General features: G+C 43.8%; 1 protein-coding gene and 1 non-coding gene across 3 annotated transcripts; both read left to right on the top strand.

Annotated features, from left to right (window-relative positions):
- The first annotated feature begins 105806 nt into the window (after positions 1 to 105806).
- GALNT17 (polypeptide N-acetylgalactosaminyltransferase 17) lies at positions 105807 to 540909 on the top strand. Of its 2 annotated transcripts, XM_037135575.2 has the most exons (11): positions 105809 to 107563; positions 271230 to 271413; positions 314019 to 314185; positions 338722 to 338896; positions 341201 to 341398; positions 436187 to 436304; positions 506343 to 506528; positions 508906 to 509043; positions 514465 to 514560; positions 538324 to 538491; positions 539287 to 540909. In XM_037135575.2, exons 1-11 carry the CDS (start codon positions 107326 to 107328, stop codon positions 539413 to 539415), a joined length of 1797 nt encoding a protein of 598 aa, XP_036991470.1. In that variant the 5' UTR covers positions 105809 to 107325; the 3' UTR covers positions 539416 to 540909. The 2 variants fall into 2 exon arrangements, with proteins under 2 accessions (XP_036991471.1, XP_036991470.1); XM_037135576.2 differs by lacking the exons at positions 538324 to 538491; positions 539287 to 540909 and adding an exon at positions 517863 to 518002 and having other exon boundaries at positions 105807 to 107563.
- Positions 530961 to 531096, top strand: LOC119040339 (small nucleolar RNA SNORA21). The gene has a single exon (XR_005080834.2). It is a non-coding gene; the product is annotated as a small nucleolar RNA SNORA21 (small nucleolar RNA).
- Positions 540910 to 576716: the final 35807 nt, after the last annotated feature.

Below are 576716 nucleotides of genomic sequence, written 5' to 3'. Positions count from 1 at the left end.
GCCTAAAAGGTAACATCTTAGACTCAATTTAACACGCAGTATTGGATTTCTCGTTCTCTAGGTGAGCGGGAGTGCAGTGGGGGTAGTGAGAGCCATTAGCTTTCTCAAATAAAACCTTCGCTCCCCAAAATGACTTTGCTTCTTGGCAAGACAAGCCAAAAATAAAGCTGTTAAAAGTAACGCCTTCAGGGACTTTTAGGATAGCACAGTGTCTTCAGACTGTGGCTATTCTAAACACCATGGCTTTTAAAGAAATCACTTACCAAAGGTTTCTCAAAAATGCTAGTGGTAGAAAGTGATAATGTGGCAAGTTGACAATGACTTTCACTTTAAGGTGGCTCTAGACCTCAACGCAGATGGTCTGACTCAGCTCAGCAGGATTGATACCTCTGGGGAACGCGCAGGCTCCTCTCTCTGCGCCTGCGCGCACAGGGGGCCTGCGTCTGCTGTCGTAGATCAGGTGCTATTGCGACTTGCAGAGCTCCAACGCACGTTGACCGTCAGAGCCACACACAGCCAGACAGCCAGCACCGGCACCTCGCTGGCACCTCAGAGGACAAATGAACCTTTCCCCAAATCTGCAACCATAATGAAATATTAAGCCATTTTGTTGAGTGGCCAAGAAGCAGCGATTACTGGTTAAAAGCAATTTGAAAGTTTCTCTAGGTGTTATTTATTGCATCTTAACTTAAAAGCGATCTTTTCCTCCAGTGTGTGTTTATTGTTAAAGCAATATTATAACAACGTTAAGGTTATGAAAAACAACACTAGTCAACTTACATTATCGTCATCTGAAGACAACTATAATAAATAATACTGCAAGGACACTTTCGCAATAAGTCTTCGTCCAGTTTCTGGGTTATTTCCTAAGAATATATCCCTAGGAGAGACATTATTGACTCTAAGAACATGGGCATTTTTTAAGGTTACTGATAAATTTTTCCAGATCCCTTTCCAGAAATAGTGTTTTACCACCTTGTTGTTATTTAACTTACACTGCTTTGAATATTAATGAGCTTTCGCAGTATCTTAAACATTTAGTCACCATTTATATATCTTCCTGTGCATTCTTTACTTCTTTCGTTCCTATACCTTTTCTATCAATTTTTATGAACTCTTTATTTTCAAGGCCATCATATTCGTTGACAAGATTTCTTCTGTTTGTCCTTTCATTTTATTGATGTTTTGATGTAGAACATTAACATTTTTGTGCTCAAATGTACCCAACTATCCCTTATTATTTATTGAATAATATATATTATTCACTGAGCACCTATTATGTGCTAGACAATCTGTTAGAGGCTTTATGCTTATGTTCTATTTGATCCTTATGCCAAGAACGGAAGACAAATGACAGTCCGTGACAACCCCAGTGGGTGCCTGAAACTGAGAATGGTACCAAACCTATTATATATTATGTTTTTTTCCTATACATACATACCTTTTCACTTAAAGGAAGCACTTTACAGCTTCTGTCTAGCATACCCAAATTGCCAGCACCACCACTCAGGCTCTCTGGGCCATTGTTAAGTAAAATAAGAGCAACTTGAACACAAGCACTGTGACACTGAGATTGTCAGTTTGATAACCAGTGGCCACTAAGTGATGGTCAGGTAGTGTATACAGTGTGGACACGCTGGACAAAGGGATGATCCTTGTCCTCAGCAGGTGGAGGGCAAGGGTACAAGATTTCATCACGTTAGTCAGAATGGTGACAATTAAAAACCTTTGAATTATTTTTTTTCTGGAATTCTCTATTTAATGTTTTCAGACCATGGTTGATTTTAGGTCATTGAAACCATGGAAAGCAAAACTTCAACTAAGAGGGGGCTACTCTATATCCATCAAACAGAAGAAAATGCAATGATTATGAAATAAAATGTTACTAACAATAAAAACAGCTAACATTGACTAATGACCACACTCCAAGTATATGTGTATTTGCACTTTAAATGTATTATTAACTCATGTAATAATCAAAACAACCCTACCAGTAGGCCTCATTATCATTCTTATCTAATAGAAGAGAAAATAGAGGACAAAGGAGTTAAGTACAAGAATGCACAGCTGGCAGTGTCAGAGGTCAAACTAGGGATGCTTAAGGAACTTGTCCCAAGCCACGGAACTAGCCATTGATAGCTACATGGGTCACCCTGTGTCTGACTAAGTCCCCAGCCCAGGGTCTTTCCACGCCTCCACAGTTCTTCCCCTTTGTACCGTAACGCTCAGCCTCCCTCCTGTCATCTGATGTTTAAGACTTACATTTAGATCACTATTGTTGTCTTCTTGCTCTTATGTATTTTGATGCATGAATTATGCTAATTTTCATTTGTTCCATACTTTGGAAGATGAACATCTTATATTTTATTCTACTTAATGTCATACAATATCCCAAAGAACAATAAAAATAATATATAGAACCATCAAGACTATACTTTAAAGACATATTAATGTCTCTGATGTGAATTACATACATTTCTGTTTTATTCTTTTGTGATGAGGACCATGACCATTTGCAGAAGTCATGTTCTAAGTAATTGATGTAAAGTGAGTAGTTGGGACATTAAGACTCCTGTGCTCTTTCTCTAGCAAAATCCCATGAGACCAGGAAGAAGGGGGAGATTGGAAGAATCTGCCCATGTGTAAGGGAAGGCCAGTGCATAAAGCAGGTTCCAAAGTGAAGGGCCAGCATCAAGTCGGGGCCTTAAGCAGCGGAGCAATGCTGTGCCACACTTGGCTTACACAAGTCCAACAATGCACATTTCACAGCAATCATATGAGTGTGTTTTCCTGCTTCTTGAAAAATTTCATTTTGTTTCCTTCCATCAAATGTTGTGAGGAACTTTTGACAGGCAAACGAGCTACTGGTGGCTCATTTAAGCTTTGCTGGGGTGGGTCTAGAGCAGCCTTCCCTCCAAGGAGAGTTGGGTCCTGCCACTAAAGTTTGGTCTCTGGGGTCTCCACTGCGTCATCAGTGAGCACTCCTGACTCTGGCTGGCTGGGGCACAAATGTGCCCCTAATCTGTGTGAGCTCCGGGGATTATTCAGCTCTCAGCTCCCAAGTCATTCTTTCCTTGGCCTAGTAGAGTTTTACTGTATACACGCATAGCCTAATCCTCACAGAGAATCAAGGGGACACCTATGCAGATTTATGAAACACTTTTCTTGAATCACTCCCTCCTTTTCTGAACTCTACTCTGAATTTTGAGTTGCCTCAGCCTCCCTAAGATTTAAGTTTTATCTTCTGAACTCAGGGAGGTCCTGTGGTGATGCCTTCCACACCCCAGTGCCCTGCAAAGGAAGCTGGGCAATTGTAAGGCCTATCTCATTTGCTTCTCTTCTCCCAGGGTTCGCAGTCCTCTGCTACCTGTGGCCCAAAATCTGAAAATAGTTGATTCATAGTACAATGCCTGAACTATGTGTCCAATTTTCAATGCCTGAACAATGTGCCCAATTTTCTAGTTGTTTCTGGAAGGAGGCAAATCCTTATCACTCAAACATAGTTCAGAGAGACTGAGAACACTTTAAATACCATGGGCCAATCTGCTTGATGAGTAAATGCCCCCTCGTGCTGTGTGTGAAAGGATGTGTGAATCCCCTGGTCCCTTGATTTGTCTTAGGGTCCTCAGGCTACTCCAGGACCATATGGTATCTTTTTGTTTGTTTGTTTGTTTGTTTTTATTCTCATCCGAGAACATTTTTCATTGGTTTAGAGAGATAGGAAGGGATAGAGGAAGGGAGAGAGAGAAATATTGATGTGAGAGAGGAACACTGATTGGTTGCCTCCTGTGTATGCCTGGACTATGGATTGTATGCACCTTGACCTTACAGTCTAGGGATCCAACCTACAACCTAAGCTGTGCTCTGACTAGAAATTGAACCTGCTACCCTTTGGTTACAGGATGATGCTCCAACCAACTGAACTAAGCCAGCCAGGGCTTCATATGGTATCTTAAGAGATGTAGTTTTCATATAAGATGACCCCTCTGTGCAGATCAATTACTTTATCTGGTGCTCATCAGAAAAACAATAATGTGAACTACAGGAGGAAAATGTGCCTTGTTGGGCTTCTTAAGATATAGTATGTTAGCCTCCAGCAAACAGACTTTTCAAGGGCCATTTTTACTCTACAGAAATTTTACTTTATTGGCTGACTTTCGGAACCAACCCCCTCCTGAGACACAACTCCACCATATTTAGATCCCCTTTGAGAAGTAAGTGAACCTGCCTTTTTGCCTGAGAGCCCTGGGATGAGAAGTTTTGCTGTTGGCTTAGTACCAATTTCTTCTCTTCTCAGAGAAGTTCCCAGAATGCTCTGCAACCAACATTGCACTATTTATGAGCAGTTGTTCCCACTTTAACCCAAGCCCTGCTTCTATCTAATGACATTTTTATATCTATTTGCATTCTTTAATGGATCAATCCAAGTATTGTGAGTATGGTCAGGCTTGGTATTAATTTTTCACTCCTTCTCCTGCAGCATAAAAACTGAGGCACATTCTTTACAACTCTAACCTTGATCTCATTTGTAAATGATACTAATGATTCCCACTTTGCAGGGCAGTTGGGGCAATTAAATGAGTTCACGCCATTTGTTCTTTAACTATCTGGTTTGGCTTCCAAACTCACTTCTCCATGGAAACTGCTCCTGCCAGAGTCAGCAATGTCTATCAAGGGCCAAGTCCAGAGACTCTTTTCTGGTCCTCTTTTGCTAGATTACTCAACAATATTTGCTATTATAATTACTACCTTTTAAAAATTGAAGAGAGAGAGAGAGGAACATCAGTTTGTTACTCCACTTATTTTTGAAAACTGGGAGTATCAGGATGACACTCTAACCAATTGAGCTACCTGGCCAGGGCCTACTACTTTTTTCTTGAAACACTTTAAAAAAATTTCAGGACATCCTATTCTGTCTCTGTCTCTCTGGTCACTTCTTGGCTCATGGTTTTTCTTTTCTGTCCTCCAAATCAGTTGTCTTTCAGTTTATATTAATTTTTATTTGAACTAACTTTAATTAAAAAATCTCATCCTCCAAAGTTATGTGTATGTTTTATAGCACACAAAATATTTGAGTATTATTGCTCATGTACATAACTTTAAATAAATGTGCACATTGGGAGTAAAGGCTAAAAATGTTTACTGATGAAGGTGAAGTCAGAAAGGCTTTGGAACGTACCACTATTCCAAGTGTTGGAAATCCTCTGGGCTTGACCATGGAACCTCTTCTCTTACACTGTCTCCTCAAATGATCACATCCATTTCCATTTATACATCAGTAACCCTCAACTTACATGTCCATTCAGACCTCCCTTCCATAGCATAACTCATGCATTCACCTTATGGTACTATCTGTCAATTTCCTATGTTTTTATAGATTTTTCAAACCAACAGCCCCAAATGAAGCTCTTAATCTTCTCAACTAAGTATACTCTTATTCCAGATTTTGCCCACCCAGTTCAAGTCATATCCATTGATGCTTGCTATTTTTTTGAACACAACAAGGTGTTTCTGATGGCCTTACTCTCATTCCCAAGATCTCCCAACCTCTGATCTGTCTGCCTATTTCCTAATTACCCTTTAGGAGGTGAGAGGTAACATTCCCAGAGAGTCTCTTATCCTGCTGTTTTTTTCATTTCCAGCAACTCTGTCCTTTTCTTACTAGTCTCTACTTTTCTTTTTGGAAAATAAGTGGTCTTCATGGGTGAGGCTATCCAGGTGTCCAGTTTCTCCCAATTTATTCCTACCAGCCCTCCAAGGACTTGGCACATGACTGAAGCTAAGCCAACAGGGCTATCCCTAGAAATTTGAATTTTGGTCAAATTGACCCAAAGGAGTAAAATAGCAGAAACACATGTTTTTCTTAGGGTGGCATACTGAAAAATCTACCTGTGGGTTCCTGCTCCCAGATTGCAGAACTTCCATGGTTTCTGTCTTCCCAAGGCTTACTTGTCCAGCATTTACTTTGATTCTCTGGGCTACCTCCTCTCCTTTGAGTAAATTCCTTAGTTTTATATGAGGTAGCATCCCTTTCTGTCTTTTCTGCCAATTATTCATACCCTCACAGAAGTTTGAATAATTGGCATTTCAAACTAAATTATGCCCTACCATTAAATTATGCCCTGCCATTTTTCTGTCTTAGAGTGTCCAGTTCAGTCTCCTAGGGTTGCTATAACAAAGCTATACCACCACCTATATAGCTTACAACAACATAAATTTATTTTCTTGCAGTTCTGGAGTCCAGGTATCCAAAATCAAGGTGTTGGCAGGGCCATGCTCCCTCTGAAGCCTCTACTGCAGGATTCTTCTCACCTCTTCATAGTTTCTGGTGTCTCCTTTGGGTGGCTCCAGGTGTTCCTTGGCTTGTGGTAGCATGACTCTAATCTCTGCCTCCATCCTCCATGGCTTCTGTTACCCCTCTGTGCTGTCTTCACATGGTATTCTCCTTTCTGTGTCTGTCTTCTTGTATAAGAATTTCAGTCATCTTACATTAATAGCCTGCCCGCCTCCAGTCTGACCTTATCTTAACTCAGCTTATTACAGTTCAAGTGACCCTATTTCCAAATAAATTTCCATTCCAAGGTATGGGGGATTAGGACTTCAACAGATATTTTGGGGGACATATCTGAACCCATTATAACAGTACTCTATTTTTACTTTGGTTGCACTTTCACTGTTTACAATGATATTTTTATCTGTGAGCTCATGCTTAAAGCTTGTGTCTCCTATTAGCCCATGAAGGCAAAAGCTGGTTGGTTATATCACCATTATCAATCTAGAGCCTAGCCCAGTCTCCAGCATAACTAAAATATCATAAAGCACCTGGCGCATCAGAGACTCTAACAAATGATAATTCTTTTGATTTTTTAGGGCATTGTTGGAATATTTTACATGATAAGTATCATACCAGAATCTATGGTATTCTGTATATGCTTAAGGATAGGAAATGAGGGTAAAGTTGAAATAACCTAAAGGGCATGTGTGTTATTTTCTAAGTATTTTTAAAAAATAATCTTTATTTATTGATTTTAGAGAAAGGGAGAAAAGGACAGAGAGAGAGAGGGAGGGAGAGAAACATAGATGTATTCCACTTATTTATGCAGTGTTTGGTTGATTCTTGTATGTTATCCTGACCTGGGATTGAACCTGCAACCTTGGCATATTGGGATGATGCTCTAACCAAATGAGCTATCTGGCCAGGGCTTCTGTAACTATTAACAGTCACATGCGGCTGAAGAATGGAATGGTTCTGCCTGTCTTTAGATGTCTCTAAGGGGTCTGCAAGCTGCCATGTAAGAATGAGGCCCCCACTGTGATGCTGTGGGGCACAGGCAGCCCCCAAGCTGTCTGGCAGAGTGTCTGCATCGCTGCCAGTGCTCATTCTTCACCTCTGTCATCCTTTTCCCACTGGCAGGGCTTTCTCTGTCTGGCTCAGGGATGGAATACGAATCAGGCCATCCCTGGTTTCCAGAATTAATCATTTCTCTTTCAAATTGCTTGTGTCCCCCCAGAGCATTGAGTTGGGCCAAAAGTTCTGAAATCTGTTTTCTAAAAAGATTTTCCAACTTGGCAAAAAAATGTTTTTGCTGGTGAAGGGGAATGAGGTGGTTGAGTTAGGGAGGAGATTATTAAAGCTTTGAAATAAAAGAAATTATGGTGGAGAGTTGGGATGAGATCTAACTGCTAACCAATAGGAGAATGGCCAGGCAGTAGTGGGAGGCGTGGGGGCGAACCAGTCAGGATGGGGAATCATGAATTTGCAGTGGCGTCTGCCTGGGGGAGGGGATGTCTAAACTTCTGTAGCAGAGCTTAGTCACCTGACAGCTAGAATCTGGCCTTCATCCAGGGGTGGGATTGTCAGGTGGGGCCCTGCAATGTACTGGGGCAAGGGATTTAGTCTGGAAAGGGAAGAAACTGAAGGAAGTGAGAATATTAGAGAGAGAAATGGAGACATCAAGAGACTCAAAGTCCCTCTATTAGCAAAAGAAAGGCTGTGGTGGGATAAGCATGGGGAAGCTAAAAAGAGACAAAGTCAGAACATAGAGCACTGGGGGGTAAGATTTCAGAAGTGCAGGTGTTCAGAGTGAAAAAGTGGGAAGATCCATTCGTGGGTGGCTGAATGGAGTGGTGGTCAAAGAACCGGAAGTGAGGGCAGCAGTGAACTGGTCCCTTTCCTCTACACCTTGGTGTTCTGGCCACTCCAGGTGGGCTTGGGGCCCACCATTCTAGGGAAATGTCGACCAATTCCTCTTCCTTGAGACCTTTCTTACTTGGTGCTCAGACACCACAAGCTGTCGGTCTCTATCTCTTCTGGTCACCCAACTGTTCACTCTTAGTCTCATTCGCTGGGTCCTTTTTCTGATCATATTAGGATATGCACAGACTCCATTCTCAGACCTCTTCTCTACACTCTTGCCCTAGATCAGGGGCCCCCAACCCCTGGGCCACCTGTGTGGTACCAGTCTGTGGCCTGTTAGGGACCAGGCCACATAGCAGGAGGTGAGCAGTGGTTAAATTAAGTGAGTGAAGCTTCACTTGCATTACTGCCTGGGCTCCACCTCCTGTCTCTCCCCAACCCCTGGAAAAACTGTCTTCCATGAAACCAACGCCTGGTGCCAAAAAGGTTGGGTACCATGGCCCTATATGATCCCTTCCAGTACCATGGTTTAAAATCTAGCCATACCCTGATGTCTCCCAATTTAAGTCTCAAGTTTCTACTTTGCTACCCAACTCCGGGTGCTTGGATCCAAAGTTTTGTTGGTATTTCCACTAAGGTATCTATTGACACCTCGAGTTTAACATGTCAAGAACAGAAATCATGGTTTCCCCTGCCTAAAGTTCCATCCCTACTGATCCTCAGATACTCATCTTAGAAACTGGTGACTTCATCATTCCAGTTCCTCAGATTTGTGCAAGATGCTTAGCTTCTCTGTGTCTCCATTTTCTTATCTATGAAACAGAGTGAGTGATGCTACTTATTACATAGTGCTCCAATAAGGACTAATAGAATTAGTCTTTATAATTTTATATGAGTTCAATAATCTTGAACTCATATAAAATGTTCAAGAGTTGTTATGTATTATGTGAAGTCCGTCGGGAAAAAGTCCAGCCATTGTCAATATAATGAGAAAGGTTTGTGTGACATCGATATAACCTGGCAGCCAAAGAGAGTGGACTGAAATGCACATGTGTGAACAATGACGACTTCACTGTACTAGTCAGTGGTGGTGGTAGATGCCACTGAGTGAGCATGTGTACTGTGTGGCTGTTGTATTCAAAATGATTGAGCGAATGGAGCACAAATCTGCATCAGATTTTGCATTATGCTTAAACATTCCTTTGTGGAAACTATTCAGATGATTCAGAAGGCTGCAGCTATGGACAACTGGTGATTGGCAGCTTCATCACAACAATGTGTGTACTCATGATCACGACTTATACAGAGCTTTTGGTGAAACATCACATCACCCAGATGACTCAGCCCCCCTACAGCCCAGATTTGGCACTCTGTGATTTCTGGCTTTTTCCAAAACTAAAAGTACCTTTGAAAGGGAAGAGATTTCAGACCACCAATGAGATTCAGGAAAATATGAGGGGTCAGCTGATGGTCATTGGGAGAACTGTGTGAGGTCCCAAGGTACCTACTTTGAAGGGGACTGGGTGTCATTGTCCTATGTACAATGTTTCCTGTATCTTGTATCTTCTTCAGTGAATGTCTCTATTGTTCATAGCACATGGCTGGATACTTTCTGGACAGGATACACACACGTGCACACACACGCACATATACAATGTGCAAAATCCTGACTCTGCATTGACTGAAGCTACCTGATAATGAACTCTTAATAATGTAACTGGCTTAAAATGGAGTTTTTGTTGCTTAAAAACCATTAAATCTGCTTCGAAGAAAGAGTTCAAGATCAGTATAAGCATGCGAGATTGGAGGAGGAAAGGAATTTCTTATTGCCGTTTTAAATTTTGTTTTGGTAGCCAAAACATCTGGATAAAAAATGAACATTTCATCTGGATAAAAATGAGCATTTTTACTTTCGAACGTTCTGAGCTCACGAGGCCTAGTGTGTCATCCTTGGCAACCTTGGAAAACCCCCTTCCCCAGGCAGCCTGTGACTTGTTGGGGCCCTGCCAGGGTTTTGTGGCCCAAGGCCCGGGCTTCAGGGTGAGAGTGGGCGGTAGGGAGCGATCCCTGGCAAAGTTTTGCTCTAGGGTCTGGAATTTAAACAAATCCTGTTTTCAATTATCTAAATATTTCTTAGCAAACAGATGCTTGACTTCACATAGCTGTAACATGACAGTAATCAGCTAAATTCTCCATGCAGCCAAAAGAGACATGAAAAAGAACCCTTTGCTCTCCTAGAGTATGGCGACAAAGGTTTTGCTTCCGGGGTCCCACACTGGCTTTTTCTCCTTCTCTAAGCCCTTGGGCACAGTCTTTCGCTGTGAGAGGAGATGCTGTTTCAGAGCTCCTAACTGCTCCTCTTGCTCTGTTGCCATCTTGACCACTCCAGTCCTTCTGCATGGCAATTTTCAACCAGTGTGCTGCCAGAATTTTAAAAATATACAACACCTGACTCTTTCGTCAAGGCATGGACTGACCTCTCTTCTCTCAGATTGTCACATTAAAACAAATGACAACTGCCAACAGAGCAACAGCCATTCTGTGTGAATGAATCTAAATTATACCTATAGTTTTTGTCAGATAGGCAAAAATATATTTTCTGGTATGTTGCAGAATTTTACTAATTAGTTTATGTGTACAATGAGATGAAAAAGGCTGAAAATTGCTGCTCTTGTACATGGATCTGGAGTTGGGCAAATAGTCTCTAACTGTTGGGCCCCAAGAATGCCCTTCTTGTACTGGAAAGCCATTCTTTCCCGCCAAGATACAGCATCGGGTGGCAGGCCTATAAAGGAGTGAGAAGTGGAAACTTCCTTGCTGAGCAGTCCCATCAGCCTCACCGAGGGGCCTAGGGGATGACAGAGATCCCGGCCATGTCCCCTTCATCACCTGAGCAATATCTATAGCAACTTTGCAGAATAGGCTTTAAATTTTAAAAGATAAATCAATAAAGCAAGAGCTGCTAAATTTAAACTGTTAAGAGAAAAATCAAATATACAATCTTGAGAGAGAATGAAAACAAATAAGAGAAGAGATGAATCTCCCTGGAGACTCTTGTAGTGAGTGCCTCTGAGTGCTTTAAGTGACAGCTTTTATAGTCCTGAGTATTCTTGCCCCTGAAGCTCTTGTCATGTGGATGGAAGGGTCATAGTGAGGGCTGGAGAAAGGGAGGGGGAGGTGGCTGTGTCTATGCATGTGCTTACAGAGCCCAACCATGAGATGCACCAGGTTGTCAAGTGTGCTGGTATTTACAGATACCATCTCTGAAAATGTACTGATTTCAGCTTCTACTTCTTCTAAATCTGTGATTAGGCACTTGTTTTTATGTCCACAACCTGATGAAGGGCAAAAGCTTCAGTGCCGCTGCTTTTTATTAATCCAGCCAAGACAGTGCAGTCCATGGAGGTGATGGGTGTCTACGGAACACCTGTGACAAGTTCTGTTACTGGATGTTACTGGCCAGAAAAAGATATAGGAGGTTTCTGTTCAGAAGAATTAAAAAGAGTAAAAAGAGAAAGAACACAGAGAGGATGGAGGAAGGAAGGAAAAAGGAGAGAAGAAACCCTAAAAGAATAAAAGGGGTACATGGTAGGTGAGGGGCTTCGGTGCCCAGTGTCACTGAAAGATTTGAGAAACAGAAGTGAACACGCACATTTGAAACAAAATTACTCTCTTTCAAAGAAATCCCCTCAAAAGGGAAATTGTTACATCTTCTTCTTGCAAATATTGTGACAATTTGTATCATGAACCTGAAAAAAAAGCCCATACAAAGTCATTCTTTCCCTAGGAACCAAGTTTAATAATCTGAAATGTAAAATTGCCCTGCATGCAAAGACCTGAATCTCAACCAGTGCTTCTCAAAACTCTTTAAGTTTTGGAATTACGTAGACAGTCTTAAAATTACCCGAACCCTGGGGTGGAGCCAAAGTGCAGCCAGTGGTGGTTGCCATTGTGTTGTGTTGTTTGTTTTAAAGCTCCTTGGGCAGTTCCAGTGCACAGTCAGACTGGGTGACCAGTGATGGAGATCTTTGCTTGAATGAAGCCCTCACACTATTCAGGACTAACTCGAGTTTTGTTTCCTTTGAAAGGCTGGCTTGACCCTCTATCCAGTTGCATATCCCATTTCAGATACTGTCTACATTTCCTAGTTTCACCTTCTTCAGGGTTAACCATCAATTTCTTTTTACTCATCTTCCTTTTCCTTAAGAGGATCTTACATCGCTTCTTCTTTGGTCTCTAATTCAGAGGTCCCTTCTTAGTGTAGAGGACAGGAGGTTGGAGAGCACGTGATGAGTAACTGATTGCTCGTAATAAAAACTCAAGGCTGGAGGGGCCATAAAGAAAGTTCTGGTGGCTTCTGTCTCCCTAATTTCCTGTAACAGCAGTCAGGGACCGCTCTCCCACTCTCCTGGCCCATGGTGTTTTGATGTCTCCCCTAGGGTAGCCTCTTGGGCTCATCCATTCAGGAGTTGTTATGAGAATTCCTTAGGGTTTGTTGTCCCACGCTGAGACATGGTGACCAGAATCTTCCACCAGCTACCATGTTTCAAAGTGCACTCCAGGAAGTTCTGTCCCCTCTTGTTCCTGGGGAATTTGTGGGATGTCTCCTTTAATTTCCATTATTCCTGCTCTCTTTGGTTCATTTGGTTAGCTTGGAGAAGTGGAAGAATCACCAAGCCCACCTAACACCACTATCTGTATCAGGAGGTCAGAAAAAAGTTCATGGTAGTGAAAAAAAATGCTGATATTATAGTGTTCAATCAAAAAACCACACACCAATATATACATCTAGTATGATAGTGACTTATAAAAAAGATGGGAAGAAATACAACAAAACGATAACAGCAATGGAAATTTTATGAAGGGATTATGAAAGAGGGTAGTCTAAAACTTTTGAGTACTTCTCCAATTTTTTACAACATTCTTATTTTGCTTTTATAGTGATAAAAATTACTGTAAAAAACCCAAAGTACAGAGCTCTTCCTCTTTGGAGCCTGAACTCTTTATCGCACAATTCTCTCATTGCTCAGATAGTTAATCCTCTTCTAGAATTGTCTAGATCCTGCAGGCTCTTCTGTGGCTTTCCTAATTGGGGCTTATCTTCACCCAAAGCTTTGGGCTGGGTCAGTGAATTCATGAGCAAGCAGGTTGGGAAATGCCATGGCTGGTGAGAGTGTGTCTGAGTGGCAGGCTTTGAGGCCTCCTCTCAGGAGAGAACTCTGAGATGCTTGGCACATGCACAACAACTAGAGTTTCTCAGGTGCATACCCTGTGCCGGGCACTGTCCCAAGCACTTCACACCTTTGAGTGTACTTAATACAGCTGCACAATCTTCACATTAATAACTTTTGGTGAACCCATCAGAAAATTGATGTCGCAGGACAAACTGCCATTCTGAAGAGAAACAGGCGCCTTCAGGCAAATATAGAACCTGGGCATTTAGTATCTGGAGGCAGAAGTCATTGGATACCATATAAGCTGGTAGAACATTAAAGTAGAAATTTGAATGATTTCCTGGAGGTCAGGTGTAAACCAGTATGTGAGTAGGAGACTCCTGGGAGCTGTAGTAGGAGGGAGGAGATTCCTACTCTTTTTCAGGATTTTCCTGTAGGAACCTTCACCTTCCCTCCCTGCACCCAGCCCCCCCCCCCCCCCCCCCCCAGGCCTCTCACAGGAAGGGAGGGAAAATCCAGAGACACTGAGTGGAGGAGGGGAACAGGCTGCTGAAATCCCACAGATGCTTCCTCACAGCAGGAATGTTGCCAGAGGCCACTCGCCCCAGCCTCTAGACTCCATGACTCATCTAGAAAAAAAAAAGCCTTAGTCTGCAGGGAGGCTTTCCACAAGGATGCAGACTGAAAATCCTGGGGGCTAGTCACTGATGAGAGGGGAAGAGATAAGGGTAGAGGGATAGAAGCTCAATCTTTGGAGAAGGGACAGGAAAATTTTTGAAATTTACATCCCAAGAAACTGACCCACTGCATGCCCAAAGACTGAGACTTACTCAGAAAATTAGAGAATAATTCCCCCCCCTTCTTGACAAGCCTCCAGTAATAAAAATGGGAAATACACAATAGAAAGAATATAGACAGGAGAATTCAAGGGGCAAGAGAACCAGAGACAAAGAGGATTCTTCAAATGAGCTACAGAGGGAGAAAAAAATCTACCTGCAGAGGAACAAGAATTAAAATATGGCAGACTTCTTATCAAAAACCATTCAAGGAAGAAATGGAGTAACACCTTTAACAGGTTGAAAGAGAAATCCCTGCCAACCTAGAATTCTATGTTCAGTGAAAGTATGTTCAAAAGAGAAAGAGTAGTGGAGATTCTGTCAAATGAAGAATCGAGGGAATTCATTGTCAGCAGACCACTGTACAAGGCACATTAAAAGAGCTTCTTCAGGGACAAGGAGTTTTAGAAAGATAAAACATTTAGATCTACACAAAGAAGTGAAGTGTATTGGAAATGGAATAAACAAAAGTAAAATATAATATTTTTCTCATTTTTAGTTGCTCTAAAAAGAACTAATTATATAAAGTAACAACAGTAATGATGCACTGGTGTTTGTACATTATGTAAATATATAATGTATGACCACAAGGACACGGGGATGGGAGCAGAGGCTGGGCGTGTTCTGTTATAAGGTTCTTTTACTACACAAAAAGTGATATAATATTAGGATAAAAGATGGACTCAGAGTATTTTTAAATGTGTATGTAAACCCCAAAGGAGCCATTAGGAAAGTTAAAAAGAAGTAAAAAAATGTAGAGAGGAGAGAAATGAAATCATAAAAATCCCCAATTAAAACCAGAGAAAACAACAACAATAACAAAAGATGATGAAAAAAGAACAAAGAAATAAAGAGCAAATATAGCAAGAATAAAATACCTGGAAAAAATGATAGATGTTAGGTTTTAGTCTAAATATGTCAGTAATCATTTGAAATGTGAATGGTCTAAACACACCAGTTAAAAGGCAGACATTGTCAGACTGGATTTGAAAAATCAAGCCTCAGCTACATTTTGTCTACAAAAAATGCAATTTAAATATAAACCCTAGGATAGGTTAAAGGAAAGTGAATAGAAAAAATATACCATACCAACATTAACCCAAAGAAAGCATGAGTACTTACAGTAATTTAAGATAGAGTAGACTTTAAAATAAAAAAGATTATCAGGGATAATGAAGAGAATTACTTAATAACAGAGGTCAGTTCTCCAAGAAGGCCTAACATTCCTAAACCTGTGTGAACCTAACCGCAGAGATTCCAAACGTAAACCAGAAACCAATACACCTGAAAGGAGAAATAGCAAATCTACAGTTATGGCTGAATGTCTCCTCACTCCGTTCTCAATAATTGATAAACCAAGTAGGCAGAAAATAGATGGTCTGAAGAACTATTAACCAGCTTGACCTAATTGATAACAGACATTCATAGAATATTCAACAACAGCAGAATCCACATTCATCTCAAGTACACTGGAAACATTCATCAAGAGAAACTATATTCTAGGCCTAAAACAAACTTAACAAATTAAAAATAATAAAAATCATACAATGTTAATTCTTTGATCACATCAAAATTTAACTAGAAATCAATTACAGGTTATTTAAAGATATTGGGAAAAGCCCAAATCTTGGAAATAAAGGAACATGCTCCTAAATACCCCATGAGTGACAGGGAAAGTCTCAAGTAAAAGTTGTAAATATTTTGAAGTAAATAAAAAGAAAATACACTATACCAAAATTTGTGTAATACTGTAAAAGCATGGTTTAGAAGGAAAATGTATAACACTAAATACTTATATTGGAAAAAATCACGTCTGGCCAAGATGGAGGTGTAGGTAGATACACTTTGCCTCCTCACACAACCAAAAGAAGTACAACAACAAATTATAAAACAAAAAATAACCAGAACTGCCAGAAAATTAAAATGTATAGAAGTCTGCAACCAAGGAGTTGAAGAAACATTTATTCAGATTGGTAGGAGGGGCAGAGACCATCACGCGGGGTAGAGAGGACACTCAGCAAGGTGGTGACTGAAGAAACCGGCAAGTGAGGCAGCAGCTGGTGGACCAGGCAGTCCCACATTTGCATGTGGATAAACTGGGAGGAACAACTGGGGAGTGAGACAGACAGTGCAACCCAGGGTTCCAGTGTGGGGAAATAAAGCCTCAAAATCTCTGACTGAAAAAAGTGGTGGGGGTTGAGGTGGCAAGAGAAATTCCCAGTCTCACAGGAGAGTTCATTGGAGAGACCCACAGGGTCCTAGAACAGACACAAACCCACCCACCCAGGAATAAGCACTAGAAGGGCCCAATTTGCTTGTGGGTAGTGAAGGAAGTGATTGAGAACTGGCTGAGAGCTTGGCAAGTGGCATTATTGGCTCTCAGACCTCTCCCCCACATATAGCACCACAGCATGGTGATGGGGGGTAACCCCGCTCTGGTGAATATCTAAGGCTCCTCCCCTTACTATGTAACAGATGTGCCTAGACAAGGAAATATGAAAGAACATGAAAGAACAGATCATTTCTTTCAAATGAAAGAACAGATCAAAGCTCCAGGAAAAATACAACTAAAAGATAAAGCCAACCTATCAGATGCATAGTTCAAAACACTGGTTAATCAGAATGCTCACAGAAATGGTTGAATATGGTCACAAAATAGGGGAAAAAGTCAAGGCTATGACAAGTGAAATAAAGGAAAATGTATAGGGAACCAACAGTGAAGGGAAGGAAACTTGGGCTCAAGTCAGTAATTTGGAGCAAAAGGAAAAAATAAACATTCAACCAGAACAGAATGCAGAAATAAGAATTCAAAAGTAAATGAGAAGAGGCTTAGGAACCTCTGGGACAACTTTAAACATTCCAACATCTAAATCATACAGGTGCCAAGAGGAGAAGAGGAAGAACAAGAAATTGAAAACTTATTTGAAAATGTAATTAAGGAGAACTTCCCTGATCTGGAAAAGGAAATAGACTTCTAGGAAGTCCAGGAAGCTCAGAGAGTGCCAAAGAAATTGGACCCAAGGAAACACACACCAAGGCATATCATAATTACATTACCCAAGATTAAAGAGGAGAGAATCTTAGAAGGAGCAAGAGAAAAGAAGACAATTACCTACAAAGGAATTGCCATAAGACCATTAGCTGACTTCTCTAAAGAAAGCTTACAGGCAAGAAGGGGCTGAAAAGAAATATTCAAAGTCATGAAAGGACCTACATCCAAGATAACTCTATTCAGCAAAGCTATCATTTAGAATGGAAGGGCAGATAAAGCTCTTCCCAGGTAAGGTCAACTTCAAGGAACTCATCATCACCCAGCCTTTATTATATGAAATATTAAAGGGACTAATCTAAGAAAAAGAAGATAAAAAATATGAAGAGTGAAATGACAACAAACTCACAACTATCAACAACTAAACCTAAAAAAACAAAAACAAAAATGAACTAAGCAAACAACTAGAACAGGAACAGATTTACAGGACTAGAGATCACATAGAAGATTATCAGTAGGGAGGGTTTGGGGAGAGAATAGGGGAAAAGGTACAGAGAATAAGTAGCATAAATGGTAGGCAGAAAATAGACAGGGGGAGGTTAAGAATAGTATGGGAAATGGAGAAGCCAAAGGACTTATATATATGACCCTTGGACATGAACTAAGGTGAGAGAATGATGGTGGGAGAGGGTTATAGTGCAAGGGTGCTCCGGCCCGCGGAGCAATCAACTGGGGCTTGACCACCTACCTAGAACAAATGAGTTGCGGGGACAAGAGGCGCGAAGAATGGCAGCAAGACAAAAGATTCTGATCAAGCTGCAAACTTTATTTTTCCGAACTGGGTATATATATGGGGGGGGGGGGGAGGGAGAGGAAGGAGATTAGGTTGCTTGCTATTGGCTAGCTTGAGACAAAGAAGGGCCCGCTTATTGATTACTTGGGTGCAACCGGTACTCGTGGACACCTCATGTGCCTGTAGCCGATTGGCTTGTGGAGCGCACAGGTTCCTGTAATCAATGCAATGTTTTTAGCTAGAAGCCAGGTGTGAGGTTCCCAACACAAGGGGGAATAAAGGGGAGAAAAAAATGGGATGACTATAATAGCATTATCAATAAAATATATTTGAAAAAGAAGAAAAAGATAGACTTCTCAAATATGAAAAAAAGAAAAAAAATCACAAAAAAACTTACCTAAATTTCTACCTTAGTAACTGCTATAGACAATGTTTGTGTCCTTCCCAAATTCTTATGTCAAAATCTAACCGCCAGTGTGATAGCATTAGGAGGTGGAGCCTTTGGGAAATGATTAGGTCATGAGGGCAAAATTCTCATGGATGGTACTAGTGCCCTTATTAAAGAGACCTCACAAAGCTTCTGCACCCCTTCTGTCAGGTGAGGACACAGCAGGAAAACAGTCTTCTACAAACCAGGAGGTGAGCCCTCATCAGGGGGTGCAGTGTCACCAGACGCTGAATCTGCCAGCACCTTGATCTTGGACTTCCCAGTCTCAGTATCATGAGAAATAGATGTTTGTTGTCTAAGCCATTCAGCCTATGTATTTTTGTTATAGCATCCTGAATGGACTAAGACAGGAACCTAATGAAAGAAAAGCAGAGTAAACCTAAAGCAAGAAGCAGAAAGGAAATAATAAGGATTAGAGCAGAAAATGAATGACATTAAAATCAGAAAAACAACAGAGAGAATGAAAGAAACCAAATGTGGGTTCTTTGAAAAAACATTTCTAGAATAATTTCTTAAGATTGAACAGCACATGTGACAGTATAACAGGGTGCATCCAAGGGGGGACCCTCAAATGGGAGCTTGTAATGGGGTCCAGAACTTAGGGTGTTCAGGCAATATTAGAAAAAAATATATAGAGAATATCCTCACCTCCACAAGTCTGAGCTGGGGGGTGGGACACATGGAGCAGGTCCATTGAGAGTTGCGTTTTAATAGCAACAGTCTTGCAGATAACCTCTAGAATAGTCATTTAACAAATCTATACCTTTAACTGGTTTTATAGATATGTTAAACAGCTGTGGCCATGCTTTGAGCCAAGGGGATGGGAATGACTTCAACCCATGGTGCAATTGGGAGGCAACTCTCCCTGGTTACAGTGCCTGTGTGAGAGCTTGGAGATGATTGGCTTCACGCCTGCCTACACTTACTAGGGCAGCCCAGAAAAGCTGGAAAAATATGGGAATGCTGGCAGGTGTGGCCGATTGTGGGAGGAATTGGAGGTGGGGCTGCAGAGGAAAATTGGTGCTGGGATTTAAACCCAGGTGTGGCATCCGTGAGAGGAGGCACCATGAGGCTTTGGGGCTCCCTTTTCCACGCAGCTTAGGAAGCCAGGAGGCAAGATGCAGCAGCGATGCAGAGCTCTCTCTTAGCAGTTTGGGAGAACGCAGGAGAGACACTGTGGCAAGAAAAGGGGTGAAAGGACTCTTGCTGGTGGGCCATGAGAAGGTGCCAGCCACATGGTTTTACATTAACTGGAGATCGTGGTGGTGACACAGCTGATGGGAAGTGGACCTGATGGGCTGCGTGAACCATGGACTTCTACTTGTTTTCCTGAGATACTCATAGGGGACTTAAGAGTTGCAAAATTTTAGTTTAAGGTAAATAGTTATAAGCCTAGCAAGTAATATATATGTTAAATCTTTTGTTCCAGAAACTACGGATAAGGCCCATCCTGGCCTCTGGGAAGGCAGCCAACCTCCTGGGGTGCTGCTAAAGATTAACGCCTGGGGACAAGTGGAGGCATCCAGGCCATTGTGTTTCAGGGAGGGGCAAATGATCACCAGCCCCTGGAATGGCTAACCGCCCAGGACAGGAATGTTGCAGTTTCTTCTACCTGACCCTCCCTGAATTTCAAAACTCCTCACAGCACCCTGTTCATTCCCTGCTGTAAAAATCCTGGCCTGGAAAGAAAAGAGAAGATGGTCTGTTAGGGTATGAATCCTCCATCTTCCCAGATTGCTGGCCATCTGAATAAAGCGCCTGTAAAGATTCAGTTGCTGTCACTGCTTATTGGGTTTGGTAGTGACAGGCAGTCCAAACTCTGGTGTCTTTTCTTTTTTTTTTTTTTTTAAGATTTTATTTATTTATCTTTAGAGGGGAAGGGAAGGAGAGAGGGAGAGAAACATCAATGTATGGTTGCCTTTCGTGCATCCCCTGCTGGGAACTGGCCTGCAGGGAACCTGCCTGCAACCCTGGCATGTGCCCTGACTGGGAATCGAACCGCGATTGTCTGGTTCGCAGGCCCGCGCTCAATCCACTGAGCTACACCAGCCAGGGCTGGTGTCTTTTCTGGTTTCAGTACAGAACCCAGACTAGGCAAAGGGGAAAACAAAGGACTGTGTGTTTGTGGGGATTCTAAAGGACTTTAGTATTTTTAATGAAGACATTAAGTCATTACTCTAAGTCTGTATAACTTTTTAAATAAATAATCCCTTTCCTTTTCACCAGTCTCTGGCATTGAGAGACGTCTTTCCCTGGCAGCTGACAAGGTGAACCTAGTATGGGTTGGGTAGACCCCCCGGAGCACAAGGGTGGGTCCATTTGGTAATAGTATATCATTCACCCCTCCCCGCTGGGTCTGTTCTGTAACACCAGCTCAGAGGATGTGTGGACTTGGAGTTTGGAAAGAGATTGCCACACTAATCTATAGAAAGGTGGTCTCAGTCTCCACTCCCACCACGCAGTCTCAGTTTCTGCGTATTCTTATCTAGGCTATACATGGGCAATAGTTTTCTCCTTTGCCAAACTGGTAGGTAGAAAACAGTGTCTTTTCTTTAGAAGATCTGCATTCATTTTCATGTACTTCTAATTTAATTGTATATCTTTATCTGTATTTTTCCATATCCTTTGCCCAGACAATATTCTGTTCGTTGGTTAGTTATTTTTCTTATTGATTTAAAAATGACATTTATAGTCTAAGGAAACTAACCATTTCTCACGTATAAGTGAATTATTTCCCCTACTTCATCCCCTGTATTTTGAGTTTGTTGATTGTATTTGGTAACATTAAACTTTTTGTAATTGCTCAGAACAGTCTTGCCTATTTTAAGATTACTTTGAAAAATCTCCCCGTATTTTAATTCTTTCATTTTTATTTTCTACTTCTAAATAGTTGGTCCATCTGTGATTAATTTAGATATAAGGAATGATATAAACCACTGGTTATTATTAAACATTTGAAAAGTAGTTTGTTACCTTTTCCCCCATAGAGCTTATATTTTTTTCCACAAATACTTTATATTCATTGAGGAAAAACCTGAAAATAGAAAAAAATAATAAAATATGCCCCCCCCAACTGCATTACCCAGGGATACTTTATTTTATTATATAACATTTATTTATGAAGAAATACATAAGTATAAAACTTTTTTCAAAAAATGGAATTGTACTGTGCATGCTGTTTTATCATCTGCATTTTCTAACTCACAGTGTATCATCACTGTCTTTTAGCTGAGTTCTGGGTCAGAACCATGATTGCGAGGGTTCAGGAGTGAGATGAGGGAGTAGAGGCATGTGGACTAACTCCTCTACAAAGCCTGGTGGTGACAGGCAGGAATGAATATGGGGCAGCAGCTTGAGGACCAGCTGGTTGAAAATTCATATTTTAAGGGTAGCTGAAACCATCTTCTTGTAGACCCAGGGACGGCTGGGAAAGTGCCAGGGCACTAATGGGAGGAGATGGATGGGAGCAGAGGGGAGCAGTGCTCTGGCCAGGAGATGAGAGGAGAGGGGTTGGGGTAGGTGAGGAGACAAAAAGACTGATGCAGAAGGAATGGAATTGAAAGAAGAATTGTACTCTGTGTGGTTCCAATGAGGTCATCGGCTGAGTGCAGCAGTTGGGACTGGTGTGTGTTTGGGGCCTCCAGAAGGTTGGAGCATTTGGACAAGAGGCTCTGAGAAAGTCAGCAGGGAGCCAGCAAGAACAGCAGTGAAAGCCAAGTTGGGGAGAAATCAGAGCAGCAACATGGCTCTCTACAGCAGCACTAAGGACTCCATGAGCGAGAAAAACAGGAAGGAGCCTTGGGCATGGTCCTGCTACAGACAGGCAGGTGGGTTCAGCAGAGCCCTCTGGCTGGGAGGATGCACGCTTGGGTGTCTGTAACAAAAGCGGGGGAAAGCTGGCTATGCCCTATCCTTTGCCTAGATGGTCTGCCTTCTGTCTTATTTGAGTTTACTTTTATGGCCTTCCACTGATCTGTTGGTCCTGTTTGGCTACCAGCTTCATCATCCCCTTCTCCTGACAGCTGGAATCTCTTGGTCTCCAGGTGTAGAATTCCCCTCACCTCCAGATCCTAGGGAGCAGGGAAATCAAGTGGTACCCCCTACCTCCCAACACATACCACATTCTTGAACTCCTCGGCAAAGCACCTGGGTTTTTCACTTACCCAGCCCAAGAATGTTCAGCTTCTCACCACCCCTAGGTCCCACCTACATGACTACTCAAATGGCTTGAGCATCTTGGTGGTGGCAGGCCTTTTGCTGAGCACTAGGGGTACAATATGGATCAGATCAAGCTGCTTCCTGAAGGAAGTTCAGAGCAGAAGACAATAGGGGTAACCCGCACTTCATCAGGCACATGATTCCAACACAGCAGGGTTCCAATATGACAGAGGTCTGCAAAAGGCAGCCCTGAAAGTGAGTCCTATTGGACAGCAGGAGAACCCAATGAGCAGAAGGAACCCTGGGAGCAAAGGGTCAGAGCCAGAACAAGCCTGCAATGTGGGGTCACCCAAGATCAGAGTGACTAGAGCACTTGACACTGTGGCCCACATGCTACACAGTGCAGGCGTGTGCCTTCCTGTGGGCTGGGACCTGGTTCTGCAGCTGCCAAGGTGTGGCTGACTATGGGTTCCACATGGTCTTGGACACGGGCCCTGCTCTTAGGACTGCTCAGGCATGTGAGTCCCAAGCCTTCAGAGCAGACATTTTGCTCTGTCTGAGCTGAATCTCTGAGTGTGGAAAGCATCTCTCCTTTTTTCCTGGTGCTGTAATTCCTGCCAAGGGATTTAATATGGGGGTGACAGTGGCACCCCTTGATTTGTGTTGAATGGAGTACACGGGCAAGCTGAGTCATTTCCTGTCCCTAGATCTAGGTTTCTTCATGTACTGGGAGGACGAAGGCTTAGGAGGTGTCTAGACCTCCTTCAGCACCAAGCCCATGTGCCCACCCCTCTTGCTCTTTCTTCCCTCTGCTCAAGCTGCGATCTATCCTAATCCTCTCCAGCAGGACACATTGTGTATTGTGGTTCACCATATGCTAATAATGTAATTATGCGGTTATAGCATTAGGTCAGCAGAATACCACTAAGGATGGGACAAGGTCCAAATGTCTTCAGTAAGGTCTCTCAGGGCTCCCAGCACAGGGCACAAGGCCTCAGAGCTGGGCCTGGGGAAGGAATGTCATGCAGCTGTGGGGCTGTGAACTTGAGGGAGGGACAGGCATGGAGAGAGCCAGCCCCCCCAGACCAGCAGCCTTTGGGGTGCAGTCACCAACTAGCTCAGAAAATGGGGTCAGCCTCTAAATGTTTCCTGGGACATTCTTCTGTCCAGAGGAGGCCTGTTCTTACAACATGGGGGACCTCACCCCCCATGTTGAAAGAGAGCAGAGCAGCACGGAGAAGCACATTGACTTGCCAGTCAGGCATCCTAACTAGCTCCTTAGTTCTTGGTGAGACTAGAACCTGGTCTTCTGGCCCCAGAGAGAAGTGCTTTCATTATTCTGCATAACTCCTCAAATGCCTGTTCGTTCCTTCAGCCCATTGAGGAGGGACTGTGGGTGCTCACGTTGGGGTGCTGCAGGTGGCTCACGTAGGGTGCAGTGCACCCTCAGACAGTGTTTTTGACATAGTGAGAAATTTATTTCTCACAACACTTTAGCTATCATTCTTCCAATGTTACTTATGAGGAAACTGAAGCTGGTTGAATGAGTAATGACTGGGTATCCGCACTGGGGACTGAGCTTGCGTTCTCACCTGTCAGAGGCCATTTACTATCCTGCCTCAGTATCAGCTGAACTGCCCTGACCTGAGCAAATTCATCTCTACCCTGCCGGGGAATGAAGGCTTTGGGGAAACAGATTCATCACTATTACAGGAGGATCGCAAACCTCCTCTTCCCTTTGTTGGTGCCTGATTTGCAGAGGTGCTCAGGAACCTGTCCCTCCCCTATGGGAAAGATCCGCTTATGGAATAAATAGCAGCACCATATCCCCAGCTACCCAAAGTGAGATCCTGGCTGTAAAGGGAAGAGTTCTGTTTGGGATGTCTTAGAACTGTTAAAACAGTGGAAGTTGGCCATGTGAAGAAGAGGGGGAAGGATTCTAAGTCTGAAGGAGGAACAAGGGAGCAGGTTTGGAGAGGCCCCCAACTGCACCCTCCCATTTAATAAAGTCCACTACAGGGTCTCCCTCCTCAGCCTCCAATGACCCTGAGAATTCTAGTGCGGTGCAGGACCACCCCAGGACCACTGTTGTGAGCTCCAGAGGGCAGCAAGCCACCAACTCTTGGGCTGAAAAGGGGAGAATTGGATGAAAAAGAGGGAGAAAGATGAGGGGAGTCAAGAAGGAAGGAAGCAGACCGCACAACAGACAGGACTGTGGAGAGCTGAGTAGTACTGATCGTGTCCTACTGACATGGTTCTCTCACTCTCCTCTCTTCACTGGCAGGATGAGCTCTCCCAGGTGGAGACCATGAGGGGAGCCTTTGCTTATGGAAATACAAAAGGACAGTTTATTAGGATGGCCAGAGGCCCCTGTTCATCTCCTTCTGGAGGCTTTCACTCCCAGGAGCTGCTTCCCCTCCAAGAACCATCCAGAGCCTGGATTTCAGTAAACACCAAGGAGGTAAAGCTCTTCTCAATCATCCGCAAGATTTGAACTCTTTGTTTTTGTTTTTGTTTTGTTTTGTTTTTAATATTTTATTTATTTATCTTTAGAGAGGAAGGGAAGGAGAGAAGGAGAGAAATATCAATGTGTGGTAGCCTCTCATGAGTCCCCTGCTGGGAACTGGCCTGCAACCTAGGCATGTGCCCTGACTGGCAATCGAACCGCGATCAATCCACTGAGCTACACCAGCCAGGTAGGATTTGAACTCTTAAAGGCCCATGTCAGTGGTTCTCAAAATGTGACCCCTGGACTAGCAGCATTGGCAGCACCTGAGAAGGTGTTAGAAATGCAGAGGCAACTAAATTCAAGATCAGTGGCAAGGTTGCAAAGTATGTCTCCTTTGGCGGTTATTCTCAGTCTGCTGATGCCAGATAAGTGCCCTTGTCCTGGAGAAGCTGGGACAAACCAACATACACTGAGCATATCTCAGGTGCCGGGCATGGTGAAGACCTCATTAAAATCCCTCTCTTTCTCAGATGAAGAAACTAAAGGTCAGAGTAGTTCAATCACTTGCCCAAAGCTGCACAGCTAGGAGGTTTGGGGCAGACATTTGAACCCAGGCCTGACTCCCTCTCCTCTGACTCAGTTTCCCTGGGGAAGCTGTCTTGCCTGGGGCATCTGCCAGCTGGAAAATCCAGTGCAGGAAGGTCAGCAGGCAGAGGCAGAGGGCTACGGCCCTTAATTTCCCATTGAGTAAGTACAGTAGCAGTTTTCAAGTCTTTTGGTCTCAGGATCTCTTTGCACTCTGAAAAATTATTGAGGATATCATAAAGCTTATATTTATGTGTGTTATATCCAGTAGTATTTACCATATTGAAAACTAACACTGAGAAATTCTTCAAATATTCATTACTTCATAAACTCATTGCACACATATATACGTACATAACATACACATATACATAATGTGCTTTTTTAAAAAAGGCAAGCCAGGTTTTAAAAAATATTGACAAGAAAGACATTGTGTCACATTTTTTGTGAAACTCTTTCGTATCTGGCCTACTAGAAGGCAGCAGGACCCTCATGGCTGCATTTAAACTGTTGCGATATCCCACATGAGGTGGCCTCCGGAAAGGTTTACTGTGCACCGGTGAGAGAATGAGAATGAAAGGGTGAGCAGCACGGTACTGCAGGTCCGGTTTCGTCCCGCTCGGCTGTTTTGTTTAATGTGGATGGGATGCCACAGCAGCTTGACTCTTGCTTCTGTCAATGAGTCTAGGCTAAAATTGGCTTCATTCTATGTCTTTTTGCTGCAGTTCCAAGAACGAATCCACAACTTTAAGTGAGGACTTAGTGTAAAGTAGTCCCCCTAAATCTGCTGGGGGTTTATCCCAAGACCCCTGGAGGGTGTGGAAACTGTGTGTAGTACCAAGCCCTCTATACACCATTTTTTTTTCCTACACACACCTTCCTCCTTGACCAGCTTCGACTCTGCCAGAAATGTGGCAGCAGCTTCTCCAACAGCAGGCACAGGCTCTGCAGTGTTTACAGTTCTCAGTGCAAACCTGTTCCTGAATCTGTGTAACCACCCCTTACTCGCAGTAAATGGCTTGGTGTCGCTCCTTTCAGAGGGTCCCTTGCTGAAGTCTTCGTATAGGCTCAGTGCTTTCTGGGGCAGCACAGTGCTGTCAACCGGAACACATTTTCTGTTCATGTCTTCCACCCACAAACCTAATGCCTTTTCCATCCTAACTAAGCATTTATCACGCACTGTGGCAGTAACTTTTGCAGTCTGAGGAGCAACAGCAAAACTAGCATGAATTTCTTTTTCCTTCTTCACAATTTCACGGGTAGAAGATTTGTTTTTACTATAGATCTTAGCAACCTCAGCCAAGGATTTTTTTCCCTTTTCTTTTTTTTTTTTTTTAACTTTTTTTTATTGATTATGCCATTACATTTGCTCTATTCCCCCCTCCATTCCCCTCCACCCTGCATACCCCTCCCCCACCATTTCCCCCTTTAGTTCATGAACACGTGTCTCAAATTCTTTAGATTCTGTATTTCCCCTGCTATTCTTACCCTCCCCCTATCTATTTTCTATCTACTGTCTATGCTACTTATTTTCTGTACCTTCTCCCCCCTTCCCCTCCTCCCACTCCCCTGTTGCTAACCCTCCATGTGATCTTCATTTCTATGGTTCTGCTCCTGATCTAGCTGTCCTCTTAGCTTGCTTTTGTTTTAGGTGTGGTTCTTAATAACTGTGAGTTTGCTGTCCTTTCACCGTTCATCTTTTTTATCTTCTTTTTCTTAGGTAAGTCCCTTTAACATTTCATATAATAAGGGCTTGGTGATGATGAACTCCTTGAATTTGGTCTTATCTGAGAAGCACTTTATCTGTCCTTCAATTCTAAATGAAAACTTTGCTGGGTAGAGCAATCTTGGTTGTAGATCTTTGGTTTTCATGACTTGGAATACCTCTTTCCAGCCCCTTCTTGCCTGTAAGGTCTCTTTTGAGAAATCAGCTGACAGTCTGATGGGAACTCCTTTGTAGGTGACTGTCCCCTTAGCTCTTGCTGCTTCTAGGATTCTCTCCTTCATTTTAATCTTGGCTAATGTAATGATGATGTGCCTTGGTGTGTCCCTTCTTGGGTCCAACTTTTTGGGACTCTCTGAGCTTCCTGGATTTCTTGGAAGTCTATTTCCTTTGCCAAATCGGGGAAATTCTCCTTTATTATTTGTTCAAATAAGTTTTCCACTGGTGGCTGTGCCTTTCCCCCTTCTGGTACCCCTATAATTCGGATGTTGGAACGTTTAAAGATGTCCTGGAGGTTCCTAAGCTTCTCTTCATTTTTCTGAATTCTTATTTCTTCATTCTTTTGTGTTTGATCATTTTTTTTCTTCCTTCTGGTCCACTCCCTTGGTTTGAGTCCGAATTTTCCTTCCATTACTATTGGTTTCCTGTGTATTTCCCTTCATTTCAATTAGTTTAGCTTCCATATGTTTCTCTAATTTGTGACTAAAATCAACCAGTTCTGTAAGGATCCTGATAACCAGTGTTTTGAACTGTGCATCTGAAAGACTGGCTATTTCTTCATTGCTTAGATCTATCGGTTCTGGGGCTCTGAGTTGTCCTAGAGCCATTTTTGGTCTATTCGTGCTGTTAAGTAAGCAGAGTGAAGCCTTAGTTGTTTACCAGGACGGGGAGACCCAGGTCGCTGGTTTGTGATGCTGTGTGTGGGGGCGTGGTCAGAGAGGGAGCAATGGCGGTCCTCTCCGCTAGCCCAGCCCGTCCACTCACACCCCACGCCTCGGGCTTGTTTATCCAATTGGAATTGTGCGAGCCTGCTGCCCCGAGCAGGCTTCCCTTCTTACTGGTTTCTCCTCACGCAGGTGCGCAACCGACCTGCAGGTGCGCGACCGACCGCAGACAGCCCTCCACACCTCTTCCCTGTGCGCTCCCGCAGCTAGCTCGCTCTCGATCAGCGCTTTCGGCTGCTTGCGCGCTCACCACGCACCACCCGGGAATTTTTTTTGCTAACCTGTTCCGCTGCTGGCTTCGCTCCTCATTCCGGTCCAGGTGAGTATCTAGTTGTCCTTTGGACTCTGTATTGTCGATTTTCCTTGTGGCTTGGTTGTGACTGCTGTTAAAAATAGTTGTTCTTAGATTTGGTTGTGCACAGAGGCAAGGTGGTTCCTCCACCTACGTCTCCATCTTGGCGGAAGTCCTCCCTTTTCTTATTAAGTTGAGAATTTTTACCTTCTCACTTAAAGGAAGCATTTTACAGCTTCTCTTGGCATATTCGAATTGCTAGTATCACTACTCTTGTGCTTTGGGGCCATTATTAAGGAAAATAAGTGTTACCCAAACAGAAGCACTGTGATGCCGTGACAGTCGACGGGATGACGGAGATGGCTCCCAAGTGACTCGTGGACAGAGAGCGTGGAGATCCTGGACAAAAGAGTGACTCACGTCCTGGGCTGGACGGAGTGGGGAGGTGGGAGATGTCACCATGGTAGTCAGAAAGGCCTACAATTAAAACTTACAAATTGTTTATTTCTGGAATTTTCCATTTAATATTTCAGACCACAGTTCTCCACAGGTAATGGAAACTGTGGAAAGGGAAACTGGATGTGGGGGGCTACTATATCCTCCTAAAATAGTTTTAACTTACAGGCCCCCTGAAAGGTCCTTGGGGGCCCCAGAGGTCCCCAGACCACACTTTGAGAACTGCTGGGGACCAGAATATAGTGAGGAATCATCCTGAGTGCTTTTAGGGGAGCTTTTAAAGAATCTATCTTTCATAAATACTGAATTATGGCCCCTAGCATGGCTTCCGCCCAATTCTCATTTGGAGGCTGAGAGGTAGGCTGCGGGTAGGAGGGTGGCAAAGAGGAGGCACTGGTGGGAGATGGAATGGGCTGCTGGAATTCCGAGTCAGGCCCCTGCGGCCACCTGGTCACTGCTAAGAAAGAGTGGGTCGCTGGCAGTTTGCTGGGTTTACTGCAATTCTTCCCCAAGCGTGCTGTCTGTGGAGGCCGGACGCCCAGCCCAGACTCGCTGCCTGGGCAGCACATCCCATGACCCAGCTCTGGCCTAACAACCACCCCAGAGTAGGACTGTGTGGCAGAATCACAGCCTGTGGAATATTTAAGCTGCCTGGAACCCACCTGTGGGGAAACTGAGGCCCAGAGAGTACAACCTGCCCAAGGTCACACAGAGCCCTTCCTGGGAGAGCTGAGAGGAAAGCCCAGGTGCTGCCTGTGCCTGCTGACCTGCTGGACTCAGTGTCCCAGTGGGCAGATCCCTCAGGGAAAACTGCTTTTCCAGAGGCAGCTCTGAGTCAGAGAGGGAGTCACCAGCCAGAGCCTTAGTGAATACATTATATATAAGGTATCTGGTTCCTTGAATGCCATTTTTTAAAATTAATTTTAACAGCATCTTTAGGGACAAAATGTCATTTCTCTCAACCATACCTGACATATAACTGGCGTGGTCATGTTGAATGTCATCAGAGAAACCTCCAGGCCACCTGCCGTGGGTGTTCATGGCTCTGGAGCTCCTTCCTCACTGCACCCACGTGACTCCCATAACCAGGTGTATCCTAAGGCCTCTTTCTTCCTCCCTTCCTTGTTTCCACTGATCACTTGCAGTGTCCCTTCTGTCATTGCTGTGGGCACGTGAACAACTCACAGTGTTACCATTGAAAGGCCCATATACCAGTGGAGAGAGGAAATGAAGGGGACCAGAAGGATAGGGTGTGATAAATATTACCCAGGGATAAGGATAGTGTAAGAAGAAACAGAGGGCAGGCATTTAACCAGCCATGGGTACTGGGGAGACTCAGTGCATCAGAAAGTGCCTAGGATGTGAAGCCAAAGGTGTGGGAGGGGGTGGGAGTAGCTGGACGGGCTTGGGCTCCAGTGGAGGGAGTGTTATGCCTGCTCACTCAGGGCTCCTGGAGTAGCTTACGCAGGGCTGTGGGGTTATAATAGCTTCAGCAGAAGAATTATGTGTGGCTTCTCCAGATTTTGAGCAGCCACAGAAATCTGTCTGTCCCACCCTGGGTGGGGTCTGCCTGCCTGTCTCTCCTGGTATAGTGATTCTAAACAGAAGGAGACAAGGAGAGAGGCACGATGGAGGGGGTGCAGACTAGATCTGGGGTAGGCTGAGCTGGGCAAAGCAGTTGTGTCCCTGTTAATTAGCACCTTGGGACTTGTTACTGTGTGTGACAGCATCCCTGCTCTCTGAAGCCAGGCCTCCCTTGGCGGGTTTCAGAGCCAGGGCAGGATGGTGGTCCTCCACTGGGTACTGAATCCCACAGCTCTGCTTTCTCTCCCTGAGACCTCTGAAGAAGCTCCCAACAAGCGTCATGGGATGGAGCCCTCTCTGTAGAAAGGGTTCTGTTCTGTTGTTTTTAGATTTCAGCCTTTGTCCCTAGAAAAATTTTGATCAAAAAAGAAATCTTGTAAAGCTGTAAATTAAACATGATTAGGTTTACCCTGTTTTGAAAATCCTCTCTGTGTTGAGCTGATCACAGATCAAATGTGTTTAGAGGATAAATGCCCTGAAAACCCTGCCATCACATTGCATTGACACCGAAATTCAAGGGCAGGCTGAGGCTGTGGCTGAGGGTCGGGCATATCTGAGCACAGTTGACAGACAGAGCTGGAAGGCATGTTGGAGACTGTGTGTACCTCCCTGAGCTTTCCATTTCATAGGAGGTTAAGTTACAGGCTAAAACAGAAAGAGACCCCATCCATGTCCTTGAGGTATATAGCTGGGACAACCAGAAGTGAACAGTAACAAAGTGGTTAAGTGACATGCAGAGACCAGACAAGAAAATGTGAATTCAAACACATAGGAAGTGAGCCCCCACTCCATGTCATGCATAGCTCTCAGCCCTGGAAACACAACTATGAAGAAAACAAACACCCCCCCACCCACCCAATACCACTGCCTTATATTCTGTGAATTCTATTTGGTGGGAATACAGATAATAAAGGTTAGGAGGAAAAATAAGCAGAGTACACCGGACAGAAGGGCTAGGTGAGAGGTGGGGTTGCTATGTATGCTATGTATACCTGGTCATGGAAGAGCTCTCTAATAAAGAGATATCTGAACAGGAACTTAAAGAACATGAGGGAGCAAACCGTGGGGACACCTGGGGGGAAAGCACCCCCACAGAGGGAATAGCTAGGGCAGGCAGGGGCACTAAAGCAGGATCAGGAGACAATGAAGGGCTTGCTATGCACTAGGAGCTTCTGGAGAAGGAGGGCTTGAGTATACTTGAAGAATAGGCCTGTCTTGACAAAAGGAAGATTGTAATATCCTATGTTGGCCTCTTTCTTCAGCCTCTCTGCATGGTGCCCAGAAGCTCAGAGACCTGTAGACAGAGCCTGGCAACACCAGCACTTAGACCTCCGACTTGGGTCTGAGATCTGCCCTGAATCCCCCCCATTCCTACTCCTACTTTACAGGACTTGGGTTCTTACCATGTGAAATAGCTATCGACCTGATTCTAGATTTCTCCAGCAGCTTGAGAGATTGGGGTCTATATTAGGGGCACAGATCGTTTGCCTCAATGTTTGTGCCCAATTCTGTTGAGATCTAAATGCCTTTCCCACGAGCAGCATAGGGTTGCTGCTATTCCACAAAGAAGCTCACAATCTCTTCCCTCTGCCCAAGAGCTAGGCAGTTCGCTTAAAGTCATGAAACAATATCTGAGCCTCCTCCAAACTGTGAAGCATTTTAGAGCCATTTTCCTTCCCAGTCATTTATTTACTTAACAATTATTGAGGTCTAAACTCTGGGTGAGGTATTGAGCAGACAGAAATGAAAGTTCAAACATGGAGCTTGGACTCCATTATCTATCCCTAAAAGACTCCTTGTGGTTCCAAGCATTGCAGTTCTTCTGGATTCCCAGAATTAACTGTGCTCATTTAAGTGTCCAGCCCCACCACTGGGAGCAAAGACCATGACCCCTGAGCTAAGCTACCAGAGTAGTTGTCCCTCCACCCCAAAGCTGACATCTTCCTTTGGCCTCCACATGTATGCACGCACACACAGAGACTTTTACCTGCATAAGTCTTCTGTCTTTGAGACCAGCTCCATTTCCTCCCTTTCACTTCCAGCATTTTTACTGTGATTAGATTTATTTCACATATGTATATTGTGTACATATAGTAATATATTAGATATATATAAGTGTTATTTATACATATAAATGTAAATATACATAGAATATACCTGTATATACCGAAGCCTTTTTGGGTGAAATGATGCAACACCTAGAATTAGCTTTAAAATATCTCACGTTGCCCCAAATTTGGAGACATGTATATGTGAAACAAAATTAGGAAAAAGTAGATAATTGTTGAGGCTTATGTTTAGTATGCTATTGTTTATACTTTTGAGACTGTTAGAAATTTCCCAAAATTAAAAGTTAAATAGAAGTAAGTAGATAAAGCATATGTGCGCAGATTAAGTAGATAATTATGAAGCAAATAGAAGTAGAAAATTGCTAGTCCCCAAAATACTCTCATCCTCCCAATCTCACCTGACATAACTATTAGCCTAAGTTTTGTGATCATTATTTCCAGATTTCTTTATAGTTTTATCATCTATGTAAGCCTTCCTAAACAATACCTCTGGTGTTGCCTGTTACTGAGTCCTATACATGGAATCATATAGTATGTGTTCTTTTGTGGTAAGAAAGAGAAAGATAGGCACATTTGGGGAGAAAGCATGGCTGGACCAGGAAGAGTTTTAATTTGTCCTTGCAGGAATAAGAAAACTGAGGCTCAGAGAATTGAGATCTCACCCACAGTCCCACACAACAAAGAGACTTGACACCAGGTCTCCTAACATCAGAGCAGAGTTATTTCTCTCACCTAACAATTTTGTTCAAGGTCATATACTCAGCAGTAGGATTGCGAAGAGGGCCATCACAATAACTTGTGTAAACTGAATGAAGCCTTCTGGCCACAGGGTGCATTTGCACATGAGACAGGTTGTTTAAGGTGAATTCAGCTCAAGGAGGTGTCCTTTGTAAAGGAGCAAAATACCTCACAAAGAAGATAGCTCCCATGGGAGCAACTTTAAGTGCAGTGGCAAAGAAAAAGGGGTGGGCTAATGCTTTATGGAAGTTTGTGTCATGCATTACCTATGGACAGCATCCCCCAAGCTGTCTGTCTTCTAATCTGTAGAATCTGCAGATGACATCTTCTGTGGCAAAGACTTTGCAGATATAATTAAGTTAAGGATCTTGAGATGAAAAAATTATCATGGATTATCTGGGTGGGTCTTAAATGCAAAAACAAGTGACCTTATGAAATGAAGGCAGAGGGAGATTACACACAGAAGAGGAGAAGGCAATGTGACCAGAGAGGTAGAGATTGGAGTGATGTAGTCACAAGCCAAGTAATGCTGACAGCCACCAGAAGCAGGAAAAGTCAAGGAACAGATTTTTTTTTTGAGACTTCATAGAGAGCATGGCCCTGTCAGCATCTTGATTCTGGGCCAGTGAAACGGATTTCAGATTTATGTCCTCCAGAACTGGTAGGAAAAGCAATCTGTGTTGTTTTAAGCTACCAAGTTTGTGGTAATTTGCTATAGCATCCATAGGAAAATTATGTATTTATTGAATATCTATAGTTCTGGCTTCTGGCACTATGATAAAAGAATAAATTAGAATTATCCCCTGATGTCAAGAAGTCTAAATAGTTTGATGGAAGGAGAATTATATCAAGGAAGGCTTATAGAAAGAGGTGATGCTCAAGTCCATTCTAAAAGAATGAGCAGAAGGTAGCCAGGTGAAGAGAAGGAAGCATAGGCTGGTAAGAGGAGGAACATCTGCTACATACTGAGGTCTCACAGAAGTCCTGGGGAGGCTGGAAAAGCACAATCAGGCATGAAAACAGGAACAGTGCTCAAGGTTGTCCTGTATAATAGCTCGATGGAAACATGGCTGCCACTTTGTGATACTTTTCCTCTCCCTCCACTGGGCTGCATGAGAATTATCTTCTGTGACTCAGGAATCAGGATGCAAAATGCAGCTGCCACCCAATGTGTCTGCTGCTTCTTGAGAGGGGCACGTGATCAGCTGAGCCAGGCCATGGGTCTGGGCCTAGCTTCAAGGGAAGCTGGGAAAATGAGTATTTTGCACTTTTAGCTTCTATATTAAAGGTGTGCTATATTAAGAGGGTTCCGATGCTAGGTGGCCAGAAAGAATGACAATTATCACTCTTCTAGGAATGAAAATAAGTGGGTGGATTTAAATGACTTTGTAGCCTTCTTCAGAGAGAAATTTCCTCAGCTGTGAAGGAAATTAAGAAACTCTGATGCCAGATCATTATATTTTTTACTCCTAAGGAGAGCCCTTCACTGCCTGAGCAGAACCTTTGCCACTGCAAATTGAATGCAGCCCTCTGTCACTGAATAATGTTTTATGATCAGCATACAAGGAATGCTGTCCTTTACAAACCACTGTCCATTACAGAAACAGCAGGTGTTTCCATTGCTACTTCTCTGATCAACTCAGTCTGACATTTCAAGTATTTTATATTTTAACACAGAAGGCAATTTCTAATGTCTTTATGCTGAGCATTTCAGAAGGCTGAAGAAATTATTCTGGGGACTACTTCATGCTTAACGGGGGCTCGGGAGCCCCCAGAGCATCTTAGATTATTTAATCATTGTTAGAGGGCTTGGTTTCTCCTCAGAGAGGTGCTCTCCCTGAAGCTGAGTTTGTCTAGCTTCTTCTGTGAAGATTTCCTCTAATCCAGACATTTTGGAGAGATTTCCATTTTCCCAGAAAATGTGGATTCACTCATCGTTGTCATTGTTGTTATGATAATACTTTGCTAAGCAAGAGTCATAGATTCCCTTCACTTAATGCTGCAACAGCCTTTTGAAGGTGTATATATATTAGAAATCACATTTTATAGATGGGGAAACTGAAGCAGTGAAAGAAGAAATGGTTTAGGTATCGAGGGAGCCAGGATGTGACTCCAGGCAATCTGACACCATGGTGTTTGTCTAACTCTGCAGGTAGGTCTCATATTTAGTGTTACTGTGGTCACCCACAAGTGAGTAGTAGAGCTTCCCCCTGAAATCCTGTTATGGCTATAGGAAGAAAGCCTCTGGGAAGTGGTGAAAAATGCAAGGATTTAGAGCAAATGGAGGTTCTAATTTGGCCCCCCAAAACACCCATTTAAGAAATATGAACATCGCTGTGTGGTGGGAAAATTAAGTGAAGGCCTGCTTCATATTTGAGACTTAAGACCAAGTGACAGCGACGTCTAGGTCCTGAGTGGTAGAAGCAGTAGAAATTGGTCAGCAGGGGTAGGAACAGACACAGTAAGGGGCAGAATTAGCAGCGCCAACAGCACTAGGAGTTCATGGAGGGAACCATCAAACGTGAGGCCTTGACAGTCAGGCTGGAGGGCAATCAGTGTCATGGTCCCCTCTTAATGCCTACAAGTTGGCGGCAGCCGGGGGACCTTTGGGTTACATCTGTTCTCCTCGCCCCACCTTGTCAGTGCACTCTGGATGCATTTCCCCTGTGTGGCTCACATTTATCTTGGCTATTCTCCCTCCGTGGTGATCACCACTTGACCCCTCTAAGACATAAACATGGATGCTGTGGGGAGTGGTTATTAATAGCTCAGAGTTGTCACAAGGCTAATTTAGAAGAGATAAATAGCTTTGCAGCTTTCATCTTTCCCAAATGAGAGAGAAAGAAAAAAATTACAGTACCAAAATAGATATTTCTGGATAGCAGCTTCTAGCATGAGAATGATGCTGAGATTTCCTATTTATTTTATGCACTATGAAGTCAAATCACTTACAGGCAAAAACAAACACATTACTGAATAAAAAAACAGATTATTTTAAAGCACTAAGTATTTATATGTCTCTGGTAAAACTAATTGAGTTGAAAGAATGTAGGGAAAAACATGATGACTTCATTTCAGAGAATGCTGGGCCTACGGTAAATGGGCTACCTTCAGTCTACAATGCCCCATCCCACCAACATCCTTCCCAGCTTTTGATCCACTCTCTGCTCAGTCTACTCATCACCTACAACAAGCTGGGTGCTAAAGAGTATGGTAGGATATGAGTCTTGGCATGTGGAGGTGATCCTGATTCATTACCTGCTGGTATGTAATTCTAGGCTCGGCCTTTGAGCCACATGTGCCTTAGATGTCAAAGGAGGGAATATTTCCCTTATGGAGATTAATCAACATGGCGATGCTATGTAAACCCACAAGTGACCCACATAAATTCATAATATCTTTTTATAGCAGTGGCCTTCCAGTTCTTTCTGTTCATAGCTTGCCATTGTAGGTACTGTGGACCACTTAACCCACCTGCTTCTATTTGCTTCTCTAGGAAAAAATTTTTTCTCATTAAAATGAAAGAAAAGACTGCTACTGCTGGTGAGGCACAAACACTGCTGAATTGTTGATTCATTCCTGAAAGTAAAGATGAACACAGCCAAATTCTAAACACAAGCAATGTTGCTGGGTCAGGAAACAGAAATAATAGCTGTCTCATTATTTCAAGCTTTTTCTGTATGAGTGTGATGTGTTTCAGGGAACTCAATTCAGAAAACAGGCAGAGGACTCTTTGCAAGATATTTGTGGACAGCTGAGTTTTGTGGGCATCCAGTGATCTGTGCAATGTGTGAAGGCCATTAGCAGTCTATACTGCACTTCCACTTCTCCATAGCCTTAGCTGAAAGGCTTGAGATGTGAGCCCCTGTTTGAGACATGCCTACTATGGAAGCCAATTCTGCCAGAGGGGATTAAAGGCCTGAGTGGTAGAACAAATGTCTTCCTCTATTAAAGCCATCTTATCCTTGCCTTTTGAAGATGATACTGCTAAGCTGCAGTCACCAGCATGTAAACTAAGAGCTGTCTTCCCAGAAGCATGAGGGATTTATCCCGTTCTATCCAATGTTCTGGCCTGCTGCTTCTGCAAGATGTGTCAGGCACCTGGCCAAGGTCAAGAGAGTTGTCGGTGGCCCAGACACTGGGACTCAGCAAACTGGCTGAGGAAGGAAGTGACACTGTGATCCATTGAGTCGTCAGGCTCATCAGATCCCAGAGGTGAGGCAAAATGGGGAGGGAGAAAAGAAGCCTTGGAGGAAAGGTCATCTATTTTGTTTCATTGTGAAGATCTCCAAAACATTCATTTTAATTATAGTATCCTCCTTGCAGCATTTATTTTTTAAGTGTATTATTATTTATATTGTGATTTTTGAAAGTGTATTTTACTGGTTATGCTATTACAGTTGTCCCAATTTTCCCCTTGGCTCCCCTCTGCCCAGTACCCCCATTCCTTCCACAATCTCCCCCCCCTTAGTTAATGTCCATGGGTTGTACATGTAAGTTCTTTGACTTCTCTGTTTCCTATACCATTCTATTTTTTTTAGATTCAGTTGTTGATAGTTGTGAATTTCTTTCCATTTTAGTGGTTATAGTTTTGATCTTCTTCTTTTTCTTAAATCTTTTTAACATTTCCTATAATAATGGCTCGGTGATGATGAACTTCCAATCAAGATGGAGGCATAGGTAAACATGCTTCACCTCCTCACACAACTATGGACAAAATTGCAACTAGACTATAAAACAAATATTACTCAGAACCATCAGAAAATTGAGCTGTATGGAAGTCTGACAACCAAACATTTGAAAAAGCCACATTCCTCTAGGCTGATAGGAGGGGTAGAGAGGCTCAGAGAGAATGGAGAGGTAGCTGAATGGGCAGTCCCACATTCACAAGTGGTGGATAAAAATCAGGGGGGATGCCTCAGGAGCGAGGGATTCTATGTGCAAACAAGACCACCCAGCAGCCCAGGGTTCTAGCACCAGGAAGATAAATAGCCATAATTTCTGACTGTAAAAACCAGTAGGAATTGGGGCAGTGGAAGAAACTGATGGATTCTCAAGAGATTTCTCTTAAAGGACTCTCGAAAGGACTTAAGACTCACACAGACCCACCCCCTCTGAGATTCAGCACCAGGACAACAACTGGAAGGGCACAAATGGCATGTGGGGAGAAAGTGAAGTGATGGGAAACAGGGAAAATGCTGGGAGAAATCTTCCTCCTGGACTAACCTCTAGAAGCCAGGCAGTGGCACTGTCTCCCCTCTCCAAGCCCTCCGCCCCCACACAGAGCCACAAAGCAGTGAAACATGGTGCCCTGCCCTGGTGATCACCTAAGGCTCCACCCTACACAATTTACAAGTATACTCTTGCATTAAGCCATACTACTAAGACAGGGAGTCAAAGCAGCTCTGCCTAATACACAGAAATAAACACAGGGAGGCTGCCAAATTGAGAAGACAAAGAAATATGGCCCAAAGAAAAATGCTGAAGAGGGTTCTTCAAGTTGAAACAAAAGGATGTTAATTAGTAACATGAAAACATTTGTAAGTATAAAACTTACTGGTAAAGGTTCATCCATAGTAAAATTCAGAGTGCTCTGATACTGTAATGGTGCTGTGTGAATCAGTTATAACTCTTGTATAAAAGTTAAAAGGTGAAAGTATTAAAAAATACAATAATTTGTTTATAGATACATAATTTAAAAAGATATATATTGTGACATTGATAACATAAAATGTTGGGAGGGGAATAAAAGTATAGTTTTGGTTTTTTTAAAAAATATTTTATTTATTTATCTTTAGAGGGGAAGGGAAGGAGAGAGGGAGAGAAACATCAGTGTATGGTTGCCTTTCATGCGTCCCCTGCTGGGAACTGGCCTGCAACCCAGGCATGTGCCCTGACTGGGAATTGAACCGCGATTGTCTGGTTCACAGGCCTGCGCTCAATCCACTGAGCTACACCAGCCAGGGCTTAAAAGTATAGTTTTAATAGGCAATTGAAGTTGTTATCAGATTAAAGTAGACTTATAATAGATGTTTTATATAAGCTTCATAGTAGCCACAAAGAAAAACATATTTAGTCGATACACAAATATAAGGAAAAAGGAATTAAAACATACCACTACAAAAATAAATCAAATCACAAGAAAGACAGCAAGAGAGGAAGAAAGAAACAAAAGAACTACAAAACATTTAGAAAACAATTAACAAATGGCAATAGTAAGTCCTTACTATTGATAATTAATTTAAAGATAAATAGATTAACTTATCCCATCAAAAGACAGAGTGACTAAATGAATTAAAAAAAAACCTAGATTCAATGATATGCTGCCTACAAGAGGCTTACTTTTGCTTTAAGGAAATTCATAGGCTTAAAGTGAAGGAAATTCATAGGCTTAAAGTGATGAAAAAGGACATTCCATGTAAATGGTAACCAAAACAAAGCAAGGTAGTAGCTATATTTATATCAGGTAAAATATCAGTTAAGTCAAAAGTGTCACAAGAAACAAAGAAAGTCATATAATAATAAAAGGTCCAATTCAACAGGAAGATATAAAATATAAATACATGCGCACCCAGCATCAAAGCACCTAATGTATAAAGCAAACACACTGACAGGTCTGAAGGGAGAAATAGACATCAGCACACCACTCTAGACAGAGTGGTAGATAATAATCTGATAGATTATTTAGATAGAAAATCAATCAGGAAACAGAAGAACTGAACAACACTATAGACCAAATACACCTAATAGACATATACATAGCTTCCCGTCCAGTGGCAAAAGAATACATATGTTCAAGCACAGGTGGAACATTACCAAGGATAGATCACTAGTTAGGTCACAAGTCTTAACAAATGCAGGAAGATTCGTTTTGTGTATCTATCTGACCACAAGTAAATGCAGCGTAAAATTAATAACAGCAAAAAAAAATTAAAACTCTCCAATATACAGACTAAACAACACACTCCTGAACAATGTTGTGTCAAAGAGAATATCAAAAGGGAATGAAAATATATCTTGAAACAAATGAAAATGAAACCACATATACCAAAACTTATGGGATGCAGCAAAAGCAGTCCTAAGAGAATTTTATATGAATAAATTCCTACATTAAAAAAGAGCTAAGACCTCAAGTAAGCAACCTAACTTCATACCTCAATGAACTAGAAAAAGAACAAGCTAAGCCCATTAGCAAAAAAAGAAAATAATAAAAATTAGAGCAGAAATAAATCAAATAGAAAAAATCAACAAGACTAGGAGTTGATTTTTGAAAACATGAAAAAAATCAACAAGCTATTATCTAGAATAACTTACAAGAGAGAAGACTCAAGTAACTAAAATCAGAAATGAAAGAGAAGACATTACAACAGGTATCTCAGAAATGAAAACGATCTGAAGGTACTATCATGAAAAATTAGTTATCAACAAAATGAATAATCTGAAATATATGGATAAATTTCTAAAAACACACAACCTACCAAAACTGAATCTTGAACAAACCAATGAAAAATATGATTAAATCAATAATTTAAAAACTTCCCTCCCCGCAAAAGAAAAGCCTACGATCAGATGGCTTCATGGATGAATTCTGCCAAACTTTTAATTTATAATAAATATTAATCATTCTAAAACTCTACAAAAAAAATAGAGGGAACACTTCAAAATTCATTTTATAAATGCTAGCATTATTCTGCTACCAAAGCTGAACAAAGACACTACAAGAAAAGAAAACTATAAACCAATATCCTCGATGGACATGCAAAATTTCTCAATAAAATTCTAGCAAACAAAATTGAACAACATATTAAAAGGTCATACATCACTAGCTAGTGGAATTTATCCCTGAGATGCAAGAATGGTTCTGCATATGCAAATCAATGTGATATACTGCATTAACAACATGAAAGAAAACTTGTATGAACAGCTCAATAGACACAAAGAAAGCATTTGAAAAAAGCTCAACATTCACTCCTGATTAAAACTCCTCAATATAATAGTTATAAAAAGAACTTGCTTCAACACAATAAAAGCCATATATGAAAAGCCCACATCAAATGTCCTCATCAATGGGGGAAAAAATCAACAGTTTTCCCTCTAAGATCCATTAAAAGGCAAGGATGCCACTCTAATGCCCTGGCTGGCGTAGCTCAGTGGATTGAGCGCGGGCCTGTGAAGCAGAGTATCGTGGTTCGATTCCCAGTCAGGGCACATGCCTGGGTCGCAGGCCAGTTCCCAGGAGGGGACGCACCAGAGGTAACCATACATTGGTATTTCTCTCCCACTCTTTCTCCTTCCCTTCCCCTCTCTTGAAAAATAAATAAATAATAATAATAATAATAAAGCAAGGATGCCACTCTTAATCACTTCCATTCAAAATATAACTGGGAGTCCTAAATTTAGTAAAGTTGCAGTTCACAAAAATCAACAAAAATGAGTCATGTTTTTAAATATGTTTAAACATATTGTTTAAACATGTTTTAAATAAACAATAAACTATATTTAAGAGAAATTAAAAAAACCCATTTACAATAGCAACAAAAAGAATAAAATACTTAGGAATGAACCTAGCCAAGGAGATAAAAGGCTTTTACACTGAAAATTCAATATTGATGGAAGAAATTTAAAAAGACACAGGTAAATGTAAATACATCCTATGTTTACAGATTGAAGAATTATTAGTGTTAGAATGTTTTTACTTCCCAGTGTAATCTACAGAGTCAATGCTATCCCTATCAAAGTCCCAATGTCATTCTTCTCAAAAGTAGAAAATTCTAAAATGTATATTGAAGCAAAAAAGACCTTATATAGCCAAAACAATCTTGATTTTTTAAAAAAAAGCTACAGGTGTCCTAGTTCCCAATTTTTAAATATATTGCAAAGCTATAGTAATCAAATCACTATTGTACTGACATAAAAACAGTCATAATAGCCCAATGTAGGCAGTGGCTGGGAAGAAAGCCCAGAAATAAAGCCACATGTCTACAGTCACCTGGTCTTCAACAAGGGTGCCAAACACACAGAGTGGGGAAAGGATAGTCTTTTCCTTAAATGGTGCTGGGAAAACTGGATATTTACTTTCAAAGGAATGAAATTGGACACTTATCTCACACTACATACAAAAATCAAGACATAAACTGAAATCTGAAACAGTAAAATGAGAAGAAAACGTAGAGGGGAAAGCTTCTTGACAGGCTGGGCAATAATTTTTTTAATATGACCCCAAAAGCACAAGGAAAAAAAAAGCAAAAATAGACAGTGAGAGGGCATAAAACTAAAAAAAAACAAAAAAACAACAACTTCTGCAAAAGATTGAAAAGGCAACCTATAGGATAGAAGAAAATATTTTCAAACCAGGCTTTAACATCCGACCCAATATCCTATCCAAAAATAAGAATAATAATAAGCAGATAACTGACCCTCACTATTGAGGTGCTGCATTCAAGCACTGTCTGGGTCACCAAAAGAGTTTTAGTGATAGTGCTTGTCAACAGAGTCATACAAACCTGGCTTTACAAATGAAGACAATGAGACCCAGATAAGAAAAATAACAATACAATTTTTGTGGGGAGGTTTGATGGCATGACACCTGGCCATTGAGTCACACCCATATGCAAAGAATTTCAACTAAACCATAGTCTCTATATCATCCAAGTGGCTGGTATTCCCATGGATTCCAGGTGGACACCACATTTGCCATGTGCGTGACCCACAGTGGGCAAAGTGGTGGGTAGATGGCTTCAATTTATCCTTTTTGGTGTTTTATAGACACAGACTAAAGTGCTCTGGGATATAGATTCCATAGCTTCTCCCTGAGACTTCTCTGTAGTTCTGAAATACCATTCTCACCTGCCAAGCTCTTCTGCTCATTCTCTGTTCCAGACTCTGGAAAGACACTTTTCAAATGCGGGAGCCTCATAATAGCCATCTGAAGTAGGGAGGAGCTCCAAAATCTGCCTGCCCTCTTCTTTAAAGGTAACCTGAACTTGGAAAAATGCATAAAGAACTGAATTCATCGTAGTGAAAAGAGCACTGCATGGGGAGTCAGGGGTTCTGGGGCCTGGCTTTGTGGGTTGACATTGGAAAGACAGCCACTTCAGGCCTTGGTTTCTTTATTACTCAGGGTTCTAACTGCATTGCCCAGAGTGTCCTAATGACCCTGATCATGACTCTGCCTCCTTGTCCCTTTTCTGTGTCCACCATAGTTGAGAGCCTGCACATTTGCCACACTGTTGCCTGAGCCTGCTACATTTGCTCACTCTCCTGGGCATGATGGCTTTTTGTTCTTTCCAGGTGTCGGTGAGAGAAGACAGGTCCGTGGTTTGACCAGACCACCCTTGCTCTGCCCACCCCAAACCTGCTGCTTGGAAAATCGCAGGTAAAGCCTCTGACAGCATGGTTAGTGTGAGTCAGCATGATGTTGTTCACGCCTGGCAGAATGGAGGAAGTGAAGGGTATAATTTACTTAAACACACACACTTTCCTGAAGAATAGTTACTTTGCCACCCACACACTTTTCCGGGTGCATAATTCCTTTTGACCCAACTGCAGCCCTCTTTGTCATCTTCTGTCTAAAGAGAAAGACAGCTACTCCATAGGAAGAAATGAAAGGCAAACAAACAAACAAAAAATACAAAACAAATGGAAGAACAAATAATGCAGGGAGACAAGATGTTTTTTGCATCATTTGCCACTCAAAATCTTTGTTTGCCATTGGGATGAGTAGATGTCCACATGCTTCATTGTTTCGGACTCTGATACAAGCCCAAACAGGAGACCTCTTTAGCTTCCAAGCACGTTAGTTTAGCAGGTCTGCTGTTGCTAAAATATGAGAATTTCAGTTGTTCTTGTGTGTCTCCCAACCTTTTGGACTATTCCTAAGGATCCTCCCAGACTCTGGTCTGTTAGCACCTCTGCTCTATGCATAAATCTTGACTTTAAATACCATATAAGGAGCTAAATTCACCATAGAAGAAAGAGCATTGCATGAGGAACCAGGGGACCTAGGGCCTTATCAGTGGGTTGGTGTTGAAAAAGCAATTAGCCACTCTGGGCTTTGGTTTCCTTTCCTGTGAAATGATAAGCCTGGAATAAGCAACCTTTAAAATGTACTTTTTCCAAAGCCAACATTCTGTGATTGTATTTCTGCCTCCACTGCCCACTGTCCCTGACCCTGACTCTGCCCCTTGTCTCTTTCCTAGGTCCACTGTAGTTAAGGGCTGAATATTTGAAGACATCAAACACATGTCACTACTGAAGACCTAGCATCATGGTTTCAGTGATTTAACACAACTCAACTTACAAGTACAAAATAAAAGGCCAGTCCAGTGAAATTACAACCACTATTCTTTCTTTACTATTCATACAGTAATAAATACTGAGCTCCTACTTTGGGTGTAGCTTGGCACTAGGCACCATGGGGTGTACTAAGGAGAATGTGACACAGCCCTTTCCTACAGACTTGAAGGTTCACTTGAAGATGTTCAACCCTCATAAAACAAGGAGGGAATGATATGAGAATAAAAGAAGTTGAAAGAAGGAGAAGATGCTTCTTTGTCATCTTCTGGACCCTGCATCCAGAACCAGGTTGAGAATGGAATATCAGAGCTAAAATTACTGCTCTCTTTGAAGATAGGAGCTCAAGAAAGGCTTACTGAAGGTGCCTGTGAAAGTGGACAGAAATAGAGAGAAGTATTCTGGACCAAGGTAAGGTTGAGGCTGGGCCTTCAAGGACAGATGGAATCTGGACAGGGAGAGAGAACCACGGAAAGGGGGAGGGGAGGAGGAGCCCCCAGCACTGAGGGGCAGTGAGGATCCTGCGCTGTCTGCAGCAGAGACTATATGTTGGAAATGAGGGAAGGTAATGTGGATGTGGTTATCATACACACACAGCACTGTGTTCATTAAAAAACTCTTCTATCTAAGTTACCTCATTTAAGTTTTCTCTCTTTTCTTGAAAAGACAATCTATTATAAAGGCATAAAATACCCACACTGAAGGGGAGTAGAGGGGAAAGGTGCTGATCTAAGTAAATTTGGAAATGGTGGAGTCTGGAAGACTAAAGACAAAAGGAACTGCTTATAAGCATTATATTATAATTGATAAAGTTATTTCTCATTGGAGTACAGAGGTAAAGGATAACATTTCTAATTCTCCTATGCATGTGTACAGTAAATGAACAATAAGTGGCTAGTAGATGGTGGGAGCCAGGTTTCCTAATGTTAGTGTGGGAGGTTGTAGATGTCAAGGGGAAGAGGTATAGCAGTCAAAGGGAAGGGGTATAGTATGATTCATTGCCTTCCCAATGCCTATGAATTCCTGTGTGGACACTAGTAGGTAGTGGTAATGTGCAAAGTGCAGCCAAGAGGGGGGCCCCAAATAGAAATTTGGAATGGGGTACAGAACTCAAGGTGTCCAGGAAATATTAGAAAAATACATAGGATGTCCTTGCCCCGCCCCCTCTACAGGTTTGAGTTTGGAGGAGGGGCACTTGGAGCAGGGCCACTGAGAGCTGTTTTGCATAGCAACAGCTTTGCAGCTAACCTCTGGCATGGTCATTTAACATATCTATAACCTTTAACTGGTTTCATAGATATGCTAAATAGCTATGGCTGTGCTTTGAGACTGGGGATGAAGCTGGCTTCCACCCATCAGGAGGCAACTGCCCTGATCACAGTGCCGGTGTGATAGCTTGGAGATGATTGGCTCCATGCCATGGGGCCACGCCTGCCCAGACTTACAATGACAGCCCAGCAAAGCTGGAAGAATACGGAAATGGAGGCACGTGTAACTGATTATAGGAGGAGTTGGAAATGAGACTGAAGAGGAAGGTTGGTGCAGGGCTTAAACCCAGACGCGGCAGTCACTGGAGAGAGAACCATATGGCTTTGGCAGAGTGAGGACCCCCGCAGCTTTGGTGAGAGTGAGAACCGTGTGGCTTTGGGGTACTCGCTTTTGCCATGTGGCTTAGGAAGTAGTAGAGACTTTGCCTGGAAGAAAAGGGGTGAAAAGACTCTTGCTGGTGGGCCATGAGGAGGTGCCACAAGGAGGTGCCACATGGCTCTGGATTAACTGGAGATTCTGGTAGCGACACAGCTGATGGTGCTGGGAGCCCAAATCAAGGACTTCTGCTTCTTTTACTGAGATACAGTCCCCCAGATTAGGGCAGAGGGAGAAGGAAGGACTGTGTGCATCTGTGGGTATCCTAAAGGACTTTAATATTTTAATGAAGACATTGGGTCACTACTTTAAGTCTGTATAGCTTTAAATAAACATTTCATTTCTTTTTCACAAATCTCTGGCATTGAGAGATGTCTTTCCTCTGGTGGTGGACATAGCAAACGTAGTCAGGGGTCCTTTCGGTAATAGTATATTACATCCCCCCTTGGCTCTGTTCTGTAACAGTAATACACTGGGTCCTACTTCTTAAGTGACCTCGATTGTAGCTTTCCAAACTCTCTTTGTTTCTGACTCTGGATATGAGGCAGTGGATCAAGCTCATGAGAAGAGATTGGGGTTTTGTCCTCTTCATTCTGGCTCATACAGGGCTCCTTTGCTTGTTCACACCATTTGTTAAGTGCCCACTGGAGCCAGAAGCAATGGAAAGTCACTGTAAAACAGTGCACAAAAAAACAACAAACAGTGCACAAAGAACATCTGATCTTCCTCCATACAAAGGCTCTTCACTTTTTAATAGTAGTTGATGACACACAGGCTTTCCTTTCAGGTGCATTTGTTGCTGCATTAAAGACTTCTAGGTGGAACTCCATAACCTTATTTAATTTTTTTTAATGTCTCTCTGAGTGGATCTTATCTCTTTTTTACAGATGAAGAAACTGTGACTCAGAGAAGTTATATAACTTGCCAACAGTCACAGAGCTAATAAAAGAGATAGAAGCAGGAGCTGGTGGCTTCTAAATTTAAATCAATTTTTTAAATTCTGCAATGCTTTGAGAGGCAAATTATAGTGGGCCTTACATGATAGGCCAGACATTGGGGAGAAAAGTCTGAGACCCAAGAGTTACAAAGGTTATCAACATAATTTCCATTTTCTGTTTGTCCTAGCAATTTTTACCTGGTCACCTGACTCAGCACAGAGCTCTGGGTTTCTGAGAGGACCTGTGGAGGGCAGACAGGTCAGATCACATTTTTAATGTGAAGGATCAGTCTGGTTAAGAATTTTAAGGTAGGTTGAAGTAATAGTGAAGGAGCAAAACTCCACTGAAGTAAATTCATGAAGAATTTATGACTTCAAAATTCTTTTCACATGTTAATTATTTTATTGAGTGCCTACTATGTGTGCTAGTTGCTATGCCAGGTACTAGCTTTGGTTCTTTAACATCGTGGTCAGCCATTCCAACAATTCCTCACCATCTTACAACACTTGGCTTCTGTGTCCTTCTACTGTTCTGACCTTCATTTATAAACTCAACCAGCAAATATTTGTTGAATACCTATAATATAACAGGCCCTATGTGAGGCTTAATGAAAAAGCACTTTAGGTCCAGGAATGAAAAAGATCAAATAGTGGGATAGAGTTGAAATCAAAGGCTCTGAAATAGATGCAAAATAGATTTTGAAATCTGATACTTAAATGAAATGGTATTTAAAATCATTAGTGCTGAGATAATTAGTAAACAATTTGGAAGGACTTACACCTGCATCTCTGCTTGTATACTAATTAGATAGATTCCAGAGGGACTAGAGAGTTAAACATAAAAAAGAAAGAAATCATTAAGAAAAAAACTATAAGATCATATTTCTCTTTTTTGATTGGAGAGACCTTTCTAACCATAAAGCAAAGCAAGAAATCATATAAAGATATCAATAGATGTAACTTCACAAAGAAAAGTACTGTAAACAATGTTGTTGGAGGTCTTCCAGGGTAACTTGGTGCTGTGCGTTCACAGATGAGTGGTGCTCTTTGTTAGAAACTCAGCAATGATGGATAAAACAAAAAAGGAAGAACTAAAAGATAGGTTGAGACTTCAGTACAGGTGAACATTTTCATGGATTGGACACGGCAGGAACACAAGCAGGAACCATGGGCCTGTTGGACTCTTAGTCCAGAACCAGGCTAAGAGTGGAATATCTGAGCTAAAGTTACTGCTCTGTTTGAAGGTAGGAGCTGAAGAGAGGCTTACTGAATATGTCCTTGAAAGGAGATTGAAAACAAAATGCTACACAATGCTGTCAAAGAAAATTGTTTTTAGATCATACATCTAATAAATGACTTGTATCTAGATTATATAAAGAATTTTTACAACTCAACATTAAAAAGACAAAAAAATTAAAAATGGGCAAAAGATCTAAATAAACCTTTTCTCCAAAGAGATACTCAAGTGGCCAATAAATGCATGGAAAGGTGCTCAACATCATTAGTCACTACAGACATGCATCAAAATCACAACAAGATACCATTTGACCCCTGCTGCAACAGGTGTTACAATAAAAAGATATAAGTATAATAACAAGTGTTAATGAGGATGTAGAAGAAGCAGAATTCTCATACATTGCTTGTGGAGATGTAAAATGGTGCAGCTGCTATAAAAACACAGTTTGGAAGTTTCTCAAAAAACTAAACCTAGAATTACCATATGACTAAGATATTCCATTTCTAGAAATATAACAAGGAGAACTGAAAATGTATGTCCACACAAAAACTTGTACATAGATGCTCATAGCAGGTGATATAGACTGAATTGTGTGCCCCCTTAGTTTCCATGTTAAAGCTCTAATCCCTAGTGTGATGGTAATTAGGAGTGGGGCCTTTCGTAGACAATAGGTTTAGATGAGGTCATGAGGGTGGGGTCCCCTGATGATATTAGTGCCCTCATAAGAAGAGACACCAGAGAGTCTGCTCTCTTTCTCTGTCTCCCCACCCCCACCCCCTGCCCATTTGAGGACACAGAATGTGTCCATTTGCAATCCAGAAGGGAGTTGTCACCCAAATCCAAATGCTGGCACCCTGATTTCAGATTCCCAGCTTCCAGAACTGTGAGAAAGCTATGAGAATGCTAGTCTATAGTACTTTGTTATGGCAGGATAAGCTGATTAAGACAGATTTTGGTCCCAAGAAGTGGGGTATTACTATAACAAATACCTAAACATTTGAAAGCAGTTTTGGAACTGGATAATAAATAGAGGTTAGAATGATTTTGAGGTGCATACTAGAAATATGAACTGTAAGAATGATTCTGGTGAGATCTCAGATGGAAATAAGGAACATGTTAGTGAAAATTGGAGGAAATATGATCCTTGTTATGAAGTGTCAAAGAACTTGGCTGAATTGTGTTCTAGTGTTTGTGGAAGGTAGAACTTGTGGAACGATAAAACTGGATGTTTAGCCAAAGAGATTCTAAGCAAAGTGTTCCTCCTCCTGACTCCTTATAGTAAAATGCAAAAGAAAAGAGGTGAATTGAAGAAGTAATTGTTAGTCAAAAGAAACCAGAGCTTGAAAATTTGGAGAATTCTCAGCCTATTCAATACTGTAAAAAAAATGACAAAACTTGTTTTAGAAAGAACACCAAAGGTTTAACTGCACAAACAGTGGATAAAGAGATTGTGGGTACCATTCCTGGACTTCCTCAGCTGTCTCAGCAGAAGCCAGGCTGACACTGCCAGTTTGAACAAAAGGGGACCGGAAAAGCAGGGTCGAATGAAGAAAGGCTGTTGGACTTTTTGGGTTCTACAGCACTGGACTATTTTGCTATTGAATGTGCATTGTTCTTCATAAAAATGGAAAAATCACATCAGTGGTGATTCAGAGATCATCAGAGCTGCTTCCTTGGTTTCAACGAGTAAGATCATTGCTTCAATTTTGACAGGCCAGACAACTCCCACTGCAGAACCTCAAAGGTGGGGCCGCCCAAAATTTTGAAAGTCAGTCCCTTACTTGGCAGAGCCTTGAGGGCATGACCCCTGCCTAGTAGAGCCACAGGGGAAGGACTGTCAACCCAGTAGGTTATAAAAATGAGACTGCTGCCCCATGCATACAAATATTGGATTACTGATCCTCAAAATAATTGCTCTTTAACTGTAAGACTTGAATGGAATTTGTCTTGCAAGCTTTTGGACTTGCTTGGGACCTGCTTCCTCTTCCTTCTTTCACAGTTCTTCCTCTTGGAATGGGAATGCCTATCCTATGCCTTCACACCACTGTATTGCATGTTCTTTGTCTGGTTTCACAGATTCACTCACAGGAAGGAGAAGTTTTTCTCAGGAAGAACGGTACTTCAAATTTCACCTATATCTGATGATATTTAGATGAGACCTTGGACTTTAGATTTTAAAGTTAATGCTGGAACACATTAAGGCTTTTGGGCTGTTGAGGTGAAACAGATATATTTTGCATGTGAGAAGAACATGAATTTGGGGGGACTGGAGCAGAATGTTATGTACTAAACAGCATCCCCCACAAATTTATGTGTTGAAGCTATAGTTCCCAATATGATAGTATTTGGACACAAGGCTGTTGGCAGGTGACCAGGTTTAGATGAGATCATGAGGGTGAGACTCTCATGATGGAATTAGTGCCCTTAACAGAAAAGATCCCAGAGCTTGCTGTCTCACATGTGAGGACACAGCATGAAGGTGGCCATGTGAGAGGCAGGAAAAGAACTCTGATGAGAAATGGACAGTTCTGGCACCCTGATCTCAGACTTCCAGTCTTCAGAACTGTGAGAAATAAATTTCTGTTGTTTATGCCACCTGGTCTAGGGTATTTTGTCATGGCAGCCAGAGAGGACTGATACAACAGAATTGTAAGTAAAAAAAAATGAAAATCGCCCAAATGTCTATCAACTGGTGACTAGATAAATAAAATGTAGAGTATTAATGTAATGGAATATTACTGAGTCATAAAATATTAGCACTCACACATGCTATAACATGTATGAACACAGAAAACTTTATGCTGAGAGAAGCCAGACACAGAAGGCCACATTTTGAAAGATTCCATTTATATACAACATCCAGAAAAGGCAAATCCAGAGAGACAGAAAGACTAGTGGCTGCCAGGGGCTGGAGGTAGAAGGGGAAAAAGAATGACTACTAATGGGCATTGGGTTTCTTTTGGTGGTGATAAAAATGTTCTGGAATTTGTGATGATGGTCACACAACTTTGTGACTATACGAAAACTACTGAATTGTAAGCTTTACAAACACAAATTTTCTATTACATAGATTATATCTCAGTAAACTATTATTTTTTAAATGTTGCCTGAGGACCATGGCTCCTGATGAGCTGTAGGCTCAGGGAGACTAGACTAGGAGGCCAGCCAGGCTCTGAACCAACTCTGTGATCAGAAAGATGATGGTCCCAACATCAGCACAAGGCCTGGTCTGGATTGGGGTCCTGGAGGAGCAGTGGAGGCAACCATAGGCCACGAAACAGAGAGGAATAAGGAAAATGAAAATGAAAGTAAACATATTCCATAGAAAATTAGACCATAAACCAAAATATCAAATACAAGAAAAATATATTTCATGGAAGACAACCAATGAAATCAACATTTAAAATAGAGCATAAATTCATGTGTATGAAATTAAATTTAAGCAACTTAAGTTTGACAAAGATTTTTAAATTATAAAATATAATATTAATTCACAAAAATATTATTTCTATATTAATAGGATGCTCAAGGAGGAAAATGAAGACATGCTTTTGATTTAAAAGCAAGAAATTACAAAATAAAGCAAGTAGGGAGGAAGAAAACCAAATAGATACAAAAAAGAATCCATTATAACATCATAATCACAGAGAAAAAAATAATGGTTACTATAACTTAACAAAATAGATAGAAAAAGAAGATTAACTAATTAAAAATAAGATTGAGAAATCAGACAAAATGCACCATAGAAAAGCAAAGAGATTCCAAACATGAGCAGTTAAGAGACATGGAAGATAAGTTGAGAGATATCTTAACATTCAACTGGTAGGAATTCTAGGAGTTCCAGAACAAAAGAATGGTGGGCATGGTGGAAAGACCATATTTTGAAGAAATAGTTCATAGATATTTTTTAAGTTTTATTAAAAACAGTTTTCAATTTGGAAATGCATTCAAAGTACTGAACAGGCATTAACTTCATTGAAAGCTCAGGAACATACATTTGAGTATATGGAAACAACATATTAAAAAGATTGCATAATAAGTTGATGCACAAAGTACTATTGCAGGGGACATACAGAAACTTTTAAGTTCTCACTGCAAACTGTGAACCAAATATATGTTAACTGGACTAAAAACCTGAATTTCAAAGGAAAATCTTTAAAAATTTCAAAAAGAAAAGAAAAGAATATCTTTTGGAAAGGATGATCTATTTAAAAGTCAGCACAGGGGAAGGAATGTATCAGGTGGAAAACTTGGAAAGAAAAGAGCTGTGATCCCTTCCACCAAGAATGTACTTTCTTCTAAGGAATCACAGTTATGTGGATGTGGGTAGACTTTTTACACTGGGACAAGTTATTCCAGCTTTCTTACCTGCACGTTCTGAGTCAGTTGGGTGCATCAGTCCTTTCAGCAGAACCTGCCTTAGGCACTTAACCTTTTGTGGCTCAGCAACCCTGCCTCAAAGGATCCACAAATCCCCTGAAATAGAATGCAGATGTTCTAGGACATGTTGGTTGAATCAAGACCTGAACTCAAATTTTGTAAACAGGTGTGCCAAGACAAAAACAATGGCCCAAAATGGAAGAACAGATCAAAGCTCCAGAAAAAATATAACTAAGTGATAAAAAGATAGCCAGCTTATTAGATGCACAGTTCAAAATACTGATAATCAGGATGCTCACAGGATTGGTTGAATTTGGTCACAAATTAGATTTAAAAAATGAAGGCTATACTGAGTGAAATAAAGAAAAATATACAGGGATCCAACAGTGACATGAAGAAAACTGGGACTCAAATCAATGGTGTGGACCAGAAGGAAGAAAGAAATGTCCAACCAGAACAGAATGAAGAAAAAAGAATTCAAAAAAAAAAAAAATGAGGAGAGGCTTAGGAACTTCCAAGACATCTTTAAACGTTCCAACATCCGAATCATGGGGGTACCAGAAGGAGAAGAGAAAGAAATAAAAAACTTATTTGAACAAATAATGAAGGAGAACTTCCCCAATCTGGCAAAGGAAATAGACTCTCAGGAAGTTCAGGAAGCTCAAAGAGTCCCAAGGAAGGTAGACCCAAGAAGGAACACACCAAGGCACATCATAATTACATTAGCCAAGATTAAAGATAAGGAGAGAATCTTTTTTTTAATGAATGATACAATTTCTTTTAAAAAAATTAATTTTATTTTATTTTTAGAGAGAGAGAGGAAGGGAGGGAGAAAGGGAGAGAAACATCAATGTGTGGTTGCTTCTCATGTGGCCCCCACTGGAGGACTTTGCCTGCAACCCAGGTATGTACCCTGACTGGGAATCAAACCGGTGACCTTTGGTTCACAGCCCACACTCAATCCACTGAGCTATACCTGCCAGGGCAGGAGATAATCTTAAAAGCAGCAGGAGAAAAGGAGACAGTTACCTACAAAGGAGTTGCCATAAGATTGTCAGCTGATTTCTCAAAAGAGACCTTCCAGGCAAGAAGGGGCTGCAAAGAAGTAATCCAAGTCATGAAAGGCAAGGACCTCCATCCAAGATGACTCTATCCAGCAAAGCTACCATTTAGAATGGAAGGGCAATAAAGTGGTTCCCAGACAAGGTCAAGTTAAAGGAGTTCATCATCACCAAGCCCTTATTATATGAAAAGTTAAAGGGCTTTATCTAAAAAAAAAGAAGATAAAAAATATGAACAGTAAAATGACAACAAACTTACAGTTATTAACAACTACACCTAAAACAAAAACAAAAATGAACTAAGCAAACAACTAGAACAGGACCAGAATCACAGAAATGGAGATCACATGGAGGGTTATCAGCAAGGAAGTGGGGAGAGAGTGGGAAAAGTTACAGAGAATAAGTAGCATAAATGGTAGGTAGAAAATAGACAGGGGGAGGGTAAGAATAGTATGGGAAATGTAGAAGCCAATAAACTTGTATGTATGACCCATGGACATGAACTAAAGGCTGGGGGGATGTGGGTGGGAGGGGGCAGAGGGGTATGTGGGAATGGGATAAATGTAATAGCATAATCAATAAAATATATTATTAAAAAATAAAAGTAAAAGACAGTACAAACCATAGAGAAAAAATTTGATAAATTGGATAAAACTTCTTCACAATCAGAATACAAAAGAAGTTAAAACATAAGCCACACATTGAGAGCAGATATTTACAATATGTGAAACAGACAATTACTTACAGAACATTTAAGGAACATCTACTACCAATGCAAAATTATGATCCAATAGAAAAAGGAACAAACAGCACCTGGCTGGTGTAGCTCAGTGGATTGAGCATGGGCCTGCGAACCAGACAATCGCTGTTCAATTCCCAGTCAGGGCACATGCCGGGGTTGCAGGCCGGTTCCCAGCAGGGGACCCATGAAAGGCAACCATACATTGATGTTTCTCTCCCTCTCTTCTTCCCTTCCCCTCTAAAGATAAATAAATAAATAAACTTAAAAAAAAAGAAAAAGGAACAAACAATCTAAACAAATTACAGAAGAAACCTGAATTATGAGTGAACATTTAAAAGAATTCTCAACTTCACTGGTCATCATGGGAATACAAATTAGAATGTCAATTCACACCTATCTGATTGGCAGAAATTAAATACAGAGTGTGGGTAAGAACATGGAGAAACAAATTCCAGGACACTGCTCACTGCTCCTGAGGGTGTAGGCTGGTGTAAGAACCAAAGGTACATTTGACTGCATGTAGTAAAACAAGATTTTTTATACTCTACCATCCAGGCCAAAGGAGACAGATTTACAAATACTCATCGCAAAATTGTTTGCAATAGAAAAAAAGACAAAATGATATGAGGATTCAATCCATTCAAGGGAGAATGAATAAATCATTTGTGACATGTTAATCTAGTCAAATGCGCTGCAGCCAAAATGAATGAATGACAGCTACATATATCAACATTGAGAAATGTCGAGAAAAAATGTTGAGTGACAGGCAAGGTGCAGAGGGGTGTATGCCAAATGCACATTATATGCAGATAACACTAATTCAAAACATGGAAAACAGCAGCACTGAAAATCCGTGGGTATCTAAACTTGTAGCAAATATATAGAATGGCATCACCAAATTCATGATAGTGGTTAAATAAATGGGGAAGTAGAGAAGGGTTTTGAATTAGGGAGGCACGTGGAGACCTCAAGTTTATATGCAAAATTTTATTGTTTAAAACAAATCTGAACTAAATGTGGAACAGTGTTAAGATTTTATAAAGCACAGTAGTGGGTGTTCATTTTATTATTTAAAAATTTTGCTATGTGTTTTAAATGTGTTGCAAGAAAATATTAAAATCCGAACACTCCAGTACTGATAGATAGAAATATTGATCAGGAAATAATAATTGCAACATGTGTCAGACGGGCAACTGAGGTTCTTGTTACATAAAGTGCTTTCATTAAGGAATGACAGTGAGACCAGAGGAGCAAAGGAAAGGAGAGCGGAGTGACTGTGTTACCAGGCAATTCACAAGAAACAAACACAGATGACCTGTGAAGTTAGGAACGCAAATTCAATGTCACTGCAAAAATGCAGATGGAAGCAGCAAATGAAATAAAATGTTTAATCTACCAAGTTCTAGGACTTCACCCTTCAGAAGTAGCCAGGAATTCTCATAACTTTATTTTCTAGGGTATTATTCATGGTCAGTTATAATGGTAAAAAATATATACAACAACAAAGTGTGTGAATCTGTCCAGGCCAGCACTCTAGAAGGAAATTCGGACTCATTTGTCTTTTTACTTCTCTTTACCAAGTACTGATAGTTTTGCTACTTAAATTTGGGGTCACTCATTGTTGTCTCCACATTTGAGCTTCTGTGAAATTGGGATGTGTCTTACAGTCCCTGCCTGGCAGGGGGCAGTCACGGTGTAGCTGTCACTGTCTAAACATGCTCATCAACACTTGCAAATACAGAGGTGTCAAGGTCTTTTCCAAAGCTTCTTAAGTGCTCAACGGACTTTGCACATGCAAACAAACTCGGAAACGAACATTCATCCCCAAACTACCATCTTAGTGCAGGTGAGAGCACATTAAAACGAATCTAGGCAAGTAGAGTGAAAACAATGTCAAAATCACGCTTTTAGCCAAGATAACTTCCTAAGATAACATAGAGCAAATCTCAAGGAAACTAAAGCGGACAATTTGAAACAAACAGGAAATGACATTTTTAATGTTTAAAGAATGAAGAAGTAAGTTTAGGCAAAGCTAAGCTGTTTATGTCAAACAATGCCAGAATCTAGCATTCTTCTTTTCTAAAAGATTTTATTTATTTTAAGAGAGAAGGGAAGAAGGGAGAGAGAGAGAGAGAAATATCGATCGGTTGCCTCTAACATGCCCCCAAGCAGGGACCTGGTCTGCAACCCAGACAAGTTCCCTGACTGGAACCGAAGCAGTTTATGTGAAGCCAAGCTCAAAAATCACCTGTTCACATTAAACAAAATTTTTATTGCTCATTAGAACTAATTACTGTAACTGAATAATTTAACTGAATAATTAAACGCAGTAACTGAGTTTAATTTATAACTGAATAATTTATATTAAACCAAGCACAGGCTCAAACTCAGACATTCTTTTCCAAAGTAACATCTTGAATGATTTAGAGTGCAAGCAATTGAAACTGAGCAACGTATGTCAAATCCAGCTCAAAATCATTCATTAGGTTCCATAAACACTGTATATGCAAACAGAAGCAATGTTTCTTGCCTTGATTATAAATAGGGTCATTGGATTCAGTGACCACTTTTTGCCCACACCCTCTTAAGTCAGACGTGGGTGGCTTTGGATGCAAAGCACCATGAGGCCATTTAGCAACTAGATCTCTATTTCTAGCACCGCGTTGGGGAAAGCGTTCCAGGGGACACATTAGGAAGAATTTGGAGGTTCTCTAAAGAAATGTACAAACAGTGACGGAAGACAAAAAGTTAATATCCTTTTTGCGTGAAGGACCTATGAAAATCCATTTTCGAAAAGAAAATCACAAGTCTCCAAAAGATGAGTGGGCCAAGAAAAGAGCTCACAAAGGAGGAAATACCATCAGCCAAGAAACATTTGAAACATGTGTAAACCTCAAAGGAAATCAGAAAAATGCAGACTAGGACAAGAAGTTAATTTTGCCTATAAAATTACAAACACGTAAACAAAAAACTCTCCACTGTTGCTCAGGCTACAGTAAAACAGGAACTATTATCTCCTCCTCCTGGGAGGGTTCACTGAAGCAGCCTTTCTGGAAAGCAATTTCCCAATATGTAGAAAGAGCCTTAAAAACCTCCATACCTTGCTCATTTATGAAAAAAAAGTACAGGAAGGATAATAGGAAAAATTAAACAAATTGGTTGTCTTTGGATGGAGGAGGGTTGTAAAAAAGGGAAACTGGGAAAAATAATAGGGACAGAGAGGGAGTAACACTTCTCTGAGTATATATACCTATTATATATGTTTGAGTTTTAGAAACAGAGTAATGCTTTACATAATACTGTAAATAAATGGATAATTAAAAATCAACCAGGTTGAGGAGAAACTCCAAACAGAAGCAGATAGTAGCAAATGAAGCAAATTGTGTTACAAATTACTAATCACACGGAAGGTAGTAGGAAAGGAAAGAATTAAGTAACCTCAGTAACTTTAGAAAGTAGGATTTTGACTAGATACTACAAGGCTAAAAACAAAAAGTACAGCAGACAAATACTGTTGCTCCCATGTGCAGATGTGTTTCTCACAGGGTATTAGATCCAGGCAGGCCTAGGAGGAATGAAAATCACCAGGTGAGAAAAATGGCACCTTAGGAAGGTGCCTGCAGACCCTACTCAGGAAGATTATGGTCTGGGGTTGTCTTCTCTGACATTACAGGATGCAGCTTTCACCCAGCAACCCGCTCTAGCCAATCAAACTCTAATACCTCAACCACAGGTTTTTGCATTTAAAACCCTGATCTAAGGACAACTGAGTGTGTCCTAACTTCCCTTGGTTGGCTCCCCAACCTCTCTTGGTTGGCCCCACTTTCCTCTTAACCTCCCTCGTTGGCTCCACTTTCCCTCTTATTTCCTGCTAATAAACCCTGCTCTCCTTAGCTCACTGCATCTGTCCGATTTCTTGAGAGACTCTGACCTAACACAGGGGTGTGGATTAACAATTCTGAAACTACTTTATGGGTGCACTCGAGCTGAATAAATAAATAATTACATTGTAGATATTACCTGCAGGGTTTGTCACTGTCGGAGAAAAAAGTCACAAGTAAGGAAAACGGGAAGGCTACGATTAACCCTGTGCTTTGGATTGCAGTTGAAGCTGTTAATATGAACTCACAGATTCAGAGAGAAAAAGGCAGAAATACACCTAAAGCTGTCTGCATGTGTGGATTAGTATATGTTCACAGATTTTCTAGCTGTGTCCACTGAGAGGGCCTAGAAGGAATGACACCCTAGTGGCAAGGAGGCCATTTAGCATCTAGATCTTTATTTCTATCTTTATTTCTGGTTCCAAAGAAAAGGAACCATGTCATGTTGGAGAAGTGGCCGATTCCAGAGCTGGGGCAGGGGAAAATGCAAGATGAGCTTGGAGCACCTTGTGCTGGCAGAAGTTAGGGAGGTGCTCAAAAAAGAAAGAGAACACTGAAGAATCTCCTAATAGTCACAGCTAGAACAAACAGAGCAGCCAAGTAAATGACTGTATGAGGGGTTCCCCCCAAAGTGGAGTTTATTTATAAAATATTGTGTATTTATTCTTACATGTTTAAACTTCAGTCACCTTCAAAGTACCTCCGTTTGATATAATACACTTATTGAGATGTTTTTCCACTGCTCAAAACATTTTTTGACCTTGTTGATGTTAATGCCTGTTAGTGCTTCTGCTGTATTTTATTCACAACGGCCAAGAAATCTGAGTGCCCATCAACAGATAAATAGATAAACAAAACATGCTACATATATATCATGGGATATTATTGTCTTAAAAAGGAGGGGAATTCTGTCACGTGCTACAATTTGGGTGAGCCTGGAGTATATTATGCTAACTGAAATAAGGACTTACAAGATAAGTTCTGTATGGTTGCACTTATATGAAGTATCTAAAGTAGTTAAATTCATGGAAATGGAGAGGAGAATGGTGGTTACCAGAAGCTGGAGGGAGGAGAGGAAGGGAGTTGCTGTTTAATGGGTATAGACTTTCAGATTTTCAAGAAGTTATGGAAACCTGTTTCACAACAATATGCACATACATAACACTACTGACTGTACACTTAGTGGTTAAGTTAGTAATGTCTATGCTTTTAAAAAACAATAAAAACAAATAAATAAAAAATTGAGAATAAAAGGGATTTTTGAATAGTCTTAAAGAATCTCTCCTCACTCAGATGCTTATTATTACAAAGGGAAACATAGTAACCTTACAGTGGACAAACCTGAAAGACACTAGACATTACCTTAATTATGGCTAATGTCACCAAAAATGAGATGTGTCCACTGTACGAACCCTCTCATAGGATTCACTGAGAGGGGCATGTCAATTCTGTGGTTTTCTTGCCCTCCCCCAAAAAAGCATTACCTCAATCTAACCATGAGAACTATCAGATAAACTCACATTTAGAAACAATCTATAAAAAAATCTGACCGGTGCACTTCAAAGTCTTGAGGTCATGCCCCAGCCGTTATGGCCCAGTTGGTTGGAGCACCAACTGGTAATCAAAACGTTGCTGGTTCTATTCCCAGTCAGGGCACATGCCTAGGTTGCTGGCTTGGTCCCTGGTCTGGGCCTGTGCAATCACTGGTCTGGGTGTGTGTCATCTCTCCAGTCTGGTCACATACAGTAGGCAACCAATCAATGCTTCTCTCTTGCATTGACGTTTCTCTCTCTTTTCCTCTCTCATTAAAAAAAAGTGATGAAAAAATGTCCTCAGTGAAGATAAAAAAAAAATGTCTTAAGGTCATGAAAGATAAAGCAAGACTGAGGAACTACCACAGATAGGAGGAAACAGAAAAAAATAATAACAATACAATGCATAACCCTGGTTCAGGTCCTTGCCCAGAGAGAGGACTTCTCAGATAAGGTCAAGTTCAAGGAGTTCATCATCACCAAGCCCTTATTATATGAAATGTTAAAGAGACTTATCTAAGAAAAAGAAGGTACAAAATATGAACAGTGAAAAGACAGCAAACTCACAGTTATTAGCAACTACACCTAAAACCAAAGCATACTAAACAGACAGCTAAAACAGGAGTGGAGCCATAGAAATGGAGATCACATGGAGGGTTAGCAACTGGGGAGTGGTAGGAGAAGAGGTGGGGAGAAGGTACAGAGAATAAGTAGCATAGACAGTGGAGAGAAAATAGACAGGGGGAGGGCAAGAGTAGTGTGGGAAATGTAGAAGCTAAAGAACTTATGACACATGGACATGAACTAAAGGGGGGAATGTGGGTGGGAGGGGGTGTGCAGAGTGGAGGGGAATGAAGCAGAGGAAATGGGACAACTGTAATGGCATAATCAATAAAATATATATTAAAAAACTGGTGAACTTGAACAGAGTCTATATTTTAGTTACTGACATTTTTCTGATTTCTAAATTTTGATAATTATGCTATGGTTATGCAAGATAACCCTCTGTGCTATTTTTGCAACTTTTCTGTAAATCTAAAATTATTTTAAGTTACAATTTTAAAAAATCCATACCTGGGGCTGGGGTGGGGGCACCTCAGGAGGTCATATTCCAGCAATGTTTCCTGAAGAAATAGTCTGAACTATAAACATGTTTATGTAAAAGATGTCTATCATAGCATTATTTATAAAATTTCAAAAAATCAGAAACGACCTATGTGTTCCTAAAGAGAATGATGGTTAGTAAATTATGACCTCGTCTGGGCTCTCCACTTTAAATACAACTGATGACGCTCAAATACACGTCTCTCATAAGGTGACTGCAGGCTTCACATCTCCACTTAGAAGAAGGTCTAAGGAGCGCATCAAATTAATAGGGCTAAAACAGAGTTCTTCCTTCCCTGACCCCAACCTCTGTCTTCTCTGTGGTTTAGGAGAAAACCTGCAAGTCATCCTTGATTCACTTCATTTCCTTGTCTTCCATATGTCTTGCATGAGAAAGATGTCCCTTTGCTCTCCCTCCAATGCATACCATTGGGCCCTTTATCTCTTCAGCTCCATTGATTCACCTGATGCAAGCCATCATCACCTCTCTTGGACTGCTGCACAGGCTCTCAGTTGATCTTCCTCTTTTCTCTGTTGTCCTCTATCATCATTCTCTATGGTGCCATTTAAATGATGTAAAAGACTCATGTCAACCTCTTCCTGCTCTGCCTAAAGCCATCCAGTGGTTTCCCATTGCACTTTTGATAAACTTCAATTCCTTACCATCTCATGCTGGGTCAGAGACGAAGAGCTGGCTCTTCATCTTGGGCCTCACTCCTCAACCTCTCTTTTCCTCTCTCCTGCATTCTGGACACAGTGGCCTCATTCAGTTTCTTGAATAGCAAGCTCCTTTTCTCCTCCAGACCTCTGCTGTTACCTCTATCCAGAAGGTTCTGTGCCCACATTTTCCCATGGTGGTGTCCTCTTATCACTCAGTGTTTGAACCAACTGTCATCTTCTGGAGAAGCCTGCTTTTACCAGTTAACATAAAGTAGCCCCCGCCTGCACCCCACCACACTCCTTATGCCAACAATGCCTTTTAAGCACTTCTGAGCAATAGCAGTACACAATAATCTAAAATTATTTTGTTCATGCACTTGCTCAATGTTTAACATTCTGTCTCCCTTCTCTAAAATGTAATCTACATGAAAATAGTTTAATTGTATTTTGACATTTTTCATACCTACAAAAAAGTTGAAAGAATGAAAGAATAGTACATACACCTTACTTAGGTTCATCAAATGTCAATATTATATCACATTATCTTTAGCTCTTTCTCTTATTACAAACACACACACACACACTCACTTTTTACTTTAGCCATCAGAAACAAGTTGCAGACATTATGGCATTTCACTCCTAAATATTTTTTCATGCATTTCCTAAGAATAATGACATTTATCTATATAACATCAATAATATCAGCACACTTACGAAAATTAAAAAACTCCATAATGTCATGTAGTATGTAATCCAAATTTCTCCAACAGTCCTAAGAATGTTTTTTGGTCAGTTTTATATTTTTCCTTGATTCAGGATCCAATCAGCTAGAAGTGAACCCAAGAGCTGCATTGCCCAATGTGGCAGCTACTAGCCACATGTCCACATGTTTTTACTGAGCTCTTGGAATGTGGCTAGCGTGAATGAGGAGCCATGGTTTTGCTTCCACTATGTCGTAATTAATTTATGTTTAAATTTTAAAACTTTGCTGGCCAAGATGGAGGTGTAGGTAGATACACTGCCTCCTCCCACAAATAAAAAAAGAACAACAACAAATTTAAAAACAAAAAATAACCAGAACTGCCAGAAAATTGAGCTACATAGAAGTCTGCCACCAAAAAGTTAAAGAAGAAACATAACAGGCATCCTGAGACAAAAAAATATATATATATGGCTCCCAAATGAAAGAACAGATCAAAACCCCAGAAAAAATACAACTAGGTGATGAAGAGATGGCCAACCTACAAGCTGCAGAGTTCAAAACACTGGTAATCAGGGTGCTCATAGAAATGGTTGAGTATGATGGTAAAATTGAGGAAAAAGTGAAGACTATGAAAAAGGAAATAAAGGAAACCAACAGTAAAGGGAAGGAAACTGGGACTCAAATCAATGATAATGAGCAGAAGGAAGAAAGAAACATTCAACCAGAACAGAATGAAGGAACAAGAATTCAAAAAAAAAATGAGGAGAGGCTCAGGAACCTCTGGGACATCTTTAAACATTCCAACATCAGAATCAGAGGGGTGACAGAAGGGGAAGAGGAAGAGCAAGAAATTGAACACTTATTTGGAAACATAATGAAAGAGAACTTCCCTAATCTGGCAATGGAAATAGACTTCTAGGAAGTCCAGGAAGCTCAGAGAGTCTCAAAGAAGTTGGACCCAAGGAAGCCCACACCAAGACACATCACAATTACATTAGCCAAGATTAAAGATAAGGAGAGAATCTTAAAAGCAGCAAGAGAGAAGGAGACAGTTACCTGCAAAGGAGTTCCCATAAGGCTATCAGCTGATTTCTCAAAAGAAACCTTGGAGGCAAGAAGGGGCTGGAAAGAAGTATTTAAAGTCACCAAAGGCAAGGACCTACATCCAAGATGACTCTATCCAGCAAAGCTACCATTTAGAATGGAAGGGCATTTAGATAAAGTGGTTCTCAGACAAGGTCAAGTTAAAGGAATTCATCATCACCAAGCCCTTAGTATATAAAATGATAGAGGGACTTATCTAAGAAAAAGATGATGATCTAAAATATGAACAGGTAACTGACAGCAAACTCAGAACTATCAACAACTGAACCTAAAAAAACAAAAACAAAAATGAACTAAGCAAACAACTAGAACAGAAACAGATTCATAGAAATAGAGATCACATGGAGTGTTATCAGAGGGGAAGGGGAGTGGGGAGGAAGGCGAAAAGGTATAGGGAATAAGAAGCAGAAATTGTAGAAAATACACAGGAAGAGGTTAAGAATAGTATGGGAAATGGAGAAGCCAAAGAACTTATATATACGACCCATGGACATGAACTAATGGATGGGAATAATGGTGGGAGGTGGGGTGCAGGGCAGAGGAGAATAAAGGAGAGTGAAAAATAGGACAACTATAATAGTATGTCAATGAAATATATTTTAAAAATGAAATGAATAAAATCTTAAAAGATTTAAACTTCTTTTCTATTGGAAATGTTTAAAGTATGATTAGAATAATAAGTTATGTTTAGATATGTGGATCTTGTTTTTTAAACTATATTAGGAACTCTGATTTGAGACTGCTTTAATTGTGTAATACAAACTGAATTTTGAGGACTTAGAAATAAAAAAAAGAATCTATTCATCCATTCACAAAATCTGAATTCAAGCCAGGGTTAAAAATGTAACCACACACACAACACTTGTTTTTTTTAAATACAAGCAAAAGTTTATTTAGAAAATCACAGAGGTAGAAGTGAGCCATGAAAGAAGTGAGCCAGCTGAGCTGTGTGAGCTCGGAAAACAAATCACAGAGGCAAAAGTAGGGCCCTTAAAGCTTAGAAAAAAGAAATCAAAGGTAATGTGCCCTAGCCCTGGCTGGTGTAGCTCAGTGGATTGATCATGGGCCTATGAAGCAAAGGGGTAATGTGCCTTGACAGAAGGAAGGGGAAGGAAAGACTCAGGACTGCTTCAGAGGGAGAGAGAGAGAGAGAGAAAGTGAGAGAGAGAGAGAGAACATGCCCACACACAATTTTAAATGTCAGAGAGGAGTAGAAAGAAAAAGGTGTGCTGAAAATTTCTCACCAGGCTGTAAATTCTACTACATGGGAATCATGTATCTCTCCCTCACCATATCTGTAGTGAATACACAATATCTGACAGGGAGTTGATATTTAATATATGTTTTTGAACAAATGAGAGTGAGGGACTCAGTGAGTAACTGAATGGTTATGTCTTTGAGCCAGGAGGAATGGCTTTGCTCAGAGAGTTGAGAGGACTCTCCCCAGCAGAAGAGCAAGCACTAACATTAAACAACAGTGTCCCAATACTGAGAGAACAGAGGCCAGGAGGGCTGGAAGACCTGGCAAAGACCTACAGTAGCATTCAGAATTCCTGGAACTGACTCTGTGGATGTTGCAGGGGTGCTGAGGCACAGAGTAAGCAATGGAATGAAATAGGATCTGGACATAGCCCTTCGTTGGACATTCTGAGTGTGAGCCTATTTTGGCTTGAACAGCCCATGAGAGTGGCAGCCTGGTGTGGTCTCCACAGTGGGACATGGCTCCTGGCAAACACAAGCTCCAGGATAATGGATGTGCTGGGGACTGGTCTGGCACAAGTACAACCCTGGCAGATGCATCTGGACTCCCCGTGGCCTATTGTATTGGGGACTAATACATTTAATCACATGAGTTTATTGGACCAAGTTCTTAAATACTTTCCAGATACTATTCCTATCTTGTTAAAATTTACAAGGTAGGTATCATTTATTTTATTTAATTTATTTTAATTATATTTTATTGATTATGCTATTACAGTTGTCCCAATTTTTCTCCATTTGCCCCCCTCCACTCAGCACCCCCAGCCCCACAGGCAATCCTCACACCATTGTTCACTTCCATGGGTCATACATATGAGTTCTTTGGCTACTCCATTTCCTATACTGTACTTACATCCCCATGGCTATTCTGTAACTACCTATTTGCACTTCTTAATCCCCTCACCTCTTCACTCATTTCCCATAAACCCTCTCCCATCTGGCAACCCTCAAAATGCTCTTTGTACCCACAATTCTCTTTTCTTCTTGTTTGCTTAGTTTGTTTTTTATTGACACTAACTTCAGTTGAGTTTTGATAATTCATTACTATCAGACCAGCTTCTTAGTTTTTTAGATTTAGTCATTGATTGATATGTATTTATTGTCATTTTGTTTTTCATAGTTTTGATCTTCTTTTTATTAAATGAGTCCCTTTAACATTTCATATAATAATGGTTTGGTGGTGATGAATTTCTTTAGTTTTTTTCTTGCCTGGGAAGGTCTTTATCTGCCCTTTGATTCTAAATGATAGCTTTGCTGAGTAGAGTCCACCCAAGCTGTTAATCTTGATTTTTTCATATGAATGGCTCCTCTCAGCTCATGCTTCAGAACTTTCTATATCTTATCAAATGAGCAACCACAGGCCTACATAAGGCTCCAGCCCCAAAAGCACTTGCTAAGTGGCCCCAGGCCCACAACTAGCAGCAGCCAGTCTAGATTCATAGCTTGACTTTACCTGGGAATCTGTAGTTCAGCACAATAGCAGCCATCCCAGATTGCTTTGTACCTAAGGCAGGGTGACCCTGGTCAGAACACAGGTGGGGACTGACCTTGGCCTTCACCACCCAGGAAACACCAGAGTTGACACACCCAGTGGAGTTACAGGCCACATTGGAACACCTCCACCCTGCATAACTGATCCTCCACAGAGGGTGGAGTTTGGTAGACAGTGGTCACAGCCAGTCCTTGCACTTGACTGGCCCAAGTACATCCCTCCCATTGATCTGCCAATAGCAATCAAGTCTCAACTATAAAAGAAAGGTGTACTAAGCCCACACAAAGGGAACAAACACCTTGAGTACCCAGCTTGGGTTATAGGGGAGGCTGTGCCACTGAACCCTATGGGACACCTACTACTTAGGCTATGTTACCAAGACACAAAGTCGAAGCACCTCTACCTTATAAGTAGAAACAAACACAAGGAGACAGCCAAAATGAGGAGACAAAGAAACATGGCCTAAATGAAAGAACAGATCAAAACTCCAGAAAAAGAACTAGACAAAAGGAGATAGCAATCTATCAGATGTAGAGTTTAAAACACTGGTTATAAGGATGCTCAAGGAACTTAGTGAGGACCTGAACAGCATAAAAGAGATCCAGTCAGAAATGGAGGATACACTAATTAATAAAACAACAATTTACAGGGAAACAACAGTAGAGTGGAGGAAGCCTAGAATCAAATCAATAATTTGGAGCATAAGAAAGCAAAAAACAACCAATCAGAACTACAAGTAGAAAAAAGAATAAAAAACAACCTGAGGATACTGTAAGCAGTTTCTGGGACAACTTCAAGCATTCCAACCTTTGCATCATAGGGGTGCCAGAACATAAAGAGAAAGAGCAAGAAATTAGAAATCTATTTAAAAAAATAATACAAGAAAATCTCTGTAATTTGGTGAAGGAAATAAACACACCAGTCCAGGAAGCACAGAGAGCCCCAAACAAGATGAATGCACAGAGGCCTACTCTAAGACACATCATAATTAAAATGTCAAAGGTTAAAGATAAAGAGAGAATCTTAAGAGCAACAAGAGAAAAACAGTTAGTTACCTTCAGGGGAGTTCCCATAAGACTGTCAGCTGATTTCTCAAAAGAAACTTTCTGGCTAGAAGAGATTGGTAAGAAATATTCAAAGGCATGAAAAGTAGGTATTTTGTTAAACATTATTTTTATAGTATTTTTTCCAATTACCATTTAGTTCCCTTATACCTCTTTGCCACCTGAAATCACCTCAACTGTTTTCCTGGTCCATGAGTCCTTTTTTCTTTTTGCTCAATCCCTCCACCCACTAGCCTCTCACAACATACCCCCCAGATATCATCCTGCTCTTTATCTATGAGTCTGTCTCTGTTTTACTTGTTAGTTCAGTTTGTTCATTATTCCACATATGAGTGAAATCATATAGTATTTGTTTCTTTCTGACTTGTTGATTTCACTTAGCATAATGTTCTCCAGGTCCACCCACACTGTTGCAAAGGATAAAATAGTCTTCTTTTTATGTCTGAGTAGTAGTCCATTGTGTCAGTGACCCATAGTTGTTTTATCCACTTATCTACTGACAAACTCTTGGGCTATTTCCATATCTTGGCATTGTAAATAACACTTCAGTGAACATAGAGGTGCTTATGTTCTTTTGAATTAGTTTCTTGCATTCCTTCACATATATTCTTAGAAGTGTAATTGCTGTGTCAAAAGGCAGATCCATTTTTAATTTTTTGAGTTATCTCCATACTGCTTTCCATAGTGGATGCACCAATCTGAATTCTCACCAACAGTGAAGAAGAGTTCCCTTTTCTCCACATCCTCACCAGCACTTCTTCTTTGTTGATTTATTGTTGATAGCCCTTCTGACTGGTGTAAAATGATATCTCATTGTGGTTTTATTTTGCAATATCTCATGATTAGTGATGTTGAGCATTTTTCATATGTCTATTCACCATCTATATGTCTTCTTTGGAGGAGTGTCTATTCATGTCCTTTGCTGATTTTTAAATTGGGTTTTTTGTATTTTTGAACTTGAGTTTTATACATTCTTTATAAATTTTGGGTATTAACTTCTTATCAGGTGAATTGATGAATATGCTCTCCCATTCAGTATGTTGACTTTTCATTTTGTTGATGGTTTCCTTTGCTGTGCAAAACTTTTTAGTTTGATGTGTCCCATTTGTTCATTTTTCTTTTGTTTCCCTTGCCTGGGGATATATATCCTATAAAAAATTGCTATGAACAATGTCTGAGATTTTGTTGCCTATGTTTTCCTCTAGAATTTTTATGGTTCTAAGTCTGACATTTAAGCCTCTAATCCATTTTAACTTTAATCTTATGGGTGGTATAAGAAGGTTCATTTTTCTATATGGATCTGTCTGATTTTCCCAACACCATTTATTGAATAAACTATCTTATTTAAAGTATATTTTATTGATTATGCTATTACAATTGTCCCACTTTTTCCTCCTTTGCCTCTCTCCATCCAGTAACCACCTTCCCTCCAGTAATGCCACCTCTGTTCGTATAATGGGTCATGCATATTAGTTCTTTAGCTTCTCCATTTCCTATACTATTTTTAAATGTCCCCCTGTCTATTTTGTACCTACCAATTATGCTTCTTAATCCCTGAACCTTTTCCCCTATTATCTGCTTTCCCTCTCCCAGCTGATTATGCTCCAAATGATCTCCATATCTATGGTTCTGTTCCTGTTCTAGTTGTTTGCTCAGTTTGTTTTTGTCTCTGTTTTTTAGGTTCAGCTGTTGATTGTTGTGAATTTGTTGACACTTTAATAATCATAGTTTTGATCTTCTTTATCTTAAATAAGTTCTTTCAATACTTTATGTAATAATGTCTTGGTGATGATGAATTTATTTACCCCTGTCTGAAAAGCACTTTATCTGCCCTTCCATTCTAAATGATAGCTTTGCTGGATAGAGTCATCTTGTATGTAGGTCCTTGCCTTTGGTGACTTTAAATACTTCTTTGAAGCCCCTTCTTGCCTGCAAGTTTTCTTTTGAGAAATCAACTGATAGTCTTATGGCAACTCCTTTGTAGGTAACTGTCTCCTTCTCTCTTGCTGCTTTTAAGATTCTCTCCTTATCTTTAATCTTGGCTAATGTAATTGTGATGTGTCTTGGTGAGGGCTTTCTTTGGGACTCTCTGAGCTTCCTGGACTTCCTGGAAGTCTATTTCCATTGCCAGATTAGGGAAGTTCTCTTTCATTATGTTTTCAAATAAGTGTTCAATTTCTTGCTCTTCCTTTTCTCCTTCTGGCACCCCTCTGATTCTGATGTTGGAATGTTTAAAGTTGTCCCGGAGGTTCCTAAGCCTCTTCTAACTTTTTGAATTCTTGTTCCTTCATTCTGTTCTGGTTGAATGTTTATTTCTTCCTTCTGTTCCAAATTATTGATTTGAATTCCAACTTCCTTCCTTTCACTGTTGGTTTCCTTTGGACTCTATAACCTGACTCTCCTGAGAATCCGTCAGTTTCTTCTGCTACTCCAACACCCACCTCCCCCTTCTTCTTCTTCTTCTTTTTTTTTTTTTACAGCCAGAATTTATGAGGCTGTATCTTCTTGGTGCTGGAAACCTGAGCTGTGTGGTCTGGACTGGGTCTGGGATCACCTGCTCCCATGGTAATCCTCCTGATGTTTATCCACCGTATGTGAAAGTGGGACTACTTGATCCATAGTTGCTACCACCACCTTGCTACACAACACTGCATCTTCCCCCCAGCTCTGGGACTCTGCCACTCCTACCCATCTGGATGAATATGGCTTCTTTAAATTCTTGGCTGTCAGACTTCCATACAGTTTGACTATCTGGCAGTTCTGGGTGTTTTTTGTTTCTATGTTAGTTCTAATTCTTGTGGTTACATGAGGAGGTGAAGCATGCCTACCTCTGACTCCATCTTGACCTGAACCTGAACAAACTATCTGTAGCCCATTGTATGCACTTGCTTCCACTGTTGAATATTAATTGAGTGTAAAGATGTGGGTTTAGTGCTGGGCTCTCTATTCTGTTCCATTGATCTATGTGTCTTTTTAAAATGCCAGTACCATGCTGTTTTGGTTATTATGACCTTATAGTATAGTTTGATATTAGGTAACACAAATCCTCCAACTTTGTCATTCTTTCTCAGGATCTCTGTTGCTATGGAGGGACTTTTGAGGTACTATGTAAATTTTTGAAGTATTTGTTCTAGTTCTGTGACATACATCATTGGAATCGATGATAGGAATTGTGTTGACTCTATAGATTGCTTTGAGTAGTATGAATATTTCAATAATGTTATTCTTCCTATACATGAACATTGTATGTGCTTCCACTTACTTGTATCTTCTTCAATTTCTTTCTTCAGCATCTTGTAATTTTTCTAATACAGGTCTTTTACATCCTTGGTATGGTTTATTCCTAGGTATGGAATTCTTTTTGAAGCAATTGTGAATGGTATTGTTTTCTTCATTTCCCTTACTGTTACTCTGTTACTGGCATATGCAACGGATTTCTGGATATTCACTTTGTATCCTGCAACTTTGCTGAATTCATTTATTAGTTCTTGTAGTTTCTTGGTGAAATCTTTGGGGTTTTTATGTATAGTACCATGTCATTGCAAATAAAGACAATTTTACTTCTTTTCCAGTTTGGGTGCCTTTTATTTCTTCTTTTTGTCTGATTGCTCTGGGTAGGACTTCTAGTACTATGTTAAATAAGAAAGGTGAAAGCAGACATCCCTGTCTTTTTCCCCATCTTAAGGGGAATGCTAGTAGTTTTTGCCTGTGGAGTATGATGCTGACAGTGGGTTTGTCATATATGGCCTTTATCATATTTATGTATATTCCCTCTAGTCCCACTTTGCTGAGAGTTTTGATCATAAATGGATACGGAATTTTATCAAATGCTTCTTCATCTGTTGATACAATCATGTGGTTTTAAATATCTTTCATTTTTTTTATGTGGTGAATCAGGTTTATTGATTTACAAATGTTGTGCCAACCTTGCATTCCTGGAATAAATTACACTTGATCACAGTGTATGATCTTTTTGATGCATTGCTGTATTCAGTTCACTAATATTTTGTTGAGGATTTTAGCATCTATGTTCATCAGGAATATTGGCCTATAATTTCCTTTTTTTGTAGTGTATTTATCTGTTTTTGGAATTTGGATAATTCTAGCCTTATAAAATGAGCTTGAGAGCCCTGCCTTCACTTGCATTTTTTACATAGTTTAAGAAGAAAATATGTTAGTTCTTTTCAGAATGTTTGGTAAAATTCATTCAGTGGCTGTGAAGCCATCCAGTCTAGGGCTTCTATTTGTTGGGAGTTTTTGGATTACAACTCAAGTTCACTAAATGTAACCTGTCTATTCTGATTCTCTGCTTCTTCCTGATTTAATTTTGGAAGGTTGTATGTTTCTAGGAGTTTATCCATTTTATCCAGGTTATCCAGGGGTTTTTTTGCCTATACTTTTTCATAATATTTTCTTAGAATTCTTTATATTTCTTTGGTCTCAGTTGTTATTTCTCCTCTTTCATTTCTGATTATATTTATTTGTGTCCTCTTTTTTTAAAAATTTCTGGTCTGTTTAAAGAGTTGTCATCTTGTTTATCTTTTCAAAGAACCAGTGCTTAGATTCATTGACCTCTTGTCTCATTTTTAAGAGTCTATTTCATTTATTTTTGCTCTTATCTTTATTATTTCCTTCCTTTTACTCACTTTGGGCTTTGTTGTTTTTTTCAAGTTATTTTAAGTGTAAAGTTAATTGTTTATTGGAGAATTTTCTTGATTTTTGAGATAGTCTTGTAATGCTATGAATTTCCCCCTTAGGATTGCTTTCTCAGTGTACCAAAGATTTTGGATTGTTATGTTCTCATTTTCATTTGTTTCAAGGTATATTTTGATTTATTTCTTAACCTCATTGTTGACCCCTTCATTATATAATAACATGTTATTGGGCTTTCATGTCCTTGTGTATTTTTCAGTGTTCTTCTTGTGATTATTTTCTAGTTATACAGCATTGTAGCCAGACAATATGGTCAATCTTCTTAAATTTTGAGTTATTTTGTATCCTAACATGTGGTCTATCTTAGGAAAAGTTCCATGTGCAACTCGAAAAGTATGTATATTCTGCTGCTTTGGGGCGAATGCTCTGAAATTGTCAATTACATTCATTTAATCTAGTGTGTTGTGTAAGGCCACTGTCTCCTTGTTGACTTTCTGTCTGGAAGATCTATCCATTGACGTAAATGAGGTGTGAATATCCCTGACTATGTCTGTATTTCTGTTGATCTCTCCCTTTATGTACATCAGTGTTCATTTTACATATTTAGGTGTACCTATGTCAGGTGTGTAAATGTTTACCAGTTATTTCCTTTTGTTGGATTATTCCCTTTTTCATTATGTAGTGTCCTTCTTTACCTCTTACTATAGCCTTGGTTTTACAGTCTATTTTGTTGGATATAAGTACTGCTACACAAGCTTTTTTTCCTTTCCATTTGTATCAAATGTCTTTTTTCATCCCTTTACTTTTAGTCTGTGTTTATATTTCTATCTGAGATAGGTCTCCTGGAAGCAGTGTTTATATGGATCTTGTTTTCTTATCCATTCACCTATCCTATGTCTTTTGGTTGGAGCCATTTACATTTAAAGTGATTATTAATAGATATGTATTTAGTGTCATTTTATAGTTAGATTATTTTCCTCTGTTTTTTTCTCTTCTTCTTCTTTTTAAAACAAACCTTTTAACATTTGTTGCAGTACTGGTTTGGTGTTAACAATCTCCTTTAGCTTTTTCTTGTCTGGAAGCTCCTTATTTCTCCTTTTATTTTAAATGGTAGTCTTGCTAGGTAAAGTAGCCTTGGTTGTAGGTCCTTGATTTTCAGCACCTTGAATATTTCATGCCCCTCCCTCTGGCCTGAAATGTTTCTGTTGAGAAATCAGATGACAGTCTAGTTGGTGCTCCCTTATATGTAACTACCTGCTTTTCTGTTGTGGCTTTTAGGATTCTTTCCCTGTCTTCAAGCCTTGCCATTTTAATTATGATGTGTCTCGGTATACACCTCTTTGAATCCAACTTGTTTGGGATTCTCTGAGCTTCCTGAACTTTTGTGTCTTTTTCCTTCACAAGAATTAGAGAGATATTTGGTCATTATTTTTTCAAATAGGTTTGTAATCCCTTGCTTGCTCTCTTCCCTTCTGGTATTCCCATGATGCAGATGTTGTTATGCTTCATGCTGTCTAAAATACTTTTTATACTCTCCTCACTTTTTAAACATTCTTTTTTATTTTTGGTGCTTTGCCTGGGTATGTTTTTCTACCTCCTCATCCAAATCACGGATTTGATCCTCTACTTCATCTAACCTACTGTTTATTACTTCCACTATATTATTTATTTTGGATATCGCATTCTTTATTTCTGACTGGTCCTTTTTTAGGTTCTTTGTCTTTTTTTCATGGTGTTGAGTATACTTTCAATCATTACTCTGAAGTCTCTATCTGAAAAATTGCCTCCATTTCTTCTAGTCCTCCTTCTAGAGAATTCTCTTATTCTTTCATTTGGGGCCTGTTTCTTTGTCTTCCCATTTTGGCTACATTTTTGTGTTGTTTCTATGTATTAGGTAGAGCTGGAAAGACTCTGCCACAGACCTTTGTCAGATGCTGCTTTTGACTGGCCTTGGACAACTTGTTTGGAGTTTTTAGTGATCCACAGCATGTGGCTCCCTCTGCTGGGCCTGTTTGCATGCAGAAAAAACCAGGCTGTGCACCAAGGCCAGCTTTTCACAGCAATAGGCCTGGGGGAGGGTCAACTATAGTGTCAGAGCTCCACCTGAGTAATTAATCAGAGATATAGCCTTAAGCTGTACTCAGCAGCCAGGCTTAAGCTCCACAGATTGGGGTAGAGTGATTCCTGTGGGTGGGGCTGTTGCTTCTTTTCAGGCTGTTGAGATTTGGAGAGGAGAGTGCTCTGCCTGAGAAAGATGGCCTCTGCAGTATGAGGAATGACTCAGCACAGAGATCCTGGTGGCTGTTTCTTCAGTTACCTCCCTGGAGACACAAGCCCCAGACTCTCTTCACACATCTCCAGTCCCCTCTGCCCTCCCTCTGCTGGAGCTCAGGGAAAAGTGGCTGCAAATGGAATTTTGTGCATTGACCCTTTAAGAGGTATCTGCATCTCCAGCTGTCTCTCCCTGGCAGACAGAAACCCTGCTGTTTTCATAGCTGAATGTTATCTGGGTTCCTTTCCTGCCTCTGGTGGGGAACCCAACTTGGGGTTTAAAGCTCACACTTCTCTGGGAGAACCCGAAGCCACTGGTATATCTCTTGGGTGTCTCAGCACCACCCATCAGAGTCCAGTCAACCCTCTAGCACTTCCTCTGCACTCCTTACCAGTTATGTTTTGGTGAAGTGTTTTCTTCTGTCTGTCCTTGGCTATAGGGCTTCTCTTTAGCTAGTGTCAGTTGGCTATTCAGAATTAGTTTCAATTCTGGATAGGTCATGGGAGGAGGTAAATTAAGATTTCACTTACTCTTCTGTGGTTTTGGGCCCCCAAGGTAGGTATAATTATCCACTGTTTAGATAAGAAACAACTTGGTTTAGACAGGTTGAACAATTTACCTAAGGTCACACAAGTAGTCAGTGTCTAAGCTGTCTTCTGAGACCCTTGGGAAAAGGTCTCAGAAGCCAGCTCCTGAGTTGGTTCCCAAGTTGACAGCTTCTTCTTTCTAACTGATTGTTTTTTCACTGCTTCTCCTTTCTCTGTGGGAGAATAGACTATGTAAGCACAACTTCTCCCCAGGGTTGTCTTTGCACAGCTCTGGTATTTGTGCCCTACAATAACAACTCTACCTTATTAAGTTGTGCTGTCCCAGAGGTATATATGTCACTCTATGTGCTTATCCATAGACATAAACAGTACACATATACATGTGTGCATTATATATACACATATGTCATACACATATGACATATATTGCATCTTTCTCATATTATAGGAAGCAAGTCTTGTTATCCAAATTTCTGGATATTATCATTAAAATCTTTTTTTTTTAAATATTTTATTTATTTATCTTTAGAGGGGAAGGGAAGGAGAGAGGGAGAGAAACATCAAGGTATGGTTGCTTTTAGTGTGTCCCCTGCTGGGAACTGGCCTGCAGGGAACTGGTCTGCAACCCAGCATGTGCCCTGACTGGGAATCGAACCGCGATTGTCTGGTTCGCAGGCCCTCACTCAATCCACTGAGCTACACCAGCCAGGGCTGGATATTATCATTAAAATCTTACAGTAAGAACTATTAAATAATATCTCGAGCACAAACCAATTCTTCATAAAAATGGTTTTTCATATTTGAATTGGATCCAATCCCTAGAACAGCACAGGAAGTGTCATCTTGCAAGACCAGCACTTCCAATCAGTGTCAGACATTATTGTTTTCTAGGCAGTGTAGTCTTGGCTGAAACTGCCAAATCTTGGGAAGTCAACCCTATGCCTGTCAAAAATGCTTTTGTTACCATAGATAGTTAGCTAATTATCAATAAGGAAGGAAACAGAGGGAATTGGACATTGAGCTTAATAAACTTGGGAGCATAAGCCTGTTTGGTTCACCAGGAAGCTACAGTTTTACGCACACTAGAGAAATTTATCATTGTTTCTCCAAGGGAATTAACACCCCCCCCCCCATGGTACCAGGTTGTGGGGAAGCACTTTTTGACTTCTATGTGCAGTAGAAGTAAAAAAATGCAGGAGGCGGTGCAGGATGAGGTGATTGACCATAGAGACCTCTCAGTCTAACTAGGGGCTGGATCCAGCAGAAGCCCTTGAAAGCTTGGGCAGTTGATTGGTCATTTAAAAAAGTTTCCGGTCTTTCCCAAGCCCAAAATATATAATCCTAGGGGAACGAAGAAGCACTCTCTCACTCTGTCTCTCTTTCTCTCTCTTATCTGCAATCGCCCCTTCTTTCATGTGTTCTCTCTCTTGCCAGGACCACTCAACCATGTGGGTCTAGCAGTTACTGGGGCCTGCAACAGACCACATGGGCTCTAGAGGACTAAGCTTTAATGTGAAACAGAAACCTTGGATACTGGCCCTTGTTTTGGTCTTGCCGAAGACACAGTTGGACTTTTTCCATGGTGGGACAGTCAGAGATGGGACGTTGGAAACCCAGGGTCAGATTTCCACACAAATAAATCTTGCTACACCACAATCTCCTGTGCATAGGTCTGTGAAATGCTTATCTTGTCATCCCATGGAAGAGCTTGATTTCCACCAGCAACACTTTTATCTAAATGTTTTCCTATTGAAAGGCTGAGTATTTCCATTAGAGCAGGCTTGAGTTTTATACTGATCAGAAAGTGGGATTGGGGATGTGGGGCTCTGGTTATTCCACAAGGAACATTCATTACCCGTGGAGAGCACAAAACAGGCACTGAGTGAGGTTGGCTCAGGACAACAAGCAAACTTCCTACAAGGCAGGGAAAGCTGCACTTTACATGGCTCTTTAAGATACCTGGGTTAAAATGCAATGGGGTATGTACATTTATTTTTAACCTCTTTCCTAAATCCCACTGAGACTATAGAAAGAAGAGGGTTTTTTTGGTTTTTTTTTTTTTAAATTTTTTTGATTATGCCATTACATTTGTTCTATCCCCCCCCATTCCCCTCCACCCTGCACACCCCTCCCCTACCCTTCCCCCCACCTTTAGTTTATGAACACGTGTTTCAAGTTCTTTAGATTCTGTATTTCTCCTACTATTCTTACCCTCCCCCATATCTATTTTCTATCTACTGTCTATGCTTCTTATTCTCTGTACCTTCTCCCCCCTTCTCCTTCTCCCACTCCCCTGTTGCTAATCCTCCACGTGATCTTCATTTCTATGGGTCAGTCCTGATCTAGCTGTCCTCTTAATTTGCTTTTGTTTTAGGTGTGGTTGTTGATAACTGTGAGTTTGCTGTCCTTTCACTGTTCATCTTTTTTATCTTCTTTTTCTTAGATAAGTCCCCTTAACATTGCATATAATAAGGGCTTGGTGATGATGAACTCCTTGAATTTGGTCTTATCTGAGAAGCACTTTATCTGTCCTTCCATTCTAAATGAAAACTTTGCTGGATAGATCAATCTTGGATGTAGGTCTTTGGATTTCATGACTTGGAATACTTCTTTCCAGCCCCTTCTTGCCTGTAAGGTCTCTTTTGAGAAATCAGCTGACAGTCTGATGGGAACTCCTTTGTAGGTGACAGTCCCCTTATCTCTTGCTGCTTCTAAGATTCTCTCCTTCATTTTAATCTTGGCTAATGTAATGATGATGTGCCTTGGTGTGTTCCTTCTTGGGTCCAACTTCTTTGGGACTCTCTGAGCTTCCTGGATTTCCTGGAAGTCTATTTCCTCTGCCAGAATGGGGAAGTTCTCTTTTATTATTTGTTCAAATAAGGTTTCCACTCGTGACTGTTCCTCTTCCCCTTCTGGTACCCCTATAATTCGAATGTTGGAATGTTTAAAGATGTCCTGGAGGTTCCTAAGGCTCTTCTCATTTTTTTGAATTCTTGTTTCTTCATTCTTTTCTGTTTGGTCATTTTTTCCTTCCTTCTGGTCTACTCCCTTGATTTGAGTCCCAGTCTCCTTTCCATTACTATTGGTTTCCTGTGCATTACCATTCATTTCAATTAGTTTAGCCTTCATATGTTCCTCTAATTTGTGACTAAAATTAACCAGTTCTGTGAGCATCCTGATCACCAGCATTTTGAACTGTGCATCTGAAAGTTCGGCTATTTCTTCACTACTTAGATTTATTGGCTCTGGGGCTCTGAGTTGTTCTTGAGCCATGTTTTAATCTGTTTGTGCCTGTTACGCATAAGGAGCGGAGCCTTCTTGTTTACCAGGGTGGGGTCACCCAGGTTGCTGGTTTGTGATGCTGTATGTAGGGGTGGGGTCAGAGAGTCTGTCCCACCACTCACCCTGGTCTGTTTATCCAAGCAGAAATGTGAGAGCCCGCTGCCCTGCGCCGTTCAGTCTCAATGCTCACCTCTTCACTGGTTTATCTGCACAAAAATGCCTTACCAACCGCAGACAGCCAGCCGTGCCTCTTCCCTGTGTTTGCCCGTAGCTAGCCCGCACCTGGGATCCGTGCCTTCCGCTGCTTGTGCACCACCCCTGGTGGGGAATCTTTTTGGCCAACCCACTCTGCTGCTGGCTTCGCCCCTGAGAGAAGAGTTTTTTTGTTTTTGTTTTTTAATGTAAAACAGGAGTTCCAGCCAAGATGGAGGCATAGGTAGAAACCCTCCACTTTCTCTCACAACCAAAAAGAGGATAACAACCAATCTAAAATCAATAAACAACCAGAAGCACCAGAAAAATCAAACTACATGGAATTCTGACAACTAAGAAATTAAAGAAAAAACCAACCAGAACAACCAGACTGGTGCGCCAAGACAAAAAAATATGGCCCAGATGAAAGAACACAGCCAAACCTGAGAACTAAGCAATAAGGAGATTGCCAACCTATCTGATGGAGCATTTAAAGCCATGGTAATCAAAATGCTCACATAACTGATTGAGCTTGGTTGAAAAATGAAAGAACAAATGAAAGATACCCAAAATGAAATAAAGCAAAATATTCAGGGAACCAACAGTGACAAGAAGGAAACCAGGATTCAAAGCAATGATTTGGAACAAAAGTAAGAACTAAACATCCAACTGGATCAGAGTGAAGAAACAAGAATCCACCCCTAAAAATGTAGAGAGGCTGACACTCTCTGGGGCAACCTGAAATGTTCCAATATCCGAATTATAGGGTGCCAGAAGGAGAATAAGAAGACCAAGACATTAAAAACTTATTTGAACAAATAATGAAGAAAAACATCCCTAGTCTGGCAAAGGAAATAGAGTCTCAGGAAGTCCAGGATACTCAGAGAGTCCCAAAGAAGTTGGACCCAAGGAAGCCCACACCAAGGCACATCATTATAGTTACCCAAGATTAAAGACAAAGAGAAAATCCTAAAAGCAGCAAGAGAAAAGGGGACAGTTAGCTACAAAGGAGTTTCCATAAGGCCATCAGCTGATTTCTCAAAAGAAACCTTGCAGGCAAGAAGGGGCTGGAAAGAAGTATTTGAAGTCCTGAAAGGCAAGGACCTATATCCAAGATGGCTTTATTCAGCAAAGCTTTCATTTAGAATGGAAGGGCAGATAAAGTGCTTCCCAGATAAAGTCAAGCTAAAGAAATTCATCATCACTAACCCATTATTATATGAAACATGAAAGTGACTTATCTAAGAAAAAAAGAAGATAAAATATGGACAATAAAATGACAATGAACTCAAAACTATCAACAAATGAACCTAAAAGAAAAGAAAAACAATGAAAACAAAAACTAAGCAAACAGCCAGAACAGGAAAAGAATCAGAGAAATGGACATTACACAGATGGAGTCCAGTGGGGAGGGAGAAGGGAAAAATAGGGGGAAAAATGTACAGGGAAGAAGAAGCAGAATTAGTAGGCATAAAATAGATGGGGAAATATAAAAATAGTATAGAAAACAGAGGACTCAAAGAACCTATATGTAATTCATGGACATGAACTAAGCAGGGGGATGCTGGAGGGCTGTGGGAGTCAGGGGGGGGGGTAAAAGGGGTAAATTGGGAAAACTGTAATAGCATAATCAATAAAAATACTTACAAAGAAAATAAAAATAAAAAATGTGAAAAATGTATGGAAAAATGAGAGAAGATAGCAACACAATTTTGGAAGATGGCTAGAAGCAGATGTATCTGTACTAATTGACTTAGGAGACTCAGTAAATCTTCAGACACCAGTGGGCATAGCTGTGAACTCTGATCTCTACTGCAGAATCCTGAGGAAGTGCAGAAAGTGGTGCCTCTGTATCCAAGGTGGAGGCAGGGGCTAGAATGAGAGAATTGGGTAAAAGGGAAAACGTGGAGAAAGGGAGGTAGAGAGGGTGCAGATCTGCAGCTTATTTCCTCATTTAGGTGGGATCCAAGGCTGTCCTGAGATAGCTTCACTAGGAAAAGACTTCTGTGTGCTTCTTTCAACATCTGGCTAAAATTAAATACACCAACTTAAAATTGTTAAAATACATGTGAAAAAGCAAATTTAAAGTAAAAAAGGTGACAGCTTGAGACTGATAAAAGAAGTGAGAATTTATAAATTAGTTGTCCATGTACCAGAATTAGTGTGTCTTTGCCCCACAGAATTAAATTCTCCCTTTCATTCACTTTGTGTGCTCTCTGATGGTGCCCAGTGGGAAGTTCCTAGAATCTAGTCCCCTGGGTAATGACACTCTGAATTCTATGGCTAAAAGAAAGCTCCATCTGAAGTCACGTGCAGACTCCAAGAGAATACTGTCAGCTGCCTAGACTTTCTTTCTTGGTACCAATTGCTATAAACACCTTTGAGTTACACATTTCAGAAATTCATCAAGAATTGTCTTCTGGAAATATGCTGAAATACTTTGTCTGAGCTGGGAATTTTTATTTTTCAGCTATCTAAATTCAGTTCTCAGTCAAATGTAGTAACCTGCCATTGTGCCAGAACCAGAATTATAAAATGGTATTGAAATAATTTTTGTGACAGTTCTGAGTGGTAAACAGAGAGATGGATTAGTGTGGCATAGCATTTTTCAACTTTAAGTAAAGAATTTCCTTTAAAGAATGGGGGGAAAAATCCCTCACATACTCTGCGCTTTGACTCAAATTACTTATTACTTGTTACTGAAACATATAAAACTTTAAACGAGACATAACTGTCTTATGTTATATCTCTGAAACTATAAAGCCAAAACAGATGTTCAAATTAAATTTAAACACAACACAGCAAAAATAAGACTTTTAAATTGATAACATTGAGTTCCCCCATAATTAGGATATAGAAGGTCATGGCAGACTATTGCTCCTGCCATAATAACTAGACAACAATTGAATAAAGTAAAATTTGACATATTTTTGAAGATATCAGAGAGCTATTGGTGCAAATCAGTTGAAAAGGATAAATTCCAGAGAGGAGAGAGCCTTTCCTAGACAAGCAGAGATCAGCAAGCCTCTTTCCTAGGGTCATATGATGCCAAGTTTTGGCACAACCAGAGGTTCAGACCAAGAACTCTAAGAGGGAAAGAGAAACCACTGTAATTTTTAATGACTTCATGGGCTGAGATAAAGAATTTGGAGAAGGGTTTTTCTATCTGCCACTCTTCTATCACATGACTTTTATTGAGTGCTGGGGTTGTGACTAAAGACTAGAGCCTGTCTGGAAAGGCAGAAAAAGAGTCCTGGCACTCTCCTGGAAAACTGCTGGGGGAAGGGGGAAGAGATAAACACAAGACACATCTCTCCCTCAATATACTTGAAGTCAAAGAAGAGCTAAAACTAACTTAAAGTGAAACCCAGGGCCAATGTAGCTCTATTGCTTGACAGGGAAAATAGCATTCGTTTCAGTCTCTATGGCTCTTTTATACACAATATCTGGCGTTCAATAAAGAATTAAGTGATTTTCAAGGAAACAGGAAAATGTGACTCATAATAAAAAAAGTGCCATTCTAATGAAAAAGATCTACAGAGAACCCAGGTTTTCGAAATAGCAGAGGACCTTAACATAATCACATAGATACTTTTTTAAAAAAGAAAATCTAGACAAAGAATGGATGAAAAGTAGAGAATTTAAACAAATAAATTGTTGGTACTATATCAAGTACCAAATGTCATCCTGGAAACTTAAAAATATAATATTTGACAACAAGTGGGAAGAGGGGTGAGGGATTCCAAATTGATGGAACGAAAAAAATCAGCAAAACCTTTTCCCCAAAGCAGCTATAAAACTGGGTACAGTTGTCAAAATAACAATTTTAGGATTCTGGAAACTGGCCAAAGATGTACAAAAAAACCCCAAAACAAACCTGGGTTGCATGTTATTTGAAAAAGACTGCTGGACCTTAGATAAGAACCCTGGGCATCTCTGGTATTTTAACCCGGAGCTGCTCTCATTTCCCCCTGCTCCCCTCCCCACCCCACTCTGTTGGGGCAAGCTAAGAAATCCAGCAGTTTTGCAGCTGAAGGGGGCTGACTTAATTTCTGGCTGAATACAGAAAGACCCATTCTCAGGGGCATTATTGAAAACTATAGTGATCTTGGTACCAAACAGTAAGAGAAGTCCAACATTACTTCTAGGGTATTGTTGAGGCAGACAACAGATCAGGCACATAAGCCAGAAATTTAAGAGATTCAGGGAATGAGATAGTTACATTGGGCTTTGGTAAGCTCCTGCATATCCTTGGTAACCTAGAAGTTTGTATGCATGCTCAAGGTTGCTCATGCATCCAGAGAGACTGGAGAGACTGAATAGGGCCCAGTAGAAAGTGTAAATTAGGGCCAGTTCCAGCTACAAAATTGCAGGGCCTAGTGCAAAATGAAAATGCAGAACTCCTTATTAAAAATTAAAAAGAATTTCAAAATGGCAACAACATAGCATTAAACCAAGTAAGGGACCTTTATAGGCAGGGACCCCATGTGACTCCATGGGTCATATGCCCATAAAACTGGCCCTGGCAGGATCTGACTTTTAAATAGTTTGAGTGTTTTTTCCCAAGCTATATACACATAGGTAAAGAGTGGAAGGCTCACTGGCTTAATGCATTTAAGCCCAAAATTTGACCATTCATTGACTGACCACTAAGCTATGCTTAGTCAAATCCTAGGAAGGTAATCTTAAACATAAACACAAACAAGCAAACAAAAGCATTAAAACTGAGCACACATGCTAGTAGTTACACTCTGGGTGGGGTTAGGGGTGGGGTGGGTGGGAGACAAAGTGTACAGAATTAATCAAGGCAAGTCATTGAACAAACAAAACAGCAACAATGATCCCAGGAGATAATCAGAATCTAAATTTACTGCACTATATTTCCTAGAATATTTAGTTTTCAAAGCCGATGATAACAACAATAGTGAAAGTTGTGAACCACTATGCCTGGTTCTAGGAATTGTAACTCAGCCTCCTGTGGCTAAGGACCAGCTAGAACCTCTGGAATTCGAGTTGCAGGAGACAAAGCTTGTGTCTGGTAGCAAACGTTGCCTCAGTTTCCTCTCCCTGCCCCCAAAGCTTGGTCAGAAGTCAGTGATGGGTAACCTAAGCTAGTGGGGGGCAACATAAGCCAGACTCAATCATGTGGGAGGCCATTATGGAAGGACTCGGGGGGCTGCAACAAAGAGCAATGGCCTCTTGGCCCCTGACAAAGCCCGAGTCCCCATGTTCTCTGGGAGAAGCACTTCCTGGCTCTAATTCCCTTAAGCCTGAATACCTGATGGGGAGGGGTGCAGCTCCTTGCTTTGCTAGTATGTGTCCAGGGGAAAAATCTGGCATCACAAAGATTTCCTGATAAACCTGTGAAATCTGCTCTGCTAAGAGTGCTTTGGAGCCTAAATAAAAGCCTTTGGAGAATGGGGCTCAAGGCCCTTTTCCCCTGAGAAACTGGCCACTTCTCCTTCCCAAGAAGATCATGTCTCAGTCATGTTTACTCTCATCTGTGTCACACAGGGCAACTTTCGAGGAAAGTCGCCCCCACAAGCAAAAACTATGAGACAGGAGAAGAAACAGGGAAGTGTGACCGATATCCAGTAAAAAAAAAAAAAATCAGTCATTGGAAACTCTGTTAAGTTCAAATGCGAAGACTTAAAAATTTACTATAAATATGGTCAACAAATAAAAAGAAACCATGTTTAAGAATTAAAGTTTGATGATAATTGTTCCTCAAGGAAAATATCAGTAAAGTGAGATACATAAAATAAACTAAATTATAAGAACATGAAAACACTGGAATTGCATAGTACTGGAATAACAAAAAATTGACTAGAGGGGTACAAAAGCAGATCTGGTATGAACTGGCAAGAAGAAAGAATCAGTGAACTTTAAGGCAGACCAACAGAAATGATCTAATTTGAAGAATAGAAAGAAATGAAGAATGAAGAAAAGTGAACTGTGCCCCATAGACCTCTGGAAAACCATCAAGTATACCAATATGGATTCTTAGAATCAGGTAAGAGAGGCGAAGCCACAGAAAAAAACACTCGAAATAGTGGATGAAGCCTTCTCAAATTTCACAAGAACCTTTCATCAACACGTTTAAGAAGATCAGTGAACTGTAATCACTGTAAATGCAAAGGGATCCACACCTTGAGGCAGCTCAGTGAGAGAACTTAAAGCTCTAAGTGAATGAAGAGACAGCCTACGTTCATGTGTTGGAAGCTCAATATTGTTAATGTGGCAGTTCTCCAACAATGAACAATGGGTTCAATACAACCCAAACCCAAACCCAAGCAAGAACTTTTTTGTGGAATTAAGAAGGTAATACTAAAGTTAACATGGAAATGCAAAAAAAAAAAAAAAAAAAACAAAACATATAAACAAAAAAACCCAAAATAGCCAAACCAATTTTGAATATAAGAACAAAGTTTGAGGACATATAGTAGCTGATTTCAAAATTTATTATAATGAAGTTTGGTATTATCATAAACATAGACATAGCCCTGGCCCTGGCTAGTGGATTGAGCTTGGGCTTGTGAACCAAAGAGTTGCTGGTTCAATTCCCAGTAAGGGCACATGCCTAGGTTGCAGGCCCAGGTCCTCAGTAGAAGGCATGCAAGAGAAACATTGATGTTTCTCTTCCTCTGTTTCTCCTTCCCTTTCCCTCTCTCTAAAAAGAAAAAGAATCTTTAAAAAATGTTTAACAAAATATAGACATATATTAATGGAGCAGAATAGAATGTTTAGAAATAAAACCCTTACCTTTATGGTCAGTTGACTTTGACAAACATTTTAAGGCACTTCAGTGGGGGAAAGAAGTGTTTTGACAAATGGTGCAGGAAAAATCAGATATCTATATTTTAAAAAGAAACTTAGAACCATATACAAAAATTAACTCAAAATAGATAATATGTTTTTATGAATAAGTGTTTCCATAGGTTTTTGTTTTTTTTTTTTTTTTGGTAAATACCCAGAAGAGAAATTGCTGAGTCATGTGGTAGTTCTAGTCTTAATTTTTTAGGGAACATTCATTCTGTTTCCACTGTGGCTTTACCAAGTCACATTCTCACCATCAGTTTAAGAGTGTTCCCTTTTCTCCACATCCCCTTTAACCCCTGTTATTTCTTGTTGTTCTGATAATAACCATTTTATAAAATTATGTAATTTATTAACCAGTGTTATCCCAATTAATCTGGTTTAAAAATGGATCATAAACCTAAATGTAAAAGCTAAAATTATGAAACTTCTTGGTTAAAACCCAAGTGAAGTCTTTGTAATTGTGAGTTAGCTAAATAAAGATTTCCTAGATAAAATACCAAAAAACATGACTTTTAATAGAAGAATTAATAAACTGAACTTCTTTAAAATTAGAAACTGTTGCTCTTAAGAAAATAATAGATAAGCCACTGACTGACTGGAAGCAAGCATTTGCAAGTCATATACTTGATAAAGGACTTCCATCCGAAATATAAAAAGAACCATCAAAATTAAAAAATAAGAAGATAACCCAATTTAAAAATAGCCAAAGAATGTGGAATAGACATTTTCCCAAAGAAGACATACGTATGGCTAAGAAACACATGAAAAGATGCTCAACATCATTAGTTATTAGGGAAATGCAAATCAAACCCACATGATACCAGTTCACATTGACTAGAATGACTTCAGTCAAAAAAATTGATATGGTTCTGGGGAGTTCTCCATGTTCTGGGGAGCACGGAGAGAAACTGGACACCTCGTATATTAGTAGTGGTGACGTAAAATTCACAGGCACTTTGGAAAACAATTCAGCAGTTTTTAAATAGTTAAACCTACACTTATGATATAACCTAACAATCTCGCCCTTAGATATCTATGAAGAGAAATGAAAATATATTTCCACAAAAAGATACAGGGTGGGTCAAAAGTAGGTTTACAGTTGTTTGTCTAGAAAATAATGCAATAATCAAAACCAATGAATAATAATACAAGAATGAACTCTGTGTTTTGTGTACTCACCCCTGTAATCCTACTTTTGCCTAACCCTGTATGTATGTGAATTTTCATAGCAGCATTACTCATAATAACATCATACTGGAAAAACTCAAATATCCATTAACTGCTCAATAAATGAACAAAATTTGGTGTTTGTATATAACAGAAGGTTATTCAGCAATAAAAAGGAACAAACTACTTATACATTATCATAACATGACTGAACCTCAAAAATGTATGGAAATGTTAAGGAAAAAAGCAAAACACAAAAACCTACATGCATTATAAAATTATGTATAAAAATTCTAGAAAAGTGAAGTCTCTATAGGCACAGCAAGCAGACCTGGGGGTTAGGGGTGAAAATAAAAATTGACTGCAAATGAGCACAAGGGAAGTTTTTTGGGTCATGTAAATGTTCTGTAACTATCTTATGGTGATGGTTGCACAACCGTATAAACTTACTATAGATCATGTGACTGTACACTTACATTAGGAAAGTTTTATAGTACATAAATTAATTATCAGTTAAGCTGTTAAAATCTGGTAAAGAAAAATTAGGGGCCCATTTTACTCATGACTGCAGATGCACAAATCTTATCCAGAACAATAACAAAAAACAATGTAAAAAGTGGATACTGTATTATCACTAGATTGTGTTATTCCACTAATGCAAAGTTGGTTGGACATTTAGCATTGACCAATGAAAGTAGTCAGTGAAAATGATGGGACCAGTGCCTACCATCAGCTCTGTTGGGTCAGTGGTGAGCTCTCTGACACCTGGCTCAGTGTGTGTGCACCCAGTTTTACCAGCTGCCTGTCTCTCCAGGTGGTTGGGGGATCCAGTCCTTGGCCTCCAGGGAGCCCTTCTGGGAGCATGGACTGGGCTGCTGCCTGTGCCTGGCCTGTGAGGCACACTCTGTACTCTGCCCCAGTTGGGGCAGGACTTGGGCTGCAGCTCCAACCAGATGAGCTTCTCCACAGTTAAGCAAGAGACAATCTTCTACCCATGCATTTACTGGAAAAATATACTACGAGTCTTTGACTGGGCTGATATTGATAATGGAGTTGTCCATAAGATGATAGTAAGCCTAGGCAGGGACTCACACCACAGCAATTCTCAAAAGTCCATGGAAAATCATTATTCACAATGTGTGAAGAGAGTTTTATGGAGTAAGTCCTCAGTGTGGCCACGTTTTTGTCTTATTAGAGAATATTTAATTCTCCTACAAAGGAAAGAAAAATGGGATCAGTGAAAATGATATATTAAGAATACATCATGAGTAATCTGTTAGCTTGTGAGGTATGCCCAAAATTCCTAAGGAATGTTAAGGTTAGATAATAATTAAGTGGTAAACTGAAAGACATTTTTCTCTGATAAGAAAGATGGAACACTTAAGAACATTACCTATGGATACAAAGGGCTGGAAATACTTTCTTCAGGTACAGATGACCTCCCCCCTCCACAAGCATGACAGCTACATTACTCCCGAGTTGACTTCTCATTGGCATCCCCCATTCTGTCCCACATCTACTCTGAATGTGCTTTATTGAACACAGGCTCCTGTCCTCTTGCTTCTGTGCACAAACTCAACTCTGGTCATTGCAATCACATCATTTACCAGGAAGGTTGATTCAGGAGTGTGTGGGGGAGGCAGGGAGAAGAGAGAGACAGAAAGAGAGAAAGAGGTAGGTAGTCTATGTCTACTCCACTCCGTCTCTTTTTCTGGCTTCTTTCTGTGTATTTTAAGCATTTAATTTTGGTCTCTGAGCCTTTCTGTTCTATGAGCTCTAGAAGATCCTGCCTCATAGTGTATTTGGGGGTTATCATTGCATCAAGGTAATTTTCCACATGGCACCACTGTTAGCTATATTAAACCAGACATGATCTATGATTCTTTAGAGTCACTTATTTTAGTAACTCAAGATAATACTGAAGAAGCCCAGATGGATTTACTGAACCGTGATTGGATTTACTGAATGTCTGAGACTCAAGACAATTTCCTTCTGGTTCTCAAAAGCAAAATAGTGAATGGCCACTGATGAAAAGAGATCTTATTTATTTGTTTACTATTATTGTAAGTTTCACTGCTCTTATCGTTAAGTCTAATTCATGGTCATATTTTAAAAAACAAAATATTTCCTATGGTTGGAGTTAGTTTAAATAGCATAATGTAGTTACCACATTATTTTCAAAGGTTGTATTAAACCTGTATTGCAAGAGTATTCAGAAGACTAATTTAAATGCAAGACTCTTTGTTTTCCTTTTCCCCTTTCCTTTCCTTCTCTTCTTTTCCTTTCTCGTTCCTTCCTTTCCAGACTCTTTTTTGCATTCTGTTCTCTTGCCTTCCTAAGCAGTTTGGTCTTGTGCTCGCTTCGGCAGCACATATACTAAGCAGTTTGGTCCTGAGCCTTCAGGTGGGGCAGAGCAATACAGGTTCATGGTGGGAGCCATGTGGACCTAGCATGGAGTGCCAGAGCCCAGGTGGTTGGGGGGAGGGTGTCCATGCTGGGGCATCAGACCCATAAAAAAATAAAGGTGGGCATCACTGCACACATAACATTCAATTTCAGGATGATTGTGGAACTAAATGTGAGAGGCAAGACAACAAAACTGCCAGAAAAATAATACAGGATATATTTTATGACCCCAGAGTGGTGATTTTCAACCATTTTTATCTCACAGCACACATAACTAATTACTAAAATTCTGCAGCACCACCAAAAAGAATATTTTTGTTGTACTGACAAAAAAAAAAATAGGTGTAGTTTGTATTCATTTACACCAGATGGCTATTGTGTTGGCTGCTGTCATTTTTTAATTTGGTAGTCTAAGGGAAAAGGTTCAGTGCCCCTGACTAGATAGTCAGGCATTGCATGTTTTAAACACTTGTGACACACATGTTGAAAATCACTGTCCCTAGAGTATGAAAAGTTTCCTTAAATGGGCCGTGAAAATTACTGGTGTAAGAAAAGATTAAACATTAATAAAATGAACTTTGATAAGAAAACACTGTTAAGAGAATGAAAAGGCAATCAACAAAGAAGATATTTGCAATACTTATAACCAGCAAAAGGGCTTGTGAAAGAACATATAAATATGTTCGAATGCATATCAATAAGAAAAAGAAAACAGAAAATAAAAATGGGCAAGAGACTTGAACAAGTACTTCAAAAAAGCATATTTAAACATCCGATAATCAAATGAAAAGGCATTAAGTATCACTAGTAATTGTGAAAATGCAAGTTAAAACCACAGTGTTAGACCACTATGCACCCAGCAGCTCAGTTAAGATCTGTAAGTCTGACAAGTTTGTTGCCAGAGATGCAGCAGGGGGTATTGCCCTCTACTGCCTGTGACAGTGTACACTGTAGAAGCCACTTTGGGAATATTTATGTTTTATGTATTAAATTAAAAGATATACATAGCCTATGCCATAAAAATTTCACTCCTAAAAATCCCAATTAATATATATGCATCCTTACATGTGCTGAAAGGCATTTCTCATGCAATATATAAAGAACTGACAGTTCAACTATATAAAAATTATTTTCTTTTAGGATTTTAATTGTCAGTTTATCTTTAGTTTTTATTTTTATTTTTGAGGCATTTTTTTATTGTATCAGAACTGCCTTATGACACAGAGATTCCACTTTTGGGAATGTATCTGAAGAAACCTGAAACACTGTTTTGGAAGAATATACACACCCCTATGTTCACTGCAGCATTATTTACAATCACCAAGATTTGGAAGCAGTCCAAGTGTCCTTCAGCAGATGAGTGGATAAAAACAACTCTGGGACATTTACACAATGGAAGTCTACTCAGCTGTAAAAGAGAAGAAAATTTTACACTTTGCTACAGTATGGATAAACTTGGAGAACATTATGCTAAGTGAAATAAGTCAGCCAGAGAAAGACAAATACCATATGGTTTCACTCATATGTGGACTCTAATGAACAAACTGCATTAACAAGCAAAACGCAGACAGACTCGTAGATAAAGCAGGATGACAGCTCTGGGCAGGGGTTGGGGGTGGAGGAATTGAAGAAAAAAGGAAAAGGACTCATGGACATGGACTACAGTGCGATGATTTGGGGGAGGGAAAGGGTGGGAGGTGGGTGGAGGTGGAGAAGGATTTAAGGGGGACAAATGGTAATGAATAAAAAATTTATATAAACCAATATGAAAACAATCAACAGAAATATGGATATAATAACATATAGATAGTTACTTTACAAAAATAAAATATCCAAATAGCCAATAAGCATTTTTCTTCAATCCTCACCTGAAGATATGTTTATTGATTCTTCAGAGAGAGCCATCAATTGGCTGCCTCCAGTAGGTGCCCCGACAAAGATCTAATCCACGGCCTAGGTTTGTACCCTGATCGTGAATTGAACCCACAACTTTTTGATTGGAGGAATGGGGGTGGGGATGAAGCTCTAACCAACTGAACCACCTGGCGGAGGTCCAGGAAGCATTTGAAAAGATGTTAATCTCATTGGTCAGTTAATCATCAGGGAAATGCAAACTAAAACTGCAGGTCAATGACACTATCATCCACCTGAATAGGGAAAAGCAAACAAACACTGACCATTCAAATGGTTAGCAAAGGTGTGGAGCAATTAGAGCTCTCTCTCATTTACTGTGGGTGGGAGTTGAAGTTTTTACACTATTTTTTTCCACTACAGTTACCCATAAGCTACCACATGACATAGTTATTTCTCTACTTTTAGGTAGGTACCTAAAAGAAATTTGGACACACGCACCAAGAGATATTTGTAGCAGCCTTATCTATAATAGTTGTAAAGAAGAGACAAGCAAAGTCCACAGATAAATCAGTTGTGATGTATTTATTTAGTGGAATACTCAACAGCAACAGAGATGAACAAACCAGCCCCACACACACTACCCAAATGAACCTCACAGACACAGTGTTGAAAGATTTCAGGCACAAGAATGCATTACATGTGAAACCAAACAGGAAAAACGGAAATCATGTGATTAGAGACCTGTGGTCAGGTGGTAAAACCTTAACAAAAAACAAGGAAATGTTTATCATTGACAAAGATTCTTTCCTCGAGGAAAGTCTAGCCAGGATCATCTAAGCCTCTTCTCAAGCCTCAGCCTTGGCCTTTGAAACCACAGAATCTCAGCCCCATTCCTTACATCAAAAGTCTTAAACAAACAGTAACATAGTTTCTGGCAGCTAAAGGCTGCATCCCTAGGTGTGTCTGAGGTCCCTTAAAGTACCTGCCTAAGAAAGCACAGGGTCAAAAGAATTTACTGTTCATTCCAGGCAACCCTGGAAGATAGACACCAGCCCGTCTTTCTTAGAGCATTTATTGAAAGGGCCTTACAGTGGTGAATCTTTCCTCTTTCCCTCTGAGATGTATATGTATCTCCTATGACTTGGGAGTGTGTTTCTCAAGGATCCGAAAGCCATTCCTTGAAAATGAACTCATCGGGAGGGATGGGGCCTCTGTCTCCCAGTCTCTGTGGGAGGATAGAGGCCTAACTTTGACCACTGCCAGCTGACAGACACAGCTGACCTAATCAGCATGTACACTAACCAACCCTTTGTCATTTTTCACTTTCCTGCCTCTTCTGAGCCTGTGCTTTCCCTTCTCCCTCCTCCCTTCTCCTCCTTTAAAAATATCCAGTCAGCTCTGACAAATCAATGTTAAGTCCTAGCTGCACTCGCTTCCCTATTGCAACAGCATGTTACTGCCTAAGTCTATCTGTAGCACTGTAACTGTTGTCAGCCTTTGCTGATCATTGACACCATAAAAATGAAGGGTTAGGGGAACATAGGAATGGGAGGGAGTGCCAAGAACTTCTATTCCTTGACCAGATTGTTGGTTACACAAGTGACTGCTTTGTGTGGAGTCCCTGAGCTGTCCTTTTTTGATTCCTAAACAGTTCTGAAGGTGTGTTATAGTTTACTATTTTAAAAGGGGGTTTTAAAAAAAATAACATTGGCTTTGCTCCTCCCCAAAGACTTGTGCTCAACCAATTGCTTCCTAAGGATGGGAACACAATTGCCACTCATTGTTAGCTTCAGGAAAAAAACTGCAGACTGGGGTTATTGCTGATACAATTCATTTAGGAAGAATATAGATTTGTATGCTCTAGTAGCTTTTTGAGAAGCCACTTGTACTAGATTTTAAATATTTGATATTGAACCTTTCCACATACTTAACAATTTTTTTTTACATTTCTTGAAGCATCTGTGTTATAGCATAGGAAATTCCTCAGAAGAACATCCTAGTAGAGCTTAGATTTTAAAGAGTGTTGCATTTTGCTATTGTTTATTCTTGAATTTTTAATAAAAGCAAACACTTATATAGTGTGTACTAGGTGGTTACGTTTCAGTGTTTTACATGTATATGAACCCATTTAAGCCTCGAAATAAGTCTATAAGCAAGGTACTATTTTTATCTTTATTTTATCGACAATGAAACTGAGGACCAGAGAAGTTGAGCTATTAGCTCAAGATCACCCAGCCAATAAGTGATAGAGCTGGACTTTGAACCATGTAGTCAGGCCTCAAAATCCATATTCTTAATCAATATGCTGTATTGTCTTATAAATTTGGTTAAATGAATAACTTTGATAGGGGACTCAAGAGTTGGAAAATTTTAGTTTAGGCAATAGTTAATAAGCTTAGTAATCAATGCATGTAAAAAGCTCTTGTTCTAGGAACTGAAGGTATGGCCCACCTCAATCCCAGGAGACCATAAACAGTTCCACCTTTATGCCTCAGGAGGACTGCAAGCAACTGAGATTGTATCTGAGCTGTTGTATTCCAGGGTCAGATGCCCACAGCCCAGGACACAGATGAAAGAATGCTGAAGTTTTTATCTGATTAACTTTTCCCCTGAATCCCAATTCCTTATCTACACTTTTCTTCTTATAAAATGAGTTGGTTTAAAATGGAGTGTCAGATGAGCTGTTAGGGTATATAACCTGCCATCTTCTCAGATCTCTGGCCATCTGAATAGAGCACCTGTAGATTCAACCCCTGTCTCTGCTTACCGGTTCTGGTAGTGACAGGCAGCACTGGCTTTTCCGGTTTCAATTTGACTGCATATGATGCCAATAGTAATGTGTTATTTAAACATATATAGAATTAAAATAAGTGTGAGTATACAGATTAGCAATGGACAGTCCTCATATAAAAATATGACCCACAATCTGCAGTAACCAGCCCAGGAAACAGACCCATTAGCTGCAGTAACCAGCCCAAGAACTGCTATCTCAGTCAGACTGATAGGAAGTCACACAACTAACTTCTGGTAACTGGTCCAGGAAGCCAAACAATAACAAATGGAAACAATTCATCCAAACTGACCAGGACTTGATTGATAACTGATAGCTTCCCTAATTCTTATCCCTGCCTCAACTTAGGGCCAGTGAGAGAAAGCAAAATATGCTCCCCTAACCAATCATATGGAATGCCCCTTTCTGCTTGTCCCACCTCCAGCTTCCCTTGGCCAGCAGCTGTCAATCAGGCCACATTGGAAGGTTTTCCTTTTTCTACTCTAAGGCTCTTCCACCCTCTGCCTGCCTTCGAGTCTCTGACAAGCACAAGTGAATGTGGCTGAGTCCCTCACAATAGCAAGTTCTGAATAGACACCCTTTTCTTTACTTGTCTGATGATCTTCATTTATTTTTTCACAAGTGATAACCATGTCTTAGCATAGGACATTTAGAGAAAATAGCTACCATCAGCATAAGTAAAATATATTTCTGAGTCAATAACAATATTGATATCATACTTTTGCCTGTGGGCATGTGATCACAGCCATTACTTAACTACTTCTACCACCTTTACCTGGACCCACGAGCCTTTCATAATGCATTTTTTTGCTGGTTCCTGCTTACTTCCTCCTCTCTGCACTTCGACCCTCCCCAAGCTTCTAGCTAACATTTTTCTGCCTCCCTTTTACTTCCAAGGCCAGTGTTGGGCCTCAGCCCTAAACAACAAATAAACTTTGGAAGAAGTTTCTAAAAATAGCCTTGGAATTTTCTCCTGGGTAGTAGTGCCTCAGGACCATTAGAGGGGGGGGCCTACTCAGGATTTGCTCCCAAAAATAAAAGGAAGAAAGACTACATGACTTTCAAAATCCCTGTCCCAACTGTGAGAGTCTGCAGTTTTCTTTTAGACAGAATGAAGGATGGAGCCTGGCATTTACCCATTAAAGTAATGACGAGCAGGTCTAATTTGTGCTGTCTGTAACTGATAGTTTGCATTTTAAGGTTAAGATATTTTATTGCTTCCAGATGGTCAGCTAACTTCCAGCCAGAGGAACATTACTGCAGAGTTTAAGAATAACTATGATGCAAAGAGAAACTTTAATTATCATGTAGAGGATCTAATTAAAAAGACATACAGTAGTCAGCTTTTCACATGCTCAAGCCTATAAAAATCAGTAGTTTAAAAAATTACCTTACGAAGGAAATTGGAAAATCATTCAATTTGAGGCATAGACACTTGAGGAGTTTCTCAAATTAGGGAATTAAATTAGGTTAATTGCTTGTTCCTAGATGCCTTGATTTCCACATTGTTTTTCTTCTATTTCTATATATGAAGATTCTTCATGTCCTGCTTCTTTGTTGGTTTATTTCCGGGATAAAACAAACTCTCTTCAATGAATTGATCAATCAATCAGTCAACCAACAAACAAGGAAGTAATCAATTTCTTGGTCTCTGAACTTGAGACCTGTGTTCAGATACAGATTTTCCCACTTACTAGGTGATCTTAGGCAAAGCACATAACCCCTCTGAGCCTCAGCGCTCTCCTGAGGGTTTCTGCAGTGTATCATGAAACAATGAAAGCTAGCTATGGTTATCTGCAGAATTTTAGAAGAGGCCAAGGGCTCCGAAAGACCCAAGACTAACAAGGAGAATCCTGCAGAGATATTCTACAGTGCACTGTCTTATCTGTGACTTCCTCTCCTGGACTCCTGAGCTCTGTAGCACAGGAACATTTTGCAAGAGGAGTAGTGGTGTTTTGTAGGAGGGATGGGCATAGAGTCCTGCTACAAGCAAACAGCTTTTTGGACTCGCAGCCAGGAAGCCGATAATATGTGATACAGTGACCTTGAACAGACCTCCCAAACCACCAGTTCCTATTTTCTCCATTTAACACCTGGAGACAGTGCTGAAACATAAACTTGAAAATGGCCAGCAAAATGCAGTTTTGTTTTTAAAAAAGCCCATCCGTACTCTCTGCCTTTGTGGCCTCCAGTCATCTTCAAATCTCCATACCCTCCCCACACTTCCTTTCCTTCCCCCTTCCCACTGGAACTTGATTCAGGGGATTAATTTAATTTAAATAAACCCAAAGTCTCCAAATATGTTAATCCTTTTCTTGGAGGATGATGTTTCTATCTCCCAGTCTTCTTTATAGCTCTGTTGAGTGCAGTGAGGCTTGGCCAGATGCTAGGAAGAGGAAAAACACCTGCTGCTCAGGGTTGGAAACCTGAATTTATTTGGCACCAAGGCTGTTCCCTTGATAAACATAAACCAACATGACAGCTGACCCACAACCTGTAGAATCTTTAAATTTCTGTTTTCTGCTTCAATTGTACACTTGTTATTTGAATAAGGGGGGAGGTGGATGAGACCTGGAGGGATCATTATGAAAGAATGAGGTATGGCCCCCTTTTCTTCAAATCAGTGGGTAACAGGAAGACATTCCATTTTTCTGGACTTGGTGGAAGTCATAAGGCAGAAAGGCGACCAAGGTCAAAAGATGTTTATTTGTTACCTGAGTGACTATCATAATCTTGTCTAGGTCCTGATGGGAGCTGTAGGTAGCCAATGCCTTTCTGAAATCCTTCTCTTTATTCCCAACCTCCCTTTCCTATTTCCCTCCTGCTATGTTCAGGAGAAGGATTTAAGAGAAAGAGAAGAAAATTCTAGGCCATCCCTCCTTCTCCCAAACATAAAGCACAGAGCACTAACTAAATGCAGCAGATGTCAGCCACATCCTGAAGTCCAGCCCAGTTCACAAACTGTTGTAGACCAGAAGGTTCTGGTACTTAGGATTCAGCTAGTTCTGATAATGAGATTCAGGTAAGTGGGATAGGCCAGATCACTCCAAGAGGGACCTGTGTTTAGAATAATTACATTAAAAAACTTACAACACAATGAATTCATAATCCATTAAAAATAGGAGAAGACTTGAACAAACACTTCGAGAAAGGAGATCTAGGCACGAACTGCAAGCAAACAAAAAGATATTGTTATCATTGTTCATGCAGAAACCTACAAATTACACCTCCAATGAGATTATCATTTCATACCCACTAAAATGGCTAAGATGGAAAAGACCATACCAAATACTGGTGAGACGTAGAACTGCATCTCTTCTGTGTTACTGATGAGGGTAGAAATTGGTGCAGCCATTCTGGAAGCCATTTTGGCGATTTCTAACACAGTTAAACATACACTTAACATATCTTCTGGCAATTCTACCCCTAGATATTTACCCAAGAGAAATAAAACTGTTTCAACAAAAAGACTTAGGTATGAAAGCTCATGATGATTTTATTGACACTCATAAAAACTGAAAACAACCTGATATCCATCAACAGATGAATAGATAAGCAAATTAAAATATCTCCATACAATGGATATTTCTCAGCAAGAAAAAAAGAATAAATTATCAATATGGGCTATAATATGAATGACTCTCAAAATACTCATTCTGAGTGAAAGAAGCTGGACAAAAAATGTATGCCTATGTCATATGATTTCATTTGTACAACCCAGTGTTTTCCTGGGGCTGGACTTACAAGAGATTAACTAGAGGCATGAGGAAGCTTCTTGGGGGCGATGAACATATTTCGTATCTTGAAAGGAGATTAATCCTGCCAGTGGCCGCAACAGGGATGAACCTAGAGGGCATTGCGTTAAGTGAGATAAACCAGACACAGGTATTTAAATAACTGCATTATCCCTCTTACTTGCAGAATCTAAAAAAAATCAGATACACAGAAGCTGTGACAAGGGTGGTGGTTACCAAGGGTGGGTGCTGGGGAAATGGGGAGATGCTGGTCAAAAAGTTACAAAAGTAGGATGAATAAGTCCAGAGATTTAATGGACAGCATGATGACTATAGTTAATGATACTGTACTGATACTGGAAATCTGATGTGAGGGTAAATTTCAGGTGCTGTCACTACAAAAAAAGACACATAACTGTGTGAGGAGAAGACACGTGAATTAGCTTGACTGTAGTAATCATTTCACTCTGTGTATGTGTCTCCAATCATCATGTTGTACACCTTAAATAAATACAGTTTTGTTAAAAATATAAATAAATAAGACTATTCTGTCTTGAAAGTGGTGGTTATTACATGAGTGGTTATTTGCTAAAACTCATTGAAATGTACACTTAAACACTTGCTTTTTATTATATATAATTTGCACCTCAATAAAATTGATTTAAAAAAAGAATAGGACTGCACAACTCTGAGCCCAAATCAATAAGTGCAACCAAGGATACTGCTAAGATTTCTGAGTAGGCAGGGGAAGTACCATGGCGGGGTGGAGTGCTGTAACCAAAACTCACAGCAGGAAGGCAGATCAGTTGTGCCCATGGCAATGTTTGGCGGAAGAATTTTCCCCCCAGGCAACACTTCACTCCCAGCCCACAGTGGTGTGCACACAAATGTCTTAATGTCTTTCTGCAGCGAAAACCGTGGTCTGGCTGGTGAAGATTGAAAGACAGACAGTGGTTAGTTTGTTCTATATAAAATCACATCTATCATGCTAAGAATAAAGCCCAGTTACTTGTAAGTGTCAGACAGTAATGGGGAATCAGAGGTTCCTGACCTCAGAAAATGTCGAGCTTTTATAGGTCTGCACTGAAACATGAATATTCTGAGCGTACGGATGCTGCTGTGGGTCTGGAAGGCGCAGGGCAGATGTTCTGATGTTGGCGTTATGGATACCAATAAAGAAATTTCCTGTGTGTTGGACACAAATAGGCTTTCAGCTCCTATCAGATTCAAATATCTCTTTTATTCCTTCTTAGAAGAACGAAAGCCTGTATGTACCACAGCGAGCACAAATCAAATGCCCGTGGAAATATTCCATATTTCAGGCTGAAGAACAAAAACAAGCCCCACTGTGGGTCACTCTCATGACTCATTCAGACCAGAGGCTGTTCGTTTATTTTTTCAGTTCATTAATTCACTCATTTATTCAGCCAATATTCATTGTGAAGCTTCTGCATGCAGAGTATCAAAGAGATAGAACATGGTTCTTCTGACTTTAAGTCTCTCACAGTCCATTTGATGACAGAAATTTGAACAAACAGTCATGATGCAGTATGATCTTTGAGGTGAGTATTCACAAAGCTATGGGAATGCAGACAAAAATGTAACTCACACAGTCTAGGGAATAGGGAAGATTTTGCACACACACTCATACACGCACACTGGCACACGCACACAGAGATGCCAAGGGCCAGTGTGGTGAGAAATCCCTGACTCTCCACCTTATTCCAACAAATCCTGTGGACTCTATTATCTGTGGATTTCTCTAAATCCATCTAAGGCTGAAAATGACGGAACAATGAGTAAGGGAGGAAAGTTGCTCAGAATGTCTCCAGTTCTGGGATGAGGAGGCTGGACAATTTGATTTCCTTCATGCTACTAGAGCATAAACCATCTCCTGGGTATGAAGAAAATAGCACTTTGGTATAATTTATTTATTCACCTTATTTATTAATGTGTGTAAATGTGCTTATTGATTGCCACTATGCCATTATACAGAAACATTTCCCCAAATCCTCATGATGCTTGCATGTGGTTGTATCATTCTCGATTTCCATTCTTTGTTTTGGTTTTCCTTTTTCCTCTGGGACACCTTTAACCTACTTGAACTCCTAGGCAAAAAGAACAATCAGAAAAAATGTCATTTGCAAGTTGTGTGATGATATTCTGAAAATGCAGATTAGCAACAGAGCACTCTGGGATTGACTGTGTCATGGGACTGGCTCTGCACCAAACTTCCTGGCTTTCTCTTAGCAGCTGTGGAACCTCGGCAAATTACTAAATGTCCCCGTGCCTCGGTTTCCCCATTTGTTAAATAGGCATGAAAATAACAGTACCTGCCTCTTATGGTTCTTAGGAGCCCTATACCTATGAGTTATTTTGTGTAAAACATTAAATAAGTTAAAACAAAAGCATGACACATAGTAAGTACTTTGTAAAATTTATTATTTTGTAAATATCATTGTCTAACATGTAGCTAATTGAAAAGAGAAGTTTGTTTAAATAAAAATTACGTTGACAATAAAACAGTTGATATTTAAACATTAAAAGATTGGTAATATATCCATTAGGGAAGGCCACGTGACTGTAATAAGAAGAACCCCAAATTCAGTGGCTTAAAGTACAAAAGCTTTACTATTTTCTTACCAATATAGGGTAGGCGTTTCCAGTTAGGTTCTTTGCTCCATGTGGTGTTTCAGGGCCCTAGCGTCTTTTGTCTTGAGGTTATTTTTGTCCTTTGGCTCTTGTCATCACCTTTATGGTCGAGGCTGGATTGACACCTTGGGTTCTAGCACACAGAAAAGGAGAAGAGAAGGCCCACAGCTGCCTTAAAGTCCCTGGCCTGGGGTGTGGCCGCATCACTTTTGCTCATGTTCTGTTGAGCTTACTTACATATTCCCACCTACCTCCCAGTGACACTGGGAAAAACCATGTAGCTGAATCCTGGGTTTTGATGAACAACTTGCTGACTCTGAAGGTAAATGACTGAGTTGGAAAAACCCTGCTCTCGGGGTTGGTGGCAGGATTCTTCGTAGGTCTGGGACAAGGCGTGAGATGCGGTTAAGGGATTCCCCGTGACCAAGATGGCCAACGAGTGTTTGGCCCCCGGCCCCTTAATACCGAGTTTTCCTTTTCCCTCTTCTCCATTGTAATTCCCATGATACATTCTGCTCTTACAGAATACCTGTTACATACAATTGCCTTGAGTTGGAGGTGTCTTGGACAAAGATGGGACTGTGATAGGAAGAATCATGCTGCCCTCACCCCCAGGACAAAATCTCATCACCCTAATCCTAGCACCATAAATACATTAGTTTATATGGCAAAGGGACTTTTCAGATGTCATTAAGACCAAAGACCTTGAAATGGGAGATTATCCTGATTCTCCAGGTGGGCCCTCATGAACAGAGAAGCCTTTCTGGCTATAGTCAGAGAACCAGTGAGATGGCAGCATAAACACTCAGCCTGACATTGTTGGCTCTGAAGATGGAGGAAGGGGCCAGCGGCCAAGGCATACAGGCAGCGTCTAGAAGCCAGAAAAAGCATGGAGATGTGTTCTGCCTTAGAGGCTCCAGAAAGGAATGCAGCCCTGCCAACACCTTGATCATAGCCCAGTGAGACTCATATTGGACTTCTGATCTACAGTACTGTACGATAAGTTTATGTTGTTTTAAACCTCTAAGTTTGTGATAGTTTTTTTTGTGGTAGCAAGAAAAACTAATCCAGGACCTATGTCCTTGGTTGAGAAGACAGGGTGAAGAAGGGGTTTAGAGACATGGAAAAATGCTGACTGGGAAACGAGCGGTCATGAGCACAAGGTGACGAGGCCAGCCAGGTGAAGGTGAACAACTCCAGAGCACCTTAGCCTTAGAAGTGTTTGGGGAGGGCACAGGGCTTTCTGCAGCAAGTGCTGTGGAGGACGTTGAAGAAAACAGTAGCCCAGGAGCCTGGGGAGGTTGGAGACAATTAGTTTATATGTCCTTGGCCATGAAGTAAGTTAAAGATGGTCAAGACAAAGTCTCATTAACTTCTATCTATTCCAGAAATTATACCTGCACCCTGATAACCCAGGACACTTGTTCTTTTCTAAATACTTGCAGAGTATGTTGGGCTGTTTCCTGTGAATGATCAAAAATTATGCTTTTCTGGGAATTTTCTCTAAACGAATTGTTACATTCAGCAAAACAACTTAGGAAGAAGTACTTTCAAAATCCACCTCTCAAATCTTCATGAAATCACCCAGCAGAGGTAGTCTTGAGCCCAAGCCACCACCCATTATAGAGAGGTCATTGTTCCTTATTGACCAGCAAATATGTAATGAGAAAGGCATCATGGAATATCTGACTACACATTTCCTGTGGCTCTGGTGCATGGGTTATTCAGTATCGAATTGTGGACAAGGCAAGCAGTGCCTGAAATACCCAGATGCAAAGTTCTAGCTCTTGAAAAAGAGACTGAGGATCAGTGGTTTAACAAATAGCTTCAGCTTTGACCCCAAACACCTAGATCTTCTCTTCTTAACTGGAGCAGGACTGGCCAGGAAGGACTGGAGCTGGCATGGGGCTGAGTCGGGTCAGGAAGTGTGGCCAAGACACTGCAGGTAGAGGGCCTTCATCGCTGTCACTCTTGTGGATGGTCTGAGGCCCTGGTCCTCGGCTTTCCATCTGAGCTGCCTTGTCCACTCAGGCAGAACCCTCCTGAGCAGCGTCAGCATCACTGGTCTTCCCATAAGGGCTTTTATTCATAGTAACAATGGGCAATGAATAGACGGTTAAAAGGCACCTTCCGTGCTCTTCCTTCCCACCTTTCTCCTTTTTTCACTTAGCATCAGTGACAGACAGTCTTTTGGTTGGGATGAGTGTTTATTAAATTTAAAAAAGTTGCATGCATAAATAAAATAAATGCTTCTGCTTGTGGTAGTGAGGGTTCATCAACATTTCAGAACATTCCCGGACCCAGGCAATCCCCAGCTGTTGAGTTGGGAGCCACGTGGGGGTCCCTGAATGAGAATGAGAAGGGTCCAAGGACAGGTTAGAGGCCAGGTCATTCCCCAGAACAGCTAGTTGGACTGGATCACCGAAGCACTATGGCTACAAACTGCCCCAGCCCACTGGTCCCCCATGGTTAGGCCACCTTGTTTCTCCTAACTGCAGTGGAAGAATTTGGTGTTACGATTCGTTTGCTATTTGCCTCTCCTGCTGCACAGTGAGTCCAAAAAGGGCAGGGAACATGTACCCTCTATGACCTGCACACAGCGACACACAGTAACACACAGCAAGTGCTCAGTGATATTTCAATAAATGAGTAAGTCAATAAATAGGTACTTTGTAGTTTCTGTAGATAAATTTATGGATAATTTGTAGACAGAAAGCTGTGTAAGTTCGGCACTCTCTGACAGGGCTCCAGGGAGGACTGGATGCTAAGCTGGGCCTTTTAGGGTCTTGGAGTTTTAGAAGGAATCCAACAGCAGAAAGAAAGCATTTGAGTGTAAAGCAACCAACCCCCAGGGCTGCCCTAACTTGCCAATAAGTTTCTAGTGCATTTTCGTGATGGACCCACCTTGAAAAAGATGTGAAACGTGCCTACTCATTATAGATTTGGTTTTAGAAATTATATACATGCGTGACTGTCATTTCATGTATTAGATATCAATGAATTTTGAGTTCTTTCTTATTTTGCATAAGTAAATAGAATGTACATCACCCACCCAGTGTGTGGCCTCCGCCCCAGGGCGTGGCCTTGCGCAGCCACTTTGGTAGCCACACCCACTGCACAAGGCCACACCCACTTTGGCCGCCACTACTGCAGCACACAGCGCACATGCTGGCACACCCGGCACCGCTTGGCCTCTCCCACCTACTTACCCCTCTCTTAGCTTTCCCCACACCACTGAGGGTTCTTGAAGGGGTGTGGCTCATATTTTTTAAAACAAACCCCAAACCTCCGGTATCTGTTCCAAGGCTCAGGGGTTTATGAGAGTGAAGGCCCCGCCTTTGTGCTTCTGGCAGAGCAAGCGGGCTGGCAAACCTCTACAGGGACAAGCTCCCTGGCTTTCCCTGATGAGCCTACAAGTGTTTGTAAGTCCTGTGATGGACTAGGCTGAGATGCGAGAGATTTTTAACGGGCAAGCCAGGGTGAGAGTCAAATCAGCGCTACCTGTCATAAGAACCATGGTGTGAGTGGAAAATGTATTTGGAATAAAAATTCTTGGTGACCTATAGACAGACATACATCAGTCTCCTTCCTTTCAATTTGCTATACAAACATACCAATAAACCTCTTTTAAAAATGTTTAACTGACTTTTATAATCAGGAAAGATTTTTGGAGCCATGCAGGTTAAATTTCTTATTTTAAAATCAGGCTCCCTGGTAACAGAGGTGGATGAGGACTCAGATCTCCTGGTGGGCAGGCCATGCAGTCACTGAGGGGTAGTCTTGCTGGTTGTACTAGCTGGGTTGAGGCTAATCGTGTGCAGACCGATGGTGGTAATTGCTGGAGGGAGGTTGCTCGTCCTTCTGGGAGCCTCTGGGTACAGGGCAATTGATAGCTCTGTACACAGATCCTTTAATCTCTGTGTTCGTCATTGAAGTGGCTAGGTGTGCTCCTTTAGGGCTTGAGAATTTACTCGATGGGCTGAACCTGTTCAATTCAGTTCCTTCATATCAGTTCACTCTTTATTTATCATTTATACAAACCCATTGGCCTTAGCCTAGAGTTTTCTGTCTTCTATCAAGGCATGCAAGCTACCAGAGAGCTCCCCCAACCCTTTGTGCTTTTTCACCACTGATTTCATAAGCAGCTGACACACAAGAAATATTTAGCTCATTATGTTCTCGCATACCTAACATATATCAGGCAGGTTCTTAAATTTTTGGTGTCACTGCCCACAGTGGGAATCTGATGAAAGTTATGGATCTTTTCCGTAGAAAAATGACCATATGATCCACACGCAATTTTTTTTGTTTGTTTCTGGTTGAGGGTGTTTGTGAACTTCTGAAGACTACTCTGGGCACCTTTGTGGGAAGGAGCTGGTTAGAGACAAGGAACAGCATTTTTGAGAAGAATTGAAGATGCAGCTCAAGTTAGACACCGCCTCTTGGTAATGTTCCCAAGATTTCCTTTGATGCAGTTTTCCCTTGGTACACTCTGTTGCCTGAGTGCATGGGTGCGAGAAAAAGGTGGTCAGATAGATTTGGAGATGGGGATTGCCAGGCTGGTGCAGTGGGAGGCCATGTATATGAGTGTGTGTGTGTGAATTGTGGCCACTACTGGGAATGTGTTTGACATTGATGCTTACCCAGAACTCCGGAGTTAACAGGGAAGGTAGATAAAGAACTTGGGGGGCATAAAAGGGCTTAGATACCTGAGAGGGAGGGAAGACTGGTGGCTGCTGCAGGAGAGAGACTGGAATTGAGAAAAGGAGAGGAGAAAGCTAAGGAGTGGTGGTCACAGGGTGGGGACTGCAGGAGTGGGGCACTTCTGTGTGAGGACAGGCTGTGGGGTGTGACCGAGTGTCTGGAGTGTCAGAGGAGCGAAGAAGCTGTCCAGGATGAAAGAAGAAGGTGAGAAGCCTCTAAGATTCATGATAAGATAATCAGTTAATTTAGGTAAGGCACCTCTTTGACTTTAGAGGGAGAAAAGAAAGCTCTCTGAAGTGAGTCTTGTCTGGAAACCTCATTACTCGAGGCTATTTCCTCCACTTTGCTTCCTGTCTCCTACTCCCAAATTGGCACGTGCCTGGGAGCCACACCTACCTGTGGAGAGCCACTTACTACTGGGGACTGTGTAGCCCACTGCATCAACCTCTCCAGTTTCAGTCCTGTGGCCCAGTGAATGCTCAGAAATGATCTTTGCAGGCCCTGCCCCCATCACCATAGACTGTGCCGGGTTCCATCTGTAGTGCGACTATACCAACACCTGACTCACCTGGGTATTCAGTGAGATGCTGCGGGCACCATGCTTGCCCAGTGCCTGCCATGTGGTAACTGCTCAGTAACTCAGGTTTCTTTCTGCTCAACACATTTTGTGTCCAACACCCTGGTTAAAAACTGTTCCTTCTGCTTCCAGTGTGGCTTTTTCATTTAACTGGTTTGTATTCACTTCCTGGTACATTATTCATAGTAAAAACCATAAAAATGATATCAAACCTAGGTCTAGGGTTCCCAGGGATGAAATACAATGCTTGTTATGTGTTTCCATGCACTTTTCTACGTTAAAAATCAACATTTAAAATAATAAATAAGCAACACACCAAAACAAAAAATAAAAACTTTAGTGAGATCAAAACGATGCAGTTGGAAACCTTCAGGTTCATTGCCTGATCTTTATTCCTTGGCAGTTGTATTTCATTTTGAGGCCCAAGGAATTAAATGGATCAACCAGGAGCTTTGAATTCCATTATTTGACAACTCCTGGTTTTAGGAAAAGAAAGAGATTTTGGAAATCCAGGACCCCAGGTATGCTTCTTATAATGAAATGCGCCTAGAGGTGTGGGTGGACACAGAAACTGTGATTCTGATGGTTAGAATTTTCACACAGTGGGAACCCACCCAGCCCACTAACGCCTGGCCTGGCTCCCAAAGTAACAGAATCCAAGTCTCCAGGCCAGATTTTCCCTCTAGCCATTCCTGGCCACGCAAAACGGAGCTGCGAGCACACAGAAAGGGATGTCTTCATCGTCACCCGGGATGGAACCGACCTGCCCGTTTGGGCGGTGCTGAGAACCGAAGGGTCCCTCCAACGCCCGCAGCAGCCAACATGACTTGACTGCCCCCATCCCACGCGGTGCCGACTCCCTGGGCGCCCCCACCCTTTCCGTGTGCGCGCGCAGGAGCCGGCAAGCCGGGGAGCTGTGCGCTCGGCAGCCTGCGGGCGGCGGCCGATAGGCTCTCGGGGAGTGGGTGGCCAGGGGCGGCGGCGGTGGCAGCAGAGGAGCTAGCGCTGGAGCCAGTCCCCTCGGGCCGCGCCCCGCCGCCACCTGCGCGTCCCCCCTTCACCTCGCCCCCCCTTGCCCGACTCTCCAGTGCGGGTGCGTGTGGGCTCTCGGTGCCGCAGCAGCGATATCACTGCGTCCGACAATTAGGAGGCTCGTCGTTTGGTTCCTAGGGGCGCGGGACGAGCGGTGCTGCCCATTCCGGCGAGCGGAGGGTGCGCGGCGCGAGTCCCTCCCGCCGTGCTCCCCGCGACGTTTTCGGAGGGGGTAGAGAACTGCTGTGACTTTTAAGGTCGGACTCCTCCTTCCGGCCAGCCTCCAGACGCGCCAGCCCGTAGAGAGGCCGGTGTGACCGGCAGGCCCCGAAGACTCACGGCGTGGTGTTAGGACTTGGAACGCGTCCCGGAGCCCGCAGCTCAGTGTGCGCTGGTTAGTTTGAAGCGGGGTCGGGTGTCCCCGGGCGAGAGGGGCGGAAAGGACGTCGCGCTCTGCCCCGTCGCCCACCCCCTACTGTTGTCCCCACTTTGAGAGTAACTGAGACTTGAGCGTGACTGCGGAGACGCGAGGATGCGGATGCCGGGCGCGGGCTTTCCTTCCCTCTGCCCGGAGTGATGGGGCGCGCTGGTGAGCGGAACAAAGGAGCCCGCCCTGGGGAGTGGGTCCTAGGCTGAAGACCACGGGTCCCTCTTCGCGACGGCCGCCTGCGGACTAGGGTGGTTTATTCCTTGCGTGTGGGCGACAAACCCTGAGCAGGGCACCTGCGCGCCTCTCTCACCCCGGCGCCGGGGCAGCCCCGTCTGCCCGCCCCCTGGCCCCAGAGGTCCGCTGTTCCCGCCGCCCCACTCCTGGCGGCCTGAGGTCCAGCAAGGAACCACTTGCTGGCGCGGAAGAGAGGCCCCGGTGCCCCGGGCCCTTCACGGAGAAGGCGAGGCACCTGGAAGGGGCCGCGCGCCGTGGAGTAAGCAGGCATCTCTGGGGACACTTCTACGGACCCAGGGCTTCCACGAGAGCGAGCGATTTTGTTCTCCCCTTGAGCGCCTTGTTCTCTCAACCGTCTCCACTGCCAGAGCATCGCGCTGCAGGGTCGGGAGAGACTGGAATTCTCGCCGGTCGTCCGGAGTGTGAGGCTCGCACGGCCCCGGCTGCCCCGCGCCTCGCCGGAGCCCGAAAGGGCGCGGGTCCGCAGTGAGGGCCGGCCGGGCGTGTTTGATGGCTTCACTGAGAAGAGTCAAAGTGCTGTTGGTGTTGAACTTGATAGCGGTGGCCGGCTTCGTGCTCTTTCTGGCCAAGTGCCGGCCCATCGCAGTGCGCAGCGGAGACGCCTTCCACGAGATTCGGCCGCGCGCGGAGGCGACCAACCTCAGCGCGCACAGCGCCAGCCCCATCCAGGATGCAGTCCTGAAGCGCTTGTCGCTGCTGGAGGACATCGTCTACCGGCAACTGAATGGTAAGGACGCCAGCCAGTGTGCCCACGGGGCTCAGCAAACCCCTGGGGCCTTGCGCGCGCCTCAGGAGAGCGGGCATCTCCTGGTTCCTGCGGGTTTCCCATTGCCCTCTCTGTCCTGTCTTGGCCAGGACGCAGGGGCTACTGGCCCGCCTGCTAGGAAGAATTTATCTATAAGTTTGCTTTTACTGTGGAAACATGCCAGTGGAACTGGCTCCCGGTCCCCGTGTGCAGGCGCGTGCAGGAATGCTTACCGGGTGACTCCATCCCAAGTACAGAAACCAGTCGTTGAGCCAAATGGGACTGGAGGCGCAGACTGACTTAGAGGAAATAGCTCTTACAGCTTAGTGTTTGGTGGAGTCTGACTGGGAGGAACATTGATAGGGTTAAATGTTTGCAGAGTCAAGGCCTCAGGTTTGGAGCTAATGCACTTTGATAGTGAGTTGGATGAGGCGGCTGCACAGCTAATAATGAGGACTCCTCCTCCATCCCGCAGCTTAGGTGGAGGCTGCTCTTAAAAACACACCTGGCTTCTCTGCCGGAGAGCTGCCTGAGGGTGTTGTTAAAGTTCTCAGTGGGTTGGGGAAGCAGGTTTTTACAGTGTTGTAAAGCAGGTCGTGCCACCCACTTACAGCAGGTCCTCCAATAACGTGGATTCCTCCAACCTCATTTCCTTAAAACATTGATGAGATGCTGTAGCAACTTAACTCTTGCTTATACACCATGTAGCCTGTGGTAAAATTTGTTTCCTTCTACCAGTCTTCTTAAAGTCACAGAACCTCTCCACGGTGTGAGGTGAGGACTTACTGTAATGACAGCTGTCAGAGTCTGTCCCAGCTAAAATGTTCTCCTCAGTGTTTAGGAACAGAGGGAGACTTAGTGTGCTCTGGTCACATCTGAGCACACTAGGTGCAGGGACTTACAGGTCACTGTACACTTGCCGTCCCCAAGGTCAGATTGAGCACTCCCTACTGGCAGTGCTCCAGGGTGTGCACAGCTGGTGTGTAAGTCAGATCAAGGCTGCTTCCTTCCTTTCTGAGTTTCTAACACATGTTCTCATGGTGGTTCCAGAATCACAGGTAATCATGAAGCTAACAATAGTTGGTGGGTTTCGTGCCCTGTGTCAGACTCTGTGCAGATGTGCTATTGGTGCATTATCTCAAGGAGTGTTCCCATCAATCCAAGGAGGCTCCATCCCATCCCTGTATCCAATATGAGAAAAGGAGGCTGGGAGAGGTTGACTTGCCTGGTGTCCTGCAGCTAGAAAGCAGTCGAGTCTGGAGTCAGAACCGGTTCTCTGGTTTACCCCAGAGCCTATATTCTTGACAACTTCTATCTACTGTTTCCTCCTAATTCTAAGGAGCATTACATTTGAGGACAAGAAGATTCTACATTAGCAAGATGCAACTCAGCCATCTTCCCTGCAGACGAGGCCTGTGGTGGGGGAAGGATGACACCACACTCTTCTTTTTCTGCTCTCCAATGATGCCTTCTGGGTCCTTCTGGGTGGGACGTGGTCAGACCTCTGGGCATCCTCTGAAAGGACCTTTTGGTCTTCTCCATGTCAGTCAGCAAATATCCAGGGGGTGCCTTGAACTTGTAACAGCAGTGGGAACCTATGGTCTCACCAACCCCTCACAGACAATGTGGCCTGGCCATCGATGTAACCTGCTTTTGGGGTCATGAGAGAGCTGGCTCCTCTCCTGAGTGTCAAAAAATCGAGGCACAGAATGAAACAAGATGCACAGTTAATTTCTGGAGGAATTAGAAGCTTACTGGGCAGTCCTTATTATTCTACACAGATACCTGGGGATGCCCACAGGCGTACCCATAGGACACCAAAACAGAGTGCAGGACAGCCTGAGCTCCTTCACTGTCAGGCTGTACTCGGGGACACATGTCAAGTTAGTATTGGTTTCAATTAAGAAACGAAATATAATATAGGCATGCATCCCTAGTATCCCACATAGGAAAATGGAATTCCAGATGGTATCGCCCAAATGCTGCAGACATGCACGGACTCATTTAGTCTTTGCAGCACCCTGGGAGATGGATGCTGTTATTCTGCCCACCTGCCAGGAAAATGGTTAATAGTCAGCAGCACAGCCAGGGAGTTGAAGAACTGGCACTTGAACTTGGACAGTCTGGTTCTGGAATTGAGGCTCTTAGCTGCTGTACCAGCAAGTCTGGACCCATGTGCCTCAAAGTCACATGGAGGGCCTGTTAAGACAGATTTCTGGGCCTCGCCACCAGAGTCTCTGACTCCGTAGATCTGGGGCGAGGGCCCAAGACTTTGTACCTCCGACAAGCTTGTGGCCTGGCCCATGTTCCACTGCCATCTACTCTACTGCCTACACCAAGCAAAGGAAAAAAATCCATGTGCCTGCCAACACCAGCTGGTGGGGGTGGGGATTTCTGAGAAGCCAAAAGCTTGCTACTGATAATGGGCTGGGGGCTCTGGCTTCCATCATGCAAATGATTCCCAGAGTTAGTTTGAGTGACCAGCACTTGGGACTGGTGGGGTCAGGGGCTATGAGTGGGGAGAGAAGACAAAGTTTTCTTGACTTGCAGCCTCTGAGGAAGACTTGGAAGAAGGCTAGGTTGAGAGCTTTTCCTGGGCAAGCCAGAAATTCAGCTGCAGCTAGGTAGGTGTTGTCTTCTTGGCTATAGAGTGTAATTTGTAGTGACATGATACCTGGAGAAAGAGAGCAGGGAGTTGTGAAATGGAGAGGAGCCACTGCTCCCCACAGCCCTCACCCCCTCCCTGCACGGCCTCCTTTGCCTTTGCTTGTTTCCAGTACCGGAGTCCCACCGGTGCGTGTGCTAGGCCTGCAGGGGCCGCCTGCTGCAGTGGGAGGGTGGCGATGGGAGAAGAGGTCTCCCAGTGCCTCTGCGATGGGACCTGCATTGCCATGTCCATTTGCCCTGCAGCCTGTTCCATCCTTTACTACTGAAGGAGGAGAGGGACACCTTGACCTCTGCATTCTTTATTCTTCAGGATTTTGGAGGATCTGCAAGAGCCAGGCACTGGGCATACAGCAGGAACAGGGCCACCTGGGTCCAGCCCTTGGGTGCAAAGTGGGAGCTGGAGTTTTAAAGGTTGCTCATCTTTCTCACACCTTTCCTGTGGACTCCCATGAAGCCCCAGCAGCAGGGACTCCTGGAGGGTTCCACCTCCCTGGCTGTGAGCACGGTCACCCTCCTGCTGTTTTCCTTGAAGGTCCAGAGAGGGGCCCCTGGACTAGGGGGCTTCCGATGACCCAGGCTTCCTTAAGACTGGCCTCTCTGCTAAGACTCCCAGTTCCAAGGTCCTGAATCCTGCCTTTTGAAAAATGGGTTGTAGTTGTTATTGTTTTTGTTTTTCTTAAATACAGGCTGAGAATGACATTTTAAAGTGACAGTGAAGATGCTGGAGACGGTGGAGAGAGCACATGGAAATGAATTAGTGTTTTCTCTCCAGATTCCCTCTCCTATCTGCTCTTCCACTCTTTCCGTGAGGCCCCACTGCTGGCCCCGGCCTTTGTGGCGGTGTCCTTTAACCCAGCACCCTGCCTCTGGTCTCTCACCCCTCTCTTCCACTGAGCATGCTGGCTCCAGCCATCTGAGTGGAAAGCACCACCTTCTAAGGCCCCCAAACCTTCCAGGGGCTCTCTGTTTCCTGAGGAATCATGGTCAGACTTGGAGGCAGGCAGGGCCTGCCACAGTCCGCTCCAGTCCACCTCTCCCAAGTGCCCACCCTGGCCCAGTGTCCTCTGCCTCCTCGAGCCAGACTGATCGACTTGCTGAAATACCTCTCATCTGCCTCCAGACTGTAGTCTCCACATTTTAGCCCCAGGCTTTGACAAGTTCTAGCTCCCCTGGTTTGCTCTCCTGGCCCCTTTTCACATTCATCCTTTAAAGCTTGGCCGAAAGTCATAGGCTGGGCGTGGGGAAGTTGTGCCAGGCCGCATGATCTGAGCTCTTCCTGCTCTGAGTTCCCTGAGGCTTTGTTGTCAGTGACTTTTTGCACCATATTTGGGACTTTCTAATACCACCTCTATCCTGCCATGGTCAGGCCTGGCCCACATAAACTCCTGTGGGGTCCTCCATGCCTTCTGTCTACCTTTCTGTGGTAGCCTTGGAGTCCTCCTCTTGGCAGCATACAAAATGATCCTTGGTCACTGAGTGACCGCGTGGAACAGTGCACTACCTTCCCTAGCTCTGTCTCAATGTTTCTGTGCACTGGAGCATCTGTTAAACCATTGGGATTTTGGAGTTTATCTGTTATAGCAGCTGGTGTTAATTACCCTGACTAGTTCCACTAGGCATGGTTAGAACACTTGTTTTCTTAAGTGACAGTCCAGACTATCTATTGTAGGTTTCTGTCCTCCATTAAGGTGATCAGCGTCTGCCACAGCACCTGGCCCATAATGTGGTCATCTAAGGTTTATTGGTTGATTGATTGGATGGGAGCTAGTTTTAGGAGGTAATTGGCAGCCACAGGAGAAATAACCTCGACACCATAAAGGCTGAGTTGGGTTGGGTGAATGTGGTCAGGGGAAGAAGCTGGAAAGCCTTAGCCGGGGAGACCGAGTGTGAGGAAGCCATCTTGCCCGCATTATTGTGTCTGCACATCTTGCCAACACCATCTTGCCTGCCTCATCTTGCCTGTACCACCTTGAGGCTGCTCTCGTCCTTCATCTGCTTGACTGAAGGGCATCCGATCCCTGTGAGGAGCTTGGAGGTGAAGCAGTCATCCAGATGAGGGACCAGCACAGTCCAGTATGTCTTCTTTGAAGATGTAATTTTATAACATGAATATGTTTTGTTTCTTTTTCTGTAGAATAAAACTAATTTGTATTTATTGTAAAGAATTAGGAAAATCTGAATAAAGTCACACAAAAGAAAATAATAATGTGTTAAACTATTTTTGAAAATGGTGACATGGTGGTTTGGCACCAGCATTAGGAAAATGGACCTCGGGACAGGCGGGTTTCTTGTTAGAATTCCCATGCAACTGTATCCATGACTTTTGGCTTTCTATCACCTTCTGAGAATTTTATTTGTTTCTGTCATTTTAGAGCTGAGAAAGGTGAGAAATGGATCCAAAGTGACTTAGCTTAGATGACACAGCCAGTGAAGGGCAGAGCCAAGTTTTCTGAATTCCAGGGTACTTTTCCCCCAGTCCAGCACCCTCCGGAGAGGTTTAGGGGCAGGCAATGGAGGCGTGTGATGTTCCACTTGCCCCACGCAAGCCCTGAGCTCTGGCTGTCAATCCTGTCCCCCATCAGAGCCCCCGTGCAATGAATGGAAAAGGCACACATCACTCACTGCTTTGTTCACCATGCCCAGGGCAGCTCTGTCATAAGTGGAAGTGCAATCAATTCAGGTTAGGTTACAAATTTAGATTTCAGAAGGATATTGAATGGAAGCAGGGTTCCTTGAAGAAATTGAAAGTCTTTGTGGGAATGGAGAAAAGTCAAAATTACCTATCCTAGGCCTGCCTCCAAGCTACATAGGTAGACAAGTCTAGAGTCTGAGCCACAGAAAAGCAAAACGTCCCTAAATAACCCAAGGGCAGCCCACCCAGCCTGACACAGAAGCCAAACCCACCAGACAGGAAAAGTGAGTTGTCGCAGAGGGTCAGAGGTAGAGATTTGCTGTATAGGCCTCCAGGGTGGGATCAGAAAAAGAGGGATGATGTTTGAAGGCATCTCTTCATGGATGCCGGACTGGCCCACAGCTGTTTCCTCTTTCCTGCTGGGATATAGATGTGCTCCTATGGGCTGCAGGGCACGGTGGTGCCAGCATTTCCTGTGGGAAGGAGGTAAGAGGGAGAAGCAGAGGGCCAATGTTGGTATGAAAATCCATCACTGCAATGAGCATCAGAGGAACCAGGGCAGTGTGGGTCTTCTTCTCTTGCCTGCAGGATTTCAGCAGGGCTCCGTGGGGCCCAGGTGTGAGAAAGGCTCAGTCATGGAAGCCAGGGCCTGGGCACTGGAGGGAGGCTCACTTTATGTACCACTGACAGACTGACAGCACTTGGAGGCAGCAGTTCCTCCTGAAGGGATGGGGAAGGCAGTTTCTGGACAGTCCTCTGATGCAGGAACATCTGTACTGGCCTGGGTGTGTGCTGCAGGCACCCTCTGAGCCCAGCCCATCAGTACCCAGGAAAGGCCGCCAGTATCCTTCTCTAGGAGGCAATCCAAACCCCCTCGACCTTTGGTTTTGCTGAATCAGGAGTGTCCTTTGTGGACAGGAAGAAGGCTCAGTAATTAGACCTAACAACAAGGGGAAGAAGGAATGTGGGCACAGTGAGGCCCACATCAAGTGGAGAGAGGACCTAAGATTAGACAGCCTCCCACTCTTTAAGAATATAATTTTAGAAGAAAGGTTGTTAGGGGTCAGGCACACTGGGTTTGGTTTTTGTTGTATTGTTTATTACCTGTGTGACCTTGGGTAGATCACTTCACCTCTCAACTGTGCAGCAGGGTTGTTCTAACTTGGGGTGAATCAGGATTCAAAGTGTCTTGCATGAGCTATGGGGCCCAATGCATGGCAGCTGGGAGAATGCCAACTGCTTAAAGGTAGGAACCTTGCATACCTGCTCCTTGTCATATCCCTGATGCTGAGAACTGTACTGGCTCATAGTAGGTGCTTAGCAAATCTTTCTGGAATGAGTGACTGGGCAGCTAGCCCTGCGTGGTGGCAGAGGGTGGTCATTGTTCTCTGACATAGAGGACTCAAGAGGAGTGAGAGGAGGTCCTTCTTCTTTGACTTGCTTGGACTCTGAATTAACTTGAGATCCTTCTTTTCATGTATGTTTGAGGCCAACTCTGTTTCCTTTTCCTTTCTAACCACCTCCCCATGCACCCCACTTACTTATAATGGTGAGGCCTTTCAGTCATCACTTTTGAGGCCTAAGAGGCCATGGCAGCCTGTACCTGTCAAGTCTCATTACAGAGCATGTTGATCCTTCACACCTGTTAGTGAGCATGTCCACACTGCTGGGCATAGGCCCAGATTACAGAGAGGTACAGACATTACGCCCAACTAGACATTTGTGCTCTGGTTGGAAAGATAGGTTTGTAGCATACACTAGATCCCAGAAGAATATTAGAATGATTATGAAATGGAAATGGTGAGGCTTGAACTTGTACACAGTAGGTGCTTAACCATTGAGTATTGTACTTGAACAGGAGAATACGACAGTTTCGACACATGGACCAGAGGAGGCAGGTAGTGAGAGCACCTGGAGACCTGATGTTGGGGTTCAGCTTATGCTCGGACAGGTGGGACAGTGGGTTAGAACTCAGGAGTTGGGTGTAAAGTGCTGGAGTCACTGGCCCAGATGAGACTCTGGTTCAGGACTCAACCAGCCTTCTGACCTTCAGTGATCCCAGGTACACCTCATTTCAGAGGCCCCCTCCTGGACCATATCCCAAGCTAAGAGTTAGCACCTGGAACTGCTCCCTTTGGAAAATCTGAATCAGCCTTCAAGAGCTCTGACCTGAGTGCTCCCCTCCAGCTTGCCACCACCCCAACTTCATGGGGGCACCCCATCCCCCAGCCATGCCCTTTGTCTCCATCCTTCCATGTTCAGCCAGGAGTTCCCTTATCAGCTTCTCCAGGGTTCTCACCTCTGTGTCCTCTGCTCTGTCCCCCCAGTGACTCCCTAATCAGCTCATTCCAGAAGAAGGCTCCCTCATGGCAGGGGTTGGTGCCTTGAGGATGCATGTTCTGCAGGCTTAGCTGGGCCTGTTTGTCTAGCACCTGGTGATAGGCCTCACTTTCTATTCTCCGGCCTTCCCAAGCCAAAGAGGAAGTAGATGGGCTGGAGGGAGTCTGTGGGAGGCCCTGGTGAGGAGAGCAGAGGAACTATCTGCTCCAAACCAAGCTTTGTCCCAGCTCTGGCTGCTGCAACCACCACATGGGTCTGCCTTCTGAGGCTATTGCCAGGCACCTGAGTCCTCCTGCCCCTTCTGGATTCAGCTGCAATGCTGGGCCTGTTGCAGGGCAGGAGCTGACTCCTCAGCAGTTGCTGAGGGACCAGAAGATGAAACCAAGAAATTCAGGGGAGCCAACTTCCCATGGGGTAGCCTTTGACCATGAGAAAGAGGAACCACAAAAAAGCAGATAAATTGTTCGGCTACCCCAGCAGGAGAGCCTCCCTCCCTCCTTTCTTCCTTCCTTTGTTCCCTCCCTTTCTCCCTCCTTTTCTGTTGCCTGAAATACTTAAAAAAATATAGGATTCATTTGGTTGAAAGACCTTCCTCTGCCTTCATTATTGCTCCTCACAGGTCTTTAGACTGTTCTAACATGTGGATGACAATCGGCTTACCTACTGATAGAGAAGTTTTTGCTTTTAATAATGTTCCTGTCATTGCAGATCCTCAGCCTTGCCATGCATGAGTAATAAACCGCTGCCGTAATTACAGGCGGCCGCATCCAGACACCAACATCCGAGTGTGCTGACAGTTAATAGGGAGCCGGGTTCTACAAGGGCCTCCCTCTACCTCAGACTCAGCTACAATGGCTAATTGTGTGATTAGCGTTTACTGAGCGGTGTATTATGGCTACCCGTGGCTTGTTAGGTGCTGTCTCTCCCTGGTAGAAATAGTATTGAACTAATGGTCAGGAGACCAGGGTTCCCGTCCTACTCTTTTTTTAGGGACCAAAGCTTACAGATGTAAAAATGAGAGCTACAAGACTTTAGGGTCCTTTAGCTATCAGATTATAAATAATACCCATCCACCCATCTTATTAAAATCTCATACATTCTCCAAGGACCAGATTCAGAAGCCCTTTTTATCCTGAAACATTCCCTGGTCACTGTGTCTGAATTAATTGTTCCTTCTTCTGGACTTTAGATTCTGCTTTGCATGGGTCTTCTTTTAGTGCTTGTTTATCTCTGTCTTGCATTATAATGAATTGGTGACATGGTCAGACTCAATACTTTGCAGGACAGTAAGTTTTATTCATTTAAAATAATCCCTCTCTAGGTCATTGAAGAATTAATTCATCAGTGGGAACTTGTTCTCACTTAACAAGCCCAGAAGTAATGATAGGATAGGTTCAGAATCATGAGGTCATTATGATGACATTATAACGTCTTTTCTTGTGATCTGTTCTTCATGGTTGCAAGATGGCTGCTGTAGTTCCAGTCATTGCATCTTTATACAGGGTAGAAAGTACTGTACCACTGGCCACATCTCCTCCTGTTGTTTAATTAGAAAAGAAAATCTGCAGAAGTGTCCCTGACCAGCCTTCAAGAAAATAGTTGATTTCCAGAGAGAGTAAATATAGTGGAGGCCACAGAGGGGAGAAGAAATAGTATTTGCATTGGGAATCCACATCTTCTCTATATCCCCAGTACATTTTTAATGAATTATAAAATGAAGCAGGACTCTGCTACTAGAAACTGAATTAACTAGAATACTCAATTCCTTGGGAATTCTGGTTAACTTGGATTTGACTTGAAGACATCTCATAGATTAAAGTTTCCTGCTGGTTGTTGCTGAGGTGCTTCTTGCAATCATAATAAGAACCCCAAGGGCTGGTCTGGCCTCAACATAGCTGCAATCTGAGAAATGTCTGTGTGGACTGCAGCAAGTAGTAGGGCTGCAGATGAGAGCTCCCTAGCATTTCTAGCTGATAGCATTGCTATCTATAGACTAATACTGACCCAGAACAGACACCCACCAGCTGCCTCTCTGGGTCTTCCTTTGTGAAGCTGGCACTCGCTGACTCCTGGGTGAGGAACTCAGTCTTGACCAGCACGGGCTGGTGCAGGGATTGGAGAGGGGTGCGCTGTGACAGGATGGTGGCAGGGAACCTCACTTCCCTCAGGTTTAGCCGTTACTAGTGTGTAAAGTCATAAAGCTGTTCATTTTAGGGCTGTAATTTATGCTGTGTGAGCTTTAAATCTAGCCCATAATTAAAACAAAATATGAGAAAAGTGAAATTGATATTAAGTTAATTAAAAGGCTTTGCTTATATTTGCAAGGAAATGAGCACAATAAGAATGCTGACAAGTGCACATTGTTAATTTCTTCTTCATTTGGGCAACTCTCAGCAGGCTTCAGGCTGGCTTTGTCTCTGGCTTCCGTCCTGTGCCCTCCCTCCAATCAGATATGCATTATATTGGTATCTTGGTAGCTTTAATTGGGTATGATCGAGTATAGTCTTGTGATGGTCATTTTTTTAATGGGTACCATGCCTTGCATAACAACCATGCCATCCAGCTGAGGGTCCAGGCCCTAAAGGTGTGTATAGGCAGCTTTAGAGCTTGTGTGTCAACATAGAGCTAATGCAGATGGCTAGTGTGTTTCCTTTGTGTCCAGAAGGGAAGCCCTTTGGCTCTGGTGCACCCTTCTTCTCATTCCAGTTCACCGCCTCTGATCTGGGGTTGAACTTTAGTTTGAACTTCCTTGAATATAGGGGACAAAGCTTTTTTATGGTATCATTGATATCAGATCAGGGTCTGAATTAGTGAGGTTGACATCAGGCAGCAAAGAACTACCCTTGTCTCTAGCTGGGATGGCAGAGGCAATGCTGTGTTCACTGTGGACTTTTCCTCTTTCGCACAGGGGTAATCTTTAGTGTCTCCCATACTTAGGTGTGTCCATATGACATGACAGACTTCTGGGCATTGAAGGATGGGTGGAAATGGTGTTTGCCACTGTCAGGCCTAGATCACATAAACTCCCGTGGGGTCTTCCATGCCTTCTCTCTTTACCTTTCTATGGTGGCCTTGGGGTCCACCTCTGGGTGGCATACAAAATGATCATCATTCCCAGAATGACTGCATGGAGCAGAGCACTGCCCTCCTTAGCTCTGCCTTGATGTCTCTGTGCATTGAACTCTCATGCTAAACTATTGAGATTTTGGAGCTTATCTGTTACAGCAGCTGGTATTAGTTATCCTAATTCAGTTAGGCAGGGTTAGAACACTTGTGTCCTAAGTGACATTTCCAGTCTATCTACTGTAGGTTTTTGTCCTTGATTAATATGATCAGCAGATACTGATTAGGCTACACAGTAAGTGATGTGGGGTAATGGCATTAGATTGAAAGTTCCTCATTCTAGACCAGCTTCTCTATCTGCTCTGCTGCTGGCTTTAAGAAAATAGTCTTGCATTGCAATATTCTATTGTTCTATTTACAGAGTGATGGAATGATTATAATCATACCCTACTTATGCTCTGTGTTGGAGCTGAGGGTTAAGTATTGAAATACAGCTAAGTTGTTTGCAATTATAAACAACTAAATAATATATGCATTGTCTTTACTACAGCCTCTGCTGATAGGAACTGGCATTTTTTCAAGATGAGACAAACCAAAAAGGTTAGTTTAAGAATTAGCAATTTAAAGAACATCATGATCTTTGCTACCACTGAATTTTAAATCATGCAAACATTTATGTTTGTGCCAAACTTGCACAGTTTCCTTTAGAGTCATTACTGAAATGCATTCACAAGATAAAAATGTAGTTTGGGGAAGAATATTTAAGAGCTCTTAATGATGCTAAAAACTTTGCTAATTTGCCAAGTTGTTCTAAAATGCACTTCAGTCTTCCTTCCTGCCTACCCATCTTCCAGTTGTTGAACTGATTCCAGGAGATTTGAAGAAAGGGGCTGAGAACAATATTAAAACACACAAATCTCATGAAATATCTTTTCAAGAGCTTTTTTCCTCCTTCATTAGCTGAAGGTGAACAATCATGATGATATAAGAACTCTTGGCCAGTGTTTACTTGCACAAAGCAGTTCTGGTGAAAACAAAAGCTAAACAGTAGTTACTAATGGGTGGTTTGAATTAAACTCTTGTCTGTTACTGCTCTCCAGTAGCCTTTACTCATAGACAGACACTTGGGGAGGAGTAGGCTGCTCTCATTTCTTCCTCCTCATCCTCCTCACTCAGATCTTGGCTTGCTCCCACTGCAGCCAGTGAAGGGCTTGTAGCCCCTCCAGCATCACTACTTGGTGGGTGCTCCAGCTCCCTTTTTAGGGATTTGAAAACCTCAGGCCCCTGGGAATCCAGATCTGTCCTTCCTCTTCTCCACAAGAAAGGATCTAGTGTTAACTGTGTGCATTTTCATTAGAGTGTAAGTTCATGGGTACCTCTCAGGGATGGTTTGGTTGAAAGCCTAATTTTCAGTAGAGAAAGTTCTGTAGCAGTAAATTCCAGACAAGAGCCAGAGGTTGCAGCCCTGATCCCCTAACCAGCGAGACTTCCCTAACCAGCTGATCTCTGGGGGATGCCATGCAATAGACTGAGCACAGACTTTCAAGTTAGACAAAGGGAATCTCAGACTTCCTCTGGCTACTTAACAAAGCCAAGCCAAAGCTTGGATTTTGGGCAACTCACATGACATTGTTAAGCTCTCATTTACCCATCTGAAAGATGGGTGCTACTCTTATAACTATGATAAAGACTGTGCAAGATACTATTTGAAGAGTACTTTGAAGAGTGCCAGTAAATATAGGAGAATGCTGATAAATAATTTTGTTGATACCATAGCAATGCTAGGCAGAATCATTACTGTTCCTTGAAACAAAACCCTTTAGCTTCCCCAGGACTCAGTTTTCTCCTTGATGAAAATTAGACAAGATCTGAAATGTGTTCAACTTCTGTAATTTTATGCATCAGATAGGTAGAGTCAATGATTCAGAGATTGTCTTTTCCTGTGAACAATGGCTGGCCAAGACCGGTTAGATTTGCATACTTTGGCAGCAATAAAAAGCTCAATCTAAAGGAATGAGAAATGATTTTCCTAGGCGTGGTGGTTTAAAAACACATCTGCAAATTCTTTGACAGTATTCACAGCAGGATGTAGAGTTTAATTCCTCTCCCATTGATTATTATGGGCTGGCCTCAATGACTTGCTTCCAGTGCATAAAATTCAATAAAAATGATGTGGACCGACTTCCAAAGCTGGACCATAAAGGGCAATGGCATCTCTGGGGATGTGAATCTTTGAAGCTTTGAGCCACCAAGTCAGAAGTCAGGCAACCCTGAGGCTACCATGCTGGGAGAGACCAGGTAGAGAGAGAGAGAGAGAGAGAGCGCGCACTAGAGCTAGAGCTAGCTCTCTAGCTAAATATATAGACAGACGTGTCCAAGAAGTCTCAGTCATTCCAGCTCCCAACTGTTTTTGTCTTCTCAGTGCAGGTTCCAGACATGTGAGTAATCGAGCTTCAGTCTACTCCACCCACCCCCCTACTGCCCCAAGCCTCCTCAGCTGGTGCCAAGTGGAGCAGTCCCCAGCCCCAAGCCCTGCCCAAACTGCAGATTCATGAGCAAAAGAAATATAGCCGTGCCCTGGCTGGTGTGGCTCAGTGGATTGTGTGCCAGCCTGCAAACCAAAGGGTCACTGGTTTGATTCCCAGTCAGGGCACATGCCTGGGTTTTGGGCCAGGTCCCCAGTATGGGGGCATTCAAGAGGCAACCACACAATGATATTTCTCTCCCTCTCTTTCTCCCTCCCTTTCCTTCTCTAAAAAACAAATACATAACATCTTTTAGAAAAAGAAATGTAGTTGTTCTTTCAAGCCACTAACTTTTGGGGTGGTTTGTTATATAGCAATAAATAACTGGATCACTAGGCCTGTATGCTTATATTTCATGAAGAGTTTTTTTTATTCTCTTAACCATAAGAAATAGGGAATTCCTAATGATAATGATGATGGTAACAGTGCTACTAGTAATAAATATAACAATAGCTAAGACTTATTGTGTACTTGCCTGAAGTACCCGGCACTGTGCTGAAGACTTTTTAAGGATGTAAGAGTGAGTAGTGAATATTGTTTCTCAGTTTTGGATTTATATGCCACTGATAGGATGTGGATAACAGCGTAACTATGGCAGAGGGCGTTAGGTTGGCCAACCATAAGGCATCTTTTAGCTGAGTTTATGACTTTGTCTGGACCCCTGTGCACTGCTGCTCTGTTTAGGTGGGAGAAAGAAGTGTGGCTGGACTGCGATGGCTCCCTCCCATAAAGGCATCACTTAGCTTAGCTAACACACAACATTCTGTGCAGTCTCGTGACCCTCGAACCAAAGTTTTGGACAAGGCAGTGTTTCAGGTCTCAGCAGAGACAAAGGCACACTTGACAGAGCCCATTTCTACAGGAGACAAATAATTGCTTACTTTTTATAGAACCTGGAGAAGCTGGTGCTTCTACAAAGAATATACTACAAAACTACAGAGCACCTTATTCTTCGGAAGTTTAAACAAATACTGCAGATTTTTATTCCAGTTAAGTAGGGTGTGAAGTAAGAGGCTTGTCTGAATTATGGTTTTATAACAGAAAGAACAAATCAACATCTCACTTTTCTCAGAGTGAGAACATTTTTATTTGTGTTAAGTTGGGTACACGTACAGCCTACAGCTTTTATACTTACTGAAGACCATGGGATGCAATAGACCAGTGGTTCTCATGTCTGTCTGAGTACCAGTTCCCAGATTTCATCCTGGAGGTTCACATTTTGCAGATACAGGGTGGGACTTGACTTGGAAATCCTTACTTTGCAAAAGCTCAGTGTGTGGTTTTGGTGAGCAGCTGGGAGCCACTGGGATGACTGACATCTGTGCTTTGAAGTACTTCTTAGTCCTTTCCTCCAGGCAGAAGCTTTCAAGCCCTTATGCCTCTGAACCACTTCTTGGAGGGTGGATATCACCTTTACTTTCAATGTCTTTTTAAAAAAAAATATTTTACATATTTATCTTTAAAGATGGGGAAGAGAGGGAGAAGGAGAGGGAGAGGAATATCCCACATGACCCCCCACTGGGAACTTGGCCCACAACCCAGGCATGTGCCCTGAGTGGGAACTGAATCAGCGACCCTTTGGTTTGCAGGCCAGCACTCAGTCCACTGAGCCACACCAGCCAGGGCTCAATATCTTCATCTGTAAAAATATTACTGATTTCATAGAGCTGTTGGGAAATTACATGAGTTTATTCATGTGGGATGTCTGATACCTGCCTGGCTTCTTGTAAACCCACCCCTCTGCTCCTTTCCCCTCCCCTCCCAGTCTCTCCTCACCTCTCCCATCCCCTCTACTCCCTTTCCTGTCCTACACTCCATTAACTTTATTACCGGTGTTTGCCTCTTTAATTTCAAGATTTTAAAATGTACCTTCAAAACTCGATCGTCTTCTATTTCTTATTGTGGTAAGAACATGGCATGAGATCTACCTTCTTGATCAAGGGGTGTTACTGCAGTTGTTGTGGCCAAGGCTGCTGGTGCCCCTCTGGGGCTTACAGTACCTCCCATTCTGCCTACACCACGCCTTCATCTCCTGCCATCTGGGCTGTCTTTTGTTTGGTAAGCTAGCTCTGGGTGAATATATTTTGTTCTGTGCACCATGAGTACAGTTTTTACCTTTTAATGTAAAACTGGCTTCTCTTCAGGTGTTTCCTAAATCAGTTCATCATCGTACGAATCTGCTGGTTTTACAAGCCAGTGCCCCATTCTTCTTCTAACACTCAGTGGCTACCCGTGGCCCACCCCTGGTAATTCCCGTCTCCTCCATACTGTTTCCCCTGCTGCCTTTTCTGTGTGTGGCTCCGTCTTACAGGGATTGACTCTGAAATTGTTTCTGCTTCCAAGATCTGCTCTTTTTCAGCCTGTGCTGCACGATACCCTTGATTTTAAGAAGGCAACTTTGTGATGCGGTATGCAGAAATCTCTATTCTATAAATTATTGTAAATTTGATGTGGTTGTCTTGCCCACACCTAGTTGCATATTTTCCTTTTTCTAGCCTTTTTTTTGTGTGGAGTCATTCTAAAGCATTCAACTTGGTTTTTACTGCAACAGTAATCCTCTTTTTTTTCTCGCTCACAATGTCATCAATTTATGTAATTTAATAGAATTACGTAATTATAGTAACAAGCACAGCTGGCATGAAAAAGAAAAAAAAAGGACTGTTGGCAGGTATGCAACCCAACTGCCGAGAGCAGAAGCAGGTAGATGAGACAGGAGGGGGGCTTCCAGCCACGCTGCCAGCGTGCCCGGCATCTGTCTTCACTCTGTCAGAGGTGATGGGAACAGCCAGCCAGTCTGTGCATCAGCTAAGAGAGTATTCATTGTATTAAATTAGCATGTTCATTGTGATACATTGGGAAAACAGGGAAAGTAGAAATTAAAAAACAAAATGGTTATCATTTTGCAGCATTAAAATAGCAGTGCTTTGCTTTTTTCCCCTGTAAACATTTTTGCATCTTTAACATCACACTCCCATATAAATGTTTGTATTTTATGTTTTCTTTTAATATAAATATTTCCCTATTTACTAAACTCCTTATAGACATTAAATTTAGTTGTTGTATGGTTTTTTTGCAATGGTTTGACCATAAGTCAATTTCTCACTTCACTATAGGCAAAGATGTAGATTGCTTTCAAATATTTGTTCTTTTAAAATATTTTTAAAGGTTTTATTCATTTATTTTTAGAGAGGGGAAGGGAGAGAGAGAAACATCAACGTGTGGTTGCCTCTCATGTGCCCCCAACTGAAGACCTGGCCTGCAACTCAGGCATGTGCCCTGACTAGGGATTCAACCTGTGACACTTTGGTTTGCAGGCTGGCACTGAATTCACTGAGCCATACCAGGCAGGGCACAAATATTTATTCTAAATAATGGTGTGATGAATACCTTTATATGTAAAACTTTATATCTAGTATTAGATAGAAACAGCCTCATGTATAATTATTAGGCCAAAAGTATGGGCTTTCTAAAGGCTTTTGATATGTTTTGCCAAACTGGTTTCCATTAGGTTTGTATTCAGTTATAATTTCACTAGCAAGGCATGCAAATCCTTCTGTTGCCTTATCCTCTTTCACAATGAATAGATATCACAATTTATAACATTTTGCTAATTTGATAAATAATCACATTTTCCTATTTTAGCTTGCATTTTCTTGATTGGTAGTAAGAATGAATATTTTTCCAAATATTATTTATTTGCATTTGCATTTTTAGTTCTCATTTAAATTTAAAGTTCTGATTCAGCTATTAAAAACAGAGTTTTTTGTTGATTAACTCAATTGTTCGTTTGCATGTACTTTTTTATGTAGTGAAGAAATTATCTTTGTCTTCAACATTTATTACAAATACGCTTTCCAAACTCATTGCTTACATTCTAATGTTGTTAATTTTTTGGATGGGGTATTTTCATAGAGAATTTAATCTTGTAAAGTTTTCTATTATTCAATGTTTGAAAAAATATTCACATATATTTTTCTGCCTTTATTTTAAAATTAAGTCACATTTTTAGCATATAACTGAAAATATACATGGGTATTATAATTAGGAATTATACTTGGGAGTTGACATTCTAATTCAGTCTTTTCCATTTATTTTAGTTATGTCAACTCCATTGCTCGAGTAATGCCGTGTTCCCCTGATTCATGACCCATCTTTATCATGCACTCAGTTGTTATGTATAGAAAGAGTGAGGATGTTTCTGACGTGTCTGTTCTGCTCTAATGTTATACCTGTATTTGAACCATTGCCACGTTGTATTAATTATGTGATCATATTAATCCTCATCATTTCTTTTCTTCCTTTTTTCTTTTGAAAGATGCTATGTGTTTTTCTGGTAATCAGGTCCGTATACTGGAACTTTAATTTTGTTTGTCTTTCAAAGACCAGCAACATTCCCGGAGGAAAAGTACACATATGGTAGATTTTCAGAGGTCTTGTAGGTCTGTTTTTAGCTTTACACATATGTGCTTTGGCTAATTATAAAATTTCTTTGTCAGACAATTTCCCCTGAAAGGTGTGACGTGATATTCTGACATTTAGTAGTGCAGTGCATATGTTGAGTCCATCCATCCATCCATTCATCCATCCATCCATCGAGGACTAGCTATGTAATTTGTGGGATCCAATAAAAAACAAATACTGGTCACCTTGTTCAACAATTAGTAACAATTTCAAGATGGTGACAGCAGAACATTAAACCAAGTGCAGGGCCCTTCTAAGCAACAGACTCAGTGTGGCTGTGTGATTCAGCCGTTAAACTGGCATTGCATTCATTCATTTCATGGACACTTATTGAGCACCTACAATGTGTTGTGTGTTTTAAGAGAAAGAACCCATAAGATACTCACATTCCAATGGGGGACACCAGCAAGCCACATGTGGCATTGTCAGTGCTGGTGGAGGTGTGCAACGGATGTTGTACACATGCACAGAGGAGAGACTGCTGCAACAGATGAGCTGCTACAGGCTTCTGGAGGAGAGGATGCTTGTACTGCTGTTTTAAAGCTTTTGCTCTGAGTGATGCAGGGAGGCTTTAGGAGGTTTTGAGCTCAAGCAGGCACATGCTCCAATTCAAATGCTTTGAAATGATCATTCTGCTGCGTGCAAATGATGGTGTAAGGGACATGGGTGAAAGTCATACTGGAAGCATTTAGAGGGCTATTGCAATAATCCAGGCAAGGGAAGATGGAAATGGTGGCTTGGACCTGTTTTGAATAGTGGAGGTTATGAGAAGTTGTCATGTCCTGAATATATTTTGAAGATAGCTCTGGTGATGATCTATGAATGAAATAAAGGATAGGAGAGAAAGCACTTAAGGATGACTTATGTTTTTGATCTAACCAACTAGAAGAATGGAGTTGTCATTCACAGAGACAGGGAAGACATGTAAGAGAGTAGTTTGGGAAGGAGATGAAACATCCAACAATGGACGCATTGAGTTTCAGATGTTCATTAAACATCCAGGTGGAGAGGTCAAGTAGACAGCTGAATGTGCAATTATGGATTCAGGCTTGATCTCAGAGTAGGAAGAGAAGGGAGGCAAGAGGCTTTGCCAAGGCGATTGTTGAAGAGGAGAAAGAAGACCCTTTCTGTCAATAAAATGTTCTTGGTGACTGATTGGCTACAGGGAAGAAGAAAACAGAAAATGGAACTCACCAGCTTTTAAGTTACAGTCTTGTCCCCACTCATTCATTAGCCAGCCAGGGATTCTGGAATATGGAGTCATATTTCCTTCTTTCGGAAAGAGCTATTTCTTCTAGCTCAGATTCTTGTGGGAGATGATGAAGGTAGTTTCTTGGCATTTATTTATGATGAGGACAGAATTACTGCCATTTAAATGATGAATTATTAATGATTTAGAAGGAAATGACTTCTTTCAGAAACACCAAATCTGAAAGCCTGTTAGCTATAGGCCAGGCAGTAGTAAATCACCCCGTTCAGGGATGGGTGTAAGAAGGTGACATGCACGAAAGGGGGTGCTGTGGTGGCCTTCTAGGGCTTGAATTTGAACAGTTGTGATTTTGGAAGCAATTCCAGGATTGATTTGATTATGACACTCAGCACATTTTAGAGACTCATCTTTCCTTACAGAATCCATTACTACGGGGTTAGTCCATTACTGGTGAGAAAGTTGGTCACTCTAGAATCAGTGGATTTGTAATTGAAACAGAACATTTTCAAGAAGCAAGAAAGAGTTGGAGGGGACCCAGGCCATTCTGGTTCAACCTTGCAGGACAATTTTTCCCTGTGTCTGGCAGGCTGTTCCTAGGCGTGGTGGTGAATTATGCAGGGAAAAAATGCACATACTTGTCCCCTTTCAAAATAAGAGAAGTATTTGTAGAGAAGGGAAGTAGTGGAGAAATGCACTTGAGTGGGACTTGCCCTGTGTATTCTGTTTGCAGTACAAAACTCAACGAGGGAACAGGAATGACAGAGGAAACACATATTAAACAACTGGGTGGCCTGGTGAATGTGCATGCGGGTGGGACACAGTGTTTATTTTATCATCATCTCTGTCATTCACTCACTTTCAAAAAGGAGGTCATATTATCTAAGGACATTTGGGGCATTCTGAAATGGATTAAAACATGCCTTTATTTCCAGTGAGTGATTTAAATATTGTATAACTCATTCATAATTGAATAAAAATGTGGTGGCTCTTTACAAATTTTGAAGGCATTTCCTCCAAAAAGGCTGTTTTGTTTTCTCTTTTTGAAATAAACATGAATTAGCATACGAAATAAGGAGGCTGTGAAAGGAATCAATAAAATTAACTGGAATCGGATTTCACACTTTGAATGCATTACGCGTTCCTATTAGGAGAGATAGGGAGGAACAGGGAATCAGTTCAAAGAGAAGCCGAGGCTCATAGAAGAGTGACCTACTTCAAGAAGATGAATATTTAAAATAAAAGCTTGAAAAATAATTCGCTTTACACTGATGGGCCAAAGCTCAAAATAAGAAGGAAGCCTGACAGAAAGACAGGCTTTCCTGGGATTGGAAAGGGCTGAGCAGGCGCTGTGCTGGGAGAAGACTGGGCTTGGAGTCGGAAGGTCTGATTTTTCTGGCACTGCTGATCAGTGTATTTGAAATGTATGTTTTTGTTTCGAGCTTTAAAACTGTTTTTTTTTTTTTTTGTATTGCACAGGAAATTTGCTTGAGTTGACTTTAACTTTGAAATGAAGCCTTTTTCATTTCTTTAAGTGTACATGAACCAGGAATTTAGGAGTGCAGGCCCAGCTGGATGTTTAGAGTGGATAGGCGAGTATGGGAAGCGATGGCCTCTGTGGAAGTGCCAAGCAACCCTCCTCCCTGAGCTGTGCAAGGATGTCAGCGAAAGCACTCTTCCTCCCCGCCAGAAACTCCCGCCTACCTGAGGGCTCTCTATAAATGCTGTCATGTACCACGCAGTAAACAAGTATTGAGGAAGGGGCAGGACACTTCTTCCTTCTGAAGAGTGTCCTTTGCGGAATTGCACTGACTTCGTAGTTAAAGCACAGTGGGCACATCCATCGATTTTTTTTTCCTTTTCCTGCAAGTGAAAATGTTGGTGCTCAATGTTGGTGCCTGATAGAGCTAAAGTAAAGTTTACCTGGCAAGTGACTCTGAATTCCCTCATAAATAAAATGGGCAAAGTGCCCATCAGATTTGCTCATGAATCTCCACTTCTTTATACTTACTTACACTTTCTAAAAGTTTAAAAATTAGCTTTATAAAATATAATTTACATGCCATAAACTGCATATATTTAAAGTGTACAGCTTGGTAAATTTTGACATATGCATGCACCTGTGAAAACATCACCATAATCAAGAAAATAAACATATTTATCACCCAAAAATGTCCTTGTGCATCTCTATAACACTGCCCTCCTGGCCCTCCCACCCATCTTTCCCTAGGTGACCACTGACCTGCCTTATGTCACTGTCGATTAGTTTGCGTCTTTCCCGAGTTTTACGTGAAGCAGATGATATACTGTGTATTCTTTTTCAGCCGACTTCTTCACTCAGCATAATTGTTTAGAGACTCCTCCATGTTGCAGTTTATATCAATAATTCATTCCTTTTTATTGCTGAGTGTATTCCATTATATGGATAGAACACAGTTCATCCATTCTCTTGTTGATGGACATTTGGATTGTTTCCAAATTTCAGCTCTTCCAAGTAAGACTATTCTGAACATTCATGCATAGTTCTTTGTATGGGCATATCCTCTCACTTCTCTAAATACCTAGATGCACAATGGGTAGATCGCAGAGTAGGTGTGCATTGAACTTTTAAGAAATAGTCAGACTGTTTCCCATCTTACATGGAAGTTCCTGCTCCTCTAGAACCTTGTCTACGCTTTCAAATCTTACCCATTTTGAAGTATATAGTGGCATCTCTCTGTAGTTTTAACTTGCATTCCCCTAATGATAAATGATACTGATCATCCTTTAAAGTGTGCTTATTTATCATCTGTTTATCTTTTTAAAGTTTCTGTTTAAACTTTTTATCATATTTTGTTTTTTAGATTTTGTTTTTATTACTGATTTTCTAGAGTTCCTTAGATATTCTGGGTACAAGTACCTTAACAGATGTGCGAGCACACATATTTCTCCTGGTCTATGGCATGTGGTTTCATTCTCTTAACAGTGTCATTTGAAGAGAAGTTTTAAATTTTGATGAAGTCCACCTTACCATTTCATTCCACGTATCATGCTTTTGGTAGCATAGCTAAAACAACAACAATAAACAAACACAAAAATTTGCATAACCCATTATCACAAAGGTTTTCTTTTATGTTTTATTTTAAATTTTCATAGTTTTAGGTTTCTCATTTAGATCTATGATCCATTTTGAGTTAATTTTTGTATACGATGAATGTTATGGAATGAAGTGTATTTTCAAAAACTTTGTATATGCATATCCAGTTGTCCCAGCGTCATTTGTTGAGAAGACTGTCCTTTCCTCAGGAGTTGCTCTGGAACGTTAGGCAAAAACCATTGTCCGTGCATGTGGGTCTGTGTCTGGACTCCCTGACCAGTCCCACTGCTGTGCTCACTCTATTTGCAACACCACCATGCTGCCCTGATGATGGCAGTTAATATTTATGAAAAGTCTTGAATCCGGTAGTGTGAGTGTTCCAACTTTGTAGCTGTTCTAGGTCCTTTACATTTCTGTGTGAATTTTGGAAGCAGTCAATTTCTGCAAGTGTGGCCATCTTTTAAATTTATTGTTGAATTCGACTTTTTGAAATTTTGTGTAGAATTACTGCATCTATCTATCTGTTGGCTGGTAACAACTGACACTTTTGCTGGTCCTGTGCAGTTATTAGCTCTGATTATTCTGGGTGGTTTTTCTCCAGCCTTGGCTCGGTCCTTCATACTAATGCGTTGTGCGTTGGGCCCTGTGCAGATCTCTGGGATTCTGTTTCTGTGCAGCTTTTTCCTCTGCCATGCTCTGCCCTGTGGATTCTAGCTGCCTTGGTCTTCCCAGACCCTCATCCCTGTCTCTTCAACTCAGGGGGCACTGCTGGCCTTCGCCTGGGTTCCCTTTTCCTTCTCTTTGGACTGGAAACTCTCTCAAGGTAGTGGCTCATCTCATCTGTTCCCTGTCCCTTGGGATCACTGTGCTTTGTTCCCTGACACCCAATGTCTTGAAAACAGTTCTTTGGAATACTTTGTCTGTTATTTTTGTGGTTTCAGGTGGGAAAGTAAATGTGGTCCCTGCTACTTCATCTGAGTTGGAAGTCAAAGCCACTTACTGGGGTTTTACATAATGATGTCTTACATTGTTTGGTCTACTTTTTAGATGGGATCTCGCCCTAGCCAGGCCATCTGACCTCTGTATGTGAATGAAAGTTCTGTCCACCCAGACGTGTTATAGACTGCCTCAAGTTTATAACACTTTGTCTTCTGTCACTTAAATAATTATTTATATGTCTGGGCTGGTGTAGCTCAGTGGATTGAGCGTGGGCCTGTAAAGCAAGGGATCGCAATTCGATTCCCAGTCGGGGCACATGCCTGGGTTGCAGGCCAGTTCCCAGCATGGGATGCATGAGAGGCAACCATACATTGATATTTCTCTCCCTTTCTCCTTCCCTTCCCCTCTAAAGATAAGTAAATAAAATCTTTAAAAAAAGAATTATTTATCTTTCCCATTTGACTATATCCTTGAGGATTGTAGCTGAGTCTTATTTACATCTTGCCCCGAGAGTAAATGTTTGTTTATATAATGAATGAAGTGAATGAAATGTTCCATTTCAATAAAAATATATAGCATGCTGTTTTCCCCCTCTCCCTCAAAGGAGTAGATGAAAAAGGATATGTTTTATGGAAAGGTTGAAGCTTTATTTGAAATTTAGTTTATTTTGAATGTGGAGCGTGTGTTTGTGTGCATCCACACAGTAATGATGGGGTGCTTGGTTTTTAGCCCTGGTAAGGGATGGCTAACTGGGAGTTAAAGTGCCTCCAAAATAATTAATGCTCTCTGATACCTTTCTCTCCAGTTGATTCAGGTCTGGGAACCATATGATCCTGAGCTGTGCTTTTTAATGAAAATTTATTAAACAGATGTCATTATGCTTTATAGCTAGCTATTTAAACTAATCTGTGCTGTTTAATTCCTTTTCACTTTTATTGCTAAATAGGACAGGGTAGAACTGTCCAAATAGATGCTCGATAGGAGGCTTCTGTGGGAATTTTCTAGACTTAAGGTATCTAGTACATTTGAGGGAGGAACAGCAGTAGAGTAAAAATTTAGCAGACAGGGTATCTCTATGAATAACTATTTTAGAAAGAGAATTTATGTCTCACTAGAAATACATCATTAGACATTTATGATTTCCAATTACTTGCAAGTTAATGATTTGGGGAGGTGAACTTATTATTGTTGCCGTGTACTTTGCCTAATTCTCTGTGATTTGTGCTATCACAGAATGTAAAATGTTACAATGAATGCAGATTCAGTTTTTAATCCATTTGAACAATTTGGGAACTTTCATCCCACTGTAATGGAATTTGCTGTGTGGTGCCAAAGGCTTTTAGTGCTTTCATTTATTTAGTTTTTGCTTTATTTGAAAAAGATTCTGGGATGTTTCCCAAGACAACTGGGAATTGCTGATCAACCATGTTGGAAATCCACATGCTGTGGTGGAATGTGGAAGTGCAGCTGCTTATGTGGTAAATCATTCTTTAAAAAAATCTTTAATTATTGTTCAAGTACAGTTTTCTGTCTTTTACTCCCATCCCAGCCCACCCCCCAGTGCTCCCCACCTCCCTCCCATTTCCACCCACCCCCTGCCTTAGTTTTTGTCCATGTGTCCATTATATTTGTTCCTGTGAATCCTTCCCCTTTTCCCCTGAAATCCTTCCCCCTCTCCCCTCTGGTCCCTGTCAGCCTGTTCTCTATTTCAGTGTCTTTGGTTATATTTTGCTTGTTTGTTTGTTTTGTTGTTTAGCTTCCTGTTAAAGGTGAGATCATATGGTATTTGTCTTTTACTGCCTGGCTTATTTCACTCAGGATAATGCTTTCCAGTTCCATCCATGCCGTTGCAAAGGGTAGGAGCTCCTTCTTTCTTTCTGCTGCATAGAATTCCATTGTGTAATTCTATGCATAGAATTACACAATGGAATTCTACAGTTTTTTGATCCATTCATTTACTGATGGGCACCTAGGTTGCTTCCATCTCTTGGCTATTGTAAATTGTTCTGCTATGAACATTGGTGTGCATAGGTTCTTTTGGATTGGTGTTTCAGGGTTCTTAGGATATACTCCTAACAGTGGAATTGCTGGGTCAAAAGGCATATTCATTTTTAGTTTTCTTAGAAAATTCCATACTGTTTTCCATAATGGTTGTACCACTCTGCAATCCCACCGACAGTGCACTAGGGTCCCCTTTTCCCCACAACCTCTCCAACGCTTGTTGTTTGTTGCTTTGTTTATGATGGCCATTCTGACCGATGTAAAGTGGTATATCATTCTTAGAGTTGTCGCTGGGCTTGGTGATGGCTTTTCTTCTAATTTTGTGATTCCTTTTGCAAAGAGACAGGCAATATTGTGAAGAAGGTGGGGTTATGGGAGTTTTGCAGCTAGAACAAAAAGTTTCTAGAGTATTTTCACTGATTGTTTTTAATTTTCCATTTGGTTTAGATTTATGGTCTAGAAAGGAACCCCCCTGCCCTCTACCCTCTGCTTCAAACCTACCTGCCATATCTTCTTGACTGACTCTTTTCAGCTGTTGAGGTCACCTGGGTGTGCTAATGTGAGAGCGATTTTATGGGTGTGAATTGAGGATAGGATAGGAGAGAACCACACAGGACAGAGGAAAACAGGATATAGGTATAGAGGAAGACATTTGGGAGTGGGCAAAGAAGTAAAAAAGGGAGGTGAAGGCATATGTGTTCATTAGAACTACTGATGAGGTTAGCCAGGTTTAGGAATGGATTCTAAGCTCCTGAAATAATCATTTACTGTTTCTAGTCTCATCTAAGAGGCTTGGCTACCCCCGAAAGCAGTGGATAGATGCCATGTTGGTCTCTTTGGTACTGAGGACTCCATAAGGCTCAGGCCCTCTAGAATGAAAGCATATGTCACCACGCTTCAGATGGCACAATGCCTTGTACATAATAGCTTAATCAATGTTCACCGAATAAATAAAAGTCCCTAAGCTTTGAAACTGTGCTCAAGCTTCATGATTTTTTTTAAAATAAAGGGAGTAACCTGATTACTGAGGTAGGCAGTTAGGGAGGCTTCGAAGTGTCCTGGTGCTTCCTGTTTGGTTTGAAATGAGGATGCTGTTCTGTCCTACAGGTGGGGAGAGGAGAGTATGGAGGAACTGACAGCGGGTAAAGGTGAACTGGCGGAAGAAGATGAGGTCAGAAAAGAGCCCAGGCTGCAGTAGGATTCGGGATTTGTGGAACTGCAAAGCCACTGTCTATTTCTTGCTGTCATGATTATGATTAGTCTGCTTTAAGAGCTAGAAATCTTATTCTTCTTTTATAACATGATGTACAGTGTAGCTGCTGGACACTATAATGCCCATTCCAGGAGAACCTGGGAGGGCACTACCCAGTTTTTTGGATGTTTCTATGAGCCTCAGATGTGGTAGTGGGCTCTCAGGAACATCTAGGTTTGGCAGAATAATTCTGGAGCTGGTCTCTGGAATCCCCAGCCCTGTCAGTTGGAAAGGAGATGGTGGGCCTGTGCTGCTGGGGTCATGCTATGACCACAGGCTTCAGCTCTTGGGCTGTGAATATTTTGATAAGGTGATAGGTGTCGTTGTTTCATGGGGAAGAGTGTTTAGTCTAATGACATGACTAAGTATTTTGTCTTTCTAACATTATTATTATCTTCCTCATCAGAAGTAAGCCACATGAGCTCAGGGGTTCTTTTGTTTTATTCACATTGTATCTGAAATACCTAGAGCAGAGCTTGGCACAGAGTAGGTACTCAGCAGATGTGAGTTGAGTTTTTAATGGGGGTCAAGCGAGGGTAGGAGAGAGAGAAGAGGCCTGAATATATCTGTACTTGATCCAACTGCCATCTGTTTGAGATCATTTCTCTGAGGTTCTTTAAAACTTAGCAGATTCTTCAGTGCTTGCTTTGCCCCAGCACAGTACTAGGCATGGAGTGGGTGGATGGTAAGGCCAGCCCTGCCCTCCAGGAGCTTTACTCAAGCAGGAAGGAGATGGTGGTGAATAAACTATAGCCACTTGATATGGTGTTGTGGGGCTCTGCTAGGGAGACCCTGGTGGGATCTCCAGGGGCAGGGAGGGCCACCAGTGGAGGGAGCATCTCTGTCATAGGTTGGCAGAGAAAGAAACTGGGAGGAGTTTCTGTAAGCAGAGGCCATGCCACAGTGTTGGCACCAAGATGTGGGACTTGGAGTTCTGGAGCCTGTGGGGAGGGCCCAGGAATGGAACGGGGCACAAGCAGAAGGAGCTGTGGGCAGAAATTGGAGGTTTATATTCATCTTTAAAAATCTTTTTAAGTGAGAAGTTTAAAATGCATAAAAGTATGTAGTATATGATATTCATAAAACTCAGCCTCTAGATTCTAAAATTAATATTTTTCATATTTGCTTCATCCATGTTTCTATAGCTTATCTAAATATATCCATCCATCCACCCATTTATCATTGTTTATTGGAATTTAAACAGGGAGTAGTTTCGGCTTTACAGGGCCCTCCAGAAGGAGCTTGGGAGAAGGAAGGGAACAGAGTTCAGGAAGACTTACTGAGTCTGTTGAAATTGTTGAAGTGAGAGGTGATGCTGGCTGAACTAAAGTTTGACAACCGGGCCAGAGAGTAGAGGTCTCAGAGATACATTCATGAGGTTACTTCAATGATTATACCTCTATAACAAACTGTCACAAAGCTTAATGACCTAAAATAATGAAAATATTTATTTTGCTTACAAACCTGTCATTGGGGCAGGGCTGCCTTGTTTTTGGCCTACCCAGTGCCACCTGTAATGACACAAAGGCAGGGATATGTAATCATCTGAACCTTTGCTCACTCACTTCCGGCTGTTTGATGCTAGCCTTTGGCCAGGGTGTCATTGGGAACACCAATGTGTGGCCTTGCCGTATGGCTCAGGATTCTCCACAATAGGATGTCTGGATCATGAGGGTGAGTGGAGAGGGAGGGAAGACAGCAGAGGGGAGTGGGAGAGAATGAATGAGAGAGAGAGAAAGAGAACACCAGGTGGAATGACACTGAATTTTGTGGTATAGCCCCCAAACTCATGTCCCATTGTTTTTGCCACATTCTGTTCATGGAGATGGTCACAAGTTCAAGGGGAGAGAAAATAGTCTCCATCTCTTGATGGGGAATGGCATGATTCTAAAAGAGCACATGGATCTGGAAACATTGCCATTGGCCATTTTGGGAAAACACAGTCTGTCCACAGGCTAAAATGATAAGATGTCCTAGTTGGGTGTGAGGATGTGGGAAAAGAGGAGGAGCAAACAGCATGGGATGACATTGGGACCTGCAGAGTAGGGGTGGTCATTCACCAAAAGGAAGTGTGGTGGAGGGATAGGCTGTGGCAGGAGAGGGGAGATGAGGAAGGCATTTGGTTTTGGGTCCCACTGATTTGTTGAGAAATCCTGCATCAGAACAGTTTCCTAGACTAGAAACCCTAGGGACAGACATTACTCTAGGGACAGCCAACTGAACTTTTCTGTAGTTTTCTGATACCTTTGAACTAAGTTCAGTTTCCTGGCCTCCCTGGATCCTCTAGGAGGCTGCTGTGTTTTGTGAGCCCAAGTGGTGGCAACCAGCCTTTCCAGTGTCCCCAGGACCAATGGCAACGGCAGTGCTGTGCACAGTCCACAGCCTCTGTTCCCCTTAGTGGGGTTAGAGCAGTCAGGACCCAGCATTTATCAAATTCATCCAGCAGACATTTACTGAGCACCTGTGGTATGCTGGGACCTAAAGAACTCATGCATAAACTGGATGCCAACACCGCCCTAAAGAACTCTAACTCTCAAAGGGGAGCTGGTGGTAAGCTCCGAGGAGACAGAACCTGAGCAGAAGCAGATTTTTAGAATGTGATCACTGGGCTTTTCCCTGCCTGTCTTCCCCACAGGGTACACTGTTGCTGGAGTTTCTTTTGAAGCATGTAGGGTTCTGTCTGAGACAACAGGCCAAACCACTGTCCTTACATGCTATGGGACATTTACAGACCCTGGGCTGTCTAGATTCCCAAATCAGACTCAACATTAACAAGTTTACATTCCCTTCTCCACTTCTGGGGCAGAAGGCAGAGCCGGTGCCCAGTTGCCCCTGACTAATATTGCTGTCTCCAGTCACTCAGTGTTCCCGAAAGCCTGCTTCTCTGGTAATAACCCATTTTACTCCTCACTCCTGATTCCCTGAGTCTGGACTCTGGCTTAGCATCATCTTGCCTGGCTGGTTCTGATAGGGGATTGATTCTGCAAACCCTGACTGAAAATCTTATTCCCTGTAGCTTATACACAAACAACTGTAATTCAAGTAAGACAGCACTGAAAGGCTGACAGAGTGCCCTGAGGGAGGGAGCCCCTCTGCCTGGGGAGAAGAGGGAAGGTTTACTTGAGGAGAGAGTGTGTGAGCTTTGCTTTGAAATTCAGATGGAGTTGCATATACAGAGATGATGGAGGTGACAGAAAAAGCGTTCCAGTTAGAGTGCCAGTGCGAAGAAAAGTGGGGAACAGGACGGAGGTGTGTTTTATTCTAAATTATTTTACTAGCAATCTGCTTAAGAGCATGAATAGAGTTTGAGTGAGATTATTGTCTTTATGTTTTAAAATTCTTATTTAAAATGGTTTCATTATTTCATCTTGCCTATGAGCAGGCATTTGGTTTTATCAAGATACTTTAAGTAGAGCCATCCAACTGAGTGTAGACTATAGATTAGGTGAATAGTATCAGCAGATTGGGAACATTTTGATTTTAGACAGAACTTGAGATGTTTTGGAAAGAGTTATAACACTATTAAATCAATATGAAAGTTTTATACAATAAAACTTCTAAAATTTGTTCTAGAAAAATAAATCAGGAAGGTAAAGTTTGCTTGCCTGAAGATTTGGAAAATATTCTGAAATGTGTATTCACTCCTTTCCGAAGATTTAAGTTACCATCTAGAATAATTTCCCTTCAGGCTGAAGAACTTCCTTTAGTATTTTTGGTGCTGCAGGTCTGCTTATGATACATTCTCTAATTTTGTTTATTTGAAAATGACTTTATTTCATTTTCCTTTTGAAGGATTGCTTTGCTGCTTGTAGATACTGTTCCATTGTCGTCTGGCCTCCCTGGTTTCTGATGAGAAGTTCACTGCCACTTGTAATTTGTTCACATGTGTTTGTAATGTACCATTTTTCACTGGCGGTTTTCAAAAATTTCACTTTATATTTCAGCAGTTCACTTCATGTAGTTTTTTTTAATGTTTATTCTGCTTGGGTTTTGTTGAGTTTCTTTAATTTATAAGTTTGCCTTTTACCAAATTTGGGAGATTTAGAATTATTTCTTTAATTATTTTCTGCTCTATTCTCTGTTTTCTTTCCTGAACTTATTGATTTTGTTACTCAGGTCTCTGAGGCTCTGTTTTCATTTTTTTCTTTGTTGTTCTTCAGATCAAATAGTTTCTATTGATTTAGATTGAAGTTCACAGGCTCTTCTGCTATCTTCAATCTGCTATTAATCCCATTTCAGTTATTGCTATGATTCCCTTTTTGTTCTTTTTTCATAGCATCTAATTTCTGGGTTGAAATTACCCATGTATTCATTGGTTGTGTGTATGTTTTTATTTAAATTTTTGAATATATCGAATGTATATAGGTCGTCTTTGGCTTGATTGAAAACTTTTTTTAATAACATGGGTTATATTTCCCTCTTTGCACACCTAGTGATTTTTGATCAATTCCTGGGTATTATTAAATACATGTTATAGAGACTCTGGATCCTGTTATATTTCTTTCAGTAGGATTTTATTTGAACAGTTAACTTGGCTGGACTCAAACTCCAAAGTCAGTTCCTTGTACTCGGCAGCAGCTGACATCTCTACCTATGTTTTCAGCCTCCAGCTGTTGCTTTTCCAACATACCCTTGGTGTTCTCTCACATCATGTGTAGTTTAGTAGTCAGCCAACAATCTGGCTGGATTTACCACAGATTTCGTGTGCTCATCCCTTCGGCAATTGCCCCCTCTTAGGATTTCACCTCTAGTTTTATGTTTGTTCTTCTAGGCACCAAGTTTTCCTCTGGTACTTCAAGCCAGTTGAGGCTGTGGCTCTCCTCCACCCCTAGATGCATGCAAAGTGGGGAGTACCCTCAGGCAAAGGTCTGCTACATACTCACAACTCTTACCTTTTGTATTTGTCTTTCAAGGATAAGCTTCCATGTAGTTTCTGCTGCTCTTGGTCTCTCTTTAGTACCTTTAAATACATTAAAAATACATTTTATCCAGACTTGATCATTTTTACCTGCAGGAGATTTAGTCTGCACAGGCTATTCTGACATTACTAGAAGCCAGAGTCAACAATAAGATTTTTTTACAGGCTTATTGCGATATTTACAGACTTATTGATATATTATAAACTGTACATATTTAAAGTAAATAATGGTATAAATTTTCATATATGAAACCATCACTACAGTCAAGATAACAGTGAGTTTTTGAGTTTTATTAAGATTTACATGGAGATGAGTGGTGGGAACGAAGCCTCTTTCATGCTATACACTTTACTGATTGCTTGCAAATGCAGTATCTCATTTTGATTTTTACAATAGCCCAGTTTTGTGGGCTGAAGAGTTGCTCCCTCACCCTCCAATTCAGGTGTCGAGATCCTAATCTTCACCTTTATAGTATTAGGAAGTGGGCAAATTTTGGGAGGTGATTAGGTCATGAGGGTGGAGCCTTCATCAATGAGATTAGTGCCCATATGAGAGGAGTCAAGAGAGCTAGCTCTTGCTAGATCTCTCTCTCTCTTTCCCTGCTCTCCACCACGGGCATATAAGAGGATAATCGTTTGCAAACCAGGAAGAGGTCTGCACCAGATACCCCATCTACTGGCACCTTGGTTTTGGACTTCCCAGTCTCCAGAACTTTGAGAAGTAAATGTTTGTTGTTTAAGTCACCCACTGTATGGTAATTTTGCTCCCAAAATGACTAAGACACCTGTACAATGGCTTTTAATATCACTCTTCTGTGGATAAAGAATTGAGGTGGATGTATTAAGTGACTTGCCTTTTTTTTTGCATTTTTTTTTAATTTTTATTTTTTTAATTGATTATGCTGTTACAGTTGTTCTATTCCCCCCTTCATTCCCCTCCACCCTACCCCCCATCCCCACCATTACCCCCCTTTAGTTTATGACCATGTGTCTCCAGTCCTTTAGATTCTATATTTCCCATGCTATTCTTGCCCCCCCCATCTATTTTCTTTCTACTGTCTATGCTACTTATTTTCTGTACCTTCTCCCCCCATCTCCTCCTCCCACTCCCCTGTTGCTAACCCTCCTTGAGATCTTCATTTCTATGTCTCCACTCCTGATCTAGCTGTCCTTTTAGTTTGCTTTCGTTTTAGGTGTGGTTGTTAATAACTGTGAGTTTGTTGTCCTTTCACTGTTCATGTTTCTTTAACTTCTTTTTCTTAGATAAGTCCCTTTAACATTTCATATAATAAGGGCTTGGTGATGATGAACTCCTTGAATTTGATCTTATCTGAGAAGCACCTTATCTGTCCTTCCATTCTAAATGAAAGTTTTGCTGGATAGAGCAATCTTGGTTGTAGGTCTTTGGATTTCATGACTTGGAATACCTCTTTCCAGACCCTTCTTGCCTGTAAGGTCTCTTTTGAGAAATCTGCTGACAGTCTGATGGGGACTCCTTTGTAGGTGACTGTCCCCTTAGCTCTTGCTGCTTCTAGGATTCTCTCCTTCATTTTAATTTTGGCTAATGTAATTATGATGTGCCTTGGTGTGTTCCTTCTTGGGTCCGACTTCTTTGGTACTCTCTGAGCTTCCTGGATTTCCTGGAAGTCTATTTCCTTTGCCAAATTGGGGAAATTTTCCTTTATTATTTGTTCAAAGAAGTTTTCCACTGGTGGCTGTGCCTTTCCCCTTTCTGGTACCCCTATAATTCGGATGTTGGAGCGTTTAAAGATGTCCTGGAGGTTCCTAAGACTCTCCTCATTTCTTTGAATTCTTGCTTCTTGACTCTTTTCTGTTTGGCCATTATTTGCTTTCTTCTGGTTCACTCCATTGATTTGAGTCCCAGTTTCCTTTTCATCGCTATTGGTGTCCTGTGCAATTCCGTTCATTTCAATTAGTTTCGCCTTCATATGTTTCTCTAATTTGTGGCTATAATCAACCAGTTCTGTGAGGATCCTGATGACCAGTGTTTTAAACTGTGCGTCTGAGAGTTTTGCTATTTCTTCATTGCTTAGGTCTATGGGCTCAGGGATTTTGAGAATTTGCGACATTTTTGGTCTGTTCGGGCCCTTTAAGTGTGAGAAGCCGGCGCCTAGGACTCCCAGGTCGCTGGGTTGTGACGCTTATGTGGGGGCGTGGTCAGAGCGGGGAAATGGCGGCGCCCTCTACTGCCGCTTGCCGCGGGGACGCCCGGCCCCGGTCCAACCGCCCACTCTCTTGCCTGTCTGCTCTCGCACAAATAGGCGACCCCAGTCAACACGCAGCACCACTTCCCCGCTATGTCCTCCGCGGTCACTCGCCTGGTCACTCGCTTGGTTGCTCACTAGGTCCAACCCTGCGCCTGGATTCCGCGTCTGGATTCCACGCCTGAGCCCGTCTGACCCAGTCCTCCTGTGCAATCCCGCTCCACCAGCCACTGGTTTCGCCCCTTACCGGTCAGGCTGCAGAATTTGTTGTTAACGGACTTCTGAAAAGTTCAATTTTCCGTGTTCTGGCTGTGTTTTGTGTTGCTAATATTTAGTTGTCCCTAAACTTGGTTGTGTGAGAAGGCACGGCACATCCACCTATACCTCCATCTTGGCGGAAGTCCTGATTGATTTCTTAAAGATACATGTGCTTTTCTGATACTTCACTTATTGTCTAAATATTTTTGCTAACATTTCAGTGGGCCTCTTATCAAGCTCAGCTGAGGGGTCCCAGTTCTCTACCTCGAGCACCTCCTGCCCCAGATCGTCCTATCAGCCACCAGGCCGTACTCCAAGTGACTTGCCTTTTTGATGACATGCCCCTGGTTTTCTTAAACCACTGCACCTTGGGGAGAATGTAAGTTTTAGTCCTTTCTCAGGAATTCAATTTTATTTTGATTAGGGAGGGAAACTGGCTCAGAACAGAGGTGGGTTGATTTGGGGCAGAGAATTTGGGCACCAAATTGAAAGCCAAAAGAAAGACTTTTGGACCAGGTGTGGGGTGCGGTGGGGAACATGGCAGGGTTTGAGCAGGGGAGTTCTGTGACAATAAGGGCAGCGGTGTGTGTGGTGAAGGAAAGACTCAGGGAAAAACAGAGGAAAGGGGCCCAGTTTGGAAAGCAGGTGCAATAAGCCAGGGTAATGTGATGAGTATGGCTGTTGCGAAAATGGAAAGGAAACAGACACTAAAGCCTGTTCAAAGGAAGAACTGCAAGGAGACAGGAGACTGGATATCAGAGAAAAAAGAGGAGGAAGGGTCAAGGGTAGCCTCTTTATTAATTCTTGACACCTCTGCCATTCACTGTAGCTGTAGCTGACATGTAAGTGATCAGTGAATGCTGAAATAAATTGAAGGGCAATGGCCAGAAGGCTACAGGGTGAAGCTTGCTTACAAGCCCCTAAATAAACAGTTTCCCAGCTTCTGTGTATGCCAGAATCACCATGAGGATAATTGCTGGGTCCCACCCGAGTTTCTGATGCAGTGGGTCTGGAGTGGCCCCCGAGTTTGCATTTCTAAAAAGCTGAGCTGATGCTGCTGGCCCAGGGCCATGCTTTGAGAATCAACAGCTCAAAGTCATGAGAATCTTTACGAGTTCTGCTGTCTGCCCTTTATGTTTAAAGGCTGACTGTATAGAAATGTTTCTCTCCCAGTCTTGTCTGCTGGAGTCGACATTCAGAGAGTCATAAATCATGATTTAACATTTGTAAGAAATCTACTTTATTACTTCACTTAAACTGTGGAACCTTGTTTCTGGAGCCTCTTGGGTAACATTTTGAGAGCACCGCATGTTCTGCCACAAATTCTTTGTGAGCAAACGAGGAAGCTTTCCAAGTCTTACAGCAAATCCTGCATCCTGGGGAGGGCAGAGCCGGCTGGCTCCAGCAGCAGACAGATTGGGAGTACTCCTGGGATTACGTTCTGTTCATTAGCTAATTTGCAGAATCACAACCTCACGTATCATTGGGTAGGGCATCCTGAACATCTTGCCAATTTTCTGGGGAGAGGAGGGACGGTCTTCTTGGATTTCTGTTTGGTTTTACAAAGAAAAGAATGTTTCTATAAATGAACCACTTCACGTTTTCAGGTGTTGTTAGCTGGACCTTTGGATGCAGAGGGTAATTGTTTCTTAGAAAAGCCATGTGCACTTCATGCCAGTGAACTGCAGGGCTGCGGGAGAATTGTGGAGCTGGTGGAATTTCGTGGCCCTTTCATGATTTTATGACCCAGATGTGCAAAGTGAGGGGGTTCAGCTTTCTTCAATTTAGTGTCAGTTCATGGCAGATACTGTGCCTGAGAAGATGACGGTGACTTGGCTGCCTTTGTCTTTTCTCCAGGAACTCAGCCTGAGCGGCTAGGAACACATCTGCTCTCTAGCCAGACATTGAACCGTTTCACCCATCTGGTGCAATGTGGCCAATGGCTTTGCTGTCCTCATACACTTCCTCCCAGTGCAGCTCTTAAAGTCAGGAAAGCCACGCTGAGCAAACACAACTGGCCTGGGCCTGGGACACTGTCGCGATGCTGCTGTTTCCCAGTTCCTATCTCTCCACTCAGATGGCATGTCTTTTACAAAGGCCCTCACTCCCAGAGTTTTGAGATGAAGGCTCTTCCAGGAGTTTGGAATTCTTCCTGAAGAGTTTTCCCTTTAGTGGTTTCCCCAGGTGAGAGTTGATTCTGGGTGTTATTTGCCAAGACCCAGTCGTCTGACCCCTTGGTGAACGTGTCTCAGGCCTCTCCCACCCTCAGGCTAAAATCCAGTGTCTGTTGCTTGTCTATAAAAACCAGCGAAGCAGTAGTAGCAACAACCACACCCTCATTAAGAATTGCCACATGCTGTGTTACAGGCTGGATTGTATCCCTGCAAAAGTCATATGTTAAAGTCCTGACCCCTAGTACCTCAAAATATAAATATGTTTGGAGATAAGGTTTTTAAAGAAGTAATTGTCTTCAAATGAGATCATTCTGGTGGGCCCAAGTCCAATCTGACTGGAATACTTATTAGAAGAGGAAATTTGGAGACTGAGAAAAGACCATATGATGACATAGTGAGAAGGCAGCCATTGGCAAGCCAACGAAGCAGCCGACCATGCTGACACTTTGATCTCAGATTTTCAGCCTCCAGAACTGTGGGAAAATAAACTTCCATTGTTCATGCCACCCAGCCTGCAGTACTTTGTTAGGCATCCCTGACAAACTAATACACAGTGTATGCTGCAAAGTAACTCAGGTTCTCTGGATGACTTGATCTCTCTTAGCTTGGGTGCTGGGGCTGAATTGTAGCACATTCCCCAGCTCTGGCTTACAATCAGAAGCAACCCATCTGCTGGTTTCGGTCTTAATGACACACACTTCACCTCAGGTAAATCCTCTCCATCTTTAGCTCAGCCATCTAAGAGACTTATCCTCTTACGATAGGCTCGGTTGGGTTAGAGACTGCCATCCCCAGCCCAGCTGTCAGAAATCCCTCTCTTCTCTCAAGATGGAAAGCAGCTAGTTACATTAAAAGGACTTCCCTACTTGGCTTTACTGTGTGGTGGGTGTTACCACAGACTCATGTTACATTATTCTCTGTGTAGTCACACCTGCAAGTTTTGTCAGTTGGTGTTAACTGAAATTTTTGATAAGCTCTTATAGCAGCGCTAAAATTTGCATGGGAAGTGATGGGAGGGAGTTTAAGGCAGTGCACAAAGAGGCCTGAATCTGGAATTAGCCTGCTGCACAGACTGTGAGACCTGGGGGCATTGCCTATTTTTCTATAACTGAGTTTCTGTCTTCTCATTGTGGGTAGTAATTGCAGTCAGCCATTGGGTCACTGTGCAGTATAGAGATACCAGTTATGAAGCACAGGCTCTGCCTGGAGTGAACACTTAGAAAGGGTTAGTTAGCTATTCGGATTGTTACTCCCATGGCAAAAACCTCTAAGATAGTCCAGGATTCCTGTGTGCCCTCTGAATCGCAGAGATGTATTAGATACTGGTAATTACAATTTTGACTTTAAGTGTAAATTACTCTATTAAGGCCCTCCTAAAATGGTAATCTATGTATAGCAAGCATATATAACCCCAGTTTTGAACAAAGTTCTGCTTTCCTTTGGGTCTTTTAAGTCTTTATTTTCTAGCTAATTTCCTTTTGTTGCACCCAACCATTGCTCCAAGAGGAGGGGACACTTATGTACTTGGGTTAGACTCCAGGACCCAGATGGGGCCGGGTTTATGGTGTCCTGAGTCATGGCTTGTGAAAATCTTGTGCATGAGAGCGTGGCTTCTCTTGCTCTCTCTCTCACCTGTGCTGCAGCCCTAAGCTGAGCTGCGCCCCGCCTCCTGGGGTGGGGGCAACTATCTGCCAGGTTTGCTCTTCTGTGGGCACTTCATGCTTTCATACTTTAAGCAGAGAGCGTAAAAACTCATGTTTGGGGCTTGGGCTTAGAGACTGGGAGAAACTCCTAGAGCTCGATGGTAAGTCTCATGCAGCAGACAATAGATTTCACTTCACACTTGCCGTTACCTTTTGGGCGCACATCAACCTCGAGAGCATGATGGACAGGAGGGGTAATCAGCCTAATGTCATCAAAACTCCGAACTCAGTACCCTAACAAAGGGATTTATAGCTATGATTTCCCCAGCCAGTCCCACAGTGAAATGGGCCTGTACAAACACACTCACCTACCAGGTCATGTCAGTCAAGACTGATGCTATAATGGGAAAATAAATATCATGTAACTGAAGAAACTTGGGGGCCAGCTGCCGCCCACAACCCCTTCCCACGGACAGAGCCTGCATTTCTCTTATTTTCTTTTTATCTCCCGGAAGGTAAACACACAAGCAGACGGCCGTCCCCCGCTGCTGCTCCCCAGGGCCCCTTCCCACTTTCTCCGGATTTTGCCTTTAATAGGAAAGCTCAAAGCTCTGACAAATGGACTCAGCCCCGGTCAGAAGAAAAGGGAGGACATCTCCAAGTCTTAGTAGGTATCTCAAAATGATTAATTCAGTAAGAAGATATGGAATAAAGACGTGGAGGAACTTGTCAGGGGCAGGTAGAAATCTCCTCTGAGTTAATACTCACTTTTGTCTGCTTTGTTTATTTATTTATTTATTTAGAGGGATTATAGGTGAAGTGGTGCTTCAACACTCAGGTTTTTCTTTTTAAGATTTTATTTATTTATCTTTAGACGGGAAGAGAAGGAGAGAGGAAAAGAAACATCAATGTATGGTTGCCTCTCATACGTCCCCTGCTGGGAATTGGCCTGCAACCCAGGCATGTGCCCTGACTGGGAATCGAACCACAATCCTTTAGTTTGCAGGCCCACGCTCAATCCACTGAGCTACGCCAGCCAGGGCTGCTTTGTTCATTTAGATCATTCTTGTTAGTTTTAGTTTTGCTCAGTAATTTTGTTTTTAAAGAAGCCATAAAAATAAATTGTTTCCTAATATATCCCCTGCTCAATGTGTTTTCCATTGTGGAATTCTTTGTTCTTTTGTGAGTATGGTCTGTACGTCACAGTTGTGCCATGGGCTGGGTCTGTCTTGGGAAGCGGCTGGGGCAGGGCTGCCTGTTCAGACCATGCCACTTTCTATGCTGAAACGTCTGCGGCAAAGCTTTGGACACATCACTGGGTCTCTGGATGCAAGTGTATCTCACAAGAAGTGGAACCACGGTGAGTGAAAATGTAGGTTATTCTGAGGAAGCGGCCCAGTTTAAGTGTAAAATACCTCTTGGTATATTAAGTGCATGTGTTTTGATACATGCTGCACAGCTCTTGAAGAAAAAAATGAGGTTTTGAAAGGAGAAATAGGGGATGTCTGTACAAAAGGGTGTGAAGCTCCTTGGATGATAGCCTCTTTCATGGTCCTTAACTCAGACATTTCTGCCAACAGAGGCTGTGGGGCCGCACACCGGATGTGTAGGCTCTGAGGGATTGAGAGCTGGGGACTGGCTAGTCTGCAGTCTCGGCCTCTGGACAGAGGGGCAGAGGGGGGAAGTCTCTCAGTCTCTCTGACAGAGGGGCAGTCAGAGAGAGGGAGATTGGAGAGATCTTGTCCATGAGAGCTGACCAGTCAGTGTGACCCAGTGGTTCGTGCAGGGACAAAGCAAGTGCGTGGGTCACTGGTGCTGTGACCACAGTCTGAGGGGGGCCCCTCAAAGGATGTCGTGAGAGGGGAGTTGGGAGAAGAGTTGGCCTGGCCTTGCTTCTGCCTCAGCCAGAGCACCTTTGCTTTGAGCTTTTTGGTGTTGGGCATGTCCCACAGGACTGTTTGAACAAAGCCTGGCATACCTCTTTTTATTGCCTTCACAGATGTGTTTTTTTACAAATTGAAAGCAAGACCCTCCACTGGCAAAAAAAGATTACAACTGCCTTTACTGCAGTACTCACTTTATTGGGATGGTCTGGAGCTGAACCCACAGTATCTCCAAGGTATGCCTGGAGATGAAATCAAGTTAAAATCCAAGTCTTCTGAGGGATCCCAAGAGGTCTGAGGCTTGGTCATTAGGAACAGCTGGTAATTAAGAAGAAGCAGCTGCACAAGATGAGCTTGAACTTGAATTTCAAATGTGACGCTAAGAATGCAAAGCGTCCAAAGAGAAAAGATAGAGGAGGGCCAGTTTAGAACTAAGATTCTGCATATCTGTTTCTGGGAAAAAATTTTATTTTGGTATTTCTAAATTGAGGTGTCATTTACATATAGAGTGAAATGCTCAGATATTTACTGTACTGTGTGATCAGTTTGGACAAACTGCATACATTTATGTAACCCACACATCACCAGCATATAGAACAATTTTGTCACCCCAGAAAATTCTCTTGTACCCCTTCTCAGGCAGTCCTCCACATCCACCAGAAACAAGCACTGTTCTGATGTTTTTCACCTTAGATTAGTTTTGCCTGTTTTAGAACTTCACAGAAATGAAATCAAGCAGTATATGCTTTTTTGTTTGGTTTTTTCTTCACTCAGCATAATTTTTTTTCATTTATCTGTGTCAGGGGTTTGCAAACTTTTTCTTAAAGAAGGAGATAATGAATAATTTAGGCTTTCTAAATTAAGGTCTTTGACAATATGAAAATGCCTGGGTGAGGTTCTGTTTCAATAAAACTTTATTAACAATGACAGGTGGCTGGTCTGCAGGTATAATTTGCTGACCCCTGATCTATGTTACTTTGTTTATCTGCAGTTTCATTCCTTTCTGTTGAGTAATAGTCCATGTATGGATGTATCACAGTTTCTTGATCTATTCTCCTATTTAAAAAAATATTTTTTATTTATTTTCAGAGAGAGGGGAATGGAAGTAAAAAGAGAGGAAGAGAAACATCAGTATGTGGTTGCCTCTTGCACACCCCCAAATGGGGACCTGGCCTGCAACCCAGGCATGTGCCCTGACTAGGAATCAAACCTAAGACTCTTTGGTTCATAGGCCAGCACTCAATCCACTGAGCCACACCAACCAGGTCTATTCTACTATTGATGGACACCCCAACCACTTCCAGTTTTAGGATATTATGAATTAAGCTAGTGGTAGAATGTTCTGTGTAACACTTTTGTGCACCCATGTTTTAATTTCTCTTGTATAGTTAATGAGGAGTGGAATACTGTCATAGGGTAGGTGTATGTTGAACTCTTAAAGACACTACTAGACAGTTTTATTAAATCATTGTATCAATTTAGACTTCTGTCAACAGCACATGAGAGTCTTGGTTGTTCTTCATCTTTGCTAACATTTGATGTTGTCTTTTTCCATTCAGTCTTGATAGTGGGTGTGGAAACTATTCTATCTGTGCTCTGAATATGTCTTGACTGGTGTGGTTCCATTTCAGGCTTGCCTTTGTTTCTCAGGTGGCTGGAGAGACCTCTCACTGCTATCAACCTCCCAGGCATTTAATAGCCTCTCTTTACACAGAGCTTGGATGTGCTAAGAGGCATATGTATACCAAAAGTCTTGGACAGAATGCATTTTTGTCTTTAATCATCATCTACTTTAATTGTTCGCATGCGTCGGATTTTGCACCAATACTCCCTTTGTCTTATTTGGTGTAAACACCCTACTTTCTTGGCTCAATTGGTGGAACAGAGCTGGGATAAGAATGTCAACAGTAACATCATTTCTAGTTTTACAAATGCCACGTCTTTCCTCCTTCAGAGCAGGCCGGCCACCAGCCGATACCTTCCTGCCGTATGGTTGATTTTCCCTGGGGATAAGGAGGAAGACTGAGAAAACAGACCCATATGCTGCTGGCTGTTCTGTTTGTTTGGATGGGGAGTTTAATTTATGTGAGAAAATAGCTGTATTCTTACTTCATCGATTTCCTTTTCTCCTTTTATAAAAGGAAAGAATAAAAGCTGGGAAATTAGCTATGAAATAGCAAGTGAATAATAAAATGATGTGTTGTTTGTCCATGTGCAGTTAGGAAAGGAATAATCTTTTACTTTCTTTTGGTGCATATTGACAAAAAACATAGTGGCTTCTTGTATCGATGTGGTGTTTTAGAGATACACAGCATTCTTGTATCCACTTTCTTATTCACTAATAAAAATAACTTGGTAAAGTAGTTTTATCAGGTATGATGCCCACTTGTTAAAAACCAGGAATCTGAAGGTCACATAAGTATAATAACTTATTCAAGGTAACTTAGCTTGGACTGTGGTCCTAGATGAATAGATATTTGAAATTGCAAATTTCTTGGTTTGTCATAAAGTACTTCAGTGAAATATCTCCCTCATCTTGGAAAAGGAGAAATGGAATCTTAAAAATGTTTTGGTACCCCCAAGTTCAAATAATGCTGTTCCCAGGAAGGTGCAATATTGGAATTGGAGGAAGAATGGACAAGTAGGTTTTGGGAAAAGAAGTAGATACAGAGATTCATGCTGTGATAAGACAGAGCCTGCCACAGGCGTGGTGCTTACTACTGGGGTCATGTGGTGGCGGGGGGACAGCTGGGCCCTGAGGAAGAGTTCTGCTTAGCTATGTGTCCCTGGATCAGTCATTTAACCCCTCTGCACCTCCATTTTCTCCTCTGCATGTGACTTTCTTTCTTCCCTCCAGCTCTAAACTCCACTCATTACCTAAAGCCTCTCTAGTTTCCTTCACTTTAGTTACTTCCTTGAATTAAAGAGTGACATCTTGGTAGAGTTACAAGCATAATAATAGGACCCTTCGGTTCCCAGTGTGTGGGGGCAACTTTGCCCGCAAAGTGCCCCCTTCCACCACAGATGAAAGTGAAACTACCAAGAGATGTTCTGCTTGGGGAAGAGAGGTGGCAGATCCCTCAGAGGTGAAGGGCCAAGAGCCACTTCCTGAAGGGGCTTTTATTGGGTTTGTTTTGCACAAGCATACAGGTAAGGATCAAACAATAGATAGAGTTCAAAGAACTATGAGGGCTTATTCTCAGTTAGGGTCAGATAGCTAAAGAGCCATAAAACTTTGAGGAACAAACTTCTTGCTTGGACCCTTATCATTTAAATGAGAGCATTCTTAACAAAGCAGGTTTCACAGGATTTTAGGAATTCTTTCTTATGCCTGATCACTCTAGTTCCTGCTCTAGCCGGCAAAGGGCTGCATCGCCTTCCCAGTCATAGGTTTTTAGGCTTAAGTGGATTAGAGCCAGGAAGCGCTTCTCCCAGACTGAAATGGGGACTCAGGCTATGTCACATAGCTGGAGGACGAGGGTCCATCACTCCCTCTTTGTTGCAGCCCCCTGAGTCCTTCCATGATGGCCTCCCAAGTGATTGTGTCTGGCTCAGGTTGCCCCCTTTCTGAGGGGTCATACTCGTCATAGACTAACAGACCAAGCACTGGGGGCAGGGGGTGAATCAGAGACAAGCTTTGTCTCCTTAGTGCCTCGCATTCCGGAGGTTGCTCACTCAGCCTTAGCCATGGGGGGGTAGTTACAATTCCTGAAACCAGGCAGAGTGTTTCTCAACACCAGTGCTGTCTCAGATTGTATGGTCCTATTGGAGAAAGGTCCTTAAGGGATTAATTAGGAGATGGATAAGAGCTTTCTGTCCCTGTATCTGGATATACTATAGTGACCTGTGGCCACGGCACCCTCTGTAGGTCCCCAGATGTGAGCTGATGTAGAGATGTGTTTGCCTAGCTCTGGCCTGGGGTCAAGAAGATAAATGAGGAAGTAGTAGTAGCTGGTGTTATACAGAGCACATTGTCTGTGTCTGGCACCTGCTCAGAACTTTACACCCATCACCTCATTATACCCTCATAACAACTTTGTGGGGTAGGTACTATGATTAACACCATTTTACAGATGAGTGCTTTCTAAAACCTTTAAATGATGCACCTAAGGTAGCAGCTGAGATTTGAACCTAGGTTGCCTAACTCTGGAGCCTGCGATCTTAATCAGTACTTCATAAGTAGCCACGAAATAATCGTATGGCTAAGCCATTGTTTCTTGATGGGTTGTGACTGGGCACTGTGCTGAGCACTGTCCATGCATTAGGAAGCAATGGAGGAGAGAGACAGGTCTGTGGGCAGGGTGGGCCAGATCCTAAGGCAGGGGACACACAGTGGGTTGATGTTCTGTTTTCTTAGATTCTGTATCTGTTTGGCAGCCACTAATCACAGGGCCAAACTGATGGCCAAAGTGGTTTACAATTCCTCTGCGATCCAGAGCCCACGCCTCCTTACCTAACTCACACTCCAAGCCCATGTCCCCCTGCCCTAAATCACTCAGAGCCAGGGACCAGACAGGTGGGACAGTTCCTCTGCCCCAGGCATGCTGGAATTATTCCAACCAGTCAATCTCAGACTGTTACCTACCCTGCCCTGCCTTCCCTAGTGAAGGGGGGCCTAGGTTTCCTTCTCACTCCTCCTTCTGTCTCCTGACCAACTCCTAGTATGTCCCCAGGTGGCCTTGTATGGTGTGGCATGCCCCATTCTCTTGGGAAAGGTAAGTAATAAAAATCTTTCGATGGCATTGGCCTCTCTGCTGTCAGTCACTTCTGTCAATTAAAACCTGTGGTACAATTGAGGCAGTTGGACAAATTCTGCTGACCAAAGACTAGTTCCAAGAAGAGATTGGGGAATCTCCACTGGGGAATGGAATCATTGCCTCCAGGCATGTATACATTTAAAAACTGCCACATCGCTCCTTGGGTTTTTAGGGCAATGTGTGAAGAAGAAGTGTCTATCTGCCACAGCAGTGGAAAGAGAAGAGGCTTTGCACCTGGCTCACTTGGTATGTGCAGAAAAGACTTAATCCAGCAAGCCTGAGACTGCTGTCCTGTCCTGACAGAGGTCTGCTTGCAAGTCTGGCCCTTGGCTGGCATCTGAGCACTTGGGTTTTGGGAGGGTTCCCACTGTTTCCTAACTGATAAAAGTGGCTTACTGTGCCTAAACTGTTTGTGTGAGTAATGCAGTTTATGCTGAACACCTTTCCTTCTGAGAGTCTGGAAATTTGCTGTGTGGTTGGCCTATGTGAGCAGCCTGCAATGGAAGGCTTGAGCACTGAGTCTCTCATGAGCTTCCATGGTTGAAGATATTTCACTTATGTTGTCGCGACTCCTTCCTGGGGGAATTCAGTGTATTTTATGTGACTCCCCTGGGAGAAGACTCTAGAAGCTTGTGCCTGATATCCTCTAGGTTTGGTCCATGTGCCTTTTTGCTTTGCTGATTTTGCCCAGTTTCTTTTTACTGTAATAAACCATAGCCATGGAGATGACTGGATGCTGAGTCCTGTGAGTCTACCTAATCAATCATTGATCTGGGGGTTGTCTAGGAGACCTGAAACACACCAGAGGTTAACAACTCTGATTATAGTGTGTGGCCTTGAGACTTACAGTGTGTGACCTTGAGACTGTTGCTTATTCCTCATGTGTAAAACAGGGATGAAAATACCAACTTCAAATGGATAAGTGAGAAGTATGCACATAGTAGTCCTCAACAAATATTAGTTCTTTTCTGATCTCCCATCCAGAAGCAATAACTAACCAAAATGAGTGTGCTGTGTAGATGGGCATTGTTGCAAGAAAGGAAAGACCTTGAGTTTCCTATTATCATTTCCTTAATCCATTGAGTTACGTTCCTTGCTTTCTGTTGATCTTGAATATACCTATTAAACTTGGCCCTGTACCATAGTGGCTGAGAGGAAGCCAGAAGACTTTGGACTTCCAGAATTTTCTCTGAGGCATCTTGGCTAGGAGTAGGTGACCAATGGCCAACACAGCACTCTGAGAAAGAAGAGCCTCACAATTACTCACACTCTGGCTTATGTAGCTTGGGAAGATAGGTGTACCTAAGATTGGCAAACCACTTTCCTTCTGGTTTCTGTAGGTGTTGTGACTGAAAATTACAGTATAGAAGAGTTTTAAATCTGCATTTCATCTAGAAGGTCTCTGTGTTTTACGTCAGTGAAGTTATATTTTGCTACCCTCCCCACTATTAAAAAAAGGAATGTGGGTCAGAACTAAGTGTGGAGTTCTCTTCATTTATGTGCTGCCTGAATGGGTTCTCACACTGGAGCTGACTTCAGCATCACCTAGAGAGCTTGTTTAAACATAGATTGCAGGTCCTACCCACAGAGTTTCTGATTTATAGGTCTGGGTGGGGCCTGAGAATTTGCCTTCCTAATCAGCTCCCAGTCCAGGCCAGTGCTGCTGGTCCTGGGCATATTTTGTAAACCTCTGCTGGACCGCAGCTTCATTGCAGCAAAGTTGGCTTTGGCTGTGAGACATCTCTCTTTTTTGTCAAGACTGACTCATTCAGGAACTTTATTATACTGGTTTATCCTGATTAAATGGCCAGGGAATTTAAGTTTAATTTATAAGGCAAGAAACCCTGAAGTTTTCTTTGAAAGATCTCACAACTGATTCATTTATTTTTTCATGGGCTGATTTTACAAGCCTTTTGTTTGCTCTCTTGTTTGGGAATAACACTCTTCCAATCAGTGTAACTTTCGTATCCCTCTGATATGTGTAAGTGTTTTGAGCAGATCCTTAGAGATTAAGATTCATAATCATTCATCCATCTATTTATCCGTCCACCCATCCACCTATTCACCCATCCAGCCATTCACTTATCCATCCATCCATCTGTCCATCCACCCACCTTCTCACCCACCTACCTATCCATTCACCCATCCATCCATTAACTTGCTCATTTACCTATCCATCCATCCACCCACCCAGTCACCCTCCCAGCCATTGAGCCAGCAATCCATCTATTGACCCATCCACCCATTCACTGATCTACCCATCCAGCCATCCAACTATTTACTCACCCCTTCCCCCCACACTCAACAAGGTACTGGTAGGCTGCAGAGTTATAAAGAAAAATAAGACCATGTCCCTGTACTCAATAGGTTTATGGTACTGTAATTAGAAACTCCTCTATTTTGTCTTCCTTAATGAAAAATGGGCATTTTGTTTTTCCTAGTGAGTTAACAGTTGAATCCACTGGATTAACACAGCTGCTTCCCTGCAAATATCCATTTCTTCAGAAAATGTTTTGAGGAAGCTGCTGATTTCTTGAGTGAGGCATAAGTGTCTTTAACTCAATACCTTGTGTTGAAAAGCATTTTATTTCAAAGAATCTTTTCATAGCCTCTTGATTATAATGACAGAAAGGTTTTCTCTTGAATAACAATGCAATTTCTTAGAAACCTCTGTGTTATCAGGCTATCCTAAGACCTATGTGTGTTTCACTACACCTGGCCAGTTGTTCTGGGCAAGGTGGTTGTGGAAGGTGTTTTTGCAGTGAAGGAGTGCCCCGGCTGATTTCACCTACACTGTGTACTCATAACTATTAGTGGGCACTCCTGTAAATAATTCTGGAGCACCTTCCTGGGGACCCTTTGACCAGGTACCATTTGGCTTTTACCACTAGGTGAGGTAATTCAGGTACCAACATGTTGGTGGGTATAAACTTCCTGAAAGGTTCCTAGACACTGGTCGTGAAGGATTTAAAATGGTATCTTTGCTCCGTGTTTCCTTTCATTCTGCAAAAGTATTTAAAAATTTTCATTATAAACTTTTATTAGAATATAAGAATTATTTTCATCTCTCCTTATCCTCAAACCATCTTTATTTAAACACATGGAACTTATTACATGGTTGTAGTCATTATGGTTATTCAAAATTTTCAGCTTCTATTTTACTTCACATTATTTGACAAGTGTTCTTTCTTGATCTTATGTGGCCATAATGACTTCGCAGTAGTCCATGGTTTAATATACCGTTATTGCTTTTCCATTTCCCATTGCTGAATATTAGGTCATTTCTATTTTTTAGAAATAAGTAAGTAATTTTATTCCTAGCATCTATATGCAGAGTAAAGAAAACCCCCAAGCAAACTCTTTTAATTACTTATGTACATTTATATGATTGTGTTATTGTTCTTGTTATATTTTTAATTACTCTTGATACAACTAGTCACACTTCCTTCCCAAAGTATCGAGCCAGTATACTTATTATCTCCCTGCTAAAATTGGACTTAATAATTTTTTGTTTTTCCAATTTAGTGATTTTTAAGGAGTGTGCCCACTGTTTTGATTTGCATTTCTTTAATTGCAAACATGTTAAACTCATTTTTGGATATTGATTTATGAAAAGAGTTCTGTTCACAGCCATGTCCATGTTTGTGCTGGACACTGGTGGAATGTTTTCCCTTTGAATGAGGTATTTATATACGTACTGTTTGTGTGTGAATTAATAATATTTTTTAGCTTTCCAATGTTATTGTTTTTCCTTTAGTTAGAGTGTTTGGGGCTTCATAAATGTAGGTAATGTTTATACAATTACATGTAATAATAACAGCTACCTGGTAAGAATATTTATCTTTCCTTTGATTTTTTTTATTACAATAACTTAAAAGCCCTTTACTTGGGAAAAGAATGTTTCTTTGTTTTTTTCTAGTTTTTCCTATGTTTGATTAGTTATAGTTACCAATTTTGCCACTGAGTTTAGATTGGATATGGATCTAAGTTAATTTTTCTCCATTTTGTTATTTGTTTTATTGTCAAAATGTATGATATTATGTTTTATCTTCCCACTTATTTAATTCTTTAAAAATTTGAATCTACTTCTGGGGTGCCTTTTCTGCCTCGACGGTTTTGGTTTGGCTTCAAGCCATTGTTACTTTTATTTTATGTTTGTTTTGAACATGTTCTAATGTTTAATGGAGAAAATCCTATTTGTCCCTTTTACCCAAATAGTAACATTTTTTTCCCTTTTTTTGCTGTTTTTAAATGCATTTTATGTACAACAGTATACATAAATAATGAAGCTTTACAGAGCAAATAGATCTTTAAAGAGTAGCTCTCTTCCTCTCTCTAGTTCCAATGAAATATAATTAGAGAAGTTTTAAGTATATTTTAATAATTCATTGCACAACTGATCATGGTAATCTATACACTATATATAATATTTATAAAATCATTATATTGTGCATCTAAAACTAGTATAATTTTATGTACCAATTATATAGTCACAATAAAAAAACCAACACAGACCATACTATAATGTTACCAAATACCATTGGGGTCCCTCTGCCCTCTGCCGCCCTCTGGGTGAAATCCCGGAGGCAGAGGTTTGGATAAAGGTTTAGTGTCAAATTTTAAATTTACTGATTTAACTTTATAGCACAAAAGTGTTTTCATATTATTAAGTTTTAAATATTATTATTTTTCATGAGTCAGTAAACCTTATTCCATTGAATTTGAGTTAGTGTTCAATAATTTACTTAACCTGTTTCTTTTGTTAAATAATTTGGCCATTTTCATCATTTTGCTATTACAGATAATAAATAAACTTTATAGTACCTATAGCTCTTCTTATTAAGAAGGATTTTTTTAGGATATGCCACTACAGGGAGGTCATAGAGCAAAGCATACGGAAATATGGGTATTCATACAAATTGCCAAGTTGCTTTCCACTTGAGAATTTATATAAATTGTATAATGTAAACAGTGTTCTTGGTGAGTTTTACCACAGGTGTGTGTGTGTGTGTAATAGTACCTTGTACTCATGAAATTAGCAGTATTTATACCACCTGAGTACAAGGTGACCATATAATTTCAGTTTGTATTTCTTTGAGGCTGAACATTTCTCCATTTGTTCATTTACATGGTACTGCTTGCCTGAGTTGTGTCTGCTGTTCAATTTACCCTTTCAACAGAGCTTTCTTGAGCATCCATCAAGGGCCAGGCCATGTGCAGAGACCATTCAACACAGCCACAGGGCAGCACCGTCTACTCCGAGGAGAGGAAGTGTATGATTCAGCAGTTGTGAGAGGGACCACAGCTGGGAATGAAGGCTGCTTGGCTGCACAGGACAGGGCACCTGACTGGACGAAGATTCCCTGTGCTCCCCAGCCCACCATCCCTTCCTGACTGCAGTAGTGATGAATAGACCCGGTGACCCCACCAGGGCAATAAAACTATATGACTTATTATCTGCCCTGACTTGGCCAGAGGCATTAGGAGAAGCAGCGGCACCAGAAACTCTCTTGAGTGTAAAGCCCCAAGTTCATCTTACTAAGTCACATAAACATTAGTCTTTGAGGTAAAAACTCATTCCCTAAATTCCTCTCCAGAGATTCCCATAATAGAGCTAAATAGACTACATGTAGTCCCGGTTCTAATTAGCATTACTTTATTTGCAGGATGTTCTCACACTGATTACATTCCTGTGAGATGCAGAGAGGTTCTGTTGTCAGAATGACCTGGGTGTCTGGAGTGGCTCCCATGCAGACCTCTGTGTGGGCAGAGTCCCAGAGTGCTCAGACAGTCTCTGGGTTTCTCCTCATTCTCTCTCCGTTTTGCTCTTTCTGTACAGAGAGAGAGCAAAACTTTTCTTCTCAAGACTGACCAGTTTCTCTGGAATCTACCAGCCTAACTTGTGATGCCTTTCTCTCCTCCCATGAAAGAAAGTCCTTCTCTGAATTTCGCCTTTGATCAATTGTATTGTATCTTTAGTGAGCAACATATATTTAGATTTTTAATCATTTTCTGTTTTTAAAGATTTTATTTATTTGTTTATTTAGAGAGAGGGGAAGGACAGGAGAAAGAGAGGGAGAGAAACATTGAAGTGTGGTTGCCTCTTGCACGCCCCCTAACTGGGGACCCGGCCCACAACCCAGGCATGTGCCCTGACTGGAAATGGAACTGGAGACCCCTTGATGTGCAGGCCAGCATTCAATCCACTGAGCCACACCAGTCAGGGCAAATTTTAATCCATTTTCAATGGCTTTTTTTTTTAACTCATAAGTTTAACTTGTGCCCTTTTATTGTCAAGCTTTATGGTTCTTTTGGTTTTATTTTTGACATCTTTATTATTGTGCCACCACACCCTTCTTTTGTACCCACTCATCTTCTATTGGGTAGGGTCAGAATAATTTCATCGTCTTCTGTTGTGATGTGGAGGACAGACATCTAGATCCTTATCCCACTAGTATGCACTAAGGACTAAAAGGGGTTCATCAGGCTGAGTGAATAGTAGGGCTGATGGAAGCTGGTTGGTGTGGGGGTGGGGTAGTATAGGGTCCGTCATGTCAGGTGGGCAGTCTGAGCAAAGGCACCTGAGGCAAGAAATGACACGCCACCATGAGTAAGTGTCACCAGTGCCTAGAGTTTAGGGAGGAGTTTGTGAGGAACAAGCTGAGAACCAGTCTCCAGTCCAAGGGGGCTGTCTGTGCCATATTCATGAATGTGAACTTGATCTTAAAGATATAATGAGTCATTGGAGCTAAGCCATTAGCATCTTTTCAAGTGGAGGAATTAAGGTTCATTGAAGAAGGTTTTCTGCTCATTGCTCTTGCTTGGGCACTTGTCCTAGACACACGTGTAGAGCCATTTGTGTACATTTGGAGAATGAAATGGACACAGGGCCATAATTTTGGGTTGTCCCCAGAACAGCAATGGATACGTGCTACCCGAGAGGAGACTGATCAAGAAAAAAGGAGCTGCCCCTCCACAGATTACTGTAACCACAGGCCTCAGCCAGACTCACCCATGCAGACAACCCCTTCCCGCCCCCAAGAAAACATATGCCATGGTTTTTACATCATGTTTGTTTTCATATAATAAGTGCTTATAAAATCATGTTGCTGGAGATTGTGACCACCAGCTGACCTGTGCACTGGACCTGGGCAACTGAGGCTCCTCATTCCCTCCTGTGCCCAGAAAATGTACATTCGGCATATACACTACGTCTGCCTTCCCCAGGCTAGAAGCTGCCCCAGAACACAGTCTTGAGGAAGTAAGCTGTTGCTGAGACCACCTGGATGGGGTATGCTACTGAACCCAGTTAAGGACTCTACATAAACTTCTAAGATCCTGGTGGGCGGGTGCAAAAAACCTACTGGTCTTTCGGTCACCCAGGGTAAGCTTCATATGTACGTTCCCTTGCTAGTTAAAACTGCCACCTGCCGTCTGGAGGGGCCTGCCTCTTAGTCAGTTTCTTCCTGCCCTTCATACGGGGGCCAGTTGTAGTCTGTACCTGAGAAACCCCAAGGGTCGTGACCTAACATGTATATTTGTAATTATTTTCTCCTATGAACAGTTTCAGTATTTTTGTGGTAGGGTATGGGCTTCCAGGAATGGAATCTCCATTTATAACACTATACTCACAGGAAACAAATGATTGATTTAGAAATATTTGACTTTTTACCTTTGTCCAATAATCGATTAGCTCAAGGATTGGCACACTTTTTCTGAAAAGGGCTGGAGAGTAAATATTTTCTGCTCCATGGGCCATATGGTCTCTGTTACATTACACCACTCTGCCACTGGAGTGTGAAAGCAACCGCAGTTACTATGTAAGCAAATGAGCATGGCTGTGTGCCAATAAAACTTTATTTTTGGACAATGAAATTTGAATTTTATATAATTTCCATGTGTCACAAAATATTATTATTCTTTGGATATTTTTTCAACCCTTTAAAAATACAAAGACAGAAAACTGTCCTTGAACAATAAATAAATAAGTAAATAAATAAATAAATAAACAAACAAATAAATAAATGGAAAAAATAATTTCTAACCTGTGGGCCATTGTATGTGCCATGATTGTGCTGTGTACTTTTCATAGCTCAGCTTACATACTTCTCAAAGAAACTTATAATTATGTGTTCATTTACTAACAGGTGGGGACACTGAGACTCACTGAGATTCAGTGACTCACTCAAGGTGACATACTGCACATTGCCATGTGTCGTGTGCTCCCACACATAATGCATACCCATGTTGCTGGCCCAAATGTTTAGGAAAAAAATCTTTCATGTTAATTTTTTAATTCAAAATTCAATTTATTTATACTAGAAAATAAAACCTATTATCATATTCCAGGGTACTATTTTGCATACAGGTGTTGTTATTGCTTTCTAGAGCTACACTTTTAACAGATAAGCATAAATAAAAGAATTAGAAATGTTTATATAGATATAAAATTTAGTACTATCCACATATAATGCACATTCTTATTTTTCCCTCAAAAATTTGAGTAAAAAGTGCACATTAGACATGGAAAAATAGGGCAATAGTCACGAAATGGTGTAATGGCATTTTGCCTGAATTTAGTTTTATCTGTAAAATCCCTGTTCTTGAAAAATTTACAGAGTGTGGTTTAGGTAACTAAACAATTTTGTAATTTTACTAGAAAGTCATTATAATTCAACTAACAAATAAATTCCCTAAATACAACATATGAATAAAGCCTAAGATGAGTTTGCTTTTGGGCTCTTCATCACTCTTAATGATAGTGCAGAAATATAGCCAATAATGTTGTAATAGCTATGTATGTTGTCAGATGGGTGCTAGCTAGACATATTGGGGTGATCACTTTGTAAGTTATATAAATGTCTAAAAATGTTTTAGTAAAAAAAGAAGAGAAGCAAAAAAAAGGAAAAAAAATGAAACACCCAGAACAGCACCGCAATTTGTTCTAGAGGATATAGGACGAATGTCAGCTTGAGCTGAGCAGGTTTCAAGATGCCTTCCAGGACATCATGCTTAAATGAGGTATATTTATATAACTCATGTTGCTGGAAATGAATCATGAAAATATTGACCATACATTTAACAAAAACATGATAGGGTAAGAGAGAGAAGAGACTGGATGTGAATTTGGCTCCACCACTTGGAAGTTCAGTGACCTTCAAGTTATTTATCTTTTCTCTGCCTCAGTTTCCTCATTTGTTAATGGAAGTGAAAATAGTGTTTCCTTTACAGAGTTGGCAAGAGGACTGTATGAGCTGGGCAGGCTAAGTGAGCAGTACAATAGTACCTGGCCAATAAATGGGAGTGTTGTTACTCTTTTGAAAAGTGAGTTTGTTTCATTTGTTACTCAAATGAAAACTTTGAGCTATTTGAAACTCACACTTCTGCTAAATATTTTCACCCCCATTCTATATTTGTAAACTTGTTTTGGGAGAAAAAGCTTATATTTAATGAGCTCATATCACGATCGATATATTTTCCCTACACTCAAAAATGAAAGTGCAGAATAATTTTTTTCTGTATACAATCCTTATTAAATTTTTATGGTTGCAGAATGATGTCTTTCAGGATGATGTATATCACATATCTTTTTCCCATATGTTTGGAACTATGTTGTAGTGCTTAGCAAAACTGTTACACTTACTAAATTCTTTGTGGATCTTTCAGATTTGACAGGGTTGAAAGTATATCTGTCTATATGTGTATAGGTTTTTTTCCTTTTATAATTGCTTGTTTTTCTCCAATTATTGATTTGTTTAAATTTTATATACCTCATTGGCTTGGTATTTTAAACTTTAATAGAAAATAATAAATTACCATTATATTAATCAATTCAGTGGTATACAAGTATAACTGTGTTTAGCACTCTCAAATGACTTTTCTCCATCTTATGTATTGTTATTTCTCTTTTCTAACATTGTACATTTGTGTTTTCTCTGTTTCTCATTTAAATTTACCTCAGGATTTTCTGTTTTGTTAGAGTTTTGAAAGAAACAGATCTTATTTTTATTTATCACTTCCCAAAACTTTTCCATCTGCCTTTTCTTAACACACGTTTATTATATTGTGATCAGAGATTTTGACTTCCATAGTGATAATTTCTTTGTGTGTAATAGCATAGAATATATTCTCAATTGTTCTATTCCTTTTTAAAATGAGAAATATTCCATTTTCATTTTATTTGTTCTAATTCTTTATTAATTCAGTCTTATTAGTTATATTGTTCAGATCCATGTGATTGCTTTAAGTAGACTAGACCACTGAGCTCTAACAGCATAGTTGAGTGGCGAATCACTACAACAGAGATTCAATCAAGTTCTGTACACTGGCAATCAGTTTTTATTTATATATTTCATTGACATTTATTATTTGAAAAATGTTCAAACTTCTTTGAGTTTTAGAACTTAGTATGCCTTTAACATTTTATAATGACCATATGTAATTTGTTAAGTGAATTTTAATTCACACACTCAGTAATCTAGGCATTCTTACTTTTAAATTGAAAAAACTACACACATGTTTTTATATTCACATTTTATTCGTGTGTAATAGATTGTGTTTACTAATCTAGTCAGGAACTTCTCTTCCTCCAACCATGAGATAGTAATTAAGTTCTTTTATGTTTGGAGTAACATTTGGATTATCTTCTTCCACCCTAATTTTTATTTGCATGTTTACAGTTCTTTTGACATCTTTTTCCAATTAGGACTACAGAACCACAGCCATTCTTCAAGGGCATTGTTCCTTCTTCCCCCCCATCTATCTATTTTATTCTTATGGTAATCAGCTTCTTTCTATGGTAATAACACTACACCACATTGGTCAGCAAGCACTATTTTTATGTACATATGTTTAAATTTTTTTAATATATTTTTTTATTTTATTGATTATGCCATTACATTTGTCCTATTTCCCCCCTCCGTTCTCCTCCACCCTGCACATCCCTCTCCCACCATTCCCCCCCTTTAATTCATGAACACGTGTCTCAAGTTCTTTAGATTCTGTATTTCCCCTACTATTCTTACCCTCCCCCTATTTTCTACCTACTGTCATGCTACTTATTTTCTGTACCTTCTCCCCCCTTCTCCATCTCCCACTCCTCTGTTGCTAATCCTCCACGTGATCTTCATTTCTATGGTTCTGCTCCTGATCTAGCTGTCCTCTTAATTTGCTTTTGTTTTAGGTGTGGTTGTTGATAACTGTGAGTTTGCTGTCCTTTCACTGTTCATCTTTTTTATCTTCTTTTTCTTAGGTAAGTCCCTTTAACATTTCATATAATAAGAGCTTGGTGATGATGAACTCCTTGAATTTGGTCTTATCTGAGAAGCACTTTATCTGTACTTCCATTCTAAATGAAAACTTTGCTGGACAGGGCAATCTTGGTTGTAGGTCTTTGGTTTTCATGACTTGGAATACTTCTTTCCAGCCCCTTCTTGCCTGTAAGGTCTCTTTTGAGAAATCAGCTGATAGTCTGATGGGAACTCCTTTGTAGGTGACTGTCCCCTTATCTCTTGATGCTTCTAAGATTCTCTCCTTCATTTTAATCTTGGCTAATGTAATTATGATGTGCCTTGGTGTGTTTCTTCTTGGGTCCAACTTCTTTGGTACTCTCTGAGCTTCCTGGATTTCCTGGAAGTCTATTTCCTTTGCCAGAATGGGGAAGTTCTCTTTATTATTTGTTCAAATAAGGTTTCCACTCGTGACCGTTCCTCTTCCCCTTCTGGTACCCCTATAATTCAGATGTTAGAGCATTTAAAGATGTCCTGGAGGTTCCTAAGCCTCTCCTCATTTTTTTGAATTCTTGTTTCTTCATTCTTTTCTGTTTGGTCATTTTTTCCTTCCTTCTGGTCTACTCCCTTGATTAGAGTTCCAGTTTCCTTTCCATTACTATTGGTTTCCTGTGCATTACCATTCATTTCAATTAGTTTAGCCTTCATATGTTCCTCTAATTTGTGACTAAAATCAACCAGTTCTGTGAGCATCCTGATCACCAGTGTTTTGAACTGTGCATCTGATAGTTTGGCTATTTCTTCATTGCGTAGATTTATTGGCTCTGGGGCTCTGAGTTGTTCTTGAGCCATGTTTTGATCTGTTTGTGCCTATTACGTATCAGGAGAGGCGCCTCAGGTGTTCACCAGGGTGGGGCCACTCAGGTTGCTGGTTTGTGATGCTGTATGTGGGGGCGGGGGTCAAAGAGGGAGCAATGGCTGTCCTCTCCACTTGCCCAGTCCGCCTCACTGCTCGCCCCCTGCCTGTTTATCTGAGTGCAAATGTGCAAGTCTGCAAGCCCTGCGCTGCGTGGTCTCAATGCTCGCCTCTTCACTGGTTTATCTGTGCACAAATGCTCGACTGCGGACAGCCAGCTGCGCCTCTTCCCTGTGTCCGCCCGTAGCTAGCCCACACCTGGGGTCTGTGCCCTGGGCTGCCTGTGCACCTCCCGGGTCGAGGGATCTTCCCTGCCCAACCCGCTCCGCTGCTGGCTGCTGGCTTCCGCCCTTTCACCGGTTTAGCTGAGCATTTTATTGTTTTTGGACTCTGTATTGTCAATTTTCTGTGTGGTTTTATTGTTGTTAAAACTTTGTTGTTTTTAGGTTTGGTCGTGCAAGGATGCAAAGTGTTTCCACCTACGCCTCCATCTTGGCAGAAGTCCTTTATGTACATATGTTTAAATTTCTAACTTCTTAAGTCAAACCAGTGACTTTTGTTTTTTAAAAGAATTTATAATAAAATTTTATAAGCTTATGTTACGCAATATGATTATTTGAGATATATATGTATGATATATATCTCTCAAAATTATTTGAGATATATATGTATGATATATATATCTCAAATCATATATATAAAGATTAGTACAGTTAAGCTGATTTAATATAATGTCTCCTTACACAGTTACCACTGTGTGTATGTGTGATGAGAGCACCTGAAATTGACTCAGTGAATTTTCAGTGTCCAGTACGATAATAGTATTAATTACAGTCATCCTGCTGTACATTGAATCTCTAGACTCATCGCACATAACTGTAGCTTTGTACCCTTTGATCAACATCCCCCAATTTCCCTCCGCACTCCACCCCGGTAACCACCACTGTTCTCGCTGCTTCTGTGTATTTGACTTTTTTTTAGACTGCATATGTAAGTGAGATCATGAAGTTTTTTCCTTCTGTGTCTGGCTTATTTCACTTAGCATAATGTCAGCAGTTTGGGATCCTCGCAGCAGAGGAAGAGCAGTTGTGTTCCCCACCCTCTCCCCATTCCCATCCTTTCTTTCACACACTGAAACTTGGAGAAGCTCAGGCAAAGGTTTTCTTTCCTTCTTAATAGCTTTGTCTTTGCTTTCATACATTATGTTTCTCATCGATCTGTGGTTCTTATTCCTCACAATACTGCAGCCCTTCCCATTAGTGTCCCTTATTTATCTTTCAGAGTTGGCATTTAAACTCAGTTGTTGCTTGGAAGTATTCAGTAATTTTAGAAGTGAAATTTGTCAGGAAGACATGTGAGCAATAAATGATCCCTTTGGGCGTTGGACACATTTAGGTGCTTCTGTCACAGGTGCTGTGAAGTGACAGCTTTGTGGGGTAAAAAATACTTGGAATCCTTTGCTTTTATTTCTGAGGGATTGTGCCTATTGCTAATGAGAAGCCAGAGAAAAGGCTTATCTGTTGTGCTTCTTTAAATGTAACCCGTTTTCCTATTTCAGTGCACGAAGGGGGCATTTCCTAGGAGACAGACAGGCATCTTCCTCCTTGACATGGTCTCTGGAAGAAATGTCATGGGACGCTTTCCTCTCCAAACTAAGTTTTTAAGCAATATAGGAAAACTGTTTCCTCCTAGGGCACTGCTTCCTTCTAGTTCTTGATCAGCTTCTATAGTCACCCTTGCAATTTGAAGGTTAGGTTCCCCATTGTCATGTGCTTTGTTTCTCCCCTGGATTCTTACAGTGCTCTTCCATTCTTCGGAATATTGTTTCATTGATGGGATGTGTTGTTACAGAACCAATTCTGCCTTTGACTGCATTTCTGGGATGTTCTCAATTGTGTTATCATTTTACTGCAGTCTTCTTTCAAACCCCAATTTAATCTTGATTGATTTTTGTAATGCTGCCTCTCATCTTTTCACGAATAGATGCCAACGGTTTCCTGAATGTGTTTTTTTATTCCCGTAGCTGCTGCGTCTTGGTCCCCCAAGTGCATTCCCAGCCATGCCCATGGCTGGCTCCTAGGGCTTTGAGCTTCTGCCACATAATTCATTTCCATCAATCCTGGGTTTTTGATTTTTTAAAACCTAGTTAAAATGTATTTTTCTGTTCTATTTGTTTTCAGTTTTATTGGTATTTTTAGTGGCAGAGCCTGCTTCATCATCGTTAATTTCTGGAAAGTGTTTTTATTATCATTTTAAAAAATGGTCTATTATTATGTTCTATAATTTGCCCTGGTATAACTTACTGCAAATTACTGACTTTATTACATTTATTTCTATCTTAATTGCCTTGTGACAATAAAATTGAAAATTCTATACAAAAGTAGAAAGGACTGTGCAATGCTCCTTCATGCACCCCATGTAGATACCTGTGTATACTTACTAATAACCACTTTTTAAATTTCATTCCCAACTCACAGACCCTGGTTTGTCCTGCAGTATTCGAAAGCAAGTCCCCAATACTGTCATTTTATCTTTAAGTTAGGATCCTGTGTGTGGCTGATGCTTCCTCATGGTGTCATTTAACTTGCTCCTCTTGACCCCGTAGTCTATAGTTAGATCAAGAGCTGGTGATTCTCAAACTTTTTGGCCTCAGGACCCCTTTACACTTTTTAAATGATTAAGGACCCAAATGATTTATTTATGTGGGTTCTATCTATTGATATTCAGGATATAAAAAATGGAAACTGAGAGAATTTAATAATACTAGTAGACACAAGCTCACATCCCATTGGCCTTTCATAATGTCATTATGCATCATGTAGCTCCTGGAAAACTCTGTTGAATACTTGGGAGAGAATGAGTGTGAGAAAGACAATTTCTTGTATTATTACTAAAATAGTTTTGACCTTGTGGACTCTGTGAAGTGATGCTGGGGGGCCAGAAGTTCCAGACCACACTTTGAGAACCTCTGATCTAGAGGCTCATGTACATTCAGATTCGTCTTCTTGTGGGTGGGGAGGACAAAAATACCTTTCAGTGGGTACCACGTGCTTCTGCTGATCCCATCAGGGCATGTGAGGCCTGGCTGTTCCTGTTACTGATGTTGAGACTGATCCATGGTTGCAGGTAAGGCCATGGAATTGGACCCAGTTTTTGTGAAGGTCTCATGTACATTTGAGAAAAATATATAGTCTGTTTCTCCAGTTGTATGCTTACAGTTAGTTCTGTTTCCTCAATTACTTTAATTAAATTAAGTATTTTAATTTTTCACTTGATTATCATATGATGATATTGGGTATTATGATTTCCCACTAGTTCTGTGGAAATTTTTTTATTTTACTACTGTATTGTTTGGGGATACCTCTTTAATATTTTCTTCATTTCTTTTCTTTATTGTTATGTAATTTCTTTGTGTGTATATATGTTTTAATTTTCATTTTTGTTTTTACTTATTTTTTGGCTTAAATTCTCATTTGTGGATATAATGCTGCACTTGAATTTGATTAACCCAATTTTGTATTTTAGCCTTGGTGTGTCTAGTTTCCATTTTCCATAAGCTTTCTGTAATCAGCACATTATTGCATTTGATTTAGCTCAGAAGGAGAATTTTACTCTTTTTTTTTTGAAGATTTTATTTATTTATTTTTAGAAAGAGAGGAAGAAAGGGAGAAAGAGAGGGAGAATGGTTGCCTCTCATGTGGCCCCCACTGGGGACCTGGTCCACAACCCAGGCATGAGCCCTGACTGGGAATCGAACCAGTGGCCCTTTGGTTCACAGCCCGCACTCAATCCACTGAGCTGTACCAGCCAGGGCTCTTTTTTTTTTTTTTTTATCAGACTAATTAGGTCATTTGTGTCTAGGGCTCTGATTGTTATATATGAAATGCCTTATATCATTCTACTCTTTTCACCTTTTAGTTCTTTTAGTCATGACTTTCTTTTTCTTTTTTTAAAATAAAAGTACCTAAGCCATACATACATACATTGTTATTGAAAAATTCAATAATAGGGCAGGAGGGAACAGCAAAAGCTCTCTACAAACTTCTCTCTACCTCATGCTAAATTATTGACAATTTAGGGTGTCCCTTTACAAAACTTTTTCTATGCATTTATCCACAAAAATTGGCACACATGGAAATAAAGTAAATGCTTAGTTTTTAAAAATTATAAGTGGTTATGTATTTTTCTGCAATTTTTTTTCCTTTTTTGTATTTGAACTTGAGAGTCTGTCCATGTTTGTATAATAGCTCTGGTTGCATTCTCTTAGGTGCTGCTATAGATTCACAAGGGTTCATTTAATCGGCCTGCTTTTGAGGGACATTAAGATGTGTCTATTGTTTCTTATGGCAAACACTGCTGCTATTAATGTTCTTATTGCTGCCTGTGTGATCTTTATAGTGTTTGTCCATATGGGAGTATAGAAATAGGAAAACTCAGTCAAAAGTCCTGTACATTTTAGATTGCAGTACACACCACTAAGTCGTTCTGCCCAAAGTTGCATCGAGCAGGGAATTTCCTGTTCTCCTCTCTTGCCCATTTTTCTGTTGGGTTTTTTTGTAGGCACTGCATATACATTCTGGATATCAATCATTAGTTAGAGTTATTTCAATGCCAGTAATTGCTTCTAGTGTTTTGCGTGGCTTTAAGCTTTTTCAGTGGCTTTTGCTTTTAATCTTTTAGAACTTGTTAATTAATGTTTACTACAGTAAAATTTCTCAATGTCCTTTAAAATGTTTTCTGTGAGGTTGTGTTTTTACATATTTTGACATTTGAATGTCTGGAACACAGTTTTTTTGACATCTTTGTCATTTAATTCCACCATCATGAATACTCATGACCAATTTCCTCATTTCTCAGAGTTCTGGAGAGGTCTGAGGGGAAGGTGGGCTCCAGGGTCAGCAGAGGTCCCTTGTCTGTGTCTGGCTCCTTTCTTGGACTCTGTATTAGGCTACCAGTATTTTGTGCTTTCTAATTCCTCAGTGTTTCATGCCTCTATGCTTGTGTACATGTTATTTCCTAAATGTTTGGCTGTTGTTTGCTGAGTACTTAGAATGTGCAGGGCACCCTGCTAGGTACTTCAAGTATACCCTTTCTGCCATTTGCCATTCTCCTGCAGGGGCCCCTGTGCCTCTCCAAGGGTGACACTCAAAGAACCATGCTGCCTGGTAGGCTGCTCGTGTGTCTGGTGCCCTCCCACACTGATCCCATGCTGGCAGGGACTTGCTCTAGCCAGTACAGTGTGGTGGATATAAGGCCATGCCAATTCTGGGCATTTGCCTTCGGAAGGCCTATATGCCCTTGAGTGTCTGGCTGTTGTGCAAGGGAGACACCTGAGACTAAATGGAAACAGCAAGGAAGAGAAAGACCAGTAGTGCCCCTGTGCATCCGAGCCTGGCCTTCTTGGGTACCGCAGCATCATCCACCATCTGACTATAGCCATAAAACCAGCAGCTGAGCCCAGTCAGGGCTCATAATCCACAGAATTATGAGAAATAATGAAATGGTAGTTGTTTTTAAACAATAGGTGTGGGTGTGGATTTTCATGCAATAAATAACTGAGACAGTGACGCACAAATAACTGCTCAGAGTATCCAAGGGCTAGAGATGAGTTAAGGGACTATTAATAACAATACCAACAATAGCTATCATTCAGTAAAGTGTCTATAGTGGTCCAGGCATGGTGTATGTAATGTATACATGTTCTGCATGGCAAACTCCTATATTTTTCATAGATCATTAATAATTTCATAAGAATATGAGTAATAACAATGATTATTTATTGAGCACCTGATACATGCCAGACATTCTCTCTAGGTACTTTGTGTGGGTTCTTCTTGTCTGATTCCTGCCCATCCTTCGAGCCTGTGTCTAGAGGGGATAGAAAGCCACCCACCCATAAGGGCTACCACAGTGGCCTAACTCCCTTTGCCTGCCTGGTCCACCACTACTGTTACTCTATCTTATTACCCGTCTTCCTCTCTCCTGGTTGATACCTGTGTATTATAGCTGTTGACTGTGTCAATATTTAGCACTTACCCTATTGTGACTATTTATGTACTATTCACTGATAACCCTGGGGAACTGTGATTGCATTTTTAATTTTGTGCAACTTCTGGAGTAAATAATAATGCCACATGTTTTTCTTTTCCTTGCTTGGATGTTTTTATTTGTGTTTTTTGGTTACTATTCTGTACATTCCAACAAGATTGTAAACCCATCTGGATGCTGCTCTTTTCCACATGGTCACACATTTAGTTCAATTTTTAGTTGTGTTTGGTTATTTCCTTGCAGAGGCTGGTCCTGGCACCCTGCTTTGCACCGCTCTCCCTGGGGATTCCATCCTGGGCTCAGCACCCTGTTTTTATGAGTCTTCCTCTTTTTCTCTTTGATTGGCTCCTCGGGGAACTTTCTGGTCTGCTATATATCCCTTCATTAAATCTTCATACCCTCTGGTTTCTCTGTTTTCTTTTTCTGGAATGTTTCTATATCAGGCACTAGACCTCCTCCACTGAACCCCTGATAATTCTTATTCCTCTCAAATTATTTGCCTTTTTGCTTTTTATTCAATTTTCTGGGAGATTTGGTCTCCCATTTCTTCTCTTAAAATTTAAAATGTCTGTAGTCATATTTAATTTCCAAAGCAGTTCCTTACTCTCTAGCTGCTCCTCTTCTGAATGTGCCACTTCTGCTCTGTGAGTGTGGTCCTGCGACTCCCTCAGGGTTCTAGAGTTTCCTGTCCTCTGCACGCCGTCTGCATACTCTGAGTTCCAAGTGCATTATTATCTGTTGATTTTGGCACCTGACCTCATGTCGTTTTAATTTTCCTCAAGGCCTGGTGATGCTTTGTTCTTTAGGATTTAGGAAGAAGGTTCTGAGGCACTTGGGAGTTTTCTGTGTGTTTTTGGGTGGAGCAACCCCTAGTCCTCCCTGGTGGGTGCTTAGGCAGGTATGCGGCTATTTCACTGGGTGTTAGGGCCGGATTGTATTTCCCCCAAATTTATGTGTTAAAGTCCTAACTGTCAGTACCTCAGAATGTGACTGTATTTGGAGATAGGGCCTTTAAAGAGGTGATTAAGGCTAAGTGAGGCCATTAAGATGGGCCCCAGTGCAATGTCACTGGTGTCCTTAAAGCAGAGTAGGATGCAGACAGGCACAGAGGGAAGAGCATGTGGAGACACAGGGAGAAGATGGCCATTGGTGAGCCAAAAAACAAACACCCCCACTTTGCCAACACTTTGATTTGAGTGCTCTAGCCTCCAGAAGTACAAGGGAATAAATTTCAGTTGTTTGAGCTACCCAGGCTGTGCTACTGTGTCACGGCAGCTAGAACACATACTCTAGGCACAGCTCATGTGTCAGTATTTGTAGATCTTTGCCCTGGTGCCATTCAGTTTTCCTTGGGAAGGAGTGTCCAGTCTTCTGTCCATTGCAGGTCCGCCTATGTGCTTTCTCGGAGTTCATTAGAAGGCTTGGGACAGTGTGGGGGGGCAGTGTCTAGACTTTCATGTTACCTCCTTCTGTTCCCTTTGACCCCTTGCCCTCCTCTGTCCCTGGGATCCTGGTATTGGAGCCTCCAGAGAAGATGTAGTCAGCTGGGGCATAGCTTCACCTTAGACAGAATTACTGCCATGCTCCTCTTTCAACCCCTCCCCTCACCCCCACCTCCTGAAACCTCCTTTCTGGGTCCTGGGCATGAACCGGAAGCTCCCTCTGCAGTCAGTTGGTATCTTACCCCCCTGGCACCTCCTTCCTCATTTCTTCTCTCAAATTTCAGTTCATGCTGCCTGTCTGTAGTCTCCTCTCCTACTTATTGTCTTTGTAAGTCCATAGATTTCTTTTATCCTCACCCGAGGAGATGCTTTTATTGATTTGAGAAAAACAAAGAGAGGGAGAAACATCAGTATGAGAGAAATATTGATTGGTCCTTCTTGTATGCATTTTGACTGGGGATCGAACCTACAATGTAGCCATATGCCCTGACTGGAAATTGAACCTGCAACCTTTTGGTGTATGAGATGATGCTCCAGCCAACTAAGCCACCCAGTCAAGGTGGTGCATAGGTTTTTTAAATCCCTTTGGACAATGAGAAATTTATTGGCTCAAGCCAGTGGATGGTCCAGTGGGCAGGGGCCTTCAGCGTGCCTGATAAGTGGAAGAATGGAAAAATGTGATCTGGAAACATGTCTCTTTCCATCTCTCTGGGCTGTTGCCTATGGCATGAGCTTTATTTTAAACTTTGTATTCTGAAATAATTTTAGACACGCAGAAGAGTTTCAAAAATAGTACAGTGAGTTCCCTAATGGTGACATCTTACATAACAGTGGCATGACTATCACAGCAAAGAAATTAACACTGGTACAATATTAAATCAAATTTACTCAACTAAATGTAATGACTATATATAACAACTAAACTTTGGTCTTGATTCATATTTTACCAGATTTTGCAATAATGTTCTCTTTCTGTCCCAGAATCCAAGGCAGGATCCTACATTGTATTTAGTTGTAAAGTTCTTTCAGTTACTTCTAATCTGTCCGAGTTCCTCAGTATTTCCTTGTGTTTCATGACCTTGCTACTTTCTAAGGGCACTGGTCACTGAGGTATTATGTAGACTATCTCTTCATTTGGGCTGGTCTGGCATTTTCTAGAATTGATTGAGGTCTTGGATTTGAGGTGATTTCCCCTTTCAGTTCGTCATATCAAGGGTGAGGTTATGTGATCACCAGCTTGGGGAGCATCTGCCGGTTCCCCCCCAGAAGGTTCTAGTGGAGGGTAAAGTTTCTTTCTTTGTGAGTAACATATATTTGGGAGACACTTGGAGACTATGCAGATATCCTGCTTGTCCTTAAACTCTTGACCCCAAGTTTCAGCATTCACTGGGGGACATTGCCTGTGGCAATGATTACTTGTGGTTTCTAGAGAAGAGTTTCTACTTCTTTTGTTCCTCCCACATTTATTTTTTAAAGTTATTTATTTATTTATTTTTTAGAGAAAGGGAGGGAGAGAAATATCAATGTGTTGTTGTTCTCCGGTACCTCCAGCAGGGCACCTGGCCTGCAACCCAGGCATGTGCCCTGACTGGGAATAGAACCGGAGGCCCTTTGGTTTGCAGGCAGGTGCTCAACCCACTGAGTCACACCATCTAGAACCCTCCCACAGTTCTTCACTGGAATTCTTCTGTAAGGAAGTTTGTTCCTTCTCCCTCATTCTTTGGGCTATATCTGATACTATGTTTCTTTCTTTTTGGGTTCAAATTGTTCCAGTATTGGACATTCTCTTTCAGGTTGTCAGGTTTGTTCTTACATGCTTTGGACATAACTCCAGCTGTTTTTTAAAAGAACTTTCTTACTGGCATCACAAAGTACTCTAGGCTCATCTTGTATAGTTCACAGATTTTAAAATTCTTTTACTTTTATTTCGGTAAGTTTTCAGAGGGAAGTAGATAAGCGGCATATGTTCAATACAACGTTTTTCACCAACATTTTTTGACAGTAAAGATTTTGTTTCTTACGATGTTATTGTTATTTTAATTTTTATCCACTGTTGCCTAAATAATCTCTGGAGTAGACATCTGTCTGAAGGAGTGCCTCCAGGCCCTGTTTGTCCAGAAACCCCTCACCCCCATCCTTAGCCCCCAACACCTGGGGACTGGCAACACCTGACTCCAGCACAGGAGCACCTGCTTGGACCATTTGGAGCCTCACATTTTGGTCAGAGCCAGCAAACCACAAGAAAGCCTTTTCCATGGCTCCTAGGAAGGAGAAGCCTTCCCTTTACGCCACTGAAGAAACTGGGAGGAATGTTCTCCCTTTCCTTGAATGAAGACGTGTTCCAAAACCTCAGGTCCGGAACGGCTGCAGCCATTTTGCCACCGTGAGCTGAGAGTCAGGAGCTGCTGCAGGGAGCTGACTCCACGTGGAGCCTGAGGGGAAAGCCGACCCGGAAGGGAGAGGAGCCAGAAACAGCACCGCTGCTGCGGGAAGCCTCCCCTGACCTCCGTCTGGACACCCGACCCGTGCACCGATACACTCCCTTTATGGTTGAAGCCAGTGGGGATCATCTTTTCTGGCACCTTCATTCCTAATATGATCTCATTCTTACAGAAATTGTGCGTAACACCTTAAATTTGCAGGCAGAGAATGCAGTAGAGATAATACCCAATTGCTCAGTAAATATTTTGAGTCAAGCACATCTTATTTTATATTTCCAGACTGGCATGCACTTATTTTTGTGATTTTGATCATTTTGATTTGTTTTTTATTTATCTACATAAGTTTATATTGCTTACATGTAATATATTAAAAACAAATTAAAACAAAAATTAGCTTTCTGATTCTTGTGTTCTTCTCTAGGAACTCAAGTTTCTGAACACTGAGTGCTGTATGTATAATGTGCTTCTTTAATCATTGGACATTTAACGAACTGCTAAGGTCTTAAGTATCTTTGATTTGGATATTTTTCTGACTACCTACCTTGCCCTTCTTAGTGGTTGGCTCAGGCAGCCGTATGGGGAGACAGAATTTCTTTGGAGAGCAGCAGAGCAAAAACAAGTGTGAAAATAACGAACCTGGATTCTAATTTGGGAGCTTTCATTTCTTATCTTTGTGGTTTAGGCTGGATCACTCCTCTGTTACCTTGGGGCAGGATAATGGCTTCTCTGCTTCACAGCAGACTAGTAAGTACACTAAGAATCCTGAATCACCAATTCAAGAGAACTTATGCACCTCAATATTTATAGCAGCATTATTTATGACAGCCAAGTGCTGGAAACAGCCTAAGTGCCCATCAGCAAATGAGTGGATCAAAAAACTGTGGTACCTTTACACAATGGAATACTACACAACAGGAAGAAAGAAGGAACTCCTATCTTTCATGACAGCATGGATGGAACTGGAGAGCATTATGCTAAGTGAAATAAGCCATGCAGTGAAAGACAAATACCACATGTTCTCACCTATAAGTAGAACCTAATCAACGAAACAAACAAACGATCAAAATAGACTCAGAGACATGGCAATAAAGAACAAACTGACAGTGACCAGAGGAGAGGTGGGAGGGGGATAATAGGGGAAAGAAGAGGAAGGAGCCAGCAAAGGGACATGAATAGAGAGGACTCATGGGCATAGACAATGGGGGGGATTGACTGTGGGAGTGATTGTGGGGGACGGGGCAGGGAAAAGCAATAGGGAAAAAGGCAGGACAATTGCAACTGAATAACAGTAAAGTTAAAAAAGAAATGAGATAATATACTCAAAAGGAAAACATCATTGGAAAGACTTTGTGTCCTTTCAGGTCTTGTTTGGAGAAGCTAGGATGTTGGCTCTGCCCCTCACGTTTCTTAGGTTGATAGTCCCATCCTGGGCTGCTTCAAAGGAACATTGGAGTGGGAGGATGCTGGGCATCACCATGTCCTCTCCAGCCCTTAAGCCCTGCCCTTCAAGCCTTTTGAAGGGAGACCCTGGAGATTGAATGGCTGGTTTCTGGGAGAGCTCGGGACAGACCCAGTGCTCTCAAGGCTGGCCTATCTGCCTCTGTCAGGCACCCTGCCTGGCTACACTTTTCATCCCATGCTACTGCTTTGAATGGACACATAATTTGGAAGCTCTGGGCTTTTTTCATGAGCCATGATTATGTTCCTTTGGCAAGAGAACTCTGCTGCTTCTCCTGCCCCCTGCGCTTGATAGCTTAATTTCGTCTGCTCCCACCATTTGATTTGATTTGATGGTGTGCACCATGAGGTCCCCAAATCATTTCTGCCTGTTAAGCAAACATATATTTTTGAGATTGATGTTTTAATTTAATGAAACACATTCTAATGAGGGTCAGCTGCAGTGATGAATTTTTTATGAGTGATTTGCTGAAAAGCACATCAAATGGTAACATCCTGTATTTGGTTGAATGCATCTGAGTTCCAGCACATGGACTGAGCAAGTACAGAGTAAGATACCACTGGCCTCAGCTTGCTTGGCTTCTCTTGCTGTGTGCTACAGTCACTTCTTTTGCTAATGGCCTGTCCAATGCCTTATTCCCAAGACTCCCTTTCACTCTCACAAATAGAAAACGTTTGGTACTGTTGAGCCCAATGGAGAAGAAAACAGTGGCCCCCTGCTTGGTATTTGCTCCAGGGACCCATCTTCAGGATATATCAGGGCAGAGATTCAGGAGGACCTTGCTCCATGTGTGAATGTGTGTGCATTGAGGTGGGAAGGAGAGAGAGGTCAGAATCTTGAGGAGGGAAAAGGGCTGAGAATTGATTCCCTGTTAGAAGCCATTCCCCCCTGTATTCATTTTCTGTGGGTGCTGTGACAAATCATGACACCCTTAGTGACTCAAAACAAGAGAAATTTATTGTCTCACAGTTCTGGAGTCCAGATGTCCAAAATCAGTACCGTTGGATTGAAATCGAGGTGTCGGCAGAGCTTGGCTATCCCCAGATGTTCTAGGGGAGGATTGGCTTCTTCTTCCAGCTGCTGCTAGCTGCCAGCATTCCCTGGCTCATGGCAGCATTACTCTGTTGCTCAAGGCTGTCATCTTCAGATCTCCCTGCTCTGTTTGCCTTGCCTTCTCCTCTCCTGTATGCGTCTGTTTAATCTGCCTCTGCTTCTTCTCATAAGGACATTTGTGATGGCTTTTAGGGTCCACCTGGATAATCTCCCTATGTCAAGATTCTTAACGTGAGCTCATCTGCAGAGACCTCTTTCCCAAAGAAGAACCTGCCATCTTTGGGGCATTCTTCACCCTGCAATAGCCCTCTTTCTTCCTGTCAGCCCCCCCCCCCCCCCCCGTTTGATCCCACTTGGTTGGCCAACAGCTCTATTGCAGTTCATTCTTCTATACCGAGCTGGGCCGTGATGTGGCTCAGTCTGGTTCATGAGGTGAGGGGCATGTCAGCAGTGGGCATCTGGGATTTATTCTCTTCCCTAATAAAGAGAGCAGCACAGGAAAACGTCCTTTTGCTCTTTCTCCTGCTTTTCTGCATGGGTGCTGCTGTGGGAGGACATGATTCTTGGAGGTGATGTAGGAATTTTACTGCCATGGGCGGGTGTCCAAGAGACTCACAAAAGTCCAACCCAGAGCTCTGAAGGACTGCCTGCCTCCATATCTCTCTGACTTAAGCCACTGCTTATTGAGAGCTGTAGCCAGAATGCTGTTCACTGACCTAGATTCATGTGGGAGGCCCCTCCCACGCTGACTGACAAGCCATCCTGACCTTAGTGGCCTTGGGGTAAGGGCACAATGGGCCCAGTCTGGATCCCAGTCATCTCTTATTTTTTGGCTTGTTCAGCAGCCACAGAACATTTGAGCAGCTGTCGGTCACGTGGTTTGGCCACAGGCTGTCCTATTTCTGAGTTTCCCTGTCTGGTAGCCAGTGGGTCTGAAGGCTAAGGTCAACCAGGGAAATCCACTAATGTGAATCAAATTTAGGGACACTCATGAGCCATTCTTATTCTTGCTGTGGAGAGGAGTCTCCCAGCTGTCCCCATCAGTCCCTGATGTCCAGACAAACAGAAGTATAGCATAGCTGGACTCTTTGAAGGGCTCCTAATTCAACCCAGCAAATGTCAGGTCAATGCAGTGACTGGGCCCTAGTTACATGTGGGATCTGCAAGAAGTCATGGAATCCACCTGCCTTGTTCTTTCAGCTCCATATCAGTAACAAGCTGTGCTCAGGGTGGGGTGGGTTCCCACTTGGGTCATCCCACAAGTAGAAGGAGAGTAATAGGATGAAGCCAAGAGCAACCATCTACATGTCTGATATGTCAGACTGACCATGCCAGAAGCCAGCTGGGCCTGTTTGCCAGGAGCGAAGTGGGTTTAGACTAGAGGAGAGAAAAACAAGGCTGTTTCTTGTATTATTGCTGCTTCTGTTCTGTGCATCTCTGCATCTGCCCATAAGACATGCTGAATGTCTAAATATGAGATAATTGGTTTAAATTAAAATGGAGTTACAGTGTATTAGTTAAGAATGCTGCCAGTCTCGAGAAACAAAAAACTGACCAAGAGCAAATTAAATAAGACTTTGTTTTACTCATGACCAAGAATTTGGGAATGTGTTCCTATCTCTTGGGGCCAGAAGCTGAATGTCAGGGATTCCCTCATGGCTGCAATGAGGTTGCCATAGTTCCAGCCATTCTGCCTCCATTCAAGAAAGAGGGAGGGAAGTTAGCACCAGCATCAGGGAAATAACAGCTCTCTCAATCACCCCTTCCCTCCAGCAGACTTTCCCTCTATTCCTTTGGTCAGAGTGCTATCTCATGACTACCCCTAGCTATAGAGGAGGCTGGAATGGAGAGAATTGGGTGCTAGGAATGAGGCTGGGTTAGCAGCACACTAAGCGAACACTGAGGTTTGACTAGTGGCAGGAAGAGAGCATTATGAGCAGTAGACTCTGTCAAAGAGGAAAGAAGTATATCTAGACCCACCCCTGGGTGAATTTTGGAAGCTATGGTCTTCTGGTTCGCAGATCCCCCACATGGGTATGTCCAAAGATGGGTCACATATAACAGAGGCTTTCAAAGTGTGATATCTGGACAAGCATCATCAGTATCACCTGGGAACTTGTCAGAAATGTAAACTCTTAGGCCCCCTCATACCTATAGGATCAGAAACTCTGGGGTGGGGACCAGCAATCTGTGTTTTCACAAACCCTCAAGGGGATTCTGTCGCACACTCAAATTAGAGAATCACTGACTCAGAGCCTGGTAAGTCCAAGATCAGGGCACCAGCACAGTGGGGTCTGGTGGGAGCCCTCTTCCTGACTGGCAGATGGCCGCCTTCTCTCTGTGTTCACACATGGTGAGAAGGGAGGGAGTGAGTAGGAAGGAGGGAAGCCCCACCTCCATCCCCACCTCCAACACCCTGGGGTTTGGAGGTCAGGCCTTCAACATATGAATTGGGGGATACAAATATTCAGTCCATAGCAATGGGGAAGTAGGGTCTAGGTGGTTGGTCTCCTTTGGGGCATATGAAGGTCTTAAGTATTCCCAGCATTTCCTGAGTTATACTCTGAGTTACCATCCGAGTTGGAGAATTCTGGGATTTCTGCAGAAAATGGTAAGCACTGGGAGACTACTGGGTGTCCATAAAGACTAAGGAAGTTTTGGATGGGTGACTGAGAGAGGTGATCTGCTAAAACCTTGAGGCAAAGCCTCTGTGCCTTCTTCCCTCAGACTGCTTGTCCCCCTTTCTGTTGTCACCCTCATCCCCTGTGCATAAGGTGAAAGCTCCTCTCAGGGCCTTGGTGGTCAAGGTCATTGGGGGCTCACAGCCTTACAGACCATACTCTGTCACCACTGACTGCCTCAGGATTACTGGTATTTTAGCAATGGCAAGAGAGGTGGGGAGGGAAAGGGTCATAGACGTAAGGTAGAGGGGCAGGAGTGGAGGCAGGGGTTCTCATAGGTGATTGAGAGCAGCATGAGATTCCATGGTGAATTCCAAATTTGCACACATCTCTCATTTAATCCTCCACTACCCTGTGAAGTGGTGATACTTCCTCTATCACAGATGGAGAGACTGAGGTGCAGAGAGCTGAAAGTTGCTCTGCTAACGGGGAAGCAAGCTGAGCTTTAAATGCTCAGGTGCCCTGCGGCTAACCCTGGCAGCCTCTCTGCCACTCACACTCCTTCCATACACCTCTCACACCTTCTTTTCCAAGTGTGGAGTCTAAGTTATTGAGATGTCCAGGGGCCTGGGGCTGTGGGCTTTGAAGATGGCAGTGCGGGCCACTCCCCACCTCATAGGCTTACATCTAGTTCTCACAGATTTGGGGCGAGGTGTTAGAGGGAGAGGAGAGAGAAGACTGGGGAGCCCTTACTTAGATAGTCCATCCTTTATCAGCATCTTGTCCCATATATATGTATAATATATGTGTATATATGTATATGCATATACATGTATATATACATAATTATGTATATGTATGTATGTGTATATATATAAAGTTGTCTTTTATATTTGGCTATTATGATTGTTTCTAAATTTGCTCTGTGTTCGGAAGCTCCAAAGACCATGCCTGTGTGTGGGAAAGTCACACTCAACAGAAATCGAGTCTAGAATGCTGATGAGTTAAATGGCACAGAAAGATATAACTGCTCCAAGTCTTAGAAGGTTTGTGTTGGCATGACCAGCACCAAGAGCTCTCTGTTGACCATATGGAAAGCCAAAGAATAGCCAGAAGGTTACTTTGTGAGCCTGGAACCCGTACCAGGGAGACAGATGAATCAATGTGTCATGGCAGGCATGTCCAGGATAGCGGCTGCATCTGTGTAGCCTCATGGAGGAGTGGTCTTGACATTGGGGCTCCTGTTCCATGTTGATGTACTTGTTGCTTTAGATGGTTTAACACAGTCAGCCAGGCTGTAGTCTGGGAGCTATCTGTTCTCTTTCAGGTGACTTTGTACAGTGGATTTCTGAGCTAGTGTATGCTGCCATTACATTTAATCTTACAGGACAGCTGAATGGGAAGGGCAGGGTGGGTGAAGGGAGAGAAACTAAACTAACTCCCATGCACTGGCCAAATGGTTTGGAATGGGTCTTGGTTTCATCCATGGTAATAAATTGACCATGTTCTTATGGAGCTTTCTACAGTGATAAACCACAGTATCGTACCAGATTGCTTTATTCCCCTTGTTGAAACAAATTTCAATATTATGGTTGCCGACTCCTGGGTTTGGGGGCTGGGAGATTTGTACCATGCCTTCTCCCACAAGTGACTTTTGGGTCTCCTACCTGTTGAGAAGACACTAAGTTTTGACTTTGGCCAGAGGGGTAAAACATTCAGTCTGTTCATTTGGGCTTTGCCCTCAGTTGGGGATAAGACCCTCAGCTCATGGCTTGTTGACTACACAGAAGTCCCCATCACCCAGTGTCTCTATTCTTAATACTGAACTAGAATTTCATTTTGCTTTTTTGTTTGCTAAGGGCCTGAAGTGACTTGGATGGTGTTACCACTGGAATAAATGATGTATGAAATGAGAAATCTTTGTCCAGTACCGCAAGGGGCGGGGGAGAAAAGAAGGCATTTGACAGAACCACTGTTACGCAGAATTAGTTCTGATACAGCCAGAAAACACAGAGGACAAAGACAAAGAATCATCAGATATTTTTCTCCATTTCTACTGAAAAGTCAGCTCTCATCACCCCTTTCAGGCTCCCAGAGATGGAAAGTGCATCTTCCACCAATGGAAGCAAACTTCCACTTTGTCGGGCCTGTGGCCTGTGTCCCCAGGGGCCAGCACAAGGGAGCATTAGGAAGGGCCTTTTTATGCTCACCCCACTTTGGGGCGACCTTCCTGCCACCTAGTTCCCTGTGCCCTTGCTGTCTCCTTTGCCTTGAGAAGTCAGCTCTCTCAGGAGAGGCGCTGACACACTCGTGCTCGGTGAGGTTTAAATCAAGAATAAGGCTTCGTTTCTGATTTCCCTTGGGATATTTTTATTTTGATTGGTGTGAAATCGAGATCAAAAGACTGAATTAGGAAAACAGGGACCTCATACACTAGAAAGCAGACTGTACCTTATCAGAGGCAGTGGTGGTGCCTGTTCAAGGCCAGTGTCCAGGGATTCAGCAGCATGGCCATGTTCCTTGTAGCCCTGGCACTGGGTGGACTGAGTCTCCTTGGTGGGGTGCTTTCTCAGGGCTCTGCACACCATGAACCCTGGCACCTTTGCCTGTCCTTAAGCCTGCTTGTTTCTCCCAGAATCGAGTAATGGCATTGTTTTGCCCCAGAGCCCCAGATGTCCCCTGGGAGGGGCCAGCCAGTGTTCCCTCCACCACCAAGTGCGCCTGGATCTCCAAATGAAACCTCCAGGCTGTGTTGGCGATCTGCAATACACTGACAATGACAAGAAACACAGAATCCGGGCCAGCCCTCAGCGGGGGCACCTGCCCTTGACCTCACTCATAGCACTTCTGTGGGGTGTTTACAAAAACTGCACCTGCTGGAATAGCTGATGGTCGTGCTGGAGAAAAAATAATCATCTAAATCATTAGAAAGAGAAAAGGAAAGAAAGCCAGCCCAGGGAAGGAAATGATCCATACTCAGATCTATTTTTGTCTCTGCTACAAGCTCACTGAGTGTCCTTGAGGGAGTGGCCACAGCTCTTCATCTTGGTCTGCTGGTACCCTGGAAAAATCCCATGGATGCTGCCAGCACCCCCAGGGAATCTCAACCTCCCAACAGCACACAGGCACACTGGCACATTCTTTGGGGAGGGGGGCAGAGTGTGGGACGTGGGGTGATAATCATGGAAGGGAGCAGCAATGCCAAATTCATCAGATTGTAGGCAAATCGAATCCTCCTTCTCACTGACCTTTAAAGATAGTCTTTTTGTCCCCATTTGTAACCTGAATGGGCTTCCCCAACTGCAAATGGGAAGAATAGCTGATATTTGCTGACGTTTACTGTATACTCTGCACCAACTTCGTGGGCTTCATTTCACTTGCTTCCCAATTTCAAGGTGAGAAAATTGAGGCTCAGAGGAATCCAGTCATTTTTCTAGAGCAGAATGTGAAGATAGCTTCTTTTCAGGCCTCACCACAGAGCCTAGCATGTAGTAGTTGGTGGCTAAATAGGAGATTGGGGATTTCAGGGGTGTTTGTTTGAGCTCTGCCCCGTCTCAGTGCCCTGGTTTATTCACCTGTAAAGTAAAGATGCGGACTAGGTGACTGGATCTTAGTGTGTAACGGGGCTGGTTGGCAAGGGTAATTATTGGTACTTGTTTCTACCCTTCCTGAGTTTGAAATCAGAAGAGAATCAGGCCAATGGAGTAAAAAAAAAAAAAAAAAAAATCCACTTTATTAGTAAAAGAAGCTAGCCTGAAGGGTGTGGCTTAGATCTGTGGCCACAGTGGGTTTCTTAGACTTGACCCCAGAGTTAAACTTGTCTACCAAATACAGCCAGAGCTGGCCAACTCCCCTGTGGGACAGCACATTCATTCCCCATGGCAAAGGGCAGATGAGCCACGCTCTGTGGCACTCTGTGGCAGGCAGAACAGAGAGAAAGTAGAGAGAGAGCCCAAAGGGGCCCGGCCTGGAGCAATGACCCTGCTCCACTACTGCAGGCAGGACGGTTGCTCTGGGTCTGGGGTGAAGGCAGCAAATGTGAGGAGTGGGACAGAGGTGGCTTCTGAAGTCTTTTACATTTGCATGTAGCTACATTCATTCTTTATGAAATCACTGGGTTAAATATCAAAGGCCTGTGGAATGCAGGTTCCCCAACCTTATGAACCTCTTGGATTCTGTTTTATCTTGGCCCCCAGTGAAACAATGAAATGTTGCCTCTCTTTATGTGCAGTGAAAGGCCTGCCTGTGTTATCACAAGGAAGTCGTGGTAGGCCACCTCCAAGGGGCTCTTGCCCCTGGCAATTGCTCCCCTATGTAATCCTCTCCCCTTGAGTGTGGGCCAGACTTACTGATTCCTTCTAATGAGCACAATACAGCAAAAGTGATGCATGACTTCCATCCGGGGCATACTCTCTCTCACTCTCTTGGACCTGGGAGAACCTGGCTGCCATGCATGATACAGGTCTGTGGAGAGACCCGTGTGACAAGTGGCCGAGACCTGCCAACAGATGTGTGTGAGCCTGCTGGAGAATTCCACTCATCCCTGAGTCAGGCGTTCAAATGGGGCTGATGCTTTTGATTGGCTTGCTGTCTAAAGAGAAACCATAAGCCAGAGGCCCCAAGCTAAGCCATGCCCAAATTTGTGACCCATAGGAACTGCGATAATACATGTAGTTTTACTGTGCGATAATACATGTAGTTTTAAGACACCACATTTTAGAGTAATTTGTCATGCAACAATGGATAACTGATAGAAAAATCTTTCTCCTTCCCTACACGAGGGTCCCTGCATGGTATCATTAACAAGACAGCCAGCAGTGTGTCAATCCATGGCCTTTTGTTTAAACGAAGAAGAGGCTGCCTCTGAAGCAGCTCAGCCGCACCGAGCCCAGGATTCGTCTCCCCCAGGCCCCAGACTAGACGTACGGATGAGCCGGATCACGTGATCCAGCTTCACAAACAAATTTGAAAATAACTTTACCAGCTCCTACTTTGAAATTTAAGCCATCCATTTAGGAAATACGGAGTGTAGCTAGAAAATGATTTTTACATTATTACTCTTCAAGCACACAGTGATAAGTGACTTTAGAGTCAGAGGAAGTGGTTGTTTGCAGAGTTTATGAAAAATAAGCTGTCATCTTTTTGTCCTATATTACATTGGAGTCGCTGGGAGCTACAACTCAGATTCCTTAAATTGGGGTGTTTTAAGGGATCTTGGGCATATTGAAATAAAAGAATGCCTCGCAGTTATACAAAACTGACGTCTCCCACTTTTTTCCTTCGAGGATGGAGCATTAAGAGCAGGCTCCCTTAGGGGTCCTTACCGAGGAAGGAGCTCCTGGGCAGTGCCTGAGGAAGGGCCTGAAATAGACACGTGTTGCCCCGGCTGTCTCAGCTGGAATTGTCAGTTAGAATTGGATAAGACACATTCTCATATATTAAATATGCGTTCCAGCAGCATTTGGAGGACCTAGGGTTCTGTTTCCTGGGTTCTGAGCTTATCCATGAGATCTTTGCAAGCGCTTGTTTTGCCAACATACTTAGCATATTTCAAAAGTTAACATTCCCAAGGATGACCTTGGATGACTAACTCTGCCTTCTGGGCATTTCTCTCTTTCTTGGTTTGATCTGGGAAGGGCTCTGATGGGAGTAAGCAAGATCCTTGGGGACATTTGTGCCCTTCACCCTTTGTGACAAGGATTGTTACTTGCTCCCTGCCCCCTCATCTGAGCTCCCCATCTTCCCTAGAGACAGACATTGTGGCTGGGCACATGGCCACCAGAGAGCACTGCATGCGCAGCTGTCCTTGCTGAATGTCACAGGGACATGCACTAATGGAGTATTTGCCATGTGCTGTTTCCACAGCTGTCCTTAAAGGGAAGGGGAACAGTGCTCCCCTTTCCTGTCCCCTCCCTGCCCCCCTTACCCCTGGCTGGATGTGGGTGTAGTTTTGAGCCAACTCAGACCACAAGCTAGGCACAGTGAGAAAGAGCCAGGGACCTTGAGAACTTTGCCAAGGAAAACTGCCACCTGCCTTCTTGCATGTAAGTGTCATTGTAAGTCTCTGTCATGCACAGCAGAAATTGTACCCTAGCTCACACCCTTTTAGATTACCCAGGTATCTGTCACTGGGGCTGCTGTAGGAGGTACCCAGTGCTCACTGAATTATGTAGTTGGTCAAGTCCTCACCCCAGATAAAGACAACCACTGGAAATGAATGATACCTTACTTCTTCAGTCTGTGGCCTCCACTCACTTCAGCGATTAGGATCCTAGGGTTAGAAAAAAAATCTTCTAGATCATCTCTGTAGTCCACTCTTCACTGATACCAATTTCTGTGTGTCATTTTGGCCATTCCGCTTTCCAGCATCATCATGTAACCGCATTGTTGGTCACTCTTTTATTTTTTAATTCTCACCTGAGGATATGCTCTTTGATTTTAGAGAGCGAGAAAGGGAGAGGGGAGAGGAAAGAGAAACGTTCATGCGAGAGAGAAACATCAATCAGTTGCCTCCTATACATTCCCCAACTGGGGATTGAACCTGAAAACTAAGTATGTGCCATGACCAGGGATCAAACCTGCAACATTTTGGTACATAGGGCAACGCTCCAACCAACTGAGCCACGCAGCCAGGGCTGTTGGTCTTTCTTGATTGCACCAAAGATCTTTCCGGCAGGCAGAAATCTGCTACTTTCTAACTTCTACCCTTTTTTCTTACCCTAGTTTTCCTCTCTTGAGTCTTTTCAATAAATTTAGGAACAGCTTTTTTAAGGAAGATACTGATCAGCAGTGTCCAAATTCATCCAAAAATGAGACATGTCCATTAATATAAGGACTGAAATATCTCTACTAGATTCATGGGCATGCTTCACGGAGCAGGGGTGGAATCCAGACTGAAGTGGGTTGAGATGTGAAGGGAGGAAATGGGAAAATGGAGCTGATGTGGATGGCTAGGTTAAGAAATCGGACTGCAGAGTGAGGGGAAGGGGGGCAGAGGCACAGAGTTGCAGGAAGTGTGTGCTGTGCCTTTCTTTGGGAAAGGAGGGATGCGAACAGATCTGGAGGTTACAAAGACAGAGTTGAGTCTGAGGGAAAAGGTAGAGGCGCAGGGAAGAGGAGGCTGGCTGACAGAGCACAGTCCACGAGAAGTGGGGAGGGTGGTGAGGATGAAATTGGGCTGCTTGATTAATGAACAGATGGACAAACCTTTCATCCTTTTAGACCAGGAGGAGGGAGGGAGACATGTGCTGAGACTGATCTGGTATTAGGCGGACATCCAGAAGCTGAGAGAGGGAGATAAGCTTGGTGGAATCAGTGAGGTAGGTGGCAAGGGCATCTGCTGACGCCAGGGGTCTGATGGGCACAGGATGCTTTGTTGAGTTGTATACTTGAAACTTGTATGGCTTTTTGAACCAATTTTACCCCAATGAATTCAATGTTAGAAAAAGACTTGCGTAAGTGTTGACCAAGCTGCCCAGCTGAGGAGCTAGAACTTCTGAAATGAATCGTAGCGGCATTCCACTTGCTGCTGTGATTGGCTCAGGAAGTGCTAGACTACAGTGATGTAGGCCCAGAGCGGGTGGATTTTAACCTTGATCCAGAGTGCGGTTGGGCTGAGTGGTGTTCTGGGGAGACTGGGTTCTGAGAGTTGAAATGAAAGTGAGAGAGCAGTTTGGGGGGTCAGCCTTGGGCTCTGTACGGGCAGAGAAAGGAGACTGCAGGACTCACTGGCTTATTAGAGCACTTTCCCTTTAAGCTGAGGGAGGTCCAGGGAGAAGTGGGAGGCTTGGCCTAGGTTTCTTCCAGGTGTGGAAGAAGCTGCCCCCTCTTCGTTTCTGACTCCGGGAGATGCTGTCTCTGTCTCATTAGGATGGGCCTGTGTGTTTTCTGGCCACCCACTTTTGGTTTTTAGTCCAGTTTCCCCCTTCAGTCTCCTGTCACCCTGTCCCCAACCCTGCTCTGAGGTCCAACCCACACCACTCCATGCCCACGCCTGCTCAGTGCAGATTTCTCCTGGCAGCTCAGCCACACTCTGAACTCTTCTAGTTCAGTGCATCCTTCTTTTCTCCCACTTGTTCAGCTTCACCACGGGTCTGCCATCATCCAGGGTAAAGCTTGTCATTGTCATTGACTGAACACCAAGGAACTGTTAACAATGGAGTTGTAGCACCACAGCATTTGGTTTTGTTGCTCATTCGTTCCATTAAGAGAGACATTGAGCATGGTGGTGAGGAGCTAAGATTTTAGAGTCACACAGGTCTAAGTTTGAACCTTCACTCTGCTCTTTATCAGCTGTGTGACCTTGGGCAAGTTATTCAGCCTCTTTGTTTCCATCTGTAGAGTGGGGATAATAGAAGTGCCAACCTGTTCGGCTTGTAATAAGGAATAAAAGAGAGATTACAGGAGATCTTCATGGTAACAAAATCTTGGGATGAAAACAGAGACTGGGATCTCTACTGTCGCTAAAACTTGGATTAGAAATCAACCAAATAAACCATTTATTTATTGAGAAGGACCCCTAAAGAGAAATGAGTATTTCTTAGATAAAGCCATTAATCTGTGCCTCATAGCCCTACCCTAGACATTCCCAAATGCCTCATGGTATTTGTGTTGTTTATTGACTCACAAACAATAGACCATTCAGTCATTACATTCTAATTCTTGGGCACCCAGTCACCCTGGTCTTCCATCCACCTACTGTGTGGAAATTTCGTCCTAGCCTACAAATAATGTGACCAAAGTCTGTGGGTTTTTCTAACTGAACACACATTGTCTAGTAAGTAAGTGGAGGATTCGATGGGGGCTATGCTAAGAATGGGCCCTGAAAGACAGATTTTTAAAAGCCATCTTGGTTTTGTGAGCCAGACTGTTGTGCCATTTTTAATTTGCAGTGTTTGCCACCCAGGACATAAAGGAGGGTGCAGGTCTGAAGGAGGCCACGTCAGTGGTGACCCTGCGGGCACATCCCATTGTTCTTGGGCTGCTTGGAAAGGAGGAGGCAGGCAGCAGAGCACGTAGCAGCGGGCCCAGTGCAGCTGGGGAGACATCGCCCTGCCGTGAACGTGTGGGGGCTCTGCAGGCACCCAGACACACAAGGGCCACGTCTCAGTAGGAGTCTCTGACGGTGAACTGTTCTGTAGACGCCGGGGACTGAACTGCTTGGGAATCAGGCTGCCTGGTTTTCTGATGGGCAAAGGCTAGAGATAACGAAAGGGAGGTCTGTGTGTAAATTAGTATTTCAAATTAGCTTTCTGGGGATGAAAAATTTGAAAGACGAAAAAGTACAGAACTCAGTGAAAGCAAGAGAAACCAACAGGAGAAGGCCTGCGTGGACTGCGAAGTCTGCAGAGCAGAATTTTTGCCAGCAAATACTTGCCACCCAATATGGTCGAGCTTTTGCCTAGCCCCACAGGCTCACGGCTAGTGGGTAGCCTTGTAAGTTCAGAGTCACACTTTTGAAAAGACATTTGGAAGTACATATCAGCAGCCATAAAAAAATATTTCATGTCTTCTGAGCCAGTAATCTCCCTTCTGGGAATTTATCTTAGGGCAATCAATCCAAAAGGAGGAAAGTGCCACATGCATGGAAATGCTGATTGCCTCATTGCTTTTAGTGCTGAGAATTTGGAAGCAACTGAAAAGACCAGTGGGAATGGAATGGTCATTTATATTATGGTATATCGAATCACAGCGTATTCTCCATTCATTAAGATTATAATTATGAATACCACAGAGAAGCATAAATCTATTGGAAATAACCTTTTATGACATAAGTGAAAATAAGCATAATGTTAGATGTTGTTTGGGCTATGATTTATATATAAAATAGAGGTATGCACATATGAATAGACCAGGAAGGAACATGCAGAATGTTTGATGGGTTCATGTATAAAGGGAGGAGTTACTGTTTTCCTTTTCTAGATATCGTCATTATTGCTGTAATGCTGCTGAGAATCAAACCCCAGTGTTGTCACTGAGTTACTTTAGTTTTGTTATCTATAAAATGGGTATAATAGCACTTTGTGACATTACTGGCTCATCTTCCCCCACAGCCTCTGTTCTTAGCGTCTCTCACATCAGAGAGCTGATTTAGTCTTCTCTGTCTCCCACGGGGTAGGTACTTACAGACAGGCAAGAGAGCTGGACAACTTGTCATGCATCAGTCACTCGGAACAGAATTGGGCTTACAAACCCTTGTGTTTGACTCCAAAGGTGACACCCGTAACTACCTCCCCATTCAGTCTCTTTCAGCTCTGCTTCCCTGGCACTTCCTAAATGTGTTGTGAGAAGTAGAGGTAATTTATGCTCCCTCTGGGCCTGGCCTTAGGTAGGAATTCAGCAACAGCAGCTGCTAATCACCAACATCATTATAAAGTTTGTATAATAAAGTAGGAAGGAAAAAACCCCGAAAAGTAGAACCAGTACCTCGAGGTTATTGCATATGGTGAATAAAACTTACAGGCAGGATTTCCAGGCATGTGTCCTATTTTAATGAGCTATTAAGTTTCCTCTTTAAATAATAGCATTCCTTGCAGATTTCCTCTCATGTGGGCTAAACATGCCTCCTGTCATGGTGTTTAAGCTATTGTCTTTGCTCAGCGAAGCTGTGTTAGCATGAACACTGGACAACTTCAGCCTGGATGAGGCCAAAGTGGCACAGGTTTTTGATCCATGGGGTCAGAAATGCTAGCAGTTCATTCTAGCTTAGACCCCTCCCTTTATTTATAATGCTTTGCCTTGCTTTGGCACTATGTTCTTCTTTGAAAGCATTTTCATGTTCATTTTTTTCTCTTATTAACTGGTGAGTCCTGTAAGTGATCTCCCCATTTAAAAGATTGTGATCTCACTTTTTTAATTGCATATACCTATTGGTAAAAACTTTTGAGCACACATACCCAATAACTGTACATTTGTTTATTGATAAATTATATGTGTACTGCACAGTGCTCGCGGGTTATATGCAAAAACATGAGCTGAGATGAAATAAGTTGAGATGAAGGTTAAGAATAGTTTTATAATGTTTTATTTAACAGATAAAAAACCTTTTTGTTCTCATTAAAATATTATTACTAGTGATATTATCAATGAGGACAGCATTAGTGCATATATTTTATTATTTTGAAAATCTTGATTTAGTTTTTCGTGATCAAGTAATTCAAATGTCTGGTTTTAATTCACTTATTCTTGGTTTCAGTAGCTGAAAAGGTACCTCTTGAAGATATGTAGACCCAAGGGGAAGAAGTTCACAGATGGTAGTGCTCACTAAGTTATGATATTCAGTTTCCAGCTCTATCCATGTATTATGCAAAGGGTTTTGTTGAAATTCAGCTTGTAAATTTCCATTTCTCATGATGTCACCCACTTGTTTTTGCAAACTAACTGGAAAGGTGCTGCATTTTGATATTTTTAACACATGGCTTTGAAACCCACTGAAATTCTTCATTTGGAAGATGTTTAAAAGACTAGAAATATCCCCAGGGGACTAGCACAGGTAAGAGGGGCTGAGGCTGGAGCCAGAGCAGAGCAGTGAGGCCTGGTGAGGAGGGATGAGTCTCGGAGACATCCAAGGGCAGTCAGCGCATCTACTGAAGTCTTCAAAGCCAGATTCAAATACCCTCCTCCTCCATGCAGCTGCCCTGATTTCCTCCACGCCCACAGTAATGGTCTGTTTTTCCCACGTTCCCACACCATTGACCTTTCTGTTAAACTCGAAGTCACATTCTGCCCTGTGTTAGAAGAGTCTAAGTTTCCCTATCATCCCCGAATACTGAAAGCAGGGACAGTGTCTTATCTTCTCAGAGCCTAACCCTGGGCACTGATTTTGTTTGTTGAGACAAACAATTTAAATACACGGAGGCTGTCATTGGGGTACCTGGCAACCACAAGAGCTCTGCACCCGTGGAGAGGCTGCCCTGTGGGGTGTGCTCACTCAGGGACTGGCGTTCCCTTCTAAAGGGCTTTGCAGAGAGGGCTCTTGAACTGAGTGTGAGGTCAAAAGGCATGCCCTCTGATCCCACAAGTTTTAGACGGGTTGTCTCCTTTCCCCACAGAAGAAGAATCGCTTACCCTGGACTGCAAAACAAGTCTGCTCAGGGCAGGGGGTTGGTACCAGGCCTAGGATTGCCCTAGATTACATTTTTTAAAAATTTTCTTGAAAGAAAAAGACTAGAAAAATTTATTTCCAATTCTTCGAAGTGGGCAGATAATGAGTTTTATAAATAAAATTACAGTATTTTCACCTTTGCCAGTGTGGCTCAGTTGGTTGGAGCATCATCCTATAAACCAAAATGTTGATGGTTCAATTTCTGATCAGGGCACATGCCTGGGCTGCATGTTTGATCTGCCGTCGGGGCACTTATGAGAAGGCAACTGATCTATCGATGTTTCTCTCCCACATCGATGTTTCCCTCTTTCTCTCTCTCTCTCCGCCTCCCTTCTTCTCTCTGTAAAAGCAGTGAAAAAAATGCCCCCGGGTAAGGATTTTAAAAAAATTATAGTGTTTTTAACCATAAATAATCACAGAAATGTTTCTAAACATCCATTTTCATAATGCCTCTCCAGTAGTACAAGTTCGTTTTGTTTCTGGAAAGCATTGTTTTTTATTCATGGTTAAAATGTCATATTTACCTTGAGAGACAAATTAAGTATGTTTACTTTTCCTGCAAATATCTGCTGGGTGCCATTATGTTCTGGGGAGTCACCAGTCACCCAAAAACATACCCTCAAATTTTGAACTTAAAAAAAAAAATCACATACATTTGTCCGCAGTCATTCTTATCTTCAGTTTTGATTTCCGTGGTTTCAGTTACCTGTGATCAATCATGGTCTGAAAATATTAAATAGGAAATTCCAGAAATAAGTAATTCATAAATCTTAAATTCTGAGTAGCATGATGAAATCGTGCTCAGTCCTGCTCTGTCTCACCCAGGGTGTGAGCCACCCCTCTCTCCAGCAGACCGCTGCTGCATTCTCTCTCCCCTCCACTAGCTGCTTAGCCATCTTGGTTATCAGATCGCGTGTCAAAATATCATGGGGTTGTGTTCAACTCTTCTTATACTTAGCAATGGCCCCAAAGCCATTCACATAACTTTTATTACAGTATATTGTTTTGTGTTCTATTTTATTATTACTTATGGCTGTTAGTCTCTTACTGCGCCTAATTTATAAATTAAACTTTATCATGGGTATGTATGCATAGGAAAATATACCGTATATGGGGTTCATCACTATCTGAGATTTTAGGCATCCACTGGGGGGTTTGGTGTGTATCGCCTGTGGATAATGGGTGATTACTGTAATTTATTATTAAATTTACAACTCTTCTCAAGTTCTTTGGCATAAAATAACCAGCAAAATTCTGGGTATTCCAGAAGATTTAGGTCACTGTCCTTCTTATTAAAGAAGTTTGGTGAAGTTAAGTACATTTTAAGTAAGTTATGTTCTTACAACTGATATCCGGGAGCCTTTGGGGCCCTTTGCTGTGGTCACTTGTCAGGGATGATGGAGTGAGTGGATTTCACTGGGCTGATGATGCCTCGTGCGTCTGCTCCCCCTACACCCTGCCTTTTGCAGGGAGAGCAGCCATTCCATCAGAAGTTATACGGGAACAAGGTTCTCATCGAAAACGTGCTTTAATTCAGAATATGAAATTACTGCATATCTTTTGTTCACTGACCCGTAGGAAATAGCACTTTACCCCAGTCATGGTGGAGATGGCCTCTAGCAAATGCCACACGCTGAGACCTGCTGAGAAACCCTCACCGCGGGGCACAGCCGACCTCCATGCTCTCGCATCTCTCTCAGTGTTCTCTCTTCAAATGGTCACCAACGTTTTCCGAGGGTTTTTGCTGACGAAGAAAAGCACTTAATGTGCGGCCAGTTGTTTAGCACGTTCGCCTCACTTTTCTTGCCGTCCCAGCACAAGCATCCTTCCGGGTTGGCTCCTCACCGTTTGCTGTCGAGAAACCTTAAAAGACTATCAAAATGCGTATCATTTAGTTTGGGGACAATTTGGAAGGCACTTGAATTGTCTCTAATATGATGTTAAATATCACTGAAAACATTGTGCAGATTTATCTTCAATTTTATTTCATGGAAAAATGTCACCTGAAGTGTGATGGTCTCTCCTGTGCCTTAGCTAATAGCCCAACATGATGTGTTCTTAGGGGATGGTCACGGTCTGTGGGAGTGCATCACTGCCCAAGGTACTCTTCTTGTAAATTCCATTTTTTCTTACTGGGTCTGTATCAAATTGTCACTGTTTTCACCTTGTACAGTGGCTAAAGACAAGCTCTCATCAGGAAGAAGAGTGTCAGCTTTGTTGTGTTTGATTGTTGGTTTTACTACCATCAGCCTCAATGCATATGTTCTCCGTAAACATCAAAGTCTCTGACCCGTTCACGGGAGCTAGTTTTGTTAAACCTGTGTGCCAGAATTGGTGTGGTTGCCCTGTGGGCAGGCACGTATGCACCGTGTGTCCATGGGGGGCTGGGCTCAAGCCCGAGGAGGGGGAGAGTGTTCCTGGTGCCCCGTCTGGGCAACAGAGGGTGCTGGACTCGCTGGGGCACCAATCTTCTTACCACACGTGATGGCTCAGCCGGAGGGGTGCCGCTGTTAGCGCATGACTTGCACATGGTTAGACCCAATATCTTTGTCTTGTTTTCAGATCAATATGCATTACTGTAACAGAATTTGTAATAGAGGCTTTTAATCTTTTACCTGCAGTTCTAAAATGCCAGAAAAGGTGATTTCCAAACTCAGGGAATTCACAACACCAAGAGTGAACCCTAATGGCCCCAATGTGAATAGTGGACTTTGGATGACAATGATGCTCAATATAGGGTCATTGATTTGTTGATGAAAGAAAGTCCAAACCAAAGAAAACTTTTTTAGAGTTTATTTGAGCTAAAGCTGGGGACCAGGCCTGAGAACATGATTCCAAGAGTTATAGAAAGGGTTCCTGGGGAATGGCAGTTTTGTATTTCTTTTCATACATTTGGAATCAAAGGAGAAAACATAAGAAAGGTTATATGAAATCCATTGGTAGTGGATTCTGGAGGGAGGAGAAAGTAAAAAGGGGAAATCTCTATTTCCCCTTTTGGTTTGGATAAGGAGTAAAATGGACAGATATCTCTTTTACATCAGTGGGTATAGTGCTGGGTACAAGATCATTAACATGTAACATTTAAACCAAATAGAAATGGCATGCTGGTAAAAAAGATAATAGTGGGACGTTTTGGAGTTGTACTCAGTCCTGCCTTGAGGGGTCTGGAAAGGAAAATTACTCTGACATTTCAAAGATTTGTTATCCTCGCTACATAAGAACAAGGGACAGAGCTCACTGAAAGTAAAGACTGACCTTTTCCTAGGAAGCTATAGACGTAACCACCCCTCACAACCTGCCCAGATTGGAATGTATGGCCATCTCGTGTGGCTACCTACTCTCAGTCTCTGGGCTCGGCCAGCCTGCTACGGAGCCCTCGCTTTGTTCACTGATGGTAACACACATGGGGAGAGACAGTAGTGGGGAGGCTGTGCATGTGTGGAGGCAGGGTGTATGTGGCAGCTGTCTGCGCCGCTCTCAATTTTGCTGTGAACCTAAAACTGCTCTGAAAAATAAAATTTTTAATAACATTTTTTTAAAAGGTGAGAAAATCTAACCCTAACGGAAAAGAAGGCTATTTATGGTATGTGTATCCCATTTAGTGTGGGTATGTTTACTATGTCTATAGTGGGAACATTCGTGTGTTTATTTGGGATGCTGTCCCAGGCTCCCTGGAGGGCGTTAGGTCATATATGTAAAGGTAACATATTACCTTTCTATAAGCCCACAATTCTGATTCTGAGATGCAGTTGGGCCCAAGACTCCGGAGGTGGGACTGCAACCCTGCATGCTCTCCCCACAGCCCTGTGGGAGGTTCTGGCTCTTCCTGGTGTGCGTACACTTACTTTTGAGCATGTCAAGCATGAAACTGAAGCCCAGGGGAGTTATTACTTGCTCCAAGTCACCCGGCAAGCTGGCAACAGGAAATGAGACTGGGCCAATGCTGCTTTCACAGAATCACATCCTGTTGCCCATCTGAGGGATGGATTCGGTCTGTTTAAAACCGGAGCTTCCCCAAGAGAGCATGTATTAATCTATCAGTGGCTTTCTGCCAAGAGAGGGTTTCATTCATTGCCAGCATCAGCTGTGAGAGGCAGTGTCAGCGAGTGGGATGGATCTTGAATCACAGAATGTTCAAGTTGGAACATTTTGTCAACAGATTCCTGTCCATGCCACACACCCAATGAACAAAATACTTACTAATCAGTCATGTGCTAAAGATCAAGCGAAGGCTGGGGATGCCAAGAGGAAAAGTCTGTTAGTCTGCCCTGAAGATGTTTACAGTTTACTGTGGGACAGCCCTGCCAGTGCACGCAGGCAACTCCAATCTGTGAGGTGAACGCTTGTGGGCTCAGGGGAGAGTTCTTCTCCTGCAGACTGAGTGAGGATGGGCTCACCGGGACAGTAGCTCTTCCAGGGAAACTTGAAGGTTGACATTTTCAGGTGAATTAGCCTGGGGAAGGCATTCCAAATGAAGGAAAAGCATGGGTAAAGGCACGGCAGCTGGCCGGGAGACTTGCTATGTCTCCCTGTATCTCACTCAGCATTATCAGGGGGTTAACCTGAGAAGTGAGCAGGGTGGGTGATGAATCCAGCCTGTTTGGCAGGAGTCCTGCCATCCCAGGCCCTGTGCTGAGGGCTGAAGACTTGCAGTGTGGGGCTAGGGAAGCCCTTTGAGCAGGGGAGGATGAGTTTGTCTAAACATTCTCCCTAACGCTTGACCTGCGGGACTTCTTCTGCAGCTTTTCTGCTGCACGGTTGAGCTTGACCACTTCCGGGGTGTTATTTGGCTAACATAGAACTTAATCCCTTTTATCTTGCTCCTGATTTATAACCTCTGCTAGTTCTAAACCTGGTATTTTAAAGGCTTTCCGCACAACTTCATGTTCTTTTTGGGGAAAAATGGGTGCGAGACACTTTAACTTAATTCCTTCTGCATTCTCATTTTTCACACCAGTTGTCGTATTATTCTTAACTATTATTAAAAGGAATGATAAAAAGTAATTAACCATCTGGAACAGACTCATGCTTCCCATTAGTCAGGGCATCCATTATAAAACCTTTCCAAAGTTCAGCCTTGGAATGAATTTTCCAAGTAGGTGGATTAGCTAATGAATTTTTCTTCTCCAAAGGCGAGGGTATTTTCCCAGCACAGCCAGTACTTCCGCTGCCCATTTATTAAAGGGAGAAAAAGTAGATGGGAAAATCGAAATGACTTGTCAGTATAATTTACCATGTAAAAGCTGTAGATTTGATCAGTTTTTGCAGGGCTTCTGCTCTGTACTTTCCCTCTAGTGTTAATGGACATAGGGTGGCATGGATGTGGGCTTCCAGAGGATAACTGTATTGGTCAGTGCTCCCTTTGAGGTGCCCAGAAAACACCCCTGGTTGCTTCCAGTGCGTGGTGGGGAGGTAAGATATGGGTCTGCAGAAGGAGCGTGTCAGAGGCCTCAGTTTATCCTGCATGGGTCTCACTGTGGGTTCTAGGGCTACTTGGAATTTGACAAAAGGGTGCATTATGCTGGTAGCAGGTAAGCTCCAGGTGTTGATGGGTTCCATGAATCACTTTCTTCCATGGCACCCTGGGCATGCACAGGCTGGCTGACTCCTAGAAGACCTGTGTTGTTCCGGCCCACGGAGCAATCAACTGGAGCTCGACCACCTACCTAGAACAAATGGGTTGGGGGGACAAGAGGAGCGAAGAATGGCAGCAAGACAAAAGATTCTGATCAAGTTGCAAACTTTATTTTTCCGAACTGGGTATATATATAGGGGAGGAGGGAGAGATTAGGTTGCTTGCTATTGGCTAGCTTGAGACAAAGAAGGGCCCGCTTACTGGTTACTTGGGTGCATCTGATACTCGTGGACACCTCATGTTCCTGTAGCCGATTGGCTTATGGAGCGCACAGGTTCCTATAATCAACGCAATGTTTTTAGCTAGAAGCCAGGTGTAAGGTTCCCAACACTGTGTGACACTGTGGACCAGCTCTGTTGGACCTCTATGATGGCCTTTTTACACAGAAACCCATATGGTCTCTTTGCTCCACTCCTTCCCTGGTGTCCCACCATTGTCGATACCTAGGAATGCAGATGAGATTCATCATGGGAACTCCTCTGTACTCAGAGCTGCCCTTGAGCTCATGTGAACTCAGACTCCAAAATGTCCCTCCTTGAGGAAAAGCTGCTGCCCATGGTGCTTCTTTCTAGATATAGAACACGGTGGCCAGCCTTCCAAGAACCAGGAGGGTGACTCCCCATCACCTGTATCAACAGGAAGCACTTGCTTTCCCCAGATCTGAAGCCATTTACTGTGCTCAGAATTCCCACAGTGCAATGCTGATTCACGGCCAAGAGTGAATATGTCACGCTTCATGAACTCTTCCACGGTTTCACATTAGCCTAACAAGGCTCAGCTCAAGTACAGTGTCTTTCATGAGGGTTTGATAATGCTAGCTTACAAGTCAATTCTGTTCAACAAACATGTATACAGCACTTTTGTATTCTAAGCCCTGTGCTGCACTCTAAGAATGCAGGGATAAATGAGACATGGATCTGTCCCCAAAGAGTTCTCAGTCTGCTGGTAGATGTGTGTATGGGAAGATTACAGAATCATATGATAAGTGCTATAGAGAGGACTCAGGAATATGCCACAGAAGCCTGGAGAAAGGCATTCCCATAGACTTTGAAAGCTTAGGAACACCTCCACAGAGATGTTATTTATGCTGGGTACTGATGCATTCACAGGAGTTTTCCAAATTGAAAATAGGAGGCCTGGGGAAAATAGTTGAAACAAAAAGGATAAGGGCTTGAGAGGCTGTGAAGTGGGGCACAGTGTGTTTCTTGAGATGGATGCTTGCTTAGAGCATGTGTGATGGAGGATGAGCCTTAGCCATCCTGGCTGTGCCATGCGATGTCACACTCGCCTTAGACATGGAGCCTGGCATGCAGTCCCCACAGGGAGGGTCAGTGAGAGTGGGGGACCTGGGATGAATGTGTGGCTAGGGCTGGAGCTGGGAGCTCCCACCTTCTGGAGGAGTGACTCAGTCTGAATGTCTAGGAGATTCCATAACCAGAAGTGTCAAAGGCAGGGATCAAAGACGCAGGTCTCTGAGCAGAAGAGGGAGCTAGAGTGTGAGAAGAAGCAGGAGGAGGTTGTTGCAGCCAAGTATGAATGAAGGATTGCATTTTTCTGTTTTATGCATGGATGTTTTTTTCAAATACATTATATGCCACTTGAAGGTGGGGGGATGGCTTTAAATCTATTTGCAAGTTCTACATATCATGGCCTAATAAAGTACTGTTAAAGCATACGAGAAGTCACTCTTATGTCCCCTCCAAATTCATATGCTGCAAGCTAGTCCCCAGTGTAATGGTAGGAGGCAGGGCCTTTGGGAGGTGATTAGGTCATAAGGGTGGAGCCTATGTGAATGATATTAGTGCCCTTTTAAAATCAAAGAGTCTCTGATTGCCCCCTTGTCCCTTCTACCGCTGGATAACACAGCAAGAAGAAGATCATCCATTAACTAGGGAGTTGGCCCTCATGAAACACCAAATCTGCCAGTGCCTTTATCTTGGACTTCTCAGCCTCCAGAATGGTGAAAAACAAATGTTTGCCGTTTAAACTGCCCAGTTTATGATATTCTGGTATAATATTCTGTTATTTCAGTACAAACAGACAAAGACAGTGGCCTCCAGATGAAAGTAGATAATGGTCCCTGTCTCATGGGTCAGATCTCAAATAGAGGATGTACTTCACAGATAGTGTCACATGTGAGAAGGGATTTAACAAATTAAAGTGCATGTAGAGGATGCAGACCTGCTGTCTTTTGTCTTGTTCTTAAAAAAAAAAAAACAACTAAGGGAGCAGAGAAGATGCTGGTGGGGGGGGCTATTGTTAAATATTTGTGAGGATTTCACGTAGAAGAAGGACATCTTATCCCATGTGACAACAGGGGCCCTAGATGGAAATGGCATTAAGGCAGATCTCCCCCTGAACACGGGTGCTGCGTAAGGTTGCGACAGGGTGTTTAGAAAGACTAAGGGTCCCTGGAAGAAAGGCAAAAACAGAGGAGTGTTGTCAAGGAGCTCCCTCCTCTGAGTAGGAGATCCCACCAAATGATCTGCAGTGTCTCTTCCCATTGGGGGTCCTGCAAAGCTCTCCACACTTCTGTAATTCCGCTGTTCTCCCCTGGCTCCCAGGAGAGGTGGCTCTGGGAAGACATCAGAAGCTGAGAGGGCGGCTGACTGACATCTAACCTTTCCTTCATTGTTTCAGTGTGTGGGATCCATTTGCCAAGAGAAATTGGGGAACATATTTTTAGCCAAGGCTTTTGCTTTTACGGGACCCAATTTCCTAGAAATTGCTCTATGCCTCCCCTGTTATGCCATACCTCATTATTGCCCAGGATTTTTACTCCTTGGGGTGCAATTTGGATTGTTTTATTTTCTATCTCTTAAATGGGTTTGATTCCAGAAGGATTAAAACCCGCTGAGGATTGAACCTGCAACCTAGGTACATGTCCTGACCTGGCCGGGAATCAAACCTACAACACTTTGGTGTGTGGGCTGATGTTCCAACCAACTGAGCCCCTCAGCCGAGGTGAGATCGCATCTTGTTGATTGTCAAACACACCTTTCCCAAGTGGGCAGCTGGCTTTGGAGCAGGGCTCTGTGCCTTATCTGCACTTTGGAATCATCTGGGGAGGTTTGAAAAGTCCAAATGCTCGGGTTGCCTGCAGACTAGTTAGATCAGAAACCCTCGATGAGACTGAGTGGCGGAAGGTTTTAAAGCCCCCAGGGCGGTTCCAACATGTAGTCAAACCTGTGAATTGTGGCTTAAAATATGTTCTGAAGTCTTTCCAGTAGGACCTCTGGGTTCCTGTTCCATTTTGGACCTTAAAGGCATTGAATGAAGCAGCTTAGTTCCCTCACCTGCCACCTGAGTACCTTGAATAAGTGATTTGACTTCTTGCCACCTCCATACAGAGCCCCCAGAAGGGTCCGTTCTACATGTGTTGTCCTTGATACGGTGCCTGGAAAGGAGCTCACTCTGGTGCTGTTAGCCACGATGACAACAGTGACAATGATGCTGACGACAATGATGACAACAGTGATAATGACAGTGATGATGACCACAGGGATGACAATGATGACGACAGTGTTGATGATGACAATGATGCTGGTGATGTGCATGATGGTGACAACCATAATAAACACAAGATGGCTATTCTCCTGTGTAGGTGTGGCCTCTGTGCCAGGTGTTTTGCGTATGTACTTTATTTACCCCCCTCAGTAATGATAGGTGGTGGCTCACCTTTTCCACATCGCCACCTCTATGTAAATAATGGTGCTTGTATAGCACACTGGAGTAAAAGTATGACAGGTGCAGAGGATGGAGATGATGAGCCTAGGCCCTTGTTCCAGGAGCCATGAGCACCAAAGGGATCGATATCTTGGGTACCCCTGAAACTCCAGCTGATAGCTGGGAAGCTCTGCCATTTACACAAGGGGGGGGACCCAAAAAACCCAGAATTATCTTCTGGAGGGCAGGCCCCTTGTAGTACAGGCTTCCCCTGCTAGGTGAGTGTTCTAGGTACCCATCTGCATTGGTGTACCAGCAGATGTTGTGAGAGGCTGCATTTGGCCTCAGTGAATTTTTTTGAAGATTCTGTCAATGTATTTGCTCATTTCATGATAGGTGAGTTATGCATGCACCTGCCCACACTGCACTGAGTGTTCAGCAGATTTTGACCAAAAGTGGCATGACTCCCGTGCCCCACTTTCCCTATTCACCAGATCTTGCCCTGAGCAACTTTTCATTTCTTTTCCTGGGTGAAAAAATTCCTCAGAGGGAAACATTTTTCCAATGTAAAGGAAGTGAAACAAAAAAACAGCAGAAGCACTAAAGGCATCAAAATCAACAAGCTCAAAAACCGTTTTGAGCAGTGGAAAAAACGTCTTGATAGGTGTATTGCGACTGAAGTTCAAACATGTAAGAATAAATACATAATCTTTTATAAGCAAATTTCATTTTTTGGTGGGTCCCTTCTTGTATATGATGATGATGATGGTGGTAAAGAGGAAGAATGTGAGGATTAACTGTCCCTTATGAAAATATGTGTCATTTCTCATTGGTCAGCAAATTGCAGGTGTTCATATAGCATGATTTTAATTCTTGGGGACTGTTATGGGCTAAATCGTGTCTCTGAAAATCTGTATGTTGAAGTCCTAACCTTGATACCACATGCGGAGATAAGGTCTTGTGTTCAGCTAGTCTGGTAATCACTCTACCGGGGCTGTTAGGGTTCCTCTCTGTTCTTACCTAGAGATGTTGAAGGCAAGCAGCCACATTAATAAAGTTACTATGAAAAGGTAATAAGTTCTGAAGAACATCTTTGTGGTGAATACCATGTGGCCACAGAGTGTGGAGTGGCCGAGTTTGCACAGTGGGGAGAAAGAAGGCTCAGCAGAGGTGGTAGCATCATGCCTGGAGTGTGACTGATGAGCAGAGATTTTCCTGGCAGAGAGGAGGGCACAGAACATGCTCATCTCAGAGATCAGTGTGTGCAAAGGACCAGTGGCTAGAAGCAATCCATTCTCTTTGGGGGAAACTTAAGTGGTCAAAGGTGGCTGAAGCATGAGGTCAGTGGGTGGAAGCTGAGGTGGGAGATAGGTTTGTGTCACCTCTGTCTGCTGGGAGATTGGTATTTATCACCTAAGGAGTGAGGCCACTACTAGCTTTGTGTTGCCTCTGTAACAAATTACTATAAACCTAGTGGCTTAAAACAACATGGCTTTATGTCTGGAGTGAGTCTTGCGGGGCTGAGATCGAGGTGTTGGCAGGCTGTGTTTCTTTTGGAGGAAGAATCCCACCTGCCCCATGCTGCTACCAGCTCCCAGAGAGGCTGCTGGTATTCCTCGGCTGTAGCCGCATCACTTTCGTGCACGCACAGCCTTCTCTGACTTCAGTCCTCCATGTCCCTCTTATAAGGACCCTTCTGTTTACACGGGGCTCACCCAGATAGTCCAGGATAGTCTCCCCATCTCAGGATCCTTAATTTAAACCTGCATGCCCCTTTTGCAGTATAAAGTAATATTTTTAGATTCTGGGGATGAGGACGTGAACACATTTGGGGGCCATTATTCAGCTTACCACAGGGCAGCTGAGGAATTTTAAGTCAACTGGACAAAGAGAGAAATCCCGTGTGGAAGAGCAGCCTTGCTGGCCCCCAAAGCCATGTCACCAAATGGTGTCATTGGTGTGGAGAGGACATGGGGCTCAAATTGAGAGGGGGAAAAACAGTGGGGATTCAGTAGTGGAGGATGAAAGAATAAGAAACATGGAGGGTAACTTAGGTTTCAAAGGGTGTCATTTTTAATGGTGTCATTAATCAAGAGAAGGATACAGGTCCTTCTGTCTCCTGGCTTACTTTTCTTTAGAACTTTTAGGAATGCTCCCCTGGTGTGCTTTGTGCTCTTCTTGTTCCCAAAGCACTGTGTTTCCTGTTAGCAGACACCGGCATCCTGGGGCAAGGTCCTTAACTTACCTGCCTCATTTGTTAGGCTGCAAGGTGTTGGCCACATAGTAAGCTCTGGTTTTTGTCTCTCGGGTTCAGGTTCCTCTATTTGTAGGTAGAGATTTGGGTGCTTGTGGGCAGTAGCCAGCCACCAGGAGATCAGCTGTTGCTAAGACACCTTTCTCTCTCTCTCTGAACCTTCCTGGCATGGTGATGGGGGCTGAGTTGTTAACCTTGATCTCCCTGGTTATAATATTTTAGTTTCCTCCCCTTCTGGAAGCCATGTATCTTTCAGGATGTCATGTGGTTTTTAAAATGGGTGTAAATAAATGTAATAGCTGAAAATGACTTGGAAATAATTTATCAAGAAGGAAAATTCAGCTGAAAATACCAGAAAGCAATTTTCAAGGCTACTTGCCTATAATGTGCTCTCCCTTGAGATAATATGTCTTGTATCTGTTTCAGTAAATATCTTTCTGTGCATTTGCTGATGGATTTTGAGGCTTTCTGTCTCCTGTGTGTTCTGGCTCTTTCTTAGCCCTTTATCCTGCTTATTCCTTAAAGTGACAGAGAATATAATAGGTTCCTTTATTTAAAAACGAGGAATGGGATGCTGAAGGAGGTTTTTCCTTTTGCTTGGGAATTCTGGCTTTTGTCCCAAAGCTGAAAGCAGTAGGGGAGGATTTTCCTTATTTAGGGGAGGACGTCCTGCACGCTCCAGGGCACTTTTCCTCCATCAGGATTAGGCGAACTCATGGAGGAGAGACTTACAGGAGAGATGGGGTGTTTCCTTTCTTCTCCCAATAGGAGTGACTCCCCCAGGCTAAATGGGAAGATCCAAGCAGACCACACATAGAGTTGGGGTGCCTTCTGGAAGAGGAGGCTGGCACCTGCTTCCATGGCTGAGTGCTGGCTGAACTCTAGCTCTCCTAGGCCGGTCTGCACACCAGGGAGCTGAATTTGATAAGAATGTTCTTGGGAGCCTCTGGATGTGCAAGAAATTGACATAAGTTCTCTGGATTCTGGGGAGGGTGGCTACGTGGACATGAGGAAATTCTGAAGGCCAGGAGGCCTGCAGTCTCCCCCCCAGCCCCATGGAATGGCAGGCAGGTTCGAGTTTCTTGTGGACCCATGGAGGTAGGAAGGAGCAGGTGGGAAAGGGGTCTGCTGTGGAGGGGGCCTGGACACTGGGACTGCCAAGGTCATGTCCAGCAAAAGTCCCAGGTAGAGATTCTGGAGATCTCTTCGCTGTATCAGGGAGTCCTGTAGGGTGGGGGGGCCTCCCAGCAGGGTCTGGAGAGTCACTCTGCCTCACGTGCCAGAAGGGACGGCAAAGGCTTTAAACCGCAGACATGAGCTTCTTTGCTCTATCCAGTTTACTCTTCTTCCTGCTTGGTCTTGGAGGAGCCAGAGGTGGGGTGGGGGAGGAGGAAGCCTGGAGGACAGGCTGAAGCGCACGCACCCACCACTGTAGGCCCGTGACCTTCAAGTGGGGCCTAAGCTAGGGGGAGGGGCAAAGCTGGAAGTCAGACGTGAATGGAAATGTTCACATCGGGCTGCACTGTACCTTATACATCCTGAGCCAGGTTGTAATTTCCTAACCTGTTTTGTTTGAAGGCCGTGGGATCTGCTTGAGATTATCATCGGGCAAGGGACAGAGATTGGCACCGTGTGGCTGGGGCAGTGATGGAAGAAAAATGAAGCCATTGCCTTCTGTCCCACAGAGTTCAGCCCATTCGATAAATTTGCTATCAAGCCCGACAGGAACACAGCGCAGGGTATCAGCACAGGATCAGACATTTCATATATTCTGCTAACTGCTTTGTACTGATGTAGAAGCTACAGGAAATGTGTGTGTGTGCACATATGAGGTTTGTATATATGATATCTCTCTTTGTAGAGTGTCTACTGCATGCATAGTAGGCACTTATAAATGCATCTCCCTACTGCTCGGCACATTTAATAAATGCGCTTTAAACTCATTTAATCCTCACAACAAATTTATGAATAGGTGCTGTTATTAGCTCCATTGTACAAAGAGCACAGAGAGGTTAAGAAACTCACTAAGGGCACACAGCAAGTGCAAAGGACCCGGAGTCTGCATCCGGCTCTCTGGCTCCTGCACTGTTCTTTCTCTCTCACTGTACCACCCCAAGTCATTTCTGTCTCTAATTTTTACTACAGAATTTTCCAAACATAAAGTAGAGAGAATAGTATAATGGACTTTGGTATACACTCACTCAGCTTCAGAAGTTCTAAGTTTATAAGTTGGGCTCTGAGTCTCCGTGCTCTTCTGCCTCTTTTAGCAAATTTGTTTGAGGTGGTAGATGTTTGCTGAGTGGATAAATAAAAAAGGATACAGAACAGAGGAGCTTAGCTTCGGGTTAAGCTGTTGATTCCCCTTCCTGCATTCTGAAATTCAGCTGCAGGGGAGGAAAAAGAAGAAAAGAAAAGAAAAATAATTCAAGTAATTTAAATTCTGCATGCTGGCTTAGTTCTGTCTTCATCTTATCTGACTGTATTTAGTCAGACCAAGAAAAAGATCAGGAAGGCGTTTTCCAGGGATTTCATCTCATCGTGACCCTTTAAATGCATCTTTCATTTACATGTATATAATTGTCCTACTGGATAGTCTTAATAATATCAAATTTCATTTCTAAAGCAAGCTGACAAAGGCTTTTAAAGACCCACTCATTCAAATGTGTTAGAGAAGCTGAGAATAACAATCTGCTGCCAGTTCATTTCCTTTCAATACTTTGTGCCTACAGGTTGATGCATTTTTTCCTTTAAAAACCCCCCACATTTAGGCCCTGGCTGGTGTAGCTCAGTGAAGTGAGCGCGGGCCTGCGAACCAGACAAGCGAGGTTTGATTCCCAGTCAGGGCACATGCCTGAGTTGCAAGCAGGTTCCCTGCAGGCCAGTTCCCAGCAGGGGACGCATGAAAGGCAACCATACATTGATGTTTCTTTCCCTCTCTCCTTCCCTTCTCCTCTAAAGATAAATAAATAAAATTTAAAAACCCCCACATTTATAACACAAACCATACACCCTGGTCCCAGATACTTGTTCCTAGGTCCCATGTAAGAAATGCCACCCCCCCAACTCATCAGGCATTAGCACTCCTGTAATGGTGCAGCCAGGAGGGGAGCCCCCAAAAAAGAAATTGGAATGGGGTCCAGAGCTCAGGGTGTCCAGGAAATATTAAGATGTCCTCACCACTCCCCCCCCAGGGGGAAGGGACAAATGGAGCAGGGCCATTAAGAGCTGTTTTGCATAGCAACAGTTTCTGCAGCTAACCTCTGGAATGGTCATTTAACATATCTATAACCTTTAACCGGTGTCATAGCTATGTTAAATAGCTGTGGCCATGCTCTGAGCTGGGGCATGGAAGTGACTTCCACCCAAGATGTAATTAGAAGGCAGTTCCCCCAAGTGCTTGCGTGAGAGCTTGGAGTTGATTGGCTCCACGCCATGGGGGCCATACCTGCCCAGACTAATGATGGCAGCCTAGTAAACTTGTAATAATACAGAAATACTGGCAGGTGTAACTGATTGTAGGAGGAGTCGGAAATGGGGCTGCAAAAGAGGATTGGTGTCGGGATTTAAACCCAGACGTGCAGCAGCCATTAGGAAGGAGACCCACGCTGTTTTGGAAGAGTGCAGACCCCCGCAGCCACTGAGAGAGAGCCATGCGGTTTGGAGCAGAGTGAGGACCCCCACTTGGTGAGGTGAAAGAGGGAGCCACGTGGTTTTGGCAGAGTGCAGACCCCCTCCTTCCCAGGTGAAAGGGAAAACCACGCAGCTTTGCCAGAGTGAAGATCCCTGCAGCCAGGTGAAGAAGAAAGACACGCGCTTTTGGTGGAGTGCGGACCCCTGCAGCTTTGGTAGAAGAGGCCCACACAGCCTTGGGGTGCCCCCTTTGGCCAAGTGGCCTGGGAAGCAGGAGAGACTTTGACTGGAAAAATGGGTACAAAGAACTCTTGCCAGTGGACCATGAGAAGGTGCCACATGACTTTGGATTAACTGGAGATCCTGCCTGGACGGTAACACAGCTGACAGTGCCAGCAGCCTGAAACACAGACGTGTGCTTCTTTTCCTGAGATGCGGTATCCCGAATTAGGGCAGGGGGGAGGGAAGCCCTGTGGGCATCTGTGGTTATCCTAAAGGACTTCGATATTTTTATGGGGACATTGGGTCACTACTTTAAGTCTGCACAGCTTTAAATAAACCTCTTCTTTCCTTTTCACAAATCTCTGGCATTGAGAGATGTCTTTCCTCTAGTGGCAGACAGACAAGCCCAGTAGGTATTAGTATGCCGTCCTTGGGCTGGGCCCCTGTTTTCTGTAACAGTTTTTGGCATCCCTGGGTGGGCCAAATAATTGCCCCCCCTTGGACCTCTGTTCGGTAACACTCCCACAGGAGGTTGCTGGTGCTCAGAGAATCACTGGGCTCCCAAGGGATCCCCCGCCCATGGCCAAGTGGCCACACATCCTCTTTGTCCACCTATATCTAGACTCACTCAGTTCGCTCCCAGACACCTTGGGTTTAGGAAACAAGCTTTATTAAAGTTCCAGAAGCAGTTTTTTAAAGAATCTGATTTTATGGGAATGAATTTAAAAATCCAGCTCTAGTTTTTTGATCCACTCATTTACTGATGGGCACTTAGGTTGCTCCCAACACTTGACTATTGTTAAGTGTGCTGCTATGAACATTGGGGTGCAAAGGTTCTTTCAAATTGGTGTTTCAGGCTTCCTAGGGTATAATCACGGCAGTGGAATTGCCAGATAATGGAATTCTGCTCAGCAGAAAGAAAGAGCTCCTACCCTTTGCAACAGCATGGATGGAACTGGAGAGCATTATGCTAAGTGAAATAAGCCAGGTGGTGAAAGACAAATACCGTATGATCTCACCTGTAAGTGAAACCTAATCAACAAAACAAACAAGCAGGCAAAATATAACCAAAGACATTGAAATAAAGAACAAACTGACAGTAACCAGAAGAGATGGGGGAGGGGATAATGGCGAAAAATAGGGGAAGTGCCATCAAGGAACATGTATGAAAAACCCATGAACAAAGCCAAAGAGGGTATGATCGAGGGTGGGAGGTGGGGATGGGTGGGGTGAGGAGGAAGTGGAGGGGAGAAAATGGAGACAATCGTACTTGAACAACAATAAAAAAAAATCCTCTAGGCCTCATTCAGGTTTTTCTTTTAGGTGAGGTTTATCGATCTAATTTACGTTTACTGAAATTCACCCTTGTAGGTGTCCAGTTCCATGAGTTCTAACAGTGTATGCAGCCATGTATCTGTCCCCAGGGTCGAGACCCAGAGCCACTCTTTCACCCCAATGCACCCTCTCATACTCACTCCCCGATCCCATGCTCAGGCAGCCACTGACCTGCTCCCTGCTCTATTGTTACAGGAAAATGAAGCAACCAGACACTGAGGGATTCTGGAGTACGAGGTTTATTAATGTGCATGGGCCCATAGAAGTCAGTCTCCAAATTCTGAGCCCCGAACAAAGGATTCTTGGGGTTTATATAGTCTATGGGGTCTTCCTGTCTACGTAGCAAAGCGAGATACAGAAGCGGAATGCGGAAGTTAGTTCTAGCTATAAGGCTCCCTATACCTACCTGGCAGAAGCAGAGTACAAAGGCTAAATGCAGAAATTAGTTCTAACTGCGGGGGTGCTAGCCCTAGCCCTTGTGAATATCCTGCTCTTTGTTTTCCCAAATGGCCCTATCGCTCTTCCTAGGGTGCTTGGGGTTTGGGTAAACAAAGGTTCTTCAAAGCTTCCCATATCACTATGATTTTTGCTTTTCCAGAACATCATAGAAATGGAATCATACAGCATGTGGAATTTTGGGTTTGGCTTTTTTCACTAAGCATAATGCTTTTGAGATTCATCCCTGTGGTTGCATCTGTTAAGACCTTCATTCGTTTTTATTGCTGAGTAGTTTTTCATTGTATGGACTAGTGGTTTGTCTGATTTCTAGTTTGGGGCAATCATGAATAAAGCTTCTATTAAACATTCATATACAGTCCTGTGTTAACAGGTTTTAATTTCGGGGGGTAGAACCTAGGAGTAGGATTGCTGGGCTATAAGGTGAGCATTTGCATTCTCGGCAACAAGGTATCAGATTTCCAGGTGCTCCACATCCTTGTCAGCAGTCGGTATCATCAAGTATCTTTTTAGCTATTCCATTATGTGTGTAGAGGGCATGCAGATTTTCACGAGTGAAAGGGGAAGAATGTACTGTTAAAAGCCTGGCCTCAGTTATCACCCCCATGTCTCCACTGCAAGCCTTAAACATTTGCTTCAGAAAGTGGCCTGCAGGGTTCCCTGGGTGCGGGTGCACTTTGTGCCACTGAAGGGACGCTTTGGTGTGAGACTTTGCAGTTGGAGGCTGGTGTGCTGGTTGGTGAGACGGGTGTGGTGATAAGGGCTGATGCGGGCCAGTGTTGCAGGACTGGAGGGACACGCTCTCCGAAGCCTGGAACCAATTCCCTTTCTTCCACTCGTCACACCTGTGACACCCAGCAAATTATCTAAAGCCTGTGCCTGCCTGTCCCCTTCTGTGAAATGGAGATAATCATGCTGCTTGCCCACCCTACCAGGGAGCAGAGAAGAGCCTTGAAAATGGAAAAGCACAGTCAGAGAAGGAAGATGGGCATGGTTATTTTTATTGCTACTGAGGCTGCTGCGGGCTAGAGCCCCAGCCCAGGATTGAAAGCAAACATTACTGTTATTAGCAGTGAAGGTGGATGAGACTATTTTTCATCCACTTTGTTGTTTTTAACCATTTTATATACATCTAATTCCATGAAAATGCCACACAAACTGCTTGGAGTTAGAAGCTACATGTTCTGTTGTGACTTTTAATATAATGTTCTCTTTGGGCTTAGACAACCTCTTGTAATCACTCGCCTTGCTTCCCAGATACCAGTCCTCTGTGATGTTAGTGGAGACCTTGTTTCAATTTCAAACACTGTCAACTCCTGCTCATAAAAGGAGCTGTTTATATAGTTTGTGGATTATTCCTTTTCCCTCTTGGGCCATTTGTTTTACTGCTCAATGCCATTCTCAGTAGGTTCAGACAGGCAGGAGAAATGGAAGATAATGAAATGTAGACTGGATTATTTTCTCTCCGGTTACGGCTGTAGTTGAAAGTTTGGCTGAAATGTAGTTTTTGGGGTGTCTGAGGACTTGAATTATTCATGTGATCCCTCTTTGCTCTGTTAGCGAAGTCAGCAAAGAGTTGAATGAAGGTAGACAATGAGATATTCCTGGGTGAGGCCCTTGGGTTCTCTCTTCTGCACAGCGGAGTTTTACGTCCAAAGTTCTGGGGGAGCAAAATTTCTTAGGAGCTTAGCACTGAGTTGTACTTTTTCTTTTGGGGAAGTAGAAAAAGAGCAGAATAAAGAGCCTTTGGCTAAGCGTTCTTTTGATCAGCCATGAAAAGTTTGATTGTTACTGATTGTCAAGGAGAATTGTGGCATTCCTGAGAACTTTGCTAAGGAGAGCACGTGTGTGTGAATGAATCCTAGGCCCCCCGTGGACCCCCGTTTTGGTTTCGGAGATTTGTTTAGAGATGCGCCCACAAAGGGCAACTGGCTTCTGAGCACAGCAGGCACCGCACTGTAGAGCCCTCATGCTCCTGCCAAATGGTGCTGTGCTGGAGACAAGCTCTCCAACGGGACACAGGGGACAGGGGGTAGGGCCTGGGTGGTGGGCCGGGGCTTTTGGTGCAAATATTCCTGCTGTGATCAATTTCAAGCTTCAGTGTTTGGCAACAGGCATGCGCAAAGTTTCTGAGTACATAACGGCTGCTTTGGCAGAGCTGACTCCAGCATATCGTTCATTTCCAGGCATGTTTTGCTTCTACCAGTAATCCACTTGCGTGTGGTTAATTGTCCCACCGATCCCCTCCTAAGACACTTATGAAGAGCATTTTGCACTTCATGTCAGTGCACACACGAGAGGCTGCCGCCTGGCAGAGTTTGGCTGGATTGGAAACAGCTTCAGCTGCCAGCCCCTGTGGTTTGTGCTGGGCCCACTGGATGCTCCAGGTACCCAGTAGACCTGAAAGCTCAGGGCTGTCTTCTGATTTGCATTTCAAAGTGAAGGCACGAGTTCCTTGAAGCAAAAGACATTGTTATTGAGAAGGTGGTGTGCCAGGGTTCATTCAGCCTGAGCCCTGGGGGTCCAGAGGTGAGCAGGTCACAGCTCATGCCCTTTGTCCTTGGTCTCTGTGCTGGGGGGTGGGGTGGGGGACTGTCTCAGGAATTAGGTCCCCAAGCAGACAGCTGAGTAGTTTTATTTCTGGGAGAGCCTGTAAAATGAACATAGAAGCAATGTGAAGGGTATGTGGTTGCCTCCTGCTGTCCGAGACATGGATTAGTCTACAGCACCTCAGTTTCCCCTTGGTCAAGTAGGTGTAATAATCCCTCCCTTAGAATGGGGGTTCTCAGAGTGGGGGTCCCCAGATCTGCAAAAGCAGCATCACCTGCCAACTTGTTGGAAATGCAGCCTTTCGGACCCCACCCCAGATTCTGGAACCAGAGGCTCTGGGTTTGGGCCCAGTGATGGACCTGTGTGTGCTGAGCCCTGCAGGTGATGCCTCCGCTGCTCAGGTGTGAGACCCGCTGAGTTGAGGTGTGATTTGAGGACCACTGTGGTCCATGTGTGTGAACACTTAGACCAGGGCCTGGCATGAATATAGGCTCCATCAGCAGCAGCTTCATGGAGGACACTCTGAGGAGAAAACATTTTCAGTTGTTGCTTGTTGAGGAAGGGGGACAGGTAATGCTGCCAGCCCTACTGTGGTGACTTTGTGTCCAGGTGTGACCAAGAGAGGGAAGGAAGCAGGGCTGCTTTTGCAGGGTCACATGATAGAACCCTCTCATTTTCGGGCATGGGCTGCCTTACTCTATTGTTACGCAGCTTGCAAAGTTCTCTTCCCTAAGTTGGGACCCAGTGCTCTGCCCTGACTCATGGAGCCCCAGGAGAACTTGGGCCCTACTGCACAGAGGTAGAAAGGAAGGTGAGATGGACCACCTTGCCTAGAGTCCACACCCATCAGCTCCTGTCACCTCCCCCACTTATGTTCTTACTGTTTCATTTTCATCATAGCACTTATTATTCCATGCACTTACGTTTAACATTTGTGATTATAATGTTTACTTGTCTCTTGCCTCTCTTGCTCAGGAGAGTTTAAACATCATGAAGGCAGAGACACGTACCTGTTTTGTTTGACACCATCTCCTCAGCAACTTAGAACAGTGGCCAGCTCACAATTTGTAAATCTGTAGAATGGATGGGTGGGAAGGTGAGTGAGTGTTCTGAGAGCCAGTGAATATGTAAAGCTGGGTCCCTCACAGATGTAGAGAGACTGGGTTTGCATCACAATTTGCCTAAAATATCTTTGGTGATCTGGGAAGCACTGGAAAAGGCCATTAGAAAGCAGAAAGCTAAAGGTATCACACTTTTGGATTCAAAATATATTACAAAATTATAGTAATTAAAGTAATATGGTACCTGCATACCGCTTTATGCAGTGTGACATATAGACCAATGGAATTAAATAGAGAGCCCAGAAATAAACTCTCACATGTACAGTCAACTGGTCCTCATTGAGGGTGCTAAGAATACATGGTGGGGGAAGCGACAGTCTCTTCTATAGTGGTGTCGGGAAAACTGGATATCCACATGCAAAAGAATGAAACTGAACTTTTATTTTATACCATATATGAAAATAAACTTGAAATGGGTTAAAGACTTAAGTGTAATGTCTGAAACTATAAAATTTCTAGAAGAAAACATAGGGGAAAGGCTTCTTGACATTGTTCTTATAACAGGGTGCAGCCAATTGGGGGGCCCCAAAATGGGATTTGGAGTAGGGTTCAGAACTCAAGGTGTCCAGAAAATATTAGGATGTCCTCAGCCCTTCCCCCACAGATGTGAGTTGGGGGAAGGGACAAATGGAGCAAGGCCATTGAGAACTGTTTTGCATAGTAGCAGCTTTGCAGTTAACCTCTGGCATGGTCATTTAACATATCTATAAACTTTAAATGGTTTCATAGATATGTTAAATAGCTGTGGCCATGCCCTGAGCCAGGGGGATGGAAAGCTACTTCCACCCAAGATGTAACTGGGAGGCAACTCCCCCTGTTTACAGCACCTGCGTGAGAGCTTGGAGATGATTGGCTCCATGCCATGCAGCCATGCCTGCTCAGAACCACTATGGCAGCCCAGAAAAGCTGGAAGGATATGGGAGTTCTGGCAAGTGTAGCCCATTGTGGAAGGAGTTGGAAATGGGGCTGCAGAGGAAGATTGGCTCAGGGGATTTAAACCAATACTTGGCAGCCATTGGGGAGAGGACCACGAGGCTGTGGCAGTGAAGAGAGATCCACATGCTTCTGGCAGAGTGCAGACTCCTGCAGTCATGTGACGAGAGAGCCATGAGGCTTCACCAGAGTGGCGACCCTCCCCTCTCTGCAGCTTTGCCAGGGGAGATCCACTTGGTTTTGTTGAGCGCAGACCCCTGCAGCTCAGGGGAGATTGGGTTGCCTCTCATGTGCCCCCAACCAGGGACCTGGCCCACAACCCAGGCATGTGCCCTGACTGGGAATCGAGCCACATTCTTTTGGCTAGAGTGGAGATCCCCTCGCAGCTTTGCCAGGAAGACAGATCCATGCGGTTTGGCCAGGGTGCAGACCCCGAAGCTCTGGTGGAGAGAAGAACCATGCAGTTTCGGCCAGAGCAGGGACCCCTACAGCTTTGGTAGAAGAGGACCGTATGGCTTTGGGGTGCTCCCTTTGGCCACATGGCCTGGGAAGCAGGAGAGACTTTGCCTGGAAAATGGGTACAAAGAACTCTTGCCAGTGGACTGTGAGAAGGTGCCACATGACTTTGGATTAATTGGAGATCCTGCCTGGATGGTGATACAGCTGATGGTGCCAGAGGCCTGAAACACAGACGTTTGCTTCTTTTCCAGAGTTAATGACACCCTGAATTAGGGCAGGGGGATAAGGAAGCACTGCGGGCATCTGTGGGTATCCTAAAGGACTTTGATATTTTAAATGAAGATGTTAGGTCACTACTTTAAGTCTGTATAGCATTAAATAAACATTTCCTTTCCTTTTCACAAATCTCTGGCATTGAGAGGTGTCTTTCTTATAGAAAGTTATGTCTGGCAGACATAATGAACTTGGGGAGGTCCTTTTGGTAATAGTATATTGCCCTTGGCCCCCTTTGTTCTGTAACAGTTTTTGGTGTCCCTGGGTGGGCCAATATATTGTCCCCCTTGGACTTCTGTTCTGCAACAGTCTTGGCAATGATTTCTTGGCTATGACAATAAAAGCACGAGCAGCCCTGACTGTTGTGGCTCAGTATGTTGGGCATCAACCTAAACATTGCCAAACCTAAACATTGCTGGTTTGATTCCCAGTCAGGGCACATGCCTGGGTTGTGGGCCAGGTCCCTGGTTGGGGGCACGTGAGAGGCAACCCAATCTATGTTTCTCTTGCACATCAATGTTTCTCTCCCTTTCTCCTTTCCTTCCCTTCTCTGTAAAAAATAAAGAAATAAAATCTTTTAAAAAGCATAAGCAACAAAAGCAGAAATTGACAAATGGCACTATACCATACTAACAAACTTATGCATCACAAGGGAGACAATCAGAAGAATGAAGAAGCAACCTGTGGAATGGGAGAAAATATTTGCAAGTTATATATTTGGTAAGGGTTTAATGTTGAACATGTATAAGGAACTCCTAGAACTTAATAGCAAAACATTAGGTATGCGCAGTTTTATGTATATGTTATATTTTAATATAGCTGGAAAGAAAAAAAGGAAGAAGGAAAAAATAAAGGAAGAAAGAGAGAGAGAAAGAAAGAAAGAAAGAAAGAAAAAAAGAAAGAAAGAAAGAAAAGGAAAAAAGGAAGGGAGAAAGGAAGGAAGGAAGGAAGACAACTGTCCTAATGAGGGGAGAGTTTTCTACTTTTAGGAATAGCAAAATAACCCTAAACAACCCAATTAAAAATACTGACAAAGACTTTAATAGGCATTTCTTCCAAGAAAACATACAGATGGCCAACAGGTATATGAAAAATGCTCAAACTCAATAAGTATCAGAGAAATGCATATCAAACGAGGTATCACCTCGCACCTGTAAGGATGGCTGTTATAAAAAAAAAAACAACAAAGGTAACTTGGTGAGGATGTAGAGAAATTGGAAGCCTGGTAACACTGTAGTTGGAAATGTGAAATGGTGTAGTTGCTGTGGAAAACAGTATGGAAAGATTCCCCCCAAAATTATATAGAACCATATAGAACTATATAGAACTAGCCATGCAATCCAGCAATCCCATTTGGGGAATATATCCCTATCCCGAAGAATTGTAGTCAGTATATGGAAGAGGTATGTGCACCCCCATGTTCATTGCAGCATAGTCACAATAGCCAAACCGTGGGAACAACCTAAATGTCAACAGATGAATAAGCAAAATGTGGAATATACACACAGTGGGATATTATTCAGCCTTAAAAAGAAGGAAATTGTGCCATTCATGACAACACGGAAGAACCTGGAGGATGTCATATCAAGTGAAATAAGCCAGTCATAGAAAGATAAATACTGCATGACTCTATGTGTGTGAGGTATTTAAAATAGTCAGATTCAGATACTGGAAACATAGTAGAAAGTGCTTGTCAGGGCTGGGGGAGGCAGGTTTGCTGTTCAATGGCTGCAAAGTTTCAGTTATGCCAGATGATTGAATTCTAGAGATCTGATGCACAACATAGTGCCTATAGTTAATAATACTGTATTATGCACTTTTAAAAGTTTGGTAGGAGAGTGGATCTCATATTAAATGTACTTTACCTCTCCCCCAAAGAAAACCCCTTTAAACCAAGGGCCATAGGGAAACTTCTGGAGCTGATGGATATGTTCATTACCTGGACTGCACTGGTTTCATGGGTGTATGCATATGTCCAAATTCACCAAATTGTATACATTAACTGTGCAGTTTTCCGTATATCAGTTCTACTTCAGTAAAGCAGTAAAGAAAGAAAGCAGTCCTGATGCAGGGAGTTGCCTCCTTTTTAGGCCTAACAATTGCCTTCTTTCTCATCCCGGTCCCACCTGTGGTCTTTGTCGTGATTCATTTTCTTGTTGCTTCTGTGCCCTGCATGGTCACCCCTGAAGGAAAGCATTTCAATTACACAAAAAGGAAAGAAACTCAAAATCCATTGTCTCTTTGTAGTTTGAAAAATTAATTTGTGAGCAGAGCTTGTGTTTTGAGCCTAAGATAATCAGGTATTTTTTTCTAACTTTTCTCTGATGATTCTTCAGAGAAAGTCAGGCTAGTTGCACATTTCCACTTTTGAGCTGTGCCCAGGGGAGGGATGGGTGAGGGATACAGCAATGCATAACAATAGAAATACTACGTATGATACTACACATAATATGTAATAATTAATAAAACACAGTTATTATTTTATGTGTAATAATGATATCTTATATATAGCTAAACAATGATATATATCATATATGTGACATTTAACTATATAATATACATAATTTATAATATAATTATAACATATAATTATATATTGTATACTATAGTGTTGCTTATTGTATATCATTCCCTGTATAATATATACCATATAATAATTATATGTAACATATAATATTGTATAATACAGCAATTCTTATGTAATAGAAAATATTAACTTATGAATATATTATAATAAATATTACTTGTTGCATATAATTGTATTGTTATTGCTTATTATATATTATATACAGATGTGTATATATGAAGAGAGAGATTTATTATAGGAATTGGCTTGAGACCTAGAAAAGCCCATGGTGTAGTTCAGTCCCTGTCCAAAGGCCTGGGAGGCACAGGAGCCAATGGTATAAGTGCGAGTCTGAGGGCAGAAGATGAGAAACGCTAGCTCAAGCACCAAGGTAGGAAAGAAAGGGAGGAATTCCTCCTTTCTCTGTCTTTTATTCTGTTCAGCCCTTCAATGGATTGGATGATGCTGACTGACATTGGAGAGGGCCATCTTCTTTACAAATGTTAATCTCCCCCAGAAACAGCCTCACAGACACACCCAGACATGATGTTGAATCTGGGCGCCCTGTGGCCAATCAAGTTGACACATAGAATTAACCATCACACTATGCTTTTACTTAATTCTCTCAACAATCCTATGACTTAGTTCTATTATTAGTTTCCATATTCACAGATGAGGAAACCAAGGCTCAGAGTGTTTAAGTGACTTGTCCCAGGTCACCTGCATCCTTTGTATTACTTTTCCATGACTTTTGTGACACATTGCCATACACTGGGTAGCTTACAACAATGAACACTTACTCTTCCAGGTTTCTGGAGTTTGAAGTCTGAAGGTAAAGAGTCCCCAAGGCTCTGCTCCCTCTGAAGGCTCCCCAGGGAAGGATCCTTCCTTTGCCCCTTCTAGCTTTGGGGGGCTGCTGGCAAGCCTCAGTGTTCTCGGCTCGTAGCTGCGTCACTCCAGTGTCTGTCTCCATCTTCACCTGACCCTATTCCCTCTGTGCGTCCTCTTCTTAGAAAATCACCAGTCATCGGACTCGGGACTCATCCTAATCCAGCATGACCTCATCTTAGTTCAATGATATCTGTTAAGACCCTATCTTCAAATAAGGCCGCATTCTTAAGTTCTGGCGAACACGAGTTTTGGGGGAACGGTGTTCAGCCACTGGAGCCATGTGTGTCTGACTTCAAAGCCGTGTCCTCTGGGATGCCCTGCACAGGCTTGTGTTTGGAGGCTCCCGTGCCAATGTGCCCAGCCCTGCAGGAGTGGAGGAAGTCTGGGCAGAGTGCGCCCAGGAGCAGGGAGAATATTCCACTGAGGGGTGATGTTTGGCCTTGATCAGACTCTTCATGTTATTTGGCATGTAAACTTTTTTGACTGTTGTGTCTTTGTTGAGGATTTTACCTTTTATCAAAATTAAATAGTTGTCTGGCCCATATAATGATTTTTGTTTCTTCACCCTTTGTGATATTCACCTGTAGTTCTTACTTTCTATTTGTGTTTGGCCAATATATCTCACGGCATGATTTCAGTTGATGTCTGGATTATGTTGTTTTAGGTATGCTTTGCACAGGTGGAGAGAGGAGTATTTCCTACCCTGATGGGAGGTTTTTGTGTTTGGATGTGAGGGAGTCATAGTAGAGACAGTGGAGCCCCTGTAGCAGAGGGAAGGAAGCACAGGAGGGCACTGGGAGAACTGTCCTCACTTCCCTGTGTTCTCCAGTCTTCATGGTTACCCTGTGCGGTAGGTGGGATTATCCCCATTTTACTGCGTTGAAGGCTGTCCTATTAAATAACTTCCCCGGTCATGTGGCTTATGAGTGGCACAGCAGGATGAAGTCACTATATCAGCCCGCTTCTACTTTCTACTTCCACCAAGAGAGGAAGGCAGCAGGTGAGGGCAAAAGTGAAAAAGACTATAATTAAGACACTGATTTAAGAGTATACTTACCTAGGTATGCAGACCTTCTCGATTTTAAATGGCAAAAAAACAATTTATCTTTGATTAAATATGAGAAGGAGGAAAGATATAGGGATTTATTTGCTCCTATAACTGGGAAGTCCAGGGTGGGACTTCCCTGGTTTCAGATATAGCTAAATTCATGGGGTTCAAGCCATGTCTTGAAGACTCTACCTGCTTTCTACGTTATAGACAGGCTTTCTCCATGTGGTAGCTAGGATGGCAGCTGGAGAAAGAGGCTCTTCTGGGAACATTCCATCAGAATGTTCCCACAACAAGTCTCAGGAAAATCTCTGGTCTGGTTTGAGGCACATGCCTGTCTCTGAACCTCTCACAGGGGACAGGGGCCAAGGGTTTGTGATTGGCCTGGCTACATCACATGCCCACTTCTGCCTTTGTGGGGTGGCATCATTCTGGTCTGCATGGGGTGGGGTTTGTACAGAGAAGAGGAGTTCTGTTTCCCCAAGAAGGTGGTCAGGATGCTGTACAGGATGCTGCCTAGAAGTGGTGGTGGTCTGGGCCAGAAAGCAGACGTCTTCAGCCCACGAATGCACAAAGAGAAGGAAATGCAGGAACCACAGCACTAGCTGCTGGGAATGCCAGGGCTACCAGTTTGAGGAGCAGTTTGAGGCGCGGTCTAGAGGCTGCGCAATGTGAGATCAGGGTGGGGGGATTCTGGGAAGGGCTGCCTCCTGGTGTGCAGCCATCCTCCTTCTCACTGGTCCATGCATGGAAAAGAGGGGACTAGCTCTCTTCCCCTCCTTCTAAGAACACTAATAGTACACTCATGACCTAAATACCTCCCAAAGACCCGCCTCTAGGTAACATCATATTAGGACTCCACCTATTAATCTTTGGGGAACACAAATATTTAGCCAATAGCAGAGGGCTGGCAGGAGCCAGGCCAGCCGAGGAAAACCCATTGTTGTGTGAACCGGTAGGACGTTTTAGCTTGCATATGTATAAAAGCCGATGAATTAATTTTAGGTAGATTAATTTTGGATTAATGATGGATAGCCTTCCTACCTATCCCCCAGAGTTAACTTCAGGGGAAATCCAACCCCCACTCTGGACTGTGGCTGATTCCTGGTCCTTCCCTCAGCCCTAGACTGGTGCACGGTGACCACACAGGTAGAGGCCACCCTGATGGTCTTCCCTTGCTGTTGGAAGAGAGACAGCCACCTCAGCTCTCCAGCATGTGGTCCCCTCACTGAAGGGGAATAGAAAAAAGAATGCCACATAGCTTGGAGGAATTGGCTCACTTGACTCTAGCTCCACTGCAGAAAGGAAAAGAGCCCATTTCCTGGAATCTGCACATGGCCACGTGCAGGTGAACAGGCTGGAGAAAGGAATTACTGTTGCTGCAGCTTTGATTGGATTTGGCTCCACATGCTGTGATTGCCCAGAGAATGACAGCCTCCATGAGGCGGCTTCTCGGTCAAAGTCTAATGAGCAGAGCATGCACAGGCATTGTCTCTTTTATTTGTGATCCTCTGCCATCCTTCACCTTTTCCTTTGTGATCATATCACTGAATTGAGCCTTTTCTAAAGTCAGCTGCCAGTGTTTCCATGTGTTGGAAATTGTGTCAGCAGTTTTGAATTTGGGAGAAAATTATATGTATTTTCTGGTATCAGAAAAAAATCCCTTTCAACTAGACCATCTCCCTGTGTGGGAGCAATTTATGATTTTATACTTGTTGTTCGAAAATTCATTTTGAATTTAAAAAAAGGGACCCAGAGATTTCAGGTCAGCCTCCTGGGATGGAGGCAGTACCTGCTGGAGCTGATTCTGTTCTGCAACGAGCCTGGTTCTTCCGCAGGCTTCCTGAGGTCCAGGTCATGGGTGGTCTCCTGATGTGTGAACTCTTTCTTCTTCAAGGTTCTCCTTGTTGATAAATGAGGACACCACCTTCCTTGGGACCCTGTTTCCTCCCTGAACCTTGCTTTCAAGGGCACAAACCCAAGAAGCATACACATGGTTAAGGCTGCTGCATGAAGTCCCAAACTTGTTCAGTAGGGTGCCTTTTATTGTGAGCTAAAGCTCAGGCAAAGCTTTCCATCCTGGTGACAACTGGCAAGCTTACCACTCCTGACAAAGAGAGAGAGTGAGATCTACAGAGTTTATCTTATTTTCAGTTTAGTTTAGCAAACATTTGGGATTTGAGATGCAGCCACATGGGGACCTTTGAGCCCTGCAGGAGAGACAGTGATTAAATCAGGGAGTCAGCAGAGTGTGAGCAGAGCAGTGCTGGGGAGAAATGAAAGAAAATGGTATGTTTTTCTTGGCTCTCTACTGTAGGGCTGACATTGATCATTATGCCAGGCATGTGGTGGATACCTAGTCCATGTTTGCAGGATGGATGGATGGATGAATGGGCAAATGTCAGCCAAAGTGGAGAGTGTGGAACATGTTTATATGGATGGATGGATGGATGGATGGATGGATGGATGGATGGATGGATGGATAAATGGATGGATGGACTGATGGACAGATGGGAGAGTCTGGAGCATGTTTATATGCCAAAGTAAAAGCCTGGTACAAGGGAAGAGGAGGAAGAGCTGTGCGCAAATAGCTTGGAGGTTGGGGAGAAAATCTGTATAGACTCAGGGCTTGGGTGAGAGTCCACCTGGAATGGGGTGTCTGCATCGCTGGGCAGGATCAGGTTTCTGGGAAAGCAAATATGGTGTGAGGAATTCACTGGGAAGAAGCTGAAGACACATGGAGTTACCTGCCAAAAAACAGGGTCTTAGAGGCCACCTGGAAAGGGTTTGCCAATAGGAGAAAGGTGGCAGATTGGCTGGGAGGGGAGAGGGGTAAAGATTCAAGAATGGATTGATGGCGGGAGAGGCTCTGAGAGTGACCTGGACACACAGGAGGTGTGTCCTTTAGCTGGAGGGAGTCCTTTAAAAGGGGAGGGTTGGGGGGGGCAGCAGCTGTGGTATTCCTTAGTCAAGTGATTCCCGGGAACAGCTCTCTTCTTACTTCTCTATTTTGTGGTTCAAATGCTTGTGTTGGACTAGTCATAATAATTTTATTGTGTCATAAGCCACATTGTGATTATGCTCATATATAAACACATGCATATAAATCAGTTAGCAAAAAAAATTGGGCTTTTCATCAAACTTAAAAAGCCAGGCACTCCTCTCTGAGAGTCAGCATTAGCATACACTCAACTGAGAGTTTTTTCCGTCTATTTCAGAGAAAGTATTTTCTCCGAGAGTTTTAGGTGGAGTCCTGTGAGCTTTTGTGCTTAGAAGGTGCTTTCTCTTCTGCATAACTGTTCTATCAATGGTTGTTCAAATCCATTTTCTTTTGGTTCTTGGTGAAAATGCTTTAAAAAACAATGCATTTATTTATTTTTTTGAATATTAAAAACGTTTTTATTTATTTTTTCTTTATAAAGTTTATTTTTATTATTTTTTTTAATTTTAACTTTTTTATTGATTATGCCATTACATTTGTTCTATTCCCCCCTCCACCCTGCATGCCCCTCCCCCACAATTTCCCCCTTTAGTTCATGAACACGTGTCTCAGATTCTTTAGATTCTGTATTTCTCCTACTATTCTTACCCTCCCCCTTTCTTCTATCTACTGTCTATGCTACTTATTTTCTGTACCTTCTCCCCCCTTCTCCTTCTCCCACTCCCCTGTTGCTAATCCTCCACGTGATCTTCATTTCTATGATTCACTCCTGATCCAGCTGTCCTCTGAATTTGCTTTTGTTTTAGGTGTGGTTGTTGATAACTGTGAGTTTGCTGTCCTTTCACTGTTCATCTTTTTTATTTTATTTTTCTTAGGTAAATCCCTTTAACATTGCATATAATAAGGGCTTGGTGATGATGAACTCCTTGAATTTGATCTTATCTGAGAAGCACTTTATCTGTCCTTCCATTCTAAATGAAAACTTTGCTGGATAGAGCAATCTTGGTTGTAGGTCTTTGGATTTCATGACTTGGAATACCTCTTTCCAGCCCCTTCTTGCCTGTAAGGTCTCTTTTGAGAAATCAGCTGACAGTCTGATGGGAAGTCCTTTGTAGGTGACTGTCCCCTTATCTCTTGCTGCTTCTAGGATTCTCTCCTTCATTTTAATCTTGGCTAATGTAATGATGATGTGCCTTGGTGTGTTTCTTCTTGGGTCCAACTTCTCTGGGACTCTCTGAGCTTCCTGGATTTCCTGGAAGTCTATTTTCTCTGCCAGAATGGGGAAGTTCTCTTTTATTATTTGTTCAAATAAGGTTTCCACTCGTGACTCTTCCCCTTCTGGTACCCCTATAATTCGAATGTTGGAATGTTTAAAGATGTCCTGGAGGTTCCTAAGCCTCTCCTCATTTTTTTGAATTCTTGTTTCTTTATTCTTTTCTGTTTGGCCAATATTTGCTTTCTTCTGGTCCACTCCATTGATTTAACTCCCAGACTCCTTTCCATTACTATTGGTATCCTTTGCATTATCATTCATTTCAATTAGTTTAGCTTTCACATGTTTCTCTAATTTGTGACTAAAATCAACCAGTTCTGTGAGGATCCTGATAACCAGTGTTTTGAACTGTGCATCTGAAAGTTTGGCTATTTCCTCATCGCTTAGATTTATTGGCTCTGGGGCTCTGAGTTGTTCTTGAGCCATTTTTGGTCTGTTTGCGCTGGTAAGTAAGTAAGAGGGGCGAAGCCTTAGTTGTTTACTAGGGCGGGGCCACCCAGGTCGCTGGTTTGTGATGCTGCGTGTGGGGGCGGGGTCAGAGAGGGAGCAATGGCGGTCTTCTCCGCTAGCCCAGCCTGTCCCGTCCCTCCACTCGCCCCAGCCTGTTTATCCAAGCAGAATTGTGGGAGCCTGCTGCCCTGCGCCGTGCGGTCTCAATGCTCACCTCTTCACTGGTTTATCTGCACGCAAATGCGCGACCCACCGCAGACAGCCAGCCGCGCCTCTTCCCTGTGTGCTCCCGTAGCTAGCCCGTGATCCGCGCCTTCGGCTCCTTGCTCGCCACCAGGTCAGGGATCTTTTTGGTCAACCAGCTTCCCTGCTGGCTTACCCGTTTATCTGAGCATTTCATCCTTTTTTTCGTACTCCGTATTGTCGATTTTCTGTGTGGTCTGGTTGTGTTTATCGTTGTTAAAAATAGTTGTTCTTAGATTTGGTTGTGCATGGAAGCAAGGTGGGTCCACCTACGCCTCCATCTTGGCAGAAGTCCCTGCATTTATTTTTATGAAAGGAAATTCTGAGAGTTTTTTCCCCTAAATGAATAAATATGAGAAATGAATAACCTGCGAACACTCAGTCAGCGGGCTTGGCATGTGGGTTTCCTGGGGCTGGAATCTTATACAATTTTGGCTCCTTCTTTAAGAAAAAGTATGTAAAATTAGTGATATTGGGTGTAAAAGTAAATATCTGGAATGAGAAAAGATTGTAAAAAATTGCCAAGTTAAAAAAACTGGCAGTTTACCAACACCACAAAATCCAAGAAAACGGTGTGTTTTCATCACCTACCTGACACACCTCTACAATTCTTTCTCTTACATATTTTTACTGTGTTTATCTGGCTGACTTTGCATGTGACAGCAACTTGGAATATCTTTTTCTGTTGAGAAAATAGAAAGGTAATTTATTCTTTTTTCCACTGTGGTTGACTGATTGACAGATACATTTTTTTCCAAAGAGTTGATCTTTTAGAAAATTAATTTTGGCTTCACAACTCAATATTGTCAATGTCATGTAAATTTTTTAATTGTCAAATTTGGGGCAACCTCCATCCATTTGCTCTATAAACTATGAGATTAGAAGACATTTCACATTTTCTCGTGGTCACTTGTATTAAATACACTTTGAATTGATGGCATTATGAGTATCCTTGGAAGCTACCCCTACTCCAGGGCAGCTGAACAATATGTGGGAGATGGCGAACCATCATAAACATAGTCCACTAAAGCAAAACTAAGTGTATTCCCAGTCTGAATTCCCCAAACCAATGTCCATGTAACTGCCCTAGGCTACTGCACTCCCCCGCACCACACGGGGGGACTGTGACAGAGGGAAAAGGGGAGTGGAAAGAGACAGTCACCTTAGCTGATTATAATGAACATACCTTGCTTTTGCAAATTTTACAGTGATATCTGACCATGTGAACATACTGCTAGGCCCCTTTCAAGGCCTTAGAAGGGGTCCAGGTAAGTGAGGGGCCCTGAAGCTTAAGCTACAATGGCTTCTTGGTAAATCCAGCTCTGCACCTTGTTGGTTACTTCTGAGTGTGAATGTTTGCTAAATCCCCTGGATGAAGGAACTAGAATAGCACACCCTGGGGTATTCTCTTCTCTAATAGGCCTTTAAAATTTTTCTTAATTTTTTTCTTGAAATAGTCATTAAGAATACTTGCCCAAATGATAATTACATTTCCTTCCATCTGGGTAGCGGTTTGCAAGCATTCACAATGCTTTATTTCATATCCACTCCAGCCCTGCGAGCTACACAGGGCCAGTATTAGTCCTGTTGGCAAATAAGGAAACAGGCTCTGAGCTTGCCAGGGCTTTTCCCACCTCCTCTCAGGAGGAGCATTCACAGCAGGAGGCATCTAGGTTTGACTAGAGACCACTGGGCACCAATCCGGAGGCTGCGACGGTGCCAGCTCCAGGGAAACTGGCCCTGGTTCCTTTATCTGTAGCCTGCGCCAAGCCTCAGTTTCCTTATTTGTCAAGGAGAAATCATCTCCTGGAGGCGATCTTTAAGGCCCTTTTTCTACACTCTCCCGTAGTTGATCCAGAGCAGGGTTCTTGCCTGTTCTCTCACACCCCCATAGCAGCAACGGAGCTTTTTCTCTCCTTGCCTCTCTGGTCCCTGACACCCTTTTTCTCCCTGCACGTGTTCTGACCTCCTATCAGTGTACCTTTTCCTGACTTTGAGCCCTGAGCTGGTGGATCATTGTGGAAATTGTTTTCAGGCCCCTCTGATTTCAGAAGCACATCTTAGACCTGCAGGAATTTAAGCACCCAGGGTCTCCCCAGGGTGGTCGTGCTGCGTGCTCACGGCCAGTGGCAGTGTGGTCAGGTTCCACACTGCATTTTGGACAGGTTCCTGTACTGCAGTTCTGCTGCCTCCTCCTCTGCTTTGATGCACACATTCATCCTGACTTTCAGAGCTTCCCACAGTTTCAGAACCAGGCTAGGGCCAAACGCATTGCCGGAGCAGGTCCTACCGGAGCCCGGGAACATAAACTGAGACTAGCAGTTTATTAGATTTTTCTTTACATATTCTATTTAAAAGAATACAAATCATGATTTGGCTCATATAGTTCAAAAGGACTGTAAACTACACACTTCATAGTGCGTGCTTTACATGTGGGGCAATTGAGAAGTTAGGGGAGAGAGGTTAGCCCTGGTCAGGTGTTGAGATGCTGAGCAGGGACCCGGGGCAGGTGTCAAGATGGCTCCATCCTGTGTGTCCACCACTGGACCTCACGTATTCTCTTCGCAGTCTTATTTTATGCCTTATTATCAGAGTCACCATTGGGCACATTTAGTAGGGAAATTATCAAATTAGAATATCGTGGGGTTTTTGCCTTTACATACATTTACTTATTTATTATATGTAAATATAGAGACTCACTTATATGTAGTTTGGTATTTAAATTTAAATGTTTATTTCTTCCCTTAGTTTTCCATTTTTAAATTTTTGTTTTTATTGTCTTAAGATTCACATAACATAAAATTCATCATTTTAACCACTTTGTAAGTACAATTCAGTGGATTTTAGTTTTTTCACAATGTTGTACCACCACCACCTTGTTAATAATTTCAGAATATTTTTGTCATCCCCAAAAACCCTACATCTGTCCACAGTCGAGTATTCCGTTCTGAAGGTTTGTACGCCCCGACGCCCAGGCTGTGCCTGCACTTGTGCCCTCCTCCAGGGGGCGCCCATTTTTTCGCTTCATTGTGAGCATCTTCAGGAAGATATCCGTCCAGGTAGCATGTCCAAGAATATGCTCGTTGTTTGAATCCGCCATGGACAGTGAAGCCTCCTTTCTCTGGGTGAGGCTGAACAAGAGCACCAGGGAAAGTCGTGCAGGAAGGCCCTGAGCATAGGCTGTAGGAGAGAGGACGGGGATGGGTGCCCCTGGAGCCCCGCTGCTTTGCAATCCCCGATGAGTTAGACCCAGGGCAGCACAGGCGTTGAGCTGCAGGGGGTTGTCTGCAGAAAGGGGCAGGGAGCCAAGGTGGTTGGAGGCTGTTTGGTAAAGGTTTGCTCTACAATTTCAACAAAAGCACCTGTTGTTGGCTGGTCACATCCTGATTTGGATCCTTAGTTTTTGTCTCTGAAAATGCTCCCTGAAGTTGATTTGCATGTGTTATTTGAATCTTTTTGTGTCTCTCTGCTGTGGATTACTCTTGTTTTACAAACTCCAATGTGCAGACCCCAGAGGGCTGATTTCATTTATTGAAGATGGTTATTGGAAACAGTATGGTTCGATAGATGTGGTAATGGACATAGTACTCATATGGGCTGTCTGCCTGGCTGTGTGACCCTGGACAAGTCACCTACCTTCTCTGGGCCTTGGTTTGCTCCTTTTTAAGTGGGTTGGTAAAACAGATGCTCTAGAAGTAGTAGTATCTACTTCACAGAAGTTGTTGTCAGGATTAAAGGAGATAACCAAAGTAAGTCCTTCGGCACGATGCCTGACACATAGCTTAAATGCTCAATAGATGGTTATTAATAGAAATATACTTATAATTTATATGTATTAGCCTTAATAAACTGGCTTATCCAGCCAGAACTAACTCTCAGATAACCATTTTCTACAACACCATTTGACAGTTTATGACACTTCAACTTAATAACACCTTCTTTATTATATATCAATTTTTTGTATCCTTTTTAAAAAAGATTTTATTTATATACTTTTAGAGAGAGGGGAAGAGAAGGGGAAAAAGAGGAAGAGAAACATCAATGTGTGGTTGCCTCTCATGTACCCCCCACTGGGGACCTGGCCCGCAGCACAGGCATGTGCCCTGACTGGGAATTGAACGTGTGACACTTTGGTTTCTCAGGCTGGCACTTAATTCTCTGAGCCACACCAACCAGGGCCGATTTTTCTGTATTCTTTGACCCTGCTACTGCACTCAGTTTTGTTTTCTTGGTTTGTTGATTGTTTTCTTAAAATAACAATTTTTAAATTATTATTGTGTTATGAAGTGATCATAACTAAAAGAATTTTAACTCTTTTTACCTTCCTATTCTTTTACTCTTTTTTATTGATTGATTGATTTTGGAGAGAGAAAGAGAGATAGAGAGAGAGAAAGAGTTGATTTGTTGTTCCATTTATTTATGCATTCGTTGGTTGATTCTTGTATGTGCCTGGCTGGGGATTGAAGCCACAACCTTGGTGTATTGGGCCAACACTCTAACAAGTTAACTACCCAACCAGGGCCCTTGTATATATTCTTAAGAACTGTTTTGCTGGGTTTCCTCCATATTCTTTTGGGAGTGATTAGATCCGGTCACCATCTATTTTTTGGTTTGTGAAAACTGGCTTTCTAACAAGATTCAGTGGAATAGGTTTATGACGGTTCCCTGTCTCCCATGTACGCTTTAGTTGCCCTAAAGTAGAAATCGCTTCCAAGAATGCTCATAATGTTATGAACTCAAAGTGCACTTAATACCAGTGACCACAAGAAAACATGAAGATCTGAAAATAATCCTCTACCTATTGCCTGTGCAACCTGACTGACATCCTCGGTAGGCTTCTGCAGCCCAGTGCCCAGCCCCTGCCAGGAGTGCCTGCTGTCTGCCCCGACAGGGCACCTCTGCTCTGGGTCAACCGCTTCATGCCTCTCTGAGTGTGTATTGCCGGGGCTGTTCCTAGGTAGTTAGTTCATTGTTAATATTTTGACACGTATTTTCTCCATTATGTATTTTAATTGGCTTTTGCTTTAGGAAAGGTATCAATTTTTAATTTTTATATTATATTTACTTCTGTTCAATCATGTCACTAATTTATAGACTAATTTTCAAAATTATTATTTTCATTATCTCTTAATTTCTAGACATATGATTGAATATACAAATAATGATAACTTATCTTTTTACTAGTTTGATTTGCCAGAAGATTGCCTCTTTTATTATTTTAAATGAATTTCTACACTTATTTATCATTATTTATATAGGCAATTTTTTTTTCTGTTCTCTGGTTCATTAGTTTCTGCTCTTTATCTCTATTTTTTACGTCTAATTTTCTTTCTTTGTTTTTCTATCTTCTTCAATGAAATGTTTGGTTCACTTATTTTAAATTTTGTGATTCAATAATAAAAATATTTAAGGCCATGAATTATATTTAGATTACACATGACTCTGGATGATTACCAGTTTCAGGTGTTTTCAAACTTGTTTACCAATGCAGATTTGATTCTCTTTTTGAACTAATGGTTTTCCTAATTCTCTTCCTGTGCTGGGGTCCTGGGAGAGTGAAGTCTACAGTCAGGTAAACAGTCTAGGAAGTATTGTTATTAAGGAGCTCAGCATAGACGCAGGGCTGGTTTGTGGCGAAGGGCCGGGCCCTGGTGGCCACGTGACCGCAGGTGGGGCACCAGGGGAGCCGGGCTGCAGAAGCCTGGTGAGGACGTTAGGTTTGTATGGACAACAGTTCATTGAAGGATTGTTTTCAGATCTTCATGTGGTTCGCATTTTTTTTGTTTGAAGTATTATTTTCTTGTTTTATTGTGTTGTGAATTGAATGTGGGCTGGGCAGTTTTTGCTTTTTGAAATTTATTGAGGTTAATTTTTTGTGGCTTAATAGATGATCAATTTTTATAAATGTTCTGTGGATGCTTAGAATAAAAGCATTGTGTCAGTTTATAGAGTGTGCCTATATATGTATACATCTGTTAATTCAGCTTTATACATTCAAATGTTTTATGTTATGTATGCATTTTTGAATTTGATCTTTCACATATTTTAAGAGGTAGGATTACTGGAAGAGGCATCATTTTCTCCTTTTTATTTAACAATTTTGTTTTATATAATTTGATGAGTTATCTGATACTCCCCACCAGTGCAGTGATAGTCTGTATTGCTCGTGAATTTTCCCTTATATCAATGTATATAATGCCTCTCTTTTTCCAATGCAGTGCCTTTTCTCCTCAGGGATGCTTTGGGTTAAGTGAATACTCTCACTTCTGCACTCTACACTCGCTCCTTGTCCTGAACCTCCTGCTTCCTGTGGACAGGCCAAGGGCTGTGTCTCTGCAGGGTCCTCCTCCTAAGTTCTGGGGCACAGAGGAACTCCTGTAATTCCCTTCGCATCACCCTCCCCAACCCTGTTCCTCCGCTTGTTCAACAGGCGTCCTCGATTGGCTCCTACATGGCAGGCAGCTTCCTCCTCCTCCTCCGGAACAGCTAGCAGGCCTCCCAGAACTGCAGTTGGTGGCCCTGAGGTCTGTGCCCCAGCTTGTCCTCCTCCAGATGCCCTGGCCTGCCTCCACTGGTGGGTGTCTATGCCTGTGAGGCAGAATTCCCAGTCTGCCCTTCTGGTTCACTTCACCCAGCCTCTAATCCGATTTACATACGTTTCTTGGTCACATAATGGAATTATATTTTTTAATCCTTAGAGTTTTTATCCTTTATGAAAGATGTTTCCAAATTATACTAGTTTTGAGTAATGTGCAGAGTCCTCTGACATGTTATTTTTGCCCTCTTTTTTACACTTGGTGCTGCTTTCCTTTGCTGATTTAATGGACAGTGATTTGTTTGCCTTTCTTGCTTCCTTAGTAATCATCTTTCAAGTTTATTTGTTTAATTTTATTGTTATATTATAATAGTTCCAGTTTTTCCCCCTTTGCCCTCCTCTACCCAACCCCCACCCCTGCTCCCACAGTCCATCCCCACACTGTTGTCCATGGGTCATTCATACATGTTCTTTGACTAATCCCTTCCCCTTCTTTCCACCATTATCTCCTTCCCTCCATCTGGTTGCTATTAGTCCATTCCATGTTTCCATGCCTGTGGTTCTGTTTTGCTCATTAGTTTATTTTGTTCATTAGATACCTCTTAGAAGTGAGATTATATGATATTTGTCTTTCACCAATTGGCTTATTTCACTTAGCATAATATTCTCCAGTTCCACCCATGCTACTGCAAAGGGTGGAAGTTTCTTCTTTCTTTCTGCTGCGTAGTATTCCACTGTGTAAATGTACCATAGTTTTTTGATCCACTCATTTACCGAAGGGCACTTAGGCTGTTTCTAGCACTTGGCTATTGTACATAACACTGCTATGAACATAAAGGTGCGTAAGTTCTTTTGAGTTGGTGATTCTGGATTCTTAGAGTATATTCCCTTCAGTAAAATTGCTGGGTCAAAAGGCAGTTCCAGTTTTAGTTTTTTTGAGGAAATTTCATACTGTTTTCCAGAGTGGCACCAGTCTACATTCCCACCAACAGTGCACTAGGGTTCCCTTTTCTCCACATCCTTACCAGCAATTGTTTATTAATTTATTACTGATGGTCATTCTGACTGGTGTGAGATGATATCTCATTACAATTTAAATTTGCATTACTCTGATGGCTAGTAATGCTGAACATCTTTTCATATGTCTATGGATCTTTTGTATGTCCTCCTTGGAGAAGTGTAAATACTGAGGAAAGAAATTAAGGCAGGTACAAATAAATGAAAGCATATACTGTGTTTATGGATTGGAAGAATTAACATTAAAATGTCCATACTACCAAAAGCAATCTATGGATTCAATGCAATTCCTATTAAAATACCAATGACATATTTCACAGATCTAGAATAAATATTTCAAAAACTTATATGAAACAAACATAAAAAGACCCTGAATAGCCTCAGCAATCTTGAGAAAGAAGAACAAAGTATAAGAGATCACAATACCTGATATCAAACTATATTACAAGGTCACTGTAATCAAAACAGTCTGGCACTGGCAAAAGAACAGACACATAGGTCATTAGAACAGAATAGAGAGTCCAGAAATAAACCCATGTCTCTATGGTCAATTAATGTCAAGTACTTGACAAAGGAGGCATGAGCATACAATGGAGTAAAAATAGCCTCTTCAATCAATGGTGTTGAGAGAATTGGACTGATACATGCAAAAAAATGCATGTAGACCACCAACTTACAGCATACACCAGAAAAAACTCAAAATGAGTAAGAGACTTATATATAAGTTGTGACACCATAAAAGTCCTAGAGGAAAACATAGGCAGTAAAATTTCACACAGCAGTATTTTTGTTGATATATCTCCTAGGACAAGAGAAATAAAGAAAAAATAATAAATCATCTTTCAGGTTTAAAAATCAGGTCTTAATCCTATGTGTCCCTGTTTATTAGGGGCAAGAATGAGGTAATTTCTTTTAATTCCTCATCATGTAGGAGGCATTTTAGTGTTTCTCACCCCGTTCCTCACAGGCACACAGACATACTCTTGACCTTGGCCTTTCAGACTCAGCCTGTGTGTATTATACATTATGTGTTATAATATATAAAACACATCTTATCGATGCGTGAATAAATATAATATGACAATGCACATAATATAATATGATATTGCATGCATGCACACATGTGCACACTTGTGTGTATTTTTGCTGTGTGGATTAGCCTCGGAACAACCATGGCTCATGCACATGCCACACTGGTAGATTCTTCCTCTCAAGGCCACAAATGTCAGGAGAGAGAGGAGCGCAGGCCTTTGGCCCGTGTCTGCCTGCCTGCTGGCATCCTACTGTTACCCTGGCAGGCAAAGGAGAGGCCTTTCCTGATGCCATTGCCCAGTCTTCCATCACTTTCTCCAGGTGAACTCAGTGAAAACTCAGGCTCTTCCTCCCCCCACCCTCCTTAGGAAGGAATTGGGTTGGTCAAAACAGTTTGTTTTTCACTAGCTGGCTCTAGTAGTGACTAATTGTCTTTAACTTCATTTGAAACAATTTTGTTAGATTCTATTGTGACAGCTGTCATACCAGTGTGCATTAAAAAAACTTATCTAAATTGGTGAATTTTTGTGTAGCCATTTTCATATTGAAGATGGAAGCAAATAGACAATATTTTTGGCATTTGTGCTTTATTATTTCAAGAAAGGTAAAAACACAAATGAAACACAAAAAAAGATTTGTGCTGTGCATGGAGAATGTGTGTGACTGATCGTGTCCAAAGTGGTTTGTTAAGTGCTGGAGATTTCTTGCTGAACACTGCTCCACAGCCAGGTAGACCTGCAGAAGTTGATAGTGATCAAATCAAGACATTAATTGAGAGCAATCAACTTTATGCTGCACAGGAGACAGCCAACACACTCAAAATATCCAAATTAATAAAGTTATTTGTGAAAAATTTTAAAAATGTGTCTTTTATTTTATGGGAAAAACCAAATGGGCTTTTTGGCCAACCCAATACACATTGCATGTGGCGCTGCTCTAGCCTCTGCTCACAGCCATGCCGTCTCCTGGGAGCCACCTTCTCAAAGCTGATGCTGTAAAACAAGAGCCGTCTGGACCAAAATGTTCATAGAGGCCTTACATATAACAACCCTGAACTGCACACCACCCAAATGTCAATCAACAAGTGGGCGAATAAACAAACTGCAACATTCATTCTGGGAAGTACTAGTCAGCAACACAGAGAGATCAATAGCTGAGACGTACAACACAGCATGTAAACGTGAGAAATAGAAGATGGAACAAAAGAAGCACCTATGGAAGGACTGCACTGACAAGAAGTTCTAGAACAGCAACAGTAACTGCTGGCATGAGGTGACCAAGTGTGGTGTGTGTCTGGAGCAGGGGAGAGTCAGCTGGGAGGGGCATACGGCACTTTCTCATGAGCTGGAAGTGTTCTAGATCTTGTCGTGGGCGGTAACACGTCAGGTCTTTACAGTTGTCAAACCCCATTGAACTTAGGATCTGTGTATTTTGTTGCAGGTAAATTTTTTGCAAAAATAAAAGCTAAGGGAATGAGATAGCATTTCACAACCACTAGGCTATTGTCAAAACAAGCAGCAAAGAACATGTATTGGCGTGGATGTGCAGAGAAATTGGAAGCCTTGCACATTGCTGGTAAGAATGCAAAGCGATGCATCATGTGGAAAAGAATGTGGTGGCTCCTCACAAAGTTAAACACAGAATTACTCTATGACCCAGCAGTTCCTATCCTAGGCACATACTCAAAAGAATTGAAAACAGGTGTTCCAACCAATACTTGTACACAAATGCTCACAGCAGCAACTGTACATTGCAGTCGTCAAATGTCCGTCAATGCATTAATGGGTAAACAAAGCATGATCTGTCCTGATAACGGGACACCGTGTAGCCATGAAAAGAACTGAAGTTCTGATATGTGCTACAATGTGGGTGAGCCTCAAAAACATTATGCTAAGGGAGAGAAGCCAGAGGAAATGTCACATATTGTATGATTTTATTTATATGAAGTATCCAAAAAGCAAATGAGGGGTTGCTAGTGGCTGGGGAGGGAAGAGAATGTGGCTGTTGAATGGGTATGGAGTTCCTTTACCTGGAACTAGACAGAGGGTGCTGCTTGCACACTATTGCGAATCTGCTAAGTGTCGTCGAATTGAACACTTTATAATGGTTAATTGTGTATGATATGGATTTCACCTCAATTTACAAAAAAAATCAATGCACCATTAAACAAAAAAATACTGGATTAATGAAGAGGCATGTTAACCAACATAAAATATGAATATGATTAAGAAAAAGGAGTTAGTGAAGTGGAAGTTGAGGCCCAGGGGGCACAGTGAGTCCTGGCACCTCCTGGGGCTGGTCCCAAGCATGGGCTGCCCCTCTGTCCCTCTGATTCAGACTCTCTGTCCCTCTGGTTCAGACTCTGGGTTTACCTCTGAGCTGACCACAGATGACAGGTACAGCCAGATTTCCTGTCTTTGTTCCGAGTGGCTGAGTTTTTCTATTACCAAGGGTAAAGCTGTGTTCAGGTCACTGATTATATTTTTCAATCTAGATCCATCAGATTTATACATCACTTTATTTCCTGTGAGTTCAGCATGTGTGTCCACCATGTGTACTGGACCTGTGCCTTCTATAGGCACAGAAATTGATAGAAATTTATTTTGGGTGTGGGGAGGACTGTTCCCCAGAGAGTGGTAAACTAATGCCATTTTAACCCCAAAATGTGGACAGTGATTTTCAAAAATAGTAGCTGGCATGGGACCTTGGCAGGGAAGTAGCACTGAAGGTGTGGTGGTGGATTTGCCACCTTTCTGCCAGTGAGAACACGAGGGTTTTCACCCTGCTGCCTGGTGGGTGCCGAGTCCCCGCCCTTGCAGCTGACTAGCAGAGTTATGAATGGGAGAGGGGGGAGCCTTTCAGCCACACACAGACAAAGAAAGGTGGAGTCTGCTCACAGGACCTTGGTACTGGACCTGTCCCTCATTTGATAAGTGAGGAGACCTGAGCCCCCCGGCTGGTGAAGAACCTGTGGAGCAAGCGGGGCCCACCTAGACCTATCTGCTTGGCGTATTAACTTCTCTCCTGGGTGTTGTTTTGGTCCATGTGGATTAAATTGCTCTGTTGTAAGTCCCTGTGTGCAGAGAATATGGAAAGTTACCCTCAATGTGCCAGGGGTTTGACTTTTGTCACCTCATAAAGATACTGCGGCTTATGCAGGTGTTGGGTCTACGACACTATGGTTTCCCCAGACCTGTGCCTCCAGGGTAGTACAACCTTAGTTTTCATCTGCAGGTACCGCTGGCTGTTCACTGTGCCAGGCACGAGCAGGCCTCTGCCCCCGTGGGGTGTGCAAGGTGCCCCACGGCTTCCACCACGGCTGTGACCTCCATGGCGGTGTAAAGGAGGGGGTTGAGATGGCATGTGGTGAGGAAGACGCCACGGGTCACGTGGAGCCATGTGTCCTTTGTGCGCCTGTGCGGTTGGCTCTCTGGCGGAATGAGCCGCCCCCGTAATCCCAGCATCCAGGCCTGCGCTCCCATACATCTGGTCCTGATGGAGGAAAAATGACTGCTAGGTTCCGTCTCACTTTTGAGGGAGATGATTTAAATTGCCTTCAAAACACCCGTGGGAGTTGGGGCTCCTTTTAAGAATTTAGGGTGAAGAAATAAATGTGTGCTCTCATTGGAGAGGAGGTGGATTTGGGCTCTGGTCTTGAGGTTCTTCTTCCTACAAGGAGGCTTGTTGAGTTTAAACATCAGATGACATTGAGCCAGACGTGTCTGTCTTCTCTCCTGTGTCCCTCTCTGCAGAGCAAGCACGCCTGAGATTTTTCGATTCACTGACTATTGGACATTCATGGGCTTGGACAGGATAACAAATGGAAGGGGGTTATTTTCTGATACTAATAAGTGAGAAACAGCTGTTCTTCCTAGCTTGGAAGGCAAGTCATTTGTTTTCTGCACACACACACACACACGCTTACACACGCATACACACATCATTGTCAACGTGCTGCTAGGCAAAATTAAAAATCGTGCACAGTATTTCTAAAAGGGGAAGAAGAGAAAAGGGATCTCCAGAGATCCAAATGCACTTTCTATTGCTGTGCAACCTCACAAAGCGCATGCTGTGTTTATGCGACCTGGCGCACGCAGCATGCTCCTAAGGAGCACTTGACCCTGGCTGTGAGCTTTCGGGCCCACCCTCCACCCTCCACCCTCCTACTGGGGCTAAAGAGACATTAGCTGCTCTGAGGACCTTGAAAACTGGACTTGGTCCTTTCCCAAAATTTATTATTGGCCATTTATTTAGCTTTGATGATGATGATGATGATGATTTTAGCATTGCCAGACTTTTATTTTTTTAAGTATATTTTATTAATTATGCTGTTACAGTTGTCCCAATTTTTTCTCCCCTTTATTTCCCCCCCTTTCTGCACCATCCTCCTTACCCTCCAGCATCCCCCGCCCCATAGTTCACGTCCTTGGCTGTACATATTAGTTCTTTGGCATCTACACTTCCTATACTATTCTTAACCTCCCCCTGTCTATTTTGTGCCTACTGATTATGCTTCTTATTCCCTGTACCTTTCCCCCCATTCTCCCTCTCCCCTGTTGCACTGATAACCCTCCCCGTGATCTCCATGTCTGTGATTCTCTTCTTATTCTAGTTGTTTGCTTAGTTTTTGTTTTTGTTTTTTAGTTTCAGTTGTTGATAGTTCTGAGTTTGTTGTCTTTTTACTGTTCATATTTTTGATCTTCTATTTCTTAGGTAAGTCCCTTTAACATTTCATATAATAATGGCTTGGTGATGGTGAACTCCTTGAACTTGACCTTATCTGAGAAACACTTTTATCTGCCCTTCCATTCTAAATGATAGCTTTGCTGGATAGAGTGAGAGGATATTATTTTTGAAATGAATAATGTTTAATCCATTTACATTTAAAGTAATTATTGATAGAGAAAGATTCACTGTTGCCATTTTGTTCATTGTTTTCTGTTAGTCCTTGTGGTTCTTTTGTCTGTCTTTCTGCCTGTCCGCAGGTAGAAAGTCTCAGTTTGGGAAGATGAACGGGTTCCAGAGACCTGCACAACATTGTATCTCCAGGTGACAGTGCACTATTGTGCACTATTGATAGAAACTTTGTTAAGAGGGCAAATCTCATGTTAACTGTTCATATTAAAATAAGATAAACCTTAAACACCCAAGTACTGTCAATTGTAGATAAATTAAGGGGTGCACATAAGTGAAAAATAATTTAAATATCACTTGAATTAACCTCTTATTGGTAGCTTCCACTTTTTATCTGGGGGAGGTGATGAACTTGCTGTGGGTAGTAATTTTGAAAATGCAGTCTAAATTAGTACAAAGTCTGATCACAAACAATGACATAGTTCCTTAAACATATACTGAAATTTATATTTTTGAAGTGAGAGTTCTCTAACTTTAACAAGTTACCTCGGGAGACTAGGCAGTAATTCAGGACTCGAAAGGCACGGACATACCCGTGGCAACCTGTGCGCACACACGCCCTCTTCCTCTGGCCCCAGCACGTAGCCTCCCTGACTTTCGCTCCCTGGCTCGGATACTGTGAACACACGGAAAGCCACCACGGTGGCCCGGGAAGCCGGTCTGAGTCAGTGAAAACCCAGGGATACTATTTTACTGAATTTTGTTATTTTTAATAAATGTATCATTTTCAGAAACATAGCATGACTCTGCTGTAAGAAATTGTTTAAATTGAGACTTTTTAAAACTTGCCTCATTCAACATGGGTACTCATTTGTTATTAGGAGCAGCAATTTTCCTGCATGTAATTAGTATTCTAAGGTCCTTAAAAATACGATGGCTTGCTAGGTGAGGCATACCAGTCTTATTGATACCATTTAGTTTCTTTCTCTTTATTTTCTGTATAAATTATACCAGGGTGAAATGAGCCAGCCTCTTTTGAGTGAATCCTCTGTACGTATGAACTGGTGAGGTCTGCTTGAATATACACGGGGATGCTTGAGGGGAAAGAGTTCACGGTCAAATATAAATCCAGTCTTTTTTCCGACTTGTGTTAGAAAGATGTCTGATTCTAATCTTTCTTGTTAATGCAGTGATTATAGTTAGTTAGCACATTGATCTGTTACTTGGAAATGATTCACATATTCTCTGGTATTGGGGAATTACTCTCTTTATTCCTTCATGACTCAGATTAGGTTGAAATTTCCTCTGAAGAGGAAGCCCTTAGATTGGATGAAGAGCCACACTTCCTGGTAAGACTTGACCCGAAACATGTGAGATCAGCTCTGTGTATTTCTCTTTCTAGAAGTCTGACAACAAAATGTCGTGCGTTTTTCTCTCTAGGATCCAAATAATAGCCGAGCTCCTCAGGGGCAGCTGTAAGGCCAGTATTTCACAAAGAACCACATTCAGGTTATCTGGAGACTGCTGACCAGGGTCGGCTTCTGCTTCTCCTCCCGTGTCTTAGGGAGCACATGTGTGCATTTGGGTCCTTTAATGTGTGAAATCAGCTTGTTCCTCAAGAATGTGTGAGGAGTCTTCCACGGTCGTTTCTCTGACTCTGCGTCTCTGAAGCATTGCCTTGCCGGTTTGAATGAAAACACATCTAGTCTCTGCTCTTTGGGTAGCCACAGACTTGGTTTTTCCACGGGTGGAGGAGGAAGAAACTTTTCTCTGCCCTCCTAGATTCTTCCTGTGCTCTAATAATTAAATCTGCAGGAGGCAGGTTAAAAGAGGAAATGACCAAACTTAATTACATTTGTATTCATGGGAGCCCCACATACATGAGAGGTCCTGGGACAGACAGTTAAAATGACATACATGACATGAGTATGACATCCTCAGCCAAGGATGAGGTAAGGGGCCTTGGGGCTTCAGCGGGGAGGAAGGCCATTACGGCAGATGTTCAGGAATTAGAATTTTGCCTGGCTGTAGAGATAGGTCATTAAAAAGTTATTTCTGGCGATAACTCTTTTTTGGGCAGGTCCCCTTATTTAAATTCTTTAAGGGAGAGGTAAACTTTTCTTCTGAGCACGCAGGGTCTTGATTGCCTTCAGCTCAAATAATCCCCCTGCCAAGTTGGCCCTGTTTTGGGGAGTTTGTTCTGAACCCCCTCCCACATAAGCTTTTCTTCTGAGAGTCAGCAGTACTCAAGCACTATTCATTCATTCATTCATTCACAGGTTCATTTGCTATTTCCCCGCAATTTTTGAGCATTTACAAAGTTCCAAGCATGCCCAAGGCTCTGGGAACACAACCTTCCCGGTCTCCTGGAGCTTGTTCCCTGGGGAGACTGGCAAATAGATCTACACGCTGTGTGAGGGCATGAGGAGGGCTGGGGAGAAAATAGAGCAGGGTAGAGGATGGAGAGTGGTAGGAGGTGCTGTCCTATTTAGAGTGGCATTTAAAGATCTTAAAGTAATGCATAAGGAAGCCATACAGACATCTGGGGAAAGAGGACTTTAACTAGAGGGAGCAGCACTTGCAAAGGCCCTGAGGCAGGAGCCTGCTTGGTCCCATTACGGAGCTACAGAATAGACAGGATAGCCCTTGTAGCTTAGAGGGAGGGCAGGCAAGGGAGGGTGGTAGATGAATCAGGGCGATGGCCGAGGGCCGTGCAGGTCTTTGTCTTACTTCCAGGCTGGACTGGGCCATGGTAAGGACTTAGTCTTTCTTTCACTGAGTGAGTGGTAAAGGATGTGAACAAATCTATTTCATGAGCTGATTTATATTTTAAAAACAGCACTCTGAATTCTGTATTTAAAATTCAGGGAAAGAGAGCGGAGGTGGAAAGCAGAGAAGATGAGCAGATGGATTTTGGGGGAGATGGTGGTGACTTGGTGGGTCAGTTTTGGATGTATTTCAAAGGAAGAGCTGACAGAATGTCCTAAGGCCTTCAAGGGAGAGAATGAAGGAGCAGATAGCAAGGAGGGCAGCTTGGAGAGTGAAGCTGCCCTGTGACCAGATGGGGAGGTCTGGGAGCAAGTGTAGGAGGGGCCTTGGGGGCTTGGGTTTGGACTCGTTGAGTTCGGGATGCCTGTCAGACACTCAGGATGACGTAGATGCTGCTTCCAGGTTGGATGTTTGAGTTCAAAGTTGAGAGAAGAGGTTTGGGATGGATGGATCATCAGTATATGGATGTTTAAAGCTATGGGCCTGGCTCTATGGAGAGGTTTGTGTCCTGGGATGGCAATGGAAAATGTTTTGGGGGGGGGAGTGATAGAATCCTGTGGTTATTCAGGACTTAGTATGGTGTAGAAGGGAGAAATGAGAGAGAGAGAGAGAGAGAGAGAGAGAGAGAAAGAGAGAAAGGAAAGAGGGAAGAGTATGGGAAGGAGAAGGGAGGGGAGGGATGGGGAGAGAAGAAGAGGGGAGGGGGGTTATGCAGATCTGACGACTGGAAGGAAAGGGAGAAAGGAAGCAGAAGCAGGGATGAGCAAGGAGAACCTCTGACCACAACATAAACCTGAGAGAGTCACTCTTCGCTGACTCTTGCTTGTCTGTCCCATGCTGGTCATTGCTCGGTCATTGGTGGGGCTGCTCAGGAACAGCATGGCCACGGCCCCAAAGGCAAGGCAGATCCCAAAGATGCTCACAGCAGGAGGTTGTCCATTGGACAAGTGCTTTCTGCAAGAGGCAGTCAGAGGGCACCTGCATTGCCACCACCCCCTGTGCCAGTGTCCCCTGCAAACTTTGAGGACTTAGAGGGAACCTGGCTGGTGCTCACCTTTTCTCACTGTTGGCTTAAGATGCAGCTTTGTTTACTTGGGTCCGGTTTGCTACCACTCATCCTCATGCTTGCCAGCTTCCAAAATCCTGTTCCTGTTGTCTGCTCTCTGCATGCCCCATCCATGAGGGCATGTACCCTCAGAAATAAATCTGTTTTCTGAACTGTTAATTGGGGCGGTTAGTTGGGGAGAGAACAAAATTGTATGTGTGTGCCCAATCTGCTATCTTCACTTAGAAATCTAGTGTTTTTCCCAGTGGGAAAAGAAAAAACCTGGAGGAAGAAAAGTGAGGGATAATAAATACCGACTTCCACTTTGGAAGAGTCCATAACTGCACACACAGGTCTAAAACTAAACTGAGGGAGAGGGTCACTCATTAGTGTACAGATGGAGACCAAAGGTGAGGGGGCGTTGACAGCATGGGTTTGGGCATCGGTTCTTTCCCTTTAAAGCTTGAATAATCTTTGGAAAATACCCCAGTGACCCTGAATACAGTGTCTGTGCTTGATTATATTCAATCAATCGGTAAACCACTGAAGATGGAGAGGGTGTTGATTTAGGATTATTACATGGATATTTTTGGTTGGGAAGTGCTCCAAGGGCATCACTCTCCGGCTATGTCAGGGCCATGTCAAGGTCCGATCTACTGGAGACCACTCAGTGGTTTGGGGGGCTCCCAAGATGTAAATCATCTATGTTTGCCTACCTGTGCCAAGGGGGTACCTGCAGTTTGGGGAGCTTTGGTGTGTGCTTCTTATCCCAGTGTTGTTGGTAGAAAATGATCTGCTAAATGAGCATCCATTACTAGTTTTACTTAAAGGTTCAGTATTTTTCTTAGAAATCCAGTGTTTTCCCTGTATGGATGTTATGGGCTGAACTGTGTCCCCTTAAAATTCACGTGTTGAAGTCCTAACACCCAATGCCTCAAATGTGGGTGCATTTGGAGATGGGATCGTTAAGGGAGTAATTAAGTTAAAATGAGGTCGTTAAGGTAGGCCCTGATCCAATATCACTGGTGCCTTTATAAGAAGAGATTAGGACACACACACATGTTGGGAACCACTCTGCCTGGTTTCAGGAATTGTAACTGCCCCCCATGGCTAAGACTGAGGGAGCAACCTCTGGAATGCAAGCCAAAGGAGACAAAAGCTTGTCTCTGGTAGCAAACGCTGCCTCAGCTTCTTCCCCCTGCCCCCAATGCATGGTCAATGTCCATGATGGGTAAGACTTCTCACAGCAAGGGGCAACCTAAGCCAGACATGATCACTTGGGAGGCCATCATGGAAGGACTTGGGGGGCTGCGACAAAGAGGGAGGCACCATGTCCTCTGGGAGAACATGGGGCCCCCAGAAAGCCAGGGGGCTTCCTGGCTCTAATCCACTTAAGCCTGAAAACCTGAAATGGGGAGGCAGTACAGCTCCTTGCCTTGCTAGAGTGGTATCTGGGGTAATCATTCATAAGAAAGAATTCCTAAAAATCCTGTAAAACCTGCTTTGCTAAGAGTGCTTTCCATTCATATGATAAGGGTCTAAGCAGGAAATGATTATGTCTCCCAAAGTTTCTGCAACCCCCTTTCCTGACAGACACTGACTCAGACTAAACCCTCGGATTTCTTTGAAATGTTATCTACGGTTTGATCCTTGCTGCCCTGTATTCCTGTGTATTATAACCCAATAAAAGCCCCTGGAGAAAGGGGCTCCTGGCCTTTTTCCTCTGAGAAACTGGCCACCTCTCCTTCCCAAGCAGATCATGTCTTAGTAGTGTTTACTTTCATCTGTGGTGGACAGGGCAAAGTTGCACCCCCCCACCAAAACACACACACACACACACACACACACACACACACACACACACACACACAGAGACAGAGTGAGAAGAATGCCATCTAGAGGCCAAGGAGAGAGGCCTTAGAAGGAAGCCACCCCTGCCCATACCTTGATCTTGGACTTCCAGCCTGCAGAACTGTGAGAAAATAGATCTCTGTTGTTAAGGGCCCCCCATCTGTGGTATTCTGTTATGGTGCCCTGAGCTGACTAATACAACATGGGAACAAAAAGAACAGGGTTGGGGTAGATGTAGATGTAGCTGAAGATACAAGTGTATGGATATAAAAGGTTAAAGGCCTTAATCCCCACCTCCATTGTTTTTCTTCTATCAAATACAATCCAATTTGGAGCAAAAAAGTTTTGAGTGATTTTAATTTTGCTAGTTTACTGAGAGGGGTTTATGTATTTATTTGTTCACACTCCTGCTTCCAGGACTAGTAAATTAGTAAGTGATAATACAAAACTTTATATGTTAGCATATCTTTACCCTACATCTTTCTTCCTGGGCAACGTTCTTTAAGTTGGAGATCAAACACAGCTCCAGGCTAAAGCACCAAGATTTTTTTGTTCTCTTTCTGACTGACCCACTGGCAAGAATGAATCTGCTTTTTTACTCGGATGGCAGACTGTCCGGGAAAGTCACAGGAGTGAAACGTTAGCAGTTGTTCTTAAGATCTGGTCCAATCTGTTCTGCAGAAACTGTGTCTTTGACATGTGTCCTGTGTGACATCTGCCATTCATCCTCCTCCCAGTGCCAGTGTTTTTGGGGAATGTCCCAACATTAGCTGGGGCAGGGCCCCATCTCGGACGATGGGCTCCGTGGCAAAGGATGTGTCAGGCTGGTTATCTGGCCGTACGGGCTTTGGCCCTGGAGCCGGCCCGTCCCCATGTTTCAGAGCACAGTTTGAACTTCGGAGGTCACAGTCGTTACCTCGCTGCCTGGTCTCAGAAGACCGTTCCCGTGACATAGTGTGATTCATTCTGTCACGAGTTCCTTTTCAAATTCCAGATTCCCTGGAAAGGCACTGGGTGTTAAAGGCAGGAGGGTGTCATGGTTTGACTTATGCTTACAAGTGATTAATTATTTAAAATAATATAAAATTTACCTTCTTAACCATTTTTAAAAGATTTTATTTATTTATCTTAGAGGGGAAGGGAAGGAGAGAGGGAGAGAAATATCAACATGTGGTTGCCTCTCGTGCATCCCCCGCTGGGACCTGGCCTGCAACCCAGGCATGTGCCCTGACTGGGGATTGAACCGTGGTTGTTTGGTTTGCAGGCCTGCGTTCAATCCACTGAGCTACGCCAGCCAGGGCTCTTAGCCATTTTTAAGGGTGCATTTCAGTAGTGTTAAGTATGTTCACACAGTTGTGCAATCAATCTCCAGTACTTTTTCATCATCCCAAACTGAAACCCAAAGCCATTAAATGATGCCTTCTCCCTCCTCCCGGCCACCATTCTACCTTCTGTCTGTATGTACTTGACTACTCTAGGTATGTCGTATAAAAAGAATCAGATAGTATTTGTCTTTTTATGACTGGCTTATCTTACTTAGCATAATGTCCTCAAGGGTGATTGATGTTGCAGCGTGTGTCAGAACTGTCTTCCTTCTTATGGTTGAATAATATATTCCACCTTTTGTTTATCCATTCATCTGTTGATGGACACTTGGGTTGCTTCCGCCTTTTGGCTGTTGTGAATAATGGTGCTATGAATATGCTGCTGTTTGAACACACAGAGCTCTCTGAGACCCTGCTCTCAGTTCTTTTGGCTATATCCCTAGAAATGGGATTGCTGGGTCATATGTAATTCTATTTTTAATATTTTGAGGAACTGCCGTACTGGTTTCCACAGCAGCCGCACCGTTTCACGTCCCCAGGAATAGTGAATGGCGTCCCAGTGTCTCCGCATCCCCACCAACACTGGTTATTTTTCTTCTCTTTTTACATAGCCATCCTGACGGGTATGTGGCGACTCACTGTGGTTTGTGCCACAGTTTTGAATGCCTGCTGCCTGTGCATTATTATGTTTTCAGGTGCTAGTACACAGAGATGAGAAGACCCAGCTTCTGCCGTGAGAAAGGACTCTCATGGTCTGCTGGAGGAGAGAGCTATCCAAACAGAAAACGATAACACTGTATGGCAAGTGTCGTGATAGAGCCAGGTCTTAAGAAAGCAGAGTGGGTGCAATCAAGGAAGGCTTCCCTGAGGTGGGGACTCTTAGTAAAGCTACTCAGTAGAAGGAACCAGAAGATGAGAAACTAAATCTAAGCTCCATGTGGTGGATGGATTTGGAGTAAGGCAATATTTTTTGGAATAGAACGATGTTTGAAGCTTTTTTCCTTTTGGTGTGTATGTGTCTCTCTGGCTCTGAGAGATTGTACGGGTTACTTACGTCACAGTTTGTGGTTTTTAGAAGGAGGCCAAACTGAGGCCTTTGGGGGAAATGTGTAGAGCTGCTAAGTAGGGGAGATGTGACCTTTGGGCCTGACTGAGGTGACGTGTGTTTGCCACCTCATTCATTCTGGGGAAGTTGTTACATGGGCAAGGTGCAGTGACGAGATGGCAAATATGGGCAGAGAAACGAAGTGTATAAAGGCCTGCTATTTAGAAACGGTGCTATTCTTGGTGTGGTGACTCACACTTGTCATGTCTTTGAGGATATATGCAGAGGAAGAAGGAAGGGTTGGATTGCAGCTTGGAGGTGGGCAGCCCGGCTCCCAGGCAGGGGGCCGCGGCACAGTATGATCTCACCATGTGCGCGGCGCCATCCTGACTCTCAGACCCCTCAGTCTCTGTTCTCACTCCTCTGCATTGCCTCTTACAGAGCTGCTTTCTGAAGGGGCAGCGGTCTGACGGTGCACGACCCGTGTGTCTTCCTGGGGGCAGTGGGCCGGACAGAGATGGGGAGGGGAGAGAGAGAGAGAATAATTTCACTGAACTCCTGTATCAGGTTATCCCCTGCCTCCCACCAGTTTGATTTAGTGCTCACATATTTAGCCTGTGCTCCTTGTAAGGCCCCCTCGAAGCTTGTCTGTGTCTCGGAGGAGACGAGGAGCCCCTCTGTGTCCCAGACCCCCGTGGTGCCAGGCACCCACAGCAGGTGAGTACACATGGGCACATGAACGACTGGGTGTGACGGCTGTGGGGGCACCGCCGTGGCCGACCCTCCGCTCTGCTCCTGGAGGACCTGTCCTCTCTGTCTCTCTCAGTCTCAATGAGAACAGCGATGTTAAGAAATTGGTGATAAAGGGTAAAGGGAGAGTGAGGATGAAGCTGGGGTCCCACGAATATGAATGTGTTGCTGTGAAGGTCAGCTCATTTGCTGGAAATGGAGCACAGCTTTCCCCTTGAGCTTCCCACCAGCCAGCACCAAGGGGCATCCCTGTGGCTCACGGCGTCTGCAGGATAAAGCCAGTCAGAGGCGGCACAGCTGTGCCCGGCACTGAAACATTAGACAGATTTCCCTTAAGTTGTCACAAGGGGCACCCTGCATCATCTCACTCTGTCTCCAGTGGCATATGAGGTCAATATAATCTCACATTTTTATGTGCCTGATCGCATTTGTTTGCAAATAACAGAATACCCGGCAGTGTCTGAAACCGTGAAGACATTTACTATTTACCCAACAAGAATTCTTTCTCCAGGTCCCAGGCTCATTCATGGCTGCAGCGTGAGGAGAGTGGCTCTCTTCCAGGTCGGCTGTACTCTTTCCCTCACGGTTCATCCAAATGTCATGCCCAGATGCCAGCATCCCACGCGAGGCAGGTAGAAAAGGGTTTTCCTGTCTACCGGGGAGGAGCAGGCTTTCCAGAATTTCTTTAGAAGACGTTCCTTTATGTTGGTCTGAACAAGGTCCTGGAGTCCATAGCAGCAAGAGGGCTGGAGAGGTGTGGGACAGACGGGCGTGACTGGCCCAGGCCAGCCAAGGTCATCCTGGGGCTGGGCAAAACGCCGCATGGTCTGTGTTCTGTTAGCAAAGACGAAGGTGGGAGAAGAAGTGCGAGGGCTTCTGCAAGGCGGCTCAGAGTGACGGCCACAGCAGGCCTCTACCACACCTTGTTCTGCAGGTGGCAAAACCAGTATGCAGCCCACCGATGGTTCGATTTATTCCCCAAATAATTTGAGTCTTGAGAGGAATGGCCCGCTTTTTATTTCATTTCAGGAAGCCTCTGTGGCTACTATTTTCCCCCCACTGATCTTACCTACAACCTGAGCAGCAGGGCGCTTGAAAATTAAGCTTCCCGACAAGATCTGCTTCCTGACAATAACTTGCTATTTGGCCAGCTAACCCTGTGTTTTTTCCCTCTGCAAGGATGGGCATAAGTGACCACGATCTTTCAGTAAAGCTGATGGACACCATCAGGGTGCTTGGTTCCCAGATGTGTGCAGGGTAGCTCCCGGAGGAACAGCGCACTCTAGTGTTGGCAAAGACTCCTCTGGGTCAGGCCTCCCGGCTAAGCCACGCTGGGGTGGGGCTCCTTGGTGATTCAACCAGATAAGGAAGCTTCTTACGGTTGCAGACAGCATGAGGGTCAAGGCCTTCAGTGGGGAGTGAGCCAAGGGTGCTGTTATGGAAGCAGGTGGGAGGCATAGTCAGAAAGGTTGTGAGCAAAAAGGAAGGTCCCATGTAGGTGAGGAACTCCCTTTCATTGGTTTCTATGTGGCAAATCAGTAAGAACAGGTAGTAGAATAGAATCAAAACCCACTAATTGCAGGTATTGCAAATATGACCTGAGCTCTGCAAATAGATTTAATCATCCATCAGGGATGCAAACTGCATAGAGATTGTATGTGTTCCTTGGGGTGTTCCTTGGGGAGCTGGGGGACAAAGTAGGGATGATAGAGGCCCGATCTCAGCCATCCCAAACCCGAGGAGTCTGCCAGAGCATGGCCAGAGCAAAATGGTCTCCACCTCTGGCCCAGGCTCCCCCCAATTCTATCCCCTTCCCTGGGACAATGATATCGTCCCAAAACTCATCCAAGAAAGGAAAGATAGCGCAATTCAGAAATAAGTATCCCAGAGGTGGGCGGGTTGGATGAAAGCAAAGCCAGTCTCCTGGTTTCTGCTCTCTCTGCCAGTGGCCTCCATTCCCCACTTCGGTGCTGTGACAGCTTTGGGGCCTAGTTTGTCCCAAATCCAACGGTATCGATTTTCAAACAGTCAGTCCCTCATAGAAGGACTGGAAAGCTGCTGTGTTTCTTGAATGCCCTGTCTGGGAGCTCAGGTGTGCTGCTGTCACATGGAAGGCCTTCAGAACCCGAGACTGCGCTTCTCGAGAGCTGCCTTAGGAGGGCTGGGAGAGCCCGGGGGCAGGCGGATTAGGGGCAGTTAGGAGAAGGAAGGCCTCCAGTGTCCCCGGGGTGGTGTAACAGCCTGCCCATCCCCCCTCCCACCAGGTGTTGGCCAGTATATGAAGGAGGACCCCAAAACCCCCAGAATTATCAGTGTGCCAGCTGGCATTGTTGTGAGAGGCTGAATTCAGCTTCATTGAGTTTTTTGAAGACTCTTTCAACCCATTTGCCCATTTCATGATGGGTAATTGACAAGCACATCTGCCCACACTGTGCTGAGTGTTCAGTGGTTTTTTTTTTTTAAAAAAAAAACAGCATGACCCCCATGTCCCACCTGACCTGCTACAGAGCAACTCTTTTTCTTTCCCCAGATGAAAAATGTCCTCACAGGGAAATGTTTTGTCAATGTGGAAAAGGTGAAACAAAGAATGACAGACTCTAAAACCATCAAAATCAAAGAGTTCAATAACTGTTTTGAGCAATGAAAAAAAAGGTCCTCACAGGTGCATTACATCAAGGGGAGAGTCCTTGGAAGGAAACTGAAGTTTAAACATGTAAGAATAAATACACAGTTTTTAATAAATAAATTTTGGAGGGTTTTTTGGTCCTCGCTTGTAGAAACAAATATTCAGTAATATAATAGGGAAATAAGACTGTAAAAGGTAGTATACTACAAGGAGGGTGAGGTTAAAATACTTCTAAAAGAAAAAAAGTAAAACAGGGAAATAAAATGTTTATAGGAAATAAAACATGAAGACAAAATAATCAAGAGTTTTGATAAAGGAGAAAGCTAGAACAGCATTAAATTAAAAAATAAAAATTAAAGGGAGAATATTTAAGACAAATATTAAAAATACATTGGTAAGAATACTTTTGAAAGAATAAAATAGAGTATTTAAAAATAAATATTTAAACTTTGGGAAAGCAAAGACTAAAGGGGGAATATTTTTTTTAGAGTAAGGTATGAATAACATAAAAAATGGAAAATGCTGAGAGGGGTCGCAGCTCAAGCTTCCCTTTTCTCCAGAGCACAGATGGAAACCTGTGGTCTAGGACAATGTCTTCATTTTATAAATGAGGGAACTCACACCCAGGGCCCTGGAGAAATTAATCAGGGCAGCACAGCTTGTCAGTGTGCAGCTATGAGGAAGACACAGTTGGAAGCGCCTTCCCTGGACTCATTATAATTCTTGAGGTAGGCTAGAGAAGGGACAGGAGTGTTTGTTTTTAAGGGTGTGGATGCGGTTGCTCACTGGTCCCTGTGCGGGAGAAGTGTGAGGTGCAAATTCTGAGAAAGACCTTGAGATCACTGAGAGGTCAGAGAATTTTGATCTACAGTGTGGCTCTCCTCACGGCACCAACTGTCCCTTGGTCTGCTTCCTTTCATCATTATCCATGACCTGGATCAAAACCGTGATGTTCCTTAACCCCTGTCTCCAGGTCACTACACAAAAAAGCCCTTGAAAGCTTAGCAGAATGGTCTGTGATCGTGTCCTAGTTTGTTAGGTTACCATAACAAAATACCACAGGTTGGATGGATTGAAGAACAGAAGCTTATTTTCTCACAGTCCTGGAGGCTGGAAATTCAGGGTCAAGGTGTACTGGGGTTGGCTCCTGAGGCTTCTCTCTATGGCTTATAGATGGCCACCTTCTTCACATGGTCTTTCTGTGTGTGCTCATCCCTTGCATCTCTTCCTCTTTATATAGGACACTAGACTGGAGTCTGGCCCACCCTAACAGCCTCATTTGAACTTAATCACCTTGTTAGAGATGTTTATGAATGGTTACATTCTGAGGTCTGGGAGTTGGGACTGTAACATGTAACAGTATATAACAGGGCATGTTACGTATTCTGTTAGCATGCTGTACACCTCACTTGTTACACTTTCCCTAATTGAAATTAATTACTTGCATAATTAGTTGCATAACATCCATCTTCCCCTTTAGGGGGCCAGGAATTGTGTCTGCTTCATCTGTGGCCAGATCTCCAGGCCTAGGGCATAGTACGTGCCCAGTGTACCTACAACTGCTGATGGCCTGAATGACTCTTCTCGTCTTCCATTCCTTTTGCTGCACCCTTGCCACATGTCTCCTGGACCAGCGCCAGGTGAGCGGTGCTCGCCGGAGGAGTGCACGTTGGTGGGCTTGGTGGGTGAGTGCTTCCCCAAAGAAAGATCTGTGAAATCCCAACTTGGAGTTCAAGTTGGGGAGAGCCCCAGAATTTTCACTTGTTGGACTAAGAGCATCATTTCTTAGCATCTTTGGATATTATGAGCATGAATACATTATTCTAAGCCTGTACTGATCTCTCAGTTCTCTGAATGACTGTGAAAGTCATTCTAGGGAGTCTTTATTGTTACCACGGAAGCAGCATGGGTGCCTCTCAGCTCCCTGCCCAGACTGTAGATTGTAGAAGGGCAAGGCTTCTTTTTCAGGGGGCTTTTTCCCTCCAGGTGTCTGAGTGTTTGGAATGCTATTCTTTCAGTGAGATGACATTTGAAAGAGTAAATGAGACAGGGCAGTAACTGAGGAACAAAAGTTCTGCATGCGGCCAGCTGCCCAGTGCGACAAAGATACATAAGCAAGCCATAGTGCTGCTTGTTTCTCTTTAGGAAACAACAGTTGTTGAGAATGAAAGCAGCCTCAGAACAAAATGTTCAATGTATCAGGTGAGTATTCTGTAAAAAAAGACTTTCTGACCTTAAAAAGTGGTGGCCCTTAGTTCAGAAAAAGCTAATTAGAAGACAGAGCACGCTAGTCTGGGGAGCAAATGTACATGGACTTTGAGTTTCACTCTGTTGACGGCAGTTTGCAAAACAGCGATTACGCATTGGGTTTGAGGCAGTTGTTGCTCACTGGAATCCTCCCAGAGGATCTATTGTGGTGGATGTCGAGCCCCCCAGGAACCTGGTTTTAAAAGGAAATGAAATGTGAAGGGTTGAGTTGCTGCAGTTGTTAGCCTTGGGAAGGGTTTATTTAAAGGGGATTTTTTGTCATGTGGGATGCCAGGAAAATTCAGGACGAGCTTACCTCTAGATTGTCTACAGGAAAATAATCTTCTCTTAATGGATTTGGATAAAGATTATTTAATTTTGGCTCACTGTTAGCCATTATGAGCAGGAAGAGGCAGGCCTTTATTCTTTTTTCTTTTAATTGTTGTTCAAGTGCAGTTTTCTGCCTTTCCCCCCATCCCAGCCCATACCTCCAGCCCATACTCCCCAGCTTTCCCCACCTCCCTCCCATTTCCAACCCCCGCCCCCTGTTTTTGTCCATGTGTCCTTTATACTTGTTTCTGCAAACCCTTTACCCTTTTCCCCTGAAATTCCCTCCCCATTCCTCTCTGCCTGTTCTCAGTTTCAGTGTCTTCGGTTTTATTTTGCTTGTTTGTTTGTTGTGTTGATTAGCTTCCTGTTAAAGGTGAGATCATATGGTATTTGTCTTTCACTGCCTGGCTTATTTCACTCAGCATAATGCTTTCCAGTTCCATCCAAGCTGTTACAAAGGGCAGGAGCTCCTTCTTTCTTTTTGCTGTATAGTATTCCATTGTGTAATGTACTATGGTTTTTTGATCCATTCATTTACTGCTGGGCACTTAAGCTGCTTCCAGCACTTGGCTATTGTAAATTGTGCTGCTATGAACATTGAGGTGCATAGGTTCTTTTGGATTGGTGTTTCAAGTTTCTTAGGATATAATCCTAGCAGTGGAATTGCTGGGTCAAAAGGCAGATCCACCTTTATTCTTATTGGGACAGTGAGTTTTTCTACCTTTATAAAATATACATAACTGAGATTTTTTTGGTGTGTAGTTTAGTCTTCTACAGACAATGGAATAGAAAAGTTATAGTGGTTAATTACTCTCGAAGATCAGAAAACTGTGCGTGTGTGCGTGTGTGCGTGTGTGTGTGTGTGTGTGTGTGTGTAACTGTGACACAAAACTGCTCCTAATTTATTTGGCCATAGCAACTGAATTAGGCAGGATAACTACGGCACTTAGAGAATTGTGCAGAGGAAAAGAAATACCATGAAGTAGAATTAAAATGGATGGATGGATGGATAAATAGTAGGTAGAGGGTTAGAGCTGGATATATGGCCCCAAAATAGCAACAGGCCTTTCTATTTTTGTCTTAGCCCACTGTGTTAGGGTACAAAGAGGCTGCTCTGAGCTCAGTGGTCATGTGATTTTGAAATGGAAGCAAGAAAGTTCAGGAAAGAGGCACAGAGTTCTTACTATTTTTTGGTTTTTGCTGCATATCTACTTTTACTTATTTTTTCTATTATTTTTATTGAGGTATAATTAATATGCTATAACATTTACCCTTTTAGAGTCTGCTAATCACCACTATCTAATTCTGGAATATTTTCATCATCCCCAGAAGAAACTTCATAACCATTAGCAGTCACTGCCTATTTTACCCACCCTGGCAACAGTAATCCTCTTGTTCTTTTCCTTCTCCTCCTCCTCCACTTCTGCTCTCCCTCTTCTTGCTCCTCCTCTTCCTCCTTCTCTTCTTTCCCTCCTCCTCCTCCTCCTTCCTTTTGTCTCTATGTAGTTTCCTGTTCTAGGCATTTCATATACGTGGAATCACATAATACTTTTTTTTTGGGGGGGGGCGTCTGGCTTCTCTAACAGGATAATGTCACCAAGGTTTATCCATGTTGTAGCATATATCAGTTCTTCATTCCTTTCTGTGGCAGAATAGTATTGCGTTCTAAGGATGGGTCACATTTTGTTTATCTGTTCAACAGTGGACGGATATGTGGGTTGTTTGTAGTTTTTGGCTATTATGAATAACGCTTTGTGTAGAGATTTTTATGTACACATATGTTCTTATGCATCTACAGGTACGTATGTAGGCGTGGTATTGCTGGGTCATGTGGCAACACCGTGTGTGACCTCTAGAGGAATTGCGAGACTGTTTTCTGGAAGGGCTGCACATTTTACACCAGCAACGTACAGGAGCGTCTTCACTGTGGGGGCGCCATGGTTTGCCAAGCACTGTGCTGTCAGTGTATGTTGTGTTGTGTGAGCTTAGAGTCATTATTCCCCCTTCACAGGATCAGAAACTGAGGCTCTGAGAGTTTAAGACAGAGACAGAGAAAGAGAGACACAGACAGACAGAGAGGAATCCCTGAGGTTATTGTTTTATGGCAACTATGAGGCTTCACCTAACACTGGAACTCTGCGATCCTGCCCCAGGGGTGGAGGACAAAGTGTAAGTGTATCCAGGAGGGCAGATGGAAAGGCCTGTGACCCAGCAGATCATGGCGGAAGTGAACCCAGTGTCAACTAATGCAACAAACCAGCACCGGGCAGGAGGAGTCTGCGTCCAGTGAAGCAGAGGGAGCTGTGCGAAGTAATGAGCCTTCCGCTGTGTCTGCAGCTGGGACCAGAGCCAGAGGCAAGGGAAGCTTAGAGCCTTACAGGCTGCTTGAGGCCCAAAAGGACACTGCAGGTCAGAGCCAGGGAGAGGACAGAATGGACTGGACCCAGTCCCTGCCTGTGGTCACTGGAGCCCCATCAGCTGGGAGTGGCTGGACAATCCTTAGGACCGCTTGTACACCCCGCCCATCTCTGCCTGTACCTGCCCATACCTGCCCAAGATCAGGAACCAGAATTGTATTGATCCATGATTTCGTTTTGTCACTTTTCATTTATTGTTGTCATACTCCTGATTTTTGCTTTATTATTGTTGTTGCTGTTATTTTTGCAGAAAGAGGGATATAAATAAATACAACCCTAGTTAAAGTGCTCCTTCAGGCCAAGTCAAATGAGTACCCTGTAACCCAGCTGCTTCCTACCAAGCCTTCAGAGGGAAACAGGGGTGGTGGTGCCGCCTACCCCTGTGCACCTGGGCAGGTGTGCTTGTCTTACACCTCCTGACTGTTGTGGCCCTGACCTGGGCTTGATGGGCACAGGCTGGGCAGAGCAGCCCTGTTGCCAGAAACAAGAGCAATGAAGACATCCTGTCCATGTACACATACATTTACTGCAGCTCTTCGCAAATGGAAGTTGGCATTTCACTGTTGGGCCCCTTCGGATGCATTAGTTTTGTGGGTCATTAAACCCCCCAAGGCTTCCAGATGTTCTCAAGCCAAGAACAGTAAATTCAGGGTGTTCTCATAGATTATTTCCACAAACTCTGGCCATAAAGGCATTTTCTGAGAGACAGAGAATAACTGGGGCATGGCCACGTTTTCTTCTGATCTATTATCCACCCACCTTAATCTCCCTTTAGGGAACTATCCACATGGTTCTGCTCGTTCACCTGCATAAACCTGCCGCCGCCAGGTTGAGCCGGGCAGGTCTGTTAACCACGGCACACAGACTGTATGTGTCTCCATGGAACACTTACCTCTCCTGTGCCTGCTGTTTGTTTTTCTCATCTGGGAACTTCCTCGAGAGGAGTAACCGAGCCCCATGGCATGGCAAGGGGCATGTCAGAAGAACTGGGGAGAGTGAAATGGAGAAATCTGTTCTGGTCAGACGATGCCTTGTGCCTGGGGATCATGGTGACGTGATAGCCCTGGAGCTCCGAGGAAGCCAGCTTTCTCTATGTCCACAGGCAAAATGATGAGGCTGACATGGATTCTGTTTAGAGAACGTGTAAAAGGAGCCCCATGGAATGGGCTGATTGGGGCTCAGGAGTGGGTTTGTACCTCTGGGAGTGTTGATTCTGAGGCCGGGTCCGCACTGGCCACAGCGGGAGGCCATGCACTGTGGTAGGAGGGGGACTGGAGGGGCCCTGGGCAATCCTCAGAGTCTGGGTTTTCATGTATTTGGTCATTTCATATTTGTTCGGGGCGGAGTGGGAGGGCTATTTCATTTCTGCTTAATCTACCAAATTTTCCGGAAGTTGGATTTTACCTCTTGTACACCTAGTGGATAAGCCCTAAGCTGGTGCCTGTATTGCCTTCTGGGCCTGCCCAGATGAGGAAGACCTGTGCCGGGCAGTTGCCTTCTTCTGGTTTGCTGGGATGCCCAGGGCTCTGAGGTTTGAGTCAGGTGTTGAGACCTCACACCTTCCCACTGCCTGAGACACACGGAACCATAAAAGCTCAGTGACAAACACCTTCAGAAATCTACTGCTCCCGAGGCCGTCATGCTATTCCACATTCGTCGTTTACTGACGGATGTGCTTTGTTGCTCATGTCCTCATTCTGTCATGTTTTCACACTGGAGCTGCTGAGACAGCAGCGTGAAACCTGGGAGCTACAGGGGGCCTCGGACACTCCTCAGTTCATGTCCCCACTTTACACGTGTGAGTGTGGTGGTGGGCATTTGTCTGAGCCCTTGGCGGACCAGGGCAGAGCAGGCCGTGGGAACTGCAGAACCACATCCCGCCTGTGCCAAGCTTTACGTATGTATTTTTTTTTCCTGTCGGGGTAATTGTTTTAACATAATGGTCCCTAGAATAGAAGCGGCTCCACGTGTCTCTCTCTTTCACAGCAGACTCCTTGGAAGCGTTGCCTCTACCTGCTGCTCCATGTCCTCACCTCTTCTCTGTCGAACCTCCTCCAGGCTTTGCTTCCCTGAAATGCATCCTGCAGCCTTTGCTGATGGATGGATGCCTCCACCTCCCCAAATCCAAGGGGCAGTTCTCCGACGCCACCATTTCTGGGTGGTTTCACCTATGTTCCTCTCAGTTTTCTTTTCTCAGCTTTTCTGTTGCTGGCTCCCCTTCTTGTTGAGGTGCCTGGGGCTCAGTGTTCAGGCTTCCTTTTTCTCTGTGTATCTCCGTTACCTAGGTGACTCCTCAGGAAATGTGTCTGTAAATTCCCTTTAGACACTAGTACATTCCAGTTTTATATCTCCAAGCCTGACCTCGCCCCCTATCACTTGCTGGACATGTCCCCTTCGATGTCTCATGGGAATCTCCAATTGAAGATGTTCCAGCCAAACTCTTGATTCAGTGTCACATCCAATCATAGCCAAAATCTCTTCCTCCCCCATTTCTGCATGTGAGCAAATAGCACCAATATCCAACATTCTTCGTTGCTCAGGTCAAAATTGGAAAAGTAAGCTATTCTAGGAACTCCTTTTTCTCTTGTGTGTCTTTGGATGAACTGGTCCAGGCTGAGTTAGCTGGTTCTAAACTGCAGGTTGGCTGAAGCTGTGTCTCTCATCCTCACTGCCCCAGTGGGCCACCCAAGTGTGTTGTCATGATGACAGCAGAGTGAAGAGGCCTAGACCAACAGGGCAGGTACATTTCAAGCCTCTGCTCATGTCACAGCTACTAGTGCCTTGTTAGTCAAAGCAAATCTCATGGCCAAGCCCAAAGTTAGGGGTGGGGAAGAACACTGCCTGAAAAACTGGTTAGGCCCAGCATCCATTGAGTGGGGATGTGTGCTCTTTCTCAGGGTGTGGAGGGCAGGAATGATATATTTACTGCACAGGAATCTCAAATGCCCCCTTGGAGAAGAGCTTAAAGGAGGAAATTTACTTATATTGGGTTGGCCAACAAGTCAGTTCAGTTTTTCCATAGGATGGCTCTAGTGGTGCTTAGTTGTTTTTAACTTCATTCAAAACAGTTTTGTTAGATTGTATTGTGACAGCTGTCAATCAGCATTCATTTAAAAAACTTATCTAAATTGGTGAGTTCAGGATAGCCATTTTAATATTGAAAATGGAAGGAAATATATAACATTTTCAGCATGTTATTCTTTATTATTTCAAGAAAGGTAAAAATGCAACTGAAATGTAAAAAAAAAAGAGATTTCTGCAGTGTATGGAGAAGGTGCTGTAACTGATGGAATGTGTCAAAGTGGTTTGCGAAGTCTCATGCTGGAGATGTCTTTCTGGACGATGCTCTGTGGTCAGGTAGGCCAGTTGAAGTTGATAGTGATCAAATCGAGACGTTAATTGAGAAGAATAAATTTTATACAACACAGGAGATAGCCAACAAACTCAAAATATCCAAATCAACAAAGTCATTGGTGAAAATGAAAACTGTGTCTTTTATTTTACAGAAAAAGCTAAACAAACTTTTCGACCAACCCAAAATATAATGAGATTTTGTCAACAGAGACTTTTTTGAGGAACTGGATGTTTCTTGTTTAAACTTTTGGTTCTTCTGAATCGCTCCTTGAGGGTGGGAATTCTGTTGTTTCCAAGTCCTAGTCGTTAACTAGGGATGGTCATGGTGGTGGTGGGTGTGTGTGTGGAAGGGAGGTGATGCTGACGATTTTGGGGGCTGAAGGAGATAGCAACATTTTCCTGCATGGTTCATTTTTGTTATGTTTTATTCTTTCTTATCTCTCTTCTGATTTCATAATTTACCCTCTATGGCACAACACGGTCATTGTCACTCTAAATCTGTAGATCATGTGATATTAAAAAATTATAGGCTGTTTGCAGAATTTGGCGGAGGTTCAGGTTGCACCTTCACTGCTCTTTAACCCCTCGGGTTAACCCCTGCATCAGGGCCTGGGGCACGAGAAGACAGGAGCAGAAATTTCCTCTGAAGGCTGTTGGGCTGAGCACGTGCTGAGTGAATGTGCCCACAGCCTGGCCTGCAGGGCCCTGCACGTTTGACTGCAGCACATTTCTTAGGTCTTGGCAGGGCCGTCCTTCAATTCGGCACATTTCCCACCTGGCTCTTGGTCAGCTTTTTACCCCTTAGGTAGTTTTATAAGTGACATGGGGCTAAGTGACACAATTAACCTGTGCAGCCAGTGTCTTTTATGCACGTGCTCCAAGCCATCCTGATGAATGACAAAGTCTTTGTTTTGTTAGGAATATTCCCTTCGCCCACACACTCAGGCGGATGCATCAGCCAGAGTGGGACCTGGCTGGGGCTCTGTGTTTATCACCTCCCCACAAGGGAAGTGTGCGCCTGTGTTCATGGGGCCCTGAGAGTGGCCTTTTTAATCTTCTTCATCACGGTGGTTTGAAATCTGAGGGTGCACTTCCCGAAGCCACGCTTGGTGACCTGAAACACTGACCCAGGCTCTGCATCCACCTCTGGCTGTCTTCAGTGACCTGGGGACACTTTTTTGGTTCTTGTTGGGCCTCCTTTTTCTCATCTGCTGAACGTGGCTGGGGCTATTCTGGGGAACAAATTAAATAATCTTTGTAGAAAGATTCCAGGAAGACTAAAGTTCATCATACATGTAAGACATGTCAGTTTGAATAAAACTGCAATTTGAAAATTTATGGACAGTTTGTCCCAAAGACACTCCAAGCACATAACAATGATTCATATCTCTTGGAACTGCAAATGCTGTACGAACAGTTTGGTTAATGGGCAAAAATGTACGTCGGATATTCTGGGCTCTGGGGGGTGTGTAGGGGGTGGGGTGGGGAGCACACGGCCAAAGACCTATTAGTTATGGTTTTGTCTTCTAGGACAGAATTCTGCAGTGAATGGCCACGTGTTATGGACTGCGTGTTCCTATCCCCCTCTCAAGTCACGTGTTGTAGCCTTACCTGCCACTGAGATAGTATTAGCAAGTGGAGCCTTTGGGGGCAATTAGGTTTGGATGAGGTCATGAGGGTGTGGCCCCCATGATGGGATTTGTGCCCTTATAAAAGGAGGAGGAGACCCCAAATCTCGCTGTCTCTCTACCCTGTGAGAAGGTGTCCTGAAATACCGACACAGCTCTAAATCTACCTCTGGCTGTGTTCAGTGACTACGTGCAGCCCAGAGGGAGGGCCCTCCCCAGGAATCAGATCTGCCAGCCCCTTGCTGTTAGACTCCCCAGCCTCCAGAACTGTGAGAAATACCTGTCTGTTGTGTAAACAACTCAGTCTATGGTATTTTGTTGTGGAGGCCTGAAGAAACTAAGACATCATGGGAAATTTGAAAACACTATCATATAAAGATGGTTGAAGGAGCAGATATGTTTAGCCTATGAAAAAAGATACGAAGACAGGTCATGAGAATGTCTTGCAATATTTCAAAATTACATGAAATTGTAATTAGATGCATGATAGATGTAGAGGAGAGAAATAAGACCACTGTGTAAAAGAAACTGAGCTACACACTTGTGAAATTTTATCTATTTGAGCTGTCAGTCAGGAATGCCCTGCTCTGCAAGATGGTGAGTTCTTTGTTCTGGGAGGAACACAATCCTAGTGGAGTGGCCTCTCTCTGGAATTCCCGCACCAGATCCAAGGGGTCTGGCCAGCTGACATCTCCTCCCTTCCAACTAGGATTCTAAGTAGGACCCCCAATGTGTCACTAGTGTCAGACTCTGGGAACAATTTTTACTCAGTTCTCTTTTACCATGTTGAACTCTTACGACTTCAAAATATGAAGACTAACATAAGTTTTAGGCCATCTTGTCTGGAAATACTAAGGATATAGGACAGAGAATGTCAAAGTCATCATAATGTAGATGTCAACAAATGTCAAGATCCTTGTACTAACATATGAACTGGGGGATCAATAATTATTTGACCTGAGTTCATGAAGCGTGCTCACCAATTCCGGCTGTCTCCAGATTTCTGTTTCAACCCTAGAACATGCTAATGTGTTTGGCCAATCCAGCTGGTAATTCATTGATTTTTTCATTTATTCTCTCACTTTGCCCACTCAGCCATTAATTCTTGTTACAGCATGTATGAGGTGCTTCTCTGTGCCAGACCACACATAGGACAGAGAGATCCTGTTCACAGAGGCCTGTGCTCTTGTGAGTGAGCAGTCAACAAATGTAATGTGATATGAGCAGTGCGGAGGCTGAGATTGCCACCAAGGAGCAGAATCGGACTCTCTGGGTAGGGTGGCGTTCAGAAAGGGTTCGCAGAGCTGTGGTGAGTAGGAGGGGTGACTGGCAGCAGCAGCTTCAGGAGCATCAGAAGAGCGGGGTTCCTAGAGCAGGGGGTGCTGCAGAGGTAAAGGCAGAGGGTGAGGCTGGGCGAGGAGTCAGCTAATGAGCAGCTTTGCATATTACATGAAGATTTTTGGATTTTTTCCCCATAGGCAGCAGGAATGCACTAATGAACTTTAAGCAAGCAATAATCAGATTTGCAGGTGAGAAAGTTCACTCTAAAGACAGTGTTAGCAGTTGACTGCAATAACTTAAGGAACAAAGGACTTGAGCTTGAATCCAGGTGGTGGCAGGAGAGATGGTGGGGAAGGGAAGGACAGAGTCAAGAGGTGTAAGAACTAGCACTGAGGGGCATTTTCGTAATGACTTTTACAGTATTATGTATATGAATTAAGTGATTTTAAATATATAAACTTGATGCAAATATACAGTTAACATATATGTTTAGCAAATATGTTATATGTGATATATTATAATGAAAGTACTTAGTATGGTGCTTTGTATCTAGTGAACGGTTGTCAGTTTAACTAATTATCACTCACGTTTGTGTCCAAAATGGTGCTATCCTCTCCCTTTTCCAGCAATATTTATGGACTAGCTTTTCTGTTTCATTGATCTGCCTGTCATTTCCTGTTCCATTATCTCACTATCTTCATTATTGGAGCTTTTCAGTATGTTTTACTAGCTGGTAGGCTGAGTCCCTTCTTGGCCCCTCTTCAGGCGTTTCTCAGATGTCCTATTTATCTCTATTATGAGGCTGGCTTCCTCGAAAAGGCTCTGCACTCTCCTGGGCAGACATGGAAATGGGCCAAGAATAAACCTGGAATTATTGCTCTCTATTTAGCCTATGGCTGCAGCACCCTGATTGTCTATAACTTTCATCAGCTTCCAAATGCTTTAGCATCATGAGGTCTCCCTGGGGCCCTCAGGCCTTGAGAAGGCATTGGGCCTTCCTGCAGAGACCACCTAACACACGCTTGTCCAACTAAAGGCCTGTGACATGACAACTCTCTGGCTCTGTGTGCATGTGAGTGTGTATGTGTGTGTGAGTGTGTGGTTTTCCCACTCTGGGTTGTGGCTGCTGAGCTGATGGGCAACTTCCTGATTTGACAAGGCCCCAGGTGTCAGTTGGTGCAGCTTCTATCTCTTTTGAGAACATCTATTCCATCTGTTTTGAGTACCATCCCTGTTTCTGAAAGAATAATGCCAGCTACCTCTAAACTAGTTAGTTTAAACTGTGACCCCAGAAAAACGTATGTGCTTAGTTGTGTGAAGGGAGAGGGGAAGGCAGCTAGGAGCTGTTTAGAACCTTGGCTCTTTGCTTTTGCCACCACTGTGGAACCTTCGTAGTTTGGGTGCAATTGCAGACAGACGTGGGCCAAGTGATTCACTCTTGCTGTGAGGGCATCAGATGTGTGTACCTCCAGCTCCCTGAGCTCCATGGACACAGAGCTGCTCCATCATCCACATGAGATGTTGTGCAGATATTAGGTGTTGACTTGACTGCACTAGAAGGAAATTTCTAAAATTTCAGAAATGGAGGTTCTTTTTATTATTTAATGTTTGGAAAATTTGATGACTATTTGAGAAAAAACTATTTAGAGCCTCACCTCCCAGTATACATGAGGTCATCCATAAAGTACTCAGCCATGTACTATGAAAAATAGAGACATTTATTGATGAGGACACAGGATACAAGAGACATTGTACACAGGACAATGATGACTCAGTCCCATTCAAAGTAGGCACCTTGGGACCTCACACAGTTCTCTCAATTGCCATCAGCTGCCCCGTTGTATTTTTCTGAATCTCAACAATGGTCTGAAATCTCTTTATTTTCAAGGGCAATTTTAGTTTTGGGAAAAACCAGAAGTCCCAGGGTACCAAATCTGGTCTGTGGAGGGGCTGAGTCACCTGGGTGATTTGATGTTTTACCAAAAATCTCTGCATGAGATGTGATGCATGAGCTGGCACATATTAATGATGAAGCTGCCAATCACCAGTTGCCCACAGCTTCGGCCTTCTAAATCATCTGAGTAGTTTCCATGGAGGAATGTTCAAGATTAATGCAAAATGTGATGCAGATTCATTGCTCTACTCACTCAGTCATTTTGAATGTGATGGCCACACAGTACACGTGCTCACTCAGTGGCATCTATCACCCCAATGACTAGTACAGTGAAGTTGTCATTGTTCACACACGTGCATTCCAGTCCACTCTCCTTGGCTGCCAGGTCACATCGATGTCATACAAACTGTTTTCACTACATGAACAATGGCTGGAGTTTTTCTGGATAGATCTGGCATCCTGCCTTTTTTTAGCACCCTGGAAGCACTTACTTTCCTGGCATGGCCATCTGCAGGGTCACCAGGGCCCTTTCCACTGCCAAATCAAATGACCTTTCCCAGACTTGCTTTGTCTGTGACATCAATGCGGACTCTCTTACTCTTTATGAATGTAAATGTACCGTCATAGTAATCTTACCCTCTTCTCCTAGTAGATGTTTTTCTCATGGATTTTTAATTTTCTTTATTGACATCACTTTATAATAAATGGCCCCAAATTCAATCTCCAGATCTTGTCTGCAGTCATCCATATACTCAACAGATTTTAAAACATTTTAATGTGTCTGGCACCAAGGTGACCATATCCCTGCCCTTAAGGAGAATACCAGAAGTCTTCCCACAGAGACAGGTAAGATGCTTTGTCTGTCAGGATTCCAGCAGGAAACAGATGGCACACTATACAGGGTGAGTGGAGAGATTTAGCAAAACATTTACAAAGGTTTGGGCAGAGTTAAGGGAAATCAGCAAGGAATGACAGGGGACAGTGAATTACTCTAAGGCTGGCAATAGAGGAAGAGGAGGTCGCCATGCCAAGGGCTGAAGGGGCCAGAGGAGGGAGCAGATGACAGAACATGGGCTCAGCTGTGACCCTGGATGAAGCCTGGGAGAAGGCTGCCTGACTGCAGCCAGGGTGTGAAAGAATGTAGCCTCTACCACCACTGCCCACTGGTAGGGAGCTGGGGGAATAAATACCCCGACCTCTCTTTCTAGTCATCAGTCTCCTCAAATGGTCACTATTGGTTGAACCCAAACCAAAGCAAGGGAGCCTCGATGCTGTCCATACAGGTCTCACTCCTGGAGCATGCAGCGGGGAAAAAGGTGGAGAGTGGATATGGAGAGAAACGTGAAGAATATTTGGTATGGGTGCTATGAGATGACCGACATCAATTTATTCTTTCTCCCTTTTTCCTCATCATCTTGTCCAATAACACTCCCTGGCTCTGCTGCCTTCAGCAGAGATAACTCAGGAGGCAGCGCCTGACACAGAGGAAGAAAATCCAAGGCCTGGTGCCAAGCAGCCACTCCACTCTCTTCCCTCTTTCCCTCCTTGTCTTCTTCTTCCCTTTGCCAATTGCAACTTCCATGCCCACAAGTTCATATAGTCTGCAGTGGCTGCCACTGCTTCTGGCCAAAGAGTAAGGGGTTCTTTCAGAAAAGAAGGCTCCCTGGTTCATGGAGTCATCCCAACTTGCACCCATGGCAACTTTTCCTAGTAAAGTGAAAACCAACTTGAGCCTTATAGATGATCTTGAATTCTTATTTATCTTTGCCAACAATTTCCTGGACCTGCTAAGTAAGCACATTAAAATGCCAGCGAAAATTTTTGCTGCCTTGTTGAACCTTTCTGGCAGATTCAGTTGGGGGCGAGGAGTAGGAGCACATGGACCACAAAACATAATTCCTCATTGTCACATCACACTGTGAGGAGTGATCTTTTTTAAGGCTGCTAAGTGGGTGACTTTTATAATGGAGGAAATAATGACACAGGAAGGAGAATAAAATCTCACTGGGAGCCCTTGTTCCCAGTGTATCCTTGGTGGGATTAGCATGTACCCCTGGCTTTAATTCCTGTGCCATTTTATAATAAAGTCCCTCCCCGGCCCTTCTGTCTGCATGAGAAAGTCTGCCCACGGGACCGTGCTGGGCAAGCACATCTGAGATGCATTTTAGCTTCGAGGTAGTATTTGATGTGTTGGGATTGGAAGCTATCTCTTTAGACTGGACAAAAGAAATGCTGTACCATGAAGGGAAGAAAAAGACATGCTGACCAAACCACACAGATGAAATAAGAGAAAGGATCAGATGTTTTCCACTGAAGCTGCTGAGTTGAAGGTCAGTTCTGCCCCACTCCAATGGTTTCCTTTCTTGACTCTGGGCCCCGGGCTGGTAGGAGAACCACAGAAGGCTGAGTTTGTAGCTTGTAAGAAAAGGAAGCAAGTAGTGAGGAAGGAAAAGGGAAACTCAGGGTCAATGGACATAAAACCAGAAGAAAAACCACCATCAGTGCTTTCTTTTTAATCTTTTTAAAATTTATGCAATAGTTTCACAGACTGTATGTGTTACGTACATATCAAATAATTATATCATGATTACTAGTCATAGCCACCCCCCGGCTTTATAATGAAGTATCAGCAGACCTTTTAAGTTCCTTTGTATGTCCTTCCCCAGTCATAATACATTCTCTTTTTTGTGGATGTTCATAGTTTCACTACATAATTTTATATCTCTAAACCATATTTTGATTAGTTTTTGAAACTTTGTATAAATGAAATTACGTGCATTTTTTTGATGATTAATTTTTGCTTTACTTTTTTAATAATATATTTTGCTGATTATTCCATTACAGTTGTCTCATTTGCTCCCCTTCATTCCCCTCCACCCTGCACACCACTGATATGATATTCTCCCATTTATCTGTAGGCCATTCATTTTCATTCTGTGTAATATTCTTTTTATGAGCTGCCTACCATTTATTTACTGCTTTTCATCATGTTTTTGATGTTAGGCTCTTCTTTCCTACAAGCTTTCTCAAATAGATCATTGGTGCATATGTTCAGGGGTGGGAGGAACATTGTATTCTGTCTCCATTATTTTTGGATGGTCAAGTAATTATTCCTTCTGGGCCTCCATTATCTCTAACATGATCATGGTTATATCTACCCTGCATATCTAATAGGAAAATGGATATAAAACCATTGAAAAAATATAAGCCCAAACAATAATCATCACTGAGTAGAGAGAGAGTGGTCAAATGGGTGTGTGAAGAAGACAAGCAGGAAGTTTAATCACTCGGTTCATATTGAGATGATTCTGTAATTGTTTAAGCCTCAGTTCCTTGAAGTCTTGAGCTTCCAATGTAGCTTTGATGACAGAACAGGCCTGTAGAGCAGAGAAGAAATAAGCTTGGAAGTGCAGGATTCCTACTGTAGATATGGCGGAAGTATGCTGGAGGAGTGCGGTCAGAGAACACTTCCTGAGTGCTGTCCATCGTTCTCCTTCTTGCTGTTCAACATTCACCCTCCCAATTCTCACCCTTTACTGTGCCTACTCCCCCTCCATGCTGATGGTGCCAGGTTCACATCTGGGGCCTCCTCAGCCATCTGAACTTCCATTCCCGTATGTTTTCGCTCCCCACTGGACAGCCGATCCTACGTGAGTGTCCCGTGGGTGCCCCATACACCACATGTAGAGAATGGAACTCCTCAAGCTTTCTTTTGTGTGCTCATCCTCGTGAGTGGTTTTCACCACCCAGGCCTTCTGCTGGAAATCCTAGGCTCACTCACTTCTTCCCTCTCCCTCACCATTACACTTGTCTGTCTCCTGTCTTGTGATGGAATCTCTAAAGTACTTCTCAAATCTCTGTTCTCCTTTTGATCACCACCCCTGCCTTAAAGAGGACCCTCCCATTCCTTGTCTGGGCTGCTGCAAAAGTGCTGGACTAGTCTCCTTGTCTGTCACTGAGCTCAGGCCTGTCCTCCTTTATATCTCTGACTATCCAGAACCCAGGCCTGTCCTCCTTTATATCTCTGACTATCCAGAACCCAGGCCTGTCCTCCTTTATATCTCTGACTATCCAGAACCCAGGCCTGTCCTCCTTTATATCTCTGACTATCCAGAACCCAGGCCTGTCCTCCTTTATATCTCTGACTATCCAGAACCCAGGCCTGTCCTCCTTTATATCTCTGACTATCCAGAACCCAGGCCTATCCTCCTTTATATCTCTGACTATCCAGAGCTCAGGCCTGTCCTCCTTTATATCTCTGACTATCCAGAACCCAGGCCTGTCCTCCTTTATATCTCTGACTATCCAGAACCCAGGCCTGTCCTCCTTTATATCTCTGACTATCCAGAACCCAGGCCTATCCTCCTTTGCCAGCCATAGAACTTTAACAAAGTCACTACATTCTCAGACTCAGTGTCCTCATTTGTCACCAAAGATGATTCTAATCCCTTCCTCATGAAGTTATCAGATCAGATGACACAATGAGTGAGTTTGAGTCGTGCTTAATAGGGTTCCCAGCACACAATAGATGCTCAGTAAACAGTACTGGTCATTACCGTCCGTGCCTAGGCCTGTCCGTGTGCTATCTACCTTACGGGTAAAATTCTAGAGTCAAGAGAGTCAGGGCTGGGTTCTGATTTCCGTGGGCCCTGGGAACTTTGCCCTTCATGGGTTCCTTCCACAGTAAAAAATATTAAAAATTATGTTATATGACTGCATTGTTATGATTTTAAAAGAAAATAAAACCTTTTTCTGGGTCCCTAAAAATCCTGGGGCCCCTAAGCCTTGTGTCTGCTGTGACAAATCCTCCCTGAAAGGAACTTGTGCACCCTCTCTTTCTCTGTCTCTCTCTTTCTTCCCTCCCTCCCTTCTTCCCTCTTCTTCCTTCCTTCCTTCCTTCCTGTCTTTCTTTTGTGTGTGATTAAGTTTTTTTTCTTTTGTTCATTATTGCCTTCTTTAGGTTTATATTGCTAAATGTATTGGATTCTTACCTCATTAATTATCGGCCTTCCCTCCCCTCTGCCAATCTTCCAAGTATTATTGTAACACTATCCTAAAAGTTCTGTCAGTTTCATGTTTCTTCCAGTGGCACGGTGATCAATTACTTGACCCATGATTGTTTTAAAAGACTTTGTAAATTGCCAAAATGTGTGAGTTCCTTGTGGTATTTTACTATTGGTTTCTGTTTTTTTAGTTGCTTGATGTTTAGAGATTATCCGTAAGATAGGGAGACTTATCTGTAGCCTGTCAATTGTCTGTGTGTCCCATACGCCCTTCTAGGGAATGTGTACTTATTAAGTCAGCTGCAGGGCCCATCAGGTCAAGATTGTTAATTCTGTTCTTCAGTTCCTCTGTATTTTTGCTAAATGTTTTTCCTTCTGCTCTGTTGAGTACTCAGAGATGTGTTAATATTTCCCACTATGATGGTGCTTTTGTTGGTCTGTGTTGTAATGTGTCCGTTTGTGCTATATATATAATTTGAAGCTATACTACTAAGTGCGTGGTAGTTTATAAGTCTTTCCAGCTTCCTGGTGGACTGTTACTTTTCCATTAGGTAATGACTGTGTTTATCCCCATAAGGCTGTTTGCCCTTAATCCTGTTTTATCTGATATTAAGAGAGACACTCCACCTTTCTTTTGGTAATTGCCTGGTATATATTTTCAGTATCCATTTTCTCTCTTTCTCTCTCTCTGTTTTTGATATTCATTGTATTAGTTTCCTGTGTTCTTTTTTTTCTTCTTCTTTTTTTTTTTTTTACCAATTGTTCACAATTTTGGTGGCTTAAAACAACAGAAGTGTATCATCTCACAGTTCTGGAGGCTAGAAAACCAACATAAAGGTTCGGCCAGGCCATGACCTCTGAAGGCTCTGGGGAAGAATCCTTTCATGCCTCTTCTAGCTCCTGGGGGTTGTGGACAGACCCCGGCATTCCGTGGCTTGCAGCTGCATCCCCAGTTTCTGCCTCCCTCATCAAACGGCCTTTTTCCTTCTATGTGACTGTCTCTAGCTCTGTGTCCAAATTTCTCTCTTCATGTAAGAATATCAGCAATCCTAATTTGATTATGCAAAGACCCTCTATCCAAATAGGTTCTCAAAACAGCTCTTGCGTAGACAGGGGAACCTCATACCTTCATAATTAAATATTATTATGAAACATTTAAGGCATAAAGAAGTTACATGTCTTGTGCATAGATGCGCCCTAACATGCCAGCCTTTAGTTAATGAGAAACCCCTCCTTCACCCCATCCGAGCAGATAAAGGCTCCACTCTGATTTTAACTTACCTCTGAGAGTTTCCCTTTCTTTTTTGCAAGCTGAGCTATGAATTTAAAATATTTCAAAGGTTTTTTTAGTCAGCAGTTCTAGGTGCTTTACTGGAAAGTTCTCATGTTATTTCAGCCTTCTATCTTGCTGGAAACAGAATTGTCTATTAGAGTAGGTTTTTAAAATAGTTTTATTGAAATTTTTCACATACCATATCATTCATCTGTTTTAAGTGTACAATTTAGTGTACACTTTAAGGAAGTGTACACTAAATTGTACACTTCCTATTTAAGGAAATATTTCACTTCAGAATATTTCCACCACTCAGAAGAACCCACACATGTTAGCAGTTGCTCCTCATTTCTTCCCCAACCCTCTCAGCCCCAAGCATATGCTAATCTACTTTGTGTCTCTAAAAATTTGCACATTCCATACATTTCATGGAAATAGAACCATACAATATGTGCTATTTGCTGACGAACTTTGTTTACTTGGAATAATGTTTTTAAGGTTCATCCATGTTGTACATATATCACTCCATTATTTTTTAGTGGCAGTTATATCCCATTGCATGGATATTTCATATCTTGTTTATCATTCATCAGTTAATGGGCATTTAGTTACATGAATTCTGCTGCTTTGAACATTTGTGTATGAGTTTTAGTGTAGGCATATCTTTCCATTTCTTTTGGGTATGTACCTAGGAGTGGACTTGCTGGGTCATGTTGCATATTTCAGAACTGCCAAACTATTTTTCAAAGTAGCTGCAGCATTCCACACCCTTCAGTAATGTCGGTTTAAAACCTAGCACCAGTGTTAGTACTCGACATGGGAAGAGTTCTCAGAGATTTTTTGAGCATGGTGAAAGTAACGTTATCAGAATGTTTGTGGCACATGGATGTGGAACAAGCGATTAAAGACCAGGAAGCTTGTAGGAAGTGCAGGAGTAATTGAATTCTCAGCTGATGGCGCCTCTGTCTGGGCTGGTGGCAGGCAGAAAAGATGTCAGAGTTCCTGAAGAGCATAGTGGACAATGGGAAAGATTTTCAGGCAGAAAATAATGTTTATCTGAATTAGACTCTGAGGTGCTTGCTCAGAATCTAATCTTGCTATCATAGAAAAAATGTCTTCTTTTAGAAAAGCAAAAAAGGGAATGGCTGTAAGTCTTGCCATTAGGTGATAAAGGGAACCATGTGATCTGAGCAGATCTGTGGGCTTTTGACTCCCCTGGAGATGCCTTCCAGAGGCCGCCCACCGTGAAGGCTGAGGGAGCCGTCTACAGCCCTAGTCCATGTTCTTCCTGCCAGTGGCAGCAGTGAGTCTTTTGTAGATAGAGTCCTGAGGTGTGTGTGTGTGTGTGTGTGTGTGCGTGCGTGCGTGCACTGAGTAGCTTGGGCATTTGAAATGGCCAAATGGAATGAGAGCGCTTAACAACAAAAGTTTTCTAGCTCAGTAATAAAACCTCTCATAACTCTAGAATTCAAAGTTGCCCATCGAGCTGTTTATCATGTAATGGAACAATAGTTATAAAGCTGCTGCCACCCAGGGAGCTTGCAGTTGCTCAGTGAGGCTTGTAACAGGGGCTTCCTCCTCTACTTGGCATAGTCATCTCTTTTTTTTTTTTAAATTTTTTTTATTGATTATGCTGTTACAGTTACAGTTGTTCTATTCCCCCTTTATTCCCCTCCACCCTACCCCCATCCCCACCATCACCCCCCTTTAGTTTATGACCATGTGTCTCAAGTCCTTTAGATTCTATATTTCCCATGCTATTCTTGCCCCCCCATCTATTTTCTATCTACTGTCTATGCTACTTATTTTCTGTACCTTCTCCCCCCTTCTCCTCCTCCCACTCCCCTGTTGCTAACCCTCCTTGAGATCTTCATTTCTATGTTTCCACTCCTGATCTAGCTGTCCTTTTAGTTTGCTTTCGTTTTAGGTGTGGTTGTTAATAACTGTGAGCTTGTTGTCCTTTCACTGTTCATGTTTCTTTAACTTCTGTTTCTTAGATAAGTCCCTTTAACGTTTCATATAATAAGGGCTTGGTGATGATGAACTCCTTGAATTTGATCTTATCTGAGAAGCACCTTATCTGTCCTTCCATTTTAAATGAAAGTTTTGCTGGATAGAGCAATCTTGGTTGTAGGTCTTTAGATTTCATGACTTGGAATACCTCTTTCCAGCCCCTTCTTGCCTGTAAGGTCTCTTTTGAGAAATCCGCTGACAGTCTGATGGGGACTCCTTTGTAGGTGACTGTCCCCTTAGCTCTTGCTGCTTCTAGGATTCTCTCCTTCATTTTAATCTTGGCTAATGTAATTACGATGTGCCTTGGTGTGTTCCTTCTTGGGTCCAACTTCTTTGGTACTCTCTGAGCTTCCTGGATTTCCTGGAAGTCTATTTCCTTTGCCAGGTTGGGGAAATTCTCCTTTATTATTTGTTCAAAGAAGTTTTCCACTGGTGGCTGTGCCTTTCCCCCTTCTGGTACCCCATATAATTCAGATGTTGGAGCGTTTAAAGATGTCCTGGAGGTTCCTAAGACTCTCCTCATTTCTTTGAATTCTTGCTTCTTGACTCTTTTCTGTTTGGCCATTATTTGCTTTCTTCTGGTCCACTCCATTGATTTGAGTCCCAGTTTCCTTTTCATTGCTATTGGTGTCCTGTGCAATTCCATTCATTTCAATTAGTTTCGCCTTCATATATTTGTCTAATTTGTCCGTATAATCAACCAGTTCTGTGAGGATCCTGATCACCAATGTTTTAAACTGTGCGTCTGTGAGTTTTGCTATTTCTTCATCGCTTAGATTTATTGGCTCTGGGGCTCTGAGATCCTCCTGCGCCATTCTTGGTCTGTTCGGGCCCTTTAAGTGTGAGAAGCGGCGGCTTGGATTCCCAGGTCGCTGGGTTGTGACGCTGTATGTGGGGGCGTGGCCAGAGTGGGGAAATGGCGACCCCCCTCTGCCGCTTCTCACAGCTGGGAGCGGAGGATCAGTGCCTTAGGTGGTTCACCTGGGCCGGGCCACTCAGAGTCGCTGGGTTATGACGCTGTATGTGGAGGTGGGGTCAGAGCAGGGAAATGGCGGCGCCCTCCACTGCCGCTTGCCGTGGGGACCTGCCGGCCCCGGTCCAACCGCCCACTCCCTCGCCTGTCCACCCTCGCACAAATGCGCGACCTCAGTCAACACACAGCCCCGGCCCGGCTGTCTCCCCCGCGGTCGCTCGCCTGGTTGCTCGCGCGGTTGCTCACTGGGTCCAACCCTGCGCCTGGATTCCGCACCTGAGCCCGTCTGGCCGAGTTTTCCTGTGCAACCCTGCTCCTCCAGCCGCTGGTTTCGCCCCTTACCGGTCAGGCTGAAGAATTTGTTGTTAACGGACTTCCAAAAAGTTCAATTTTCCGTGTTCTGGCTGTGTTTTCTGTTGCTAATATTTAGTTTTCTCTAATCTTGGTTGTGTGAGAAGGCACGGCACATCCACCTATGCCTCCATCTTGGCGGAAGTCTCCCCACAGTCATCTCTTTTATGGGGTTTTATCCTCTGTGATTTATTCTCAAGCATTTTGTATTCACTTTGCCACGTAGATGAAACGTAAGTGAAACCATAAGGTAAAGAACTGTGTCAGGCTGTTACACACTTTAAACTCATGATAAAATCAACCTGTATATTGTCCTCTGTTCAAATGAAGTAAAAACACCTGCATTTTGGCAGTTTCCTGTTACCAACTTCTCTTGCCCCATTTTGTATCAAGTGTGTCCTGGCCTAGCTGATGTGGGTGGAGAGAGGCCAGCAGGCCCCAGTTCTGTCCCATGTCCCGTGTCCTCCTCGCCTCCCATTTCTCCCAGTCTATGCACTCTCGTTTATAGGCCCCAGGCTCAAAAATGGAGAGAGTTTTCTCACTGGTAACAGGACCTAATCCCATAACTCACAGTGGCTGTGCCCTTCCTCTCATGATAACTGTGTTCAGAGCATATTCCTGAGATGTCTAAAATGAGAATATGTTTTTTTTTCCTGTGACAGATAACGGTAAAGTTTCTAGTGAAGCTGCCTCTGAACTTAAATGATCCTGGTACGATGGCTTTGAAATAATTCTTTTTTCCCCTCTTTTCTTTCAGGCTTATCCAAATCCCTTGGGCTCATTGAAGGCTATGGTGGGCGGGGGAAAGGGGGCCTTCCTGCTACCCTTTCCCCAGCTGAAGAGGAAAAAGCCAAGGGACCCCATGAGAAATATGGCTACAATTCCTACCTCAGTGAAAAAATCTCACTGGATCGTTCCATTCCGGATTATCGTCCCACCAAGTAAGTTCTGATCCAGTCATGCAGAGGACCTGGCTGGATCATGCCGGTGGTGCAGGGCCAGTCTGTGACATTTTCTCATGGCACTTGTAACTAGTGAGGTAGCTTTTATCTCATTCTCCTCCACCACCAATAAACTGAATACTGTCGATTATGAAATAATAGCTAAGTAAAAAATTTACATTTTAATAAAAGCCAGAAACACCTAGAAAGGCCTGCAATACAAAAATAATTTAAATGAAAACAGAAATCAGTTCTGGCCAAGATGGAGGCGTAGGTAGACACACTGTGCCTCCTCACACAACCAAAACAAGGACAGCAACAAAAAACAACCAGAACTGACAGAAAATCAAGCTGTATAGAAGTCCAACGACCAAGGAGTTAAAGAGAAAACATTCATTTGAGCAGTAGGATAGGTGGAGACAGGCAGCTGGGCAGAGAGGACCTGTGGCAAGGCAGCAGCTGGCAGACTAGGTGGTCCCACATTTGTGTGCAGATAAACCGGGAGGAACAACTGGGGAGCAAGACAGACAGTGCAACCCAGGGTTCCAGTGTGGGGAAATAAAACCTCAAAATCTCTGATTGAAAACACCTGTGGGGGTTGAGGCGGCAGTGGGAGAAACTTCCAACCTCATAGGACAGCTCTTGGAGAGACCCACAGGGTCCTAGAACATACACAAACCCATACACCCAGGAATCAGCACCAGAAGGGCCCAATTTGACTGTGGGTAGCAGAGGAAGTGACTTAAAACCGGCAGAGAGCAGAGCAAGTGCCATTGTTCCCTCTCAAACCCCTTCCCCACGTACAGCATCACAATGCAGCAACATGGGTTGCCCCACCCTGGTGAACACCTAAGGCTCTTCCCCTTACTGTGTAACAGATGCACTGAGACAAAAAAAATGGCCCAAATCAAGAGTTTGAAACAGAAAGAAGAAATAAACATTCAACCAGAGAAAAATGAAAAAACGAGAATTTAAAACAATGAGGAGATGCTTAGGAACATCCAGAAATCTTTAAATGTTCCAACATATGAATCATAGAGGTGCCAGAAGGAGAAGAGGAAGAGCAAGAAATTGAAAACTTATTTGAACAAATAATGAAGGAGAACTTCCCCAATCTGGCAAAGAAAATAGACTTCCAGGAAGTCCAGGAAGCTCAGAGAGTCCCAAAGAAGTTGGACCCAAGAAGGAACACACCAAGGCACATCATAATTACATTACCTGAGATTAAAGAGGAGAGAATCTTAAAAGCAGCAAGAGATAAGTAGAAAGTTACCTACAAAGGAGTTCCCATAAGACTATCAGCTGATTTCTCAAAAGAAACCTTGCAGGCAAGAAGGGGCTGGAAAGAAGTATTCGAAGTCACAAAAGGCAAGGACCTCCATCCAAGATGACTCTATCCAGCAGAGCTATCATTTATAATAGAAGGGCAGATAAAGTGCTTCCCAGATAAGGTCAAGTTAAAGACATTTATCCTCACCCAGCCCTTATTATATGAAGTGTTAAAGGAATTTATCTAAGAAAAAGAAGATAAAAAATATGAACAGTAAAATGACAACAAACTCACAGCTATTAACAACCCAACCTAAAAAAATAACAAAAACAAAGTAAGCAAATAACTAGAACAGGAACAGAATCACAGAAATGGAGATCACATGGAGGGTTATCAGTTGAGGAGTAGGAGGGGAAGAGAAGAGAAAAAGGTATAGCGAATAAGTAGCATAAATGGTAGGTAGAAAATAGATAGGGTGATGTTAAGAGTAATATAGGAAATGTAGAAGCCAAAGAACTTACATGTACAACCCATGGCCATGAACTAAAGGGGAAGAATCTGGGTTGGGGGTGGTGTGCAGGGCAGAGGGGAGTAAAGGGGGGAAAATAGGACAACTGTAATAGCATAATCAATAAAATGTATTATATGATCTCATTACCTAGAATAGTAACTGGTCAAAATCTTAGTATATTATCTTCAAGTCTAGTTTCTCTACAGATTATGAGCATGTAATACATTTTTTTATCTTTTTTCCATTCAACATTATTTTGTGAGCATTTCCTGATTTATTAGTTATGATCACTATTTTCATTGTTCACAATTTATATTATTTTTATTTTTATTGTTATTAATAACATTTTGATGAATTTTTTTCACTTAAGTCCTTTGTGTGTATTAATTTCATATTCATTTCCTTAATCCACACTTGGCAATGTATAATTCTTAGATCACATTGTAGGAATATTTTTGGAGGCTCTAGACACATAGCGTGACGTTGCCCTACAGAAAGTTTATGACAATCTCCACCCCTTTTGGAATTTTACTTGGCCCTTCCCAAACTGGGTGCTACCATTTAAACAATGTTTTGCCAAGCTGATAGGTTAGAAAGTACCTCCCATGATTGTTTCTGCTTATATTGTTTTGTCTGAGATTCTTGCTTTTTAAACAGCTTGTTAGCTCCTTAGTTGTCTTATGGAAGGTCCTTGTTCTGTGCACTCAGATTTAAGAATTATTTATTTGTTCCTTGTGAAATAGAGAAATGAAACTGCTTATAGAATCAAGATGCTGGAGGAAAACCTATTTTCTAGTCAGGAGTCCTCTTTGGCATCTCAAACAGATTTTCCATTTTCTATATGGTTTGTAGTGTCTCTCTTTTTCCATTCAGAGTGTGCCCTTATTTAGAGCAGATTATTTGTTTTTCAAATGGGCTTTGTACAAATCAGTTAAGTATCCTGGTTACTGAGAAAAATAGATGTGAGACAAAGAAAATTATCTTAAATGGATTTAAAATTGCAGGATTAGCCAAGGAACCTGTTAAGTCTCTCTCCCTGCCTAATAAGCATATATTCATTTGAATCACTAGGAAAACATGCAACACCCCTGTTGGAAGCTATTTTGTATTCCTGGACTTTTGCTCTCAAAAACATCTGGCTGTTTTCATTTTCTGGTACTCTCTGATTAGCCTTCCTTATTTGGACATTGACAAATAAACAGAGTCATACTTTTTTCACTCCTATGGGAATAGAAATGCTTCCAACATGAACCTACTAGAAATGGATCAGTTGAACAAATATTAGTGAGTACCTATTATGTGCCAGATACACATAATGGTTTTTCCCCACTCTAGGCAGAGCATCAAATAAGATACAGGTCTTACCTACTTACTATTTGTCTAGGGAGGGAGAGAGATGCACAGGCTGATCTATTCAGCACAGTGTGGTCTACATGGTGTGTATTAGGTCGAAGATAAACATAGCTTGTTGCAGGGAGAATGTGGGAAGGATTCCTGCTTAAGATAAAGCCTGAGCTTAATTTTGAAGCACTTATAAAGGTTGGAAAATTGAAGAAAGAAGAGGGAGGGGGACTAGGTAGGGGAACAATAAGATCAGACTTAGGGGTACATAAAAACATGGTGTGCTCAGGGAAGAACACAGAGCTCCATCATGCTCTGTAGTGTAGTATGGTGGCTTCAACATACCACTTATTTCCGGTCACTCCTGAAATTTTACTAAGATAAGAATTAAGGACTAGAGAGCGTGGCAACCTGTAAGGGGCAACTAAACAGGAGATGGCAGTGGGGAAGAGTCACTACAAAGTTTCAGAAGATAGAAAGAGGATGGATGAAAGGTAACCAACAGCAAACTGGATGATGCTGAGACCCAGCCTCCTTGGTGGAGAGTGGGTAAGAGCAGGAGAATGCAGTCTAGTTATACTGCACAACTCCAAAGTTTCTGGGTACTTCTGATGGCTGGGAGGTGGATTGGAACAGAAGGATTGCAGTTGCATCTCCAGATCCTTTCTTCAACTCTGCACACCAGTCTTTCCTTTTCTACCTTGTGGAATAGGGGAAGTTTGCCCTCCGGAGGAGGTGCACTCTGGGTTTTAATTCATAAGATGTAGCCTAGGACAGAAGATAAGGTTGCATACTAAATGAGAGCACCCTCAGCCTCATTATCCCTCAAGGTTTTTTTATACCTTCCTAGTAAGTGTTTGAAGAAACCAGTCTGAGGAAACCATCTAGCCTAAGAAAAAGGCCAATATATCTGATACTTGGGGGTATACCCCCCAAATGATTGGGTTCTGCTCATTAGCCATCATTAGTAAGTTAGGCCTGTTGTTAAAGCTCCATTCAACTACACATAGCTGTTTTACTCAAGAATAAGAAAGGAGAGAGGATCCCCAGACATCTCAGGAGAGTGTCTGTTACAGAAGGCCTCAGCAACAACAAAATCAGAAAACACATTTGGAGAAAACAGAGACTATAAGCTTTAAAACTATAATTCATGACATAGAGGCAATCATTAAAAGTTGTATCTTATTCATAGAACAAGAGCCAAATGCTATGTTAAAGTAACAATCAGAGAATTTTTAAAAAAACAAGTCTTGGAAGTTATAAATGAGATAGAAATAAATAATTCACTAAAAGGTTGGATAGTAACATTGAGGAACTCTTCTGGAAGATAGAAAAAATAAAAAAATAAAAATAGGAGAGAAAAGACTTAAAAAGAATTATAGCAGTCTAGTAGTTCACCATTAACTAATAGGAATATCAGAAAATGAAGAGAGAAAACAGAGAGAAGAAAATCATCAAACAAATGATACAAGAGAATTTCCTGGAACTGGAGAGTTTATGGATAGTAAGATTCCACCAAATGCCTACATGATGAATGAAAGGCAAAAAAAATTGAACCCAGGAGAAATAGACAGAAAACTGTACTTGAAAAATAACTAAATAAAATTTAAAAATAAAAAAAATGAACCCAGATTAAGTAATGTAAATGTAAATTTTAAGAACAACATGGATGAAGAGCAAGTCCTAAAAGCTTTTAGTGGGAAAAGTGTCTTAGATACAGTTGGTATTGGATTTCTTAGTACAATATTAAAAACTAGGAGACAAGTTGAAAAAAATTATTTTCAACTCACAATTCTATAGTCAGCCACAGAATAGTTTGGACCAAGAACAATAACAAAGTAAACAAATTACATTTCTGTAGGGTCTCAACAAGTTTACTTTTCCTGAATCTGTTTTCAGGAAGTTACTCAAGGATATGCTACAGTAAAACAGGCAAATGAAATAAGAAAGAGAATAATAATAGGTTTGAGGATATGGGATTTAAACAAAAGAATAACTAAGGGGACTAGGGTTTAGGATTATTTGAATACTTGGTATTTTTTACTATATTAAAATTATTAAAATTAATATTTTATTGAGGTATAAATGACATACGTTTTATTTATTTCAGGTGTATGTTATAAAGATTTGATATTTGTTGACACTGCAAAATGACCATCATGTTAAGTCTAGTTAAAATCCACCACCAGACATAGTTACAAATTTTTTTCTTGTAATGAGAACTTTTAAGATCTATTTGTAGCCACTTTCAAATATGAAATATAGCACTATTAACTTCAGTCTCCCTAGTATACATTAGTACCCCATGACTTATTTTATAACTGGGAATTTGTGTCTATAAACTCTCTTTACCCATTTCCCCACCCCCACACCTCCGGCAACCACCAATATTTTTCTTTGCATATATGAGATTGTTTGTTGTTCTTGTTAGCTTCCTCATATAGGTGAGATTGTGTGACATTTGTCTTTGTCTGATTTACATCACCTAATATAATGCCCTCAGAGTCCATTCATGTTGTCACAAAATGGCCAATGTTCATTCATTTTTGTGGCTGAATAATATTCCAATGTGTGTGTGTGTGTGTGACATTTTCCTTATGTATATCTGTCAGTGGACCCTTAGGTTTCCAACTTGGCTATTCCAAGTAAGGCTGCAATAATCATGGGGGTGTATATATATTTTTTGAATTAGTGTTTTCAATTTCTGTCAATAAATACCCAGAAATGGAATTTCTGGGTCATATGGTAGTTCTATTTTTACCTTTTGAGAATCATTTATACTGTTTTTCACAGTGGCTGTACCAATTTACATTCTCACCAACAGTGTCCCAGGGGTCCCTTTTCTCCACATCCTCACCAACACTTACTATTTCTTGTCTTTTTGATAATACGCATTCTAACAGGTGTGGAGTGATATCTCATTGTGGTTTTGATTTGCATTTCCCTAATGACTAGTGATAGTTGAGAATCTCTTCATGTGCCTATTGGCTCTCTGTATGTCTTCTTTGGAAATATTCAGATTCTCTGCTGATTTTTAAGTGAGATTTTCTTTTTCTCTTTTCTTTTTTGCTATTGAGTTGTATACTTTTTAAAATATATTTTGGAAATTAACCCCTTATCTTAGATATGGTTTGTAAATAGTTTCTCCCATTCAGTAAGTTGCCTTTTTATTTTGTTTTTAGTTTCTTTTACTTTGTAGAAGCTTTTTAGTTTGATGTATTCTGACTTGTTTATTTTTCTTCTATTACCTTTGCAAGATTTTTTAAACCATTCTTTCAGAAAGTTTGGGACTGAATTAGTGGTTGACACAGAGGAAAAAAAGCTTGTGAAAAAGCAAAGGAATTATTAGCTACACAAAAAACAAAACTTCCTAAAGAAAGGAATTGCAGTCCCATACACTCTGTGGCTCAGCTGTGAGCAATGCAGTCATGCAAATGTAAATAATAGATATTTACTTAACTACGAGTTATGGTATCACTATACTGGAAAAGAGAGGAGGCGACATGTGAGGTGGGTAGTATAAGAAATTTAAATCTTTATCTTTAGAAATGGAAAATCCATTGAGATGTCTAAAATTTATACATCAAGAAATAATAGCATAATCATTGTTATTTAGAAATGTAGATTAGAGAAATGGGATGAGACCATATACGTCTTGTTTTAATAAAACAGAAGTTTAATTAAGCAATAAGCATAAATCTATACCAACAAATTAAGTACACGATAGGAAGGGTGAAAGTTGAGTAGAAGAAAGAGTGGGAGATGAAAGTTGAATGACAGGACCACGCTGGCCTTTTTAGGTTATTCTGGCAGCTCTTTGGAGGAGGAACTTGAAGGTAGAATTCGATATAAATTTGAGAGCTTGCCCAGAGCCATAAGCAGGGGCACCATTGTAAACTGTGGGCTTCAGAGCAGCCATTACCAAATTAACCTTTTTCATTGCAAATTAATCCTTGCTGTCCTAGAGTGGTAAAGGCCTTGACTTTAGAAGCTGCTTTTTCTTGATATCTGAGCCCTGCGCACAGGGAGGGCAGCAGTCTTCCGGGTCCAGAGCCACTCCCAGTTGTCAAGAGCCTTCTTGTGAACCCTCCCAAAAGCTCCCCCAAGTTTAGAGGATTTAATTTGCTGATTCCACTACAAATTTTATGCAAAACCTCACGTTGCTTTAGTTTTTATTGTTTTATTATCATTAGACTACTCTTGAGAAAATTGTTTCTTTTAATATGAATGAATTTTCAGGTAGTACTGGGATTAACCATTTGCTGGTCTTATTTCATGCAAATGGATTCCAAAAAGCTGCTTTTCATTTTACTTTAACTCTGTGATTTTTATTTCTTCCACTGGACAGATATTTGAAATTTATATGAATCCCCAACTGTCATTCTTTTCATTTTCCTTTCTTCGCTGATTCAAAGCTGAGAGAGATAGCATCCTTCAGAACACTTATCAATATTCTATTCTGCTCTGTTCCGTGACTCTCCTATTTCACTCCTCCGTCAACTACAGTTTATTTTTAAAGTACACAGTATGTATCTTTTGTTTAAAAATTTTGCCCATGTTTTTTCAAAGTGGATTTTTTTCAAAAAATATTTTGTAAATGACTCTTTTATTTCTTTTATTTGAAAGTGCTAAATGTAATGCCTTTTATGCTTTTGGTATATGTCAGTGGGCTTATTTTCTAGGCTCTATGCTATTCCTTTGGTCTATGTTTCTTCTCTTCCTTTTTTTTAAATTATTAAAAATGACTGTTGGCTGAAATGCCCAATCCGCCAGGCACTGTGCTGGCTGCCAGGAGAGGATCAGCTACATCTGGGCTTCCTGGGAAATCAGAGACAGGGTGGGTGGCAGGGACTCTTCCCAGTCCTCAGGGTTGCTCTCACTAAGGCGGGGGAATGTGCCAGCCTGGGGGAGTCAGAGGGCAGGCAGCACGGTGGTGACCTCGGTCTTAAGGGTGAGCAGGAATTTTTCTTTTAAAGAGAACACAGGACTCGGGGCGGGGGAGAGAGAGAGAAGAGCATGTGAAGAAGGAGGACTGGAGAAGTTCTTGGATTTAGGGGTTGGGGGAACAGCACAAAATCTTTTGGCTGAGCTTAGAGTTTCCAGAGTGAATTGTGGAAGAGTTTGGGGGTTAGGGAGAGCCCCCAAAAGTACCTCATGTGCCACTCTGTGTTAGGCAGAGACTTTACTGTTTCAGTGGTCACCAGTGAAGGACATGAGGCAAGGTGGTATTGTCATTATTCTCTGATTTTTTTAAATTATGGCTAACTCTGGGAGAAATGTGGGGGATAGGTTAGAGGAGATGAAGGCTGCTGGCAGGATGGCCAAATACAAGTCTCTTCTCCATCCACCCAACATGTGTTGAGTGTCGGCTCTGTGCAAGGCCCTGCCCAATGGAGAGAAGAGAGACTTCTAATACCACAGTGAGTGTTTTATAAGGATCACAGTTGTTTGTAACAAACCAAGGATTAAGAAAAGATGGAGTGGAATGGCCAGATTCAAGAAAAATTTTCTGAGAATCAGCAGAAGGCAGCAAGTAATTGGATATGGATGAATTGGGGCAATCAGAAGTTTCTAGCTTTGGAGGAGACAAAGAGGAAGTGAATTCATTAACCAGGAGAGTGACTCCTGCAGAGGTTTCTGTTTTGTGGGGGATGATCGCAATTCCACTTGGGCAGAGTCCCCCCTAGGAATGGGTTTCTTGAGGTCACAACATGAGAGGAATCTGTCCAGCTTTATTCATTATTTGGCTCTCTGTGTGTGAGCAAGAAGGTAATGTTTGGTGACACCAGAAGCCTGGCAAGGCTTTACAAACTCCTTCCCCGTGCCGAGACATACCATTCCATATTATATAATGGCATGTTAATTATCTGCTTGCCCAATTATCTTGTAATGTAGGGGAGGGACCACCTAGCAGCACAGAAATCTGTTTATTAATGGCACTGCTAAGGTCCCTGACCGAATTTTGTGGCCTGCCTCCTCCTCCCAGACTGTGTTGGTAATTTATGGGCAGTTTCTACTACTGTTATCTTCAATTTCTCCTTTGGCCTCCTGCTTATAAATCTAGATGTCAGATTTCTCTGGAATTCATTTTGCTTCACTCAGAAAGTCTCCTCTTCCCTTTATTGCCACAAACTCTAACCCATTACATTCCTGTGTTAGACACGTGCCGTGTGAGCTGTCCGGGGACCCATCACATTAAGTTCAGCAGACAGCTGCATGTTTGGGTCTGGAGGTCGGGACCCATGCCTGGACTGACCATGGAGATTTGGAAATCACCCCTGCCTGGGGGGTAATTTAGGTTGGATCTGTGTGTGTTTGTGAGTTGTGTGCCTATGTGAGTTATGGTGTTATAATTTAGGGGGATGAATCTACTCATCGGTCAAGACTCAACTCAAAATTTCCCACCCTGTGCAAAGAACACGTCTGATAATGAATGCTGTGACTGGGCTTTTTATTTTTTATTTTTTCCTTTTCTGTATTGCTCCTTGGGCGATAGCTATCCTGTGGTTCATAGGCTGCTTGTCATGTAGAACGAAAGTGCCTTAAAGAGGGTCAGGAACACTGTGTTAAACTTTCTTTTCACAGGGGTGGGCACAGAGGGTAGCTATCCAGTAAATACTTGTTGGTTGAAATAATAAATAAGTGTATCTTAGAAGTGTCTCTGAATCACCAACCACAATAATTATTCCCTTTTATTGACTGCCTTTTATGTTTTTGTCACTGTGCCGTATGTTTTATTGATCTCATTTAAATTTAACCACTCTCTGAAGTAGCTGTTGCCATCTCTGTTTTATAAATGAGGAAAGGAGGGTTTGCAGAGGTTGAGCAACCTGCCTGAGGTCACACAGCTAGTGAGCAGCGCTGGCACCCGCATTCAGACCCAACTGCGCCTGTGTCTTCAGGACCTGCGCCCGCCCCCACACCAAGTGCCCTGCCCATCCTGCCCTAGGAGGGACTGGGACCTCCTACTCCACACTGGTATCCCCAGAAGAAAACAAAATTCTGAGTCTTAGAGACAAGACACGTCTCAGGAATTGTGTGTGTGTGTGCACGTAGACTTCCTTGGTTTTCTTCTCTTGGTCTCTTTTACCCCTTCTGACTGTAACAGAATTCTACTACCACAGGGGCTGTGTTTTCATTATTTTCATTTGGATTAACTATTGTCCATTGAGGTCACCTACTATGTAGTTATGTAGTGTAATATAGTTGAAATCCTCTTTAAGGGATTCATAGTATTGTTTTCTTGTAAAATTCAGGAAAAATACATTTAAAAAATATTATTAGGTTTAGAAAATGTCTCACCATAGAGTTGATTTAACCCAGATGCACAAGCAGAAGGGACATCTTTTGTCAGAGCTGGTCCTCTCCTAGCTGTGGGGTGAAGGGAAATTTGCAAGTAGGGGTGTCCTCCCTTTTAATATGTGAGGTTAGTAATTCCTGAAGTATTTGTGGGTGAACGTTGATCCTACAATTTGTGAGTTCCCTACATCTGAAGAGCATGTGTAGACCACTGAAAAAACCTTACTAAGGAAGTTTTTCATAGAGGTCAAGGGTGTGGACTTGGAACTGTGCATTCTAATCCCAGCTTTGCCTCTTATTGGCTATGCAACCTTGGGCCAGTTACGTAACCTTTCTGTGCCTCAGTTTCCTCATATGTAAAATAGAAGTATAATGACATCTACTTAACGGAATTGTTGTGGGGAGTAAGTTATTACATGGGAAATGCATAGACTAATATACCAGTCATTAGCCTCAGCCCTTCTTATGGGTAGATGATATCTGATCAATAGACATTAGCTGCAGTTATTTTTAGAGATCTTTTACCATACATGACTCTTATCTTTAAAACACATTGCATGGAATGACAGAATTTTCAGGGAAGTATCGTCCTGAAAGGTGGCTTATAACTGTATGTCTCACTCAAAAGAAAAACTTAGATCTTGGGTAATTAGCATTCCTTGGCCCCAACTTGGCCCAGAAACCCAGGGCCTCAGACAGACACCAGGCTGCGGTAAGTGCCTGGGAAGGGCGCTTCCTGGTGGGGTCAGGAGCGTCGGCTTTCAGCTTCATCACAGCTTCCGTGTGAAGGAGGCTCAGTCCAGGTGTCCTGAGGGCCGGAGAGATGGGAATGCTGACGGGGTGGGGCCAGCTGCCACCTGCTCTTTGCCATCATCAATTGTGGTTAGACCCAAAACACAGTACAATGTATGTTCTTACTTTTTCATGGATTGAAATGATTTTCCCCCCACATATGAAAATACTTTATTATGAAAAGGCTGAATATTTAAAAGTCCATCATACGATGTTTCTCAAAATGAGGTTTTTGGGGCTTGCTAAAAATGTTGGTTGCAAGCCCAACAGAGTTCCTGGTCTGAGGTCTTGGCCACTTTCCATGAATCAATTCTGTACATTGAGAACCTATGAAAGGGTAAGGAGGATTTTGAAAGATGGGCATTGTTCAGCTGTGGCCTTGTCTGCAGAACGCCTGTGCACTCAGGGAAGTTTTGATGTTTGAGACTTTCTGGGAAGCTGCTCCAATGTGGAGCTTGCCTGGGCCTCCCAAGCTTATGTGGGGGCGGCCGGGCGGGGGTGAAGGCACTGCTTCCATGTCTCACAGGCTGTTCTGGGATCCGGGCAGCAGAAAGAAAACCCTTTGTTGCCTCAATCAGATGGTCCTTTCTTAATATCCCCAAATGTTACAGATAAAAAGTGAATGACTCAGTTTTCATCATATTTCCTGCCTGCTATGAAAGGATGTGACTCTTGGAAGCAATATCATTCAAACAGAAGCCTGGAATGTTCTTTGGGAAAAGGCATCAGAAATCGCAAAAGTGAAAGAGAGAAGCTTCCATAGGGCTTTCACCTGCCCTGCTTGATTAAAGGCTTCTTAGGTCCCTACACCAAAGGTTCCCAACCTCAACTGTGTATTGAAATCACTTGGGGAGCTTTTAAGATTGGGTTGCCCACACTGTACCCCAGAGTAAGCAAACCAGAATCTTTGAGAGTGGGGCCCAAACATCAGTATTGTATTAATTTTAATAAGTTCCCCCAGGTGCCCCCAACGTTTTACAAGATTGAGAACCAGTGGGCCTGCCATGTTTGGGGAGGTAAGGTTCTTGCATTTGTATCATCAAGGCAGCTGGCTAACATGTCTTCGTCTGTCTTGCTATAGAGTTGGTAGACCAGGACAGAAGTTGTAAATGTGTATTGTTTTCCCAAGTTCTCTGGGTGATTTTTATTTTTACAATTTGAGCATCCCGGGGCTCTACAATCTGAGATCACCCATGTATGGAGTCAGGTGGAAGAGAAATGAGGGTCAGGGTGGGGAAGAGGTTCCCAGACTCAGGGAAGGTCCTGTCCTTTCTTGGTGGTTTAGCTTGTGTCCCTTCCCTCTTCTGACTTGTTCCTTCCTATGCTGTATTCTCACATTGCATTCACTTGTTGAACAAATGACAGTAGAAATCAACCTCATTTTGAATTATCTTTTTTTTCAGAATTTTATTATACCCCATGAATGGTTGACAACTCTCTTGGGTGTCTCAGACATGGAGATGTAGAACAGAATGAAACCAATGTACCGTTTACAGTATGTGAAGCACCATGAACGTGATGGGGGTAGAAGACTTGGCTAATTTTTAAGAAAGGATTCCCACTGCTTTTCTCTGGGCCCAAAAGTTTATGAATTGGCAAAATTAATTCAGTCTTTTATTGGGACCCAAGAGGATTCTCATCTAAATCCATTAAAGTGAGTCCACAAAAAAATACCCCTCTATTTCTGTTCTAGAGAGATTTCTGGACAAGTTTCAATTTCGTGGATGAGGAACTTGAAATTAGTGGCGAGAAACCAATGTGCACCTTGTCCTATCTATGCAAATGAATGTGTTCTGTGGCCTGTTCACAACCTCTAGGGTCAGTGACCTCCAAATTCATGTTCTCCCAATCATGTTCCCCAAATGTGTTGATGAGAAATGGGATTCTGGATTTATAACCTTAAATCAAACCAATTTTGGAATTTACATAAAGGGTTGTTCTTGCTGCTGTAGCCCTTTGCTCCTTTGTGGAAGGGTCATGGGCACTTGGGAGCTAGAATAGTTCCCTTCATGTAACACACAGAAATGATCTAGACTTAGAATCTGCAACCTATATGTTTCTAGGGTATTACTATGTCTGTGCAGTTCCACTGCCCTCACCCTTTAGTGCATCTAAGTTAAAACATATTCAGACACACACACACACACACACACACACACACACACAGACCCCTACACCTATAAGAGAGCCCAAGCTAGCCTACGTGAGCCCAGGGTAGGCAGCCTGCTGAATTCAACTCTGATTTCTCCTGAAAACAATTGTTCCTCAGCCCTGAATATAGTCAATAGAGGCAAAGGTCTCTGCAACTACAATGCCTTTTCTCTTTTTTACTTTTTCACATGTGGGATTCTCCATTGTTTCTGCCCTGTGAGTAAAACAGGGGAATGCCACGTGCTTTGTAACAAGGTGAGATTCACAGTACTGTAAGAGCTGGGGGGATAAATGAGGCTTCTGGAGGAATGGGCGACATGGGCTCGATTCAGGTATTGGTGGGAGTGCTACAGGGGCCCTGCAGAGGGAGACAGGCTCATCAGTATTATGGATGGAATGTCCTGAGAGTTAATTTAGAAGAAATTCTGATCAGCTAACAGAGCTTTGAGGATGGATGCAGGAAAAAGAAGACTGTGGCATATGGAGAGAACATATTTGTTCTTAGAAAATCGGTAGGAAATGTTTAATGTCATCATAACCTCATCTGCATAAAAATAGTCATATGCAGCAAACCAGATGAAAGCAGAGGAAAACACGATGGAATCAGTGCTGTATAAGTTTTGTTTCATTATGAAAAACATAAATAATTCAATTGAATAAATAAATACAAAATTGCTTCAAGTAGATGTACTGCAAATTGCTGTTCTGTGAAAATTCCTCTCATGGTGCGTTCGCTGCCACCGTGGGCAACACCTTGCTGTACACTTGAGCATTAATAATAACATTGAGCTCCCCTAGCTCTCAAATATTATATGGACACAAAATACTTTTTAATAGCACAATCCTGTTCATAACGTGACCTTGAAGGAGTTAAGTAAACTATAGCTTGTTTTCATCATGATGAATACAGTCCCACCTTGCATATGAGTCTCCTTAAGCAAAATATCTGATCATCAGAAATTTGATGAGTCTTTAGCTGTGCTGTGCTAGATACTTCTTTTAAAAATGTAATTAATTAATTTTATTGAATTTATTGGGGTGATGTTGGTTAATAAAATTATATAGGTTTCAGATGCACAAGTCTATAATACATCATTTGTGTATTACTGATATTTTGGGGGCCATAAGATGCACCTAGATTTTAGAGGAAAATAGGAAAAAAATTTTTGAAGCAAAAAATGTGGTAAAATATTTAATAACATAAATAGAGTAATATTGCACCAATGCAAGTGTAAACAGAGCTCAACAGCAGCATTAACAACCATTATTTCTCCCAGATTTGAGGGAAAAAAGTGTGCCTTATAGTCCAAAAAATATGGTATATTGTATGTTTACCACCATCCCAAATTAAGTCTCCTTCCATCACTACTTATCCCCTCTTTATGCTCTTCTACCTCCCCTCCTCTCTGGTAATCACCACACCGTTGTCTATTAGGGTTTGTTTATTTTTCTTCCTTTAAATGTTTCACCCAGCTCCCTCCAAAAAAATAATTTTTAGTAAATATTTGGAATCTAGTGGCAGGATTAGAGGCACTGTTTTTGTCTTACAAAGTCTGATCAGAAGAGTTCTTGAGTAAGCAGAAATTATGGTTTAGAGAAAGTCAGTGGAACTTATTAGTTAATCGATGTCAACAAACATATTCAAGGGCTATGTAGCTAGCCATGGGCATGCACTATGGGAGTTATAACAGATGCGTATGGTACATTCTCTGCATTCATTTCAATGTATTGATTTGATCAGTGAATACTCTGATTCACTCCCATGTACCAGGTACTATGCTAGATGCTGAGATTATAATGGGAGACATAATGAACTGCAAAAAAGTAAATACTAGATAGTTGTAGATTGTGATTAAGTGCTTTGAAGTGAATAAATAGGGGACTAATCACAGAGTAACTGGAAATGGGGATGTACTTTAAAGAGGTTTCACTGAGGAAGGAGAGAAGATGAGGATGGGCCCACAGGTCAAACACCTGGCAGAAACACTCTCCTGACAGGAAAAAAAATGGTCCTTAGAAAAGCCTTGAGTTTGGAATGGGCCTCACTTTATTAGGAGCTGCTAGGGGATAATGGCAAAGGGTTTGAGGAGGATGGTAAGGTGGGTAAGAACCAGATTGTGCAAGACTGTGTGCAATGATAAAGAATTTGGAATTTATTTCACTGGGAAGACAATTGGCATATGGGTTGAAGAGTGTACCCCCACAAAAATCTTCAAGTCCATTTGGGAACCTCAGATAGTGAGTGACCTTATGTGAAAATAGGGCCTTTGTAGAAAAAATTAGTTAAGTCATATCAGGATGGGCCCTAAATGCAAGATGACTGATGCCTTTATAAGAAGAGGAGAGACAAAGAGACAAGGCAGATACGAAGGGAAGTGGGTGTCAGGGAGACAGAGGCAGAATGGCAGGATGCACGTACAAGCCAAGGGATGCTAAGGACCACCAGCTGTTATCTTTCCTATGGTCTTGACAGCTTTGCCCTGTTGACACTTTGCATTCAATCTTCTATGAGTTGGCCAAAAATTCCATTTAGTTTTTTCTGTATAATGGCTCTAGAAGCACTTAGTTGTCTTTAACTTTATTCAAGACAATTTTGTTGAATTGTGTTATAACCGCTGCCATATCAGTGTACATTTAAAAAATTACCAAAATTGGTGAATTTTTGTATAGCCATGTTAATATTAAGATAGAAGAAAATAAGCCACATTTTTGACATACTATGCTTTATTATTTCAAGAAAGGTAAAAATGCAACTAAAACACAATTGTGTGGAGAAGGTGCTGTGACTGACCCAACATGTCAAAAGTGGTTTGCAGTTTCATGCTGGAGATTTCTCTCTGGATGATGCTTTATGGTCAGATAGGCCAGGTGAAGTTGACAGTGATTAAATTGAGACATTAATTGAAAACAATATTATACCATGTGAGAGATAGCCAAGGTATTCAATAAAGTTATTGGTGAAAGTGAAAAATGTGTCTTTTATTTTATAGAAAAAAACCACATCTTTTATTTTATAGAAAAAAACCACACAAATGTTTTGGCCAAGTAGTTTTCTGAACTGTGAGAGATTAAATTCCTGCTGTTTTAAGCCACCCAGTTTGTGGTACTTTCTCATCAGCTCTAGGATACTAAGATTTGTAGTAATATGTGTAGTAACTGGAGATCTGATATAGGGAAGTGTCATGACCTGGTTTATATTTTGAAAAAGCCATTTTGAATTCTGTGGGAGGATGGGTTGTAGTGAGCAAGAGTGACGCAAGATGTCCAGTCTTGAGGATAATTCAGGTAGGAGCTGCAGCTCCAGAGAGGATAGTAAGATGGAGCAAAGAAGGTCTTACATGGGAGGTAATGAAGGGAGGAAGCTGGGCTTTAGATGGAAACATATGGGTGGTTGTTAGTCCTATTTACTAGAGGGGAAGACTGAAAAACAAACAGATTTGGGCGACTTTGTTTAAGAATTCTGCTTTGGACATGTTAAGGGTGATCATTTGACTTTTAATCATGCAATTGGAGATATCAAACAGGTGACTGAATGATTTGTGAATCTGGCACTCAGGAGAGAGAGGTTGGGGTAGGATGTAACACCTTTGGAGGTGTCAGCACAGAGACAGCATTTCACTGACACGGATCACTAAGGAGAATTGGCAATGAGGCAGGACCCAGAACTGAGTGCTATCCCACTCCAATATTCAGACCATAGAAGAGGAGAGGAATTCAGCAAGAGATGTGGAGAAGGAAGAGTTAATGATGGGTGAAGGAATCCAGGAAAATGTAGTCACATGGGGTCCAGAAGAGGAGAGTGTTTCCAGAAAGAAGGAGTGGCCACTCTCCATGAGTGGCACTGAGATGGCAAAAGAAATATACGGAGTGTTGGGCCACAGGAAGCTCATTGATGATCTCAAGGGTGTACAACCCTGACTGGAGTTGGTTATAGAGTGAGTGGGAAAGGGGAAATGATGAGAGCAAATCAACTACTCTTGACAGATTTTATTGTAAAAGAGAGAGGTCATGGGGTTGTAGCTCAGAGCTCGAGAACCAAAGCAGTTTGTTATTATCATTATTTGTTCGTTTTTTAAAAATTTCATTTTAACATAAAATCAGACTTAAAGTTGCAAGAATTCTACATACCTTTTACCCAGATTCCTCAAATGTTAACATATTGCAATATTTATATCTCTCCATACATACGCATTTTTTTCCTGAACCATTTGAGAATAAGTTGCGGGCACGATGCCCCTTTCCCTGTAAATACTTCCCTCTGTGGATCCTAAGAACAAGGATATTCTCTTGCATAACCACAGTACAATGTGTTAATATCATCTATTTATAGAACTTACTCATATTTTGCCAGTTGTCTGAACAATGTGTATAACATAAAAAGAAAGCCTTAGATCACTTATTATATCCATTGTTATGATTTTTTGTTTTGAAACAGTCTTTCAGTGTTTCTTTGTCTTTCATGACATTGACATGTTTGAAGGCTGAAGCCCAGTTATTTTTTAAAATATCTTTTAAAATATCTTTTTCAATTTGGGTTTATCTATTTCTTCAGAGTTAGATTCAGGTTATGCTATTGTTCAGGAATACTGCAAGACTGATTTGCTCATCTCCATTCATCTTACAAGGACACACAGGTGATCTATTTATCTCAATCCTGATGGTGTTAATGTTGATCACTTGGTTAAAGGTGGTGTCTGTCTGGGAATCAGTTACGTTTCCTCACCCCTCCAGTACCATGTGGAATTAATAACATGAGTGGGCACCTTTGCCTTGTTTCTGACCTGAATAGAAATATCTCATTTCCCCACTAAAGAAGAAGTTGTCTTCTTTATATAGTTATACTATATATACTATATATACTATATAACTATGGTATAGTTGTTTACCATGTTAAGAAATTATCCATTAATTCCTATTTTTTTTTAGTTTTTCTTAGGATGAGTTGAATTTGTTGAAGGCTTTTCAGTATTTTCAGTAGCTATACAGATAGTCATCAATTTTATTCTTCCCATATCTATTAATATTGTGTATTATGGGTTTCTTAATGTTGAACCAAATTTGCATCCCTGGAATAAACTCCACCAGGCCATAGAGTATTATTTTCTTAATGCAATATTCACTAATATTTTATGTAAAACATTTGTATCAGTATTTGTAATTCATTCTCTCTCTCTATTTGTACTGTCCTTAAGAGGGTTAGGTATCAATGCTTTATAAAGTGAATTAGGATGCTTTCTTTCATTTTCAATACTCTGGAACAGTTTATGGGGATTATTACCACCTGGCCTTTGAAAGTTTGGTAGAATTCACCTGTTAAACCACCTGGTTCTGGTAATTTTTATATGTAGTAATTCCTTGATAGTTTTTTTCTGTTTCTTCTGGAGAAATAGGTCTGATAGAGATTTTCCATTTCCAATAAAGTCAAGCTTCGTAAAATGCCTTTCCCTAGGAAATTGTCTTTTTCATCTAGGCTATTAAATTAATTTGCATACACATCTGCAAATTAGCCTCTCTTTTGTTTTAAAAAAATCTTGTTTCAATGCTTATTTTCCCCTTGATCCCTTATTTTATATATTTCTGCTTTCTCCCTTTTCCCTTGATTAAATTAGCTAAACTGCTTTATTTTCTTCATTGCTTTTTAAAAACTGAAATTTTGATTTATTAATTAGCTCTACTGTTTTTCTATTTGCTAACCCATTAATCTCTGCTTTTATATTTGTTGTGCCTTCCCTGTATTTCCTCTTGGTGTACTTTCTTGGTCTTTTCCTGGCTTTCTGAGCTGGTACTGATTATTTTTATTGCTAAAAGTTTTTAAGGCTTTTACTATTCTTTTTATTGCCTGAAAGTTTTCGGCTGATTCTTTTCGCATTCTTTTAATATTATCATTATTTTTAGGAACTCTTTAATTTTGGTCTGTATTTACCCTCAAGTCAAGATTTGTAATTTCCAGGTGGATGGCTTTACAAAATTTTTAATTCTATTGCATTGTGATCAGAGTGTTGTTAGTAATATTTCTATTTTTTGAAATGCACTGATGCTCCCTTTGTGATTATTTTTTACAGCTCTTACCCTGAGGTTGAGAAGAAGGTGTATGTTCTGTTTCCTGGCAGTAAAATTTGATGCATATGTATAAGTTCCTTCTCATTGATTATATTACTTAAGTTTTCTTTATTTCTACTCATTGCTTATACTAAGAGTAGGGTGGTAATATTTCCAATTATTGGGAGTTCTGCCTATGTCTTATTATATCTACTGTATTGATTCAGAAAGATGATTGCTATATTATCTGGTGCTTAGATATAAAAATCTGTTACATTTGCACTGTAAACTGTTACTTTCAGCATTAAAAAATGATCTCTTTTGTTATATTACTTTGTTGCATTTAATGCTTTTTGGCTTGAATTCTACTGTTTGTGATATCAGGATCACAAACCCTGCTGTTTTATTTTTGAAGCTTTAGGAGTTCTCTGTATTATAGTATCATTATATTTTTATTTTTGTTTTAGTCATTATTTGTTATTATTTTGGAGACCATGTTGAGAGATGCGTATTTATGGAACCCCAAATATTCATGTTGATTTTAAGTTGGGAGGTACTGAACTCAAAGTTTATGCTAATGGGAGTATTTACCTACATTAGTGAGACAACTGGATCAAAATTTCATGGAGCCCTTGTACTACAGATATGTAGGCGCCAGCCTACACAGACTGGATTAACACCTCTGGACGTGGACCCAGGAATATGTTGCTCAAGTGCTACCTCAGGTGGTTCTTAGGATCTTAAAGTTCAAGAATCACTGATGCATGGTAAAGGTTATAAAATCAGATGGAGGAACAACTACTGTTGGCTACAGAACTACTGTTGGCTACCCTAGCCTTTTAAAAAATATTTTATTTTCATGAAATATCTTTTTCAATTCCTTTATTTTTAGTCTGATGTATTTTTCAATCTGAAGTGGATTTTTTTTGTAGCAAGCCCATGTGTGGGTCTTATTTTCCTATCCATTTCATTACTCTGTCTTTTGATTGAAACATTTAATCCACTTATTTCTGATAGTTTAAACATTTTCCTCAAACATAATTTTTTAAATATTTTATTTATTTATTTTTAGAGAGAAGGGAAGAAAGGGAGAAAGAGAGACAGAGAAACATCAGTGTGCAGTTGCCTCTCTCATGCCCCTACCGGGGACCTGGCTTGCAACTCAGGCATGAGCCCTAACTGTGAATCAAACCAGTGACACTTTGATTCACAGGCTGGCAGTCAGTCCACTGAGCCACACCAGCCAGGGCTAATCCATTTATTTTTAAAGTGAATGTTAATAGGACAAAGTTATTGCCATTTTGTTATTATGAGGGGGACACAAAAAACAGAATTTATTTATAAAAATTATATATTTATTTTCACATGATTAAACTTAAGTCACCTTCAAAGTACTCTCCATTTGATGCAACACACCTATCAAGACTTTTTTCCACTGCTCAAAACAGTTTTTGAATTTATCGGCTATGATTCCTTTTAATGCTTCTGCCTTTTTTTATTTTACCTCTTCCACAACAGCAAAATGTTTCCCTTTCAGGACTTTTTACATCCAGGAAAGCAATAAAAAAAGTCACTCATGTGGCAAGATCAGGTGAATAGAGAGGGTAGGGCACAAAGGTCATGCTATTTTGGGTCAAAAACTGAACAGTCAGTGTGGCGTGGGCAGGTGCACTCATAAACCATCCATCATGAAATGGGCAAATGCATTGAATCTTCAAAAAAAAATCACTGAATCTGAATGCAGCCGCTCACAATAATGCCAGCTGGTACACTGATACAGACAGGTTCCTAGAACACTCACCTAGTGGAGGAAACCTGTACTACAAGGGTCCACCCCCTGGAGATAATCCCTTTTGGGGGTCCCCCTTCAAAATATTTATGTTCTTTTTTTCTTCTTTTTTGTAAAGAAGTCCCTTAATATTTCTTTTAATACTGGCTTGGTGCTGATGAGCTCCTTTAGTGTTTTCTTATCTGGGAAGCTCTTTATCTCTTTTTCGATTTTAAATAAGAGCCTTGCTTGGTATATTAGTCTTGGTTGTAGGTCCTTGCTTTTCATCACTTTCGATATATGTTGTGCCAATCCCTTCTGGCCTACAAATTTTCTGTTGAGAATTCAGCTGACAGTCTAATGGGAGTTCCTTTGTCGGTAACTAATTACAAATGTCTTCCTTCATTAAAATTCTTTGTCTTTAACCTTTGGCATTTTAATTATGATGTGTCTTATTGTGGGCCCATTTGGGTTCATCTTCTTTGGGACTCTCTGTCCTTCCTGGACTTGTATATCTATTTTTCTCACCACATTAATGTAGTTTTCAGTCATTATTTTTTAAAAATAGGTTCTCAATTTCTTGCACTTTTTCTTCTCCTTCTGGTACCCTGTGGTGCAGATGTTGTATGCTTGATGTTGTCCCAGAAGTCCTTCAAACAATTCTCATTAAAAAAATTTTGTTTTGCTGTTCTTTTTAGGTGTTTTTTCTACATTGCCTTCCAAATCTCTGATTTGGTCCTCTACTTCTTCTAAGTTGTTGTTGATACCTTCTAGTGTATTCCTCATTTTAGTTAATATATTTTCACTTTTGTCTGGTTCTTTTTTACGGTTTCTATGTCCTTTTTTATGTATACCATCTCTTTGTTGCAGTTCTCACTAAGTTCCTTGAGCACCCTTATAAACAGTGTTTTGAACTCTATCTGATAGATTGTTTGCCTCCTCCATTTATTTGTTTTTTTAAATATTTTATTTACTTATTTTTAGACAGAGGGGAAGGGAAGGAGAAAGAGTGGGAGAGAAACATCAATGTGTGGTTGCCTCTCATGTGTCCCCTAATGGGGACCTGGCCTGCAACCCAGGCATGTGCCCTGACTGGGAATCAAACCCGCAACCCTTTGCTTCACAGGCCCATGCTCAATCTGCTGAGCTATACCAGCCAGGGCTATTTGTGTTTTTTTTTCCTGGAAATTCCCCTGTTCTTCCTTTTGGTACATGTTTCTTTGTGTCCCCATTGTTGCTGCCTCTCTGTGTTTGTTTCTATGTATTAGGTAGATGATTGACATCTTTCAGTCTTGGCAGGTGGCTTTATGTCATGTATGGATCAGACCAATTTTCTATGCCTATCTGTCTTCTATACTTAGAGTGATAGCTGATGCTCCAAGGCCATGTTTCTGGAAACTTCCCAATTCCATCACAAACTTGTTCTTCCTTTTGGGTTTTTGCTTCAGTGACTCATCTGAACTAGAGGTCGCAATTCTTTCTTTTACTTATGAGTCTTGATGGTGATCTTATGATCTTATCTGAATTGTTTGTCTTGGCCTCTGGATGATCAGCAGATGAACTCATTTTTAAACAAATATGTTCACTAAAAGTCCTTATAAAACAGCTAAGATATCAAACTGTGTTTGATTGATTTGATTTAGTACTTTGAGTGTTTTCATTGTATTTGGCTGAGCCATCTGAGATTGCTGATATTTGACAATTTCAGATGTCACAACCTCAAACTTTAGTTCTTTAAACTTGGCCCTATGTATGGTTTAGTTAATGGCTTCCCACTAATCAGAATAATAAGTTAACCACAATATACCTTTCTCTTCATTGGGGGTAAATTATTTACTTAGCTAAAAGTTTTCAAATTCTTAGAAAATTCTTCTTTTGTACCAAGACTAAATGAATTATTTTACACTTGAATGGAAGACCTTAAGTGGTTTCAGCAATATAAATGTAAATCAACCCAGGATTGGATTATCATTAAAATTTTTTTTTGGTTTTGCATTTCAGCTGTGATTTGAGAGTCAAAAAGTTTTATCAGAATGCCTTTCCTGGTAAGTTTTAGCAACGGAAACCTTAATTTTCCAAGTTAGCAACTGAATTTTAATTTAGCAGCTGAAACTATAATTGTCCATGACCTAAGATGGTATTAAAGGTCCTTTTCCCTTTTCATGTTGTTTTTTTATATTCTTTCTCATTCTAATTCTTGGGAAGAATCTTCAGTTTAGTTTAACAAATAGTGATTGCTTATTTACCAGGTGATACATACACAGCTAACAGTTGAAGGAATGTGAAAATGAACAAGATGTGCTGCCTGACCGCAAGGAGTTTTTAGCTTGGTAGGAGAGTTGGCCATGTGTGGTTCTGATATTTAGAAGAATAAACTATTTATGAAACTGAGTTTCCATCGTGTTTTACTCCTGTTACACAGATTGAATGTCTTTTGCTTCGGGTTACAAATTCTGGTGACTGCAGCAAAATATATGCTTTAAATAGCAAATAGCATTGTATCTTGACTGCATATGAACTCAGAGAGGCGTAGGCAGAGAGGAACATATGAGGTTGAGAACAATTTGTCTGGGCCTTGGTTTATGACATTGGACCGTGGCTGGGTGCTGGTGCTGTTAATGTCTAGAAGAGGCAGCCTCTTTTCCTGTGTGACATTTTGTCTCTGTGACTAAAACACTTCAGTGAGGATGTCTGTGTACAAACTTTTATTCTGCCTGTGAGCATGTGTGCTCATGCTTAACTAATTCAACGACTACATTTCTCTCCAACATATTACAGCAAATGTACTTAACAGCAATTAGAATGTTTGCCTCCTGCTGTGTGCAAATCTCTACAGAAAACAAAACTCTCCTAAATGGTGCTATAAGTAATTCTGAAGATTAAATCCAGTGATTTGCAGAATGCTTCGTTCATTTGTTTCTTGCAAATATCAAGATTAACAAAGAAATTCATTGATTCCATTTTGCCTCCTTAAAGCTTGAGCATAGGCCTAAAGGGAGGACATCACACATGGCTCTATGATTCAGATGAAGACTTGTTGCTGTCTTTCATGGCCAAAATGCTGATTTGCTGGCATTCTCTTGGCAAAAGTATTTTAAGAAAACGTCAGTTTATATATATTTTATAGGAAATGCTCCACCTAACCCCTCCCCAGTAACAGCTTTCTCAGTGGGTTGTGGAGGAAGCATGGCCAATTTGCAGCTGTTAAAAGGGCAACTCAGGCCCCAATCCCAAGATCATACCCTGGTTGTCTGATGTTGGACAGATCTCAGCTGCTCTGGGCACTCTTTTCTCAACTGTGAATACAGGGCCTTGAACAAGTGGCTCTTCAAGTCTCCTTCCGTTTCCAATGTGTTAATTTACTCAGAAGCAATATTTTTGGAGTATGGGTGATGTGTCCTGGATTGCGCCAGGCTCTGGAAAATACAGCGTGGACTGTGAGGCCCAGTCTTTGCCCTCAGAGCAGAGAAATCTTTTTCAAACTCTCTATTGTGGCCAGTTGCCAATGCTGCTGCCATTTTAGACACTTTTCACTTTAGACAGCCCTGCCTCCTCCATCCCCTTTGATCTAGACCTTTCTGTTCCCACTCTCATCTCTCCAGCTTGCAACTCACCTCTTGGCTGATTCTCTGACTTCAAACAAGCCTTCCTTTGCTCCTTCTCCAGGTCCTTCCCATTCCTCACTCCTGCCAAGAGGATTTAAGTAACTTGCCCATAGCTAGTAAGTGGCAGACCTGGGATTCAAAGTCAGGCCTACTCTAAGTCTTTATGACCCCAAGTGGCCTCCTCACCAGCTGGGAGCTTGTTAGAAATGCCAGATCTCGGGCCTCACCCCAAACCTATTGAATCAGAATCTGCATCTTAACAAAACCTTCTGATGTTCCACATGCCCAGTCAAGTCTGAGAAGCCCCGTGTTAGACCAGTACACCAACCAGCCTCTGGTTGGTTTAATCTTTATTCTTCTCACCTTCTGGAGCAATCAGTGAGACATTCTGGCTGAGTCCCCACTGGCCAGGTAAGGTGAGTTGCATTCTTCAAATGGCTTGACTTGCCCATCTCTGGTGCTCCTGGTAGCCAGACCCCTGGAGTAGATACCCCAGGGCAGAGAGGTTGTGCTACCCCCATCTCATCCAGTCATGAGGCCTTTGCTACAGCCAATACTGTTAAACCAGCAGAGTAGAGAGAGCAGCATAAAGAACTGTATTTCAGAAACTTCCAGCCAAGCTAAGGAGCGGCAGTGAATAGGTTCCTAAAGGTGCTGAACCATCATGCACAGACTGATATTGAGGCACCGTTTACTGACTTTTTCCAGATTGATGAATATTTCACACCCTACATACTGCTCTTCTCACAACAAGCCTGCTGCTCCCTCCTCCCACCCACCACCAAGCAGGCTAGAACCAGAAGGGTGCACAGGCTACCCAGGAGATTCTGAGAGGCCCCTTCGAAGTTCCAGGGTGAGCAGCATGATGGGTCTGTCAGATATTGCTGGACGTCAGCAGGAGAAATCCCAGCTGGAGAGGCCCTCTAACACTTATCTCCACCTGTGTACACATCTCTCTGGCTGACACTAAAGATGGCTATTGGGGGCTGTTTATAGCTCCAGCATCCATTTGACATTCCAGTGCTAGCAAGCCCCATCTTTTTGCTAGCATTTTGCATTTTCTGCAGTTTTCCTGCTGTCTCTCCCACATTCACCTGGACACAGAGACAGTGCTACCACCAGCTCTTGCATGAGGTAAGGAAGACCCTTTGGAACCAGCTTCCTGCTTCAGGAAGGCTCCACATTCATCAGAACAGAAGAGGAGGAGGTTGGTCTAATATCTGACCTTTTAAGCCAGGCTGTTTCCCTGAGTCTCATATACTGGCTGGCCCAGATACTGAGCTCAATATTATGAATCCTGGGTGCACACCTGTGGTTTAATATGCCAGTTCTGACTCCTTGCACACAGGTTTGTCACCTGCCTCCCTCAGTCTGTGACATTTTGAACCTTGGTGCTCCTGCACTGTTTTTTTCTTCGCCTCTGGCCCCGGCCCTGTCCTCCCGGGACTCAGTGTCCTCCATCAGTGTCCCGGCCAGCCCTAACCAGCCCCTCTTCTGTGAGGTGCCTGTGAGGGGGTGGAATTCCCAATATAGCAACATCATTTTGCCAAATAATGACATTCCTATAAATACTCCTTTGGGCCACTGTGCAAAGCAGACCATTTTATAGAGTATTGCAGACATTTTGCTACATATTTTTTATTAGAACCCACTTACAATTATTCATCAAAGCAATTTTTAAACGCATACATACACAGGCAGGGAGTAAAATGTCTCGGGAAGGAAAGAGATATGCCAGGACACTCATTCTGAAAGCTGTTAGTTTGACTGCTAGACCTTAACACGCTTCCTGCCTGCAATCAGTCCTGCTGGCGGAACTGGGACCGAGATTCTTCAAGGACGTGGGAGCACGGGACCAGAGGGACTCATTTGCTGGGGCTGAATGCCAAGTGAGGATTCCTCTTCTTAAACCTTCTTCCCAGTGCTGTCTTCCTCCCCACTCCCAGGCTGCTGGGAGGAATGGTCTTAATTCACTGCGTCTGCCATTCTCTCCACATTACAGGAAACACTGTGCTGAAGTTTACAGATGTCTCCTCTGACTCCCTAACTGCAGTACTGAATGTGTTTTAAGTCTTCTTTAGTTGAAAGGAAATAACAGTTGAACACGTTACTTAAGGATGTAAATGTATATGGAGAATAACAACAACAACAACAAACAATAAAAACCAGTCGCAACAACTCTCTGCCAGCTCCAGCCCTAATCCTCACTGTCCTCAACCAGGATAACCCCTGGCAGCTGCTTCACGAGCACCCGTCTGGCATGGTCTGATGTGCGGACAGGCTGGGAGTGCTCGTTTTTAATTTTGATAGATGCTGCTTATTCACTCTTCAAAGAACTTTGTCTGTTTATTCAACCAACAGTATGTGAATGTCTATTTTCATACTTGACAGTCCTGTACCAGATCAGTCTTCAATTTGTTTTGTCAACCTGAAGGAAAAAAACATGTTTCCTTATAGCTCTTGGATGCATATCTTTGATTACCATAGAGATTGATCATTCTTTTGTATGTTTATTTGATACTTTTATTTCTCTTGATTTCAGAGAGAGAGAGAGATGTTACTATCTGTCATTCTGATTGCGAATTCCTCTTTTACTTCTTGGACTTTTGATACATTTTTGCTTTGTGTATTTTCAGACTGTGTTGTTAAGTGCACATACTCATGATTCTTTAATTACCCTAAATTGTACATTTTACCAGCAAGAAAGCATTCATTCCTCTGACCCTGGATTTGTCAATGTCTCCTGGAAAACCACCCAAGTTCGTATTGATCTTCTTGCTTCCTTTGCCTCCTCTTTTCAAAAGTTCTTCCTTGGTGCCTTCTGAATATCTTCCCAAATGTTGATTTGGTTGTAGCTGGGTATTAGCACAAGGATTAATGGATGAAGGGTGTGGGGTGTAAAAGAATGCCAATGGAAACCCTGAATCCCAATCCTCACCATTTTAGTTTGTGGTCCACTGGCCTTTGGGATAGGCAAAGCTGCCCTTATGTTTGACATGGTCATTGGTGGTTTCTGGAGGGGCACCCCAAGTTATGTAGGTTTGCCTTCAAGGGGTGGGGCTGACTTAGGGTGAGGCCTCCTAATGCCTGCAGCTATTGGGAAATTGAGAAATCAAATACGGCAAGTTGCCTGCTTCTTTGACAGATCTCACCAACCATTGAGGAGTCCATTAGCTCCTCCTAAATTTAATTTCAGGGGTCAGCCCCATTCCATTTGGTGCTTGCCTACAAGATAAAATGCCTTGTCCATAGTTCTGATGACTTAAAATAAAAAAAAACAAACATTATTTTCTGCCAATAAGGCAGTGAGCTGTGAGGTTATGTGAACAAGGAAGTACTTTTCATTGCTGTTTTTACTCAGGATGTGGTAGGGAGGACCTGTCAAAGATCCATTTTGAGAACGAGGGGGCTTTGGGACTAAGTAAGAGAGGACTGCAGTAGCAGAGCCAGTTGCGGGCACCCCTAGAGGGAGTCTCTGCATTGCTCAAATTGCCCATTGCCAAGTGGGGCAGAATCTCCGGGGCCAAGTGTGGAGCAGATGGACAGACATGGTGAGGAGCTAGGGTTTAGATCCCGCCCCCTGACATGCGTGTGCTCCTTGGGCAGAGAATGTCTACACCCGTGTCCTTTTGGAGAGCCTGGATCCCTGCTTCTGAGGTTGCATTTTGGCCTGACTGCCGATCTTTGATTTATTTAGACACTTGCTATGTGTGCTCTTGTCACTTCCCTGCTCAGTAATCCTTGACACTGTGGCTTCACATTGCTGCAGGATCAAGTCTGAATTCTACAAATTGCCTTCAGAGCACCTGTTTCGGTCCTGCCCCGAAACATCTATTTCTGTTTTTTGGTGTCACATCACACATTTTCTCTGCTCTGTTTTTGCGCGTGCCGTTCATTTCTTTTTGCTTAATGCATTTCTCTCCTTCTTCCCCTTTCTCTCTTTATAGGCCCTCACCTGGTAATTACATACTCGCGCTTCATGACCCAGATTGAGTTTTGTCTCCTCTGTGAAACCCTCACAGGGTGGGCCCCAACCACCTCCTTGCAGGGAGGAAATAAGCTCCCACGGCATCCTGAGCAGACCTCCCTTGTGACATTTCTCATTCTATAATCATCATTATGATTTACCTATCTTTTATTTCTCATAGAGCTGTGAGCTTTCCCAGGGTAACAGTGAGGATTTAAAGTTTTTCTTTATCTTCAACACTTTGTTGGTTCATGTTGCTTTTCAACATGTGCCAATGTCACAGTTCAGCTAATGTTTCCGGGTGATATATCAGGTGATACACCTGTCCTTTGGTGTGTTAAGAAAAAGGAACAGGTTTTTAAATGTACACAAGATCCACATAAAACTTGAGGGATAGGCTCACCTTTCATAAGCACTGAGGCATATTTGTACAGCTTGGTTTTCTAGGGCTTTTCTCTCTCCTGGCTCCTGCTAGTAGGACAAAATATATTTGGAATTAGATGAAGTTACCATCCTCAGCAAGCTGAGCTGCTTCTCCGGTGCTCTGATGTGGCATCTTCAAAGCAAGCACAGGAGGTACCCTGGGAGGGGACTCCGGTCCCTGTGATGGCAGGCTCTTCATGAAGTCACTGGAGCTCCAGAACTCTGTGCTCCAAACGATGCCTTTAAGCCACAAATGACTAGAACTTCTTTTTTTTTTTCTATGCTATTTATTAATGTACTTAACAAATATTTATTGAACACTCTTATGTGCTGGAACTATATCAGCCAAAGAGATGTGGTCCTTGACTCCATCAAGCCTAAAGGCTAGGGATGGGAAGGGTAAGTGTTGGGCCGAAGGCCCCATGGGAAGAGTTATTATAACCACCGTGCTTCCCATGGCCATGGCCATTCCGTACCAGCTGAGATGTGAGACAGCTGGGCAGCGCTAGGTTAGCAGAGATCATACCTGTGGGACTTCAGAAAGGGAGGCTTTCCCTGGAGGAAGGCGTTATTAACATATGTCTGGGGGATGATGTAAGTGGCAGGGGGGATTCTGTAGGACGTTGAAAAAACACAGTGGACATGGGATTTAAAAAGGAGCAGAGTTTCTCTTCATGCCTTTGTACTCCACAGTGTAGGTATGTTCTACAGTTGGGAATCGGTCACAAAAGTTTAGGGTGTTTTGTAAATGGCAATGAATGAATGAGACCGATGCCGGGCAAGCTCAGTGGGTGGGTGGGTTTAGATCCTTTATAAAATGTCCGGGCAGGGCTCGCATCCTGCTCAGTATCATCATTGTGAACGGCAGTTCTCATGACCTTCATAAATAGGCATAAAGCCAGAGCTAAGTCAGTTTTAAAAGAAAATTATGGTCACTTTATATTTGAGTTTCTCATGCCCTTTCAAAACTACATGTTGACTCACAGGGAAGGCCTCCAATTGGGAGTGATTGGTTTTATCTTTATATTATAAAATTGTCACAAAACAGCTTCCGGGTAGAGAAAAAAAGTCGGAGGTCCATTTCAGTGGTAAGTGTCTCCATCTTCTGGAATGGGTAGCGTGACGTCAGAGCACCTGTTTCAGCCACGCCCTGAAACCTCTACTGCTTCTTGGGACACTGCGCATTTTCATCCATCTCATCCTTCCTCCGCACGTGCGTTGGAAAAGGCAGAGGAGCGATTTCAGTTGTGACTCAGAACCCCATTTCTGATTGGGGCACAGAGGGCCCATTGTGGGGTGACCTGGGGTGTCTTGCACTCAGGCCCATGGACCTCTCGCCCGTGTGACATCCAAGAACTTGTGGTCAAACATGGCGGTTTTCTTTAACTTTGCCGTGTGGTTCTGTCATCCATGTGTTCATCCAAACTGCTATGCTTTTCTGTGTTGTGTTTGCTCACTATAGAAAATAGAAAGAGCAAATGTATGAAGAAGCAAGAAAAAAATGTCATCGTCTACAGGCAAAATGACACTCATTACTGTTTTAATTTGAAATTATTTTATTACTAGTGAGGGTCCACCTATTTTCATGTCTCTTATTTGTTTCTTTTCTTCTTGGAACTGGGTGCTCATGTTTTTGTTTACCTAGTTGTGTTCTTTGGGTTTTCAGTATCTTTTTACTCTTTGGTACTTGCTGTAAAATATCTTTGTGGTTTGCTGTTGTTTTATTTTTTAATAATTATTTTTTAAAATATTTTATTTATTTTATTTTTCGAGAGAGGGGAGGGGAAGGAGAAAGAGTGGGAGAGAAATATCAATGTATGGTTGCCTGTCATGTGTCCCCTGCTGGGAACTGGCCTGCAACCCACGCATGTGCCCTGACTGGGAATCGAACCATGATACTCTGGTTCGCAGGCCTGCGCTTAATTCACTGAGCTAGGCCAGCCAGGGCTTTGCTGTTGTTTTAAATTTTTTTATTTGTGTCATCAGAGGCTTGCATTTACTGTCCAACTGTTGAAGTTTCTCCAATATCTAGAGTATTATGAATATGCACTTACATTTTTATTTTACTTACATTTGATGTTCTCATCTATCTAGAATTTATTTTTTAATTTTTAAAAGAAATTTATTTATTTATTTATTTATTTATTTATTTATTTATTTATTTATTTATTTATTTATTTTAGGGAGAGGAAAAGGGAGGGAGCAAGAAAGGGAAAGAAACATCGATGTGACAGAGAAAGATCATTTGGTTGCCTCTTGCACGTGCCCCATCCGGGGACTGAACCTACAACCCAGGCATGTGCCCTGACTGGGTATCCAACCAGTAGCCTTTTGCTTTGAGGAGTGATGCCCAACCAACTGAGCCACCACGGTCAGGGCTAGAATTTATTTTGAACTGTGTTTGGAGGGGGAGCCTCTATTTATTTTACCCAAGAGAGAGACTCTGGTTCCAACATGATTTATGGGATGATTTCCTTGCTCTTTGGCTCGTGGCTCCTTCTTGGCACAAAGCCTCTAGGGCCAGGTCTGTTTCTGCTTTTCTGGTTCTGTTTCACTTTTCGGTCAGCTCATTCTTCATTAAATCACATTAGCTCAGATTGGATTCTAACATCATTTATGTCTCTAGGTTTTCTTAAACCCCTTTCCCTTCAATGGTTTTGTCATTCTTACCTGTTTATTTTTTCAGGTCAATGTCAAAATCATTGCTCAAGTGCTAAAATTGTTTTTAAAATAAAAATATTTTAAGAGTAACATATATAGTATTTTTAAGTTATGAAGGTAGTGCGTGTTGATGTGGAACCTAGAGACTACAGTGAAATATGAATGAATAAACAGAAGCCATCAGACCCGGCTGGTGTGGCTCAGTGGATTGAGCGCCAGCCTGTGAACCTTGGGTCGCCAGTTCAATTCCCAGTCAGGACATATGCCTGGGTTGTGGGCCAGGTCCCTAGTAGGGGGTACATGAGAGGCAACCACACATTGACGTTTCTCTTTCATTCTCTCTCCCTTCTGCCTCTGTCTGAAAACATATAAATAGAAAATCTGAAACAGAAGTGATCAAAAATCCCTCCATTCATATCCTCCTTGATAAATAATATTTTTTTTCCAGAGACTAAAACAAAGGGCCTCGGAGTCGGGCACATGTGTGTTTTCAGTCCAGCTCTGCCTACCGCTTTGGGCATGTGGCTCTGAGTCTCACTTTTTTTTGCTGCAGAATGGGGGTGCCTGCATTACTGGCTCACTGTGAACAGTAATGAGATCACGTACACGCTGTCGAGCTCTTGGCCCGGCGAGCTGCTGCAGGGGCTGGGCTTCCACACGCACGCGCAGCCTGCGGGGGTCGTCTTTTCACCACTCATCTTCCACCACTCATCCGGACTGCAGGACTATCTCGGTGGTTCTCAGGTTACAGCCAGGGGCACCAGAAGCACTCCTGAGGCCCATGCTTAGCTCTGCTGGCACAAGCACTTCACCTTGTTCTACTGGTCAAAGCATGCCATGCAACTGAGCCCAGATCCAAGGTATGGGGAAGGAGACTTAGCCGCGTTAGCAAGAAAAAGTTTGAAGTCGTGGCAAAGGACGTGCATATATGGAGGGCAAGGATCGGGAATTAATGTATTTGCCAGAGTATCAGCAGAATCTTCTGAACCACACCAGCTGTTCAGGGAGGGAGAAGGCACTTTCAGTTCCAGTGAGAGAGCCAGGGCCAGGTTAGGACCAAACTGGGCCTGGAGGCGGCCGGTGTGTGGGATTTGACTTGGGGGGAAAGGCAGGCCTGGCCTCGAGGAAGACTTCATGGGTGGAGGTAAGAATAATAAAAGTAACAACAATAATACCAAGGACATACCAGTGGCCCAGATATGGGAATAAACAGAAGTGTTTTCAGGGTCAGTGTCAATAAAAAAAGGTGGGCTTGACTGGACAGTTTGGCTGGGACATTAGAAGGAAAAATAGCTAGTTCAGTATATGTTTCTCATTATTGTACAGAAGTTACAGGATGACAACAACGTGTAGAACAAACCAGAGCTCTGTGCAGGGCAGTGGGTGGGGGAGGTGAGACTGGCTGAGAACGGAGTGTTTGTGGCCTGCAATTTCTATGAAGAATCCTATTGACCAAATTTTGGATCTGCTGGGCCTTGGAATACAGTTACTTATTATTTCCAATTGGCATCATTTCCTAAGGTATTTTCATCCCTCCAGCAGTGGTCGGAGCTGTCCCCTCCAATTCTACTCACCTTCGAAAAGTTACAGGATAAACACTGTGTATGAATACCTTAGGTGGCGTTTCCGGTGCCTTAAGTGCACTGAGGTTTTCTTAGCTTTGCCCTGAAACTGTCTGCATTAATTTGCCTTTAATTGTTTTAAAAAAATTCTGTTCCTGAGCCATTGCTTAATAAAAGACTAGGGTTTTTATTTTCTTTTTGTGTTCTCATCCGTTGAATAGAGAAAGATAAGCTACCTCATACCTGGACAGATTCATCTCTGCTGAGCCTCTGAAGGCTGCCCCTGTCCCAGCCTCAAATGTGTGCACAGAGAAGGGAACTGTGCTCAGAACCGAAGGTTAAAGAAGGTGAACCAACCCCTAGCACATAAAACAATAATAACAACAAAAACAACAATAACAAAACACCAAAAAAAATAGAGACAGGGAAGGTTTTTGCCCATGGCATCACCTCCTACTACACCTTGAGATTGTGTGCGCATAGCTGCCACCTGGCCAAGGAGAGCGGAGTCTCGTGGATTTTCTGGCTAATGACAATTGCCTTGTCCTTGGAAAAGCAACTCTTTTCAACTCAGAGAAAGTGATTTCCTAAGCTAGCAGGTAATCAGTCCAAACAAGCAAAAATGGTGTGGGGAATAGTCCAAAATAAATGTTTGTAGGAACCAGACTGACAAGGGGGACACAGAGCTTTGTTGACCCTACATTACTTGAAAACAGGGTGTGGCCACTGGGCTTTGGCCAGGGGCTGCAGACTGACTGTGCTCTGAGCCTCGTGGCCTGGGTTTACCCCCTCCCACTGTGCTCCCGTGAGACACCCATGGAAGGTATGGATTCTTGCCCCACAAAAAATTAGATATGCCTGTATCCGCAACATCTTGCACTTAATTTCTTAGGGTTTTCCTGGGACTCCATGGACCCCAGGATAAGAACCCATGCAATACATAGAGCAGGCTGAGTCTTGATTCATGAAAATGGCCCCAGGACCCTGGCCAGGTAGCTCAGTTGGTTAGAGCACCATCATGACTCGCCAAGGTTGCAGGTGTGATCCCCAGTCAGGGCACCTGCAAGAATCAACCAATGGATGCGTAAGTAAGTGGAACAACAAATCGATGCTCCTTTTTCTCCCTCTCTCCCCCTTTCCTTCTCTCTCTCTAAAATCAATAAATAAAAAATAAGAAAGAAGTTTTAAAATGGCCCCAGTGCCACTGATGGGCAGGCAGAACAAACAGGGACTCAAATGCCAGAACAGGCGGTTTGTCCCAGAGACCAGTCTCTGTGGGAACCCAGCTAATGAGGTGTGCTGCTCCTTCAGAAGGAGGAAATTAAACCACTCAGCAAGGTGTGCATTTTCCCTAATAATGAGAGTCTAAAAGAAGGGTCCTTGTACATCTTAGGTATGCAGCCCCACATCTTGTTTTGCAAGGCTTGCTGTTGCTAAAAATGATACCACTCATTCCTAGGATTGCGAGAAAGGCTTGATGAGGAGGGAAGAGAGAAAAAAAAAAGGAGTATTGGGCTGGTTAATGCACTTGACCCAAGTAACTTTCAGAATTTGAGGCCTGATTAGTAAATCCAGGGAGACAGCAGGCAGCTGTGTTCAGATGGTATCATGTAAGTGTTGAGGAGCCATCATGGATGTTATAATTGTGGGAGGAGATAAGTGATGCCTTTGATCCCCTGGAGAGCAGAGGGAATAAGTAGAGAAGGCAGGAGGGTTTTCATTCGTTCATTCAGTAACCTTTTGCGTGCCAAGTACTGTGCTGGAGAAAAAAAACCAAGAGGACCCACTTAGCTGCCCTGCAGTAGGAGGGAACAGAGAGAAGAGTGCCAGGATGGCCATGTGCAGAAGAAGAGGAGCAACAAAAGAGAGGGCCTGACCTCCTGCTTGGCCTCTGGGAAGGTGTCTGGAGCTGGGGCTCGAGGGAGGAGGGTGTGTTAGGCGGAAGAAAGGACACATCAGGCAGAGAAAAAAGTGTGTGCATTGAGAGCCAGCATCCCCAGTCCTGGGAAATACGAGCAATGTACAGCAGCTGGAGGACAGCAGTGCAGAGAGGAAGTTGGAGAGAGAGGCTGGGGCTCAACTTTGGCACCAGGCAAAGGAATCTGAGCCAAATTCCAAAAGCTCTGGAAAGGCAATGAGATAGTGTGAGAAGAGAGAGTGTGAGGACTGCTGTGATCACATCTGCATTTTCGAAAGCTCCCTCTGTGGCAACCATGTGGTGGTTAGAATGGGGTTTGGCTGCAGAGGGGCAGACTGGAGGCCATGGACCAGTTATACCTTTTGGTGTCATGCAGGAGGGAATTGGGCAGCGGAGCTAAGGCAGTAGAGATGGTGTAGTGGGGAAGGGATGAGTGTCATAGGAATCCTAATGGTGAAAGAGTCTCCAGGATTTGGTGAGCTATTGGACATGTTGACTAGGTCATGATTTTAACCTGACTCCCGAAGAGAAAGAGGGATGCCCTCTTGAATGAAAACAGAAAGGTAAAGAGGGAGCAGATGTCAGTTGGAAGGCATAGGAGACATCCAAGTAGAGATGTCCAGGAGGGAGTGGAGGCTTGAATGAAGGTCCAGGTTAGACATGCAGGTTTGGAAGTTGCCAGTGTAATGACTGGGGCCATGGACTTGGATGAGGTCACCCAGGAAGGGTTTATAAAGTGAATGCTAATCTCATCTAGAAAATACCTTTACTGAAATATCTAGAATAATATTTGTCAGGATAGCTGGGTATTGTAGCCTGGCTACATTGTCACATGAAATTAACCTTCATAGGCAGTTAGATTTGCATGGTCACGCAGCCCCATGTCCACAGTCAGTGAGAGAGAGGGAAGAGAGAAGTTTGTCTCCTTGTTTTTGTCAGTGGTGTGCCATGGTAAGCATGTGGGATATTCTGATGGTTTGCGTCTGGCAGCAGGCATGGCATCATGTTCATGGCCATTGCCAGGCTCAAGAGTGTTGGTGTTTTGCAACAGGGCTTCCAAGGAGAAGCCCCATTTCTATCCTTTATTGGTCTTAATCTATGGCTTGGCGTTGCTTGGACTGGCATGTACCAGCCCTGGCTGTGGTTAAGCTCATGGCTACAGGTAATTCAGGCAGCAGCCAAAAGATTACTACTGCACACCTTTGCCTTTCCTCTCTGATGGTCTCTACCTGGCAACTGGATGCCAGCATTGGAGAAATGAATTCTATCCCCAAGTGGCTGGGCCACACAAATGTCTTTTTGGGTATAGAGCCCTTTTGCCTTTCAGTTTGAGAATATGGTCTTTGGGTCTGTGTGATACTGACCAATGAGGGTGTAGCCAGGAAGAGTGTGGCTGTGGAGGTTGGGAACAGGTGTGCCCATTCTGGAAGTGCAGGGGGGTGGAATCGAGGTACAGTCCAAGTCTGCTTTCGTAGATAAAGCACATTCAGAAGTAACAAGACAGATACTCAAGGATTGATACTTCTCTGTTCAGAAGTGGATTTGATGTTGTATGGACGTGATGATGATAGTGAGACCCTCTCGGAAGTCCTCGCTTTCCACGTTTGCCTGCAGCAGTGGGAGGAGTGGCTGTGAAGCTATATCACCCGCACCCCAAGTCTGCCGTGATGATCAGGAGTTTTCTCATTAGAACTTGGCTCCTCTTGGAGTGGCAAGGCAGTGTTTTACTTTTTTTTTTTTTTTTGATTCTGTGAACTTTCCTCCTTCTCATTTCTGTTCATGTTGCCTTTTGGCACCCAGCAAGAGGCCTGGCACTGAGTACAGACTGCTATTAGCTGTAGAATCTTTACTCGTGGATCTTTATGACCTTATGCCTGTCTTAGAAGCATTTTGAAAATGAAGATCAGCCTCATAGGACTTTTCAGAGTTTGATGTGAGTCTGTGGTCCGGACATCTGGCTCTCTACCATCTCTAAACAAACTCAGATTTCTTCAGGAAGGCCCTGGAAAAGAAAATAGGGGGAACCCAGAGCCTCTGTATGCTCAAAGGAGCTCTAATTTGCCCACCCCTCCCTCTGTTCTTGGCTGTGGAAGTTTGATCCATTGATCCATCTTTCAAGTCCAGCTCACAGCTCATCTTCCCTGCCCTCCTGGTCCACTTCAGCTCATTCATCACGGTGGTGGAGGTACAGCCATTGGGCAGTTAGCATTTACTGCACTGCATTGCATTACAAACAACCTTGTTAAAGTGCTAGATGACTTTCAGATGTCAGAACCCAGGACTCGTGATTACTGACAGGAGATTAGAGCTTGGGTGGTTCTTGGTAATTGGTTCCTTCATTAGGGTGGGGCATTATTGCACCTGGGAGCCAAGCTGTGGTGAATAGCCAGGAATATGCTGCAGATTGGCTTCACAGTGATAGGTCATGTGAGCCAAGTGCTGTGGACAAACCAAGAAAGCCCTCACTTTACATGGGACCTGAGAAACTGATGGCCAGGAAGGGGACTAGGAACATAACTGGAGCCTGAGAGGCCTGCGCACTTGCCGGGAACCATCCCCACCCAACCATCCAGAGTACACACACAGGTACATCATCCACACCTATCCTCTGTAGGTCCTAGAGCTCTCTGACCCTGGGGTCCTTCAGTTAAGCTTCTGACAACTCCCTGGGGGCACCACCTGAGCTTGTGTCCTGCCCGGATTCACAGCCAGAATACCAGGATCTTTGCCCATGTTCCCACTGGCTTTATTAATCCTGGGTTTTGAGGGCTGGCTTCTGCTCACCCACATCCTGCTTGAAGGGAACCCCCCTGGCCTGTATGCTGTCAGCCCCCATCAGGTCATAGGCATGGTGCAACTGTCTATGGAGGGCTGTCTCTGTCTCCTCATCAGGCCTCTTGGGACAGAGATAAGGGAGCTGAGGCTCGGACTGAACAGCTTGGCCAAGGTCCCCCAGCTAAGAAGAGGCGGGGCTAGAAACTGTGTGGTGGGTTGTTGGCTGCAGTTATTACACTTTGCCCTGGTCTGGCAGGAGCATTTGGGAGAGTCTAAACATCAGATGGTGACGTTCACATCCATGCATTCTTGCTGCAGACTTGCTGCAAGGCTTAGGGCAAGTGACTTCACTCTCTGTGCCCCAGTTTCCTCATCTGTGAACTGGGGATGATAATGCTGCCTGCTCATCAGGTTGCTGTGAGGATGAAATGAGACAGTACTGGACATGGAAGCTCCCAGCAGTTTCTGGAATGTAGGCTACTGTGTATGTGTTGGTTATTACTGTCATCATCATTATCTGTAACCCTGGACCACATTGCATCTCAACGCATTTTTACAACAATGGGGATGTTTGAGGTCATCTTTTTTTTCCAAGTTGGCAAACTGGGTCACAGTGTTTCCTGATACCTCTTATCTATACCACACTGGGTCTATAAGTTGTTTCCTTAAAAGGTGGTCATGGACAGGGATCCACTTATGAGAAGGCGTGGCCAACTCTTTGGGCTTTGATTTCTTCCCTGCTAGAGTCCTCGACCCTTGACCGTCCTTCACTTCAACTGTGATTCTCTCTGGTGGTTCCCAGTGATGGTCAGGTCTCTTGGCTTCCTCCTCTTCCTTACCATCAGTGAAGTAGAGTGTGAGCACTCGGGTACTAAGTAAAGTCAATGTCAAGGGCTTTGGGGTGATGGGGAATAAAAGAGGGGAAACCAGGGTCATCTGCAAGGAGTTGCTGAGTTCAGGGAATCATCTCAGGCATATGGACAGCTGGACAGACAGTCATATGGACAGATATAAGGTATCTAAGAGACCTCACTGGGTTGGTTGATTGCTTTCTTTTCTCTGTGAAAACAGCTTTGCAAGAATCTGTGCCCTGTGAGCCCCTTGAGGAGAGGAGCCTGCTCCTGAATTTCTTTGTGGCCCCTTCCTCCTGGAGCACCTACTGACATTGAGCCAGGCCATCTTTTTCAGATAGAGGATTGTTTAATGCCCACTGACTACTTGCTGAAAGAAATTTGTGGTTCCTGAGAGCCAGATCCGAGTCTGCTTTGCTAGAGGAAGTGCATACCACGTGCACACTTGTGTGCACATGCACACACACTGATATAGATTCTGAGGTATTTTGTCATTTCAGTAGTGTGCCATCCTCTCCTCGCTCCCTGCATGTCTCTTAGTCTGGGGTCTGTTCTTTTATCCTCACGCCCTCCCAGAGTACTCTTACTTACCTGGGTTTTGCAGTAGGAAACATGGCCAATTCTACATGTTGCATTACATAGAGACAGGGCTGAGAAGGCAAGCTGAGCTGAATTCTGCCTTACCCAGGCCTGCCTGCCTGGACTATTTGGCACTGGCCACCCCTGCGGCTACCCAGAGAGCACCATGTGCAGCCCTGGGGGCCTGGGCATTGAGCACCTTCTACCCCCTCAGCTCTGCAGGAACTTGGGAGTGAGGGGAGGGCCTTCTGGCATGTAAGCTCCGGTCTGCAGGATGTGGGGTACCCAGATATGTGTGTTTGCATATACTGTCCAGAGGTTCATCAGCCACAGCGACAGTTGTTTCAGCACCAACTCCTAGGTGCAGGAACCCTATCTATTTGTTCTCTTCCTCTGTGCAGTCCCTGGTATTTCTGTGTCTTGGGAGCCTCTCTCTCTCTTTGCAGCATCCACTCTTAAACTCCCTCCCTACACTCATCTGCTTCCCTTTTGGTCATTGGGCATTTGATTGGAAGTAACGTTGTACCTGTCGGTATCCAGTCCTTACAGAAGATGCTTAAAACTTTGGTTGTCTATCTCTCCAGTGTGTTTCATGCATCTTCTATGCACCAGGCAATAAGCCAGTCAAAGTTTGTTTTTTTAAGGCAGAGCTACCATCCTGGAGTTTAAGGACCAACAAAAGTAATGCTGGTTTTCACAATAATGACTATATTTGTATTTTTTGCCTATGGTGAGACCCTGAGGATGTCAGGCACAGAAGCCGTGAATCGTAAGCTGGCTGAGGATAGAGACCTGGGTGCTGTTGGGGAAGAGAGTCCTGGGAGGGTTCTGCAGGAAGGGCCTAGGTTGAGCGAAAACTCCGGAAGCCTGGCCAATGGTGTTGGAGAATATGCAAAAGGGAACAGAGGAGCTGGGACGGAGGGTGGAGGGGCCAACCAGGCAGATTGTTTTTCCATTAGTTGTGACGTAGCATTTTCACAGGGCTCTCAAAGTCCAGTCTCACTTGATCCTCACAAGAACCCTAGCTGGGCAACCAGAGCTATAGGTATGATGAGGGTTTTTTTGTGTGTGTTTTTTTTTATAGTGTTAGAGTGAAAAAACATGAGTGATATGCCCAAGGTAACATGTCCAATGGGTGGCAGAGCACTTTTTACTTCTGAAATTCCCCCACAATTTACTGATTGGCCACCTTGACTCTTGAAGAGGCCGAATCAGCCCCTCTGCCCCCTGTGTCCCGAGGCTCCCATGTGCCCATTTTGCCAGGGGGAACTGTTTGCTCTGACCAAGAGGCTTGACTCATGGACAGGCTCGATGGCGGCACCACCCCAATGCCCGTGGTTGGAGAAGTCGGTGCAGGTACAGTACAATCTGGCTGTTTGCTTCTTCACTTCATGGGCCAGAAACTGTTAACAAAGAACCAGAGAAACCAGCCCTGGGAGTGAATGCTCAGAGTAGGTGGATGTGGAAGGTGTGTGTGCTCACATGTATGGGCTGATGAGTAATGGGCTGAGAAGGAGCAGCTGCCAGCCTGCCAGGCTCCGGATGGCTGCCAGCGCCCGTTGAGGGGGCTCTGAGGGATCTTCCGGAGTGCCCTCTTCTCTCGGATCACCACGTAGTAAATGAGATCATTCCCGCTGACTGCCCAGGAGCCCGTCAATAACCATTCTAATCTCCCTGGTTGCCCCAGAAGTGAATTTACAGCGATGTGGTAAAAATGAGGCTGCATGATCAATGGATCCCTGGACGGTCTCTTCCTGGAGACACAAATGTATACTGTAACAAAACTTTATTTTCTTCAGAAAATTGCCTACATGATTAATATGGCCCGACACAGGCCAAGCTGTTAAGCATAAAACACAGCCGTATTTCTTGCTCCTTCTCCAGTGCTGCTTCGCTTACTCCGTTCCCTCCTCTCATTGCCTTTGTTTTGCTCTCTTGCACCTTGTGCTGTACATGGTGCAGAATCTTGCAAGGGAAGGGGGTGCAGGCAAACACACTGGCTCTGGGTTCCAGTCCACTTGGCTTCCACTTGGTATTCCCAGTGTGGCTCAGGCTAAGCATAAAGCCAAATGCCTGGTGTTCCCTGGACAGAGTGTGTGCTCCCGTGACTGAGCCTCACAGAGCACATTCTTTGGGTGTTCTACCATCTCTGATGTCACCAGCTCTCTGTCCCTCAGTCCAGCCTCGTGAAAAGGATTCTCTCCTTTCACCCTTGTGTTTGGGGATGGGGATGTTACTGGGTCTTACAAGGGAAGACCTCGTAGGCAGGTGGTGTCATCTCCTGCCCCCAGGGAGGTCCCAGGAACACTGGCAGCAAGAGTTGGGGTGTGTCAGACAGCACATTCCTGCACGGGCAGAGGACCCGCTGCCTTGATTGTGATTATTTGCATGTGTGGTGGATGTCTCCTAGAATGTAAGCTCCATGAGAGCAGGGGTCTCTGGTAGATGTCTTAGTATATGTTCTCCCTAAAAAAGACCCTGAGACAAAAATTTGAGCGCATTAGTTTATTTGGAAGGTAGAGAGGGGAGTGGGAAGGAGGACTGGGAAGGGAAAGCATCTCCTAAAGGTAATGTCATGCAGATTGTTACTGTGGGTGACAGGAGCTTTATCCCGGGGTGACCCTGGGAGCCTACCCCTCAGAGTCCACCTGCTCAAGGGCTGAGGGAGCCGGGGTGTTTATGCTTCAACTCCTAGCAGTCTCTGGATGAGAGCTGGTGAGGGAGCAGAACTACTTAGGTGGCATCAAAACAAGGGGGCTCCAGACAAAGAAACGCAGAGGTCTTGAGTGTACAGGTGGGCAGGTGGGCACTGACCAGTCCAGGGGGTACCTGTAGGCACGGCAGCCTGTGACACAGAAGGTGTGTGCCCAAGACTGATGCTTCCCATTTTGTATGGGTGGTAAATTTGGGAGAAGTGGAGCTGGATTGCTTAACACTCTCCTCTTCAGGTTTTATTCTCAGTCCTTAACCAAGAGAAGTTTACAGGGCACAATGATTCGAGCCTTGGGAGGGCATGTACGAGGATCGTCGGGCTGGGTCCAGCCAGTCCCGTGTCTTCCTTCTTCTGACCCTGTTCTCCCTCTCTCCTCCCAGGTGTAAGGAGCTGAAGTACTCCAAGGAGCTGCCCCAGATATCCATCATATTTATCTTTGTGAATGAGGCCCTGTCGGTGATCCTGCGGTCAGTCCACAGCGCTGTCAACCACACGCCGACACACCTGCTGAAGGAGATCATCCTGGTGGATGACAACAGTGATGAAGGTATGGGGGTGGCCGACCGGCACAGGCTTCTTGGAGAGGAAGATGCAGACTCACAGTATCAGGAGGGGGAGATGCCACTTCATTCATTCCAACGTGAGCCCAGGTGTCCTGGGCTCCTGTCCCTGGGAGATGTTTTAGAGGAAGAAGGCTAAGCAAACACTGGTCCATTGGTCCACGGGCTCTGAGGATAAATGGCTAGTTATGTGTCTAGAGTAATTTTCCCTCTTCCTGTTACTAAAGGAGATGACATCGAAAGGCTGAATTCACCCACACCTCCCATCTCCAACCCCATCCCTGTTGTCCTTTTCTGAGAGGCAAAAGAAAAAGTGAAATTCTGTCCTGTGGCAGGAACTTTGACTTACCACAGAATTCCCCTCTGGGCCACTCTGGGCCCTCTGAGCCCACAATGACTGCAGATGGAAACTGCACTGTTTGCAGGCCGCTTGGAATTTAGGTATGTTAGGAATAATGGCTCAATTAAAAAATATAAAGCAAGCGAATACTGGACGGCAGTAGAAAAAAATCCTTTGAGTTCCTTGGAGAGGAAGGCCCGTTGTCGAGGTGGGGATGGGGTCGGTTTGGCTAACCGTGTCTTTGTATGGACTCCTAGCCCACAGACTCCACTGTGCTCACAGCAGGGAGAAACCCCAGAAGCTGGGGACAGGAAAGCCAGCCAGCCAGTGGGCGTGCTTAAGGCCAAGGAGGCTTATCTCTGAGCAACCGCAGGGTTAAGGGGCAGGCTAACACCCTCGCTGTCAGCATGCCGAGTACAGAAGGATGGCCCTGTGCACACCTGGTCAGGAGAGGCCAGGAGGTGGTAGGATGAACCATAGGTTCTGTTTGAAGCCCGAAATCCTCAGGAGCTCCGGGATGCATTTATCACTTTTCAATGGCTCCAGAGCCCTGTTCCTTCTGAACCAGCATCACAGTTGCCAGTGAAAGGCCCGTGTGCTTGGACTCGGCATTGTGGTGCTCAGGGCACTGCCCCCTCCGGGCCTCCAGGCTAGGAGAACAGACGGGTCACTGGCTGAATTTTTCACATGTCTGTTTTTCTCCCTTGACCTCTGGCCGTTTAATTATCTATAGATTCTTCTAAAACCAACATCGAGAGTCTGGTGAGAAGGAGGTTTCTTCAGTTTCTAAGTCTCTGGCAAAGTCTCTGTCCCTGGCTGGCTCACAGCATCCCTCTCTGCAGCCCGTTGCAGACCTCTTGCTGCAGCAGCACTTTCGGACCCCTGCAGGGGGTCCCCGCTGCTACCCACCACCCCTCATTTGCTGGCTAAGTCCCACTCATTCCCCAGATATCCCATGCATGTTGCATCCTCGAAGCCTTTGCTGACACCCAGGCTCAGTGCTGTCTCAGCACCCTGTACCCCACTGAAGCACGTGGTACCCCCACAGCTTGCACATCCACACGCCAGGTTCTGGGCAGCGCTTTGCTCCATAGGGCCTGGCTGGTAGCTGACCCTTGAGCAAGGGGCTAGCAGCAGAGTGGCTGGAAGTGCCGCTCAGAAGAGCTGGCAGACCCAGAAAAGAGAGGGAACTGTGAACGCTGGACTGAACTGGTGTGGGGACTCGCTGCTGGTGGAGCTCCCTCTCCCAAGAAAATCTCTGCCGAGCCTGGCCAGAGAGGAAGGAATGGTCAGCCAAGCCAGCCTCAAGCAGAACACATACTTCTAAGAGCGGGGGTCTTAGCTTGGGTTCCCCCACAGACAGACCTTGAGACAGAGTTGAGTGCATTGGTTTATTTGGGAAGTGGAGAGGAGAGTGGGGACCTAGGACTGGGAAGGGAAGGCACCCATCAAAGGGGGTGTCTTAGGGATTGCTACTTTGGGTGACAGGAGCCTCATCCCAAGGGGACTCTGGGGACCAATGTAAAACCCACCCCTCAGAGTTGAGGGCTGAGGGCACCTGGGTGTTTGTACACCTTTAACATCAGATGCTTTCAGGGGAACATTCTGGAGCCCTGCCCTGGAGGACGTTCAGCTTCAGGAGGCCTGGGGGTGGGAGGGCAGAGGGATTTGCATTTATCACAAACTCCTGGGTGATTCTCCTGGAGGAGGGACCACACTTTGAGAACCACCGAGTTAAGTACCATTTCAGTGGTTCACCCTTCAGGTTTAATGAAGTATTGAGTGGGTGAGAAAAAGCTAGAAGAGGAATTCAGTCCATCTTGACCATAAAGTTGATTCCCATTCATCCTTTCCTGTCCCCCACAATTCTTAGGGACCAGGAGCAGGCTATATTAATGCTATTCCTGTCTTGTCTTTTTCCAACTCTAGCTTCTCTATTTTTTTCCAAGCCAGAAGTGCCTTCTCTTTAATGAGAAGATACATTTAACATTTTTTTCTTTATTGAGATTGTCCTTGTGATGAGTATTATTGAGTTTTGTAAATGTTCTGTATATACTTGAAAAGACCCTCACACGGTAATCATGGGAGTGGGTTCCTGCCAGACATCAATTATGTGTATTTAGATAGACTGAGTTTATCTTTGTAAGTCTTTGTGATAATGGCGTTTTAACATTACCTTGTACAATGACTGTTCCTCTCCATAATCCTAATAATGTTTGATTTATATAACTCTTCAGTTTCTTTGGCAACATAGATTTGTATCTCCAGGGCTTCATTAGTAGTAGTGGTTGTTCCCATTATGTAATGCTCCTTTTATCTTCAGAAAAATACCGCTTTTTCTTGCCTTGCATTTACTTGGTCTGGCATTAATATTTTTATCCTTGCTTACCTTCTGTTTTGAGTTGTTAAAACACTTTTTCCCCAGCCTTACCATTTTCCTAATCTTAAAAGTAATGCATGTTCTTTGTAGGAAAATTTAAATGTATCTAAAAGCACATATTGGAAAAAAATACTGTGAGACTAGCCAGAGGCAACTGCTCATTTGCCCATGTTCTCACCCTCTTTTAATGCACATTTTACCTGGTTACTATCCTATAGTGAAAGGAAGTTAATGTTCTCATGTTCCCCCTGAACTGTGAAGCATGACATTTCCCCTTGTATTAAAAAAGCTCCGGGAACTGTAGATTAATGAGGGTGCAGCAGTGTATTCTCGGGCTGGTCAAGACTGGCACAGGCGGAAATGATAGCCCCTCCCACTTCCATATGTTATCACATCCATTCGAGATAAAAGGCTTTTTCAGAAAAGAAGAAAAAGATTGCTTCAGGGAATGTGTGAGTGAAGCCAGGTGACTGGATCTGTGTGCACAGGCAAGTCAGATCTTTTTCCCTTATTGGTTTTTTTTTTAAAGTAATTTGTTTTATTAAACTTGAATATTGACATTGGCTGATGTTAAGCCCTAGTAAGGCATAATTCTTTGTACTCTTTTACGTTAAACTGAAATCACTCAGGCAAAACTTACAGTGATCACTGCCTACTGCATCCAGTGGGTACCTCCCTGCTCCAGTGTGGCCACGTCGTGTGTCATGGGCAGCTCCCTCCCTTGTATTCTTCTCTTCCTGGGGCCTTGCACTCCTCTGTTCTGATTCTCCTCTCTCCTCCCTCCTCCTTAGCTCCCTGCTTCCACTGGGATCTCAGCACCCATGGTCCTCACCGTGGGGACACTGGGTAGTCCCTCCACTGTGTACGTTCTGACGATCCTTCAGTCCCTCACTCCAGCCCAGAGCAACTCAGCCTCTCTGAGCTCCCTACACACGTCCTCCATCTGTGGCTGCTCTGGGCTCCTCTGAAACCACAAGCTCCACTGGCCCAGTGACTGACTTACCATTTTACTCTCAGTCTCAGAATACTCTTTCTCGCCATTCATTTCCTGTCTTAGTGAAGAGCTTCGCCTTCTCAGATATCTCATCATCAAAGACTGGAAGTCTTTTCATGCTCTTCCTCCTCCCTTTCCCAGCAGCATCTGGTTAGTTACTTTTTTTTTTTTTAGTCCGAGTTTACTAAAAAAGTTAATACACTTAATTTTTTCAGAGGAATTTTAGGTTCACGGCAAATGGTTGGTTACTCTTGAGTGTGGTCCTACTGGGCCATATCCCAGGCCACTGGTCTTTTTGTTCAGGCCCTCGGCATTTCTTGCCTTGAAATTTGTTTGAGGAGTTAAGAGTACACAGAATTATAGGGATCGGTATTCTTGAAACACTCATAGCGTTTGTTTATTTTCCATTATTTTAATTAAGATATAGTTCACATAACATAACATACACCATTTTAAAATGCACAGTTCAGTGGCTTTTGTATATTCAAAATGTTTTGTAACTATTACCACTATCTAATTCAAGAATATTTTCCCAAAAGAAACCCTGACTCTTCTAGCAGTCTCTCTCAGTTGCTAGAGCAACCATGAAAGTATTGTCTGTCTCTATGAATTTGCCTATTCTGGACCTTTGATATAAACGAAGTCCACAATACATGGCCTTCTGTGTATGGCTTCTTTCACTTAACAAAATGTTTTCTACGTTCATCCATGTCGTAGCGTATGTGAGTACTTCATTCTTTTTGTGGGTAAATCATATTTCGTTGTGTGGATATCACCCATTTATTCATTCAGCAGTTGATGGATATTTGGGTTGTTCCCAGTTTGGGGCTGTGAGGAGTAATACTGCTATGGACATTCATATATGTGTTTTTATGTGGACATAAGCATTTTCAGTTTTCTTAGATCTGTACCCAGGCATGAAATTGCTGGACTGTATGATAATTCTGTGGTTAATTTTTTGAATCCACAACCGACTGTTTTTTATAGCACCTGCATCATTTTACATTCCTACCAGTACGGTATGGAGGTTTCAATTTCTCTGCATTCTCACCAACATTTGTTTTCCTTCTTCTTTAAGTCATAGCCAGCCTAGTGGGTGGTATCTTGTGGATTTATTTGCCTTTCCCTAGCAGCTAATTATTTTAAGCATCTTTTTATGTGCTTATTTGCTATTAGTCTGTCTTATTTGGAGAAATGTCTTTTCAAATCTTTTGCCCATTTCAAAAATGGCCTATTTATTTTTTTATTTTTGAGTTGTAATTGTTTACATCTTCTGGATATGCACTTTTATTAAATATATTCTGTAAGTATTTTTTTGCAAGTGCATCTGTAAATATGTTCTTCCATTCTATGGGTTGTCTTTTCACTTCCTTGATAGTGTCCTTTAATGCAAAAAGTTTTTAATTTTGATCAAGTTCAGTTTGCTAATTTTTTCCTTTGGGTGCTTGAGCTAATGGTGTCATGTCTAAGAAATTGTTGCCTAATCTAAGATCACAAAGATTTATACCTATTTTTTCGAAGAATTATATTGTTTTAGTTCTTGCATGTAGGTCTTTATTGACTGTAAGTTAGTGTTTGTATGTAGTTTAAATTAGGGTCCAAATTCACATTTTTCCATGAGGATGTTCAGTTGTTTCAGTACCACTTGTTGAAAAGATTATTCTTTCCCCATTGAATGGTCATGGCACCATTGTCAAAAATCAACTGACTTGCCCTGGCTGGTGTGGCTCAGTGGATTGAGTGTGGGCCTGCGAACCAAACAACCACAGTTGGATTTCCAGTCAGTGCACATGCCTGGCTCACAGGCCAGTTCCCAGCAGGGGTTGCACGAGAGGCAACCATACATTGACATTTCTCTCCCTTTCTCCTTCCCTTCCCCTCTAAAGATAAATAAATAAATCTTAAAAAAAATCAACTGACTGCCAATGTGAGGAGGGTTTATTTCTGGACTGTAATTCCTGTTTCATTGATCTAGGTGCCTATCGTTTTGCCAGTACCGAACTGTCTTGGTAACTATTACTTTGTAGTAAGTTTTAAAATCAGGAAGTGTGAGTTTTCCAACCTTGCTCTTCTTTTTCAAGATTGTTTTGTCTATCTGGGTCCTGGGTACTGACATATGAAATTTAGGACCAGCTTGTTCATTTCTGCAAAAAAAAGGCAGTTGTAATTTGGTTAGGGGTTGCATCAAATATAAAGGTCAATTTGTGGAGTATTGTCAACAACAATATAAATGCTTCCAATCCATAAACATAGAGTGTCTTTCTGTTTACTTAGGCATGCCTTTATCTCTTTCAACAATGTTTTGTAGTTTTTGGGAGGGATTTCTTCGCTGTGTGTGTGTGCCGCTCTATACACCACCGCCTGTTTTGTAGTTTTTCATATACAAATCTTTCACTTCTTTGGTTAAATTTATTATTAAATATTTTATTATTGTTGATGCTATTTTAAGCAGATTATTTATTTTTGGACTGGTCATTGCTACTGTAGAGAAATATAGCTGATTTTTTGTGCATCGATCTTATATCCTTTTATTTTTCTAAACTTTTTTTTTGTTAGCTCTAATAGTTTTGTGTGTGTGCATGGATATTCTTTATAGCTTTCTATATATAATATCATCCCATCTTCAAATAGTGATAATCTTACTTTCCAATCTGGATGCCATTTATTTCTTCCTTTTTTCTTTTTGCTCAACTCTCCTGGCTCCTTTATTTTTTTAACTGTACTTATTAATAAATGCTTCTTAACCTATCAGGTCAAGAACATGAATGTTGATCTATGTGCTTTTTTAAGAGTTTACAAAAGCCTCTTCTGGGAAAGACAGCTAAGTCATGAGACAGCTCAGGGCTTATTCCAGTGGGGGTATCTGGCAGGGCTATTCTGTGAACCCATTAATTACTGGGTATAAGGCAAAAACCCAGGTAGGCGGAACAGCTGCTCTGTGATTTCTGCCTCTGACCTCCAGGAGGAGGTCAAAGTAGGTCATATTTAAGGGATGAAATGAATATCCTCAACTGATCCAGGCAGCAGGAGTGTAGAGAGAGCTCAAATTTAGCCTGTGTTCAGAACATCCAATTATAGAAGAGAATAGGGACAATCCATCCTCATTCAGACATCATTCTATTCATCAGGATAACAAAGATGACAAAGGTTCAGTGTCTGCAAAGATACAGAGAAAAAGACACTTTCATATAATTTTTATAGGTTAGTTGCACGCATGCGGAGAACAAATTATCAGTTCATGTTAGAAGTCCTTGTCTCATCCAGTCTATCCCTAGCCTAAAGCGTGGTGAGTTTGCAGGAGAGATCATAATTACAACTCTCAACGCATTCGCCTTAAGTCACACTGCTCTGCTGTGGACGTGTGGCCCTGGGGCCTGTGCATGCCTGTCACTGTGGATCTCCTGTCACCCTGCTCCCGGGCATCTCCTCTGCTCCCCTCCTGTGCTGAATTCCATGCGTTTCTTTTTCTTGGTTTACATTCTTATTTTGGTAAAACATACAATTAGAAGCTACTTAAGAAAGATTACAAGAAAGATCAACATTTTTTTAGATCATCTATGTCTGAAGAAAGCTCATCTTCTTTCAGAATTTTCATGTGGTTTTCCATTATCTTTTATCTTTTGATTTTTTAAAAAAAGAACCAATGACATCCAAATTCCTGATCCTTCACAATTTCTTTTTCCTTTCTTGAAGCCCACGGAATCTTCATTTTGTCCCCAGAGTTTTGGAATTCACAGTGATGAGCCCAGGGGGTGGGTCAATTATCATCCATTGGGCTGGGCATTTAGTGGCTTCATTCCGGAATCTAATGTCTATCAGTTTTGGAAAAATTTCTTAAAATATTGAATTGATAATTCCTCCCCATTTTTTATTCTCTCTTTCAACATCTCCCATATTCTAGTATTGAACCTCCTAGATTGAAACCCTAATTTTCTTATATCTTCTCTGCTGTTGTATCATTTACTCTGCTGGCTTTCTTCAATTTTATCTTTCTTCTATTCAGTGCTTTTTTATTTCTGCTATCATGATTTTACTTCCAAGCACTCTTTTTATTCTCTGAAAGTTCCTTTTTTATAGCATATTGCTCTTATTTAATGGAAACAATATATTTTTTATCCCTTGGAGGATATTAATAATGTCCTATTTTGTTTTTTAGCTTTTCTCCCTACATAGTCTGTTTTCACAAGTTGCTTTTTTCTTTGCGTCGTTTAGTTTCTATCTCCCACGTTGGATGCTTTCCTTGGATGTGCAGTGAACCAGTTGTCTGTTCATGATTACCTCTTTCTTAAAAGGTGTTTAGACAGCCCCAGGGGCAGACGAGGGGAAACGGAGAGTTATGGCTTAATGGGTGCAGTTCGGGAAGACAAAGAAGTCTTGCAGACGGGTGGTGGTGATGGTTGCACGACAGCGTGATTAGACTTCATGCCACCAAACGACACTTAAAATAATGGAATGGAAAATTGAACATTGTAGTTTTTATTTTCTCTCCCTCCCTCTCTGTCTCTCTGTCTGAGAGCTTGGGTTGGACGTCCTGGCTTTGACACACCTGTCTCTGTGGTTCCCCTGTGAACCTGCTTTCCGGTTTTCCCAGTGTTGTGGTTGGCAACTCTCATATTTTCCCTGGCCTGGAAGGTTATGGGTTCGTTGTTTTTTTTTTAAATCTCTTTACCATACTTTTCAGTGGCTTTTGCATAGGGGATAATATCTGATTCAAATTTCTTATCCTGAAAGTTCTGTATTCATTTTTAAGAACTTTTAATGTGAATTGATAAATTGTTCTCCAGATATGCGGCGCTGTTCCATGATGAGCATGTGGAAGTGTGGTCTCCGCCCCCTTGCCAGCACCAAACACTATGGATCTTTGCCATCTTTGCTGTTATGAGGACTGAACACTGGCACGCCATTTTTAAATCTGCATTTTTTGAGTATTAGTGATGATGAGTACTTTTTCATATGCTTAACTGTATTTCTGTTTTAGGGATTTGTCTATTGATAATTCCTTATTCCTTTTTCTTTTGAGGTATTTATCTTTATGTTATTGATTTTTAAAATGTTGTATGTGAAACTACTTTATATTAATTTTACAGGTATTTCTCTCAATCTGTGCTTTTTACTTTAATTTGTTTAAAGTATTTTCAACAAACATAAACTTTACATTATGTAGTCAGGTCAATCAATTTTCTTCTGATGATGATATCCTAAGAAAGTCATTCATTATCTGTAGATGGTACAAATATTCATGTGTGTCTTCTCGATGATAAAGATTTCTTTAAAAATAAATTCCAAGTTACTTAAGTATTTTTACATTAATGTATGAGAGTTTTAACTCAGAAATTCTTGTCTCAAAGTCTGGGTATCTCAACCTATTTAATAACCCACCCTTTAACCACTGACTTGGAATTTCCTGTTTTCCTGCACGACAGCACTTGAGATGCAGAACCTTTGAGGCTGAAGCACATGAGGGTTGCTTGGTTGTAAAGGGGGGTGAAGAGGAGGGAGGGGTCAAGGAGGACGCCCAGGGCCTTGGTTTGGGGGACAGCACAGGTTGTGATGCTCATCAGTAAAAGGAACGTGCTGGAAAGGTGGGTTTGGGAAAGAGATCAAGTTCACTTTCTTAGGCATGTTAAGTCCAAATTCCCGTGGGAGTTTAATGGCCTTCAAGCCTCCCGGGTAACTTTAGCCCATGAGTTCCCCTTAAAATAATAGTAGAAGCTTCTTCATTTCTACTATTATAATCTTTAATAAATCTTTAATAAGTCTTATCAGTAGTTTTTCACTATGTTTTTTTTTTAAAAAATCTTGTCTCATTATCTTCCTTGTGCTTCATCAATAGCATGTGGAGGAAAAAGCGGAATCAAATCCTGTGTGGTCTTGGCCAAGGTACTTTAAACTTTTCTGATCTTGAGTAAGTTGGGAATAATAGTGGATTTTCTGCAGGATTTAAACTGTGAGGTTTAGAGACAATACTTGCAAAAGCTCGTAGTTCAATCCCTGAAAGTATATTAAAGGGTGTGACTGTGGGATGTGCTTATGGCAATATTTGATTTGGTAGCTCCAGCTCTTTATTCAACATTTTACTTCGGTCTCACCCCCTCCAGGAAGTCTTCCCAATTTCCCAGCTGGGGCCACATTGGGGGCCCTTAGCCTCCACTCCAAGGGCCCCAGTGTGTAGTTTGGCACAACACTTAGAGCTCTGTATTGCATTTATGTACTTGCCCATCTCTAAACTGTAAGACCCCTGAGGACTAGAATTGTAGCTCTTTCTGTGCTGTGTCCCAGGGCCTGGCACAGGGCTAAGTTATGGCAATTGCTGAGTAGGTTAACATATACTGCACATGTGCAGGTTTCTTTTTTCCACTTTCTCTGACGTTGTCTTGGGAATTTTTGTCTTTGGCATTACTGTACATATTTTGGCTTCTACTCGATAGTTCCGTTTAGAACTCCCAAAACTGCCTATCTCCAGTAATTATCATTCAGCTCTCTTAGTGATCTGGGCAGGTGGACACCTTGTCATTGACACTTCCCTCTGGAGCAAGCACACCCAATCGAGCTCTTCTCTTGGCTGGTGGGCTCAAAGGTCAAAAGCAGGAAGGCTCCTGTTAGGAAACTTTTTAGAGAGAAAGGCTATACCCTCTGGACTTTCTGAAGGGATTTTGGAGAAGCATGCTGGCATTGTTTGCTTTTCTTCTTGGCTTATAATTGCAGAGATAGGAGGAGTCTTGTGTTTTGGGAAGATAACGTTTTTTCCTGTGTTGTTGAGGCTCCTAGTGAAGCAGCCGAGAGACACCTCATTATCACACATTTCCATGCCGGACCGGGCTTCCCTATGAGAACATCACCTGCCTTTGCCCCTGCCTGTAAAGAGCTTCTTAACAAGAAATAATACTTGTTTTTGTCCCCAACCAGATCACTGCAGTGTGACGGTGTTGGCTCTGTAGGCCTGTAATCACAAATGGGTTGTGCATTTACATTTCTTCTTGTGTGTTTTTAGGCCGTGTGGAGGATAGGATAAGGAGCGTGTGTTATCTTTACACAAGAGATAACACAAGGTCCCCAGCTAAGGCTTCATATGCTAACTGGCTTAAAAAAAGAACAATAACAACAACCACAAAAACATGTTATTTTACAATAATTATAAATTTGCAAGAAGTTGGACGAATGTACAAGAGGTGCTATGTATCTTTTTACTCAGTTTTCTTTAATAGTAACACCTTGTAGAACTCTAGGGCAGCATTAAAACCAGGAAGTTGACTTTGGACAATGAGAGCTTCCTCTGATCTCACCAGTTTAATGTATGTGTGTGTGTGTGTGTGTGTGTGTGTGTGTGTGTGTGGTGGGTAGTTCTATACAATTTTATCACACATGTAGATTCCTGTAACGACTACCATAATCAAGATGCAGAACAGAGCTCCCCCACGCTATTCCTTTATCACCACTCCCATCCCCCACCCCATCCCTGACCCATGGCAACCCTAATTTATTCCTCATCTCCATACTTTTGTGATTTCAAGAATGTCCTATAAATTGAACTGTATAGCACGTAGCCTTTGTGATTGGTGTCTTACACTCAGCATACGTTTCTTAAGGTCCGTGCAAGATGCTGTGAGCACCACGGGTTCTTTCCTCTTTACTGCTGCCTGGTGTCCCATGGTCTGAGTTTGCCACAGTTCGTCTAACCCTTTGCCTGTTGAGGGGCATTTGGGTTGTTTCAGTTTGGGCCGTTTACAGATAAAGTTGCTATGGACATTCCCATGCAGGTGTTTGTGTGAAAATACATTTTTATCTCTCTAAGGTAAGTACCCAAGAGTACAAATTGCTTTAATTATGGTAAATGCATGTTCAAGCAAGTTTTTTTATGGTCATTTATTCCCTTCATGTGACACCTCTCTAAAAATATCTGATGAATTTGTAATCTTCCAGCCTGTCCTCTGAGAGGAATGGGTTGCATTCCAGCAGCACCAGGAGTAATCCCAAAAGCTGATAGTTTTGTTCTGTAATTGGACTTGGGCACCCATTAGACTGGGACCCAACAGTAAAAGAATGATAGAGAGTCTGACACAACCAGAGACTGAGTGAGGCTGGGCCAGGGGGAATCAGGCCCAGGCACCGCAACACTGCCGGGTCCTCTGTTCTGGGGCTCTGCTGTCTCTGAGCCCTCCTTCCCTGTTACCCCCAGTTCTCCAGGCCATCTGGAGGGGAATAGGGCTGCAGAACAGCTCAAAACTGATATTGTAATGACAGCTCCAGGCACTGGCGAGGGACAGGAGTGTCTCTATAGGGGAGTCCGAGGGAGGGGAAATGGTTCTCTAGTCTGGATCAGATGCCCATCCTTGGATCTGTCAGCTTTGACCAAGAGGACAGAGTCCTACACAGAACCACCGCCCACTGGTAACTGTGGAGCAGAGCTCCTGAAAGGGAGGGGCTGAGTGGACAAAACATACCATGGACTCCTAATGGGACAACATCCGTGGATTTGCATGTGGCAATGCGGTATTTCCACAAGTTGGGGAAATAAATAAGGCCTTTGTGAGGGATGTGGCACTTGAGCTGGACTACGAGAGACAGAATTTAGACATGTGGAAGGACGAGGAAAAGGAAGTGGTGGGGGGTAGGGAGCCCAGGAATTGAGATCTAGGGGCGGAGAAGCTTGGAGCATATAGACTGAAGTGCACACATAGGATCAACTTGTAGGAATTGATGGGCAGATTAGAGGTTCAGAGAGAGTCCCATTCAGAGATGGAGGGCCTTGCTGGGCCACAGGATTGAGGAGGGAACTGGCAAGTCTTTGATGTCTTCTGACAGCCCTTAGAGCAGAAAGGATGCAGAGGCTCCTTGAACAGCCCTGCTGTTCAGGGATCAGTGAGGCTGACAGTGAGACAGAGGGAGAGGTGGGGCCAAGAAGCCCTGGACATGGCGGGAATAGTCGTCAGGAAGGCCAGGCGTGGTCATTCTCACCTTAGTTCTTGGAAGAGCAGCATCTGAGCTTTGTTCTTATTGTATTGGAAACATGAGGTGACATTTACATAAGTGTCTTCTTTTTAAAAAAGATTTTATTTATTTATTTTTAGAGAGGGGAAGGGAGGGAGAAAGAGAGGGAAAGAAACATCATGTGTGGCTGCCTCTCGTGTGCTCCATGTTGGGGACCTGGCCCACAACCCAGGCACATGCCCTGACTGGGAATCAAACTAGTGACCCTTTGGTTCACAGGCTGGCACTCAATCCACTGAGCTACACCAGCCAGGGCTGACGTGAATGTCTTTAGATCACTGTATGTGTGAGCTCTGGTCGGCTTGCTGGACAGAGGCTCTTTGGCTGCAGGCTGTGCTCTGAGGATCTGGGAGGGCCTGTGCGGGGAACCGGCACTCTGCCCGGAGCAAACCCTTTAGGGCGAGATGGCTGCCTTCAGAGTCCTGCCTGGCCCCTAATTCCCTCCTTCTCTGACACACACAGCATGATGACTGCAGGACAGTCAGCCACCCTGCCTCAGTGGGGCCTGCTAGTTAATTACCCCTGCAGGACATCCAGGAACACCTGAGGCTTTGGGGCAGATGAGAGCAGGCACGATGAACCGGCCCCTTGCCTGGGCTAACTGCACACATCTCTCCTTGGGTCTTGTCCACGCCCTCTGACACTGGGAGAGGGTCTCTGATACCAATTTTTTCAAAACAAGATGATGTTCAGAGAGGCAAGTGCCTTGCCTGTGGCAGCACAGGCAGTATTTACAGCAGCTGATGCCCCAGTTCAGCAGGCCCATTCCTGGAACCAGGCCTCCTCCCTGCACCCTGAAACCCCCTCCAGACCTTCCTCCTGTCTGTGCTTCCCCCTCCCAGTTTACCACGGAGTCCCTTTCTGCACCCCTCCTACACCCTTATGATTCATCTTTTTGCTTCCCAAGACATCTCTAGCCCCCCTTCACCTATATAAAAACTATATGCATACTAAAAATAAGAATTTTAAGCATTATTGAATGCTTGCTATGTGCCAAGCATTGAGCTAAGCACTTAGCATGTGGTATCTTATTTATGAAATACCCAAACTGCCTTATTGGATAGGGCCTATTAACTATTTCCCCTGATGCTGTGCAGCAGCTCAAGGTGAATGAATGCCTTGACCATGTATGTCCCTGCCTCCCCAGGTGACAGCAGGTGACCCCGACTCAGTGTAAAACCACATAATGCACCTGGCTCCGTGACACCCTTTTTCTTGAGACCTTCCCATTTTCATCTTTTTCTAGATCAAAACATTCCCGCCATGTGCACTCTCTGTGTGCACCTAAAATCAGTAGCACTTTTGTGCATCATTAGCTCAAATGAGTGAGAAGTATGGGAATGTCTGGTGTGATGGTGGGTTGGTATTAGCAGAGCTGCTACTCAGCCAGCATGTTCAGTTTGGTGGTCCAGGTGGCATCTGTTCTGACTGGTCAGTGACTGTCCTTCAGGATGATATGGTTTCCTGGGTTGGAAGAGACATATTAGGTTCTGCAGGCCTTTTGGACCCTAATAAGAAGCTGTTCTTTACAGAACACCTTTATGCTACACAGCACTTCAACATGCACTGATTTGTGTGAGCATGCATAAAATCCTTGTGCCTAGCGTTCACGCTGCCTTTGACCTTGGAAAATTCAGGGATCTGCGTACAGAAGTCCCCCAATGCTGGAGAAGGGTGGACTGACCAGATGCCTTGCCCCAGTTATTTCATTTCTGGCTGCCAACTGTGTTTAAAGAAAACTCAAGTGGCCAAGTGCCAAGACGTGACCCTGTTCTCTCCGGGACTTCACGTGTCTTATGTGAGGTTTTGCTGTCCCCCTTTGCTCCCCCCTTAATGACTAACTTTTGCTATTTCAAGCAAGAGGTTTGCTAGCTTCGGAGCATTCAGAATCAATATCGCAGTAAATAAGAAACATAATGAAAGAAAAACACACTGGAGCCTGTAGGGAAATTTTATCGCTTAAATTCACATGTTATTATTAGCATCAGCTGCAAACACCAGACTTTCAACTGCCTTTTGATGGGGCAAGATAAGAGAACACTCCTGTAATTTGGGGTAGCAACTTAGAGGAATCACCTATAGGCGCTGTGCTGTTTGTTTATCCATTGGTTTGGACTATTTGTACCTATTTTTTTTAAGGTGAAATTTAAATGGAGGAAGTGGTGGAGAGGAATTTCTTAACAAAGCAATTGAAGGCAGAGATGGCTTTCCTTTTCAAGCCGCCTCACATGAATGCACAACTCCCTGTGATATATTTAGTTTAACACTTTGGCGTTTGCACCTCACATCTCTTTCTCGCTTCTTTTCATCTTTTGCTTTCTTTCGTCCTTGCTTTGATCTCACTGTGGACTTGCCTTTAAAAATGCTTTCATACACAGCGAAAACATCCCCTTTTAATCTTTCCCATTCTTCCTGAAGTTTCTTGTTCTCACCTCTTTTTTTTGTTCCCATAGTCAGAGCATGCATTATCTAATCCACAAAGCTGAGAGATGCTCAGAGAATAAAACATTCACCAGAGCCGCCTTCCATGTTATTTCATCCTGCATTCTCACATGTGCCCTTCCTCTGCATCCGTGCCCTCAAAGGCCAGAATTTCAGAGCCAGATGGGCCCATGCAGGGGAGGTGGAACTATGGTTCTCTGTCCCTGCTGTCTCCCGCAGTTAGATGGGGCTGCCTGGAGGAGTTTGAAGTCCAGCAGGTTCTCCCCGATGCCCACCCCTTTTGGGCCCCTCCATCAGCCAGTGGGCTTCTTCTCTGGAGAGGGCTGACCACTGTCAGAGGACAGCGGCCTGGAAGGGCAGATGCATGGGCCAAGGCCAGAGCCACAGCCACAGCCACAGTGTGGGGGCCTGAGAGTCACAGAGATGGCCGGTTCCGGGAGAAGCCTAGGTCCGGCTTCTGACGTACAAGGCGCGATTCCATGCGAGCACCTGGATAGCTGCAGATTTCACAGCATCACATCCACGGGAATCAGAGGCAGAATGGCAGGTGGCGCAGGCATGTTACCGACAAGCTTTCCTCGAGGTCCTTATCTTCTCTGTGCCTCAGTTTCCTCACCCATAAAACAGGGCTAACACTACCCCTTACCTCACAGAGTTGTTGGCGATGGTAGAAAACATTGATATAGGTCAAGCAGTTATGACAGTAAGTCGCACTTAATTAGGACTCAGTGAATATTAAAATAAAAATTGTGGAATGCTATCAGTTTGCAAGATAGAGTATTCTCTGGTTACATATGAAAGGGGACTTAATCCGAAGAGTGTTTTGCAGCACTTCACAATTAGCTGACGTTTTGAGTTAGCCTGGTTAGCAGTTCGTGGATATAAATATTTCATTTTAGATACAGATGGGTACGGCATTTAAAGTGTTTGAAAAGTAGTTCATTGGCAGCAAAAAAGGAGCTTTGGGTCACAGAAGCCAGCCTCACCAGGGTGTAATGGACATGAGGCTTATGTGAGGGACCCTCCCTGGCAGCACCCCTTTGGGCCCTCGGGAGGGGAGAGGCCTAACAACATGGTCACGTGTGTGTTTGTTTTTGTGGAATTTACAGAAGAGAGACCTTTTCTTAAAGAAGCTCCTCCCAATTATATAAACTTCAGGTCCCACAAAGCCTGCATGGATTTCTGGGACTTTCTAGCTCCATTTGACAGGTGAGAAACCCAGATGCATCATGCCCAGTGTGTGCATCAGGTTTCTCCACCCTTCCTTTTTTAATTTTAAAACTTTTCTTAAGCAATAATTTCAATTGAAGAAACTTGATGTGTAACATTGTATACATTTAAGGTACGCAGTGTGTTACTTAGACACATTGCTATATGTAATATGATTGCTGTTATAGCAGTATTTCTCATATTACATAATTACAGATGTCCCTCCACTTCCAATGGAATGACATCCTGATAAATCCATTGTAAACTGAAAGTATCCTGAGTCAAACATGCATTTTATACACCCAACCTACCAGCCATCATAGCGTAGCCCAGCCTACCTTAAACATGCTCAGAGCACAATATCCAAGAAACGCTGACAGCACAACACACTGTAGAGTGTGGAGGGTTTGCCCTCCTGGTCCTGTTGCAGACGGGGGGGGGCTGTGGCTCACTGCCTCTGCCCAGCAGCAGGAGAGAGTATTGTACTGCGTAATATCACTAGCCTAGGAAAAGATCAAAATTCAAAATTCAACACTTTTGCACCACCACAAGTCAAAATCTTGTGAGTCGAGCCATCGTAAGTCAGGGACCATCTGTGTAGGGCAATATTATTGTCTGTGTTTACCATGCTGGGTATGAGAGGCCTGTGGCCTATTTACTACTTGTTTTAAATTTGTAGCCTTAAACACCATCAATCTTATTCTCTGCTCCACCTCACCACCTGGTAACCAACATTTTACTCTGTATTTTACAGGTTTAATTTTTTAGAGCACACATGGGCGATATCATACAATGTCTTTCTTTGTTTGAAAGACAATTTTAAAAAATTCATTATTGGCCTTTGTATGGCTACTTTTATGCATTTATTTTGCTGGTTATTACAAACATAATGATATTGCCAGGCATACCTGAAAATCCAGGTGTTTTGAGTCTATTTTTGTGTTCTTTCTATGGCATCATATTTACATGTATATAATATTGAGTATTTTATACATCTTGTTTAAAAGGCACAGCAGAACTGGACAGCATCACAACTAACGTCTGGGCTGGAACTCTGTGTCAAAGACCACGTTCCCCCTGAGCTCTGTGACGGTCCTCAAGCTGAAAGGTCCCATTAGGGAACCAGGAGGAGAGGGTGACCACAGATCCAAGGTCTGGGTCCTCCCCTCAGAGAGGTCAGAAACCCCTTCCCTGAGTCTGGGGGAGCTTTGGGCGTTCGTTTCTCTGATCCCTGGCTTGGTTATCTGGTTCCCGGAAGTCAGGGACCGACAAACAGAATGGAGATCAGAGAAGCCACCTGGCAACAGAACATGGAGTCAGATCTTCAGCAAGGCCTAGGGGTTTAAACTCACACCAAAAATTCCCTTTACCTCTTCTTCCCCACCTTCAAAACTGACTAGGGCTTACAAACATGAAAGCCACATATTGTATGTTTCCACTTTATGAAATATCCAGGAGAGGCAAATTCACAGAGACAGGAAGCAGAGTAGAGATCTCCAGGGGGTGAGGGAGGGTGGGCGGTGAAAAGGGACTGCCTTCTGGCTGCAGGATTTCCACTGGTGCCAATGACAAAGTTCAGGAACTGGACAGTGCTTGTGGCTGCACCACATGGTGAGTGTGCTGCGTGCCACTCAATCGCAGCCTTTGAAATGGTCAAAATGATAACTTTCGGGTTGAGTGTACTGACTGCAGTAAAAGCAATGAAAAACAACAAAACAAAACAGCCAGTGCTTTTGAGAAGATTGGAGATTGTGTCAGAATCGTCTGGATTGCTGGTCAACACCTCTAATGCCATTAAGTTAGAAACTCTTAAAGCAGGTCTGGGAACCTGCATTTTCGCAAGCTCCCAGCTGATTTCCGGGTAGGGTCTACACTCTGAGGAACACTGGCTTTGAGACAGCCGTCTTTTGTTCTTAATGAGAATGTGTTATGCATGCTCTGTTCTTGTCCTAGCTGTTACAACCTGCACATTCCATCTAGAGCGTGCCCAAAACTCAGCAACTGCTGGCAGGGAAAAGGGTTGGTAATACATGGCTGCGGTGGCGACATTGGTGTTGACTGTGGCAGAAGTAATCCTGGTAGAATTGTAGCACAAATAGTAGTAGTAAGAGGAATAGTGAGAGTGAGAACAGTGCCATGAACATATGGAATCCTTGTCAAGGGATTCACCTAAGTATAAGGGTTTTCATGCAGGGGTAGCCAGCAATTAGGATCCCGGTTTTGGAAATGAGAAGACAAATCCTCATTATGTAGACTGGGATCATCTCCAAGGGGCTCAGTCTTGCAGATGAGACAAGACAAAAAGGCCCAGGTCAGTGGGAAAAGCAGGGATGGGTAGTGGCCACGTTGGGATTCTGGAGCACCTGCTTGGTTAGGATGAGTCCTCTTCTACACACAGGGGCTGATTCATTGCAGATAGAACTGGGTAGGGGGCCAAATCTAAGCCAGACCTACCTGGAATGCGTTCACCAGAACAACAGCCCCTTGGAATTTATTGGAAATGCAAGGTCTTGGATCATGTCCCAGACTTGTTGGTAATCCTGGTGTAGGTTAAAGTTTGAGAAACACTCACCTAAGCTTAGACTGATTCTCCCAAGTTTCCATACCTTGAGGGAGCATTAGAACATTCAGTAAGTCTCATCAAGGCCTGATAACTGTGAAGGTTGAGAGATACAAATGTTGGTAGATTTAAATCAGGGTTGTCCATGGGATTGTGAGGTAAACATTTCAAGGACCCATGCACCGAGATTGTGGTGTTTGTCTAGAAATCTGCCCCTGCATTTCCAGTGCCCCATCTCCCTCTGTCCCATCATGGAAAAAGTCCAACCATGTCCTTAGCAAGGCCAAAACATAAGCCAGGGTCTGGAGTTCCTGCTTCATATTAAAGCTTAGTCCTTTGGAGCCCATGCAGTTGGCTGTGGGCCCTAGTAGCTGCTAGACCTACATGGTCACATGCTCCTGGGTGAGAGAGAACACACAGAGGCAGGGGATGAGTGCCTCACTGGGGAGGAGAGAGAGAAGGAGTGGGGGAGAGAGAGAGAACATTTCTTTGTTCCTCTGGGATTATATTAACTTGGGTTTGGCATGGACCTGGTGCTTGTTCAAAATACCCAATCAACTTCCCAAGCTTTTTCAGGCTTTTTGATAGATCTACCCCCCAGTTGGATTGACAGTCCTCCATGATCAAGCAACTTTCTCTGAGGGCCTCAACAATCTGGTATCAGAGTGTGGAAGGGAGGAGTATTAATCCCTCTCGAAAGAGCAATATTATGATCCACTGGGGTGTGAATCTGTAGCTAGCTTCCCGGTGAAGCAAATGGGCTCATGCTCCCCAGTTTATTAAATTCAATGTCTAATTCCCTTTGCCCCCTTTATTAATAACTAGTTAACTACCACAGTAGCACAGACATGGCCCAACCCGAGGGGGCATGGACACTTCGCAATGTACATCTGCGTGGCACTGATGTTCATGCACTGGTTTAGGAAGCAGGTGGAAATGCATCTGCTAGGTCTACACTTCCTTCTGAGTAGGGCTTACACACAAGGGAGGGGACTAATTGTTTATTCTCCAACATCACTCAAAGTGCAGAATCTAAATATAATTCCATAATACAGCTTTTTTTGCTGTAGTACTGTTTGTAACTTTCTCGTTGTCAATGTGTACTCCTTAAGCCTGGATGACAGGTGTTTCTTTTATTGTTAAGGAGCAGATATATCTGCCTCCTGGTCCTTTCTGATCACAGGCAGTATTTGCTTCTTCCCTGATGACCTCTCCAAATGCTATTTACCAAAAGCTAACAAACACAAGGATTCCCAAATGGCTCTAGACCCATTTAGTATTGGATTTTATAACACTGGAAGGTAAACATTTATTTTTGCAGAAATGAGTTTTTGTTTTCCTCTCTGAGTTTGTCAGTGAGAAAAATCTTGTGTAAAATGTTTTTCTTACTGTTATTGTACTGTGGTAGAATGGGTTCATTTGTTAAGGATGACATTTCTTATGCAAAGTGTTTTTCTTACTGTTCCTGTAATGTCTTAGAATGGGTTCATTTGTTGAGTGTGACATTTGGGGATTTGTTTCCTTCCCTGTGAGCCTGGGGACTTGTTTTTACTTGGTTAACTCGTGGGTTCTCTCACTTTAAGGCAATTTCCACATCTCAGCACGTCAATGCCCTGTGGCTGTCACAATCAGGTTCCACCAGGACCTCCTGTCTGGAACTCTCTCCTGAGCTGTCCTACCCATCCTCTTCTGCCCACGGGGCCCAGATGCATCCAGAAGGGAATTCCTGTTTCTCAATGGTCCCATCAGGAACCTACTACTTGCTTAAATCAATGGTCCATTCTCAACTGTTATTTCCTCTAATGCATTGATTTTCTTGACATTGGACATAGAGTAACTCTCTGAGGCTAAGAACTGCATCATTTTCAGCTATGTAGACGCTCTGTATGTATTTGTGAAAGGAATGCATGTATCCTCCTTTTGTAAACTCTACCCTTGATGTGATTCGGCCTCTTTGATGCTATTTCTAACCAGTCTGAACCCCTAGCTTGTCCTCCTGCCTCCTCAAAACACATTTCCCAAAGTGCGGTTCTAATCTTCTTCACTCCCTCTCCCGGGACTCTCACTCTCTAAGAGCCATTATCTCCCATTGCTGTGTCCCCAACACTCTGCGCCTTTTCTTCTCACCTACGGACCATTAACTCGGCTCAGCAGTCTACCCCGGAGTGTCTGCAGGCACTTCAACCTGTCCCCAGGGGAACTCATCAACTTGTTTTTCTGCTTCTCTCTTTTTTTTTCTCTTCTCTAATTAATAGCATCTTCCCAATCTCACAGACACTGGTAATTCTCTAGATCCAATTTAATGCTTATGTTTTTTTGTCTGGAATAGTGAGTGAGAGCCCCCATTCAAACTGCCGCTTAATCAAACAGAACCTTGTCCACGAGCACCTGAGCCAAAAGAATCTCCCTCAGTGACCCTGCGTGGCACTTTCCTTCCACGGCCACGTTTTTCCCTTTGGCCTTTGGCTTCCTTTCCTTTGTATTACTGAATATTGTGATTTTTCAAACATGACTCATCTCCTTAACTAGATTGTAAACATTTTGAAGGAGCACTTGCGTCTGAGTGGACTTTGAGTCTCGGCAGGGCCCTGGGCCAACACCTTACCGGGCGCAGATTCACACGCAGGGGCTGGAAAGAAAAGCCTGCTCAGGGTCACTTGTTCTCAAGCCCTGCTAGCGGCGTGGCGCCATCCCCCTCAGGATCCCACAGGCTGTCACTTCAGATGCCTGTGAAGCAGTGTGTCCTGAACCATGTGAGAGTGAGGCCAGTGTCATCCCTGCACAGTGGGCCACACACTTCAAAGCGGTATTGACTAACTCGAAAGACCAGCTGTTGTTCATGAGAAATTATCAAAATGGTCTACATTAATAATACTAATAGACCAATTATTATTAGAAACAACATTTATGGAAGGCATATAATTTTATGTGAAATCTCATTTATTGTTAAAAGCCATAGGGCACTGGATATGTTTTGAAGCCCTTTAAGGTCCATATCTCAGGAGCCGTGAGATGGAGAAGGGCAGTGCTGGTGGACCACACCGTCTTTTGCCAAACTCGTAAATGCCTGTTCTACCCTCTCTCTCCCCTGAAATGCCTCAGTCACAACCACTAAACAAATGAAGAGACCACTTGACACTTAGACGTGGTGACTGGCATGGCCAGGACTGACATCCGGTTACTGGGCAGAGTCAAATGGGGTTCCAGGTCACCTGGCAGCCGAGTGCAGTGCCTGTGGGTCCCCAGTGTGTGCTCAGCACTCGGCATTCCAGATGTTCTCGCCCAAGTTCCGGCCGCTGTGGGCCAGCCCCGGTGAGAAGGCAGGATTCCACCGCACCTTCCACAGGTGCATTGCCGCCCAAGGCCTGTCCTCTCATCATTCTCTGCACTCATGGGGAATAAATGAAAAACCAAATGGGCATGGCCTGCCTAACCTTCTTGCTAGAATCATTGTTCCAAGAAACTTAATTAACACACAGAAAAGCCCAGCCAATAGGTATAGTAGACGGTTTCTAGAAGCTGAACATTCTTTGGGCCACCGCGGTCTCATTTGCTTGGTTATCTCTCTATTTCGTGGTGAGTGAGGGAGCAGAGGGTGCTCACAGCCTGGCTGCCTTACCAGCTGCCTTACCAATGCTAGGTGATGGCAAAGATGGTAGCCATACCAACAAAAACACCGACATAGATAACCCCTTGAGGGCATACTGTGTGCTGAGCGTGGGCTAAGGCTGTTGTCCTGTGTATTTCCAACTCTGTGGTTCTCTAAGCGTAGGTCCCCATACTAAGAAATAGATGTTCCTGGGTCTCGTTAGAAGTGGAGATACTCAGGCCCCACCCTAGACCTTCTGAAAATGAAACTGTGGGGAAGGGGCCAGCAATCTGTTTCAACCCCTCCAGTAATGCTGATGTTCCCTCCCATTTGAGGACCATAGTTCTAGTGAATAGGTCTATTTTTTCATCTTGGGCACAGCTTTCTCAGGCTCCCTGGGCTGCTCTGAAATCTTTGTTCAAGTGTCCTATACCTACCTAGAGGGAAAATAATTATGAAGACTGGTTACTCAATGTTCAGCCTGTGTATGATGCCAGAGATAATTCTAGACATCTGTGTATATTAACTCGTTTAATGCTCACCACAGCCCGATGGGGTCCGCCTTCTGCCGATGATGGAACTGAGGCACAAACTGATTGGTTGAATTTCCCAGGGCCACCCAGGTAATAAATGCTAGCACTACATTCTGAACCAAGGCCGTCTGACTCCGGTCTGCACTCCCAGCCACACTCTGCGCCTCATTAGTACTTTCTGCCATTTCCCCAGCCAGGTTCCATTTTTTAATCCTTTCTAAGCAGTTGTATTAGTCTGCTGTGGCTGCCATAACAAAGTACCAGAGACTGGGTGTCTTAACAGAAATTTACTTTCGTGTATTTCAGGAGGCTACATCACTCCCAGGGACAGCAGTCTGACCTGGTGAGGTTGCCCTCCACGTATGCTGCAAAAGTATGGCTTTAATTTGCCAAACGTTGCCCTGTGTAACTAGGATGTGAGACTTCTGCACAGTATCTGTAGATACAGCTTTCCTGGGTTCCATTAGAGCGCACTCAGAGGTCTTCTCAAAAGTCTTCTCCAGTATTGGTGTGAACCTCTGTCACTGCAATCACCTGGGCTGCTCCCGGAACCCCGAGTGTCCTATCGCATAAGCCTGACTCTCTACGGGCAGATCCGTGAGGTGTGCATCTCTAAGAACCCCCTTTCTGTCAGCTTCTCCTGACCTCCTGCGTCTGGTGATTTGTTGTACATAAAGGTACCAACCTTTAAGTTTATGAAATTGGACACGTTTGGCCTGTGTTTCAGCTCTTCCATTACTAGGTGTGTGACTTTAGGGCAGGTTAGCATCCCTGAGACTATTTCTTCATTTGAAAAGCAGGAATTAATCCAGATAATTAATAGAATTAATCTAGCAACTTCCTAGGGTTGCTGTAAGGATTAAATTAGATCACATAAATAAGGCACTCGGCACCACGTGCTTGTTGCAGAAGGAGGTGTGTGGGAGCTCTGTCGGCGTCACTTCTGCCCCACGGTAGCATGTTCATTACCAGGCAAAGATTTATTTTACATCCTGAGAGCAAAGCGCTAATCCTGTTAACACTGCATCTGGCGCGTGACTGTGTGTCTGGATCACTTAGCACTCGTACTATAAGAACTGGCTTATGTGCCTATGGAAACACCCATACAGCAGTGGATAAGCAGGACCATGGGACAGTGGGAGGGTGAGAATGCTGGCCAGGGCGGGACAGGGGGGGCCACAAAGAAAAGAAACCTTAGAGGACACCTGCCAGGCAGCAGCAGTGGAGACCTAAACGCCAGGCCTGGGTGCTACCACTTCAGCACCCAGGTACACTACACCTTGGGTGTTGAAGAAGCGTGCCTGTCCTGGGCTGTGTGTCAGAGGTCTTCTGACTCACACTCGCTGAGTTGCCTTTTCTACTAAAGTTACTGACACACCAATTTTTCTGCAGTCTCTGAACTTCCTGAAGATCTGTTGGCACCACAGTGGGTTGGACACATATTTGAGATGACAAGTTATGGACCTTCTTGTGTTTTGTCATTTATAGAGGAGCTGAAGGCCCCCCTGGAGGAGTACGTGCACAAACGCTACCCGGGGCTGGTGAAGGTGGTACGCAATCAAAAAAGAGAGGGCCTGATCCGAGCGCGCATCGAGGGCTGGAAGGCCGCCACCGGCCAGGTCACTGGCTTCTTTGATGCCCACGTGGAATTCACTGCTGGCTGGTAGGTGTTAGCTGAACCCTAGGGGCCTGCGGGTGGTCAGGAGGGGTCAGGAGGTGGGGCTCTGAGTCTGATTCCCCTGAAGCCACTGGAAGAATGGAGAAGGGGGTGGTTGGAAAAGAAGGTGAGACCATAGTCTGAGATAAGACTGGGAAGCAGGGAGAAATTTGTCTGTTGGCTACTAAGCCCATCATGTCATCGTTGTATACTTACGTGATTCCTCATTCTGGGGCAGCCACCGTGTCTCAGCTTTCACTCGGTTTGCGTGCAGCAGTCATCTGCTGCCTCCTGACTGATGGTGACAGGGGTTTCTATCTCGTCCATGTGGCAGGTCGGCTGTGGGTTGTTTGTGGCTCACAGAAAAGAACAGCAGCTGAACCTTGCAGGGGCTGTGAAAGTTTCTGCTCTGTTGTGACACTGTCACTTCTGCTTACATCCCACTGGTCACAGCTAGTCATACATCCAAGCTAAGCATTAATTTGCATTAAAGGAGAGAGTATACCCATCGGGACGTCCCCTGGAAGTGGGCAGCAAATTACTGGGAACAGTCGTACAGTCTATCACAGACTGGAGATCAAACTCCTCCCTTCAGAAGCAATATTTAAACATGGTTTTCTGCCCCCATGCTCTATAACTTCTGCCACAAAGAAATGGACTGAGCTGGATGCCTCTAAATTCACGGTACCACACCACCCTGGAGGAAGTGTGGCCCATTGAAGGGGGCAGTGAGGTTTAGGGGTTAGAGCTGATGCCAGACAGACCATCTGGGTTAGAAACTTGGTTTAGCCACCATCTGGGTGTGTGGCCTGAGGCAAGTGACTTCACCTCCCTCTGGCACTGTTTTCTTATTGTAAAACGGTGACCATAGTATCTATTGAAATGGGATTGTTGTGGGATTTAAATTAGCCAGCTCATGTGACAAGTTTAGAATGGTGCCCAAGTTGTAGTAAGTAATTATAAATATGAGCTGTCATTAGCTCATTAGGAAAAATGTGTGTTCAAAGATTAGCAAATGCATCCTACAGTCAGAGTCACTTGAATAAGATGGAGAAGATGGTTTAAGAGTTGAAAGGGAGGAGAGAGCCCTCCTGCTCTGAGAAATTAGGGAAGGCTTCCTGGAAGAGGAGGTAGATGATGTAATAAGGAAGCAGATGATGTAATAAGCCTCAGAAGGTGGCCAGACTTCCTGCCAGTGGCAGAAGGGCACTCCTGGATGAGAGCAGCGGAAGCGAAGACATGGAGGGGGCACAGCAGTCGAACGTGACTGAAGGCGGTGCAAAGTCCATCCCCTTGGGCTTCAGCCTCGATGATGTGAGCAGAAGGAGGCACTAAATGGCCCAGCATATATTTTATTGCTCATTTTAAATAGAAGGATGAGGTGAGCCAACAGGTAATTCAATAGCTGCAAATGAAAAGAGATGGGATGTCAGCCGAGCCTGCTCATTATTTTTCCAAATAATGCAGAGGAATGGGATTTTCACTTGTCTCTTTTCCAGAGCTTGTGCTCTGAGTTAAGTGGGGAGATTAATGTCCTGGCTTGTGAGACCCATCTTCTCCTTCCCGAATGTGGAGAATGATCCCTTCCTGCATCTGCTGCAGAGACACACGCTGGCAGGGTGTCTTACCATCTGCTTTTTCCCAAGCCAACAGGGCTGCACCTAGAACATCCAGCCAGCTCCCTGCCTATCTCCAGTGATGCCCTAATGGGCAGGTTAGCTAGGAGGCAGGATTCTGCCTACGTTTGCACTTAATTCATACGGTGGCCATTGCTAACCAATTCAATTAGATCTCTTTTAAGAAATCAATTAAATAATCAATTAAAACAACTGAAATAGTCACACATACAAAGAAGCTGATTAAAACCAGGCCATCAAGAGCAGAAGTGACCTATTTTGGGAAAGGGAATTCAGCTCCTGCAGAAAATACAAGAGGCATCCACCAGTGCCCTGAGGGGAAATTGGAAACACTGTATGGCTGTCATGCCATGCATCACAGAGTCAGACGGCCTTGCTTTGGCCTGCACTGTTGGCATAAAAGACAGGCCAGGCACTTTGTGAAGCCTCGCCCCAGGCCTCTCCTGCGGGCATCAGCATGTGAGCAAACCCCGGGGACAAAGGCCTGAGTCGCAAACTGCTCCTGGGGGAGGCCGCTGGGGAGCTGCCTTTGCCATCTGAATCCCAGCCTGCCAAGGCCCCCCCTTTATTATCTATGTGGCTTCTGCTCATTTCCTGTGGTCTTGGGGGTCTGTGCACCTTGAGGTGTGGTTTACCACAGGAGAGAGATTTTACTTCTACTTCTCTGTTTCAGGGCCGAGCCGGTTCTCTCCCGAATCCAGGAGAACCGGAAGCGGGTGATCCTGCCGTCCATCGACAATATCAAACAGGACACCTTCGAGGTGCAGCGGTACGAGAACTCGGCCCATGGGTACAGCTGGGAGCTGTGGTGCATGTACATCAGCCCCCCGAAAGACTGGTGGGACGCCGGAGACCCTTCTCTCCCCATCAGGTCTGTGGCAGGCAAGCTCTGGGGGCCACTGAGTCCCAGGTCCCAGAGGACAGGAGCCAAGGGGGGGAGGCTGGGAGAGGCGCGCAGGCTGGAGCAGCAGAGCGTGACAGGCTGCTTTAGGAAATCGGGGTGCCTGACCGGCGCAGCGTTTGGCTCCTTCAGCCACAGTTTCCCAGCGCAGCTGACCAAACGGAAATACTGAAAGACTGAGTTCACAGTGTAACCCAGGGTGCCAAAGCCCCCTTTCTGAGACCCTGAGCAGGGCTCTTTCTTGTTCAGCGAAAGCTAAATTCAATTGTTCCATCCAGTATGAAAAGCGGGGCATACGAAAAATAAAAACTCAGTGGCCAGACAGTGGGGAAGTGGAATCACATTGGCTCTCAGGTCAACTTCTCGTTTTGGCTTGTGGTGGACGAGGTGTGTATACAAGAGGGCAGAAGGAGGAATAGTCACGGTCTTTCTGGGAGAGGGATAATAGTTTTCTCCAGAATCAGGGTTCCACCTCTTTTCTGTCCTTTTCTGGTCCCTTCTGGTTATCGCCATGGCGATTGCCAATTGTCCAGGTGCTGGTGGGTGTGTCATTTAGTATGGAAATTAGATTATAATGAGATTTGGGGTTGTTGAGCGGCCATGCGGATTTCAGCTGGCTCCCTCTTAGGAAGGAACTTTGCAGGTAATAACCTGCAGGCCATCCTGTTCCTTTGAGGTAAACAGAGTCAGGGAGGGGCCAGAGGTCAGCCAGGCTGTGTGGGCCTAGGTGGAGTGTCAGTAGGAACGCTCACATTTTTTGATTCTTCCTTGTATCTGATGAATCATGTGCATGACCTTTTAAGTGTGAGGTTCGAAACATTCATTCCTGGCCTCTTTCATACTTGCAATCTTTATTATTTCAGTGCTCCCCACCCTTCTCCATGGTACAGGAGTAGAGAAGGACAATATTGATGTGGCACCTGGGGTGACTGAGGGCCTGGGGGTGGCTCTGCAAGAGCCTTGTCCTGGGTCCCAGCCAGCCTCCCTGGAGACAAGGAGATCACAGCCTCACAGTGTTCCAGTTGCGAAGCTCACATACAAAGGGTATTGAATGAAGTCGGCGGATTTTGAGGCCATGTTTGTTTCCCATGGGTGTTGTAACAAATTTCCATGAACGTAGTGACTTAGAGCATACAAATTTATTCTGTTACATTCTAAAGGTCAGAAATCCTACATGAGCCATAACAGAGCCAAGCCCAAGGTGTCTGAGGAGCTGGGGCCTTCTAGAGCTTTGAGGGGAGAATTCACTTCCTTGCCTTTTCAGCCTCAGGAGGTTGTCCTCATTCCTTGGCCCATGGCTGCATCTCACTCCTCCCCCCCATTTCCTTCATCGAATGGACTTCTTCTTTCTTTGACTTTCTTGCCTACCCTTGTGATGGCATTTGGCATCCACAGAAATAATCCAGGATAATCTCCCCATCTCAACATCTTTAATTACATCTGCTAAAACCTTTCTCCCCATATAAGGTAACATTCACAGGTGGATTTTTTTGGGGGGGAGGGGGCAGTCATTATTCAGCCTGCTACAAATGCCCTGATTTTTCAATTAAGATTATAGTTCTATACTTTCTATAATTTCTAGTTGAGGGCCAAACTGATTTAGAATCTTCTTGGTTCTGTCTTAAGTTAGAGGAGATGGGAGAGGCATTCTTTGTCCTATTTAGAACACCGTTGGTATGAAGGGGAATAGCAACAACGAATAGTGGACTAGGAGTGAGAACATTGTACAGGTGGTAGCCATGCAGTTCTTTCTCAGTTTAAAAAGTTTCAGTAGCCCTGGCTGGCATAGCTCAGTGGATTGAGCGCGGGCCTGCGAACCAGAGTATCGCGGTTCGGTTCCCAGTCAGGGCACATGCCTGGGTTGCAGGCCAGTTCCCGGCAGGGGATGCATGAGAGGCAACCACACATTGATATTTCTCTCCCACTCTTTCTCCTTCCCTTCCCCTCTCTCGAAAAATAAATAAAGAAAATATTAAAAAAAGTTTCAGTAAACAACAATAAGATTGGGAGATGCTCAGAAACCCACCCCACCACCACCCCTACCCTCACCTCATGTTCTTTTATTTTTCTGCTCAAATCAAAAGCTGAAGAACAGCATTACAGTGGAGCCACCTATGGGCAAATCTTTGTAACAAGAAAGGTGACCTTTTGGGCCAATAGGTGTCTCAGCTGGAGATGCCTCCGTGGCTCAGTGTGCATCCCAGACTAGATGGCTAATGACTTTGTGCAGTCATTGCACAGTCATTGCTGTAGGGCCACACTCTTGGCTCTTTGCAGATAATAATGTAGATTTGTCACTAAGGTGTCATCTGAGAACCAAAGCATAGCCGTTGGGATATTTACATTTTAATGGGTAAGATACAACGTCACACCCATTTGGATGTCTACTATTTTAAAAAAGCAGAAAAGAAAAGTACTGCCAAGGATGTGAAGAAATTGGAACTCTTGTAGATTATTGGTAGGAATGTAGAATAGTAAAGTCACTATGGAAATTAGTTCCTCAAGATATTAAAAAATAGAATTACCGTATGATCTAGCAATTACATTTCTGGGTATATACATACCCAAGAGAGTTGAAATCAGGGTCTCAAAGACATATTTGTTTACCCATGTATAAATTATTCACAATAATTTGTGTTATTCATAATAGTCAAAAGGTGGAAGTCACTCAGTGTCCATCTACAGATAAGTGGATAAACATAATGAGGTATATACATATTATTCAGCCTTAAAAAAGGAAGGAACTTCTGACACATGCTATAACATGTATAAGGCTTGGGAACATTATGCTGAATAAAGTAAATCAGACGCCAAAAGACACATCCGTATGATTCCACTCAAATGAAGCCCCTACAACAGCAAAACTCACAGAGACAGAGAATAGAATGGTGGTCACCGGGGGCTAGGGAGGGGGAGGAATGGAGAGTTATTGTTTTGTGAGTATAGGGTTTCAGTTTTGTAAAATGAAAGGAGCTGTGGAAATTGGTTGGCACTACTGAACTGTACACATAAAAATGGTTAAGGTAGTAAATTTTATTATGTGTATTTTACCATGACTATAAAAAATTCATATGGAGCTCTTTAAAGACTCCTTGGCTCTCAGATTTTGAAGGGATGAAGTTCAGATGGTAGACCACATACAGTGAGTTTTGTATTCTTGGCCAAATGATGCTTCCCCCATGTCATGAACAGGAAGGCTGACCTCTGACCTTTGTACATAAGGGCAGGAGGGTGTGATGCTGCTGTTGGTGGCAGAGGGGAGGCAGTGACGGCAGCGCAGTGCTGTGCCGTGGGCTGCCCAGGAAACATGGCTGTCCTGTGTTTGCAAGGCACTAAAGCGAAAAGTTAGCTTGTATTTTATGAATCATGGTAATATTAATGGATGATAAATATGCATTTTAAAAGGACTCAAGAAAATCGAGTTGTGATCATGAGTCACTAATTTACATGCATCTCTGATGTACAAAATAGAATTACATACCAGTAATCTCTTTTCAGGTATCATCACTTATAAAATGCTTAATTTGTTAATGATGGAGATATTTAATTGTAGGAAGGACTTTTAATGGCCCTTCTGATGTTCCTGAGCAGATATGATCTGTAAACATTAGGCCATGGTGGTTTCCCATCCCCACTGTGGTCCCAATATTTTAATAGTAATGCTTTTATTCTGGTATGGGATGAGGAGAACTTTGTCACAATTCAAATGGCATTTGTTTGCACTAGTCTTTATACAAGAGCTGTCTCAGTAGGCAATGTAATGTAGAGATTTGGCATTAAGGGAGTTTATTTCCTTTCTGTTTTACTTCTTTCCCTCTTTCTTCCTATGTATCTTCTGCTTGGAAAACCAAGGTTTTCTGTTTTTCCTCCACTCTCCTCTGTCTACACCAGTTTCAGGTGTAGAGAGTGGGCGGGTGGCATTACAGAGGGTAGGGCCAAGGGTAAGGCATGAAGATGGGACAGAAGAACATGTGTCCCTAAGGAGTCTGCAGCTGCGCAGCCAGGTGATGGTGCTGGGGGACACATGGCCAGCAGACTTTTAAGAAAAGGCACAAATGCAGATCATTTCATAAAATCTCCTGAATTTTGAACGTTGGCAATAATTCCCTCTTCTTTTGAACAACATGTCTCCAGACTGGATTTGACCATGCAGGTCCCTGGGATTTGGTCTTTGGTCCACATGGGCTCCCTTGGGGACCCCTGTCATTCCCAGGACAGCCTATTCCATGCTTCTCACGCTGGGAGCCGCAGGCACCTGCCACATGTGGCGTTGTTGTGGGGCTGGGGGACTTGAGGAGAGTGTGACTCGGAGCTCCAGGAGAATGTGGCTGGACCCTGGAACTTGGCCGGACCACTTCACTTGGAGTGAAGGCCTGAGAGACCATCTTCCTGCCTCCGCTGTGTGCTGCTGCCCCCTGCCTGTGGCTGAGATTGCTCAGGGACAGGCTTTGGGAAGCCTTGACCCAGCTTTCACCTCTGGGTGGAGAAGGCTCTCAAATCTACGTCTTAAGCCCTGATTTTTCTCCAAATGGCATCATCTCCAATGTCACATAAAAAACCTATCATTAGACCAGTTGAGTTTAAGCTTTTGTGAGTCATGGAAATCTCTGATAATTTAATGAAAGCCAGAGATCATATCACCCTTAAACATGAACAAACAGATGAACTTTGTGTATAATTTTATGAAGTTTATGGGTGGGTGACACGAAGCCAACTTCTTAGTAATCCAGAAGGCTTATATTCAGAATGACTCCTAAATATTTCTACTTTCCCAGTTGGAAAACCTTTCTTTACCACTTTTTTAGATTGCCTGCTGGTCTGTATGCTTTATGAAGCCAGGGCTGCGGTTATTTCAGTTGTAGCCCCAGTACCTAGTGAGTACCTGCCACTTGCAGGAATGCCAAAAATATTTATTGAATGAATGAATGAATGAGTGACATCTGAGGCTCAGAATTGAGGTCAGGGTTAGTGAACCATGAAAAAGAGAATAAGACTGTCTGAAGGTACATTAGAGAAGGAGAAAGAAAACTCCAATATTTCTGGGGTGAAGGGAGCCTTCATAAAAGAGATCAACAAGTAACGAATGCTCATAGAGGTATGAGGACAACCAGAAAAGTGGTGTCATAAAGATTTAATATCAGGAAGATGACAAACACCCTTTGGTTACAGGGATTAGCTGGTCATAATCTCAGTGAAACCATCTTAACAAAACATGTGTGTCTGAAGCTAGATGGCAGTGGGTGGAGAAATGAATTAGACAAGAAGAAGTGAAGAAAGTGATTGTGGATTATACTTACGAGATGTGGGGGTTGGGGAGACTTGGAGTAGAGGAGGGGCAGCAACTGGGTGGAGTGACAAAATACAGTGACGTGGTTGTTTTAGAATGGGAGACACTGACTGAGCAAGTACCTCTAACACGATGATCAAACAGAACTCAGGGTTTATCTTTGTAAAACCCCAGCTGCTTTCCTTCCCTCTTGTTGCATTTAGCTTGTTTAGTACAGTGAGTCTTTCTCGCCCCCTTCACCAGGAAAACTCTAGAAGCTCACGAAATGTTTGTTGTCACTCGGGGAATGGAAGTCCTAGGCTCACTTTCCTTCCCAAACCGGCCTCAGTCTAATATTGAAATTGTCCTCCTCTCCCTCAGCTGTGGTCTGCTGCTCCCTGATCCTCTGCAGTGGAAGAGGGGCTGGAACCCTTATTCTTTTTCTCTCTCACTCATCTTTCCCTTGGGAGGTGCAGTGTCTGACCCCACTGGTGCCAAACGGGGGGAAGGGGAGAAAGGGAGATGGGAGGACTCTTGTTTGATGGACACTGTCCCATAGTGGTTTTGTGCTCTCTGGGGCAGCTGGTGGGTAAAGCTGGTTTTCACCCTGGGGCACATGGAAGGTGCTTTTGGTGGCTATGTGTGGGCAGTGGGGGGTCAGAAGCTCCATGCCTTCTCGTGCAGCAGGGACTGTCCCTCAGCTCGCAGCTCCCAGTGCCCCCTCCGCCTGTGCCTTTGCTCCACACCCTCTTGCTGCCAGGATCCCTGCGCTCCAGCAAGCCACTGCCTTTCTCCTAGTTAATTAATTTACACATGCATTTAAAACATTTATTTTTTCCAGCTTTATTGAGATATGATTGACAAATAAAAAGTATAGTACCTGCCCTGGCTGGGTGATACGTTGGGTGGAGTGCTGTCCCATACAATGTCCCGGGTTGGGACATGAACAGAGACAACCAATCCATGTTTCTCTCTCTCTCTCAAATCAATAAGCATATCCTTTCAATCCTGATTTTTAAATTAGGATATGAAAAATTGCATATGTTTCAGGTGTACAGCATGCTGTTTTGGTGTACATATAAACTATGAAATGATTATCATAATCATGCTAATTAACGCGTCCATTACTTCACATAATTACCTTTTTTTATGGTGACAAAAGTTATGATCTACTCTTTTAGCAAATTTCAGGTATGCAGTATATTATTATTAACTATAGTCCTGATGCTGTATTTTAGGTCTCTAGAACCTACTCATCTCTTAATTTGAAGTTTGCACCCTTTAACTAGTACTGCCCCTTTCCCCCACCTCCAGTCCTGGGCAACCTCCGCTCTGCACTCTATTTCTATGGGTTCATTTTTTTTAGTTCCCACATATAAGTCAGGTCACGCAGCATTTGTCTTTCTGTGTCTTTATTTCACTCATCACTGTGTTCTCCAAGTTCATCCACATTGCCACAAATGGTACCATTCCTTCTTTTTTAAAGGCTGAGCAGTATTTCTACATGTACATGTATCCACATTTTTTATTTATTCTGCGTAGGTTTTTTTTTATACTCTTGTGCACCACCATGTTGAACATCCCTTTTTGTTTTCTTTTGTTGATAATTTTTTAAATTGCATTAAATCACACATAACATAAATTTTGCCATTTTAACCATTTAAAAAGTAGAACTCAGTGGCATTAAGTATGTTCGCAATGTTGTGCAATCATGACCACTGTCTAGTTGCAGGATGTTCCTCCCTTCCTCCAGCCCCTGACAGGTGCCAGTCTGCTTTCTGTCTGTACAGGTTGGCCTGTTCTGGACAAGTCATACAAATGGAGTCATACAATATGTGGGGGGTTTGTGCCTTGCTTCTTTTACTGCATAGTTTATAAGATTTATCCATGTTCATACATGTAGCATGTCTCAGTACTTTATCCCTTTTTAAAAGTGAACTTTTATAGTGACAACTTTTAAAGTGGCCATAGGTCAATATCCCTTCTGGATTCCACATCTGTTTTCCAAGATTCACACACCTTTGTTCTGCATGGAAGGGAAGAGGCAACTCCCCGCACCCAGGGCTCCACCAGCTGCACAGGCCACTTTCCCTTTGCTCAGATGACTCAGGTACCGGGGAGGACATTTCTGCACTGCCAGGAGCACCGAACTTCAGGCTTAGGGTTAGAGAGTAGGACCTCCACCCTCTGTCCTTGGGGAGGGGGATTCAGAGTACACCCCCTCCAAGGAAACTTCTGACACATTCCTCTCCGAGACTTCACTCAGTCATCCTCATTAGTCAGCTAACTGTTGTTTGGCTGTCTGCTTTGAACTTTTTGCGTGATCTCTTTGAATATGGCACCTATTGTCTAAATGGTCCTCAACCTAAATGAGAACATGAAAGATCTCAACAGCGGCTACAGATGAGGGCATGGAACAAGGAGAGAGGGAGGGTCTGAAACCATAGACAGAGGGGGCTGAGAGGAAGAGAAGGGCTCTGAAGAGGGAGCAGTGAGTGGGGTCAAGAACATGAACAGCAGTTTGGTCTTGAAGAACAGAAACAGAGCTCGTTCTGTATGACCCACATTCTCCTTGTGAATTGGGAGGAGAGAGTCTCCACTGAGAGTGACAGGTAGCCTTGGCTAGGGCGCTACGGAAAAGTGCAAAAGGTCTGGAATAATTGCCGAGAGGAATGGAAATGGGTGAGCAGGCCAAGGACACAAAAACTACTTGTTGGCTGTTCTGAGGGCCCAGGACTATAGATTTGACATATTTTCCACAGGGATTTTTTGACAATAGCTACTGTGAATTTGGCTGTGCTTTGAATCAAACTTAAATTTTATTATTCATAACAGTATGCCTGTATACAGGGGTGTGCAAAAGTAGGTTAATAATAATAAATAATAATACAAGAATGAACTCTGTGTTTTGCATACTCACAACTGTAAACCTACTCTTACCCACACTTGTATATGCAAAATAGTGGCAAAGACAAGAATGAAGGGTATAATATATTTAGCCTAAAGGCACCTTGGTTGGGTGCACCATGAATTCATGGAAACAGGGATTCCATCAGCAGGCTTCAGAGGTCCGCAGCCCGCAGCTTGGTGATCACTGATCTTTACAGTTCCATCCAGCTGTGAAATCTGGTGACTTTTACCACGGGAGGGAAGGTCTATGGTGTCATCAGAGATAGGACATTTCACAGCATACTGCTTTCAGGGCACTGCCTGTGCGCTGAGTCAGCCACCTCCTGTGAGGTGACGGTGGTGCCCGCCTGCTCTGTGTTAGGTGGCCCTGTAATTAGTAGCATTACTCATTAACAACTCATTCAAGCTGATGATTAACAATTAGCAATCCTAATTCAAAATGTAATTTGATAATAAATTATAAGGTACAGGAGCCATTAGAGCCCGTTAGACAATTTCAGTTGAAAGGGCTGTCCTGGCTATGTATAGTTGCTGGGATCTCAGATTCTGTGCACAGATGTATTATGTAAAAGGAGGTTATTTTTTTCCTCCATAGAGGACTATGGATAGCTCACACAGAGGAAATTAAGTGAAGAATCTGATTTTCTTAGACTTTGTAATAGAGACAGCTTCCTTATGCATTAGCAAATATATTTTAGGAACCAATTATATGCTCAGCCTGTGGTAGAACTTCCAGGGAGACAGTTTTAGTAAATTACATGATCCTGCAGAAGGATGTCACAGGCTGGTTGGAGACGCAGGGCCCAAGTACACATAAGCACACTTTGGCACAGGTAAGAGTGGATTCGTGAGGAACTGGGAACATTGTGAGTGGGGTGCATAGAGAAGCTCATAAAGACCATAACCAACACTGGAATTTTCTGTGTACCAGACATAGTTCTTATGCTTTACACAGTGCAAAACCACTTACACCTCATACAGGCTCTATGAAATATTATACTCCCCAATGCACAGACAGCCTGCTGAGGCACAGGGTAAGCACATCACCCAAAGTCACACACCTAGGGAGAGGTGAGCCAGGTCCAGTCAGTCCAGAGTCCGCACTCTCACCCCCTGCGCTGTCTTTCCTGGCAGAGGTGTGACTTACTGGCCTCACACACTGCAGGGATTGGCACTGGCAGAGTCTGTGCAAGACAACACAGTTAGGGGTGTAGTTAGGAAAACAAGGGTATGTGGGCTCCCTAAGATCACCCTTGGGTTGGATGGCTCTGTAGAAGGACTCAAGAAATTCAGGAGATCTGTTATGTTCAAGATTCTCATTTATTACATTTAAAGGGTACAGATTAGAATCAGCAGAAAGAAAGGAGATGTGGGAAAGAGTCCAGGAGAAACTGGGCATGAGCTTCTAGCTGTCCTCTCCCGGTGGCGTTGCTTGGACCCTGCTTCATTCTCCTAGCAGTAGTACATAACAGCACAAATGAAGTGTTGCCAACCAGGGAAGCTCCCCTGAGCCTTGGTGTTCAGGGTTATACTGGGGGCCAGTCATGCAGGCATGGAGCATGCATAGGACTAATCTTGGCTCCACCATCTCCAGCATCACCACCACCCCGGAGGCCGGACTAAGATAGCATGGCTCAGGGCCAAGAGACACTCTTATCAGGTAGGGTGTTCTGGGGCTGAGCAGTTGACTCCCAGGAGCCTGGCAGGAGCCAGTTAGTTTCTTCTTTGGAACGTGCAGAGTTTGGGCACCCAGGTCCACTGAGTTAACTCAATAGGAGACAGTGTTTCGGATCTGGTGAGGGGACGGAAGGTGGGGGATGTGCGTGAAAAATTAGAGGGAAAAGTAGAGGAAAGGACAGAGTAAAGAGAAGCAGGAGGTCACTTAGGGAGGATTCTAAAAGCCAAAATGAGGAGTGCAGACTCTATCTTGTGGTTCAATGAAATGAATAAAAAGCTGATTGGGAGAGACAAAAAGTGGAGTGCCAGTTGGCTAGGGCTGAGGGGAGAGGTGAGGAACACAGTGACTGCTGATGGGTACGGGGTTCTGGGGGTGAATGATGAAAATGTTCTAAAATTGATTTTGGTGATGATGGTACAACTCTGAATGTACTAAAAACAATTGAATTATATACTTTAAATAGCTACATTGAATGGAATGTGAATTCTGTCTGAGGAGCTGATGGCCAACAGCAGATGGCAGATAGCCAATCTTGCAACAAGATGAAAATGGTTTAATTCTTGGCTCAGAGCCTCGGGTGGTCCCGTTCCATGGGGAGTTATAGGGCAGCACAGAGTACAACACGCCATTGAACTGGGGTCAAATCCCAGAGCAGTAGAATTTGTCATGGCAGAGTCACAAGCAGGAACTAAGAAACCAAGGAGCATCCTGGACAGAAGTGAGAATTGCACTGAGCTGGACCGACCCAGCTGGGACTGTTGAAGAACCTGGGCGTTGTGTACGGTGCTGGCCCATTGCAGCACATTGCAGGTGAGGACAGGCTGAACACTGCAGTGGTTAGTACTTCATTTGGGGACTGGCAAAGGAGAGTCTGGGAAAAAGAACTTAGCTCAGGGGCCAGGTGAAGCCTGTCACAATACAGGGAGAGAAAAATCATAGTCGAAAACCTTGACATTCTCTACCTTCTTTTCCTGACTTCCAGTAACTAAGGGATGACCTGTTTAATTCTGTCACTAACAGGTCACCTGCTATTTGTATAAATGAACTCTTAATTCTCTTATCCATAAAACCTATCCAGTGTTTAAAGAAGTACTGTTCCAGTAGCAGAAATTTTCCATACTAAAGCTTTTGGTTCCTCAGATAAAAAGCAAGCACTAATTGTAAACTCTCTGAAGTTATGGCATGAGGTGCTGTAGAAAATAAAATGTTTTAGTTAATAGAGCTCTACTACAGAAACAAGACATAGGGCAATTTATAGGTAAAAATTAAAAAATCTTTACAAAACTCTATTTGCTTTCCTCAGGGGAAAATCCTGGTGGAGCTCAGTTGGTGGAAGGTGTCAGCTCGGTCCATACCGCAGGCTTTCCTATCACTCTGGAAGAAGCATCGTTATAACACAGGATTGGGAGTAGGGGTTGGCTCTGCAGCGCTGCATCTGTTCATGTCTTTGCTTCATGAGCACGTATCGATTCCTATTGTGTATGAATCTCCATTGTAAGCAGAATAGAGGGTACTCTCCCTGTGTTTCAGTTCTATTCCAATTTATCCATGTTGACACATGTTTGAGACCCCAGATAAGACTCAGTGAATGAAATAAAAAGACTCAGTGAATGAAAATGACAGCTGGAGAAGCAAGAATGGGAGTTTGGCCTTCTGTAAGATGGTCTAATGGAAGGCACATCTGCTTCTTTAAAACATTCACTGCTTGGTCAGTTAGCTGGAAAGCATGCCTGGTAACAATCCCAGTTGTTGGAGGAGCATCACCCTCCACTCTGTCACTCCCTGGGAAAGCAGCGGGGATGGCTCACCGTGCAGTTGTCTGCTAAGCGTAGCCACCCACAGCTGACTGCTGCCTTCTCATGGTGCTCCAGGAGGCCTGACGCCACAGCTGGGAGCATGTGGTTTTCAGATGACCCCAAGTGTTGGCTCTCTGATGGGACAGAAACAACATGCGTGGGGTCCTAAGACTAGTTTTCTAGGCTAGATGTGGCCTAGGCTTTGAGCCTCAGTTTAATTCTGTGTAAAATAACCAGATTGGCCACAGACCCGTTCTGTGAGACCTTGGACAAGTTACTTAACCTCTCTGTACCTCAGGGTCCAATGGGGCACAGGGTCCTCTCTGTGTCAGTGGGGATCCAACTCTATTTCACAGGACTGTTGTGAAGATTAAGTCAGGTAATATGTGTAAAATGTTTGGAAATGCTAGCTATTATGATTGCGGATGCCATTGTTATTTTTTCCCTCTGCGTCCTACAAAGGCAACTCTTAGTCTTCGCCATGGGAATTCTATAGCCCCTTTCTTGTTATCTGGCCCATTCATGCCAGATAACAGACGATTATGACAAACAACAGGATCACTGGGTTATCCCTGACTGGTATCCTACTTATGGAGCAGAACTGCAGGTTCTAGCAGAGAGAAGGCATTTTTAATGCCAGGGGATTTGCACGGGATGAAAAGGGGCCCGCATGCCCGGTCAGTCCTGTCAGGGAGGCTGTTCATTATTAAAGGAAGTGTGCTGACAGAATGGTGAACACACTGCTTCTGGGTGAAATGAAGGGTATTTCTTGACATCACCTATGCACCTCAGTGCTGGCTGGGTAGATCAGTTTTCCTCTTTGCGTGACACAATGCTGTCACTGCTTAGATACCTTTCCTTGGGAAGCCAAGCCCCAGGCAGTGCCCTGGAGCTAGAGCTGGGCTTGCAGGGTAACTGTTCCTGAGATGATGAGCAGAGATCTACCTCCATCAACCAACATGCATTGTGATAGCTCACAGCAGCAAGTGGGTGAATCTGAATAACATCAGAAAGGCTTTCCTCCTCCCTCACGGAGAGTTTCGATGCGGTGGGCTGCTGAGGAGCAAATATGTTTTGTTTTAAATTTAAGACTTAAAAAAAAAAAGACGCTTTCCTTCTGTGTTAAATTCCCAGTCTGGCTTATTGTTGGATATACTTAAGAGAGCAGCAACACCATTAATTTTAGCAGGTTGATCTGGCAGGAAAAGCTCAGATTCCTCGTCAGTTGGAGCTGGATGGGTACCATTGTGGATGGAGTGGGAAGGGGTTGGCTCCAGCCATTATTTTGGTAGCTTTAACCCTCCTTTGCTAGATGAGTCCAGAATATGCCATCTTCTGGGTCCTTTCACATTCCTTCCTTCTCCTGCCTTCCCATGTCTCATTTCCACAACCTCTTCAAAGCCCAAGAAGTCAGTGTGGAAGACTCTGGGACTGAGTGCAGAACACAAAGTGCCCTGTCTTCATTCCTTCCCCACGGCCCATTGTTTTCCCTCCAGCACAGTTTCAAACTCTTTCCTTGTCTCCTGGCCGATCCAGTCCTCAGGGTGTGGTTATCCCTCAGTTGAGTATAGAGAGTGCTTTGGATGAGATGCTAAGGTACAGGCTGTAACTCATTCTCAAGCCCACACAGCCTGCTCCACTTGCCCAGCTCTGTGGTCGTACCTGCCAGGTTTCATCCTCCAAGATGCTCACTTCTTATCAGGCCTTCCCAGTTGTGTGGCATTTGCTATGTTTGAGGCCCCATTTGGATCCCAGCCCCTATCCATTTCCTCTTCTTTTATGGAAACGCAGGAACACGTGACTATTTCATTTCTCTTAGATTGTGGAGGAAGCAAATAGATTTTCCTCACTGAGCTTGGGAACTTCACTGTAAGCACTGGCGTCGGAGCCCACAGTGCCTTCACTGCCCAGTGAGAAGCCGGAGTCCAGCAGACACAAATGGCCGATTGCCACCACTTTACCGGATTCTGAGGCATATTTAGTCTGTTGACCCAGCATAGCTTTTTTTTTTAAATCCTCACTTGAGGATATGTTTATTGATTTGAGAGAGAAAGGAAGGGAGAGAGTGAGAGAGGGAAACACCCATGTGAGAGAGAAACATTGATTGGCTGCCTCCTATGTGCGCTCCTACCAGGGGTAAAACCCACAACCCAGGCCATGTGTCCTGACTGGGGGGTCGAACACACAGACAGTTGGTGTATGGGACGATGGTCCAACCAGCTGAACCAGCAGACCAGGGCGAGGGCAGTCAAGTTTTATCCTGACTCTCCCGAAGTAGGGAAATTTGGGCTGACACTTTGCAATATCTATTTGGAGTTTTAGGTCACCATCTTCAGTCTTTCTGCTGTCAACGTGGCTCTAAAGATAGCTTCTACAGCCAGGCACACAGAAAGTCAGGAGCAATGGGCTTCATTTTCTCCTCAAATGTCCTCAAATGTCCCAGTGTCCTCAAATGGCTCTGGTAGCAGCACTTCCTCGTAGTGGTGGAGAGGCTGTGACAGGCTGGCCTTGCTGCTGTGAACAGCCCAACTTCCAGCAGTGTCGATGTTGCAGAGGCCCCACGGGAGGCCCTTCACAGGCCTGGGAGGGTGCCCGCACCAGTACTTTGGAGTCTGACTTCTTTGTGTGAAGTTCAATGGCCCCCTAGGTTCCTAAGAAGTTTAAGTTAAAGGCAGAAAGAGAGAAATGTTCCTTGAGTGTTTTTTACCAACACTGCGTTTCTGACTGCAGTGTCCGTGGTGGCTGCGGGTGGTTTTGTAGACAGACCCGCAGGGAGTGAGCCACCCCTGTGCTACATACAGCCACTCCCCGAGTTTCGGCCGGAGGAAAGGCTCTGAGAATGACTCTGGGCAAGTCGTAGCTTTTCATTTTAGCGGTCAACTTGATCTCCATTCCAATTCAACGCAGTCTAGTTTGTGAATATATGTAAATAATTATGCATCTCTGTAGGTCTTTATCTTTTTGCTATCACTCAGTAAAGGTTTGCAGCAAGCTTGCTCGCTTGTACTGAGAAACACTCTTAGTGCAGAGGCTACTATTACTTTGTATATAAGGCTCCGTCCCCTGGCCCACTCCCTGCAGTGACTGATCTGTGTTACGATGAACTACATGGAAGCAAAAGGGCAGTGAGGACAATGAAAGGCCATGAACATCAATTTTATCCTGTGTCTGACGCCCTAGTTTCAATTAAATGATTGGACATGGAGATGATGATAAAATATCACGCCTGCTATCAAGATGTTATGAAATTTCTTTAGTTTTAAATCAAATGTCTTAGAGAAGTACAGAATATTCAATCCTTCATTCACTCACCTGCACATATTTATTGAGCTCATACTATTTGCCAGGCTCAGCCAATTTGAAATGCTAAGTAAGGACTGTGGCTGTGTTTGGGTTATTGATGATATTCGGTCCCTTGGGAAATGCTCAGCCTCCTCAGGGAGAATGTTTAGTCTCAGATGGCTTTTGAGAGTGAGGTATGTGGGGTGTATGTGGGGACAGGTAGAACAGAGTATTCCTCCTAGTGGCTCATTGCAAACCTCAGGGTCTTAGTGTGTCTCTCTTTCCCCAGGCAGTGTCTGTGGCCCATCTGGCTGCTCCTTGCTCTGCAGGGGTTACTGGCAGGCAGCTCCAGCTGCCTAGTTTGTGATTAGACCTCTCTGCCTGGTCAGGGCTCATCTGCCTTGGCTCTGCATGGCTTGTGCTGACTGTAGACACGCGAGCTTGGGTCATGTTTCTCCTCACCCATCCCAGCCTCAGCTGCAGGCTCATCTGGTCCTCAGAGGAGACCTTCAGAAGCTCTTCCCTCTTCCCACCATGGGAACTGAGCTTCAGTTCAGAAAACTAGCAAGTTACCTGTATTGCAATTTATAGCAGAGAGGTCACCTGCATTAAACAGGTATTGTCCTTTCTAGAGCAAAAAGAAGGGGATTTCAGAAGAGTAGCTACTCCCCAGGTTCTGCTTCATCCTGGTTTTAGGGAATACATGTGGACAGCAGTGGGGACCTCTGTCTTTTTTTCAGCCTTGTCCTCAATTTCCAGGCTTATTCTTTCCCCAGCTCCTCTGAGACCCCTGCTCTGCCTTCTCATCTACAACCTCAGTCCCAGTCCAGGTCCTGGGTCAGGGCATGTGACATGGGTGGTCAGGACATAGTTCCAGGCCCACTTTGTGAGCTGAGAAGCAGTGTTCTCCTCCTGAACCCTGAGCCTCCCAGGCAGGCACCCCTGCCCTGTCTCCCTCCCTCACATTGCAGTGCTCCATCCTGAGAGTATGGTGCCCTAGCCATAGCATCCTGGCTTCCCAGGAGCCTTTCTTAGCCTGGCCAGTGCTTCTCTGGAACACTGAGGGTCCACTCAGAGTCCTAGGCTCCTGGAACTTGTTGCTGTGCCTGCCTGCCCTGGAATAACTCCTCTGAATCCTGCTTCTTTGTTGCTCTGCTAAGCCCCTGCCCCAGTTCTATGGTCTCCCTTTGAATTTCTGGTGCCCATGACACTGAGCTCTGGTGGCAGATTGCTGAAACCCTTCAATGCGTCGACTTTGCCTAAAGGGCTCAACTTCTTCAGTCCACTCTATGTCCCCCTGGCGAGTACATGACATTCCTTGACTCCAAATAGCTGCCTTGACTTTCCAACCCCAGTCTCTGTGGGGCCCCTTGAATGTACTCTCATGCCCAAGGGGAGAAAAGATGGTGGTCTGATTGCTTGTAAATTTCACATGCCTTGAACATATATACCCTTCTCCACCATACCCTATAGAAGTTTCTTAAAAGTAACTATGCACAGAAAAAAATTCCTTAAATCTTGTGATTACCTCTGGAAAAATGGAATAGTTGCTTGAAGAAATTTGAAGTTGCAGAGACTTCAAACCCTAAAGAATATGAGGAGGGAGGGGCAGAGGCTGACAGCCGTGGCATTAGAGCTCTGTAATTTGTCTGGAGGCTTTCAGGAGGAGGGGAAGTAAGAATGATTTCCATTCCTGCTTCTAGTCCAGATGTTGTCTTGTAGCCCAGCAGAGAACAAGGGCAGTGACGAGCAGGCTGGAGAATTTCAAAGCTTTTTGTTGTTGTTTGGGGGGGTTCTTTTTTTTTTTGAGATTTACGCATGATTTTTTAACTTTATGCTGTGGTCACCCACACCTGCCCTTTCCACATTTACACACACTTCTCATTCCTTTGCTCATCCTCCATTATAGTTATATTATAGTTTTGTTTAGATTGTATTTTAAATATTTACCTTTATTATAACTACATACAGCCCATCCACATGGTATACTTTGGTTATTTTCCCTTTTTGTTTTTCCTGTACTTAATCATTGCCTTTTTGTCTGTTTGCTTGCTTCGATTTCTGCTTACTTTTCACCACGTCAACCCCAGACCCTCTGCTTCTTGTCTGGATTCCCTATCAGTCTTCTTGGCCACATTAGGTTTTCTGTCCACTTCATTTTTTTGAAGAGAACTCTCTGGAGTGCTTTGGCTTTTCCATCAATCAGGACTGGCTGCCCAATATAACACAGATTTTGGCTTTTGGGGCTCCCTTCACCTCTATCCTGTGCTTCATCCCTGTGTCCTGATGCCATGTCCCTCTCCCCCACCCTAGCTTGCTCTCTCCTTTCAGTATTGCACATCCTTGAGGAAATTTTTTTGTCCTTGCATATCTAAAAATATCAGGATTCCCGCTTTCCACTTGGGCAGATTTGCCCCTCAGACTTTGAAAGCCATGGTTCACTGTCTTCTAACTTCCTATGTGGCTACTGGGAACTCCAGAGCTATTCTGCCTCCAGTTCTCTGAAGGTGACTTGTCTTTACCTTTTTAGAAATTATTTTAACCCAGGTGTTCTGAAATTTCATGGTAATGTGTTGGAATTTACTTTTTTCCATTGTGTTAGAAACTCAGTAAAACTTTCCACTGGAAACCCATTGTTGATGTTCATTGTTGATATTCTTCCTTCATCTGTGTGTGTGTTGTTCACTTTTAGAACTTGTTTTATTTGGGTGTTTAACCTCCTGGACTCATCTAATTTCTTACCTTTCCTTTCCAATTCATCAGATTTTGCTCTTTTGGCAATACTTTCTGAAAAAAAATTATTTAGTTTTATTTTTTAAACTTTCCCTTTCTATCTTTATATTTTAATTTTCAAGGACTCTTATTGGTTTTCTAACTGATCTTTTGTCACAGCACTCAGTGTTTCATGACTACCATATGTTGTCTGTTTATCTGAGGATATTAATGCTGTTTTTTCAAAACAAAAGTCATATATGTCTCTTGTACATATGTTAAATCAAAGAATCCAGATCCCAAAGAGTATGTACTGTCTTCTTATTTTTATATAAAATTCAAAATCAAGCACACCTAATCTATGGTGTCGGACCGCAGGATAGTCGTTACCTTTGGGGAGGTAACCACAGGGTGAGGAGCACATCAGAGGGTTCAGGAAGGCTGGTCATCTGTGTCTGGACTTGGGTGAGGGTCAAATGTGTGTGTTCTGTTTGTGAAAACAAGCAGAGCGGAACATTTGAGATTTCTGTGGTTTTCTGTATGTCTGTCTTACTTCAATTGAAAAAAAAACTCATTATAAATAACAACTGGACACATTTCTGAGGTCTTTAGAAGTTCTAATATTTTTTGTGGATTTTGTAATTTTAATTTTTCAAAATAGATCATATTATGAACAAACCTACATAATTTTGCCTTTTTTCTTTTCATTCTACCCTTTTTTATGGTCTCAACTGAAATCTGCAGAGCAATACCAAATATTAACTGCCACAGCAGAGCTTTATCTCGTTCCTCACTTAATGCAATGCCTTGAGCATTTCACTATTATGACTAATATTGGTTTGTTTTAAATAGATATGAGGTTAGGGAAATTTTCTTCCTCATTTACTGGGAGTTTTTGTGAGGAACACATGTAGAATGCTTTCACATGCTTTTTTTTAGCATTTATTAAGAGGATAATAATGTTTTATTTTAAATCATATTAATATGGAGTGTAAAATAGGGCCATATCTGTATTCCTATAATAAACTCTATTTGTCCTGGTATGTTCATTGCCAGTATTTTAGTTAAAAATTTCAACCCTCAATTTATTTGTGAAATTCGTATGTAGTTTTCTCTTTTGTGTATGTACTATCTTAAAAAATAGCAGCCTTATTGAGATATTATTAATATCATACCTTATATTCATGTACAATTAAATGCTTTTAAGTATTGTATATTTGCAGGGTTGTGCAACCATCACCACAAGTTTAGTACACACTCATCACCCTCAAAAGAAACCCCTTACTCATTTCTTCCTGACCCACACAGCCCTTGTCATCACTAATCTACTTTCTGTTTGTGTCGTTTTGCCTCTTCTGGGCATTTCATGTGAATGAAGTAAGTGGTATTTTGTGGCTGGCTTCTTTCACTTGGCACAATGTCCTCAAGTTGTGTTCTGGTGTACTTCAGATCACATGCTGTTTTTCTGCTCCTCATAAAAATGACAGAATTTATTTGTAGTGCAAACTTGGTCTAGTACCTTTTGGGATAGTAATTCTTAGTGACTTTCTCGGGATTTTCAGTGGTTAGTCTACACCATTTTTCTACTCTGTCTCAGAGAGCTGCCTGGATCAACATTTCTTCCATTCATTTATTATGAAAACATTTAAAAGCTTCTTTATGTTTGTGGTCAAAGCCCTTTTCTCAGTCCTGATGGCATTTATGTGTTTTTCTCCCCTTTTAAAGTTAGATTTAATTTTAGTTGGCCTTTTCAAAGAACCAACTCCTGAGTTATCAATCCTCTTCCTTCCTGGTATATGAATTCTACAATCTACTTTGTCTTTTGCCCTTTTACCCTTATTTTCTTGCTTTCCACCCTTTTGAGTTGAAATCTCAGTTCATTTATTTTCCTTTTGTCTTTCTTAATAGCAAAAGCATTTAATGTTATGTGTTTTCTTCAGAGTACAGATCTTGCCACAGCTCATAAGTTTTTATATGTAGTGTTTGAATTGTCACTATTTTCTAAATAGTGTATAATTTTAGTTTTTATTTCCCCTTTGATCGAAAAGTGATTTAGAAGTATTTTTAATATATTTTATTGATTATGCCATGTTGTTCTATTCCCCTCCACCCTGAACACCCCCTCCCCCACCAGTACCCCCCTTTAGTTTATGACCACGTGTCTCAAGTTCTTTAGATTCTATATTTCCCCTATTATTCTTGCCCTCCCCCCTATCTATTTTCTACCTACCATCTATGCTACTTATTTTCTGTACCTTCTCCCCCCTTCTCCTTCTCCCACTCCCCTGTTGCTAACCCTCCACTTGATCTTCATTTCTATGGTTCTGCTCCTGATCTAGCTATCCTCTTAGTTTGCTTTTGTTTTAGGTGTGGTTGTTGATAACTGTGAGTTTGCTGTCCTTTCACTGTTTACCTTTTTTATCTTCTTTTTCTTAGGTAAGTCCCTTTAACATTTCATATAAGAAGGGCTTGGTGATGATGAACTCCTTGAATTTGACCTTATCTGAGAAGCACTTTATCTGTCCTTCCATTCTAAATGAAAGCGTTGCTGGATAGAGCAATCTTGGATGTAGGTCCTTGCATTTCGTGACTCAGAATACTTTTTTCTAGCCCCTTCTCTTCTGTAAGGTCTCTTTTGATAAATCAGCTGACAGTCTGATGGGAAGTCCTTTGTAGGTGACTGTCCCCTTATCTCTTGCTGCTTCTAGGATTCTCTCCTTCATTTTAATCTTGGCTAATGTAATGATGATGTGCCTTGGTGTGTTCCTTCTTGGGTCCAACTTCTTTGGGACTCTCTGAGCTTCCTGGATTTCCTGGAAGTCTATTTCCTTTGCCAAATTGGGGAAGTTCTCCTTTATTATTTGTTCAAATAAGTTTTCCACTTATTGCTGTTCCTCTTCTCCTTCTGGTACCCCTATAATTCAGATGTTGGAACATTTAAAGATGTCCTGGAGGTTCCTAAGCCTCTCCTTATTTTTTGAATTCTTGTTTTTTCATCCTTTTCTGTTTGGTCATTTTTTTCCTCTTTCTGGTCCACTCCCTTGATTTGAGTCCCAGTTTCCTTTTCATTACTATTGATTTCCTGTGCATTACCATTCATTTCAATTAGTTTAGCCTTCATATGTTCCTCTAATTTGTGGCTAAAATCAACCAGTTCTGTGAGCATCCTGATCACCAATGTTTTGAACTGCTCATCTGAAAGTTTGGCTATTTCTTCACTACTTAGATTTATCGGCTCTGGGGCTCTAAGTTCTTCTTGAGCCATGTTTTGATCTGTTCATGCCTGTTACATATGAGGAGAGGCACCTAGGTGCTCACCAGGGCAGGGCCACCCAGGTGGCTGGTTTGTGACGCTGTAGGTGGGGGCAGGGTCAGAGAGGGACAATGGTGGTCCCCTCTGAGGCTTCCGCCACTGGGGCCTGCACAGTCTGTCTCACCGCTCGCTCCTTCACTGGTTTATCTGCATGCGAGTGTGTGACCATGGTCCGCCCTCAGTGGGTCCGCCCGCTTCTCCACACCTGGGATCCACCTACGGCTGCCAGAGCGCCTGGGTCTCACGCCCGGGTAGGTCCGGTGGATTTTTCCTGCCCGACCCTGCTCTGCTGCTGGCTCTGCCCTTCTTACCGGTTTGGCTGAAGGGCTCCTTGTTGTCAGACTTCCGTATAGTTCAATTTTCTGTGGTTTTGGCTGCGTTTTTGTTGCTAAAACTTTGTTGTTTTTAAACTTGGTTGTGTGAGGAGGCACAGTGCTTCCACCTACGCCTCCATTTTGGCTGAAGTCTCTAGAAGTATTTTTAATAACCCTATAGTTAGGTTTTAAAATTGTAAGCCTTTATCCTTAATTTTTTGCTTTAACTGCATTTTAACTGGGGTAATTTTTTTAAGTATTAAAATTTGGGAGAAGGCTAACATATGGTCAATTTTCATGATGTTTATCAGAAAAGTTGTATTATCCATTGGGTAGAAAGTTGATATGCATTTTCAGAATCCTTGGTATTTGCCTATTGGTTTGCCCCTGAAGAGCGGTCTGAGCTGAGCCGAGTTCAGCAGGGGTGGTGCCTATTTGTTCTCTAGGGCAGTGCCTCTTGGAAAGGGGAATCTATGGGAGGTGCAGGCCCAGGGCCTCTGGAGCAAGCATGAAGCATCTTGCAATTTAATTTTTTTCTGTCAAGTTCTGTTTTATGACATGTAGTCAGGTATTCATTTTGCTAAATCTTGGGTTACTTTTTCTCAATTTTGCTTCGTCTGCCTAAAATGATTGTCAATTCTGCCTAGATCCTGGCCCTCTGTCACTCTCAGTATTATTACTTGTCCAATCCATCATATTTTTCTGTTCTTATGGGTGGTGCAGTGAGTCCCAGACTCAGGAGAAAAGAGCCATGCTTACCTTGTGCATTGTTATCTCTTTAGCCCCTGCCTGAAACATAGTAAATAAACATGTTGTGCATGAATTCAGGTTGAGTGTCCCTGCCTGTGTGGGAGCAGGGGTGGGGTGAGTGCTTCCAGATTTCCTTTTGAACATCATTCATAACTATATTCCAGATATTTTGTCTATGTTTAGCATAACCAGCAAACTTGATGGGAAATACTCACTGTTGATGTTCTTTGATGTCTATCTGTTGTATGTATGATAGCATGGCAGGGCAGAGGTAGAAGGGTCACAAAGTGACATGCTTGGGTGCTCTGCCATCCTCTTCCTTTTGACTATTTCATCTCTTTCAGCAGTACCTTCTCCTCTTCTCCACAAACTCACTGGGCACTGAGGGTCTTCACAAAAGTTCCTTTTTTGGAACCTCGTGAAGAGACACATTGAGTTGCTCCTTTGCAGTCTGTCATTCCAGCTCCTAACTGTACTCTCCACATCCTCTTCTAAGAGCTTCATCTCTCCAAGCCCTGCTCCCTGACTGTGTCGCTCATCTCTTACATGTTTGTTCACACTATAGTTTTAAAAGTTTGTGTCACATGTTAATATGTCCCACAAGTATTAGTACATTTCAGGGTATTTCCTTAACATTTCAATAAGTCTTTATTCATCTTCTCACTCATTCATTGTGAAAGCATTTCTTGAACATCACTAGGAATTAGGCACTGTACCAGACCCTATGGGACAAATGATAATTCCTGCTCCCAGAGAAGATAAGCTATCTGGAATGCCTGTAGTCCAGACCTCCCATCCTCCCATCTGGAACCTCAAATCCCACTGGGAAAACACCACTCTGGGGAGAGGACAACTTCTCTTTAAGGAATAGTCCTGTTTGTGTAAGAGAATAAGTCAGACTTTGAAAGCAAAGTAGACTGGATCAAAACCCAGTTTGATAAGTCCCAGCACTTGTCAACTGTTTGTCCCGGTTAATTTCAGGGAGCCCCAGATCCCATGCAAAGTCTCAGGAGAGATTGCTCTAGGTCAGAGCTTCTTTGTAAAGGGTAAGGCCATTGATAAGCGCGATGCCATTTACCTGCTTCCACAGCGTACCATGGGAGCCAGTGGTCTGTCAGTTCTTTTTTACTCTTCTGAAAATTGAGTCTGAGGGCTGCAAGGGGAGGAAAAATGTGCTATTGCATTTACATTTTTAAATATGTCTTTATAGAAAGGAGCCAATGACAATTTATCTAGAACTGCAGGCATAAACAGGAGGCAGGGCACACAGCCGCCCCCACCGTGCCACTCTGTGAAGCCACACTGTGTTCCTCAGTAGGTCTGCTGTTCTCTCCTACTCTTGTCCCTCCACAGAGCACTGAAGCAAAGCTCATTAGGAGGGGTTGTCCCAGATGTGCTGCCAGGCTTTGAGGCTGGCTGGTCCTTTGCCATCACAGGTGTAGTGGGACTCTGTTCTGTGCATTAGTAGACTACTATCTGATTGATCTTTGGTTACTCCAAGAACAAAGAAAAATGGGGCTTTCCCGTTGAGTTAAAAGCTGCAGGGAACAATAGATAGGCACATCAGATACACAGGTGGAATCAGAGATTTCCATCAAATAGACAAGGATGGCAGTGTTGGGCCATGGTGTGGGGGCAATAGTAAAATGACATAAGAATCTTATTTCTTAGTGTTACCAACCAAGGGCTTGCTGTCCAACAGGTATAAGAATCAATACTATGGCACCAGCTTTTGAAAAAAGAAAAACTTTTATTGCTAAGCTGACCATCCAGGAGATAGGAGTTAAGGCTTGAATCTGTCTCCCCAGTCCAGAGTTCCAAATGAGCTTTAAGGGGTTAGAGGGAACAGGCTATTATTTGGAGGTTGGGTAGGTTTTGACTGGACAGCTTTGGATCTTGGCCATTTACAGTAAGGGCTTCAGTACCCAATCTTCTAGGACAATGGACCCCTCACTTTCTGAAAGGGTTCCAGTGTTCAATTCTGGTCATATCCAGGTCCTTTGGTTCAGGGTGGAGGGGGAGTTTCAAGACTTTGGTTCCAGGTGCAGCTGGAAGTCAAAATTCTCTCCTCAGCACGCGCTTCAGCTACATTACTTGTGATTTTGGTCTGTTGCCTCTGGAAAATTTATGGTGTCTTGTTAGAAACAGGATAGAGCCATTTTGAGCTGGTTCTGCAGTTACATTAAGTAGAAGTTTTGATCACATACGTTACATAAAAATAAATAGAAACTATAGGGTAGGAAAAATCTTTTCATTTATTCTTCAAGTTTCTTTATAGGAGTCCCATAATAAGACAGAAACAAACAGAGCTTGATCAACATGTATATCTCATATACGACTGACTTTGAACTTTGAACACAGGGATAGGGGTGCTGACCACCAGTGCAGATGAGAATCCCAGTATAACTTAAGTCAGCCTTCTGCATACAGGGATTCCCAACTGTGAACTGAAAAAAACATCTGACCCTTGAATGAGCCAGTTGAAACTGTGTGGGTCCATTTTCATACACATAAGTGGACCCATGCAGTTCAAACTCCAGCTGTTCAAGTGTCCACTGTATACCTGGGGGAAACTCAGGGATGAATAAACTCAAAGAGGTGGCTTAGAATTGAGGCTTAAAATACCATCTTCAGTTAAAACAAGAGCAGGGTGTGGAGGACCAGTTATGTGAAGGTGACCAGGAAAAGTACTGTAAACAAGAGTAAGGTTTGTCATGCAGATTGAAGTCAGAGCTTTCTATTTGAATAAGCAGATAGGCATCTCTTGTGATATAGAGCCATCTTTCTTCCAGGTACAGAGGGTGAGAGACCTTCACAAAGGACATTCCTTTACACATGTTAATTTCCCTTACAAAAGTGGAACCTCTAATCTGTTGTTGGAGCTTTGTCTGTGTGCTACCGATTCTCAAAGTAACTCATGCCAAAGAAGCATATTTTGGGGTCACATATTAGGGTCTCCTACTAAACTAAATCACTACCATGCTAACAGCAACCGTAAGTTTGGGTGGCAATTGTCCATGTGTGATTGGCCAAATATTTTTGAAGAACAGGGGACAAAGTAGCTCACACACCAAGGGATTGGGTTTGGGACTAACATAAAAAGAAGGGGGTATGGCTGTGGGTCCCAAGAAGAAAGGTGCATTGGATGTGAACCCCAAGAAGGAATTCGTCTACTGAGGTGGACTTTCCATAGTCAACCAAAGCCCCATATTTTATGAATAATAAGATCCTAGTGACCATTTGCTTGACAAAGGCTCCTCACGTACTTTGCATACTGGGAGGAACAGCAGACTGAACTCTTGGCTTCCCACACCAAGCCCCACTCACTTACACCATCTGAATCAACTATCCTAAGGGAGTTCCTGCCTTCCTCCTTTGACCCATGGACTAAGACCTGCACCATCCACTCGGAACTACTCCAATTGTATCTTGTATCCTTATTTGTATATATACACCAACCACTCAGAACTATATAAATTTGGATACCTCATTTATATAAAAGAGACCTAGTGAAAAACCTGGATGGGAACTTAATGCTGTAAACGATGACCTCCCCTTTGTCTTGGTGGAACACAATGTAGGTTGCTACCCGAGTCTGAGGTTCCTGGGCTGCAACTCCTTTTTGCTCAAATCAATGTTTTTAAAAAAACTTATTACAGTTTAAAATTAATTTTGGTTTATAGGGGAAATTAGAGAGATATGAAATTTCACATTCCTGAAAACTTCTCATGCTTATGGCTGAAACCCAGGCATTGAGAATGCATTGGTCAGAACATATTACCCTGTTTTTCCAGATCTTAACAGATGACACCACAGACTCATCAAGGGAAAGCCAAATCCAAACCTCACCGTGAACATTGGAAATATTGTCCCACAGATGTTAGACAAACACTAAAAAGCAATCTAAGTGGAAAAAAATGGAGAGACAATGTAGGAATAGGCCTTTCATTTTTCTAAAGCAAGAGAAGTTATAAACTAAAGTATTGACCTACTACACTCTTTTCTCATTACTAAACCAAGACTTCATGGTAAGTATTCAAACTAGGGAGGTGATAATAGAAAGGTTTCCTAGAAGCAGAGTAAAGCAGTCCTTCATCCAAAGGTTTTTGAAGAGTATTTGGAGAAGTACTACTGAGAGCTATGGTTTTCTTTCATGAGTGTATTAATTTAATATCCTTTTTGCTCAGTGGGGTATAAATATACATCATTGAAATTAACATACAAAAGTGAAAATGGGACCTCCATTAACATATCCTTGGGGGAATAAGTGCTTCCCACACAATTGCCTGATGCTGCTGCCTCCCTCCTTGGAGCCGGACTGCCTGACCAGCCCCTTGCTGAGCCCCTCCTGGTTCTCTGCCTTTTGCCATCATTTTATGTCTTATTCTAGAGTGTCATTCCCAGCGGGTTCCCTCATTTTGGCACTCTCTCTTACAGGTTTTCCAACTGGTCTGAGTTATTTATTATATAATTGCTATGAACTTTTTCTGTGACCCTCTGGGATAAGCAATGATGCATATCTTTAATTTTTGGATCAATTGAAAACTGGCTTAATCAGCTTCATGTCTGGGAACACCATCATTTGGCTCCCCTGTTCCCACCCACTTTGTCAAGGATGCTGAAATCCTGGGAAAGTAGAGCATATCCTTGTGCTCAGAGCCCATGGGGATAGGAGCTGCTCTGGGTTACAGATACACCCCTCATGTGGAGCCAGAGGATTTTCCCTGCTGCTCAGCCTTCCAAAGGCATCTGAACAGCCCTTCTCTGTTGGGGCACTGTGGGGACCGGGACAAAGATCTCCCTATAGAGTAGGATATGCCCTTGTCCTCAGAGGACATGGTCTAAGACCCCCATGGGTTCATGAAACCACAGATCATAACAGACACTACACAGGCTGTTTTTTCTTATACATGCATTCCTATGACAAAGTTTAAGGTACATAGTAGGCATAGTCAGAGATTAACAACAATAACTAATAATACAATAGAATAATTATAACAGCAATAGAAGTTATTTGAATGTGATCTCTCTTTCTCAGAATATCTTATACCATACTCAGTCTTTTTCTCGTGATGATGTGAGATGATACAGTGCCCACGTGATAAGATAAAGTGAGGTGAATAATGTAGGTATTGTGATGTAGCATCAGGCTACTATAAGGATGACTTGAACACAAGCACTGAGATACAGAGACAGTTGATCTGATAAGCAAGATAGCTACTAAGTGAATAACAGGTAGATAGCACATAATGCTTAGATATGCTGGAAAAAAGCATGATTCACATCCCAGGCAGGATGGAGCAGAGCAGTACAAGATTTCATCCCACTATTCAGAAGAGGGTGCAATTCAAAGCTTATGAATTATTTGTTACTAGAATTTTCCATTTAATATTTTTGGATCGTGGTCAGTTGTGGGTAACTGAAACTGCAGAAAGTGAAACCACATGTAACGGGGCCTGTTGTAGTAGAGATCCTTTCAGTTTCATCCCTACCCCCAGCCATTTATTTCCTCCACTTAAAGGTGTGAAAAAATTTATGACACTTGTCAAAGTGGTACGGAAGACTTTATTCAAGTTTATTGCAATGGAGGTTGACTTTCTTGTAATAGGGGAGAGAGAACAAGCACCACTATGGCTACAACAAGGACAGTGGGGATTTACAGCCAAGGAAGAGCATGATGAGGTCAGTGGATGGAAAATTTTTCTGAGAGAACATCAGGATGGGAGGGAACTTGTGATCTGACCTAACCAGATTCTTGCTGAAGGCCAGGCCCAGTGCTTAGACATCAAAGAGTAGGGGGCGAGGAACTTGATTAGCTATGAAGGGCGGGGGATTTTCTCTAAACTAACTTTACAGGATTCTTGCTAAAACTGAACTCAGCAAAAAGACAGAGAAGGTCAAGGCCAAGGCCTGGTGACAAAGAGGGTTCGGAGGAACCTAACTAAAGTTTGGTCAAGGGAGAGAGTCTTCATCAAGGGACATCCTCCTTACTGCCCTTCCTCTTCCTCCATGCCAACAATGGACCTACCCTCTAAACAAGGGTGGGCTGGGGGGTGTCTTGAGAAATGTCTCTAAACCAAAAAGAGGCTATTTTACTGACTCTCCATTCCCCCTTTCCCAGCATAACCTTCAGTCCACAAAGATTTGCTGGGAAAATTATCTTTTCATTCTTGCCTGTTTCCTTATGGGAATGAAAAAAACAGGGATTAGAACATTCGTTGGCAGTCCTTTTATGTGCTAATCCTGACTCCCACCAAGTCCACCGACATCATGAAGATCCCCAGAACCCTGGTGCTGGGGAACCAATGAGAGTCAGAGAGAAGACTACTTTCTTCTCTGGTTGTTTCACTTCCCTACTATTGTTGTCTCCAGCCTCCTAAACACCCTAGCTATGAAGTTGCAACATCACATAAAGAAGAAAAGCTTTAAAGAAACTTAATTAAACTTACTGAGCTTGCTTTTTTGAGAGAGAGTTTGTCAACTCTACTTCTTCATATGTAAGCTCTGATAACCTTCACTCTCCCCAAGATGACTGCGTGATGGACCACTTACGAATGGGACAGAGCTCCGTCTCCTCCACCTGTGTCTAAACCACTAGGGCCCCACCACACATGGGGATGAATTTCCAGAACAGCTTCCTTATCTCATTGAGGCTGCTTAGAGAAAGCATTGGCTCTTGCTTTGCCTTCTATTCACCTACTTCCTCTTTTCTTCAAGCCTATTCCCTCTTTCAAGTTTTGTATCTAAGTAGTTCTTGTGCAGACTCTTTAATGGCAGTATCTATAATGAAGTTGGAAATTTGTCCCTTTCCAACCCAGGGACTGCTGTCTGATTGGAAAGGGGCTGGGGTGGGATTTGGCAACATGTCTTAGAGCCATTTGCATGTCAGCTATACTGTTTTACATATTAGGAGGACCCTGTGTTTCTAAAAAGGTTTTTATTTATATAAGACCCATGGGAGAATAAATGCTGATTGTCTGCATACAAAAGCATTACTATTTAAAAATAATTGGGTTAATTTGGGGCAATAGAGGCCACAGTCATCAGAAACACAAAGGCAAGAAGTCCTATTTTTTATACAAAGTATAGAAACATCTTCTTTTACATAAAAAGCATGTGCTTGAAAAAAAGGGGGCTTTAAAGTCATTTCTGCATTAGAATCCTACTAATCTTACCCCTCCTCCTGGCAGGGCTTGGTTTGGTGATCTACCAGCTTAGTGATGGGAGATAGACTTGAGATTCTTGGGGCATGAGTCTTAGGCATAGAGTTCCATTCTAGACAGCAGAGAACAAGGAAACCCAAAGAAAGAGTCCAAAGTCTATGCGGAAACCTAAAATTCAAATTCTGAGAAAATCAGACATGGATGATGGCTGTGATAGGGACCAAGGGGTCCGAGAGCCAAAGTGTACTGGCCAGTATCTACACAGGTGGGCAAAACTACCCAGGGCATCCTACACCAGCCTGGCATCTGCACTAGCCAGGCCTTGCATCTGGTTTAATGACTTGGCACGTGGGGAGACTATGGTATGTTCTGGGGCATTCTTGATATAAGAGGTAGTATCCCCCCAACTCTCCCTGGTCTGTGCTCCTCCCATCTGGACAGGAGAACTTGCGATGTCTGTCCCTGTGCCAGTGAACTTTGCCTTCTCCATTTGGGGCTACCGTCTATCGTCTTCCATCTATGCCCCTAGTGGTCTGTAATTCATTTATTCTTCCATTTGTTCAATTAAAACTTATTGAGCTATTATTGTTTGTTGGGTTCAGGGTCATAATTATAAGCCAAAATAGAAATTCCTGCCTCTTAAGAAATCTGGAGTGAGTGCTGTGCTGGTCAGGAATGTGGTGACAGGAGAAGGTGATTGGGGAAGGTGTCCTCATAATGGGGACATTGAAGTAGAGATGGCAGGGAGTAAGGGTCAACTAAGCAAAGAAGTGGGAGAGGAGGAAGAGTATCCTGGGCTCAGGGACTGGTCATTGAAGGCTCTGGAGTGGAAAGCAGAATCAGTGTCCAGGAACCAGAAGGAGGTCTGTGTCCCGGAAGGAGGAGGGATAGAGAAACAGTGTAAAGGAGGGTTCTGGCGTTCCAGAGGCCTGGGTTCAGATGTCGGCTCCACTGTGTCACTTTGAGCAAGTTACTCAAACTTCCTGAGTGTCAGATTCCTCATTTGTAAATTAACAGTAGTACCAGCACAGTGACTCCAGTCAACAAGTATTGTATACTTGAAAGTTGCTGAGTTAGTAGATCCTGAATGTTCTCACTGCAAAAACAAAATGGTAATGATGTGAGGTGATGGAGGTGTTAACTAAACCTACTTTGGTGATCATTTCACAATATGTGTATACAGGTATCAAATCATCACATTGTATACCTTCAAATTCCACAGTGCTATATGTCAATTATATCTCACCAAAGCTGGAAAGCAATAACAGTAATACCTGTCACCTAAAGTGATTGCCAGTAATACCAGTAAGTGATTGTCTGTTGCCTTTGAGGACAGGCCAAGAACCAGACAACCAACAGTACTTCATCATGCGATGAGAGATTTTATCCAGTGGGGAAGAATGTTGGTCTTAAGGTATGCACTACCCTTAAATTTAATATTGCAGCCTAGTTAGGAAATTAATAACAATGATATATACCCCCAAATAAAAGGAAAGGTAGGAATACAGAATTAAATTTAGGGGGCATGTTGGTTGGTTTGTAGGTCGGTCGGTTGGTTAGTTTTGGTCTGTCCTGTGGTCGGAGGTGAAATACCAGCAGAAGCCCATTTGAAGGGAGCAGCTTTAATTAAAAGTCCTCTTCCTGGTGGTGTCCATCTGGAGTATTCGTAGGTCTCTCTTTTTGGATGTTCAGACTCAAACTCAGGGAGAAAAACCTTTTTAAACTGCTGGCTTTTTGAGATTAAAAGGCTGATCCAAGCAGAAGGAGGGACATGATATAAAAATCACAACCCAGGCAGAGATTTAAACGGGATCAGAAAATGAACAGACCAGAGAATCTGGTAACTGAAAGGTGCCCAGAGGAACTGAGCATTATGAGAACAAGCGATGGGGAGTCACAGACTAAGTCAGCGTTTTGGTTCTTGTACTTCAGAGAAGGAGGGTACGTGTTTTGCATATTGAGTAATATTTGGGTTAGTATCATTTTTTGTAAAGACAGATCATTATTTCTTCCTCTTGCCTTTTTTAAAATTAAAAAAAAAAGTCATGCAAGTTCATTAAATTTGAGATGCAGTAATATACTGAAATCCTGCCAAGTCTGATTCCTCAAATCATAGTGAATCCTTTAGACATTTTGGAAAGCATACATGTAATTTTCAAATAAATTATATGTAACTCCAATGTGACGGGGCCCCACGGGCAGCTCCTTTCCTACCCCTCTGTCCTTCTAGAAACAGGACTCAGCGCTGTATCTTTAAATAACAAGTCCAGCTCCACAAAGCATGTTTTATGTAAAGTAGGTTTTAGAGGTGATTAATACTAGAGATAGTAGAGAAGGCCATGCCTGTCACCTGCCACAGTGAACCTTAAAATTACTGTTAAATACCTGCTTCCACCCTTCAATTTCCTCATTGGCTCCCAGTTCCTCTCTCTTCCTCCTCCAAAACTTTCTATATTTCTTCTCTTATGCTAAGTACATCAGCTCTGCTTTTCTGATCGGATTTTCTCAAAGCCATTTTTTCTTTCAGCAAGCACAGGACACTTCCAGCGCTCTGGCTTTTGCAGTTGGGGATTGTAAACAACAAATAGCACTTTCTCATCACAGATGTTTATTTTTCAGTTTGCATATGTGTGTTGGCTCAATCCTAGTATTTGCATTTTATGATTGTGTTCTGAAATAGGAGCAAAACAACCCAATTCTTCTCAACCAGGCTCATCATCGAGTCTGTGCTCAGAGAGACTGACCCGTGCTTCGTATTCCAGGTGGTTGTTGTGGAACATGTTTACTGAACTCCCAAAGCAAACAGAAGCTTTTATGGACTCATGGCAAAGCCAGCCTAATGGTACATTACAGGTCACTTAGTTCAGCCATCACTGCAAAACAATACAGTACAGCTGGCCCTCCAGCCAGACCATCCTTTTTAGCTGTGTGGCCTTGGACAACTCTTCTATCCTCTCTGGAACTCAGTGTTATCATCTTTAAAATGGAGATTTATCACAGCACCTAGCCCATGGACTTGTGAAGATTAATGAGTTAATATCACTGAAGTAGAATTTTCAAAAAGGTAAAATCATGTCTTGCATGAGAATATAAAGTGAAAACATAACATTTTATTCAAGTTATTAAATCATGGAAGAATCAATAAAATGTTAAGGCTAGTCAAATGAAAGTTTTATTTACAGAGATTTATATTCTTTACCATAAATAATTCATTACAGATAGCCTTTCCACTATTCTCAGCTTTCTGCAAGGCAACAGCTACCCCCAAGATGGGAGACTGAACAATGCCCCCACCTCTAACCTCACTTCCACACAAAGATATTCACATTCTAATTTCTGGTACCTGTCACTGTTATTTTATATGGCAAAGGAGGGCTTTGTAGATGTCATTAAATTAAAGATTTTGAGATGAAATACTGTCCTAGATTATCCTGCTGGGCTCTAAATGGAACCACATGTATCATATTTTTACTGAATTTATTGGGGTGACATTGGTTAATAAAATTCTGTAGGTTGGAGGTATACAATTCTATAATACATCATCTGTATATTGTGTTATGTGTTTACTGCCCCAAGTCAAGTCTCTTTCCATCACCATTTATGTGTATCCTTATAAGACAGAAGCAGAGGGAGGTTTGGTGTGCATGCTCAGGCATGTGCACCCACACAGGAGGCAGTGTGACCACAGAGGCAGAGAGCAGAGTGACGTGACCACCCACCAGGGAATGCTGGGCACTGCCAGATGCCGGCAGAAGCAGGGAACAGATTCTTCATTGCAGTGGGGAGGGAGTACAGCCCTGCAGATGCCACAGGTTCAGCCCAGTGAAACTGATCTCAGACTTCTGCTCTCCAGAACTGACAGAAAATAAATTTCTGTTGTTTTGTGCCACTGAGTTTGTGATTTGTCATAGCAGCCACAGGAGTTGGCTACAGAGTTGCAAAATAGCCCTCTCAACAGAAAGTCACTCAAAGGCACATGTTCCTTGTAGGCACAGTCCCAGATTAATTTCGAATGAATTAATTAACTAATTCCCAAGTGCTGGACTGAACCCAGCACTGCATGACTGCATGGACAGGAACTTCCTCTCCATTCCCACGTTTGGACAGGTCTTCCCCATGGTCTTGGAATATTTATATATATATATATATACACACACACACACACACATACACATATATATACACACATATACATATATATGTATATGTATATATACACACATATAGTCTAAAGTGCTTGAGAATATGCAAAGCATCCAATTTGTAGTAAGCATTACTGCATGTTAGCTCTAATACTGGTACTAATAATTAATTATTAGCATTTTCATCATCGTGGTTATCATCATAATTTTCTTTCATGTTCTGGTTGGTCCATTTTACTTAATGGTCTGTGTTGACTGGGAACCAATGAGTCAGTTGACTGATTGGGGTTTATGTCCCAGTGGAAGAGAATAATGAGAGTATGAGTGAAAGGAAGGTTGCTCTAGTTGGAGATTAGCGTTGCAGGTTTTAGGTGTGGGAGTGGAACAGAGTGAGGTGTTGGCAGTGATGGGCTTTGTATTACCCAAGCCTCCCAGCGTGAGCTCCTGGGTTCCTGGGGAAATACAGATAGCAAAAAGCACAATTAAATGAAAAGATGCATGGCTTTCAATGAGCAAAAATTATGGAAGAGAACCAATAAAATATAAAAGTACTGGCTTGCAAACTGCCTGAATAGCAGAGGCAAGTGCTTTATTGCTAGCTTAAAAGGATACTGTATTTTTTTTCAATAAATGAGGAAAAGCCATAGGTTGATGAGAATGCTGAAGAAATGGAGTGTGACATTTAATAGAATTTTGAATTAATCTAGGACTGTGGTTCTCAAGGGGGAGGGGGAGAATTGGGTCCCCTGGGGGACATGTGGTAATATAAGGTGACATTTTTGGTCATCACAACTAGGGATACTGCTGCATGTAGTGGTTAGAGGGCGGGGATGCAGCTACGCCTCCTACAGTGCACAGGATGGCCCCACAGTGAAGAATCATGCAGCCCAAATGTCAGTAGTGCTGAGGCCGAGAAGCCTGCATCCAGGGTGAGAGTCTGCATCTATGGGTCTCAGAATCAGAGCCCTCGAGGGGACCCTAGGGATCATAAAGTTGTGTGGTTTTTGAGTGACATCCTTGAGATTCCACAGGGTAGAATGAGGAGGCCCTGGGAGCTACAGTGGGACCAGCAGGGAAGGGAGGTCTCCAGATGTTACCACGTGACTGGCCCTCCTTCCCTCTGCTCTTGTGTGGTGAGCGACCGAATGTTTTAGCTAGGTGTTATTGCTGCTCTACACAAGTGTGAAAGACCATAATGAATACATATAACTGGGTACAATAAAAGAGATCGTCATTTATTGAGAATCTTATGGAGACTATTTACAAGGTACTTACTGAGCCTACCCAGCAGTTGGCTCTGAACATTTAGAGGGGGTAGGATTTACAGCTGAAATTACCCAATTCCAGTACGTGTTCTAGAAGTTGGAGATTTAAATAGCCACAGCCTATATTTTGCCTCCTCCAAACATGGAGTCGTAAGGGCCAGAAAAGGCAAGGACACACAGCGTGTCCCGCTGTCTTCCTGCTTGGCGGCTGCCTAGCACTGCATTTGGGGGAGTTTCTACCATGCGTCCTGTCTTTCTAAGGTCAAACAGAAATTCACCTGCCCATCTCCCTTGAAACTAAGGACAGCCATGAGAGCCAGCTTCTCCAATAAGACTTGCCTGTGCGAATCTTGGGACAGAGAGAAGGTAGTACCACAGGAAATCCATTTTGGTGTCAGGGAGGAGAAAACTCTGAAAGACATTTTGTTTCTAGCATGGCCCAGTGGCTCCTGGGTTATGGCCTCCTTTAATACATTCCTGTTCTCCTGCATAGCTAGGGTCTGTGTTTTGCAACTCAGAACTCGGCAGAGGAAAGAGAAATAGTCCAATAGAAGCATCTCAGAGAACAAATTACTTCCCATTTCTGCATTTTCCTGAAATATGCATTGTAACCATTAGACAAACCTTCATTGTTTCTACCTCCTCTATGCTGCCCACACTAATTAGGCAGATTTTAGAAGAACTCACTAACTGTAGCATCTTATCTATAGACTAGAAGCTGTCATTTACAGTTGAGTTCAAGACCAGTGGTTTTATGAGAGGGGCTTTGCACAGCCCAGAGTAACCATTTATATCACTGACTCTCTGTACTTTAATTTAAAAAAATGTTTCAAGCAAGGTTAGAGCAACAAGTTATTTTTTTTCACCCAATTTTCCACCCATGTTGCTCAGCACACATGGCTTCAAGTGGGCTCGGTTTTAATAGATTCTCAGAAGGTGCCACAGAGAAAGGGCCATGATAGTCTGAGAAAGCTGCCTTGATTACAGCATAGCCCAGCTTCAAATGACACTCAAGTAGTTAATTGATGATCCAGACAAGAGAATTGGTGACTGATAAACAGCACAGACCTTTTCTTTTCAGCTGGTTAGTGAGATAGCAGTCTCCCTAATTCAGTCTTAGAGGATGATTTTCTCTTGCTGGAACTCATTTATTTGCAAATAGGGAGTTGTTCAAATATCAGTAGAAATGTCCAAAGATTATATTATCTAAGATTATGTTTGCAGAGATGGCGTCAAGCTCATGTTCAGATGAATAACATAATTGCTTTTGAGTGGGCCGGGTTTGAAGAGCTGCTAATGGTGTCTGAGTCGAGCGTTGCTCTGATGTTCTCAGGCAACGGGGCCTGCTTTGTGGCCGCTCCAGTCATTTTTCTAGAAAGTGTTCAAACAGAAACACTATAACAGAGCTTCTTTTGTGAGAGGTGTCACATCTTCCTCAACACTGATGAAGCCATATTCTTCCTCCTTTGAAGTGAATCCCTTCCCAACCAAGCAGACCTGTGCTTGTAGATGTTTTCCCACCTGGTGTGCTTCCATCCTCTAGTGACCCTAACTCATGTTTTCTAGGCCATCGTAACACCAGATGGTCCCATGTTTAAAACTTGGTCCCTGGTGTCAGGCACAGGTTGTGGCTCTTGGGAAACCCCCCTGAGGACTTGTCCATGGTCCTGACTGTGCCCCTCCCAGGTAGGATGTCTTCTATCAGTCCTCTGGGCTACCAGCATGATGCCCTCCATGTCCCCTTCTGCTCCTGTGCGATGTTTCCTGTTGCTGTGACACATTAAATGTCACCACAGGCACAGCTGTCCACACTCAGCCAGGCTGCTTTGGGGACACATGTTGCCCACCAGGGGTGTCTGATGTCAAGGATCACCACTGTGTCTCTCATCATTGCAGAAGGGGCTAGTGCCTATTCTGCTGAGACCTTGCACTTTCAAAACCCCATAGAGATTTTTCTGAATGATCCGTTTCACTGCAGGCCAGTCAGCACACAGCTCAAGAGCAGAAGCCTTTGCAGCTTGCCTGTGAAGCTCATGAGACATACACCCACATCCTGAGCTTGCAGTTACCTCTTCCCTTTGAGTGTGGCCCCCAGCTTTGTACCAAACTGGTGCACTTGTTCAGGAGGTAGCTGTGAATCCCTTATGAAAGCTCACCTGATGAGTCCTAACAGACTTAGCTTACTTGAAAGCTGGTTGTACTGACTTAGTGATATTTTTCCATGGCCTGGCTGAACTACACTTCCTTGTTTCCCTTCCCTGAATGTTTTCCCATAGGATGGACCAAAGAAGAGACCTATATGGGAAATGTGGAGGGTAGAGGTGAAGCAGTAGCCATTTTGTAGCTCACACACATTGCTGCTCATCTGCTAATTCCAGCTACAATAGGGCACAGTACTTCCTCTTAGAAATTCATAATCTAATTGTTGCCTTTTCCTGGCTGGAGCAAAATCATGTTTCACTGACCCCAATTTTACAGTAATAGAACAAATAAAGCTCTAGCTAAGCTACCAATTTTCAACAGACCTGCATGACTTATGGTGAATTTAATATATTTTCTCCCTGGTCTTGACTGTACCTGTGGTGGCAGATTTCCATGATTTCCTAGACAGTTGAGACCTCTCAATGTTACTCATAGGAATGCAATCTGGAGCCCAGATTCTTGAATTTGAGTAGCACCAGGATTACATGGGACCTTTCTCAGTGTTACCCCCAGATTTTCTCATTCAGCAGGTCAAGGGTGATTTGCATTTTTGACATGTTCCCAGGCGATGCTGATGTGGGTGGTCTGGGGCCATGCTCTGAGAACCTTGAGAGAGAGCAAGAGCAGAAGATAGGTCAGCTTGACATGGACACCTAAATCCAGCCCTAAAATACCTCATTCATACCCACCTCTTCTAGGCGAAGACAGAATTAGGCCCAGAAACCTGAAATAAGGTCAGGAGATTAAGACAAAATAGACAACCTGCTACAATCAACAGACTCTGGAGACAGATACTCACTGTGGGAAGTGACTCAACTGCTCTGAGCCTGGTTGCTCACCTGTAAAAAGGAAGATGATACCAGCTATCACATAGGGTTATGGTGAGAAATGACAGAGATAAAGTAGGGAAGGTGCTAGCATGATGTCTGGTCAGAAAAAGCTCTCACTAGATGGAATGATAGCCAGATGGAATAACTAGGTAGAAAGAAAGATAACTCAGTAGAATGGTAAAATGATGGCATGATAGCAAAGTCCCAGAAAGTGTTTTCAGGGCCCATGGGGCTTGTAGTCAGGGGAACAGCATCGTGAGTGTCATGTGCAAGGGGAGTTAGACCCTTCAAAACGTTGGTCTTCTGCAGCCATGGGCTCTGTGTCAAGCTCTTTCTGCCTGGCCCTCATGGTACTGCTAAATAGCTGGGGGTAGGGGGTGGTGGTGGGACTAGGGGAGGGGTGGTTGTACAGATGTTTCAGTATTTTTCCTTAGGCAGGGAATGGAAGAAGCTGTCAAAACAACATTTCTCCACTAGTTGCATTTCCCAGCCAATGATTTGTAGTGAGGGCCATTGTGGCTGAGAAGCACGCAGTCTTATTTATATGTTTGTTCTCTGCCTTGCTCTGGGAAGATTTAGAGCACCCACAAACCCCAGTGTATTAATCTACTCTCTTTGCCTGTGGAGAGAGGCCGAGTCCTGTTAGCAGCCCAGGCAGGTTGGCCTGGCAGGGTGGTTGGTCTTCTGGGCAGACCCAGCACCACGTTGGTGCAGTCGGGGGGAAGATCCCTGAGCAGCTGTGCAGAGGACCTGTTTGCACACAGACTGCTGAGCCCCATGCAGCTTTTCTGATTCATAAGGCCTGGGGCAGCCTGGCGATTGGCATTTCCAACAGGTTCCCTGGTGTTGCTGGTCAGAAGGTGTTTTGAGAAGCACTGACCTGGGAAACCTGTGCTAAGTTCTCTCTTCTGTAAGCATGAGCCAGATTCTGTGTTCATACTTCAGAATCTGTTTTAGGTCTTATTTACCCCCCATAGAGCTGCCAGGAGCCTCTCACTTATACCCACCTTCCTTAATGCTTTGTGTACTAGAACTTTCCAACCCTGGTACTCATGGAAACTCTCAGTTCTTTGGCTTTTATTCTCAGGGCCTTGCCAGGAGCCAGCATCCTAATCCTCTGGCAGGGGAATCCAACGTTTTAGTGTCTCTGGGCCACATTAGAAGAAGAAAAGTTGTCTTGAGTAATACATTAAATATATTGTGCCATATCATCACAAAAAAAACTCATATTGTTTTAAATAAATTTATGATTTTGTGTTGGCCTGCATTCATAGCCATCCTGACCTGTATGAAGTCTGTGGGCTGCAGGTTGGACACCCCTGGATAGTATCTGATGGGTGGTTCTTCCCTGGCAAGGCAGAAGAGACAGGCTTTGGTGGCTGGTGGGCCTGGGTTTAAAAGGTAAGTTGGCCAGCGTGTTTGTAGGCACAGAGACCTGGTGGAGCCAGTGGGAAACAGGGCTGGCCCTCTCTGGGGGGTGAGGAGGTCCTTAGCATCAGAGGGGGCGTTTCCCCAGAAAAACTGCATGGCAAACAGCCTGTTTAGTGGCCACCACATTGGTGAGGCCACTAGCCACAGCTTGATCCAAGGGACTCACAACAAGGACAGGGCCCCCTCCCAGCACTGACATGCTCCAGTGACACAAGACAACCTCTGCCTCCTCTCGCAGCACACCCCATCCTGCCTTTCTGTCCCTCGTGTTCCCCAAGTCCCAGCTTCAGAGGGTTAAGGAGTTAGGCCAGGGAGGATGAGGAGAGAGGTGCTTCAGAGCCTGACACACCCTCTTTCTAGTCCCAGACCCTTCCAGCTGTCCTGGGATAGCGGAAAGGACTGAAGCAGAATGGGATCCATGTTCTCCACTGGACTGGTCTAAATTTCCCTAAATAAAAGTGGCCTGAAGTGAAGAAATCTGTCTCAGGAGGGGAATTTGGACCCCTGTTGTTGAGCAGGGAGCAGAGACTGGATAAATAAATCATTTCATGTTCTGTCTCCAAGGAGTTGACCTCCTGCTGCACATTAGTTTGCTCAGGTCGCCATAACAATTTACCACAAGCAGGGTGGCTTAAACGACAGAAATTTATTGTCTCACAGTTCTGGAGGCTGCAAATTAGAGAATAAGGCGTTGCCAGGGTTAGTTCCTTCGGAGGCCTCTTTTCTTGGCTTGTAGATGGCCATCTCCTCTGTGCGGTGCGCCCTCGGTGTGTGTCCCGGTTTCCTTTTCTGATAAGAACACCAGCCACATTGGATGAAGGCCCACTCTAATGACCTTATTTTAACTTAATTATGTCCTCAAAGGCCTTATCTTCACATTCATTCTCACTGAGGTACTGAGGGTTTAAACATACCAGTGTTTCTGGCCCTGGCTGGGTGTGACTCAGTTGGTTGGAACTTCAGCCCCTGAACCAAATGGTCTGGGTTTAATTACTAGTCAGGGCACTTGCCTAGATTGTGGGTTTGGACCCCAGCTGAAGCACGTAAGTGAGGCAACTGATCAATGTTTCTCTCTCTCTCAAAAAAAATCAATAAAGGTATACTTGGGCAAGGAGTCAAAAAATATGAGATTTTCTGGAGAGAGGTCACAATTCATAACATTGTATTATATGTGCATGTGCCGTGTTCTTTGGGAAGTGTGTTGGCTTCCTGAAACACATACCCTAAGGACAGCAGACTGCCTGCCGAGGCCCCATCTGTGGGGCTCCAGTGGGAACAGCTCGCTTGGGGAACCCAGGTGCTCTTTGCAGCAATTTGTCCCACAGATGGCTGGGACTTTGGGGAAGAAGAACATTCACAACATACTTTGGAAAAGGCAGTTTTGTAAAGCAGATGGTACCACACGACTCTATTTGAAAAGGATGTGTGTGTACACATCCACCTGTGATCATATTCCAGTCCTTGCAAGGGAAGAATCCTACCTGACAACCCACACTGGGATGGGAAGAGGGGGGATTGCCATTTTTAAGAATTCTTACCTACAGATATCAAATTTTCTGCAATGAATTTATATATTACTTTGGTAATATGAGAGGGGAAAATGGCTACATAACAAAGAAACAAAGGAGGCAGATTCAGAGAAGTGAATACCTGGCTTCAAAGTTGGGGTCAGTGAATAGCATTTGGATTTTTGAGTCAGGACTTAAAATGGTGTCAAAAATCTAGAAATAGCAAAATGAAAACCACCAGATCAATAAAATAGTATTTAGTAAAACCGCCAGATCAATAAAATAGTATTTAGTAAGAATTGATTGTACATATAACAATAGTTTGCAAACTAGGAGCTTTCAAAACCAAAACTGATGTGGAGCTCAGAGACAGGAGATTACAGGATGACTTCTAAAGTGAAAACTTCAGTTGTTTAACCTTTGTAAAGACTGGTTATTACAATGGGGATTTCCAGAGGACAGAGGAGTGGATGAAGTTATTGTACCACGTTTACAAGTGTGACTGCTTTCTCTTATGATGATCAGAAGCAATTATAATAAATAAGTTAAATTTGGCCCATGTTCATGAAATAAGCTAGATTTAGTTTTGCTTCTGTGGTGTACATGGTTTTGTGTGCTCAGGTAATTTTCAAGTCTGGTCTTTATTTTCTATTTAATTTTAACAGATGTCAGAGTCATGGGCTTGGGGGTACAGAGAGAATGGAGTGTGGACTTTGGCCATTACCCAGAGTCACAATGGCCAGAAGCAGAGGATGGGGATACAGCAGGGGCTGGGAGTAGAGGATCCTCTGTATAGCTGTGAAGCAGCAACAAATGAAGGATTGAGCCACCTCACAAAACCCTGGGGATGGATGTTTCAGTCAGATACCTGCATCCAAGAGATGCATAAGGTTGAAATAGGTGACATTTAAGGTTCCCTCTAATCAATATACTATGGTTCTGTGAAAACGAAAACCCATGAGTTAAGCTATCTTTGAGGACATGTTGACATTTGGTGCTAAAGAGCAGTTGTTGATATTTTATTTGAAATCTACACTGTGCCAACTCTACCGGTAAGGATGACCTGCAGGATGTTGGAATACTGTGTTAATCTCCACAGCAACTCTTTCGGCGAAAGTATATTCTTAGGAGAATCCAAAGGCAGAAAGACAAGAGTGTTGTTACTTGTCCATGTCCAAACCTTATGTTCATTTAATGAAATGGCATTTCTTTCTCAGATTTTCCCTTTCCCTGCATCTAAATACCATACCATTACCTGTAGTTTAGCCCCAGGGTTGACAGGATCTGGGGGTGGGCTTATCATTTACTGGTATTTTGCATGAACCCATAATATTTTTTTATCTCAGATAAGGTTGATTTATAGACAGTGTTGTAAGCGGGGGATATGAACTGTAACTCAAGCTCAGTCTCAAACTGTAGATCACCAGTAAGAGAAGGTACTGCATATCATTTGCATTAATGGTATAATAATTTTATGAGGGCTTTTAAGATTCTAAGGAAAAACATCTTTAAACTCAGACAAATCATGAGGAGGGGTGTTAGCTCTAGCTTCCCTCTATCTGAAATGCTCTCCCAATTTCTCTTCACCTATTCACATTTTATTTGCTCCTCCAGAACCATTTCAAATCCATATTCTTCCTCTATAAACCCAATTCTGCCTCATCCTTCCCAATTAATTGCTTTCTTCTGTAAACTTCCTGGAGCAGTTATTGACACTTGATTGCACTGCTTTGTGCTGTCTTTTATAGTCTTGAACCTCTAATAAGACATTTTTGCATGCTTCTGTCTCCTCATAGTATTTAGTAAAATGCTGTGAAAACAATTGGCATTCAATAAAGATTTTCTGATTTGTTTGGAAAGCCACTATTATTGTAAAGCAGTGAGTGTCTACTGCACAATGTTTTTATACTCGGCTGAGGCAGGCCCTGATGGTGTTTTCTTCACCCCTCCCTGCTGCCAGCACTGTAAGGGACTTCAGCAAGTAAGAGATACCCCTTCTCATATGCTGGCTTATCTGACTCTCAACTTCCTTCTCTCTGTAAATCTCCTCCACTTGACCATAATTCCACAACTGATCATAACTTAACGAAACAGTAACTCTGCCACCTGTTGGCTTGCTCCCCTGGCTCACCACTCTGAGTGTCCTTTGATAGCATCAGAACCTGCAACACTGCCCCCTCTTTTTCCTTCCAGGGCATTCTTTTTTCATGTCTTCCTCCTTATCTAGTTTAGATTCCAGGACTCGATTTTTCAATCATACCATCACTACACACTAAATGCTCTTCTTCCAGCACCTTTTCATAAACATATGGCCAAGCCTCAACCCTGGATGGGTCTCCTCCCATGTGAACTCGTGCCCTGAGTGGTGTTAGGGAGCCTTACCACAGGGCATGCGGACTCCTGATCACCAACCCCAGGCGGACCTGCCCCTGCCACAGTGTGAGAACAATTCCGACTCCCCAAAGGTTGTGTTTTAGTTTAGTCAGTTTCCCAAGCCTCTGACCTTCCTTGTCCCATGTGCTCCCAGCAAGTGAGCACATCTGTTGCACAGAGGAAGCAGGAGCCATCCTCAGCCTCAGGATTGCAAGTACATACTTTTGGAAATCTGTCCACAAGTAAGGCTTCTTCACATTATACTTGGGGTTCAATCCCCATCTTTGCAGGCACTTTGCATGTGAACTGATGAGCCTTTTACTCTCCTATTTATTTAACCTCCCCTTAGATGGGTCTGTCCCACTGGCCTTTAAACATGCTGATCTCTCACATTAAAAAAACAGTTAATGTCATATTTGTGGACATGTACTCCCTCTCACCCCTCATGACCAATCTTCTAAATTTTTGCTTATTATTGCTCCACTTTTCATTCATTCCTGTGGCAAACTATCTTTTCCAAAGATAACCCCAGGATAAATCCCATCTTTCACGTTCTTCTTACACTGTACTGCTGACACTCTCGCATTGAGACACGGGGTTGGTTCTGGGAAGACCTTCATAACTGTCTCATTCAATAGAATGTGGTGGAGTATCGCAGCCTGACCTTGGAGATTGGGTCATAACAGACAGTATGATGCCTCTTTCTATCTCTCTGTCTCAACACACATCTTGGGAGCCTTGAACCAACATGTAAGAAGTCTGGCTTCTTCAAAACCACCACATGGGAAAGACCATGTGGAGGGACCGCCGGGACACTAGGAGAGATGCCCAAGAATACCTGCTGTTCCAGCCCAGCTGTTCAAATCTTCCCAGTATCAAACACTAGACATAACTCTAAGGAGGACTTTGGATGATTCAGGTTCCCAGCCTCTGAATTGTCCCAGCCCACACTGAGCAGAGCAGAAACAAAGCACCCACACTGAGCTCTGCCCAAAATATAGATTTGTGAACTAAGTTTGTGAGCAAAAGTATTTGTTTTAAGCCACTTAAGTTTTAGGGTGATTTGTCACACAGCATTAGCTAACCAAGTCAACCCCCAAACCTCCTCCAAACCACCTTTGCCTTGTCATATGCTTGAAATATCTCTTACTAGGCTCACCACATCGCTAAGGCTAAAAAATATTGTCCAGACCTCCTCTTTCCAGGCAATTAGCCATCTATACTGTTGACCTCTTCTACCTTAACATGCTGGATTCTCTTGGTATCAAATGTATAATTCTCTTCTGGACTCTTATTTTCCTCTGTGCTTCTCAGGCTGCTTCCACCTTCTTTTCTTATATCATTCTTTCCCTAACTATCAAATGCTGAAATTCTTTAAGACTCAAGCCCAGACTTTCTTCTCTTCCAACTCTGTGCACTCTCCTAGGCAATTCTTTCGCATTCACATTTCAGTGACCCCTTCTGTGCATGTGAGTCAAATATACATCACTCATCTGAGCTCCTGACCTGTTACTAGTAATTCCCTCTTGGGACTGAAATTCTACATGGCCAAGATTTCAAAACTATTCTCATGATCTGCTTCTCCCCACACCTGCTCTGCCTTGGGTGAGAGTTGGTCATTATGGGGGTGCCATTTCTACGTAGTATTTGAGTAAGACAAAGTTCCTTCCTGCCTTAGTGGAGATTTTATTCTAGATACTTGGGGCAGACAATAAAATATGTAAACATGATAATAAATAAACAAACAAACTAAAAGATAGTAACAAATGCCAGATGGCAGATTTTACAATGATAGAGTACTGAAGAAAGTCTGAGTGGTCATGAAGAGGAGACATGGGTGACAAAGAGGACATGTGAGTGACAAAAAGAGCCACCTTGCAATGGGAAAGAAGGAAGTACTGGAACATGCTAAAAGGTAGATGAACCTTGAAAACATGATGCCAGCTAAAGAAACCAGACACAGAAGACCACATATTACATGATCCCATGTATAGAAAATGTTCAGAAGAGGCAAATCCATCCAGAGAGAACCTAGGTTGTGACTTGCCTTGAGCTAGGGGAAAGAGGGGAAATAGGGAGTGACTGCTAATGGCTGTGGGGTTTATTTCTGGAGCAATGGAAATGTTCTGAACTCAGTTGCTGTGGTCATTGCTCAACTCTGTGAAAACACTAATGACCACTGAGTTATTATTGACTTTGAATAAGTGAATGTTAAGGGTTGTGAATTCTGTCTCAATAAAGCTTTTGTAAAGATAAAACTGAGCCAAAATGTAGAGATTAGGTGGCAAGAGCATTCATGGCAGAGAGAAACTTGAGGTGGAAACCAAATCTTGGACTTCACAGGGAGCTTAATGAATTCCACTGTGTGCTCTAGAGAGTGAAGAGAGTGATGATCTGAGATGAGCAATGAGGGAGGCAGCAGCCAGGTCACGCAGGAAAGCCGGAACTGGGACTCGAATGGTGTCCTAAAGGGGAGGAAAAGCATGGTGTTTTCTAAACAGATAGTGGCATGATCTGGTTTGGAAAGATCCCTCCAGCTGCCGGGCGGACAGTGGGTTGTAGAGGACACACAGGGGCAGGGAGACGAGACTGCTGCAGACGGACAGGCAGGACAGGGTGGTGGTCGGACTACAGTGGGCATGATGGTGATGGGGAGAATTGGGTAGATTTGGGACGTGTTTCGGAGCTTCCGTGACAGAATCTGTGAGTATTAAATATGAGGAGAGGGCAGTCCCCACATCCTTAGCTTGAGCACTGTGATGGAGGATCACAGTGCCATTTCTTGAAATGGCAGAGACTGGGGGATGCATGTTGGGGGATGGTTTAGGAGTTTTATTTGGCTATGTTGCATCTGAGAAGCCTATGGGCCATTCACACGGAAATGCTGAGTATTTGGCTGGATATGTGGGTCTACAGAAATCAGGGCTGACATCAGAGATTTGGTGGCTCAGTGTTGTTATTTAAACCCATGGGGCTGAAGAGGTCATGGAAGGAAAATGGGTGGTTACCCAGAGAGAAAAGGAGACACCACACAGAGCCTTGGAGACAGTGACGGGTAGAGGAGCAGCCCGAGAGCAAAGAGGAAAGTGTAAGATACATTTGATCAAAAGGAAAATGGGCGGTCCTGCTGCCCAGCTGGCCACCCCGCCAGAAACATCATTCTAAACATGTCCTTGTCCCTTGCCCTCCACGTCCCATTCAGCCACTGGTGCTCTGTCCTGAGTATCTCTCCAGCCCCTCTGCCACTCTGCTGTGGCCACCCTGGACTAGGTTATCTCATCTCTCACTACACCTCTGCCGTAGTCTTCATGGTGGTTTACCTCCATCCACTCCTGACATTCTCTCCTTCCTATCCCAAGATGCAATCCCAGGGTTTTTGTCAAAATGCAAATTGGATCACGTTCCACAGGCTTGAGATGTTCACACACTAAATAATGCAGTGGCTTCCCTTGGCTTTTAAGATTAGGAGTCTAATCTTCTACTTGGCCCACAGGGCTGGGTGCTCTTATCTTACATCTTTCCAGCCCCGGCTGGAACACCCTCAAACCTTGCTTTATTTTTTTTCCCACCAAACCAGCCCTCCTCTTCTTCCTATCACATCACCTCCTGCCCCAGGGTCTTTGCAGATACTGGTCCCCCTGCTGGGATGTCCTCCCCTCCCCCTTCCAGCAGTTAATGCCTTCTCATCTGTCTTTGTAGAGAACCCCAGGGCATTCCTGACAGATCAGATTCCTCCGTTTCTATGCTCCTGGCATGTGCTTCTCCTTCTAAGTGTTCAATTGCATTTAATTGTGTGATTATTTTTGATCCCATCCGCCAATATAAGCTCCTTGAAGACTCTCCATAGGTGCCTACCCTCAAAGAAATTGGCAAAAACTGTGAGGCCCGAATTGATTACTAATGCTTTTGTGGCATTGAATACTTACCTCTCTGATTGTCCAACCTGACATTGCTCTCAGCTCCTTTATAAACATAACATGTACGTACCTAGAATGTGGGAGGCACAAGCTCTGTGGCTCTAGTTTCTCTCTTTCTACCTCTTGGTGAAGGCAGACCCAAGAATCAAAGCCAAACAGGAGGACACCAGCTGGGGCAGAGAAGGAAGGCTCTAACAGCCATGCTCCATGACCCAGAAGGTCTGAGGTTAGGTCTCGGTCCTCCCTCCTTTTGTGCCCCGCTCTCCCCTTCCAGGACACACATTTTAATCCTGAACTTATTTGATCACTTACTTTTATATACAATGGAAATTAAATTCAGCTCAAATGACGAAAACACTTACTTGATGTTTATGCATACAACCTAGGTGATTTCTGGGGGTGGGTTGGGGGGAACCTTGTTGTAGACCCAGAATATTTCGAGGTGGTTCTGCTGAAACTGCTGTCTGGAAGTAGATCCTCACCCACAGTCCCTTCTGATCCTTGAGTCCGAGTTTTTCGTGGGCCAGCCTTGACACACCAAGACAATGAAACTGGCTCACACCTGTGTACACAACAGGGCCCTGAGCCAAAGTGTCGCTTAATCTTTGAGCTGCATCCCTTTACCACAGTCGTAATTTGCATGTTCTGATTACCTGTTTATTACCTTTCAGATAAAAGAGTGATCTAGAACACTGCACAGCTTCCACTTCAGCAAGGCTGCAGGGCCAGGAAGTGTTTGAACCAGCAAGGAGAAAAAAGGGAAAGTGTCTCCCTCCGAGATGAGCCTAATTGTTTTAAGCAGGGGATTTCAAGTCGCACACACCTGGGATCAGCATTCAGCTCACAGGCTTTCCTAAGCTTGTGTGACAGGATAATCTCCTTTGTTCAGTGCCCGAGGAGGATATTTTCTGCATTATTAGACAAGTCAATGAAGATAAAACAAAATATTAACTATTTTAAGCTACACTAGTCCACCCCAAAGAAATTAAGCCGCCTCATTCTAATTGTACTGGGCTCCCTTATCTTAATGAGACGGGGCTGAGCTGCGGGCAGGGGGCCTGAGTCTGCAGCCTCCGATGAGGCCTGCGCAGGCTTCACCTTTCTTTGGCTTTGCTCCTTTCCCTGGGGTGATTTGCAGAGCTGGGGACCTTGTTTCCAGATAACAAAAGAAAGAAATGAAACCTCAATGAAGACCACAGGGATGTGACATCCATCAGCATAGTTTAAAAAGGTGTTTTACGTCTCTGTTGCAATTATGTTAAGCCAGCTAATCCTAGATCTGGGCTTTAGCAACCCGGAAGCAAGCGCTGTGGCGGTCGGCTTCAGGGTTCCGGGACACAAACTGCTGGTCCTGTATTTGCATCTGGGACGCTGTGCACTTTCCAGCGGATTTTTTCAGACAAAAACCTGGCTGTCATCACCCAAACAGGGATACTGTCTGCCCTCTTCTCAGGCTCTTAAGAAGCCAGAACAGGCATTAATTAAAAATCAGAGTGATGAACGCAGGCAGCTCTGCCCCAGTGAGGCAGATGAGGCTGGGTATTTTGCTGGAGCTGCTGTCTTTGCTGGTTGAGTTGACGGTCCCTGGCCCAGGGCTGCACAGGTCCTGTAGCCCTGGTTTTACAGACTCCCTGCTGCTTCACTTCCCACAGGGGGACTGGTCCCTCCCAAGTTATAACCTTCACACCCAGTGGCTACCATGTGACCGGGTAACTGCTTTCCAGTTCTCTGCTCTGAGTCTTTTGCTTGGTTGTGGAATGTCAGACCTGGGAAGAGGCTCCGAACACCTTTGTGTATGTGTGTATGTGTGTTCATGTGTGTATGTGTGTGTACAGTCCCTGATCTGAGTTATCTTCCAGCCACTTGCCTACCCACTCCACTAATTCCCGTCTCTGCTGGTTCTTGTGTTCAGCACTGTTCTGGGTGTTTATATTTGCTGTCTTATTTAATCCTCACAAGAATGTTTATGAAGTGGGTGTAATTATCTCCATTTTGTGGTTAAGAAAACACTTCGCTTCCCTGCGCCTTAAACTTCCCTAAAACTTGTAAGTCGGTGGCAGAGCTAGGATGCGAACCAGAGCCTGTGTCTCAGTCTGGGATGGCGCCAAGACCCTAAGACCCCAAGGCTAAGGTCTGGGGCAAGGAGTCTACTGAGGGGATGGCCCTAGAACGGGGCTTTCATGAGCAAGCCATTGTCAGGTTCAGCCTTGGGGGGACCCACAAGACCCAGAGTGAGACATAGCATTTTCCCAGGAGAAGTTGAACTTGGGATCTTTTTAAAAATAGCTTTGTTGAAATTCATTTCATATGCCATACAATTCTCCCATTTCAAGTGTACAACTCAAGGGCTTTTGGTGTATTCACAGAGTTGTGCGCCCATCACTGCAATCAATTTTATAACATTTTCATCATCCCAAAAGAAACTTGGTACTTGTTAGCCATCGTCCCCCGGCCCCTCCCCCCACAACCCCAGACAACCACTAGTCTGCTTTCTCTCTATATAGATTGGCTTGACATTGGGGTTTTTGTCCACCAAAATCCAGTCCTCCATCAGTTCGGTCCCCCTGGTGCTGATTCCCTGGCATGATCAGCCTGCCCAATGGGCAGGCTCACAAGTCAAGGCCACATCCCCACAGAGAACACAGAACACTTTCCTGCTGGCAGGCCCAGAAGCTGAAGGCCGTGGCGGGCGTGTGGTGCGTGGGCCGTTCCCGACAGCATCTGCTGACTATGCCGCTGCCCTGTGCTGCCCATGGTCTTCTTCTTACCCTCTTCTTTGCTTCCCTCCATGAAATCACCTACCTCTTATCTTCCAAGATCCAGGAAAGCTGCTGTGAACAGTCTCTCCTCATCTCATTCATTTCCTTCATTGCATCTTCTTCCTAAGTGGGAGGGTAACATGCTTTTAGGGATATAGGCAGGGCATGCCTGCCTCTCTACACGGAGACCTGAAGGAGACTGAACTGAGCAGAGTTCTGAGGAGGAGCAACCACCTGCAAAGTTGGAATCATCAAGGAGCTTGCAAGGGTCAGACAGGAAACGGCGGGGGCCTGGAGTGGGGGTAGTGAGGGGTAAGGGCGAGACAAAGTGGGACAAGACTGTGGAGCAGCAGATCCTGCACACTTGCTCTTGGTGGCTTGGTAAGGAGTTCGTTCCTTTCATTCTGAAGCAATGGGACACCTTGAAATGTGGCGAGCGGGGAGGTGACCTGATCTGATTTCCCGCTGAGACTGCACCCATTTCCTTAGGACATCAACTCCGGATTTCTGTTTGCCCTCACCAACCCCTCCTGGCCCGCATCTAGCCATCACACCCCTGTCCGCTTCCGGTGCTGACTCTAGCACCCCTGTTAGCCCCTGCAGCGCTTTGTGCAAATTAGAAGGCACAAGACACTTTACTGCCATCTGCTGGAAAGCTGCCGTAATTGATGGGCACCATGCGTGGGGGCAGTGCACAGCCGGCCCAACCGTGCCTGGCGGTCCCTCCTGCCGCCCGTGACAGGCTGCTCTGGCGCCGTGGCCCCGGTCAGCCAGGGTCCCCTTCTCTTGTCCGACATCCCAGAGTCCTGCTTCTGTTAGACCTCACTGGTGTCACCGCCACACACCACTGGACTCCTAGGATCCATGTCCCATCTGCCTGGATGGAAAGAATTCTTTCTTTTCTGTTTTTTATTTATTTTTATTGAGGTATAATTGACACCTTGAATTGCATTTATCAGTTATCAACATGTTATAAGTTTCAAGTGTATAAGACATCACTCGTCATCCGTATACTGCATGGACTTTGTAAAAATTCAAGTACATCTTCACTTACCTGCACTGGAGTTTGTCCCCCCACCACTGACTCTTTGTGGACGTGCAGCTAATTTGGGATCCAGCCTCCTGGCCTCCGTGAGGTTGACCTCCCTGCCTAGTGGTGTCATGAGATGTGACAGTGAAATGTAGTTTTGGGTGGTGGTTTCTCTGGCTCCCGTCTAGTTACCTGTGTGGACAGCCTCTGCCTTCCAGCATGTAGGTCAGTCTGGCTGCCTGGCCCTCACACGAGGCCTGAGGACTCGCCAGCATTTAGGAAGGTGCCCTGTGAGAAATGTGTCTGCCTGCGTCACCAGCACAAGTGTTCGGAGGGCAGCTTTGCTTTGCAGCTCCTTCCGTCCTGTTCTGGGGCCTCTTTGCAGGCTGATGTGAGAGACCTTTGAGGCTGGGGAGGTTTGAGGCTCTCAGCTCCTCCACCTGGGAAGTGGCCGACTTTGGCTGTGACCTACTTATTCTGGTAGTGACTGCGCCCAAGCATTGCCGGGAGCACTGTTCTCTCTCCCTCTGACAGCCAGGCGAGGTCTGGGCTCCCTGTGTTGGGGGTGAGGCACAATCAGGGTTGGGGGCTTGGGGAGAAGCAGGCCGAGCCTCAGGTCCCGGCCGAGGGAAATACTTCATTGTTGTCAATGGGCCGAGACGCTTTTGCTACAGCCCAGCCTCCTCTTTTTGAGCGCTGTGATCTCCCCAAATGGCAAATGGAAACTGAAACACTACATTAAATAGCATTTCTGTGCAATTAAAGCACATTAAAATGGCAATTAAGTTTCGCAAACAGCCTTCTCTATGTTCCCGGGTTGATTAGGCTGTTTGTGTTGTTTTTCAAGGATGGCTGTGGTAACTAAAGGCTGAGTTGTCTTTTCACGCATTGAGCCATTCCACGAAGGGCAAGGGACCCTGCATTCTAAATCTTTTACTCTTCCCTGGGCAATTGCCATTTTAAAAAAAATTTTTGCTCTTTATGATGGAAAATGTCAAGCATATCCAAGAGTAGAAAGACTGGTATAACACATCTCTACCACCCAGCACCCATTTTCAACAAATATCAACTTATGGGCTGTGTCCCCTTGGTAATTTATCTATTTTACTAAAGAGGAGAAAAAAACCTATAGGAAAATCCTGGTAAGAGGAATCAACATGGAATACAAACTTTCTATATCTCAGGACTGTGGGTAAAGAGATGACTAAGGTAAACGGTGCCCGTGCCCTAAGGAGTTTAAGGTCTGGTTAGGAAATCAGATGCGTCAAATAAAAGAACCCAGAATGTGGTCGGTGCTATTTCCCCTAAAAGGCATTAAAGAAGCACAAGGGAGTGAACGGTCCCTAACCAGCTGAGGCGTGATCAGGGAAGCTGAATATAGTGTCCCTTCCTTTTGGGGACCCGGGGCCTTGCTGTCAGGTCTGCCTTCCCTGAGAGATGGGGATCTGCCATTGTCAATCTCTACCGTCTGCCCTTTTGCCCTGCCCCCACCCTCATTAGATGCTGATGTGGTCCCTCTCTTTTGCTAAAATCTAGCTGTCTCACCACCTTTAGTCTCGCACCTGTCCAACCCCCATCCTGGATGTCTAATTAATCTTTTGGAAACACGCTCTGATTCTGTCATTCCCTTGCTCAGCCTGGCTCTGCCTCCAGCAACTCCCCTTTCTCCACCAATATAAATCCAAACTCCTTGGTTTACAGTCACAAAATTTCTTGATTTGGTCAGTTTCCACGGGCCAGTGAGAACCCTTGCACTACAGTCTGACCAACCCTGAGTCCATTTGCAAAGGATGTAAAGAGAGCCCCGGGAACCCGTGAGAGTCTGGGGTTGGAATCCCCCAGGAGTGCACATCTTCCCTCCCCCTGAATCCTCTGGACTGTGCAGCTGCCGAGAGACTCCTGTCAGCAGAATGCAGGCAGACTGGGGGTGGGGGGCAGTCCTGTCTAGATGTTACCACTCACCTCCCACTGAAGCGTGTCCATTGTAAAACAAGCTATATCCATCACCCATGTTTCTCTCTGTCTTTTGCTTCCCCACTTGTGGGCTTCCTGGTCTAAAAAGGATTTTATCAGGGCTGGCAGCAGGGCCTTTTGAGGCTGGGCTTCTTAGGAATACTCCCTGAGGTTGCAACAAGGCTCCTCATGGTGCTCTGTTCTCATTCATGGCTATAAGTCCCCTTTAAATTGGCTCATCTTCTGTTCTCCTTTGCTTTCCCCACGGGGAGAAGAGAGCTCTTACCTTTCTCATTCTGATAATGGAGGAATTTAGTAATAGCCCAGAATCTACAGTGATTAGTAGCAGAGAAGGACTAGGACTCGGGTCTCATGGTTTCAGAGGTGAGGTGAAGCAATGCTCAGCATGTGTTCACAGGGCTGTGGATCAGTGATCGGAGGGGGGAAGAAATGGTTCTTCCTCTTCATCTTGCCTTCCCCTGGGCAGCTTGCTTCAGATCCACCGCCTCTGTCAGAGAGCAGAGGGGTGCGGGATACACCTCAGGTGTGTAGCATTCCTGGGGGAGGATGGAAATGTGCAGGAATTACCTGAGGTCAGCCCACATGCTTGACAGAGCAGCCCCACCTCCAGGCTATTGCCAGGGTTGGAACCCGCTGCTCCTCTCCTGCTCATAGCTCCCACCCATGGCAGTGTCCCCGTTTCATCCCAGGACGCCCGCCCAGGAGAACTGCTTCTGCGCTTTGTGGCTGAACGTGCTGTGTTTGTCCGAGCTTCCGGCAGCCACGGCCTCATGCTTGGCCAAGTGTCCAAGCTCAGAGCACGGCGCCCTGTGTGGGCTTTCCTCGGCCACCGGGGATGAATGTCGTCTTGGCCAGTGTATTTATATTCTCTCCGGTGTCCCCATTTCTCAGAGCCTGGAATCACCCCAGGGGCTGCTGACAGTAACACAGGGATGCCAAAGACCTCAGTAGGGAACTGCTGTTGCCCTGCTTTTTTGCCCAATGTATTGACTTCTACGAGCAGCATTTTAAGGAATGACACAGCTTTGGAGTATCTTCCAGCTACTTTATTTCTTTTTTACTCACTTTCTAGTTTTGTGGTGGTTGTTTGTGCTATATGATTAGACATTGCATAAGACTTTGAGATGAATATAGGATCATGAAAATCAATCACTTAGTAAGAAAGTATCCATTGAGTAACAGTATGTGCTAGGGCCCGTTCTGCATTTAGGGAGTTCAGTGGTGAATGGCACAGCGAAGAACCCTCTTTTCATGACGCTTATAGACGACAGTCAGGAGACACAGGGGACCGACCAGCCCCCAAGTAAGCACACACAGGAAGCCTAAGGCTGTGAAAAATGCTGTGTCGGGAACGGAATAGGATGATGGGACTGTGATATGCAGACTGCTGCCGGCGGCGTGAAGGACAGGAAGGACTGGTCCTGGGGAAAGGACTGGGACCAGGAGTTCTAATTCCCAATGACGGCAGGGAGGCTGGAGCCTGTTGGCGACGGGAGCAGAGAAGGTGGCCAGGGCCAGCTCGTGCGAGCCTTCTCTGCCAGGCAAGCAGGTAGTGTTTTATTCTTAGCTCAAGCAGAAGCCTTTAGAGGGCTTTAAAGCAGAGCCATGGCATTAGTTTATAACAATAAAAATGATGTGTGAGGATGCTCATCAGTAATTGCCCCCTCCTGTATGTACCTTCTTTATCTTCTACTGAATCTCTACATTTCCTGTTTTCCTTGGCTTCTGAAGAAGCCTTTCCTTTGGAATCCAAGCTCTAACTAGAAATTGCTTTTCCAAGCCTCTCTGGTTGGGGGCCTTCCCTTAAAGGCATCATAACCTGCTGTGCTTTGAATGTGGTGTTTCTGGAAGCCCCGGATAAGCTGTGGGATTTAGCCAGGATGCACTGATCACCCCAGAGACACAGGCCAGCATGGGTTACTAGAATCAAAATGGCCTGAGATTGTTTTTTCCAGAGTGCCTCCTCACTCCTGGTGCTCACGTCACCAGGAAGCTCTGGAAGAGCTGGAGAGCTGCAGACGACTGCAGCCCTCTCCACCCGTGATTTGGATGCCCTGTCACACTGCCCCTTGGGTGGAGAAAGTACAGGTGATGCTCTGAACAACACACATTTCTCAAAGCCCACTGCCAGACAAGATTTAAACCTTTGCCTGGAATCAAGTTGGAAGATTTCCTGGGTTCCAGAGAGTGGTTCCATGCCTATTTCTCCCTGTCTCTTGCTTGGATTAGGTGAATGGTTTAATCAGCGCATGTTGACCAATTCAATAATTTATTGTCACATTGATTCATTTTGTAACCACACACTCTGCCAAATGTCCTGGGCAGCACTGGGAGGAGAAAGACATTGTTTCGTCCCTTCAGAAACTCACAAGGATTCTTCCGAGTTGAGGTTGACAATCATTTAGGCATATTTCTGTTTGCCCAGTGACTGTGTCAGCATCAGGTTGGGTGGCTTTGGAGCAGAAGCAGCCAGGAGGGACCAGGTGCGAGTCCAGCTGCCTCAGGGAGTATGAGAAATAGAGAAGTGTGGTCTATAAGTGGGTTTAGCAGTTCTCTAAGGGGTGTGTGTAACCACCATGTAAATGCAGGTTGCAGGTCAGGCAGGGAGGAGAAAGGGCAAAAAAGAACTGGGGTCATTATTTGACCAGAAGGCAGCATGGTCGTTCATTCAGTGAACATTTACTGAGCACTTACTATGTGCTGGGCTTTGTATGAGGCTCTGAGAAGTGTGTAAGATGTGGTCCTGGCCCTCAAAGAGTTCACAGTTAAGAGTAAGACATGCATTTAAATAGGAAGTTACAATACAGCAAGGTTGGACTGTGGCCAGTTTCTGCACAGGGGCCTTCTGGTCCTACCTGGCCTGTCCAGGACTCCTCCTGAAGAGAGTGGTACTGGGATTTCCTGTTACAGAAGGTGGATGGAACCCAGCAGAGGGACCTCAAGGGCAAGAGCAGGGAGGTGGGCAGCAGGGCAGTGTGTGTGGAAGCTGGGAACACACGATGAAGTGGGTAGCAGGAAAGGCAGATCGATGGAGGGGCGAGCCTGCCTTGCCCTGGACCCTGATGCCAGTAGGCTGACCATGTTATTCTTGGTCAGTGTGTATGCAGGGAGGATTACTGGGCAGGGAGTCTGGAGGAAGCACAGTGGGAAAAGATGGAGCAGGAGACCCAGCAAAAGGACCACCCGGAAGACAGACTCGGAGAGAACCAGCAGGAGCAGTCACCGGATAGCCTACATGGTTTTGCTGAGTGGCACATGGTGTCACCCCCTTCTGTTTCACTATAGCACCTACAGTGACATCTGCTATGGGGTCAGCGTGATCTTTGGCACTCTCTGCAGGCAAAGCTGACTGGTGTCCAGGGAAGTGGGGGCAGGGGGTGGTAGCAAACGCTGCCTGTGGGACATTCCTGAGGGCCATGGAGGGAAACTGAAGACCTGGATGTGTGCGCATGCGTAGTGGGTGCTGGGGTTCCAGAATCTCACACTCTGTAGCACAGCGGAGCTGTGACTGTGGGTGCTCAGACACATGCCAGCTCTCTCTCTCTCTCTGAGGGCAGGTTAACAGGGCTGGAGTGCGTTTCTGCATTCATGGGTTAGTGGCTAGTGCGTCAGTCAAAAGCCAGCCTTAGCACACCTGTGCCTGATCATCAGAGCAGCTAGGTCTGCCCAGTATATAGGCTGCCTTCTTCCCCATTCTTTTTATTTTTATTTATCTTTAGAAGGGAAGGGAAGGAGAGAGGGAGAGAAATATCAATGTATGGTTGCCTTTCGTGCGTCCCCTGCTGGGAATTGGCCTGCAACCCAGGCATATGCCCTGACTGGGAACTGAACCATGATACTTTTTCCCCATTCTTAATCATCTGCCCAGAGAATCTCCACCAGCCCTTGCTCATCTTTCCTTGGGATCTAGACCACAGACTTCAAGGGCCTACCTAGGAATCCATCATTGTATTAACTGTGGCTACCTATGCCTTCTCCATATAAGTCCTGGGAACCCAGCATGCCAGCCTTTCTGCCCCCCACGGATGAGGGTGGCAGTGTAAGCGTATCAGTGTGGCTGAACCCAACTCTGGGCCTGCTGCCAACTAAGGCAGCTCCACTCTGTTCTTCTTGGACTTCTCATGCCCAGCCTCCAAGCCCAGCATGTTCTGCCACACTAGCTTGCTTGGAAAATTATTTCTTCCTGACACATTTGGTAGCAGGTTGAATGTCATCAGTCATGCTGCAAGGAAAGAGCACAGATTACCTGCTGATGCCACTGTTGCATTCAGGGCACACCTGAAGCAGTGACAGATGGCCTGCATTAAAAGTAATTGTTGAGTGAGTATTCCCATAATCATAGAGACTTTCCCCCGCAAAGTTTTGATTCTAGAAGGAATCTTAAAACATTAGGCTGTTACAGCTCCTGGAAGGCTTCTCATCCAAATGTCTCATTTGAAAAGAAGCCAAAGTACAGAGACAGTGAGCAATTTGCCCAAGGTCACTGAGCCTCTTAGTGATGTAGCTGAGAATAAGACTTGGATCCCTGATATTCATTACGATGTTCTTCGTGCAGCACAGTGGGACCTCTGGATCTCAGCTTTGTCTTCTCTTCAAGAAGAAAGCAGAAGCCCACAGAGTTGATATCATTCTGGCATGTCAGCCCTGGGCTGCAATCCATCCTCACTCACTCCCCAATGTGCGCATGGCTGGCCCTTTCTCTGCTGGTGCAGGTGATTCCCGGGGCCTCTGCTGGCAGGGACTGGCCACACCCACCAGCCCTGCTCTTTTGGCCAGTGACATGGCCGCACAGCCTGGGCCTTCTGCCTGGAGGAATCCTGTTTCCCCTGGGTTGTTTCTCAATTCAGTGGGGATGTTTAGATCAGTAGGGCAATAAATCATTAAGCCAGTTCTCAAAGTTTGCTCATTGGACCAGCAGCATCTGTATCCTCTGGGAACATATTAGAAATGCCAATAACTAGGCCCCCAAGACCTACTGACTAAGAAACTCTAAAGGTGGGCCCAACCAATCCATCACCCACACCTGAGGACCACTGGCCTGGCCTGTCCCCAGTGGCGGGGCTATAACAGAACTCTACCCAAAGTTTACATATGACTTCAGTCTCTAACTGGCTGAGCAGATGGCATTTCCTGAAACACTTGGTACTTGCCGTCAGAGAAAGATGTTCACAAAAGTGAAGTCATTGTGTTCCTGAGTATATAACTTGTTTTCATCTCATGAAAAATGCTGAGCAAGCCTTCCCAGCACAGGTCTCTTGTGTATATGGGGATAGCGAGCATGGACTCTCATCGGTCTGAAATCACCATTGCACCCTTGCTTTCTTGTTGTTTGCTTTTGCCCAATAAACCTGTGCCCTTTTTTTGGTATCCTTAATTCTCTATTTGTCCAGCAACAATGGACCTATGATCACATTCACATCCAGTCTCAGGCTCAACAGCCAAAAACAGGAAGCCCAGAGGCTGCGCTGTGGAAGGGCTCTGCCCACACGACCGAGCATCTCACCTTCCCACCATGGGAAGCAAAAACTACCCCCAAAAATCAGTCGCTGTCCCAGACCCCAGAGTGAAATGTAGTGCTGCCAAGGCACTGTCCCCAGTGCCACCAGCTTTTCTCTGGAAAAGAGAACATCAACACTTTGAAATGGGAATATGTAAATGGTAGTTTTGTTTTCTTTTGAAAGTGGTGCCATGGGCTACTTTCATCATCTTTTTAGTCCTTCTGTGTCGTTTTGTGTTAAACACGTTGCTTGAAAGTGGTGTGTGGATGGATTCTGTTTTTAAACTCAGTACAGTCCTTTTATTTTGGTATAGGAGTCTGACCTGCATGTGGTTATCATCAGAATTAACACCATTGCCCTTACTGTGTGTTTGGGTTTATACCTTCTGTGTGCATACTTCCTTGGCCTTGGCCTTGGTTTTCTGTTTTTCTCTGGTATATGTTTTCTTAGTTTTTACCTTCTCTGGTGATTTGGAAAGTACACGTTTTGTATTTTATTGTTGTTTTTGTTTTTAGTTCTATCACTTTTATTTTTTAATACTTAAAGCCTATGTATATTTAAAACAATACATGCTTATTTATTTATCTCTACCAAAGACTTCTCTGGGTGTGCCTCATAAGCACATAGTCAGATGTTAGTAGAGTGGCAGACGAATGGTTCTTGGAAGCCCATCCATAAATGGGCTTAACTTTTTTTTTGTGCTACTAAATCATCTTTTTAATTTTTAAAATTGCAGTTTATATTCAGTGTTATTCTGTACTCATTCCGGGTGTAGAACATAGTGGTTACACAATTATATACTTTACAAAGTGTTCCCCCTGGTCTCACACATAGTCACTACAATCTTACTGACTATAATTCCTATGCTATAATTTGTAACCCCGTGACTGTTCCGCAACTACCAGTTTGTACTTCTTAATCCCTTCACCATTTGCACCCATTCCCCAAACCCCTCCCATCTAACAACTGTTTTTAAACGATCGAAGTCAGAAAGAAGTCTCTATTGGTTGACTTCTCTCTAAGTAAGAAAAGGCATTTAACTCATTTATTTATTGATTATTTTTAGAAAGAGAGGAAGAGAAACATTGATTTGTTGTCCCATCTCTTTATGCATCCATTGCTTGATTCTTTTGTTTTTTTTAACTTAATCTTTATTGTATTTTTTTTCCATTACCATTTAGTCTTCTAATACCTCCCTCCCTCCAGCAATCAACACACTGTTGGCTCTTGTCTGTGACCTGACCAGGGATCAAACACACAACCTCGGCACATCAGGACGACATTCTAACTGACCGAGCTACCTGACCAGGGCAAAGCTTTTAACTCATTTAAAATTTGCCTTCTTCTTCCCTCCTCTCCTGTTCTCTGTTAATAAAATCTAAGGTTTTAGGCCTCTATTATTATCAGTTTATTAATTTTTACATTACCTACTTTTTCTTCGACAACTATTTGACAGTCACATTTCCTTCTGTGACCACATGTATATTAATTATTACACTTACCTGCTTAGATGTTTTAAGTGCCAACCATAAGTTTTCTTAATCCAAAACGTTCCCAGTTTCCTTCTTCATTTTGATTCTTCTCTTAATGGGATGTTAGACTTTCCTCCAGCAAAATAGAACCAGGGGCATGGAAACAAGGAACAGACTGATCGGGACCAGAGGGGAGGGGAAGAGAGGTATGGGAAGGAATGAGGGAAGGGTCTGGTTAAGAACAAGTATAAATGACTCATGGACATGGACAACAGTGTGGGAATTGACTGTGGGAGCAGGGGATGGGTGGCTCAGGGGAGAGCAATGGGGGAAAATTTGAACAACTGTAATAGAACAAGAATAAAAAAGTATTAAAAAAAGAAAATAGAAAAAAAAGAAAAGTTGATGCAACTGCTGCTTACATATAGTGCCAGGACTTGAAATAGGACCTAGGGGATTTTGATTTCCTACTCCTTCCCTCCGTCTTCTCTCTCTCTCTGTCTCCCCGGCCCCCCCCCCCCCGCCACCCCAACTCCACTCCTCTCTCCAGCATATTTTCTGGAATCCTCAGCCAATTCCCCACGAACTGGTTGAGGCTAAGTCAAGGGGCCCAGGAAAGACTTCTCACACTGAAATGCAAAATCTATTCTTCTGCGTGCTGGAGCCCTACCATGCTGCCAACATTTCTAGGCACCTGCCTGCTTCTAAGTGGCCTTAGTGACATGGTTACATATGGTTCCAATGACCCCCTCATCCACTGACCCCAGAAGCTGTGCCACCTCCTCCATGCAGCCGCTGCCACCTCCACGCTCAAGGTCATCTCTCCACAGCCCCTGGATCTGAGCCCCCACTCTGGCAATGAGCATTTTTTTGCCTTATTAGTTATTAAATTCCATATTCTTATCACTCCCATCAGTCTCTGAGCTCTATTAGATTCTGTCATTAGAATTTTATGATGGAATCTGGTCCTATTTACAATAATTTTGTGTTCAGCCTGTATCTAACACAATGGATTACAAATAAAAGACATTTCATCCATTGTGGTTACAAAAATTATGATTGTTCACAGAGATATTTATTGAATTCTGAGTGAATAAAGTTAATTTAGCATATGTGAAGACATTCCTTCAGTAAAATATTAAAAGGGAAGGGCAGTCTAAAGATGGATGGGTATGATTTATAAAAATCATGCAGCAGAACCATTATATGGGTCATTAGGCAATACAAATTCATAGAAAAGAAAAATTGGAATAAAATCCTCATGTGCTAGCACTGTGTAAGTGTGAAGAACTACTGTTTGGCCTTTGATTATGTGAGGTCAGCCCTGGGAGAATGTCATTGGGTTGGTGTGTCGCTGAAGAAACCCTGCAGGTACATGGAGGTCCACCTCCCTCCTCTCTGGACTGTTCATTAACCAGGTCCCCTCAGGCTGATGCTTGAAGGCTCACTTTAGTCTCGACATCAGTGCTTGTGTAAACTTTCAACTATCTTCTCACTGTGCTCATTTTACAGTTGGTTTGTTGATAAATATTTGCCATCTGTGGCCAATCTTAAAATGTAGAAAATCTTAAAATGTCTACAGCAAGACAAGGAACTTGGCAATTCTTAAGAAGAGACCTCTGTTTTCTCCTTAAATAAACACACACCACCACTACCACCACCATAATCCCCGTTCTGTATTCATCCATCTTCTCTTCACTTTTCAGATATGACTGTTGATTGATGGTTTTTCCAAAATCCCCTTCAGCGTGGGGGGCCAAGTCATCAAAGCCAGTGTGCCAAACCCAAAGGGTCTCTGCAGAGGTGACATTAAATAGAGAGCCTGAAAATGACCCATAACAGGACAGGGCTCTCCCCTCCCCTTGCAGTCCAGGGCAAGGATTACTTCGCACCCTTGAATTTCATTGTTGTGGTTTTTGGTATCTCCTCACTGTCCAGGGATTCTTTCTATTTCACATACTTCTGTGGTCTTTGGTGGAAGGTTTTAGATCAGCCCAACACACCTAACCTGTGTGTCTCTGACCTCATGTCAGGCCTGGTGTCCTGCGAGCTGACCCTAGTGGGTAGTGCCTGTCAGGTGTGGCCAGTGTTTCAGTTCATCCCTTTGCATCAGCAGCAAGAAAATTAAGAAGAGTGCTTATGCTCTTTTAGGGGGCACAACCAGTGACCCCAACTATTTGTGGCTTCACCAATTGTTGCTCATGTCACATGTCATTTACAGGCTGGAGACAATCTAGCAACTGTTCTTCAGGCTATGGGTTGACTGGGTGTCTGATCCATGTCTTCTCGTTTGGGGACCCAGGACAAAAGGTAGTGCTGATGTAGGAACTGCTGTTCTAGAGGGGGCAATCAGAGCCAACCACAACAAAGGCACATGAAGTTTTGTTTGTGGCCTGCATCACCTCCTGTCACATGCCACTAGCCCAGTCAAGTCACACAACCAAGCTAATGGCCAGTGAGGCAGGAAGTGCTCAGGAAAGCATGGTCAGAGCAAGGAGCACATGAAATGTGTTTCCTTAATACAATCTATCTCCCTTTATAACTCCACTATGTTCAGGGGGGATTGGAAATCCCAGTGTAATTAGTTACTGAATTATAGCCATCACCCACGGCAAAGAAGAATAGTGTCACTGAATGCATGGAGGGGTGGATGAATTAATAATCACCTATTTGTGGAAAAAAATGTAAGAAAACTTGAGGTAAAAGAACAGATAAAAAAGACTTAAACCATATGATGTGAGATTAAACATTAAAAAAAAGACTGACTGTAAAATAAAAAGTAAGTTTATGCATAAAGTGGAAATTGAATGTGTCCGTGACGGAAATGGCCCAGCTAGCAGTCAGGGCAAAGAGAGGAGGATGGACCACCTCCCTCCCCTTGGGTGGCAGTGAAATACACAGAAGTACACTCCGAGAGACTTTCCCCGCTCTGCACTTCAGGAAGCATCTGTTATTTGGGTCTTTGCATAAAGGGATTGGCAGTGCATTGGATGTTACCCTCAGTGGCAGACCACGCACTCCACGTGCACCTCCTGTGTGAGAGGGGAAGGCTGGGTGCATGCGTCACAGCGCAGCTACATAATTAATAATCCGTGAACTTTAGGTGTATTTACCCTAGTATTTGCAGTTGCTAATTATGCAATCAAGAACTCATTCTATGAAGTGTTGTTAATAAGTTTGACTCCTGGGACTTTCTATGGAAAAGCTTTTGAAGTATAAATACCTATACGTGTAAACAAACTTTTGATAAAAAATGAAGATTAATCGTGATAAAGCAGAAGCATCTAATAGACAACGAGCTTTGTGGCTTTGTGATTAGAAAGATGAACAGGAACAAATAATTAACCAGCCTGCGGCTCAGGCACTGTTTTGCTGCTCATCCTTGCTCCCGCCCTCCTGGGCGGAAGGTGGCCAGTCTGGCTCCCCAGTGTCCCTGCCGCACAGGCAGTAAGATCCCAATCATCTGGGTGGGCTGGGGTTTTGTTTGAAGTTGGAGTCATCTCAGAAATATTGATTTCTGGTTAACTGTGAGTTAAAAGTATTTGTGTTCATCTATATGACACAAACACACACACACTTCTCTTAAAGACTTTTAGGAGAAATGTTAGGAAATAAATACCCCATGACTTACCTAGTTATTCTTAAAGTGTGGTTTGGGAACCCAGCAGCCCCGAGTGGGGAGGTAGGGATGGGTGGGTGAGGGACAGTGATGGGGGGCGATGGAGACAACTGTACTTGAACAATGAAAAAAATTGAAACATACAAAAAAATTTCATACAATAAAACTAAAAAAGGACACAGGGACAAGAACTAAGGGCGGTAGAAATGGGAGGAAGGTGGGGTGCACAGGGCGGGGGGGGGCTGGGATGGGAGAAATAGACAAAAAAACTGTACTTGAAAAATAACTAAATAAAATTATTTTAAAAAATAAAATAAAATAAAAATGTAAATAATAATGAGTAGCTAGTGGGTACTGTATTGAATGATGCAGGGTTAAATAATAATTCAACAACAGTAGTAGATGGAATAATAGGAGTGGCCATAATCAATACTTGCATATGACTTGACTTTGGGGTTTTTCAAGTTTACTGTGTGCCAGACCCTATTCTAAGCATTTTCCATATAATAACATGTAAACCTCACACAAATACAGGATAATTCCTAAAGGTAATAGGGTCAGTCAGTCCAGTCAATAATAGAGAAGCCAAACTAGGTATTTCAAACCCAGCTTGTTTGTCAATGGCAGGTGCTCTGTTCACCCAGGGTCTGCACAGGTGGTGCCAGGAACTCAGAGGTTCACTGGAGTTTGAAGCTCTTTGCCTCCCTTTGCTCCTTGAGAGCCGTAGACCCAAGCCGAACACAGGGAATGACTTTCATATCCTTCCCCCGACTTCAAGCTTCCTGGCAGTAACTCCAATTGGCAGAATCTAATTTTACGGCACATATAATCTGTATAACCTAATCTAATCAGAATCTAATCAGAAATTTAATCAGAATATAATCAGGCAAAATGCCGTTTGGGGGACTCCCTGCCCCAGTATCACAGTGTGGTGTTGCTGGGAGAGAATAGACAAACCACCTGCACAGACTCTTTTGATTAGTGCTTCTCTTAAATGTACACAGGCCTAAATGTATTAATGATGCCAGTACTTTCCAAACTCAATAGCACAGGTCAGACAATGCCTCCTGAAACGGCCTAGGACATAAGTGCCAAATTTTGACAAATGGTCAATTTCCCCATTTACTTCTGCAAGGGCCTTCCTGTGCATAGGTTACATGCACAAGGGGCTGCCAGCTCCTTTCATAGGGCCTTCACCCCTGTTTCGCTAACTGGTCTCCTCTCTGATGAGCCCTGTGCAGAACTTGAAGTTCTAAAGAAAACCCTGTCCACTCCTGTCCAAAGCTCACTGCTCCCAAGTGGGGAGGAAGAAAGGAATAAAAAATATGTCGAAATGCATGTGTCTTTGCTACAACCATTGGCAGGTTTTTGCTTCTCCCAGTAAGAACTCCCCTTAGTAGGGCCTCTGTGTCTCCCCCTTGTGGCCTGGGGTATGCCAATCTCTTCACCTTCGGACCTGGGTGGGACAGAGTTTCCCTGGCCCCCCCACCCTCCAACGACCACACTGTGTTTGAAGAGAGAGTAATCGATGCTCAAGTTTCTCTTTTACCCATCACTTAACATTTATAAATACCTTTCTTACAAAAATTTGAATTATCTAAGGGAACATATCTTTATCACATGGCTCAAAGGCCCTCACATGGAAGCCAAGCTAAGGAACTAAGGCAGGAACCAACATGAGTTAGTAATATGAGTTACTAGCTCATGAATTTATTCAACTGGAGGGGAACAAAAATATGTCCACCTTCCCTGCCAGAATCCATAAAGTAAATATAAAGTATGATGTCTTAGAAAACAGATTAGGGAAGATCATGAGACCATGCATTTTACATATGACAGTTGATGACGATTAACTTTAAAAAAATTTTCTGATTCCTGTAGCAAATAATTTCAGAGCTGTACTTCTTCTTGCAGACTTCAGGAAAGTATTCTCTCTCCATAGACTCTCATCTTCTGGAGAGACACTGCGCAAGATGGCTGGTTATCTGGGCTTCAGTTGCCAGTCAGAGCCTGTTCTCCGTCCTTGCAGCTGGGGGCAGAAGGATTTACACAGGTCACAGGTGTACCTCTGGAAGCTTCATTCATGCATCTCTGCTGGGCCGAGGTGGCATCATTTCTTTTCTCCACCTGTGGGGTCTCTGAGGCTCTGTAGGTTTGCTCTTACATGTTTGTTTTGGGTTTCTTTGGGTGCATTTTGCACATGGACACAGTCAGTGCTACCTTCTCCCTTCCCTGCTCACTTATGAGAACTGCACTTTGGGGGTTGTGCGTCACATTCCTTCCAGCCCCACGTCCAGCCTACTGTTTTCCGGGAGTTTCAGGTTCCCAAAGGAGAATGGTACAAACCCGGTGTCTTGTCCTTCAAAGTAGTGGGAGCCAAGCTGCCCAGTTTTCTGTTTCTTTCCACTCCTGAGCCCTTGGACCAGTGGGGAGGTGGAGAGGAAGGGCCATATAGCTTTTGTATCATCCTACGAGAGGGCAAGAACACTGCTTAAGAAGGAAGCCACAGCTGTGTTTCTTCATCCAGCCCCACCAACCTGCTTAACAGAGATTTCTGCCAGGTTCTGGCAGAAGGTTGCCCAAATCCAAGCTTTAGAATAATTTGAAATTTTTATTTTCTTTTCTGTTGTCATACATCTTGCCACCTGTTGAGAATGTAGCATGAGGGGGTGCTAGCCAGATGCTAGCTGACATCTGAGTCTGGCTCATTCTCTTCTTATTCTTCTGTCTCCTTGTTTTGAAATGTTAGCCAGGTCCATGCTGCCTGATAGATGAGGACACAAGATGAGATCTGTATGGGAGAAGGGTGGTTGAGTAAAATCATTCCTATGTATTTTTAGCTGTGATGTAAAACTATATCAAAATTCTATTTGGGGGCCATTAAATTTTGCTATCAGCAGATGATTGTACAAACAGTAAGTCGTTCCACTTTGTGATGCTTCCTTCTCACATATGGTCTGATGATGACCGAACTGCCTTTGTCTCCTCAGTTTGCATCAGGCGTCTGTGTAGGAAACGAGGTGGGCGTGGATGCCTTGGTCATGTGGCCATGATTTCATTTCATCTGCTTATCAAAATGATAGCTGTCATTTCTGGGACGAGTGTCAAGACCCAACAGTGCATTTTAGCAAGTGGAATACTACTTGGTAAGCAGTGAGTATTTCTGCACCTGATGCTGATTTCCCAAGGAAATTGAATTTGTAGAAAGAAATGCATTTAACTTCCAAGGGCTGGAATTTCTGACTCCATGAACTGTTACCACTGAAGCCATGTCTGTATAACACCCAGCCAGGCTATTATTGGAGCTTGTTTTGTAATAAAAATCAATGAATTTAGTCTAACAATTCACTTTATGATCCAACTGACTATTTTAACAATCAGTCTATTTGGGCATTCTAGCTATCAAGCATTAAAGACCAAATATCAGGAGAGGCTGTTTGTTAACTCTAGTCACTGCTCTTCTCAGTGAAGCCCCTTTTCCCAGAGATCTCTGAGAGGACTGGCTAGCAGATGTGTTCTCCCACATTTCTGATTACACTAAACACTGCTTCTGGGAGCCTCCTAAATCTGGGCCTCACCTTTCTTCGGCAGCAGCTGGAGCAGCCTTGTACAGAGACCCAGGCCCTGGCCCAGGCTGTGGCCTGGACCCTGTTCATTGCTCAAGCAGAACAAAGAAATGGGCCTTCAGCTGTGAAGATCTTGTTGGCTAATGGCAAGCACACAGACACATAAGTTTGAGGTGACTAAAAGTTTGCTCTCTAAGGGTTGGACGATGGTAAGTGCTTGGCACACATGAACTTGGATGAATAAGATCCTTCATATCCTGACCCCACATGGTCAGTCTCATGTCCTGGTTCTTTCTCCCCTGAGGTATGTGCACAAGAACCCTATGCTCCTGTCCCCTCAGGTTACTTTGCATGCCCTGAACACACCACGCACGTTCAAGCTCCTGTTTCTTCCTTCATGAGCCCATGACTGTTCTCTCTCCTGTCTGGATGCCTGTTCTCATCCCACTGCATCTGTCTGCCTGGTGGGGGCCATTCATTCTTTAAGGCTCAGCCCAAATACCCTCTCTACCTCTACTCCTAAATCTGGCTCTCTGCTTCAAGAGTGTTATTTCCATCCACCCTTTAGATTTCATATTGCATTGTACCACAGTTATTTGATTATATGTAACAAACTATGACTCTTCCATGGAAAGAATTGTGGGTATGTATCTTTGGATCTTCAGTGCTTAGTATAGGGTAAAAGATTTAATAGTGCCTTCCCCGACCAAAGATATATCCACATCCTGACCCCTGGAACCTGTGACTGTGACCGGGTGTGGGATGAGGGGGATGGTTCCTTGTAGATGCAGTTGGGTTAAGAATCTTGAGGTGAGACAGTAGTGGATTATCCAGGTGGGCCCTAAGTCCGATGGCAAATGTCCTTGTAAGAGACAGAAGAGGAGAAGAAACAGACAAAGAGGAAAGGGATGGGGTGGGAGTTCTGCAGTCACAGGCCTAGGAGATCCTGGGGCCACCAGAAGCTGAAAGAAGCAAGGAGAGGTTCTTCCCTGGAGCCATTGGAAGGAGTACAGCCTGCCTTTGCCTTGGTTTTCAACTTCTGGCCTACAGAATGCTGAGAGGAAAAATTGGGCATGTAAGCCAGTTTGTGGTAATTTGTTACAGCAGCCCTAGGAAACGTAAATCTACCTACCTACCTACCTACCTATCTCTGGGTAGAATGACTATTACAAAGTCAGGTGTTAGCTGTTAAATGAATAAACAGTGATCATTTTGAACTTAGAACATGAAGTGGTTAAAGATTTCAAAGGAAGGAGAAAGCATGTTTCAAAGGAAAGAGAAAATTCTCCCTGTGTCTTCTGCCCCCATTGCATTTTATGAATCCACTTGAAACCTGGGACATCGGAGCTTACCAATGCTGTTTCAAGCACTGTGCTCCTCCGTGAAGGATGAAGTGGCCTCTTAGCGTTTTAGCCTGCAAGCCAGCGGCACATGGAGGGCAGCCTCATTCCCTCTGTTTCCAGTTTTCAGCAGGGATGAAGGACCAAGCACTGCACTTTGAGCTTTCCAGTCAACATGATAGGACATGGCAGATTGCAGAGCACAAGTGCACAGAAGACATCATCAATTAACCTAATAAAATTGATTTAAAGGCCTTTAAACTTGAGAGCGAGTTCAGTGCCTGTGAAAGATCTTTCTAGTTCCTTGAAGTGATGAAATAAAATGATCAATCGCCCTTATCAACCTCCCTTTTTTTGGTAATGTGGCGGTGGGAATAGCTTCCCTGCTGTCAAATTAACCCTCATTTTATGAAAGGTTTCTATAGCCTCTTCCCTGCTCTCTCAGTGGGCTCAGGGCTGGCCCAGGAACTTGTTCCTCACATTCTCTGGGAGGGTGGGAGGGGGCAGCGCAGGGGCAACCATGGTTACTGATTGCCCCTTACGTAACCCACTGTGCCAGGCCCTTGGCACGGAGGGTGGAGTAGTAGTTCTTGGAGGTTGAAATTTTTAAAATATCATTTAAATAACAAAAATAGAAATATATTTGGTGTAACACAATTGACCCCATTGAAAGTGATGTAAGCCAAGAGTTCCTTATTTTCATCCCTTCCTTTGAACAGGTGGGTATCTGGACTCCCAGGCCCTTTTCTTTATGCATTTACCAGTATGTGTTTGTGTGCATTGTGTATGCTCATAAACACACATGACTCCAATTCTACATGAATTCAACAAAAACATTTTTCAATAAATATGTTGATAGCACCTACGACATGCCAAATTCTGAGTACATCTTTCATATTATCCTGCAACTGACTGTTTTCTTCACTAAATACACAAAAGACACATATCCATATCTGGAATTTAGTTCTACCTCAGTCTTCTTAACAGGTAGACGCCGTCCATTCATCTCATAAACCAATATTTATTGAGCACCTAGTGTGTGTCATGCAGTATTCTAGGTCCTGGCCTTATAGCAGTGCACAGAACAGACAGACATCGTCTGCCCTGTGCAGCATTTTAATCAAGACCTACTGATGCACACTAGGTTATTTCTGTCTTTTTTTCTATTATAACAAATGCAACGGTTAATAACCTTAAATGTATATTTATAGTTCACTGCACAGGCGTATTTCTGGGCCTGTTTCCTAGAAGCAGAAGTAATCTGTTCAGTCAGGTGAGCGTGACAGTGTTATAACTCACAAACCAGAACAGGAGGTTTGAACTGCCCATGATAGCAGCATTCACCAATGCGTCATTTTCTTCACTAACACAAGGCTAGTTACCATCAATAGCTGCATTAGGTCCACTTCTCCTTCCCTGAACCCCTGCTCTGAACTTGCCTGCCCCAGAGTCTTTAAGCCACAGCACAGTGCTGAACTGAAAGAACAGTAACCGTTGCTACCAGATGGTATGGAGGAGAGAGAATTAATTCTTCAATCTCCTGTCCCATCCAGTTCCCATTCACAACCCCTCTTCCAGCTGTGTAACCTGTGTACAACCTATTCTGCCCTTTTCCAACCTTTGACAATGTGAGGAGATCTGAGTTGAAGCTGGAGCACCTGCTTATGAATTCTTCCTGAGAATCCAATGGGATCATACTGCAAATCTGAAACAAGAACCGAAAGAATAACGTAATTATAAATACGACCATTTATTGACTTGCACATCATTTCTTTCTGACTTACAGCTGACTTATTCTTTCATGAATACGCATGGAGGTCCTTTTCAGAGAAGACTTCTTTAAGCAGAAGAATTACTAAAGAAAGCATGTCCCAATCAGGCCCATTCACTCATTTGCTACCTAACAAATATTTATAGAACGCTTACTAAATGAAAGACTTTGTGTTAAATGATGTTGATGATAGGCAAGAGGACTGAAACATGAACATATCTTTAGGGAAGGAGAACTAGACCACACAGGTGAACAACTGCAGTTTAAGGCAGAAAGAAATATGAGCCTAAGAACCATGACGGGCCAAGCTTGGTCAGTCTAGAGGAGGCAGCATCACTGTTTCGCAGTTGATGTTCTAACTCTGGGAGAAGCCACTCTTCCGTAGCAAAAGGTAATGATAATCTTGAGAAGGTTATTGAAATTGTCAAGAATGTCACTGAAGCCAGATACATAGACCTGTAGTCTACTTTCCTTGCCCCTTTGAGAATTAAAATATACAGCAGATCTTTTGCAAGCAGATTTACCCAGACTCCTTCTGCCAAGGTTAATGAATCCAGAGCCTCATCAGACTTAAGATCCCACCTGCCAGATGTGTTGAGTCCCAATAACTTACAAATTCGAGCTATCAGAATGTAGAAATGAAGCCTGTTTGTTATGGGAGGGTTTCACAGGAACAAGACGCCCAAGCAATTTGTTTTATAGTGTCATTGGAGGGAAATGCTTGACCTTTTCAAAAGAAAGCCCACAGTCTAAAAGAATTTCATTTTTCCTTGTCCTTTGGTCAAAGAGTTTCAGTAACGCTTTGGTTGAGGATATATTTCTCACCCCGTACCTTGCCTATGAAGTTGACCCTAATATAGTTCCCATCCAGTTTATTTCCCCCTAAAATAGGGAGGAAATGAATGTTGCATTTTCTTCCTTCCACCCAAAATGGTGAAGTCCAGGGTGATAGGAGATTATTCTGAGAACTGGCTGCAGCCAGCAATTCACCTTTATGCAAAACAACCCATCCTTTCTGTCTGTTACCTTCTGCAGCTGCAGCCTGATTCCGCCTAAGCAGCTATGCGTAGCTCTCAGAGCCAATGAAGGAAAGTTGCGTTGCCTGAGGCTATTATTAACTTCACACTGTGGAGACTCAAGCTTCCTCCATTAGCATCCCAGCTGGCATTTGCCATGGTCAGTGTGTGAATGTCCTAACCAATTTCATATGTGAAAATCCTAATGCCTCATGTGATGTATTAGGAGATGGGGTTTTGGGGTGGTGATTAAGCAATAAAAGCAGGACCCTCATGAATGACACTGATGTCCTTACAAAAGAATCTGAGAGAGTGCTTTTGTTCTCCCCACCAAATGAGGACACAATGAGAAGTTTGCAGCCTAATAAAAGTTCTTCCATGAACCATGATGGCATCCAGATCTTAGAATTCTAGCCTCCAGAACTGTGAGAAGTGAATTTCTGTTGTTTATAAGCTACTGAGTCTGCAGTATTTTTTGTTACAGCAGCACGAAAGGATGAAGGCAACATCTCTTTCATTGAAAATATTCACCAAGAAGGGATGAGTAGACTGGAAAGGCCCCTTTGAAGATTCCCTTTGATTTTCATCTTCCTCTTTGATGAGCTGTATTTGTGCAAGTTCCTTAAATCTTTCTAAGTTACCATTTCATCATCTCTAAGATAAGTAATTGAACACCTAACATAGATTGCTTGAGGATGAAGTGAATTATATGAATTAACCTCAAAAGCTTGATTATAAATTATAAAGCTGTATTTCAGTGTAGTAATTTAGTCATTTTCACTATTGTTGATAACCAGGAGACACTGCCCAGGCTCCAGAAGCTTGCTAGCTAGTGTTTGCATGGCAGGATCCAACTTCAATATCTCTTTATCTCTTTTTTACATTTACTATCTGTTTATATGCTCTGGGGGTAATTCATTAACATATCCATTTGTTTACTCTACTTCTTTCTTCAATTCTGTGTCATCTGCTATTTGGCCTGCCTGCTGTGTGTTAAGTTTCAAAGATTCAATTTTGCATTTCTAGCAGTTTAGTTTGGTTATTTTTCACATCTGCTCATTTAGTTTTCATGAAGCCTTATTTTTATGTTTTGACCCATATTTTTATGTTTAATCATTTTGGACATTTTTATTTTATGGTATTTGATGGTTCTATTATCTCAAATTCTTTTTTTTTAAATAAATTTAGTGGTTGTTTTGTTTAAGATTTTATTTATTTATTTATCTTTAGAGTGGAAGAGAAGGAGAGAGGGAGAGAAACATCAATGTATGGTTGCCTTTCGTGGGTCCCCTGCTGGGAACTGGCCTGCAGGGAACCAGCCTGCAACCCTGGCATGTGCCCTGACCGGGAATCGAACCGCAACTGTCTGGTTCGCAGGCCCGTGCTCAATCCACTGAGCTACACCAGCCAGGGCCTATCTCAAATTCTTGGGGGCTCTAATTCTTTTCTTTTCCCCGGAGCCCTGAAGGTGTGCTGCCGTCGGCTCTTTATTTATTTTTTATTATCTTCTTATTTATTTATTTTAAAGTATATTTTATTGGTTATGCTATTATAGTCATCCTATTTTTTCCTTTATTCCACTCTGCACACCCCCTCCCACCGGCATTCCCCTCCTTAGTTCATGTCCATGGGTCATCCTTATAAGTTGTTTGGCTTCTCCATTTCCTATACTATTCTTAACCTCCCCCTGTCTATTTTGTACCTATCATTTATGCTTCTTATTCCCTGTACCTTTTACCCCATTCTTTCTCCCCCTCTCCCTGCTTATAACCCTTAGTTTGTTTTAGTTTTTTTAGGTTCAGTTGTTGATAGTTGTGAGTTTGTTGTCATTTTACTGTTTGTAGTTTTGATACCTTCTTTTTCTTAGATAAGTCCCTTTAACATTTCATATAATAAAGGTTTGGTGATAATGAACTCTTTTAACCTGACCTTATCTGAGAAGCACTTTATCTGCCCTTCCATTCTAAATGAAAGCTTTGCTTGATAGAGCAATCTTGGATGTAGGTCCTTGCCTTTCCTGACTTTGAATACTTCTTTCCAGCCTCTTCTTGCCTACAAGGTTTGTTTTGAGAAATTAGCTGATAGTCTTATGGAGACTCCTTTGTAGGTAACTGTCTCCTTTTCTCTTGCTGCTTTTAGGATTCTCTCTTTCTCTATAATCTTGGCTAATGTAATGATGATGTGCCTTGGTGTGTGCTTCCTTGGGTCCAGCTTGTTTGGGACTCTCTGTTTTTCCTGGACTTTCTGAGAGTTTATATCCTTTGCCAGATTAGGGAAGTTCTTCTTCATTATTTTTTCGAATAAGTTTTTGCTGACTCACACTCATCATGGATTGTTTCCTCTTATGTTGGTAATTTTAGATTATGAGCTCACCTTCACTGGAGCTCCTGATTTGGAGTTCTGCTTTGTCTGGATCTAGGTTGGATAGCGTCTCTCCAGTGAGGCTTTTGCCAGTCACTCCTGGGTGTCACCAGCAGGAAGTATGTTTTGTGTAAATTTCTAGGCTGTTTGTTTCCTGACTACACAGCTAAATGAAAATCAAAATTTCAACTCTATCATGGACCAATCATTACAAATTATCAGGGGACACTTTTCAATGCCCAGAGTCCAAGAGGAGACAGACAGATTTTCTTGTGTTTCCTTGTGACTTATATTTGGAGCAGATTTTCTGAATGCCAACAGCTGATGTAATCACCATACTGGGCATCAGGGAGAGCAGGTTGGCATATCTTTTGCTGTGTTAGAGGAAGGCATCAACTTCTCTGAATTTCAGTGTTCCAGTGCACTTGGGTTTCAAAATCAGGTGCTAGTTTGCCTAAAAGTGTTGCTGCAAGAATCAGATGGGATCACATATATGTGGAGCTCAGGGCTCAGATAGTCACAGAGGAAGCAGTTTTCTCAGTAGCTGTTCTTGGTCTCCCCACTTCAGAAGTGAGGAAGCTCAGGTCCAGAAAGACTCATCTGTGGCACCGCTAAGCAGGGTACTGTCCTGGCCTCATGTGCAGGCCCTGTCCTCCTCTGGAAAACCCTCTCATGGGTCCACTTGACCTCACTTGGGTAATTTCACCTATCTTTACATAGTAGAAGAGCCCAGGATTTTACTTTTGTCTTTGCTTTCTTAAATCCTGTCAAACTTAGAACTGGTTCCCTGGCTTCAGCTGGCATCAGGAGAGAAACCCGAGAGGACAGAGAAGGGACTGTCATTGTTCATTGATAATGAAGGCAATTTTCCAATGGTAAAGAAAGCTCAATAAGGCCTGAGCAGTGTGGCTCAGTTGTGGAGGAGGACCCAGTGAGGCTCCAGGGACCACTCCCAGTATGTGGTTCTCTCCTGAGGCAAGGACCAGTGCCCACCGAAGGTGAGGCAAACTGGTGGAGTGGTCGGGTGGGAGGAAGCTCCATGGGCACTGTCTGAGAGACCCTGGGTTCAGGTCATGGCTATACCACCTACTCGTGGTTTAAAGCTGTGGAAATGATTAACCTCCTTTGCACCTCAGTTTCCTTATCTTTAAATTTGGGATATTAATAGTACCTACCTCACAGGTTGTTGGGAGGATTAAGTGAAATAATGAATGTAAATACCTAGGATTTACCAAGTGCTTACTTAATAAACCTCAGTTATGATGGTGTCAGTGACAAAGCAGCATTTAGTGGCCCAGAAATTCCTGCTGTCTGGGCTGGCAGCTGAGGCCCCTCACAGTGGACAAGTGAGGAGAGCGACCCAGGCCCATAATCACCAGCCAAAACTGAAGCTGCTCAGTCAGCCTTTTGGAAATGCACACGTCTGCTCTAATTTCACTCTGTGACTCCTCCCTCTGGGTCTAGACTTGACTCTGACCCTGAACTTGGATTTTCCTGGCTTCCTCACTGGTAAATGTTTGAAGCTCCATCCTCTACAGTCTGAAATAGCAGGGCTGCCAGGCACAGCCCAGGCCCATATCCCATCACTGCCAAGCTCCCTCCTCCAACCCAGCTGTTCCCAATACATCATGAGTCAAAGCTGTTCTTAGTATCTCGTCTCCTCCTGGCCTCCTCTCAAAGCCCTTCCTGACAGAATTGTTTTGCTCTTTTGGACTCAGTTTGATGAGTGTGGATGGCAGGGATGCAATGCAGTTGCCATATCCATTAAAGGCTGAAGTGTGCTTTACTGCTCATTCGTGGTGCCCACGTTCTCACTGACAGCTATGTGTCCAATGCCCGCTACTGGGAAGAAATCAAGATGGCCATTTTCCCAGTCTTGGAGCCTGAGGTAGGGGTGGGGATACACAGGAAGAATGAAAAAACTAAACAATGCACTTGCCAAACAAGTGGTACAGACAATAGGTACTTTGGAGGTTGAGAGCCACTGTACTGAGTTAGGGGAATGATTCATGCAGCCAGCTGGGCTGAAGCTAACCCCACACAATCTCAGGGTCGAACAGGAGACAGCAGGGGATGGCCTAAACATGGGGAAGAAGCACAAATGCTCTTAGCATGAGGAGCAGAGGATTCATAGAGGGAAATGAAGAAAAGAACTTGGGAAAGAAAGGGGTCAGTTCTCCGTGAGCCTTGAATGTTGCCTAGGAGTTGGGGATCCATCAAATGTTGGGGATACCTTGGAAGCGAGCACAGGAGTGAGCTTTATGGTCTTTCCACTTGGAGGCAGATGAGAGAAGATGTTTCAGGCACTGGACGGTGTTTTGAGGCAGAGCCGACTGGTGTCATTGTGAATAGAATCGGCATCCTGTCTCTTCCTCCTCAGAACAGACCTTTAGAGAGGAATGCTTTCCTTACGGGAAAACACCAGCAAAAGCCCTGTCCCTGTAGAGTTTTGCTTAATTCTATGTGTTATATCTCCATGTGATTATTAACTAGGCATTCTTCTAAGGAAACAACTCACCACACTTGCAATTTATTTCACTGAGGCAGGAAGCAGATGAGAAACCACTTTGTGTCTAAGCTTCTGGGGTTTCTGGATAAACTCTCTCATCAGTCTCTGGTCCCTTGTAACCATGTGGCCTCCATGTATAACCTCTTCCACATGCTCTCATTTCTGGGACAGGAATAGCATACTTCACGTTTAGTATGGTCTTGCTGTTATTCCAGTAAGTCTCCCACACTGTAATTCTACAAGGACTTGGTTTCAGCCCTGGGCACCCGCTCATTTGTTGATGTGATTCCTGAGTAAAATTTCAGAGGCTTTTAGACCCATGTGTTTGAAGTGGTGATAGAAGGGAGTTTGTCATGAGCTTCTTGGTCAAGCATCTAAAGAGCTGTTAATATAAATCTTATTGTAATATGTTATAAGACTTAGTATGTCTCACACTAAAATAGCATTTCTTTTTTCTCCTTGAGTTGTGTTAGAAAAAGCCCAGCTTGGTATGTGCCAGACCCGGGGGGGGGGGGGACATGCAAAACCCCTGGAAGAATTTTGAGAGAAAAGTATTCTATCCTGTTGTGTGTGTCTCCTAGGAGGACAGCAACAAAAAAAGTTTTAGAGGGAAATGATCTTGGTAAAATGTCTATGGAGGCATCTGGAAAAAAATGTGACTTCTTCAGCTCAAGCAATACCATGTTTGAACATACAACCATCTCCTGCCTGTCTTCCAGTGCATACTTAAAATGGAATAGTTAGAATGTGATATATGCAAAGTATTTGCTAGCACAAATGGGTCCTGCCCAAATCTGAAGTTGAGAACAACATGATTGTTAGTGTTGTGTATTTAAATGAAACTAAGGACTTCCGCCAAGATGGAGACGTAGATGGAGGATCCACCTCACCTCTGTGCACAACCAAATCTAAGAACAACTATTTTTAACAGCAGTCACAACCAAGCCACACGGAAAATCGACAATACAGAGTCCAAAGGACAACTAGATACTCGGCTGGACCAGTACGAGGAGCGAGGCCAGCAGCGGAGCAGGTTAGCAAGAAAAAATTCCCGGGGCGGTGCGCGCAGACAACCGAGGGCGCTGATCGCCAGCGAGCTGGCTGCCGGAGCGCACAGGGAAGAGGCGCAATGGGTCGGTCGGTCGCGCGCATTTACATGCGGAGAAACCAGTGAGAAGGGAAAACCGCGCGGTGCAGCAGGCTCGCACAATTAGGATCGGATAAACAAGCCCGAGGCGTTTGAGTGACTGGGTGCGCTGGGCTAGCGGAGAGGACCGCCATTGCTCCCTCTCTGACCCCGCCCCCACACACAGCGTCACAAACCAGTGACCTGGGTCGCCCCATCCTGGTAAACGACTAAGGCTTCACTCCGCTCACTTAACAGCACGAATAGACCAAAAATGGCTCTAGGACAACTCAGAGCCCCAGAACCGATAGACCTAAGTGATGAAGAAATAGCCAGTCTTTCAGATGCACAGTTCAAAACACTGGTTATAAGGATCCTTACAGAACTGGTTGACTTTAGTCACAAATTAGAGAAACATATGGAAGCTAAATTAATTGAAATGAATGGGGATACAAAAGATACCAATAGTAATGGAAAGAAAATTGGGACTCAAATCAAGGGAGAGAACCAGAAGGAAGAAAAAAATGATCAAACAGAAAGGAATGAAGAAATAAGAATTCAGAAAAATGAGGAGAAGCTTAGGAACCTCCAGGACATCTTTAAACGTTCCAACATCCGAATTACAGGGGTACCCGAAGGGGGAAAGGAACAGCCACCAGTTGAAAACTTATTTGAACAAATAATAAAGGAGAATTTCCCCAAAATGGCAAAGGAAATAGACTTCCGAGAAATCCAGGAAGCTCAGAGAGTCCCAAAGAAGTTGGACTCAAGAAGGAACACACCAAGGCACATCATAATTACATTAGCCAAGATTAAAATGAAGGAGAGAATCCTAGAAGCAGCAAGAGCTAAGGGGACAGTCACCTACAAAGGAGCTCCCATCAGACTGTCAGCTGATTTCTCAAAAGAGACCTTACAGGCAAGAAGGGGCTGGAAAGAGGTATTCCAAGTCATGAAAACCAAAGATCTACAACCAAGATTGCTCTACCCAGCAAAACTTTCATTTAGAATGGAAGGACAGATAAAGTGCTTCTCAGATAAGACCAAATTCAAGGAGTTCATCATCACCAAGCCCTTATTATATGAAATGTTAAAGGGACTTACCTAAGAAAAAGAAGATAAAAAAGATGAACAGTGAAAGGACAGCAAACTCACAGTTATTAAGAACCACACCTAAAACAAAAGCAAACTAAGAGGATAGCTAGATCAGGAGCAGAACCATAGAAATGAAGATCTCAGGGAGGGTTAGCAACAGGGGAGTGGGAGGAGGGGAAGGGGGTAGAAGGTACAGAAAATAAGTAGCATAGACAGTAGATAGAAAATACATAGGGGGGAGGGTAAGAATAGTAGGGGAAATACAGAATCTAAAGAATTTGAGACACATGTTCATGAACTAAAGGGGGGAAATGGGGGGGGAGGGGTATGCAGGGTGGAGGGGAAGGGAGGGGGGAATAGAGCAAATGTAATGGCATAATCAATAAAAAATAAATAAATAAATAAATAAATGAAACTAAGCAAAAGTACATTTTCTTTTCTGACTGTAAAAGCCAACAGTATAAACATAAAAAGTATAAACATACTTTTATAAACAGTATGGTCACAGTATAAACATAAAAAGAAGTTTAAAAAAGAAAATAAAAATAGTCCACAACCTCACAACCTAGAAATAATGATTGGCAACATTTTTAGCATATTGCCTTTTGTTATAATATATATATTTAAATAAATAGATCATACATAGATACAATAGTATTTAGACATTTTCATTAGCATTGTATTATAAATATTTAGTATTTCATTATTTAAAAAACATGTTTTAGTAGATGCATAAATTTTTCATGAGGATAGGTCAAAATATATTTAACCATGTCTATTGATGAAAATTCAGAAGGTTTTTAGTTTTTTCTATGAGAAGTAATGTTTTGTTACACAAAAACGTTTTTCTAAATTTCTGGGGTTCCCCCCCCCTCTGGTTGCTTATAAGATTTCATCTCTGACATTTAAATTTTATTATGACATGTCTAGAAATGTGTTCTTTTTATTTCTTCTGCTTGACATTTGTTTGGCTTCTTGAATCTGTAGGTTGATGTCTTTCTGCAGTTTTGGGACATTTCTTTGGCATTAAGTCTTAAAGCATTGCCTCTGCCCTGTTTTTCCTCCTCTGGTGTCTCAAACCTGCATCAGGACTTTTATTCTTTGTGTCATCCACTCTTCTTTCTGTATTTTCCATCTTTTTATCTCTCTTTGCTTTATTCTGGAAAGTTTCTTCTGACCTGCCTATCTTCTACTTCAATAATACTCTCTTCGGTTGTGTCTAATCTGCTATTAATCTACCCAGTGGGTTTTTAATTTTATTCAACTTTTCAATTCCAGAATTTTTCTCTTTTTTTCTTTTTTAAACCTTCTGTGTCACTTTTTATAGTTTGTATTTTTCTGATGAAAATGTTAAGCTGGCTCTTCATCTCCTCACACACTGGAATCATAGATATTCTGCAATTAGTGTCTGAGCCATCTGGAGGTTATGTGCCAGTTGTGTGTCATTTCCACAGGTCTGACTGTTGAAGTCTTGACTCCTGATATTTCTGATTTCCTTTGATTATGTGCTAGAGATCATATCTGAAGGCTTATTTATTGAGTTAATTTGAAACCTAGGATGATTTTTTCTGCTTCCCCTGAGAATTTTCATTTCCTTTTGTCAAGAACACAGAAGTGCTAGCAGCCCTGATCCCTTAATTAAAATGAAAAATTTGAGGTTCTCTGGGCCACCCAGGTGTACCTAAGCAGACCTGCAGCCTATGGGGAGGGGCAGGTAGATTTTGAGTGGAGAGCTGGCCTTAGAGACAGCCTTTCAGTATCCCAGGTAAAAATGGAGGGTGGCTTGTCAGGTTGCCCATTGGTAGGCACTGAAGTCTAACTTTTAACTCCCTAGTCTTCTGAGGTTTCCAGAAATACAATGTCAAAAGGGGGCTCAGCCTCCCAGTACCCTTGGTAGACTGGTACTGTCCTCTGGGCAGAAGCAAACCCAGTGCAGAGCGTCCTGTTCTTTGTTCCAGTCTCAGCCAGATGTCAACTCAATCATTTCCATTTTCTTCATTTTTAATGGCTTTATTAAGTTATTTTTTTTACCCAGTTTCTTCCATGGTCTTCAACTGTAGACTTGTCCACATTACATAATCTGACATTCTCAGTGGTGGAAATCATTACTATTCTCTCAATAAAATTTATAGGTATGAGACATGTACATTTTTAAGACTCATGAGACATATTGCCCCCCCAAATTCCAAAAAAAATTGTTTTCTTTATACGAATCTTTTGTCCTTTTTTTCTCCTAGTTTCTGCTATTGTGTTAGAGTCCATTTATTCTTCTAAGTACTCTAAAACACGGAGAAGGTTTTAACTTGTAGTTGCAAGTCAAGAAAGAAAATGCTAGATGTAGATGTAAAGAAAATACTGACTTCCCCCGCCCCACATTTAAATTTAACTTGGTTTCTAGACCCCATTTCACTGCTGATGGAAAAGAAAACAAATCTTGTCATTTCAAGGTAACTGAGTTTCTTCTAATTTAAAACTCCATCTCTCTGAAGTCAATTGCTCAACGAAATTGGGATTAAAACAGGCTATTCTTTGTAATGGCCTCTCTTCCACTTCAAAAGTTCTCTCTCTTCCATGGCCCCTCTTGGATGGCACCTAGGAGCAAGGGGAAGCTGGCATTGCACCCTGGAGATGAGGAGAGAGGCCTTGGAGATGGGGAGAGAGGCCTGGGCTGTCCTCTGGAACCTTCCTGGCCCCTACTGACATTTCACACTGTCCCATCTTCAGAGTTTTATCCCTTTGTATTCACTGAACTCTGGATGCAAAATCCACTTATCCTGTGCCCTCTGATCCTCTAACTCCTCTTGTGATCCCACCTGTTTAGCTTTTTGCTGCCCCTTCCCTGGGGATTGCAGAAATGCCAGGATTTCCTGCATGCCAGGAGCTGGCTGTGGGTACTGGGAGCACTGTTGTGGGTCCTCTGCCTGAACATCACTCTGTCATGCCTGCCCCACTGCCCACAGCAGGCACTCTGCAAGACTTTCTCCCTCCCACAGAGGGCTAGGCAGCAAGCACAGCATCATCTCTGCTGCCATCCTAGCCTCAGTCTGTTTGCAGAATTTCTCTCTTCACACCCTGAATGCCACCCTGAGCAGTAAGACTAAGCTAACAGCCTTCCCACAGGTCTGTCTCCCCTCCTCCACTTTCTCTTCAGACTTTTTCCCCAAGGCAGGAAGAAATAGCCTCTTTGGGGATCGGAAACACTCCATCTGTCAGTAGTTCTCAACTTTGGTTGCACTTTTGAATCAATTATGAATGTAGACCAATTGCATCAGAGTGCCTGGGAATGAGCCCAAGCACAGGTAATTTTTTAAAGCTCTCCAGGTGACCCTAAGGTGAGCTAGTACTGAGACCCACGGCTGGCTGTGTCACGACCTCCATCTCCTGGCTTTGCCTCGACATTTCTGCTGCCCCTGGTATTTCAACGGAGGATCAGAATTTAGGAAATGCTTTCATCCAAGGCATGGCTTGTGCACTTGAAATCCTAGGTTCAAGACTGCTTCAGAAGTTAGCTTCAAGTTTTGGTTTTATAATCACAACCCAAAATTAACATCTTTGCTTCCCTTCACCCCAGCTCTGACAGGTGTGACCTATCTCAAAGGTGCAGTTGCTGCTGAGGATACAGCAAATCCAGAATAGACAAGCCCATCATATATTTCAAAATATAGTGTTATTTTATTTGGCTGCTTTCTTAGATCTATTTTTTTCTATGAATTTAACCCTTAAATAAGCTAGGCCATCAGAAAGTTATGGCCTCGTTTTGGCCTTGGAAACAATTATGCTCATCTCATAATTGAGGGAATGCTGTGAGCCAATGCCAAGGAATAACTTAAAAAACAAATTGGTGAAGCTTTTTGTATTCCTGAAGTGGTATGACAAGGAGACTATTCACCAAGTTACTCAGTAGAGAAATTTCTTTTGGGTTTTTGTGGCCACGTAGCTATACTTCTCTTTAAAAACTTTTCAGACACTGCAGAGCATTCCAGTGACTCTACCTGCAGAAAGCCTGGAGCTGCGTTTGCAGCCCACCTTTACTGAGTGTACATTTTGCACACTGAGCTCACCCTTGGCATCACCTTATCCTGCTCTTCCCCCGCCCCCACTTTGTTTTCTTGTTCTCATTTACTTACTTTTAATTTCATTTTATCTCAGGGTGCCTGCATTTATGCAGGACAGGGCTGTCAAACTCGTTTTCACCAGGGGCTACATCAGCCTTCGTGGTGTCTTCGAAGGGCCGAATGTAACTTTAGGACTGTGTAAATGTGACTACTCCTTAACTGGGGGCAAGGAGCTCGGCGCTGCCACCAGGTAGAAACACTGTACCAGGCCGGGTAAAACAAGGTGGAGGGGGATTCAGCGTGTGGCCCCTGTGTTTGCCGCCCATGATACAGGATATTCTAAAACTTTCTCAGAAAAAAAAGCGTTCACATGCACAAATCTCTGTACTCTTTCTTTCTTTATAGAGTAACATGTGTTTTGCTAGCCTGACACCATTTTCCAGTGTACAGCCTAAGTAAAACCTTTATCAAACTTCCTCTTACATCAGCCCTGGAAGCCAAGAGATTGTTACCTCCTTCTCTGATGAGAAGGAGGCTCATCCATCTCTCAGGTCTGCCTCTCCCTCCGAGTCTGTATCTGTCCTTTTCAAAGTTACCTTCCTGCCAGTCACTGAGGACCAAGTTGTTCCACATGGCGACTATGATCCCCTCATGATTTTAGTGACATATTCTGTAATAGTAAATATTTCAGGATTTATGATCCAAGACAAAATGAAAGCAATTATATAGGTATTTATAAACAAGGGCAAAAACAAATTTCCACAAATATTTTACTGATGAAATCCAAAATGTACTAGTAACACATATAATTTTTTGGAGTTCAGGTCTATGAATGATGAAAATTGAATTTGGTTTGGGGCGGGGGTGACATTTCGCTTCACTGAGGTTTAGTGTTCCCGCCTTTAAATAATTGTAAATGTAAACAAACGATTCTAGCTGCCTGGCTAGACAAAAAACAGGTGGTTTTATTTGCTGACCTAGGTTCTAGACCCTTCCTCTTTTTCTTACCAAAACATACACACAAGTATGTTTCATCTCATATGATAGCTCACCAGACACACACACACACACACACACACACACACACACACACACAGTGCCCATGGTCGATAATAGCTCTTTGTGTTTCCTCTTCTTTAGAAACTTTGTGCTTTTACAAAAATCGCCTTCAAAGGATTATTTGCAAATCAATTTCCCAAAGAAAATATAATTAGCAAAGAGCAAAGTGTTGTAATGAGAAAATCACCTTTAGAAAACATTTACTAGAGAACCGTATAGAAAACATTTTCTATACGGTCTTTGTTTTACAATCAGCCAAGGAAGTGCATTTGGGACTGGCAACTTCAGTCGCCACCGTGCTTTCTGCGTCTGTGAAAAATCACACTCCAGAGGAATGAGCATTTCCTTTATCCTCCGCAGGGAAATGCTTTTCCTACCCAGACAGTTCACTTCCCCATCTGGAGGAAGATGTTGGTTTAGTGCGAATTATCTTTTCAGCAACAAAAAGGGGAAGTGCTACCTGCATTTAACAGGCGAAGCACCGGCCTCTGCGTCCTATTTTCCTGTGAGATATTTGTCTGCTGGAGACAGCATTTGATTTTTAAAAAGGCAGCGGGACTTACCCAGTTGTTGTTTATATGGAACTCTGAGTATTAAATTACTGTACTGTGCTAGCTGAGAATTCTATGCAAGCAACAAACTCCTGCCTCAAGATTGTATTTTTACTGTTTAGCAGCTGCAAGTTCCCATAAATCTTCAGCATGGGACCACTTATTCTACTTGGTGCGAAGCTCTTAAATGCTGACAATTTTCAATGATTTCATTGGGGAGGCCGCAGAATACTTAGGAGACTGTGGGGTCAGATACCACCGGCTGCTACTAGCTCCGTACTTAATTGCAAGTGTCTGCCCTTGGGCAGTTCCTCCAGCCTTTAGTTAGCCTCAGTTTTCTTAGCTGGAAGGTGGGGCAAATAATATCTTCCAAGTAGAGCTGCTCTGAGGCTTAGAAATAAATATGAATTCCCCCAATGCATCCATTTGCCCAGTACTGGGTATTGCTGGCCTGGGTGATTTGGTGCACACCCACTTTTGTCTCCCTCCCTGGCCTGTCTTTTGGTCACTTGAGCATATCAGTGTCTGCGCGTGAAGGTGACTGAGGCAGGGCAACATCCACATCAGGCACTCGTTCTATTGATTAGGAAGTAATATAAAAGAATTCATGGTGTACAGTATTGTAACCACATACACTGAAATTAAGTCCACTTTGATTAATCAAGCTACCTACAGTATTGCTGAAGAGGTAGACAATACCATCAAAATACCCAATGTTGGTTGTACCCTGAGAACAGGATTTGCAGAGAGTCATACAAGACAACAGAGATGGTCTTGAGCTTTATGTGCTTTTTCTACAAATGGGGCCTCGTCAGTAGAAGGGGCCCAGCAACAGGCCATGGCATTAGCTGAGGCAGACCGGGGGCCAATGAGAATGGCAGGTGTTTGAGTTTGAGATCAGAGAAAGGTAGCAAGTCCCAACAAGGGAGGCCCGCTGGGGTCATGAAAAGAGAAAACAGGATGAGCCTGGGGCCCCTGGGTCATGAACCATCAGCCTGACATGCATTTGAAAATGCAGCCACCAGAGGTGAGTGGCTGGGACCCACAAGAGCAGCAGAAGGAAAAAGGCAGGTGGGGCAAAGCAAAACACAGACACCCTGGCCCCGATACTCTGCCAGCCACACAGTGACATGCACGTACCCTGGTAGGAGCAGTCACCAAGCAGGGGCAGAGGGAAAACCCTTCCCAAAGGAAGCCTCATTTTGAAGACAGCACATCACCCAGTCCTCCGTTTTCTAGATCCTTCTCTCCTCTCCACTAGTGAAGTCTGCTCTTCCCCTTCCCACAGTCTTGCTCACCCAAAAATAACAGGGGGTACCATAGCTTCAACCAGAAATCATTTTTACCAAGGAACAACACCAACAAAAATAGTGTCTGCCTGGTCACTAGAAAGGTATAACGTGATTTGACAGCCTCAAATGTTTGGGACTTAGTCAAGCAAAGGCATCTCCATTGTCCCACAATACTGGTTGACCAGATGCATGAATGCACAAACAAGCAATACATTTGATCTTGACTCAGAACCCCTCCCTGCAAATCAGGAGAAGGTATACAGAATTGAACAGCTCCTGGGGGAATGGGGAGGTCAATTTCACACATGTTCTCTTGGACTCCTCACACACAGGCACAGACTGCACTCAGTCATGGAACTGAGAGATGACCTTGGGTCAGACTATGGAGCTGAAAGAAAATGACCTTGGGTCAGGCTTGGCCATCTGCTGAGCAGATCTCCCCCACCGTCACTGAAGGGTGGACAGGCATTTCTTTGACTGTCTCTCTCAGTTCCCTAAGGTGATTTCATACACCTGTTCCCAATACTCACCTCAGGTTTCACACCTCTATGCCATATTGTACCAGACTTTCTTGCCTCTTTCCTCCTAGAACTTCATCTCTGCTTGTCTTTCTCTAGACCTGAACTGTTTCCTGGAGTGACACCATTTGCCAGTATCTTTAGCAGCTTCCCCTTCCCTGTCCACACTCCCCCACCTCGCTCTGCCCACATATCCTTATGTCCTTCATCACTCACATTTTTTAAAGTTCTCAATAACAACTCATGTGTCGAGCACATTGTCATGCACAGAGCACGTCTTCCCTTCATTATCTCTCATCAGGCTCTCACCACAATCCTCTTAGGTCATCAGGGGACAGTCTCTTGCCTAGTTCACTAACAACAAAACCGAGTCTGAGATGTTTGGGTGACTGCCCAGAGGGGGCAGGTGTGCCTTCCCTGAGCCCAGGGGCCACTGTTCCCACGCATCCTAGAGTGAGGACCAGGGTGCCTGTGCTCTTCACTCCAGAGTGAAAATACAGTGTCTGAGCTAAGACTTGAAACATTCTGGGACTTTATTTTGAGAGTACTGGACAGTCTGTCTTTGTGAATGGAAGGTAAGGATGGAGATAGAACCAACCCTCCAATCTCCTGCCCTCTGTTCTAATGGCAATTAGAAATTTTGATTTCACATGAATAATGTAATATGCCAGTCAAAACAATTTTGAGGATGGTTATCACCAGCTCAGTATTTTTATTGTGTTAAAATACACATAAAATTTGTCATTTTGACCATTTTAAGCCTACAACTCAGTGGCATTAAGTACATTCACAGGATTGTGCTCCCACCAGCACTATCTACTCCCGGAATATTTTCATCATCTTGAATAGAAAGCCCATACTCGTGAAGGAGTCACTCCCTGCTACCTACTGTATCCCCTCTTCCCTGCCTCTGATTACCACCAATCTGCTTTACGCCTCTACAGACTCGCCTATTCTGGGCATTCCATATAAATGGAATAAAAAAAAAGTGTGACTCTGCTCCTGGTTTCTATCACTTAGAATAATGTTTTTGAGGTTTATCCATGTCATAGCATGTAATAGAACTTTATTCCTTTTAATGGCTGGGCAATATTCCCTTCTGTGGATGTACTACAGTGTGTTTATCCATTCATCCATTGATGGGCATTTGGGTTGTTTAAACCTTTTGGCTATTGTGAATAATGGTGCTATGAACATGAATGTACAAGTCCAAGTTGGTGTCAGAACACCTGTTGCCAGTTATTCTGGGTGTGTATGTAGAAATGTGGCTGGAGCGTGGAGGAAGTGGAGAGGATGTCAGAGAAGCTCCAAGAACACAAACTGTGTAGATGAAGGCTTGCGGGCCATTGCGAGCTCTGGCTTTCACCCTGAAGGAAATGGAGAGCCTTTCTAGCAGAAGCACAGTCTGGTCTACATTTCAACAGAGCATTCTGGATGCTGTGTTTAGAGTTGACTGAAGGAGAGCAGAAGCAGAAGCCAGTTTGGAGGATATACTGGTAATTCAGGCAACATTCTGGTGGTGGTGAAGCTGTTGAGGCCAGACATAAGTTTGACGGTAAATATATTTTCTAACCGACTAGCACCAAGGCAGATACCAAGGTTTTAACCTCAGCATTTGGAGTCAACATTATCTAGGATAGGAAAGACTGGGTGGGACAGGTTTGAGTGGAAAGAAGGTTAAAAATTTCATTTCAACCATGTGTGAGGGATCTTTTAGACATAATGGTAATGCTGAGTAGGCAGTTGGATATGCCAGGCTGGAGTTTAGAGGAAGGATTCAGACTGTAGTGTAAATTTGGAAGCTAGTGGAATATACATGTTATTGAAAACCATGAAATCACCAAGGAGTGAGTGTACATGCAGAAGCAATCTGTGGGCTCTGCACTGGTGTTCTCCTACCTTGAATACCAGGGAGAAAAGGGAGAAGCAGCAAAGGAGATTGAAAAGAGCACCTGGGAAGACAGCCAGGCATATGTGGGTCCCTGACAGCCAGTGGAGATCCTGTTCCCAGGAAAAGGGAATGAGCCACTGGGTCAAATGCAGCTAGTAGGGTGCACGTGATGAGGACCAAGACCTGACTGTTGGATTTTGAAGGACAAGTCACCTCTGACATTGACAAATGCACTTGCATGGAATGGTGAGGGCAAAGCCTACGTGAGCAGGTTTAGAAGAAAAGTTGAGGGAGGAATCAAAGGCACCAGGTGTAGCCAGCTCTTTCAAAGGGCTTTGCTATAAAGGGAGCCAAAAGAAAGAGGGCAGTTATAAGGCAGATGGCCAGGATGGGGACCGGTAAGCTGTGTCAACTGCTAGGAACGAACGGCTCAGGAGGGGAGCTGCTTGAAGTAGTTTGCTCTGAAATGTTTGATACAATAATTATTTTACTCAGGTATGCAGACTACAACAGATCAGGAGGTGATTGCCATAAAAAGATAGTTTGTTACTGTTCCCATGAGGACGAGGCCTGCCAGGCCACACAGGGCCGTATGGGGAAGCGCCTGGGTCAGTCAGGTGGTAGAAGGAATGACCGAGGCAGGGAATGCAGCTCATCAGGCTTAGGATTGGCTAGTTGGAATATTTTGGGTGGGATATCTCCAGTTATCTGGTGCCTGGCCCTGGGATGACTAGGGCAGAGGAAGCTTGCCTCCTGAGGGGTAACAGCTAGATGGAGAAAGTAGCTGGGGCTGTGGACTTGGGACTGGTTAGTTTGCATCGGAAAGTCATGCTCCCCGGTGGGTCTTTGCTCTCTCTAAGAACTGGCTGCCCTGGGAAGGGCACCATGGCCCGCCCCAAGTACCAAAGCATTGAGAATACACAAAATAAGTAAAGATGTTTAATGCATGTGTATTTAGGGGAAGAGGGTTGCTGGAGTAAGGAGATCCTTGCATAGCAAGAGAGGATAGGTTGGCGTTGGCTAAGAGCAGGGACAGACAATTATAGCAAAGAGAAAGGAAGGAGAGTGGGCAACAGATACTGGTAATTGGGTAGATGTGGGAGGTGATATATTCTCTCTTTTTTGCTCCTCACTTAGGGAAGTAGGAGGCAAGTTCATCAGTTGAGAATGAGGAAGGAGGAGGTGTTGGAGTTTTGAGAGGGAGGAGAAGGCCTGCCCAGAATCTTCTAGGACAGAGAGAGGAGCAGCTTGGGACCTGTGGCAGGAGTGAAGGGCAGCCCTGAGGACCCACTGGAGACTTGTGGCTCTGAATTTAAAGTGAAATCAGCCCACATGGTTACATATTTCTCTAACCGAGGCAAAGTGCTGTGTTGATCAATTAGCTTTACAGTTTTTCCAACTGAGGACAACAGAGTGAGAGGAGGGTGCCAGGGTACCATCCAACAATGGACCACAGGCTCGAGCTAAGCAGGGAGGGGACAGAGAGCACAGGGGAGGGCACTCACTGTGAGGTGGGAGGGCCCATGAACTGGAGTTCCCAGACACTTGAGGAGGTAAGCTGTACGATGGGGAATGAGCTGAGTGCTTATGGTCAGAGAATACAGATGATATTTTCACTATGTATAAAAATCTGTTAAATGCTTTTTCTTATTCTTGTTGAGATGTATTTTCTTAACAGCTATGAATTAGTTTTTAAACAAACATTTTCTTTCAAAAAAGAAAGAAGTATGTTTTGAAGTGTGGGTAGGACTTGGACAGATGCAGGGGTTTCATGGAGGACAGTTCTGGAGAAGGAGGTACAAGCACAGACTGGACACGTTTCCAGAACCACAGGCAGCCCAGGGTAGCCAGGCCATGGCGTCTGTGGGCAATGGCTGGGGAGGTGCTGAGGAGGGCGGGGATCCCAAGGAAGAGCATGTACTTGATTCAGGCAAGAATGAAGAGCTGATGAAGGGTTTTAAGGAGGAGAAATATCTAGAACGTAGATGGGCCTTTGTCACCAACGAGAGGAGGAAGCATTGACATTGAGAAAGTTTTGCCTTTCTTGGTGAAAGTTCCTGGGACTGCCACCCTCTTCTGGCTCACCTCCCTCCTTCCTCATCTTTCTCAGCTGCAAGAGTTGTGTATGTTGCATATATTCTGTGTGATAGCAACAATGAGAGTGATTATTTTTCATTTCTGTCCTTCTATCTAACAGAGTTATTAGACTTTGGCTGATCCCTTAATATGATTAGAATTTTTGCATGATTTTGACTAGAAATGATGGCAAAAATGGTGGTCATTGCCACCATTGTGTTTGGAGAATGAGGCTGTAGGCTAACATTCCAGAACTTCATCAGCCCTCAGGTGCCGTTGACTGCACCTTACATGGCTGGGCAGGTGGTGATGGAGCCTTGGAAGGGAAGGTGGGCATGTTTGGCTTTGGGCTTAAAGATTATAAGGACAAGTACAGCTAACTGGTATGGTAGGTCTCAGGTAGGGCTCAGTGGTGGCTTTTTGTTGGAGACCCATTTCTCCCCATACAGAGAGGACAGCTAGTCATCATCAGTCCAGTCAGGTAATTCCAGAATTGGTCTCTCCGTGGGTGAGGATGTGTTTCTCAATTATTTAGTCTCCACATTCACCAACCATCCATTAGCTGCCTGCACAGTAGGGCAGGCCTTGGAGCCTTGCTGCTTGCAGGGCTGGGGGCTCAGCTCAGTGGGGAGGCTGTCTCCCTCTCAAGGGCTGGTTTCCAGGCCATTGCCAGGCTCTCTTTTTCACCATTCCCATCAGGGACAACCTTTGCTGGAGCCAAGACGTGGAACAGTGCTGCTACATTTTTCTTGACGCTGTGGCAGATTTTTGACTGTGGCTTTCAGGGACCATTTCACAGGCCAGCCATACAGCAATGATGGTCACATGTTCATTCCATGTTTTCATTGCATTGGGAGCTGCCTCCTGCCCTCCATCTTTGGGTTTTGACACCAGCCCGGATGCAGACAGAGACCTGCTTCGCCAGGGGCTCCTGTGGTCCCTCGTACAGGCCTGGGCACCTGCAGTGACCTGGTTTTAATGAGGAGGCACCAGGGATCCTCTCAGTTCTGTCCTGAGGAGTCCCAGGGCTTCTGAGGTAGAGCCTGGTCAAATATGCTGAACAGAGAGAGCAGTGCCCAGGCAACAGGGGATCCATGGTGACTCATACTGTGAATTCTCTCCTCAGCACCACAACTAAAAATAGCATCAAGATAAAACCCGTTATATTAAATTATCAGTCCAATTAACAAAGGGAGATGTTTCCCAAAGGGCAATCTGAAAGGGTCTGGAAGGACCAAAATCCTGTCTACCCTCCATGACTATGGAAGTTATGTGCTTTGGACCCTCCTCTCCCACCTCTCCTCCTCTTCCTCCCTCCAGCACTTCCTTCTCCCTTCTTTCCTCTTCCTCCCCTCCATCCTCCACCTCTCCCCCATTTTCCTTCTCTTCCATTCTTTCACCTCTCCCCCTCCCCCACCCCTCTGGCCCTGGCTGCAGCACATGCCCTGCTGTGCTTGGGTTCTGGTTCCGTTCAGCCAGTCTGGAACTGGGCCAGACTGGGAGCCAGAACTAGGTGGTCTCATCCATACATGGAGCACAGGCCACCATGTGGGGCAGCTCTGGTGCACCTGGGTCCTTCCGCACCTGGGCAGTTACCCAGATTGTTGTACTCATTTATTCATTTAACAGGATCTAGTGAGTGCCTGTCTGTGTCAGGCAAGACACTAACCCTGGGAATACAATGAGAAATTAGAGGGCTAACCTCTCTGCTCTTGGGCCTGACAGTTTGTGGGGGGAGACAGCTCCACAGGCTGGGTCTGCTGGTACAAACACATTTCCAAGTCCCATGTCTGTAATCTGGCTTTGTGGTCCTGGGCCACACCCAGGAGTCTGCATTTTCTAAGGAGCCATGGGGTGATGCTGGTGCAGGTGGGCCCAGGTGGGTGCTGAGTCAATCTCAGAGAAACAGTGTGCTCTCCCGGAGGCAGTGTCCAGAGCCACCCCGCCGAGAGCATGTGTTGACCGTGCCCGGTGATTTTTGACTGTCTTGCTTGACTTTAGGAGATTATAAAATATAGAAACTTGCAGCAGGCTCTTAACTTCACAAGGGGGTTAACATCAGACACCAGGCACAAGCTTTTACAGGAGATTGTAGTGACTTATCAGAATTTTTTCTTTTAGAATTTCTTGACATGCTCAGCAATTTCTCTCTCAAAAATTGAGTTAACACCATGCTGCCTCCTGCCCCCTTCTCTGCAGACTCCTGCACTCTCAGGCTGCACCTCTGGTCTCCAAGCCCACGTGTCTCTGGCATTTCTCCATCACAAGGGTGGACCCTGGGATTTAGCTCTCCCAGAATGAGTCGTCCCTGAAGTTTGCCTCTTCTGGCTATGGGATAACCTCCCTTCACCCTGCCCTTGGTCATAAGTACCAGGGGATAGCATGTGTCATTATCACAGTTTGGTTGCAAAGAACAGACACCTATCTAACAGAGTTTAAGTCAAAGAGGAGAAGCCACAAAGACACGGGGGACTCTCGTATGACCCCAGGCAGAGATCAGAGCCACACCTCTCAGCAGATGGGACGCTGAAGTCACCAGGCAGCTCCAATCCCCATCTCCTCCACTGTCCACCTGCCTCCCCTCCATGTCCCATCACTCATGTGCACCAGAGCTGCCCCCCATAGTGGCCTGTCCTCCACATTTGGATGAGATCACCTAGTTCTACCTCCCACCACTGTCTCAATTCAAAGTTTCAGGAAAAACATAATTTGATTGGCTGTTTAGATTTCGGTAACTGAGGATGGGGGTGGATGGGCTCACACAGTGCTTTTCCAGGCTGGGGCTCTGCTGCTTCTCTCTGGGTGGCCTAGGGCTAGAGGAAATGATTGACAGTGAAGCAGTTGTTGTCCCTGATGTGGCTGGGGTAGCACAGCTGCACCAGCAGAGGGCAGCTTCCTATGTGCATAGTTATGATCTCTCTGAGGTTTCTGGAAAAATGTGGATGAGCCTCAGTAGGAGGGTGAAGGAACATTATTGCCTGAGCCCCTGCCCTTTGCAACAGGCTCATCTCACATCTTTTCACAGCAGCACTCTAGAGACTTAGCTGGGATCCAGAGTGCTCCGTTAATGTAACCCAAGTAAGTTTTCAGTGGCAGTGCCAGCATCCCCACTAGGTTCTTCCAACTCTCAACACTGTTTTTCCCAGCATGCCCCACTGCTACCCCATCTCCTGAGTGGCAACAGGTATTCCATGGAATCAGAAATCTGGACACTCAGGTCAAAGGCAAGTTTGAAATCAGAAAGAGCTTATGAAGACCTGACACAGGTCTATATAGTTCAGCTCCAGAGAATGCCACCTAATACCTTCCCAGTGCCCCAGGGGAGTTTCACTGGGCCACCTGAATGAGATGCCTCTTTTGCCCATGAAAACATTTTGATGGCATGTGTGGCCTTTGGCAATTTGGGGTTTGCCAGCTCTTCTGTGAAGCCTTTCCTAGAGAGTGCCACATATCACAAGGGCTGGAGTCAAGGGCTTTGAAGCTGGATGGTTTCTGAGCTCTACTCTGTGACTCAGGGACAGGTTACTAAATCCTCATGGGGCTTGGCTTTTAAATGCAGGTGGTCCTACCATTTTTCATAAGGCTGTGGAAATTTTTAAATGAGACAGTGCAGGAAAGTGCTTTGCATTGTGCTTGAGACATAGTAGTTGCTCAATAAATAGCTACACTAATAATAATATAGTAATAATGAAAATGACTCTTAGATCCTTGAATGAAGTACTGTGCATTTCTCTATCCCCTACAGCACCAGTAAAATGCCTTAGACATGTTAAGTGCTGAGCAAATATTTGCCAAATGGATTTATTGTACAAGGGTGCCTAGAAAGGCTAGAAACAGAGATGAAAAAACATAAAGGACTGGTTGATATGCACTATAGTACAGGTTGTAATATAATATAATACAATGTAATATGTAAAATGTATAAGTGGGTTGTCCCTTATTAGCAATACGTGGTCCCGTGCTTCATGCAAAACTGCAGTGAACATGGTAGGTTCACATGCATCCATGATATGTTGAGTCAGGTGGCTTTTGTCTCAGATTTTCATGGAGTTCAACTTGTGCCGTCAGCCTACTTCAGAAGAAGTAATCAGGAGGATTATATGTACAAAATAAAATGTTAATCTTTGTTTCCACACTTTATGGCCAATGGCCACCCTGTAGGTACCTTTCATCTCTCCTGTTCAGCACCCTTTCTCTGTGGGCAGAAGCAGTCTCTCTGTGGTTTATTATTGACCCCTTTGGATACCCTGAGCCTTCTCCCCACTGAAAGAACCAGCATCCCAATCTACTTTCTCCTACCAGAATGTGCAGTCTACATGTCTTCCTGTTGACCTTCCCTTCTCCAGTTTCCCTTTGTGCCCCCAACTGGTAAAGTTCTTCTTCCTGGGTCGGGACAGACACATCCTGTTCCTCCCCTCTGAGCTTCTCTGAGAATGCCCATGGATGCTCATCCTGGGAGTAAGGACAGCACATAGCTGTCACCAGACATGCAGTGAGAACCAGGTCACATGTTTGCAGACTTCACGTGATATGCAAGATCTATTCTTGTTCTAGAGACAAAGGTGCCATTTATCCCTAGATGCTTTGTGTACCATAGTTTGCCTGAAGCCAAAGCACAGCTTTATGGAGAATGGCCATGTGAGAATTGAGGGCTTCAGGAAGTTACTAGAATGGCCAGAGTGGAACCCAGCACCTGTTACAATGCTATCTGTGAAGGGATCCTGGTACTATTGGCTTTATTGATACTTAATGATGTTAGCTTCATTTTGTTTACTTGAGATATAATTGACAAGGAACCTTATGCACGTTGAAGGGACACAATGTATTGATTTGGTTCATTTACATATTACAATATGATTACCACCATAGCATTAGCTGACACCTCCATCACATTGCATAATTACCATTTCGTTTTGTGGTAAGAACATTTAAGATCTCGTCTCCTAACAACTTTGAAGGTTACAATGTAGTAATTGTTGACTACAATCGCTGTGCTGTACATCAGATTTCCAGAACTTGTTCATCTTCTAACTACAAGTTTAGACTCTTTGACCAACATGCCCCCCTTTCCCGGGTCTGCACCATCCCTGGTAACCACCATTCTCTCTATTTCTACTATTGTTCAGCTTTTTTAGATTCCACATGTAAGTGGGAACATTTGTCTTTCTCTGTCTGACTTACCTCACATAGCATAATGCCTTCAAGGCCCACCCATGTTGCAAATGGTGGGATTTTCTTCATTCCAGTAGTTGAGTAAAGTTGTCTTGTGTGTGTGCGTGTATGTATCACATGTCTTTAATGACTTTAGCTTCTCTCTCTCTTCCACAGGACACCAGCCATGATTGGCTGCTCCTTCGTGGTCAACAGGAAGTTCTTTGGTGAAATCGGTCTTTTGGACCCTGGGATGGATGTGTATGGAGGAGAAAATATTGAACTTGGAATCAAGGTTTGTGACGTGGAGTCTCCTTTACTCCTGATTCATTCACATTTGTGAGCAAAGCTGCCTGGTCATCTTAATGTGTACTTAAAGCTTCTTTAGCTGGTGAATGACAGACTCCTCTGTCCTGCGCCTGTTCCTGGGGATGTTCCAGCAAGATTCACCCCTCCTTGGACAGGGAATCCTGGGTTTTCCCCCTCCATAGAACGATTTCTTCAGGCCTAGGTGACTCACTCTGGACATTAGCCAGAGAATTTGTTTCCCATTCTCTTCTATTATCATTCTCTCCTTAAATTTTTCTTAAAATTAAATGATTTTCTTAAATTAGTATGCCATTCTATGAATTTTAATGGTTTGTGTACATTATAAAACTGTAAAATGCCAGGGAGAGAAGGACCATTATCTGTAGGATCCTCCCTTGTCTCAGAAATGTTTCTAAGGAGAACGATGGGGGAGGGGAGTGAGGAGGGTACAGAATGGGCCTCTTGCTGCGGATTACTTCCACTGTTAGACATGTCATACACTGGGTTTTGCTTAAGATTTTGTTTAAAAAAAATCCATTGTTAAAAAAAAAGTTGGACACATTGATATATTCCAACCTTTTTTTTTTAGAGCTAAGAGGGTAAGTGAACTCTACCAACAGGTGAGGGGACTCCTTTGGGTCCCAGCAACCACTTAAAAAGTAGACTTGCTTCTCCTGCTGAGTGCAAGTCTCCCTTTGTATTACAAACAATTAGTGTTGGGAGGATGTCCTGCTGGGGTCTCTGTAGCTGTTGCCCTCTGCCTCAAACGTCTGCATACCTAAGCCCCTAAAAGTCGGCCTGTTGGAAATGACTCAGGACACAATTGTAAGGCTTAGAGTTTATTGAGTTTCTTTTACCTCCCTCTGTTGTATTCTTGATTTTGTTCTAACAGGCAAGTACTCAGTGCAGCATTCCTACCACTAATCAAAGCCTGCTCTGTTTATTATTTCACTGGCTTATCCCTAGCTGCTCAATACCTTTAAGACACCCTATCAGCCCCTCATCTACAATTGGGCCCCCTTTGTGGAATGAAAGGATTTCTACCCACATGATGTAATGAATGGCCAGGCTACATGAGCGAAGGAAATGGTGGGGATCTTCTCTGGATTCTAAAATCCCTCCCTCTGGAGACCACAGACTCTTCCTGTGCTTTCATTTCCAGGCTGGGTTCTTTCCTCAAGGGAATTTGCATGGGGTTTCATGGTCAAGCCCAGCAATTAGAAATTCATAAATATGTTATCACAGCTAATCCACTGTCTTTCATCAGTTTCGAATTTAACTGAAGACAAAGATCTGGACCCAGCATGTTGAATTGGCCCTTCTCCCATCTTTTTTTATCCCTTCTTGTGCTGCTCTGCTGTTCTCTTCCTTCTAGCATGCCATGGCATTTACTTATCACATGTACTGTTTTTCTGTACCTTCCTCTTACTGGGTAATAAGCCCTGTGGGGCACAGGTCTTTACATCCCAAGCATTCAGAATCATGCTTGGCACGTGGCTCAATAGACATCTGTTAGACTAATGACTGAATGAATGCTTACTGGGAATTTAACATGAGTAGAGGCAGTGGAGTGGTGGAGACAAGCCTGATTGGAATGAATTGATGGCTTAATGGGAGGTGATAACTGGTTCCAGGCACTTAACTGTAAAAAGAAGGAGCTGAAGGAAGCCCTGCATTGAGAGAGTTGAGATTTTTAAATTTCATTTTTGAGATAAGAGAGATTTTTATGTCTCTACATGCTGTGAAGCCAGTGAAGGCTAAGACCTCATTACGAATAGAGGGGTAGAGTGCTGTCTCTATGGAGTCGGGGTCACAGGTTGGAGTTATGGGAACATGTGGGACTTCAACATTTGATTGTCACCATAGGCTGTGTTGTGGGGAGACAGAGGCTGTGACAGTGGAACTCACTGCTAAGGCTTGCTAAGATGTCAGTCTCCCCACACCTGTGAGCCATTTGCTTTGCATCCACCCAGACCTGGCAAAGGGCAGACTCCATGATGATGGTGGTGACCAAGTCCTCTGTGCCTGTCCCCATTCCTGAAGAAGGGGAGGAAGGGGCATCTGTTTCCACCTCGAGGCACAACCCAGTACAGCAAAGCCTCTGTGGCACCAGCTGAGGAGCTAGCAAACTTTATTCCACACACATCTTGTGAACAGGTTGAGCTGAACAGCCTCAGAGCCCACCCGCTGACTTGTCTTCTCCATGGCAATTCAGCTCTGCTGCCTGCTCTCTTTTATGAGAGTGGTGGGTGCATCAAACATAGAGACCACCCTCATGTGCAATTACCTGTCTTTTATTGTACATCCAGGCATATCCAGTATCCATGCTGGAGATGGAGAAGGTTTATGCCTCTTACTTCCCATTGACCATGTCCTCCTGTGAGCTACAAGGTGACTCCATAGAAGGCCTTGGTTTTCTGTCAATTCTTAAATCAGGTGTTCAGTGCTGTTGGTGCCATAAAGACCAAAGCCTGGGTTCAGGGTCCTCTTAGCCACTGTCTCCACACCATGGAAATTTTTTTCCTGTGGAGGTCAGGTGTGGTCCCTGACCAGCAGCACTGATCTTATCTGGAAACTTGTTAAAGATGCAGATTTTTGGGTCCAACTCTAGACCTGTTAAATCAGACACTCTGGGGTGAAGTTCAACAACTGTGAATTTTTTGAAAAAATTGAATCTTGCAAAATATGCAAAATTATTGCATATTTTGTTACCATTTTGTCCCCTTGTATCCTCCACCCCCCAGCAATCACACACTCTTGTTCATGTCTATGAATCCTTTTTCCTTCTGCCCCCTAACCTACCCCCTGCTGCCACGAGCTGTCATCCTGCTCTCCATCTATGAGTCTGTCTCTGTTTTGCTTGTTAGCTCAGTTTGTTCATTAGATTCCACATATGAGTGAAATCATATGGTATTTGTCTTTATCTGATTGGTTTATCTCACTTAGCATAATGTTCTCCAAGTCCATTCATACTATTGCAAAGGGCAAACTTCTCTTTTTTAAAAAAAATATAATTTACCCTTAGAGATGGGGGAAGAGAGGAAGAAAAAGAGAGGGGGAAACATCAGTGTCTCTTGCACACCCCCTACTGGGGACCTGGTCTGCAATCCAGGCATGTGCTCTGACTGGGAATAAAACCAGCAACCCCTTGCTTCACAGGCTGGCACTCAATCCAATGAGCCATACCAGCCAGGGCTAAATTTTCTCCTTTTTTAAGGCTGAGTAGAATTCCATTGTGTAAATATCCCACAGCTGTTTGATCCACTCATCTATTGATGGACACTAGGGCTGCTTCCATATCTTGGTGATTGTAAATAATGCTGCAATGAACACAGGGGTGATTATGTTCTTTATAATTAGTGTTTTGGGTTCCTTTGGATATGTTCCCAGAAGTGGAATTGCTGGGTCAAAAAGGCAGGTCCATTTTTTCATATTTTTGAGGTGTCTTCACATTGCTTTCCACAGTGGCTGCACCAGTCTGCATTCCCACCAACAGTGCAAAAGGGTTCTCCTTTCTCTGCATCTTCACCAGCACTTGTTGTTTGTTGATTTGTGGATGATAGCCATTCTGACAGCGAGATGGTATCTCATTGTGATTTTTATTTGCATGTCTCTGATGATTAGTGATGTTGAGCACCTTTTCATGTGTCTATTGGCCATCTGTGTGTCCTCTTTGGAGAAGTATTTATTCAGGTCCTTTGCCCATTTTTTAATTGAGTTGTTTGGGGGTTTTTGGCATTGAATTTTATAAATGCTTTATACATTTTGGATATTAACCCCTTATCAGATGTATTGGGTTGTCTTTTTATTTGGTTGATGATTGCCTTTGCTGTGCAAAAACTTTTCAGTTTCATGTAGCCCCATTTGTTTATTTTTTTCTTTTGTTATCCTTGCCTGGGGAAATATATATGTGAAAAAATTTCTATAAGCAATGACTGAGATTTTACTGCCTGTTTTCTTCCAGGATTTTTATGGTTTTGGGTCTAACATTTAAGTCTTAGGTCCATTTTGAGTTTATTCTTGTGCGTGGTGTAAGAAGATGGTCTAGTTTCATTTTTCTGCACATATGTGTCCAGTGTTCCCAACACCATTTATTGAATAAACTATCATTAGCCCATTGTATGTGCTTGCTTCCTCTGTCAAATGTTAATTGATTATAAAGGCTGGGGTCTCTGTTGTGTTCCGTTGATCTATATGTCTGCTTTTATGCCAGTACCAGGCTCTTTTGATTACTATGGCCTTGTAGTATAGTTTGATACTAGATAGCATGATTCCTCCCAGTTTGTTCTTCTTTCTCAGAATGGTGTTGCTGTGTGAGGCATTTTGTAGTTCCATGTAAATTTTTGAAATATTTGTTCTAATTCCGTGAAATATATCATTGGAATACTGATAGGAATTGCACTGAATCTATAGATTGCTTTGGGTAGTAAGGACATTTTAATGATGTTAACTCTTCATATTCATGAACACAGTATGTGCTTCCACTGTGTCTTCTTCAGTTTCTTTCTTCAGAGTCATAATTTTCTGCATACAGGTCTTTTACATCCTTGGTTACATTTATTCCTAGTTATTTTATACCTTTTGAAGCAATTGTGAGTGGATCATTTTCTTAATTTCCCTTTCTGTTAGTTCATTATTGGCATATAAAAATACAACTGATTTCTGGATATTAATTTTGTTTCCTGCTACCTTGCTGAATTCATTTATCAATTTTAGTATTTTCTGGGTGGAATCTTTGGGGTTCTCTATATACACTATCATGTTGCCTGCAAATAAAGATAGTTTTACTTCCTCCTTTCCAATCTGAATGCCTTTTATTTCTTCTTATTGTCTGATTGCTATGGCTAGGGCTTCCAGTACTATATTGAATAAGAGAGGTGAAACTGGACACCCCTGTCTTATTCCTGATCTTAAGGGGAGCACTTGTAGTTTTTACCCATTGAGTATGATGCTGGCAGCGGTTTTGTCATATATGGTCTTATTATGCTTAGGTATGTTCCTTCTAATCCCACTGCTGAGAGTTTTTATAATAAATGGATGGTGAATTTTATCATAAGTTTTTCTACATCCATTGATGTGATCATGTAGTATTTTACCCTTTATTTTTTTTAAGTGGTGAATCCATCACATTTGTTGATTTGCAAATGTTGTACCAACCTTGCTTCCTGGTATAATCCTGCTTGATCATGGTGTATGATCTTTTTGATGCATTGCTGTATTTTGTTGAGGATTTTAGCATCTATGTTAATCAGGGACATTGGCCTGCAATTTTCTTTCTTTGTAGTATCTTTATCTGGTTTGGGAAGTAGGATAATGCTCTTGTAAAATGAGTTTGGTAGCCTTTCCTCCTGTTAAATTTTATGAAATAACTTGAGAAAGAGAGGTGTTAGTTCTTTTCAGAATGTTTGGTAAAATTCACCTCTGAAGCCATTTGGCTCAGGGCTTTTGTTTGTTGGGAAGTGTTTTGATTACTGCTTTGATTTCATTGGGTGTAATCTGTCTACTCAGATTATCTGATTCTTCCTGATTTATTTTTGGAAAATTGTATGTTTATAGAATTTTCTAGGAAAATTGTATATTTTATTCATTTCATCCAGATTGTTCAGTTTGTTGGCATATTTTGTTCATTTTATTTTCTTACAATCCTTTGTATTTCTTTGGTGTCAGTTGTTATTTTTCCTTTTTCATTTCTGATTTTATTTATTTGGGTCCTTTCTCTTTTTTTATTTATGTGTCTAGTTAAAGGTTTGCCAATCTTGTTTATCTTTTCAAAGAAGCAGCTCTTGGATTCATTGATCTTTTGTACTCTATTTCATTTATTTCTGCTCTGATCTTTATTATTTCCTTCCTTTTAGTCACTTGGGCTCTGTTGTTCTTTTTCAAGTTCCTTTAAGTGTTCCTTCGAGTGTGAACTTAGATTGTTTATTTGAGCTTTTTTTTTTTTTGAGATAGGTCTGTGATGCCATGAATTTCCCTCTTAGGATTCCTTTCCCAGGGTCCCACAAATTTTGAGTTGTCATGCCCTCATTTTCATTTATTTCAAGGTATCTTTTGATTTCTCCCTTGATCTCATTGCTAACCTATTCATTGTTTAATGATATATCATTCAGCTTCAATGTCTTTGTGTGTCTTTCAGTGTTCTTCTTGTGATTGGTTTGTAGGTTCATACCATTGTGGTCAGAGAAGATACGTGATATGATTTCAATCTTCTCAATTTTACTGAGGCTCGCTTGGTATCCTAATGTGTGATCTATCCTAGAAAATGTTCCATGTGTACTTAAAAAAGTATGTTTATTCTGCTGCTTTGAGGTGAAATTCTCTGAAGATATCAGTTAAATCCATATGATCTAGTGCATAATTTAAGGCTGCTGTCTTCTTGTTGATTTTCTGCCTGGAAGATCTATCCATTGAAATGAATGGGGTGTTAAAATCCCTGACCATGATGGTATTTCTGTCAATCTTTCCTGTTATGTTCATCCAGATTTGCTTCACATATTCAGGTGCTCCAATTATAGGTATATAAATATTCACTATGCTTATATCCTCTTGTTAAATTGTTTCTTTTATCATTATGCAGTGTCCTTTTCTTGTCTCTTACTATATACAGCCTTGGTTTTAAAGTCTATTTTGTTAGATCTAAGTGCTGCTACCTTAGCTTTTTTTTCTTTTTCATTTGTATGAAACGTCTTTTTCCATTCCTTTATTTTTAGTCTGTGTGTATTTTTCTATCTGCTGTGGGTCTCTTGGAGGCAGCATATATGTAGGTCTTGTTTTCTTATCCATTCAGCTACCCCTATGTCTTTTAGTTGGAGCACTTAAGCCATTTACATTGAGGGTGATTATTGATAGGTACATATGTAGTGCTATTTTATTGGTAGACTGTTTTCCTGTGTTTTATTTTCTTTCTCTTTTTGTCTTCTTAAAGCAATCCCTTCAACATATGTTGCAGTACTGGTTTAATGTTAATAAATTCCTTTTGTTTTTTTCTCATCTGGGAAGCTTCTTATTTCTCCTTCAATTTTAAATGTTAGCCTTGCTGGGTAATGTGTAGCCTTGGCTGCTTTTTATCACCTTGACTATTTCACACCACTCCCTTCTGGCCTAAAATGTTTCTGTTGAGGAATCAGATGACAGTCTAATTGGTCTTTTCTTTTATGTAACTACCTGCTTTTCTCATGTGGCTTTTAGGATTCTTTTCTTATCTTTAAGCCTTGTCATTTCAATTATGGTGTGTCTCTGTGTACACTTCTTTGGGTTCAACTTGTTTGGGACTCTATGACCTTCCCAGACATGTGTGACTTTTTCCTTCATCAGATTAGGGAAGTTTTCAGTCATTATTTTTTCAAATAGGTTCTTCATTCCTTGCTTGCTTTCTTCTCCTTCTAGTATGCTCATTATGCAAATGTTGTTCTGCTTTATGTTGTCCAAAATATTTCTTAAGCTCTCCTCATTTCTTTAAATTATTTTTTCTTTTTGTTGTTCTGCCTGGGTGTTTTTTTTCTATCTTGTCTTCCAAAACACTGATTAGATATCTGCTTTATCTAACCTACTGCTTATTCCTTCCAGTGTATTCTCAGTTTCAGATACTGCATTTTTTATTTCTGACTGGTCCTTTTTAATGGTTTCTATGTCTTTTTTCATGCTGTTGAGAATCCTTCTAATCATTACTCTAAACTCTCTATCTGATAAATTGCTTACCAACATTTCATGTAGTTCTTCAATTTTTTGTTCTTTCATTTGGGGTCTGTTTCTTTGTATTCTCATTTTGGCTGCTGCTCTGTATTTTCTGCCTTAGCTGCTAAACTAATCAGTTGCAAAACTGATCAGTTTGTTAATCTAGTCAAGCTATGGTTAACAGCAGAGCTTAAGCTCCACAGGGTGGAGCAGAGTAATTCCTTCAGGCAGTGCTATTGCTTCCCCTCAGGCTGATGAAGTGGAGAGGAGTGCTCTGCCTGAGAAAGATGGGTCCTGCAATGTGGGGAATGACTCAGCACAGGGATCTTGGTAGCTGTTCCTTCAGTTCTCTCCCCAGAGCAACCAGTGCCAGACTTTCCTCAGCATCTCTAGTCCACTCTGCCCTCCCTCTGCCAAGGCCCAGGGTATGTGGCTGCAAGTGAAATTTTGTGCATTGGCCCTTTAAGAGGTCTCTGCATCTCCAGCTGTCTCTCCTGGCAGATGTAAACCCTGCTGCTTCTCACAGCTGAGTGTTATGTGGGTTCCTTTCTGGCTCTGTTGCTATAGGCTGGAGAGCCCACCTTGGAGTTTAGACATCACACTTATCAGGGGAAACCCCATGGTCACTGAAATATTCCTCTGGAACCTCACCTGCCAACTGTGGGAGTCCAGCCAGCCCTCTCATGCCACCTTCACCTGCTAACTAGTCTTGTTGTGATGAAGTGGTTTATTCTGTCTGACCTTGATTATAAGGCTTCTCTCCAGCTAGTGTTCAGTTGGTTATTCTGGATGATTTCTCTACAATTTAGTTGTAATTTCAGGTTGGTTCTGGAAGAAGGTTAGGTAGCTCACAACAGTCCCATTTACTCCTCCATCATTTTTACAACCTGTGTTTTAATGACTTCCATGTTCAGGTTTAAGAGCCACTGAGTCAACACCCTGACCTTATCCAACTTCCTGGCAAATACTTGCTTGTCTCAGAAAGAAGCCCAGGTTTCAAGGCCCTCCTCCAGGTGTCCTCATGGCCACTGCAAGCCCACAGTGAGTCCTTTCTCCTCACTTGCAGTCCACACAGTATGGGCCCTTCCCCTTAAGTAACAGGACCTGCTTTCTCCTTTATGTACAAGTGTCTGGACTAGGTGACTGCAAGGTTTCTAGACAGGATTCCCTTTTTCCTGGGATAATCTATGTAAGGTGCTTTGTTTTACAAATAGTATTGTTCCTCCTTTCATTCTATGCTATTTTATACTGCTTAGAGTGCAAATTAAATGAATAATAAATATATTTTTAAGTAATCCATAGCCACTGCTTGTAAAACTGAGCTCTGTAATATATACACTCATATATGAGTTTAATACTGTGGACATCCATACATTTATATAAATTAACCTAGAAGAAATTATTCAAAATCCTATGCTTTAGTTAAGTGGAAATTTTTCGATATGAGAACACCATTATATCTTTGGGATTTTTTTTCACCAAGACATAGGTCCATCTGCAGTCTTCCTAACTATTCTCTAAAAGTAACCATTACTTTTTAATTCCTCAGTAAGTAAAGAAGTGTCACAAGAATAGGAAGAATGGACAGTCTTACTGTGGTTCAGGGCTGATCCAGGGCTGTTGCTCAGATGAAAGGCAGCTTGCCTTTGACCAGAACAATCAATATGATACAGAAAAGGTGGGGAGAAGCTTCTCAGGGCTGAGAAAATGGATGAGATTAGAAATGGAAAGGTTTCATCTTGTTCTGAGTAGCATTAATCAGAAACTTCTAATAAGGAGTATTATTGTAACATATCTAAATGGTAAGAGGTAAAGAATCTCCAAAGAAAGAAGAGCAGATAGATCCCTTTGAAGTGGAGTAGAATCACATGGCTTCTGATTCCTCCAGTATGTCAGTCTTCTTTGGGAAGAAAAGGCACTACTTATTCTGAACCCTCGTAGAAAAGAGTGACACACCAGACCGCTGATTCCTGTTAGGCAGCCATTCCTAAAGCAAGACACTGTCAGATCCTCAAACTATCAGAAAATAGCTTGACTCAAACAGGACCCTCAAGGACTGAGTAGAAGACAGGATTCATGTTGGTGTACATTGTTGTTAAAAATATTTGTGAGACCAAGGACCCATGATGAAGGGAGGTACACAGGTGGGTGTGGGGACCCACAAATGTAATAACCTTCTTACCTGGCCTATCCCAGCCCTGGGGTCTTCCCCTGGGAGCAACTTTTGCCAGAAACTCCACAATAGTTCCAGGTAATGTACTTAGACTTATGTCCTGGTGAGTTATGGGCAAAGGACTTGTGTATTTTAATTTGAACAGGGAAACAGTAATCTTAAAAAGTAGAGTTTGACCTGTGTGCTGCAATTGGTGATTTCATAGTTCATGATGCCCGGGGCCATACCATTGTTCTGAAGATCTGGTATGCTATTCTTATGACTCAGGTGGCCCCAAGATTGGCATCCTTGCCGCTTTGCCCAGCCGTTCCATTTGAGATCAAGTCATTGAAGATCTGCAGGGTCACCCACAGTCCCTGAGCCAACCAGGATAACATCATCAATAAATTTGAAGAATTGCCTCCTTCAGAGGGGTCATTTAGAAAGTACAGGCTGCCTAGGGTGGCTAAAGTCCCAGACCCCCAAACAAACATGGAATCTGCTACTCACACTGGTCTCTTTGTCCCGCCTCTTATTTATGGTTTTGTTGTCACCTTGTCTCTTATCTCTGAGAACTGGGTGGTATAATTCAGTCTGAGTCTGAAGGCCTGAGAATCAAGGGGTATACACTGTCCCATTATGAGTCTAAAAGTCCAAGAACCAGAAGTACTTATGTCTGAGGGCAAGAGAAGATGGATGTCTTAGCTCAAGCAGTAATGTGAGACTAACGCTCTGATCCCCACCCCAGCCACTCCTCTATCTGTCACTCTGGGACTTGTCATCTATCATCCATCCATCTTGATCAGGGTGGATTCCCCCTGTCCTCTCTGAAACCCCTGAAATCAAGATCCCAATGTCCAGAAATCCCCCTTTATCTCCCATTTGGACCTCTTGGGCTCAAGTCTGCTACATCTGTTGAATGTCATGATTTGGAAAATGCACCCCCACCCTGCCCCCAGAGGGGACCAGACCATCAGTTCTACTTAGTTTTCCTGAACTCTAGATTGCTTGAGTCTTTGGTTGTACCTTAGCTGTTGGCATTGATCTGGATATATGAATGTCTTCACAGTGCAGGGTTAGAGTATATCTGATTAAATTTACAGCAAAGTTCCTGGTTTCATCTAGGGATAGAGTAGGCCTTTGGGCTTCCCAGACTAGATTTTAATCTAGATGCATGTGTTATAGGTGACCCACAGTTGGACTGAATGCTTTTGAATAGAACGGAGACGTGCTGAGTGCCTTCTCGACTCCAGCAGGCACTTGCAGTGGGGAGACCACTGTAGACAGATATGGTCTCTACCTCCATGAAATTTATGATCAGGCAGAAAATCCATTCATTTAACAATTAATTACCAATGTGATGAGTATGAAAAGATAGGGTGGGGGTCACTATAGGAAAATATATCAAAGGAAAATAACCTAGTGTAGGGAGTTGGGATGAGCCTCCCCCAGAAAATGATGTTTAAGACTTTAAAAACAATTTAACATTTGATAGACAAAAACAGTATGAGAATTGAGTGTGGGAGTATGTATATTCTAGGTGGTTATACCCATGCAAGATGAATTAAGTCTTAGAGATCTACTGCATGGCCTCATGCCTACTGTTAATGCTTATTATATACTTAAAAATTTGCTAAGAGGGTATATATGTTGTTGTGTTCTTTTAAAAATATTTATTTATTTTGAGGTATAATTGACTTACATCACTGTGTAAGTTTAAGGTATATAGCATAACGGTTTGATTTACATATATTATGAAATGATACTGCAGTAAGTTTATTTAGCACCCATCTCATATAGATACAATAAAGAGAAAACAAAAAATATTTTTCCTTGCATGAGAACTCTTTGAATCTACTCTCTTAACCACTTTCATACCTATCATACAGCAGTAACTATAGTCATCATGCTGTACATTATATCCCTAGTAAATATTTATCTTTTAACTGGAAGTTTATACCTTTTGACTACCTTTCTCCAATTTCCTTTCCTCTCACCTCCTACCTCTGGTAACAAATCTGATCTCTATTTTGATAAATTTGGGGCTTTTATAAAGATTCCATATAAAATTGAGATGATATAGTATTTGTCTTTTTCTGTTTGGCTTATTTCACTCAGTATACTATCCTCAAGGTTCATCCATATTGTCACAAATGGCAAGATTTCCTCATTTTTTATGGATGAATAACAAATCATTCTGTGTGTATGTGTGTGTGTCTATTCATTCATCAATGAGCACTTAGATTGTTTCCATGTCTAAGCTATTGTACATAATGTTATGAACATGGAGGGTGCAGACGTCTTTTTGAGTTAGTGTTTTCATTCTCTTTGGACATATTCCCAGAAGTGGAATTGCTGGATCATGTGGTAATTCCATTCTTAATTTTTTGAGGATCCTTCAACCTGTTTTTATTGTGGCTGTACGAATTTACAAGTCTACCAACAGTATGTACCAGGAGTCCCTTTTCTCCACATTTATTATTTTTGCCAGCATTTATTATTTTTGTCTTTGTAATGACACCATTTTAGAGGTATGAGGTGATATCTCATTGTGGTTTTGGTTTGCATTTCCCTAATGACTATTGAACATTTTTTCATGTACCTGTTGGCCATTTGTATTTCTTTAAAAAAATGTCTATTTGGTTCTTTTGACCATTTTTAAAAATTAGATTATTTGTTTTTACTATTGAATTCTATGATCTTTTAAAGGATTCTTTACTTCTTTCTTTAAGATTTTATTTATTTATTTCTAGACAGAGCAGAAGGGAGGGAGAAAGAGGAGAAGAGAAACATCCATGTGTGGTTGCCTCTCACGTCCTCTACTGGGGACCAGGCCAGCAACCCAGGCATGTGCCCTGACTGGGAATCAAACTTGCCACCTTTGGTTCTCGGGCCAGTACTCAATCCACTAAGCCACACCAGCCAGGGCTATATGAGTTTTTTAATATATTTTGGATATTAACCTCTTATCAGATATATGTTTTGCAAATATTTCTCTAATTCCTTAGATTGTGTTGTCACTTTGTTGATTTTTTTTTGCTGTGAATAAGCTTTTTATTTTTCATTTTGTTCCTTGTGAGTTAGGTGTCACATCCAAAACAATGTCATTACCAAGATCCATGTCAAGGAGCTATTTTTTTCCTTATGCTTTCTTCTAGGAGTTTCATGGTTTCAGGTCTTATATTTAGGCATGTGATCTATTTTAAGTTTATTTTTTTGTGAATGATGTAAGATAGGGAGGGGTTCAGTTTAATCTTTTTACATGTGAATATCCAGTTGTCCTGGCACCATTTATTGAAGAAACTATCTTTTCTACATTGAGTATTCTTGGCTCCCTAGTCAAATATTAGTTGACCACATATGCTTGAGTTTATTTCTGGGTTCTCAATTCCGTTCCATAGATCTATTTGTCTGTTTTTGTGCCAGTGCTGTTTTGTACCATACTGTTTTGATTATTATTATCTTAGTTTTTTAATAGTTTTTTAAAAACATGTTCATTGGTTGGGGGTGAGAGAGAGAGAGAGAGAAGTACTGATGTGAGAAGGAAGTATCGATTGGTTGCCTTCCATATACACCCCAACTGGGGATCAAACCTGCCATCTGTGATGTGGCCTGACTGGGAATCGAGCCCCCAACCTTTTGGTGTATGAGAGGATGCTCCAACCAACTGAGCCACACCAGGAAGGGCAATTATTAGCATCTTATATTACAGTTTGGAAAATAGGAGGTGTGATGCCTCCCACTTTGTTCTTCTTTGTCAGGACTGATTTTATTGTCTGGGGTCTTTTGTGGTACCATGTAAATTTTAGGAATTTTTTTCTACTTCTGTACAAAATATCACTGGAATCTTGATAGGGATTGCATTGAATCTATATATGGCTTTTGGTAGTATGGACATTTTAACAATATTAATTTTTTCCAATCAATGAACATGCAGTAACTTTCCATTTATTTGTGCCTTCAATTTTTTAATCAATGTCTTATCATTATCAGAGTAGAAAATTTTCACCTTTTTGGTTACATTTACTCTGAAGTATTTTATTGTTTTTTGATGCTACTGCAAGTGGTATCATTTTATTTCTTTTTCAGATAACTTGTTGTTAGTGTATAGAAAGAGTACTAATTTTTATGTGCTGATTTTATACACTACAACTTACTGAATTCATGATTAAATCTAACAGTTTCTTGATGGAGTCCCTAGAACATATAAAATCATGTCATCTGCAAAAAGAGGCAATTTTACTTCTTTCTTTCCAATTCTGATGCTGTTTATTTTTTAAATTTCTTGCTCTGGCCAGAAGTTTCAGTACTATACTAAATAGCAGTGGTGAAGGTAGGTATTCTTGCCTTATTCCTAATCTTTGAGGAAAAGCTTTCAACCTTTCACCATTGAGTATGATATTAGCTATGGACTTACTGTATGTGGGCTTCATAATGTTGAGGTATGTTTCTTCCATACCTAATTTGTTAACAGTTTTTATCATGAATGGATGTTGAATTTTGTAAAATGCTTTTTCTGCATCTACTGAAATGGTTATATAATTTAAGTATTATCACAAAATAGTAATAATATGATAGTAATAAAAATAGTAAAATAAAACTAAAGAATACAGGAGGAAACTTTTGGAGGTGATGGGTATATTGACAGCATAGATTGTGATGATTGTTTCACACGTGTATACTTATTTCCAAACTCATCAGGTTGTGTAGATCATATATACAGTTCTTTTCTATGTTGATCATAGCTCAATAAAGTGGTCTAAAAAATAAAAATAATATTTTAGTCAAAGAGAACAATGAACATTTATAATTCTAAGAGGAAAATGTGTCAGGGAACTAAAGGGTATTCCATATGGCTGGACAAAAAGGAAGAAGAAAACGTGTTACATGTAGTGGTGGCAATGTGGTGGGGCCTAGATTAGGGAGGACTTGTAAACAAGAATTGACTTTTTCTTAGGGATCAATGAAAACATTTTGAAAGGAAAATGCACACACATATATGTTAATGTTTATGTATTTAGACATGTAGAACTACAGCCATGCACATGTATATGTGTGCATGCACACACACATACTATATATGTGTACACCTATAACTTATATATGTGTACACACATATATATGTATGCATAGTTACATAGTATAACTGTGTATAGTTACATGTGTGGGACTCATATACCCATTACCAGTTCCTTTGAAGAGATTTAAGGGGATTGAGATTTAAGATCAGGCTTTTTTTTAAATTAAAGGATCATTATGACTGCCTCGGACTGTGGCTGAGGCAATGGGAGAGAAATGGATACATTCAGAAATAGAATTTTGAAGGTAAGTGAGATCAAGGCTGACCCCCAGGTTTCTAGCTTGAGCAACTGGGAGGTGCTGGTGTTATTCTCTGAGATAAGAAACACCACGGAAAGGGGATTGGGGGAAGGCAGTGCGATGATGTTTTCTGTTTTAGAGATGGTGGCTCTGCAGTTTCCAAAACATTCAACTGCCTTCATCCTGTAAGCAGTTGGCTGTGCGGGGACCAGGTTAAGGAGAGAGAACTTGGCCCGAAATAGACTTGGCCATGGGTGGTCATATGTCACGCCTGAAATTATGAGAGAGAAATGGTTGCCTAAAGAAATGAGAAGAAGGGATGTGGCAGAAAAAAAAAGTACCTTTAAGGTATGGGAGGAGTAGCTGGAAAGGAGACTGGGAAGAAGTGACCTGGAGAGTGAGCATGTGGCAGCTGAGAGAAGAGGGCATTACCATCCCAAGTTGGACGTGGAAACAGTGGGCACCGAGAGCAGGGCTGAAAGCGAGTACCATTTAGGAGATATGACCGCCAGGACCTGGTGGGTGACTAAATGTGAGGAATGAATGAGAGGAGAGTGGGAAGAAAACCTCGAGGTTTCTTAGCACCAGGGTGGATTCACTTAGAGAACACTGGAAAAGAAGGTCTTGGGTGGAGACTCGAGAGGTTCCATTTTAGAAACTTTGGGCTTTCAGTGTAGCAGTCCTCCATCACCTGGCAGGGAGAGGTCAAGGGAACATAGTTGTAGGATGGGGTCCCAATCAAGACTAGGAATTGGCAGAGGGGTTCCGGGACAAGTATGGCATGTTCACCATTCCACTGTGGTGTCTGCAGACCACAGTGCCTAGGGTTTGGACTGATTTAAAGAAGTTAGGACATGAGGCTGCCTTTTATGATTTGGACCAGCAGCTTACAGCAGGTAATTGAAGAATTGGGAAAATAGTGAGTGTTTTTAAGTTGAGGAGTCTTTGTCATATTTGATGTAATTTTGGGGGGAGAAGATCTTAGTTTTCAAAGATGTTTAGAACTTTCACACCTCAAGCAAGTACATGGATTTCCTAGCTGCTCATCCAGTCCTACTGTGTTCACTTGTTTGTCCCTGTGGCTCTTCCCAGATGGTGAGGCCCCAGCTAGAGCTGCAGCTGATGGGTCACCTCCCTGTAAATTTTAAAAATCTTTAGAGTCATCTTGCTCTTCCAGCTTTCACTGCTACACAACATACCACATGCAAAACAGTGCTTTATGGGACATGAAAAGAAGAGGAGAAAGTTAATTTAAACAGAGTTTCTGGCATTAGATATCAGGGCCATTTTGCTATCTTGACTGAAATGTATTGTCAACCTCTGAAACAAGAAAAATGGACTGTGTGTAGAAAGCTGAAAACACACACACATGCATGTACACACACACCTTCCTCGGGAGAGCTTTCTCAGGAGACCTGCCAAAGGACAGTCAGCAATATGATGTCAGTTGTAGAATAAATTGGCTTCCAAAGAGCGTCTAAAATTCCTTAATGCTAATTTTGTAAAGGCCGGGAATTCCAGCCTGAGTGGATGAGGTGTTTAGATTATTTTCTTTCTTGTCATTTTTTCCCTTTGAAACAAATTGGAGAATGAAGAATTTAGTCATTCTATTTTATGTTACTTTTTCTTATTCTAATTTAACATTTAATCATGGAAAATTAAAACATACACAAAAATAGAAGAGTCTAATGAATCCAATCTCGTAATCATTCAGCTTCAACAAATATCAACATTTTATGTGTTTTTCAGCTACTGTCCCTCAGCTTTTTAAAAACAAATTTCCAGACAGCAGGTCATTTTACCTATAAACACTTTAGAGTGCACTGCTAACAGAGAAAGGCTTTTTAAAACATAGACTCAACATAAAATTACACTTAGTAAAATCCAATACCCAGTTTATGTTTCTCAAAAGTGTTTCTCAAAATTCTGTGAGATTTCACTCTTTCTCTCTCTCTGAGTTTGGACAAATGTAAATGACATGGACCCATTATAATAGTATCACACAGAGTATTTGTACCACCCTAAAATTCCTCTGTGCTCTACCTACTCATCCCCACACCCCCCATCCTCAACAACCAGTGATCATTTTACTCTCTCTGCAGTTTTTGCCTTTTCCAAAATGTTATATAGTTGGAATTGCAGAGTATGTAGCTTCTTCAAATTGGCCTATTTCTTTCAGTGATATGCATTTAAGGTTTCTCCACGTAGTTTCATGACTTGATAGCTCATTTCTTTTTAGTGCTGAATAATACTTCATTGTCTGAATACATCACAGTTCACTTGTCCGTTCACCTTCCGAAGGAGAGTTGCTTTCACACTTTGGCAATTATGAAAAATACTGCCATGGCTCTGCTGTACAGTCATAGCAATGGGTACCAAACACTGTATTCAGGCTGATTTCTTCTCAGAACCCTCTCAGGCTTTTGGTTTGGTGTCCAGAGAAGCTGCACATCTGGACTGCTGCTTCACGTAGATTCACTTTGTGTGTAAATCTGTCCCAGCCCACCTTCACTGTGGTGAAGCCCGTGTATCTGATTAGCTGGGAGTTCTATAATTATTATTGCTAGAATATTGGAAAAAATTCAAGAGTTGCCAGGCATAAGAAAAATACCCCCACCAAAGGTGTCTTATTGTCAAAGCTAAATTCAATCCTTGCATAGCAGAGGTAAGCCAGAGAAAAGAAATAGGGGTAAAAGTTATAGAAAGGCTTCAGAATGCTAAAAGTGAAAAGAAAGTATCAAGAAAAACCTATACTGTCCTCACTGATGGAGAGAGTATAGAATAAAATGGCCACCAGGGAGAAGATAAGAAAAACAACAGTGCAAAGAGCTCTCAGGCCTTCTTTGTGTCCTTCATTGTACACCAGTTAGTCTGCATCCAGTTAGTTCATGTTTGGGGCTTAGGAAGATAAGCATGCCCTGGCCAGGTGACTCAGCTGGTTGCAGCATCATCCCATACACCAAAAGTTTGCAGGTGTATGGTCAGGGCATACACATCCATGCCTGGTCAGGATACATACATAGGTTGCAGGTTTGGCCCCTGGTTCAGATGCATACAGGAAGCAACCAATCAATGTTTCTCTCTCACATTAATTTGTCTCTCTCTCTCTCCTTTTCCCTCTCTCTAAAATCAATAAACATATCCTCGGGTGAGGATGGAAAAAAGATAAGCAAGTGGGTACAAATCTCAATTGGGTTCCTGTAAGTGTCATTACATTTAAATAGAAGAGATGTACTTAAAAATATTTGTTTTGATTGTCACTAACACTGTGCCAGACACTATGCTGGGTACTGTACAAGGGTTGTATTATTCAGTCCTCACAAGAATTAATCAGTACTGATTCCATTGTACAGATGATGATATTGGGCTTGACAGAAGTCAAGGAATTTGTCCAAGATCTTGCAACTAATAAATAGAAGAGCCAGAACTCAACCAAAATCTGACTCTAAAGCTATCTACAGCTTTAGAGTATTTATTCATCCAGAGCACCTCATTCCTGTACCCTTGGGAGCAGCTAAAACAATAACTAGGATTATGCAGTGATGTCATCAAGCAGTAGGCACTTGCAGTGTTGCTTGTACATAATACATGTTTTAAAATAATTCCATTTGTCATGGATACAATGTTGGCAATTCCTATGTAGACACAGATAGATATCATTGCCAAACATCTATTTCATGTAATACACTATCTCATATAGAGGGAATTGTAGTTATGTAATAAACAAAAATGCACTTGAAACAGCATGAAATTGGATTTTCTCATCCATAAATTGTGTTATATTTATGTCTAACTTATAGTTCAAGGAACAGAACTGCAACATTGATATCTTTATAAATGGTGTCTAATGTATTTCTATTAAGGGGAGAAATGTTGTGCTGAAATGTATTATCATAATAGCCAGACCATTTACTCTACCACCGGAAAATAGTGTGGTATTCCAGCTGAAATTTCCCTTGCCTGCTCCCAGTCTGCCAGATCTGTTGTAAATTACTGTAGGCATCTGTGAATTATTTTATAGAAAGCATCCATCTATTTTTACTACTCTGAAAAGTCTGTCACTCCCATTCATCTTCCCGGGAATAAAGCAATAATTTGATTGTCTATAATTGTGAACCTGAATTTACACCATCCTCTCTGGTTGGAACTGTAGTGATGTGGGTGATGTATAGCTATTTCTGAGGCAGGGTTCTAGAAGGTGGCATCCTGGCCTGGTATGTTTGTTGCCATTTTCCATTATTTCCACAGGAAGAGGGGTAGGAATCAACCTGCTGCTATTCTATTTGGGTAGAAACTGCTTTGTTTTCTGTAGTATGTAGCCCTGTTGAATATCATGCCACAAAGAACAGCCTGAGGGTCCTGAGCTGCTCTGTTCAGCCCTGGATCCAGAAGCTAGGTGGATGTCTGCAAACATACCATGGGCCCTGGGATGTGCTCAGCTCTCAGGAATGGCCACTGCAAAATTTTCAGGGCCCCAACAAGAAAGTAGCCACATGGCTGGGGGCCTCTCAGATACCTGCTGTCTTATGCATAACCCACAGCAGGTCTAGATTATCCCTTTTGGCATCCCAATCTTTGGGCTGTTGGAGAAGAGCTCATCTGGGAAATATAGGCATGTTTTATCTCCCCTTACATTGCTAAGATGTCAAGGCAGGAGATATCCTTTTGCAGCTGTCTGGGATTCCATGGGACCAAGGCAATTTGGGCCCAGGAATCTGGATGCTTCCAAGGCCAGGGATATGGGCAATGGGAAGAGGGTCTGAATAATCACTAAAATAGGAGGTAAAGGGCATGAGCAGGAATCAGAGCTGCAGTAGGTCACCAAGGAATTGGAGAACCAAGAAGATCCGAGGGAGAAATGATGGGCTTAGCAAGCAATGAGGAGAGACATCCTGGGGGAGTACCTGGAAGAGGCCAGATCTGGTGCTGAGGGATAGCTTTTCCACCCATTGAGCCTCATGATGCTTGTGTGGGCTGGCTGTAGTCAAAGGCCCTCAGAACAGGACAAGCTATCATTGTTTGCAGTCCCCACTGAGGAATCTGGATTCAAGTGCAGAAGTGTGTCTGACATCTGTCATGTTCTGAATCTGCAAGGTTTGTCCTGGGGGCTCTACCTAATTAGAACCATTTGTCCTTGAAGGTCATTTCCTAAGTATTACATATCAGCCTAGCTCAGCCAGAAAAATCTTTTTCTATGCTAATGGCCTTTCTTATTGTCGAAGCTCTTATTCAAACCAGTGTGTTTTGGGAAAAGAAGTCTAAGTGGAAGTATGGTGGATGGATTTGCCAGTTGTGACCCTCAGCTTTGAAGCTACTGTCCATACACATGCAAAATGCCATGTCTGGGGACTTCTTCCACTTGACAGCCACATGTAGCCACTGTCTGCTTCATGGAGCATGAAATGGCACCCCATTGGGCTACTTTGTAATTGATTCCCTCCCCATATGAAAATATATTGTGCATTTGACAACTTCATAAATTTTAAAGTGCTCAAGCTATGAAATACAACTATGTGTTTCTTCTACGTGACAGAAATGGAAAGAATTAGAGCCTCACATGTTTTTGAAAGTTGCATTTTATACTCTCTTTAACCTTTTTGAGACTAATTCCACTCCTCCTATAAGAATAATCATGCAGGAAATTACAAAGGTCCATTCTATTGTTGCAAAAGAGGCCAAAAGAATATACAGATTGCAGTGAAAAGCTATCATTTTCTGTTTTTGTCCCCATTGACACTCACACCAAGTTCTCTTTTTTTTTTGCTTACCCAGAAAATCAGCCAGGTCTTTGGGCTTAGAATGGTTATGGGGAACTTGGGGCTCTTTTATGGAAAGTTATCAGAGGAAAATTATCCCAGAGGCATGGCAGCAGTCTGGGACAATTCACAGTGGTGCACTTGAGTCTAAGAGCATGGGGCCCCTCCGGGGCTTACTCTGGGGGGTGGGGGAGTGCACTCTCAAGATGCTTAGGCTACTTAAAGAGCCAGCAGCTAAGACAGTCCAGTAAAGCTAAGGGAGGAAGAGGTCCTGATTCAGGCAGGAAAGTGGGAGGCATTTTGGGACCAGATGATGAAAAAGTTTGACAGGTTTGTGAGAATTGGTTGATGTTTCAGCCTTAGTTCCACAACAAATTGGCATATCTGAATTGCTGTCATTAACAACCTTGTGCTTTGGGGCCATTATTCAGTAAAATAAGGGATCATGAACACAAGCATTGTAATGGTCCCATGATAGTCAATCTGATAACCAAGATGACTACTAAGTGACCAATGGGCACAGAGCATCTACAGCATGACAGTACTGGACAAAGGGATGATTCATATTCAGGCAGGATAGAATAGGATGTCACTAGATTTCATCATGTTACTCAGGACAGTGTACAATTTACAATTTATGAATTGTTTATTTCTGGAATTTTCTATTAAATATTTTTGGACTGCAGTTGACCATGGGTAACTGAAACCACTGACAGTGAAACCATGGATAAGGGGATTTACTGTAGTCACAATTCAAGAGGAGGGACATAGACTCCACTTCTTGATGGGCAGAATGTCAGAGTCTCACATTAAATGGGAGAGATAGTTGTGGCAATTTTGGTACAATACAGTCTGCACATTGGAGAATGCACCCCACCCCCAGCTGGGTGGATTAGATACCCATCAGAGGAAGGGGGGTAAAACAGCCTGTCCTCCCTCCTTTCCCCTTTCCACTCTGCCATCTTCTTTATGGGCTGTCTGTGCTGCTACATGCAGTCTTCATATCCTCAGTCCGGTCACCCCCAAGGAGGAAATAAATTCCATTTAGTAAACATTTTCTGAGTCTTGAGTGCAAGAAAGTGATCTAAAGACTGTCAGGCCCTGCGTTGGCAGACAGGCGAAGTTGCTGTCCTAGAGGAGGTACAGACAACAGACAAGCAGCTGACTGTAGTGCAAGGCCAAGTGTGGTCAGCACAGCAGGTGGAAGAAAGTGCTGGGGACCCTAGAGACCAAATGCCATTTCCTGGAGGAAGTCCTGGGGGTAGGCTCCATTTCAGGGACCCCTGTGCCAGTAACACATGATGCCTGACTTGGCAAGGAGGGACGGTGGGTCTTCTGACCCCCACTATTCTCTGTGCCCCTCCAAATCCTTGTTTTCCTTGTCTTGGGGATCATCTTTTCTCATGACCCCCGACACTCTACTGTAACAACACCATGGCTTCCTCTCTAACTCTGAAGAGACATGTGGTTCCTAATTCAGAAGGCAGGACCATCTCCCATTCTAAAAAGGAACTGTCTCTCTAATAGTACTGGCTGACTCCTCAGAAGCAGCAAGGTGTGTCCATTGCACATCATGGCCAACAACTGGCTTTCTGGGTCAGCAGGCATATGGCTAATACGCAGCGGGGGTGTTAAGCTCACACCAGTGAAGATGCAGCAGAGAAATGCGTATGTCATTTCCCTAATCTGCACTTGATGGTAGTTTTTCCTTTCCCATGTAACTTTGAGTTTGTTTGGAACATTTTTTCCTTCTTTTTAATTTAGTGTAGATTTAAGATAGAAAGATCTAACAAGTACATCTATAGGAATGAGATGTCTCAGCCAACATTCTAGAGATATTTTAGCATGTAATTAAAGATGTAAAGAATCCTATGGCAATGCCTAGAGTTCAGTCAGTTGACAAATACTTATTAAGCCCCAGATGGGTGCCTCATTTGATGGGAGTGTCACCCTATACACCAAAATGTTGCATGTTTGGTTTCTGGTCAGGGAATGTACCTGGGTTACGGGTTCGATCGCCAGTCAGGGTGCAACCAATTGATGTTTCTCTCGCATCTCTCTCTTTTTCTCTCAAATCATAAAAAAACATATCTTCCAGTGAGGATTTGTTTAAATTAAAAAATACTTATTAAGCATTTACTGTATGTTGGCATTCTTCAAGGCCTGAGGTATTCAGAGGTCTCTAACATTATAGAATTGACAGTCTGGTTGAAAGATCAGATGTTAAGTAAATAAGCACACACAAATGAACAGTAATGCATTGGAATAAGTGATATGAAGAAAGAGTACTGAGTGCTAGGAAAAAGAACAGAAGGATTGGGTGTGGGCTGGGGACATTGTGGTCAGGAAGAACCTCTTGAAGGGATGATATTGAAGCATGGCATCAAGGGGGAAGGAAACAGCAGAGAACAGCCAGAGTGCTCCAGACAGGGCAGATAACGCCTTGAGCTCCAGAGACAATGGGTCTGGTGAGATCCTTAATATAATCTTCTCCTGGTGCCTCTGCAGGCTTGTTCCTCCCTGGAGGCTGCAGAGCCGGACTGGAGCAGGCTTGGCTGGGCAGCTGCAAATGGATTCTTTCCAAATGACCCATGCAAGGCTGGCCTTTGCATATTCTTTCACACTTGCTAAGTAAATCAGTATGCTACCTGACCTCCCTCTGGGCTTATCTCAGCTGACTCCTTTCTTGTCCTCAGCTGATCATCTTTTAAAAAAAAGAATTTTGCAAGCATCTAATTTTTAAAAAGAAATGCAGAGTGTTTTCCATCCAAGCCACATATCTACAAATAACATTATTTCGTGCCATTTTGGGGGCAACTATTGCTCTATTCTCAGACTCAAAATTTTAGCTATTTTTATCTTCAGTCCGTGCTGAGGAAACATTTTAAGTTTCTGTCCATGGGGCCCATTGCTTGAGAGGTAGATCCCAGCCCCCAGCATGTACCCAAAACAGATGGACTCTCCTTTGCTGTATCTTTGATGTTTCAACTTTGAAAAATTTGCTTTAATGTACAGTCATTGGAGCATTTCAAATTAGGAATGGCATCATGATAACTGACTCTGTGTGTTGCTCTCTCCAAGGTGGTTCTTGCACAAAGATTAGGTAGCACTCCTGTCTCTATCTCTCTGCAGCTGCCGAGGAGTGCAGAATGCCTGGAGCTGTGTTGCATGGGAAATGCCCACCAAGTTTTTTCAGGCTCCCTGATTTACTGTAGAGGTCTGTCAGAAAATCTACAGGAAATCAGTCTGACCCATGAAAAGTTCATGGGTCAGTTGTCAGCCAGCCTGTGCTTAAAGCCTTCTAGTGCAAGGCACTCACCACCTAATACCCCTCTTACCACTGAACTACCTGGACCACTGGAACTAGACATTGTTTTCAGGAGCTTGCCTTTTATGGTACTGACCTTAAGCCTGTACTGAGTCCTCATCATTTAATTCTGAGAACTGCCCATCCAACTAGTCTTATTATCACCATTGCATAGACAGGAAAGCTGAGTCTCAGAGCTTGCAAACATAAGACATCTGACTCAGAGGCATAATGGACCACCATACAATATTGTCTTATAATTTATTATACTGTAGCTTTCATGCAGTGTCTCCTTGTGGCTCTCATACAGGGATACTGGGTCTTCTTCTGCACAAAATTCCTTCAGGTAATTGACGCCAGTGGTGGAGTCTACCCTGTCCTACTACTTATCCCTCCTTCCAGTCCTCTCTTCTGTAGGATGAACATACCTAGTTACTCACTGGTTCCTCTAATTTCATGCTTCGAGTTTCCCTCCCACTTCCTGGGCCTTCTCCTCTGGTGTTGCCCAGAAAAGAACAAGTCTTCATATATTACAAACAGCAGGGTGGGAGTAAGGGGCATGGCCTATTTCTTATTCTACAAGTTATGCTTAAAACTGAAGATCACATCACACTGTGGATACAGAGTGAATAAACCCATCTGTTTTCCCACAAAGAAATGTTCTTGGGAATTTCCTTCAAAACTAATCACCAAAGCTATGTTGGAAAGACATGGGTCAGGGATACTTGGAAAGCAGTCCCCATTCTTCACCCTCAGACTTGCCACAGTCTTCAATATGATATAGTTAAACATGAGGAAGTCTTGCTTTTGTGCTAGCGTTCTGTGTATTCATTCTCTCACCCATTCATTATTCAATACTTGCAGAGCAAAGGAGAGCCTACTAGGTTTCAAGCAGAGGACTAGGTTTTGGGGGATATAAACCTGAATAACTCATAGGTCCCAGGCCCAGAATCACTTCTGACTGTACCTTAAAGACTCACAGTAGTAATGGTGTTCCAGGGGAAGGGGAGACCATGCGTGCAGGAAAGAGAAATTCATTTAGCCTAAGGGAAATTTTCCAAGATCAAGGGTGGTAAGTTGGTATAAATCATATTGGAGCTTGCCAAATTTAAATGTTAATGGGCTGCAACTAATGTGTACACTCTTTCCTATGTCATTCTGCGTGTTCCAAATCTGTCATCACTTGTGACTGGGGTGTTCGAATGGCCAGCACCTGACATGAAGAGTGTAAAGGAGGCTCCACAGCTGTTGGCAGCATTATCTTTTTGTGAAATTATCCTTCCTCCTTTCTCCACCTTAGGGATGCTTTATTCTTATTGATTTTTTGTAGCATCTGATCTTATCTCACAGCAGTAATAGTGCATCTCTACCTTCATAGAGGATCTAATGGTTCTTGCTTGTGGTATATCCTGGGGGTCTGATTACAGTGTCTCAACTGTCAGGTGGCCTGATACCAGCCTTTACCACCTGCTGCTCTTCCAGCATGTATATGGTCATATGATTAGGGACTATTTCTTAGGAGATACTTGGTTTTGCTGAGTTTACTTCTGTCAGCTCTAGCCATTACTGTTCACTTGCATTCATACCCACACATATGCTCACATGTACACACATGCAAATCCCATTTTTATTTATCTTGCTCACAATCTTGAAGTACTGGCCTACACAACAGGATTAGACAGACCGATACATTCAAGAAGGCATAAGCAGTATTAACAGAGTAGACAGTGCATCTGAAAGAGGTGGGGCAGTGTGGGGGAAAGGCAGAGCTACAAAAATTTTTGATGGTCAGAAATAAATGACCTGTCTCCATGAAACTTTCTCTTCAACTGCATTTTTAAATCTTTGCCCAAAGATATGTTTATTGATTTTAGAGATAAAAGAAGAGAGATGGAGAGAGAAAAAGAGAGAGAGAACATTGTTGTGGAGAGAAACATCGATTGGTTGCCTCCTGTAAGTGCCCTGATAGGGGATTGAATCAGCAACCTAAGTATGTGCCCTGACCAGGAATCAAACCCTCAACCTTTTGGCTTATGGGACAGTGCTCCAATCAACTGGGCCACCTGGCCAGGGATCAGCTGGATGTCTTGTTAAAATACAAATTAATATCATCCAAGATGGTGCTAGGATGAGAAGCTCATTAAAATGTTTCTAATACTGCCTGAGAAATAAAAGCTTTACCATCAGTTCATCAATGTCAGGAAAGTATGTGAACAAACAGAAAAAAAAATCTGAAGCCTATGAAAACATTTTGTAAAACAAAAGAACAAAGTCATGTCCTGGCTGGTGTAGCTCAGTGGATTGAGCGCGGGCCTGCGAACCAGACAATCGAGGTTCGATTCCCAGTCAGGGCACATTCCTGGGTTGCAGGCCAGTTCCCTGCAGGCCAATTCCCAGCAGGGGACGCATGAAAGGCAACCATACATTGATGTTTCTCTGGCTCTCTCCTTCCCTTCCCCTCTAAAGATAAATAAATAAAATTTAAAAAAACATATAAACATATGAAAATTAAAATAAACATATGAAAGCATATGTTTATTTGCTAGGTACTTCTATTAAAAAAAAAAAGAACAAAGTCATAAGAGTTTAAAGGTGCACCTAAATTATTATTTACCCAAAACCCACAGAAAAGTTTGGAAACAACTATTAAAGACTCTCAGCAAAACAGAGGAGAGCTTCATATCTATAAATCATAAACAGTATGGCACATAATAATAAGAAAGTGGGATCACAATGCTAAGAAACCATGTACTATTTTTTCTTATTATTGCACTGAAAACTAAAATGAAAACTGAAGAAGATAAACAGATAAACAATAAATATTTCCAAAGGACTGTGACAGAAGATGACTGACATAGTAATATAACACAGAGATATAATCTATAAATAATAGAAGTTCCCAAAGAAAAATAGAAAGTAATTCCCCAGATGAAAAGGGGATAAGGAGTATCTCTTTGTCTCTTGATTTTCACTCTTTCTTTGCTGATTTCCCAGTGGAACAGATCAAATTTGAACCAAACCCTCTTCATTTTTTGTTGTGACCCACACATTTTGGCACAAAGATATTTTCTAGAGAACTATATGAGTCAAGATTGGATAAGCTATGCTGCGGTAACAAATTTACCCTGAACTTTCCTGCTTACTACAAAAAAGTTATATGTCACTTATGTAAAGTTTGGTGAGAGTTGGGTGACTTTTCAGAGTAGTTCCTTTCCCAGTGGTAGTTCAGGGAACAAATCTGCTGTCAACTTGCATAACATAGGATACCCATAGTTCTCTTTGTCCAGGGAGATCCTATTGTCTTGGCAAAATGATGACAAGTGCCTCTCACATTCCTCAAAATGTTCATGTGAGTAATCCTTTAGTCTTCTTACAATTACACCACCTGGAACTGGCTTCCAGATCACCATAGCAGGAAAGAGAAACTGGAAACTCATGTACCACTTTTGTTCTTAAATGCTTTGGCCCAGGTGTGATGCTTGTTATTTCCACTCACCACTAAATGGAGTCACGAGGCTTCATCTAATCGCAAGGAGGCCACGGTGTATACATTGAGATTGAATCAGGGATATTAAATTTCAGTAAAAAATCTCAGTAGGAAACAAATATCACTTTCACAATAACCTTAGTAAAAACCAAAACTAAAAAACAATAGTTACATAAATAAAAGCAATATCAAAACAATGAAATTTTCAAGTACCATCATATAATTTTTTGCTCTTCTATAGTAACCACATTTGGGACCTGAACTTTGCCTGATTTGCTCCACTCCCTGCCCAGGTCCAAACCAAAGAGCTCATATTTTGACCCACCCATATAGTCATATGGATGTCCTTTACTCTTCTTGATCAAAGCCAACAAAGGATATTCACCTAACTCTTCTCCAGAAACTTCATGATGGCCTTGATGTCTACACCGAAGGATGTGCTTTATTCTACTTCCCTGTTATTGGTTCACTTATTCCGAATCTTTTGGCTGGGCTTAGCTGTGGAGAGTATGGATTCAGAATGAATGAGAATTTGAAGTATAGTGAGGTACCAGTATAGTAGGTTGAAGTAGGATGAGTGGGGCCACGAATGTTCCTTTGTGAGTAGTGAGAACTTGAAGAAGAGGGCAGAGGACCAACTGCTGTGGAGATGAAGAAGGATCCAGGTAAAAAACATCAGGTGAATCAGAGATGCCACAAGAAAGTAGAAATTGCTAGTGCACCACTCTTAACACATGGCAAAATGAGAAAAATATACAAATTATATAGCAGATATGAAGAATAGAATTAATTTTGCTTAGTCATATTTAACAAACATCACCAGTTATGTGATGAATGAACGATTGAGCACACATAATGAATAAAGGTGTATATTTGAACTTGAATGTCTTTCAGGAGAACATAACTTCTTTCAAATGTCCATGGATCAGGCACAAAAGTTAATTATGTCCTAACCTGCGAAATGTTCATGAATCTTAAAAAACAGAAATTTTACAGATTTTATTCTCTAATCACAATGTAATTAATTCAAAATTAATAATGTAGGATTGAATAAAAAGACCCCCTCTGCAAAAGACAATTTGGACATTTAAAGATGCTTCTAAATACAGCATTGTTGGACAAAGGAGAACATCAAGAAAATCCTAATAAGCTACTAAAAAATAATATAAATGCAAACAGCACTATTAGACCCAAAATATGTTGACAAAGTAAGGCTCAAAGGCAAATTAACAGCTTTCACTGAATTCGTTACAATTACATGCAGAGGTGGGGAAATCATGAATATTCAGTCTCAGTCAAAAGTTCTCTTGGCTGGTGGCCACACAGTCTCTAACCCTGTGTCCTGCTTCTGTGTTTATTCCACATCCAGTTCACCCAGGAATTCCTCTGAGCATTCTCGGATTATCCATGCCCATTGCCTACCCTCCTTCAGAACATTATTTCCACTCCCATGGGATTTGTCAGCAGTCTCCTATTTCTAAATCAGAAACATTTGCTGTGTCCCTACAGCTGTCAGATCAAAATCTGTCCTCTGTGGGTGGGCACTCAAGGTCCTTGGTCCAATAGACTTGATTTCAAGCTCAAGGGCCAGCTGATCTCTACTTACAAGTAATTATTCATTCCAGCCCAACACTCCCTGCTTGCTCATAGTCGTGACACGATTGTATTGTAGATAAATGCACATCTATTGGCTTGTTTTTCTCCCCAGTAGCTTATGTTTCTTTCCCATGTCCTACCACCTTCAAAAACCTCTTTGTCCCTCCTCATCCTCACTGAATTCCAACACAATGCTATCAACAGAGAAATATAAAAACATGTTTGCTAGATGATAGAGAATTCTCCTTAGGGCCTAGAACAGTCACTGGCACTCAAAAACAAATTGACTTGCTCACTGGAGTTAATAAATTAAACTCAGGAAAAGGGGGAGACTGTATAAGCAGTACCATGAAGGTGCGCTAAAGGAACTCGGGGAAAGTGGGAGATCACCGTGTGGAATAACCCAGGATGCCCTGATATGTTTCTGGCTTTGCAGAAGGGTAAACTTTGGAACAGTAGAAGAGCTCATGGCCTGGGGTTGGTGGCTAAAGTAATATGACCTAAAGCAGATAGAGGGAGTGAGCGTGGGCACAGGGGAGGGGCCACCTTAGCTGTAGGGGTCAGTACCCAGTGAGGGGCATAGGAGATGAGTTGGGACAGGCCATATACCCACCCTGCAGTCACAACTGGGGTGAGGGTTGGCTCCATCTCACATCTCTAGAGCACTGATGATTGAAGCAATTGACTGGCATCATTCGGACCAATGTAGGTTTCTTTGTTCTCGGAAACCTTGCTCAGCTAGAATTAACAATGTCCATAAGTTTAAATGGAATGTTTCCACAATGTAGAAGACTTTAGCTAAAGTTTGCAATCTTAGACTAAGAGTAAAGGCATTTGAGGTCGGACCTGAATTTGTGTGAATGCAAGAAGCGAGAATTCTACTGAATTGTTTGGATTTTTCCCCTATGTTGGTTTTCATCCCACATTGCACAGTGGCTTAATCTGGCACAACACATAACCCATCTGAGTGCTTGCATATGGAAATAGTCCTTTAGACACTTAGGATCAGGCACTTCATATTCTGCATAATTACTGTGCCAGCATTTCATTGTGGATGACTGGCCTTCGGCTCACGCCCTTCAAATGCTGTTAAAAGTAGTTAAATCAAAGGAATGCATGAAGAAGAGATTGTGTTCAGCAAACCATTGTGCTGATATTCTGATTAAGCGTAAGCTTTTTAGCATACCATGTCAATGAGATGCACTGCTGTATTAATAAGCTATAAATGCTAAATAATTGCTTGATAGAATGAAAAGCTAAAGCGATGGGTTTCCAGAATGCTGATTATTCTCCTCGGTGATAGAAGGCAAGAGAACCTGTTTCTACAATTGCTTCCCTCTAGAAAGGAAAGGACAGTTTGGTCTGGCATATTGATGGAAAACACTGAATATTTTCTTGGTGATTCTTGTGTTTCCTTTCCTTTGAGCTTCTGGTTTGTTCACACATTTACGGACATCTGCAGGGCAGGGGAACACTTCCTACATGGACCACTCAGTTTCTGTTTGTGGGCCCCATGGATGACAAGTACTTCTTTTTCTGGTAACAAGGGAAATTCTGTTTTCTGAGACAGCACAGTCCCCAGGCACACAGAGCTTCCGCTGGGAGTCAGAACCTGAAGGTGGATGGCTTGGCCACCTACTCCCTGATCTCCAGGCTCCAGCAGACACTTTTGATGTGTGGAGGCTCAGCTCTGAATCTAAGCCAGCACTGGTTGTTGGTTCCAATTAAAAAGTGATTGCATTCCCAGCAGTTCAAGGCTGTGGCCAAAAATACAGCATGTTCAGAAAAGCATGATGTTTTTTGAGAGGCAATTACTCCATAAAGGACTGGATGCTGCTAGGGAGGGCTAATGATGGCACATTTGTATGTGATAAAAATGTTTAAGTTCAAAGAAGAAACTAAAAGTAGATGATCGATTTTGGAGTTATTTATAGACAGCCATGAGGGGTTTCTCTTGGCCTTTTCTCTCCCCTCACCATTAAGTAGCCCATTTATTAGAGGGCAAATAGGTATTGACCTTTGTCTGACAGCAAGGAAACACAGCAATCACATTAAGAAAATCAAAGGTGAAAAATGTTAAGGGGTCAGCATTAACCAGCACTGGGAAGCAGAATTGTGCTGCAGGTACCTTGCCGAAACAGCGTCTGTCTCCCCATGAGCAGGCTCTGCTTCCTGGGAGGACCAATCAGGACACAGAGCGTAAAGAGGCATTTCAGATCATTGTTTTCAGTTTCCTCCACTGGTCCAATGTGTACGTATAGGTGTTTTTAAATAACGCTCTCTATCTTATTTGGCTCAAGGATACATAATCTCAGAAAAGTTGTAAAACCAAGAGTCAAGAATCCTGAGTTTTTTTAGGGCTAACTTACTCATTTTAAGACCTGGAGCAAATCATTGAACCTCTCTGGGCATTCATTGGTAGTTGAAACTGGCTAACTATTTTAAATCTATTAGTTAATGATTTTACAATAAGACCATTCCACCTCATCACCTATAAAGTTAGTATTTCAAAACAAAAAAAAATGTCCCTTAAGCTCCAGTTTCTTGTGATCATATTACATTGGACCAACCCAAATATTTCTTCTGCAGAAGGCCAAGAGATCACACCTGGCACCATTCCCAACCTTACACTTCTAGTTTTCTTTAGAGAGGAAATGGAAAACTGTTTCCTGCCAAGACAGCCTGTTTCAAGACCTGTGTGACTGGCAAGAATCTTCTAGCATCGCCATCGTGGTTTCTGGTGGGGAGGAACATTGCCGTGGAAGAGAAGGTGCCAGCAGGGTGTGGGGGTATGATGAGGCCAGAGCATCAGGACAAAACGTGAGAGGCTTATTTCATTGCCAGTACTGTGTGTAACTGAACAGGCTGTTTGTCATATTTAATTTTAGATGTAATTGTTCAATGAGGACCTTATCCAGAGTGGCTTTTAACCTGCTAGCCCGCTCTCTCCCCTTGTCTCAAGCTCTGTTACTCTGTTACTTTCCCAGCCTTCCATCCACTGACCAGCCTCTGCCCTGCATTCCCACCCCCCACCTTCACCTAGGTTATTGGCCTCAGGTGGAGCTTTTCTAGCCTTTGGAGTAGATTAAAGCAACCCAGCTTCCATTTTTGTCTGCTCTTTAGATCATAGTATTTTCTACTGCCTTATTCCCTCATTCTACATCAGCATCTTCCCTCTCCAAAGGACTCTGAATGAATGAGGCCACGAGAAGAGGCATATCCTACATTCAGCTTGGCAAGAGGAAAGCCACAAGATTTTCTCTGATGATTCCAGGTGGAGGAGACGTTGCACTCATCTCTCTCACCTCTGACAAGGGCAGGTGCAGCACAAAGCAGCAGGAGCTAGGGGTCAGAAAGCTAGATTCCAGTTCTGAGTGTGGTGTTTTGATGGGTAACACGGTGCCTCTATCAGATGGAGCAAGTGTCTTTCCAGCTGACCTTGCAGGTGGAGGTGGTGAGAGGCCCTGAGATGATACACTTGAGGGGGGCACCATGTAAATTGTCAAGGTCTGCACATGTGTGCCTGGCAGGTGGTCTCCAGCTTATGCCTCAAGCAGAAGAGAACGGGTCTTTTATTAAAATCAGACCATTCCTGCAGCCTGAGGTGGGTGGTTCACAGTGGCACCTCAGGCTAAGCTTGAAGTCAACTAAACCCAAGACTCCTGACCTTCCCGTCTAGTCAGAAACTTGATTGCTTCTCTTGTCCTCCCTTTTTCCTCAACCCTTCCTTCTCTTGGCCCCTTTTTTCATTATATATACAGTCTTGTCTCCTTCCTGTCTAGCTGGGGTCTTCTCTCCTCCTATGCTGGCCCAGGCTTCTGGAAATAAAAGGTGGTCTCCACATACTGCCTCCCCCTTCAATGTTCCTCCATCTCTCTCTGCTGGGTGACTCTTCTGGAACTGCTTTCTCTACAGTCACCATAGACTTTGTATGAACATCTTGAGTTCTTATCCCACTGAGCCAGCCTGGCCTTTTCCTTTCCCTACTCCCCTCCACCTCCACCCCATCACGCCCCTTCTTCTCCCGAGGGAATCTACCTTTTAGTCCAAGAACAGCCAAAAGGAGTTTGGCTCAATCATCCTTCTCCATTAATTTAACGATGTCCTATTCTTGAGCTTTTATGATAGGTGGTTAAAGGTCCAGAAGTAAAAAAAAAAAAAACCTGGATTTTTTTATTGGAAAGAAGAGGTCATGCCTTCTTTAAGAATGGGAGCTCGCCTCCTCCTGTTGATCACCTAAGTCTCATCCTCCATCCACCACGATGGGAGATGGCTTCAGGGATGCTATCTGTACTGTGTGCTCAACGCTTGATTCTTACACTCAGGGCAGCCTTGGAGAGCCCCTTCATAGGTGGTCTACAGACGGTAGAGTCCCCATGTGTCCACACTCAGCAGCCCAGGGAAGAAAGGACTGCTGACACCCTGTTTACTAGACTTTGTGCTCTAGGTGGAGACTGCACCCATGGGTCAGGTGCTTCAAGCATGTATTTGGCCACAAGCGTCCCTCTCTGGAGAGTGGGTCAGGAAGGTTGCTGCTGTCAACCAACAACACCACCAGCTCTACAGCCACTTGTGCCCAGGGACTCCTACCAGGGCCTGAGGGGAGGCCCTCATCATGTTGCCATTCACAATTATGAATGAGAGTCACAACAAGTGAGTGCACTGTAGTTCTTCTCTCTTTAGTCCTAAAATTAGATGGAAGTGTGCACTTTTCTCTTGGGGTTTTATGCGGAGAAATGTGAACCTTTCTGTCTTCTTCTTTCATCAACACATTGCTCATCCTTCATAATTTGTGAAAGTTTTTTGAGACCATTCTTATCACCCAGACAGGAACTTTGAAACAAGGTGGAGAGAATTGATAGGAAAAGGCACCAAACCTTTCTGACAAAAAGGGATACTTGTCAGAAGCATAAAGCCTTCTCAATGTCAAGTTTCTGCTGACCTCTTCAGCTATTCTGGTTCATTCTTTTCTGGCATCAGCAACTATTTCTTCCCTTTTGGATAAATATCAGGTTTATTCTCATTCTCAATTCACATAGGCTTGCAAATTCAGATTACATTGAAGACCAAATTACTGCCTGTAGGACAATGGCCTTTGTCTGAGTGCTAATCAGGGAGTTAGTAAATAGCCCAAGAGTTTCACTGGGTTGCATTTTTTAAAAAACTCTGTTAATTATAGGCTTCAGTCATATATTCAGATGTAGATATGAGAGATGCAACATTGCCACATTTTAATTGGATCCTTAGGTGAAGAACGTTTGAGCCTGGTTTTCATTCAGGATGAATGACTCCCTCCCTGTGAACGCACTTCTTTTTTAATGCCTAGCTTTCTTTTTCTTTTTCCCTTGACATACATTTGTGCTCTCTTTTGGCACCCAGAACATCTCCTCTCCTTCTTGATGTACTGGAGATACTTATAACTGCTTCATTAGCTCCCTTATCTTTAAGACTGCAAAATCCCAAAGAAGAAGATCTGTCTGTTTTATTCATCAGTGTATCTTCTGATAACCTAGATGGTGCCTGGCCTGTTGTTGGCCTTTGATAAATAAATATGTAGGATGAATGGGCATATAAATGGATGGGTGGAGGGGTAGATGGATGGATGGATGTGCAGGCAGTGGCTAAAAATATTTATTTTTTTCTGTCTTCTATTTTTGATAAGCTCATAGCATCCTAGGCTGGAGATAGAACCTTCATTGTGCATTAAAGGGTTCCCTTGGTCTGTCCTCTAAGTTGGCCACATGCTGTGTCCCTAAGAAAGGACTTTTATCCTTGTTTTAGTAAAGTTCAGCAAAATATCTTTTCTTTGATCATAGTCTTTGGGGCTCAATTTTTTCATCTGTCAACAAGAAAAAGAGAATGTTCTTCCTGAATTGATGCCTGGAAATGTGTTTGTTTTACACTCTTTGGAGATGAGACATCAGTAGGGTCCACACTGCTGCCTGCCAAGCGCCTTTGCTACAAGGGGTTTTCTGACACTTGGTATTTTGGAGTGACGGTCCTGCAGCAAAAGAACCTGCTGGGCAGGACCACAGGCTTTACAGCTTCAGAACAATGTACCATATTGGGGGAGCAGGCCCCCAACATAGAACCTACATGGCAGAAGCCCCTGGAGTGTGTGACATGATGGCCTTATCATTGGGCATGTAGAAGGCTTGTTCTGCAGCTAACATTATGAAATTGCTCCATTGTATTAATTCAATTGTCCTAGGCATTCTTTCTCTGGGGCTTTCTGAGTACAAAATGATGGTTTCACTATATACTAGAGTAGAAAATGGGAGCGTGCTTTCCCAAGTGATAGCAACATCAGTTCAAACACCGGCCACTGAGGTCATAAAACTTACTGAGCGCAGCTGGAACCCTGGGAGTTTAGAAGCAGTCCTGTTGTTTCCAGGACCCGGGGCCCTTGTCTGCGTACCCTCTGTAGGTCTGCTCTCACCACACCACATCTCTCTTAGCTTCTGCAGGCTTTGTTCTTGAGTGCATCCACTAGCCCTGACTCCTGCCTTGCCCACTACTATTTGAAGTTTCTCTCCATGTCACTTCAGGATCTGATACTTTCTGGATGTGGCATATTCAGGACTCTGTCTGGTTTGGACTTCATCCCTCCTGTTCATAGGCTGGGAGACTGCCCTTCAAGTCTGGTTGGAGACAGGAGGAGGGAGAAGGACTTCAGATGATTCTCCTTAAATGTGCATTCTCCCAGCTGAGTTCTGAGACACTATGGCAGCAGGGAGTTGACAGTAGGCTCTTTGGTAACATTTGGAATGTCTCTTATAAAACATTACAAACGTAGAGGGATTTACAGGGAAATGAGCCAAAGTCTTCATGCCTGGATTTTCCTCACTGGCTCAACTGCTCATAATACCCTGCCCCTTCCCTTTTCTCAACATCTCCAGAATGTCTGCATTTTATTCCATATTCAGGGCCAAGTTCTCTCTTCTGAATGAGTGTGGCATTTGACATGCAATGCAATTTATCTGCCCCTTCCTGACATCCTAGGTCTGGACCCCATCCTTTCTTTAGGAATGTGAGCTCCTCAGCCATCTGAGAAAGGATATCAAACACATTTTCTCTGTAGGCATAGAGCTGAAGAGCATAGACTCTTTCTCTCTGTAGGCAGAGCTTGGCACCTGGCTTTTGAAATGCAAGCCCTTTTTCTGCTGTGTGGCCTTGGGCAAGTTGCTTAACTTGTTTGTGCCTCCTTCTTCTCATCATCATCAAAATGAGAATAACAATAGTACCTACTTCCCAGGGTTGTGAATATTAAATAAACAAATACATGCAAATGACCCAAGTAGTGCCTAGCACAGAGGAAATGCTGGTGCCTGGAAGCTCTTGTCACGACTATCAGCAATACAACCTCTGAGCTCTGAGGTTCCTGGGAAACGAGCACTCTGGGTGATCAGCCTTTCGCCTTTCACCTCATCGCCACTGTCTCCCTCCTGCCTTCTCCCATCTTCAGGCAATGACAATGGAAGGACAAAAACTTAGGTTGCTGAAGGACCCAAAAGATGAATCTGTAGTGAACCAACATGTTCCCAAAACCTTCATCAGAACAAGAATGTCTCTGGGGACAGCAAGAAAGCCAGGCAAGAGAGGACCTGTCACAGATGACAGGAAGACAGCCACCTGGAGCATTTCTCTTTTTTTTTTTCATCGACTTCATTTGGGTGACATCAGTTGATAAAATTCTACAGGTTTCAGGTGTATGAGTCTATAATACATCATTTATATATTATATTGTGTGTTCACCACCCCAAGTCAAGTCTCCTCCCATCACCAATATCCTTCCTTTACCTTCTTCTACCCTCCACATCCCCCTTTGCCTCTGGTAACCACCACACTGTTGTCTGTGTCTATGAGGGCTTTTTTCTTTTTCCTTAATTCCTTCACTTTTTTCACCCAGTCCTCAAAACCCCTCTCCTCTAACAGCTGTCAGTCTGTTCTCTGTATATATGGGTCTGTTTTTCTTTTGTTTCTTTATTTTGTTCATTAGATTCCACATGTAAATGAGGTCATATGGTACGTGTCTTTATCTGACTGGCTTATTTCACTTAGCATAATACTCTTCTGGTCCATCCAGGGCATTGCAAAAGGTAAGATTTTGTTCCTTTTTTATGGCTGAGTAGTATCCCAGTGTGCACCTGTACCATGATTTTTTTATCCACTCATTTATGATGGACACTTAAGCTGCTTTCAAATCTTGGCTATTGTAAATAATGCTACAGTGAACATAAGGGTGAATATATTCTTTTGAATTGATGTATCAGGATTCTTAGGGTATATTCCCAGAAGTGGAATAGCTGGGTCATAAAGTAGTTCCTAATTTTTTGAGGCAACTCCATTCTGCTTTTCACAGTAGCTGTACAAATCTGCATTCCCACCAACAGTACATGAGGGTTCCCTTTTCTCCACATCCTTGTCAACACTGATGTGTTAGTTTTTTTAGACTTTTTAGAGAGAGGGTAAGGGAAAGAGAAACATCAATGTGTGGTTGCCTCTCATGCACTCCCTACTGGGGACCTGGCTCACCACCCAGGTGGATGGTGAGACTACTTGATGGATAAAGTAGTCTTGGTTGTAGGTTCTTGCTTTTTATCACTTTGAATATTTTATGCTGATCTCTTGTGGCCTGAAATGTTTCTGTTGAGAAATCAGCTAACAGTCTTATAGGAGTTCCCTTGTAGGTAAGTAACTGTATTTCTCTTACTACTCTAAGATTCTCTCTTGGTCTTTAACATTTGGCATTTTAATTATGATGTGTCTTGGTATGGGACTCCAAGACACTCTGCACTTTCTCAACCTGCGTGTCTTTTTCCTTCACCAGACTGGGGACACTTTCAGTTATTATTTCTTAAATATGTTGTCAATCCTTTGACAATCTCTTCTCCTTCTGGTACCCCTTTGATGCAGATGTAGTTACACTTCATGTTGTCCCAAAGGTCCCTTAAACTATCCTCATTAAAAAAAATTTTTTTCTGCTCCGAATGGGTGTTTTCTGGTACGTTTTCTTCCATATCACTTATTTTTTCCTCTGCTTCATCCAACCTACTGTTTATTCCTTGTGGTGTATTCTTCATTGAAATATTGCATTCTTCATTTCTGACTGGTTATTTTTCATGTAGTTGTAATTCTTATTAAGTTTCTTGAGCATTGTTATAATCCTTTTTTGAATTCTATGTCATAAATTGCTTGCCTCCATTTCACTTAGTTCTTTTTCTGGAGAGTTCTCCTGTTATTTTTGGGGGGGAATTGTTCTTTGTCTCCTTATTTTGGCTATTTCTTTGTGTTTGTTTCCATGTATTAGGTAGATTTGCTATGAGTCCCAGTCTTGGTAATGTGGCTTTGTATAGTAGGTATCCAGTGGAACTGAATGGCACAGTTTTTGTGATCACCTGAGCTGGGTGCCCCAGGAATGTACACTGTGTGGGTTATGTGTCTTCCTATTATAATTGGTCTTGATTGCTATTGGATTGTGTGTGGGGTCAACCTTCAGGTTGGCTGACCATGAGGATCAGCACCCACAATGTATGAGCTACTGTGCTAGTGCTGACCACATAAAGTGTAATTTGCCCTAGCGGGGATAGTGGCTGACATCACAAAGCCAGAGCATTTCTGTATGGCTTTGTGATGTCAGCCACTGTTCCTATCTGTGCTTATTACCTATTTTAATAGCAGTAAGTTACTGATTTCCCACAGTTCTCATCACCCACAGGTTGTGGGGCTCATCAGAGACTAATGATGTGAGTCATGAAAAGCTAGTGCTGAGAGGCAGTTGCCATGGAGCTTGGGAGGAGTGGCCCTTAGAACTGGGTGCTCACTGGGTTCTAGGTAATTCATTTCTGTGAGGGCCTGGGGAAAATCAAGTGAGCTCTTAAAAGAAAGCAACTGTAAGAAAATGATATAAAGCAAAATGAAGAAAAATGCCTGCTGGTTTCACTAATGAGCTTTATTCACTGCTCTGGTGCACTAATGCTCAAACTTTTTGGTTTTAGCACCCGCTGACACTCTTAAAAACTATGGCGGACCACCCCCCAAAAGAACTTTTGTTTATATATGTTCTCTCTATTGACTTTTACTGTCTAAGAAATTAAAACAAAATTTTAAAATATTTATTTAATCATTCAAAAATGACAACAATAAATCTATTTCATGTAAAAACATTTTTATGAAAAATGACCATATTTTCCAAAGGAAAAAAGATAGAAAGAGAGTAGCATTGTCCTACTTTGTTGCAAATCTCTTGATGGTTGGCTTTAACAACAGTTGTTTTCTCATACCTACTTCATGCACTCCATTAATTGTCAGAGCAATGGCATCATCTGGTGTGATGATCATCATCATTCCATAGCCTCTGAAAAACTCTCACGCTAGTGAGACCATGAAAGTGAAAAAAGTAAGTGACATAACTGTGAAAATAGTTTTGACCTTGTGGACCCCTAGAGAGGTCTCAGGGACCTCCATGGGGTCCTGAAGACCATACTTTGAAAACTGTAGCTGGAGAATCTGAGTTAGTGTTGCTCTTGTGGTATCCAGCCTTTATAAAACCAGACCCCAAGTTATCAAAGGAAAGGCAGGATTTATTGAGGACCATTGCCATAGGTAGGGACCACTGCACTGGGATTTTGCAGGGGGGAAAGAGACTGGATCAACTCAGAATCCAGCATGGGCAAGTGGGGATTTATAGCCAAGGAACAGGGTGGGTATCAGTGGATGGAAAATTACTAACAGGAAACTTCAGGGGTAAAGATACCTAACAGGATTCTCACTAAGATTGGACAGAGTGTCACACATGACTGGGGAATGGTAAAGGAGGAGGAACCTGATCAAGGGGTTCTTAGCAAACTGACTTCAGCAAGGCTCCTGCTGAAATTGGATTTTATAGGCAAGTACACAGATGGGCCTAGGAAGAGGTTCAAAAGCCTGACTAAAGTTTGGTCAAGCAAAGATTCTCTGTCAAAGTATTAGCCTTGCCTTTAGAGACTCATTTGTCTTCTTTCTTTTTAAATTGCCTATAATTTTTTGGTGTTTTTGTGTTTTGATTTTTTTGTAGGGGTGGGGGAAGCAGTGGCAATGCAGGGAGAAAAGGTGCCTGGGAAAGTTACTGAATTGACAGCTCTGGGAACCCTAGGTCTGCACTCAGGGCCCAGAGCTGGGTTACTGGGTGCAGTGACTTCTTCTTGGCCCTCATTTTTCCATTTAATAAAATAAATGAGTTCAATAGTTTCCAAAGCTTCCACAGTCTGCATTTCTCTGTGGCTTAAACTGGTTATGGTCTAAATTATTTCCCACCCAAAATTTATACGCTAAAGCCTTAGCCCCCAGTAACTCAGAATGTGACTGTATTTGGAGGTAAGATCTTTAAAGAAGTAATTAAGCTGCAGTGAGGTGATTAAAGTGGACCCTAATCCAGTATGACTGGTGCCTTTATACGAAGAGGTGATTAGGACACAGAGACACACAGAGGGAAGACCACGTGGAGGCACAGGACATCTGCAAGCCAAGGAGAGAGGCCTCAAAAGGAACCCAGTCTACTGATACAGCCACCAGAACTGTGAGGCAATAAATTCCTCTTGTTTAAACCACCCCATCTGTGGTACTTTTTGACGGAAGCCCTAACAGCCTACTGTACCATCCATTATGTTCTGTAAGCCTGCATCCAACAGTTCAACAGACTGTTGCTTTGAACTCAGACTGAGTTCTTTGTTTTTGAAACAATTCCTCTGGGAGAAGATGAGTGACCACAATTTCTGAAGAAATACATCATCCATCTTGGCAGCTCCAGTGAGTGCTTGGGGTATCTGGGTGCTAATTGTAGCCATGGTACACCAATACTTTGTCTTGTCTCCCAAGGGAAGAGAGAGTAAGAAACTCTCAGTATCTTCACGTCGAGTGAATTCACCTTTGGTTCAAGAGAAATCAGGTAATGAATATGAATCTCCAGTGTTTCCCAAGTCTGGGCTAAGCGTTGGGGAGAGAGAATGACCACAGCCCAGAGCATGGTAACTTCAGGACCTGTGATCCTCCTCAGACTTGCTCCAGGGTCCTCGATGGGTAATAGGGTCTGAGTGCACAAGTGCAGGCACTTCAGAAACCTCCAGCCTTTTTACATCAGCCCAGACAAGGAAGATGTTCTGATTCTTACTGATTGATTGATTTCCAATGACCTGTGACCTTGGGGCAATGGACCAGGAAATGAACCACAGACTCAATTTTTTTCCAAAGTATGTCCCTTGAAATGTTAGTTCTATGGGTTGTTGTAGATCTCCTGCAAAACATAAAGGAGTTGAGTGAAAGTAAAAGTAGTGACACATTAGAAGCCTGTGACTTAGAGACAAGTGGGCATGACTGCTGAGTAGCCGTGTCTCCCCAGCTCTTTATCACGCAGGTGTATCCGGAAGGAGCAATCTCCTGACTGGTGTTTCCTGCAGAGCTGCTTGCTGCACTGGCTGCCCACATGCCAGAAATTGCCACACCAGATGGCCTTCAGGGCACCCCATGGCTGCCCTGAGATGTCCAGATTACAATCAGTGAGTGGTCACCAGGCAAATGGCCAGAGGAGCAAGAACACTGGGGACAACCAACTGGGAAGCATGACTATCCTCCTCCTCCTCATCTGTCAAAGTGTCATAAGATCCAACAGGAAGATAATAGATTATCAAACTTATCAACATCCACAGTTAAAAAAAATCAATGTAATGCCCTAACTATAATGTAGAAGGAGGGGAAAGAAAGGTGATTTATAGTAATATGTATATTTCAATTTTGTGGCACAACTACTAGATGACAAGAACACCCCACAGGTTTCCAGACCCCTCCTGCAGCACCGGCCTAGCCCAGAACCACAGCTGAGCTTCAACCCTCTACGGCATGACTTCTCATCCATATGGTCCCCATCAGGGTGGAAATCGGATCTTGGAGGGGGGTGCAAAAGAGTATTACTCTTTTTTATGTATAAAGCACAAACATACAAAGAGAATACAAACAGATTTACAGAGTATTTGTGGTATTAAAATTTCATGGCGGGAGCAGAGCGGATGGCAATGGAAGAGGTGGGGTGTCTAAAATGCTCCATGGGGGGCTAATAAAAGGTTGAGAAGCACTGATGTACAAAGATGAGATACATGTTTTATTTCTTGTCTGTCACAGATTGATATTTTTATAAAATACAATAAAAATGAATTACTAGAAAAATAAATGGGGAAAAAAGAAACAACACAAGCCCCAATTTTTTATTATGAGATTCAACTGACATAAAATTGCTCAGTCAAATTGCTTTTAAAGCTTACTGACAATTTCCATGTGAATCTTTTTTGCAGCCCACTAGAGGACAGGGAGTGATCTTTGGGCCACACATTGGGCGGTCCTGATCTGGGATGCTGGGGCAAGAGAGAAGCAGGGGTGCTTGGGACAGACCTTGAGGAAGACACCTCTAGGGGTGTAGAAACACCATGGTAATTGGCTGGTAGGGAAGAAGGGAAGAGTGTTTTTCAACAGAAGAAATAGCTTGGACAAAGGCACCAAGTGGAAATCACCTGGCAACTGTGAAGGTGGCAGTGGCGAGGTAAGGCTCAAGCAGAAAGAAGGTGAGGGCCAGAGGAGGAAGGGAGGCTAGGTAGGAAGGCAGAGCACATGGCCCCAGGCGGAGACAGGACCTCCAGCCCTTTGGGCTGCATTCACACCTTGTTCTAACCAAGTGGCACTTAACATTTTGAGGGTCGGTGGCCACCTTGAGATTCTTGTGGCACTGATGGACCCCTCCCCAAATACTGAAAAAAATCAAGACATTGTATGAACAGTCTGAGGGGATAGTTTCACTTAAGTCCTTCTAAAGTCTCCATATTCTGAGCTGATCCCTCTGAATACTCCTCGTGTGCTCCATCATTCATTGAGGCAGCTGTGTTTATGGATTCCCAACAGTGTGCTGACCCCAGTCTTATCAGGCCTGTCAGATACACAGGGGATGGTCACCACCCAGAGTGACTGAGAGCCCGGGAGCTGGGGCAAAGCCAGACCCTTGTTTTGGCAGAGCACCATGCCAGAGGATCGGAGGCTAAACCAAAGACATCCTGTGAGGACAAGGCGCTCAGCATTCTCCTAGCACGCCGACAACCCCCCAGTGCCATCTGGTCCTCCCTTCCCTGACTTTCCACGTCATACCAACTCTGCACTTTAATCCCTTTTGTGGACTTACTGTGAGCTTCTGCTGGATGAGCTATCGTGGCCAAAACCACTCAGGACCGGAATGTCATTGAGTTTTGTTAGGATTGGCACATATTTAGTGGGCAATTTCATCAGCGTTTGTACGGAATATAAAAATGAACTAGGAAGTGAAAATGTACCCAGAGAGGCATCTGGGATAATTGGCCCTCTCAAACACACAAGAAGTGCTCTTCTAAAAATACTGGGCAACACTGAAAAAGACAGGACAGGGACTCAACTGAGCAAGGGTGGAAAATGACAAGGACAAAATGTTTGGGTATTCCAATGCAATCCTGAAATCATGGAGTCTGAGACTGAGGACTCAGGAGAGAGGTGCCATTACCGATGTAAAAAAATAAAGCAGTCCTGGCTGGGTTGCTCTGTTGGTGGGAGCATTGTCCTATACACCAAAAAGTTGTGGGTTTGATTCCCAGTCAAGGTGCATACCTAGGTTGTGGGTACAGTCCCAGGTTGGGGCACCCAACTGGTGTTTCTCTCTGACATCAAAGTTTCTCTCTCTCTCTCTCTCTCTCTCTCTCTCTCACACACACACACACACACACACACACACATCAATAAACGTATCCTTGGGTGAGGATTAGGAAGGAAGGAAGGGAGCAAGGAAGGAAAGAAGGAAGGAAAAAAGAAGGAGGGTTGCTGAAATCATACCTAAGAATACTATTTGTTGATGCTGGGACTGTAAAATCAGGTACAGGTTCTTTAATTCATTTATTCATTCAGTAAGTATTCATTGAGAACTTTCTGCATACTGGGCCCTGTTCTGGCACTGAGAACGTAGCAGTGAACAAAACAGACATATTCCCTTCCTCATGGAGAAGACAGTAAACAAATAAATACTTATAGTGAAGTAAGGTGACAGAGGCTGGGGATTGAGGAAGAGACAGTTCAGAATAGTGCAGACAGCAAATGTTTGAGGGATAAGGAAGTATTTAAACAGACCTGACTGAAGTAAAAGGGCATGCCGTGTGAGTTTCTAGGGGAAATATCCCTAGAAATATCCCATACAGAAGGGATAGCAAGGGCAAAGGCCCTGAGGCTAGAACAAGTTTGGCCCAGCCGAGGAAGAGCAGGAGGTCCATGTGCGTGGAGCAGCGTGAGCACGGGTGCGAAGGTGAGAGAGGATGACAGGACAGCCCGTCATCCATCGTTTGGATTTGGGTGTGTCCTCTAATGTGGGAAGCATGGTGGGTTTTGAGCAGAGGAGTGACACGTGTGACTCACGACCTAAAAGGATCCCTCAAGGCTATATGGGGATGAGACAGGAGCAGAAACAAGGACCAGGTGAGGCAGTTAAGGTGGTAGTAATCCTGGTGAGAGGACCCCAGGTGGCATCCACTCAGATGGGCAAGTCAGTGTAGGTGCTTGAAGCTGATGGAAAACTGAAGAAGAGAAGGATGAGTCAATTATCAGTCTAAGTCGTTGAGGACCTGGAGCAGCCCTCAACACCCTCGGCAGTGCCTGAGAGCAACAGCAAATGGGGTCCTTTAAAGAAGCCAGAGATGTTTAGCTTAAACAGATAATGAGAAAGGACTGAGGGCCATGAGCCCTTTTTTCAGATGCCTGAAGAGATGCCCTTACAGGGTGATAAGGAAGGGTGTCTGTCAGCCCAGTTCTCCTACCACAGAACAGGCTGCTTCAGCAAAGGTGAGCTCCCAGCACCGCAAGTGGGGCCCCCAGAAACTGGGAACCACTCCACATCATAGTCAGCTGTGGACTTATTTATCCCTCGGATCTGTATGGGGTTTCCCTGCCAGCTGCTGGGGTTTGAACAGTGAACAAGATCCAGTCTCTGTCCTCAGAGAGGGGCAGCGCTGAGTTCTCCGAGCGAGAGTTGCTAAAGGGGCTCTCATCCAGGTTAGGATGAAGAGAACAGTAGCTTGGAAGCACAAGCACTATTAGCCACACCAGATGCATCTGTGAGTCTGAGAGCACTGGGGATAAGGGGGCGAGGAGAGAACCTGGCACCTTCAGCGACATGGGAAATATGGCTGGAATGTGGTAAGTGAGGAGGAGCTGTGGGGAAGCAGAAAATGCCACCATATCATAGATGTACAAGTTCTCTGGAGCCGGGACCAGGGGGAGGTGCACAAGGTGAGCTGACAATGGCCAAGGTGGGAGCCCGTCTTTACTTAAAATTTTGACGTTTTGCTAATCGTGGATTTTTTTGCATTATTTTTTACTTTTTAAATATTGCATCATAATAGTTATCTTGATTCCTGAGTTTTTGTGGTATGCCTTCAATGTTGTGGGCAGAGAGTGCCTTACTCGCCTCACACTGGGTTGGAGAGGTTTCCCAATGTGGAGTTTGTGGTAGAAATGTGGGAGATTTGCATCATAAAATCATAGGGAGGGCCTTAGAATCATGGCCTGCCTACCCCCACACTTTGCAAAGGGCAGACCAAGCCTGGCTAGGCAGCTTGTCTTGAGGGTGGGATAGTACTGCAGTCAGCAAATGCATTTGGGGAGGGTGCCCCCAGAATCCTTCTGAACCGGCAGGAAACCACTCTTCCCCTACAGGGAGGAAATGAATACGCTGTCGGTGTGTGCCAGCTCATTACTTATTTATTAAAGGGGATTGGCTGTTCTCTCTGCTAATCTTCATATAACATGCCTCATTGCTCTCTGAAGGCCCTGGAGAGGTTGCCTGTAGCATTTGTTTAGTTGAATTTGTTCTTGAAATCTGGTTGCTGGTTTAATCGCTCCTCTGGAAATACCAGAGTGGAAGTGAGTCACACTAGAGGCAAGCCAGCTGGTGGCAAATCCAAGGCATAATTGTCATGTACAGGTAAGTACTGAAGGAAAAAGCCCATTTTTACTTTTCACTTGAATGGAGCCCTTGCTCAGCAACATCAAGAATTGGTGACAGCCCTAGGCAAGACTGAGACAAAGGAGGGGAGCCTGGCCTCTGCCTGGAGGGCACACCGGCATCCCGTGGAGTTCTTCTCCCTTAGAAGGTTCGGTCCACTCTCTGCCTAGATGTGAGGCTGCCAGGCCCACCATTCTAGTCCTAGACCCCACCCCAGTCCTAGGCCCTGCCCAGTCCTAGGCTTTTCCCAGTGCTAGTCCCTGCCCCAGTCTAGACCCCACCCTTGTCCTAGACTCTCCTAGAATTGTGCCTTTAGGAAGAGCCCATGCCATGCCCACCCGCTTCAAGTGAACATGTTTTAACAGAGGCCTTGGCAGAGAGGACAAGCTCCCCAGGGCTGTGATGCCTTGAGCAGTAGGCAAGGAGGCATTGGCCAGGGTGGCTGTGTGGAGGGCTGGGTCTTCCCAGAGAGCCCATGCACTGGCCCCTGCATTTCCTGCACCTCCCCTCAGCCCTCTGGCTTGGATGTGCCCACTGGCACCTTCTTATACTTCATAGGCTGCAGGCGGGGTTGTTTGCAGATGTCTATGTTCCTGTGGCACTTGCCTACTTCATGCTTTCTCTGGAGGGCTGTCCTGGGCACAGTCACTAAAGCATCCAGACTCGGGTGTCTTCAGCCTTCCAATGTTCATTGCCTGTGTATAAATAAGTAGCATTGTTTCACAAAATTCTGTTTTCTCCCTCAAAGGCCGTTTCCAACAGGGCCCATTTCCTGCCCAGCTGCCATCCCAGGGGTTGGGGTAACGTGCAGGCCTGCTCTCTGCCCTGAGGTTGAAGCTGTGTGGTCTGAAGTCCTCTGGCCAGCCTGGCCATTTCTGGTGCCCAGTTTGGGCCACTTTATGTGAGAAGGGTAGAAGGAAGCTGGGCGGGCCTAGAAGAGGGCCACTGCAGGAGCTGCTGATGGAGAGACCTGTTGCCTAGTTAGAACCTTCTCAGGAGGCCAGGGCTGTGATGCCCAGCCCTGAGAGGCTCACCAGGACCAGATGCCACAGGTCCAACCTTCCTGGAGGAGAAGCCTCACCTTAAAACACAGAGGAGCTGGGAGACAGATCAGAGACTATTTTTTTACACCTGTCTGTAGACCATGGAGCTTAAAGCTGTATAAGCTAGAAATAGAATGTATGCAAGAAAGGGAATTTGAGAAATTTGGGGTGGTAGGAGGATAAGAGATAATTATTAGAAAAACAATTATTTTCTATGTGTTTTGGGGACCCTGTCATGGAAGATAATGAGGACACACAACTCCAAAGCAGCAATCTACATTCTGCCACTTATTTGCCATATAGCCAAAGTTCTTTTTCTCATAGCTTTGGGGTTTCATTTATAAAGTGGAAATTATAAAACTAATTTGGTAGAATAACTGTGAAAATTAAATGAAATGACCCACAAGGTACCTAGACCTGGGCCTTGCACACTGGAGATGTAGTTATCACTCTCCACATGATTGTAATGATCATGGTATGAAGGACCCCTGGGTGTTACTTCTCAGGCCTCAAGGATCACAAGATCGGCTCAGAGAACCCCTTCTATATTCAGAGAACAGGCTCCCTGAGGAGCTTGTCCCCACCAACCATGCCTGAGACCTCCCTCTGTGCTGGGATTCTGAGGAGGAATCAGAGAGGCAGTGTGGGGGTGGCAGGGCAGTCCTCAGTCACCTGACAACGTGAGAGGGCCACAAACAAGTTAACAGCAGGCAGGATGAGCAGGCTCTGCTGGAGAAGTGCAGGATGCATCTGTGGGGCTCCAAGCTCTGACTGAGGGCTAGGGCAGCTTCTAGAGAATGTGACGGTGAGGTAGGACCTGTGGATGAGTGGGAGCGGTGGGGGCTCCTGAGGAGTGCTGTCCTCAGGTGGACAGAGGACAGCAGGGTCCATGGGCCAGAGAGGATGGTTCCAGGGGAATGGAGAGACTCTCGCTGTCCCTGGTTCATGAGAAATCAGTGGGGGAGATGGGAGCAGATCAGCAGGGCCCTGGTCTCCTGGGCCTTCCAGGTAGAGTTGAGACCTTTACTAAAGGATGATGTGGAGCCACAGGTTCGATTTGCCTTTGAGAAAGATCACTCCAGCGGAGGGATGTTAGAAGGCTACCACAGCCCTCCCAGGAAGATGATGGATTAGGGAAGTGGCTCCAGGATTAGAGAGAAGCACATGCTTTCCTAAAACCATTTTGGAGAAAAGATCAGATCCTGGTCATATGTTGGCTTTGATATTAAAGGTAGGTGAAATTTCCCAGGTTTCTTCTGTGGTCAAGTGAGTGAGGTCCTGGGTGCCATCCACTGGGACAAGGTGCACAGATGTACGGTGAGTTTGGGCTAAGTGTCTGATGTCAGCAGCCCTTCCAGAGGGATGAGTAGACTGTTGGGTTTACAGGTTTGATGCTCAACAGAGAAATGCAACCTAGAGACTTGGTGTCACCAGCATTCAGATAGCAACTGGCCAGAGAGATCTTGTCAGAGGAGCCCTGTAGAGCCCCATCTTGTAAACCCCAGAGAAAACACCCCCAAGGAGGCTGACAAAGAGCAGCTTGTAGAAGCTTGTAGTTTATAGAAGAACCAAGGGAGAGGCAAGGAAGGGGAGAGACCCAAGAATCCAACCATGCCTACTACCTCCCTTCTTGCCTAGTTCACCTTCACTCTTGCCTGGATCACTACAGGAGCCTTGTCACAGGTCTCCTTGCATCTTCTCTGCCCTCCAGAGTCCATCTCGACACAGCAGTCAGACCATGGCACTCCTCTGCTCTAAAACCTTCAGTGCCTCCCCAGTTCACTCAAAATAAAAGCTAAAGTCTGTTCAGTCCCCAGCAGACCCTCCAGGAACTGATTTCATCTCATACTACACTACCTCCCTCTCTCCCTGTCCATACCCCAGCCCTGTGGAGTCTTCCACGTCAGTTTACTTTTTTCCATAGACTCACCACCTTCTACAGTATTATACAACTTATTATTTACTACACATATTATTTAATATCTACCTGCCCTTGCTAAAATATCAGCTCCACGGGGGCAGGGATCTTCTGTTTTTTTCACTGGTGCCTTCCGAATACATGGTAGGTACTCAATAGATGAACAGATGGAATAGGTCAACAGGGCCAAGAACTGCAATCATACAAGGGGTTACAAGTACCCTTGGGCTTAGAAACAAGGTGCCATCTCTCATGGTAAGGAGACTGCATCTCCCCTGTAACTGGAGGCAGTGGGGAGCAGGCCAGGTTGGGGGCAAAGTCAGCCTGGTGACAGAGGGCTGAACTGCTTTCCAACCCACGGCTTCTCTCTGCTTGGGTACCTGCAGGTCATGTCATCAGCTGCAGGTGAGGGTGGTTGTAAACAGTGGAAAATTTTAACAGTGGGAAATTGTAACCCACCCTAGCATTTTTTATGTTGTTTTTGTAAGTGCAGACTCTGATTGATGTGTAGCTTATAGATGAACAACATTTTTGTATAAGAATCCCAGGAACTAACTTCAAAAGATACAGGCTCTGACATTTAGGCATCCCAGCTCCAGGATATTTGCTGACCTTCAACCATGGAGCCAGGATGACATGAAGCCAGAATGACTAAATCAGGATGACGCACACCAGACTGTCACTTGCCTTATTGGGATGGACTGTGCTTGTCCACAAGTAGAGAATTTTTCAGTCCCCTCCCTTGATCTTTGTTCTGTTTCCTTCTCCATCCTTATAAAAACCTCTGCTTCCATTGAGAGGGGGAGATGGGCTTTGAGACATGAATCCCCGATCTTCTCAAAAGATGGGTTTTGAGATGAGTCTCCCATCTTCCAAGGGGCTGGCACCTGAAAACAAATCACTCTCCTGTACCTCAGCACCTGCCTCCAGAGTACTGGCTTTCATAGCAGCAGACAGCCAGACCTGCATTCGGTTGCAGCTGGAGACTTGAAGAGAACCAGGAAGACCGAAACAGCTTCAGTGAGGACCAAAGAGGGGCCTTTCCAAGGACACTTAGGCATATGAAGGACCTTCTTGAGTTTTAGGGACATGCATTTATAGTGACAACTAATGATTTTAAGATTTCTTCCAGTTGATTGAGTAGTTCAGATATTGCTTCTGAAAATGCAGATTTGATCAAATTCAACCTTGTGGTTTTGCCAAGAGAATGCAATAGAGGGGCAGTGATTCAGAGAGAGGAGTAGAAGTTCTGAAAGCGATGGAGAATGGGCTGCCAGCTGAGGAGGAAGGAAGAGCCTGGTGCAGCACAGCAGGAGGAGCAACACATGCAGACTGCTAGGATTCAAACCCCACCACCTCAGTCACCACCTAGCTGGGGGGGTTTGTGCTGGGGTCTTCATTTATAAGACGGCTGAGTGATGACACACAGAGATCAATGCCATTGAAAGAAAAGCTTAATGTGCCTCAGAGGTCCCCTAAAATTGAGAGGTGTGGCATGGGGTGCCTGGCCACAGGAGAAACATCAGGGTTGGTGAGGAGGGAGAGGAACCAGGAGAATGCCTAGGGGTTCCTGTAGGGAAGATAAGCAGGACAGGTAAACGGCTTGGGACTGACTAGTTTGAAAGATTCCAGTGTGCTGGTCAGGCATCCAGCCTGTCTGGTCCCTGGCGCTGGGTGATTTAGGGCAGGGGCAATATTGGCTTGGAGTACGAGCCTCAGATAAGGAGGCACTTCGGAGTGTGAGCTCTGAGTCACAGGGGAGCTGTAAACGACTTTGGCTGTTAGTTTGGCCCTGTGATTAATGGCTGCCAAACAGATACAGAACCCGCAAGAAAACATAGGACACTGGGTGTCTTTGGGCAATTTGCTTAAACTCTCTTTTCCTCAATTTCCTTGTTTCTAAAATGAGGAGGATATTAGCACGTTTCCCATAATGTGATTATCTCGTTATGTGATTGAGTTAGTAAATGTAAAGTGCTTAAAATACAGTTAACTGTTAGCTCTTATTACTTTGTTACTAATATTTTTTCTATATTACAGTCATTATGTGGCCCAAGACTCTTCCTCTGAACAGGTTTAGTGGGAGTAAATGAATGAGAGGCCCGGCAGCAAAGAGAAGGAGTCTGAAGTCAGAGTGGCCGGGGTGTAACTGTGGGAACAAGGGGTTACTGGGGAGGATGAGGGTCAGTGGAGGTCGGAAGGTCGGGACATCTCTCAGCACCGGCTCAGTATGCAGCTTACAAAGTAGAATCACACACAACGTCCCCATGCCTAGCCAGCATTTTGGACCATCTGCTCCATCTGTGAAATAGTGACACAAATAGGGAGTATTGTAATAGATAAAGAAAGGAGGCTGTCCCTTCCTTGAAGGGTTAGGACAATGCTTTCTAGGGAGGGTCCCTGGGCCTTGAAAAGTGAATGTGATTTGGACAGGCAGAGAGGACAGGGGAAGGGCGGTCCTGGTGTGGGCACAGTGTAGACAGTCTCTGAGGCTAGAATGGACAGGAAGTCTAATAGGGATGGGGGGAATGTAAATCTGTGAGTAGAGGCTAAGGCCAGAATAACAGGTGAAACAGGATAACACAATGAAACAGATCTTTTGATATCCTGGCTTCAGTGCTACCCTCAGTGTCCAGGTGAGGCCTGAAAGTCTGGACTCTGGCCTGCAATGCTCTGTGAGGGATGAACATTGCTTTAAAAGGAATCAATAGAACAAATATTTGAGGAGACTCAAATGACACTGGGTTCTTCGGTAAGACCCTCCCATGGATGCACACATGGCTGAGTCAACTACACTCTTACCTCCAATTCGCACACCTGGGAGAAAGGCTCCACTGTCTCCCTGGTGGTCCGGGCTGTGCCAGCTGGTGCCCTGGAGGTGACAGCTCTCCATCATCCTCAACAGGCTGGCTCTAATCCACCACCAGGAGGGCCCTGGGGATGATGGCTCACTCTCTCCAGTGGGAGACGCTGACCTCCCTGTTACCTCTGCCATGGAGATGAATCATTGTGAGTAGCCTGGAAACCATGAAAGTCGCCTAAACCGTAGCACACAATGGAAAGCGGCCAGCAAGAAATGCTTCCAGCTATTAAATGCTTGGTGAGCATGCACAAATCCTATTACCCCAGTATCTATTGAAAAACTAAGCACAGCAAACTTTCTGGTGCTCGGAGAACATTGTTTCTAGCTGCAGTGTGGAGCTTTTCATTATTGCTTTACCACCTGACCCTTCAGGTCATCTCATCAAGGCCAAGGAGATGGTGGTTGATTACAGGAAGAGTGCAGCCTTTTTCATGAATGCCTCTTCAGCACCATTTGTTCTGAATGAGGATAATCATTTCTCACAACCTGGAAACCATGTTTTTTAGAAAATTAAGATAAGTGCAAAATAAAGCAAGAGTGGGAGAAAAAATAATTTTCATCTCAGAATGCCAGAATGCTGACAAAAAGATAAATCATGCAACATTTCCCCCTGTGAGATTTGCATAAATGCGATTTCTTATGGTTACTATTCCACTTGCGGTGCTTAATTTTCAAATCAATCATTTAATATAGTTCCTGTGCCTGGAAGAAAAGATCGAAATATCCATGCTGACTTCACATTGCCAATGAAAATCAAGCACCTTTTCAGCTTGATTTTACCTCTTAGAAAATCTGTTTGTGGAGACATGACAAATATCTCTTGAAATCCATATTTTAATTTAAAAAATGTATAGCCATGGCCCCCAATCAAGGGCCCACACTACAAGGAGTCTATGGTAGAATCCAGGGGTCGGTAACCTTGGTCAGGATTATAAAATGCATGCTGATACTCCTTCATCTCAACTGGTATTAGGGATTGTTTTTCTTATGAGCATAGGCAGTAGATGTCCAGGCCACTGGCAACACCTGCGCTTCTGTCTCCGGTACTGATTAATCACAGACATACACACATCACATCCTAGTTCTTGCGGGTATTATGAAATACACTTAGGTATCCTCCTGTCTACTTTCCAATTGGTGATGGTTATTATATCCACCTTATATCTTGTTACTTAATGTGTTAAAGAAACACATGTTACTGTATCATGACTTTTTACAAATTTGATAACTGTATTTTGATATAATTGGGCTCCTATAATTCTGTGCATTTTGTTGTATTTGAAGTGTTTTCATTATGAGAAGGGATCCCTAGGCTGCACCAGATGGCACAAGTGTCCCTGGCACAAACGTGTAAGGGTCTCTGCTTAGCCCCAGACAATAAGACTCCCTAAGCCCATTAAAATGCTGGTGTCCAGGCCCCTTCCCAAACCTAAGGAATCAGGACCTCAGGGACTGGGACCTGGATGGGTATGTTTTTCAAGAGCCTCCCACATCAGGGAGATGTAGTGAGCCCAGGTCGGAGAAAACCTCTGACTTAGATCACCTGTGTCCTAATAACCAGGATCTCAGAATTGGGGGGTTGGTGGCACTGTGGAGAGGTTCCATTGTAGAAAGACTCCTGGAAGTATGTGTGGTAGGAAGGATTGGGGGGGGGCGGTTAAAGGGAGCCAAGTTGGCATTTGGGCCCCTCATTTACTGTGTGTGTGCCTGGGCCATGGTCAGACCTCCCTGAGCCTCAGCTTCCTCACCTGTAACTTGGGAGGACCTGCCTCACTGGACTTGTTGTGAGAATGAAATAAAATATCACAGAGCACTTTGCAAAGTGACTGACACATAGCAAGTCTCAGTTGCCACTGTCGATGATACTCTTGTTTGTGAGCTGGCAGCAATTCCAAGGCTGAGAAGGGAAGCAGTGGTTATAGAGTGACAGACAGCAAGACTGGCTTCCGGAGCTTGCTCAGGCACTTCTTCTGCAGGGTACAGCACAGCTAGGTTGGAGCAGCTGCTCCCAGGGTCCCTAGCACCGGCTGTGCCCTGCCGGGGTGGGGCTCATTTGTCACCAGGAGTACGGGGCTGTCTACAGATGCCCCTTCTGCAGTCCTCAGAGTACAGAGTCACTCCTGGCTGACCCCACTCTTCACATGGAACAAAGTGTCTCATTTTACCAAATAAGCCCCTTTCAGTCTACAGGCCAGAAGCTAACATTTTTTTCTCCATATGGAAGCACTTTAAATCTCTTCTGTTTCTGAGAGGAAATTTAGAATGTCTTTCTAAAGTGGGCCTCCAAGATAATAACAGAAGGTGTTGTAGTTTCATGAGCAACTGACTGCCTCAAGTCCTAAAAAAATTAAATCCTTTGAAGGAAGGTTTCCCTCTGTAGACCCTCTCCTAGATTCTCTGGAACCTTCTATTGGTCAGTCCTAGCTGGGTTCCCCTAGGCAGTATTCTGTCATGAAATTGAGGGAAAATAGAGGGAGGATATTGCATTAGTCAGCTAGGGCTGGGTGACTTAAATAAAGGAAATTTATTTTCTTACAGTTCTGGAGGCTAGAAGTCCAAGATTAGATTTGGTTTTCTCTGACACATCTCTCCTTCACTTGCAGATGGCCACCTTCTTTCTTTGTTCTTACACCGTCTTCCCTCTGTATGTCTCTCTGTCCGAATCTCCTCTTATTGTAAGGACACTAGTCATATTAGTTAGGGCCCAGCCTAATGACCTCAGTTAACCTTAGTTCCCTCTTTAGAGGCCCTATCTCTAAGTACAGCCGCCACATCCTGAAGTGCTAGGGGTTGAGACTTCATTCAGCATATGCACCTGGGAAATACACAATTGAGCCCACAACAGACACGATTTCTTTCTGCCCCCCAAGCACTTCTCAGAGGATGCAGTGGTGGCAAGAAAACATAGGAGCACAAGGCATCTGTTTGGAACATCAGACATGATGAAATTCAATCACAGGTTGGATTGTGCTTCAAATTTTCCAGGACAAAGGCCTGGGGTGGCCTCTGAAGAAGCCCTAAGCTGATGGTTCTTTATGCTTTTGAGGTCATTCTTTATGCTATTCAATGTCATTCTGTCTAAGAACTGGCAGAGCCCAACTCCACAAAGCCCAGGGTCTTTACAAAAGGGGAAAAAGAGCATGTGTTCAAGATAATTCAATGTCTTTCCTATGTTTTCTCTGAACTAGACAGTAGATAGACATATTTTGGTCAAGCTGGCTCTCTTTTTGACTGTGTTTTCTGTGAATGGGTCGTGTGAATATGCATTCTGCCTCAAGGCTCTGTGGGGACCGGGCTGCCAGGCACTTACAGCAGCAGAAATCAGCAGGTAGGAGATGACATTTTAGCATTGTTCAAATAGACCGCAGGCCTGGAAGAGATGTCAGACATAGTGTTAAGAGAGCACAACAAAGCAGCGCCAGAAAGAACTGTTTAAAAATTTAAAAGACCAGGTCCCTTTTATCAGCTCTGCTGCTGCCTACTATGCCAGCGATTTCCAGAACATGAAATTGGCCCTAAGCAGGGCAGAGAATAGAATGAGCTGGGGCACATCAGTGACATTTTCAATATCCAGGTGCAATAACCAGTCTCCCCATAAGCTGAGGAATGAATTGTTTTCTGAGAGCAAAACAGAAATAGGATTATTGGATTGGAATGAACCTCAGAGAAGCCGCTTGCTTCAGAACATCTAATCCATCCAAAGCATGGGGTTCCTGTATACATTTTAAAATTCTATACACTTAAAAGTCAAAATACAGGGTGGAGAGTATCTTGGGCAAGTCACTCTGGCCACTGGAACAAGGAAACCTCCAAATCTCAGTGACTTAACTGGGATTTTAGTAAAATCTCATTGTAGATATTCATGGTTGGCAGGTAGCCTTCCTTGTGGTTAGTTGGGCCCTCAGTTTTTTCCATGTGTGGTTCTTCCGCCTTCAACAAGTTTCCTGTGGAGTGGTAGAGAGGGTAGAGAAGGCACACCAGCTTCTCAAGTGCAGCTGCCCTAGGCTCACATGCACTGGTGAGAGGAAATCTTCCAGCATACCTAGCTGCAAGGGAGGCTGGTGCGGGGGTGCCCACATTGCAGCCTGTGCCCCAGAGAAGTTGGCCCAGATCTTTCTCATGTTTGGGTTAGCTTTGTCAACAGATGATTATGGCCCAAGTAGAGCATAATAGGATTCGCTTGTCTTTTGGGGAATCAAAATAGAAGTTAGAATTCAATGACAGGGACTGAGATTTGTCATTTTCTCAGCATGTGAGTATTCCCTTCAGTTGTTAGGATACTTTGCTAATCATAGTCCTAATGTTTGCATAAAAAAATTGAAGAGATTGTGAAACCTATTGCTGTTGTAGTTCTTCAAACTGCAAGCCACCAGCTGCTGGCCTAGATTCACTTAGGAGGCTCATTTAATGGTTCTAAAGTTTCATTTTGTGCCAAGACCTAAGCAAACTAGGGTTTGTGTTTGTATTTCTCCTGTTTTAAATTACCCAGCATCCCCAAGGGTACTGCATCAAATGAAGGCCAAGAATTCCTGGTCTTCAGACTCTCCTATGGGGCAGCTTGCTAACTAATAAGACCCTCACCCAGGTTTCAATTCAAGGTCAACTGTTTTTGTCCCAAGTCCCTGTCCCTGCTGCAACCTGCAACACAGAACATCTTCTCTTTCCCTGTGCTGGCCTACACCTCATCATCAGTTTCAGAAATTCCACATTATCCCACAACCATGGCATCTAACCCAATTACTAGCCTAAGATTTTAAAAATGAGTTGATGTTCTTCGCATTTTATGCAAAAAGAAAAGACTGGTATACAATCATTATAAAAATTCTGAGTGGCTCCAGACTCAAAGGAAGCAATGGGTGACCCAACTCAGGAAGGCAGGACTGGAGTGCTCCCAATGCATCAGCAGCCTCAGCCAGGAACCTTCTCTGTAATCAGCTGCCTGGAAGGGACTCAGTGTCTTTATCTATTGAGTGGAATGGGAAGTAGACTCACCTTCTGTTTCAATTTAACCAATAATTATTTTTCTCACTCTTTTTCTTTGCTGAGCTTGGAAATGTGAATGTGTATTTATTTATCACTGTGGTTCCCTATGGGTATCAATTCAAGGGAAAGGAAATTTATCATGTTCCTCATCTCAGCTGCAGGGGAAATTAAAACCTTCCTATACCTGGACAATTCGTCTTCATGATCTCCTATTGAAAAGGCCAGTGTGTTTGGTGATGCTCTTCTGACAGGGATGTCCAAATATGCTATTTATAGATGGTGATGGGAACTAGAGAGGAAGAGCATAAGTGGCAACTTCTCATGTCCTCTGTTGATGCCTTTCTACCTTGGCCCTCATGGACCACTGTCCACATGGAGGTTAGGGCAGCTGAACAGGAAGAGACCCTAGAAACCTACACCTCATCTTTCTAGAAGCAACTCACCCCAAGTGCTGCCCTGTCTGAACCTTGCAGGAGGTGTCTGTGGTCACAGTCTCAGAACCATCCTCATGGCACCATGGACTTGCAAGTGATGCTCAGGATCCCTCTGTGTTTCTCCCAAGTGTATGTCCTTAGTTTCTGAGCCTCCATGAATGTCCTTAGTTTCTGAGCCTCCATGAATGCCCAGCACTACTTTACAGCAGTTCCATTCTAGGAAATCCCTGGCCTGACCCTCAGGGGAGAACAAGAGGGCTGCAGGTCTTCCCAGACAGGCAGGGTGGGGCCCGAACTACCAGGGAGCCTCCATCTGATAGTGGGTCACTGCCATGGACAAAAGCCAGAATGTGCACAAAGGAACTCATGGAGGCCAGCTGGTGAGGTTTGCAGCCCTGCTCAAGAACCAGCAGACCTCACTCTTCCCATGGTCATCAGGTCATCTCCAACCTGCCCCTTTCATGGGCACCACAAAAAGTCACTGTGTTGTCACTGCTCAGGACACAACTCTTCATAGCTGCACTTGTGGTCAGCAAGTAATAGCTAACTGGTTTTTTCCTTCAGCATTTATTATGAGCCACCATCATGCTAAAGAGTTTTACATATATTCCTTTCCTCTCTCACAGCAACCCTCAGATTAGGTGCTCTAAGTTATGAGCTGCACTGTATGGCTAAGAGACCAAGTTCATGGATGAGAATAGCCAGGCTGCTATGTAGCAGAGCCGGATGTGAGCCCAGTGCTTTCGGTCTAGCCTTTCATGATTGCATGCCCTACAGCTGCCCATAAATTGCTTGTGGGAAGCACAGAGCCAGTGGGCTCACACAGGACCTTGGCACTCCATTCTGGGGGGTGTCATGTAGGTTCCTCATGTCCACTTCCTGTGTCTGCAAGGGTGGTCCCTGCCCTCCCTTTGCCTGCTCTCACCACCGTGCTTCTCTCTGTACTTCCCAGCTCTCCCACAGCCATCAGCTCTGTCTTGGCCTAATATCCTGGTCTTGGGTACCTAAACTTGACTACTTGTTCAAGTCAAGGTCAAGTGGGACTTCTTAAGTTCTGCCTTGATCAGGCTATCTCCACTGATCCAGAATTTGGTATGCACTTTCTAAATCTAAACTTTGTGACCTTGAGTATAGGGGTCTCACATCTCTATTACTAATAAGGAGCAAGACTAGTCCTCAGAGAGAATGGTTAAATAAGTAGCCAGCCAAAGTTCTTTCCAAGGCATGTCTCAGGCAGGCCCTCTTGGCTGCATTACAATGAATGGAAGGTCATTAGTAGATGATATCCAATGGACAGATGTTTCATCTGGTGGATCTATAGTGGGCAGATCTTTCCTGGCTTTACCCTAGTCCTAGTCCCAAATTGCTGGCATTCCTACAGCCACTGTCCCCTTCTGCAGATTTCTGGGAGTGATCATTGGCAAGGCCTTTTATTTAGCCCTGACCAAGGTGGTTTCAGTGAGGGAGCTCAGGCACTAGAGATAGCAATTGCCTCTGAGAGCCTTCTAAAGACATCCACCAGGCTGGGTGCAAAGAAGGACAATGTGATTAATACCTGCTTAGCTGGAACTGCTCTTGCAAAAGGAGGGACTGTCCAAAGGAAGGAGTCTGTGAACAGGGCAGAGATAGGAGGACAGGAACAGAAGCAGAGAAAACTGATATGGGGAATGCATAAGAGGTAGGGAAAGAGGGAGTAGAGGGAAAGAGAGAAGAAGGCGAAGAAATGAGGGGAAGACAGGGCCTGTCAACCTACAAGTGCCTTATTGAGGCTACTGGGGGCTATTTTTCTACCATAGAAGCCCAGACCCTCTCTGACAGTAATATGCTGCAAACTGGTGTAAATTGTACATGGGTGAGCACAGACCCTCTATCATTCCCCCCAAATATTATACTTTTAAGGTGCATAAGGAATAGCAACAAAAATCAGAAGGAACAAGCTCTCCCAACACCTCTTCCATGTTCGATAAATCAAGCTGCTTTCAGGGTGCATTTCTTTCCTCCTCCGAAGCACATGTCATTTACAGGCTGCATTTTAATTCCTCATCTGGTATTAAGAGAAATGACTTGCATCGACTGGCAATAGAATCCAGGTATTTAGGGGTTCTTGTCACTGTGGTAGTTAAATTGAGATATGTCTTGAGGTCTATATTTGTAAATCCTATTTGTGCGAAACAGTAATAAATAAAGCAGAAGATTGAAATTGAATTCTCAGAAAAGGGCTTCAGGAGCAAAGCCATTATGTGGCCATCCAATTTTGTGGGACAGAATGTGCATTTAAACTTGGAAAAGCCAGCTCACCATCTCCAGGATGGCAGACGGGAGGGTGCTGATGGCCAGGGCCATCTCTGGGGGCCCTGATTTTCAGGGGGTGAGCCCAGGCATCTGGGAAGTGGGTTACTAGGTAGATACCAAAAAGATGGGTGGGATGGGAGTGTCAAATTAACCTTTCTCTCAGCCATCAATCACTGCTGTTTTGAACAGATTTTATTTGCAGACAAAAGGCAAAAATTTGCCTGCACTTCTATTACTGAATGGGGTTATTTATGTAATTTCTGTGTTGAATGTTCCTCTACTGTTGTTTTTAACAATGTAAATAGGTTCACATGGCTTCTGAAGTGACTTCGGTTTGATACCAGGAAGAATTTCCATCTCTGGGAGGGAGACGTCTGAGAGATCCCAGTGGCACAGGGCTTTTCTCGCTAAGGGGAAGAGTAGGTAAGGCCCCGGTATAGGACTTCCAGGTTCTGTGGGGTCAGATATGTAGGTCAGACCTTGAAAGCAGGTTCTGAGAGTGAGGATCTCGGAGCCCAAGTCCAGGTACCTCCACCTCGCCTCAGGGGATGGCCACAGGGCTCCAGCAGTCTGTGTGGCCCCAGAACCCCTAATTATCCAGAGTGGCAGGAGGTGCTGGTCATAAACCACCTGAAGCTATCAGAGTGTTCATTTAATTCTGGGCTCTTTGACTTCCAAATCTCCATGACAAAATACCTGTATAGAGAAATTGTGTTTTCTTCTCTCCTGAGAGGTGTCAGTGAAATTTCCTGCTACATCAGGTGTGTGGGTTGGGAAGAAAGCTTACTATAGACTAGGGGCCTTCACGGAGAAGTTTTATTTCCTGTACCCCTTTCTGGCCAGCGGACCTATTTTAACTGCCTTGGCATTCTCCCATTCAAATCTCAGTATTTATTGTTCTTTTGTATTATCAATGAAAGTTCAAACCTATAGAGAAACTTTTTATAAGAGCTTATTCAAACCAAGTCTGAGGACAGGTCAGGAAGCAAGATCTCAGTGGATTGAGAAAATGCTCCAGAGAATGGCAGTTTTGCAGATTATTTTATATATCAGAATTGAGCAAGCAAATATAAGGAGCGTTCCATGAAATCCACTGGTGATAGGCTGAGGCAGCAGAAAGTAAAGAGGGGTAATCTTTAGGATTGGATTAAAAAGTAAAATGGAGAAACACATATGTCCTTCTGTTGGTAGGTACAGGATAATTAACATTTGCAGCCCACAGAGATGTGGTACAAGCAACAAGATAACAGTGACTTTGTGCTTGTGCTCTGGTGCCTGCCACTGCGCCTCAGAGGGGTCTGGAAGAAAAGATTACTGTCCTGTTTCAAAGGTATGTCGTCCTACAGGCATGACAGCTCATTCACTCAGGGCAAAGACTGGCATTTGCTTAGGAAGATATAGACGTAACTACCTGTCATGACCTGCCCAGTTAGGAATTTGTGATCGCACCTTCCTGTGTGGTTACTCTCTGTCACTGAGCTGGTCAGGCCTGCCATGTGGCCCCCCTAAGCTTACCGGGTCTGCTGTGCAGTCTCTTTTACATGTTCATAAGAGAAAAGCTAAACAAAACTTGTGAAGATAACACAGCTTGTGAGCAGTGACAGCCTATAAGACATCAGAGTAGGATGCCACATTGTTACTGGTTAGCCTGGGGACTGCAGAGTTGCTTTGCTAGGCTTGGCTGAGAGACCTGAATGGCCAGCATGGGGTGCCCATGGTTACCCCTGGAGCAGTCCCAAACCTTGTGGGTGAGGGTGGTATAGAGGAGAAAAATGAAACAATCTTTCCTCTACCCTTCTCAGTTCTTGCCTTGGTCCCCCATAACAAAAGACAGGTTAACAAGAGAAAATCAAACAAATGCTTAAGAACATCTATATCTCATATATACTTAGGAGAAACTCAGAGAGTAACTCAAAGGGGTAGCTTAGAACTGGGCTGGCCTTACATACCATCTTCAACTAAAACAAAGAAAGAAGGGGGTAGAGGACCAGTTATGTGAAGGGGACCAGGAAAATACAGTAAACAAGAGTAAGGTTTGTCATTCGGATGTAACTCAAGGCCTTCTACATGGACAAAGCCTGAAATTAGAATCCTCCTTCTCTTCCATGTACAGGGGGTGGGACTCCCTCACAATGGGGATTCCTTTATAAATGTTAATTTCCCTTACAAAAGGGGAACTTCTACTGTGTTGTCAGAGCTTTTCCTGTGTCCTACCGTTTATCAAAATAATCGCAGCAAAATATCCTTATGCCAAAGAGGCATATTTTGGGGTGGCATATTCTGGCCTCCTCCAGTGGCCGTGACTGGGGTCCGAGTGGAGAGAGGCAGGATAAGGGAGCCGAGGAGGCATATCTGAGGGAAAGTGTCAGCCAGCTCTCTGAAGGGCACAGTCCACACGTTCACTTCAGACACAGGCCTGGGCGTTTGACGGGTGACTGTTAGTCTGGACAAGCCAGAGCAGCTCATCAGCATGCCAGTCCTGCCCATGTAGTCAGTGTTGGTGGGGGAGAAACCTTTCTCTTCTCAGGTGGTGCTGGAAGCATAAGGAGAATGTGAGAACTCAGGGTCGGAAATCCAGCCTGAAAGTAATGGTAGTGATGGTGACCCAGCCAATGTGTATTGAGAACTTACTTGAAACCAACCACTGCTCTAAGCACTTGACAAATCAAGTGCTTAGAGCACTTGATGTACAGCACATCTCATTTAAGCCTCCCAACAACCCTGAGAGATAGGAATAATTATTGTTCTTTACTGTACAGGTGAGAACATTGGGACACAGAAAGGCTAAGTGGTCCAATGTCAACTAATACACAATGGAACCAGGGTTGTAAGCCAGGAGTCTGGAGCCAGGTCCAAGTCCAGGGACCATGTTTCTTGTCTACCTTTGAAGGGCTAGAGGATTATATGGTGCAACATTTTTGCATCCACCAGCCCAAGTTACCCTCACAACAGCTCAGTGAGCTGGTCAGGTTGGTAGTATGACTCCAACTTAGAGCTGAAGAAGAACTGAGGCCTGGGAGAAGAGGGGGAAAGTGACTTGCTTAGCATCACACTTTGGACTTTGGGCTCCACAGCAGGGCTTTGGCGGAGGTAGAGCAGGAATATCAGCCTGTTTCATTCCTCTGCACCTCATGGGCACCTTCATGCCAGCCCTGCCCGGAGACAAGGAAGACATTTCTGGTAAGGAATGGTTTGAGGGAACTTGAACAATGGAGCCCAAATAGTGATGATGAAAAGCAAGGAGAGGGAGAGAAAAGTCATTGGAAGCCAACTTTGTTTTCTCCATAAGGCCCCAGCTAGTAATGAAAAGACAAACAACCCAAGTGCAAATTGGGCAAAGGATCTGAGTAAACATTTCTCCAAAGAAGATAGACAAATAACTAATAAGCATATGAAAATATGCTCAACATCATTAGCCACCAGGGAAATGCAAATCAAAACCACACAGCATGCTATTCATATCCACTGAGTGGCTATAATCAATAAGGTGGACAATGACAAGGGTTAGTGAGGATGGGGAGCTGTTAGAACCCTCGCTATACTGCTGGTGGGGCATATAAGATGGTGCAGCCCCTTTGCAAAAGTCTGGCAGTCCTTCCAAAGATGAAACAGAGAGTTAACATAGGACCCAGCAATTCCAGTTCTAAGGTATATACCCAAGAGAAATGAAAACATATACCCATTTAAAAACTTTTTACATGAATGTCCATAGCAGCATTATTGTTTAAAATATTCTATTTATTTATTTTTAGAGGTGGGGAGGGAGGGAGAAAAAGAGGGAGAGAAACATCGATGTGTGGTTGCCCCTCATGTGTCCCCTACTGGGGACCTGGCCTGCAACCCAGGCATTGTCCTGACTGGGAATCTAACCAGTGACCCTTTGGTTCACAAGCCTACACTCAATCCACTGAGCCTTCGCCAGCCAGGGCTTTTGTGGCATTATTGATAGTAGCCAAAATAGAAACAACCCAAATCTCCATCATGTGATAAATGAATAAAAGGTACTGTATCTGCACAGTGGAATGTTACTTTGGTCATAAACAGGAATGAAATACTGATACATGCTACAACATGGATAAACTTGGAAAACATTATGCTAAGTGAAAGCAGTCAGTCACAAAGGAGCACACAGCATAGAATTTTACTTATAGAAGATGTCCAGGATATGCAAATCCATAGAGACAGAAAGTAGAGTAGTGGTTGCCTAGAGCTAGGAGAGGGTGGTGGATATTAGAGGGACTGCTAGTGGGTCTGGGGTTTCCAAGTGGATGACGAAAATGTTTTCGAATGGATTGTCATGATGGTTGTACGACCTAGAAGGTGAATTGTATACTTTGTGGACTATATCTCAATAAAACCATTATATATTCAGAAAGAAACAAATGAACAAACACCTTAACTTGCCAAGACTGCCTCTGCAGCAGACCTGATGCCCTCCCGTCTGTGGTCCTGTGAGTTAACAACTCACTCCATACTGTGCATCTCCTCCTTGTTCTGCTTGGTTATTTGCTACGATTACCTGCAGCATCTCCTAGCCTCTTTCAGATGTGGATCTCACTGACGATTACCCAGTAGTGACTTTGATTCCCGTTCTGCTCTCTGTGGGGCATCTTCAGGCAAGTCCAGTAATGCCACAAACAGCTTGCTTCTGCTCCCCAACACTCCTACTCAAGGGCAGTAGGCAGGCCCACCAGGTCACATGGTATCCTGGGCAGCGCCTTGACATGACATTGTCCTTGGTCTGGGATAGATGAGGGTTCAAAACAAAATTAATTTTACTACATTAATTTCTTTCTTAATTAACTAACTTTCACAGATCAAGAAAATTCCACATCCTCCAAATCAAAGAAACTCACACTTGAGAGTTGAACTGGCAAATGCCCGCTTCTTTTCTCGTGAGTGACTGAATACTGACATATGCCGTCACAGGTCATCTTGGCCTGCATGTACCTCAGCAGGAAAGACTGGTAGAGCTGGGTGTCCCATGGTGAGTGAGGAAGACCAGCATGTCAGCCCAAGGCAGCATCTCACTTTCTATTCTCCTTAACATCTTCTGCTTCCAGAGGCCTGGGTAGGTTTGGGCAGACTTTTTGGCTCCGAGAATAATACTACCACTGGATATTAAGCTGCACAAGCAAGAAACCTGGAAGTCATTCCTGACCCTTTTTCTCCCTCCCTGCCACATAGTCAGTTCCTCACCAGGAACTGACTTTTGCCTTTTAAACCTGCCAGTCTTTGTGTGTCTCTGTGTCTTGCTGTCCTAGCCACAGCTAGAGCATTTCACCCCTGGATGACAGTGAGCACCTCCTGTTTTCTCTGTCCCCATCTCCTTGCTGCTAATACCCTCCCCACACTTGATCTTTTCAAATATAAATCCTTCAGCAGTTTCTCATTGAGGACAAAGACCAATTTTCTTACTGCGGCCTACAGGCCCTGCTGGTGCAAACCCCACCTGCCCCCCACCTGTCCCCCACCTGCCTCCCACCTTCCTTTCACACTGCTCTCCTCTCTTCCACCCCTGAGTTCTAGCCCCATGGCTGTTGTTTTAGTTCTTTGACTATCCTGTGTGTATCAGTTAAGTTTGTGTAAACCCAAATTTAGCAGCTTCAAATAATGATCTGCTCACAGTTCTGGAGTTTGACAATTTGGGCTGGGGCCGTCTCTCTCAGTAGCATTGGCTTGGGGTGTCTGGTCCCTCCTGGGTTCTCAGCCAGGATGACTGCAAGAGCTGGACCTCCCTGGTTTCATGGTCTTTCATCCCCAGCTCCTCCACAGCGTGGAGGACTCAGGGTTACAAGTTGGAGAAACTGGAAGCTGCAAAGCCTCTTAAGGCCTCGTCTTGGACAATGCAAACCATCACTTTTACTGTGTTCTGTTGATCAGGGCAAGTCATGAGACCATCCCAGATCCAAGTGGAAGAGAAATAGATATAACCTTTTGATAGGAGGAACAAAAAATTCACATTACAAAGAAATGTGGGAGGAATTGTTGCTACCATCTTTGAATGAGATCCACGGCACCATGAGTTTTCCTATACAAGGTCATCGTGGCTGTGCTGGCTGCCTCTGTGCGTGGGGCTCCTGTCCACCTTTTCTATTTCTTTAACTGAGTCAGCTTAGTCTAGCCCTTTGGATTTCCCTTGAGTGTCCCACCTTACAGATGCTTTCTCCGAGCCTGTTGGCTACACTCCTTCGTCAAATGCTAGTTTTTCTAGCAGTGTATGGCTTTCTTTCATGGAAGTTAGCTTCATTTCTGGTACTCTGTGATGATTTAATTAATAAAGATCAATTAATATCAGCTCATTGATTAAGCTTAATTTAATCAATGCATTTCCCTTGCAAGATCATTGATGTCATGAAAGCAAGGACCTGTCTTGTTGTTCCCCACTTCATTCCCAGGCTAGCAAGTAGGCTCTGAGTAGATATTTTCCGGGTGAATAAATTAATACCTGTTCCTGGAATCACTACACCTGGTGGCCCATTGATATTTATACGTGGCTCCCTTCCCACTTCCCTAGTAGAGGGTCACCAAGGGTAGTGCCATTGTTTCTCTGCCCCCAGAACTGGTCCCCAGAGCTTAGAATGTACATTTTCATGGCCTATCGTGGCCCATATGAAGGGCCTACTCCCTCCTCTATGGAGGAGCTTTGGGCCTGGAGTGCTTTTCTGGGGGTATAGTTCCCCCTCTTTTTTCTCTTTGGCATCAAAGATTTGCCAATCACTCTTTCACTCCAAACTTTCTATTGGTTTTTCTTTGGTGTCATTTCTTCCAGGCTCCATAGGACCTTGCCATTTTGGCTGATAAATAGTGATACGGAGAACAGATCTTTGGGAGTTTGCTTGGGATCATCTGTACTTGGGACACATGAACCCGGGCCTCATGTTGGGCAGAAGGATAACCTGGACCATATCCTGTTTAGGAAGCTCCCTTTTGGCTTCCATAGCTCTCAGGCAGAGTCAGAGGTGAGGTGAGGTGAATACCATTCCTTCTGGAATACCTTTGGCTGCTGCCTTAGCTACCCCGTTGCTTTTTTCTCAAGTATTCAGTCTGCTGTCTGGAATTACTTCATATCTACTGCCCAGGCTCAGTCACTTGACCATGGACAGACTTACACCAACTCATCACTACCTGTGCCCAGCCCGTGAGCTCTGGCCAGCTAGAAGTACAGCCTGCTGGGATTTGAGACTTGCTGACTCCCTGGTTTCTTCCAGTTGCCTTCACAAAGCTACCTTATCCAGTCATTTCCTGCAGCAGAAGATTAACCTTGACCCCCCCTGACAATGACACCCATCACCTTGAGGATGTTGTTGGTGCCACCTCACATCCACTGAGCCTCCTCAGGCCATGTGCACACGCACCTGTTCCCCTCACTCACCCCAGCTGCGATGTAGGTTAGAGGTGCTAGCCAGGCACCTTGAGTGAGGTGCAAGCTGTGGCTGAGGAAGAAGAGCTCGAGGACCAGGGCCCTCAGGGATCAGAGTTGCAGTGCTCACCACATAAGGGCTGGCCTCTTACACGGCATGTGGCTAAGGTTGTGGGGTTTGGCTTCTCCACTTACTGATTGGGAATTATTGACAATTTACTCAACCTCTAAGATCCTCAGCCTCCTTACCTGTGAAGATTTTACGAAGCAGTTGGTGTTTGACCTGGAGAAAGCAGAATGGGGTCCACTTACCTCTCTAAAGGGAGGTAACTGAAGAAGGGAAGGATAGAGAAGGATAAAGCAGAGAGGAGCTCCTTGGACCCATCCCAGCACTGGGGCGATGTGGGACCGTGGTGATGGGGTCCGCCACATTATGGATGAGACACAAGAAATTCACACAGACTACCAAGCCCTGTGGAGGAAAAGGGACAGCATGGCTTTTCTCTCAAGGGGAGAAAAAGCCTCGGCCCTTGCTGTGAACAGCCTTTATTTCTTTTCTGGGCACTTTACATGATGGTCCTCATTTACTATGCACAGGTTCACTTTTGGTGGTTACCTTTTACAGAAAACAAAGGAGAAGAGGCTGCTAATCACATCACAGAAGAGGGATATTTGCAAATGAAAAGGGAAAAGTGGTTGAACCAGTTACATTCATCCTTGGAAGGTTTAGCATGGATTTTAGAAAGTTACAGTAAGCACTTTCTATCTCAATTCAGGGTGAGGGAGTTTTAGCAAAAGCAAATCTCATAGCAATCTAGGTAGAGTGCAGGCCTGATTCCCCATGGGAGAAGCTATCCACGGGCATGGGTCCTGTGCATCAGACCTTGCTTTCCACTGGGAGCTGGGCCCATGCCATGCAGAATGGTCTCCTACACTGGGGCTCCACTCAGGCCCCAAGGGACTGAGCTCAGTTTGCCTCCCACGCTCATTGGGTGCTTGTATTTTTCTTCCCTCTCTCCCCGTCCCTTCTTCCCTTTCTCCCTTCATTTTTTTCTTTATTCCTTCATTTGTTACTTCCTTTGTGAAAATTTGCTGTTGTGTTTTCTTCTAAGAGTTATATAGTTTAAGCTCTTACATTTAGGTCTTTGATCCATTTCCAGTTAATTTTTGTATATGTTGTGAGGTCGTTGTCCAAATGCATTCTTTTGCATGTTGTTGCAGCACAATTTGTTGAAAAGACTATTCTTTTCCCACCGAATTGTCTTGGCACCCTTGTATAAAGCTGAATCTTTGCATTAGTTTGGGCCTTTGTTAAGGGTCTTTGCCAATCTTTGTTAAAATGATAATACTTGACTTAACAATGTTAACTTTTCTAATTGGTGAACATAAAGTGTCTTTCCATTCATTCCATGAATCTTGAAACTATCAAATGCCACATAACTGTGGAATTCTGTGTCTTTACCCACCCTTGAAAAGTCAGCCACCTCGTTTTACTCTGTAAGGTCTCTTGTCCTTATTTCCCATAGGCCTCTTGCAATATTTTGCCCCCATGACTTGGCTTCCCTCTAGTGGGTCTGCCCCAGCCCATGGGGGCACCTAATTTTCAGGTCCCAAATTACACTAGTGTGAACCACCCACTGTCTACCATTCTCTGAGCTCACAGTCTCCTCACTGAAGCAAGAAGAAAAATAAGAGAGGATTCTTGGTGACGGGAGGATTTTCCAACTGTCTGATTCCCTGTGCTATAAACAGAGTTGGGAAATAGAAACAATATCACACATACACGTGAATTGTGCCCCTAGATTTAATAAAGAACCAGGAAAGTTGGACAAATGCTTAAGAATGTCCCAGTATGCTCAAGGTGAGGGTTTTGGGGGAACTAGAGGTGGAAAGGCTGGAAATGACCCAGTTGGGAAGAGCATATGTTATGCGGACCTGAGTCAGCTCACCAGCGCACTGTCATTCGTGGACAGTGTGCAGGAGCCTCACATCAGGGCAGTCTTACAGGTCCCCAGAACCCCTCTGTGACTCCTTCCTCTTCTCCCCACCAGTGCCAGGACATTCACTTTCACAAATTAGACCTTCTGGACCATCACGAATGCTTTGTTTTTCCTGCCTGAGACTGAGAGTAGGTGGCTGGTACAGCCCTCCCCAGGGAGCAGGGCCTGGGAGCCTGGATGCACGCCAGGCCCAGGCAAAGTGTCGCTGCCTTGGGCTTTTGCATCTCTCAAGGGCAACTGCCATCTTGGCCTTCCACCCGAATATCCCAGCAACAAGTGACATCCACACGTGATGGTGTTGGGGTGGATGCTTCCAGGAGGCTGGGACTCCAAAATAGATCATATCAACAATGCAGAACTAGACCACTGTGTACTTTGTGCTGATTTAAATAAAGATGGTCTGGTTTTTTTAGCTTGAATTTTCCAGTCTGTGTCTGCAAGGCTCCGCTTCAGCCAGGTGGGGGAAAGCCTTCATGGATTCCAATGTATTACTGAGAACTAAGAAAACCATATATCGTCAGGAGCATTTTAGGTATATGGGCCTCTCTTATCCAGAGCTGGATTTTAATATCCTAAATTATTATATCTATAAAAGTCCCTAAATCTTCTTTTCTACCTGTTTCAGTTAAGTTAGGTTAGGCAGTGCTGCAGTAACAAACCAATCCTGAAGTCTCAGTGGCTTTATGTACTAAAATGTTATTTCTCACTCATGCTAAGTCTCCTGAGCCATTACCTTCGAGCCTCTGGAAGGGCAGTGACCTCTAAGAATTTCTCTGTCAGGCTGATGATGTCCTTGTACCTCCAGGTGTGGCTCTGCGGGGGCAGCATGGAGGTCCTGCCTTGCTCCCGGGTGGCCCACATTGAGCGGAAGAAGAAGCCCTACAACAGCAACATTGGCTTCTACACCAAGAGGAATGCTCTCCGGGTGGCTGAGGTCTGGATGGACGATTACAAGTCTCATGTGTACATAGCGTGGAACCTGCCGCTGGAGGTAGGGCCCAGCAGCCCTCCCCGTCTCCCTAGAACTGTCATCCTCGTGTTTGATTGGTCACTCCTTTTAATAAGATGGTGCTTCCTCCCTAGAAAGATGCTCACACTTGCAAAATTATGAATTCATTTTGAGGGAGTCCATAGAGCTCCAGGTGGGGACGGTGACAACAGAGAAGTCTCAAAATCCATTTAGAAAGATTAGAAGGGTCATATTGTGTTAGTCCCAATTGTATTATGTTAATCTGGATACCCTGCTCCTGAACATACATTGTGTTCAGAAGATTCTTGCCCGAAGTTTCTGGCACCAGACCTTGTCATCCCCGCTCTGGCACTCTAGCCGCCTCCAGGATGACGTACATCCCTACCATGTGCTGAAGCCCTTGTTTCCATGGCTCCTCAGCTCTCCTCCAGATTCCACCCAGAACATCACCTACAAAAATTCCTATGTTACTGCAGCCCTTTGAATTCCAGCTCTGCTGCTTAGTACTTATGAGATCTTGAATAAATCCATTCATATTGCCTTTGTACCTTAGATTTCTCAGCTATAAAATGGGCATATTAGCAGGCCCTCCTTCCTTGGGCAGTTGTGAGAACAAAATCAAAAGCACTAAATCTCAGTACGTGTGACACACTTAGAGCAGTGCCTGGCATGGGATACGGGAGTGCCGGTGAGTGTTTGTTGTCCTGCACAGCACAGCAGGCAGACCTGAACTCTCAGCCACAGTTGGGTTCGTCTGCTCAGCCAGGTGTCCGCTGAGAGTTGCCTAGAATTGGTCCTGCTGGGAAATACAGCCCCTGTGTTTCAGGAGGCTGGAGCCTAGGACAGCAGAAAGGCAGGTGACTATGGGCAAGGTCTGTGGATAAAGAAGACCAAAGTAAAGAATTTATATCATTGCTGTTACAATTATAGAAACAAGGTTCTAAAGTATTGAAAATGCCCAATAGCAATGTGCACTTTCGAGCTGTTACACTGTAAGTGATTTTACATGTTACAATATAAAGCTAGGCACCATTTGTTGAGCCCTTCCTATGTCCCAGGCACTAGATAAGTTTCTTATTAGCATTTCTCATTTAGCACTCATGACAGCCACATGACTGAGGAACCACCTGCCTCAGTTTCCTCATCTGTACAATAGGGATTGTCAACATTTACCTCCTAGGTCTCCTGTGAAGTTAGAAACGAGGCTTAAGACAGCATAGCAAATACTAAGTGCTCGATAAATGCTAGCTTGATAGGAACCTAGTGTGGTGTCCATTTTACAGGTAAGTAAACCAAAGCTCTGGAAGTTAAAAGTGACTTGTTAACCAAGGTTCTGCACACAGCACGTGGCAGGGCAGGGATGTGAAGCTAAGTCTTCCTTCACCTCTGCCCACAGCTCTGCGATGTCAGTGGAATAGGTGTTATTTTTCCTGTTTTGTGGAAGAAGAGCTGTGACCTGGAACAGTGATGTGACTTAGAGTCCCAGGAGCTCAGAGCTGCCGACTCTATTCCAATGCTTCCTCCGTCATTACAAACCGCCCCTGGTCCCCAACACCAGTGTCCCTCCCACACTTTCCACAGACACCCATTCTCATTAACCATGCTGAGTATATTACAACAAAGAGTTCGATATTGCTGCCCAGGTTTGCCTTTGAATTTTAATGTTTGACATTTAAAGGGATGTTCATTTGAAATCATTGTTCGGCTGCTGAAGAACAAATCTTAATGAAATAATTTGAACTCTTCCTCCGGGGCCTCCAGGTGCTGCCTGGCTGCGCCCCTTTGTGGAGAGAGCATCCCGTCTCTGCCAGTTCATGGCCATCTTGTGGTAGAGTCTGCGGAGTCATATTTCAGCTACTTTGTTTCTCCCTGTCAGCACACAGCCGCCCATTACAGGTTCATTTCTGTAAAAGCAGAGTGAATTATTCATTAGAACATCATTACAAGCTTTGCCATGGAAAATTATTTTCGCTTCTGCATAAATGAACTTCACAAAGAGCCAACAAAAGGGGAAATTACACAGGGATAGAACAGAAAGACAGGAGGTGGTTTATAGGCACCCATTTTCTTGTCTTAATCAAATAATACCTTTAATAATTGGCTTGGAAAGTCACTCAGGAAATGTGGGAGAGACAGGGCTGGGAACATAGGTTGCCACATCAGTGTGTCCCGAATTCCTTACACACAGCGATGATCAGAGCCCCGTGCTGCGCTCAGGGGACGGCAGTGTCTCGCTTGGGGCTAGTTGATCAAGAAGGTGCCCTCCATCTGACCTCTGAGTGAGCATGCGGAGAAATTAAGATTTCTCTTCAATAGTATTTCCTGAGGGTGATGCCCCCTGTGCTATTCAGCCACAGCTCCCCAGTCACTAATGTCCTTCGTTTCTCTTCACTTTCAGAATCCAGGCATTGACATAGGTGATGTCTCTGAAAGAAGAGCCTTAAGGAAAAGTTTAAAGTGTAAGAATTTCCAGTGGTACCTGGACCACGTTTACCCAGAAATGAGAAGATACAATAACACCATTGCATATGGGGAGGTAATTAAGACCATGCATGTTCTCAGCTTGGATGGCTGTGCAATGGGCTGTATACTGCTTTGACAGGGGAAAATCAGAACCAGAGTCATTTGTTCATTCATTCATTCATTCATTCGTTCATTCAGCGAGTGGATCTTGATGCAGTCCCTGACGTCAAGGCTCTCACCAGCTGGTAGAGGGACAAATGCAATGCTATTCAATACAATGTGTCTGGGCCATCCTTCTGCCTGGGGTGTGGAGTTGATGATGAGTTCTCTTCCGGATGTTTTGATTGTGAGGTCCCCTGGGAGCCGTGAATGGGACATTAACTAGGAAGTTGGGTATAAAAATGAGAAGGGGGCTGGACTACTCTTTTGTTCAGTGCCGTGGGCCGGAGCTGTTTGCCACCAAAGAAAGGGTGCAGATGCTCTTCTCAAACTCCCTGTGATGAGATAATATCACCTTTCTACACAGTGAGGCAACTTGGCTTTTCTCTTATTACAAATACCATAAATATGCATTTCAGAAAAAAATTGAAAATAACGTTAATAGCAATGAACACTCACTGAGCACTTTCAAAACGCCACACATTTTCTAAGTGCTTTTCACTGTCACCTTATGAAGTAGTAGTATTATTTTCTCTTTATGGATAAGGAAACTAAGACTTTGAGAAGTTAAATAAATTGCCTAAGGTTTCAGAGCCTATTAGTCATGAAGCAGGGATTGGACACAGGCATTCTGATTCTGTAGATAATGTGTACATTTTGATGTATGGTCTTCTTTACTATGTGTGTGTGTATCTTTTCACTAAAATTATTTTACATACACACATATATGCTTTTTATACACATACATCTATATCTATAGATCCAAGCTGACACTAGCAGACCTCTCTTTGACTTAACGTGTTTACCTTTTCTACAATTGTGAATTTTCCTACATTATGCCTGGTGCCTTTTATTTTTTTATTGAACTTTTGGGGTGACATTGGTTAATAAAATTGTACAGGTTTCAGGTGTATAATTCTATATCACTCTGAGTCAAGTTTCCTTCAGTCACTGTTTAACCCACCTCCTCCCCCTCTACCTCCCCCACCTCTTTCCCTCCGGTAATCACCAGACTGTTGTCTGTCTCTGTGAAGTTTGTTTTGTTTGGGTTTTGGGTTTGTTTGTTTTTTTTGCTTACTCCCTTCATCTTCTTCACCCAGCTCCCCAACTCTCCTTTCCTCAGACAGCTGTCACTCTGTTCTCTGTATCTATGAATCCATCTCTACTTTGTTTGTTTGTTTATTTTGTTCATAAGATTCCACATATGAGAGAAATCCTAGGGAACTTGTCTTTCTCTGACCGGCTTACCTCACATAGCATAATACTCCCTGGGTCCATCCACACTGTCACAAAGGGTTGGATTTCCTTCTTTTTTTTCTGGCCGACTATCATTTCATTGTGGAGATGTACCACAGCTTTTTATCTACTCTTGGGCTGCTTCCAAACTGTGGTTTTTGTAAATCAGCCCTAGATTAAACCATCAGGGTCTGGGCAAGGCGTCCCTGCTGAGGAGTTTGGAATGGGCAGCTTGCTTCTTGCGGGGGCAGTCTGTGTCTTGCTTAGGGGCACGTGAAGCCTGGAGTCAGCCTGCTGGACGAGTCCACCACACAGAGTGGTCCCTCTCAGCTTCACTCCCTCATCTGTGAAATGGGGGAGGGAGCATGCTTACTGCAGGGGGTTGCTGGAAGGTGAAAGGACAGCGGTGTTGGGGTGCTGGCAGTGGTACCTGGCACGCAGCAGTGGCTACTCACAGGTCCAGGCTGCTTGTCTTTTCTTCCTCAAAGTAGAAGCATGGTTTGGGTTGTTTGGGTTGTTTGTTTTTGTTATTGAAGTAAGATCAAATATAATGGAAGCACTGGAAGACGATGGTCAGTGACTGGATTATTTGCAAGACAATTGGGTAAATTGCTTAGCTCTTTGGGGGAAAAAAACAAACAAACAAGAACGATTTAGAGTCTTACAGCTCACCAGATCCCAAAGTGAATTTCAGATGAACTCTAGCATTCAATGAAAGGAAAAAAAAACATAATAGAACCATTCGGAAATAGATATGAATCTGATCTCTGAAAGAGGAAGGAAGGGCTTTCTGTGACTCAAAGCCATGAAAGAAAATGCAAAGGAAAAGAAAAGATAATGGATGTGAGCTCGTAAATATTAAAGTAATCTATACATCAACCAAATACAGAAATAATATACCAAACTGGAACTATATATGACATAAATATTGTAGATGAATGCATAACACCATTAATATATAATGAGCCCTGAAAATTGATTTAAATAAAACAATTAATCTAAATAAGAAAATCAAAAAATCCCAAAAGAAAATACAAATGGTTAAAAAACACATAAACAATTTTACGATGCATTACGATAGCTTTTTTCCTACTACCAAGTGAACAGCTATTCATTTTTAGAATATGTGCTTGTGCTTTGCCAGCAAGGCCTTGGCAGCATGAGAAACTGCATACCCTCTGGTGAGAGCACAAACTTAAATAAGGTTTTTAAAAAGCAATTTAAACCGCATGTATTAAAAGGCTTAATGATAGTCCTTCTATTCTTGTTCTAAGCAAATTATCTGAATGAGGGCAAAGATTTGGGGGAAGAGTTGTTTCTCTCAATGCCTTTTTGGGGGGGATTAAAAATTTTGACTCTAACTTCAAAGTTAGTTTAATACATATACAACCTGAATGGTTTGAAATATTTTGTACAAGTCTTTTGAAATGTTTATGGCCCAAAGTTTAATGACAAGAGAAAAGTATTGATGATATCATTCCTAAAAGAAAAAGTCAGGATAATAAAATTGGATTAGCTACTATTTTAGATGGGAAGCAAGAGAATAGCATTGGGAAATGGAAATGATGGTTTTAACAGTTACCTCTGGGTAGTGGGACGGGCAGTTTTTGTGTGGGCGCTTGGTCATGTTTCCCAGTTTATAGTATTATCACATAAGTCACTAGTGTTTATCTGATAATATTAAAACGAGAAGAAAAAGTAGTATTCACAAAGGAAGAATGGAAATGGGAAAAGGCCACAAGAGGGCCACGGTCCAGGCCGATGCTCACTGGAAGCACCGTGCGAATGATGTATCTGGAGCTAAGGCGCGAGCAGCCTTGGAGGTGACATCGAGCTCAAAGCTGATTTTTGGAGGGGGAAGTGTTGTTTTTGCAAAATTTTCTTTCTTGATCTGTTGCCTCTTGCATGCCACCCCCCCTCCCCCAGCTGGGGACCTGGCCCACAACCCAGGCATGTGCCCTAACTGGGAATCGAACTGGTGATTTTTTGGTTTGCAATCCAGCACTCAATCCACTGAACCATACCGCCAGGGTCAAAATTTTCTATCTCCTTCGAGTAATAAATGCAAAGCATACCTTCTGTAGAAAATATAAAGATGAAAACAAAACCTACTCCAATTCCCAATTCCCAGGCATGGTCAGCGGTAACATTTCAGGCATTTGCTGTTACTCCTCTGTTTGCTGAGCTCACCATAAACTGAAATCTATTTCAGACGGACTATAGCATTAAATGCAAGAAATCAAACTAATCAAATTCAGTGCGTAACAAACCCACCACAATTTAGACAACTTGATGTTTAACGCTGAGCTCCTGCTGGTTCTCTTCACCGCAGCAGACCCCTAAGCAGGGGAGAGGAGGAGGCAGTGTGACCTCATCCTGTACTCACAGGTCCCGCCCTGCATGTCTCACATACAGTTCTGTTTGAGAGCCCGTGTCCAGGCCAGTGAATGTTTCTGGGCTGTATGCTCCTTTCTCTGTCCTAATTTCTTTATTTTTTTAACCTGGCTTGCTTTTTGTCTTTTAAACCTTTTTAGTCATTTGAATTGCTTATGCCTTGCTTTCAATAACATTGTAACCTCTACACCAAAACCCCTGCTCCTCCAAAATGAAAGGTTAAGTTGTATGTAATATAATACTAGAACCTTAACACAGTTTCTCCCAACCTCTTCATCAACTTTTCAGGCTTTGCTAATGTTATCTGGGACTATAGACCCAAACATTATTATACTTTATTTGCATTTTATACCTTCTTTAAGGAGAACTTTGTAGTCAGACTCAGTTTAGTGACAACAGTTGTCAGCATTCAGACACTGTACTTTAGTGCTCACTCCTACCAGTTCTTGCCACCACACCAGACCCTGGCACCGTGACACGGGGAGACTGATGCCCGTGAGCAGGAGTCAGGTGGCTCTGCCTCATGGGACATCCAGCATCCGTGCCGAGGCTGACTTAGATACTGAATAATTCACTCTCTGTCGATTCTTAAAATTTTATTTACCTCTATTAGCTGGAATGTCTTAAGATCATTTTTAAGGAAAGGTATGCGTGTGCTTTACGTCCTGACTCGTACAGATAGTCCCTTCCACATGCAGGGGCACCGCAGCGAGCACAGGACCGTTGGGCCACCAACTCCTTTGCTCCACATTTCATGGTCGGCCCACACTCCCCTTACAGCCCGAACTGCCCCGGCCCCTAGTTCACTTTTGCTGATTTTTTTCCTCTGAGCATTATTTATACGAAATACAACACGTATACAATGTACATAAAGCACATGTGCAACATAACAACATAAAGCAAAACTTCGTGTAACCACCACCCGGCTAAAAAATGGAACACCGCCAGAATGATTCCCACTTATCCTTCTCACCACTTAGCTCAGGAGCCACCTCCCCGTAGCCTCTGAACCCCTCTTCTCAATGTATCCCTGGCTAGTTTGGTTTCCATGGAGACTATAATCTGGGGGGGACCAGCGTTGCCGTTTTCCCACTGGTTGAGATTGCAGGTTGGTGGGTGGGACACGCAGCCATGTAGAACACAGTGTACCTAGAGGTGCGAATTAGGTAAGTTTTATCTTGCAGACCTTTGTCTGTTCCTCCGCAAGTACATTCCAAACACCGAAGATGGACTTGGCATAGCATAGGCATTCAGGAAACATATCTTGCATATATTTATATAAATATTGCCAGCACTTTGCATGATGGCAAGGCTTATGTTTGCTTTTTTGATTACTATTTTTCATACCTCTATGCTAATAATGACCTGAGAAGCTGACCTGTGATTTCCAGGGTTATTCCAACCAATGTCAGTGCTGAAGCCCACTTTGATAACCAGTGTTTCCACATCTAAAAGCTTCCTGACATCTTTTGCTGGAGACAGGGGAGCTATGTGGGTGAGGGTCAAGGCTAAGTGTTGGTGCCCACGGCATCCACTGAGGACTCTGCTAGAGGGATCGCCTCACAGGCTCAGGCCTGGGTCCTCAGGTGGGGTGTCATTGGCCTGCCCATTGAGTGTCTGGGACTAAGACGTGGTGCAACAGTGGTTGGGTAACAGCAGCTCTGTCAGATGAGTTCTCATGGGTGATGTTTGCCTATTCCTACAGCTTCGCAACAACAAGGCAAAAGACGTCTGCTTGGACCAGGGCCCACTGGAGAACCACACAGCAATACTGTACCCATGCCATGGCTGGGGACCCCAGGTAGGAGCCATCTATGACCAGGCAAAGAGTAAATTCTGGGAATTTGTGGGACTTCTGCTAACTTCTTTTGTCCTGTACTTGGGCGATTGTTACCCATTCTGTAGGGGCTTTCTGGTTGTTTCTCTGTGAGTCAGAGGAAAGGCTCACAAGTGGTTACATCAGCATAGACATTAAGAGGGTCATTGGACATGTGTCACACGGAAAAATGTAAATAAACTTGAGGGTCATTTACTTATAGGCATGTATATATGTTGTGATTATAACCAAATACGCCTGCTACAACTTCAAAGAAAGAGATAGCAAATTCCCTCATGAAAACCTGATTGAGGTGTTCACCCTGAAAGGCTGTCATCTGTCTGGTGGTGAGTATGACCCGGTCTGTAAGCACTGGTACAAAAGCCAGGCGCCAACTGGGAAGGAGGAAGGTGCTTGTGGTACATTTCCAAGGACGTGTGTTCTCTGATCTCTCAGAATAACATACAAGGTTGTTCAAAAAGGACAAAATGATCAGCGAATGAAGTGAAAACAAAACCTGGTAAATGAATTTCCTTTGACAACTTTGTGTTAGCCAACGCATGTCTGTGTGTACACATACAGAGCTTAGAAATTCTCTAAGATTGGGAATAAATGTATCCAAAAATGTCATTCCACTTGACATTTATGAAAATGTAAAGCATTTTCATGTCAATCAACAGTAATAAAAGGCAAGCTACAAATTGGGAAAACATTTATTATCCAGTTCCAGAGGAGCACTAGACGTTTGGTGCAAACCAGTCTCACAGATTCTTCTGTGAAAGGAAGACACTGGACAAAACACTCTGTAAGCTCTCAGTGTCTCTCTCATGTCACATGAACACACATGTTCATGTTCAGGTTCACATGCATACACATGTTCATGTATGCATTCATAGAGGCTCACAGGTTTTCTCTGCTCATAGAACTTTGCTTTCCTATTAAGCCAGTGCCTAGAAAGAGAAGAGTTGTATTCCTTCTACTGTCACCACAGGTAGTTCTCATAGTCCACCTTGGCCTCCCTTCAAGGTGATGGGTCCTTTGAAGGACTAATGCCAGACAGGTCAAGTCTCTTGGAGGAAGCAGGCAGCACAAGGAAACTGAGGCATGGAGGGGCCAGTGCCTATTAACAAAGCAGACTAGAACTCAGGCCCTCTAGCACAAGCAAAGCATTTTAAATTCAAATCTAATCTATTTTAGTTAAGATTATTTACTGAGCTCCACCACCGTTTATAATTGACTAAAACTGCCTGTGGGGAGCAGGAGAATGACCAGGAAGACCAGTTCCTTTACAGTGGGAAATGGGACATTAGCATCAAAGGCAGTATGGACTAAAGAATCTAATGAGTGTCTTCATTCATTCACTCTCAACAGTACATCTTGATCACCTACTGCAGATGCTAGTCACAAATGTATATGGCAGTGGATGAGATAGCTACCCTGCTCTCAGGTGTAAACCACCTGCTCTCAAGTGATTTACACTTGAGAGGAAAAGACAAGTAAAGAGGCAGGAAACCTACAGCATAGTAAATGTGGAAGGAACAAGCTAGCTTGGGGTTCTGGGTACCAAAAGATAGAGGTGGCCCTGTTTGTCAGGAGCTTAGAATGCAAGAGGGAAGGAAGTGCTAAGAGAGAAATGAGACAGAGAGGCAGATCTGCAGTGGCCTGATAAGGTGTGCTCCATGGCATGTATGCCCACACCCCATTGTGCAGCAGAATCATCTGGAAGCTTCATGAAAGCACCCACTACCGGGCCCAACCCTAGAGTTTCTAAGTTAGGAGGTTGGGATAGGGCCTGAGATTTTGTATTTCTAACAAGTTCCCAGATAATGCCAGTGATGCTGGGACTTGACCCTGAAGGCAATGGAGAGTCACTGAGGGGTTCCCCTGGGGGAATGATGTGTTTAGACCATGCACAGAGAGCCCCAGAGGAGCTCAGGGAGGATGGATGCTGTGGAGCTATCCTTGCCTTTGGCTCCTGCTGACTACATACTGTTTTCTCCTCCTGGGGACAAAAGAGTGAAGTGCCCAGAAAGCCTTAGTGACAGAAGAAATGGGTGTGGTGGGGAGCTGTGGCCTGCAAGGAATGGTCAAGACAGTTGTTTAAGGGCCTGCATCTTGGAATAGGCCAAATGACAAGCCAATGATTGACCACAGTTTGTTTCAGGCAAAGCGGGGACACAGTCACATTGGACCAGGAAGGTAGAAGGAACCTGGACACTGAGCTTTGGGGATAATCTACTGCTGGGCCACATTGCTGTACATGACCATCATTTGGGAATACACCAGGAGTAGCTTTAGAACATTTAATTCCCAGGCTTCTTTGTCCAATCTTCTAAATAAGTGACATTTGAACTGAGTACTCATTAACTATGACATAGATACTATTGCATTTCAATATTTGCATAATCAAAAACTGGCCTGCAAAGCCAACGCCTATGAATAAGAAAGGGAGTAATAATAGTCAAATGAATGTCTCCCAGAGCTCTGAGGGCTTCTTCAGGTGGCTCTAGACTAAGGTTTTCAGGGGAAATTTTTCTAAGCCTTGGGTAAGCTCTTGGCTAAACCTGAGGACCAGGGCATTGAGGTGGCTGTGTCTGTCTTCTGTGCCCTGTAGCTATCCCCTCCAAGGTCTTCTGCTCTTCCTATCTACCCTGGCTACTCAGAATACCTTCTAATGCACTTATGATACTCACAGCTCTGAACATACTGTCTCCTGCTGGGAGCTTAGTGGCATTCATAGCCCAGGACCCATGCCTTTACTGAGAAATAACTGGAGTTTACCTTGCACCGGTTCCACCTGCATGCAGAACTTTCCCTAGTGTGTGCTCTTGCCATGTAGCTCATTATAGAATGGCAGAACAGATTAGACTGCTTGTGGCTTCCTCCAGTTCCAGGATGCATACCTACAAGTTGGCCATGGTTGTCTTCCATCAACTGATTTTTTAAATCCTTACCCAAGGATATGTTTATTGATTTTAGAGAGAGAGAGAAGGAGGAAGGGAGGAAAGGAGAGAGAAATATCAATACGAGAAAGGAACATCAATTGGTTGCCTCCCATACACACCTTGACTGGGGATCAAACTCGCAACCTTTTGGTGTATGGTATGGCATTCCAACCAACTGAGCCATCTGGTCAGGGCCCATCAACTAATTTTTTTTAAGTAAATCAATGTTGTTTTTCATTATACCACATGTTCAGAATTAGAGTGCACTCTCGGTACTGCCCTCCAGCCACCAGGTTGCCCCTACCCTCATTCATCAAAGTTTCTTCCTTTCCTCCTAAACAGCTCCCTCTGCGCTAGGAGTTGGTACCCACCAGTCATCTCTCTGTGCATCTTTTTAAACTGCTTCACAAAGTGCTGTGGGTTAACAGAGACTGAATCAAGGCTCTGTAATAAGGCAACTCCCAAAAGAAGAAATTGATGTTTCATGGACATTGTTAGCTTAATTAATGGACTCTGTTGTAATTTATTATCAAACAGCAATTAAACAAAGCTAAAATAGGCACTGAGGAGGGTAATTTCCTGTCTTGCAACATGTGTTTGTTAACAAGATGGAAATGGTTCTCAGCCACTCAGAGAGCCTGCCTGCTCGTGAGTGTGTGTCAATGAGCTCATGACCAGCCTTGGTTTTTTCTGGTTACTAATTTAGATTAGAAAAACATCCATTTCTTTTTTAAGTCTAAGTTATATTTAAAAATAAGATGTCAAGGATACAGCAGCAGTCTTTGGTGTCAGCTTGACCCCATTTAGAGCAGCATCTAGTCTAAGGATGCCACAGCTCCCCACCCCATTCCAGGATGCTGCCATTCTGGGCCCAGGTCAGGTGGGTCTCCAAGCTAGAGCAGCCAAGGTCACCCCACAGGGGTACTGGCTGCAGGAATGGCCTCTTCTGCCAGCCAATACTCCTTCTTGCCTTCTCTCTCAGCCCACCGTGTCAACCCTCCCCAACCACTGCTTCTGATTTCCCTGACAGCAAAGATCAAGAGTAGAAAAGGGAGTGGGCAGTGCTGCCCTGAGGAGCTCAGGGGCTCATAGCATCTTCCTCACCCCTTAAGTCTTCTGACAACTCTAGGGCTGCTCTAAGGGAGCTGTTTGTCCGAGGGCCCAGCAGTGTAACAGGCTGCAAAGCCTGTGGTTCAGAGCCATGGGTTCCAGCTCTGCCTACAGACAGTTCTGAGTGCTCAGGCCAGGCATGGCTGGGTTGAGGCAGAAAACCAAAATGCTGATGATAATAAACCCATTTCTATTTTAGTAACATGTTCAATCCAATCAGGTGCGTAGTGACCTCCCCTTCTACTGATGAGAAAACTGAGACTTAGGCAGTACTGTTCCATTCTTCAAACTCAAACCTTGTGACTCCTTGACTTGGATACTCTGCTGTGCCATCTGGGGAGCATGTTTCAAGACCTTGCACTCTCAAATGTTCCCTAGGTCACAGCAGGCAATTGTAGAAAAAATTGAGCAAGCACAGAGCCAATACTAGGCAAGTGGTATATCAGGGCAAACAGGAGTAGGTAAGAGGGGCATACACCATGTCTGGAGGACAATAAGGCAATTGGCCAGGGCAAGTGGTTGAGGGTGGCCAACAGGAATGGAGCACTGATAGCCCTGGGACTTCTATCCAGCATCTCAGGTCTGGTCCACGGGCCTGCTGGCCACCAGGAACTCATCACAAGTGATGATCCCTGAGTCCTACTCAGACAAACTAAAAGTGGGGCCCAGGAATCTGCATGTTAACAGTCATCTCCTACTGCTTTTTTCCCAATCAACACAAATATTGATCATCTATTATGGGCAAAGTTATGTGTTAGACATATAATAGTGATGGTGTGTCTCTGTTTGCCCAGGGCAGGTCCAGGTTATACTTAATGTCCCAGCCTAATTTTTTTTAATTTATAATATTATTTCAGTTTTTATATAATTAGGGTTTTAAGATAAAGCTTGCTCTTTATAATGTATAGTTTTGTGAGTTTTGACAAACACGTGGTCAAGTAACCCCACCACAATCAAGCTATAGAGCAATTTTGCCACCCTTTACATCCCCTGGGCTGCTTCATCATTAATCCCTGCCTCTGCTCCAAGTGCTTTGTACACGTAAAACTTGAGAACCAGCTTAACTGGGAGTGTGCATGGGAACCCCCTACATGGATGGCTGCACATGCGCAAACATAAGATGTCCCTGCTGATTCTGAGGTTGGCTCTTCCCAGTTGAGGTCAACTCCCAGTATCCCATGCTGTGGACAGGGCATAGCCGGCCCAGGGTCTAAATGAAGTGGCCCTGGGGACTTCCAGGGGCACTCTGAAACAGCTTCTCTCTGTAGTGGGACATTTTTAAAATGAGGTGTTTCACCATGGGGAGGAATTGAGGGGTATCAGCCTCTGTGCCGAGGACCTTTCTGATTCAGTGGGCTATGGGGAGGGTACTACAGGGCCCCTTCTGTTTGTCCTTCTGTCAATACCTTTTGTTCTTTCTCTCCCCTATTTTCTGAGAAGCTCAGATTCGTCCTCTCAGTTAATTCATCACCAGAATGACAGATGAAAATTCTTTTATCCCATAATTAAATTTAATCTGATCTTGGACTTACTCTCTGATGGCTTCATCTTTCAAGTGATACATCATCCAACATCTTGTCATGATGATGTATTGTGCCAATAAGTCACAATGCTCCACTGGAGTGACAGGGCTCTGGTGAGCTATTAGCATGTAGAAGATGCTTGAAAACACGGAAATTAATGACATCCAGCAGCCTCTTGGATTCCAAACAAAGTCATGTAAGTGTTGGGGCTTATGGATGGAGCCATTAAGAGCACACTGGAGTTAACGTTCAAGGAAACATGCTTTGCCCACAAAACAAGCCTGTGATTCTGGGAAAGGGCTTCCCACATTTGGTAGGAAGCAAACCCAGTAATCCCTCCAATTCCTGGAAAGCACCAGGAAGTGAACATAGTAGCAGGGAACCTAGAGTTTGTGGGCAAACAGGGTTGGAGGAGTGAGGGCAGGAACTTCTGTGTTAGGAAAACCAACCATATACGCAAACGAGTGACAGGGAAGACAAGAAAGAAAACACTGGTACTGTTCTATGCACCACGGAGTTTCTGTACTGCTCACTTCTATTCCCCATCTCTTATGCAATATTTTAAAAGCCTTCCCCCTGCTTTCCAGTGAGATATTCATAAGTTCATTCTGCCTTGTTGCAGTTAGCAGGAACATTTATGAGCCTCTTTTTGTTCCTTTGCCTCATCTTCTCTAAAAATATTCAAAACATTTCTGATTTTATTAGTTCAGGTTGTTAGTTCCTGCCTCCTGAGTCTGCCTCCATCCAGCCCATGTGTGCCTCCCTGGTGCCAACCCTCTTCACAGACCTCCATGGAATGCTGGCTTACCTACTGCCTTCCTGCTTCCTGAGGCTTTGTGGAAGCTTCTGGGAACCCAAGCCTCTTTCGCCTTCTTTCTAGTTCCAATTTCAAGTTCCCTCCTTCTAATCATACCTTTGAAATGGTCTCAAAGTCCACATACAGGGAACTAGAATGCTTGGTTTCCCAAGGCGCCCACACAAGGAAATGCACGTGAAGTTGATCTCGCTCAAGGAAAACTCAGGTTAGGGAGGAATTACTATTCCCTTGCCAGAATGGGCTGGTGAGCTACTCTTTCCAGAAAACCAGAATTTAATCAAAAATTGTTTTCAAGATCCTTAGTTAAAAGTTTTATATCTCCTTAGATTTTAGTGGTTTTTTCTCCAAACACAAAAAATAACCCAGGCAAATGTTTTGTTCATGTTGGGCTTGGAATAAGGAACTCAGACTGAATAATGTGGTGGTACCTTTATTATCAACTGAACATTCCTACCTTGCCCAGAGCTGTTAAATTCAAAGAAAGTCACTGCTATTTTTTTTATATTTTACTGAAGACAAACAGCATTACAGTGAGTTTAAAAAATATAAATATAAATCATTCATAACCCTACCACCCTGAAAAAGCTATTATCATTTTGGAGGCTTGCTTTTAGTCTGTTTTTTTTTTTAAAAGAAACACCTTGTTTTTTTAGGCTGTTTTCATATCACTGAATTAGTAAAGAATCAATACCACTGCTTCTGAGGGGCATGGAGCAGTGGGCAAAGGCTGTTGTAGGAAGGTATTTAGGGCATTAACACTACAAGGTACAGCACAGTTAGTGCACAGTGTTAGCTGGCCATTTACTTCAGAGTTTTGATTTTTCTCCAGATCACCAGTGTCTGCTGAATGATTATTTTGAAACATGTTGCTTGTTTGGAATGAAGGAGGTCTGAGAGCATAACCAATGAGAATTAAGGGTGGATCTGGAAGAGTTTAGGGTTAATGGAGCTCAGGCCACTGGTACAGGATGTCAGGGCCTCAGGAGTCTAGGTTCCCAGTGGACAAGGTCAGGAGAATACCAGATATGGGTAGCAGAATGTCTTAGATTGTCCTCATCATACCACTTGCCTGTCTCAGGAGCTCGGGGTTATGTAAAGTGGCATGGATCAGACGGTGTGCTGGAATCTCACCCATATGGGAACCACTAGGAGTGCATGACTATGGCTTCTCCTGTAGCTTTAGGGGGCTGATTATTACAGGCATGGACCCTGCTTTCAAGGGACTCCTATCAATCATCTTGATGGCCGTATACTGTTCTCAGAAGACTAGGTTCATGAGTGTAAAATTCCCGCAAGGCCTGAGTCTGTGCCCCTCCATAGAAACTGAAGTGTCAACCAGCCAAATCTTGAAGATAAATCTCAAGAAGCCTCAGGAGAAGGATTTGTGCACAGGGGTGGGTTCTCATCAGCTCAGCCTCAGTATCTAGCATATAAATAGTTCATTTGGCCATGAACAGACCAAGGTTTCATGGGGGAAGATGAGTTCTGTTTGAGCCAATGTGAGTTGCGGGGAGAGTGGGCTTTGGGAATCCCAGTAGTGCCATCTTCCAGCCAAACATTTCAACCCCATGTTGAAGACAGATAGGGCTCCAGGGTGTGTACCGAGGGACATAGGGCAATGGTCCTAGAACAAACCCTAGAGCAACTCCACATCTAGTGAGCAACAGAGCCAGAACAGTTGATACCGGAAAGATGGGTGTTGTACCACCAAAGACACAGTAGCATCAAAGGCTGCCGCCCAGACTAAGCTAGACCACACTGCATGTTAGATGTTGCAAAGAAACAGAGGGTGAGAGGACTCTGTGAAGCATGGAGTGGCATTCAGCCTGGAGTGGGTATAGAGAATACAGGGAGACAAGGAGGTAGAGACATGATGGAGAGAACTCTCTGGAAGCTTGACTTTCAGGAAAACAAGAGGACAGGTCACTGTGTGGCTGTGGGGGGCCAGAACTGGAGAGCATGCTGAAAATGGAGTGAAAGGGAGAGGGAAACTAAACACAAAGAAACTTACATTTCTAAAACATTAGTGGAAGATGTAGAAAACACTGAGGATTAATGCTGAGAAAGTAGATGTTCCGTAATCTTAATTCAAGCAAACTCAATTTCCCCTGGGTCAAGTTATGGGAAATAGGAGCAGAAATATGAGCCTTTTTTTTCTGAGAGAAATATATGAATTTATCTTGACAGAAACATGGAAATCAACTGGCCTGCCATCCCAGACTTACCCCTCTGAGAACCACAATTTTTAGCTAAAGGCCACAAATCCCAGGGAAGTATTCTCTCTGACTGAGGGAGCTGAGGCACATGGCAAGCAATCATGGTTAGTGTTGAGCAACAAGTCACAAATGGTGTAGTAGTGCTGGCGGAGAAGGGCCCGGATGCTTCGGCCAGGCCTGCGGTACGGCCATGAGGTGAGCCCAGGGCGGCCGCAGCATGGCACAGCTCCAGAATAAGCTCCTGGGCTCAGGTGAGAAGGTGGAGACAGCAGCGTGAGAGGGACCAGTCCAGTTGGAGAGGTCCACAAAATGAGGATGGAGTTCTGGCTTCTAGAACAGAGAAAAAAAGATATAGTCTCTTCAGTAGAGAGTATTAAAGGGATGTATCCCCACTTTTTTAGGGCCATTGTTATTGGTGAAATAACATGATGCAAATGAACAGACACAGAACAAGGCCTAGAGTGTAAAGGCTGTTTGGTGACATTGGAAACCTGGGCCCCACTCTCCTAGGCTGGTTTCATTTCAGAGCATCTCTACCTCCACTCTCACACGTGAATGTCATTCCCAGGCCCAAGTCTAACCCCTCTGTTAAGGCTCTGAATTCCTGGGTGGTTGAAGCTGACCAAGTAGATGGTTTGCCTGGGACTCCTCAGGAAATGTGCCAGGGGCAGAAAACAAGCACAGGCCTTCTGTCTCCACTGCAGGAGTGTGAGGGAGGGGCACAGGTCAGAGATGACAGGCCATGAGAGCTGAGGATCTGGGGGCAATGGGGTAGCACAGGGGATACAGAGCTGAGCACCACCAGTCAAATGGAAGCCCTGAGCCTTCCAGGAATCTGGGTTGGTCCAGGCAAGGGCACAGGATCTAGATCAAACCAGGGAAATAAAGTAGAGCAGGGAAGGAGAAGAGAGGGAACAGAACAAGCAGTGGTCCCCCAGCCTTCCCTGGTCAGGGGTCCAATGCAAGAAACCCACTGAACCAGCCTAAGAGAGCCCGATGGGCTGGATAGCCAGCAAAGGGTACTCGGCTGCCCAGCAGTATTGTTGAATCACTTGGGGCAGCAACCCCTGTCCTTGGGATCAAATGGCTCTGAGAGGGGACAGGAAGCCTAGAGTTGGCTGAGTGCTAGGAAGGAGCGAGGGGTAGGAAATGCTGGCCATGTGAGGCCACATAGGAGTCTGTAGGGAAGAACAGAAGTCTGCAGGAAGCTGAAGCAAGGCCCATCTTCCACTAGTGGTATACAAGGTCAGGGAAATAAGAATAAGAAACATACAGGGCTTACTATGCACCGCGCCCCCTTCTCAATCAGTCACTTAATTCTATAACAACCTTATAAGGCAAATCCTATAATTATTCCCATCTTGAAGATGAGGAAACAGAGTCCCATAGGGCTAACATAACTGGCCCAGGATCCTAAAACCATCAAGTGGCAGAGCTTGGATTTCATAAGCAGTCTTCAGAGTCTGAGTCCTTAATCATATTATATTCTGCCCTTTGATGGCACAGCACAAAGCCAGGGATGCTGTTTCAACTGGCAAAATGAGAAAATGAGACATTTAACTAAGATCACATTCAAAAGGAGGCAGTGTTTGCCAGCACTTCCATGCTGTAACCAGGATACAATCTTACCTTCCCATTTCATACAGAGACCAAAAAGAAATGCATCTGTTTATTGAAAAACAGAGTCCTTGGCCCTCCAAGTGGTTTAGCAGTCTGAGTGACCTTGGAAGGCATGCTTAGGAATTTGCTCCTGACCCCTGGGGAGTTGGAATCAGCTGTATTGCTCACCATCCATCCCCTTTCCCACTTGGCTCTTCTGACCCTCATGCTGGAGCTCCCCACATTTAGGCCACCTCTCCAAGAGGCCCTCTCCATAAAGGTATGTGGGTAAGACCCTGCCACACCCTGCCATGTCCATTGGCCCTGCCCCTGATCCACCCACTCCTGCACCTGTCTCTGCAGGAAAATTAACCCAAGGTTCTAATGCACAGACATCTCTCCCTATTCATTCTAAGTAGCCAGTGCATTTCCTGGAACCATAATGCTTTATTTAATTCAGCGTGATGAGTCGTTAGTGACAGAAGGAAGAAGACTGAGGAGGGAGGCCCTTTGGACCCTCCCACCTCCAGGCACTGGCTCTCTGCAAAAAGCAGCTGGATCTCTAACATGCCTTCTAAGTTCCCAGATATATATTTTAATTAACCTTATAGAAGTATAAGGTAAAAACAATAAAGTGAATCTATTTAAAGTATAAATTTGATGAGTTTCTAAAAATACTTTATTTATTTTTAGAGAGAGAAGGGAGGGAGAAAAAGAGGGAGAAAAACATTAATGTGTGCTTGCCTCTGACATGCCCCCAACTGGGGACCTGGCCTGCAACCCAGGCATGTGCCCTGACTGGGAATTGAACCCGCAACTCTTTGATTTGCAGGCTGGCACTCAATCCACTGAGCCATACCAGCCAGGACTAAATTTGATGAGTTTTGCACATCTGGCAACTGCCTCCCCCATCATGATACAGAACATTTCCATCCTCCCCCAGAGATTCTTCCTGACCCCTTTTTCTACCCCTAGCACCCAGGCAGCCACCAGTCAACTACTCTGAGATATACTGTGGAGACAATTTTTTTTCTGCATTCAATTTGGGATCTGGCATGCCCATGGACAGTGATCAAGAAAGGCTATTTGGTTTTGAGAATATACATGCACACATGTAATCACCAGAAACCATTTTTGTGGCTTCAGCCAACCAACAAAGAAATTCATCCCAACGCAGGCCTAAGTCAATGGAACCCATCTGTCTGTTGCTTGAGTAGAAGCTGGGTAACCTGAATCTTTCATGTAGCCGTGGTTTTCTACACCGGCTAAACCTGATTTTAAAGTGATGAGAAAGACCCTTCACATGAAAGCAATTGCAAGCCATGCTTTTATTGACATTCCAACAGATTTTGCTGTGTTACAGAGTAATTCCACAATTATTTGGCTGGTTTTTGTTTATCTGGCTATACTCTGACTGTTTTAGTTTTCCCTCAAGTCTGTTAAATCTGGGTTAATGCTTGTGTGTGCCTCTTAGATCATCTCAAATAGAGAAAAATTTTTTCCTAAAGTAACTATATTTGAGCTCAGAGGGTTTTTTTTCCCTTCATGTGCTAGTGTTGTGGATAATGATGTTCATTTCTCCTCTTGGGCCCAGCAGCCAAGCCTAGAATAATCCCATTCAATTCAGAAGACATTCATAGAGCATTAGCTTTTTGCAAGATACGTTTGGTCCTTATGCTATATAAAAGTTGGTAGGATGCTGATGTCCTAAAACAGCCAATAAAAATCTATAGCAAGGAAAGATACATTCATAAAACACACAATTATGTAAGTCAATGAGATCACATCTGGGTGAGGGTTTTGTGGAAATGCTAATGGTAGGGTGGGGATATCCACCACAGAGGGAAGATTGTTGGCTATTTTTGAGAAATCTCAAGTCATCTGTCAGACTAAGCCAAGAAGCTAAGACTTAAGCTTGAAAAGGTAAACTGGAGCCCTGTAGTGGAATGCCGTAGTAAAAAGTTTCCTCTTAAATCAGTGGGCAGTGGGAGCAACTGAAGGCTGAAACAAGGAATGATATGATTTGAGGCTGCATGGTTGGGCAGAACAGATGAGAACTGGGAAGGTCTAGGGGTAGGTGGACCAGTTACAAAGCTACTGCAGCAGTTCAGGTCCCAGAAGAGTCTCAACTGAGCTATTAGGAAGAAATATATCAAAGAGGCATATGGAGGCAGAAACTATGACTTTAATGTTATTGAAGAGGGAAGAGGAGGGGGCAAAGATAATTCAAGCTTACAAACCTAGAGCCTAGGAAAGATCGGAGCTGTGGGAGCCAGTTGTCTGTTGACCATACCTGCAAGAGTGAGAGTCAATAAGTGTCAGATAATCACTGACTCAGAAGGAAACCAGCAATTGACCCCTCAGTTGCACATGATGTATGAACATATGCCTCAGGGTTACCTTAGCAACAGTGAGCATCATATTGAAGTGAACAATTCCACAGACAGTGGTTTGGACATAATTTTATAGGTTCCAACAATAGAGCAGGTTAGATGCTTTGAAGGGTCTCCCTGGTACTGTATAACTAGATTCCAGACCATCTACAATAAATCCAATTAAAAAAAACTTTCTAGATGCACAGGAGTGATTGTATCCATTAGATTTTGCTGAGTAACAAATCAACCCAAAACATTTCAGATAAACAAAATCTGAATGGGTTTATCACACTAGACAATCACCAAAGGAACTTCTAAGAAATGTGCTTCAAGAAGAAGAAAAATGAGCCCAGAAGAATGACTCGAAGCAAGAATGAATTCCAAATAAAGAAATTTATAAACATATAAGTAAATCTAAACAAAAATTTTAACATGAAATAATAAGAATAATGTTCATCTGTTCCTTTGGGAAATAAATCCAAAAGACTGAGCAGTTAGAAGAAGGTGATCAGATTTTTGTATCCTACTGTCCGTGAATTTTATTAAATAGAAGTTGATGTTAAAATACTGAATAACATTACATTTTACTAAGTTGTTAATAGCTAAATTTTGAGAGTGAACAATAAAAAATAGAAATGAAATATAACTTCTAAATTTATAGAGGGAAACAATAAAACATGATAACATTTCAACAAATAACCTAAAATACAACTAACCCAAACAAAGGCAAAGAGATGAGAAAGAGAAAACAGAGAAGGCCAGACACACAGAAAGCACAAAGGAAGACGGTAGGAAAAGTCCAAGTACATCATTAATCAGTTTAAAAAGAAATGAACTAATTTTTCTGGTTAAGAGACAGAGACTGCCACCTTAAATTTTTAAAATTCCAGGAGTATTCTGTTTTCAAGAGACACATTTAAAACCAAAGACAAACGTTGAAAGTAGAAGAATGGAAAAGGGAATGGCAGGCAAATTCTTAAGAGTGGAAAGCTGGGATGACTACAGTAATGTCAAACAAAGTGCCTTTCCACACACAATGCATTATTAAAGATGAAGTGTGTCATTTCATGATGATAGAAGGTTGAACTCACCAGGAAGACAAAGTCTTTCCTAACTTGGATGCATCTCTCACATCTGTCATGTTCTCTCCCTCTTCAGTGTTGTCATGAGTTCAGTCTTTCACCAAGCCCCGCACTTTCATTGTTCTCTACCACAGGTCACCCTCCACTCAGCAGCCAGTCTGGTCATCTTATAATTCAGATGGCCCCTCATGATTAAGCCCCGATTTCTGGGCATGATCTGTCTGTACAGTGCAACCCCATCTGTACTGTACCCACACCTTCCTACTTCTGCCCCATCACAGCTGTTACACTCCATCATCTCCTCTGGTGTCCCAGCCTTGAGATATTCTCCTGCCTTTGTCTGGTCTGGTCTGCCTTCTCCTGCTCATCTGGTTGGCCTAAATGCTCCATCCTCTGGAAAGCCTTCTCTGCTCTCCCTCTCTGGATTAGGGCCCCTTCTGTTCTGGTTCTAAGAAGACATTTAGTGTATTTCATAGCATTACCTCACACTATGTCATTCTTGCCTCTTGGCTTCCCTGCCTACCTAAGCAGGGTGAGCTCCTTGAAGGCAGGTACTGTACCATTCATTCATGATATCAACAATAATTTATCGAGACCTCTTATGTGTCAAGCACCCTCCTAAAAGCTAGGGATAGGGATGTGAACAACAACAAAGAAAAACAAACAAATACCTTTCACATTCTCGAGGAGGGAGCCAGACAACAAGCTCTATAAATAAGGAAAATGCATAGTCTATTAGAGCATAATATGTTCTTGGAGAGAGAAATAAAGCAAGGGAAGGGATAAGGAGCAAGTGGTAGAGGTCTCATTTTAAATAAGATGGTCAAGAGAAAGAACCACCAAGAAAATGACTTTTTGGTAGAAACTTGACAGAGGTGAAGGAGTGAACTATTCATATATCTGAGAGAAGAGCATTCAAGAGAAAAGGAAGAGCAAGTGCCAAAGCTCTGAGCAGGAGCAAAGCTGTCCTGTTAACAGACCAACAAGGAGGCCAGTGTGGCTGGAGTGGAGTGAGCAAGGGGCTGAGTGGTGGGAGTTGAGCTCAGGGAGCAGTAACTAGATTGCGTTGGCCTTGTAGTCCGTAGGAGGGAGTTTGGACTTTTATTCTGAGTGGGATGGGGAGCCTTTGGAGAATGTTGAGCATAGAAATTGCATTGTCTGAATCCAATTTAAAGAAATATAATTTTAAATAGTATATTTTAATAGAAATCACTCCAGGTGTCATATTGAAAATGACCAAGAGAGGCCAGGGTAGGAATTGGGAGATAAATGAGGAGGCCATTGTACTTATCTAGTCCAGAGATTAAGGTGGCTTAAAGCAGGAAAGTAGTAATGGAGGTGAGATCTGGATATGCTTTGCTCACTGACTGAATATGGTGGATCAGGGGAAAAGACAAATAAAGGGTGAAGCCAAGATGTTTGGCCTAAGCAACTGGAAGGATGGAGTTGTCCTTACCAAGATGGAATGGATGTTGGATGGGTATGTGACGCGAACACTGGCCTGCAGTTTCCATGGCATTATGGATGAGATTCGAGACAAATTCACACAGACTACCAAGTCCTGTGAAGGAAAAAACACAACATGGCTACTCTCTCAATGGGAGAGCCACTCTCTCAAAAGAAGAGCACACCGACCCTTGCCTTGACAAGCTTTTATTGGCTTTCAGTTTGCACAGGAATACAGGAAAAGCTTATTAATCATTGTCAGACAGTAAGGATCAAACAATAGGTAGCATACAAAGAACTACAAGGACTTATTCTGAGTCAGGGTTCATTAGCTAAAGGGCTACAAAACTGGAAAACAAACCCATTTCCTGCTCAGACCCTTATCACTTAATTGAAAGCATTCTTAGCAAAGCAGGTTTCAGAAGATTTTATGTATTCTTTCTTAGGGCCTCATGGCACAGGAAATCCACCCTTTCCAGCAGAGGGCCGCATCACCCTCTGTCATTGTTTCAGGCTTAAGTCAGGCAGGGTAAGTAAGGCAGCCAAGAGATTAGGAGACTTCTCGCAGAGAGAATGAGGACTCAGGCTATGTCAAAGCCCAGGGGCAAGGGTCCATCACCCCTTTTTTGCTATAGCTCCCCAAGTCCTTCCCTGTGGGCTCCCCACGATCTTGCCTGTCTGTCTTAGGTCATTCCTCCCCTGAGAAATCTTATCCGTCATTGGCTAACCGATTAATCATTGGGGGCCAGGCAGGGTGAAGTAAAAGACGCAGTAGTGGTGCTCCTGCCAGGGAGATAAGCTTTGTCTCCTTAGTCGCTTATGCTCTGAAGGTCACTCACTCAGTCTTAGCCATTGGGCGGGGGGGGGGGGGGAGGTTACAACTTCTGAAACCAGGCAGGGCAGTTCCCAATAGGTATGGAGAGGGTAAAAAGGGAAGGAAGAATTTGGTTTGGTTTGGTTTGTGGAAGAATTTGAAATGCTTATTAGGTATCCAAGTAGTATGTCAAGTAGGGAGTTAGATATACAAATCTGTAACTGAGGGGAAAGTTTAGTTTGGAGATAGAAATTTGGCACAGTTAGCAAAGTTACCACATAGATAAATGCCCTGGGAATGGCAAGTTCTCCAAGACAATGGGTGCAGAGAGAAGAGGCAGTATCACCTGCACTCAGCACAGCACCTGGCCCACAGTTGGTGCCCAATATAAAGACAAAGAAAAGGCAATTGAAGTTGATAATTAATGGATCTTGTTGACCTTCAAAAGATCAATTGTGCCCCTTTGAAAAGCACTCATTGGGACTTTCACTAATGACTCACTGAGCCGTCAAAAAAGGGCAAAGTAAAGATTCTGCTTTTGGGTGAAGTGGCAGCATGTTGTATTGTTTCGCTTCAATCAGTGGTGTGACAAGGGCTAATAAATTTTTTTTTAAATAAAAAAAGAGATTAATTGCCACTCATACCGATGGTAGAAACCAAATCGCAAGTCACTAGAGAAATAGAGAGAGGAAATCCAAGGACGAAATTAGGAGGTAATAAAAACTGTGGCTGGCAAAGTTTTTCTGGGCGTATAGATTTGGTTATGTTTGTAGCTTAGAAGAAATGAAAGAGACAGGAGAAATAATGAGTTAAGGTACCTGCCAAGTGAGGAGAGGGCAGAGGCTGAAAGGAAGTGAGGAAATGTGAAGGAGCTCAGGTTTTAAGGGGTAGGAGAGATAACTTCCAAACAAAGTGGGACATATGATCCTCTGAGGGCAAGGAAGGCCCAGGACACCAGATGAGGAATTGAGGAGGAAGGACACATTTTTTTCATCTTCACCTGAGGAAAGGGTTATTGATTTTAGAGAAGGAGAAGGGAGGGAGAGAGAGAAGGAGAGAAACATCAATCAACTGCCTCTCATATGTGCCTTGACCAGGGACCAAACCCATGACCTAGGTATGTGCCCTGACCAGGAATTGAACCTGCAACCTTTCAGCTTATAGGACGATGCTTCAACCAACTGAGCCATACTAGCCAGGGCAAGGAAGAACACATTTTAAAAATATACACCTTGAAGGGGAGGAAAAGGTATTGGCTGACAGACTAACAAGAGGTGAATGAAAAGATGAGGGAGCTGGGGTGAGGCCCAGGCACAGTGGACTATCAGTGGGTAAGCAGTGGGTTCGGGCAGTTGGCATCTGGCCCTGGCTACATGGAAGCAGGAACTGAGGGAATGTGCAGAGCCCACAGTTCTGAGTGACCATGAGGCACCAAAATTGTGGTTCTCAGAAGACAACTCTTCTTGCATGAGTGATGAATATTCCGAAAAGGAAATTAAGAAAACAATACCATTGCAATACCATCAAAAAAGGCAAAATACTTCAGAATAAATGTAACCAAAGTAGCATAAAACTTGTATATCAAAAACTACAAAGCACTGTCGAAAGAAATGAAAGGCCCCTGTGTTCATGGATTGGGAGGCTCACCGCTGTTAAGGTAGCAATACCTCCAAGTTACTCTATAGATGCAATGCTGTCACCATCGAAAGTCCAACTTCCTATTTTGCAGAATGGAAAAGTTGATCTTAAAATTCATATGAGCCAAAAAATAAATAAATACAAATAAACTTCTGGACATGGACAACAGTGTAGTGACTGTTGGGGGGAGGGTTGGGAGAGATGGAGGAAGGTATAAAGGGGATAAATGGTGATGGACAGAGACTCGACTTGGGTGATGAACACACAGTGCAGTGTACAGATGATGTGCTATGGAATTGTGCACCTGAAACCTGTATAATTTTGTTAACCAGTGTCACCCCAATAAATTCAATTAAAGGGACAAAAAGAAAAAACTGCGAGGGACCCAGCCTAGCCAGAACAATATTAAAAAAGAAGAAAAAGTGCTGAAACTTACGGCAAAGCTCTAATAATCAAGACAGTGTGGGACTGACCTAAGGACAGACTTGTAGATCAATGGAACAGCATTGCAAGTCCAGACAGAAACCTCTCACTTAGACTCAAGTGATTTCTAACAAGGATGACAAGACAATTCAACAGGGAAAGAATAGTGCTTTTAACAAATGGTGCTGGTACAATCAGATATTCACATAAAAAAAAAAAACACAATGAATTTGGACTCATACTTTACACCATATACCATAAAAACTAATTCAAATGGATCAAAGACCTAAATGTCAGAGCTAAAACTATAAAATTCTTAGAAAACATTCTCATGAACCTTCATGACCTCGGATTTGGTGATGGTTTCTTAGCTATGACACCAAAAGCGCAAGTAACCCCCAAAAAGGTTAATTGGATTTCATCAAAATTTTAAACTTTTGTGCTTCAAAGGATGCTACCAAGTGAAAGAATAACCATCAAAATGGCAGAAAATATTAACAAATCATATATCTGAACTAGGTCTAACATCAAGAAATGTAAAGAATTCTTACAACTCAATGATAAAAAGGCAATAACCCAATTTTAAAATGGACAAAAGATTAGAATAGACATTTCTGCAAAGAAAATATACAAATGGCTGATAAGCACATGAAAAGATGCTTATCATCAGTAGTTATTAGGTAAATACAAGTCAAAGCCACAGTAGGATACCACTTCACACCCACTAAAATGGCTAGAATTTTTTTTTAATGTTTTTAAGCCACAATAACAAGAGTTGACTGGGATGTGGAAAAATTGGAACCCTGGTTCATTGCTGGTGGGAATGAAAAATGGTGCAGCTGCTTTGAAAACAGTTTGACAGTTTCTCAAAAAGTTAAACGTAGACTTACTGGATGACCCAACAATTGGCAATTCTACTCCTAGATATATACCTAAGAGAACTGAAAACACACACAAAAGCAGCTTATTTCATAACGACCCAAAGTAGAAACAACCAGGCATTCATCACCTGAATGGAGGTGCGGAGTGGTCAGAGGAGGTGGGACATCATCCTCAGCGTGTGGATCCAGGTTGCGCCAGATATTTGACAGGAGACAAGGGCATGAGCTGTCTAGACAGACATTGTGAACTGGAGAGAATTGCACTAGAGTCTAGGAATGCTGAAGCCAGAGAGTCCTAGAATAATGAAAAAAAATTGCATTTCCAGCTGACAAACAGCTGAGCAAATCTCTGAAGACAGGAAAGCCGTTGGACATGCACAAGACAGGGGCAGAGTGTAGGGATGGGAAATGGTGGGCAGTAGACTAGGCAGACTCCCACTCCAGGAGCAGAGCAAAAAGGGAGATAACATTGATGTCAGGTCTCAGTTTCACCATCCTCCTGCCTTGTGAACCCCCATGGTTCTCTCAGACCAGTGCCCTTCCCCTGACCCTGGCCCCTGGGCCAGGCCAAGAGAGCCTATACACCTGGCCTGGTATTATTGGTGTGAGAACCAGCCTTTCCCCAGAACAAAAATCCTGCCGGCCCTCCTCAGCTACCCTGCCCACCCTGAGGCCTGCGTGGCATGGGGCAGGTCCTAGCGGCCTGGGTCTCATTGTGTTCATGTCCTAACAGACCTCAGAAAGAAGAGACTCTAACTCCCAGAGGCATTTAGCTTCACTCTTTAAACATCTGGGTCACAGATATGTTCAGTTAATTAATTTTCTTGGCGCTACTCATTTGCCTGCTGGATAATAGATTGATTCATAATTTCAATAAGCAGCTGTGTATATCTTTCCCCTGAACATAAAGACAGCTTGCTGTCGTTCATCACTTTGCATTCGGTGAATTTAAATATATTCAGAGACATTGTTGGGTAGGGATGGGGGAGAGTTTCTGATTTTTCTTATCATTTTGCCTCTAACAATTACTCTGATTTGGAACTAATTTGGGTTGAAAGCACATGTTAACTGCATCTCTCTCAAGGGCACTTAATTAACTCCCTGTGACTTGTTTTGGGGGGATCTAGTGAGCTCCCCTTTCAGGATCAAAGCAGAGGGCTTCTGAGAAGCTTCTACCAGGAGCTTAGAGCCCTGGAGGAGAATCTTATCGCCTGGAGAAGAGGCACCCACGTCCCTCAGCAGAGCTGTCTTCTTACTCTATTCCTGCCCAGAAACGCCCAGGTTCTCGGGGAGAGGGGAGGATCATCGGGGAGGAGGCCCCTCTACTGTTCAGCTGCTGGGCCTGGGCCACCAAACACAGGGACTGTACGGACCCAAGAGAGGCCAAGATCCACCCAGGTGACCAGATATCTCCATGGCTTGGAGACATGGCTTGTTTCCTCACCTTAAAAATGGAGTGACGTTCCTGCCTGCCTCCCCAGTCTGTGCCAGGAGGGCATCAAGTTACACCAGGTGCAGGTGCAAAGGACTGGGCAGGGCCTCTGGGGACGCTGCAGGTGGCCATGGGTGTGAGTGTCCCTGAGGACTGGTGTTTCTGGTGTTAACAGTCTTGCTTATGATGAAGCCATCATGGCTCAACAGGGCCAAATTCAGCAAGAGATTGCCATGCAGAACCCTCCGGCCTCAGAGTGGCTAGAGCTGACTGTCTTGTACAAGAAGTGTGATGAGACTGCCAACATCAGCAGAAGATCAAAGACCTCCGCAAAAAGTGCCATACTTGCACATCAGCAAGATCAGGCCCAATGAGAACTGTTTCTGTTGAGCTTTTGGGTTCTCCTCCCAGAGGCACTGCTAGGTGATATAGCAAGGGATTTCGGAGGGTAAAGGCTGTGTCTGCCAAGAGCAAAGAAGATCTGTCCAGGGCTCCACCGAGTTCAGGCCCTCAGTGTCTCCATCCATGTGGAGAACGTGCACCATGGTGAGGGCCATTCCACCAACCCGCACATCTCTGAGTGCTCTGGACACTGACATCCTCTCCAGATCAGGCTGGCCCCACCCACCACTGCCCTGCTGCCCTCCCCTCTGCCAGGTGCTACACGTGTATGGAGGTTTTGTGTGGTTGTAAGTGGTCATATTTCCTCTCCCCGCTTCTGTCACACGTGTGTGCGTCTCTGCTCTGCTGCTGCCCTCCTGGCTGCTGTGTGTCTGGCTGTCCCCCTTCCCCTCAGGTGAGTTCCTCTCAGCTTCCCACCGTGCACCCCAAACCTCCCTGTCAGCAGCAGTTCTGAGGGGCTAGGCCTCTAGGGGCCTGCCCCCGGTTACTGGGGTTCTGTTTCTTTTGTCTCCCTCCTTCCCTCCTTAGCTGCCCCAGGGGCTGCCATGGAAATTTGGAAGTTCCTTGGGGACTTACCCAGGGACCTAGGACTATCACAGCTTCAACCTGCTCCCTCAGGGGCCCACCTCCACCCTGCTGTCTTGGCCAGGGTCCTAGACCCTGGCTACCTGCTTTCCCCCAGGTGTCTGCACGGTCAAGGAGTGTGGGGTGGAGAGGGCCAACACATTGACGTGCCTGTGAGGCCCGGCTCAACAGCTGGAGGGGCCGGGCCACCTCCAGTGCACCTCTAGGTGAGCCCACCCTGGTGGGAGAGGGGCAGCCTTCATGCCTCTGCTTGGTCCAGTCCCCGGTCTAGGCAGGACTTGCCAGGCTGCCGTCCCCCTGCCACCCCAGGCCCCCTGCCTGGGCCTGCTTTGCACCCCCTTTGCTTGTGCCCTGGTATCTGCATGAACTGCCTTTCTTCCTTCACCTCCTTTCCTCCCCCACCTAGCACATGTGGGGCTCAGCCCCTAGGCTATGAGCTCCTGGGGAGCAGGCCCTCAAAAAATGTGAAGTGCTGCAGCCCCAAAATTAAATAAATAAATAAAATGGGGTGGGCAGCAGCACCTGCCTCACTGAGATTTGTGAGAATCCCAACATTTATCCTCTGTGCCATCTTAGAAATGATGCAGAGTATGCCTTCACTACCTACAAGCTGGTAGTTTTATTTCTTTATTAAAAAATGAATAGGAGCTAGCCGTATATTAGTGATCACCACTTCTCCCCAGGCACCTCTTACAATTGTAAGAACAAGAACAAGGACAAGCAGGAAGACAGTGCTTGCCTCTCTCACTGCTGTTCCGCCCCCCACCCCCACCCCGCCCAGCCTGCACTGAGATCATCGCAGTGGGAACACAGCTCCAGCCTTACATTCCCTGAAGCCTGTCCCCAGGCTGGGCACACAGAGGATTCTTCAAAACATGCTTGGAGAGATGGGGCTTCATTTTTTTTTTAAATGAGGATGTTCACCAGGTTTACAGTGTGCTCATTCACAAACACATTTCTGAGCACTTGGTCTGTGATCATTCTCCTAGCAAGGAGTGAAATGGATTAGACCCAGTCCCTGCCCCTAAAGAAGTGTGAATGGCAGGTGGCAACGTGAACGAGCAGGGGAGGGAAGGCCACTGAAGTCATATGAGCCCTGCTCGGGGAAGGGTTGGAAGGCAACACCACTTCTGTATCAGTTAGCTATTGCTGCATAACAACTATCCCCAACATAAAACTATATGCATTTGGTTTAAAACCATATGCATTTATTATTGGTCATGAGTCCATAGGCCAGCCTGACAGTTCTGTGATGTGGACTAGGCTGAGAAGATTTTGGTGGGATTTATTCATGAATCTCCTATCAGCTAGAGCTTGGCTGAGGGCTACCTTATCTCCAATGACTTCACCCCCTTGTCTGGCGGTTGTCTCTCACCCTCTGGCAGACCATTGTGAGCTCACAACCATGGTGGCAGCAGGGTTTCCAGAGGATGAAAGTATGTGAGGTCTAATCAAGGAACAGGCACATCAACAGTTCTGCTATATTCTGTTGGCCAAAATAAATCATCAATATTCAAGGGATGGGGAATTAGACTCCATTTGACTGTCTTTACCAGTGGTGTATAGAAGGAAGTGTGAAGGATGTGACCATTTTTCCAGTCTCCCACAATCTCCCAGCACTCCTTGCAGTACATGGAGCAGACAGCAAGAACCAGAACTGTGTTGTACATTCAGGATGTTATTAAAAATGTTCCAATAAATACCCTACACATAAACTTATGTTCACAGTTCTGATTATTTCCTTGGGATAGATTTCTAAAAGTGGATTTATTGAGTTAAAGGAGAGGAACATTTTAAAAGCACAAAGTATGTATTTTGAAATTCATTTTTTCCAGGTTGTAGTAATTTACCCTTTCACATCAGTCCGTCTTACACAAACCTTGACAAAATGGGAATAAGGTTCTTTTTTAAAATGTGGTGTCTCGTTGCTGTTTTGTTTATTTTAAAACCTATGAGGTCGCGTGCTTTTTAATAACATCTGTTTCTTCTTTCATGTGCTTCCTCTGTGGGTCCTTCTCGGTGGGATAGATTTAGTTAATCCCCGATTATAATCGAGGAGGAAATGGAGCCTCAGAAAGGTTAAGTGAATCGTTCAAGGTGGCCCAGCCGGTTGGAGGCAGAGCCAGGCTTCAGAAATCGACTGTCCTGCTCTTTTATTTACTCCTGCTCCTCATGTTGCTGGACTGAAGGCTAGATTCCTGAAGCGTTGATGAGGATGTGCTTAGGAAAAAAAAAAATGTCAGAGAGCAGTCCAGGGGAATCTATATCAGGTCCTCGCAAACCAGAGGGCTTCCCAGCAGGGCTTGTCTGTGAGTTTGGGGGGTGTGTCGGTGGGTGGGACAGGCCTGAAATGGTGGCCAGGACTGCGGCACTGGCGGAGGCGTGGGTGAGGCCTGCGGGCCTGAGCCCTGTTTTCCTGCCCCCCGGCCCTGCTCCCTGGACATGCTGCTCTCTCCACAGCTCGCCCGCTATACCAAGGAAGGCTTTCTGCACCTGGGAGCCCTGGGCACCACCACACTCCTCCCTGACACTCGCTGCCTAGTAGACAACTCCAAGAGTCGCTTGCCCCAGCTGCTTGACTGTGACAAGGTCAAGAGCAGCCTGTACAAGCGGTGGACCTTCATCCAGGTGAGTGCTATCTCCATGGACAGGACCGACACCCCAGCGAAGGAAATAGTGCTGCCAACCACAAAGCAATCTGACTTGCCCAAGGGCACCCAGCAAAGTGTATTGAAGAGATCCCAACCCCAGGGCAGGCGCCTGGACCTGAAGCACATTTGGGGGGAATTGGTGGAGGATTTCCATGGGAGATAGCCTTCCGGATCCCTGTAGCAGCACCGGGCTGGGTTGGCTCTGATTAGTCTTGGGAGGGGAACGCGGGGGGTAATTTTCCTGAAATACACTAAGTGCCTACAGCCAGTAGGATTGAGAAAGTCAGACCTCACGTATCCCTGGAAAGTCCTCATTCCAACACCATTCTCCACCAATGCTCGTTACCTGGTTCAGCCACTCAAACCTGATGAAGCTTATTTATTTTCTGGCTTTAGAGCACAGGCAGCAAACACAAGGCCCACAGGCCGATTCTGGCCCTCCACCTTGTTTTATCAGGCCCGGCACCTTGTTTCTACCCGGCGGCAGCACCAAGCTCTCGCTTAACTGTTAAGGAGCAGTTACATTTATGCAATCCTAAAATTATGTTTGACCCTTTGAAGGCAACCACAAGGCCGATGTGGTCCCCTGCAAAAAAGAGTTTGACATTCCCACTTTGGAATTTCCAGAGGAAGCCCCAATGATCCCTCCCTGTGTACAAAGAATTTGGGGATTGTACCCCACTAGAAGCCAGGTGCTAGGCACTAGGGTGGTTAAGCCTCTCTCTCCCTCCTTCTCTCTCTCTTTCATCCATTTACCCCCACCTCCTCCCAGAATGGAGCCATTATGAATAAGGGCACAGGGCGCTGTCTGGAGGTGGAGAACCGTGGCCTGGCTGGCATCGACCTCATCCTCCGCAGCTGCACGGGACAGAGGTGGACGATTAAGAATTCCATCAAGTAGTGAGAGGGAGCCAGGGACCCTGGAGCCTGGCTTCCTGGGACAGTGTCTGCCCGTGTTCTGGACCAGCCACACTGGTGGAGAGACAGCTGGGAGCCAGCAGGTGCTCGTGGGCATCCAGGGCTTCTCCAGGACAGCATGGGGGCCTCAGATGGAGATATTGTGTCCACATCAGGCACTCAGCTTCCATGAGGCTCCTGGACCCTGGGAAAGCACCCCCACCCCACCCCTTTGCTGGGAACCCAGGAGCTGTGTCTTCTGCAGCCCAGATGTGAACCTGGTACCGAGGAGTGAAACATCCACATCTCCTTTGCATCTCCCCACCCACCATCAGGACTGGACTGGCAGAGGCCTCTCTTCTTTCTCACCTCTTACAGCAGCAGCTTCTGAATTCCACCCCAGCCCTCAACAAAGTTGGGGGCTCTGGGTCTCAGCCACATCCTAGCTCCCCCCATTTCAGAGGAGGCAGTTGGGCCCTGAGAGTTGCTCCTGAAGTTGCTTCTGCCCAGATGTCCATTCACAATCAAGGCAGCCTCCACCCCAAACTTTTCCATTAGGTGGAGTGCAGCTACAGCCCTGGGTTTTTCTGGGCTCTCCCTGAACTGGCCTGTAAGGAGCTGATGCTTCATGGTTGCCTGGGCATTGAGTAGGCTCCTGTGCGCCCAGGACAGTTCTTCTGCCTGGGTCTGGAGAGAGCCGAGACAGACAGGCTGAGCACACAGGGTAGCCCGAGCTGTGCAGGGCCCCCAGGCTGGAGTCAGGCAGTGCAGCTCTGCCTGCCGGGGACCAGGAGCCCTGACTGATGGAGGCTGCTGCAGCGGCACAGCAAGGGGCCTCCACCTGGAGCCGAGGGACTGGAGCCAGCACAGCAAAGGGGACCAGGGCCCTAGAGAATGCTCTGTGCTCATCTCATTTCAGCCCACGCTCTGTTGGCTGACAGGGGAGAAGGCAGTCGATTCCTCTCTGAAGAGTAATAATTTTTTTTCGATTGCCCTCTGGTTAGGGTGCACTTATAAATCAGAGTTAATATATGGATGTGTGTGCATGCATACGAGTGTGTGTGCTGGTGTGCGTGTGGCAGGGCGTGTGTGGCTGCATGTGTGACGCCACATGGCATGTGTGTCTGGGTGTGTGTCTGAGTGTGTGGTAGAGCAGGTGTGGAAGTGTGGCTTTGGACTTGCCGCTTCATTGCTTGCCTGGATCAGGACAAGGCTGCTGAGAAGATAGGGGGGCTGGGGGGCGGCCACATTGTCTGGACGGAAGGATGCGGCTGGGCCTTGCCCTGTGTGGTACCCCAGACAGAAGGCTGTGCTTCTGCCAGTTCCCATCTCTCTCCCTCATGCTGTCCCCAAAGGCCAAGCCCTGCCCAGAACCAAACCCTATAGCTGCCCAGTTTGGGGTTCATATCTTTCATTTGGTGGCATCTTGTTGGTGATCAGCACCCACCCCCCATATCCCCCCTTGTGAAATAAACACATGTGAGCACTTCCCAAAGCAGCCTTGTTTGCTTCTTTATTTCTCCAGAGACTGGAGCTGGGGGAGTTCCCGGGCTGTGGCCGGGGCTCCTTCCATTTGGGAGGTTCAGTCTTATTACAGGCAAAAGCCCTTGCAGCTTGGGGCTGAGACAAATCCAGCCTGCCTGGCTTTCACCTTCGCCCCATGCCCAAATCAGAACAAGCTAACATTTGGCGCTTTACCCCTATCAATTAGGAGGTCAGGCTGGTGCAGCAATTTCTAAGGAAGAGGAACGTTGGGAGTGACCTGGCTGAGCCATCCAGACCTGCCCCCTCCAGCTGCCAGGCACCCATTTACACTCTGGGGACCATGGAGCCCGTGGTAGAAGCATCTGCCCCTTCAGTTCATGGAAGAGTGGAATCCGAAAGATCGCCAGGCCTCTGTCATGGAAATGTTCATGGAAAACATTTGAGTGGAGGGTCCCCTAGGCTGTGACAGCCCTGTGCCTTGTTCCCATCTTGTCTGGTGTCACACAACACACACACACATGCTTACCAGTTGCCATTTTTCTGCTGGGTTCTGGGGGGGTCGGGGTCTACAAGCATGTTGATGGAAAATGCTGCTACTTGGTAATGAGTTCATCAACCTTAGATATCAGAGTCTGAGGGTAGCTGTGAAGTGAAAAGAGCTGAAGATCCGTGGGTCCCACGGGGGTCCAGGGAGATGCGGAGAGCACATCACAGGGCAGTGCTTCCAGGAGAAGTCCAGCCCTGACTGAGCCATTCTCTCTCCTGCGCGGGTCTCAGAGGAGAAGTTCAAAGAAACCAATGCCCTTTTACCATTAGCGGGGACTGAGCCCAAATCCTGGTGAGGTTCTCAGTGCACCTCTGTCGAATCCTTCCTCCTGCAGGAAATGGGCCTAAACCACCTCAGACCACAGCAGCCGAAAAAGTCATGCTCTGTTCTCCCAGAAGGTCCAAACCCAGGTCCAGGCCGATGTACTCAGCGTGCTCACGGCTCTTTTGGCTCAGCTGTACTCCTGCTGCACCCCTAAAATACAACAGCAGGAAGTGTCCTGGAACTTGCAAGACAAACACTGCTCTTCTTGAGTGTCACCAGCAGCAGGACAGGGGTGCTTGGGTGGTTTCCTTGTTTGCAGGGGCTGGGGTGCAGAAGCTGGCTCAGAGCCCAGGAGGCTTTCTGCCTCCAGACATGAGTACGTGAGCTCCAGCTCTTGGTTCAGCGTCTGACAGCCCTGGGCTGTCCGTTCATGTCAGCACAGGCTGTCAACACTCAGCTGGGCTTCCTCCCAAGGTGAGGCTACCTGGGGAGACTGGCCAGGGAGCGAGGCCAGCATCCCCAGTCAGCACCTTCTTTGCCCTGCAGGGTCCCAGGGGCCTGAAGGTCGTGGGGTAGCAGGCCAAGGGCCAAAGCAGAGAGGAAGAATTAAGAAAGCCAGAGAAGGTGGAGAGAAAAGATGCAGGGCCCTGGGGGAGCCTGGGGGCCCGTTGTGTGGGGGAATTTGGAATTCCAGAGACCCGCATCTCTGCACGGAGCTGTGGGCAGCAGCTCCAGGGGAATCTCACGCTCCTTCGGTGGAAGTCGGCACCCTCTGCAGCCCGAGAAGTGACGCGTCCGTCTACCCCACTCAGTCGGCAGAGGTGGGCGCTGCAGAGGCAGCTGGGTTCGGACAACATTTGCCGTTGCGCCTCTGCTCACCCAGTCTCCACACTCCACCACTCCCTGCTCCCGTCCGGTGGCTATTTCTTTCTCCTTTCTCTATTTTCCCTACCCCAATTTATATGGGGAAAAAAATGTCACAGATGGTTTTCCTGATACATGTCCAAGCCACCAAAGCTGATGTTTTTGAATCTATATATGTTATTTCTCTAATGTGTTCTTTATACTTATTCTGGTGGCTGGAAAAGGGGAAGAAATAGAAAAGACTGGGAAAGCACAGTTTGGGCCTGAAGCCACTCCAAGCCTTTTTACTTGGGCTTCGGAAGCCATTTTTTATTCAGCTGACACTTTCCCACCCTCCTCGAACAGTATCTCCCCTGCCCCCCACCTCACAAAGGGCAGAAGTCGGGCCTGGACAGAGCTGGCAGCTCTCCCAGGGCTGGGAATGAGGGAGTTGCCCCTGATTTGCATGCGGTTTCTCCTCCTTGCACGTTGCTGCTCTGAGAAATGCAGACGGACAGCTGGCCGGAGCGGAATGGGCTTGGGAGGGGCCCGGAGCCTGCTCAGGAACCAGGTGGCCCTTGAAATCTGGGAACTGCCAGCTGGCGGGACTCAGGTTCCGATCCCCGCTCCTTGCCAGTGTTGCGGCCTCTTGTTTTGATCCGAACTCTGATCAGCAGTTGGGCTGGCAGATCGTCTGCTCCTAATCAGCTGGCCCCTTCCTCTCTGGAACCATGAGTCCAAGTCTGTTGGCCACTCTGTTCCTCACTTATCAAGCAAGTTTCTTGGACCTGACCATATGGATCAGGTGTGGACCCCAAACTCTAGAGGCCCATTTTAGTCCGACAAATACATGTGGGCACATATGCTGTGGTTTGCTCTTTAAGACTTCTCAGAAGGGAGGGAGAAAGGGAGGAAGAAGGAGCTAACATACATTAAGTAAGTACACGATGAATATCGTGACCTAATTTAGCCTTTGAAGCTTATATTGAGAGAAGAAAAGAGACACAGTACATTGGGTCTCCCCACCCTGGACCCTGGAGCCTGGGCAGTCAGAATGCGGGGCTACATCTATTGGCATGAATGGGGGGCCTTGGCATATTTGCAGATTTCAGGGTTCTCTTGCCCCAGAGGCTCTAGCTGGTGGCTGGATCTTGCAGTGTGGCTCCCAGCTTGACTGCCGCCTATCGCCGTGGATACCCAGCACAGGTCCAGCACAAAGAGCCAAGCTGAGAAACTAAGGAAGCCAGGCAGGGGTCATCGATGCTGCTGATGGTCGCAGGACATGGGAAGACTGCCGGGCAGAGCCAGTTAGTATCAGCAGGATCAATATATGTAATCTACTCTCCCACTGGATGCCCACTCACCGTCCAGGTAATCACCCCATAACTGCTTGATAAAGTCTAGAGACAGCTTGTTTGTTCTAGGGCAGAAAACTTTCTCACGGTGAGCCAAGCTAAGTCCAAATCTCAGTAACCTCTTTCCACAGCCCTGCCCTCTGGAGCTCTGAAAACGACTGCCCATTCAAATCTACTGCGCACATCCAGTCAGAGCTCCCCCTTGAAGTGTTAGCACGGCTGAGTGTGACTGAGAGAACCAACCTGTATTCCGCAGGCAGCAACTTTATCAGCAGGCAGAGTACATTCCTGGAGAAAGGGTTACCTGTCTTAGCCAGGGAAGCCATGCCCCAATTTGCCACAGGATTGGGCATATATTGTGGGAAATGCTTATACACTATTTCTTAAGAAAAGTAATAGATGGAATCCTTCTAAAGGGAAAGAAAATCATTCCTCACAGACCTTTATGGTTGACCTAATTTATTTTTCATTTTACTGCTTCTCAAATATGTATAAACATAAAATGGCTTTGCTCATAGGCCCATTACGACTATAACATAAAAGAAATTTATGAGTCAATGCAAAGAAATCTACCTCCAAAGTCAATACAACGTGAGTTAACAACATGGGTGGAATCTGGTGGCAGCACTGTCTTCTGACAAGAGTGGCTGCTGCGTTGGGCGTGGTGGCGGCTCCACCTGCTTGCGGAGGCTCCTGTGCCTGCCGATGACCTGATCCCCCCACCCACTTTTCTGAGCTCCAGGTATTTGCAAGGTGTTTACTTACTGACCACTTACTACTACCTGTCTAGGGTGCAGCTAATGATGGAGTAGTGAGTGAAGCAGATAGAAACTCAGCTCCCCAGGAATCTGTATTCCCCTGACTTTCCTGACGGGCAAACCCAGTTAGATACAGTCTCCGCACCGCTCTTCTCCTTCCTCTGGGATAATCGCTGTGGAGCTACCTCGTGCCAGCGCTGTTGTAACACGTACACAGGCCCATGGCCCAGATTCACCGTCAGTGCCAGCCTGGTCATCCAGATGATCCAGAAAATGTTAGTTTTCGGATAACTGTCAAAATGAAGACACGAAATTTGAAAATCGTCTTGGTATCTGGGCAACTGCGGGAGTCCGAGAGCCTCCCCGGTGCTGGTGAAGTGCGGGATGGAGGAGCCCAGCCTGAGTCACCGTATCCACGTGACTCAGAAACTTGGAACTTGTTTCAGAGTTTGGTAAGGACCCGACACCACCCGGCTGATGACAGCTCTCATCCCCCTGAGAAAACGGTTATTCCAGCCAGGGCTTATTTTCACTTCTTTCTTTTCTTCTGGTTGCTCACCTTTGGGTCATTCTCAAGCTTGTTATAATGCTTGGAAAAGAGCAAAATGTCCTCAGTGAAAATCAGAGATTTTTTTTCTAGTTTCAGTGTGAAGCAAAATCTCACTGGGAAAGATTTTGGAAAGTGTTGGTCAGAGTGAGGTTATTGATTCATTGGTAGCTAACACTATGAACCCCCCCCCCCCCCGCACTGTCCTGGGAGTCTGAGCTCTCACCTGGCATGAAATCCAGCTTAGGAAGGCAGAGGAAGTGGGACTTCCAGGGGGCACATCACAGGAGGCACTGGTGAGCATCGACATGAACTCCAGACGGTGAGGTGTCTGCGAAATGGCATTTAGCCCTGGCCGGGTGGCTCAGTTGGTTGGAATATCATCCCATAAAACAAAACGTTCTGGGTTCAATCTCGATCCCAGGCAGGGCATGTACAGGAGGCAACCGATCGTTTCTCACATGGATGTTTCCCTCTCTCTCTCTTCCCCTCTCTATCTAAAATGAAAAAATAAATTCTTGGGTGAGGATTAAAGAAAGAAAAAATGGCATTCATAATCCTGTCATGAAAATGGCAAAAAGGAGAATGACACACTGCCCAGATTTTACATTTTCTCCAGACTCTTTTGCTCTTGAAAACACACAAGGGGAAATGACAGTTCCCTGCCCTGGTCCAGGCCACCAAAACAAGTCTCTGGTGCCTGAGTTCACATACTTGACTTTTTCTGCATCATTATGAGTCACGACTTCTCCGATTCAGAATTCCTGATCACTGAGTTAAGGTACCTGTACTCTTGTTCCAACGAGCTAAGCTTACAAAATGAAGGGTTTAAACACAAAGCTATTTACTAACTGCGTGGCTTCTGAGTGCCTCAGAGACCTCCCTTGACATTCTACCACTCTGATATTTGTACCCACTCCTTAGATGTTCTTTAAAGAGTCTCCCTGAAGAGCCCCAGCCAGGTGGCTAAGATGGTTAAAGCACCTTCCCATACACCAGAGGTTGTGGGTTTGGTTCCCAGACATGAGGCAACTGATCAATTGTTTCTTTCACACATAGATCTTTCTCTCTCTATTTCTAAAATTAATAAATATATCCTCAGATGAGAATGAAAGGAAGGAAGGAGGGAAGGGGAAAGGAAAGGAAAGGAAAGGAAAGGAAAGGAAAGGAAAGGAAAGGAAAGGAAAGGAAAGGAAAGGAAAGGAAAGGAAAGGAAAGGAAAGGAAAGGAAAGGAAAGGAAAGGAAAGGAAAGGAAAGGAAAGGTTCCCCACTTGGGGCCAAGGTGGAAACCAGAGAGAAGTTCTGGTTCTGTATGCACTGAAACTGTGTTTGCTCACCACCATTTTATAATTTAGCTTCCTTTTGCCCCGCCCCCCAGGCCCAACCCTAACCTACCATGAACTTGCCCAAATTCATGATGTGCCAAGCGTGTCTCAGGGTTGCTTCTAGAAATTTTCTGGAGGGTGGGATTGCTGCTCCAGGCCCCTGGCGTGAAGCTGCATTCCTTCCTGGAGAGGTTCTGTGGGGTTCTAGGCGGTGGCCAGCCTGGTGCTGGGCTCAGTGTAGGTGACAGCAGAGGAAATCGGCTCTGCAGGGGCCTGGGGAGAGAGACGGCCAGAAACTCCTGCTTCCCAGTGCACATGACCATCTCTGAGAGCTGCCCTATTAGACGGGGCCCGGCTCTTGACGTCTGTGACAAGAACACGAGTGAGGACAGCCTGGCGGAGGAAGCTGCCATCGCTGCCCAAGGAGGAAAGAGTCCATGCTTGGGGTGGTCATGGTGGGAATGTATTTGTGGTCTTGGGTTTTGTTTCTATTTTTATTTTTAAGTTTCCACTTCTTAAAAACCTTTCTTACCCCAGAAGAATTATTCAGAGAGGTAAGGAGGTTGACACCAGCGGCTACATGTTCGTTATTTGTGTTTCATTTTGGTATTTTCGTTTTCTGTTGTGTTTTTTGCTTTCCTGCAATTTCTGTCGTTGGTGGGCTGTTTCCTCCCTCGGGTGCTCACCACCAACACTGGTGGCTTACGCTGGCAGGACAAAGCCAGCACCGCACCCCGGGGGTGGGGCAGGAAAGTGTCATGGCCTCCGTAACTATCACCACCCCCATTCCATGAACACATATCGTGTTCCAGGCACTGTACAAAGATGTTTGAGGGCATTCGCTCTCCCAATCCTCCCAGCAAGTCCCCAGTAGTTATAACTGTTTTCCTTTACAAATGAGGACACGGGGGCTCAGAGAGATCAAGCACCTGTCCCGATATCACAGAGTCTGTAAGTGGCAGGTGTGGGTTTCACACTCAGTCAGTGTCACTCAGAACCGCTGGCTCATAACCAACGGGCCTCAGGATTTAGCCGGTGGCTCTGCGGCAGGGTCTCTGTTCTAACAGGAAAGCCTCAGGTACCAGGGGAGGAGCAGGGCTACCTCTAGGTTCTCTGCCATGCACCTTAGAGCTGAGAGGAGCAGATACATTTAGCACACTGAGTTCATTAGCACCTCCCAGGCCCTGGGAGGACCTCGTGCCAGGGAGACCTCAGCTGATTCCCAACAGCCAGCGCTGCCTGGGGCCCTGGCCTCCTGCCCCGGACGTCTGCTCCCCCTTGTCTGGTTGAAGTGCCTACAAATGTGTATACTTGGAATATTCACAAGAAAGAATGGCCAGTTCTGTCTGAAACAGTTTAGTGTGTCCTCAGCAGGCTAGGAAAACAATGTCGCTCAAATAAGAGCAAGAGCCAAAGCAAAGCAAATAAACAAACAAAAAACCAAACACCTTTTTGTTGGTAATTTACAAGTTAACTGATGGTAAATAGAAGTAAGTAATAACAGAAGGAAAATAGCCCGAGCAATCCCACCATCCAGAGATGTTTATGAACATCCTCCCCTATTTTTTTCCTTGCATATCAATCCCTACGACCTCATATACATATATAATACATCATGGGGTCATGGTATGCTTAAATGTAATGGGGTAAATGGAAGTTCCTGCACTTTGATACGAAATGCCAGCCATACTAATGTATGCTAGAGGAGTATAAAATGAAATGGGCTTTATTCAATAGTCACCTCAATATGAGTCAGCAGTTTCCAAGAAAAGCCAGTCGGATCTTAGGGTGGAAAATGCTGGATGAAGCGATTGCCCTGCCCCCTTGGATTTCCACAAAGAAAGGCAGCTGGGGTGGGTATTAATGAACCTGGAAATCACATCTTCTCAAGGAAAAAACCAAGTGTGTTGAGCTTGGAGGAGATGGTCACTGCCTTAAAGATTCAGTGGGCCATGGTGGGGGTGGGGGTGGGGGGTTAGAGAGCATCCATGGGAGAAAAGGCCTGGTATGGATTTGTTTTTTATGGCTCAAAGAGTCAGAATGGGGCCACATGCATAGAAGCCAGCCTATGGCTCTGAGCTCAGTGTAAGAATCTGCTTTCTAATAGAACCATCCTCCCCAAGCTTGGGTGGAGGTCTCAGGAGGAACTGAGTTCTGTTCCTGGAGAGGCACCAGCAGAGGGGGTGGCCTTCATTGTTACTGCCAGTCCTGTGCTTCTGCGACTCAGCTCTTCTTAAGTGAACCTCCTGGTGGTTCCATCCCAGCTCTCAGTGCTGGTGAGAATGTGAGCTGTGTGCTCGGGTGGCAGAAGTGCGTCTTGGGAGCCCTCTCTGTGGCGATGCACATGCCAGCTGGGAGATGAAAGTTCCACTTGTTACATGTCACTTTGGAAGAGGAGGACCAGACTTGATGGTTCATAGTGCAACTCAGTTGCTTAGAGCATCGTCCTGATATACCAAGGTTGTGGGTTCAATCTCCAGTCAGGACACATACAAGAATCAACCAATGAACACATATATAAAGGGAACAACAAATCAGTCTCTCTCTCTCTCCCCCCACTCTCAAATCAATAAATTTTAATTTATTGTATTTTTTAAATTTTTAAGTGCTTATTATTTAGCCAAAGGCAAAGTCCAAACGTACACCCCTGAGTTTTTGTATCAAAAAAATGCGACAGGCTTCTGTTAGGTCTAGCAATGAGAGGAGAAGAAGGAACTCTCATCAACTTATACTTTTAAAATGTTTCTGAGGGAAGGAATACATTTGTTCAGAAGAATTGCAGATCAATTATGTAAATACTTCACTTTAAATAGGAGAGCGTAACTCCCCATAACTGTGAACAACTTCCGAAGCACAGAACGTGGAAAGGGGAGGGAGAGTCACCGTGCGGTGGAGACCCCCGTTGAACTCTGCCTCAGCCAGCTGATCAGGGTCAACAGAGCAGCCACCAATCGATGGCATGTTGCACCGATGTAATGGGATGAAAATGGCAGCTCCCCGCTGTGGTCCTCCTCCCCCAAACCCATAACCCCCATTGCATCATTAAGAAAACATCAGACAAATGTAACAGAGGGACATTCTACACAAGCAGGACTCCTCACTGTCAAGGTCGCCAAAATAAGGAACGTCGGAGAAGATGTCACAGTCAAAAGACTCCTAAGGGAACAAAACAACTGAATGTAGTGATCTTGGGTGAGGCCCTGAAGTAGAAAAAAGAATTAAGGAAATCTGGAGAAATTATGAACTGTAGTTATTCATGACATATCAATATTGATTGATTAATTGTAATAAATGTATCCTACTAATGTAAGATAATAATAGGGAAACTGGCGGGGCGTAGTGTATGATAAGAACTCTGTACTACCTGCTCAGATTTTCGGTAAATCTAAAACTGTTCTAAAGTAGCTCTACTGCTCCTACTACCACTACTACTATGGCTACTAATAAAGGACTCCAAGGGCACTCTCACCCAGCCATCTCAGGCAGCCCTGGCCAGTGCTGGATGCCAGGGTCCGGGAAGGGACTGTCCACCCACCCAGGAGGTAGCACGGCCACTCTCTCACACTCAGCCATTATTAGCAGTAATAATGGAGCCGTGGCCTGGGGCGTTCTTCAGAGTGATACAGACAATTTAGCTGACACCAGTAATTAATGGCTACTATGGAAAAACCAGTTGGGATTTGTATCTGGGAGAAATCGATCTCTCTGCTCCCTGCCTGCCGCATATCGCCTTCTTCTTCGGTAAGAGAACCTCAGTGATGCCGTGTACAGCCAGGTGCCCAGCTAGGAAACTAGATTTCCCATCCTCCTTTGCAGATCGGGGTAGCTGATGAGAAGTGAAGTCACTGGGTGGAGCCTCTGGGAATGGTCTTTGAAGAGGCCCCTTTGATCCTTGCCCCTCCTTTTCCCGCTGCCCAGAAGAAGGACATGACTGCAGCGACCACACTGCAATTACAGGATGACCTTGATGACTACAGCAGAAAATAAAGGTACCTTGGGCTCCTGATGAAGCTACCATACAAACTCTGAGTCAGCTACTTAAAAGTTTCTTGACATGAGAGATAAGTAAACTGAAAAATAAACCTTTAGTTCTGGGTTGGTTGGTTGGTTTTGTTAGTTTTGAGTTTCTTGATATATACTATTAGTTAAGGCTGATTCAGAAACAAAATTTCTGCTGATTAAGGAAATTCTGTGGTCTAAAATGTCCGGAGCAATGGTTCAACCCTAAAGGTAAAGATGTGGTGTGGTACGGGAAACTTCTGGAGCTTATAATTTTGCAGGCGAGTTAGGAATAAATCAACCACTGCATAATACAAAGGCCAATCCCTGAAGCAACCCAAATACTCTATAGAATCCACAATCTGAATAGAAATAGACCATAAAAGAGAAGAGACTCCAAGGCCTAGGTGAGGCAACATTAGGGCACATGAACCAGGGATGAGAAAGGCAAACGCCTCTCTGAGATAGGTCCCTAACAATTCCAGTGACCTGAAGAAGAGAGTTCAGGGCCAACGTCTCACTGACCAGTAAGTACACACTAAGTGTTTTAGACTGGGCCCATGCCACCTATATCCATTCTCTCTAAGGTCTAACCACCATGACTAGATACATTGTAGTTCCTGGTCTCTTTTGAAAAGAGGGGGGACCATGTGACTAAATTTTCCTCAAGAGAGTGTGAGCGTGTGCGATGGGTGTCTCTTTGGGGCTGGGACTTTTCAGAAGTGGGATCACCTCCACCATGTTCCCTTTCTGCTTCTGGGCTGGGTACAGACGACAGTGGGGTCTTGGAGGTAGTGCAGCCACGAGGTGAAAGGATTCTCAGCCCCTGAATGATTGCACGGAAGAGACCCCTCTCATTGGCCTGGATACCAAACCAGGACTGTTTTGTGGAACCACTCCATGTTTGGGTCTATTTGTTACTGCACTTTAGCCCAAACTAGCTAATATAAGATTGTTTACATATTGCATTAGTTATTTATTTGTGCACAAGAAAAGATCCTAAAAGTGAGTGACATAAAACCACATTTATGAGCTCACAGATTCTGTGGGTCAGCTTCTGAAGGCAGCTGAGCTGGCTCCTCTGCTTCAGGGCCTCCTCTGAAGGCTTTGATTAAGACATTGGCTATGGCTGAGTCATTTCAAAGCTCAGCTGGGAGATGATCTCCTTCCAAGATCCAAAGTTATTGGGACCATTCAGTTGAAGGCCTCATTTTTTTGCCATGTGGCCTTCTGTATAGGGTAGCTGGTAACATGGCTACCTCATGAGAGCAAGCAAGAGCCCCCAGATGGACATTCCAGTCCCACGTAACCTAACCTCAGAAGTGAAATCCCACCACTTTTGCCACATTCCATTTGTTAGAAGCAGGTCACTAGGTCTGGCCATGCTCAGGGAGGAAGTACACCAAGACCTGGATGCCCAGATGACAGCAATCACTGGGAACCATTCCAAGGCTACCTACTACACAAACTGAGGACTCACAGGAACCCCACTTAAATCTGATATTTAATCTGATTGGATTAGGCCCATTTATACAAGGAAACTAAGACTCAGGGAGGTCAAATAGCTTGTCCAGAGTCACTCAGGTCATCAGTGGAAGACAAAGGTGGTTGGTGTGGTGCCAGCACTCACCACACCACAGTCCAGGCTGCAGGTGCATCGTTTGGGTAGTGAGGCTGCCTGGAGACACAGCCAATCACGTGACAGCCTGCCAGAGCAGGGCCCACCCACTGCAATCCCCTGCGGAGTCCCCTTCTCAGGAGCTTCAGCGTGGCCCCTGACCCCAAAGAACGGCGTGCAGCGTTAGGAGGGAATTGTTAGGGAGTGTGTAAGACGTAATGGAAAAGAAAGAGGCAGAAAGGGACAGGAAGAGAGACACATACGATGAAAGAAAAAAGAAAGCACAGAACTACAGGGAGAAATAAAGATAATTTAAAATAGAGGGAGACAGGGGAAAGACATTAAGAAAGAAAGGCAAAAAGACAGAAAAGGCGGCAAAAAGAGGAAGGGAAAAAGGAAAGAGAAGGGAAGGAGAGAGCTGAGAGTGGGATCGACAGGCTGGTCACCAGGCGAATCTTTTCAGGGAAGGAGAAATGCAGCTGGGCGTTCCTGGCACCTGCATACCCAGCGCCCCCTCGTGGAAATTTGAATTACATTCCTCAATGGCGTGAGCACCGCGTCTGAGTACCTGCAGAGAACACAGTAAACTGTGGGGTTTGAAAAGAGAGAGAATTGTGAGCTGTCTGTGTTGCCCACAGCTAGGTTTGTACCTGGTGTGTGGAGTGGTTGTCGTGATTGCGACGGACGGTGGCAGGGTGTGCAGTGTGGTGGGGTGTTGATGATTGGATGTGTGAAAAGATGGGGCTCCTTGAGGCCCCCTGAAGGTGGCTGAGAGCGGCAGGGCTGCACCCTCTGCTGGCGCCTGACACTGATTTCCGCTCCTCCTTTCCTCTGAAATGAGTTCGGAGAAAACTCAGAGGTTGTATAAACTGGAGTGATTCCCCAGGGATGGGGAGGAGGAGCCAGCGGTCAGGGGAGACCTGAGCTGCCTGGTACCTGCCCATGGACACCCGGCCTGGGCTGATCTTGTACCTCCTGGCATCTGAGGGCCTTCGGAAAGTTTCAAACTTTTTCCAGGCCGTAGAAACTTTGGGAAGTCTGTGGAAGCCTGTGGACCCCTACTTAGAATAACACTTTTAAAATGTGTAGAACAAAGTACATAGGATTACAAATAAACCCAGTTATATAGAAATACACAAATTGTATAATTTAGAAATATATACATATGCCTTTTAATTATTGCATTAAATAAGATATAAGTGATGGCTTCATGACTATCATTTCAAAGTTGTATGAGTATAGATAATATCACAAAATTTCTGTGGCAATTACGATTTGACATGAAACTTAACTGTTACTTCTATTGGCGATGAAGATACAGTACAGCTGCTTTTCATCTACTGGGCTTTGTTGTCTACTGTGATACTTGTAGGAAATGCTGAATTTCATTTAGAGGTAAAACTAAGGGCACAATTTTTCCCATCCGTGGTCACAGGCTCCCCGAATTCCATGGACGGAGGCTTTAGGAGCCCATGGACCTGAGGCTAAGACGCTGCAGAGGTGGCGTTCTCTCCCGCATCTTACCTTGCCAAGGCACAGCCTGATGCCAGGCCGGGTTCTTGGAGCCGACATACCAAGAGGGTTAAAGGCATGTGACAATCCAAAGAAAGGATCTCCTGGTGACCAGTGATAACAGTGGCAGTAATACGCTTCAGAAAAAGAACGGTGGCCCAAAGGGCTTATGTGCATACATCGTGCCAAGGGCTTTTTGTCCTTCGATCTGTTCACCCAAACCCCAGAAGCAGCCTGGATGACCTGCAACAGCTCAGAATGGTGCTGATTTCTGGGATCACCACAGCCAGCACCCATACACAGGTCCCTGGAGGGGCAGGTCAGAAAGGGGTCTGAGCACCTGCCTCTTGGCCTGCCCTGGGAAGCCTCTGCAGGACACTCTCAGTCTGGAATTTGTTCGGGGAACTGATTCTCTCCTGCTACTCTTTGCTCTATGTTTCCTTGGGCCAAAAGTTCTTGTCTGTGTTAGTCTTCTGATGACCTATTTTCAACCTGGTTTTTCTGGTTTGGCCTCTTGACTGAGCATTTGCCCCATAGTGTCTCTCAATCCTTTAGATAGGAAACATTTGTTCCTTCTCCTGGACACGCAGGACCTGGGGTAGCCTTTCCAGTCAGGGCCTCCCGCTGGTGAAAGAAGACAGTGAGAGTAACAGATGCTGTGGATGGTCCCCCTCTATCCCTCAGGTGCTACACCTCAGGAAGCGTGGACCAACTTCTGAACGCAATACTGATGTGGATCCTTGTGGCCAAGAGACAAATACACGTGGACTCCAGAAGTCCTGTGGAGAAAAAGGGATGGCGTGGCCACTCTCTAAGAGAGAGAGCTTGAGAGGGCGAGAGTGCTCCAGCCCCTGCCTGGACAGGCTTTTGTTCCTCCTCTGGGTATATTACCTGGAGGACCGTCTTCATTTACTATGCACAGGTTTACTGCAGGTGATTACCTTTTCCTGATAACAAAGGAAAGATGCTAACAAAGGAATGTTGCTAATTACTTCAAAGAGAAGGATGTTACGGATGGGGGAGAGTGGTTGAACTGGTCACACTCCATACTTGGGAGGTTTAGCACAGACTTCAGGAAGTTACAGTAGGCACTTTCTACCTCAATTCAGGGTGAGGGAGTTTTAGCAAAAGCCTATCTCAAAGCAGCCTAGGTACAATGCAGGCCAGATTCCTCACAGGAAAACCTCTCCGTGGGCGTGGTCCTGCATGCTGACTCGCTCCCCACCGGTTTTCCATGTGGGCGCTGAGCTACATTTTCACACCATGCAAAATGGTTCCCAATACAATACTGCCATCTTTTTGCTGGAGGCCACCAACAGCCACCAAACAAGGCCTGACAGGAGAAATCTATAAACATCCAGCTCCCTCACTGCTCCAGTGGGAAAAATATAAGACAATATAATTTCTGGAGGCCATCCAAGCCTTTTCTCTGAACTTCCCTCATGGGATTAAATTCCAGTTACCCACAGTGGTAGGTAGCTTTATCTGTTGCCTTCCTTGTCCCTTTATAACCTCCTTATTTGTTTCTTTAATGTCCCAAATAAACAACCCGTTTTTGAATCTTTGTCTCAGCATCTGTTTCTGAGGGAAACCAGGCCACAACCCACCTGGAAGGCTTGTATCCTGGGGAAGGATTGTTGTCTGGTCCAGAGTCCTTGGCTATTTGAGGAGGAGAAATCAGTTAGCCAGCTCCACCCTTGGACCCCAAACCCAGGCCCTGGCAGTCCTCTGTAGATACTTTGCAAGGGGTCAGCTCTTTGTTGGGGTCTTTCTAAGGCTTCCATGTATGTGGTCATCAGCTGAGGACACTGCAGGTGTATCTGTGGATCAGGAAGAGGGTTCCTAATACTTACACCTTCTCCAAGTCTGGGATAAGAATCTCTCTCCTCCTCCCTGTCCTCAGAGACACTGCTGCTAGATCTCCCTGAAGGATAGCTAGAGAAGACCCCTCCTTGAGTTTAGGATTTTATGAAGAATAAAAGCATCTTGCTTCTAGCACTTGAGGTAATGACCAGCCCTAATTCTCCCTTAAGGCAAAGCTGTAGCTCACCTGCCAGAAAATACAGGGGAGGGCTGGGGCCAGCTAGGCAAACGATGTGCACATCTGGGGTCATATGCTCCAGGTATACTGCTCCATCTTCAGAGCACAGAGCAAGGGTGAACTCTGATGGCTACAACTGGAGTCTCAAGTTCCATAGGAATCCAGGGCTGGTTAATTCTGTCCTCCAGGGGACCTGCCAGAGGCCAGTTACTGTACCAACAGCTCACAGGTGGGCATGGCCAGGAAAACACTTGCTCCTCCTAAGATTCCTATTAGGACAGGGGACTTGTTACCGAACAAGAGGTCCGAGGGAGGGGCAATACAATATTCGGCCCACCTAGGGATGCCCAAAACTGCTATACAACAGGGGCCCCTCCCCCCAAAACAAAATACTAATATCTACTGGGCTTTTCTGTCTGCCGCCAATTAGAAAGACATCTCTCAATGCCAGAGATTTATGAAAAGGAAACAAAATGTTTATTTAATGCTATTCTGCTCTGGCCAGCAGAGCAGTCAACTGGAGCTCGACCACCTTCCTGGAACAAATGGGTTGAGGGGACAAGAGGTGCGAAGAATGGCAGCAAGACAATAAATTCTGATCAAGCTGCAAATTTTATTTTTCCGTACTGGGTATATATATAGGAAAGAAGGGAGAGGGAGGAGATTAGGCTGCTTGCTTTTGGCTAGCTTAAGACAAAGGAGGGCCCGCTTATTGGTTACTTAGGTGTAACTTGTACTCGTGGACACCTCATGTGCCTGTAGCCGATTGGCTTGTGGAGCGCGTGCACACGGGGGCTTGCCGGAGGTTATTTGGAGAGTCCTTGTCGATTAGAGGTTCCGATAGTCAAGGGACTGTGCCTTGTGGCTAACCGCAATGTTCTTAGCTAAAGGCCAGGTGCTCATTTCAAGGAAGTACGAGACCTGGGGCAAGATTCCCAACACTATTCAGGTCTAACGCCACCACTAAAATAACAAAGTCCTTTAGGGTATACACCTACGCCTACACGGCTCTCCCTTCTCCCACCTCTCCCTTCTCCCACCGTCCCAACTTCAGGTGCCGTAAATCAGGAAAAGAGCGCACGTCTGTGTTTCAGGCTGCTGGCACCGTCAGCTGTGTCAGGCAGGATCTCTAGTTAATCCAAAGTACTGCGGTACCCTCTCATGGTCCACTGGCAAGAGTCCTTTGTACCCAGTTCCAGTCAAAGTCTCTCTTGCTTTTCAGGCCCCATGGCCAAAGGGGGCACCCCAAAGCCGCGTGGGCCTCTTCTACCAAAGCTGCAAGGGTTCTCACTCCACCAAAAGCATGTGGCTTTCTTCTTCACCTGGCTGCAGGGATCTCCATTCTGGCAAAGCTGCGTGGATTTTCCCTTTCACCTGAGAAAGAGGGGGCATCCGCACCCTGCCAAAACCACATGGCTCCCTCTTTCACCTCACCAAGAGGGGGTCCTCACTCTGCTGAAACTGCGTGGCTCTCCCTTCATCTGGGCAGTTATCCCCTCATGTCCTGGAGCCCATCTTTTCCAAGCTCTCACACAGGCCTCCTCACTCTCAGGGGCGCAGCCCCTGATTACATCCTGAGTCCCCCCCCCACTCCCTTCTCCCCGGCTCCAAACTTGGCCACAGCTACTTAACATATCTATGAAACCAGTTAAAGGTTATAGATATGTTAAATAATCATTCCAGAGATTAGCTGCAAAACTATTGCTATGCAAAACAGTTCTCAATGGCCTGGCTCCATTCCTTTCTTCCCCCTGGGGGGAGGTGTGAGGACATCTTATATGTCTCTCCAATATTCCTATACACCATTCCAAATCTTTTTGGGGGGCCTCCCCCCCCACCGGCTGCACCCTGTATCAGACTGTGCTCCAGAAGAGATCTCCGTTTAAGTATATGTAGATTTCGAGGCCCCACAGACGCCAAAGAGAATCTCAGGGGGCACACCACTGGGTGAGAGGTTTCGTAACTATTTTGCCTTCCAGGCCCGGCCTGGGTCTGAGAGAATCCTTCCCAGAAGTTTCAGGAGCAAACACTGCAGCAGCGCCACCTAGTGAGCAAGACGCAGTGTCACAGTCGAGAGGATCCTCAGCCTGGGTGAGGGACCTCCTCCTTCAGGGGTGGGAAGCGGCTGGCAAGCCCCCCTTGGCGTCCCCCTCAGCTCGACTTCAAAGGGCCCTCCTCCTGACTCCGGGCCCCTGACTTCCTTTCTCACAGAGCTTTTACTTTAAAAACTTGTCTTTTTGGAAATCCTTCCTCTTCCCCCTTGAAATGTGTAGAAATCTCCAGGTTCTTGCCAATTTTACAACACAGGGAAATCTTTCTCAAGGACCCAGGAGCCATCCCTTTGAGTGGTGATCATCCAGGAAGGCAGTGCCGTTACGGCCAGGTTTCCGGGGGGAGGGGTTAGCATAGATGGCTGCCAATTAGCAAACACAGATGGCCCGATCACAGAGAAAGCCATTTGCGAAATCGGGACTAACTCAATGTGCTAAACACACCCATTGATCAACCTCCCCGGGCCCCGCCCCCAGCATCCTGCATCACTCTTCCGGCTCACCCCAGCACTCCAAAACTCTCCCAGCTTTTGTTTCAGCAGAGTCGAGTTCCACCTCTCTCTCCTACTGCAATAGTCTTGGACAAAGCCTTCCCTGCTGGTTCAGCTTTGTCTGATACAATTTTTCTTTGACACAGCTCTTCTGAGGCCCCCTCCAGGGCTCTAGGAGGTTTCAGGAGCAGCAGAGCCCCGACTCTCCTCCTCCCATCCATCAGGATAGACATTCTGTCCACACCTGGCTCTCCTGCCCATCCCCTCGCCCCAACTCAGGCCACGGCCTGGTGGGGAAACCTTTTCCACCAGGGCGTGGAAGTCACAAAAAGAGCTTATGGGCATCTCTGGGAGAAGCTCTTCATTGTCTAGTTGCTCACTGAGTCTTTTTGTTTCCTTTCCCTTTTAAACCGCCCACTGGGGAGTCCTCAGGGCTCAGAGTGCTCCCTAGCCGACCTACAGGACCAGGCTTCGCTGCAGGCTTCGCGTGCAGAGGTAAGTGCTTCCCTTCTTGGAATCTAGCCCGTGTGAAATGGAGCCCCAAAAGCATGAAGAGGAGGACTGTCTCTGGGAACAGTGTGCTGAGGATCGAAGTCTTCCAAACGCCCACACCCTGTGACGCAGACAGGGCTCCCACTCCGCTGAGAGCCTCAGGGGGGCCTCCCGTTTTCACCCAGTGCTGCAAGAAGAAGGTGAGGAAAACATGAAAGGAAAGATTTTCTGTCTATACCTACAAACCTAGCACAAAACCTTGATGTGTTCAAGTTCACTTCCATAAACTATGATTCGACGCCTACTCTTAACCACAGTGGATTGGCCGGGTTCAGGGGAACTGGATTTAACCAAACAAGTTTGCACTTTACGTTTGCATTGGGTTTTATAGTTTCCCACAGCGACCCAGCGACCCAGGACAGACAGATCATGACACCAGGATGGCGATCGGGAGCCCAGAACACTGTCCTGGAATGGGGTCTGTGCTGCGTAACCGGACCAGCTGCTTGGTTTCCCTGGAGCAGAGACTTCCAGGTTCTTTCATCACATGGCACATATGAACTGGTTACCAAAATTCCATGACACACCAATAAACATAGTTTTCGCCAATAGGACAAAAAATAGGTATAATTTCGATGCATTCATACCGACGTCTATGGTGTTGGCCGTTGTCATTTTTTTATTTGACAATCCAGGGGAAAAGAGGTCAGTGCCCTTGATACAGGGTGCAGCCAGGGGGCCCCCAAAAAGGATTTTGAATGGTGTCCAGAATTCAAAGTGTATAGGAGTATTGGAGAGACATGTAAGATGCCCTCACCCCCCCCCCCAGGGACGAATGGAGCAGGGCCATTGAGAGCTGTTTTGCATAGCAACAGTTTTGCAGCTAACCTCTGGAATGATTATTTAACATATCTATAACCTTTAACTGGTTTCATAGATATGCTAAATAGCTGTGGCCAAGTTTGGAGCCAGGGAGAAGGGAGTGGACGGGGACTCAAGATGGAACTAGGGGGCTGCGCTCCTGAGTGAAGGGCCTCTGTGGGAGCTTGGAAAAGATGGGCTCCAGGACATGAGGGGCTATCTGCCCAGGTGAAAGGGAAAACCATGCAGCTTTGCCAGAATGGAGATCCCTGCAGCCAGGTGAAGAAGAAAGCCACATGCTTTTGGTGGAGAACCCCTGCAGCTTTGGTAGAAGAGGCCCACGCGGCTTTGGGGTGCCCCCTTTGGCCGCAGGGCCTGAAAAGCAAGAGAGACTTTGACTGGAACTGGGTACAAAAGACTCTTGCCAGTGGACCATGAGAGGGTACCACAGTACTTTGGATTAACTCGAGATCCCGCCTGCACGGTGACACAGCTGACGGTGCTAGCGGCCTGCAGCACAGACATGTGCTCTTTTCCTGATTTACGGTACCCGGAGTTGGGACAGTGGGAAAAGGGAGCGCTGTGTGGGTGTAGGTGTACAACCTGTAATGGCCATTAGTAGTGGAAACATACAGACAGCTGTTAGGCATCTGCAGTTCCTGAGACTGGGTAATAAATAAACCTCCGGGAACAGTTGGGTTAAAATTCCTAGCCAAATAAGGTAACTAACCAGGGCCCGCCAGAAGAGGCCCGCCAGCAGCAACACCCACCAATGAGGGACCTTCGCCGTTTTCAACTTAGCAACCTAGCTAATAGCTAACTGCCACATCTGCTTTTGTAAGCCCGCGTTTGCTTGCTCTGCCCTATAAAAACCCCCGTAGCCTGTAAGCCACGTGCGGCTTCCATGTTGTAGCTCTGAGAAGCTACGTGACTTCGGTCACAGTTGGGAAGGAAGCCCGCCCCTGCGCAGGTAAAACTTTTGGCCAATAAATAACATCTTGAGCTCTAAGTGCCTGGACGTCTGATTTCTCGCCCATCGAATACAACATTTGGAGGCCCCAGCGAGATCCACTTCCCGGGAGGGAGGTTTCGTCCAGAAACTGAGAGAGCGGCCGGGCCCGGTAAGTTCTGGGAGGATCCTCATTCAGTTTCGGTGGTCTAGACCTTTTGAGCCTCGAGGGGGTAGGTAGGACGCTACCGGCAGTCCCCCCGGGGGATTCCCAAGGAGAGGACGCTCTCGGGAATCGGGAATCGGAGCTAGGCTCCCGCGACTAGGTCGCATCTGGTTTCGGTTTCGCGCTGTGCTGCGCTGCGCGAAGTATGCGTGAGAACTGAGGTTCGCCTGTGTGAGAGGAGAAACAGTGTCTGTGCAGTCTTTGTTTGTTATGGATGTGTTTCATTGTCTGTGTGTTTCTATGTCTAGTTTGTGATTTTAAAACTATGACTAGTTTCTGAGCTTCCAAAGGACTTACAGGCGGAGGGACTGCGCTGCAGGAAGGCGTGAGCCGTGCAACAAAATGGCGCCCTCCGCACCCCCACCCAATAGGCAAAAGTTTTACAGGCATCAAAGAGGGGCTCGGCCGATCAACCGACCAGCGCCGGCCGCGAGCGAGCCCGGCGCGATTGCCTCAGCTGCAGCGGGCCTCTCCACCACTGATGGCAGCACGGCCCGGGCAGGGCAGGCGGTTTCGGTCTCCACCTTGCTGCGCGCCGGCCCAATGGCTCAGAGCGCTAGCGCGCAGCGCCGGCAGACGCGCTGTGCTCGTGCTGGGCGGACTACCGGCCTCTCTGGTGGGGGGGGCGGTGTTTGCCTCGTCTCCCGGCCCGGCCTCCGCCCCCCTGCTGGCCGCTGACACCCCCGCTCGGCCCGTGAGAGAGCCACCCTTTCCCGTGAAGCCACCCTTTCCCGTGACGGGTGACCAGCGGCCAGCGCCCATGCGCGCGCCAGCTGGGTCCGCGGGCGCCGAGGAATCTGATTGAAACAAAGCATCACGGAGGCCCCGCCGGTGTTGACGCGATGAGAATTCTGTCCCCAGGGCTCTCCGAGTCGGCAATGCTGGGACCCTCGCTCGCTGATTGGAAAAACGCGCACAGAGTTGGGCAAACGCGCACAGAGTTGGGCCGCGCCGCTGCCTTCTCCCGTCCCCGCATCCTCCCCTTTCCCCTTATCGGCACCCAGGTGGCGGGGCCGGGAGGAGGGGGCTATCTCCTCAGCACAATCGGGATTGCCGAGGCGCTGGGTCGCTCCTCCCGGCGACCGCTTGCGAGAGCCAGGGGCCCAGGGGCCGGGGGCAGGACGGGCGTCCCCAGTGCGCAACGGGCTGGTCGCGCTGTCGGGCCTAGGGCGGGAGGAGGTTTCCCCGCTGGCGCGAGGCCTCGGTCTTCTTTGGAAGTGCTGCACTGTGGACCCCCCTGTAGCGCCCAGGTGCGCCCCGCAAGTATGTGTCCCCGGTGGTGACCCGCTGCCGTGCGCGGGGTCCTGGCCTGACTTCCGTGCGTCACTGGTAGCCCCCGCAGGCTACTGCCTGTGAGATTTGGAAGGCTGACCAGGGCGGCACGCCCCTCCCCCTGGCTGTTTCCTGGCAACGGGTAGGGTTTCAGCCAGTGAGTGGGGCTGGTGGCATTGAAGTGGGTTTTCTGGTGCCACAGCTTGAGGCGTGAGGAATTTTTAAGTTCTGAAATGTTTGCCAGTGAGGACCTTGTAATTCGACTGGTCTGGCAATTGTGAGACGGGCTCATCATGCTTTTAAAAGAGTCTTGAGCCTTTCCCCCAAGTTTGATTTTATTGGCCATTTTAACTCTTAGCTCGGAGAGGGGAGTGTGCTATTTGCCTTTCTGAATGACCTTTAGAACTGCAAGTGATGAGAGTGAAGCCGTATCACAGAAAAGGCCTTCGCCAATGGGTGACCGATCTACACACATTAAATTCTCCTGATCCAGATTTCTCCAAGCTGTGTGGAATTCCAACCAGCGCCCCTGGAGTGGTCACCTAAGAGAGACTTTTTAAAGAGACTAAATTAATGCTGCAGGATATTTAACACTTGACCAAGCAGGAGTTTTTTGTTTTTTTTCTCAGCTTCTTCATGCTCAACTGTCTTGCCCTGAGTTCAGATATGATACATAATTCTTCCAAAATTGAAATGTAACCAGACCTGTTACTTTTGTCTATCCCATGTGTTTATATGATTTTTCAACTGACTGAATTTAAGAGTTTGAGTTATAACAACCCGGAAATGCCTTATTTAATTCCTGTTTGTACTCTATGATATATATACAGAAGTAAAGTGGTGGGCAGAAGCCAGATCTTCAAACCGAGTTTTCCCGTGGGAATCAGGCCTAGAAAATACTCACAGACTGTTGTGACTTGCTCTTGCCAAAACTCCCTCACCCTGGTCTAAAGCAACAAATGTGTATTGTCTGTCTTCAAGGTAACTTCCAAAGCCTGTGTGAGCTCCCCTAAGGACAGAGCCAATGAGCTTATCGCCATCCCCTTCTGCATGTTATTTTTATTTCACCATCTTAGAACTGGCTAAGGCTTCTTTTCAGATTATGAGCTGTATGCTGCTTCTGTGTGGACACAGCAGCAGTCAAGTTCTCTGTATAACTAATTCTGGTAAGAATAGCTTTAGTTTTGAAGGTCATGAACTGAGGACCAAGGCTGACCATCTGATTTATAAGGTATTTGCAAGGTCTAAGTTTCAGAAAGGTGCAAAATGTCCCTGTGAATCTAGAGACTTTTAGTAGAAGGTACCTGTAGTGCTATAGACTTTTAGCTGCCACATACTGAGCTTAAGTATAGTCCTTCCCAGTGTAGGAAAGGGACCAAGATTAAAAGAAAGTGATAGTTAAATCTAAATGAGCAGAAATATGTACAAAGGATATGAAAGTTTTAAACCTGGAGTAAAGGAAACCTCAACTACTTGTTTTCTAGTTTCCTAGGGAAAAGCAAATTTCTCACGTGCGGTTCTGTTTCTGATTAGAAACCTGTATTGAAGACCTAGAGAAGGTCACTGTAGCCAGTTGGGGAGAATGCCTTTGCCACCCGGGACCCAGGAAGGGTCATTTGGGGATGACGAGTGCTTCAGCCTGAGGCAAAGCAGCATGTCTCTGCCGAGAGACTGGCCTGAAGGAGCATGTCTCTGCGAGGCACCAGTGGAAGTGCTGTGGGAAATGAAGCGACCAAACACCGAGGGATTTTGGAGTACGAGGTTTATTGTTTAACGTGCATGGGCTCAGAGGAATCATTTCCAAATTCTGAGCAATGAACAAAGGATTCCTGGGGTTTTTATAGTTTACAGGGTCTTCTTGTCTACGTGGCAAGGCGGGATACAGAAGCGGAATGCGGAAGTTAGTTCTAGCTAAGGGGCAGAAGCAGAGGACAAAGGCCAAACCTGAGGGTCAGTTTTAACAGCAGGGGTGTTAATCTCAGTCCTAGCTAATGCACTGTTGTTTACTTATCCTAGACAGCCCCATCATTCTTCCCAGGGCGCCTGGGGCCTGGGCAAATAAAGGTTAAACAGAGGTTTTTCAAAGTTTCTCATATCAGAAGCATTGGTGCAGGAGAATGTCTCTACCTGTATTGTTTCAGAACTCTGTGTTTCAGATTTTGCTCTGTATCTGCTCTGAAAAGGAAATTGAGGATTCCAGGAAAGGTTAAAACTTCATACTCTATAAAAAAGTGAACAAAAGAGAGTATAACATATGGAGATAAAAGAGGGTGTGTAAAAAATTATAGAAGTTTTTTTTGATTGTTGCTGAAGGGCTGTGAGAAGCTGTGAAAATAAAAGAAGATATGTAAAAAGGCTATAGAAGGTTTGTGAATATTGCAGAAAGTCTATAGGAAGTTATAAGAATAAATAGAGATGTGAAAGTTTTAGAAAGAAATTATGTGAAATTAGTAATAGAAGGTATAAGGCATAGAGATGCAATCTTAATAGGTATCAGAAGGAAAAAGATTTTCCATCATGCTTTGTATTTTTCTCCTGACCCCTCCGGAATTTGGCATTCTAAAAGGAATGAGTGATGACAAGGTTTCTTTGCATAAAACCAATAAGACCAGTCTTTGATAGTAGTTTTGTTAACCAGGACTTTGACTGGAACATCACGCCTGAAGGAGGCATGTATGGGTTCTGGTCGTCACCAGACTGCCCTGAGGAACCGGGATTGACCTGTGAAGCTAGTGAAAGCCCACAAGAAAAGCCTGGTACTTTAGTTAGTTGTGTGGTTCGTACCAGTCTTTCCAGGGGAGGAATGAAGGTTGCTTTCCTGAAAGATGGCTGGAAAGGAACCTGTAAGCACAATGGACGCTCAAGGATTTGAGTGAAACAACTGGTACAGGCGAGGCCAGATGTGTGGCGCTGCTATGCCCTGAGGGGCAGACTGAGAAGTCAATCTAAGAGTTCCCTGGGTGAGTGTGTGAGTTCCAGCAAAGCAGACTTAAGGATCACAAGTGATCCAGGCTGCTCTTGGTGTGTTTATGCAAACGAACAGTCAAAAATCAAAAGCGGGACCCAAAGTAGTCCCTATAAATAACAATGAGAGTAATCTTAAGGAGAAAAATTATAATTCAAGGAAAATCACAGTGCTCAGTATTGGACATCAGAACGGTACAGCTAACTGTCTTGAAAATTTGCTCTCATTTGAAAGTTAAAACCAGGTTTGTGATGTTACCGAAGATGTACAATTTACCAGTAGAAAGGATCTTGCAATAGAATGTCTTCCCAAAAGACAGTCTCAGAGGCACAGAGACTGGTTTAAAGATTGTTGTATTAATTAACCTGTATGTTCTTCTGTTTTCATAGGGCGCATGCCTACCACCTGCCTATGCCTATAAGTAATTAGTAGCAAATGAGCTATTCTTTGCTGGAGTATCTGCCTTTGTCGATTAGTTGTTGTGATTTGATTGTGCTTCCAATTTCTTGCTTAATTTGTCACCTCCAAAATACAACCTGACCAGTATGCCAACAGTCCAGTAATGCCAGCCTTTGGATGCCAAGCCTGCGACTTCCTGGTGACAGCCAACTGACCAGGACCCTGTAAGGTCTTTCCCCTTACAGGAAGGACTCCCTCCGTGCTGCACCCCCCCTCTGAGCACCCCCTAACCCAAGGGTAAATAAGACAGCGTCCATTTCCAGCTTGGAAGAAGTTAAAAGAAGATGAGACCTCCGTCCCTTTTCCTTTATATAATTATGAAGTAGGTATAGATCTAAAAAGAAGAATATTGATACGGAGTGCATCCACGGGGAGCCCCAGAAAGGCTTTGGGATGGGATCCAAAGTTCGGGGTATGGAGGAGATGTTGAGGTGTACTCACCACTCCCCGGGGGGAACGAGTGGAGCGGGGCCATTGAGGGATGTTGTGCATAGCAACAAGTTTGCGGCTGACCTCTGAAGTGATTATTTAACATATGGCTTTTGGCTGGTTTCATAGATATATTAAATGGTGTAGCCAGGCTTAGAGCTAAGGAAATAAAGTCACTTACCCAGGATATAACTGGGAGCAGAGCCCCTGGGGGAGGGCCTGTGTAAGAGCTTGGAAAGGATCAACTCCAGGACATGGGAAGATAACTGCCCAGGTGAAAGAGGGTGCCACATAGTTTAGGGCAGAATACCAACCCCTGCAGTTTTGATAAAAGAGGCCCACATGGCTTTGAGTGCCCCCTTTGGCCGCGTGGGGCCTGGAAGCAAGAGAGACTTTGACTGGAATTTGTTACGGAGGAACTCTTGCCGGTGGACCGTAAAAGAATGCCACATGACTTTGGATTGGCTAGAGATCCTGCCTGATACAGCTGACAGGGCCAGCAACTTCAAACACAGATGTGTGTTCCTTCTTAATTTACGGTACCTGGAGTTAGGACAGTGTAAGTAAGGAGCAAAGACATAAAAGTATTTTAGGTTGAAAAACTTATGACTGCTCTTTTACAATAATAGCACTAGAATTATAGGTGGTAGCAAGGGGGACTTTGTACAGCCTTAGGAGAAGAGTGCTGTTTTTATGCCAATCACTTAGGGATAATTAGGAAAAATATCAAAATACTAGCTAGAAGACTAAAAGAAAGAGAACAAGAGGAAGAGACCTCTTCGTAGTGTGCTTCTCTGTTTAAAGCTTCCCCTTGGCTGACCACGCTTATTTCCGCATTAACTGGCCCTATACTTATCCTATTGCTTGCCCTGACTGCAGGATCCTGGATCTTGAATAAGATTTTTGCATTCATCAGGGACAGGATTGATGCCATCAAGCTTATAGTATTATCCCAACCATATACCATCCTGCCTCAAGATGACCAGCAGTCAATGGTTTAACTGCTACCTAACTGGAGGGGGGAATGTAATGGCCATTAGTAGTGGAAACATACAGACAGCCGTTAGGCATCTGCAGTTCCTGAGACTGGGTAATAAATAAACCTCCGGGAACAGTTGGGTTAAAATTCCTAGCCAAATAAGGTAACTAACCAGGGCCCGCCAGAAGAGGTCCGCCAGCAGCAACACCCACCAATGAGGGACCTTCGCCGTTTTCAACTTAGCAACCTAGCTAATAGCTAACCGCCACATCTGCTTTTGTAAGCCCGCGTTTGCTTGCTCTGCCCTATAAAAACCCCGTAGCCTGTAAGCCACGTGCGGCTTCCATGTTGTAGCTCTGAGAAGCCCCGTGACTTCGGTCACAGTTGGGAAGGAAGCCCGCCCTTGCGCAGGTAAAACTTTTGGCCAATAAATAACATCTTGAGCTCTAAGTGCCTGGACGTCTGATTTCTCGCCCATCGAATACAACACAACCTAAAGGACTTTGACATTTTAGTGGAGGCGTTAGGCCTGAATAGCATTAAATAAACATTTTGTTTCCTTTTCACAAATCTCTGGCATCAAGAGATGTCTTTCCAATTGGCGGTGGACAGAAGAGCCCAGTAGATTTTAGTATTTTGGTTTTTTTGGAGGGGCCCCTGTTGTGTAGCAGTTTTGGGCATCCCTAGGTGGGCCGAATATTGTACTGCCCCTCCCTCGGACCTCTTGTTCGGTAGCACCCTGACTGAATAGTCAGGTATTGCCTGTTGGTTTTGTCGCGTTTGTTTGTTTGTTTTTTAATCCTCACCTGAGAATATATCTTACTGATTTTCTAGATGAACAGGAAGGGAGGGGAGAGAGAGGGACATTGATATGAAAGAGAAGCATTGATCAGTTGCCTCCCTCACGGTCCCTGACTGGGGATTGAACCCACAAACTTTGGTGCACAGGACGACACTCCAACCAACTGAGCCACCCAGCCAGGGCAGGTATTGCATATTTTTAAAATTCTTGTGGCGTGCCAGTGTGCCGTGGCACGTGGGTTGAAAATCGCTCTCCTAGAGCCATTTCCCTTCACAGCCGAGAAGAATCAGAGTGTTTCGCCCTACCCGGCAGCAATTTTGTGAAGACTGAGGTATTCGCTAATCCTCAAAGCTGTGCTTGAACAGACTCACAAGTACGTACATGCTGGTATCAGATGTAAAAGAGGAAGAAAGGCTCAGTGAGGACTTTCTCTGCTCTGCACGATCCCCTTTGCACACCGGTCTGCTCCGGGAGCTGCGGTCCCCTTGCCGTGGGGGTGCCCACCACCTCATTTTAGAAACATCATTCACCCCCAGTCTGCAGCTTCGGGCTTCATGCCCCACAGCCTCACATGTCAATCACAAGTGGTAATTCAGAGGATTAGGAAGTTGACAGATGCTTGAAGAGCCACTTCTGATTTCTTCAAATATTCTACAGCATTTCTTTCACCTTGGTGGTTCACTTGTGGAGCTGCGATCACTGAGAAGTTAGAGGAAGGGCCCTGTCTGGACCCCCTGTGCAAACAGAGCCCAGAGAATTGCTGTCTGGGAGATGGTGAGAGCCGAGGCAGGGCGGGCTGGGCCTGGTCAGATGCAGCTGCACAGGGGCCTGGGTTTTGTTCATTCAAGTTTCAGGAGTGAAATCCGTGAGTGCGTTTGGAGGGGCGGCTTTGACTGGGAGGGTGTCTGGGTCAAGAAAATTACTCGTCTCTCTCCACATTCACCTCGAATCTCCTTTGTGATGCAGGGTGTTATGAATTCAAGGCTTCCCATAGTTTGCCTGTGTCTTCAGGTGTCCATGAACGAGCTGCAATTTTACGAGAACAGGGCAGACTGGAAACGCAGGGGCGGAGGAATGCAGGGGCACCTTATTTCCTCTGTTCCACCTCCTTTTCCTCTGGGACTCGGGGGCCCACCATGAGGGCTGGGTGGACGGGTGACAAGAAGCTTGACAGTTCACAGCGACACAGTCTTTACAATGTTTTTAGGTGAATAGGTCATTCAAAATTTAAGCTTTCTCTCTCAGCTTTTTCTTCCAGGTTTATTGAACTATAACTAACACAGAACATTGTATTCATCCATGGTGCATGACGCGACCATTTGATGCCTGTGTACGATGAGACATGATCACAGTGAGTCTCATTAGCCTCCACCCCTCACGTGGTTAGAATGTTTTCTTGTCATGAGAACTTTGAAAACCTACTCTCTCAGCACTTTCAGACGTACATGCGGCATCCTTAATATAGTCGCCATGCTGTATATTATATCCCCGGGGCTTATCTTATGGCTGGAAAGTTATGCCTGATCCCTGCAAACCACGAAGCTATTTTCTGTATCTATGAATTTAGTTTCTTTTTATTTCACATATTTATCTTTCTCTGTCTTACTTATTTCACTTTGCATAAGAGCTGCCCGTGTTGTCACAAATGACAAGATTCCCATCTTTGTTATGGCTGAGTAATATTCCACTCCGTATATTTACCACATCTTTGTCCAATCATCTGTCAACAGACCCTTAGGTTATTTCGGTGTCTCAGCTACTGTGCATAATGCTGCAGTGAACATGGGGTGCAAACATCTTTTTAAGGTAGTGAGTTTGCTTCCCTAGAATATATTCCCAAAATGGAACTGCTGTACCATATGGTAGTTTTTAATTTTTAGTTTTTTTGAGGAACCTTCATGCCGCTCTCCCCGGTGACCACACCCATTTACGTTCCAGCAGCACACACGGTTCCCTTTTCTCCACATCCTCACCAGCACTCGTTACCCCTTGTTTTTGGGTGCCAGCCATCCTAGCGGGTGTGAGGCGACCTCTCGTTATGGTTTTCATTTGCATTTCCATGGTGATTGGTGATGTTGAGCACATTGTAATATACCTGTCGGCTATTTTTATGTCTTCTTTGGAACAATGTTTATTCAATTCCTCTGCCCATTATAAATTCTTTTAATTGAGTTGTAGGAGTTCTTCATGCAGTTTGGATATTAACTTTTTATATGATTTGCAAATATTTTTTATATTTTCTCCCACTGCATAAGTTTCCTTTTCCGTTTGTTGACGATTTTCTTTGCTGTGCAGAAGCTTTTAATTTGATGTCCCTCTCATTATTTCAAACAGTGAGGTCTGTATATTTGCAGGGGTGTAGGGGTCAGTGTCCCTGGTCCGTGTGCAGGCCTCGGGGGCACTGCTGACCTCTTTTGTGAAGTTCCTCACCCTGTATCCCAGGAATGGTCTCGGTGACCAACTAAGTCATGGTGGCATGCACCTCTGACAGCTAGAGGCACCTAGTTACCAGCAAAGGTGCCACACTTTGTAGCCATCATATCTGGTCCACAGACTTCCTCTGTACCACGGGGACCTTCCGTGATTCCAGGTCCCTAGGTGACGCCTGCAGAAACGCCAGAACTTCTGGTGGGCCCCACGCATGCCACCGGAACTGGGGGCCTCCTCTGCCTGTCTGGGCTGAATACTTTCTGCAGGACTCTGGACACCACATGGCAGTTAGGGCACCCTGCGTGTACCCTGCTTTCCCACTAATTTCCAAAGCCTTGTCTTCTTTAAAAAACAACTCTCTTCCCCTCTCGATAACTCTCCCACGCAACTTCATAACTGAAAGGGGAAAGGGAGCCCGCTGTCCCTCCTGTGGGGCAGAACCTCCCTCCACCGGAGACATGTACCCACACCGCCCAGCTTTGCTCCTGAACTGTAAAGGGAGGCTATGGGGTTCTAGAAATCCTCTTCTCCGTCCACAAAGCCTGCAGCTCAGGGAGTGCCTCAGAACCCAGAACGTCAGAACCAGTCGGGCCTTGGGGGTTATCTTGGCCAATCCTGTGGGTTTTCAGAGCAGGAAATGACAGAGGAAGGGACTTGTCTCCCCTGCATCACTGTCACCAGCCATATGGAAACAAGATTAGGTGGACGGGCACCTCGTCAGTGGAATAGGATCCATCCTGGACACAGGCCAGGAGACTCCGGTGATCTCCCATCCCACAGGCAGAAGAGCTTCTTGCCATTCTCTGCACCCGAAAACACTGCTGCCGAGCGTAATTGCCAAGGTCAAGGTTTGACAGAAAAGTGAAGATGGAGGGGATTAAAAGTGACATTAAATATTTATTTTAAAAAACAGGTAATAAAAAGTCTATAAGGAATCTCTTCTTAAAACAAATCAAATTCCTCAGCAGTAAGACCTTTGTCTTGTAGGTGAGCCTTTTCCAGAATCACCACGTGTAATTGTTCAGTAAATGCCAACAGCATTATGCTCTGCCAAGCCAAATTTCCCTACTTGTGTTATGTAAAGCAGAGCAGACTTCCTCCCTCCCTTTCTCCCTTCCCTCCCTCCATTCTTCTCTTCCTTCTCCACCCCCACCCCCAGGCCTCTGCTCAGGTGTGGCCTTCTCATAAGTGACTGCAGTGTGCAGGCTCCTGTCTCTGGGCTGGGTCTCGCCAGCCCAGACATGGAGCCTGGAGCACACACAGCACCCCCGTCCTTCCTTCCAACAAGCTCCACCTGGTGGCGAGAGACTTGCTCTGGGATGTTTCTGCTTACAGGGACTAAACTGAATCATCTATAGGTTTTTTAAAAACGAGGGCTTTGAATATTTGGCTTAGGCATTAAACTGAGTTACTTCAAAACTTCGGCTGGAGAAGGTTTGTGCCTCCGGCTTGGCACGAGAGGGTCGCTGGCAGTGCCCATTTGTTGCACTTGAGGAAGGATGAAGAGTTTAGATTCCTGGCCCCACCACAGCTCTATGGGTCAGAAGCCCCCGGGGCAGAGGCCTGAGAAACTCTGCTCCAGTCAGGTTCTCCTGTGATCCTTACGCAGCACTCAGTGGTTGACAACGGTGCTTTGGGTTGGCCCTGTCCTGTGTGGAGGTGAGATGGCAGTGTGAGGGAGGGGTGGACAGGAGCTGGTCTTTTCTTCCAGGGTCCTGCTCAGCACCTCCAGCAACCGGCCTCAATGGAATGATTTGAGCAGAGTGCTCCAAACTCGGTCTGACCTCTCACATGAAATAGAGTGTGGCAGATCCTGGCCGTCAGGATTCGTGTATGTTGTGGCTGCTCATAAACAAATACACACAGATGACAGGAATCCTGTGGAAAAAAAGGGATGGCACAGCGGCTCTCTAAGTCAGAGAGAGGGTGAGAGGGCCAGAGCGCCAGCCCCTGCCTGGACAGGCTTTTATTGCTTCTCTGGGTACATTACAAGGAGGGTAGTCCTCATTTACTATGCACAGGTTCACTGCAGGGATGAATGTTACCTTTTACACATAACGAAAGGAAAGTGTTACTAATTACTTCAAAGAGAAGGGTGTTGCAGACCAAGGGGAAAAGTGGTTGAACTGGTCACACTCTGTACTTGGGAGGTTTAGCTCAGATTTTAGGAAGTTACAGTAAGCCCTTTCTACCTCAATTTGGAGTGAGGAAGTTTTAGCAAAAGCAAGTCTCATAGCAGCCTAAGTATAATGCAGGCCTGATTCCCCACGGGAGAACCTATCCGAGGGTGTGGTCCTGTGTGCCAACTCGCACCATGCTGGTTTTCCATGTGAGGACTGAGCTACACTCCCACAACACTGGAAATGGCTTCCTACCATAGAGGGCACGTCCTGGGCACTCGGGGCCTTCATCTCCAATCAGTGTGAAGATTGGATTCCCCCTCTTAGGGTTTTATTGGAGGCCGGCTGCCCCCCAGCCTTTCCTCACAATGTGCCCCATACTTACTCAGTGGCCAAGAGATAGCTCTTGTCTCTTCAAGGGCCTTGTAAAACTGCCGAGCACAGTATGGAGTAAGCATGATCATTGATGTCGTTTATTACCATGCAAGGCAGGGTGTCAGGGGGCCCCTTGGTCACAGGGGAACCCAGGTCTCCCTTGAGTTCAGTGATTCTCAAGATGGACTCTCAGGATCCAAAAAACCTGGTGTATTCAGAACTCTGGTTTGTCCCGATGAAAATCGCCAACAGAAAAGGCACATTGGCCAGGGTCCACCAGGCCCAGCTTCCAGTTGTGCTGCCAGTGGAGCCACGCAGACAGCATGTAACCCTCCCAGCAGTGACACGTGACCCCAAGTATGAACTATTGCCAACCAGGGAAGCTCCCGTGAACCTCAGCGTCCAGGGTTTTTATTGGGCGTCATGTGGGCATAAAGCTCCTAACTGAACTTGGGTGCCCAGTCTCCAGCCCCCCACTGTACCCTCAGGGTGAAAATGATAGTGCCAGGCAAACAAAAGCAAACACCCACCATATCAATCTCACTGTTAACTTAAACTACCCGGTGTGGCCGCAGCCCCCAGAGGTGCAAGGGCACGCTTATCAGGCAGGACATTCCAATGGCTCAGAGGTGTCTCCAGGGAACTGGTCCAGGGCGTGAAGTCCTTTGGACTGTGCAGGGTTTGAGGCCACCCAGGCCTGGTGAGTTAACTCTTCATGGACAGGAAGGACAGGCAAGAATGACTGTCAACATCCAATACCCAGGGACAGTGAAATGTGACAATGTCACAAAGGATAAGACAGAGACCAGTTCGGTACTCTTGTATATATCCCAGAGGCATGCAGTTCAAGATTCAAGAAGGGAAGCTATGTGAGGAAGGACAGAGTGTGATGAGCAGTGCTAAGTCCCTGGAGCCCAGGGATAGTGTGAGGGTCTTGCTGGTGGGGGAACCCAGCAGTGAGCCGTGGCCTGGCTGTCAGAGACGCCCTAGGGTGCTGGTTAGCTGGGTCAGGGTGCTGAGAGCCCCAGCCTGCAGCCTGGGGAGAGGGGACTATTTATATGGTTGATGAGACTAATCTGCAAGCTAGGGAAGCTCATAGGCATTAAAAGCTTCAGCATTTAAGTAAACATGAGAATGTAAGGGTCAGGTTTAGGAAAATCAGATACCTGGAGGGCCCAACCAAGGCAGCTGCCCAGTCAGGCTGGATGGGAGGGGGAAATTTATAAACAGAGTGGTCTGGCAGTGGGATTGCCAGACACAGAGGTTGGCAAAGATGGTTAAGTCCCCTGCACCATTGGCTGAAGTGCCCTTGAGGTGCTTCTGATACAGGGTGCAGCCAGGGGGGGAGGGCCCAAAAAAAGATTTGGAATGGTGTCCAGAATTCAAATTGTATAGGAATATTGGAGAGACATATAAGATGTCCTCACCACCCCCCCAAGGGGGAAGGGATAAATAGAACCAGGGTCATTGAAAGCTGTTTTGCATAGCAATAGTTTTGCAGCTAATCTCTGGAATGATTATTTAACATGTCTATAACCTTTAACTGGTTTCATAGATATGCTAAATAGCTGTGGCCAAGTTTGGAGCCTGAGGAAGAAGAGAGTAGCGGGGACTCAGGATGTAATCAGGGGCTGCGCCCCTGAGAATGAGGAGGCCTGTGTGAGAGCTTGGAAAAGATGGGCTCCAGGACATGAGGGGATAACTGCCCAGGTGAAGGGAGAGCCACGCGGTTTCAGCAGAGTGAGGACCCCCTGTTGGTGAGGTGAAAGAGGGAGCCACGTGGTTTTGGCAGGGTGCGGACCCCCTCTTTCCCAGGTGAAAGGGAAAAACCATGCAGCTTTGCCAGAATGGAGGTCCCTGCAGCCAGGTGAAGAAGAAAGCCACATGCTTCTGGTGGAGTGTGGACTCCTGTAGCTTTGGTAGAAGAGGCCCACGCGGCTTTGGGGTGCCCCCTTTGGCCGCGGGGCCTGGAAAGCAAGAGAGACTTTGACTGGAACTGGGTACAAAGGACTCTTGCCAGTGGACCATGAGAGGGTACCACAGTACTTTGGATTAACTCGAGATCCTGCACAGTGACACAGCTGACGGTGCCAGCGGTCTGCAACACAGACGTGTGCTCTTTTCCTGATTTACGGTACCCGGAGTTGGGACAGTGGGAGAAGGGAGCGCTGTGTGGGTGTAGGTGTACAACCTAAAGGACTTTGACATTTTAGCGGAGGCATTAGGCCTGAATAGCATTAAATAAACATTTTGTTTCCTTTTCACAAATCTCTGGCATTGAGAGATGTCTTTCCAATTGGCGGCGGACAGAAGAGCCCAGTAGATATTAGTATTTTGTTTTTTGGGAGGGGCCCCTGTTGTATAGCAGTTTTGGGCATCCCTAGGTGGGCCAAATATTGTATTGCCCCTCCCTCGGACCTCTTGTTCGGTAACACTTCTACAACGGGTGTGATGTGCTCATGGAGCAAATCAACGCAGGCAGCCCCGCAATGGACAGGGCAGAGGATGCCCCTTACCTGAAGGCACCCACACCTGCTACCTTCTATATTGTTCTGTCTCTCGGCCTTGCTTTAGCCTCTAGGGCTGTGTCTCAGTGATGACGCTGTCCTGCGCCCAGACCATGTCCTAGCCTTGGGGACCAAGACCCAGAGACGACAATGGAGCTTCTGTCCCTCACAGCCAGCCTCCTGGGGACAGCCCCTGGCATCACACACCTTGTGTTCGTACTCCCTTACCTGCTTCCGTTTCTCGTTGCTTGTCCGTGGGGGATCCTGGGGAGGGCTGCCCCAGTGCTTTGGTGGAAGGTAAGGGAGGGCTGTGTGGAGTGGGCTGGAGGGAGCTGGGCCTCTCAAGGTTCTCTGGAGTCAGAGGTTTCATGCTTTAAATTGCTCTACTTTGATTATGTGTGTGGTTGGTGCTGGGGTGTTAAGGAGGTTTAAGAAAGCTGTTCTAACTTTTCTCACTCTTTTAGGTAGTGCTAGTCGGCGCTCAAGATCCTGCAGCTAACTCCGTGGGTCTCCAAGTGCGGAGCAGCATCTCCTGGAGACTGTTAGAAATGCAAATTAATGGGCTCCCCCCGAGACCCACTGAATCAGAGACTCTGAAGTGGTCCCAGAATTCCCGGGTCCAACAAGCCCTCCAGGTGATTCTGATGTGCACGCAAGTTTGAGAAGCGCTGAGCCAGACATGCAGCCTTCTGAATCGGACCCGAACCTTCTCCATGCACAGATCCCTGGATGAGGGCAGGAGGAGAGCGACAGTGCTCAGGAGGGACCAGAGCAGGGCCCCTTCAGCACGGAAAGGCACTTGGGCAGCCCGGGAGTAGGCAACAGCACAATCCCTTACACAATCTCACCACTCACAACGTGTTCAGCACATTCACTTCCAAGTGTCATTACATGGCACTTCCAAGATGTGAGGCAGGAACTGTGAGCTCTGTGTGGCGGGTGAGGAAACTAAGACCAGAGAAAGGGAAAGAGGTCTGGGCGGGGTCTGGGGCCCAGCAGAGCCTGGGCTCCTGCTGGCCAGGCAGCAGGCTTGAAGCAGAAATAGGTGGCCACGAGGCACATCACAGGGCTCACGAGTGAACCCGGCCTGGTGCCAGGCCCTGTGTGGGATGACAGAGGTCGTGGCCCTGGCCTTGACACAGGCATGAGGGCACGGGGTCACGCTCTGCTGCGCTGGTGGCAGTAGAGGCTAGCCCAAGGTTTTCTTTCTTTGCCTTTGGCTGCAAAGTTGTTAGAGCAGTTTCCTGTTGTCACACCTGCTGCCTCAGCTGACCTCACTCCACCTGGAATTCCTATTTTTAAAGGAAAAGTATTAAGTAATATTTAATAAAGACAAAATCTTTTAGAACGCTGGGTCCAAGGGAGTGCAACACAACAGCAACAAGATCAATGACAACAGCAGGGCAAAAATGGGCTAAGACTCATCGTGGGCGAAGGCGCTGAGCCTGGATGCCAGCCCTGGCCAGACCTGCTGGGGGAAAGTTCTTTCCCAGAGCTCGGTGCGGTGCTCGGAGTTCAGCGAGGCTGGGGTCCGGTGGCCGCAGGGAGCACCGAGAGCCGCTAGAGGGCGCTCGGTGGCTGCCGCGGGAAGATGGCTCAGAG

Source organism: Artibeus jamaicensis, unplaced genomic scaffold (genome assembly GCF_021234435.1).
Source record: "Artibeus jamaicensis isolate MK-2021 breed Jamaican fruit bat unplaced genomic scaffold, CSHL_Jam_final contig_3182, whole genome shotgun sequence".
Lineage (NCBI taxonomy): Eukaryota > Metazoa > Chordata > Mammalia > Chiroptera > Phyllostomidae > Artibeus > Artibeus jamaicensis.
This window is presented reverse-complemented; position numbering and strand designations above follow the sequence as displayed.

What these genes read in the sequence shown, in the direction of transcription:
- GALNT17 (XM_037135575.2), top strand. Translation starts at nt 107,326, where the DNA reads ATGGCTTCACTGAGAAGAGTCAAAGTGCTGTTGGTGTTGAACTTGATA. An exon ending in GGATGACAACAGTGATGAAG is followed by an intron (nt 314,186 to 338,721) that starts GTATGGGGGTGG and finishes TGTCATTTATAG; the next exon opens with AGGAGCTGAAGGCCCCCCTG. An exon ending in ATATTGAACTTGGAATCAAG is followed by an intron (nt 436,305 to 506,342) that starts GTTTGTGACGTG and finishes TTGTACCTCCAG; the next exon opens with GTGTGGCTCTGCGGGGGCAG.